This window comes from Carcharodon carcharias, chromosome 8, assembly GCF_017639515.1.
Source record: "Carcharodon carcharias isolate sCarCar2 chromosome 8, sCarCar2.pri, whole genome shotgun sequence".
NCBI lineage: Eukaryota > Metazoa > Chordata > Chondrichthyes > Lamniformes > Lamnidae > Carcharodon > Carcharodon carcharias.
The window spans coordinates 14,219,706-14,796,421 of NC_054474.1; the positions used below are offsets into that span (position 1 = coordinate 14,219,706).

General features: G+C 47.7%; 3 protein-coding genes across 5 annotated transcripts; 2 read left to right on the forward strand and 1 right to left on the reverse strand.

Annotated features, from left to right (window-relative positions):
* Positions 1-16,840: 16,840 nt before the first annotated feature.
* On the forward strand, positions 16,841-55,483 carry LOC121281275 (arylsulfatase I-like). The gene is made up of 3 exons (XM_041194135.1): positions 16,841-17,176; positions 46,457-48,028; positions 54,310-55,483. The coding sequence occupies exons 1-2, from the start codon at positions 16,869-16,871 to the stop codon at positions 47,850-47,852; spliced, it is 1,704 nt and encodes a 567-aa protein (XP_041050069.1). The 5' UTR covers positions 16,841-16,868; the 3' UTR covers positions 47,853-48,028; positions 54,310-55,483.
* Positions 55,484-148,918: 93,435 nt separating this feature from the next.
* On the forward strand, positions 148,919-450,731 carry camk2a (calcium/calmodulin-dependent protein kinase II alpha). 3 transcript variants are annotated; one of them, XM_041193112.1, is made up of 18 exons: positions 148,919-148,980; positions 149,154-149,248; positions 303,935-303,994; positions 361,727-361,781; positions 370,292-370,357; positions 376,891-376,963; positions 390,495-390,597; positions 395,337-395,420; positions 399,439-399,533; positions 400,848-400,970; positions 404,551-404,634; positions 405,711-405,753; positions 441,673-441,713; positions 443,482-443,530; positions 447,423-447,498; positions 448,013-448,107; positions 448,952-449,180; positions 450,626-450,731. In XM_041193112.1, the coding sequence occupies exons 1-18, from the start codon at positions 148,919-148,921 to the stop codon at positions 450,627-450,629; spliced, it is 1,437 nt and encodes a 478-aa protein (XP_041049046.1). In that variant the 3' UTR covers positions 450,630-450,731. The 3 variants fall into 3 exon arrangements, with proteins under 3 accessions (XP_041049046.1, XP_041049047.1, XP_041049048.1); XM_041193113.1 differs by lacking the exon at positions 450,626-450,731 and having other exon boundaries at positions 405,711-405,768; positions 441,691-441,713; positions 448,952-449,184; XM_041193114.1 differs by lacking the exons at positions 441,673-441,713; positions 443,482-443,530; positions 450,626-450,731 and having other exon boundaries at positions 448,952-449,184.
* Positions 450,732-499,248: 48,517 nt separating this feature from the next.
* cdx1b (caudal type homeobox 1 b) lies at positions 499,249-546,782 on the reverse strand. Its single transcript, XM_041194250.1, has 3 exons — positions 546,350-546,782; positions 500,752-500,900; positions 499,249-499,452 (listed from the first exon to the last, which is right to left on the reverse strand). The coding sequence occupies exons 1-3, from the start codon at positions 546,780-546,782 to the stop codon at positions 499,249-499,251; spliced, it is 786 nt and encodes a 261-aa protein (XP_041050184.1).
* Positions 546,783-576,716: the final 29,934 nt, after the last annotated feature.

Genomic DNA, 576,716 nt, shown 5'->3' on the forward strand with positions numbered 1-576,716 from the left:
TCTGTGAGCCACACAAGGGCTTAACTGAAAAATTCAACATTAATTAATTCATGAGAGTTAAACTTGCAAACAAAATTGCTTAAATTTTGAAAAGCATTTCTGAGCACGGTTAATAAGTCAATTCGCTGTTTCTTTCTCAATCATAAAAAAATAATAGTTCCCAGGAGTTGACAGGCAAGGCCGGCATTTATTGCCCATCCCGAGGTGCAAACAGGGTTACTTATCAGGCCACTTCTGAAGACAGCTGTGCTTCAACCACATTGGCGTGGGCTTGGAGGCACATTCAGGCCCAGGCTGAGTAAGGACGCGTTTCCTTCCTGAGAGGATGTTAGCGAACCAGTTCCGAGCTGGCCTCGTTGGTCATCAAGATTGGGAGGAGAGGGGCCATGAGAGGTTGCAAGGTTGAGGCAGTGGCTTACGTGGTAGGAAAGGTCTAGAAAGTTCAACAAATTCAGAGCAGAGTTTAAGGGGAGTTCTAATTGAAATTGATGATGAGTAACTTAGGACAAAGAATGAGGGAGGAAAGGAGCTATGATACCTGAGTGAAAAACTTTGGGTAAGGTTTGACAGTGTGGTAGACAATAAAGATTTTGAAGGAAAAGTCAGAGGGATGGAACAAGATAAGAGGCTAGAAGGAAGAGAACGTTCTAGAGGGGAAGGCAGAGATACCAAGGTACAATCTGATAATAACCACTGGGTGGAAGGGATAGTGGAAACTTTGTAAAGACCAAGTTATGTTACTCAGCATTCTGTCAAGGCTCTGAGGTTGATGTGAACATCCTCAAGGGGTTATCGATGGAAGAATAAAGAAAGACTTGCATTTCTATAGCACCTTTCATGAGCTCAAGACGTTTGTACCAACAGAATACTTTTGGAGTGTAGTCGCTGTTGTGATGTAGGAAATGCATCAGCTAATTTGTGCACAGCAAGCTCCCACAAACAGCAATGAGATGATGACCAGACAATCTGTTCTTTTAGTGACACTGGTTCAGGTCTAAATATTGACAAGGGCACAAGGCAGAACTCTCCTGTAATGTCTTGGGGTCTTTTGCACCTGCTTGAGAGGGGCAGACCAGGCGTCAGTTTAACGTCTCATCTAACTGACGACACCTCAGACAATGCACTATTCCCTCAACCAGTACCGACACTGGGAGTGTCAGCTCGGATTATGTGCTCAAGTCTCTGGAGTGCAGATTGAACCCACAACCTTTTGACATGGAGGCCAGAGAGAACGCTACCCACTGAACCGTGGTGATAACCTGGGGACATTTATTTCTACATTAAAGGCATCGCAGGAATGTAAGATGTTGCTGCCTGGGGCACTTTGCCAGATATGCGATCAACGTCAGTTCTGTGCATTGTTACTGCACAACAGAGACAGGAATCTTTTAAAATTTTAATTGCTGTAATTTATCAATGTTTTGGCTCTGCAGATTTGTGAATACTATTTGCATACACACGAGGGCAGAGCATCTGCAAATAAATATTCATTGCGATTCACATCGAGATGAGGTAGGGGTATAGTTGCCCAGCGGTTATGTTGCTGGGCCAGTAATTCAGGGGTCTCCACCAAAAGACACGGGGCCGAATTTCATGGTCTCATCATGGTGGGGGTGGGGCTGTAAAACACAGCGAGCCATTCAACTGTCCTTTCACTTCGGCAGGGCCGTAAGATCCGGCCAGTGTAAAAGTCCGTCCATGAGATCAAACCCACCATGGGGGTTGGAGAGTTTAAATGTAATTAATGAAAGAAATCTGGGATAATCTCAGTAACGGTGAGTGTAAAACTAGTGGACCATTGTGAAAGAAAAGCTACCTGGTTCACTAATCCCCCTTTGGGGAAAAGAAACCGGCTGTCCTGCAGTCTGGGTTGACATATGATTCCAGACCCCCCCAGAATCACAGAATCTCAGAGTGCAGAAGAGGCCCTTCGGCCCATCAAGTCTGCACCGACATGTGAGAAACACCTGACCTACCTACCTAATCCCATTTACCAACACTTGGCCCATAGCCTTGAATGTTATGACGTGCCAAATGCTCATCCAGGTACTTTTTAAAAGGGTGTCAGGCAACCCGCCTCCACCACCCTCCCAGGCAGCGCATTCCAGACCACCACCACCCTCTGGGTAAAAAAGTTTTTCCTCACATCCCCCCTAAACCTCCTGCCCCTCACCTTGAACTTATGCCCCCTTGTGACTGACCCTTCAACCAAGAGGAACAGCTGCTCCCTATTCACCCTGTCCATGACCCTCATAATCTTGTACACCTCGATCAGGTCGCCCCTCAGTCTTCTCTGCTCCAATGAAAACAACCCAAGTCTATCCAACCTCTCTTTATAACTTAAATGTTTCATCCCAGGCAACATCCTGGTGAATCTCCTCTGCACCCCCTCCAGTGCAATCAGATCCTTCCTATAATGTGGCAACCAGAACTGCACACAGTACTCCAGCTGTGGCCTCACCAAGGTTCTATACAACTTCAACACGACCTCCCTACTTTTGTAATCTTTGCCTCGATTGATAAAGGCAAGTGTCCCATATGCCTTTTTAACCACCCCACTAACATGCCCCTCAACCTTAAGAGAACTATGGACACTCATGCCAAGGTCCCTTTGTTCCTCAGAACTTCCTAGTGTTATGCCGTTTATTGAATTCTTCCTTGTCAAATTACTCCTTCCAAAGTGTATCGGCTCACATTTTTCAGGGTTAAATTCCATCTGCCGCTTATCTGCCCATTTGACCATCCCGTCTATATCTTCCTGTAGCCCAAGACACACAACCTCACTGTTAACCACCCGGCCAATCTTTGTGTCACCCGCAAACTTACTAATCCTACCCCCCACATAGTCATCTATGTTGTTTACATAAATGACAAATAATAAGCACAGATCCCTGTGGTACGCCACTGGACACTGGCTTCCAGTCACTAAAGCAACCTTCTGTCATCACCCTCTGTCTCCTACAACTAAGCCAATTTTGAATCCACCTTATCAAAATCACCCCCAGTGGTGTGGTTGGCTCCTAACTACCTTCTGAAGCAAGTGTCACCAGCAGCTACTCAAGGGCAATTGGAGATGGGCAATTAACTATCGGCCTTACCAGTGAATGAACCAAAAAGAGGAGGGAATGTTGCAGAAATATACAGTGTGCGGAGCTGCCAAAAAAATCCTTTTGCAAATAGATCCCAGGAGAAACAAAGGAAAGTTAACGCCTTTGTCCTGCATGCCTTCCACATGGAGGAGAAACATTACACTGGACATTTTAAATGAAAACAGAGAAGGCTGGAAATTTGGAAGGAAATCAAGAAGCACTTTTTCCATACTAAAGGGTAATAGAAATCTCCCACAAAACTCTCTCCCCCATTGTCAGGTTGTTGGGGGGGGAAAGCTGAGGGACCGGGATTAATTAGTCAATGCTTCCAAAGAGCCAGGCACAAGCGCAATGGGCTGAATAACCCCCTTTTCGGTGCCCTATCATTCAATTCTAAGGGCGAAAATTTACAGCAGTGGGTTTTACATTCTCGCCGAAGCCAAGGGAGCTTAAAATGGCTCGTGGCATCTTATGGCCCCGTCCCCACCACGACCTAAGATTCTAATAGCCTGTGGACGGTAGAGCAACGATTGGAGGTATTCAAGACACTGACATCCTGTGAACAATGAAAAATAGGTCCCCTTACCCTATATAATAGGCTTTTGTTGGGTAAGGGGGCCTATTTTTCATTGTTCACAGGATGTCGGCGTCACTGGCTAGGCAGCATTTATTGCCCATCACGAATTGTCCTTGTGAGGGTGGCGACGAGCTGCCTTCTTGAACTGTTGTGGAGTATCTACAAGACACTCAACACAGAGTCAACTGTATGTAGATTCAGCAGCCATTCTTTATTTAGTACCAGTGTGCACACATGAGGAATGCTCTTTCAGGATGCTTTAAAAGGGCATTATTCAAAGTTATACAGTTTCTGTCGGTTATATGTACCATCTTTCAAGTGACTCATCATTAACTCGCAATGTTCTTACCTTGTATGTCTAATTGGTACACCCTTAATTACAAACGAGTTTACAACATAAATACAGAATGACTTGTTCATCACCTCAGCAGTTCCCGAGGAATTTGTAAAGCAATCACGGAATGATCTGAACATTAGCACAAGTGATGTTCCTAAAGATGTACTTTGCTTATCTATCATGACGTTTCACTGCAGTGTCTAGCATTCTGCATATCTTAACTCTGACGTCAAGCTATCAGTTTATTACAGTAATAACTCATAGACCATTCATCACTTTATTTTATCCTGACCTAAAGGTCACATTCCTTTAGCTTTATCAGGGACTGACAATGGGCTAATCATTAGCTTCCGGGGCTGGCTGAAAGACCCTATTCATTCTAGATTTTTTAAACTGCAGACACTTTTAAAACTTATATCCACAACTTGGCCAAGCCTGGGCAATCCCATGGTGCATCCTGATATGCCTTTTCAGAACTGCTGCAGGCCATGTGGTATACATACACTCAGTGCTGTTAGGAAGGGAGTTCCAGGGTCTAGGACCAATGACAGTGAAGGAACAGCAATGTAATTCCAAGTCAGGATGGTGTGTGGATTTAAGGGGAGATTGCAGGTGGTGGTGTTCCGATGCATCTCCTCCCCTCGTCCTTCTAGATGGTGGAGTTTACGGGTTTGGAAGGTGCTGCCGAAATAGCCTTACGAGTTGCTTGCAATTCATCTTGTGGATGGTACATACGGCAACCATGGTGTGCCAGTGACAGGGGGAGTGAAGGTTTAAGGCGGTGATTGAGGTGTGCATCAAATGGGCTGCTTTGTTCTGGATGGCGTTGAGCTTCTTGAGTGTTGTTGGAGCCCCTCATCCAGGCAAGTGGAGAATATTTGAAGGGATTCAGAGCAAAGGTGAGTTAAAGCACAGACTTCTTCCTTTTAACCTGCTGGTTAAACACCTTAATCTATCCACAGTCATTGCTATGCCCCAACTCAATAAATTTAATGGTTATATACCAAGATTAACCCTTAGGTATTCCCCATGTTCCTGCCAACACACACATTATCTGATAGTCTAGACTTCAGAAGGCTTCAGAAAAAGTTCAGCGTTTTCACTTGGACCGCCTGCGCTTTTTCAGCATTTAGTTTCAGGCTCACCCATGGCATCTAGTTGAAAATTCACAACACTGGCATGGCAAACATACATGAATGGTTTTAGATGGGGTGTTCCTTGTTTGTCCTTCTGTCAGAATCCAATTGAGGTTGAAATGAGAATCACCAACACTTGGAAAAAAAAATGCAATGCCTTGAACAATTACAGCAGCAAAAACGAGAAAGAAAGACTAATTTCTATAACCCCTTTCAAGCCTCACAACCATCCCATAGCATTTTATAACTTATCGAGTGCTTTTTTGGAGTGCTATAATTTCACTGTTATAATGTAGGAAGCGAGGCAGCCAATTTGCACTCAGCAAGATCCCACAAACAGCAATGTGATAATGAGCAGATAATCTGTTGTAGTGATGCTGGTTGAGGGACGATTGTTCATCATGATAGCCTGGTTTTTAATAGCATCATAAACTCTCAAAGCTAAACTTGAATTTTTATGGCACTTTCAAGGTAGTAAAACGTCCCCAAACAATGTTCTCTCTAATTGAACCCTGCGAAAATGGACATGGACTGCAGCGGTTCAAGAAGGCGGCTCACCATCACCTTCTCAGGGGCAATTAGGGACGGGCAATAAATGCTGGCTTATCCAGCGACGCCCACATACCATAAATAAATTTTTAAAAAGTCCCCGAGCAGGCCGGCCGCATGTTGGTTCTTTTGAATGATTGCACATGCACAGCAGTGCAAAAACATTTAAAGGGGCCACACATTTATTAAATCGTCTGTGAACTCTGAAACAAAATTATAGGGAACGTTTGGTCCCAAGCCTCTTCTGATGGGAGGGTCATGAGACAAAATTTGTCAACAAGCCACATAAGGAGATAATAGGACAGGTGGCCAAAAACTTGATCAAAGGGACAGGTTGCAGCATTTAAAGGCAGAGAGAAAGGTGGAGAAGGAGGGAACTTCAGAGCTTAGGACCAGGCAGCTGAAGGCACAGCCGTCAACGATGGCAAAGAAGGAAATCGGGGATGTGCAAGAGGCCCGAGCTGGAGGATGGGGAGAATAGAACAGGGGATTGGTGGAAATCATGTCAGTGAGCATCAGGAAGAAGGAAGAGAAGTTATGACATTCTGGGTGTACACTTTCCATCATTCAATCTTCAGTTGTGGTGAAGGATCACAGCCGCAAAACATCATAACCTGCCATTTCACTTTTGAGAAGCAGTCTGACCTTCCATGCATGCTCAGTGTTTTCCCTCATTTCCCCATCAATGAGGTGGCAAAGAGGACATGAGGACAGGGCGGGAAAGTGGTAGAAGATCAGCCGTGATCTTAATGATTGGCGGACCAGGCTCGAGGGGCAGTTTAATCCCTGCTCCTCGTTCTTATGTCCTTACCACCTTATTTAGGCTTACTGAAAACAACATGAAATGCATTGAAGTAACACATCAAAACAAATACACATTATAGGTTGAAGGAAAGAACACCTTAATTACGAGGATCAACAAGATCTTCAAAAGATTGTTGTTATTTTCTCAGTTCTTCACCCCTTCACACCAGTCAAGAGTAGCCAGTTTAGTGAATTTATAATTAGCGAGAATGAACAGATGTTTTGGGAAAGCGGGTTGACTTGGAGAATGTCTTTCATTAAAGAAAACCTGTTGAAATCATTTTTAAAGTCTCCTCTCTACATAGAAGTCGCGCCTTCTTGTACGCTCGAAGATACACAAATCCTTAAGTTGCCGAAACACCTCAAACCATGCTTCACTTTGCTTTGCTGTTGTTCATTCATGGGATGTGGGCGTCGCTGGCTCAGCCAGCGTTTATTGCCCATCCCTAATTGCCCTTGAGGAGGCGGTGGTGAGCCGTCACCTTGAACCTTCACGGTCCGCCGGGTGCAGGTGCACCCACAGTGCTGTTAGGGAGGGAGTGCCAGGATCTTGACTCAGCTACAATGAAAGAATAGCTGAAATAGTTCCAAGTCGGGAGGGTGTGGAATTTGGAGGGGGTGGGGGGGGAACCTGGAGGCTCCCAGTAACAAGTGTCCCTCAAAGTGAGTGGTCCTGACTTTAATGCTGGATGGGTTTTGGGCGGGGATTGGTGGGGAGGCATGAGAGTTAGAGGACCCCAAACACAGAGTGCCCAGGTATAACGGTCAGTGAGTGTGTCTTTAGATGAGCCAACTATGTGTGGAAGCAGAAAATTCAGCAGCCTATACTGTGCAGGTTAACGAGAGAAATCAAATAGATAGTGAAGACATCCATGGAGATTGGGGTTGCCAACCCTCCAGGATTAGCCAGGAGTCTCCAGGAATTGAAGATCGATCTCCAGGACGCTGCTGTGCGCAACCCTGGAGAATAATCATCGCCATCATTTTCTTGAACATTTCTCTTCAGCTGACATCAAAATATTGAAGACGGGAGAAAACTGGCTGACAGTCAAACACCATCCAATTGGGTAATGAGTCATTTTGCTTTCCAATTGGGGTAGGAAGGCGATGGGTCACAAGGGTGGACCTGTTGGCTGATTAATGGCTGGAGTGTGCGGGTAAGTCATGTGATGAAACCTCAAGGAAAACATCTAATCACAGCTGGCAACTCTAATGGTGATAGAAGCTCTCTTTATGTTTCAAATTAAACATTTATAAACAGTAACAGGCAGGTGACCAGTAAAAGCGAGAAAGAAAGCCATGTGTTTAAGATAGTTTAAGTGATCGGGTAAATAGAGAGAAACTATTCCCTCTGGTGGGAGATAGTCCAGAACAAGGGGGCGTAACTTAATAACTAGAGCTAGGCTGTTCAGGGGTGATGTCAGGAAGCACTTCCTCATGCAAAGTGGAGTGGAAATCTTTAACTCTCCAGCCAAAAAGCTGTTGAGGCATGTAAGGGCCAACTGAACATGTCAAAACTGAGATTGATAGATTTTTGTTGGTATGGGTTCAGGGTTATGGAAAAAGGTGGGTAAATGGAGTAAAGATATAGGTCAGCCACAATCTAATTGAATAGCAGAAAAGGTTTGAGGGGCTGAATGGCCTCCTCCTGTTCCTGAGTTCCTTAACCCAAGTGGTTCACGGGTCACCATGCCCTCTATCTATTTGGGTCCGCAGCGGCTGATTAACCTTTAAGTTAGATTGTTGTCAGCGATTCAGTCCCCACTCTAGAGACCTGAGCACAAGATGAAGGCCAACACTCCTGGTGCTGAACTGGCCAGCAGTTAGCCCTCAAACAACATCACTAAACTATCATGGGGTCATTATCATATTGTTGTTCGTGGGAGCTTGCTGTGCGCAAATTGATTGCCATATTTCCCTACAATACAAAGGTAACAACACTTCAGAAATGACTTCATTGTTCAGACAATGCTTTGGGATGCCCTGAGGTTGTGAAAGGTGCTATATAAATGCAAGTATATTTCCTTCCTTTCTATCCTGAGTTGTACTGAAGCACACCCCATCCATTCTCCCTGTTATGCGTCTTCCCAGTGTTTCAATGTTCTTTAGTCCCTCCCAAAGCTGGACCAATGGCCAACTGAGGAGAAACAGACACCAATACAACACTGTCAATTTGTCCTTCAGTCAATTACAGATTCTCGTTTCAAAGCGCAGGGTCCCACAGCCAGAAGTTATGTACATTCTGCAGTCACTGGGGATTGGCTGAGTGCTGGCATCCTATTGCTCCTGTAGATTCCTCCCAAGTCCTAAAGCCTGCCACAAACTACTCGCTCCATTTGGTTAACTGCATGCAGCAATCTTCAGAATGTAAAAACAAATCCGAATAGTTTCCTTCAATGCTTCCCTCCCTCCCCTCTCCAGCTGCATTTCTATAGTGCCTATCGCAACTTCATGACACCCCAAAGAGCTTTCTGGCCGTAGGAGTGTTTTCTTTTTTGCAGCGCGGTCTCTGTTGTAATGTGGGAAATGAGGCAGTCAATTGAGCACAGCAAGCTCCCACAAACAACAAAATGATATTGACCAGGCTGTGTTTTAGGGGGTCGTTGAGTGATAGGTCAACCAGGACACTGAGAACTCCCCAGCTCATCTTCAAACAGTGAGCAGTGGGATGTTCGATATCCACCTGAAAGGGCAGGTTCGGTTTCAAGTCTTATTCAAAAAAAATGGCACCTCCAATAGTGCAGCATTCCCTCAGTACTCCACTGGGAGTGTCAGCCTAGATACACTTGAGCCCTCGAATTGGGATTTGAATCCACAGCAGTCTTTTAACACAGGGACAAAGAAGTACTACCATCCAAGCCACAGCTAACACCGTTCATGAAAGCTTTCAATGAAAGATTTTCTTACCTCTTTCTGGGCTGTCTCTTTCAGGAACACGATTCCCATTCACCGACCAGTTTAGACAGGGGTTCTAACTGGTGACAGGAGCTCAATTACCACTCACAAATATATCTAACATCGATTTCAGGTATTGGGTTCCTTGTACACCTAAAGGTTGCCAGCTTCCAATATGGCAGTTGCCACAATTTAGCTGGAGATCGGTAGCACTGAGATCCCAGCTCATTGTTCACAGAATCGTGATGGTGTGGAAGAAAGCCATTCGGCCCATCGTGTCTGCACCGGCTCTCTGAGCATTTTAACTGAGTGCCAGTCTCCTGTCTTTTCCCATAACCCTGCACATAAACCCTGTGGGGAGTGGGGTGGGGTGGGGTGGGGTGGGGGGGTGTGGGGGGAGGTGGTGGGTTTGGAAACTAAATCCATCTTCAGGTCTATGGAGAAATTGGAGAAGCTGGGATTGTTCCCTTGAGCAGAGAAGGCTGAGGGGAGATTTAACAGGGGTGTCCAAAATAATTATGAAGGAATTTTGATGGACAAGTCAGGGAAAACTGTTTCATCTGTGGGTCAATAACCAGAGGTTGTGGAACTAGAATCATTGGCTAAAGAACTGGAGGGCAAATATGGAGAAATGATTTCACACGGAGGGTTATTCAGGTCTGGAACATTATTGCTGAAAGGGCAGTGGAATCAGATTACATACCGTTAAAAGTTAAATGGACATGGTCTTGTAGCAAACTAATTTGTAGGGTTATGGGGAAAAAGCAGGGGCGTGGGATAAAATTTGGATAGCTCTTTCAAAAAGCCAGCACAGGTCTGATGGGCCAAATGGCCCTCTCCTGTGCTGCCGGATTCTGTTATTCTATCAGCCAACGCACGTGTCATTAGTGAAGCCAGGGCAGGAGCAGTTGGCAGAACTGATCCCTTCTGTAATAAAAAACAGAAAATGCTAGAAACACTCAGCAGGCCAGAAGAATGAGAGGCAGAGTTAACGCTTCAGGACAATGACCTTTCATCAGAACTGGGGGAGATTTACGAGGCTCGAAACAAGAGTAGCATCAGGGGATAAAAAAAGAGGGGGAAGAATAAAATGGAGGTTCTGCGTTCGGCTGGAGGGCAAGAGTGATTGAAATGAATTGAAGGTTTTTCTGACTTTGATAGGGAGGTGGGACTGAGCTAGGAACTGTAGACATACTGACTGAGCCTAGTCCTTCGGATGACCCAGGAGCCAGGTAGACCTGAGGAGCGACAGTTCTTGTGTGTGGAATTTGAGGTGGCCCTTGAAAGCCACATTTGGTTGATCTGACAACCATTGTGGGCAATGATGAAGGGTTCTTGACCAGCCCTCTCTCTCCACCACATCCTCCGCCCACCCCACCAAAGTGGCCCCACCACTCTTTCTGGCTTTCAGGAGCCACCTCCGGTTCCACGCACAAGAACTTCTGTCACACTGTCGCTCCGCAGGTCTACCTGGCTCCTGGCTCCTCCTAAGGCCTAGGCTTAGTCAGTATGTCTGCAGTTCCTAGCTCAGTCCCACCTCCCTATCAAAGTCAGGAAATCCTCCAATTCATTTCAATCGCTCTTGCCCTCCAGCCGAATGCAGAACCTCCATTTTATTCTTCCCCCTCTTTTTTTGTCCCCTGATTCTACTCTTGTTTCGAGCCCCGTAAATCTCCTCCAGTTCTGATGAAAGGTCATTGTCCTGAAGCGTTAACTCTGCCTCTCATTCTTCTGGCCTACTGAGTCTTGCGAGCATTTTCTGCTTTTATTACAGAAGGGATCAGTTCTGCCAGCTGCTCCTGCCCTGGCTTCACTAGTGACACGTGCGTTGGTTTAAGGCCACTCCTGATGCAGTCTCTTGGCTGAAGCGCGCTCTCCTGGGACGGGAAGGAAGTTTAAACTCCTGCCATCTGCCTGATTTATCGTCAGCGAACTGGATACCAGAGAAAAAGGAACCTTAAAAAGCTAAACGACAGAACACATCCATATCACATTTGTAATAAGACTCCACCTTCCCAGCTATTTCTATCCTTTAGTTACCCATCGCCTGCCAAATAGGTCATTTCTCAAATTAACCTTTCTCTCCCCAAGCAAATTTCGGAGAGAGAGAGAGAAAGAGGGAGAGAGTGAGAAAAAGAACAAAACACAAAAAGGCAAAACAAATAATGAAAGATAAAGAGTTGCGTTTGTATGGCACCTTTCACGACCACCAGAAATCCCATACAGGCGATGAAGCATGTTTTGGAAGCATAGGCACTGTTGTGACACAGCAGCTGATCTGTGCACAGCAAGACCCCGTAAACAACAATGTGGTGTTGCTGAGGGGCAAAACTTTTGGCCAGGATGCCAGAGGAAACTCCCCTGCTGTTTTTTCTTTTCAAAATAATGATGTCTGATCTTTTACTTGTAGCCAAGACTGCAGAAGGAGACTGGGTTTAATGTTTTCACCCAAAAGACACCATCTCCGACAGTGCGGTGCTCCCACAGTGCTGCTCTAGAGCGTCAGCTGAGATTTTTGTGCTCAGGTCCTGGAGCAGGATTTAAACGCACCACCTTCTGACTCCGAGGCACAAGGGCTACCAACTGAGGCACACGGGAAGAAAGAGAGGGACAGATTAAAGGAAAGAAAATATTTCTGGAACCACTACTTCTTTTTCATATAGATATAAATGACAGAGAAAAATTTCAAAATTTGCTGATGACACCAAACTTGGAGGTGCAGCAAGCAGTGAGGATGATACCAGTTGACTGCGCCGGGACATATATGGGTTGGCAGAACAAGTGGCTTGGTAGAATTTAATACAGAGAAGTGCAAGGTGATTAATTCCGGCAGAGCGGATAGGGAGAGGGAATATAGAATTAATGGAACAGTTCTGAAGGGTGTGCAGGGACAGAGGGACCTGGGGGTGCAGTGCGTGGATCTTTGAAGGTGAGAGGACATATTGAGAGTTAGCAAAGTACATGCGATAAAAACAGAAAATGCTGGAAAAACCCAGCAGGTCTGGCAGCATCTGTGGAGAGAGAAACATAGGTAATCTTGTGATGGATTTTATGCTGTTTAGGAGGGGTGGAGCAAGTGGAGAGAAATAGAAGGTCAGGGATAGGTGGGAGCTCAGGGGAGATTGACAAATATGTCATGAACACAAGACAAAGGAAGTGTTAATGGTAGTGTTAAAGACCAAAGAAGGTGCTGACAGCGGCATAAAGGTAAGATAGCAGAATGTGTAAATAGCAGAACAAGGGTCATGTCAGGTCCCTTTAACACTACTGATAACACTCCCTTTGTCTTGGAGAATTTCACTGTCAAGTGGGTTCTGTGTTAACTTGCTGGGTTTTTTAAAAAATCTAAATTTTATTTTGGATTGTTGCCTTAAAGGGGGTGTGTAACTGGGAGTCAGGTTAATTAGGAATTTTAGGAGTTGTTATAGTATTAAGCAATTGTAGTATTATGTATGTGCTTGAACTCTTTTATTTTGTTAAAAAATACTTTAATTTAATTTTTTAAATCACTGAAGGTCTTAGTGGACTCATTACTTCTAAATTCAGTGCACGCATCTCGAAATACAAATTTCAAAACTATTGTGATAACCTGGCCAAGTTTCCTTGTGGATTTGGTCCCTCTGGCACATATCATCTGCCACATCATAATAGTACCAATAGTTGTATGTTGAGGAAGAATGAGTCTGAAGCTAGCTTGTACCTTAAAACATGTTTCTTCCCAAGACAGCAAATTAAAGTCACAGGCTCTCCCAGTTCCTCCTCTGCTCAGTGTTCCAGCTGTTTCCATTATAGATGTACCAATACCCATCACCTGTTTAACAATGCAATTGCCTTAACAATGTAATAGCCATTAAACATTTACAGGGAAAAAACTAATAAGAGAAGCAAGGACAGAGCATGAAATGAGACTGGCAGCTAACATAAAAGGGAATCCCAAGTTCTTCTATAAGCGTACAAATAATAAAAGGGTGGTGAAAGAAAGAGTAGGGCCGATTAGGGATAAAAATGGGGGACTTGCACATGGACTCAGGAGAAATAGTGGAGGTATTAAATGAGTACTTTGCTTCTGTCTTTACAAAGGAAGAAGATGCTCCCCAGGCCAAGGTGAGAGAGGAGGTAATTGGTACACTAGAAGAATTTACAGTTGAGAAGGAGGAGATGTTAGAAAGGCTATCTTTACTTAAAATTGATAAAGCACCAGGACAGGATGAGATGCATCCAAGGGTACTGAGGGAAGTGAGAGTGGAAATTACAGAGACACTAGTGATGATCTTCCAGTCTTCCTTAGACACAGGGGAGGTGCCAGAGGACTGGAGAGTTGTGAATGTTACACCCTTATTCAAAAAGGGGTGCAAGGATAAGGCAGTCAACTACAGACCAGTCAGCTTGAGTTTGGTGGTGGGGAAACTTCGGGAAGTTTCGGGAAACTATAATTAGGGATAAAAACAATAATCACTCAGACAAGTACAGGACAACGAAGGAAAGCCAGCATGGATTCATTAAGGGAAAATAGTGTTTAACTAACTTGCTGAAGTTTTTTTGAGGATGTAACAGGGAAAGGCTGATAAAGGCATTGCTGCAATGTAGTATATATGGATTTTCAAAAGGCATTTGATGCAGTGCCACATAACAGACTTGTGAGCAAAATTCTAGCTCATGGAATAAAAGGGAAAGTAAGCACATGGATAAGAAATTGGCTGAGTGACAGGAAACAGAGTAGTGATAAATAGTTGTTTTTTTGTTTGGAGAAAGGTTTGTAGCAGAGTTCTTCAGGGGTCAGTGTTGGGACCCTTGCTCTTCCTGATCCATATTAATGACCTAGACTGTGGTGTGCAGGGTATGATTTCAAAAGTTGCAGATGATACGAAGATTGGAAATGTTGTCAGCTGTGATGAGGATAGTCTTGAGCTTCAAAAGGACATAGACATGTTGGTGGACTGGGCAGACAAGTAGCAGATGAGGTTCAATGCAGAGAGGTGTATGGAGAGAAGTATATGGAGAGACAGTATAAAATAACGGGAGAAACTCTAGAGGAGATGCAGGAACAGAGGGACATCGGTGCATATGTACATTGGTCATTGAAGTTGGCAGGGCATGTTGAGAGAGCAGTTAATAAAACATATAGTATCTTAGGCTTTATTAATAGGGGCATTGCGTACAATAGTAAGGAGGTCACATTGAACTTGTATAAGGCACTAGTTGGGCCTCATCTGGAGTACTGCACACAGTTCTAGGTGCCATACCTGAGGAAGGATGTGAAGGCATTGGAGAGAGTACAGGGGAGATTCACAAGAATTATTCCAGGGATGAAGAACTGTAGCCATAAGGATAGATTAGAGAGGTTGGGACTCTCTTCCTTGTAGAACAGAAGGCTGAAAGGAGACTTGATAGAGGTATTCAAGATCCTGAGGGGTATAGAGAGGGTAAGTAGCGAGAAACTGTTCCCACCCAAGAGAACATCAAGAACTAGAGGGCACAGATTCAAAATAGTTGGCAAAAAGAGTAAATGTGATGTGAGGAATATTTTTTCAGCCAGGGTGTGGCTGGAGTTTGGAACAAACTTCCTGAGAGGGTGGTGGAGGCAGGTTCAATTGAGGTATTCAAAAGAGAATTGGATTGCTATTGGAAAAGAATGAATGTGCAAGGTTATGGGGATAAGACAGGAGAGTAGGACTAAGTGGAATGGTCTTTCAGAGAGCCAGTGCAGACTCAATGGGCCAAATAGCCTCCTTCTGCACTGTAAAGATTCTGTGATTTCTGTGACACGTAATTGCAACTTAACAAAATGATTGCCATCGTCATTAATAAGACACTGACAAAGTCAGCTTAATCAGAATAGTCAAGAAAGCTGGGCTTTCCAATAACTCATGGGGCTGGAATTTACGTTTCTCAGCAGGGTGAGGGAGGCGAATGGAAATTGAAGGGTCCGCGCTCCCCTCTTGCCTCTGCGTAGCCAATCAAGTGTCAGATCACCAAGTGGTGGCTGTCTGGGCGGGAAAACAATTAGGGAGGTCTGTGCCCAATCAGCACCACCGGTTGGGATGCCACACTGCCGAGGGGTAATGCTGCGAACAGGCAATTGGTCACAGCTAGAATTGTACAGATACCCTCCTATCAGAATCAGTGTTTATTTTTTAGTGTAAGTGCAAAAAATGTTTACATTTTTTTTTATTCGTTCGTGGAATGTGGGCTTCGCTGGCTGGGCCAGCATTTATTGCCCATCCCTAGTTGCCCATCTCCAATTGCCCTTGAGAAGGTGGTGGTGAGCTGCCTTCTCGAACCGCTGCAGTCCATGTGGTGTAGGTACACCCACTGTGCTGTTAGGGAGGGAGCTCCAGGATTTTGACCTGGCGACAGTGAAGGAACGGCCGATATATTTCCAAGTCGGGATGCTGAGCGACTTGGAGGGGAACCTCCAGCTGGTGGTGTCCCCCTTGCACCTGCTGCCCTCAACCTTCCAGGTGACAGCGGTGGTGGGTTTGGAAGGGGCTGTCGGAGGAGCCTCGGTGAGTTGCTGCGCGCTGCATCTTGTAGATGGTACACGTTGCTGCTGCTGCTGCTGCTGCTACTGCGTGTCGGTGGTGGAGGAGGGGGTGAATGTTGAAGGTGGTGGATGGGGTGCCAATCAAGCTTTGATAAGTTTATAGTTTGATACACGCCACTTGCCATTTTATCACTCTTTAGGAAAATAACTTATTCCATCCCTGTCGGCCCATCTCTTTAGGTCCAGCAGGAGCACGGTCCTCATCTGGAAGGGCTTATTCCCCAGTGAAGACCAATTCCATGCACACGTGAACCTGCCCGCAAGCTGCGCAGCTGAAACTCGCCCCAGACCCTTGCAAGCCCTTGGCGAGTGAGCGAGTGAGTGAATGAATGAATGAACGTGCGGCGGCCGACCCCTGACGGGCAGCTCAGCCGCCCAATGGGAAGCGGGAAGGAGGTGCCCCGCTCACGCCAGCGAGCCATCCAGCGAGGAGGAGGTGGGGAGGGGGACGGGGCCAGGACGGGCCGCTGGAGCAAGGCGGGATGTTTCAGCCGAGTGAGAGGCATAATGCAGCGCACTTTAACTGTGTCGGGGAGAGGATAAATATCCGACCCAGAGGCAGGATCGGGACAGGTCAAACCTTTGCGAGTCTGTGGCTGCCGAGAAAATTTAAAAGGAGCGCTTGGAAAAAGTTCCTGAAAACTTTTCTTTTTTTTTTGTTTGGAAAAGTTTACAGCACAAAAACTTTTTTTTGTTTTGGAAAAGTTTACAGCACAAAAACTTTTTTTTGTTGGGAAAAGTTTACAGCACAAAAACTTTTTTTTGTTTTGGGAAAAGTTTACAGCACAAAAACTTTTTTTTTGTTTTGGGGAAAGTTTACAGCACCAAAACTTCTTTTTTTGGAAAAGTTTACAGCACAAAAACTTTAAAAAAAAAATTTTTTTTTTGGAAGTCTGCCTGTGGCAATGTTTGGGGGATTGTAAGTGCGGGCGAAGCCATGGCTGTTTATACGCTGACCGGCTTCTCCTTGGTAAGTTTGCTGTCCTTTGGTTACCTGTCCTGGGACTGGATGAAACCCGGGCTGAGCGGGAGGAAGGTGCCAGCGGCCGAAAGGGACGGCACCGAGGAGCGACCCCACATCGTCTTCATCCTGGCGGATGATCAGGGCTTCCACGATATCGGGTACCACAATTCGGACATTCACACTCCGACCATGGACGGGCTGGCCGCGGAAGGGGTTAAACTGGAGAACTACTACATCCAGCCCATCTGCACCCCATCCAGGAGTCAGCTTATTACAGGGAGGTGAGTTCAGGGCGGGCGTGGAAAGAACCTCCACTCCCCTCCAAGTTTTCCCTGTCAGTGTGACTGCTTGCTGAGTCCGGGTTTTTTTTAAAAAATATATTATCCAGCCTCTCACAACCTCAGGACGTCCCTTTTCGGCCAGTGCATTAGAATCATAGAGTGGCTGGGGCGCATGAGGAGGCCATTCGGTCCGGCGTGCCTGTGCTGGCCCTCTTGTAAGAGCGACCCCCCCTACCTTTCCTCCCTCGCCTTGCAAATTTTTCCTCTTCGGATAATGGGTGCCTGGAATTCGCTGCCTGGTTTGGTGGGGGAGGCTCAAACCCCTTTAAAAGGTACCTGGATCTGCAGCTGAGGTGCTGTAACCCGCAAGGCTTTGGACCAGGTGCTCAGCTATGAAGGGAGACTGGATAGGCTGGGGTTGTTTTCCTTAGAGCAGAGAAGGCTGAGGGGGGGACCTGATAGAGGTGTACAAAATTATGAGGGATGTAGATAGGAAGAAACTTTTCCCCTTAGCGGAGGTGTCAATAACCAAGGGGGCACAGATTTAAGGTAAGGGGCAGGAGGTTTAGAGGGGATTTGAGGAAGAATTTTTTCACCCAGATGGTGGTTGGGATCTGGAACACACTGCCTGAAGGGGTGGTAGAGGCAGGAACCCTCACAACATTTAAGAAATAATTACATGAACACTTGAAACGCCATAGCACACAGGGCTGGAAAATGGGATTAGAATAGATAGGTCCTTGATGGCCGGCATGGACACGATGGGCCGAAGGGCCTGTTTCTGTGTTGTATAACTCTGACTCTAGGTGCTGGAAGGTGGGATTAGAATGGGTGGCTAGTTTTATTATGTTTCCTTTCTTGGCCGGCACAGACACCATGGGCTGAATGGCCTCTTTCTGTGCCGTAACTTTTCTATGGTTCCAGATGGTAAGCCGCTCGCTACAGAAAGTGTGCTTCCCACCTTTCAACAGTCCACGACCAGGTGCTGTAATGTTGGGAAAGCAAACGCCAGTTTTCACACAGCAAGCTCCCACAATCAGCAACTGAACGGACGGCCCGTCAATAAAAACAGAGAACTTTAGAAAGATTTAGCTGGGCAGATAGCGTCTGTGGCGAGAGAGGCCACAGTTAATGTTCTGCAGGCCCATGACCTTTCATCAGAAATGGTCGTAAGGAAAGACAGATTTTTGGTGCCTTAGGGAATTGAGGGATGGGGGGGAGCAGGCGGGAAAGTGGAGTTGAAGCCCAAGGTCAGCCATGGTTGCATTGAATGGTGGTACAGGCAGGAAGGGCTATGTGATCTACTCCAGCTCCTATTTCTTGTCTCTTTGAGAGATTTGATAGAGGGATTGAATATCGCGAGGGGTCTGAGCAGAGTAGATTGGGAGAAACCGTTCCCATTGACAAAGGGTCGAGAACCGAGGGTACAAGTTTAAAAGTGATTGGAAAAGAACCAAAGGCAACATGAGGAAAATGTTTAAATGCAGCGAGTGGTTGGGATCTGGAGTAAGGATCAGGAACTTCCAGACTGGCTTTCAAAACGGAATTGTGTAAGCCTCTGAAGAGAGAAAATTTAAAGGGCTATGGGGTAAAGGTAGGGCAGTGGGATTAGCAGGGAGCTGGCACAGATACGAAAAACTGAATGGCCTCCTTCTGTACTATAACCACTCTGTGATTCTCTGATTCAGTGATTTACAACCTGCCTTGTTAGTGATGTTGATGGAGGGATAAATATTGTCTTAGACACCAGGGAGAGTAAGTGCACTCCCCGCACCCCCAAGCTCTTTGAAATAGTGGACATGGGATCTTTTCTTTCACACCTACCTTGGCAAAATTGGAGTCTTGGCTGATTATGGCATCTCTGACAGTGTAGCACTCCTTCAGCAGTGTCAACCTGGTTTTCGTGCTTAAGACTCTGGAGTGGGACTAGAAGACACATCAGTGTGCTACCCAATAAGCCATGGCTGACACTGTTAATTAATCTTAATTTGTACATTTATATAATTACTTTTCAATAGCAGCCCTGCCAATAAGCCAGAAACTCTAGGTTCGAGTCCCACCCCAGGACTTGATGGCCAAGGAGGGTGCATTCATAACACGGCCAAGCAGGTTAATTATCAACCTGAAAGTCCCTCCAAAACACGTCAATGGCAGGTGGTAAGAGCAGGAGAGATTCCTGGTCAGCCATTTTTAAAAATTCTTTCATGGGATGTGGGCGTTGCTGGCAAGGCCAGCATTTTATGTTGGAGTTCATATATCCATAGCTCCAGACTACAACATGCATGTAAAAGTACATGTTGCCACAGCAACACAGACTCCCTGAGTGAACTATAACATTCTACCACCACCATATCCATCCTTGGGTAAGGAGTCCAAAATTGTACACAGTACACCAAGGTTGCAAATAATCTCAGTAAGACTTCTTTACTGTTATACTCCCATCTCTTTTGCAATGAAGGCTTGCATATTATTTGCTTTCCTATCTGCTTGCTGAACCTGAATCTTAACTTTCTGCGATTTGTGTGCAGGGATACCCAGGTCCATTTCCCAATCTCTCATCGGTTTTAAAAAAAAAAAATCCTGCTTATTTTATTTTTTCCTACCAAAGTGGATAACTTCACCTCCCTACATTATGTTCCATTTGGCATGTTCTTGCCCACTCACTCAACCTGCCTATATCACTTTGCAGCCTTTTCATCACCGCTTACTTTCCCACTTAGCTTTGTATCATCCGTAAACCTGGATACATTACACTCAATCCCCTCATCTAAGTAATCTGGAACACTGCTTCAAACCAAACGGCAGGATGAAGGGCTTGAAGAGCAAATATAGCACCTGGTGTTAAGCGCTCTTCCATCATAGTGCGACACAAGCATGTGGAATGGTTTGATCATGGCAGCGCAGAGCCTTGGAATCGTTTAAGGATCCAGCCTGGTGGGAAACGCGTAAACTGTCTGATGCTTTTTTACATTGCCCTTGTTTTTAGCCGATCTATTCTGCTTGCTCAGAATTAAAATCTGAGTTGTTCGTGTGAGAGTGCTGTTGAAGATACTGAATCATTTACAATGTCCTGCTCCTGCCAAGTACAATGTCTGGAGGCAGCAGAGGTTTTCCATAGAGCAGATGAGGTTGAGGGGTGGGGAAAGACAGAGAAATGGAGTTAACGCTCTGAAGAAGAGTCATATTGGACTCGAAACATTAACTCTGTTTCTCTCTGCACAGATGCTGCCAGACCCGCTGAGTATTTCTAGCGTTTCCTCTTTCTATTTCAAATCTCCGGCGTCTGCAGTACTTTGCTTTTAATTTAAGGTTGAGAGAGATTTCACATCCCATGAAGAGTTTTGATAAAGCAAAAAGATGGCAAAACTGTATCCAGAAACAGGAGGGTTAGTAATTAGAAGGTACAGATTTAAGATAATTAGCAAAATAACCAGAGGAAGATGGAGTGAATTTTTTATGTGGCAACACGTGATCTGGAATGCACTGCCTGAAGAGATGGTCGAAGCAGATTCAATAATAACATTCAAAAGGAGAAATGGATAAACACACAAAAGGGCCAAATTTGCAGGGCGATGGGGAAAGAGACAAATTGGATAGTTCTTGAAAAAGATCCAGCACAATCTTGATGGGCAGAGTGGCCTCCCCCCCCCCCCCATGCTGTATCTATGTTAGACATGGAAAAAGAAATTCTGAAGTGCCTGGGTTCACTTTCTTTTCCTGTTTTCAAATTAAAGGAAAATGTTGCAAATGCTGGAAATACTTCATCCGCTCACCCTGCATCTGTAATGAGAGGATTAGGGTGAATTGGGGTGTCTAATCAACCATCATTGCTTTTTACACCTGGTTTAACATCATACCTCTGTTAGTTCCATATGATATCAAACCCAAACACTCACTAATCTGAGGGGCATCTCGAATACTCCACTCCAGACACAGGCCATGGGTTCTGCAGTTTTTGTGAATTTTGTCAATATGGCTCACGTAGTTCCTCAGGGTGGTGTCCTAGGCCAAACCATCTCCAGCTGCTTCATCAATGACCTTCCTTCCATCATAAGGTCAAAAGTGGGGATGTTTTCTGATTATTGCACAATGTTCAGCACCATTCGTGGCTCCTCAGATACTGAGGCAGTGCATGTCCAAATGCAGCAAGACCTGAACAATATCCAGGCTTGAGCTGACAAGTGGCAAGTTACATTTGTGCCATAAGTGTCAGGCAATGACCATCTCCAAGAGAGAAGCTAATCATTGCCCCTTGACAGTCAATGGCTTTACCATTGCTGAATCCCCTACAATCAAGATCTTGGGGGGGTTACCATTGACCCGAAACTGAACTGGACTAGCCATATAAATACTGTGGCTATAAGGGCAGGTCAGAGGCTGGGAATCCTGCAGTGAGTAACTCACTTCCTGACTCCCCAAAGCCTGTCCACCATCTACAAGGTACAAGTCAGGAGTGTGATGGAATACTCCCCACTTGCCTGGATGAGTGCAGCTCCAACAACACTTAAGCAGCTTGACACCATCCAGGACAAAGCAGCCCGCTTGATTGGCACCACATCCACAAACATTCACTCCCTCCACTACCGACGCACAGTAACAGCAGTGTGTACCATCTACAAGATGCACTGCAGGAATTCACCAAGGCTCCTTAGACAGCATCTTCCAAACCCACCACCACTGCCATTTAGAAGGACAAGGGCAGCAGACAGATGGGAAACCACCACCTGGACGTTCCTCTCCAAGCCCACTCACCATCCTGACTTGCAACTATGTCACCGTTCCTTCACTGTTGCTGGGTCAAAATCCTGGAACTCCCTTCCTAACAGCACTGTGGGTGTTCCTACACCACGTGGACCGCAGCGGTTTAGGAAGGCAGCTCACTACTGCCTTCTCAAGGGGCAATTAGGGATAGGCAATAAATGCTGGCATAGCCAGCAATGCCCACATCCTGCAAATGATTTAAAAAAAAAAAAGCAGTCTCTCACCTCGGAAGGTTGTGGGTTCAAATCCCAATCCAGAAACTTAAATGCATAATTGAGGATGCTCCCAGTGCAGTACTGAGGGAGTGCTGCATCCTCGGAGGTACTGTCTTTCAGGTGAGCTTTTAAACTAAGGCTGTCCCATCTGCCCCCTCGGATGGATATGAAGGATCCCACAGCGCTATTGGAAGAAGAGCAGGGGAGTTCCCCCAATATCCTGGACAATATTTATCCCTTAACCAGTATTTATATAAATGGTGAGCAACAGATTTGTGAGATCTGTATGAAACAGATTATCTGGTCGTTATCAGATTGCCACTTGTTGGAGCTTGCTGCACACAACTTGGCTGCTGCATTTCCTTCATCCCAACAGTGACCACACTTCAAAAGAGTAATTGACTGCAAAGTCGTTTAGGATATCTTGGGGCCATGAACAGCACAATTAAACGTGAGCTATTTTCCTGCACTGCCCCTTTCACTTTACAGGAATGGTAAGACCTCCACCATAAAACAACTTTTACCATGTGAATTCCATTCCTTATGTTCACTCATCCGTATAGAACTTGGATAAGACGTTATCACAGGCTGTGCCCTTCTGAATCTAAATCATGGTTTACAGTATTTTTTATTTTTATTAAATGCCCCACTCCTCTCTCGTGCAAGCTACCCCTGTTGATACTAAGATGGGAGGGAGGGGGTAGGTGCAAATTTCTGCCCCCCCCTTTTCCTAACAAAACTGATGATGTACATCCTGACAGACACTCCCCTGTGGTAGTGTGCCCATTGACTGCAGCACCTTGAAGAGTTTGCGAGCCAGTGACTATGGAATGGCCCCCGTGCGATCTGCACCTCTTCCAGAGATCACTGCGAGGAAGCATGTATGGGTGGACCCTCTGGGGAAGACAAGGTCAGGCCCTGCCCTGAAGCATCTCATGGGAGAATAGCTCCTTCACAGGTCAGGCTCGCCTTCGAGGGGTGGCCATTTTGAAGAGTCTCCAGTAACCGTGAAAGGGAGGAAATTTCGAATGAGCATTTTTTTTTTAAAAAAAGAGTCTGTAGTTGGAAATTGAAGAAATGATTGGAAATGAGTAATATCTACAGAAGCTGAGTGATTCATGTTGGATGATGATGATTGAGTTGGCAAAGAGACAGCTCAGTTCACAATGCTCACAGCCTGAATTATACCCAGTAATCAAAAAAAAAAGTACTCCTTGAAGTACTGTGAATCAAAACACTGCAAAAATGGGTTTCACATTAAATAAAACTCTTAAAATCTTTAATTCTCTACAAACATGAGCAGGATGTCACTTAACCAGTGCTTGTTATATATAAAACAAAAACAAAAATACCTGGAGAAACTCAGCAGGTCTGGCAGCATCTGTGGAAGGGAGCACAGTTAATGTTTCGAGTCCGCATGACTCTTCAACAGAACAGTATTGTTAAATATAGCTTGTCACCTCCCACAAGGCTTTTCAATCTTTGCACTGTTGGCCTTTCTTAAACTTTTTAATAAAGTTGTAGAGTGATCTTAGAACTGCTATATTGCAATCTAATCCTCCACTCTCACTCCCTCAACCCGTTTAGTATATAATCAGGATTTATCCTCCAACACAATACTCAGGGAGTGCTGCCTTATCGGAGGTGACTTCCTTCAGCTGAGACAATGAACTTAGTGGCATACAAAATAGAAGCAGTTGTAGGCCATTCGGCCCCTCAAGCCTGCCCTGCCATTCAATAAGATCATGGCTGCGTGTTTCAAGTTGCACATTCCAAACTCCCCGCCAATACCCTTTGATTCCCTTGCCTAACAAGAATCTGTCTCCCTCTGCCTTAAGAATATTTAATGACCACCCCCCCACCCCTCCCTCCACCACCTTCTGAGGCAGGGAATTCCAAAGTCGCACAACCCTCGGAGAGAGAAAAATTCTCCTCATCTCTGTCCTGAAAGGGCAACCCCTAGTTCTGGAGTCACCCACAAGAGGAAACATCCTTTCTACGTCCATAGAACCAAAGAACCATAGAAAAGTTACTGTGCAGAAAGGGGCCATTCAGCCCATCATGTCTGCCAGCCAAAAAGGAAAAAAGAAACTAGCTGCTTATTTTAATCCCACTTTCCAGCACCTGGTCCATGGCCTTGCAGGTTACAGCACTTCAGGTGCAGACCCAGGTACCTTTTAAATGAGTTGAGTGTTTCAGCTTAGGCAGTGAATTCCAGACGCCCAGCACCCTCTGGGTGAGAACATTTCTCCTCATGTCCACCTTGTCAAGACCGTTCAGGATCTTGTAAACTTCAACCAAATCACCCCTCACTTTTCTAAACTCCAGTGGAAGCAAGCCCAGCGTGTCCAACCTTTCCTCATAAGACAACCCACTCATTCCAGGTTTCAATCTAGTAAACCTCCTCTGAACTGCCACCAATGCATTTAGATCCTTAAATAAGGAGGTCAAGACTGCACAGTGTTCAAGATGCGGTCTCACTAATGCCCTGGATAACTGAAGCATAACATCCTTACTTTTATGTTCAATTCCTCTCGTAATAAAAGATAGTATTCCAATTAACCTTCTTAATTACCTGTCGGTACCTACATACTAACTTTCTGTGACTCATGCATAAGAGCACCTAAATCCCTCTGTACCTCTGAATTCTGCAGTCATTCTCTGTTTAAGTAACACGTTGCTTTTTTATTCTTCCTGCCAAAGTGAACAACTGCACATTTTCCCACATTATACTCCATATGCCAGATTTTTGCCCACTCACTCAACTTATCTGTAACCATCTGCGAACTCTTTATGTCATCTTCACAACATGCTTTCCTGCCTACCTTTGTGTCGTCTGCAAATTTAGTAGCCATGCCTTCGCTCCCTCATCTAAGTCACCGATGTAAATTGTAAAATGTTGAGGCCCCAGAACAGCCCCTGCGGGACTCTACTCATCACAGCCTGCCAATCAGAAAAAGACCCATTTATGCATACTCTCTGTTTTCTGCCAGCCAATCAATCTTCTATCCATGCCAATATGTTACCTCTTACACCATGTGCTTTTATTTTCTGCAATAACCTATGATGTGGCACCTTATCAAATACTTTCTGGAAATCCAAGTACAGTATGTCTATAGGCTCCCCCCTATGCACCGCACATTACTCCTTCAACGAACTCTAATTACTTGGCTAAACATGATTTCTTTTTCATAAAACCATGCTGACTCTTCCGATTACCTTGAACTTTTCTAAATGCACATTTATAACCTCTTTAATGATCGACTCTAACACCTTCCCCATGACAGATGTCAAGCTAACTGGCCTATAGTTTCCTGTTTTCTGCCTCCCTCCCTTCCTGAATAGAGGGGTTATATTTGCTACTTTCCAGTCTGATGGAACTTTGCCAGAATCTAGGGAATTTTGGAAAATCAACACCAACACATCTACTACCTCATTAGCCACCTCTTTTATGACCCTACGATGAAGTCCATCTGGGGCCCAGAGACTTGTCAGCCCGCGGCTCCATCAGTTTGTTCAGTACCGCTTCCCTAGTGATTGTAATTTCACCAAGTTCCTTTCTCCCTACCACCTCCTGATTTACAGCTACTATTGGAATGTTTTTTGTACCCTCTATAGTGAAGACAGTTCCGCCATTTCCTTATTATCTATTAACTCCCCATTCTCACCCTCCAGAGGACCAATGCTCACCTTACCTACTCTTTTCCTGTTAAATACCTGTAGAAACTCTTGCTATCTGCTTTTACATTTCCAACAAGCTTCCTCTCAAACTCTAATTTCTTTCTCCGGATTAACCTTTTAGTCATTCTCTGCCGTTCTTTATATTCTGACCAATCACCAGACCTGCCACTCATCTTTGCTCAGGTATATGCTTTTTCTTTAAGTTTGATGCTTTCCCTAACTTCTTAGGTTAACCATGGATTCTGGGTCCTCCCTTTATAATTTTTCTTTATAGTAGTAATATACATATTCTGAGTATTCTGAAATATCCCCTTAAATGTCTACCATTGCTTCTCTATTGATCTATCCTCTAGCCTAGTTTTCCAGTTCACTTCAGCTAGCTCAGCTTTCATGCCCACATAGTTGCCCTTATTTAAGTTTAAGATACTAGTCTTAGACCCACTCCTCTCCCTTTCAAACTGGATGTAAAATTCAATTGTATTGTGGCTGCTGCTACCTAGCAGTGACCTTTCCTGAGGTCATTAATTAATCCTGTCTCATCACACACCACCAAGTCTAATAAACCTGCTCTTAGGAAAAGGGGTAGGCCATTCAGCCCTGCGATCCTATACAATCACTGTTGTAGTGTAGGAAACATGGCAGCCAATTTGCACAAAGTAAGACCCTGCAAATAGCACTGAAGTGATGACCACATCACCTGCTTTTAGTGATATTGGTCGAGGGATAAATATTGGCCCCAGGGAAGAACTCCCTTGCTCTTCTTCAAACTTGTGCCATGGGATCTTTTACATCCACCTGAAAGGGACAGATGGAGCCTTGTTTTAACATCTCATCCAAAAGATGGCACCTCCAACAGGACAGCACTCCCTCAGTACTGCACTAGAGTGTCAGCCTCCATTTTGTGTTCAAGTCTGTGGAGCAGGGCTTGAACCCATGACTTCTGATTCTCAGGCAAGGACATTACCCACTGAATCACAGCTGACACTGAACAGCGAAACAGGAACAGGCCAAACAGCCTCTTGAACCCATTCCAGCATGCAATTGGATTATGGTGAGTCCGCACTTTGATGTCATTTCCCCACCTTTACTCCATCACCCTTGATAACCTTCTCCAACAAAAATCTATTGATTTCTGAATTGATAGCGCCGGTTGACTCCCAATATCCTTAGCCTTTCTGGGAAGAATGTTCCAGATTTCCACCTACCTCTGTGTTAAGAGTAACACCCTGAACTTCCTTCCTAAATGATGTCAGCTCTAATTTTGAGATTGTACTCCCATCTCTTTGAACTCCCCCGCCAGAGGAAACATTTTGTCACTATCTACTCTGCAAATTAAACTGAGGCTGTCCCTGCCTGGCCGCGTAAGAAATCCAAGGCACTATTTTGAAGGAGAGCAGCGGAGTTCTCCCCGGTACCCTTGGTCAATATTCATCCCTCAAGAAACCACACTAAAAACCAAGAACCCGGCCATTTGTCAAGCTGTTGTTTGTGGGGCTTTGTCGTGGCAAATCGTCTGCTGCATGCTGGCAGACAGGGACAGTGGCTGCATTTTACGATGCATCACAGATTAAGCCGTTTGAGGTGCTTCTGAGGCAAGTGATAAAGTGCTGTACAGCCCCAACTTCTTTGTAAACCTTAACTGTTCTTTGGCAAATCATTTCCAAATGACGGGGCCAAGTGCCTGAATGAACTCTGCTATCTTATGTGCTTTGTGGAGAAGCAGTGATGGTTCTGGTGATGGATGGTTCCACATTACATATTTATTTGATGAAGTTTAACCAGGATATCCTGATGGCCTTTTGCCAGGACTTTGATGCTGTCCCTTCTCCACTCACTCAAGTTATTTCAGCCTGCAGCCCTGCTTAAAGTGACCATGGCCCCTGCTTAAAGATGATGCACGTTGCTTAGGGACCATTAAATGAGCACACGTTACTTAAAGTTATGCTTAAAATGGTCATAGACTGTGTCTAAAGTGACCATGCCCTGCTTAAAGTGGACGTGCCCAGCTAAAAATGGCCACATGATGCCTAAAGTGTCTATACACTGCTTTTAAAGTAACTGGGCTGCTTAGAATTGACAACGTTAATAAAAATCCTGACAGAAAGAACAGCAGGAATAAGTTAGGATGGGAACTAGGCTGCGCCTTTACTTGCATTTAACTTTCTATAAATAAAAGGATTCCTAATCTTTGAGCATATTTATTACTGTAACATTAGTGTTCAAAGATTCCTAATTTTTGAGCACATTTATTACTGTAATATTAGTGTTCGAGGATTCCTAATCTTTGAGTGTATTTTTACTGTAATGTTAGTGTTTGAGGATTCCTAATTTTTGAGCACATTTATTACTGTAATAGAGAAAAAAACAAAAACAGAAAGAAAAAAAAGAGAAAAACAAAAAGCTGCGGATGCTGGAAATCCAAAACAAAAACAGAATTACCTGGAAAAACTCAGCAGGTCTGGCAGCATCGGCGGAGAAGAAAAGAGTTGACGTTTCGAGTCCTCATGACCCTTCGACAGAACTAGGTGAATCCTACCCAAAATCCACAAACAGAACTGTCCCAGTAGACCGATCGTGTCAGCTTGCTTCTGCCCCACAGAACTCATTTCTAGTTATCTTGACTCCCTTCTCTCTCCCCTTGTTCAGTCCCTTCCCACCTACATCCGTGATTCCTCTGACACCTTACGTCACATCAACAATTTCCAGTTCCCTGGCCCCAACCGCTTCCTCTTCACCATGGACGTCCAATCCCTCTACACCTCCATCCCCCACCAGGATGGTCTGAGGGCCCTTAGCTTCTTCCTCAAACAGAGGCCCGAACAATCCCCATCCACCACTACTCTCCTCCGTCTGGCTGAACTGGTTCTCACACTGAACAATTTCTCCTTCAACTCCTCTCACTTCCTCCAAATAAAAGGTGTGGCTATGGGTACCCACATGGGCCCCAGCTATGCCTGTCTCTTTATGGGGTATGTGGAACATTCCTTGTTCCAGTCCTACTCCGGCCCCCTTCCACAACTCTTTCTCCGGTACATCGATGATTACTTCGGTGCTGCTTCATGCTCTCGTTGGGACTTGGAAAAATTTATTAATTTTGCTTCCAATCTCCACCCCTCCATCATTTTCACGTGGTCCATCTCTGACACTTCCCTTCCCTTCCTTGACCTCTCTGTTTCAATCTCTGGTGATAGACTGTCCACCAATATCCATTACAAACCTACCGACTCCCACAGTTACCTCGACTACAGCTCCTCACACCCCGCTTCCTGTAAGGACTCCATCCCATTCTCTCAGTTCCTTCGCCTCCGTCGCATCTGTTCCGATGATGCTACCTTCAAAAACAGTTCCTCTGACCTGTCCTCCTTCTTCCTTAACCGAGGTTTTCCACCCACGGTCGTTGACAGGGCCCTCAACTGTGTCCAGCCCATCTCCCGCGCATCGGCCCTCACGCCTTCTCCTCCCTCCCAGAAACATGATAGGGTCCCCCTTGTCCTCACTTATCACCCCACCAACCTCCGCATTCAAAGGATCATCCTCCGCCATTTCCGCCAACTCCAGCATGATGCCACTACCAAACACATCTTCCCTTCACCCCCCTCTGTCGGCATTCCGTAGGGATCGTTCCCTCCGGGACACCCTGGTCCACTCCTCCATCATCTCCTACTCCTCAACCCACTCCTATGGCACCACCCATACCCACGCAAAAGACGTAACACCTGCCCCTTCACTTCCTCTCTCCTTACCGTCCAAGGGCCCAAACACTCCTTTCAAGTGAAGCAATATTTCACTTGCATTTCCCCCAACTTAGTCTACTGCATTCGTTGCTCCCAATGCGGTCTCCTCTACATTGGAGAGACCAAACGTAAACTGGGCGACTGCTTTGCAGAGCACCTTCGGTCTGTCCGCAAGAATGACCCAAACCTCCCTGTCGCTTGCCATTTCAACATTCCACCCTGCTCTCTTGCCCACATGTCTGTCCTTGGCTTGCTGCATTGTTCCAGTGAAGCCCAACGCAAACTGGAGGAACAACACCTCATCTTCCGACTAGGCACTTTACAGCCTTCCGGGCTGAATATTGAATTCAACAACTTTAGATCTTGAACTCCCTCCTCCATCCCCATCCCCTTTCTGTTTCTTCCCCCTTCCTTTTGTTTTTTTCAATAATTTATATAGATTTTTCTTTTTCCCACCTATTTCTATTATTTTTAAATATTTTTAAATCTTTTATGCTCCCCCCACCCCCACTAGAGCTATACCTTGAGTGCCCTACCATCCATTCTTAATTAGCACATTCGTTTAGATATATATCACCAACTTCAACACCTATATGTTCTTTTGTTCTGTTGTCTGTGGCATCTTTTGATGATCTGCTTCTATCACTGCTTGCTTGTCCCTACAACCACACCCACCCCTCCTCTTCTCTCCCCCCACCCCCCCCACTTCTCTCCCTCCCCCCACCCAACCCTCCCCCCCAACCACACACACACACACACCTTAAACCAGCTTATATTTCACCTCTTCCTTGGATTCACCTAGTTCTGTCGAAGGGTCATGTGGACTCGAAATGTCAACTCTTTTCTTCTCTGCCGATGCTGCCAGACCTGCTGAGTTTATCCAGGTAATTCTGTTTTTGTTTTTTATTACTGTAATGTTAGTGTTCAAAGATTCCTAATCTTTGATCATATTATTACTGTAATGTTAGTGTTTGAGGATTCCTAAACTTTTGAGCGTATTTATTACTGTAACATTAGCGTTCGAGAATTCCTAATCTTTGAGTGTATTTATTACTATAGCATTAGTGTTCGGGGATTCCCAATCTTTGAGTGTATTTATTGCTGTAATGTTAGTGCTTGAGGATTCCTAATCTTTGAGCACGTTTATTAATGTAATGCTAGCGTTTGAGGATTCCTCATTTTTGAGCTTATTCATTATTGTAACATTAGTGTTCAAGGATCCCTAATCTTTGAGCATATTTATTACTGTAACGTTATTGTTTGAGGATTCCTAATTTTTGAGCACATTTATTATTGTAACATTAATGTTTGTTTCTGTGTCATCCTCTATTAACTGGAAACAAATTAAAAGAAAAATAGTCGTTTGGAAGTACAGAGCTTGATTATTGCTGAAAAAAGAGACATGTCTAAGCTTTTCGTCTTGCACTCATCAGGACACTCGCAAGCAAACCAATATAAGGGGGAAAACAGCAATTTATACTGTATGGGAAGAGACTGTATGGTTGGCAAGTGGCGTTGCCATGGAGAATGCACCACTGATGGTGACTGACAGTTAACTGCCAAGCATTGTTTGAAATTTAAACCAGGCAATTTGACCCTCTCTTCAAACACACACGGTGTACATTGTTGTTTTTCCCCCTTATATTGGTATTCTTATGAGTGTCCTGATGAGTGCAAGATGAAAAGCTTCGACATGTCTCTTTTTTCCAAGAAAAATAACTTGGTTCCAGGAGACTGAACATTCACTAAACCTAGGTGTAAATTTTCCATTTCCCCTGCCTTCCCACAATAGATGGGAAATCAATATTTACAACAAAGTGACACATTCTCAGGTCAGGCCAGAAACACAGAAAGCTGAAGAAAAGCAAACTAGAGAAAATATTGAATGGAAGGAGAAAAAAGTGAAGACTAAAAGCTCTTCTCCTTGGCAGCTTAGTGGGTAAGTGTGTTACTCTGTATGATGGAGAGAGACTAAGACCAAGGGACTCCCACTACCACTCATGATAGCCTTGCAACCATGGAACTTTTGTCATTTAGTCTCTCCTGCCCTCCACCCTATCTCAAACCTTCCCTTTTGTCCTCCTTCCCACCTTCCTCACATTCACTTGCTCAAGACCTACTATGGCTGGGATTTTCCCCTCCCTCGGCTCCTCCTCCTGTCACTGCTTATCTGACACCCAGTACTGGAAGAGCAGAAATTTCCTCCCATTAAGCAGTAAGAAGAGCAAAGCCATTAACATTGGCCCCCCAGTACAAACTCTATTCCCCATCCCTCTCCCTGGAAACTGTAGGCACTTGTGGAGACAGAAAGAGAATTAACATTTCAGGCCCTTGACTTTCCGGCAGAACTGGGAAAAGCGGGATTTTCCGGTCCCGCTCGCCACGGGACCAGAAATTCCCTCCCGAAGTCAACGGGCCTTTTGCTGGCCCATCAAATTTTCTGTTCCGCCCGCGGTAATTCCTGTGGTGGATGCTGAAAGGATGTTTCCCCGTGTGGGAGAGGCAATTTTAAAAGACTAGAACTAAGGGACGCAGTTTAAAAATAAAAGGCCTCCCATTTAAGATGGGAATGAGGAGAAATTTTACCTCTCAAAGTGTCACATCTTTGGAACGTTCTTCCCCAGAGAGCGATGGAGGGAGGGCCAATGAATACTTTTAAGGCAGAGGTAGATAGATTCTTGACTAACAAGGGAGTCAAAGGTTATTGGGGGTAGGCAAGAAGGTACAGTTGAGGCCACGATCAGATCAGCCCAGCCATGATTTTATTAAATGGCAGAGCAAGCTCGAGGGCTGAATGACCTAATCCTGCTCTTAATTCGTATGTATTTTCATATCTTTGTGACTTTGGTAAGAGCCATTTCAGTGTGCTGTGGCAAGGCTGGATACCTGATTGGAGGGATTCAATAATGGAAAGATGTGAAGATTTATGAAGATGGAGGGCTGCCAGGCAGGAGTAGGCTACAGAGATAGGGAATAGGTGAAGTCCTTGAGAGAATTGAGCAGGAGAATTTTATAAATAGGGGCATTGCTGGACTGGGAGCCACTGGAAGTCAATGAGCACAGGGGGTGGTAGGAGAAAAGGAGTTGTAACTCAGGACACGGACAGCAGAATTTTGGATGAGGCTCGAGTTTATGGAAGGTAGAAGATGGGAGGCATGCCAAGAGAGCTTTGGAATAGTCGGAATGCAGCACAGTCTGAGGTCTGAACCTTTACATTTTCCTAGCTCGTTTAGTTCTGCATCAGCATTTGCATTTACCTACTGACCTAATTCAAGACATCCCACTGTTAATTGACTGGTTTACATTTCTCAAGGACTGCTTACACACTGTACGGCGAGCTGCTTTCATAAGTTAAAACCCAGCCGGACACTTACCCTCAATGCCTAACGGGATGAGAGCAGATTTCGTGTTGCATTTTCAAAATACCTTTCTCGTGTCAGTGAATATTTGACTCCTGAACTCATCAAAATAAAACCTCCCAACAGCAGCAGCTTGCCTGCTTTGTTGGGAAAACCCTTCTCTCTGAGCGGCAATGGCCCACTGCTCACAGATTCAAAGATCATTTGAACTAATGAAGCCTCCCAACGAAAGCAGGAGACGTTTCTCTCTCTCCCCCCGACCCTCCCCAGGGCTGATGATAGCAGAGAGGCAAGGGCAGCGAAGCAGCATCGGTTCGCAAGCAGGCGAAGAATAAATGGCTTCAGGGCTGTCAGATCCGGAAAGGTTTTGTGAATTTAGTGTGGTGATCACTTCAGTTTTAGATTCACCCCATTCACCCTCCAGTTTTCAACCCTGGTGAATGTGACGGCAGTGGCTGGTGTACAGTCCCTAGTGTAAGGGTACAACTCCAAGGCCAGAATTTCCTGACCCCCATTGGCGTCAGGTGGGGGTTGGGGGCGGGGAGTGGGGGTGGTCAATATGGTGAGAAAGCCAAAAACGGGATTCCCGCTGGCAGGATCATTCGATGCAAATCCCGCTGGAGGCCGGCGTGAACCTGATTGGTAACCTGCTAACGGGATGCAAAGTAAGGCCCGACCAGAATCGTCCCCCCCCCCCCACTCCCCGTTCCTGATTAACCATTACGCCGGTGGGAAAACACGCCACCCATAACACATCTGGACAAGTGCAACGTGCAGGGGTTGGGACTTAACTTTAGGGCCTTGTTCTGATCGCGGACATCCGAGGAGCGGAAGATGCTGGATCCCAACAGTTGCCGGACACTGGAGGAACATGTGCGTCGCATTCTGGGTGGATTCTCATGGACGCAGCTCTGCTGCGAAGCAGCTCTCGGAAGGTGGGACGTCTCCGTTGATTGTCTCGGGTCTGATTCGGGGCATCACTGTCTTGGCCGTGGGCTGCTGCGGGTAATCTGGAGGGGAAGAGGAAGGTGTACTGGGGGGGGGGTGGGGGTGGGGGTGAGATTGAGAGGAGGGGGAGGACCCGGTGAGGTTGAGAGGGAGGGGGGCGAAGGTGTCAGGGGGAGTGAGGTTGGGGAGAGGAAGGAGGCTGTAATGGGGAGAATGCAGCAAGTGGGGAGGTAGATGTCAGGAAGGGAGTTTGGAGGGGAGGAGGGAGTTCACGAGAGTCGGGGGAAAGGTGTGTTTCCCCCCACCCCCCCACCCCACCCCATGGAGCTTAGGGGTGTTAGAGCCTGAGTACCACTTGCCAGTGGCACCAGAGCTGGCCAAGGGAGTGAGCCCCGGCTGCTTGGACTGAGTGCCTAGCGGCTCGAGGGCCAGGACTTGGATTTGTCCTGCAAGGTGTTCCTCGGGTGGGGTTGTCCAGGCTGCAATGGTGCTGCAGGTAGAGAGTGGACTAATCAATGCTCCTCTGTCCTTTCAGGAGAAGATGACCCACAACAATATAGAAAGGCCATGGGCAGGCGGAGGCCCCGCTAACCCCCTAATCCTATCCAGATGTGAGCAGGATGCCTTGGAGATGGAGACGGGAGAATGTCAATGCACAGTGGTGAGGGCCCCAGCCACGGAAAGGCTAGAGTGTCAGATGAAGGTAAGAGTGCAGGGCACAGAGATGAGACTTTTGGATGGTGCGAACATTCTTGTGTAGTCTCTTCATTGATGGAGCCTCAAAACTGAATTCCCCGTTGATCATTGAAAGACGACGGCACCATAATGCAGATCTCCGTGGTCTCACCAGGGTGCCTGGCATGCACAGTGACAGTGTGATGACTTAAACTAATGACACATCGTTGTTCTCCCTTAGATTTTCCACCACGTACCCAATAGCAAAACCCCTAATGCCAGAGGACAGCCAGACTCCAAATGCACCTGATTCACACTCACCCTCTGAACCAGGCACCAGCGCAGATACCAGCACCTCGGTGGGCATTAGATCTTCGGCTGGAATGTCAGTCCACAGCGGTGAGGGCACTTCATGCTCGCTTGAGGTGCAGGCAGAGACAGGGAGTGCCCAGGGCATCGGCAGTCGGAGGACTGCTGAAGATCAGGACAATGCTAAGTTGAAGGCAGAGGATGAGCCTCCGGAGTCGTCCATTAGATGGCAGATGCTGGGTGTCCAGTGAGATGACTGGGAGGACCTGGCAGAGATCCATGAGTGTCTGCGTGCCATAGTCTCCGTTGTGGAGGAGTCCATGCGAAACATGAGCACTGTGTTGACCCTCATGGCTGAGCACACTGCCTCCTCTATTGAGAGAGTGGCGACTCTCATGCAGAGGCAGCTCCAGGGATAGAATGGGGGGTTCCTGGGGTTGCACTCAGACCTGTAAGCCCTCACACAGGCAATGACCTCAGGTGGTCAGTGTCCGTGTGGGAGATGGATGAGGCACCGAGTATCCCAGCTAGGTGCCCGTCCATCCATGGTGAGCAGGGAGGTCCAGAGCGACCTCATATTGGTGCATGAGCTGCTTATCATCCTCACAGGGCACTCTGGATGACGGCAGCAACTCCTCTGCCCGTCTGCCAGTGACCATGGCATCTGATGAGCGACAGGGGAGATGCCAGCCATGGAACTGGCCACTCCCTCCCAGGCGGGGCCAGCACAGGCTCCACTGGCCAGAGGACGACTATCAATGCCAACAAGGCACCAGAGTCAGCAGGCTGCCTTTAATGCCGGTGCCAGCAAGGGGCGAGCACCAAGATGTAGCACTTGCAAACGTAAGTTTAAGGCACCTGAGCACAAGAGGTACTGTTGTGCAATGCTTTGTTTATTTTAATTGGTCTGGGGTTGAAGACCAGAGAAGGTTCTGTTCATTTGTTTTGACTGTCAACACGAGATGAATCTTCTTTTGTCGTAATGGCCTGAGTATGCATCACCTTTTTTATTTAATGTGGTGCAGGGTACACCAGTGTGTAATGCTGGATGTGGGTGGCTCGCAATTTTATTGCACAGGCACTGAGTGGACTTTGGGGTCAAAGGAAAGGATCATTTCAGACATCCGGGTTGGAGGAGGCAGCCCTGGTATGAGGTGGTAGCACTTATTTTTATCCAGCCTAGCTGAAGGAGTGTTAGATCAAGGCGTCCCTGGCGTCTCTGCCTCCCTGGAGGTTACCGAGGTCTGCCTCCACACCCTCAGCATCCTCCTCACTCTGCTCCTCTTCTGACTCACTACTGGATTCAGCCTCTGTGGCCCGTGCAGCTCCATCAGGATCCTCTTCCTGTAGTGGGACCCCCCTTGCCAGTGCCCGATTGTGGAGAGCGCAGCATACAACCACGGTCAGTGACACCCACTCTGGGGGATATTGTACTGCTCCCCCTGAATGGTCCAGGCGTCGGAAGCGAGTCTTCAGAAGATGTACAGTTCTCTATCACCACCACCAAAGGCATGGCTGCTATTATGACGCCACTCTGCCTCTGTTCTTGGGTGGCAGTGAGGCGTCATAAGCCACCTTTTCAGTGGATAGCCCTTGTCACCCAGCAGCCATCCATCCAGCCGGGCTGGAGCACTGAAGAGCCCCGGCACCTGGGAGTGTCTCAGGATGTAGGCGTCATGGGAGCTGCCAGGGTACCTTGCACAGACTTGCAGAATCTGCATCCTGTGGTCACACACTATCTGAATGTTCATGGACATTGATGAAGGTACTTGGCTGACCCGCTGGCGCCTTGATAGCCACATGTGTACAGTCGATTGCACCCTGGATGTGGGGAACCCAGCAAACGCTGCAAAGCCCCTGGCTCGCTCTGCTTGGCTGGCCTCGTCCGTACAGAAATGAATGAAAGTCAATACCCACCTGAACAGACCTTCAGTCACCAGCTGGATGCAACAATGGACAGCTGATTGGGAGACTCCACACAGATCCCCCACTGAGCCGGAGTCACTGAAGCTGAGGGCCACTGTGACCACTGGCATGGGGTGTCCGCCCACACAGTCTGAGGTGATCTCAGGCCCAAACGTCTGACAAATGAAGGTCACCATCTCCCTTGAGAGGCGGAGCCTCCTTCGGCATTGCACCTCGGACATATTGAGGCAGCTGCATCGCCGTCTGTAAACCCTGGCAGCAGGATAGTGGCGTCTTCTGTGGCCCCTTCCACCTTGGACTTCCTGCTGGCCCTGCGCCCCCTGTGTCTGCGCCTCTCTTCCCACAGGTCCCTCCCCCGGAATCTGCACAGGGAAACCCGGCCTCCTCTCCCTTCTGCCCCTCTCTTCCCCCTCAGAGGAAGGGCCTCCTGCAGAGGCCACAATCCCCATTGCCAGGGTTACAGAAGGCCGTCTGACACCTGGAAACCAGACGATCAGAATCCTTCGGAGGCCTTTCAGATACCAATGAGACCTGAAATGAGGCCTGGAAATGCTAACAATGAAGCCCCGAACAGAGATGAAGCTGTTGTATACCAATGAGTCACCAGCAGCAAACTATCTACCAAACTCCTCACTACTCACACTGGCAATGCTGCTGACCCTTTTTTTATCCCGCCTGCGGATGAGACTTTTGAAACTGTCGGCTGGCCGCCTGCCCGTTTTACCCAAGCGCCAAGTGCGAAATGGCCCGGGCAACGCAAATCATCGCCAGTCGCCTTTCTAAAGGGCCTTAACTGGCCTCTTAATTAACGGCGGGCGCAGCTCCGGTAAATACCGCGCGAGTGCACGATGGCGCCGGGGGACGCTCACCACCCCCCCCCCCCCCCCAACGTCACCGCGCTCTATCTTTGCTGGCGCCCATGCGCCAAGCCAAAAATTCTGACCCGCGAAGTCGGCGTGCGTCTCAGGCGGCCTTCAGATGCGGCGTCTGGAGCAAGGAGGCCCTGAGGTCGCGTCGTGGCCGGCCAATCGGAGCCCGGCCGCCACCCATCCGGTGTGTTTCTCGCGGACGCAACATTAATGGGGCAGGACGCGCCGGGAAGGGGACGATGCGGTGTGAAAAGCCGCCAATGCCGCCAGCGGGTAGAACCACCCGATACCGGGCTCAGCGCAAATCTGGGATGATTCCGCCCCCGGGTGTTGCGGTTCAGCTCCCGGGGTTGGGATTTGGCCCCAGGTGCTGGGGTGACATTGGAGTTCCAAATTTGGGGATGCGGTGTCCCAGATGTTGGGGTTGGAATCCCAAGCGTTGGGGAACAGTGCCCCGTGCTGGGCAGCAGTGTCCCAGATGTTGGGGAGCAGTCGTCTCCTCTTACTCAACTGACCATCTTGCTCAGTGAATGCAGACGGTGAATGTGATCCGCTTGAACTTCCCCACTCGTTACTGACCGTGTCCGTCGGTGCCTCTGCATACACACACACACACACCTGCCTTCCAAATATTGCCTTTCCCTAACCCTGGGAGCCTGAGGCTGGGAGTGACCCTCCTTCTGCCACCCAGACTGCAGCAAAGACAAAGGGTTGAACCCATGGGGTTGCTGTGCCCGGAGTGACTTTGTTCCACGTCAGAGACCATCGACTCTCTCAGCCATCGATAGAGCTTCACCCCTTTATAATTCCTCTCTTCATCCTTATTGACGAATGAAGATCTGAGCCCCAAGCATCACCACATTTTAAAAAGCCAATGTACGCTTTAGACTGTGCCTTGCGTGAACAGGTCAGGGACCTTAACCTCTACCTGAAATTCAAAAATTACGGCCTAGAGATTGGTTTACCGATTCTAGAGTGGGCCCGAGGCACATCGAATATTGGGCATCGTCTAAACTGGCAGCCCACTTGGTCACTTGACATTGGGTAAATTCGAAAGTTATCTGTGGGAGTATTTCAGTGAGCAAGTGGTCAGTCAGTGGAACGGACTCCCTAGGGAGACGGTGGAAGCAGTTAGTCCAGATTCATTCATTCAATCCAAACGTGACTTGCACTGGATGTAATTTGCGGTTAAAATTCCACGACCTTTTTCATGAATTTAAAAAAAAAACACTTCAGAAGCCTGTCCTAGTCATAAAACTGCCCTTCCCCCATCCACCCTGGATTGAATTAATCACCATGGGGAGTCTCTACTGAAAACAGAAAATGCTGGAGAAACTCAGCAGGTCTGGCAGCATCTGAGGAGAGAGAAACAGAGTGAACGTTTCGAGTCCATCTGGTAACTGTTCCTCTCTCCGCAGATGCTGCCAGACCTGCTGAGTTTTTTCCAAAACTTTCTGTTTTTATTTCAGGTTTCCAGCATCCACCGTATTTTGCTTTTATTACAGGGAGTCTCTAATTGTACCTGTTTCAGAGACACTCCTAAGAACTAAGCTTTTTATTTAGGTGGAAGGCCACTAATGACCAGCGTTTAAAGATTTTTTTTCTAATTTGCTACAACTGACTACTACCTCAATGTAACTATTAAATGTTTCTGTATGCTTTTTTTAAAAAGTTATTTTCAGTTATTTAAAATCGGGTTACTCCTAGGTGTGGACTAGACACCGAGTAAGTCGTTTGTGATATGCACCTTTTCAAGCTGTGTTAATGAAACAACCCCAATTTAGCAATCTTTAAATATATGAAGGAATGCTTATTAAAGCAAAATTTAAAAAAAAATATATATAATATATAATTATGCCCTAAAGTGCTGCCTGATTTTGCAAAGTCATGGGAGATTTTATTAAGGCAAAGTACTGCGGATGCTGGAAATCTGAAACAAAAGCAAAAAAATGCTGGAGAAACTCAGCAGGTCTGACAGCCTCTGTGGAGAGAGAAACAAGAGTTAACGTAATCCGGATTCGAAACGTTAACTCTGTCTTTTTCTCCACAGCGGCTGTTAGACCTGCTGAGTTTTTCCAGCAATTTTTTTTTTTTGTTTTGTTTTTATGGCAGATTTTATGTTTGGTCGTATGCAAATGAATGTGCTTGGAAACGCAACTCTTAAAATTAGGCTTGTTTTGGGCACAAATAGCGGCTGGATCCCCAGTTGGACCCAAAGTGGGAAACTCTTCGCAAGATGTCATCTCTTGGTCTGGTGGTAGAGATTGAGTGGTCAATTCCATTATCAATGTGATTACCAGCTGTAGAAGGTGAACTAGATAGACCTTGCTATATTTTGATCTAGCAATTCGTATGGGCTGGATCGGGTGAGGAAGTGGAATGGAAAGCGAATGGTCCACTTGTTCCCACCTCCGCTGTCTCAGCACCAGCGAATCAAGCATCGGCCGCCCAATTAGCAGTCACCTGGCGGGAAAGCAGCCAGTTAGCATTGAAGGAGGTGGGGTGGGGTGGGGAGGGGTGGTGTATAGGCCATGCAGGAGAGAGGGATTTTGCCATGGACAGGAAGTCAGTCACGGCCATCGATTTAAAGGCCCCTCCCCCCGCCCCCTCAGTCTCCCTTTACTTATGTCAGGCCCAAAACAGCGAACAAATAAAGTCAGGAAACACACAGCCACTGCCACCTTCACCGGCAGGGTCTGCTGCAGCACGTAGCCCTGGTTCCATTGGAAGGCTGTGTGCCGACTCCTCAGGCCCGGCATAAGGTGCTCCCCCCCCACCCCCGCCTGATATCTGAAAAATGGGACAGACGACAAGAAAATTGCACATGATCGGCCCTTGGACAACCACTGTCGCTTATTATAAAAGCAAACAAAACTGCGGATGCTGGAAATCCAAAACAAAAACAAAAACAAAAACACCTGGAAAAACTCAGCAGGTCTGCAGAGAGGAACATAGTTAACGTTTCGAGTCTGTATGACTCTTCAACAGAACTAAGTAAAAATAGAAGAGAGGTGAAATATAAGCTGGTTTAAGGGGGAGGGGGTGGGACAAGAAGAGCTGCATAGAGGGCCAGGGATAGGTGGAGATAACCAAAAGATGTCACAGACAAAAGGACGAAGAGGTGTTGAAGGTGGTGATATTATCTAAGGAATGTGCTAATTGAGGGTAGAAAACAAGATGAGCAAGGTACAGATAGCCCTAGTGAGGGTGGGGTGAAGGGATCGAAAAAGGCTAAAAGGTAGAGATAAAACAATGGATTGAAATACATTTAAAAATAATGGAAGTAAGTGGGAAAAGAAAAATCTATATAAATTATTGGGAAAAAAAGCGGGGGGGGGCGGAATCGGGAAGGGGCTGGGGATGGAGGAGGGAGTTCATGATCTAAAATTGTTGAACTCAATATTCAGTCCGGAAGGCTGTAAAGTGCCTAGTCAGAAGATGAGGTGCTGTTCCTCCAGTTTGTGTTGAGCTTCACTGGAACAATGCAGCAGGCCAAGGACGGACATGTGGGCATGAAAGCAGGGTGGTGTGCTGAAATGGCAAGCGACAGGGAGGTCTGGGTCATGCTTGCGGAGAGACCGAAGCTGTTCTGCAAAGCAGTCACCCAGTCTGAGTTTGGTCTCTCCAATGTAGAGGAAACCGCATTAGAAGCAGCGAATGCAGTAGACTAAGTTGAGGGAAATGCAAGTGAAATGCTGCTTCACTTGAAAGGAGTGTTTGGGCCCTTGGACGGGGAGGAGAGAGGAAGTAAAGGGGCAGTAAAGTATAAGCTGTTGCTTATTAATTGCTTATTTCAAAATGGTGGGCGGGCTTCTGAATCCCGCACCCATTCGCCTTCCGCATTATCAAAAGACGTTATTATGTCATATTGTTGATCCGGCATCATCGTGCCGCATTTTACCTGGTGCGCGGGGGTGGTGGGGCTCGGGGGGATGGGGAATGTGGCAGTTCGCTTGATTTGCAGCAGTAAAAGCTAGACCCATGCTTCTGTATCCCATGGAGCACCTCGGAATATAGGAAGCTGGAGTAACCCCTAGAACTTGTTCCCGGGCTCAGTGACTGATTTTTAACGCAACTCCATAAACCCACTTTTGCCTCACATCAACAACAACAACAGCTTATATTTATATAGCACCTTTAAGGTAATGAAACATCCCAAGGTGCTCCACTGGAACATGATAAAACAAAACATGACCACCAAGCCACATAAGTAGTCATCAGATCAGATTACCAAAAGCTTGGGCAAGAGTGTCTTGGAGGAAGAAAGCAGGGCGTAGAGAGGCGGAGATGTGTGGAGAGGGAATTCCAGAGCTTTGGGCCTAGGCATTGGAAGACATGGCCACCAATGGTGGAGGGGTTAAATTCGGGAATGTTCATGAGATCAGAAGTAGACGAACGCAGATATCTCGGAGAGCTGCGGGGGCTGGAGGAGATTAGAGAGATGGAGGGGGACAAGGACACGGAGAGATTTGAAAACAAGGTATGAGAATCTTAAAATCGAGAGATTGCTTGACTGGGAGCCAGGGTGGGTCAGCAAGCACAGGGGCTGATGGGTGAATCAGATTGTTGCACTCTTAGTTACACAGGCAGCAGCATTTTGGATGACCTCAATTTACAGAGGGTCGAACGTGGAAGGCCAGCCAGAAGTGCATTAGAATGGTCAAATCCAGAGGTAATAAAGGCATAGATTCGGGTTTCAGTAGCAGAAGAGTTAAGATGGGGCAAGGCTGGGCAATGTTACGTGGGGAGAGGTCAGCAGTCTTAGTGACAGCTCGTAATGCCTTTAGTTCACACAAAATCTATCAGTCTCCGATTTAAAATTGCCATTTACCTAGCATCAGCTGCTCAAGAGAGTTTCAAACTTCGATCACCTCTTGCGTTTCGAACTGTTTTTCAGTTTCACTCCTGAAAGGCCTGACTCAAGGTTTTCTATCATTTCAGCGTATATTTCTGTAGCCTGAAGTTTCCTGTTCCCATTCAGATGCTTATCTAAATAGCCAAAGAAGGAGAATTACCATTTTGCAGAATAACACGCGTGAACGTTCCTGCTTTTTTCAAACCACTCACTTTTCTCAATGTCGCCAATGTTGATTAAAATAAGGCTCCAATAAAAATTTTTCATATCCTTCAAGGCTTGAATATCTCCCAACGTTCTGTCAAAATAAACTGGTTGAGGGGGGAACAAGTAACAGAGTCTGCAGAAGTGAAGCGAGTTCTTGATCAGAGCAAAGCATTTGGAGCGCCTACTATTAAATATTTCAAACTTAACTCTTCAGGAACTGTTTATGTTTCAAGGCGAGTTGGTGAGCAAAACGCAAAGGGACTTTGTACTCTTGTTTGCCTTCATAATGCAAACTGTACACTCTTGAAGCCCACAGTTATTTTGAGAAAGGAGTATTTTTTCTCATTCATCCACAGGATGTGTGGGCATCACTGACAAGATCAGCATTTATTGACCACCCCTAATTGCCCTTTACGGGCTGCTAGTGGACCACCTTCCTCAGTACCAATGAGTGGCTTGCTAGGCCATTTCAGAGGGCAAGTATTTCTATTATTTTTAAATGTATTTCCATTCATTGTTTTATCTCCACCTTTTAGCTCATTTTGATCCCTTCCCCCTACCCCACCTCCACTAGGGCTATCAGCCACTTGCTCGTCCTGCTTTCTACCCTTAATGTCACCATTAGCGCATTCCTTAGCTAATATCACCACTGTCAACACTTCTTTGTCCTTCTGTCTATGATATCTTTGGCAGTCTCTTCTTTGCCTCCACCTATCACTGGCCCTCTATCCAGCTCTACCTGTCCCACCCCCCTCAACCAGCTTATATTTCACCTCATTTCTATTTTTCCTTAGTTCTGATGAAGAGTCATACGGACTCGAAACGTTAACTGTCTTCCTCTCCGCAGATGCTGTCAGACCTGCTGAGTTTTTCCAGCTATTTTAGTTTGTGTTTGTAATAGTTAACTACATTGCTGAGGCTCTGGACTGTATAGTCCCAGACCAGCTAAGGACATCTTAGTGAACCAGATGGGTTTTTATGACAATCCGGTAGTTTCATGGCTGACAATCACTTTGTTTATTTAAATTCTATTTTTTTTTTTAATTAGCTGAATTTAAGTTGCCCAGCTGCATTGTGGGATTATGAACTTGAGGCTCCAGGTTATTCAACTGGGCCTCTCATTACTAGTCTGGCAGTTTAGGGGGAGATGGCGGTGCATTGGTAATGTTGCTAAACCATTACTGTAGACAACCAGGCTAATGTTCTGTGGACATGGGTTCAATTCCCACCATGGCACCTGGTAGAATTTAAATTCAATTAATAAAATCTGGAATTGAAAGCAATAATGGTGGCCATGAAACTACTATTGATTGTTGCAAAAACCCATCTGGTTCACTAATGCCCTTTAGAGAAGGAAATCTGCCATCCTTACCTGGTCTGGCTTACAAGTGACTCCAGACCCACAGCAATGTGGTTGACTCCTAACTGCCCTCTGAAATGGCCCAGCATACCATTCAGTTCAAGGGCAATTAGGGATGGGGGCAACAAACATAGAAAATAGAAGCAAGAGTAGGTCATTTGGCCCTTTGAGCCTGCTTCGTTGATCCTTGACCTCAACACCAAACTCCCGCTCTCTCCCCATACCCCTTGATGCCTTCCGAGTCCAGAAATCTATCCATTTCCTTCTTAAGTATAGTCAGTAACTTGGCCTCCACAGCCCTCTGTGGTAGAGAATGCCACAGGTTCTTTGCCTTCTGAGTGAAGAAGTTTCTCCTCATCTCAGTCCTAAATGGCCTACTCCGTCCCCCGATACTGTTACCCCTTGTTCTCGACCTCTCTCCCCCCCTCCAAAACCCCAGCCAGAGGAAATATCATCCCTGCATCCAGTCTGTCCAGCCCTGTCAGAATGTTATACGTTTCAATGAGATTCCCTCTCATTCTTCTAAACTCCAGTGAATACAGGCCTAGTCAGCCCAATCTCTCCTCATATGACAATCCTGCCAAGCCAGGCCTAGCAAATGCTGGCCATGCCAGCGATGCCCACATTCCATGAAAGAATAAACAAAAATTTAAGTTAAGCTACTGTATCCGGGTCCCTCGCTGACTGCAACTGAAATTAGGATGTGAACCAGGTGCAATGCACTTTTTAAAAATCTGAGTTAGTCTTTGAGCAACTGAAGAGAGCTCTATGAGTAAGGATATTGAGGCATAAAAGATGCCAAAGAAGATCTTACAAGGATGATACCAAAACTGGGAGGTTACACCTATCAGGAAAGACTAAACAGATTTGGAACAGGGTCTTGTCTCTGGAGAGGAGATAACTGAGGGATGATCTGATAGAGAACATTATATTTCTGATGGTTTTTGATAGGGTGGACGTAGAGAAGATTTTTCCACTTGTGTAGGAGACCAAAATTAGGAGTCACAAATATGAGATCCAATAGGGAATTCAGGAGTAACATCTTTGTCTAGGGAGTTGTGAGAATGTGGAACTCATTACCACAAGGAGTAGTCGAGGAGAATAGCATTTAAGGGGAAGTTGGATAAACATCTGAAAGTATTGTTTTTTAGTCTTTGAAAGTTATTTGAGAGTTATCGCTATCTAATCAGGATCGACTACAATCAGTATGGTGGGATGTTGAGTTTAAGATGGAATATAATACACTCATTCTACAAAACACGAATAGCTCCTTCTTTCTTTTACTACTTCTCTTCCCGCCCCAAGCCTCCTCATCTTCTCGAACCTCTCAGGAGTGTTTGATCGGAGTCCTCCTTCAGAGTTCCTCTCCACCGCCTAAACGCACTGAGCTCTTCCGAAGTCGCTTACCTTATAATGAAAGCAAAATAGTGCGGATGCTGGGAATCTGAAATTAAAAACAGGGAATGCTGGTAATACTCAACCGGCACTGGCAGCATCTTTGGGGAAAGAAACAGAGTTAATCTTTCGAGTCGAATATGGCTCTTCTTCAGAGCTGAGTCTAGCTCAGCCTGATTCTCTGCACATTAGGCAAGGGAACTTTGTTATCCTCATTTGCTCTCAAACTCTGCAGAAAAGCCTCTTGAAGTCCAGAGTTAGTTTGAGAAAATAATCTTTTCTTTTGCACATCGACAGGGTGTGGGCATCACTGGTAAGACCAGCGTTTGTTAATTTCTAAGATGAAGAAGAGAGGAATAGAAGGATATGCCGATGGGATGAGCTGAAGAGGGAGGGCGCACTTGTGTGGGGCATAAAAATCAGCATGGACCAGTGGAGCCGAATGGCCTGGTTCTGTAAATGGTTAAGGTGGTGGATGGGGTGCCGATCAAGCAGGTTAGTCTGGCCTGGGTGGTGTCAAATGTCCAAAATGTCTCCATAACCAACTGTTACCACAAAAACCATTTCCTGTGACAGAAATGTTGGCAACCAGACTGCACAGATTCAGGAAGATTGGCAAAAGGACCAGAGGTAACATGAAGGTGAATTTATTTGTACAATGAGTAGTTAGTATTTGTAATATACTGCCTGACAAGATGGCAGAAGCAAACTCAATAGTGGCTTTTAAAATGGAAATTGATTAATAGTTGAAGGGAAAGAAATTGCAGGGTTATGGAGAAAGAGCAGGGAGTGGGACTGGTTGAATAGCTCTTTGAAACAGCTGGCACTGATGCAATGGGCTGAATGGCCTCCTGCTACACAAGAACATTGTATCAATCTATAATTGCCAAGTGATTTGTTGTATGTTCTGTGTTGTGGCAAGGCACTGTATGAAATCATTCCTTTACTCTTGGTTCAGTAATGGATTATTTTTGACTTTTCTCCAGGTACCAGATACACACGGGTCTCCAACACTCCATTATTCGGCCAAGGCAGCCCAACTGCTTGCCGCTCGATCAGGTAACCTTGCCCCAGAAGTTACAAGAAGCTGGCTACTCCACACACATGATTGGAAAGTGGCACCTGGGGTTCTACAAGAAGGAGTGCCTGCCCACCAGGAGAGGCTTTGACACATTCTTTGGCACGCTGACTGGCAGCACAGACTACTATACCTACGACAACTGTGACGGCCCGGGGGTCTGTGGCTTTGACCTTCATGATGGAGAGAACGTGGCTTGGGAGTACATTGGAAAATACTCCACCTCCCTCTACGCCCAGAAAGTGACCAAGATCCTGGCCTCGCGCAGCCCCAAGGAGCCTGTGTTCATCTATGTGGCCTTCCAGGCTGTACACACTCCCCTGCAATCTCCGAAAGAGTACATCTATCAGTACAGGTCCTTCGGAAATGTGGCTCGGAGGAAGTACGCAGCCATGGTCAGCTGCATGGATGAAGCCATCAAGAATATCACCTTGGCCCTCAAGAAATATGGCTATTACAACAACACCATCCTAATCTTCTCGACTGATAATGGGGGGCAGCCCTTCTGGGGGGGTAACAACTGGCCTCTCCGGGGCCGCAAGGGCACCTATTGGGAAGGTGGCATCAGAGGCATTGGGTTTGTCCACAGCCCTTTGATCAAGAAGAAGGGACGGGTGAGCAAATCACTCATGCACATCACGGATTGGTACCCCACCCTCGTGTCACTGGCACGAGGCAACATCACGGAGAGCCCTCCACTCGACGGGTACAACCTGTGGTCAACTATCAGCGAAGGCAAGAAGTCCCCCCGGACCGAGATCCTGCACAACATTGACCCCTTGCACAGCCACGCCAAGGTTGGCTCTTGGAAAGAGGGGCACAACCTCTGGAACACTGCCATCCAAGCCGCTATCAGGCTGGGCGATTGGAAACTACTGACCGGGGACCCAGGGTACAGCGACTGGATCCCGCCACAGACACTGCCCACTCTCCCAGGCAGCTGGTGGAACCTGGAGAGGCAGCGGGCAGGCCACCGGAGGTCAGTGTGGCTCTTCAACATCACGGCGGACCCTTACGAGCGCGAGGAGGTCTCTGGCAAGCACCCCAGGGTGGTCAAGAGGCTGCTGGCCAGGTTGGCTTATTACGACAGCACCTCCATCCCAGTGCGGTACCCAGCCGATGACCCCCGCGCTAACCCGGAACTCAACGGGGGGGCCTGGGTACCCTGGGCAAGTGAAGACGATGACGACCAACATGAGAAGGGGACAGTGAGACGCAAGAGCAAGAAAAAGTCTTGCAAGATCTGCAAGCTGAAATCGTTCTTTAAGAAACTGAACACAAGGATAATGTCCAACAGGATATAGTACATGAGGAGAAATAACAGAAAACGGGTTACTCATTGACTCAAACTGAAAGAGTTACCAACTGTGTATACATGTGTGTGTAAGATAGACATTTAACTCACCGTTTTGGAGGGCTGTAAGTAAAGGCCGCGTTCTTGTGACTCACTTTGGTTGCTGACCACGTGGCTCACTCTGGGGTATGTACCTCCCTGCTCCAGTCAAGTCCAGATTCTCCTACCTTGCTTCTTCCCCACTTCCCCCTCTCAGGCCCAGTACCAGGGCTAAAAGGGTTGATTTATCAGGACAGGTTGCATAGTCTAGGTTTGTATTACCTGGAGTACAGAAGGTGGATAGATGATCTAGTTGAGGTGTTTCAAATGTTTGAAAGACTTGATGGGGCAGATAGAAATAGAGAGTCCAGAACAAGGAAATATAACTTTAAAAGGATAGCTAAGCTGTTGAGGGGTGATGTCAGGAAGAACTTCTTCACACAGTGGGGAGTGGAAATCTGGAACTCTCTCCCTCACAGAACTGTTGAGTTTGGAGGGGTGCCAATTGAGAGTTTCAAAAACTGAGACAAACAGTTTTTTGTTGGCTAAGGAGATAAGGGATTCAGAAAAAAGGTAGGTAGATTGAGTTAAGATACAGATGGGCCATGATCTAACTGAATGGCAGAACAGGCTTAAGGGGCTGAATGACCTCCTCCAGCTCCTGTGGTCCTCTTTATCAGGCAACCTTCTTTTTCTCTCTCTCTCTCTCTCTCTCTGGCTCCCAGTCTCCCTTGAGTCATTCAAGGAGAACCAGGTTGTGCCCTGGGTTAACTAGTGGTTTTCACTCTAGGATCATGTCCGAGCGGCAGAAAGTCTCTTCTGACGACTGGCTGAGTTCATAAACCATCAACATCTGAAATCAAAACAGAAAATGCTGGAAAAAAATGTCAGCAGGTTAGGCAGCATCTGTGGAGAGAGAAACAGTTAATGGCGCAGGTTTTCACCCCCAGGTCGGGTGCGCAGAGGTCTGGGAAAACAACCTTTAAAAGTGTCTGCTTCAGGTTGGTTTTTTAGTCGGGGGTGTTGGACGGGGTTGGGGGGTGGGGTGCGGTGTCGGTGGGCTGCAATAGGAGTCGGGGCATGCAACCCTGCAACGAGTGCAGAGGTTGCCGGGTGGGGAGGCAAGCTGGGCGGAATGCCTGCCTCTGTGCATCTGCACTGTGTTTAAATAAATAAAAGAAAAGATTAAAACAAAAAAAAACATTCCTCCAGCCCTCACACCCCTCAGCATCCACCCACCCCCCCCCACACAAACTCCCTATCCATGCTAACTCATGTCAACCCATGCTCCCCATCCATCACCCTTTGCCCTTACCCTCTCAATGCCAACTCACCTTTGACACTTGCTTGACAGCTGGACAGTTCTATTACAGTTAGACAGTTCATTAACAGCTGGAAATGTCCAGTGCGTTTGTGCGTAAAAAGTGCATAATCATGTTTAATTTTAACAATCCCAAAGAGTGCATTACCTCTCCCAAAAGGTGCCGTACCTCTCCAAAAGGTGTCCTGGGACCCCATCCAAAGGTGTACCTTACCTCTCCAAAGGGGTACCCTGGAAATCCAAATGAATTACATATGAACGTATGAATTAGGAGCAGGAGTAGGTCATTCAGCCCCTCGAGCCAAAAAGACCATGGCTGATCTGATTGTGACCTCAACTCCACATTCTGCCTACCCCTGATAACCTTTGACTCTCTTGTTAGTCAAGAACCTCTGCCTTAAAAATATTCATTGACTCTGCCTCCATCGCTTTCTGGGGAAGAGAGTTCCAAAGACTCATGACCTTCAGAGAAAAAATTTCTTCTCTTCTCCATCTTAATGGGGAGACCTCTTATTTTTAAACTGTGCCCCTAGTTACAGTCTCTCCCACACGGGGAAACATCTTTCAGCATCCGCCCTGTCAAGTCCCCTCAGGATCTTATATGTTTCAATAAGATCACCTAAGGTTAATTAATCTGTTTTGTTACAAATGCTACATTCATTCAGACAAGACCCTTTAGCTCTGTCTTTTTACTTTTATTGTAACCTCTAGCCTTATCTGCTGGTGCACTCGTAGGTTTATACACTCTGTTCCTTCCTGCCACACCCTGATCATCATTTCTCTTATTTCTACCTTGCTCTCTTGCCTTGTCTTCTCTATTTAATTTATCACATCTTCCCACACTTGATCCCACTATTTAGTTTAAGGTCCTCTCTACCGCCCTAGTTATATGACTTGCCAGAGCACTCATCTCAGCGTGCTTCAGGTGAAGACCACCATCCTAGTGGTCCAGCTCCCAATTTCCCCAGTACTGGTGCCAGTGCCCCATAAATCGAAAACCATTTCTCCTACAACAATCTTTGAGCCACATCTTTAACTCTCTAATCTTATTTTCCCAATGCCAATTTGCTTGTGGCTCAGGTAGCAATCCGGAGATTACGACCTCTAATTTAGCCTCTAGCTGCTCATACTCCCTCAGCAGAACCTCTTCCCTAGTTCTACCCATGTTGTTGATAGCTACGTGGACCACAACCATTGGATCCGCCCCTTCCCATTGGAAATTCCTCTCCAGTCCAAAACAAATGCCCTGAATCCTGGCACCAGACAGGCAACACCACCGTCTGGACTCTCACTCTTGGCTGCAGGGAGCTGCGTCTATCCCCCTGACTATATGGTCCTCACCTATCACTGCACTCCCATTAACTCCCCCCACTTCAATGGCTTCCTGTACCATGATGTCATGGTCAGTTTCCTCACTCACCTCGCAGCCACCATTTTTATTAATACAGGCCACAAGAACTTGGAACCTGTTGGACAATTGCAAAGGTTGAGGTTCCTACACTTCTACCTTCTGGGTCTCCATACCTGCAACACACGCAGTCACACCTTCCTGTCTCTGACCAAATCAGAAATCCCTATCCTAAGGGGCGTGACTGCTTACTGGCACAAAGTGTCCAGGTAACTTTCCCCCTCCCTGATGCACCACAGCGTCTGCAGCTTGGCCTCCAGCTCAATGGCTCTGAGCTGAAGCTCCACAAGCGGCATACACTTACTGCAGACGTGTTTGTCCTGTATCACCCTGGTGTCCAGAAACTCCCACATTCTGCAATCACAACACCACCTGCACTGCCATTTTCATTTTTGTGAATTAATTTATTCTTAATTAATAAACACTGCTACTCCCTATAACCTTTACTACTGCTAGTAAACCTTACTACAACTAATGAAACCTTAAAATTACTAATAAATTACATGGGTTTTGAAATTAAACAAGCAAAATATTAACAAATCAATCACTTACCTGTTTTCCTGTGATGTCACATTTTGATTTCTCTCAGGATATGCACACTCTAATCTGCAGCCACAGACTGGACAGCTCTTACTGTCTCCAGGTCCTCTTTTCACCCATGTTTCTAGATGCTGCTGATTACCTCCAGGTCCCTTTTTTGCCTGCTCTTCAATTTTCTTCTTAATTCCACCCACCAGCTGCTATGGTGGAATTTGAACCTTGTCCGCAGAGAATTAGTTTGGTCTCTGAATCATCAGCCTAGTGACATAACCACTATGCCACCATCTCCCCTCCCCTGAAAGACTAATTGTTTATCGATATCAATCTTGTCTTCCAGAAGATTCCATGTGTGGATGCCCCTTTTAACTAAAGGATATAGAATCTTCACTCACCCGTCTCAGTCAGTTCCTAGTGAAATGTCCAATCATAGCAGTGTGCTCTACTTGGTAATCTCACTGAAACAGGCTGTACAATGCTTGAGAATGCTCTGTATTTAACCCCTGCCTTGGGAGTGTTTGATGGAGAGAGTGTAGAGGGAGCTTTACTCTGTATCTAACCCCGTGCTGTACCTGTCCTGGGAGTGTTTGATGGGGACAGTGCAGACGGAGCTTTACTCTGTATCTAACCCCGTGCTGTACCTGCCCTGGGAGTGTTTGATGGGGACAGTGTAGAGGGAGCTTTACTCTGTATCTAACCCCGTGCTGTACCTGTCCTGGGAGTGTTTGACGGGAACAGTGCAGAGTGAGCTTTACTCTGTATCTAACCCCGTGCTGTACCTGTCCTGGGAGTGTTTGACGGGAACAGTGCAGAGTGAGCTTTACTCTGTATCTAACCCCGTGCTGTACCTGCCCTGGGAGTGTTTGATGGGGACAGTGTAGAGGGAGCTTTACTCTGTATCTAACCCCGTGCTGTACTTGTCCTGGGAGTGTTTGATGGGGACAGTGTAGACGGAGCTTTACTCTGTATCTAACCCCGTGCTGTACCTGTCCTGGGAGTGTTTGATGGGGACAGTGTCGAGGGAGCTTTACTCTGTATCTAACCCCGTGCTGTACCTGCCCTGGGAGTGTTTGATGGGGACATTGTAGAGGGAGCTTTACTCTGTATCTAACCCCGTGCTGTACCTGTCCTGGGAGTGTTTGATGGGGATGTTGTAGAGGGCGCTTTACTCTGTATCTAACCCCGTGCTATACCTGTCCTGGGAGTGTTTGGTGGGGACAGTGTGGAAGGAGCTTTACTTTCTATCGATGTTATACACTGCGAATATTTGTCGGTGACGTGGCATGAACATTCCTCACCTTGTTGAGCACAAAAGAATGTTAAAAGGCTCCTGTCACATGCCAGATAAATAAAGTGCTGCTATCAATATTTGACATCAAAACAGCAATTTAACTTTATCTCATTTTCTGAATGGCATACTTTTGTACTGAAAGACATTTTAATGAGATCGATTAAGTCAAATACATTTAAGCTAAAAGTAGCTGAAACACGAGCGATGGAGCAATAGAAGGATACCCTGATTGGGGTTAGATGAAGAAGAGTTGGAGGAAATTCGTGTGGAATATTAACACCAGTGTGAACCAGTTTGGTTGATTGGCCTGTTTCTGTGCTGTAGACTGGATGTAATTCTATATAATTATGATCTGCGACAGTGTAGAAAAAAGTCAGGCTTTTGTTTGGTTTGATTTTGCTTCTTTGGGTTTGGCTGGGTTTGGCTTGGCTGTGTTTGGTTTGGCTGGGTTTGACTTGGCTTGGCTTAGCTGGGTTTGGTTTGGCTTGGCTGGGTTTGGTTTGGCTTGGCTTGGCTGGGTTTGATTTGGTTTGGCTTGGCTGGGTTTGGTTTTGCTTCTTATGGTTTGGCTTGGCTTGGCTGGGTTTGGTTTGCCTTGGCTTGGCTGAGTTTAATTTGGCTTGGCTTGGCTGGATTTGGATTGGCTTGATTAGGTTTAGATTGGTTTGGCTTGGCTTGGCTTGGCTTGGCTTGGCTGGCTTTGGTTTGCCTTGGCCTGGCTGGGTTTGATTTGGTTTGGCTTGGCTGGGTTTGGTTTGGTTTGGCTTGGCTGGGTTTGATTTGGTTTGGCTTGGCTTGGCTGGGTTTGGTTTACCTTGGTTTGGCTGGGTTTGATTTGGCTTGGCTAGGTTTGATTTGGCTTGACTGGGTTTGGCTTGGTTTGGCTGTCTTTAGTTCAGCTGAGTTTGGTTTGGTGGTTCAAATTTCTGATTCATGTGAATGGGGTTTGTCCTCATTCTATCTCAAAATCTGGTGAATTTCACGCACAATTCAGTGAACATTTCATTTTTACTGAGATAAAAACATAAAAATTGCTTGAGAAGCAATAAACAGGGATTCATTAAGGAATGGGCTGAATGTACACCAACTAGACTTAACTAGTAGCATTGTAGCAACTTCAAGAACAACAGCTGACTGCCTTTATATAGCCACTTTAATGTAGTAAAATGTCCCAAGGTGCTTCACACATTGGTAATTAGACAAAACAAATTGACAGCAACCCAAAGAAGGAGAATGGGACAGATGACCAAAGACTAGGTCAAAGAGAGAGATTTTCAGGAGCATCTCAAAAGAAGAGAGAGAGAGGAGGAGAGGTTTAGGGAGGGGATTCCTGAACTTATTTTCCAGGCGGCTGAAGGCCCGGACACCAATGGTGGGTTGAAGAGAGTGGAACATGCACAAGGGGCCAGAGGAATGTAAAGATCCCAGGGGGGTTGCAGGGTTGGAGGAGGCGGAACACAAGGATGAGAACCTAAAGCCCAGGCATTGTTGGACTGGAGATAATGTAGCAGAGGGTTGAGGGCTAAATGGGGTGTGGTGAGTTAGGATACAGATGTTGGATCAGGATATTGTGGGTTTGAGCCCCACTCCAGGTATTGAGCATAAAATCTAGCAAGCCAAGGCAGGACCCAGGAAGTGCAATGTTGAAGATGCCATCTTTCAGGCGAGACATTAAACCAAAGCTTCCATCTGTTCAGGTGGATGTTCAGGATCTCCTGACAGGAGTGGTAGAGGAGCAGGGGAGTTCCCCTGGTGGCCTGACCAACCAGCAAATCAAAAATGATTCTTTAATGCTTCATATCATTGGGATGTTGTTGCTGTAAAATAGGTGCCATATTTACTTATCTAACAGCGAGTTCTGTACTCCATAGCCGCATTTTCCTGCTCTGCACCTGAGTGTGACTCCAGCCCCACTGCAACACGGTTCACTCTCAGCTGTCCTCTGAAGGGGCTTCGCAAACCATTCAGCTGGAGCAACCACTACCAGCGATTCCAGATGGAGACCCACCACTACCTTCTCAGAGGAACCAGGGATGGGCATTAAATACCAGCCTCGCCAGCGTAGGCGGTTTTACTTCTTAAGTTCAAAGACCGAGAATTATGATTGACATTATCCAACTCTATTGAGAATTTTAAACAAAACAGTTTCAATTAAATCACGCGGTTACCCCTCTGGTGGTCAATCTGCAGTGACTGTAGGTTGCTTAGGAGTGAGCTTTGATGAGATTTTCCTGCTTGGTTCACTGATACTCTTCCCGTCGATGTGCATCTTTTTTTGTGCTGCCATGTGGGAGTTTTCAGGCTTTACATAGAATAAGTTTGTGAAAGAGCTCATTCACAATCCTCTTCTGGATGCTGATTGGTTAGTTGCATGCATGATTGGCTGTTGGCTGCTTGGTTAACAGATTCCCAAGTTGTCTTCGCTGATTTCAACCAGTTTGCTGCGATTAACAGTTCTGCTCAATTCAAATTGCCCTATTCAATTCTCACCAGTATCACTGCAATCAACAGGTATCAAGATAACTAGCAAGTATCGCACCCATCCGTTTTCCAGATCACCAACACTGCGCATATGCTGTTCTAGTGTTTTACTCCCTTACGTGACAGAGTAAGCAGTAGCTAGGACCCAAGATTGCTCTGAATTCATAGCCGGTCCATTAACCCTTTCTTTAGACTCGCGACATCCGCATCCCAAGAATGAATAGAATTAAAAACCAGGAGACTTGTTTTAACTTGGAGTGGAGTGAAATGGCCGTTCATCCAGCTGACACTATTTATATGAGGCAGTGTTTAGCTTGTCAGCTAAAGTAGTTGGATTTAAAGGGCCAACAACCCTCTGTGCAACTTAATTATTACTTTGAGACATCAAAGTAAATCCCAAAGTTCCATTAGAATGTGTCCATGAGGCTTTTTGGTACTTTGGAATTTCTGGGAAATGAATGAAGAGTTAGCCAATTATATTTAAGAGAAGTTTTTGATGATGTTTATTGACTATTGTCATCCAATGTGATTAACTATGTAAAATAAACTGAACCAATGAGAAGAGTGGGATAGCTTATCCTTATCCTTTCAACCAACGAGTTATTTTCTCTATGATTTGTCTTTCTTCCCACCTTTTTTCTCCCAGATGAGTGCAGCTACATTATTTAAGAAGCTCGGCACTATCCAGAACAGAGAAATCTGGTTGATCAACAGTCCTGCTCCTGGACTCAGTCACTCATCCCTCTATTGCTGCCTCACTGTGACTGCAGTGTCTACCAGCTACAGGATTCACCTGAGCAACTCCTGAAGGCTCTTTGACAGCACCTCCCAAACCCCTAACTATTGGAGTCGGATTTTGCGCTCCCTGCTGATGGGTTTGTAAACTGGACAGCTCAATAAATCCAGCGGGCAGCCTGCCCGCTTCCTACCCATCCACCCCTGCCGCCCCACCACAATTTTACCAGTGGCCGGAGTGGTGTTGGGTGGCTCACTCCCTCGTGGACTGTTTGACACGCTTAAATGGGCAATTAATGCAGTGGGAGATGTTCATGCCAAGCGGCCAGCCCAGCAGGTTTCCCTGTGAGGGCAGGTGGCGGGCGGGGGGGGGAGTCCATCCTGAATGGGCGCCCCCCAGTGAAAGGCCCTTCTCCTCCCAGGATTTGACCTCTCCCAGTTTGACCTTCCACCCCCCACCCTCTCAAGACACCGTCCCCTGCCCCCCCTCGTCAGGGCTTGCCAGCTCATCACCCGGTGACATAATGAAACCAAATGCTGGATCCAGCACTGCACACGTCTGTCTCGAAGTGCTGGCGGTCTTCAATTGGCCAGCAGCTCTCCGAAGAAGGTCTTCCTGTTCCTGAGGGTCAAAAATCCCATCTCCAGCCTATTAATGGCCATATATTACTGCGGGGAAGCCGGTGTTCCACTTGGAAGGCTACCCCCTCCGATATTTTAGCCGGGTATGTGGGGAACCCAGCGCCCATATTATTCAGTCCATGGTGGCATTCATGGGCCTGTGTTGGGACCTCAGACACTCACAGCATTTGATGTGCTAAGCCCTGGTTAGACCACACCTGGAGTACTATCTTCACTTCTTTGAACCACACCTTAAGACGGGCATGTCTGACAATGGAGGAAGTGCAGCCTCGCTTTACCAGGATGACACTTGGACTCCGAGGGTTAAACTATGAAGAGAGGTTACACAAACTAGGGCTGCATTCGATGGAACTTCCAAGGTTAAGGAGTAATTTGATAAAGTCTCCAAGAAATTAAGTCTAGTATAAAGGGTTAATGTTGAATATATAAATATGTATTCTACACCATCAGTGATGTAAGATCACATGATAATTATGAGAACAGAGCATGCGGAGAGATAGTTCTATGCAGAGCACCGTGTAGAGAATACTTTGTAAATAGTTAGTATAATGTTGATGAAAGATAGAGTTTGATAACTTGCCTCTAGCCTTATCAGTAAGTCCAGGACCATGACTAACATATACCAGACCAAACTCAACAATAGCAGATTAAGAGAAACAGATGGGATGGATAGAGAGAAATTATTTCTGCTGACTGGGGAGTCTAGACCTGTGGGACATAATGTAAAAATTGGAATTAGACCTTTCAGGAGTGAGGCTAGGATACACTTCCTCATGTAGAGTAAAGGGTTAACATCGGAAGCACATGATGCTGATGTAACTATGATGTATCATCGCTTGACTCAGTAACAGGGACCTGGAGGGAGGGAGAAGTCCAGCCTCGTGCAGAGTTCCCAAGGTCTACATAGAACTGTAAATAAACAATAATGGTTTTAACAAACTAAAGTCTCGAATCGCTTACTTAAGGAAAGTGGACAAACCCCAAAGAACCTCATCTAGACCCTGAACACACAACGCAACACTTCACACAAAAAGCGGCAAAAGTTTGGAACTCTCTTCCACAAACGGCAATTGATGCCGGATCGGTTGTTAATTTTAAACCCAAGATTGATAGATTTTTGTCGCTGTAATCCCAGCAGTGGCCACCACCCCCAGCTGGCGCTGCTGGGACGACAGAGCTGCCATCCATCTGACTGGTGGGACTCCCTCCTGAGACAGGGGTTGAAGTCTCACCTTAAAGCAATTAACGCTGCTCCCAGCGGGGCGGCTGCGGGTTAACCCTCAACCTTTGAGCTGGGAGGGGGCACAGGGACCACGGCGGCCCGTGAATTCAAATCCCGATCCAACCGACACCGCACGCCCTGTCCTGAAATTCTGGAGAGCCGCCGGCCGCTGATTGGCTGGCAGCCTTTCTTTCGATTCATTCATGGGAGGTGGACGTCGCTGGCTGGGCCAGCGTTCATTGCCCATCCCTAACTTCCCTTGAGGAGCCCAGGTATGTCCAGGCTTGGCGGTCTCGGCTAGGATTAAAGGGGGCAGCGGCTGAATTGGGGCGGTGGTGGGGAGGAAGGTGTGGTGTCTCCACAAAGGAGGTAACTCCTCATTGCCCGACACCTGGTCGCACAGCTAAAGCTGCCAGGCTTCCCCCATAACGTGGGCCTCCCCCGTTACCCTGTTCACGGGTAAAATACCGGTTGCAGTGGGAAGAGGTCTTAAGTGGCCATTGATTAGGACAGAAGTAAGCCACATAGGCCTACTTGACCATTCAATGAGTTCGATGCTTCAACTTCATTTCCCCACCTTTGCTCCATGTTGCTCCTTGATATCCTTACCCAACAAAACCTCCAGTCTTAAAAGCTCCAACTGACACAGTCTTTTGGGGGGACGAGAGTTTCAGGTTTTTATGATCCAAAGGGTTATAAACTTAAAAAATGTTAAAATCGAGTGGAATCTGACACCATTTAAATTTTAACAAATTGCCCAGATTGATTATAATTCAGTCATTCTCTGTTTAAGTAATACTCTGCTTTTTTGTCCTTCCTGCCAAAGTGGACAACTTTACATTTTCCCACATTATACTCCATCTGCTGGATTTTTGCCCATTCACTCAACTTCTCTATATCTGTCTGCAAACTCTTTATATCTTCTTCAGAACATACTTTCCCACCTATCTTTGTTCGAGTCCCACTCCAGGGCTTGATGGCCATGGATGGCATGTTCGTAACACAGCCAATCAGTTGGCTGGATGGCTGATGTGGACCAGATTGGTACAAACAGGGTTCACTCCCTGTTCTGGTTGGGGTGGATTTGGGACCTGCCTCCTTGCCCTACCTGTGGAGGAAATCATGTTGCTGTGGGTTGGGCCCACCTTCAGGCGGAGAACTGAAGATGAAGTACGATCAAATGTTGTCTGTATATAAAAACATGATGCAAAGGGGATTTTGGCATTTCTGGTCGGATATCAACAGAACCAAGTGTGGTCTTTTGAAATGTATTTGTTCATGGGAAGTGGGTGACTCTGGCTAGGAAGCATTTGCTCCTTGAGAAGGTGGTGGTGAGCTGCCTTCTTGAACCGCCGCAGTCCACGTGGTGTAGGTACGCCCACAGTGCAGTTACGGAGGGAGTTCCAGGATTTTGACCCAGTGACAGTGAAGGAACGGCGATATATTTCCAAATCATGATGGTGAGTACTGTGCACAGTTTTGGTCCCCTTACTTGATGATGGATGTAGTTGCACTGGAGGCGGTCCAGAGGAGTTTCATTAGATTGATTCCAGAGATGCGGGGCTTGTCTTATGAGGAGAGATCGAGCAGTTTAGGCCTATACTCGCTAGAGTTTAGAAGGGTGAGAGGAGATCTAATTGAGGTATATAAGATGCTAAAGGGGATAGAGAAAGTAGACGTGGAGCAGATGTTTCTCCTTCTGGGGCATGCGAGATTGAGAGGCCATAGATTTAGGCAAAGGGGTGGTAGATTTAAATCAGAGATGAGGAGGAATTATTTTTCTCAAAGGGTCGTGAATTTGTGGAATTCACTACCTCAGAGTGCAGTGGATGCCAGGCTGCTGAATAAATTTAAGGAGGAGATAGATTTTTAAAAAGGTTATGGGGAGAGGGCGGGGAATTGGAGTTGAGGCCGAAATGAGATCAGCCTTGATCGTAAGGAATGACTGAATTGCCTACTCCTGCTCCTAGTTCTTATGTTCTTATGTGAGTGACTTGGAGGGAACTTGCAGGAGATGGTGTTCCCATGTGTCTGCTGCCCTTGTTCTTTGAGGTGACAGTGTTTGTAGGTTTGGAAGATGCTATCGAAGGAGCCTTGGTGAGTTACTGCAGTGCGTCTTGTAGGTGGTGCACCTTGCTGCTACTGTGCATCGGTGGTGGAGGGAGTGAATGATTGTGGATGGGGTGCCACTCAAACAGGCTGTTTTGTCCTGGATGGTGTCAAACTTCTTGAGTGTTGTGGGAGCTGCACTCATCCAGGCAAATGGAGAGTATTCCATCACACTCCTGACTTGTGCCTTGGAGATGGTGGACAGGCTTTGGGGAGTCAGGAGGATTCCTAGCCTTTGACCTGCTCTTGTAGCCACAGTATTTATATGGCTAGTCCAGTTCAGGACCCGAGGGCACAGCCTCAGAGTAAAGGGAAGACCTTTTAGAACAGAGATGAGGAGAAACTTCTTTAGCCAGAAAGTGGTGAATCTATGGAATTCATTGCCACAGAAGGCTGTGGAGGCCAGGTCATTGAGTGTATTTAAGAGCAAGATAGATAGGTTCTTGATTGGTAAGGGGATCAAAGGTTACGGGGAGAAGGCGGGAGAAGGGGTTTGAGAAACTTATCAGCCATGATTGAATGGCGGAGCAGACTCAATGGGCCGAATGGCCTAATTTCTGCTCCTATGTCTTATGGTCTTATAGTTTCTGGTCAATGGTAACCCCAGGATGTTGATAGTGGGGGATAGTGGGGAGATGGTGATGTCTAAGGGTCACAAATGGTGCTGAACATTGTGCAATCACCAGCGAACATCCTCACTTCTGACCTTATGATGGAAGGAAACTCTCAGAGGTAGGACTTCCTGTCACTGAAGGGCAGAAATGCATTTATACCATTCACCTCAACCAACCCCTTCGGTCGTGAGTTCCATTTTATAATGGCTCACTGAATCATGAAACTATTTCTAAAAACCCTTCCTTCAAATCAGCAGAGAAATAAAGTAATACCTTTTGTTACAGCCTGTGGAAAGATACATTCCAACATTTCTACTGAGAAAAAATAAATTTAATCTGGATAAAACAGCCCCATAAAAATAATTAGTGTTTCCTTTGCTGACTCCAGTTGTACAAGTACACCTCCGTATAAACAAATTATTCCTTTATGCAATCATTGTGTAACCAAGAAATATCGCTCCTTTAAGATCAGGAACATACTTCATTTGCTTCTGAGTCAGAACGTTGTTGGTTCAAGTCCCACACCAGAGACTTGTGAGTCTGTGATCCAGGCCGACACGCCAGTGCAGAACTGAGGAAGTCCTGCAGGAGGTGTCGTCTTTGGGCTGAGATGTTAAATCAAGACCCTGCCTGCTCTCCCGAGTGGACCTAAAAGATCCCAAGGCCATTATCCAAGAAGAGCGGGGGAGTTCTCCCCGTTTTCTGGGAGTAAAGTTTATCCTTCAACCAAAGTTACTGAAGAAGATTACCTGGTCATTCTCTCATTGCATTTTGTGGGAGCTTTCTGTGCACAAATTGGTTACCATGTTTCCTACATTACACAGTGATGATACTTCAAAAGTATTCCATTGACTGGAACATCCTGAAGTTATGAAAGGCACTATAGAAATGAAAGTTTGTTTGTTTTTTCACTCTATTTGTCCTTGATCAGAGGAATCTCAGATATCACTCTCAAGTTCAGACCAGGGTCCAGCCGGTGTTGCTGGTTATACGAACAGTAACTTTTTCATAGGATCTACAGCACAGGATGGGGCCGATGCGCTCAGTTGGCTGGATGGCTAGCTAGCATGTGCTTCCAAATAATGCTAGCAGCTCAGGTTCCAGTCCTATTCTGGATGAGGTAGAATGGGACCTGCCTCTTCACCCTGCCCAAGAGTGGAAGACAATGGCAAAATCACTCCTGACAAAATCTGCCATGCAAATGGCTCAGGATGAAGCATCAGCAGACAATAAGCCAAGGACCTGCCTTCAGGCAGAGCACAGAAAACAGGCCATTGGGCCCAACAAGCCCATGCTGTTATTTATGCTCCACTCAAGCAATTTCCCATTCTTCCTCATTTAACTCTATCAGCATATCCTGCTCTTCCATTCTCCCTCTTGTGCTTATTTTGCATCCCATTAAATGGGCTCATGTTATTCGCCACAACTATTCCGTGTGGTGGTGAGTTCCGCATTCTCACCATTCTCTGTTTCCCCTGGGTTCCCCTCTTGCATTTCTTGGTGACTATCTTATATTGATGGCCTCCAGTCTTGCTGTTCCCCACAAGTGGAAACATTGGGCGGAATATTGCGCTCGTCGCCACGCATGCGCCTCCCCGAACGAGTGTAAAGTGACGCACGATGTCATCGAGCGAGCGAGTCATCGCACACTCGCGCGATGTGCCGCTCTGCAGGCGCGTGCGGGGGGTCAGCAGCGCGCCTGCCGACAATTAAACGGCCGATTAAGGCCCTTGATGGAAATTTTTTGCTGACCCTCCAACCGTTCGGTTGGCCGGCAGACGGAAAGGCCAAGCGGCCTTTGCACATTTGGCGAAACCTCGTCCACGGGCGGGATAAGGTGTCGTCCAGTGATTTTCTTAAAAAAAAACTTTTTGCCCTCATCTCCAACATGCCCCTTCTCATGTGACAGTCGCGTGTGACAGGGTCACACGAGGGGACTTGTTTTTTAACATTTTAAAATTCTTTACCGTTCATTTGGAAAATCTTGGAACTTTGAGTGCGTGAACTTCCTCACTGGTCCTCCCCCCCGCCCCACCCCCGACACTGGCAGCGCTGAACGCTGTGACGCGCCCTTCCTGCTGGCCGCCCATTAATTGGCCAGCCAGCACGAAATCGCAGGTCGGGGGCCCGATTGCGGGCAGCGGTCCTTCTCGCGGCCCCTCCCACTCGCCCCCCCCCCTCCCCCCCCCGCCCCCCACCCCCCGCCGAGCCAGCCCGACGAGCGGACCAATCCCGGCCACTCTCTCCGTGACCGGTCGAGAGAAAAGCGACCCAGCCTGTCCATCCTTCCCTGACCAATAACTTGCAGATCTGGCATCTCCCAAGTCAATCTCGTTTGCGCCCTCTCCCATGCCTCTCTATTCTTTCTGTGATTTTTTATCATTTTAACTGGTAAAAGCACAAGCAGAGCACCACACTACACCACCAATCTCCACTGAACTCCCAAACCCAGCAGTAAATCGAAAATCATTTTTCACATGATGGAGCCGTCTCTCACTTCCAGTCCAAACTTGAGCACAGCTCCCAGGAATGCTCTCTGGTTTGACCATTTCCTTATTGTTCTTTCTGTCCCGCACTGACTTGAATAGCATATTTACTCTTTGGTTTGCCAGGAGATCCTAGTGTAGTCAGTGTGTGACAAGAATTGTGGATCGCCTGACAAGGGCTTGTTTGCCAAGCAGTGACTCGGAGAATGTGTGGCTTGAAGTGAATGGAACAGGATTCCTTCACAGCTTTTAAAGCTCGATCAGTATTCCACATCAGGAGGAAGGCCTGGGACAAAGAGTTAATCTCAGCCGGGATACATGTTTTTTTTTGTTAAAAAAAAGTAACTGACTCATCAAGCAGAACGCACATTCCTACATTACAACAATGACTTGCATTTTTACAGTGATGCTAACGTAATAAAATGTCCCGAGACACTTCACGGGGCTGTTTATCGAATAGAATTTCACACCGAGCCACATAAGGAGTTATTTAGGCAGGAAACCAAAAGCTTGGGCAAAGAGGTAGATTTTGAGGAATGTCTTAAAGGAGGAGAGAGAGAGGTGGAGGGGGTTTAACATAGAAACATAGAAACTAGGAGCAGGAGTAGGCCATTTGGCCCTTCGAACCTGCTCCACCATTCATTATGATCATGGCTGATCATCCAACTCAATAGCCTGCTCCCGCTTTCTCCCCATATCCTTTGATCCCTTTCACCCCAAAAGCTATATCTAACTCCTTCTTGAAAACATACAATGTTTTGGTCTCAACTATTTTCTGTGGTAACGAATTCCACCACTCTCTGGGTGAAGAAATTTCTCTTCATCTCAGTCCTAAATGGTCTATATCATATCCTCAGACTGTGATCCCCGGTTCTGGACTCCCCCACCATCGGGAACATCCTTCCTGCATCTACCCTGTCTCGTCCTGTTAGAAATTTATAGGTTTCTATGAGATGCCCCCTCATTCTTCTGAACTCCAGCGAATATAATCCTAATCGACTCAATCTCTCCTCATATGTCAGTCCTGACATCCCAGGAATCAGTCGGGTAAACATTCGCTGCACTCCCTCTATAGCAAGTACATCATTCCTCAGATAAGGAGACCAAAACTGCACACAATATTCCAGGTGTGCTCTCACCAAGACCCTGTACAATTGCAGCAAGACATCGCTGTTCCTGTACTCGAAGCCTCTTGCTATGAAGGCCAACATACCATTTGCCTTCTTTACCGCCTGCTGCACCTGCACGCTTACCTTCAGCGACTGGTGTACAAGGACACCCAGGTCTCGTTGCACATTCCCCTCTCTCAGTTTATAGCCATTCAGATAATAATCTGGCTTTCTGTTTTTGCTACCAAAGTGGATAACCTCACATTTATCCACATTATACCACATCTGCCATGCATTTGCCCACTCACTCAGCTTGTCCAAATCACACTGAAGCATCTCTGCATCCCCCTCACAGCTCACCAAACCACCCAGCTTTGTGTCATCTGAAAATTTGGAGATATTACATTTAGTTCCCTCATCTAAATCATGAATATATATTGTGAATAACTGGGGTCCCAGCACCGATCCCTGCAGTACCCCACTAGTCACTGCCTGCCATTCGGAAAAAGACCCATTTATTCCTACTCTTTGTTTCCTGTCCGCCAACCTGTTTTCTATCCATCTCAATACACTACCCCCAATCCCATGCATTTTAATTTTACATGCTAATTTCTTATGTGGGACTTTGTCAAAAGCCTTCTGAAAGTCCAAATAAACCACATCCACCGACTCCCCCTCACCAACTGTATTAGTTACATCCTCGAAAAATTCCGGTAGGTTTGTCAAGCATGATTTCTTTAAGGACAGAATTCCAGGCAGCCAAAGGTGGGATGATGAAAATTACAGACGCGCGAGAGGCCAGAGTTAGGGAATGGCTACCTCAGAGGTTTGTGGGGCTGGAGGAGATTACAGAGGTAGGGAAGGGCGAAGGAGGTGATTTGAAACCAAGGATGGGCATTTAAAATGGAGCCGTTGCTTAGCCAGGAGCCAATGTTGGTCAGCGAACACAGAGGTGATGGGTGAACAGGACTTAGTTTGAGTTAGGAGACGGGCTGGAGCGTTTTGAGCTGGGCTTAAGTTTACAGGGGGGTGGAAGGTTGGCCAGAATCTGGAGCTAACACAGGAGGGATGAGGTTTCCATCAACAGAGGAGAGGAGGCAGGCACAGTGTCGGGCAATGTTCTGGAAGTGTAAGTAGGCAGTCTTGGTGCTGGGGTGGAGAAATAGTCAGAAAGTCAGCTCACGGCTAATCCAACAGTGACTACACTTCATCGGCTGTAGAGTGATCTGGGGTGTCCTGAGTTCAGCGTTATACAGATGCAAAGCATTTCCATCTTTATACCACGCATCATAAAGTTTATGGGGACAGAGGAAAAATTGTTTTAGCTTTTCATTGGCGCGGAAGAAATGGCCATATATTCAGTTAGACTCACGACCTGTGACCATAGTGAGGGATTTTGTTTGGATTTGGTTTGGGAGCCAAACTTTTCAGCCCAGTGACAACATGGGTGGGTGGCCATTCCAAATCCTGCACCAAGTTTATTTTAATAAAGCGTTGTAAGTTTTGTTGGTGACAGGCTGAACCGATGTGATTAGATCAGCTTTTCTCTGACTTGTTAATTCCCTTTTTAAACAAAAACAAAAATACCTGGAAAAACCCAGCAGGTCTGGCAGCATCTGCGGAGAGTAACACAGCTAACGTTTCGAGTCCGTATGACCCTTCAACAGCGTTCCTCCCTCGCCGATGCTGCCGGACCTGCTGAGTTTTTCCAGGTATTTTTGTTTTTGTTTTGGATTTCCAGCATCCGCAGTTTTTTTTGCTTTTAATTCCTTTTTAACTTTGATTGACCGAGCATTCAAATACAGCGCTCTTCATGGCCTCACCGTATCCCAAAGTGCTCGAGAGCAAATGATGTATTTTTGAAGCGTAGTCACTGCTGTGATGCAGGAAACAAGGCAGCTAATTTGTGCACAGCAAGATCCCGAGCAGCATTGTGAGAATGACTGGACCCTCCGTTTTTTTGTGACATTGCTGGCCGGGGTACCGGGGAGAGCTCTTCCCTTCCTCAAAATAGTGGCTGTTGGAGTTCTGACATCCATGCGAGGGGGCAGATGGGGCTTCAGCGTTAACACCCCATCCAAAGACCACATCTCCGACAGTGCAGCTCTCCCTCAGCACTGCACCACTGAGCTGCTGCAGTGCCATCCGCAAAGGGCACACACCTCTGGGGCGCCAGCCAAGCGGGCCGCCCTGCCCTGAACGGCGCCAAGTCCACTGAGCATCTCTGGAGTCGCGCCCACCCAGGCAAGCAGAGAGCACTCTGCCAGACCACCCCACCACCCCCCCCCCCCCACCTTCCCTGTCCGTAACACACAGACGCCGGACAGGGAGCCAGGAGGCAAGCTACCCCTGGCAGAGCCTCCAGCCTACGACCTGCTCCCACAGCCACAGCACCCCTAAGGCTGGTCCAGTCCAGTCAACAGTAATGCCCAGGATGTTGATGATTTGATCCAGAGGTAATCGCTACTCAGCCCTTGGGAGGAATGAGGCACCCGGCAGGGTCGGGGTTCTGGAAGGAGGCGACAATGTTCCTGTTACAGGTACCTCTGCCATACATTGCTGCATGAGTTTTAAGTATTTTTAGTATATCATCCCTCCTCACAGCTGGAATTGATTCTTTAACCATTCGTGCTAGCATCCCACCCCCTTCCTATTTTATCTCCTACTCTATCGTGTCTGAAGACTCTATAACCAGGGATATTAAGCTGCCAGTTTTGTCCCTCCTTTAGCCAGGTCTCCGTTATAGCAATGACATCCTGCTGCCAAATGTCTGCCTGTGCCCTTAGCTCATCTACCTTGTTTGTAATACTCCTTGCATTGAAGTATAAACAGTTTAACCCTGTCAATTTCCCTTGCTGGACACTTGGTAAACTTTGCTTCTCCTGTAACTCCACGTCTATCACAACGTCCCTAGCTAATATTCTACCTCCATTTTTCTGATCTGAATCTGACCTATCTGATCCTGCTCCTGGGATCCCATCCCCCTGCCACACTAGTTTAAATACTCCCCAACAGAACTAGCAAAAGCCCCCGCAAGGGCACTGGTCCCAGCTCTGCCTGGGCGCAGGCCGTCTGGTTTGTGCAGGTCCCACCTTCCCCAGAACCGGTCCCAGTGCCTCAAGAATCTGAATCCCTCCCGGCTGCACCATCTCTCCAGTCACGTGTTCATTTGGTCTATCCTCTTATTCCTGCTCTCGCTAGCACGTGGGACTGGGAGTAATCCTGAGATTACTACATTTGAGGTCCTGCATTTTAATTTATCTCCTTATTTCCTGTACTGAGTTTACAGGTCCTGATCTCTTAGTTTACCTATGTCGCTGGTACCAATGTGTACCACAACCACTGGCTGCTTACCTTCCCTCCCCAGAATGTCCTGCAGCCACTCCCTGACATCAGTCACATCTCACTACCGCCCTCTGTTGGATGCACTTCCTCCTGTTGAGTGCAAGGGTCCTTCTCCTCGATCCCCTTCTGAGTTGCGGTGACTGCGCTGACTTCTCCCAGAATGCTTCTCAATCACTTCTCACTACCACCGTTTACCTGTCACACCCCCCTCAACCAGCATATATTTCACCTCTTTTCTATTTTTCCTTAGTTCTGGTGACGGTCATACAGACTCGAAGCGTTAACTGTGCTCCTCTCTGCAGATGCTGTCAGACCTGCTGAGTTTTTCTAGCTATTTTTATTTTTTACCTTAAATTAGTTGTTAGTGTAGCTATTACCACACGCAGGATTGTTTTGACAAAAAACTTTGGCAACATATCTCTCTTTTCAGCAATATTCAAGAACTATACTGTGAAGCAAAATTGAATTGCGGAGCTGTTTTGATCAAATTTTTATTTTATCTGATTTGATCTCGGGACGTAGGCTTTTCTGATAGGATTGGTTGCATACAATGATGCTGCCATTCCTGGCCTTAATGAAGATAATTGAGTAATTCCACTGCCAATCTCTCCTGGAGACCACACTGCAATTTGCTAGATAATTAATCAACTTTTACTTTGCATCCACCCTTCACTCACTGGAATTTGCGTAAGGATTAACCCTGCTTTTATTGGGAGACTTTACGGCAGTTTTGCTCATGTGCTCTGTTTCCTGTAGTTTGTAGACAATCAATTTAAATAGATAAAAGCCTCTGTTTGCTGTTTGGTAAATAAATAGACACTGTTTACAGTGAGTCCTTCTGTAAACCCCACTCCAACTCCAGATCCTTGTCTGACCCAGCATTGTCAATATCACTTTGCATTTATTGCCTATCCCTAATTTCTCCATGAATAGGTGATGCTGGGCCTTCTTGAGCTAATATGATCTGGGTAGTGAAGGTTATCTCATAGTGCTGTTAAATAGGAGGTTTCAAGAATACAAGAATTAGGGGCAGAAGTAGGCCATTCAGCTCCTTGGGCATGCTGTGCCACTTGATAAGATCATGGCTGATTTGATTGTGGCCTCAGCTCCTCTCTCCTTTCTGCCTAACACTCCATAACCCTCGACGATCAAAAATCTATCTAACTCAGCCTTGAAAATATTCAATGACCCAGCCTCCACCACAATCTGAGGAAGAGAATACCACGCACTAATGACCCTCTGAGAAAAATCAAATTCACTTCATCTCCATCTTAAATGTACATAAATGATTTGGAGGAAAATGTAACTGGGCTAATTAGTAAGTTTGCAGACGACACTAAGGTTGGAGGAGTTGCAGATAGTGAAGAGGATTTTCAAAGGATACAACGGGATATAGATCGGTTGGAGACTTGGGTGGAGAAATGGCAGATGGAGTTTAAGCCAGACAAATGCGAGGTAATGCATTTTGGAAGGTCTAATACAGGCAGGAATTATACAGTAAATGGCAGAATCCTTAAGTGCATCAACGGGCAGAGGGATCTGGGTGTACAGGTCCACAGGTCACTGAAAGTGGCAACGCAGGTGGATAAGGTAGTCAGGAAAGCATATTGCCTTCATTGGCAGGGTTATTGAGGATAAAAGCTGGGAAGTCATGCTGCAGTTGTATAGAACCTTGGTTAGGTCATGCTTGGAATATTGCATGCAATTCTGGTTGCCACATTACCAGAAGGATATGGAGGCATTGGAGAGGGTGCAGAGGAGGTTTACCAGGATGCTGCCTGGTCTGGAGGTTATTAGCTATGAGGAGAGGTTGGAGAAACTCGGATTGTTCTCACTAGAGCGACGGAGATTGAGGGGCGACTTGATGGAAGTTTACAAAATTATGAGTGGCATGGACAGAGTAGATAGTCAGAAGCTTTTTCCCAGGGTGGAAGGGTCAATTACTAGGGGACATAGATTTAAGGTGAGAGGAGAAAACTATAGAAGAGATGTGCGGGGCAAGTTTTTTACGCAGAGGGTAGTGAGAGTCTGGAATTCGCTGCCAGAGGAGGTGGTGGAAGCAGGTACGATAGTGGTGTTTAAGAGGCAGTTTGACAAATACATGAATAGGATGGGAATAGAGGGATATGGACCCCGGAATTGTAAAATGTTTTAGTTGACGGGCAATATGATCGGCGCAGGCTTGGAGGGCCGAAGGGCCTGTTCCTGTGCTGTACTTTTCTTTGTTCTTTGTTCTAAATGGGAACCCCTAACTTTTGTAAATTGTGTCCCCTAGTTCTAGATTCCCTCATGAGGGGAAACATCCCTCTCATCACCCACTCTGTCAAGTCCCCTCCAGATCTCATATTTTCAATAAGATCACCTTGCCTTCATCTAAACTCCAATGAGTATAGGCCCAACCTGCTGAACCTTTCCTCATAAGACAACCCTTTCATCCCAGAAATTTCAAGAATTTCACCCAGGGAGGATTAAGGAATGTATATGTCCAAGTCAGGATGGTGTGTGACTCAGTTACTCATTGGATATACTTGTTGAAGTGTGGCTGGAATGGAGGTGACATAGCATAGTGGCTATGTTACTGGATCCGTAAGCCAGAGAACTGGATTTAAGATCCAGCAGCATGAGTTCAAATCTCACTTTAGCAACTCAGGAAATTTAAATTCAATTCATTAACAAGTAATAAATTGCTGTAAAACCCATCTGGTTCACTTAATGTCTTTTGAGAAAGGAAATCTGCCATTCCTACCTGGTCTGGCCTACATGTGACTCCAGACCCTCTGAAATGATCCAGCCAGCCACACAGTTGTGTTTTAGAAGGCAGCTTACCACGGCCTTCTCAAGAGCAATTAGGATGGGCAATAAATGCTAGTCTTGCAGTGATGCTCACATATGTAAATGAATGAATAAACAAAAGGAATAATTCTTATGAATGGTTACACTACTGACCCACACAGCAGCCGCTGATCCAGAAAATGTGATCCCACTGTAACATGCTAAGGGGTAAGCAATTGGTCATTAAGAAGGATTGGCATGAAGCAGAACAAGCTCATAAACTCATCAGTAATGACAGCACTGAAACCAGTCCCTTGTGTCAGGTCTCACTCTACATTAACACTCTACAGAGAATCCCTACTTTAAGAACAACATGATCTAGTCTTTCAGGTGTTTAATAATATTTAATTATGCTATTTGAACAAGGATTGTCCTGTTTCCCAGCCTGAAATTGCTGCCTCAATCAACATTGGTCTTTGCTAATATTGGTTTTGAGAGTCTTGCTGTCTGTAGCATAGTTGCAGAGCTTAGTTTCCATAGTGACTCACCTCCTGACTCTCCAAAGCCTGTCCACTATCTACAAGGCGCCAGTCAGGAATGTGATGAAATACTCTCCACTTGCCTTGGTGAGTGCGGCTCCAACACTCCAGAAGCTCAACACCATCCAGGACAAAACAGAAACAAAGATACCTGGAAAAACTCAGCAGGTCTGACAGCATCTGCGGAGAGGAACACAGTTAACATTTCGAGTCCGTATGCCTCTTCTACAGACTGTTTTGGAGCACCCTGAGGTTGTGAAAGGCGCTGTATAAATGCAAGTCTTATTTTCTTTTAAGCACTTCTCCCTTTCTGTTGTCCCTATATTCCCAGAACCCAACTTCTAAAGGCCAAGTACAGGGCGAGGAAATTCTGTCCCATTATGGTGTTTGCGTCTCCCTTTTGTGTTTAACATTTCTCATCTTCGGCATATAAAAGGGTTAAATTACGAGGGCTGGGCTTCTATTCCCTTGAGTATAGAAGGCAAAGGTGTGATTTAATCAAGGTGGTTAAGGGATGAGCAATAAATTCTGGCTGAGCACTGTGGGTGTACCTACACCACATGGACTGCAGCGGTTCAAGAAGGCAGCTCACCACCACCTTCTCAAGGGAAACTAGGGATGGGCAATAAATGCTGGCCCAGCCAGCGAAGCCCACACATCTTGTGAAAGAATAGAAAAATTAAAAGTTAGCGGACATGGGGAGAGTTTCTCACTGTGGGGAAGAGCCAAACTAGAGGTCATTAAGACAGTCACCAAGAAAATCGAATAGGGAATTCAGAAGAAACTTCTCCACCCGGATAGGGGCTGGGATCTGCCCCAAGCGGTGGACATCGTTGCAGGCGGAGCCAGAACATTTGGAGAGCAGCCGAAAGTCCTTTGACTTTGGGCAGGAATTGCCGGTCCCGCCCACGACGATGCCTGTCATGGATGGGTCTGGGAAACCCCGTCCAGTGAGAAGGACGCAAAAGTAAAGACTTGCATTATTTTAGTGATGATAATGCAGAACTCAATACCACAGGCAGTAATTGAGGCAAACACCTTACACGCATTGAAGGGAGACTAGAATAGCACGTAAGGGAGAAGGGAACAGGGGGTTATTCTGATAAAGTTAGGTGAGGGAGGATGGGAGGAGGCTCGGGTGGAGCGGAAATTCTGTCATGGACTAGTTGGGCTGAATGGCCTATTTGTGTGCTGTACATCCAATGTAATTCTATGTATTTTTCATTTGTTTGCAGGATGTGGGTTTTGCTGGCTGGGCCAACATTTATTGTCCATCCTTTATTGCCCTTGAGAAGGTGGTGTAAGATGATTCAAAGAGTTGCCAGGTGGATAGGGATAAATTATTTCCTCTGATGTGGTGGTGGGTGGAGGGGCGGGATTCCAGAATGAGGAGGAGTAATCTTAAAATGAGAGCCGGGCCCTTAGGTTGTGATGTCAGGAAGCACTTCTTCATGCAACAGGTGATGGAAATCTCTCCAGAATAAATCTGGAATAAAAAGACAATGTCAGTGAGGGTGACCAGGCAGATGATGAATTGTCATAAAAAGCCACCGGGTTTACTCTTGTCCTTTAAGGAAGGAAATCTGCCAGCCTTACCCACACTGGCCTCCATGTGACTCCAGACCCACAGCATTGTGGTTGATTCCTAACTGCCCTCTGAAATGGCCTAGCACCAGTCACCAAAGCGCTGCCAAAAAGCTATATCGAACTGCAGAGGCGCAATAGAGTTGCCAACCCTCCAGGATTGGCTTTAAGTCTCCAGGAGTTGAAGACCAATGTCCAAGATACTGCTGTGTGCAACCCTGGCAGAAAATCATCAGGGCATTAAAAAAAGATTGACCTTTATCTTCGTCATTTCCTTTGAACATTTCTCTTTGCCAGATATAAAAATATTGAAAACGGGGGAGGGGGTGTGGGAAAGGATGTTTGGCCGACAGTCAAGCAACATCCAATTGCTTTCCAATTGGTGTAGGAAGGCAGTGTGCCACAAGGATGGACATGTTGGTCGACTAATGGCTGAAGTGTGGGGGCAAGTCATGTGATGAAACTTCCAGGAAAACATTTAATCACAGTTGGCAACCTTAAGGTTCAAGGGCATGTGAATTGCACTGAGAAAAACTCACCATGTGGATTACAGCAAGCAGACATAATTGAACTAACTGAAGAATCCTGCTTTGGACTCCATGAACAAGGCTTCATAGTGTTGAATATATTAACAGCATTTATTAACAACTCATAACTATGTATATGTTTACAGTAGAAGATACAGGTATGGAGCTGTCTCCAGCCTAGGTCTCTACCCAACTCTGTCCATCTCTAGACTGACCCTCACTCTGGGTTGGTCATGTGCCTTCTTACATCACTGTGTGGACAGCAATGTACTCAGTCCCACTTTAACCCTTTATATACCAGACCCTAATAGTACACCTCCCCCGAAGTCTTTATCCCATGGATATAGACTTTAGTTTACATCCAAGTCTTACATTGTTCTAAGTCTTGTACATTAACCTTATTGTTACAACCTTGATGTTATTCTAACATTATTGCTATTACAGCATTAACATTAACAACATTCTCACTTCAATCCCTTGAAGTCAGAGGTTCGGGCAGTCCGGAGGCTTTATAACCCTTCCACACCTCGTTCGCCACTCTGTCGGGAGAATGGTTTGCTCTGGTGTTTCTTGTCCTTGTTGTAGACTTGGAGATTGGGCTGGTGTTCGGGTATGCTTTCACCCGTTTCTTCCATTGCTTGATGTTAAACCACGCCTGGTTGGTCTGGCGAGTTTGGTGGTGCATGGTTATTGTTGCTCTTGATCGTTTCTTGTGGGGCGGATGAAAATGATATTCGTCTGCTCGGCAGAGTTTTTTTTCTCTCTTTTCCATGCTCGCAGATGCTGAGGAAGATCTCTCCTGTCTCAAGAAGAAGACTGAGTAGCATGTTCACCTCTGCTTTTTGTTGTTGGTGGTGTGTAATTGCTACCAGGCTCCAGCATCCCTTATGGTTTCAGCTCACTGGCTGGAAGTTGCTGTGCGTGCACAGTGGTTGGTGTGTCTACCAACTGCACTATCATCACAGTTGGAGGTAGAGGCTGCTCAGACGGTTGATCCTTCTCTGGTACCACGTCCACTGGAGGTGAAATGGTAATCTCATGTGTGGGAGGCTGGTCTGACCATTGGGGACCTGGAAAGATGATGTGCAAACCTGCTCCACTAAAAGAGAAGAGAGATCACAGGTGAAATCAGAACCTGAATACTATTTAGTGTTTGAGGACCCAGGACAAAGCTGTTCTGGCCAACTAACGACAGTGGTAGTCATGACATCTTCCGCTGGCTGGATAAGATCGAGGGCTATGCAGGCATCTCTGCTGAGAAGAGAGAAAGGCTGATTGTGGACTACCTACAAAGATTTGTTTGTCACCTTAACTCAGTGATTCAAGGACCATGCCGAGGACCGGGAGTCCGATTCCCGTTGCTCCGTACAGTGGAGCATCCGGCATTCGAATCCAATGGCCTTAAAGCCAGGGTTCCCCATCTGACAGGGACTGTCACACTGGCACTTGAAGCTAATTTAAAATTTGTTCCATGACCATTTACCAGGATATCAGCATTCCAAAATGAAGCACCGCATTCTCTGATGTCACCCAAGGAGAATGGCTGTGAATCTTCTGAGTCTTTGGTCTTGACCTCATGGAAGACCTTTTGGCCATCTGTGTGGTGTTGGGGTTTTGACTTGCACAGTTTGCCAAAGTGTCCCTGTCTGTTACAGTGGAAGCATTGGGCTGTACTCACAGGACCCTGATCTCTCCTGTGAGGGTGATTCTCACCACAGCGCTGGCAAGGTTGCTCTGCTGGGCAGTTCAGGGGTTGTTTTCCCTGACTTGGGTGGTCCCTGTGTTTTTGTGACTTTGATAAGCTGGACTGAGGGTTAGTTTCTGCCCCATGTAGTGTTTCCTCCCCTTAGGATGATCCAGTGTTGTCCGCGTAGCTCAAACAGCCTAGCTGACTGGATCACATCATCGAGGGTTAGATCACCTTTGGTTTGTAGGAGGTCAGAGAGTGAATCGTCTGCCACACCCACCATGATTCTGTCTGGGATGAGCTCAGACTTTAAACCACCATTGTCCCATCCTCCTGCCATCCGATAGAGATCATCAATGAAGGAACTGACAGGCTCCCCGGGGAGCCGGACTCTGATTAAATTTATCTCTCTCCATTATTTTATTGGATCTCCAGTTGAAATAGACATTGAAATATTTCAACACATCATCAGATTTGGTAGATAATTCATCAATAGCTTGTCGTGCACTGATGTCGTCTGCAATTGGCCCAATCGAGTAAAGAGGTGTACTAACTTGTTCTGCATCTAATTTTTTATTGAGATTTGCAACAAGGACAAAGGCTCCAATCCCGGTGGAGGTGGAAGTGTGGAATAGCAAACCTTTTTGATGATTTGATAAAGTGTGGGTGCAGTTTTAAGAGAGCACAGGCTCCCAGGACAGTGGCCAGAATTTTCCCGTCAGCGATTTGGGGGCGGGGCCCGCTCGCCGACAGGAAATGACGTGGGATGATGTCGGGAGGAACCCCTGATGTCATCCCGCCCCATTTAAATATTCTGGAAGACGGGCGGACAGCGAAATCAGCTGTCCGCCCGCTGACCTGTCAATGGCCAATTGAGGCCATTGACAGGATAATTAACCCAATTAAATGCCCTGCCCATCCAACCTTAAGGCTGGCGGGCAGGCCAGGAGCCCCGGCTGGCAATAAAGAAAACATGAAACCTCATCCACTGGCGGGATGAGGTTTCATGTCCGTTTTAAAAATCTTTAATACACTTTATGTCATACTTATTAACATGTCCCATCTCATGTGACATTGTCACATGAGGGGGACATGTTAATAATTTTTTTATTTTTCTATTTTTGACATTTTTTAAACTGTCACCAACCTCCCTGAGACAGCACTTAGCCTCAGGGAGCAGTGTGCACTTTTATAGCTGGGGAATCCCTCCCCCACCCCTGCACAGAAAGCGCATAGAATTTCCTGTTGGGCAGCCCGCTGGGTGGGCCTTAATTGGCCCGCCCACTCAAAATGGCGGCAGGGCCCGTTTCGGCGGCGGAGTTTGGCTGCCCGCCCACCCATCGAGGGTTAAATTCTGCCCAACATCACTGGCTGCAGCCAAACAAAGGATCTTCCTGTGCTTGCTGGATTTTGGCGGGCTTTGCAAAATGGCGACAGCGTGCTCCTTCCTGAAGAAGGAGGGCTGGCAATGATGGGTTTAGGTCAGCTGGCTGCCAACTTAAATAATTCAACAGTATGGTATTACGAGTCAGGACGCTTAGAAGAGAACTGTGGGCTTGCTGTTTTTGAACTTGAACGATCGCGAGGTTCCCGGAGCAGATGAATTGAATTATTAATGATTTTTTATTTGCCGGACTTGGGAGCCCCGTATTGAGACTTGGGAGCCTGAGATTGGGTTTAGCGACGCGCTACTTTCAAACAGCGCTTCTGACTGAATGTCTTAAAAGAGGTTTCTCAAGTCTGGCAGGCCAGGAACTGAAAAATTTTATCTCACCCTTTAAGGATGCGAGCTCTGCTCAATGAAGCTGGACTTCCAAGGAGGATGAAATGGCATCTTTTGTTTGAGTAAAAATTCTACCTTTTCTTGTTTGCTTCCAGGCTCTTCTGTCTCTGGAGCTTTTTTTTTTATTCTGGTGAGTTTTCTCAGCGTCTGTAGCTTTAGTTTGGAGATCAGTTCAGGGCAGAATCCATTGAAGGTGTCATCATTCTCAGCATTCTTGTGAGGATAAGAGTTTTGATCCAGCTGCTGCTATCATGAAGAATCCTACATCAAACATCATGAGGTGGACATTATAGTCCATAAAGCTAAAAAAAAAGAAAAAGCTCCAGAGACAGAAGAGCCTGGAAGCAAACAAGAAAAGGTAGAATTTAAAATATAATAACAACAAGTCTTTATTACCAACTCATAACTATGTATATATTTACAGTAGAGGATACAGGTATGGAGCTGTTTCCAGCCGAGGTCTTTACCCATCTCTAGACTGACCCTGACTCTGGACTATACATCTTCTTACATCACTGTACTCAGTCCCATTTTAACCCTTTATGTACCAGACCCTACTACCACACTAACTTTAATTACACCACCCGAACGGTGAGGGTAACAGAGGGGGCGGTACAACAAACTGCTCAGATTCTGCAATGTTATCACAAGAGGCTCACCACAGTCTCCTCAAGGGCCGCTTGAAGGCTGGACAATAAATATTGGCCTCGACGGCGATGCCATCATCCTATGAAAGAATAATAACAATAAAATAATTCGAAAAACGCCAAGCAGGGGTGATATCAGGAAGCACTTCACACAAACAGTAGTGAAAATCTGGAACCTTCCCCCTCCCCCACCCCCCACCACCCACCCCAAAAAGTTGTTGAGGTTGGAGGCCAACGGAGAATTTCTAAACAGTGATTGTTAGGTTTTTGTTGGGTAAGGATATTAAGGGTAAGCAGAATCATGGTGGGTAGATAGAGTGTAGAGAACAAACTTGACCTATTTGAATGACAGGACAGGCTTGAGGTTCTGAATGGCCTCCTCCTGTTCCTATGAGACCGAAGTACAATAAGAGAGTCAGATGATCAACATCCCATCCATTGAAATGTCAAAATGCTCATTGACTTGGTTATATATATATATATATATATATATGCAGAAACTGTTCAAACGCTGCATAGGTATTGTAGGTCACCATGGCAACCGTGCAATCTTCTCTTTGACAAAAGCACTATTCCGCCAGAGCAAGCAAACATTAGCAAAAAAAAAAACTTGCATGTTGGTGTTTCATCCACTCATCAGATGAAACCATCGGCAGTGCTTGGTATCCCTGGCAACCAGGCTAGTTTATGAATTGAGAGCAAGTTGTTCCGCAGGATATGTAGTGTTCAGGCCTCAACTTGTATTTTGAACTGGGCAGCAATAGGATCTAGGATAAATCACACGCAACGCTCCTCCACAAACACTTTGACGCAGTGAATTAATGCTTATTGTTTGAAAAGAAGGAGCTTGCATTTCTAGAGTAACTTTCACCTCCTCAGGATGTCCCAAAGTGCTTTACAGCTAATGAAATACTTTCTCAAGTGTCGTCACTTGTTATAAATGTGGCAGAGAATTCCCCAGGATTCCTACACCGTAAACAGCAGTCGGGTAAATGATCAGATAATCTCTTTTTGCAATGTTGTATGTGGGATAAATATTGACCAGGACACTGGGGAGGACCCATCTTCTTCCAGTAGTGGCGCTGGGGTCTTTTACATCCAACTGAAGGGGCAGACGGGGTCTCTATTTAATGTCTCATCCAAAAGTTGGTATCTCCAACCATGTGGCACTCCCTCAACAGCTATCAGCCTGAATCACAAAAAGGTGAGAAATAGGAGCAGGGGCAGAACACATGGTCCATCGAGCCTGCTCTGCCATTCAATATGGTCATGGCTGATCTTGGGCTTCAACTCCACTTTCCCAGTGGCTCCCCATAATCCCTTGATTCCCTGAGAGACCGAAAATCTGTCTATCCCAACAGCCTTAAATCTACTCAGTGATGGAGAATCCACAAACCCGCTCCGGTAGAGAATTCCAAAGATTCACAACCCTCTTGAGCAAAGTCATTTCTCCTCATCTCGGTCCTAAATGATCGGCCCCTTATACTGAGGTTGTGCCCCCATGTTTTAAATGTGCCCCCCCCCCGACCAACACCCACCCCCCCACCCCACCCCGCCGCACCGCCGAGCACGCTTTTGGCAGGGGCATCATGTTAAATATGGCGAGCGCCCACCCCATCACCTTCCCACCCAATCCCGAGCTCACCCCCAATAATATGGGGGGCTGGGCAGGCACTGAAATGGGCAGCCCGGTGGCGGTCATATTTAAATAGTTAATCAAGGGTCAATTGGGCTAATTACCAAGCCAATTGATCCCACTAACATGCTGCCACACACGCTAAACCTGTTGGCTTGGGTGGGAATGGGCAGCCCGACTTATAAAAAAAAATTTCAAAGGGTGGGAAGGAAGGAGGTGTACTATCTTCGGGGGTGGGGGGTGGGGGCCCTTTGTGGATTGGGAGGGGCAGTTCCCCCCCCCGACCTACCCAAGATAGAAACCCTTCCTTTCTTCCTCCCCACCTGCTGCAGTAAACACATCGCCCCCACCCCCCCCCCCACCAACCACCACCACCACCACCACCCCTCCCACACCACCCCCCCAACCCCCCACCCCACCCCCGGCCCTGCTCCCTTACCTACCCAATCCATCCCCGCCCAGGGCCCCAGACTTATTTGTCTCTGGGCTCCATTGGGCCTTTCTCTTCTTCCTGGTACCAGACCCAGCATCGCCCACTAATGTGCTCTCGACCGGGACTGATGAAGCTGCTGGCCAATCCGAGTGGCCAGCAGCTTCTAAGGGCTGAGCTTCCCCCACCCCAGACCCCCCTACCCTTCCTTCCCGCACCCTCCCCCCCACCCCAGTGAAGGGCGCAAGCCCCACACTGCCGCTATTTAGCCCATCCGCAGCACGCTTATGTCGCAGGGTGAGCTGGCATGGAGTACATTGGCTCCACGCCAACTTTGCTTCAAACCCCCCCCAACCCCCACCCCCACCAATTATACTTCCATGAGATCTCATTCTTTTAAACACGTGTTTAAGTTTCCGGAGTGGGGCTTAAACCCACAATTTTGTGACTCAGGGATTATCCCTGACATGACAGCCGATACCTGGAAGGAAAAAATCCTGAGCGAACGCTGTGATATAAGCCGGCCCTTCGACCTGTGATCTGTGAATTTGGTGGAGGGAGGGGTGCTTAAACTGTTAGGGGGAGGGGGAGGGGGAGGGTGCTAATCAAGTGGGCTGCTTTGTCCTGGATGGTGTCTAGAGTTCCCTGAGCATTGCTGCAGCTGTACTCATCCAGGCGAGTGGAGGGTATTTCATCACATTGATGGTTACCAGAAACCATTATGGATTGAAACCAGGCTGAGCGCTCATTAATAAAGAACATTTGAAGAGTCCGTCTCAAATTCATCTGACCACTGCGTTAATGAATGGAATAATTACCAACTTTGCCAACGTGACTCCCAATCCTTTACGGTCAATATGAAAGCATTCGTAGCGAGGGTAATCAACTTTCTCAATCTGTGTATTTTCAAGCATTTTGTATTTTCAACCTTTGCTGATGTCGCCACTATAAAATTCTACTTAATTATGAATAAAGATAATAGCTGTTTTAGTTGATAAGCCTCGGGGTAAGCATTGCAATTTAGGATTCCCAAACAGATGGAATTTGAGTGTAGAAATGAGCAAACCTGATTCGCAGCCCGTGGAGGGGATAGAGATTGTTTTCCACAGAGCAGTGAGGTATATCCTGCCCAAATTCTGTAAAACGCTCTTTAAGAAAGCTGTTAAAGCCTTGGCAAGAAGGCAGAGGAGATTCACCAGAATCATTTCTTTAAGTGATTGAATTTAGCCTGCTCTTGTCTGCGCGCTATTATCTGCCACTTCAAAGAGAGCTTGAAAAGAAAGAAGGAACTTGCATTTCTGTAGCACCTTTCACAGGCTCAGGGTGTCCTAAAGTGCTTTTACTTTAGGCTTTTGGAGGGCTTTTTTTGAAGTCTATCCACTGTTTTTAATATAGGAAACCGAATCGCAGAATTGTTACAGTGCAGAAGGAAGTCATTCGGCCCATCGTGTCTGCACCGGCCCTCCGAATGAGCAACTCAACTAGATCCATTCTCCCGCCTTCTCCATGTGAAACCCTGCACATTTTCCTCTTCAAACAACAGCCTAATTTTCTTTTTGAATGCCTCAGTTGACCCTGCCTCCACCAAACTCTCAGGCAGTGCATTCCAGATCTTAACCACTCACTGCGTGAAAAGATTTTTCCTCAAATCACTTTTGCTTCTTTTACGAATTACTTTAATCTGCGCCCTCTCGTTCTCGATCCTTTCACGAGTGAGAACAGTTTCTTCCTATCTATTCTGTCCAGACCTCTCATGAGTTTGAATATCTCTATGAAATCTCCTCTCATCCTTTTTTTCTCTAAGGAAAACAGACCTCTCTTCTCCAATCTATCTTCATACCTGACGTTCCTCACCCCTGGAACCATCCTCGTGAATTTTTCCTGCACCCTCTCCAATGCCTCCACATCCTTCCTAAAGTACAGTCCGCAGAACTGGATGCAATACTCCAGCTGAGGCCAAGCCAGTGACTTATACAAATTCAACATAACCTCCTTGCTCTTGTATGCTATGCCTCTAATAATAAAGCCCAGGATATTGTAGGTTTTATCAACCTGTCATGATGATGTGACTTGTGCATAAGTGATAATAATCTGTAATTTCACCGGCTGACCAAACTTATACTGAACGGTTTAAAAAGGATTTTTTAAAGACGAGAAAATACATTTGCTAAGTATGGCTGCCACCAGTCACCTGATGTCTGGCATTGCAAGTGACCAGTTGCTGGATAGTTCCAATGTGGAATACAATTCAGACATGCCACAACATGTCATTCTCTGGAACTTCACACCTGAGAATGTCAAGAATCACTTAAAAAGATCTACTGAAATGTCCTGGGCATAGTATTTACATTTCTATAAGACTACCTCTCCAGCGGAGACAGAAAGTCTGCTAGAACAATAGTTATATGGAGATAGGTCTACCTACCTCATCAAGATGGATAATGACTCATTCAGGGGGTTAATGACTAGGACATTACACAATCTACTCACCCCGCTGGCCATGAAATAAAAGCAACTGTCAGTTCAGACATCAGATAAACAAACACCTTATGGGAAGAGAGAGGTCATGATATTGAAGTAACCATCTTGAAATCTCTTTAGTACAGCAAGAAAGCTGCAAACAGTGTTGCGTAGTCTGGAAAGGCTGCCAATGGAGCAGTCGGGAGATTCCTTCTCTCTTCTTCCGAGTTAAGGACATATCTTTTACAGTTAGATATTGAATTTTCCATTGAAAGGAACCTCAGGTGCAAAACACATCGACTTCTGAAAGAGACAGGTTACAGATTAAAAATAAATTGTCTCCGACAATTGCAGCTACACGAGCTTCAACTCAACTCCTGGAATCTAAAGGAACTTGGAAACATTTCAGCCGCAGCCACTATGTTGCAGCCAAGGACTCAAAAATGGTGAACTCTCAATTTCTTTATCTTTCAGTAGTAGTTAAGACAGCAACTACCTAAATTGTAACTTGTAAATTTCTGCATGCCTGTGAGTATGTTAATATGGGTCACGAAAGTTCAAGAAGGGCGGGCTTATCTTTTTAAGTATTTTGCTACCTTTACCTGGGTGGGTTTTTAACTCAATAAAAACTAACCCCTGAAGAGTCATACAGACTCGAAGTGTTAACTGTGTTCCTCTCCGCAGATGCTGCTGGACCTGCTGAGTTTTTCCAGGTATTTTTGTTTTTCTTTTGGATTTCCAGCATCCGCAGTTGTTTGCTTTTATAAAAACTAACCACTGTTTGTTTTAAACCACAAGAAAGCCTGTCAGACTTCTTTCTTTGCAATCAGTATGTAAATGTTTAAACACAGATATTGAGGAAATTCCTTCAACCTTCTAAACCCTTCAACAAACCCTGTTATGGTCAGACTTGGAGTGCTAAGATGGAGGGAGTCATATTTTACCCCTCCTCAAGTGGCCCTTACAAACCACCCTCTCAGCCTGTCCAGCCACCTCTAATGACTTGTGCACATATACAGCCAGGTCCCTCTGCTCCTGCACCCTCTTTAGATTTGTACCCTTTATTTTATATTGGCTCTCCATGTTCTTCCTACTAAAATGAATCACTTTACATTTCTCTGCATTGAACTTCATCTGCCACCTGTCTGCCCATCCCACCAACTTGTCCATGCCCTTTTGAAGTTCTACACTAACCTCTCACAGTTCACAATGCTTCCAAATTTTGTATCATCTGCAAACATTGAAATTGTGTCCTGTACACCAAGGTCTAGGTCATTAATATATATCAGGAAAAGGGTCCCAACACTGATGTCTGTGGAACTCCATTGTAAACCTTCCCCCAGCACAAAAAGCATCCATTACCACTTTTCTTTTTGCCCTGTTGTTCAGCCAGTTCTGTATCTATGTTGTTATTGCATGAGCTATAACTTTTATCACAAGTCTGTTGTGCAGGACTGTATCACACGTCTTTTCGAAGTCCATGTACACCACATCAACTGCCTTGCCCTCATCAACCCTCTCTGTTACCTCTTAAAAAAACTCCAGCAAGTTAGTTAAGCATGATTTTCCCTTAAGAAATCTATGCTGGCTTTCCTTAATTAACCCACATTTGTCCATGTGACTATTCATTTTGTCCCAAATTATTGTTTCAAAAAGTTTCCCTACTGCCGAAGTGAAACTGACCAGCCTGTAGTTGCTGGGTTTATCTTTACACCATTTTTTGAACAAGGGTGTAACATTTGCAATTCTCCAGTCCACTGGGACCATCCCTGAGTCTAAGGAAGACTGAAAAATTACAGCCAGTTTCCATTCTCCCTTCCCTCAGTATCCTTGGGCGCATCTCATCCGGTCACATAGACTCATAGACGTCTACAGCACAGAAGGAGGCCATTCAACCCATCGTGTCCGTACTGGTCAACAAAGATCTGACCACACTAATCCCACTTTCCAGCGCTTAGACCGTAGCCCTGGAGGCTATAGCAACGCAAGTGAATATCTAAATACTTCTTAAAGGTTACGAGAATTTCTGACTCACCCACCCTTTCAGGCAGTGAGTTCCAGACTCCCACCACCCTCTGGGTGAAAAATTTCTCCTTAACTCCGCTCTTAGCCTTCTACCTCTTACCTTAAATTTATGACCCCAGTTATTGACCCCTCTACTAATGGAAAAAACGCCTTCCTATCCATCCAATCTATGCCCCTCATAATCTTATATACCTCTATCAGGTCCCCTCTCAACCTTTGTTGCTCTAAGGAAAACAATCCCAGCCTATCTAATCTTTCCTCATAGCTCAGACCCTCCAGCCCAGGCAACATCCTGGTAAACCTCCTCTGCACCCTCTCCAGTGCAATCACATCCTTCGTATGATGTGGCGATCAGAACTGAACATAGTACTCCAGTTGTGCTCTAACCAGCGTTTTATACAGTTCCAGCACAACCTCCCTGCTCTTGTATTCTATGCCTTGGCTAATAAAGGCAAGTGTCCCATATGCCTCTGTAACCACCTTATCTATCTGCCCTGCTTCAGGGATCTATGGATATGCACACCATGGCCCCTCTGATCTTCAGTACTTTCCAGGGCCCTACCATTCATGGTGTAATCCCTTGCCTTGTTAGCCCTCCCCAAGTGCATTATCTCACACTTTTCCGGGTTGAATTCCATTGGCCGCTGCTCTGTCCACCTGACCAGTCCATTGATATCCTCCTGCAGTTTACGGCTATCCTCCTCACTATTTACTACCTTATCAAGGTAGTAAATATTCTTTTCACGTCATCCGCGAACTTCTTGATCATACCCCCCTACATTTAAGTCCAAATCATTTATGTACTCCACAAACAGCAAGGGCCCCAGCACTGAGCTCTGCGGAACCCCACTAGTCACAGAACCATCCCTCTACCATCAACCTCTGCTTCCTACTTCTCAGCCAACTTTGGATCCAATGTACCACTTTGCCTTGGATTCCATGGGCTCTTACTTTCTTCACCAGTCTGCCATGAGGGACCTTATCAAAAGCCTTGCTAGAGTCCATGTAAACCACATTAAATGCATTACCTTCATCAACACTCCTGGTTACCTCCTCAAAAAATTCGATCAAATTTGTTAAATACAACCTTCCCTTAACAAATCCATGCTGACTATCCCTGATTAATCTGTGTCTCTCCAAGTGCAGATATATTCTGTCATTCAGAATTCTTTCTAGTAACTTCCCTACCACCAAGGATAGACTGACTGGCCTGTAATTTCCTGGTCTATCCCTTCCTCCCTTTTTTAATAATGGGACAACGTTAGCAGTCCCTCAGTCCTCTGGCATCTCACCTGTGGCCAGAGAGGATTTGAAAATTACTGCCAGGGCCCCTGACATCCCTTCCCTTGCTTCCCTCTGCAGCCTGGGATACATCTCATCCGGACCTGGTGCCTTATCAACTTTAAGTACAAGGTAACCTATTCAATATCTCCTCCTTTTCAATTTTAACCCCTTTCTAGTGCCTTGATTTACCTCCTCTTACACCATGGCCTGAGTAGTGTCTTCTTCCTGGGTAAAGGCAGATGCAATGTATTCATTTAATACCTCAGCCATGCCCTCCCTCTACCTCCATTGTATTTGGTCCCTAATCAACCCTATTCCTGATTTTATTATTTATAGGACTATAGAAGACTTTGGGATTCCCTCTTATGTTAGCTGTCAGTCTCTTCATACTCCCTCTTTGTTTCTATATCACCCCTCTGAACCTTCAATATTCAGCTTGGTTCTCAATTCTATTTTCTACCTGACACCTTGTCATAAGCACACTTTTCTTCTTTATCTTAATTTCTATCTCTTTGGCATCCAGGGAGCTAGACAACTAATTTGTGCACACGTCAATCTCCAACAAACAGTAATGTGCTAAATGACCAGAAGATCTGTTTTAATTATGTTGACTGAAGGATAAACATTGAGCAGAAGATTATGATAGAGCTTGGCTTTGAACACCACCATGGAAGCTTTTATGTCAATCTGAGAAAGAAGGCAGGTTTAACAATTCATCTGTGCAACAGCGCCACCCCTTCAATACTGTATTGAGTGTGCCAGCCTGGATTACATGCTCAGGTCCCTGGAGTAGAAATTGAAGTCACAACCTCTTCATTCAGAGGCAAGAGCACTACCCACTGAGCCAAGACTGACACACTCCTGAACCTCCATTAAATCCAATATGTGATTACTCTGACTGGAGCTTTGCTTATCTTCATTAGTCTACACCTCAGGATAGTGTGACAGAAAGGCACACAACCAAGAAGATAAGGTTCTTTCTAGAAACTTCCAGTTATACCTATGATGTTAATGACTGCAATGTTATGCAACTGAAGAGTCAGATTGACCAGCGGTAACTCTTTTGCCTCTGAGTCCAAATGTGCTGGGCTTTAAGAAGGTGATTCATAACCACCTCCTCAACGATATCTGAGATGGGCAATAAATGCTGACCTCACCTGCAATCCAAGAACAAATACATTTTTTTTAATGCCCCACAACTTTCTGTCTCAGAGGCGCGACTGCTACCAGATCAAAGACTTAAGCACAGAATCTAGGCTGACACTCCCAGTGCAGTACTGAGGGAGCACTGCACGGTCAGAGGTGTTGCCTTTCAGATTAGACCGTAAACCAAGGCCCTGACTGTTTGTTCAGGTGGGTGTAAAAAATCCCACACAGCTATTTGAAGAAGACTAAACAGTTCTTTCCCAGTGTCCTGACCAATATTTATCCTTTAGTCAACATCACTAAAACACTTTATCTGGTCATTATTACACAGCTATTTGTGGAGCCTTGCTGTGTGCTAATTGGCTGCTGCATTTCCTACAAAACAATGGCATTTGCCCTTGAAAAGCAATTAGGCATGAAACATTGTTCTAAGACTTGAGGATTGAAAGATGCTATATCAGTGTAGATTTGTTCATTTTCTATGAACTGTGTGTTGTTCACTCAGGGGGGTGCACTACAGCAAACTGCACTTTTTACCTGTATGTTGTAGTCCAGAGCTACTGATAGTGATAGTAGAGGATTCAACATTCTTTCCCTCACATGACTGACCAAGGATCTCTCCTGCTCTTACCAGCTGCCTTTGGCTTATGTTGAAAGAATTTGCAGGTTGATAATCAACCTGTTTGGCTGCATTACAAACACACCTCCCTTGGCCAGCAAGTCCTGGGGATGGACTTGAACCCAGAGTTTCTAGTTCAGTTGCAGGGATCATACCCACTGCACCACAAGAGCTCCATTTTATGGCACAGATAAGAGGAGATCAGGGATGTTTGATTTCCTCTGGGCCATGATTCAATGCATCAATTCACTCGCTTTGAGAGAGCTCCCGGAATGTCCCAAGGCACTTCGCAGAAGAGTGATCCGACAAAACTGGAAACTAAACCAACGAGGGAGATGTTAGGAGGGCCTGAATGGAAACTTGGCCAAACTGAGCACTTTTATGGAGGAGAGGCACTGAGTAAAGGAGTTAAATCCATACAATGAAGGACAGCAAAAGACAGGGTGATCTAGCCTGTACCACACAAACTGTGACACCTTGTGTATCACAATATTTACACTCTCCAGCCCACCCGAGGCCACATGGTCTCTTGGGACAGGTGGAAAAACAGACAAAATCCCAGACCCACTTAGGGAAAAACATTTGGAAAATTCCCCTCTGACTTCCTGAGCTGATTGAAGCATATCTAGGAGATCGCTCTGGCCTTGATTCCATCCCTGATTTTACACATTCTACCATTGTCTACAGCTGCCTGGACCTTAAGTTCTGGAATTCCCTCCCTATTAGTGGCACTGTCACTGGACGAATAATCCAGAGACTCAGGGTAATGCTCTGAGGACCCGGGTTCAAATCCCACCATGGCAGATACAATAAAAATCTGGAATTAAAGAGCCTAATAATGACTGTGAAACCATTGTCGATTGTTGTAAAAACCCATCTGGTTCACTAATGCCCTTTAGGAAAGGAAATCTGCCATCTTTACCTGGCCTGGCCTACATGTGACTCCAGTCCCACAGCCAAATGGGATTGGCTCTTAACTGCCCTCTGAATAAGGGCAGTTAGGGATGGGCAATAAATGCTGGCCTAGCCAGTGATGCCCACATCCCAAGAATGAATAAAAGAACCTCTCCACCTCCCTTCCTTATTTTAAAACACTCCCTAAACCCTATCTCTTGACCAAGCTTTCGGACACCTATTGTATTATTTCCTTGTAAGATTCAGTGTTCAGTTTGATTATGATCTTGTGAAGCATCTGTATAAATGTAAATTGCTGGATAATAATGAAACTGCTGCTTCACTGAAAGGCTGGTAACCCTGGTGAAAATAATAATGTGCCAATTACTTTACGTGCTCAATCCCTCCTAAAAACATGGCATGAGTAGCCACTGTTTATAATTGAACACTAAAATGCAGATTGACTAATTATATGTATTAGAAAATTGTGTTGCCTTCTAGTATTTGGCTTATTACAATTTGTGAGAACTGGCTTCTAATAAATCAAATGTGGATTTAAAGCCAATGTTGATGGTTAAAAATGCTCTGGATGAATATTAAATTGTTCCTGTGGGAGTAGGTCTCAGACCATACACCATGAGACAAGAAAAGAGATGCTTGAAATTTCGAGAGCAACGAGAAGTCTGAAAAGTGACATCCAGAAAAGAAAACCTCAGTATTTTGGGCATTTGATCAGAGCTGAAAAGCGACAGAGATCTCTTTTGGAGGGCAAAGTGGAAGGCAGCAGAAAGCGGGGTCGGACTAGGTGTAGTTGGATGACAGATGCTGCAGAGCAGCTGCAAACAAGCCACAGTGTATGTGTGAAGATGGTTTAAGACGGATGAGCATGACCCACCGTGACAGCAGATCTCCTGGTAGGTGTAGCTACAAGCAGTAGCAGCAGCAGCAGCAGGAGTAGATCTCAAACCCAAGCGGCTCAAGGAAAGGCATTTCTTATAGCACCTTGCACAACCTGGGAACACGGCAAAGTCCTCTACAACTAATGAAGTGCTTTTGAAGTGTAGCCATTGTTCTAATGGAGGGCAGTGATTCCATACACAGAAAACCCCGCATATGACAATGACCAGATAATCTGTTGCTATTTGGTGCTATTTGCTGTTATTGGTCAGGACATCAGGGAGAACTCTACTATTCTTCTTTAAGAGAGTGGCCACAGGACCTCTCATACCCACCTGAGAGAGGTAATGGAGTTTAAGTTTCTAGGTCTCATCTGAAAGACAGTGCCCCACAACAGTGTAGTACTCCCCCAGTGCTCTACTGGGAGCGGCAGCTGGATTTTGTGCTAAGTCTCTGAACTGGGGCTTAAACCCGCTAGAGTGGCACATTGTTATTACCCAAAGGGTAATAAAATTGTGGAATAAATACACAGGGCAGGACACTGAAGGGGCAGTATAAACGGTGTCAAATAACTATATTTCTATAGAGAGAAAAAGATTGAGAAGATGGGGACTTGGAGTTGAGATCAGTCCAATAATCAACCGGTTTTTAATCGGCTCTGCTGACCTCTGTAAGTTGCTTAAATTTGCCATTGCTGATGAAGCTGTATGTGGGGTGGAACTTCCTCCTGACTATGCCTTATCCTTGGCCCCAGCCCAACTCTCAGTGTCAGGATCATCCAAATATGAAGACGAGGGTCCTGGTGGGATTCCTTGGGGATGGTAAGGAAACTGTTGCTGTTGGGCACAGGAGCCTTCAGCATTGTGGCATGGCGAATGCTCTCTGGGGCAACTGAAGAAATATTATTTGCATGTTTTAAAAAATAAAATAATTGAGGGGTGGGAAGTGTAATTGATCACTCTGTGATCCCTCGTTTCTCCACTCCAAAGCAATGCTGGAAGTACCTCCAAATCCAGCCCCATGTCCTTCCCCACCTCCTTTGCTACACCATTGGTGGCCGTGCCTTCAGCTCCCTGGGCCCACACTCTGGAATTCCCTCTCTAAACCTCCCCACCTCCCTCCTTCTCTTTCACTTCCTTTAAGACACTCCTTAAGATCCATCTCTTTGACCAAGCTAATGGTCACTTGTCTCAATATCTCCTTCTTCGCTTGGGTGTCAGTTTTTGATGTACAGGGCTGGATTTTCAAGGAGTCGGGAGACTCTGTGGGGCATGGAAGTGCCATACCGTGGAATGGGGGCATGGGATCTTAGGGGGTGGCCTGGGGGGCATAACCTGGCATAGGGAATGAGGGATCAAAATGGTGTGTGGGGGCATACCTTGACATGGGGGCCATGCGGGGCAATGGGGAGTTGGGTGAGCTGGCATGGGATGGCATGGTTGGGGCATGGGGTATGTGGGTGTTTGTGAGTGAAGGGATGTGAGGGGTGAAGGATAAAGGGCCTTACCTTTTCGTTATAACTGGGACAATCAAGTCCCACAGCACCGGGGAGAGTCTGTGAAACACCCCAACTCAACATCTGGCAACCCCTGTGGCTGCCCCTGAACTTTATCCCTGGATCGATTGGCCTGAGTGCAGCCCATGCCCGCCCACCCCAGAATGAAGGCATCGTCTTTCCTGGCACATCCTTGAGAGGTGATCGGACTGAGTGGGAAATTTTCCCAACTCCCTCTACCCACCTCGAGGATGAAAATCCAACCCATTAATGTTGCCCAGAAGCACCTTGGGTGGGTGGGGGGGGGGGGGGGGGGGGGGGGGCGCGGTGTTTAACTAAGTTTGAGACGCTATGTAAATGCAGTTGTTGTTGTGTGGGTAAATGTGTTTTGTTTTTTTAACCATCAGATAATAAATCCCTCAGCCTTCTGTAAATGCATGTTGTTGTTATTGTTGTGTTTCTCCACCCTCACGGATTGGATGCGAAATAATTTGCCTGGTGTATTCCCAATGCTTACGCTTCATTATAATCGCCCCACCCCAACAGGAATTCCTGGAAATGGGAGAATCCAGCAGAGGGATGATGTTAAGTGGCCCTGTCCCCTCTGGCCCATCTCTCATAGCTGGTCTTACCCATCAACAAGAGTTATATTTTCTTTATTCTTTCAAGGGATGTGGGCATCGTTGGCAAGGCCAACTTTTGTTGCCCATCCCTCATTGCCCTTGAACTGAGTGGCTTGCTGGGCCATTTCAGAGTCGAGCACATTGCCGTGGGTCTGGAGTCATGTGGCAGATTTCCTTCCTTAAAGGACATTAGAGAGTCACAAATTTTATTAACTGAATTTCAATTCCACCAGCTGTCGTAGGGGGATTTGAACCCATCCCCCCCCCTTGGGTATTATCCCTCTGGATTACTGATCCAGTGACATTATCATGACAATCACCATCTCCCCCTGAGTCGGTGTGACTCCTGAAGTAACTCTGCATCCTTCTCCCCTCACTAGTTCCTGGCAATTCTCCTACCAGGTCAGTGGGGCACCAGTGATGAAACAGAGCAGGAGAGAGAGAGAGAGAGAGAGACCCCACAAAAGCCAGCTAAACCACTAAACCATTGCCCCATCCTTTACAACACACTGCAGGTCAACGAGCACACCCTTAAGGCAGCTCTTCCCATTTGCGCCCAATATAGGAACATTTGCTTTCATCGTGATTGTACAATTATAGTGCCAAACGACTGGAGTCCTCACTTAACACATCAAACAACCTGAAATTAAAAGGATGCCCCAATATTTGCTTTTCCCTCCATCACAACTGATTTATTCTCCCAGAACACTGAGAACGCCTTGCTCCTACTTTGAAACTTGCACGAAGCAATCCCTTCACACAACATCCTTTCTCCCCATCTCCACCCTGCCCCTGTTAAACTCAACAGCGTCTTCCGTACAAATCTACTGCAATGCCATTTCACAGTAAAGGTCTCTGTGGCTCTTAATCCGAGTGTTAGACTCGCTGCTGAGTGGCTTTTATGCTGTAGTTTTATAAACTGGAAGAGATCCAGTATAATTAAATAGTCTGATGTTATAATAATCCTTCAGGGCTCTACTTGATAACACAGTAAAGCAGAGCATTCATTAGATTTAGCAAAGTGACACTCAGTAACAGGCATCAGCCAACCTTTCAGTAGTTTGCAGGTCAGGCGGCATCTGTGGAGAGAGAAAGGGAGTTAATGTTTCAGGTCTGTGACCTTTCATCAGAACTGGGGAAAGTTAGAAATGGAATAGGTTTTGAGTGAGCAAAGGTGGGTAAGATTGAAGTAGAACAAAAAGGGAAGGTCTTGATAGGGTGGAGGACAGGATAGATTAAATGACAAAAGGTTTCGTGGTGCAAAGCCAAAGGGAGTGATAAAGGAACAAGCAAAGAAACAGGTGTATCGAAAGGAGGCTTGAATAGCTAAGAGAGAAGCAAGAGAGAGAGGAAAAAAATAAACCAGTAACGAAATATGAAACAAAACAGGAGCAGAGGTTAAGATGCAAAATTGTTGAGCTCAATGTTGAGTCCGGGCCGAGCTGAAAGATGAGGTGCTGGCCCTTGAGCTTACGTTGAGCTTCATTGGAACACTGCAGCAGGCCAAGGACAGAGAGGTCAGAGTGGGAGCAAGATGGAGAATTAAAATGTCAGGAAATAGGACGCTCAGGGTCATGCTAATGGACTGAATGGAGGTGTTCCGCAAAGCGGTCACGCAGTCCGCATTTGGACTCCCGTGTGGAGGAGACCACATTATGAGCAGTGAATAGAGTATACTATATGGAGGGAAGTACAAGAAAGTTGCTGTTTCACTTGGAAGGAGTGTTTGGAACCGCAGATGGTGAGAGGGAGGAGGTAGAAGGGCAGGTTTTGAATCTCCTGAGCTTGTATGGGAAAGTGCTATCAGAAAGGGAGGGTGACTGAGGAGCGGTCCAGGGTGTCATAGAAGCAACAGTCCCTATGGAACGCTGAAAGAGGAAGAGAGCGGAAAGATGTGTTTGGTGGTGGCATCATGCTGAAGGTGGCAGAGATGGCAAATGGCAGAGGATGACCCATTGAATATGGAGGCTGACAGGATGGAGGGTGAGGACAAGGGGAACTCAAACATGGTTCTGAGAGGGAGGGGAAAGGATGAGAGCAAAAGTGTCGGAAACAGGATGGACACAGTGGAAGACCCTGCCAACCATGATGGTGGGATGGGGGGTGGGGTAGGGGGTGTCCTTGGTTGAGGGAAAAGGAACATACAAACATAAGAGATGGGAGCAGAAGTAGGCCATTCAGCCCCTCGAGCCTGCTCCGCCATTCAATAAGATTATGGCTGATCTGCTTGTGTTTTGAATTCCACATCTCCATCTACCCCCGATAATCTTTGATTCCCTTGCCTAACAAGAATCTATCTACCACTGCCTTAAAAATATTCAGTGATCCCACCTCCACCACCTTCTGAGGCAGAGTTCCAAAGTCTCACAACCCTCTGAGAGAAAAAAATTCTCCTCACCTCTGTCCTAAAAGGGCGACCCCCTAATTTTAGAACAATGCCCCCTAGTTCCGGACTCCTTGGTTGAGGGAAATGGAAGACATATCGGAAGTACTAATTTGGAAGGTTGCAGATGTTACAGAGACAGAGAAACTGGGAGAGTGGAATAGAATCCTTACAGGAAGCGAGTGTGCGGAAGAATGTTCAACGTAGCTTTGGGATTGGAGTCGGTGGGCTTGTAGTGAATACTGGTTGATAGGCTATCCCCAGAACTGGAGTCGGTAAAGTCAAGGAAATGAAGGGAGCCAAGAGAACAAAGTGTTTGACTTGTTCTTACACTGAACAACTTCTCCTTCAACCCCACTCATGTCCTCCAAGTAAAAGATGTTGCTTTGGAACTTGAACAGATCCTGGATATGCCTGCCTTTGGTGGGATACATGGGCCAACCCTTGTAACAGTCCAACTCGGGACCTCTGCCTCACCTCTTGTTCTGGTACATTGATGACAGTGTCAGTGCCGTTTTCTGCTTTTGGTTTGAACTGGAAAATTTCATCAACTTTGCTTCTAATTTCTGCCCTTGTCTCACCCTCATACACCCCTCATCTCCGACTCTTCCATTCTCCTCCCTTTCTCCACTCTGTCTCCAGTCCTGGGAATAGACCGTCTATCAATATTCACCACAAGTCCCCTGTCCTCCTTCCCCCCCATCACACACTTTCCCTTTTCTTCTTCCATTTCCCACTTCCATTTGCCTAAAACCTTTCTAACTTTTCCCAGTTCTAATGAAAGGTCATTGACCTGAAATGGTTTCAGGTTTCTCTCTCTCCCTCTCCGCAGATGCTTTCCGGCACTTTCTGTTTTTCTTTCAGCAGTATTTTGCTTTTGTTTTTTTTTGTGGTTTGTTTCTTTGCTAACAATTTCTCTTTGATGAGGGAAGAATTGAACAAAACAAGGCAACTGGTAAGTCACAAAATGCTGTCTCTGAGCTGGACAATGGGACTGACTTAAACAGAAACCCGAGAGTATATAAGGAGGAAAGCTTGCATTTCTATAGCACCTTTCGTAACCTTAGCATGTCCCCAAGTGCTTTAAAACTATTGAAGTACTGTTGAAGTGCAGTCACCGTTGCCATGTAGGAAACATGGCTGCCAATTTGCACACAGCAAGATCCCACAAAGCATCAGAGAAACAAACATGCAGAAAATAAGTACTGGGAATCTGAAATACAAGCAGAAAATGCTGGGCACACTCAGCAGATCAGGCGGCATCTGTGGAGAGAGTTTACCTGGCCACTGACCGGAAAAGTAAAGGGGGATTTTATGGAGGTGACGGTTGCGGTGGGGTGGGGAGGGGGGGGTCTCTCTTACCAGCGGCAGAGCCAGCGAGAGATGTTGCTTCCTTTAGGGAAGGCCCGCCAAATTACGAGCCAATCAGGCAATTAACGGGACTTCCACTGGATCAGGACCATAAGGTGGGAAGTCCGACTCGCCAAGAGCTGCCAGCCAATCAGAGGCCGGCAGCTCTTTTGCTCAGCAGCACCACGGGGGGGGTGGGGGGGTTGGGGGGGGGGGTGGGGGCTGGGGGGGGGTGGGTGGGGGGGGTGGGGGGTGGGGGGGGGTTGGGGGGTGGGGGGGGTGGGTGGGGGGGGGTGGGGGCTGCGGGGGGTTGGGGGGGGTGGGGGGGGTGGGTTGGTGGGGGGGTGGGGGGTGGGGGGGGGGTTGGGGGGTGGGGGGGGTGTGGGGGGGGGTGGGGTGGGGGGGGTGGGTGATGGGGGGGTGGGGGGGGGTGGGGGCTGGGGGGGGGGGGGTGGGGGGGGGGTGGGGGCTGGGGGGGTGGGGGTGGGGGGGAGGGTGGGGGGTGGGGGGGGGTGGGTGGGGGGGGGTGGGGGCTGCGGGGGGTTGGGGGGGGGGTGGGGGGGTGGGTTGGTGGGGGGGGTGGGGGGGGTGGGGGGGGGGGTGGGGGGGTGGGGGGGGGGGGGTGGGTGGGGGGGGTGGGGGCTGCGGGGGGTTGGGGGGGGGGTGGGGGGGGGGTGGGTTGGTGGGGGGGGGTGGGGGGTGGGGGGGGGGTTGGGGGGTGGGGGGGGGTGTGGGGGGGGGGGTGGGTGGGGGGGGGTGGGTGATGGGGGGGGTGGGGGGGGGGTGGGGGGCTGGGGGGGGGGGGGGTGGGGGGGGTGGGGGTGGGGGGGGGGGGGGGGGGGGGGGGTGGGGGGTGGGGGGGGGGTGTGGGGGGTGGGGGGGGGGGGGGGGGGGGTGGGGGGGGGGGTGGGGGGGGGTGGGGGTGGGGGGGGGGGGTGGGGGGGGGTGGGGGGGGTGGGGGTGGGGGGTGGGGGTGGGGGGGGGGGTGGGGGGTGGGGGGGGTGGGGTGTGGGGGGGGGGTGGGGGGTGGGGGGGGTGTGGGGGGGGGTGGGGGGGTGGGGGGGGTGGGGGCTGGGGGGGGGGTGGGGGGGGTGGGGGCTGGGGGGGTGGGGGTGGGGGGGAGGGTGGGGGGTGGGGGGGGGTGCGGTGGCTGCTGCTGGAACGACACCCACCAGCGACCCAGGATCACACACCCACCCAGTCCAGAGGTAAGTGAAGGTGGGAGGGGTTTCACAGGGTGGGGGGGTCGCAGGGGAAGGCAGCAGTGGGGAGTGGCCCTGAATTGAGTAGTAATTTCCCTTTAAGGGCCTCAGTTGGTAATGGGATGGGAAGGACATCCACAGGCCCTCCTGCTGTGGACGTAAGCTGGGTGCAGGCAGGGTCCCCACCAGCCACCATGAGGCCAGATTAAATGCCCTCCCCACGGGAGAGAGCACAAAAATCCCCCCCGTTAACTCTGGTCCTCTTTCCACAGATGCTGACAGACCTGCTGAGTGTCCCCCAACAAATCAAACATGCCTCTGGTTTTCCCTGTCACATAAAGCAGGAATTTGCACTGATGCAGCAACTTTCACATCCTTAGGTCATCATAAACCACTTCACACCCAATCAGTTACTTTTGAAGTGAAAACACTGTTTGGTAGGAAAGTAGGGCAGCTAATCTGTGCACAGCAAGCCTCCACAAACAGCAACGAGGTAATGGGCGGAATCGTCCCAGATTTGCACTGAGTGCGGTAGTGGGGTCCAAGTCAGATGACGAGGCTCTGGATTTGGCCTTCCAACTCATTGTGGAGAGTCAGCTGAAGGCAGGGGAACATCGCAGTGAGCTGTTGGAAGCCCTCAACAGAGTGGCACACCAGTCGAAGGATTGCGTCCGCCTGCTCTCTGATGAAGTGGTGGCAACATTGCGTGTTTGGAGGTCTCCATGGAGACGATGGCGGAGATGCCATGGAGACTCTGGTCCAGCAGGACGTGAAGATGTGTGCGGACCTGCACCCCATCGCGGGAGCCATGGGTGAGTTCCTGCATTGGCGATGCAAGAAGGAAGCGGGGCACCTCGACGTCCCTCCAGGTGCTCCTTCCCCTCAAGGAGTCAGGCCGGGGCTCTCGGGCACCTGAAGGGAGGAGGAGCAGCAGCTAGATACCCCTGCTTCATCCACTCAGGAATCTCAGAGGCTGCCCTCTCCCTCTGAGTCCCCTTTGCCCCAGTGACCAGCTCAACCCCACCCTCAGTCACCACAGAGGAAGCAGCCGGCCAACTAGTGATTCTGGAGGGAGAAGTGTGTGAATGGCAGGGCTTTTCGGAACCTCGTGCAAGCTCTCTCCCACACACAGGAATCCTTCACATATCACACTCACCTCAATGTCCTTAGCATTTTGCAGTGCTGTCTGTTGGGGTTCACTTTCAGTTGTCCATCTGAACTGATCTGCATCATCGCCCACCCACTGATCTCACCCACCACATCCCTCATTTCACTTTCAACTCAGACAGCAATGTATTGATTCTCTCATTCGTAAGCTCCCCTGTCTTTTCCCCTCCCCTAGTCGCACATTTCCTCTCCCCCATCACTGTCCACCACCACCCCCCCGCACCCCCCCCCCACCACTATCACCTTCCACCTCCCCTCGGTGACCTACCAGCTACAACCCTTTTCCTTTGGGGATGTCCAGGTGAATCTGCACGTTCCCTTCCTTCCTGAAAATCCCACCCCCATCCCATTGAGCTCCCTGACCTCCTCCTTCCCACCCCACAGGGTCCATGTCTCCACCAACCACCCCCGCCATCGTTTCTACCGCTAAAGTCGCACCCTCACCCTCCCACCCTACCACCTCACTCTGCCCTCGGTCATTCACCATTCCCTTGTTTCACGCCCACCCTCAGTTTGATCCCCAGGAGGAAGTCATGGACATATCAGAGCCCTCCCTTGCATGTTCACCTGGACATCTCTCCCTCCACACCCTTTCCTTCTTGGAACCCCTTCCCCCCTCCCCAAACTGGATTCCCTGCCACCTTGGTCCTCCCCCTCTCCCAGACTCCACCCACGCTTAGTCCTTTCCCCCTTCCTGACTCCTTCAGACACCCTTAATTCTTCCTCCACCTTCCTCCATCCTTACTTCTTCCTCCAGCCTTACTCCCTCCCCTCTCCACACTCCTTCCCATCTCCAAACCCATCCCTCATGCCTTCTGCCCCCCTTACACTTATATCCCCAGTTGCCGTCTTCTCCTCGTTAGCCCCCTCCTCCCTCCGTACTCCCTCCCCACAACCGTCCCCCCCCCGAAACCTTCATTCCCCCCTCCCAACCTCACCTCATCCTGACACCTTCATTTCCCCCTCCCAACCTCACCCCATCCTGACACCTCTCCCTCCCCCAGTTGATCCTAGACCTCCCTCTCCCATTCCCCGGTACATCTTCCTCACCCAAACACAGCTGGACCTTCCTCTCCACCCCCTCGACCATTACCCATTGTGAGCGGACCCTCAACCATGACTTTCCAACTTCCGTGAGCTGCTCTGTAGCAGAGCCATGCCCACGAGAATCTACCCAGAATGCCATGGACGTTCCTCCAGTGTGACATTGCTGACGGGCTCCAGCATCTTCTGCTCCTCGGACGTCCGCGATGTGAGCAAGGCCCTGGTGGGTAAGTCCCAACCTCTGCACGTCACACTTGTCGAGAGGTGTTCTGTGCAGGTGTGCAATTATGCCAACATGGACGGATGATCCAGCTGTTGGGGGGGGGTGGGGGGGGGGGGGACATGATTCCGGCGGGCTGGCCTTAGAATGCAGATGCAGATGTATTACAATGAGGTTCCTGATGTCCGATGATGGGAAACGCAACCCGCCATCGACCTGCTGAGTGGACGATCGCAAACTGGTTTCGCGATGTCGTGAAACCGAGTTTTGGCCTTTTCGCCATATTGTCCACTCAGGTTGCCGAGCACGCCCAACACCAGCGGGCACGGACAATTCCGCCCAATCTGTATTCAGTGATGTTGGTTGCAAGGGTAGATGATGGCCTAGCAGTAATCCAAACGCCCAGGCTGATGTTCTGGGGACATGGGTTCAAATCCCACCATTGCAGCTGGTGGAATTTAAGTTCAAATAATGAATAAACCTGGAATTGAAAAGCTACATTCAGTAACGGTGACCATGAAACCATCATTGATTGTTGTAAAATCCCAACTGTTTCACTAAGGGAAGGAAATCTGCCATCCTTACCTGGTCTGGCCTACACGTGACTCCAGGTCAACATAACTGCCCTCTGAAATGGCCTAGCAAACCACTCAATTCAAGGGCAGTTAGGGACGGGCAACAAATATACACATCCCATCAAAGAAAAAAATAAATAACTATGTAAACATTGACTGAGAAGAACTGCCCTGCTCTTCAAATAGCGCTGCCGAACCTTTCATACCCCATAGATTGAAAACAGGGCCTCACCCAAAAGACAGCATCTCCAACAGTGTGGTGCTCCTTCAGTACAGCCCTGGGATCATCACCCAGGATTGTGCACTCAAGTTTCTGGAGTGGGACTTGAACCCAGAGCCTTCTAAGTGCTATCCACGCAGTTAATGAAAGCAGCATTGTGACTGCTTTGTGTCAGCCCTGCGGAAAGATGTCGAACTCCGAGCCGACGATTTTTTTTCTTGGCAACGCCAGCATTAATTAGAAAATTAAAAAGAGGGCACCTCAGCCGCTCCACTATTCCCAAGGTCCAGCTGATGCTATTTTCAGGTGTGTCTGTAAATGGGCGAGCAGCTCGGTCACCGAAACAGGTTTCTTACATATGCAAATCTCCGTCTGATGCCTGATGGACGTTTTCAGATGCAATCCAATCGGCCGCATCAGGTGGTGAGCAGCCAATCTAACATTTTCACCTGTATGGCTCCTATTCAGAGCTCTGAAGAAGAGTCATGTGCACTCGAAACGTTAACTCTTTTGTTTTCCCCTCTCCAGAGATGCTGTCAGGACCTGCTGAGATTTTCTAGCACGTTCTGTTTTTGTTTCAGATTTCCAGCATCCGCGGTATTTTGCTGTTAACGTTTTCATCCCCCTTTTCTGAACAGGATTTCAAAATAGTCCTTCACGTGTCATCTGCGTTCAGGCTCTGAATTCACACAAAGCACAGAGTTAGTCCTAATGTGGGCAGCATCAGCAAAGGCAGAATTAGACAGGTTGCCATCCCAATGGGAGGGATAGATTGAGTGACCGCCATTCATAAGATTGATTGAGGGAATCATTTCCAAAGGATGAGTTTGAGCAAGGGAAGCATTCCCAATAGATGAGATCGTTTGAGGGCATCGTTCACAACCAAAGGGATAGAGGAGGTGAGAATGCCACCTCGAGCTGTTGAACAAGCTCTAGCTGAATGAAAAATACTGAGCCTCATGGCATAGTTTGTGTACAAACATTTCTCACCATCAGATGAAATCTCCTCTCTGCTTTGTAGTGACCCATTTATTTTCAGTGACTTTACACCTCAGTTGAAGGATGGAAGCTAATTTCACACGAAGTTGTGAAGTGCTTGTCTGCTGCAGTCACACCATCTGTACCAATACGCCCAAACTGGAATTGTAGAGCGACATTAATTACCCATGCAGTTTAGAAGCAAGCAACAAGAGAAAGGAGGATTGGAGCCCCATGAATTGTAGAGGACCAGGTATAAGAATGTCTTGAGGGTTTTTGTTTCTTATGTTGAGTGTGAAGCTACTTACTTGATCAGTGTGTTTTCTAGCTGCCCCTACTTTGTATGATCCAATCAACCACTTTACTGGAATAAAGCTAACCTTTCAAGTCAATAGAAAACCTTTTAAAGTACTGGGCTGTTATTGATGATTTGAGTGCCACTCTCTGCCAACTAGTTTCAAGTTTCATGACTTTAATAATCCCATTGCAAACAGGCATCTTTAAAGCATTGAACATTTCTGTTAATCACCTTCTATTGATTTTATCTAAATAGAAGAATAGAATGATACAGCACAGAAGGAGATCATAATGCCCATCATGCCTATGTCAGCACTTTGATAGACCTGCCCAATTTTTTTTATTCTTTCATGGGATGTGGGCAAATGCTGGTTAGGTCAGCAGTTATTGCCCAGACCTAATTGCCCTTGAAAGGGTGATGATGAGCCACCGTCTTGAACTGCTGCAGTCCATGTTGTGTAGGAAGGGGGTTTCAGGATTTTGACCCAGCAACAGTTGAAGGTACAGCGATATATTTCCAAGACAGGTTGGTGTGTGGCTTGGAGGAGAACTTAGAGTTATTAGTGTTCCCATGTATCTGCTGCCCTTGTCCTTCCAGGTGGTAGAGGTCGTGGGTTTGGAAGGTGTTGTTGAAGAAACCTCGGTGAGTTCCTGCAATGCATCTTGTAGATGGTACACACTGCTGCTACTGTGTGTCAGTGGTGGAGGGAGTGAATGTTTACGGTGGTGGATGGGATACTTGGATGGTGTTGAGCTCCTTGAGTGTTGTGGGAGCTGCACTCACACAGGCAAGTGGACAGTATTCCATCACACTCCTGACTTGTGTCTTGTAGATGGTGGACAGGCTTTGGGGAGTCAGGAGGTGAGTTACTCACCGCAGGATTCCTATCTTCTGACCTGTTTGTGTAGCCACAGTATTTTTATGGCTAGTCCAGTTCAGTTTCTGGTCAACGGTCACCTCCAGGATACTGATAGTGGGGGATTCAGCGATACTAATGTTGGTTAGATTCTCTTTTGTGGCCCTCTGGATTACTAGTTCAGTGCGACATTACCATACACCACCAGCTTTCCAATTAATCACACTTTCCTGTGCTTCCCTCTAGCCCTATATTTTTTTTCTCTTCAAATAATTATCCAATTCTGTTTTGCATTCAGAAGTACACCATCAGTTGTAAAGTGCTTTGGGACATCCTGAGGTTGTGAAAGTCACTATAGGAATGCAAGTTCTCTATCTTTTATATGATGTCCATTGTCACCTACCTTTGGATGTCAGACCTGGCTCAGTGATAGCTCTCTCCCACCTTGAGTTAGAAGGTTTCGGGTTCAAATCGCATGCCAGGATCTTAGCAGCTCAATCGTTCTCAACGTGATAACTTTGCATGGAACTATGCAAACGATAATCCAGGAATCATGTGCCTGGGTGTGAGCTACCTAAGTGTGTCACAGAGTTTGGCAAATGCGGAAACGGGAATTGTGATTAAACAAAAGCAAAATACTGCGGATGCTGGAAATCTAAAACAAAAATAGCTGGAAAAACTCAGCAGGTCTGACAGCATCTCCAGAGAGGGATACAGTTGAGGTTTCGAGTCCGTAAGACCCTTCATCAGAACTAAGATATATAGAATGAGATGAAATATAAGCTGGTAGAAGGGGGTGGGACAGGAGAGCTCGATAGAGGGCCAGTGATAGGTGGAGAAGAGATTGCCAAAGATGTCAGAGATAAAAGGACAAAGAGGTGTTGACGGTGGTGATATTATCTAAGGAATGTGCTAATGTTCCACATCCTTTAGATAATGTCAACACCCCTTTGTCCTTGACATCTTTGGCAATCTCTTCTTGGCCTCCACCTATCACTGGCCCCCTATCAAGCTCTCCTGTCCAATCCCCTTCTACCAGCTTATATTGCATCTCATTTCTATATGTCTTAGTTCTGATGAAGAGTCATACGGACTCGAATGTTAACTGTGTCCCTCTCCGCAGATGCTGTCAGACCTGCTGAGTTTTTCCAGGTATTTTTGCTTTTGTGATTAAATACTTTAGAGAGTAGCCAGGAAAGGATTTCAGCTTGTCGGGGAATAACCTCTTGAATAAAAGAAGGAAATTCTGGCCCTGAAATTCAAGTCCTCTTCAGGTATGATTGGGGAGGAGCATATCCTCCCAGCTCCGCATTCAGGCAGGTGCCTTTTATAAGCTTATCTCGTTGCCTGTGGGCTAAAAGGGGGTTCCTTCTAGCAGCACCTGCAAGGACACACGTGTCGTGCTGTTATAAGGCTATAATACCTTGGGCCTACTTATTGTACAAGATACAGACACCAAATGCGCATGAGGGATTGGGTAAACCAGTTGTGGGTTCATTTATTAAGACTAGGCACATGCGAACCGATGTACAAAGGTAGAAAGCTTGAGGATATCAGAGCTGTATATATGTGTGTGTGTGTGCGCTCTGCTCAAAGCAAAAGTGAAACTAAGACTGGATCACATGACACATTCCCCTTCTAGTGATGTCATGCCGATGTCCCTTAAAGGCATATTACAACAAGTTTTCCTGAGGGCAGCCTGTAAAATTCCAGCTCGCAGCAAACATGTACCTCCTGTCTGCCATCTTGGTTGTTTAGGGGACAGTTTAGAGCTGAACATTTTTTTGAAAACCAGTTAGTTAGAAAAAAACATTGGGACATACCTAATATACTAAACAGCTTGTGCATGAATGCAACCTACTCAAATGCCATAACTCTCCCCAGTACTGCTTCCATGTCTGGGAATCGCTTCTAACTCAACCACGCTCCTGGATCCCAAGGCATAAAGAATGTATTCTGATGGACAGAGCTAATCTCCTGCTCTGTCTCTTTGTTGCAATCATTTTTGTATCAATTTCATCGATATTTCTGACTCATTCTCCTCAACTTTTATTTCTTGTTCCTCTTAAATTGTAAATATTCTGTTCTGTCCATCCTGCCTCTTCAAATCTCCCTGTGTTAAGGGCATAAGAATTAGGAGCAGGAGTAGACCATTCGGCCCTGCGAGCCTGCTCCGCCATTCAATATGATCATGGCCAATTTGATTATGGCCTCAACTCCACATTCCTGTGCCCTACTCATATCCCTTGACCCCCTTGTAGATTAAAAATCTATCAGTTCCATATTGAAATCCCAAATCATTGCACCATCTCCAGCCTCTCACTCATTGTTTACCGAGAACTCAAAAGCTGTGCAATTGTTCATCTCCCCCAGTCTTCCCTTCCTTCTCCAATCTGAAGGAATTCAACACTCAATAGTTGATATCAGCTAACCTCCGCCTGTTGCTTTATCCCAGCTTGAGGTATTTTTTAAAAGATCATTCATGGGATTTTAGTATCGCTGTCTAGGCCAACATTTGTTGCGCATCCCTAATTGCCCTTGAGAAGGTGGTGGTGAGCTGCCTTCCTGAACTGCTGCAGTCCATGTCATGTAGGTACACCCACAGTGCTGTTAGGGAGAGAGTTCCAGGATTTTGACTCAGCTACAGTGAAGGAACGGTGATATATTTCCAAGTCAGGATGGTGAGTGGCTTGGAGGGCAACTTCCAGAGGTGGCTTTCCCTTGTATCTGTTGCCCTTCTCGTTCTAGTTGGTAGCAGTCATGTGTTTGGAAGGTGCTGCCTAACGATCCTTGGTGAGTTCCTGCTGTGCATCTTGTAGATGGTACACACTGCTGCTGCAGTGTGTCGGTGGTGAGGGAGCTAATGTTTGTGGCTGGGGTGCCAATCAAGCAGGAATGAGTGATGGTAATGTCATTGAGTGTTAAGGGGTGATGGTTAGAGTCTCTCTTGTTGGAGATGGTCATTGTCTGGCACTTGCGTAGCACAAATTTCACTTGCCACTTGTCAGCCCAGGCCTGGATATTGTCCAGGTCTTGCTGCATTTGGACATGAACTGCTTCAGTATCTGAGGAATTGTGAATAGTGCTAAACAAGGTATAGTCATCAGCGAACATCCCTAGTTCTGACCTTACGATGGAAGGAAGGTCGTGGATGAAGCAGCCGAAGATGGTTAGGCTGAGGATACTACCCTGAGGAACTCTGGGACACTACCCTGCGGACTCTGGGACACTACCCTGCAAAACTCTGGGACACTACCCTGCAAAACTCTGGGACACTCTCCTGCGGACTCTGGGACACTACCCTGCGGTGATATTCCTCATTGGAACTTAACTTAATTTCTCTATTAGATTTTGAGTGTTAGGTTTAATAACAACTACAATGTACGTTTATATAGCACCTTTCATGGCCTTGGGAGGCCCCAAAGTGCTTTAAATTCAATGAAGAACCCTTGATGTGTAGTCACTGTTGTTGGAAGCGCGGCCATCATGTTGCATAGTTTAAGGGGAGAAGATGGTGTAGCGGTAACGTCATTGAACAAGTAATCCAGAGACCCAGGCTCTGGGGACATGGGTTCAAATCCACCCACTGTGGCTTGTGGAATTTAAATTCAATTAATTAATAAATATGGAATTGGAAGGTAGTCTCAGTAATGGTGGACCATAAAGCTATCATTGATTATCATAAAAACCTACTCAAGTCCTTCCTTTAGGGAAGGAAATCTGCCATCCTTACTTGGCCTGGCCTACATGTGACACCAGATCCACAGCAACGTGATTAGCTCTTAACTGCCCTCTGAAGCGGCCTGGTCATGTACTCAGTTCAAGGGTAATCAGATGGGCAACAAATGTGGGTCATGCCAGCAATGCCCACATCCCATAAAAGAAACACAAGGTCCCACAACAGCAATGTGATCACGAGCAAATAATCTGTTTCACTGATATAGGCTGAGGGATGAATATTGGATCAGGACACTTGGGAGAACTTCCCTGCTGTCTTTCTAAATAGTGCCATGGGATCCATTACCTCCTCCCGATTGGGCAGGTTGGTCCTCATTTAATGTCTCTTCTGACAGATGGTATCTCCAACAGTGCAGCACTCCTTCAGTAATGCCTGGGTTGTGTTTTCAAGTCACTGAGCGGAACTTGAACCCACAATCTTCTGAATCAAAGGTGTGAGTGCTACTCACTGAGCCGCAGCTGAAGAAAGCTGACTGATATGTTGCAAAGTGGGAATCAGAGCAGTTAAGGCGAGGAGACAAGGTGGTATCAGTGCTTGAGGAAGATCCTGGGGAAGGCTCCCCCGACTTAGCAAATCACTTCATTTCTGATGCATAACTGCTCATGCCCTCTCGCCCCGTAGGTTTCCTCTTCCAACCCTACAAGCTAATTCTGCACTCCTCCAATTTTAATTGTTCCACCATTGGCGGCCATGCCTTCAGCTGCCTGGGCCCTAAGCTCTGGAATTCCTTCCTCAAAATTGTCTGCCTCCCCACCTCTCTCACCTTCAGACAGTGCTTGAAACCCAACTCTTTCGCTGAGGTTTTGTCCTCCTTATGTGACTTGGTTTCAAAGTTTTGTCTGATTGCTTACCTGTGAGGTGCCTCGGGATGTTTGATTATGTTAAAGGTGCCATATGAATGCAAGTTGTTGTTGACATGTCAGTAACTGAAGTTTGACAGCATTTGCATATTTAAAGACTGAAAGGCGCCATCACTGGGTGCACAATCACCTGCAGAAAACAATGGCTAAGGGCAGGGCAGTGTGGGAGGGGCAGTTCATGTTCCTTGAGTAATGGGAGAAACGTAAACTCTCTCTTTCTCCCAGAACATCAGAGTCCGAATGATTCTCAAGTTCCATCTCTCTGCAGCTTCTGATTGCTGCTGAGAGTTTATTGTGCCAACTGTTAGTTTTACTGCCTCCTACACAGAGGATATGGAAAAATCCTGACTCACAACTGGATTTAAAAGAAAAACCATGGGCTTAGAATCCTAGAATGATCCAGCAAAGAAGGTGGCCAATCAGCCATTTGTGCCTGTGCTATCTGTTTGAAAGAGCTATCCAATTAGCCATGCTTTACCCTCGCTCTTTCCCCAGAGCCTTGCAGTTTTTTTTCCTGTCCAAGAATTTATCCAGCTCTCTCCCAGAAGTTAATATTGGATCTGCTTCCACCCCAACCCCCCCACCACCCCATTCAGGCAGCGCATTCCTAAACATAGCAACTTGCTGCATAAACGAAGCTCCCCCTCAGCTCTGCCCTGATACTTCTGCCAATATCCTTATCCGGTGTTACTGACACTTTGGCCGCCAGAACCAGTTTCTCCTCATTTACTGTCTCAAAACCATTCAAGATTTTAGCCATCTCTATTAAACCTTCACTGCTCTAAATCTTTGCTTGAAGAAATATCAAAGGGATTAAAGGATTAAATTATGAGCACTACACTATGCATACACTATGTTTGCATTCCTTGAGAAGGGGAAATTAGGGACAATTTAACTGAGGTGTTTAAAATGATTAAAGGATTCAGTAAGACAGAAAGAGAGAAACTATTTCCTCTGGGGTGGGGGGGGGAATATAGAACAAGAGGGCTTAACATTAAAATCGAGCTAGACCGTTCAGGAAGGACCTTCTTCACACAGAGGGTAGTAGAAATCCAGAACTCTCTCCCCCAAAAAGTTTGAAGCCAGGGGTCAATTGAAAATTCCAAAACTGCAATGGATAGATTTTCGTTGACTAAGGGTTGCAAAACCAAGAGGGGCGACCTGATTGAGAGGAGGCAGTGAACCACTAGACTGGTAATCCAGAGGCCCAGTCTACCCCTCTGGGGGCGTGGGTTCAAATCCCACCATGGAAACTGGTGGAATTTAAATTCAATTCATAAAAAATCTGGAATTGAAAGCTAGTCTCAAGAAGCTATCGTTGTTCATCGTGAAAACCCATCTGGATCACTAATGCCCCTTTAAGAAAGGAAATCTGCCATCCTTACCTGGTCTGGCCTACCTGTGACTCCAGACCCACAGCAATGTGGTGGGCTCTTAATTTGCCCTCTGAAATGGCTGAAAAAGTCACTCAGCTCAAGGGCAATTAGGGACGGGCAACAAAGGCTGGTCTTGCCAGTGACACTCACATCCCGTGAAGGGGTAAATTTTTTTAAAAATGGATGCGTGGGCTCAAACATTGGGCACAGTCCTCCCATTTTTTTTGTTCCTATAACATGTTGAGTTGCTTGAACAATGTGTACAACCAGACCAACATTCCCTTAATGAAGTTAAAAAGACTGACCTAGGAAATCAGATTTTCTACAAGAGAGCTGTGGGTGCCAGATCAGTTCCTTGGTGCTGGGCTCCCTTCTCAATGCTAATGATATTGGGACTGGTGCTGTGTTCCCTGGTGCTGTGTTCCCCCCGAGTGCTAACTGATATTACGGTACAGTTCTACAAAGTGGACTCCCCTCTTAGCAATGGCTGATTTCCTTCCCCCAGAACCTCACCAAATATGGACTTTCTTCAATTGCGTGCCGGCAGTGAGTGTTCACAAACTGCTACATCAGCTGGTTCCAAACCAACATTCACATACCAGTTAGGCATCCATGATGATCAGACATGCAAACACTGGCTGGTTTCTCTGTTCTTATTCCAATAGTGGCGATGGGATCTTATATACCCCGCCGAGAAGACAGATGGAGATTTGGTTTGACATCACATCTGAAAGATGCCAACTCCAACAGTGCAACAGCCTGGATTTTTTGCATCAGTCCTTGAAGTGGGACTTAGAGCCATTGAGCCATAGAAAAGATACAACCATTTCCCAATTGATAGCATAATGCACTGTTTATTAAGAAATGTGATAAGTGCTGAAAATCAAAGCACTATTAACCCAAACCAAAGCACAGTCTATAATTCATGGATTGAATTACATTAAGTCAAGCCCTCGCTTAAGATGGATTTGCCATCAATCCATAGAGGGACATCTCTTGCGGAAACAGCAAATCTTTAGTTTGAAGAGGCAGATCACAATTACAGTACAAGGACCTGGCATGTATGTGATAACTATGAGTTAGGCTGTTCTCCTTGCATCAGATCTCCAGGAAAGTCAACCTAGTACTAACACTGATCCCACCGTTGCTATGGTGTTCCTCGGTGGTGTAAACAGAGGCCCACGCAGAGCAGAGAAGTGCCAACAGGCACATCATTATTGTCAGTAAGACCAGTTCAGTCATCATGGAGTAGGGGGCTTATAAAATAACATTCAGATCAAAACCCTGTTAAAACATGACCAACACACACAAGGATGCTTAAATTCTCAACCCTCATGTTCAGATCCCTCCGTGGTCTCCTTACCACACTCCCTTGCCCTTCCCCCTTTCTCTGTAGCCTCCTCCAACCTAACAACCATCTGAGATCTTTGTGTTCTTCTAATTCTGGTCTCTTAGCTCACAAGAACATAAGGAATCAGAACAGGAGTAGAATAAGTTGCTCCAGTACGGTGAGAACACCAGCATCTACTCGGCAATGTGGAAAACTGCCCAGTTTAGTCCTGTCCACAAAAAGCTGGACAAATCTAACACGGCCAGTTAACACCCCATCGCTCTACTCTCGATCATCAGCAAAGTAATGGAAGGGTCGTTGACAGTGCTATCACGAGGCACTTACTCAGAAACAAACTGTTCACTGGCGCTCAGTTTGGGCTCTGCCAGGCCCACTCAGCTCCTGACCTCATTACAGCCTTGATTCAAACATGGACAAAAGAGCTGAACTCAAGAAGTGAGGTGAGATCAACTGCCCTTGATATCAAGGCCTCATTTGACCAAGTGTGACATCAAGGAGCCCTAGAGTCAATGGGAATGAGGGGGGAAGCTCTGCCCTGGTTGGAGTCATACCTAGCACAAAGGAAAATGGTTGTGGTTGTTGGAGGTCAGTCATCTCAGTGCCAGGACATCACTGCAGGAGTTCTTCAGGCCAGTGTCCTAAGCCCAACCATCTTCAGCTGCTTCATCAATGATCTTCCTTCCATCATAAGGTCAGAAGTGGGGATGTTCGTTGATGATTGCGCGATGTTCAGCACCATTCGCGACTCCTCAGATACTGAAGCAGTCCATGTCCAAATGCAGCGAGACCTGGACAATATTCGGGCTTGGGCTGACAAGTGGCAAGTAACATTCATGCCACACAAGTGTCAGGCAATGACCATCTCCAACAAGAGATAATCTAACCCTCGCTCCTTGATATTCAAAGGCATTACCATTGCTGCATCCCCACCATCAGCATCCTGGGGGGATTACCATTGACCAGAAACTGAGTTGGATTAGCTGTATAAATACTATATCTACAAGAACAGTTCAGAAGCTGGGAATTCTGTGGAGAGTAACTCACCTCCTGACTCCCCAAAGCCTGTCCACCGTTTACAAGGCACAAGTCAGGAGTGTGATGGAATACTCTCCACTTGTCTGGATGAGTGCAACTCCAGAACACTCAAGAAGCTCAATGCCATCCAGGACAAAGCAGCCCACTTGATTGGCAACACATCCACAAACATTCACTCCCTCCACCACTGGCGCAAAGTAGCAGCAGTGTGTACCATCGAAAAGATGCACTGCAGAAACTCCCCAAGGATCCTTAGACAGCACTTTCCAAACCCACAACCCTTAACATCTAGAAGGACAAGGGGAGCAGACACATGGGAACACCACCACCTGGAAGTTCCTCTCCAAGCCACACACTATCCTGACTTGGAAATATATCGCTGTTCCTTCACTGTTGCTGGGTCAAAATCCTGGAACTCCCTTCCTAACAGCACTGTGGGTGTAGCTACACCACATAGACTGCAGCAGTTCAAAAAGGCAGCTCACCACCACCTTCTCAAGGGCAACTAGGGATGGACAATAAATGCTGGTCAATGACGCTCACATTCAGTGAAAGAATAAAGAGATGATAAGCCACAGCCAAAAATGGATTTGTTTTGGTCATTTCCCAATTCATCACATATAGAGATCACACTGCTGTAAGTAACCTCCCTGCCACCTTTCCCTCCCTTTGTATTTGCTTGTAACCTGTTTCATCTCTAACTTTGCCCAGTTCTGTTGAAAGGTCACCAGCCTGAAACGTGAACTCTGTTTCTCTCCACACAGCTGCTGCCTGCCCTGCTTAGTACTTCCAGCATTTCCGGTTTTTATCTCAAGTTCCCAGCAGCTGCAGTGTTTTATTTTTCTATTTAAAGAAGCCTGTATGAACCACAGCAAAAACCTGTTTGCCTAGAAAACAGATTACTTAAAGAGACTCTGTAAAAACCTTTCTTTGATGGAATGTGGGCATCACTGGCCAGGCCAGCATTTGTTGCCCATCCCTAATTGCCCCTGAACTGAGTGGCTTGCTAGGCCATTTCAGAGGGCAGAGTCAACCACATTGCCATGGGTTTGGAGTCACATGTAGGCCAGACCAGGTAAGGTTGGCAGATATCCTTCCTTAAAGGACAATAGTGAACCAGATGCAGTTTTACAATAGTGAGTAAGCTTCCATGTCATCAGTATTGAGGCTAGCTTTCAATTCCAGATTTATTAACAGAATTCAAATTCTCCCAGCTGCCTTGGTGGGATTTGGACCCATGTCCCCAGAGTATTAGCCTGGGTCTCTGGATTCCTAAAAACAAAAAAACTGTGGATGCTGGAAATCCAAAACAAAAACAAAAACAGAATTACCTGGAAAAACTCAGTAGGTCTGGCAGCATCGGCGGAGAAGAAAAGAGTTGACGTTTCGAGTCCTCATGACCCTTCGACAGAACTTGAGTTCGAGTCCAAGAAAGAGTTGAAATATAAGCTGGTTTAAGGTGTGTTTGTGGGGGGCGGAGAGAGAGAGAGAGGGAGGTGGAGGGGGGGGTGTGGTTGTAGGGACAAACAAGCAGTAATAGAAGCAGATCATCAAAAGATGTCAACAACAATAATACAAAAGAACACACAGGTGTTAAAGTTAAAGTTGGTGATATTATCTAAACGAATGTGCTAATTGAGAATGGATGGTAGGGCACTCAAGGTATAGCTCTAGTGGGGGTGGGGAGAGCATAAAAGATGTAAAAAAAAAATTTAAAAAATAAATAAATATTTTTTTTTTTCCTTTTCTCTTTTTATAATGGAAATAGGTGGGAAAAGGAAAATCTATATAATTTATTGGAAAAAAAAAAGGAAGGGGGAAACAGAAAGGGGGTGGGGATGGGGGAGGGAGCTCACGACCTAAAGTTGTTGAATTCAATATTCAGTCCGGATGGCTGTAAAGTGCCTAGTCGGAAGATGAGGTGTTGTTCCTCCAGTTGGCGTTGGGCTTCACTGGAACAATGCAGCAAGCCAAGGACAGACATGTGGGCAAGGGAGCAGGGTGGAGTGTTAAAATGGCAAGCGACAGGGAGGTTTGGGTCATTCTTGCGGACAGACCACAGGTGTTCTGCAAAGCGGTCGCCCAGTTTACGTTTGGTCTCTCCAATGTAGAGGAGACCACATTGGGAGCAACGAATGCAGTAGACTAAGTTGGGGGAAATGCAAGTGAAATGCTGCTTCACTTGAAAGGAGTGTTTGGGTCCTTGGACGGTGAGGAGAGAGGAAGTGAAGGGGCAGGTATTGCATCTTTTGCGTGGGCATGGGGTGGTGCCATAGGAGGGGGTTGAGGAGTAGGGGGTGATGGAGGAGTGGACCAGGGTGTCCCGGAGAGAGCGATCCCTACGGAATGCCGATAGGGGGGGTGAAGGGAAGATATGTTTGGTGGTGGCATCATGCTGGAGTTGGCAGAAATGGCGGAGGATGATCCTTTGAATGCGGAGGCTGGTGGGGTGATAAGTGAGGACAAGGGGACCCTATCATGTTTCTGGGAGGGAGGAGAAGGCGTGAGGGCGGATGCGCGGGAGATGGGCCGGACACGGTTGAGGGCACTGTCAACAACTAGGCACTTTACAGCCATCCGGACTGAATATTGAATTCAACAACTTTAGGTCGTGAGCTCCCTCCCCCATCCCCACCCCCTTTCTGTTTCCCCCTTCCTTTTCTTTTTTTTTCCAATAAATTATATAGATTTTCCTTTTCCCACCTATTTCCATTATAAAAAGAGAAAAAGAAAGAAAAAAATATTTATTTATTTATTTTACATCTTTTATGCTCTCCCCACCCCCACTAGAGCTATACCTTGAGTGCCCTACCATCCATTCTTAATTAACACATTCGTTTAGATAATATCACCAACTTTAACTTTAACACCTATGTGTTCTTTTGTATTATTGTTGTTGACATCTTTTGATGATCTGCTTCTATCACTGCTTGTTTGTCCCTACAACCACACCCCCACTCCACCTCTCTCTCTCTCTCTCTCTCTCTCTCCGCCCCCCACACACACACCTTAAACCAGCTTATATTTCAACTCTTTCTTGGACTCGAACTCAAGTTCTGTCGAAGGGTCATGAGGACTCGAAACGTCAACTCTTTTCTTCTCCGCCGATGCTGCCAGACCTGCTGAGTTTTTCCAGGTAATTCTGTTTTTGTTTTTGCTCTGGATTCCTAGTCCAGTGTCATTACCACTACACCATCAACTCCCCATATCTACTGCAAACAAAATCCATTATAAAAAAACTCTCTTTGCACTACAGTAAGTAGGGTCTACTTAAATAATGTTCAAACTACAGCAAACAAGACTCATGGAGGAAGCTATAGAAATGTCTCCTGGAAAAGTAGGGCAATTTCTCCATAAAAATTCAGTGAGTGGAGGATATTAAAAATAATTACAAATTGGATGTGCATAACTTCATTCCTGGTTAGTTACAGCAGTGTGAATTCCATGAGTAATTAATGGAGAAATTAATCATTTCCGTTCTATCTGGGACTTGTGATGTCACTGCAGACAGCCATTTAACTTACCTCCCATTGCTGCTTGTGGGTAGTGCTGAAGAATTTTGAGTAGGATAATTTATTTGTACACATTATACATTAAAAATTACTTCAGACCTGAATTTGCTCACAGCTGCCCCCTACTTCATCTTTGTAATTCTGCCTGTAGCATGGTAAAAACAATCACACTGTGAAAATCCTCACAGAGAACTTGAACAGTGAAAAGGTACACTGCAGATCAAAGGGAGCAAGGGCAGTCTGACAGGATTAGCCTTGAAGCCTGTGACTAATGAAAATATTGTGAGCAAAGGACCAAAGACGTTACAGTTGAGTTTTCCTTTATTCTTTCATTGGAGGTTTTTTTTTGGAAAAATATACTTTATTCATAAAATATCTGGAAGAACATACCAAACCATTTCAAAATCAATCAGGTTCAACTTTTACAACTTGTATCACCAGGTGCATCAATATAATCAATGAATATTACAATCATTTGCAGACATTCATTTTGAGCTGTACAGCCCGAGGGGTCTATACAGTTCCCAGCCCCTCGGTGCACTGTGGCAGAAAGGTCTTAGACAGCGACCCTTCCCCATTGCGTCTTTGCGGCGGCTGCCCCAAGCTTTAGTGCGTCCCTCAGCACGTAGTCCTGCACCTTGGAATGTGCCAGTCTGCAACACTCAGTCGGGGACAACTCTTTCATGGGAGGCGGGTTCCGCTGGCGAGGCCAGCATTTGCTACCCACCCCTAATTGCGGGAACTGAGTGGCTTGCTAGAGCATTTCAGAGAGCACGTTAAAAGTCAACCACATTGCTGTCGATCTGTAATCGCATGCCAACCAGACCAGGTGAGGATGGCATATTTTCTTCCCTAAAGGGCATTAGTGAACCAGATGGGTTTTTACAACAATCAATGATGGTTGTTGTATTGTAATAGGTTAATAGAATAGTTATGCCATTGAGTGATGTAGACCATGATGTAACAGTAACATCAGCAGTCAGGTAATCATCTCAGTGCCAGCACATAAGTGCAGGAGTTCCTCAGGGTAGTGTCCTAGGTCCAACCATCTTAAACTGCTTCATCAATGACCTTCCTTCCATCTTAAGATCAGAAGCAGGAATGTTCGCTGATAATTGCACAATGTTCTTCACCATTCACGATTCCTCAGTTCCTGAAGAAGCCCATGACCAAATGCAACAAGACCTAGGCAGTATCCAGGCATGGGCTGACAAGTGGAAAGTAACACTTACACCACACAAGTGCCAGGCAATGACCATTTTTAACAAAAGAGAATCTAACCATTGCTCCTTGACATTCAATGGCATTAACATTGCTGAATCCCCCACTATCAGCATCCTGGAGATTATCATTGATCAGAAACTGAGCTGGACTAACCATATAAATACTGTGGCTACAAGAGCTGTGGCTAGGAATCCTACAATAAGTAACTCACCTCCTGACTCCCCAAAGTCACCCACCATCTACAAGGCACAAGTCAGGAGTGTGATGGAATGATTTCCGCTTGAGTGCAGCTCCAACACTCAAGAAGTTTGACACTGTCCAGGACAAAGCAGCCTGCTTGATTGGCACCACATCCACAAACATTCATTCCCTCCACCACCAATGAGCAGTGGCAGCAGTGTGTACCATCTACAAGATGCACTGCAGGGACTCACCAAGGCTCACTAGTCAGCATCTTCCAAACCCACAACCACTACCATCTAGATGGACAAGGGCAGCAGACAGATGGGAACACCACCACCTGGAAGTTCTCCTCCATGTCACTCACCATCCTGACTTGGAACTATATTGCCGTTCCTTCACTATTGCTGGGTCAAAATCCTGGAACTCCCTCCCTAACAGCACTGTGGGTGTGCCTACACCACATGGACTGCAGCGGTTCAAGAAAGCAACTCACCACCGCCTTCTCAAGGGCAATTAGGGATGGGCAATAGATGTTGGCCTAGCCAGTGACATCCACATCCCATTAGTGAATTTTTAAAAAGATGTAATACCTAATCGCACATAAGCGACTGTTAAATACATTGTCGGTTTATTTATCAAGGTAGGCACATGAGAACAGTTGCACGTAGGTACAGTGCTTGAAGGAATCAGAGCTGTGCACTGTGTTCTGCTCTAAGCAAAAATGAAACTAAGACTGGACCACAAGACACACTTCCTTCCTAGTGGTGTCATGCTGATGTCCCTTAAAGGCATATTACAATAACTCGGGAGACAGGATAGAACACTGTTCTCATGAGAGACATACCTACTCTGTAATATATATTATAAAGTGTTAATAAACCAGCTTGAAGCAAGTACCGGACTAAGACTAGAGTTTCTCTATATAAGATAGGCCACGCACATCCAGGAGCTGGCATGCCACCAGTATATGAAGCATGGTAGCAGCAGTGACAACAATCTAACCAAACGTTGGTGCTATCAACAGGACCATGGCAAGAAAGTACAAGAAAATCTGGTAGAAGGAAGAATCTACAAACATATCAAAGAAGGAGGCAAACTGGAAAGCAGTAATGATGTCCACAACCAGTGAACAGTCACTGCCTTCACCCTGCCCGTTTGAAAGTCTTGAGGGCCCACAGAGAGGCGAAAAGTGGGAGTTGTTGAAGAAACACTTTCTCTGATGTTGAGCAGCATTGGGCCTTCATGCTAATGTGTAGAAGCAGCAGGTTAGTTTATTCCCTTATGCCATTGGACTAGTAGCTGACGATGTCCTCTTGTGACAGGGGGTGGAGGAGACCTCCGCAGACTTTGACATGTCCTCAAAGCCTTTGACATGTACTTCAGCCTGAAATGAAACTTTGTGATAGAGCGAGTGCACTCTAACCAAAGGTCCCAAAGACTAAGGGAATCAGTTAATAATTTCTCAGCAACCTATATTGCCATCTATATCTTGTGGATATGGGGCATTGGAAGATGAACTTATCCATGATCGCATCGTCACTGGGGTCCATGGTGAAAAGCTCTCAGATTTTTTACAGACATAGGATGACCTCACTCTAGATCAGAAGGTTCAATGTGTGAGGCAGGCCGAACTCAGAGAGATAAATCGGGCTATAATCCGTCACAGCACCGAAGCGCTAGATGGCTCTATTACCTGGGTAGATCCAAGAGGCGATGGCCCCACCCACTCAGAAGCCAGCCTAAACTGGCGAAAGGGGAGAAACCCACAAGCAGCCATTTTGAGATGCTTATGTTGTGGTGCACAGAAACAACAAGACACGAATCTTTCCGAGCAGTGGGCGCACAACGCAGAATGCTTCCAGTGTGGGAAGGCTGGACATTTCAACCTCATCTTCCTCAGTTAAAGTTGTTGGACTTAGAGAATATTTATGAAATGAACTCCATCCACGAAATTAGAAATAATGATAGAGATGAAAATACAGAGTTTCTAGGGGAAGTAAATGGTTTTAATCAGAACGCTCGGTCAGTTACAGTGCCAGTTAAAGGTTTCGACACCAACTTTAAAATGAACACTAGAGCAGTCATTAACATACTAGCTGATCATCTGGACTGACTTCAGCCAATACCCCTTCATCCATCAGGTATTAAATTGTAAAATCCAGGTGGTGCAAATGTTCCAACTGAAGGCAGGTTAATTGCCCCTCTTCACCACAAGGGATGACAGATTGATCATTCCCTCTACGTTGTTCACAATCAAAGTACATCCTTATTGAATGGAGATGTTGGCATGCTCCTGGGTATTATGGAAAAACCAGATGATGACCTTCATTTAGACAACTCCATGTCTTTCATGGAAGAATTTCCAAAGTTTTATGTGGAGCCGGTGGATTTTCAGCTGACAGCAGCTGATGAGGTTTATCCATTGAGCAGTAATTTCCTTTCCATCAGAGAGACACCATCCACTAGACCCTGCGAGGACATTGAGACTGTGGATCTGTCAGCTCTTTCTGAAGCAAGGCCAGAGAATCCAGATACAGAAGGCACTGTGGCAGACAGTGGCCATCCACAAGAAGACCTTTTGGACCTGGCTTGACTCTTTCCTGAAGAAAGTAATAAGGAAGAAGCCATTCAAACACCGAACGATCCATTAGAAGGTGAGGCCCTAGAGGTTGATTCTCCATTGCAACCTGCTGCGGAACCAGATGAAGTCTCTGTTGTTTTTTCCTTTGAGGAGTCAGCTGTGTTTACTGTGACAGAGCAGCATTCAGATCTTCATCCCACTGAACCTCCCAATGCAATACCTTGTATATCACTGGTTAACCATGAAGAGTAGTGCAGGGGGAACAACATGCTCAATTCCATAGAGGCTCACACTGCCAGAGAGTTAGTACAGCTGCTTTCCATGGGTGAAAGTAAATTGATGCCCTCACTTCTGCCTCAGCTGAAAATCTTCTTCCCACTAGAGCTATCCTCCGGTGCAGAAGCCGAGGCAGAATCTTCGGAGCTTCTACAGCGTCAGACTCCTGTACAGGAAGTTCGTCTTGACGTTGTCTTAGATATTCATCCCATTGTAGAAAATGCAGTTGTCTTATCTTCTTATCTCCCAAAATTCTTCCCATTGCCATGGTGGAGCAGCCTCACACTGCGGAAAGTGGGCCAATGTTACCAATACCTACAGAAAGTGGACGTCCTTTCTGAACTGTCGTCGGGAACTCATCTCTTCTTCGTTCCCTGCAATGCCTACAGGAATTTTGTTCATCGTCCAAGTTTGTTAGTGTCTCAGGTGTTCGATATCTTTTTCATTTTCTCAGCCTCAATACAGCAGTGAATGGTCCAGCAGTGAGAGTCTTCATTGCAACTGAAGATCCTTCATCTTCCCAGGTCCTTCCCCAGTGTGTTTCGAGGTAGCAGAAGATTCCTGAAAGATTCGTTAATTCTTCTCTTCTCATTCCAGAGAGTTCAAGCGTTGATGTTCTTCAGTTTTCTCTCTCAGATCAGTCTTTGTTTTGCAAAGGATCCACCGTCCTTGCAGTAATCTACACTCTGATTCACAGTTCTGTATCGTTGCTGTCCCATTTCGCTGATGATAATGTCTTCCAAGGAAAAGATGAAACCCCCTCCCCCTCACAAATCCAAGACACCTTCCCAGAGAGCCAAGACCACTTTGGGAGACTGGGTCCCTCATTAGAGTGACTTGGAATGGGGGAGGGGAAGAGTAGGAGTAGGAGTTAGGTAGAATTTCTAGCAATAAAAGGGAGTTACAGAAAAACAACGTAAATAGTTTAAAATTGTTGTTAAAAGTTGATGGTGTTAAAAGTTGATAGTATACTTGGGAGGTGTGTAGTGTAATGGGTTAACAGAATAGTTATGGTAATGAGTGACATGGACCACAAAGTAACAGTGACATCAGCCGTCATGTGCTAGACGGACAAGAGAGAGGATGGAACACTCTGTACTGATAAGAGACAAACTTGCTCAGTAACCTCTAAGATAAAAGCAAAAAACTGCGGATGCTGGAAATCGGAAACAAAAACAAAATTACCTGGAAAAACTCAGCAGGTCTGGCAGCATCTGTGGAAAGGAGCACAGTTAATGTTTCGAGTCCGCATGACTCTTAAGAGATGCTGCCAGACCCGCTGAGTTTTTCCAGGTAATTTTGTTTTTGTTTGCTCTGTAACCTACCTGATACATAATGCTAATAAACCTGTTTGAAGTAAGTACCAGAGGGAGATTAGTCTTTCTAGATAAGGTAGGTGACACATACCAGAAGCCAGCAACCACACAACCCGTATGTGAAACAGTTGACATTGTCACCAATAGTGAGACAGGCTTTATATTCCAGATTTTAGTAATTGAATTTAAATTCCACCAACTGCTGTGGTGGGATTTGAACCCAAGTTCCCAGAGCATTAGCTGGGCCACTAGTCCAGTGACATTACCACTCTGCCGCTGTCCCCTTAAAGCAAAGAACAGGACAGACGCAGACATTCTGGTTGGAACATTATGAACACCGGGAGATAGAAACATAAGATAGAGACAAAGGAACATAGAGAGGTAGAGATGTAGGAACCTGGGACATAGCAACGTAGCAACAGAAATATGGACACATGGGGCATCCCCCAGGCAGGCACAGGCCCGGCTGATTGGGAGTAAATTCACGCGCGGTGACATCGGGCGAGCTGACATCATCGTGCTCTCGCGTGTTATCTCACTCGGCGAGCACATGCGGGTGCAGGAGTGGAGCCCACCATTAATTAAACGGACACCTAAGGCCCTTAACAGTCCAACGGGCTGTGACTTTGCGTTGCCCGTGCGATTTCCTGCTCGTCACACGGGCGAAACGGGCAAGGGGCCAGCCGACATTTTCACAAACCTCATCCCAAGGGCGGGATAAAAAGGGTCAGCAGCATTGCCCAGTGTGAGCAGTGAGGAGTTTTGGAGATAGTTTGCTGCTGGTTGCGTGTTGGTACTTGACAGACTTCATTTCTGGTCGGGGCTTCATCCTTAGCATTCCCAGGCTTCATTTCAGGACTCATTGCTGTCTGCCAGACCCCCTGAGGATTCAGTCCGTGTGGACCCTTCCAGGTATCAGACAGCCTTCCCTTACCCTGGTAACAAGGATTGTGCTCTCCACTGGAGGCCCTTCCTCTGAGGGGGAAGAAAGGGGCAGAAGGGATAGGAGGCTGGGTTTCCCTGTGCAGCTTCCAGGAGAGGAACCTATGGGAGGAGAGGTGCAGGCACAAGGGGGTGCAGGGCCAGCAGGTAGTCCAAGGTGGAAGGGGCCACAGAAGGCATCATTATCCTGCTGCCAGGGTTAACAGGCAGCGATGCAGCTACCTCAGTATGACCAAGGTGTAATACCGAAGGAGGTTCTGTCTCTTAAGGGAGACGGTGACCTCCATTTGCCAGATGATTGGGCCTGAGATCAGCTCTGACTGTGTGGGTGAACCCTCCATGCCAGTGGCTCTGAATGTCACAGTGGCTCTCAACTTCTATGCCTCTGGCTCTTTTCAGGGTTCAATGGGGGATCTTTATGGAGTCTCCCAATCAGCTGTCCACAATTGCATCAAGCTGGTGACAGAAGCTCTGTTCAAGCGGGTACTGACCTTTATGCTTTACCATATGGATGAGGCCAGCCAGGCTGAGCGAGCCAGAGGCTTTGCAGCCATTGCTGGGTTCCCCCACATCCAGGGTGCAATCGACTGCACACATGTGGCCTTCAAGGCGCCAGCGGGTCAGCCGGGTGCCTTTGTCAACAGGAAGGGATTCCACCCTACAAACATCCAGATAGTGTGTGACCACAGGATGCAGATTCTACAAGTCTGTGCAAGGTACCCAGGCAGCTCCCATGATGCCTATATCTTGAGAAAATCCCGGGTGTCGAGGCTCTTCAGTGCTCCAGCCCGACTGGATGGATGGCTGCTGGGTGACAAGGGCTATCCGTTGAAGAGGTGGCTCATGATGCCTCTCCACCACCCAAGAACAGAGGCAGAGCAGCGTTATAATGTGAGTCGTGCCTCTGCAAGGGCAGTGATAGAGAGAACCAAAGGTCTTATCGAGATGCGTTTCCGATGCCTGGACCGTTCAGGGGAAGCACTACAATACCCCCCACAGCGGGTATCACTGATCGTGGTTACAAGCTGTACTCTCTACAATCGGGCACTGGCAAAGGGGGGGACCCACTGGAGAAAGAGGATCCTGATGCAGCTGCACAGGCCACAGATGATGGATCCAATAGCGAGTCCGAAGAGGAGCATGAAGAGGAGGACGCTGAGGGTGTGGGGCCAGACCTCGGTAACCTGCAGGGAGGCAGAGACACCAGGGACGTATTGATCCAACCCTCCTTCAGCCAGGCTGCCAAAGATCAGCTTCAAATGCATGCCAGGACTGCCTCCTCCATCCCAGATGTCTGAAAGGGCACTTTCATTTGAACCCAAAGAACAGTCAGCACCTGTGCAATAAAGTTCAGAGCTCCCTGCGTCCAGCATTACATTCTGGCATTCCCCGCACCAATTAAATAAAAAGGTGAAGCATACTCAGGCCATGACAACAAAAACATAATTTATGTCATTCTGGCAATTCAACAATCTTAACAGAAACTTTTCTGGTATTCAACATCAGACCAGTATACACAAAGTAAACAAAAATGAACAGAAAATCACCCGTGACCCGTCCTTCTTGTGATCATGGTGCCTTTAACTTGCGTTTGCGAGAGCTGTGTCTAGGTGCTCCCCCCTCGCTGGCACTGGCATTGGAGACAGCCTGCTGACTCTGCTGTCTTGTTGGCCTTGATGATCTTGGTGGTCGTCCTCTGGCCAGTGAAGCCTGCTCTGGCCCCGCCTAGGCTGGCGTTTCCCCAGTTGCTGCAGCCTCATCAGGTGCCACAGTCACTGGCAGAGGGGCAGAGGAGCTGCTGCCGTCATCCAGAGCACCCTAAATGGAGCCCACAGAGATGACAGGCAGCTCGTGCGCCAACGTGAGGTCGCTCTGGAACTCCCTGCTCACCAATGATGGACGGGCACCTAGCTGGGCTACTGGGTGCCTCATCCATCTCCCACACCAACACTGACCAGCTGAGGTCATTGCCTGTGTGAGGGTTTGCAGGTCTGTGCGCAACCCCAGGAACCCTTCATTCTGCCCCTGGAGTTGCCTCTCCATGAGAGTCGCCGCTCTCTCAATGGAGGAGGCAGTGTGCTCGGCCATGAGGGTCAACGCAGTGTTCATGCTCCGCATGGACTCCTCCATCACAGAGACCATGGCACGCAGACCCTCATGGATCTCCGCCAGATCCTCCCACACATCCTGCTGGACATCCAGCATCTGCTGCCTAATGGACGACTCCAGAGGTTCATCATCAGCCTTCGACTCAGCATCGCCCTGGTCCCCAGGAGTCCTCTGACTGCCAGTGCCCTGGGCTCACTCTGTTTCTGCCTACACCTCAAGCGATTATGAGGTGCCCTCACCAGTATGCATCAAGATACTAGCCACCACTGTAATGCCCACAAAGGTGCAGGTATCTGCGCTGGTGTCTGCTTCAGAGAGCGGGTGCAAATGACACCCGCTGGTCCTCCAGTGTCGGGGGTGACCCTTCAGTGTCTGTAGAGCAAACCCCCGCTGGCAAACCTAAAAGGGAGAAGCAGGACATGTCATTAGTTTAAGTCATCACACTCACTGTGCATGCCAGGCCCCCTGGTGAGACAATGGAGATCTGCATCATGGTGCCCTCATCTTCCAATGATCAATGGGGAATCCTGGTTCAAGGCTCACATCAGTGAAGAGGCTACACTAGAATGGCTACACAATCCGAAACTTTCACCTCTGTGCACTGCACTCTCACCTTCATCTGGCACCCCCACCTCTCCATGCCTGGTTGCACATGGGCCGTGCCAGCTCTCGAGCTCTAGGGCATCTTGCTCATAGCTCCAGAGGATTAGGCTAGCCAGTCCCTGATCTTTCTACATTGTTATGGACCGTCTTCTCCTGAAACAACAGAGGAGCATTGATGAGTCCACTCTCTACCTGCAGCTCCACTGCAGCATGGCCAACCCCAGCTGAGGAGCACTTGGCAGATCACATCCGAGTTGTAGCCCTCGAGCCGCAAGGCACTCTGTCCAAGCAGCCAGGGCTCACCCCCTTGGCCAACTCTGGTGTTGTTGGCAGTTGGCACTCAGACTCTAGCACCCCTGAGCGCCACGGCAGGCGGGGGTAGGTGGCGTGCTGGAGGCAGCCAGCCCTTAACACATCTGCACACTGACCCATGCCAACATGGTACTCACCCTTCCTAAGCGCAGCAGGTCACTGAAGCGCTTCCGGCACTGCACCCAGGAGCACCGCACCATGTCACGGCTGCTGACCATTCCAGGGACTGCCTGGGCCACTTTTCAACCAGCTACCCCCCCCCGCCCCCGCTTGGCTCTTCCCAGCTGTGTTTCCCTCTGGGGAGGCCTTATTCGGCCCACCTGCGTGCAACCGTGCACCTCACGGGGCCCGTTCACGGGTGGGTGGTCCGTTTCTCGGCGCTCTCAAACCAGCCTGCCGCACCCTCCCAACGAAGGGGAAATCCCCCCCATAGAGATTTAGAAGATCAAGCCGGAGGAACGTAGGCACATGGAGACATCGAGGTCTGGGAACCTAGGGATACAGGAACACACAAACAAACATCAACCCTCAACTTCTAAACTCGAAGAAATTCAATCCAAGCTTACGGAGCCTATTCTCAGAATGGAACCCTTTCACCTCGTTCAGCTGTGCTGAGAGTTGGCGGGGGAAGGGGGCTTCCTTCTTCAGGCGGCAGGCATGGAAAATGAAAGACTTGCATTTATATGACGCCTTTCCCATCCTTAGGCAGTTCTAAAGCTCTTTAGAGCCAACAAGTTACTTTTTGAAGTGTAGTCACTGTTGTAGTTTGGAAAATATGGCAGCCAGTTTACAACAAGGTTCCACAAACAGCAAAGCGATAATCTGTTTTTGGGGATGCTGGTTGAGGGATAAGTATTGACCCTGGACAACAGGGACCACTACCCTGCCAGTCTTCAATATAGTGGCATGGGAGCTTTATGTCCACCTGAAAGAGCAGGTGGGATCTCGATTTAACCTCATTCAAAGAAGGCACCCCTGATAGTGTTGCACTGGGAGTGTCAGCCTTGATAGTATACTTCAGTGTCTGGAACATCAGGATGTAAGAACGTGCAAACAACAATCAACAAGCAAGCTTCTAAACTCAAGGGAATACAAAGCAAGTTAGAAGGGACTTGAACATATGACTTTCCAACTTAGAGGTGTGAAAGAGTGTTATCCAATGAATGGGCGATGTCTTTGCTCACTAAATCTCACCAAAGCCCCTACAACACCTACAGTATCTTGTACACAGGTGCAAATACAGGCTAACAGATGTCAAGCCTTATTGTGTAAGTAACCTTTGGAACAACATTTACTTTCCACCCTTTACTCATGGGAGTTGTTGCTTGTACATAGAGAGTTACCAGAACATGCCAACTAAATGAGATAATGCACAATACATTCTGGGCACAAGTTGGCAGCTCACTTGAAGCTGAAAGAAAAAGCAGTGAAGGCTGAAAATATATATTATGGAAAATTGAGAAGACCTATATCAGCTCCTAATGCCTTGATTTTAAAATTCTCATACTCATGTTCAAATCCTTCCTTGACCCACCTCCTTCCTATCTCACTATCCCTGAAACCTTCTCCATCCCGGCAACTTCTGAGGTCCCTGTGTTCCTTTGAATGCAGCCACATGTCCAGCCCCCACTTCCTTGGCCCCACTATTTGTGGCCACGCATGCAGCTGTCAAGACTGAAGCTTTAGCGCTCTCTCCCTAAACCTTTCTGCCTCTCATTGCTCCTAACCTCTTCTTGGATTTACTTTATAATTATGATCCCTATGTTTGCAGGTTTCTGTATCAACCTCAGCACAGTCTCAACGCACCCAGTCACGAATGGTGGTGGGCAATTAAACGATTCACTGGAGGAGGAGGCTGCACAAATATCCCCATCCTCAATGATGGGGGAGCCCAGCACATCAGTGCAAAAGATAAGGCTGAAGCATTCACTACAATCTTCAGCCAGAAGTGCCGAGTTGATGATCCACCTCAGCCTCCTCCAGAGGCTCCCAGCATCTCAGATGCCAGTCTTCAGCCAATTTGATTCACTCCACATGATATCAAGAAACGGCTGAAGGCACTGGATACTGCAAAGGCTATGGGCCCTGACAATATTCCAGCAATAGTACTGAAGACTTGTGCTTTAACACTAGCCACGGTGTTAGCCAATCATGTTCCAGTATAGCTACAATACTGGCATCTACCTGACAGTATGGAAAATTGCCCAGGTATGTCCTGTCCACAAACAGCAGTTCAAATCCAACCCAGCCAATTACCACCCCATCAGTCTTCTCTCCATCAATGGCAAAGTGATGGAAGATGTCATCGAAAGTGCTACCGAGCAGCGATGACATAGTAATAACCTGCTCACTGATGCTCAGCTTAGGTTCCGCTGGGCCATTCAGCTCACAATCTCATTAAAGCCTGGTCCAAACATGGACAAAAGAGCTGAACTTGAAAGGGGAGTCGGGAGTGACTTCAAGGCAGCATTTGACCGAGTGTGATATCAAGGAGCCCTGGCAAAACTGAAGTAATTAGGAAACAGGGGGAAACCTCTCTGCTGGTTGGAGTCATACCTAATACAAAGGAAGATGGTTTTGGTTGTTGGAGGTCAGGTCATTTCAGTCCCAGGGCATCGCTGCAGGAGTTCCTTAGGGTAGTACCTGTAATAAAATTGGAATGCAGGGCTGGTTTCTTTTAAGGAACAATAAACTTTATTTACAGACTCTAGGTGAAGCTACATGCTTGTTTCAAGACCAAGGCTAGAAAGCTCCACCCCTAAGATTCCCCACTCTTAGGGCTGATTCGTCTGTATAGTCACCTGATCCCCATAACAGTAAGAAACAGTTTAACTTACAATTACTACATTCCTCTCCCTTTAATTTTGTCTTACTCTCTTATTTGCAAAAATATGTTAAACCACATCATATACAAATATATATATAGTTCATGCAATCATAAATTTAGTCTTTGAGGAAATTTTCGAATTCGGGTACCGCGACGCAACTCTACAACAGGAGGTTCTTCTATTGGATCAATTGACCAGGAACTGCAGCATCTGGGACATCTTTAGACAATGGCAGTTCAGAATTATTTACTTTAACAGAGACATCAAGTATATCTATTCTTTGTCAACCTGGCACTTCAGGAATCGAAGGGTCGACTTCAATTTCAGGTGGATTAACTGGCTGTTGGAATGTGTCTCGACTTTTGAGATGGTCCATGAGTTTCCTAATAATCATGTTTTCCACTTTGACTTGATAAGATAAAGGTCCTGTTTCAGAAATGTTTGCACCAGGGACCCCCTCGATCCAGTTACAAAATTTAATACAAAAACTGTCTCTCCCACAGTAAACTCTCGACCTCTACTGTGATCATCATGATTCACTTTCTGACTACCCTGGTTTCTCTCCACCTCCCCCTCTAAATTAGGGAATATTGGACTCAATCTTGTACGAAGTTGACACTTCATTAGCAATTCAGAAGTTGTTGAACCAGCAGTTGCCTGAGGACTTGTGTGATTGTTGAACAGGTTTCTTGAAATTCATGTTTCTTCATGGATAGTTTCTTCATGCCTGTTTTAAAGGTTTGTACTGCTCTTTCTGCTAACCCATTGGATGAGGGATGATACGGTGCTGTTCTGACGTGTTTAATCCCATTTAGGTTCACGAATCTTTAGGGTTCAGTATTAGTGAAAGCAGTACCATTATCTGGCACAATAACTGCAGGTAGTCCATGTACACTGAAACATTGGCACAGTTTTTCAATAGTTGCACACAACGTAGATGATCTCACCATACACATCCATCCACTTTGAATGTGCGCTGATAAGCACAAGAAACATGGTACCTAGAAATGGACCTCCATAGTCTACATGTAGTCTAACCCAGGGTCGGCCAGGCCACTGCCACAGATGCAGTGGAGCTAAAACGGACAACGTCTGCCGTTGTTGGCATTGGAGATAGTGTTTCACCATTTTTTCTGTATCACTGTCTATGCCTGGCCACCAGACATAACTTTGTGTGAGCATCTTCATTTTCAAAATACCTGGATGTGATTGATAAGGGCATCAAAGGTTACGGGGAGAAAGCGAGAGAATGGGGTTGAGAAACTTATTAGCCATGATTGAATGGCGGAGCAGACTTGATGGGCCGAATTGCCTAATTTCTGCTCCTATGGTCTTATGGTATTATGGTCTTATGCGCACTATGAAGTTCTTTCAATAGTGATTCTCTTCCTTGCACAGGGATAACGACTCTTGCTCTAAAACAAGATACCATCTTGACAACTCAGTTCAGATTTATGAGTATAGAATGGTTTAAATTCTTCAGGGAATTATGCATTTGACCATGCTTGCAATGCCTGTTCATACACTCATGACAAAATTGGATCTGACAAAATTAAAGCCCATCTTTGAATTCCAGCAGAGGCTATCGATGGGATTGCCTTATCTTCACTAAACAAACCCAACAGTGGCTTGTGATCTGACGCTATGGTGAAGTGTTGACCGTGCAATTATTGATGGAACTTCTTTATCCAAATATGACAGAGGTGCCCTCTTTTTCAATTTGTGAGTAACCTTTCCCGGCTGCAGGAAGACTTCTGGATACATATTCTATTGGTCTTTCAGATTTGGTTTGTTTTTTCCTTCTTGTCTTTGCCACAGGACTTTGGCTCATCACAAAATCACAGAAGCTCACAGTGCAGAAGAGGCCCTTCGGCCCATCAAGTCTGCACCGACACGTGAGAAACACCTGACCTACCTACCTAACCCCATTTACCAGCACTTGGCCCATAGCCTTGAATGTTATAATGTGCCAAGTGCTCATCCAGGTACTTTTTAAAGGATGTGAGGCAACCCGCCTCCACCACCCTCCCAGGCAGCACATTCCAGACCGTCACCACACTCTGGGTAAAAAAGGTTTTCCTCACATCCCCCCCTAAACCTCCTGCCCCTCACCTTGAACTTATGCCCCCTTGTGACTGACCCTTCAACTAAGGGGAACAGCTGCTCCCTATCCACTTGAACTTATGTCCCATGCCCTTCATAATCTTGTACACCTCAATCAGGTCGTCCCTCAGTCTTCTCTGCTCCAACGAAAACAACCCAAGTCTGTCCAACCTCTCTTCATAACTTAAATGTTTCATCCCAGGCAACATCCTGGTGAATCTCTTCTGCACCCCCTCCAGTGCAATCACATCCTTCATTTTGATTTCACAGCCAGCCAAATTTCTTTCTGGTGAAACTTGGTTCAGTTCAGGGACTGAGCTACCCATTTGCATCTTGGAAAGTTTCATGACTTTTCTTTCTAATGCCTCTTTTGTCTCAATTAATTGACTCCTCAGTTCTTCTGTCTCTCTTGGCTTCCTCTTGGAACATTGAGCATTGTTGGGTTATTTCTTCCGACTGTTTCTTCAGTTGGTCTGGAGTGGCTTTGTATTCGTTTCGCTTCTTTTCATGGATTTCCCGTGGACGCAACTCTGACCTGAGGGACCTTGCATCCTGCTAAGGTCCTTCTGTTCTCCTATCTCATTCCAAAACGTACCTGAGTGGACCCTTGGCAACTCAGGATCTCTTCCTGTTCTGACTTGAACAACTTCTGACCAGTTTAGTCCAATTTCTTTCAACCAATCACAGCCCCTTACAACAATTATTGGCAGCTGGGCTGTCTGTTGCCTGTAGGATACAAGTACGGGGGTGATGTCTTTTACCTGTATTGCTTCTCCTGTATATGTTTTTAGCTGAGCTGTGGTTTGCTCCAAATTTAACGGCTGGGAACCTTCTCCGAGATATTTAAAGGTGTGTTCTCCTACCACTGTGGTCAATGCTCCTGTGTCAACCTCCATGACTAGAGGCTTCCCATATACTTGAAGGGTAATGGTGATTGGTTCAAGTTTCAATCTGCCTCAGCAGCTCCTGACTCATCTACATTGTGCATTTCACTTAACTTGACCTGCTGTCTGAATGGCTATCCTGATCTTGCCCTGCACTGTTTTACAACATGCCCTTTTTTTGTGACAGTAGTGGCATGCTGCCTCTTTAAATCTGCAGGTTTTGGGTACATGATTTCCCTACATCAGTAACACTTGAACTTCTGGATTATGGGTGAGCTGCTTCCAGCATTTCTTTCTGTTTTTTTCTAGTGGTACGGCCTGTGTCTCTCTTTGCAGTAGCCTCCCTGGTCTTTGCGCCATGCAGCAGGTTCCCGCTCTAACTGCAGAACGGTACCATGTTGCACACTCTGCAGAGCCCATGAGTCCTTCTCAGCGCTCTCCGTTGTGAGCGTCATCTCCATGGCGCACTTCAGGTCGATCTCAGCAAACAGCACTGAAAGGCATCATATTTTTGCCTCAAACCAGATGATCTTGCAATACATATCACCGAAGTAACAGTGCTCTGTTAACTGCTTTAACTTAGCGATGTAAATTGCGATCGGCTCACCAGGGGTCCTTACTCGAGAGCTGAACTTGAATCTTTGCATGATCACCGAGGGTTTAGGCTGAAAATTTCCCTCTCATGAGGTTTACCAGCTCGGTGAAGGATCTCCTCCACTATTGTTTTGTTAGCCACTAAGTAGAAACCTAGGCACTCTATGTACTGATTCCAATCCTCAATGGATGAGCCGTACAGTCAATTCTAATGAAGACAGGCATTACTTGTCGGCATAATTCTTCTCTTTCTTCCCCTAAAATAATTGAAATACCCACAGTCACGAGATGAGGTGTGCTGTGTTGTCACTATTTATTCTCGATGCCAATTGTAATAAACTTGGAATGCAGTACTGGTTTATGTAAGAAACAGTAAACTTTACTTACAGAGCTCCTGATGAAGCTCCATGCTTGTTCCAAGACCGAGACTAGAAAGCTTCGGCCCTAAGGTTCCCCATGCTTAGGGCTGATTCGTCTGTACTGTCACATTATCCCCATGTCCGTAAGAGAAGGTTTATCTTCCAATTACTACAGTGTCCTCGGCCCAATCATCTTCAGCTGCTTCATCAATGACCTTCCATCCATCATAACATCAGAAACAGAGATGTTTGCACAACGTTCAGCACCATTCACGACTCCTCAGATACTGAAGCTATCCATGCCAATATGCAGCAAGACCGGGACAATATTCAGGCTTTGGCTGATAAGTGGCAAGTAACATTCGTGCCACACAAGTGCCAGGCAATGGTCATCTCCAACAAATAAGAATCCAACCATCTCCCCATGACATTCAGCATTACCATCGCTGAATCCCCCACTATCAACATCCTGGGGGTTACCATTGACCAGGAACTGAACTGGACTAGCCATTTGAATACTGTGGCTACAAGGGCATGGTGGAGGCTAGGAATTCTGTGGTGTGTTACTCACATCCTGACTCTAAAGTCTGCCCACTAACCACAAGGCACAAGTCAGGAGTGTAATGGAATACTTTCCACTTGCCTGGAATGAGTGCAGCTCCAACAACACTCAAGAAGTTGAACACCATCTAGGACAAAGCAGCCGGCTTGATTGGCACCCCTACCACAAGCATTCACTCCCTCCACCACTGACACACAGTAGCAGCAGTGTGTATCATTTACAAGATGCACTGCAGCATCTCACCAAGGCTCCTTTGACAGCACCTTCCAAACCCACGAGCTCTACCAGCTAGAAGGACAAGGGCAGCAGATACAGGTGAACGTTGCCACTGCAAGTTCCTCTTCAAGTCACTCGCCATCCTGACTTGGAAATATATCGTGGTTATTTCACTGTCACTGGGTCAATATTCTTGAACTCCCTCCCTAACAGCACTGTGGGTGTACCTACATCACAGGAACTGCAGCGGTTCAAGAAGGCAGCTCACCATCACCTTCTCAAGGGCAATTAGGGATGGGCAATAAATGCTGGCCTCGCCAGCGATGCCCACATCCTGTGAAAGAATAGCCAAAGAGTCTCACATCATTCTGACTTGGAATTATATTGTTGTTCCTTCATCATCACTGCGACAAAATTCTGGAACTCCCTCCCTAACAGTACTGTGGGTGTACCTACACCACATGGACTGCAGCGGTTCAAGAAGATGGTTCACCACCACCTTCTCAAGGTGCAATTGGAGTTGGGAAATAAATGCTGGTCTTGCTAGCAATGCCCACAGCCTGTGAAGGGATAAAAAAATATGTAAAATAAATTTTACAAAAATCCCTGGAGAATTCTAGACAATCCAAAATGATTGACAACCCTAAAAAGCAGGCACTGAAATGACGAATAAATTATAAGAATATGGGAAATTAGTGGGATGGAAGAGGCCATTGAATTTCACCTGGCTCGGCCAAGGTTTGATAAATGCCACACTGAAAACTATCCATTATAGTTCTCAGGCATTGCATCTGTCATCTAACCAGTCTTCAGTTTGACAAAATTATCTGCTCATTTGCTGAGATAGGTCTATAAATGGGTAGATTGTGCATGGTTTGTGGCAGCAGGGGACGTTGCATGGTGGGTTCTCGTTTCACACTTTGTACTGAAGTACACTAATGTCTTTTGGATGAGAGGTTAGAGAGGTTAAAGTGAGCCCTTGTCTGATCCTGACAGCTGAATATAAAAAGATCCCATGGCACTATCCTGAGAAGAGCAGGAGAATTTTCCCCTTGTGGCCTGACAAATGTTTCTCCCTCAACCAACATCACTAAAACAGTTTAACTGGCTATTATCTCATTACTGTTTGTGGGAGCTTGCTGTGTACAAATTGGAGTTACCTTTCCAACATTATAGTAGACCCCACTTCCAAAATTGTTCGTTGGCTGAGGAGTACTTTGAGGCATCCTGTGGTCGTGAAAGGTGCTATAGAAATGCAAGTCCTTTCTTTTCTTAAATGTATAACAATATAGGAACAAGAGGAGGCCATTCAGCGCCTCGTTCATCCTCCACCATTCAATTAGATCATGGCTGATCTGTATCCCAACTCCATTAACCCACATTTGCTCTGTATCTCTGAGTATCTTTACCCGAGAAAGATCCATCAACCTCAGTCTAGAAAGTTCCTATTGTTCTGCATCATTCAAACTCCGCTACTCTTTGTGTGAAAAATGCTTACTGTATTAAAACATGAATGGCCTGGCTGTATTTGTAAAATTATGTCACCTGGTTCTTCAAACCCCCCCCAATGAGGGAATAGCCATATTTAGCCTTGTCAAATCCTCTTAAAATTTTAAGCATCACAATCAGATCACCCAAATCAGAGATCTGAAGAAAAGGCAGGATTGTTGTATCTGACTGGTTATCACTGACTATTTTGCCTTCTCCTTGTCTTTCAATAAACTGCTTTCATTCATCCTACAACCGTAACCCTACTTTCAACCGATGCTGAGGTGGCATTGCTTTTACCTCTAAGTCAGAACAACAACTTTCATTTACGTAGCACCTTTAACATCCCATGGCTCTTCACAGGACTGCTTATCAAACAAAATTTGACACTGAGCCAAGAGATAATGGGATAGGTGACCAAAGCTTTGGTCAAATCTTAAGGAGTGCCTCCAAAGAGGAGAGAGATGTGGAGAGGTTTAAGGGCAGAATCCCCAGGGAGCCGAAGACATAGCTGCCAATGGTGGAGCGATGGAAATCAGGGATGTAGAAGAGGCCAGAGTCGGAGGAACAAAGTGATCTTGTAGGGTTTTGGGGCTGGAAGGAGTTACAGAGGGAGGGACTTGAACACAAAGGTGAGAATTTTAAAATGAAAGCATTGGTGGACCTGGAGCTAACATAGGTCAGAGAGCAAAGAAAGGTTAAGCATTTTTGTTTACATAGTGAGAATGAGCAGGGAGACAAAATAAACACATATGAAAACTGAAAATTATCTTGGACTGACTGAGTTGCTAACCACCAGTCAATGTATTGGCAACCAACATCCCTTCTTTTCTCCGACAATATTCAGCTAGGTGTGAAATACAAATTGCCCACTTTGTTGTAATAATGCTGCAAGTTCCTAACCTAAGAAACAGGAGCACACTGCTGGCTTGTTGGTTTCACCTTTTTGCATTAACCAAGTCTATGCCGGAGTGAATCTAGGTGTGGCCAGATGGGACATATGGACTTCTGGAACCAGGTTTTCTCATCCGAACGCACAGATACCAAATCTGTTGATCAAGGTAGTGTTAGCATGACTTTCTGAGATATTCCAATGGCCGCTGAGGCATCTTGTAGCAGTCAGATTGCCAACGTTCACTGAATGTTTTCAGCGTTAGACCACCCACATGGAACCTGTCCAATTAGCCTTTTTTGACCCAGCCAGTTCCAAAACGTTTTAAATTAATAGGCAAAAATGTTTAAAGGAATTGAAAGGAAGATGTGTTTTTTTTTTAATGCCCCAGTAATTTTTATTCATGGGGTGTTGCTCACAGCAGCACCCTGCAGATTAATCTTTGATTCCCAGTGGCTCCAGGGCAATCCTGGAGGGTTGGCAACTCTATGCCTCAAGCACTAACTTAGTCAATGTAGGCCCTGGTCTCTCTGACAGAGTTGAGTTGCTTATTAGTGGTTTTCTGTCACAAAGAGGTAACCGGTTTCTTACTGAGAAGGCTCCAGGGCAATGGGTTGTTAGACAAGGGAAAACTAGGCAAATAAATGGAATAATTTAATATCAACTGACATTGAAGGGAAAGTGCGATGTAAACATCTTCAAGGCTGCCAGGAAACATCGCAGGCGACATGTCTGAGTAGAGAGAAAAGGAAGGAGGCTGGAAGGATAGAGGCCATGAAGAAGGGAAGGAGCAGAGAGAAGAGGGAAGGGAAGGAGGGAGGGAGAAAAACAGCAGGGAGGGAGGAGAAGGAAGAGATAATGAGGGAGGAAATAGCGGAGTAGAGAAGGAGGAAGAGATGCAGGAGAAGGAATGAGGAGGGGGGAGAATGAAGCAGGGAGGAAGGGATAAAGGAAGGAAATGTAGGAAGGAAGGAAAGGGAAAGTGAGAGGGTTGGGGAGATGGGGAGGGAAGGAATGACACAATGTCAGAGGGACAGAGAGAGAGAAAGTGCAAAGGTGCCGAGCACTCTGAGGGGGGGAGGATGAACAGCTAGCAGCTGTGGTCCTTATCGGTACCAACGACATGGATAGAAAGAGAATGTGGTCCTGCAGGCAGAGCTAGGAAGGTGACTAGTACACATAAGAACACAAGAAATAGGTGTAGGGGTGGGTGACTCGGCCTCTCAGCTGCTCAGTCATTCCATAAAATCACGCCTGATCTGACTGTGACCTCAACTTTACTTAGCTGCCTGCCCTCTGTAACAGGTAGGACCTCAAAGGTAGTAATATCTGGATTACTCGCAGTGCCATGCACCACTGAGTATAGACATAGGAGGATAGAGAAGATGATTGCAAGGCTGGGGAGATGGTGCAAGAGAGAGGGATTTAGTTTCTTGGGATATTGGGACCAGCTCTGGGGGAGGTGCGACTTGTACAGGCCAGACAGGTTGTACCTGAACAGAGCTGGGACCAATATCCTACATGGCAATGTATTAGTGATACTGGGGAGGATTTAAGCTCACTTGGCAGAGGGATAGAAACCAAGATGTATCATCAGAGAAGAGAAACGAGAAGCACAAGGGATTGAGAGAGACAGATAACACTAGAGTAAAAGATAGTCATGCATTATGTGGGCTCAGAGTCAGGGGGAATGGCATGAGATCTAAATTAGACTTACTGTGCATATCAATGCAAATGCGCGGAGCAAGGTAAATAAGGCTGGCAGCAGGTGCAGATGGACGAGGGGAAATATAATAACAGAGAACTAGCTCAAAAAAGAGCAGAGCTGGGTACTAAATATTCCTGGATACAGGGTGCTCAGGAAAGATAGGGGAGCAAAGAAAGGAGGAGGGGTGGCATTAATCTGGGTGTACAAGATTATGAGGGGCATGGACAGGGTGGATAGGGAACAGCTGTTCCCCTTAGTTGAAGGGTCAGTCACAAGGGGACATAAGTTCAAGGTGAGGGGCAGGAGGTTTAGGGGAGATGTGAGGAAAAGCTTTTTTACCCAGAGGGTGGTGATGGTCTGGAATGTGCTGCCTGGGAGGGTGGTGGAGGCAGGTTGCCTCACATCCTTTAAAAAGTACCTAGATGAGCACTTGGCACGTCATAACATTCAAGGCTCCGGGCCAAGTGCTGGTAATTGGGATTAGGCAGGTAGGTCAGGTGTTTCTCATGTGTTGGTGCAGATTCGATGGGCCGAAGAGCCTCTTCTGCACTGTGTTATTCTGTGATTCTGATTCTGTGATTAAGGAGAATATTACATTGCTGGAGAGAGAGACAATATGAGGGTTCAGAACAGAATCTATTTCTTTAAAGTTTAGAAAAAAATCAAAATACCATTACATGACTGGGTATGTTCTATAGGCCACCAACTAGTGGATAGATGTAGAGGAACAAATTTGCAAGGGAATTGCAGAGAGGTACAAAATCTATAGCTTAGTTATAATAGAGGATTTTAATTATCCTAATAAAGATTGGAATAGTAACAGAGTAAAGGGCAGAGAGGGGGAAGAGCTTCAGGAGAAACTTCTAGGTCAGTATGTTTCCAGACCAATGAGGAAGACCATTGCTGGATCTGATCCTTGAGAACAAGGTTTGTCAAGTGGATCAAGTGTCAGTAGGGAAATATTTAGGCGAGAGCGATCATAGTATCATGCAATTTAGGTTTGCTATGGAAAAGGACAAGGAACAATCCAGTGTAAAAAAATAATTAATTGGGAGGGGGAGAGGATTTCAATTGGGGGAGAACAAGTCTAGCCCAGGTAAATTGGAATCAAAGATTGGTAGGCAAAACTGTAACAGAACAATGGCTCCCTTTAAAGAGGAGATTTTTCTAGTACACTTCACGTACAGGAGAGGGAAAAGTAGGGCAAACAACCCCAGGACACCCTGGATGATGAAAGAGATAGAGAGGAAGAGAATTCAGACAACATGTGCTCATGAGAGGTGTCAGGTGGACAATACAATTGAGAATAAGGCTCAATATGGAAAGTTCAGAGGGAAACTGAAAAAAACTAATAGGAGAAGCAAAGAGAGAGTATGAGAAGAGACTGGCAGCTAACATAAAAGGGAATCCAAAAGTCATTAGCACATAAATAGTTAAAGGGTGGAAAAGAGCTGATTAAGGACCAAAAGAGGGGATATGTACATGGAGGCAGAGGGCATGGCTGAGATTTTAAATGAGTGCTTTGCATCTGCATTTACCAAGGAAGAAAATGCTGACCAAGTCAGAATGGAAGAGGAGGTGGTCGAGATACAGGATGGGCTAAAAATTGATGAAGAGGAGGTATTAGAGAGACTGGCTGCACTTAAAATTGATGTGACTGGGTGATCCGAGGATACTGAGGGAGGTAAGGGTTGAAATTGTAGAGGCACTGGGTATAATTGTCCAATCCTGCTTCTTAGATACTGGGGTGATGCCAAAGGACTGGAGGATTGCAAATGTGATACCCTTGCTTGAAAAGTGTGTCGGGATAAACTGAGCAACTACAGGCGCACATCTCAACCTCGATGGTGGAAAAGCTTTTAGAAACAATCACCTGGGGGAAAATTAACAGTCACCTGCAAAGGTGGATTAGTTAAAAAAAAGGGCAACGTGGATTTGTTAGGGGCAAATTGTGTTCATGAGGGTAATGTGATTGATGTGATGTCATGGACTTCCAAAAGGTATTTGATAAAATGCCACATAGCAGTCTTTTCAACAAAGCCGAAGCCCATGAATAAAAGGGATGGTGACAGTGTGGATAAAAAACTGGCTGAGTGATAGGAAACAGGGAGTAGCAGCGAACATTGTTTTCCAGGCTGGAGGTAGGTATTGAGTAGAGTTCTCCAGGGGTCGGTGTTAGAACCATAAGACCATAAGACATAGCAGCAGATCTTGGCCATTCGGCCCATCGAGTGTGCTCCGCCATTCAATCATGGCTGATAAGTTTCTCAACCCCATTCTCCCGCCTTCTCTCCGTAACCTTTGATCCCCTTACCAATCAAGAACCCCACTGCTTTCCTTGATCAACAGACGAGGGTGTACAGGGCCCAATTCCAAAATCTGCATGGTGAAATGTGTGGAGGATAGCGATAGGCTACAAGGGGACATAGTGGAATGAGCAGACATATGGCAGATGAAACTTAATGCACAGGAGTATGAAGTGATATATTGTGGTAGGCAGAATGGGGAGAGGCAACATAAAATAAAGGGTACAATTCTAAAGGGACCTGTGGGTAGATGTGCACAACTCATTGAAGGTGGCAGGGTGGGTTGAGAAAGTAGTTAAAAAGGCTTAGGGAAACCTGAGCTTTACGTAGAGGCATAGAGTACAAAAGCAAGGAAGTTATGATGAACCTTTATAAAACACTGGCCCAGTCCTATATGGAGTGTTTTGTCCACCTAAGCACCACACTTTAGGAAGGATGTGAAGGTTTTTTTAGAAGGTTTTGCAACAATAGCTTCAGGGATGAGGAACTTCAGTTACGGGGAATAGATTGGAGAAACTGACAGTGATATTCTCAGAGAGGAGAATATTGAGATGAGATTTGAGAGAGGTGTTTAAATTCATCAGAAGTCTGGACAAAGCAGATGGAGCGAAATTGTTCCCATTGGCAGTAGGGTCGAGAACCGGAGGGTACTAATTTAAAGACTACAAAGTCTTTTATAGGCATATAAATAGTAAAAAGGTGGTAAAACGAGGAATAGGGATGATTAGGGGCCTAAAGGGAATTTACACATGGACTAAGGGGCCATGGCTGAGATATTAAATGAATACCTTGCATCCGTCTTTACCAAGGAGGTAGATGTTACCCAGGCCATGGTGACAGGCGAGGAAACTGTCACTAGAAGGGTTCAAAATTGATAAAGAGGAAGTGTTGAATAGACCATCGGTACTAAAAATTGACATGGCACCGGGACCGGATGAGATGCATCCAAGGATATTGAAGGAAGTGAGAGTAAAAATTGAAGGGACGCTAGCCATAATTTTCCAGTCTTCCCTAGACTCAGGGGAAGTGCCAGAGGACTGGAGAATTGCAAATATTGCACCCTTGTTCAAAAAAGGTTGTAAGGATAAGCCCAGGAATTACAGGCCAGTCAGTTTAACTTCAGTGGTGGACAAGATTCTAGAAATAATTATTCAGGATAGAATTAGTAGTCACATGGAAAAATATGAGTTGATAAGGAAGAGCCAGCATGGATTTCTAAAGGTGAAATGGTGTTTAACTAACTTGCTGGAGTTTTTTGAAGAGGTAACGGAAAAGGTCAATGAGGGTAATGCTATTGATGTGGTGTAAATGGACTTTGAAAAAGCATTTGACACAGTGCCACACAACAGACTTGTGAGAAAAGTTATTGATCATGGAATAAAAGGGACAGTAGCAACATGGATTCAAAATTGGCTGAAAATTAGGAAAATTAGAGGGTAATGGCCAATGGAGATTTTTCGGGATGGAGGAAGGTTTGTAGTGGAGTTCCCCATGGGGTCAGTATTAGGACCCTTGCTTTTCCTGACATATATTAATGATCTAGATCTTGGTGTGCAGGGGACAATTTCAAAGTTTGCAGATGATACGAAGCTTGGGAGTGTTGTAAACTTTGAGGAGGACAGCATAGAACTTCAAAAGCACATAGACAAGTTGGTGGAGTGGGCAGATAGGTGACAGATGAAGTTCAAAGTGGAGAAATGTGAGGTGATGCATTTTGGTAGGAAGAACATGGACAGATAACATAAAATAAGGGGTGAAATTTTGAAGGCGGATGCTGAAGCAGAATAACTTGTGTGTATATGTGCATAGATTGTTGAAGGTGGTAGGATTGGTGGAGATAGCAGTTAATAAAGCATATAGTATCCTGGGCTTTATTAATAGGGGTATAGAGTACAAGAGCAAGGAGGTTATGCTGGATTTATATAAGACACTTCTTAGACCTCAGCTGGAGTATTGCGTACAGTTCTGGGTGCCACATTATTGGAAGGATGTGAACGCATTGGAGAAATTGCAGAAGAGGTTTACAAGAATGGTTCCAGAGATGAGAAACTTCGGCCAAGAGGATAGATTGGAGGGGTTAGGACTGTTCTCCTTGGAGACAAGGCGGCTAAGAGGATATTTGATAGAGATGTTCAAAATCATGAGGGGGCTGGACAGAGTAGGTAGGGAGAAATTGTTCCTGCTCATAAAAGGATCAGGCACAGTCAGCATCAATTGTAATCAAACACAGAGCAATTGAGCACTAGAGAAACAAAGCTGGGAAAGAGAGAGGGGATACTGGAGACAGCTAGGAGATCAGTTTTAGACGGTCTCCTTAAGAACAATACATTGACCTTGGAGAGGGTGTAGCTCAGATTCACCAGAATGATATCAGGGTTAAAAGGGTTAGATTATGAGGGCAGGTTGTATAAACTTTATTTGCAACATCACTTGGTTAGTGGTACATTCAGCTCTGAATCCCAAGATTTTGGGTTCAAGTTCCATTCCTGGCCTGAGCACAAAAAAAAATAAAGCTGATGTTCCAGTACAGTACTAATGGAGTGCTGCATTGCCAGAGGTGCAGTCTTTCAGATGAGCTAGTAAACCGACATCCCATCTACCTGCCCAGGCAGATGTCAAATATCCCATGCCACTATTTCTCCCTGGCGTCCTGGCCAATATTCATCCCTCAAACAACATCACAAAGAACAGAATATCTGGACATTACCACATTGCTGTTTATAGGATCCTGATGAGTGCAAATTGGTTGCTGTGTTTCCTACATCACAACAGTGACTTCACTTCAACAATACTTCATTGGCTGTAAAGCACTTTGAGATGTCCAGTGGTTGTAAAAGGTGCTATGTAAATGAAAATCTTCCTTTTTTTCTCGACTTTCCCATGAGTTTAGAAGAGTGAGTGATCTATTAGAGATTCTTAAGATGATTAAAGGATTTGATAGGGTAGATAGGAAGCATTTTTCCGATGGGAGAGAAGTTTAGAAGAAGGAAGCTAAACTTTAAAATTTGAGCCAAGCTGCTAAGTCAAGCCTATCAGACGTACACCACCCGGACAATCTTGTAAAGCTGTTCACTCACCCTCTTAACACACTATCTCCTGCAATAGGCTGAGAAAAAAAATCAATGGCAAATTCAAGAGGGACTGAAATCAGGAACCGCTTCTTCATACAAAGGCTGCTGGCAATCTGGAACTCCCCCCCCCCCCCCCCCCCCCCCCCCCCAGATGATTGTGGATGCTGGAGGCCAATTGGAGCTTTTAAGGCTGAAATAAATAGATTTTTGTAAGGTAAGGGTATCGAGGGCTTTTGAATCAAAGGACGGCAACTACAATTGAGGTACCCATCAGCCATGATATAATTGAATAGTGGAGCAAGTGCCACTCTCATGCAAATGGACTCATAGATTTATGGAGTATCAGTTTGAAATGGACCCTTTAAAGCAAAGTGGAGTTGAGAGGTCAGGTGACCTTTTCTTTCCTATCAATTTACATGGAACTGCACAATGCCCTGGAGCTAATCTTCTTGTCAGAACAAACCATTAAATGCAAATGAACTTTCAGGACTTACCTTTGAGAAGCTATTAAAATGCAACAGACCTTTCCTGTGGTTAATGGCTATCCCTCTACAAATAATTAAAGAAACTGTGTCATAACACTGCACACAGACCTTTTGGCTTTGGAGTGGAATTCCAAAGAATGGGTGTGATATAACACTATTCTCTCATGATGATAGGTGAATGGATGGACCCCATTGTTTCACAGTGAACAAGCCATCAGAAATAATCAGTGAGGATAATAGACAGAAACACTCTGGTCACACAACAGAAACTAAGCTTTCAGATAAGGATATTTAATAAGGCACATTTTTGGAACAGAAAGAGAGAGAACAATCCAGGCCACCAAAGGAACAGAACTCTGCCTAAGAACCATCAGCAAGCAGAGAATTTGGGTTGGCCTTTACCTATCTATTTGAGAACCTAAGCTAAGTTTTCAGTACAGGGGCTTGACTGCACATCAGCAGAAGTGGAACAAGAGAAACCTGCTACTGCAAGTAGTGAACCACTACAAATTCAGTTTCCTAAACCTCAAGATTCTATTTTTCAGTGGATGGGCCAAAAAGGAATCACAGGTGTGTAACATTTCAAGGCTTCATCTCGGAAAAAGTAAGTGTGACAGAGAACTGTGAACTTTTAAGACCTAAGTTAATGCTACCTTTCTGTAATCAAAATCTGCTCTTGAGTGTTTGTGGGTGTTTGTGTCTGTATGAATGTGTGAGTGGGTGTGTTTGTGTCTGTATGAGTGTGTGTGAGTGAGTGTGTTTGTGTCTGTATGAGTGTGTGTGAATGGGTGTGTTTGTGTCTGTATGAGTGTGTGTGAGTAGGTGTGTTTGTGTCTGTATGAGTGTGTGTGAGTGGTTGTGTTTGTGTCTGTATGAGTGTGTGTGAGTGGTTGTGTTTGTGTCTGTATGAGTGTGTGTGAGTGGTTGTGTTTGTGTCTGTATGAGTGTGTGAGTGGCTGTGGTTGTTTCTGTATGAGTGTGTGAGTGGGTGTGGTTGTGTTTGTATGAGTGTGTGTGCATTTGTGTCTGTATGAGTGTGTGAGTGGGTGTGGTTGTGTCTGTATAAGTGTGTGTGCATTTGTGTCTGTATGAGTGTGTGAGTGGGTGTGGTTGTGTCTGTATGAGTGTGTGAGTGGGTGTGGTTGTGTTTGTATGAATGTGTGAGTGGGTGTGGTTGCGTCTGTATGAGTGTGTGAGTTGGTGTAGTTGTGTCTGTGTGAGTGTGTGTGTGTGTTTGTGTGTGTGTTTGTGTGTGGTTGTGTCTGTATGAGTGTGTGAGTGGGTGGTTGTGTCTGTATGAGTGTGTGTGAATGGTTGTGGTTGTGTCTGTATGAGTGTGTGTGAATGGGTGTGGTGTGTCTGTATGAGTGTGTGTGAATAGGTGTGTTGTGTCTGTATGAGTGTGTGTGAATAGTGTGGTTGTGTCTGTATGAGTGTGTGTGAATGGTGTGGTTGTGTCTGTATGAGTGTGTGTGAATTGGTGTGGTTTGTGTCTGTATGAGTGTGTGTGAATGGGTGTGGTTGTGTCTGTATGAGTGTGTGTGAATGGGTGTGGTTGTGTCTGTATGAATGTGTGTGAATGGGTGTGGTTGTGTCTGTATGAGTGTGTGTGAATGGGTGTGGTTGTGTCTGTATGAGTGTGTGTGAATGGGTGTGGTTGTGTCTGTATGAGTGTGTGTGAATGGGTGTGGTTGTGGCTGTATGAGTGTGTGTGTGCGTGTGTAAATGTTTGTGTCTATATGAGTGTGTGTGTGTGTAAATGTTTGTGTCTATATGAATGTGTGTGTGTGTGTGTGTGTGTGCGTGTGTAAGTGTGTCTGTATGAGTGTGTGAGTGGGTGTGGTTGTGTCTGTATGAATGTGTGAGCGGGTGTGTGTTTGTGTCTATATGAGTGTGTGAGTGGGTGTGTATTTGTGTCTATATGAGTGTGTGTGTATGTGTGTGTGAGTGTTTGTGTCTGTATGAGTGTGTGAGTGGGTGTGGTTGTGTTGGTATGAATGTGTGAGTGGGTGTGGTTGTGTCTGTATGAGTGTGTGAGTTGGTGTGGTTGTGTCTGTGTGAGAGTGTGTGTGTGTTTGTGTGTGTGTTTGTGTGTGGTTGTGTCTGTATGAGTGTGTGAGTGGGTGTGGTTGTGTCTGTATGAGTGTGTGTGAATGGTTGTGGTTGTGCCTGTATGAGTGTGTGTGAATGGGTGTGGTTGTGTCTGTATGAGTGTGTGTGAATGGGTGTGGTTGTGTCTGTATGAATGTGTGAGCGGGTGTGTGTTTGTGTCTATATGAGTGTGTGAGTGGGTGTGTATTTGTGTCTATATGAGTGTGTGTGTATGTGTGTGTGAGTGTTTGTGTCTGTACGAGTGTGTGAGTGGGTGTGGTTGTGTCTGTATGAGTGTGTGAGTTGGTGTGGTTGTGTCTGTGTGAGAGTGTGTGTGTGTTTGTGTGTGTGTTTGTGTGTGGTTGTGTCTGTACGAGTGTGTGAGTGGGTGTGGTTGTGTTTGTATGAATGTGTGAGTGGGTGTGGTTGTGTCTGTATGAGTGTGTGAGATGGTGTGGTTGTGTCTGTGTGAGAGTGTGTGTGTGTTTGCGTGTGTGTTTGTGTGTGGTTGTGTCTGTATGAGTGTGTGAGTGGGTGTGGTTGTGTCTGTATGAGTGTGTGTGAATGGTTGTGGTTGTGTCTGTATGAGTGTGTGTGAATGGGTGTGGTTGTGTCTGTCTGAGTGTGTGTGAATGGGTGTGGTTGTGTCTGTATGAGTGTGTGTGAATGGATGTGGTTGTGTCTGTATGAGTGTGTGTGAGTGGGTGTGGTTGTGTCTGTATGAGTGTGTGAGTTGGTGTGGTTGTGTCTGTGTGAGAGTGTGTGTGTGTTTGTGTGTGTGTTTGTGTGTGGTTGTGTCTGTACGAGTGTGTGAGTGGGTGTGGTTGTGTTTGTATGAATGTGTGAGTGGGTGTGGTTGTGTCTGTATGAGTGTGTGAGTTGGTGTGGTTGTGTCTGTGTGAGAGTGTGTGTGTGTTTGTGTGTGTGTTTGTGTGTGGTTGTGTCTGTATGAGTGTGTGAATGGGTGTGGTTGTGTCTGTATGAGTGTGTGTGAATAGGTGTGGTTGTGTCTGTATGAGTGTGTGTGAATGGATGTGGTTGTGTCTGTATGAGTGTGTGTGAATGGGTGTGGTTGTGTCTGTATGAGTGTGTGTGAATGGGTGTGGTTGTGTCTGTATGAGTGTGTGTGAATGGGTGTGGTTGTGTCTGTATGAGTATGTGTGAATGGGTGTGGTTGTGTCTGTATGAGTGTGTGTGAATGGGTGTGGTTGTGGCTGTATGAGTGTGTGTGTGTGTGTGCGTGTGTAAATGTTTGTGTCTATATGAGTGTGTGTGTGTGCGTGCGTAAATGTTTGTGTCTATATGAATGTGTGTGTGTGTGTGTGTGTGTGTGTGTGCGTGTGTAAGTGTGTCTGTATGAGTGTGTGAGTGGGTGTGGTTGTGTCTGTATGAATGTGTGAGCGGGTGTGTGTTTGTGTCTATATGAGTGTGTGAGTGGGTGTGTATTTGTGTCTATATGAGTGTGTGTGTATGTGTGTGTGAGTGTTTGTGTCTGTATGAGTGTGTGAGTGGGTGTGGTTGTGTCTGTATGAATGTGTGAGCGGGTGTGTGTTTGTGTCTATATGAGTGTGTGTGAGTATGTGTGTGAGTGTTTGTGTCTATATGAGTGTGTGTGTGTGTGTTTGTGTCGATATGAGTGTGTGTGTGTAAGTGTTTGTGTCTATATGAGTGTGCGAGTGGGTGTAGTTGCGAATACATTTGGTTGTTGACTAATAAACATTTATCCCTTTTTTAAAAAAAACTTACAAGAAATCTGCCATTTGTCTGTTCTTGACAGTTACAGGACTTAGGGAGTGGTAACACTTATTTTCTTTTAAAGCACATTGTCTTTAGTCAGTCAAGAGTTGGGAAAAGGGGGAACCATCCCTACCATCTCTTCCCTGGCCGGAATACAGGCTCGAGGGGCTGAATGGCCTCCTCCTGAACCTACATTGTTCCTTCGAGGCCTTGGTTAATCTGTAGATGCTGGATATCTGGGGCATAGTGAGTCTTGCTGTTCCTGGCATTCCTAGGATGCCAGTGACAGGAAACAAGGCAGAGGCAGAATGTCCCTACTCTGCATGTAGAGACCATGTGCCCACCCACCTGTGGGTGAGCGCAGCTTAGCCTGACTGAAGCAACCCTTCAGAGAAAACTGGAGGAGGCGGAGACACAGAATATTTCCCCGAGTTCTGCCTCACTGAGAATTCTGTGTGGGCAGTGCATGTTTTCTCAGCTCCCTTTAAAAATTGTGGGGGTTTTTTTAAGGTGATTGGCAAAGGACCCAGATGGTAAGATGAGGAGTATTAGATTTTTTGACACAGTGAGTTGTTGTGATCCGGAATGCACTGACTGGAAGGGCGGTAGGTGCACAATCACCTAGCTTTCAAAAGTAAATTGGATAAACACTTGAAGGGAAAACAGGGCTATGGCGGCACAGCAGGAGCTAATTGGACAGCTTTTTCAAAGAGCAGGCACGGGCATGATGGGCTGAATGGCCTCCTTCTATGCAATAGGATTCCATGAGGTTTACCGTCTATATGGGACTGGGAATGCGGCAGCACCAGGGTGTGCTAAGCATTTTGCTGCGATTAGGGGGGAGAATTGTTAATTGATCTGATAGATGTCCCAGGGGCTCCTCCAACGTCTTGTTTCACGTGTGGCTGTGTTTGTGCAATTTCACACCAGTTCCTCAGCTCCAAGTCCCCATGTTACCCCTTTCCGCATCTCCACTGCACAGCGCAAGACTCATCGCAACATCTCCTAAAACTCATTCTTTCCCACGACATCCAAACTGTCACATTCCTCCCCCTCCCCATGACTTCATTTCTCTCTATCTCTGAGACGTCTGCACTGTTCAAATCCTAACCTCTTGCGCATCACCAGTTTTTAATTGCTCCACCGTTGGCGGCTGTGCCTTCACTTGCCCAGCCCTCCAAGCTCTGGTAGACCCTCCTCACATCCCTGTGCCTCGCTCCCTCGCTTTCCTACTTTCAGGCATTCCTTAAAGATGACCTCTTTGGGTGAGCTCACACATTACAAGAGCAAAATGCTGCAAATCTGGAATAAAAACAGAAAATGCTGGAAATACTCAGCAGGCAGGATAGCATCCGTGGAGAGAGAAAAACCGAGTTAACCTTTCAGATCGATGAAGTTCTGACGAGAGGTCATCAACTTGAAACGTTGACTCTGTTTCACTCTCCACCGACGCTACCCTGACCTGCTGAGTATTTCCAGCATTTCCTGTTTTCATATTTTAACCAAGCTTTTGTTCATGTGACCTGATATCCCTTTATGGTGTCTCGGTGTCATACCTTGTTTGACAATGCTCCTGTGCAGCATCGTTATATTAAAGGTGCTATACAAATGTAAGTGGTTGTTGTTGCCTTCCCTCTAACCTGTGGGACTCCTCATTTTCATCTCCGCACTCCCACCCCGTGTGCTGTACGAGCGTTTTGAAACACAAGCATTGGCATCACCTTAGCACAGAATTCCGGATAATCTCGTCTCCTCTTTTAAACGGTGGCAGTCTCCATCATTATTGACCTTGACACCATCAGTGTGAGTTCTTTCATTTAGAAAGAGACGTGAGGTATGAAAGATTTACCATGGAGAATTTAAAAGGGGCCTTGCAGCTATATGACGGCATTAAAAACTTTAATCTGCCTGAACTCACTGTCACTTGTGGAGATTTGAGAAATGTCAGCCTAATTAAATTGGGATAATATTTTTCTTGTTTAAGAACATGGATTAAAAATGTGTCTAATTGTTCATTTTTAATAGAATCAGAGAATGAAGCCATTCAGAAGGAGACCATATGTGTCAGCTCTCCTCAAGTGCAAAATTATTCAACAATTTGAGATTGAATGAAGTGTATGTAGCATCTCAAACCCCTGCTTCATCTGGACTTGCTCACCATCCAATTCGTTAACAACACAGTTGAGATGTTCTGTCTATTTGCCATCCTCAGGCGTTTCCCCCTTAGAGGCTCTTCCCCCAAGAACACAGAGTGCTATGCTTTTTGGTTCCTGTAAGTTAGAAGTAATCACACTTTAGACTCAAATGGAGCTTCAACTTGTGTTTCTTTCAGCTCTCCATGTGGCTGGTGGGCTGATAGACTGGTACATTGCTGTCCAGCACACGACTCCAGTGTAGCAGTAAAATATGGCACCCCCACATATACGTTCTCATAACAATTAGTTCCTGTTCCTTCACGAACAATGTTATGTTCCAAATGAAGACCAGTTCCAGCAAGTAAGTTGCTGGCCGGAAGATATTTGAAGTGATAAGCTCTGCCCTGTAATCTTTGATCACCTGGTTTCTGTGCTCCAGGCTACCTCTCTCTGGGATGTCCCTATGAATGGCCCCAATGCCCTGGGCATTTGATGCCTGCCTTCAGAGACCCAGGATGCCCCGTTCGTGACCAGCATCATGAAAAGTAGGATAGTATATGGAGACATCTCCAGGTTAATACATGCCTGTTCTTCTGAAGGAGGGTTTAACCAGGGATCCACACCAATGAGTTCCAGGCACTCGAATGGGTTGAGAGTGGGGCAGGAATATTGCATAATGGGACCCACATGCTAACTTCAGATTCCCCTGCTCAGAAAACAATCTTTTTACCATCCATACTGCAGTAGCTTATAGCAGGCAAGTCACATTTACACCAGCTCCAAGTGGTGAGGACTTTTATTCCCAGAACTTTCAAAGAGTAAGGGAGGAATTCAAGTGTCAAGGCTACAATGCACTCACCCCCATTAGTTAATAATATGCCAGTGCCATTCATGTCATGATTAATGATGCAGAGTATGAAATGCCGAAAAGTGCTCATCATGGAGCGTAACAGCAAGAACAATTCTCACCCTGTATGAAGGCTCCTCACTGGGGGGAGTGATGGGGCGGGGGGGTAGATGGTTTGTGGGGTGGGGTGGGGGCTGGGGGAGGGGGTGAATCTTAGCAATATTCCCTCTTGTTCAGTATGGATTCTATTCTGCAGCAATCAGGGCTTGACTCCTGATCCAAACGTCTTTTGGGGACATCGAAAGGGAGAGAGAGAGAAAGAGAGAGAGAGAGAGATAAAGGGAGAGAGAGAGAGAATGGGATCAAAGGCAGACATAATCAATTGACTGGATCTTGATTTTCTCCCCGTGGTTTCTGCTGGCAAATGGTTAAGAAAGCAAGAACTTGCAATCAAATAGCGCCTTTCAAGACATCAGGACATCCCAAAGCACTTTACAGCTAATGAAGTACTTTTGAAAATGTGGTCACTGTACTAATGGGGGCACACAGCAAGATCCCACATGCAGCTCCATAATAATATGCAGTCATATTTGATGATGATAATGATGATGAAATGCTGCAAAGCTCCCATCATCAGAAGATCAGGTTTCTTGGTGGTTGGAGCTGAGTTTGTGGTGTGAGGTGATGGATTGGACTGGGACACCTAAGGAGAACTACTCTGTCCTTCAAAATATATCATGGAATTGGGGAGGACAAACAGGGCCACGGTTCATTGTCTCAGTTGAAGGTTGGCACCTTCAACAGCGCCACGCTCACTCATTACCACACTGGAGTGTCAGCCTGGATTTTGTGCTCAAGCCTCTGGGGTGGGACTTGAACCCATGACTTTTTGGGATTAGAGTGTGAAAGTACTACCAACTGGGCCACAGCTGACACTGGAAGATGTAGCAAATCAGTAAGTATTGGCTGTGTGTTAGAAAACTTAGATTTTAAACTCCTGTTAATTGAAGGGAAGGAGGAGACAGAGGGAGGGGAGATCAAGGGATGGCAGACAGAGGTAGGTTAAGTCAGATTGATGGGGAGGTTAAGGAAGGTGGGGACAGAGGGAGGGGAGGCAGAGGAAGGTGGAGATTCTATCAATCAGTGTCCACTTGCCAACCAGTCAGCGCTCTCTTCACATACAGTATAAATTGTTGCTCTCCCCTTTTATTGGTATTCTTGTGAAGTTTCCTGATGAGTGCGAGACGAAAAGCTTTGACATGTCTCTTTTTTCAGCAATACTCAAGGTGGAGGTTGCAGGAGAGATGGAGGGAGGGGGAGATGGAGGGACGGGAAGAGGCATATCACACTTCTGAGCTGCTGGGAGTGATCTTGAACTGGTGTCTCTGCAGTGAGTCTTAAAGTGACACGATGGAGATGCTGGGGTGATATGGAGTGGGGCGGAAGGGAGATGTGAAGCCTTGACTGACCTGTCAAGGTAAATCTTGGAATATGGAATCATTAACCAAACTAAAGGAAGGAAGATTGCCGTGAAAACAAGGAAGAGGTGAAAGGAAGGTCGGGTCTTTGAAACAATTTCGGATCCCTCATTAAAACCTTTTCAAACAACAATATCAACTGTGGCCATACATCATTACAAAGATGCTTCAGGATATATTACAGATAACAAGAAGGAGTTTAGTGCTTTAATCCTATTTAGAGCAATCAGTTGAACTCATGAACTACTTAAGCTTCATTCTCTCAATTTGCGATATAGCCGCTTCTATCTAATTATGGCCAATGTGGTTCGGTGGGCAACCCTCGAGCTGGAAGGCCGTGCGTTCATTTCCAACCTCACGCACAAAAATTCAGGCAACACTGCAGTGCAGTGTTAACCTGAGGCTCCACCTGTCCTCTCAGGTGGATTGGAAAGATCCTATGGCACTATTTGGAAGAAGAGCAGGGGAGGTCTCCCTCAAGCAGCATCCCATTACTGTATGGGAGATGGCCGTGTGCCAATTTGCACTACGCTTTGTGCATTACAACAGTGTCTATACTTCAAAAGTACTTCATCGGCTGAAAATTGCCTTCAGCATGTCAGGTGGTCATGAAAGGTGCTATAGAAATGCAAATCTTTCATCTCGCTAATTCCCAGCCCAGTAACAGTTGATCCACCCCTTACCATAATTCGCCGTCCCTGCTGCGTTTGGCAGAAAGAGGTGTCGGGGGATCTTTTGGCCTCGGTTTAATTTTCAGGAAGGTTTTTATATTTGAATTTTTTTTAAAAAAAATGACGATTTTCACACGCGGCCTGACGGTTTCCCCATCCCTTCTCCTTACACCGTGTGAGTGTGAAGGCTGCAGCCAGTATTCAAAGTGTCAAGGCAGCTTTTGTGAAGCTCTCAGTGTTGTTGCCTTGGAAACAGATCGAGGGAGGGAGGAGAATGATGCTGAGGTAGGGGTGGTGGGTGGGGGAGAGAAAAATACACCAACTAGTGAGGTTCGTACTGGTTGGATTTTCTCTCTTTTTTTGCCCATGTAGTGAGCTGTCAATCAAATCCACCACAGAGACTATCGCCTTTGGAAAGAGAGAGAGAGAGACACACACACACACACACACACACAAACAGAGAGAGAGAGAGAGAGACAGAGCCTAGCAGAAGCAGCTTTGGGAAGGAGTCATACCGACAGGATGGCCACAATCATATGCACTCGATTCAGCGAGGAATACCAGATGTATGAAGAGCTGGGAAAGTAAGGGATGCATCTTGCAAACTGTCTTCATTAGCAAAGCCTTCTAGTTTTACTTTGTGTAAATATATATATATGTGTGTGTGTGTGTGTGTGTGTGTATCTGTGTGTGTGTGTGTGTGGACGCGCGTCTGCTTCTTGTCAATAAACTAAAACATGTTGGTTGGTGATTTCAGGGGAGCTTTTTCCATTGTAAAACGGTGCGTTAAGATTCTGTCTGGACAGGAATATGCGGCGAAGATCATCAACACAAAGAAACTGTCGGCTCGGGGTAAGGTTTGACTGACATTTTCCCCATCTCCTGTCGACCGACATGCCGTGTTGGAGCCAGACTTCACAGTGACACCTTTTTCGAACAGGTTGCACGTTTTAACGAGGGAGAGAGAGAGAGAGAGGGAGGGAGAGAGAAAATGTTCCTTCTCCCCCTCCCTACCCCTCACCCTGGCCTGGGCTGTCGTCCTGTGTGTAAAACTGTAAAATGCAGCAGCTGTGTGGGAAAGTTGCACCGGGTGTGGTTTGGGAGGGATGGGGTTGGTGGACAGACAAAGTCAGCGCCGAGAGACACAATGTTGAGGAGCCCACAAGTGAGCATTGAGGCAAAGAGTTGGATCTCCACCGGCGCCTCAAAAGCTTCTTCGGCATCCTTGAGGTCTTGAGGTTTTTGCAAAAAGGGGGACATTTCCAAGGCTGGGTGGATGGGGAGAGGGAGGGAGGGAGGGAGGGGGGGGGGGTGGGGAGAGAGGCTGAATTGGGACATCTCCACCAGAGAGCCAGCACGGACTCGACGGGCCGAAGGGAGTCTTCCCTTTTAGTTTCCTCTGGCAGGTCCTGAATTTGCCCTTTGGAGGGAGGGGGGAGGTGAAATGAGGCTCAGCTTGGAGAGGCAAATTGATTCCAATGCTTCAAGGGCACCCTGGAGGTTCAGCGAGGGCGAGAGCGGTGGTGGTGGGGTGGGGGCATTAAAAAATGGAATATTGAAAGCGGGTGAAATGGGTCCCCTTCCCCTTTCACGCTGCGCCCGATTTTTCTCTGTCCTGCTGAAGCCCCTGATTTTGCAGTCCTGTCCCCCGGTGCCCATCCCGGTGTGTGGTGTGGGGGGGTCAGTCACTGGGATCTGCCGTGCCGGGGGCACTTGGATTAACATCTCCCCTCCCCACCGCACCCCACCCCACCGCCACTCCAACCACACACACACAAAAATAAAGCCCCGGCTCTCGGGTTGGCCAGAGCAGAGAGGCAGCAGAGAGTTGTCACCGATGGAACATTTGGTCTTGGTGGTCAGAGAGAGAAATCCCCACCCCCCACCTCCCTCGGTGTGGTCATCTCAGCGCAGAGCAGCAAACAAGGGTGAAATCCTTGTTCCCCGCCTGTTGACACGCTGATGGTACTCAAAGGGTTAACAGAGGGACATCACTGCAGAGGTGAGGTTGGGTTTGGGAGGGGGGTTGGGGTTTGAAGGGTTAACATTAACAGTGGGCAAGCTGCACACGTGAGGTGGGCACAGCCTCAGGGCTCTGTCCTTGCCCGACCCCCAGCCCTTTGCATTGTGCATCAGGTGCCAATGAGATTCACAGCGGAAAGCACAGGACAGGAATGTGTGCAGGCTGTGCAATAAATTGGCATTTGCTTCTTTGTCACAGTCTGCCAGTGGCTGAGTGTGAGTATGAATATAGGTGTGTGCATTGCTCTAAGATTGAGTGGGAGCTTTGTGTGCATCCTGCATCTTAGCAGTGCTCTGTGTTTTATGTGGGCGGGCCGTGTGTGCACGCTGAAGGCATATTGTTTGGATGTACAATGTGTGTGTCAGTGTACAATCTATATGGTGTTTACTGTCCTCATGTAGACATCGGTGTAGAAGCTGCAGAAGCAAGGGTGCGTGTGTGGGTGTCTATTTCTGCATCGTAGAGTGTTCATCAAACTCAACTCCCCACCCACACACACACAGACACAGAGACACACAGTACCACATCCAACTGCCCACCCTCTCACACACACTGTACCCCATCCAACTCCCCACCCTCTGTCTCACATACTGTACCCCATCCAACTCCCCACCCTCTCACACACACACACACTGTTCCCCATCCAACTCCCCACTCTCTCACACACACTGTACCCCGTCCAACTGCCCACCCTCTCACACACACTGTACTCCATCCAACTCCCCACACTCTCACACACACACACTGTTCCCCATCCAACTCCCCACTCTCTCACACACACTGTACCCCGTCCAACTGCCCACCCTCTCACACACACTGTACTCCATCCAACTCCCCACCCTCTGTCTCACATACTGTACCCCATCCAACTCCCCACCCTCTCACACACACTGTACCCCATCCAACTCCCCACCCTCTCACACACACACACCCACACTGTTCCCCATCCAACTCCCCACCCTCTCACACACACACACACTGTTCCCCATCCAACTCCCCACACTCTCACACACACACTGTTCCCCATCCAACTCCCCACTCTCACACACACACTGTTCCCCATCTAACTCCCCACCCTCTCACACACACACTGTTCCCCATCCAACTCCCCACCCTCTCACACACACTGTACCCCATACAACTCCCCACCCCCCCTCACACACATTGTACACCATCCAACTTCCCAACCTCTCTCACACACACACACAGACACACACACACACACACTGTTCCACATCCAACTCCCCACCCTCTCACACACACTGTACCCCATCCAACTCCACACCTTCTCACACACACTGTACCTCATCCAACCCCCCACCCTCTCACACACACTGTACCCCATCCAACTCCCCACCCTCTCACACACACTGTACCCCATACAACTCCCCACCCCCCTCACACACATTGTACACCATCCAATTCCCCAACCTCTCTCACACACACACACACACATACAGACACACACACACACACACACACACACTGTTCCCCATCCAAGTCCCCACCCTCTCACACACTGTACCCCATCCAACTCCCAACCCCCTCACACACACTGTACCCCATCCAACTCCCCACCCCCTCACACACACTGTTCCCCATCCAAGTCCCCACCCTCTCACACACGCTATACCCCATCCAACTCCCCACCCTCTCACAGACACACACTGTTCCCCATCCAACTCCCCACCCACCTCACACAAACTGTACCCCATCCAACTCCCCACCCTCTCACGCACGCTGTACCCCATCCAACTCCCCACCCTCTCACACACACACACTGTACCCCATCCAACTCCCCACCCTCTCTCACACACACACACTGTACCCCATCCAACTCCCCACCCTCTCACACACACACACACTGTACCCCATCCAACTCCCCACCCTCTCTCACACACACACACTGTACCCCATCCAACTCCCCACCCTCTCTCACACACACACACTGTACCCCATCCAACTCCCCACCCTCTCACACACACACCGGGCAGAATTTTGAGTTAGGCTAGCTGGTGTGGTTGGTGGGCCGGGAGTGGCCGGGAAACAGGCTGCCGCCCGCGATCAGCCCCCCCACCAGGATATCGTGCAGGAGGACCAATTAAAGCCCACCCAGTGTGTAATGCGGCTCCTCACCAGTCGGGAAGGGCCGACCGGGGGTAGGGGCCTATCGGCTGCTGGGTCCAGTGGTGACCCAGCTGCTGGTTTACAATGGCTCACGCGGCCCCTGGAAGGTCTCCAATGAAGAAGAAATCTTTGGTGTCGTCAACAGGAAATCATGGCTTCCAGTCCTGTTGCAGACGCCGGACGGGAGGGCAGGTCTGGTGGGCACTTGGCCCCCCCCCGGTTTTCGGACGAGTGCCCCGCGGTCCTCCTGGAGGAGGCGGCTGCCAGGAGGGACACCCTTGTCCCCCAGGATGGAGGGAGGAGGCCACCACACCTGACATTAAGAGCTTGGGAGGAGGTGGCAGCCCAGATCAGCAGCTAAGACGCTGTGCGGCGCGCCAGGGTACAGTTCCGCAAGAGCTATAACGACCTGCTGCGCTCAGGAAGGGTGAGTACCGTGTTGGCATGGATCGATATGTTGAAGTGTTAAGGTCTGGCCACCCACCCATTGAACTCAGGGGTGTTAGAGTCTGAGTGCCAACTGTCAGTGGCATTGGAGCTGGCCAATAGGGTGAGCCCTGGCTTCTTGGACTGAGTGCCTTGTGGCTCAAGGGCTATGGCTTGGATGTGCCCTGCGAGGTGTTCCTCAGGTGGGGTTGTCCAGTCTGCAATGGCGCTGCAGGTAGAGAGTGGACTAATCAGTGCTCCTCTGTCCTTTCAGGAGAAGATGACCCATAACAACATTGAAGGGTCGCAGACCATCAGAAGTCCCCGAAACCTCCTAATCCTCACGAGGTACGAGCAGGCTGCCTTGGAGCTGGAGAGCAGACACGTATCTCAGTCAATCGGCCACAGAGAGGCTGGGTTATCAGACGAAGATAAGAGTGCAGTGCACAGAGGTGAGAGTTTTGGATGGTGCAAACATTGTTTCTCATGTAGCCTCATCATTGGTGTGAGCCTCAAACCTGGAGTCCTCATTGATCATTGAAAGACGATGGTACCATGATGCAGATCTCCATGGTCTCACCAGGGTGCCTGGCATGCACAGTGACAGTGTGATGACTTAAACTAATGACATATCATTGTTCTCCCTTAGGTTTCCCACCACGCACCCAGTCGCAGGACCCTGAATGCTCACCCCTGATGCCAGAGGACAGCTAGGCTCCAGATGCACCTGTATCACACCCACTCTCTGAACCAGGCACCAGCGCAGATACCAGCACCTTGGTGGTCATTTGATCGACGGCTAGAATATCGGTGCACAGCGGTGAGGGCACTTCACACTCGCTTGAGGTGCAGGTGGAGGCAGAGGGTGCCCCAGGGCACCAACAGTTGGAGGACGGCTGAAGATCAGGACAAGGCTAAGTCGAAGGCAGACGATGAGCCTCTGGAGTTGTCCGTTAGGCGGCAGATGCTGGATGTCCAGCGAGATGTGCAGGAGGATCTGGCAGAGATCCATGAGGGTCTGCGTGCCATGGTCTCTGTAATGGAGGAATCCATGCGGAGCATCAGCACTGTGTTGACCCTCATGGCCAAGAGCACGGCCTCCTCCATTGAGAGAGTGGAGACTCTCGTGGAGAGGCAGCTCGGGGGACAGAGTCAGGGGTTCCTGGGATTGCGCTCGGACCTGTAAGCCCTCACACCGGCACTGACCTCAGGTGGTCAGTGTCAATGTGGGAGATGGATGAGGCACCCAGTATCCCAGCTAGGTGCCCGTCCATCAATGGCGAGCAGGGAGGTCCAGAGTGACCTAACGTTGGCGCATGAGCTGCCTGTCGTCTCTGTGGCCTCCTCTCAGGCACTCAGGATGATGGACGCAGCTCCTCCGCCCCTCTGCCAGTGACCATGACATCCGAAGAGGCTGAGGCAACTGGGGAGATGCCAGCCATGGCACTGGCCGCTCCCTCCCAGGCAGGGCCAGCACAGGCTCCACGGGCCAGAGGACGACCACCAAGGTCATCAAGGCCAACAGGACAGCAGAGTCAGCAGGCTGTCTCCAATGCTGGTGCCAGTGAGGAGGGAGCACCTAGATGTTGCACTCGCAAACGTAAGTTTAAGGCACCATGAGCACAAGAGGTACTGGTCACGGTTAATCTTCTGTTGTGCAATGTTTTGTTTATTTTAACTGGTCTGGGGTTGAAGACCAGAGAAGGTTCTGTTCATTTATTTGGAGCATCAAAATGAGATAAATTCTCTTTTGTCGTAATGGCCTGAGTATGCCTCACCTTTTTTATTTAATGTGGTGCAGGATTCGCCAGTGTGTAATGCTGGATGTGGGTGGCTTGAAATTTTATTGCACAGGCACTGAGTGGACTTTGGGGTCAAGGGAAATCACAGAATCACACAGTGCAGAAGAGGCTTTTCGGCCCATCGAGTCTGCGCCGACACGTGAGAAACACCTGACCTACCTACCTAATCCCATTTACCAGCACTTGGCCCATAGCCTTGAATGTTATGACGTGCCAAGTGCTCATCCAGGTACTTTTTAAAGGATGTGAGGCAACCCGCCTCCACCACCCTCCCAGGCAGCGCATTCCAGACCATCACCACCCTCTGGGTAAAAAAGCTTTTCCTCACATCCCCCCTAAACCTCCAAACCACACCTTGAACTTATGTCCCCTTGTGACTGACCCTTCAACTAAGGGGAACAGCTGCTCCCCATCCACCCTGTCCATGCCCCTCATAAAGGGTCAATTCAGACTTTGGGATGGAGGAGGCAGCCCTGGCATGAGCTGGTAGCGCTTATTTGGCAGCCTAGTTGAAGGAGCTTTGGATCAATGTGTCCCTGGTGCCCCTGCCTCCCTGGAGGTTACCGAGGTCTGTCTCCACACCCTCAGCGTTCCCTCACTGTGCTCCTCTTCTGACTCACTACTGGATTCAGCTTCTGTGGCCCGTGCAGCTGCATCAGGATCCTCTTCCTGCAGTGGGACCCCCCTTGCCAGTGCCCGATTGTGGAGAGCGTAGCATGCAACCACAATCAGTGACACCCACTCTGGAGGGTATTGTACTGCTCCCCCTGAACGGTCCAGGCATCGGAAGTGAGTCTTCAGAAAAGCTATGGTCCTCGCTATCACCACCCTTGTGGAGGTGTGATTCCTATTATAACGCTGCTCTGCCTCTGTTCTTGGGTGGCGGAGAGGCATCAGGAGCCACCTTTTCAGTGGATAGCCCTTGTCACCCAGCAGCCATCCATTCAGTCGGGCTGGAGCACTGAAGAGCCCCGGCACCTGGGAGTGTCTGAGGGTGTAGGCACCATGGGAGCTGCCAGGGTACCTTGCACAGACTAGCAGAATCTGCATCCTGTGGTCACAAACTATCTGGATGTTTGTAGGGTGGAATCCCTTCCTGTTGACAAAGGCACCCGGCTGAGCCGCTGGTGCCTTGATGGCCACATGTGTGCAGTCGATTGCACCCTGGATGTGGGGGAACCCAGCAATCACTGCAAAGCCTCTGGCTCGCTCAGCCTGGCTGGCCTCATCTATACAGAAATGAATGAAAGTCAATACCCACCCGAATAGAACTTCTGTCACCAGCTGGATGCAACTGTGGACAACCGATTGGGAGACCCCACACAGATCCCCCACTGAGCCAGAGACACAGAGGTTGAGGGCCACTGTGACTGTCAGAGCCACTGGCATGGGGTGTCCACAGTCAGAGCTGATCTCAGGCTCAATCATCTGGCAATTGAAGGTCACAGTTACCCTGGAGAGGTAGAGCCTCCTTCGGCATTGCACCTCTGACATACTGAGGTAGCTGCATCACCGCCTGTAAACCCTGGAAGCAGGAGTGGCGTCTTCTGCAGCCCCTTCCAGCTTGGACTACCTGCTGGTCCTGCACCCCCTGTGCCTGCGCCTCTCCTCCCACAGGTCCCTCCCCTGGAAGCTGCATTGGGACACCTGCCTCCACTCCCTTCTGCCCCTCTCTTCCTCAGAGGAGGAGGTGTCTACAGTGGAGACCACAATCCCTATTCCCAGGGTAAGGGAAGGTTGTCTGATACCTGGAAGGGTCCACATGGTCTGAATCCTCAGGGGGTCTGGCAGACAGCAATGAGTCCTGAAATGAAGCCTGGGAATGCTAAGGATGAAACTCCAAACAGAGATTAAGCCAAGTACCAATAAGTCACCAGCAGCAAATTGTTTACCAAATTCCACTATTCACACTGGCAATGTTGTTGACCCTTTTCATCCCGCCCGTTGTTGAGGTTTTGTGAATTGCCGTCTGTCCACCTGCCCGTTTTGTGTGTGCGATGAGCGCAAAATCAAGGGCAACATAGAATTGGCGTCAATCGCCATTTTAATGGCTGTAACTGGCCTCTTAAATAACGGTGGGCATGGTACCGAATCCAGCTCATGCCTGTCAACCAAAATATCGCAGGTCTCTCATCCGACATCATTATGCGCGAATTTACACGCGAGCGGGTCAGGTGCGTACACACCCGCTCAATGAAAAATTCTGCCCATTGTTCCCCATCCAACACCCACCCTCTCACACACACACACACACACACACACACACTGTTCCCCATTCAACACCCGACCCTCTCACACACACACACACACACACACACACACTGTTCCCCATTCAACACCCGACCCTCTCACACACACACACACACACACACACACACACTGTTCCCCATTCAACACCCGACCCTCTCACAAACACACACTGTTCCCCATCCAACTCCCCACCCTCACACACACACACACACCCACACTGTTCCCCATCCAACACCCCACACTCTCACACACACACACTGTTCCCCATCCAACCCCGCACCCTCTCACACACACACTGTTCCCCATCCAACTCCCCACCCTCACACACACACACACACACACACACGCTGTTCCCCATCCAACTCCCCACCCTCTCACAAACACTACTGTTCCCCATGCAACTCCCCACACTCTCACACACACACACACACACACACACACACACTATTCCCCATCCAACTCCCCACGGTCTCTCACACACACACTGTTCCCGATCCAACCCCCCACCCTCTCACACACACAGACACTGTTCCCCATCCAACTCCCCACCCTCTCTCACACACACTGTTCCCCATCCAACTCCCCACTCTCTCACACACACACACACTGTTCCCCATCCAACTCCCCACCCTTTCACACACACACACCCACACTGTTCCCCATCCAACTCCCCACCCACTCACACACACACACTGTTCCCCATCCAACTCCCCACCCTCTCACACACACCCACACTGTTCCCCATCCAACTCCCCACCCACTCACACACACACACACTGTTCCCCATCCAACTCCCCACCCTCTCACACACATACACTGTTCCCAACCAACTCCCCACCCTCTCACACACACACACTGTTCCCCAACCAACTCCCCACCCTCTCACACACACACACTTTTCCCCATCCAACTCCCCAGCCTCTCACACACACACACTGTTCCTCAACCAACTCCCCACCCTCTCACACATACACACTGTTCCGCCATCAAACTCCCCACCCTCTCACACACACACAATGTTCCCCATCCAACACCACGTGCTCTCACTTACACACACACACACACACACACACACACATATTGTTTGCCAACCAACTCCCCAACCTCTCACACACACACACACACACACTGTTCCCCATCCAACTCCCCACCCTCTCACACACACACACACACACACACACTATTCCCCATCCAACTCCCAACCCTCTCAAAAACACAGTGTTCCACCATCAAACTCCCCATCCTCTCACACACACACACTGTTCCCCAACCAAATCCCTACCATCTCACACACACACACACACAATGTTCCCCATCCAACTCCCCACCCTCTCACACACACACACACACACACACACACACACACTATTCCCCATTCAACTCCCGACCCTCACACACAAACACACACTGTTACCCAACCAAATCCCCACCCTCTCACACACACACACACACTGTTCCCCATCCAACTCCCCACCCTTTCACACACACACACACACTGTTCCCCAACCAAATCACCGCACTCACACACACACACACCCACACTATTCCCCATCCAACTCCCCACCCTCTCACACACACACACCCACACTGTTCCCCATCCAACTGCCCACCCTCTCACACACACACACACTGTTCCCCATCCAACTCTCCACCCTCTCACACACACACACACACAGTTCCGCCATCAAACTCCCCACCCTTTCACACACAAACAGTGTTCCCCAACCAACTCCCTACCCTCTCACACGCACACACACACACTGTTCCCCATCCAACTCCCCACCCTCTCACAAACACAAACACTGTTCCACAGCGAACTCCCCTCTCACACACACACACACACTTCCCCATACAACTCCCCACCCTCACACGCACACACACCCAAACTGTTCCCCATCCAACTCCCCACCCTCTCACACACACACACACTGTTCCCCATCCAACTCCCCACCCTCTCACACACAACCACACTGTTCCCCATCCATCTCAACACCCTCTCACAAACACCCACACTGTTCCCCATCCAACTCCCCACACTCTCACACACACACTCTCCCACACTGTTCCCCATCCAACTCCCCACCCTCTCACACACACACACTGTTCCCCAACCAACTCCCCACCCTTTCACACACACACTGTTCCGCCATCAAACTCCCCACCCTCTCACACAGACACACTGTTCCCCATCCAACACCGCACCCTCTCACACAAACACACCCACACTGTTCCCCATCCAATTCCCCACTCTCTCACACACCAACAATGTTCCCCATCCAACTCCCCACCCTCTCACACACACACACAAACACTGTTCCCCATCCAACACCCCACCCTCTCACAAACACACACTGTTCCCCATCCAACTCCCCACCCTCTCACACACACACACACACACACACACTGTTCCCCATTCAACACCCGACCCTCTCTCACACACACACACACACACACACACACACACTGTTCCCCATTCAACACCCGACCCTCTCACAAACACACACTGTTCCCCATCCAACTCCCCACCCTCACACACACACACACACCCACACTGTTCCCCATCCAACACCCCACACTCTCACACACACACACTGTTCCCCATCCAACCCCGCACCCTCTCACACACACACTGTTCCCCATCCAACTCCCCACCCTCACACACACACACACACACACACACACGCTGTTCCCCATCCAACTCCCCACCCTCTCACAAACACTACTGTTCCCCATGCAACTCCCCACACTCTCACACACACACACACACACACACACTATTCCCCATCCAACTCCCCACGGTCTCTCACACACACACTGTTCCCGATCCAACCCCCCACCCTCTCACACACACACTGTTCCCCATCCAACTCCCCACTCTCTCACACACACACACACTGTTCCCCATCCAACTCCCCACCCTTTCACACACACACACCCACACTGTTCCCCATCCAACTCCCCACCCACTCACACACACACACTGTTCCCCATCCAACTCCCCACCCTCTCACACACACCCACACTGTTCCCCATCCAACTCCCCACCCACTCACACACACACACACTGTTCCCCATCCAACTCCCCACCCTCTCACACACATACACTGTTCCCAACCAACTCCCCACCCTCTCACACACACACACTGTTCCCCAACCAACTCCCCACCCTCTCACACACACACACTTTTCCCCATCCAACTCCCCAGCCTCTCACACACACACACTGTTCCTCAACCAACTCCCCACCCTCTCACACATACACACTGTTCCGCCATCAAACTCCCCACCCTCTCACACACACACAATGTTCCCCATCCAACACCACGTGCTCTCACTTACACACACACACACACACACACACACACACATATTGTTTGCCAACCAACTCCCCAACCTCTCACACACACACACACACACACTGTTCCCCATCCAACTCCCCACCCTCTCACACACACACACACACACACACACACACTATTCCCCATCCAACTCCCAACCCTCTCAAAAACACAGTGTTCCACCATCAAACTCCCCATCCTCTCACACACACACACTGTTCCCCAACCAAATCCCTACCATCTCACACACACACACACACAATGTTCCCCATCCAACTCCCCACCCTCTCACACACACACACACACACACACACACACACTATTCCCCATTCAACTCCCGACCCTCACACACAAACACACACTGTTACCCAACCAAATCCCCACCCTCTCACACACACACACACACTGTTCCCCATCCAACTCCCCACCCTTTCACACACACACACACACACTGTTCCCCAACCAAATCACCGCACTCACACACACACACACCCACACTATTCCCCATCCAACTCCCCACCCTCTCACACACACACACCCACACTGTTCCCCATCCAACTGCCCACCCTCTCACACACACACACACTGTTCCCCATCCAACTGTCCACCCTCTCACACACACACACACACAGTTCCGCCATCAAACTCCCCACCCTTTCACACACAAACAGTGTTCCCCAACCAACTCCCTACCCTCTCACACGCACACACACACACTGTTCCCCATCCAACTCCCCACCCTCTCACAAACACAAACACTGTTCCACAGCGAACTCCCCTCTCACACACACACAGACACTTCCCCATACAACTCCCCACCCTCACACGCACACACACCCAAACTGTTCCCCATCCAACTCCCCACCCTCTCACACACACACACACTGTTCCCCATCCAACTCCCCACCCTCTCACACACACCCACACTGTTCCCCATCCATCTCAACACCCTCTCACAAACACCCACACTGTTCCCCATCCAACTCCCCACACTCTCACACACACACTCTCCCACACTGTTCCCCATCCAACTCCCCACCCTCTCACACACACACACTGTTCCCCAACCAACTCCCCACCCTTTCACACACACACTGTTCCACCATCAAACTCCCCACCCTCTCTCACAGACACACTGTTCCCCATCCAACTCCCCACCCTCTCACACACACACACCCACACTGTTCCCCATTCAAATCCCCACCCTCTCACACACCCACAATGTTCCCCATCCAACTCCCCACCCTCTCACACACACCCACACACACTGTTCCCCATCCAACACCCCACCCTCTCACACACACACTGTTCCCCATCCAACTCCCCAACCTCTCACACACACACACACACACACACACACTGTTCCCCATGCAACTCCCCACTCTCACACACACACACACACACACTGTTCCACAACCAACTCCCCACCCTCTCACACACACAAACACTGTTCCACAGCCAACTCCCCTCTCACACAGACACACAATGTTCCCCATCCAACTACCCACCCTCACACACACACACACTCTGTTCCCCATCCAACTCCCCACCCTCACACACACACAGACACTGTTCCCCAACCAACTCCACACCCTGTCACAAACACTACTTATCCCCATCCAACTCCCCACCCTCTCACACACACACACACCCACTGTTCCCCATCCAACTCCCCACCCTCTCACACACACACACACACTTTTCCCCATCCAACTCCCCACCCTCTCACACACACACAATGTTCCCCATCCAACTCCCCACCCTCACACGCACACAGACACTGTTCCCCAACCAACTCCCCGCCCTGTCACAAACACTACTTATCCCCATCCAACTCCCCACCCTCTCACACACACACACACCCACTGTTCCCCATCCAACTCCCCACCCTCTCATAGACACACACACACTTTTCCCCATCCAACTCTCCACCCTCTCACACACACACACACTGTTCCCCATCTAACTCCCCAGCCACTCTCACACACACACACACACACACACACACAAACACTGTTCCCCATCCAACACTGTTCCACAGCCAACTCCCCTCTCACACACACAAACACTGTTCCACAGCCAACTCCCCTCTCACACACACACACAATGTTCCACAACCAACTCCCCACCCTCTCACACACACACACCCACACTATTCCCCATCCAACTCCCCACCCTCTCACACACACACACACTGTTCCCCATCCAACTCTCCACCCTCTCACACACACACACACACTGTTCCGCCATCAAACTCCCCAACCTTTCACACACAAAGTGTTCCCCAACCAACTCCCTACCCTCTCACACACACACACACACTGTTCCCCATCCAACTCCCCACCCTCTCACAAACACAAACACTGTTCCACAGCCAACTCCCCTCTCACACACACACACACACTGTTCCCCATCCAACTCCCCACCCTCTCACGCACACAAACACTGTTCCCCATCCAACTCCCCACCCTCTCACACACACCCACACTGTTCCCCATCCATCTCAACACCCTCTCACAAACACCCACACTTTTCCCTATCCAACTCCCCACACTCTCACACACACACACACCCACACTGTTCCCCATCCAACTCCCCACCCTCTCACACACCCACACTGTTCCCCATCCAACTCCCCACCCTCTCACACACACACACTGTTCCCCAACCAACTCCCCACCCTTTCACACACACACTGTTCCACCATCAAACTCCCAACCCTCTCTCACAGACACACTGTTCCCCATCCAACTCCCCACCCTCTCACACACACACACCCACACTGTTCCCCATTCAAATCCCCACCCTCTCACACACCCACAATGTTCCCCATCCAACTCCCCACCCTCTCACACACACCCACACACACTGTTCCCCATCCAACACCCCACCCTCTCACACACACACTGTTCCCCATCCAACTCCCCGCCCTCTCACACACACACACACACACACACTGTTCCCCATGCATCTCCCCACTCTCACACACACACACACTGTTCCATAACCAACTCCCAACCCTCTCACACACACAAACACTGTTCCACAGCCAACTCCCCTCTCACACACACACACAATGTTCCCCATCCAACTCCCCACCCTCTCACACACACACAATGTTCCCCATCCAACTCCCCACCCTCACACGCACACAGACACTGTTCCCCAACAAACTCCCCGCCCTGTCACAAACACTACTTATCCCCATCCAACTCCCCACCCTCTCACACACACACACACCCACTGTTCCCCATCCAACTCCCCACCCTCTCACACACACACACACTTTTCCCCATCCAACTCTCCACCCTCTCATACACACACACAATGTTTCCCATCCAACTCCCCACCCACTCACACACACACACACACTGTTCCCCATCCAACTCCCGACCCTCACGCACACACAAACAATGTTCCCCAACCAAATCCCCACCCTCTCACACAAACACACACTGTTCCCCATCCAACTCCCCACCCTCTCACACACACACACACACTGTTCCCCATCCAACTCCCCACCCTCTCACACACACACACACACACTGTTCCCCATCCAACTCCCCACCCTCTCACACACACACACCCACACTGTTCCCCATCCAACTCCCCACCCTCTCACACACACACACACACACACTGTTCCCCATCCAACTCCCCACCCACTCACACACACACACACTGTTCCCCATCCAACTCCCGACCCTCACACACACACAAACAATGTTCCCCAACCAAATCCCCACCCTCTCACACACACACACTATTCCCCATCCAACTCCCCACCCTCTCCCACACACACACACACACACACACACACACTGTTCCACAACCAACTCCCCACCCTCTCACACACACAAACACCGTTCTCCATCCAACTCCCACCCTCACACGCACATGCACACTGTACCACAGCCAACTCCCCTCTCACACACACACACAATATTCCCATCCAACTACCCGCCCTCTCACACAAACACACTGTTCCACAGCCAACTCCACTCTCACACACACAATGTTCCCCATCAAATTCCCCACACTCTCACACACACACACACTGTTCCCCATCCAACTTCTCACACTCTCACACACACATACTGTTCCCCATCCAACTCCTCACCCTCTCACACACACACACACTGTTCCCCATCCAACTCCTCACCCTCTCACACACACACACACTGTTCCCCATTCAACTCCCCACCCTCTCACACACACACACATCCACACTGTTCCCCATCCAACTCCCCACACTCTCACACACACACTGTTCCCCAACCAACTCCCCACCCTTTCACACACACACTGTTCCGCCATCAAACTCCCCACCCTCTCTCACAGACACACTGTTCCCCATCCAACTCCCCACCCTCTCACACACACCCACACACACTCTTCCCCATCCAACACCCCACCCTCTCACACACACACACTGTTCCCCATCCAACACCCCACCCTCTCACACACACACACTGTTCCCCATCCAGCCCCCCACCCTCTCACACACACACACTGTTCCCCATCCAACTCCCCACCCTCTCTCACACACACACACACACACACACACACACAAACACTGTTCCCCATCCAACTCCCGACCCTCACACACACACACACACTGTTCCCCAACCAAATCCCCACCCGCTCACACACACACACTGTTCCCCATCCAACTCCTCACACTCTCACAGACACACACACTGTTCCCCATCCAACACCTCACCCTCTCACACACACACACACTGTTCCCCATCCAACTCCTCACCCTCTCACACACACACACACTGTTCCCCATCCAACTCCCCACCCTCTCACACACACACACACCAACACTGTTCCCCATCCAACTCCCCACACTCTCACACACACACACACCCACACTGTTCCCCATCCAACTCCCCACCCTCTCACACACACACTGTTCCCCAACCAAATCCCCACCCTTTCACACACACACAGTTCCGCCATCAAACTCCCCACCCTCTCTCACAGACACAATGTTCCCTATCCAACTCCCCACCCTCTCACACACACACACTGTTCCCCATTCAAATCCCCACCCTCTCACACACCCACAATGTTCCCCATCCAACTCCCCACCCTCTCACACACACCCACACACACTGTTCCCCATCCAACACCCCACCCTCTCACACACACACTGTTCCCCATCCAACTCCCCACCCTCTCACACACACCCACACACACACACACACACACACACTGTTCCCCATGCAACTCCCCACCCTCTCACACACACACACACTGTTCCACAACCAACTCCCCACCCTCTCACACACACAAACACTGTTCCACAGCCAACTCCCCTCTCACACACACACACAATGTTCCCCATCCAACTACCCACCCTCACACACACACACACACTGTTCCCCATCCAACTCCCCACCCTCTCACACACAAACAATGTTCCCCATCCAACTCCCCACCCTCACACGCACACAGACACTGTTCCCCAACCAACTCCCCGCCCTGTCACAAACACTACTTATCCCCATCCAACTCCCCACCCTCTCTCACACACACACACCCACTGTTCCCCATCCAACTCCCCACCCTCTCACACACACACACACTGTTCCCCATCCAACTCCCCACCCACTCACACACACACACACTGTTCCCCATCCAACTCCCGACCCTCACACACACACAAACAATGTTCCCCAAACAAATCCCCACCCTCTCACACACACACACACTGTTCCCCATCCAACTCCGCACCCTCTCACACACACACACACACTGTTCCCCATCCAACTCCCCACCCTCTCACACACACACACACACACTGTTCCCCATCCAACTCCCCACCCTCTCACACACACACACCCACACTGTTCCCCATCCAACTCCCCACCCTCTCACACACACACACACACACTGTTCCCCATCCAACTCCCCACCCAATCACACACACACACACTGTTCCCCATCCAACTCCCGACCCTCACACACACACAAACAATGTTCCCCAACCAAATCCCCACCCTCTCACACACACACACACTGTTCCCCATCCAACTCGCCACCCTCTCACACACACACACACACTATTCCCCATCCAACTCCACACCCTCTCCCACACACACACACACACACACACACACTGTTCCCCATCCAACTCCCCACCCTCTCACACACACACACACACACACACACACACTGTTCCACAACCAACTCCCCACCCTCTCACACACACAAACACTGTTCTCCATCCAACTCCCACCCTCACACGCACATGCACACTGTACCACAGCCAACTCCCCTCTCACACACACACACAATGTTCCCCATCCAACTACCCGCCCTCTCACACACACACTGTTCCACAGCCAACTCCACTCTCACACACACACACAATGTTCCCCATCAAACTCCCCACACTCTCACACACACACACACTGTTCCCCATCCAACTCCTCACACTCTCACACACACACACTGTTCCCCACCCAACTCCTCACCCTCTCACACACACACACACTGTTCCCCATCCAACTCCTCACCCTCTCACACACACACACACTGTTCCCCATCCAACTCCCCACACTCTCACACACACACACACCCACACTGTTCCCCATCCAACTCCCCACACTCTCACACACACACACACCCACACTGTTCCCCATCCAACTCCCCACCCTCTCACACACACACTGTTCCCCAACCAACTCCCCACCCTTTCACACACACACTGTTCCGCCATCAAACTCCCCACCCTCTCTCACAGACACACTGTTCCCCATCCAACTCCCCACCATCTCACACACACACACCCACACTGTTCCCCATTCAAATCCCCACCCTCTCACACACACACACTGTTCCCCATTCAATTCCCCACCCTCTCACACACCCACAATGTTCCCCATCCAACTCCCCACCCTCTCACACACACCCACACACACTCTTCCCTTTCCAACACCCCACCCTCTCACACACACACACACTGTTCCCCATCCAACACCCCATCCTCTCACACACACACACTGTTCCCCATCCAGCCCCCCACCCTCTCACACACACACACACCCACTGTTCCCCATCCAACTCCCCACCCTCTCAGACACACACACACACCCACTATTCCCCATCCAACTCCCCATCCTCTCTCACACACACACACACACACTGTTCCCCATCCAACTCCCCACCCTCTCACACACACACACACACACACTGTTGCCCAACCAAATCACCACCCTCTCACACACACACACACTGTTCTCCATCCAAATCCCACCCTCACAAGCACACACACACTGTTCCACAGCCAACTCCCCTCTCACACACACACAATGTTCCCCATCCAACTCCCCACCCTCTCACAAACACCCACACTGTTCCCCATCCAACTCCTCACACTCTCACACGCACACGCCCGCACTGTTCCCCATCCAACTCCCCACCCTCTCACACACACACACTGTTCCCCAAACAACACCCCACCCTTTCACACACACACTGTTCCGCCATCAAACTCCCCACCCTCTCAAACAGACACACTGTTCCCCATCCAACACCGCACCCTCTCACACACACACACCCACACTGTTCCCCATTCAAATCCCCACCATCTCACACACACGCACTGTTCCCCATCCAATTCCCCACCCTCTCACACACCAACAATGTTCCCCATCCAACTCCCCACCCTCTCACACACACACACAAACACTGTTCCCCATCCAACACCCCAGCCTCTCACAAACACACACTGTTCCCCATCCAACACCCCACCCTCTCAAAAACACACTGTTCCCCATCCAGCCCCCCACGCTCTCACACACACACACACACACTGTTCCCCAACCAAATCACCACCCTCTCACACACACACACACTGTTCCACAACCAACTCCCCAACCTCTCACACACACAAACACTGTTCTCCATCCAACTCCCACCCTCACACGCACATGCACACTGTACCACAGCCAACTCCCCTCTCACACACACACACAATGTTCCCCATCAAACTCCCCACACACTCACACACACACACTGTTCCCCATCCAACTCCTCACACTCTCACACACACACACACTGTTCCCCATCCAACTCCTCACCCTCTCACACACACACACACTGTTCCCCATCCAACTCCTCACCCTCTCACACACACACACAATGTTCTCCATCCAACTCCCCACACTCTCACACACACACACCCACACTGTTCCCCATCCAACTCCCCACACTCTCACACACACACACACCCACACTGTTCCCCATCCAACTCCCCACCCTCTCACACACACACTGTTCCCCAACCAAATCCCCACCCTTTCACACACACACTGTTCCGCCATCAAACTCCCCACCCTCTCTCACAGACACACTGTTCCCCATCCAACTCCCCACCCTCTCACACACACACACCCACACTGTTCCCCATTCAAATCCCCACCCTCTCACACACCCACAATGTTCCCCATCCAACTCCCCACCCTCTCACACACACCCACACACACTCTTCCCCATCCAACACCCCATCCTCTCACACACACACACACTGTTCCCCATCCAGCCACCCACCCTCTCACACACACACACACTGTTCCCCATCCAACTCCCCACCCTCTCACACACACACACACACACACACACACACACACACTGTTCCCCATCCAACTCCCGACCCTCACACACACACACACACTGTTCCCCAACCAAATCCCCACCCGCTCACACACACACACTGTTCCCCATCCAACTCCCCACCCTCTCAGACACACACACACACCCACTATTCCCCATCCAACTCCCCACCCTCTCACACACACACACACACACACACACACTGTTCCCCATCCAACTCCCCACCCTTTCTCACACACACACACACACACTTCCCCAACCAAATCACCACCCTCTCACACACACACACCCACACTGTTCCCCATTCAAATCCCCACCCGCGCACACACACACACTGTTCCCCATTCAATTCCCCACCCTCTCACACACCCACAATGTTCCCCATCCAACTCCCCACCCTCTCACACACACACACACACACTCTTCCCTATCCAACACCCCACCCTCTCACACACACACACACTGTTCCCCATCCAACTCCCCACCCTCTCACACACACACACTGTTTCCCATCCAGCCCCCCACCCTCTCACACACACACACACTGTTCCCCATCCAACTCTCAACCCTCACACACACACACACACTGTTCCCCAACCAAATCCCCACACGATAACACACACACACTGTTCCCCATCCAACTCCCCACCCTCTCAGACACACACACACACCCACTATTCCCCATCCAACTCCCCATCCTCTCTCACACACACACAAACACACACACACACTGTTCCCCATCCAACTCCCCACCCTCTCACACACACACACACACACACACTGTTCCCCAACCAAATCACCACCCTCTCACACACACACACACTGTTCTCCATCCAAATCCCACCCTCACAAGCATACACACACGTTCCACAGCCAACTCCCCTCTCACACACACACAATGTTCCCCATCCAACTCCCCACCCTCTCACAAACACCCACACTGTTCCCCATCCAACTCCTCACACTCTCACACGCACACGCCCGCACTGTTCCCCATCCAACTCCCCACTCTCTCACACACACACACTGTTCCCCAAACAACACCCCACCCTTTCACACACACACTGTTCCGCCATCAAACTCCCCACCCTCTCACACAGACACACTGTTCCCCATCCAACTCCCCACCCTCTCACACACACACACCCACACTGTTCCCCATTCAAATCCCCACCCTCTCACACACACACACTGCTCCCCATCCAATTCCCCACCCTCTCAGCAACCCACAATGTTCCCCATCCAACTCCCCACCCTCTCACACACACACACAAACACTGTTCCCCATCCAACACCCCACCCTCTCACAAACACACACTGTTCCCCATCCAACACCCCACCCTCTCACACACACACTGTTCCCCATCCAGCCCCCCGCGCTCTCACACACAAACACACTGTTCCCCATCCAACTCCCCACACTCTCACACACACACACTGTTCCCCAAACAACACCCCACCCTTTCACACACACACTGTTCCGCCATCAAACTCCCCACACTCTCACACAGACACACTGTTCCCCATCCAACACCGCACCCTCTCACACACACACACCCACACTGTTCCCCATTCAAATCCCCACCATCTCACACACACGCACTGTTCCCCATCCAATTCCCCACCCTCTCACACACACACTGTTCCCCATCCAGCCCCCCACGCTCTCACACACACACACACACACACACACACTGTTCCCCAACCAAATCACCACCCTCTCACACACACACACACTGTTCCACAACCAACTCCCCAACCTCTCACACACACAAACACTGTTCTCCATCCAACTCCCACCCTCACACGCACATGCACACTGTACCACAGCCAACTCCCCTCTCACACACACACACAATGTTCCCCATCAAACTCCCCACACACTCACACACACACACTGTTCCCCATCCAACTCCTCACACTCTCACACACACACACACTGTTCCCCATCCAACTCCTCACTCTCTCACACACACACACACTGTTCCCCATCCAACTCCTCACCCTCTCACACACACACACACTGTTCCCCATCCAACTCCCCACACTCTCACACACACACACACCCACACTGTTCCCCATCCAGCTCCGCACACTCTCACACACACACACACCCACACTGTTCCCCATCCAACTCCCCACCCTCTCACACACACACTGTTCCCCAACCAAATCCCCACCCTCTCACACACACACTGTTCCGCCATCAAACTCCCCACCCTCTCTCACAGACACACTGTTCCCCATCCAACTCCCCACCCTCTCACACACACACACCCACACTGTTCCCCATTCAAATCCCCACCCTCTCACACACACACACTGTTCCCCATTCAATTCCCCACCCTCTCACACACCCACAATGTTCCCCATCCAACTCCCCACCCTCTCACACACACCCACACACACTCTTCCCCATCCAACACCCCATCCTCTCACACACACACACACTGTTCTCCATCCAAATCCCACCCTCACAAGCATACACACACTGTTCCACAGCCAACTCCCCTCTCACACACACACAATGTTCCCCATCCAACTCCCCACCCTCTCACAAACACCCACACTGTTCCCCATCCAACTCCTCACACTCTCACACGCACACGCCCGCACTGTTCCCCATCCAACTCCCCACCCTCTCACACACACACACTGTTCCCCAAACAACACCCCACCCTTTCACACACACACTGTTCCGCCATCAAACTCCCCACCCTCTCACACAGACACACTGTTCCCCATCCAACTCCCCACCCTCTCACACACACACACCCACACTGTTCCCCATTCAAATCCCCACCCTCTCACACACACATACTGCTCCCCATCCAATTCCCCACCCTCTCAGCCACCCACAATGTTCCCCATCCAACTCCCCACCCTCTCACACACACACACAAATACTGTTCCCCATCCAACACCCCACCCTCTCACAAACACACACTGTTCCCCATCCAACACCCCATCCTCTCACACACACACTGTTCCCCATCCAGCCTCCCGCGCTCTCACACACACACACACTGTTCCCCATCCAACTCCCCACACTCTCACACACACACACTGTTCCCCAAACAACACCCCACCCTTTCACACACACACTGTTCCGCCATCAAACTCCCCACACTCTCACACAGACACACTGTTCCCCATCCAACACCGCACCCTCTCACACACACACACCCACACTGTTCCCCATTCAAATCCCCACCATCTCACACACACGCACTGTTCCCCATCCAATTCCCCACCCTCTCACACACACACTGTTCCCCATCCAGCCCCCCACGCTCTCACACACACACACACACACACACACACACTGTTCCCCAACCAAATCACCACCCTCTCACACAAACACACACTGTTCCACAACCAACTCCCCAACCTCTCACACACACAAACACTGTTCTCCATCCAACTCCCACCCTCACACGCACATGCACACTGTACCACAGCCAACTCCCCTCTCAGACACACACACAATGTTCCCCATCAAACTCCCCACACACTCACACACACACACTGTTCCCCATCCAACTCCTCACACTCTCACACACACACACACTGTTCCCCATCCAACTCCTCACCCTCTCACACACACACACACTGTTCCCCATCCAACTCCTCACCCTCTCACACACACACACACTGTTCCCCATCCAACTCCCCACACTCTCACACACACACACACACCCACACTGTTCCCCATCCAACTCCCCACACTCTCACACACACACACACCCACACTGTTCCCCATCCAACTCCCCACCCTCTCACACACACACTGTTCCCCAACCAAATCCCCACCCTTTCACACACACACTGTTCCGCCATCAAGTCCCCACCCTCTCTCACAGACACACTGTTCCCCATCCAACTCCCCACCCTCTCACACACACACACCCACACTGTTCCCCATTCAAATCCCCACCCTCTCACACACACACACTGTTCCCCATTCAATTCCCCACCCTCTCACAGACCCACAATGTTCCCCATCCAACTCCCCACCCTCTCACACACACCCACACACACTCTTCCCCATCCAACACCCCATCCTCTCACACACACACACACTGTTCCCCAGCCAGCCCCCCACCCTCTCACACACACACACACTGTTCACCATCCAACTCCCCACCCTCTCTCACACACACACACACACACACACACACTGTTCCCCATCCAACTCCCGACCCTCACACACACACACACACTGTTCCCCAACCAAATCCCCACCCGCTCACACACACACACTGTTCCCCATCCAACTCCCCACCCTCTCAGACACACACACACACCCACTATTCCCCATCCAACTCCCCACCCTCTCACACACACACACACCCACTATTCCCCATCCAACTCCCCACCCTCTCACACACACACACACACACTGTTCCCCATCCAACACCCCACCCTCTCACTCACACACACACACACACACACACACACACACACACACTGTTCCCCATCCAACTCCCCACCCTTTCTCACACACACACACACACACTTCCCCACCCAAATCACCACCCTCTCACACACACACACTGTTCTCCATCCGATCCCACCCTCACAAGCACACACACACTGTTCCAAAGTCAACTCCCCTCTCACACACACATACAATGTTCCCCATCCAACTCCCCACCCTCTCACAAACAACCACACTGTTCCCCATCCAACTCCTCACACTCTCACACACACACACCCGCACTGTTCCCCATCCAACTCCCCACCCTTTCACACACACACTGTTCCGCCATCAAACTCCCCACCCTCTCACACAGACACACTGTTCCCCATCCAACTCCCCACCCTCTCACTCACACACACCCACACTGTTCCCCATTCAAATCCCCACCCTCTCACACACACACACTGTTCCCCATCCAATTCCCCACCCTCTCACACACCCACAATGTTCCCCATCCAACACCCCACCCTCTCACACACACACACAAACACTGTTCCCCATCCAACACCCCACCCTCTCACAAACACACAGTGTTCCCCATCCAACTCCCCACCCTCTCACACACACACGCAAACACACACACTGTTCCCCATCCAACACCCCACCCTCTCACACACACACTGTTCCCCATCCAGCCCCCCACGCTCTCACACACACACACACTGTTCCCCATCCAACTCCCCACCCTCTCACACACACACACACACACACACTGTTCCCCATCCAACCCCCCACCCTCTCACACACACACACACTGTTCCCCATCCAACTCCCCACCCTCTCACACACACACACACTGTTCCCCATCCAACTCCCCACCCTCTCACACACACACACACTGTTCCCCATCCAACCCCCCACCCTCTCACACACACACACACTGTTCCCCATCCAACTCCCCACCCTCTCACACACACACGCAAACACACACACTGTTCCCCATCCAACACCCCACCCTCTCACACACACACTGTTCCCCATCCAGCCCCCCACGCTCTCACACACACACACACTGTTCCCCATCCAACTCCCCACCCTCTCACACACACACACACACACACACACTGTTCCCCATCCAACCCCCCACCCTCTCACACACACACACACTGTTCCCCATCCAACTCCCCACCCTCTCACACACACACACACTGTTCCCCATCCAACTCCCCACCCTCTCACACACACACACACACTGTTCCCCATCCAACTCCCCACCCTCTCACACACACACACCCACACTGTTCCCCATCCAACTCCCCACCCTCTCACACACACACACTGTTCCCCAACCAACTCCCCACCCTCTCACACACACACACTGTTCCCCATCCAACTCCCAACCCTCACACACACACACACACACTGTTCCCCAACCAAATCCCCACACGATAACACACACACACTGTTCCCCATCCAACTCCCCACCCTCTCAGACACACACACACACCCACTATTCCCCATCCAACTCCCCATCCTCTCTCACACACACACACACACACACACTGTTCCCCATCCAACTCCCCACCCTCTCACACACACACACACACACTGTTCCCCAACCAAATCACCACCCTCTCACACACACACACACTGTTCTCCATCCAAATCCCACCCTCACAAACACACACACACTGTTCCACAGCCAACTCCCCTCTCACACACACACAATGTTCCCCATCCAACTCCCCACCCTCTCACACGCACACGCCCGCACTGTTCCCCATCCAACTCCCCACCCTCTCACACACACACACTGTTCCCCAAACAACACCCCACCCTTTCACACACACACTGTTCCGCCATCAAACTCCCCACCCTCTCACACAGACACACTGTTCCCCATCCAACTCCCCACCCTCTCACACACACACACCCACACTGTTCCCCATTCAAATCCCCACCCTCTCACACAGACACACTGTTCCCCATCCAACTCCCCACCCTCTCACACACACCCACACACACTGTTCCCCATCCAACTCCCCACCCTCTCACACACACACACTGTTCCCCAAACAACACCCCACCCTTTCACACACACACTGTTCCGCCATCAAACTCCCCACCCTCTCACACAGACACACTGTTCCCCATCCAACTCCCCACCCTCTCACACACACACACCCACACTGTTCCCCATTCAAATCCCCACCCTCTCACACACACACACTGCTCCCCATCCAATTCCCCACCCTCTCAGCCACCCACAATGTTCCCCATCCAACTCCCCACCCTCTCACACACACACACAAATACCGTTCCCCATCCAACACCCCACCCGCTCACAAACACACACTGTTCCCCATCCAACACCCCACCCTCTCACACACACACTGTTCCCCATCCAGCCCCCCGCGCTCTCACACACAAACACACTGTTCCCCATCCAACTCCCCACACTCTCACACACACACACTGTTCCCCAAACAACACCCCACCCTTTCACACACACACTGTTCCGCCATCAAACTCCCCACCCTCTCACACAGACACACTGTTCCCCATCCAACACCGCACCCTCTCACACACACACACCCACACTGTTCCCCATTCAAATCCCCACCATCTCACACATGCGCACTGTTCACCATCCAATTCCCCACCCTCTCACACACCAACAATGTTCCCCATCCAACTCCCCACCCTCTCACACACACACACAAACACTGTTCCCCATCCAACATCCCACCCTCTCACAAACACACACTGTTCCCCATCCAGCCCCCCACGCTCTCACACACACACACACACACACACACTGTTCCCCAACCAAATCACCACCCTCTCACACACACACACACTGTTCCACAACCAACTCCCCAACCTCTCACACACACAAACACTGTTCTCCATCCAACTCCCACCCTCACACGCACATGCACACTGTACCACAGCCAACTCCCCTCTCACACACACACACACTGTTCCCCATCCAACTCCCCACCCTTTCTCACACACACACACACACACACTTCCCCAACCAAATCACCACCCTCTCACACACACACACTGTTCTCCATCCAATCCCACCCTCACAAGCACACACACACTGTTCCACAGCCAACTCCCCTCTCACACACACACACAATGTTCCCCATCCAACTCCCCACCCTCTCACAAACACCCACACTGTTCCCCATCCAACTCCTCACACTCTCACACACACACACCCGCACTGTTCCCCATCCAACTCCCCACCCTCTCACACACACACACACACACACACACACACACTGTTCCCCATCCAACTCCTCACACTCTCACACGCACACGCCCGCACTGTTCCCCATCCAACTCCCCACCCTCTCACACACACACACTGTTCCCCAAACAACACCCCACCCTTTCACACACACACTGTTCCCCATCCAACTCCCCACCCTCTCACACACACACTGTTCCCCATCCAGCCCCCCTGCGCTCTCACACACACACACACTGTTCCCCATCCAACTCCCCACACTCTCACACACACACACTGTTCCCCAAACAAGACCCCCACCCTTTCACACACACACTGTTCCGCCATCAAACTCCCCACCCTCTCACACACCCACACTGTTCCCCATCCAATTCCCCACCCTCTCACACACCAACAATGTTCCCCATCCAACTCCCCACCCTCTCACACACACACACAAACACTGTTCCCCATCCAACTCCCCACCCTCTCACACACACACACACACACACACTGTTCCCCATCCAACTCCCCACCCTCTCACACACACACACACTATTCCCCATCCAACCCCCCACCCTCTCACACACACGCACACTGTTCCCCATCCAACTCCCCACCCTCTCACACACACACACACACACACACTATTCCCCATCCAACACCCACCCACTCTCACACACACACTGTTCCCCATCCACCTCTCCACACTCTCTCACACATACACCGACACTGTTCCCCATCCAACTCCCCACCCTCTCACACACACACACACACACACACACTGTTCCCCATCCAACTCCCCACACTCTCACACACACACACTGTTCCCCAAACAAGACCCCACCCTTTCACACACACACTGTTCCGCCATCAAACTCCCCACCCTCTCACACAGACACACTGTTCCCCATCCAACACCGCACCCTCTCACACAAACACACCCACACTGTTCCCCATCCAATTCCCCACTCTCTCACACACCAACAATGTTCCCCATCCAACTCCCCACCCTCTCACACACACACACAAACACTGTTCCCCATCCAACACCCCACCCTCTCACAAACACACACTGTTCCCCATCCAACTCCCCACCCTCTCACACACACACACACACACACACTGTTCCCCATCCAACTCCCCACCCTCTCACACACACACACACTGTTCCCCATCCAACTCCCCACCCTCTCACACACACACACACTGTTCCCCATCCAACTCCCCACCCTCTCACACACACACACACACTGTTCCCCATCCAACTCCCCACCCTCTCAGACACATACACTGTTCCCAACCAACTCCCCACCCTCTCACACACACACACTGTTCCAGAACCAACTCCCCACCCTCTCTCACACGCACACTGTTCCCCATCCAACTCCCCAGCCTCTCACACACACACACTGTTCCCCAACCAACTCCCCACCCTCTCACACATACACACTGTTCCGCCATCAAACTCCCCACCCTCTCACACACACACTCTGTTCCCCATCTAACTCCACGTGCTCTCACTTACACACACACACACACACACATACTGTTTGCCAACCAACTTCCCACCCTTTCACACACACACACCCTGTTCCCCATCCAACTACCCACCCTCACACACATACACACACTGTTCCCCATCCAACTACCCACCCTCACACACATACACACACTGTTCCCCATCCAACTCCACACCCTCTCTCACACACACTCTATTCCCCATCCAACCCCCCACCCTCTCACACACACGCACACTGTTCCCCATCCAAATCTCCACCCTCTCACACACACACTGTTCCCCATCCAACACCCCACCCTCTCACACACACACACACACACACACACTATTCCCCATCCAACACCCCACCCACTCTCACACACACACTGTTCCCCATCCACCTCTCCACACTCTCTCACACATACACCAACACTGTTCCCCATCCAACTCCCCACCCTCTCACATACACACACACACACACACACACACTGTTCCCCATCCAACTCCTCACACTCTCACACGCACACGCCCGCACTGTTCCCCATCCAACTCCCCACCCTCTCACACACACACACTGTTCCCCAAACAACACCCCACCCTATCACACACACACTGTTCCGCCATCAAACTCCCCACCCTCTCACACAGACACACTGTTCCCCATCCAACTCCCCACCCTCTCACACACACACACCCACACTGTTCCCCATTCAAATCCCCACCCTCTCACACACACACACTGCTCCCCATCCAATTCCCCACCCTCTCAGCCACCCACAATGTTCCCCATCCAACTCCCCACCCTCTCACACACACACACAAACACCGTTCCCCATCCAACACCCCACCCTCTCACAAACACACACTGTTCCCCATCCAACACCCCACCCTCTCACACACACACTGTTCCCCATCCAACTCCCCACACTCTCACACACACACACTGTTCCCCAAACAAGACCCCACCTTTTCACACACACACTGTTCCGCCATCAAACTCCCCACCCTCTCACACAGACACACACTGTTCCCCATCCAACACCGCACCCTCTCACACACACACACCCACACTGTTCCCCATCCAATTCCCCACCCTCTCACACACCAACAATGTTCCCCATCCAACTCCCCACCCTCTCACACACACACACTGTTCCCCAACCAACTCCCCACCCTCTCTCACACGCACACTGTTCCCCATCCAACTCCCCAGCCTCTCACACACACACACTGTTCCCCAACCAACTCCCCACCCTCTCACACATACACACTGTCCCGCCATCAAACTCCCCACCCTCTCACACACACACTCTGTTCCCCATCTAACTCCACGTGCTCTCACTTACACACACACACACACACACATACTGTTTGCCAACCAACTTCCCACCCTTTCACACACACACACCCTGTTCCCCATCCAACTACCCACCCTCACACACATACACACACTGTTCCCCATCCAACTACCCATCCTCACACACATACACACACTGTTCCCCATCCAACTCCACACCCTCTCTCACACACACACTATTCCCCATCCAACCCCCCACCCTCTCACACACACGCACACTGTTCCCCATCCAAATCTCCACCCTCTCACACACACACTGTTCCCCATCCAACACCCCACCCTCTCACACACACACACACACACACACACTATTCCCCATCCAACACCCCACCCACTCTCACACACACACTGTTCCCCATCCACCTCTCCACACTCTCTCACACATACACCAACACTGTTCCCCATCCAACTCCCCACCCTCTCACATACACACACACACACACACACACACTGTTCCCCATCCAACTCCTCACACTCTCACACGCACACGCCCGCACTGTTCCCCATCCAACTCCCCACCCTCTCACACACACACACTGTTCCCCAAACAACACCCCACCCTATCACACACACACTGTTCCGCCATCAAACTCCCCACCCTCTCACACAGACACACTGTTCCCCATCCAACTCCCCACCCTCTCACACACACACACCCACACTGTTCCCCATTCAAATCCCCACCCTCTCACACACACACACTGCTCCCCATCCAATTCCCCACCCTCTCAGCCACCCACAATGTTCCCCATCCAACTCCCCACCCTCTCACACACACACACAAACACCGTTCCCCATCCAACACCCCACCCTCTCACAAACACACACTGTTCCCCATCCAACACCCCACCCTCTCACAAACACACACTGTTCCCCATCCAACACCCCACCCTCTCACACACACACTGTTCCCCATCCAGCCCCCCTGCGCTCTCACACACACACACACTGTTCCCCATCCAACTCCCCACACTCTCACACACACACACTGTTCCCCAAACAAGACCCCACCTTTTCACACACACACTGTTCCGCCATCAAACTCCCCACCCTCTCACACAGACACACTGTTCCCCATCCAACACCGCACCCTCTCACACACACACACCCACACTGTTCCCCATTCAAATCCCCACCCTCTCACACAGACACACTGTTCCCCATCCAATTCCCCACCCTCTCACACACCAACAATGTTCCCCATCCAACTCCCCACCCTCTCACACAAACACTGTTCCCCATCCAACACCCCACCCTCTCACAAACACACACTGTTCCCCATCCAACACCCCACCCTCTCACACACACACTGTTCCCCATCCAGCCCCCCACGCTCTCACACACACACAAACACACACTGTTCCCCAACCAAATCACCACCCTCTCACACACACACACACTGTTCCACAACCAACTCCCCAACCTCTCACGCACATGCACACTGTACCACAGCCAACTCCCCTCTCACACACACACACAATGTTCCCCATCAAACTCCCCACACACTCACACACACACACTGTTCCCCATCCAACTCCTCACACTCTCACACACACACACACTGTTCCCCATCCAACTCCTCACCCTCTCACACACACACACACTGTTCCCCATCCAACTCCTCACCCTCTCACACACACACACACTGTTCCCCATCCAACTCCCCACACTCTCACACACACACACACCCACACTGTTCCCCATCCAACTCCCCACACTCTCACACACACACACACCCACACTGTTCCCCATCCAACTCCCCACCCTCTCACACACACACTGTTCCCCAACCAAATCCCCACCCTTTCACACACACACTGTTCCGCCATCAAACTCCCCACCCTCTCTCACAGACACACTGTTCCCCATCCAACTCCCCACCCTCTCACACACACACACCCACACTGTTCCCCATTCAAATCCCCACCCTCTCACACACACACACTGTTCCCCATTCAATTCCCCACCCTCTCACACAGCCACAATGTTCCCCATCCAACTCCCCACCCTCTCACACACACCCACACACACTCTTCCCCATCCAACACCCCATCCTCTCACACACACACACACACTGTTCCCCATCCAGCCCCCCACCCTCTCACACACACACACTGTTCCCCATCCAACTCCCCACCCTCTCTCATACACACACACACACACACACACACACTGTTCCCCATCCAACTCCTGACCCTCACACACACACACACACTGTTCCCCAACCAAATCCCCACCCGCTCACACACACACACTGTTCCCCATCCAACTCCCCACCCTCTCAGACACACACACACACCCACTATTCCCCATCCATCTCCCCACCCTCTCACACACACACACACACACTGTTCCCCATCCAACTCCCCACCCTTTCTCACACACACACACACACACTTCCCCAACCAAATCACCACCCTCTCACACACACACACTGTTCTCCATCCGATCCCACCCTCACAAGCACACACACACTGTTCCACAGCCAACTCCCCTCTCACACACACACACAATGTTCCCCATCCAACTCCCCACCCTCTCACAAACACCCACACTGTTCCCCATCCAACTCCTCACACTCTCACACACACACACCCGCACTGTTCCCCATCCAACTCCCCACCCTTTCACACACACACTGTTCCGCCATCAAACTCCCCACCCTTTCTCACACAGACACACTGTTCCCCATCCAACTCCCCACCCTCTCACTCACACACACCCACACTGTTCCCCATTCAAATCCCCACCCTCTCACACACACACAATGTTCCCCATCCAACACCCCACCCTCTCACACACACACACAAACACTGTTCCCCATCCAACACCCCACCCTCTCACAAACACACAGTGTTCCCCATCCAACTTCCCACCCTCTCACACACACACGCAAACACACACACTGTTCCCCATCCAACACCCCACCCTCTCACACACACACTGTTCCCCATCCAGCCCCCCACGCTCTCACACACACACACACTGTTCCCCATCCAACTCCCCACCCTCTCACACACACACACACACACACACACACACTGTTCCCCATCCAACTCCCAACCCTCTCACACACAAACACTGTTCCCCATCCAACTTCCCACCCTCTCACACACACACACACACACACGCACACACTGTTCCCCATCCAGCCCCCCACGCTCTCACACACACACACACTGTTCCCCATCCAACTCCCCACCCTCTCACACACACACACACACACACACACTGTTCCCCATCCAACTCCCCACCCTCTCACACACACACACACTGTTCCCCATCCAACTCCCCACCCTCTCACACACACACACACTGTTCCCCATCCAACTCCCCACCCTCTCACACACACACACACTGTTCCCCATCCAACTCCCCACCCTCTCAGACACATACACTGTTCCCAACCAACTCCCCACCCTCTCACACACACACACTGTTCCCCAAACAACTCCCCACCATCTCTCACACGCACACTGTTCCCCATCCAACTCCCCAGCCTCTCACACACACACATTGTTCCCCAACCAACTCCCCACTCTCTCACACATACACACTGTTCCGCCATCAAACTCCCCACCCTCTCACACACACACTCTGTTCCCCATCTAACTCCACGTGCTCTCACTTACACACACACACACACACATACTGTTTGCCAACCAACTTCCCACCCTTTCACACACACACACCCTGTTCCCCATCCAACTACCCACCCTCACACACATACACACACTGTTCCCCATTCAACTCCCCACCATCTCTCACACACATACTATTCCCCATCCAACCCCCCACCCTCTCACACACACGCACACTGTTCCCCATCCAAATCTCCACCCTCTCACACACACACTGTTCCCCATCCAACTCCCCACCCTCTCACACACACACACACACACACACACACTATTCCCCATCCAACACCCCACCCACTCTCACACACACACTGTTCCCCATCCACCTCTCCACACTCTCTCACACATACACCGACACTGTTCCCCATCCAACTCCCCACCCTCTCACACACACACACACACACACACACACACACTGTTCCCCATCCAACTCCCCACCCACTCACACACACACACACTGTTCCCCATCCAACTCCCCACCCACTCACACACACACACACACTATTCCCCATCCAACTCCCGACCCTCTCGCACACACACAAACACTGTTCCCCATCCAACTCCCCACCCTCTCACACACACACACACACACACACTGTTCCCCAACCAAATCACCACCGTCTCACACACACACACACTGTTCAACAACCAAATCCCCACCCTCTCACACACACAAACACTGTTCTCCATCCAACTCCCACCCTCACACGCACACACACACTGTTACACAGCCAACTCCCCTCTCACACACACACACACTATGTTCCCCATCCATCTCACCACCCTCTCACACACACACACACACACTGTTCCCCATCCAACTCCCCACACTCCCACACACACACACACCCACACTGTTCCCCATCCAACTCCCCACCCTCTCACACACACACACCCACACTATTCCCCATCCAACTCCCCACCCTCTCTCACACACACACACACTGTTCCCCATCGAACCCCCCACCCTCTCACACACACACACACTGTTCCCCATCCAACCCCCCACCCTCTCACACACACACACACTTTTCCCCATCCAACTCCCCACACTCTCACACACATACACAGTTCCCAACCAACTCCCCACCCTCTCACACACACACACTGTTCCCCAACCAACTCCCCACCCTCTCTCACACACACACTGTTCCCCATACAACTCCCCACCATCTCACACACACACACACTGTTCCCCATCCAACTCCCGACCCTCTCACACACACACACACTTTTCCCCATCCAACTCTCCACCCTCTCACACACACACACCCACACTGTTCCCCATCCAACTCTCCACCCTCTCACACACACACACACTGTTCCCCATCCAACTCTCCACCCTCTCACACACACACACTGTTCCCCATCCAACTCCCCACCATCTCACACACACACACACTGTTCCCCATCCAACTCCCCACCCTCTCACACACACACACACTGTTCCCCATCCAAATCCCCACCCTCTCACACACACACACTGTTCCGCATCCAACTCCCCACCCTCTCACACACACACACCCACACTATTCGCCATCCAACTCCCCACCCTCTCTCACACACACACACACTGTTCCCCATCCAACCCCCCACCCTCTCACACACACACACACTGTTCCCAATCCAACCCCCCACCCTCTCACACACACACACACTGTTCCCCATCCAACTCCCCACACCCTCACACACACACACCCACACTGTTCCCCATCCAACTCCCCACCCTCTCACACACACACACTGTTCCCCATCCAACTCCCCACCCTCTCACACACATACACAGTTCCCAACCAACTCCCCACCCTCTCACACACGTACACAGTTCCCAACCAACTCCCCATCCCCTCACACACATACACAGTTCCCAAACAACTCCCCACCCTCTCACACACACACACTGTTCCCGAACCAACTCCCCACCCTCTCACACACACACACAGTTCCCCAACCAACTCTCCACCCTCTCTCACACACGCACTGTTCCCCATCCAACTCCCCAACCTCTCACACACACACACTGTTCCCCATCCAACTCCCCACCATCTCACACACACACACACTGTTCCCCATCCAACTCCCGACCCTCTCACACACACACACACTTTTCCCCATCCAACTCTCCACCCTCTCACACACAAACACACTGTTCCCCATCCAACTCCCCACCATCTCACACACACACACACTGTTCCCCATCCAACTCCCCACCCTCTCACACACACACACACTGTTCCCCATCCAACTCCCCACCCTCTCACACACACACACACACTGTTCCCCATCCAACTCCGCACCCAATCACACACACACACACTGTTCCCCATCCAACTCCCAACCCTCACACACACACAAACAATGTTCCCCAACCAAATCCCCACCCTCTCACACACACACACACTGTTCCCCATCCAACTCCCCACCCTCTCACACACACACACACTGTTCCCCATCCAACTCCCCACCCTCTCACACACACACACACACTGTTCCCCATCCAACTCCCCACCCTCTCACACACACACACCCACACTGTTCCCCATCCAACTCCCCACCCTCTCACACGCACACACACACACACTGTTCCCCATCCAACTCCTGACCCTCACACAAACACAAACAATGTTCCCCAACCAAATCCCCACCCTCTCACACACACACACTGTTCCCCATCCAACTCCACACCCTCTCACACACACACACACACACACACACACACACACACTATTCCCCATCCAACTCCCCACCCTCTCACACAAACACACACTGTTCCACAACCAACTCCCCACCCTCTCACACACACAAACAATGTTCTCCATCCAACTCCCACCCTCACACGCACACACACTGTTCCTCAGCCAACACCACTCTCACACACACACAATGTTCCCCATCCAACTCCCCACCCTCTCACAGAGACACACTGTTCCACAGCCAACTCCACTCTCACACACACACACACTGTTCCCCATCCAACTCCCCACACTCTCACACACACACACACCCACACTGTTCCCCAACCAACTCCCCACCCTTTCACACACACACTGTTCCGCCATCAATCTCCCCACCCTCTCTCACAGACACACTGTTCCCCATCCAACTCCCCACCCTCTCACACACACACACCCACACTGTTCCCCATTCAAATCCCCACCCTCTCACACACACACACTGTTCCCCATCCAATTCCCCACCCTCTCACACACCCACAATGTTCCGCATCCAACTCCCCAACCTCTCACACACACCCACACACATTGTTCCCCATCCAACTCCCCACCCTCTCACATACACACACACACACACACTGTTCCCCATCCAACACCCCACCCTCTCACCCACACACACTGTTCCCCATCCAGCCACCCACCCTCTCACATACACACACACAAACACACACACACACCCACACTGTTCCCCATCAAACTCCCCACCCTCTCACACACACACACACTTTTCCCCATCCAACTCTCCACCCTCTCACACACACAAACACTGTTCCCCATCCAACTCCCCACCCACTCACACACACACACACTGTTCCCCATCCAACTCCCGACCCTCACACACACACAAACAATGTTCCCCAACCAAATCCCCACCCTCTCACACACACACACACTATTCCCCATCCAACTCCCCACCCTCTCACACACACACACACTATTCCCCAGCCAACTTCCCACCCTCTCACACACACACACACACACACACTGTTCCCCATCCAACTCCCCACCCTTTCACACACACACACACTGTTCCCCAACCAACTCCCCACCCTCTCACACACACAAACACACACTGTTCCACAACCAACTCCCCACCCTCTCACACACACAAACACTGTTCTCCATCCAACTCCCACCCTCACACGCACACACACACTGTTCCACAGCCAACTCCACTCTCACACACACACACAATGTTCCCCATCCAACTCCACACCCTATCACACACACACACCCACACTGTCCCCCATCCAACTCCCCACCCTCTCACACACACAAACTGTTCCCCAACCAACTCCCCATCCTTTCACACACACACTGTTCCCCATCCAACTCCCCACCCTCTCACACACACACACTGTTCCCCATCCAACTCCCCTCCCTTTCACGCACACACTGTCCCGCCATCATACTCCCCACCCTCTCTCACAGACACACTGTTCCCCATCCACCTCCCCACCCTCTCACACACACACACCCACAATGTTCCCCATTCAAATCCCCACCCTCTCACACACACACACTGTTCCCCATCCAAATCCCCACCCTCTCACACATCCAAAATGTTCCCCATCCAAATCCCCACCCTCTCACACACACCCACACACACTGTTCCCCATCCAACACCCCACCCTCCAACAAACACACACTGTTCCCCATCCAACTCCCCACCCTCTCACACACACACACTGTTCCCCATCCAGCCCCCCACCCTCTCACACACACACACACTGTTCCCCATCCAACTCCCCAACCTCTCACACACACACACACACACACACACACACACACACACACACTGTTCCCCATCCAACTCGCCACCCTCTCACACGCACACACCCACACTATTCCCCATCCAACTCCCCACCCTCTCTCACACACACACTGTTCCCCATCCAAACCCCCACCCTCTCACACACACACACACACTGTTCCCCATCCAACTCTCCACCCTCTCACACACGTAAACCCACACGGTTCCCCATCCAACTCCCCACCCTCTCACACACACACACACTTTTCCCCATCCAAATCTCCACCCTCTCACACACACAAACACTGTTCCCCATCCAACTCCCCACCCACTCACACACACACACACTGTTCCCCATCCAACTCCCGACCCTCACACACACACAAACAATGTTCCCCAACCAAATCCCCACCCTCTCACACACACACACACTATTCCCCATCCAACTCCCCACCCTCTCACACACACACACACACACACACACACACACACACACTATTCCCCATCCAACTCCCCACCCTCTCACACACACACACACACACACACACTGTTCCCCATCCAACTCCCCACCCTCTCACACACACACACACACACTGTTCCACAACCAACTCCCCACCTTCTCACACACACACACTGTTCCCCATCCAACTCCCACCCTCACACGCACACACACACTGTTCCACAGCCAACTCCACTCTCACACACACACACAATGTTCCCCATCCAACTCCCCACCCTATCATACACACACACACACACTGTTCCCCATCCAACTCCCCACACTCTCACACACACACACACCCACACTGTTCCCCATCCAACTCCCCACCCTCTCACACACACCCACACACACTGTTCCCCATCCAACACCCCACCCTCTCACAAACACACACTGTTCCCCATCCAACTCCCCACCCTCTCACGAACACACACTGTTCCCCATCCAACTCCCCACCCTCTCACAAACACACTGTTCCCCATCCAACTCCCCACCCTCTCACACACTCACACACACACACACTGTTCCCCATCCAACACCCCACCCTCTCACCCACACACACTGTTCCCCATCCAACTCCCCACCCTCTCACACACACACACCCACACTGTTCCCCATCCAACTCCCCACCTTTCACACACACACACACCCACACTGTTCCCCAACCAACTCCCCACCCTCTCACAAACACTAATGTTCCCCATCCAACTCCCCACCCTCTCACACACACACTGTCCCGCCATCAAACTCCCCACCCTCTCTCACAGACACACTGTTCCCCATCCAACTCCCCACCCTCTCTCACACACACATACACTGTTCCCCATCCAACTCCCCACCCTCACACGCACACACACACTGTTCCACAACCAACTCCCCACCCTCTCACACACACAAACACTGCTCCACAGCCAACTCCCCTCTCACACACATACACACTGTTCCCCATCCAACTACCCACCCTCACACACACACACACACACTGTTCCCCAACCAACTCCCCACCCTCTCACAAACACTAATGTTCCCCATCCAACTCCCCACCCTCTCACACACACACACACACACACTGTTCCCCATCCAACCCCCCACCCTCTCACACACACACACACTGTTCCCCATCCAACTCCCCACCCTCTCACACACACACACACTGTTCCCCATCCAACTCCCCACCCACTCACACACACACACACTGTTCCCCATCCAACTCCCGACCCTCACAGACACACACACACACTGTTCCCCAACCAAATCCCCACCCTCTCACACACAAACACTGTTCCCAATCCAACTCCCCACACTCTCCCACACACACACACACACACACACACACACTATTCCCCATCCAACTCCCCACCCTCTCACACACACACACTGTTCTCCATCCAACTCCCATCCTCACACGCACACACACTCTGTTCCACAGCCAACTCCCCTCTCACACACACACACAATGTTCCCATTCCAACACCCCACCCTCTCACACACACCCACACTGTTCCCCATCCAACTCCTCACACTCTCACACACACACACTGTTCCCCAACCAACACCCCACGCTTTCACACACACACTGTACCGCCATCAAACTCCCCACCCTCTCACACACACACACTGTTTCCCATCCAACTCCCCACCCTCTCACACACACACACACACACCCACACTGTTCCCCATCCAACTCCCCACCCTCTCACACACACACACACACCCACACTATTCCCCATCCAACTCCCCACCCTCTCACACACACACACACACACACCCACACTGTTCCCCATCCAACTCCCCACCCTCTCACACACACACACCCACACTGTTCCCCATTCAAATCCCCACCATCTTACACACACACACACACTGTTCCCCATCCAACACCCCACCCATTCTCACACACACACACTGTTCCCCATCCAACTCCCCACACTCTCACACACACACACTGTTCCCCAACCAACTCCCCACCCTCTCTCACACGCACACTGTTCCCCAACCAACTCCCCACCCTCTCTCACACGCACACTGTTCCCCAACCAACTCCCCACCCTCTCTCACACGCACACTGTTCCCCATCCAACTCCCCAGCCTCTCACACACACACACTGTTCCCCAACCAACTCCCCACCCTCTCACACACACACACTGTTCCCCATCCAACTCCCCAGCCTCTCACACACACACACTGTTCCCCATCCAACTCCACATGCTCTCACTTACACACACACACACACACATAGTGTTTGCCAACCAACTCCCCAACCTCTCACACGCACCCACATACTGTTCCCCATCCAGCTGCCCACCATCACACACAGACACACGCACACGTACTGTTCCACAACCAACTCCCCACCCTCTCACACACACAAACACTGTTCCACAGCCAACTCCCCTCTCACACACACACACAATGTTCCCCATCCAACTACCCACCCTCACACACACACACACACTGTTCCCCATCCAACTCCCCACCCTCTCACAAACACACACACTGTTCCCCATCCAACTCCCCACCCTCTCACAAACACTACTGTTCCCCATCCAACTCCCAACCCTCTCACACACACACACACTGTTCCCCATCAAACTCCCCACCCTCTCTCACACACACACTGTTCCCCATCCAACCCCCCACCCTCTCACTCACACGCACACTGTTCCCCATCCAACTCCCCACTCTCTCACACACACACACTGTTCCCCATCCAACCCCCCACCCTTTCACTCACACGCACACTGTTCCCCATCCAACTCCCCACCCACTCACACACACACACACTGTTCCCCATCCAACTCCCGACCCTCACAGAGACACACACACACTGTTCCCCAACCAAATCCCCACCCTCTCACACACAAACACTGTTCCCAATCCAACTCCCAACCCTCTCCCACACACACACACACACACACACACACACACACACACACTATTCCCCATCCAACTCCCCACCCTCTCACACACACACAGACACACACTGTTCCCCATCCAACTCCCCACCCTCTCACACACACACACACACACTGTTCCCCAACCAAATCACCACCCTCTCACACACACACACACTGTTCTCCATCCAACTCCCATCCTCACACGCACACACACTCTGTTCCACAGCCAACTCCCCTCTCACACACACACACAATGTTCCCATTCCAACACCCCACCCTCTCACACACACCCACACTGTTCCCCATCCAACTCCTCACACTCTCACACACACACACACAAACTGTACCGCCATCAAACTCCCCACCCTCTCACACACACACACTGTTCCCCATCCAACTCCCCACCCTCTCACACACACACACCCACACTGTTCCGCATCCAACTCCCCACCCTCTCACACACACACACACACCCACACTGTTCCCCATCCAACACCCACCCTCTCACACACACACACACACACACTGTTCCCCATTCAAATCCCCACCCTCTCACACACACACACTGTTCCCCATCCAACACCCCACCCTCTCAGACACACACACACACTGTTCCCCATCCAACACTCCACCCTCTCACAAACACACACTGTTCCCCATCCAACTCCCCACCCTCTCACACACACACACACTGTTCCCCATCCAACTCCCCACCCTCTCACACACACACACACTGTTCCCCATCCAACTCCCCACCCACTCTCACACACACACACTGTTCCCCATCCAACTCTCCACCCTCTCACAAACCCACACTGCTCCCCATCCAACTCCCCACACTCTCACACACACACACTGTTCCCCAACCAACTCCCCACCCTCTCTCACACGCACACTGTTCCCCAACCAACTCCCCACCCTCTCTCACACGCACACTGTTCCCCAACCAACTCCCCACCCTCTCTCACACGCACACTGTTCCCCATCCAACTCCCCAGCCTCTCACACACACACACTGTTCCCCATCCAACTCCCCAGCCTCTCACACACACACACTGTTCCCCAACCAACTCCCCACCCTCTCACACACACACACTGTTCCCATCCAACTCCCCAGCCTCTCACACACACACACACTGTTCCCCATCCAACTCCACGTGCTCTCACTTACACACACACACACACACACATAGTGTTTGCCAACCAACTCCCCAACCTCTCACACGCACCCACACACTGTTCCCCATCCAACTGCCCAACATCACACACACACACACGCACACACACTGTTCCACAACCAACTCCCCTCTCACACACACACACAATGTTCCCCATCCAACTACTCACCCTCACACACACACACACACTGTTCCCCATCCAACTCCCCACCCTCTCACAAACACACACACTGTTCCCCATCCAACTCCCCACCCTCTCACAAACACTACTGTTCCCCATCCAACTCCCAACCCTCTCACACACACACACACTGTTCCCCATCCAACTCCCCACCCACTCTCACACACACACACTGTTCCCCATCCAACTCTCCACCCTCTCACAAACCCACACTGCTCCCCATCCAACTCCCCACACTCTCACACACACACACTGTTCCCCAACCAACTCCCCACCCTCTCTCACACGCACACTGTTCCCCAACCAACTCCCCACCCTCTCTCACACGCACACTGTTCCCCAACCAACTCCCCACCCTCTCTCACACGCACACTGTTCCCCATCCAACTCCCCAGCCTCTCACACACACACACTGTTCCCCAACCAACTCCCCACCCTCTCACACACACACACTGTTCCCCATCCAACTCCACGTGCTCTCACTTACACACACACACACACACATAGTGTTTGCCAACCAACTCCCCAACCTCTCACACGCACCCACACACTGTTCCACAACCAACTCCTCACCCTCTCACACACACAAACACTGTTCCACAGCCAACTCCCCTCTCACACACACACACAATGTTCCCCATCCAACTACCCACCCTCACACACACACACACACTGTTCCCCATCCAACTCCCCACCCTCTCACAAACACTACTGGTCCCCATCCAACTCCCAACCCTCTCACACACACACACACTGTTCCCCATCAAACTCCCCACCCTCTCTCACACACACACTGTTCCCCATCCAACCCCCCACCCTCTCACTCACACGCACACTGTTCCCCATCCAACTCCCCACTCTCTCACACACACAGTGTTCCCCATCCAACTCCCCACCCTCTCACTCACATGCACACTGTTCCCCATCCAACTCCCCACTCTCTCACACACACACACTGTTCCCCATCCAACTCCCCACCCTCTCACTCACATGCACACTGTTCCCCATCCAACTCCCCACTCTCTCACACACACACACTGTTCCCCATCCAATTCCCCACCCTCTCACTCACACGCACACTGTTCCCCATCCAACTCCCCACTCTCTCACACACACACACTGTTCCCCATCCAACTCCCCACCCTCTCACTCACATGTACACTGTTCCCCATCCAACTCCCCACTCTCTCACACACACACACTGTTCCCCATCCAACTCCCCACCCTCTCACTCACACGCACACTGTACCCCATCCAACTCCCGACCCTCTCACTCACATGCACACTGTTCCCCATCCAACTCCCCACTCGCTCACACACACACACTGTTCCCCATCCAACCCCCCACCCTCTCACTCACACGCACACTGTTCCCCATCCAACTCCCCACACACTCACACACACACACTGTTCCCCATCCAACTCCCCACCCTCTCACACGCACACACCCACACTGTTCCCCATCCAACTCTTCACTCTCTCACACACACACACACTGTTCCCCATCCAACTCCCCACCCACTCACACACACACACACACACTGTTCCCCATCCAACTCCCCACCCTCTCACACACACACACTGTTCCCCATCCAACTCCCCGCCCTCTCACACACACACACACACACACTGTTCCCCATCCAACTCCCCACCCTACCACACACACACACACTGTTCCACAACCAACTCGCCACCCTCTCACACACACAAACACTGTTCTCCATCCAAATCCCACCCTCACATGCACACACACACTGTTCCACAGCCAACTCCCCTCTCACACACGCACACAATGTTCCCCATCCAACTCCCCACACTCCCACACACACACACACACACCCACACTGTTCCCCATCCAACTCCCCACCCTCTCACAAACCCACACTGCTCCCCATCCAACTCCCCACACTCTCACACACACACACTGTTCCCCAACCAACTCCCCACCCTCTCTCACACGCACACTGTTCCCCAACCAACTCCCCACCCTCTCTCACACGCACACTGTTCCCCAACCAACTCCCCACCCTCTCTCACACGCACACTGTTCCCCATCCAACTCCCCAGCCTCTCACACACACACACTGTTCCCCAACCAACTCCCCACCCTCTCACACACACACACTGTTCCCCATCCAACTCCCCAGCCTCTCACACACACACACTGTTCCCCATCCAACTCCACGTGCTCTCACTTACACACACACACACACACACATAGTGTTTGGCAACCAACTCCCCAACCTCTCACACGCACCCACACACTGTTCCTCATCCAACTGCCCACCATCACACACACACACACGCACACACACTGTTCCACAACCAACTCCCCACCCTCTCACACACACAAACACTGTTCCACAGCCAACTCCCCTCTCACACACACACACAATGTTCCCCATCCAACTAACCACCCTCACACACACACACACACTGTTCCCCATCCAACTCCCCACCCTCTCACAAACACTACTGTTCCCCATCCAACTCCCAACCCTCTCACACACACACACAATGTTCCCCATCCAACTACCCACCCTCACACACACACACACACTGTTCCCCATCCAACTCCCCACCCTCTCACAAACACACACACTGTTCCCCATCCAACTCCCCACCCTCTCACAAACACTACTGTTCCCCATCCAACTCCCAACCCTCTCACACACACACACACTGTTCCCCATCAAACTCCCCACCCTCTCTCACACACACACTGTTCCCCATCCAACCCCCCACCCTCTCACTCACACGCACACTGTTACCCATCCAACTCCCCACTCTCTCACACACACACAGTGTTCCCCATCCAACTCCCCACCCTCTCACTCACATGCACACTGTTCCCCATCCAACTCCCCACTCTCTCACACACACACACTGTTCCCCATCCAACTCCCCACCCTCTCACTCACATGCACACTGTTCCCCATCCAACTCCCCACTCTCTCACACACACACACTGTTCCCCATCCAACTCCCCACCCTCTCACTCACACGCACACTGTTCCCCATCCAACTCCCCACTCTCTCACACACACACACTGTTCCCCATCCAACTCCCCACCCTCTCACTCACATGTACACTGTTCCCCATCCAACTCCCCACTCTCTCACACACACACTGTTCCCCATCCAACTACCCACCCTCTCACTCACACGCACACTGTTCCCCAACCAACTCCCCACCCTCTCACTCACATGCACACTGTTCCCCATCCAACTCCCCACACGCTCACACACACACACTGTTCCCCATCCAACCCCCCACCCTCTCACTCACACGCACACTGTTCCCCATCCAACTCCCCACACACTCACACACACACACTGTTCCCCATCCAACTCCCCACCCTCTCACACGCACACACCCACACTGTTCCCCATCCAACTCTTCACTCTCTCACACACACACACACTGTTCCCCATCCAACTCCCCACCCACTCACACACACACACACACACTGTTCCCCATCCAACTCCCCACCCTCTCACACACACACACTGTTCCCCATCCAACTCCCCGCCCTCTCACACACACACACACACACACTGTTCCCCATCCAACTCCCCACCCTACCACACACACACACACTGTTCCACAACCAACTCGCCACCCTCTCACACACACAAACACTGTTCTCCATCCAAATCCCACCCTCACATGCACACACACACTGTTCCACAGCCAACTCCCCTCTCACACACGCACACAATGTTCCCCATCCAACTCCCCACACTCCCACACACACACACACACACCCACACTGTTCCCCATCCAACTCCCCACCCTCTCACAAACCCACACTGCTCCCCATCCAACTCCCCACACTCTCACACACACACACTGTTCCCCAACCAACTCCCCACCCTCTCTCACACGCACACTGTTCCCCAACCAACTCCCCACCCTCTCTCACACGCACACTGTTCCCCAACCAACTCCCCACCCTCTCTCACACGCACACTGTTCCCCATCCAACTCCCCAGCCTCTCACACACACACACTGTTCCCCAACCAACTCCCCACCCTCTCACACACACACACTGTTCCCCATCCAACTCCCCAGCCTCTCACACACACACACTGTTCCCCATCCAACTCCACGTGCTCTCACTTACACACACACACACACACACATAGTGTTTGGCAACCAACTCCCCAACCTCTCACACGCACCCACACACTGTTCCTCATCCAACTGCCCACCATCACACACACACACACGCACACACACTGTTCCACAACCAACTCCCCACCCTCTCACACACACAAACACTGTTCCACAGCCAACTCCCCTCTCACACACACACACAATGTTCCCCATCCAACTAACCACCCTCACACACACACACACACTGTTCCCCATCCAACTCCCCACCCTCTCACAAACACTACTGTTCCCCATCCAACTCCCAACCCTCTCACACACACACACAATGTTCCCCATCCAACTACCCACCCTCACACACACACACACACTGTTCCCCATCCAACTCCCCACCCTCTCACAAACACACACACTGTTCCCCATCCAACTCCCCACCCTCTCACAAACACTACTGTTCCCCATCCAACTCCCAACCCTCTCACACACACACACACTGTTCCCCATCAAACTCCCCACCCTCTCTCACACACACACTGTTCCCCATCCAACCCCCCACCCTCTCACTCACACGCACACTGTTACCCATCCAACTCCCCACTCTCTCACACACACACAGTGTTCCCCATCCAACTCCCCACCCTCTCACTCACATGCACACTGTTCCCCATCCAACTCCCCACTCTCTCACACACACACACTGTTCCCCATCCAACTCCCCACCCTCTCACTCACATGCACACTGTTCCCCATCCAACTCCCCACTCTCTCACACACACACACTGTTCCCCATCCAACTCCCCACCCTCTCACTCACACGCACACTGTTCCCCATCCAACTCCCCACTCTCTCACACACACACACTGTTCCCCATCCAACTCCCCACCCTCTCACTCACATGTACACTGTTCCCCATCCAACTCCCCACTCTCTCACACACACACTGTTCCCCATCCAACTACCCACCCTCTCACTCACACGCACACTGTTCCCCAACCAACTCCCCACCCTCTCACTCACATGCACACTGTTCCCCATCCAACTCCCCACTCGCTCACACACACACACTGTTCCCCATCCAACCCCCCACCCTCTCACTCACACGCACACTGTTCCCCATCCAACTCCCCACACACTCACACACACACACACTGTTCCCCATCCAACTCCCCACCCTCTCACACGCACACACCCACACTGTTCCCCATCCAACTCTTCACTCTCTCACACACACACACACTGTTCCCCATCCAACTCCCCACCCACTCACACACACACAAACACACTGTTCCCCATCCAACTCCCCACCCTCTCACACACACACACTGTTCCCCATCCAACTCCCCGCCCTCTCACACACACACACACACACACTGTTCCCCATCCAACTCCCCACCCTACCACACACACACACTCTTTTCCACAACCAACTCGCCACCCTCTCACACACACAAACACTGTTCTCCATCCAAATCCCACCCTCACATGCACACACACACTGTTCCACAGCCAACTCCCCTCTCACACACGCACACAATGTTCCACATCCAACTCCCCACACTCCCACACACACACACACACACCCACACTGTTCCCCATCCAACTCCCCACCCTCTCACACACCCACACTGTTCCACATCCAACTCCCCACACTCTCACACACACACTGTTCCACCATCAAACTCCCCACCCTCTCACACAGCCACACTGTTCCCCATCCAACTCCCCACCCTCTCACTCACATGCACACTGTTCCCCATCCAACTCCCCACTCTCTCACACACACACACTGTTCCCCATCCAACTCCCCACCCTCTCACTCACACGCACACTGTTCCCCATCCAACTCCCCACTCTCTCACACACACACACTGTTCCCCATCCAACTCCCCACCCTCTCACTCACATGTACACTGTTCCCCATCCAACTCCCCACTCTCTCACACACACACTGTTCCCCATCCAACTACCCACCCTCTCACTCACACGCACACTGTTCCCCATCCAACTCCCCACCCTCTCACTCACATGCACACTGTTCCCCATCCAACTCCCCACTCGCTCACACACACACACTGTTCCCCATCCAACCCCCCACCCTCTCACTCACACGCACACTGTTCCCCATCCAACTCCCCACACACTCACACACACACACACTGTTCCCCATCCAACTCCCCACCCTCTCACACGCACACACCCACACTGTTCCCCATCCAACTCTTCACTCTCTCACACACACACACACTGTTCCCCATCCAACTCCCCACCCACTCACACACACACAAACACACTGTTCCCCATCCAACTCCCCACCCTACCACACACACACACTCTTTTCCACAACCAACTCGCCACCCTCTCACACACACAAACACTGTTCTCCATCCAAATCCCACCCTCACATGCACACACACACTGTTCCACAGCCAACTCCCCTCTCACACACGCACACAATGTTCCACATCCAACTCCCCACACTCCCACACACACACACACACACCCACACTGTTCCCCATCCAACTCCCCACCCTCTCACACACCCACACTGTTCCACATCCAACTCCCCACACTCTCACACACACACTGTTCCACCATCAAACTCCCCACCCTCTCACACAGCCACACTGTTCCCCATCCAACTCCCCACCCTCTCACACACACACACCCACAGTGTTCCCCATTCAAATCCCCACACTCTCACACACACACACTGTTCCCCATCCAACTCCCCACCCTCTCACACACACACATTAAAAAGTTCCCCATCCAACTCACCACCCTCTCACACACACACACACACACACTGTTCCCCATCCAACACCCCACCCTCTCACACACACACACTGTTCCCCATCCAGCCCCACACCCTCTCACACACACACACACTGTTCCCCATCCAACTCCCCACCCTCTCACACACACACACACACACACACACACTGTTCCCCATCCAACTCCCCACCCTCTCACAAACACTACTGTTCCCCATCCAACTCCGCACCCTCTCACACACACACACCCGCACTATTCCCCATCCAACTCCCCACCCTCTCTCACACACACACTATTCCCCATCCAACCCCCCACCCTCTCACACACACACACTGTTCCCCATCCAACTCCCCACCCTCTCACACACACACACTGTTCCCCATCCAACCCCCCACCCTCTCACACACACACACACTGTTCCCCATCCAACCCCCCACCCTCTCACACACACACACACTGTTGCCCATCCAACTCTCCACCCTCTCACACACACACACACACACACTGTTCCCCATCCAACTCCCCACCCACTCACACACACACACACTGTTCCCCATCCAACTCCCCACCCACTCACACACACACACACTGTTCCCCATCCAACTCTCCACCCTCTCACACACACACACTGTTCCCCATCCAACTCCCTACCCTCTCACACACACACACACACACACTGTTCCGCATCCAACTCCCCACCCACTCACATACACACACACTGTTCCCCATCCAACTCTCCACCCTCTCACACACACACACTGTTCCCCATCCAACTCCCAACCCTCTCACACACATATACTGTTCCCAACCAACTCCCCACCCTCTCACACACACACACTGTTCTCCATCCAACTCCCCACCCTCTCTCAGACGCACACTGTTCCCCATCCAACTCCCCAGCCTCTCACACACACACACTGTTCCCCAACCAACTCCCCACCCTCTCACACATACACACTGTTCCGCCATCAAACTCCCCACCCTCTCACACACACACACTGTTCCCCATCTAACTCCACGTGCTCTCACTTAAACACACACACACACACACACACACACACACACACACACACACACACACACACACACACACACACACACACACACACACACACAAACTGTTTGCCAACCAACTCCCCAACCTCTCACACACACACACACACTGTTCCCCATCCAACTCCCCACCCTCACACACACACACACACTGTTCCACAACCAACTCCCCAACCTCTCACACACACACACACCCTGTTCCCCATACAACTACCCACCCTCACACACACACAAACTGTTCCCCATCCAACTCCCCACCCTCACACACATACACACACTGTTCCCCATCCAACTACCCACCCTCACACACATACACACACTGTTCCCCATCCAACTACCCACCCTCACACACACACACACACTGTTCCCCATCCAACTCCCCACCCTCACACACACACACACACACTTTTCCCCATCCAACTCCCCACCCTCTCACACACACACACTGTTCCTCATCCAACTACCCACCCTCACACACACACACACTGTTCCCAATCCAACTCCCCACTCACTCACACACACCCACACTGTTCCCCATCCAACTCCCCACACTCCCACACACACACACACCCACACTGTTCCCCATCCAACTCCCCACCCTCTCACACACACACACACTGTTCCCCAACCAACTCCCCACCCTTTCACACACACACTGTTCCGCCATCAAATTCCCCACCCTCTCTCACAGCCACACTGTTCCCCATCCAACTCCCCACCCTCACACACACACACACCCGCACTGTTCCCCATTCAAATCCCCACACTCTCACACACACACACTGTTCCCCTTCCAATTCCCCACCCTCTCACACACCCAAAATGTTCCCCATCCAACTCCACACCCTCTCACACACACCCACACACACTGTTCCCCATCCAACACCCCACCCTCTCACACACACACACATACACACTGTTCCCCATCCAACACCCCACCCTCGCACAAACACACACTGTTCCCCATCCAACTCACCACCCTCTCTCACACACACACACACACACAAACTGTTCCCCATCCAACACCCCACCCTCTCACACACACACACTGTTCCCCATCCAACTCCCCACCCTCTCACACACACAAACACACACACACACACACACACACACTGTTCCCCATCCAACTCCCCACCCTCTCACACACACACACACACACACACACACACACACTGTTCCCCATCCAACTCCCCACCCTCTCACAAACACTACTGTTCCCCATCCAACTCCGCACCCTCTCACACACACACACCCGCACTATTCCCCATCCAACTCCCCACCCTCTCTCACACACACACTGTTCCCAATCCAACCCCCCACCCTTTCTCACACACACACACACACACACACACACACTATTCCCCATCCAACTCCCCACCCTCTCACACACACACACACACACTGTTCCCCATCCAACTCCCCACCCTCTCACACACTCACACACACCCACACTGTTCCCCATCCAACTCCCCACACTCCCACACACACACCCACACTGTTCCCCATCCAACTCCCCACCCTCTCACACACACACACACTGTTCCCCAACCAACTCCCCACCCTTTTACACACACACTGTTCCACCATCAAATTCCCCACCCTCTCTCACAGCCACACTGTTCCCCATCCAACTCCCCACCCTCACACACACACACACCCACACTGTTCCCCATTCAAATCCCCACACTCTCACACACACACACTGTTCCCCTTCCAATTCCCCACCCTCTCACACACCCAAAATGTTCCCCATCCAACTCCACACCCTCTCACACACACACATACACACTGTTCCCCATCCAACACCCCACCCTCTCACAAACACACACTGTTCCCCATCCAACTCACCACCCTCTCACACACACACACACACACACACACTGTTCCCCATCCAACACCCCACCCTCTCACACACACACACTGTTCCCCATCCAGCCCTCCACCCTCTCACACACACACACACTGTTCCCCATCCAACTCCCCACCCTCTCACACACACACACACACACACACACACACACACACTGTTCCCCATCCAACTCCCCACCCTCTCACACACACACACACACACACACACACTGTTTCCCATCCAACTCCCCACCCTCTCACAAACACTACTGTTCCCCATCCAACTCCGCACCCTCTCACACACACACACCCGCACTATTCCCCATCCAACTCCCCACCCTCTCTCACACACACACTGTTCCCAATCCAACCCCCCACCCTCTCACACACACACACACACACTGTTCCCCATCCAACTCCCCACCCTCTCACACACACACACTGTTCCCCATCCAACTCCCCACCCTCTCACACACTCACACACACACACACACTGTTCCCCATCCAACTCCCCACCCTCTCACACACATACACTGTTCCCAACAAACTCCCCACCCTCTCACACACACACACTGTTCCCCAATCAACTCCCCACCCTCTCTCACACGCACACTGTTCCCCATCCAACTCCGCACTCAGACAGACACACAATGTTCCCCATCCAACTCCCAACCCTCTCACACACACACACTGTTCCCCAACCAAATCCCCACCCACTCATACACATACACACTGTTCCCCAACCAAATCCCCACCATCTCATACACATACACAATGTTCCCCAACCAACTCCCCACCCTCTCACACACACAAACACTGTTCCACAGCCAACTCCCCTCTCACACACACACACAATGTTCCCCATCCAACTACCCACCCTCACACACACACACACACACTGTTCCCCATCCAACTCCCCACCCTCTCACAAACACACACACTGTTCCCCATCCAACTCCCCACCCTCTCACAAACACTACTGTTCCCCATCCAACTCCCAACCCTCTCACACACACACACACTGTTCCCCATCAAACTCCCCACCCTCTCTCACACACACACTGTTCCCCATCCAACCCCCCACCCTCTCACTCACACGCACACTGTTACCCATCCAACTCCCCACTCTCTCACACACACACAGTGTTCCCCATCCAACTCCCCACCCTCTCACTCACATGCACACTGTTCCCCATCCAACTCCCCACTCTCTCACACACACACACTGTTCCCCATCCAACTCCCCACCCTCTCACTCACATGCACACTGTTCCCCATCCAACTCCCCACTCTCTCACACACACACACTGTTCCCCATCCAACTCCCCACCCTCTCACTCACACGCACACTGTTCCCCATCCAACTCCCCACTCTCTCACACACACACACTGTTCCCCATCCAACTCCCCACCCTCTCACTCACATGTACACTGTTCCCCATCCAACTCCCCACTCTCTCACACACACACTGTTCCCCATCCAACTACCCACCCTCTCACTCACACGCACACTGTTCCCCAACCAACTCCCCACCCTCTCACTCACATGCACACTGTTCCCCATCCAACTCCCCACTCGCTCACACACACACACTGTTCCCCATCCAACCCCCCACCCTCTCACTCACACGCACACTGTTCCCCATCCAACTCCCCACACACTCACACACACACACACTGTTCCCCATCCAACTCCCCACCCTCTCACACGCACACACCCACACTGTTCCCCATCCAACTCTTCACTCTCTCACACACACACACACTGTTCCCCATCCAACTCCCCACCCACTCACACACACACAAACACACTGTTCCCCATCCAACTCCCCACCCTCTCACACACACACACTGTTCCCCATCCAACTCCCCGCCCTCTCACACACACACACACACACACTGTTCCCCATCCAACTCCCCACCCTACCACACACACACACTCTTTTCCACAACCAACTCGCCACCCTCTCACACACACAAACACTGTTCTCCATCCAAATCCCACCCTCACATGCACACACACACTGTTCCACAGCCAACTCCCCTCTCACACACGCACACAATGTTCCACATCCAACTCCCCACACTCCCACACACACACACACACACCCACACTGTTCCCCATCCAACTCCCCACCCTCTCACACACCCACACTGTTCCACATCCAACTCCCCACACTCTCACACATACACTGTTCCACCATCAAACTCCCCACCCTCTCACACAGCCACACTGTTCCCCATCCAACTCCCCACCCTCTCACTCACATGCACACTGTTCCCCATCCAACTCCCCACTCTCTCACACACACACACTGTTCCCCATCCAACTCCCCACCCTCTCACTCACACGCACACTGTTCCCCATCCAACTCCCCACTCTCTCACACACACACACTGTTCCCCATCCAACTCCCCACCCTCTCACTCACATGTACACTGTTCCCCATCCAACTCCCCACTCTCTCACACACACACTGTTCCCCATCCAACTACCCACCCTCTCACTCACACGCACACTGTTCCCCATCCAACTCCCCACCCTCTCACTCACATGCACACTGTTCCCCATCCAACTCCCCACTCGCTCACACACACACACTGTTCCCCATCCAACCCCCCACCCTCTCACTCACACGCACACTGTTCCCCATCCAACTCCCCACACACTCACACACACACACACTGTTCCCCATCCAACTCCCCACCCTCTCACACGCACACACCCACACTGTTCCCCATCCAACTCTTCACTCTCTCACACACACACACACTGTTCCCCATCCAACTCCCCACCCACTCACACACACACAAACACACTGTTCCCCATCCAACTCCCCACCCTACCACACACACACACTCTTTTCCACAACCAACTCGCCACCCTCTCACACACACAAACACTGTTCTCCATCCAAATCCCACCCTCACATGCACACACACACTGTTCCACAGCCAACTCCCCTCTCACACACGCACACAATGTTCCACATCCAACTCCCCACACTCCCACACACACACACACACACCCACACTGTTCCCCATCCAACTCCCCACCCTCTCACACACCCACACTGTTCCACATCCAACTCCCCACACTCTCACACACACACTGTTCCACCATCAAACTCCCCACCCTCTCACACAGCCACACTGTTCCCCATCCAACTCCCCACCCTCTCACACACACACACCCACAGTGTTCCCCATTCAAATCCCCACACTCTCACACACACACACTGTTCCCCATCCAACTCCCCACCCTCTCACACACACACATTAAAAAGTTCCCCATCCAACTCACCACCCTCTCACACACACACACACACACACTGTTCCCCATCCAACACCCCACCCTCTCACACACACACACTGTTCCCCATCCAGCCCCACACCCTCTCACACACACACACACTGTTCCCCATCCAACTCCCCACCCTCTCACACACACACACACACACACACACACTGTTCCCCATCCAACTCCCCACCCTCTCACAAACACTACTGTTCCCCATCCAACTCCGCACCCTCTCACACACACACACCCGCACTATTCCCCATCCAACTCCCCACCCTCTCTCACACACACACTATTCCCCATCCAACCCCCCACCCTCTCACACACACACACTGTTCCCCATCCAACTCCCCACCCTCTCACACACACACACTGTTCCCCATCCAACCCCCCACCCTCTCACACACACACACACTGTTCCCCATCCAACCCCCCACCCTCTCACACACACACACACTGTTGCCCATCCAACTCTCCACCCTCTCACACACACACACACACACACTGTTCCCCATCCAACTCCCCACCCACTCACACACACACACACTGTTCCCCATCCAACTCCCCACCCACTCACACACACACACACTGTTCCCCATCCAACTCTCCACCCTCTCACACACACACACTGTTCCCCATCCAACTCCCTACCCTCTCACACACACACACACACACACTGTTCCGCATCCAACTCCCCACCCACTCACATACACACACACTGTTCCCCATCCAACTCTCCACCCTCTCACACACACACACTGTTCCCCATCCAACTCCCAACCCTCTCACACACATATACTGTTCCCAACCAACTCCCCACCCTCTCACACACACACACTGTTCTCCATCCAACTCCCCACCCTCTCTCAGACGCACACTGTTCCCCATCCAACTCCCCAGCCTCTCACACACACACACTGTTCCCCAACCAACTCCCCACCCTCTCACACATACACACTGTTCCGCCATCAAACTCCCCACCCTCTCACACACACACACTGTTCCCCATCTAACTCCACGTGCTCTCACTTAAACACACACACACACACACACACACACACACACACACACACACACACACACACACACACACACACACACACTCTCACACACACACACACATACTGTTTGCCAACCAACTCCCCAACCTCTCACACACACACACACACTGTTCCCCATCCAACTCCCCACCCTCACACACACACACACACTGTTCCACAACCAACTCCCCAACCTCTCACACACACACACACCCTGTTCCCCATACAACTACCCACCCTCACACACACACAAACTGTTCCCCATCCAACTCCCCACCCTCACACACATACACACACTGTTCCCCATCCAACTACCCACCCTCACACACATACACACACTGTTCCCCATCCAACTACCCACCCTCACACACACACACACACTGTTCCCCATCCAACTCCCCACCCTCACACACACACACACACACTTTTCCCCATCCAACTCCCCACCCTCTCACACACACACACTGTTCCTCATCCAACTACCCACCCTCACACACACACACACTGTTCCCAATCCAACTCCCCACTCACTCACACACACCCACACTGTTCCCCATCCAACTCCCCACACTCCCACACACACACACACCCACACTGTTCCCCATCCAACTCCCCACCCTCTCACACACACACACTGTTCCCCAACCAACTCCCCACCCTTTCACACACACACTGTTCCGCCATCAAATTCCCCACCCTCTCTCACAGCCACACTGTTCCCCATCCAACTCCCCACCCTCACACACACACACACCCGCACTGTTCCCCATTCAAATCCCCACACTCTCACACACACACACTGTTCCCCTTCCAATTCCCCACCCTCTCACACACCCAAAATGTTCCCCATCCAACTCCACACCCTCTCACACACACCCACACACACTGTTCCCCATCCAACACCCCACCCTCTCACACACACACACATACACACTGTTCCCCATCCAACACCCCACCCTCGCACAAACACACACTGTTCCCCATCCAACTCACCACCCTCTCTCACACACACACACACACACAAACTGTTCCCCATCCAACACCCCACCCTCTCACACACACACACTGTTCCCCATCCAACTCCCCACCCTCTCACACACACAAACACACACACACACACACACACACTGTTCCCCATCCAACTCCCCACCCTCTCACACACACACACACACACACACACACACACTGTTCCCCATCCAACTCCCCACCCTCTCACAAACACTACTGTTCCCCATCCAACTCCGCACCCTCTCACACACACACACCCGCACTATTCCCCATCCAACTCCCCACCCTCTCTCACACACACACTGTTCCCAATCCAACCCCCCACCCTTTCTCACACACACACACACACACACACACACACACTATTCCCCATCCAACTCCCCACCCTCTCACACACACACACACACACTGTTCCCCATCCAACTCCCCACCCTCTCACACACTCACACACACCCACACTGTTCCCCATCCAACTCCCCACACTCCCACACACACACCCACACTGTTCCCCATCCAACTCCCCACCCTCTCACACACACACACACTGTTCCCCAACCAACTCCCCACCCTTTTACACACACACTGTTCCACCATCAAATTCCCCACCCTCTCTCACAGCCACACTGTTCCCCATCCAACTCCCCACCCTCACACACACACACACCCACACTGTTCCCCATTCAAATCCCCACACTCTCACACACACACACTGTTCCCCTTCCAATTCCCCACCCTCTCACACACCCAAAATGTTCCCCATCCAACTCCACACCCTCTCACACACACACATACACACTGTTCCCCATCCAACACCCCACCCTCTCACAAACACACACTGTTCCCCATCCAACTCACCACCCTCTCACACACACACACACACACACACACTGTTCCCCATCCAACACCCCACCCTCTCACACACACACACTGTTCCCCATCCAGCCCCCCACCCTCTCACACACACACACACTGTTCCCCATCCAACTCCCCACCCTCTCACACACACACACACACACACACACACACACACACTGTTCCCCATCCAACTCCCCACCCTCTCACACACACACACACACACACACACACTGTTTCCCATCCAACTCCCCACCCTCTCACAAACACTACTGTTCCCCATCCAACTCCGCACCCTCTCACACACACACACCCGCACTATTCCCCATCCAACTCCCCACCCTCTCTCACACACACACTGTTCCCAATCCAACCCCCCACCCTCTCACACACACACACACACACTGTTCCCCATCCAACTCCCCACCCTCTCACACACACACACTGTTCCCCATCCAACTCCCCACCCTCTCACACACTCACACACACACACACACTGTTCCCCATCCAACTCCCCACCCTCTCACACACATACACTGTTCCCAACAAACTCCCCACCCTCTCACACACACACACTGTTCCCCAATCAACTCCCCACCCTCTCTCACACGCACACTGTTCCCCATCCAACTCCGCACTCAGACAGACACACAATGTTCCCCATCCAACTCCCAACCCTCTCACACACACACACTGTTCCCCAACCAAATCCCCACCCACTCATACACATACACACTGTTCCCCAACCAAATCCCCACCATCTCATACACATACACAATGTTCCCCAACCAACTCCCCACCCTCTCACACACACACACTGTTCCCCATCCAACTCCCCACCATCACACACACACACACACACACACACTATTCCCCATCCAACTCCTACCTCTCACACACACACACACACACACACTGTTCCCCAACCAAATCCCCACCCTCTCACACACACACACACTGTTTCCCATCCAACTCCCCACCCTCTCACACACACACACACTGTTCCCCAACCAAATCCCCACCCTCTCACACACACACACACTGTTCCCCATCCAACTCCCCACCCTCTCACACACACACACTGTTCCCCAACCAACTCCCTACCCTCTCACACACACACACACTGTTCCACAACCAACTCCTCACCCTCTCACACACACACACACACTGTTCCCCAACCAACTCCCTACCCTCTCACACACACACTAACACTGTTCCGCCATCAAACTCCCCACCCTCTCACACTCACACACTGTTTCCCAACCAACTCCCCACCCTCTCACAAACACACACACACTGTTCACCATCCAACTCCCCACCCTCTCACACACACACACTATTCCCCAACCAACTCCCCACCATCTCTCACATACACACTGTTCCGCCATCAAACTCCCCACCCTCTCACACACACACACTGTTCCCCATCCAACTCCACGTTCTCTCACTTACACACACACATACACACACACACATACTGTTTGCCAACCAACTCCCCAACCTCTCACACACACACACACACACTGTTCCCCATCCAACTACCCACCCTCACACACACACACACACTGTTCACCTTCCAACTCCCCACCCTCACACACATACACACACTGTTCCCCATCCAACTACCCACCCTCACACGCACACACACACTGTTCTCCATCCAACTCCCCACCCTCATACGCACACACACACACTGTTCCCCATCCAACTCCCCAGCCTCTCACACACACACACTGTTCCCCATCCAACTCCCCACCCTCTCTCACACACACACACTGTTCCCCATCCAACTCCCCACACTCTCACAAACACTACAGTTCCCCATCCAACTCCCCACCCTCTCACACATACACACTGTTCCCCATTCAACCCCCCACCCTCTCACACACACACACACACTGTTCCCCATCCAACTCTCCACCCTCTCACACACACACACCCACACTGTTCCCCATCCAACTCCCCACCCACTCACACACACACACACTGTTCCCCATCCAACTCCCCACCCTCTCACACTCACACACTGTTCCCCATCCAACTCCCCACCCACTCACACACACACACACTGTTCCCCATCCAACTCCCTACCCTCTCACACACACACACACTGTTCCCCATCCAACTCCCTACCCACTCACACACACACACACACACACACACTATTCCCCATCCAACTCCCGACCCTCCCACACACGCACACACACACTGTTCCCCATCCAACTTCCCACACTTTCACACACACACACACACACACTATTCCCCATCCAACACCCACCCTCTCACACACACATACACACTGTTCCCCAACCAACTCCCCACCCTCTCACACACACGCACACTGTTCCCCATCCAACTCTCCACCCTCTCACACACACACACCCACACTGTTCCCCATCCAACTCCCCACCCTCTCACACACACACACACTTTTCCCCATCCACCTCCCCACCCTCACACACACACACACACTGTTCCCCATCCAACTCCCCACCCTCTCACACACACACACACACACACACACTATTCCCCATCCAACTACCCACCCTCACACACACACACACTGTTCCCCATCCAACTACCCACCCTCACAGACACACACACACTGTTCCCCATCCAACTCCCGACCCTCTCACACACACGCACACTGTTCCCCATCCAACTCCCCACCCTCTCACACACACACACACTGTTCCCCATCCAACTCTCCACCCTCTCACACACACACACACTGTTCCCCATCCAACTCCCCACCCTCTCACACACACACACCCACACTGTTCCCCATCCAACTCCCCACCCTCTCACACACACACACACTGTTCCCCATCCAACTCCCCACCCTCTCACACACACACACTGCTCCCCATCAAACTCCCCACCCTCTCACACACACACACTGTTCCCCATCTAACTCCACGTGCTCTCACTTACACACACACACACACACACACACGCACATACTGTTTGCCAACACACTCCCCAACCTCTCACACACACACACACACTGTTCCCCATCCAACTCCCCACCCTCACACACACACACACACACACTGTTCCACAACCAACTCCCCAACCTCTCACACACACACACACACTGTTCCCCAACCAACTCCCCACCCTCTCACAAACACACACACACTGTTCACCATCCAACTCCCTACCCTCTCACACACACACACACTGTTCCCCATCCAACTACCCACCCACTCACACACACACACACACTGTTCCCCATCCAACTCCCTACCCTCTCACACACACACACACTGTTCCCATCCAACTCCCTACCCTCTCACACACACACACACTGTTCCCCATCCAACTCTCCACCCTCTTACACACACACACACTGTTCCCCATCCAACTCTCCACCCTCTCACACACACACACCCACACTGTTCCCCATCCAACTCCCCACCCTCTCACACACACACACACTGTTCCCCATCCAACTCCCCACCCACTCACACACACACACACTATTCCCCATCCAACTCCCCACCCTCTCACACACATACACTGTTCCCCAACCAACTCCCCAACCTCTCTCACACGCACACTGTTCCCCATCCAACTCCCCAGCCTCTCACACACACACACTATTCCCCAACCAACTCCCCACCCTCTCTCACATACACACTGTTCCGCCATCAAACTCCCCACCCTCTCACACACACACACTGTTCCCCATCCAGTCCACGTGCTCTCACTTACACACACACGTACACACACACACATACTGTTTGCCAACCAACTCCCCAACCTCTCTCACACACACACACACTGTTCCCCATCCAACTACCCACCCTCACACACACACACACACTGTTCCCCTTCCAACTCCCCACCCTCACACACATACACACACTGTTCCCCATCCAACTACCCACCCTCACAGGCACACACACACTGTTCCCCATCCAACTCCCCACCCTCATACGCACACACACACACTGTTCCCCATCCAACTCCCCAGCCTCTCACACACACACACTGTTCCCCATCCAACTCCCCACCCTCTCTCACACACACACACTGTTCCCCATCCAACTCCCCACACTCTCACAAACACTACAGTTCCCCATCCAACTCCCCACCCTCTCACACACACACACTGTTCCCCATTCAACCCCCCACCCTCTCACACACACACACACTGTTCCCCATCCAACTCTCCACCCTCTCACACACACACACCCACACTGTTCCCCATCCAACTCCCCACCCACTCACACACACACACTGTTCCCCATCCAACTCCCCACCCTCTCACACACACACACTGTTCCCCATCCAACTCCCTACCCTCTCACACACACACACACTGTTCCCCATCCAACTCCCTACCCTCTCACACACACACACACACACACACACTATTCCCCATCCAACTCCCGACCCTCTCACACACACACACTGTTCCCCATCCAACTCCCTACCCTCTCACACACACACACACTGTTCCCCATCCAACTCCCCACCCTCTCACACACACACACTGTTCCCCATCCAACTCCCTACCCTCTCACACACACACACACTGTTCCCCATCCAACTCCCTACCCTCTCACACACACACACACACACACACTGTTCCCCATCCAACTCCCCACCCTCTCACACTCACACACTGTTCCCCATCCAACTCCCCACCCTCTCACACACACACACTGTTCCCCATCCAACTCCCCACCCTCTCACACACACACACTGTTCCCCATCCAACTCCCTACCCTCTCACACACACACACACTGTTCCCCATCCAACTCCCTACCCTCTCACACACACACACACACACACACACTATTCCCCATCCAACTCCCGACCCTCCCACACACACACACACTGTTCCCCAACCAAATCCCCACCCTCTCACACACACACACACTGTTCCCCATCCAACTCCCCACACTTTCACACATACACACACACACACACTATTCCCCATCCAACACCCACCCTCTCACACACACACACACACTGTTCCCCAACCAACTCCCGACCCTCTCACACACACACACACTATTCCCCATCCAACTCTCCACCCTCTCACACACACACACCCACACTGTTCCCCATCCAACTCCCCACCCTCTCACACACACACACACACACACACACACACTATTCCCCATCCAACTACCCACCCTCACACACACACACACACTGTTCCCCATCCAACTACCCGCCCTCACACACACACACACACTGTTCCCCATCCAACTCCCGACCCTCTCACACACACGCACACTGTTCCCCATCCAACTCCCCACCCTCTCACACACACACACACTGTTCCCCATCCAACTCCCCACCCTCTCTCACACACACACACACACACACTCACACACACACACTGTTCCCCATCCAACTCTCCACCCTCACACACACACACACTGTTCCCCAACCAAATCCCCACCCTCTCACACACACACACACTGTTCCCCATCCAACTCCAGAACCTCTCACACACACACACTGTTCCCCATCCAACTCCCCACCTTCTCACTCATACAATCTTCCCCATCTAAACCCTCTCACACACACACACACTGTTCCCCATCCAACTGCTCAACCTCTCACACACGCAAACACAAACCCTGATCCCCATCTAACTCCCCACCCTCTCACACACACACGCTGTTCCTCATGAAACACTCCACACTCTAACACACACACAAAATTCCCCATCCAACACCACACCCCCTAACACACACCATATTCCCCATCCAACTCCCCACCCTCTCACACACACAATGTTCCCCATCCACCTCCCCAACCTCTCACACACATACACTGTTCCCCATCCAATTCCCCACCCTCTCACACACATACACACTGTTTCCCATCGAACTTCCTACCCTCTCACACACACACACTGTTCCCCATCCAACTCCCCACCCTCTCACACACACACCCTGTTCCCCATCCAAGTCACCCCCATATCACACCCACTGTACACCATCGAAAACTCCACTCTCTCTCTCAAACACACACGCACCATACCCCTTCCAACACCACACCCTCCCACACACCGACTGTCTTCCATCCAACTCCCCACTCTCTCACGCACACACACTGTTCCCCATCCAACTCCCCACGCTCTCACGCACACACACTGTTCCCCATCCGACACCCCACCCTCTCTCTCACACACACTGTTCCCCATCGAACTCCCCACCCAATCACACACACACACTGTTCCCCCTCCAATTCCCCACCCTTTCACACACACACACACGCACACACACACTGTTCCCCATCCAACTCTCCACCCCCTCACACACACACACCAACACACACACTGTTTCCCATCCAACTCTCCACCCCCTCACACACACACACCAACACACACACTGTTCCCCATCCAACTCCCCACTCTCACACACACACACTGTTCCCCATCCAACTCCCCACCCTCTCACACACACACTGCTCCCCATCCAACTCCCCCACCCTCTCACACACACACTGTTCCCCATCCAACTCCCCATCCTCTCTCACACACACACACACACACACACACTGTTCCCCATCCAACTCCCCACCCTCTCACACACACACACACACACACACACAACACACCCACTATTCCCCATCCAACTCCCCACCCTCTCACACACACACACACTGTTCCCCATCCAACTGCTCAACCTCTCACACACGCAAACACAAACCCTGATCCCCATCTAACTCCCCGCCCTCTCACACACACACCCTGTTCCCCATCCAAGTCACCCCCATATCACACCCACTGTACACCATCGAAAACTCCACTCTCTCTCTCAAACACACACGCACCATACCCCTTCCAACACCACACCCTCCCACACACCGACTGTCTTCCATCCAACTCCCCACTCTCTCACGCACACACACTGTTCCCCATCCAACTCCCCACGCTCTCACGCACACACACTGTTCCCCATCCGACACCCCACCCTCTCTCTCACACACACTGTTCCCCATCGAACTCCCCACCCAATCACACACACACACTGTTCCCCCTCCAATTCCCCACCCTTTCACACACACACACACGCACACACACACTGTTCCCCATCCAACTCTCCACCCCCTCACACACACACACCAACACACACACTGTTTCCCATCCAACTCTCCACCCCCTCACACACACACACCAACACACACACTGTTCCCCATCCAACTCCCCACTCTCACACACACACACTGTTCCCCATCCAACTCCCCACCCTCTCACACACACACTGCTCCCCATCCAACTCCCCCACCCTCTCACACACACACTGTTCCCCATCCAACTCCCCATCCTCTCTCACACACACACACACACACACACACACTGTTCCCCATCCAACTCCCCACCCTCTCACACACACACACACACACACACACAACACACCCACTATTCCCCATCCAACTCCCCACCCTCTCACACACACACACACTGTTCCCCATCCAACTGCTCAACCTCTCACACACGCAAACACAAACCCTGATCCCCATCTAACTCCCCGCCCTCTCACACACACACGCTGTTCCTCATGAAACACTCCACACTGTGACACACACACAAAATTCCCCATCCAACACCACACCCCCTAACACACACCCTGTTCCCCATCCAACTCCCCACCCTCTCACACACACAATGTTCCCCTTCAAACTCCCCACACTCTCACACACACAAACACACACACTGTTCCACATCCAAATCTCCACCATCTCACACACACTGTACCCCATCAAACTCCCCACCCTTTCTCTCACACACTGTTCCCCATCCAACTCCCCACCCACTCACACACACACACTGTTCCCCATCGAACTCCCCACCCAATCACACACACACTCTGTTCCCCCTCCAATTCCCCACCCTTTCACACACACACACACACACACACTGTTCCCCATCCAACTCTCCACCCCCTCACACACACACACCAACACACACACTGTTCCCCATCCAACTCCCCAAGCTCTCACACACACAAACTGTTCCCCATCCAACACCCCACCCTTTCACACACACACCATTCCCCATCCAACTCCCCACCCTCTCACACACACAATGTTCCCCATCGAACTCCCCACACTCTCACACACACAAACACACACACTGCTCCACATCCAAATCTCCACCATCTCACACACACTGTACCCCATCAAACTCCCCACCCTTTCTCTCACACACTGTTCCCCATCCAACTCCCCACCCACTCACACACACACACTGTTCCCCATCCAATTTCCTACTCTTTCACAGACACACAATGATCCTCATCCAACTCCCGACCCTCTCACACACACACACACACACTGTTCCCCATCCAACTCCCCACCCTCTCACACCCACTGTACGCCATCGAAAACTCCACTCTCTCTCTCACACACACACACACTCACTATAACCCATCCAACTCCCCACCCTCTCACACACACACACACACACACACACACTGTTCCCCATCCAACTCCCCACCCTCTCACACCCACTGTACGCCATCGAAAACTCCACTCTCTCTCTCACACACACACACACTCACTATAACCCATCCAACTCCCCACCCTCTCACACACACACACACACACACACACACACACACTGTTCCCCATCCAACTCCCCACCCTCTCACACACACACACATCGAACTCGCCACCCTCTCTCACACACATTGTATCCCATCCAACTCCCCATTCTCTCTCACACACACACACTGTTCCCCATCCAAATTCCCACTCTCTCTCACACACACACTGTTCCCCATCCAACTCCCCTCCCAATCACATACACAGACTGTTCCCCATTCAACTCCCCACCCTCTCTCACACACACACTGTTCTCCATCCAAATTCCTACCCTCTCACATACACACACTGTTCCCCATCCAACTCCCCACCCACTCTCACACAAACACTGTTCCCCATCCAACTCTCCGACCTTTCACACACACACACTGTTCCCCATCTAACTCCCCACCCTCTCACACACACACACTGTTCCCCATCCAAATTCTCACCCTCTCACACACACACACTGTTCCCCATCGAATCCCCCACCCTCTCACACACACACACACATACACACAAACACACACGCTGTTCCCCATCCAACTGCCCACCCTCTCACACACACACACACACACACTGTTCCCCATTGAATCCCCCACCCTCTCACACACACACACGCACACAAACACACACACTGTTCCCCATCCAACTCCCCAACCTCTCACACACACACACACTGTTCCCCATCCAACTCCCCAACCTCTCACACACACACCCTGTTCCCCATCCAACTCCCCACCCTCTCACACACACACCCTGTTCCCCATCCAACTCCCCACCCTCTCACACACACACACACACAAACACACACACTGTTCCCCATCTAACTCCCCACCCTCTCACACACACACTGTTCCCCATCCAACTCCCCACCCTCTCACACACACACTGTTCCCCATCCAACTCCCCACCATCTCACACACACACACTGTTCCTCATCCAACTCCCCACCCTCTCACACACACACACTATTCCCCATCCAACTCCCCACCATCTCACACAAACACACTATTCCTCATCCAACTCCCCACCCTCTCACTCACACACACTATTCCCCATCCAACTCCACACCCTCTCACACACACACACTGTTCCCCATCCAACTCCCCACCCTCTCACACACACGCACTGTACCCCATCCATCTCCCCAACCTCTCACACACACACCCTGTTCCCCATCCAACTCCCCACCCTCTCACACACACACACACTGTTCCCCATCCAACTCCCCACCCTCTCACACACACACACTGTTCCCCATCCAACTCCCCACCCGCTCACACACACACACTTTTCCCCATCCAACTCCTCACCCTCTCACACACATATTCTGTACCCCAGCCAAGTCACCGCCATCGAACACTGCACACTCTCTCACATACACACACTGCTATATTCCAACCAACACCCCACCCTCCCACACACACACACTGTTCCCCATCCAACTCCCCACCCTCTCACACAAACACACTATTCCTCATCCAACTCCCCACCCTCTCACTCACACACACTGTTCCCCATCCAACTCCACACCCTCTCACACACACACACTGTTCCCCATCCAACTCCCCACCCTCTCACACACACGCACTGTACCCCATCCATCTCCCCAACCTCTCACACACACACCCTGTTCCCCATCCAACTCCCCACCCTCTCACACACACACACACTGTTCCCCATCCAACTCCCCACCCTCTCACACACACACACTGTTCCCCATCCAACTCCCCACCCGCTCACACACACACACTTTTCCCCATCCAACTCCTCACCCTCTCACACACATATTCTGTACCCCAGCCAAGTCACCGCCATCGAACACTGCACACTCTCTCACATACACACACTGCTATATTCCAACCAACACCCCACCCTCCCACACACACACACTGTTCCCCATCCAACTCCCCACCCTCCCACACACACACACTGTTCCCCATCCAACTCCCCACCCTCTCACACAAACACACTATTCCACATCCAACTCCCTACCCTCTCACACACACACACACTATTCCACATCCAACTCCCCACCCTCTCACACACACACACTGTTCCCCATCCAACTCCCCACCCTCTCACACAAACACACTGTTCGCCATCCAACACCCCACCGTCTCTCACACACACACGTTGCTCCCTATCCAACGTCCCATCCTCTCACACACACACACTGTTCCCCATCCAACTTCCCGCCCTCTCAAACACATACACACTGTTCCCCATCCAACTCCCCACCCTCTCACTCACACACACTGTTCCCCAACCAACACCCCACCCTCCCACACACCGACTGTCTTCCATCCAACTCCCCACGCTCTTACACGCACACACTGTTCCCCATCCAACACCCCACCCTCTCTCACACACACACACACTTTTCCCCATCCAATTTCCCACCATTTCACACCCACTGTACTCCATCGAGCACTCCACTCTCTCTCTGTCTCATACACACTTTATTCGCTTTCCAACTCCCCACCCTCTCTCACACACACACTGTTCCCCATCCAATTCTCCAACTCCTCATACACAAACACACACACTGTACCCCATCCAACTCCCCACCCTTTCACTCACACACACTGTTCCCCATCCAACTCCCCACCCTCTCACTCACACACACTGTTCCCCATCCAATTCCCCACCCTCTCACACACATACACTATTCCCCATCCAACTCCCCACCCTCTCACTCACACACACTGTTCCCCATCCTACTCCCCACCCTCTCACACACATACACTATTCCCTATCCAACTCCCCACCCTCTCACTCACACACACTGTTCCCCATTCAACTCCCCACCCTCTCACACACACACACACTTTTCCCCATCCAATTCCCCACCATTTCACACCCACTGTACTCCATCGAGCACTCCACTCTCTCTCTGTCTCATACACACTTTATTCGCCTTCCAACTCCCCACCCTCTCACACACACACACTGTTCCCCATCCAATTCTCCAACTCCTCATACACAAACACACACACTGTACCCCATCCAACTCCCCACCCTCTCACACACACACTGTTCTCCATCCAACTCCCCACCCTCTTACACACACACACTGTTCCCCATCCAATTCTCCAACTCCTCATACACAAACACACACACTGTACCCCATCCAACTCCCCACCCTCTCACACACACACCATTTCCCTATCCAACCCCCCACCCTCTCAAACACATACTCTGTTCCCCATCCAAATCCCCACCGTCTCACACTCACTGTACGCCATCGAACACTCCACTCTCTCTCTCACACACATGCGCGCTATATCCCAACCAACACCCCACCCTCCCACATACACACACTGTTCCCCATCCAACTCCCCACCCTCTCTCACACACACACTGTTCCCCATCCAACTCCCCACCATCTCACACACACACACTGTTCCTCATCCAACTCCCCACCCTCTCACACACACACACTATTCCCCATCCAACTCCCCACCATCTCACACAAACACACTATTCCTCATCCAACTCCCCACCCTCTCACTCACACACACTGTTCCCCATCCAACTCCCCACCCTCTCACACAAACACACTATTCCCCATCCAACTCCACACCCTCTCACACACACACACTGTTCCCCATCCAACTCCCCACCCTCTCACACACACACACACTGTTCCCCATCCAACTCCCCACCCTCTCACACACACACACTGTTCCCCATCCAACTCCCCACCCGCTCACACACACACACTTTTCCCCATCCAACTCCTCACCCTCTCACACACATATTCTGTACCCCAGCCAAGTCACCGCCATCGAACACTGCACACTCTCTCACATACACACACTGCTATATTCCAACCAACACCCCACCCTCCCACACACACACACTGTTCCCCATCCAACTCCCCACCCTCTCTCACACACACACACTGTTCCCCATCCAACTCCCCACCCTCTCACACAAACACACTATTCCACATCCAACTCCCTACCCTCTCACACACACACACACTGTTCCCCATCCAACTCCCCACCCTCTCACACAAACACACTATTCCACATCCAACTCCCCACCCTCTCACACACACACACTGTTCCCCATCCAACTCCCCACCCTCTCACACAAACACACTGTTCGCCATCCAACACCCCACCCTCTCTCACACACACACGTTGCTCCCTATCCAACGTCCCATCCTCTCACACACACACACACTGTTCCCCATCCAACTTCCCGCCCTCTCAAACACATACACACTGTTCCCCAACCAACACCCCACCCTCCCACACACCGACTGTCTTCCATCCAACTCCCCACGCTCTTACACGCACACACTGTTCCCCATCCAACACCCCACCCTCTCTCACACACACACACACTTTTCCCCATCCAATTTCCCACCATTTCACACCCACTGTACTCCATCGAGCACTCCACTCTCTCTCTGTCTCATACACACTTTATTCGCTTTCCAACTCCCCACCCTCTCTCACACACACACTGTTCCCCATCCAATTCTCCAACTCCTCATACACAAACACACACACTGTACCCCATCCAACTCCCCACCCTCTCACTCACACACACTGTTCCCCATCCAACTCCCCACCCTCTCACTCACACACACTGTTCCCCATCCAATTCCCCACCCTCTCACACACACACACTATTCCCCATCCAACTCCCCACCCTCTCACTCACACACACTGTTCCCCATCCTACTCCCCACCCTCTCACACACATACACTATTCCCTATCCAACTCCCCACCCTCTCACTCACACACACTGTTCCCCATCCAACTCCCCACCCTCTCACACACACACACACTTTTCCCCATCCAATTCCCCACCATTTCACACCCACTGTACTCCATCGAGCACTCCACTCTCTCTCTGTCTCATACACACTTTATTCGCCTTCCAACTCCCCACCCTCTCACACACACACACTGTTCCCCATCCAATTCTCCAACTCCTCATACACAAACACACACACTGTACCCCATCCAACTCCCCACCCTCTCACACACACACTGTTCTCCATCCAACTCCCCACCCTCTTACACACACACACTGTTCCCCATCCAATTCTCCAACTCCTCATACACAAACACACACACTGTACCCCATCCAACTCCCCACCCTCTCACACACACACCATTTCCCTATCCAACCCCCCACCCTCTCAAACACATACTCTGTTCCCCATCCAAATCCCCACCGTCTCACACTCACTGTACGCCATCGAACACTCCACTCTCTCTCTCACACACATGCGCGCTATATCCCAACCAACACCCCACCCTCCCACATACACACACCGCTCCCCTTCCAATTCCCCACCCTCTCTCACACATACACTGTTCCCCATCCAACTCCCCACCCTCTGTCACAGACACATTGTTCCCCATCCAACTCCTCACCCTCTCTCACACACACACCGCTTCCTATCCAACTCTCAACGCTCTCACACACACGCACACACACTCACCCTGTACTCCCTCCAATTCCCTATCCTCTCACACACACACACAGTTCCCCATCCAACTCCCCACTCTTTCTCACACACATACTGTTCCCCATCCAACTTCCTGTCCTCTCACACGTACACTATGCCCCATTTGGCCCATCGAGTCTGCTCCACCATTCAGTGAGATCATGGTTGATCTGATAATCCTCAACTCCACTTTCCTGCCTTTTCCCCATAACTCTTGATTCCCTTACTGATTAAAAATCTCCTTATCTCAGCCTTGAATATACTCAATGATTCAGCTTCTCCAGCCCTCTATGGTAAGGAATTCCACAGATTCACTACCACCTGAGAGAAGAATTTCCTCCTCATCTCTGTTTTAAATGGGTGACCCTTTACTCTGAGATTATGCCCTCTGGTCCTAGACTCTCCCACAAGGGGAAACAGTTTCTCAGCATCTACCCTGTCAAGCCCCCTAAGAGTCTTATATGTTTCAATAAGGTCACTTCTCATTCTTCTAAACTCTAGTGAGTACAGGCCCAACCTACTCAACCTCTCCTCGAAAGAAAATCCCTCCATACTTGGGATCAACCTGGTGAACCTTCTCTGGACTGCCTCCAATGACAATATGTCTTTCCTTAGATAAGGTGACCAAAACCGTTCACAGTATTCCATGTGTGGTCTAACTAGTGCCTTGTTTGTTTTTCAAGACTTCCTTATTTTTATACTCCATTCCCTAGGTTGTACCCCATCCAACTCCCACCACCTCTCACACACACACTGTACCCCATCCAACTACCCACCCACTCACACACACACTGTACCCCATCCAACTACCCACCCTCTCACACACACACTGTACCCCATCCAACTACCCACCCTCTCACACACACACTGTACCCCATCCAACTACCACCACCTCTCACACACACACTGTACCCCATCCAACTCCCACCCCCTCACACACACACACTATGCCCCATCCAACTCCCCACTTACTCACACACGCACGGTACCCCATCCAACTACCACCACCTCTCACACACACACTATGCCCCATCCAACTCCCCACTTACTCACACACACACTGTACCCCATCCAACTCCGCAGTTACTCACACACACACTGTACCCCATTCAACTCCCCACCCTCTCATGTACACGCTGTTCCCCATCCAACTCCCCACCCTCTCACACACACACACTGCTCCCATCCAACTCCCCACTTACTCACACACACACTGTACCCCATCCAACTCCCCACTTACTCACACACACTGTACCCCATTCAACTCCCCACCCTCTCACACACACACTGTACCCCATCCCACTCCCCACCCTCTCACACACACTGTACCCCATCCCACTCCCCACCCTCTCACACACACTGTACCCCATCCAACTCCCCACCCTCTCACACACGCAAACTCTACCCATCCAACTCCCCACCCTCTCACACACACTGTACCCCATCCATTCCCCACCTCTCACATACTCACTGTACCCCATCCAACTCCCCACCCTCTCACACACTCACTGTACCTCATCTATTCCCCACCTCTCACATACTCACTGTACCCCATCCAACTCCCCACCCTCTCACACACACACTGTACCCCATCCATTCCCCACCCTCTCACACACTCACTGTACCCCATCCAACTCCCCACCCTCTCACACACTCACTGTACCCCATCCATTCCCCACCTCTCACATACTCACTGTACCCCATCCAACTCCCCACCCTCTCAAACAGTCACTGTACACCATCCAACTCCCCACTCTCTCACACACTCACTGTACCCCATCCAACTCCCCACCCTCTCACACACTCACTGTACCTCATCCATTCCCTACCCTCTCACACACTCACTGTACCCCAACCAACTCCCCACCCTCTCACACACTCACTGTACCTCATCCATTCCCCACCCTCTCTCACACACTCACTGTACCCCATCCAACTCCCCACCCTCTCACACACACACATTGTACTCCATCCAACCCCCCACCCTCTCACACACACACTGTACCCCAAGCAAAAACCCCACTCTTCTTCACACACACACTTTGCCCGATATAGCTGCTCAACCTGTCTCACATGAACTCTAACGCATCCAACTCTCCATGGTCTCACACACACATAGTACCCCATTAACTCCCCACCCTCTCTCACACACACCGTACCATGACAGGCACTCTCACACACAAACTGTATCCGATCCAACTCCCCACCCTCTCACACACACACTGTACCCCATCCATTCCTCACTCTCTCACACCCTCTGTCCTCAATACACTAGGATTATACATCATTGTGCGCCCAAGCAGAGCGGTTTAATATTTAGATCCATGGTCCTCTAGATATTGGGCAGTGGATGTGGCTGTTATGAGTGACGGACACTAGCATTTGACTGAATCAGGTAAGTGAAGGGAGGTGAACCACAATAATAAGAGCTTTTGTGAAAGTGAGTGATCTGTGATTTTTAATACAGTGTGTGCCAGAGTTGTAAAGGGTGAGTTTTGTTGGTTTATCTACTTCGCTTTGTCAGCATTAACAGGAATGGAGAGTGAGCTGTCAATAAATTATATTTCATCTGACTAAAAAATTATTTCTTGAGTTTAACTTTAAAATTAAATTTATCTTTCTTCTGTTCAATTGATCTCCTGATTTAATACGGCTATAACCAATGTGAAATCTTCAATCATTAACTCAGACCTCCCACTTTCAAATTCCCCCATCCTTTCTTATCTCTATCTCTCTTTTATCAATACATGATCTCACCTTTCCTTCCTTCCTCTTGTTGCTTCAACATTAATTTTCAGATCCAACTTCCCCGTTTGCTACACATGATCCCTCCTGCTAGCTCCTTTATTGTTAAATGAAGTTACATAGGACAGACGGCCCTAAAACAGACCATTTGGCTTAACCGGTCTTTGCTGATGTTAATGCTCCACATGAGCCTGCTCCTACCTTCCTTCATCATAACCTTATACCCCCCTTCAGTATATCTATGTTATTGGCCTCAGCTGGGGGAGACAGTGGCATGGTGGTCATGTCACTGGACTAGTAAACCAGAGGCAACAGCAAAAACTCAGCAAGTCTGGCAGCATCTGTGGAGAGAAAGACAGAGTTAACGTTTCCAGTCCGTATGATTCTTCTTCAGAGCTGAAGGGAAGTAGAAATGTGGTGAAATCTGTACTGTTTAAGGTGGGGGGGGCGGTGGTGCGGAACAGTTGAAGCTGGATAGAAGGCCAGCGACAGATGGAGGCAAAGGAGAGATTGCGAAAGATGTCATAAATTTATTATTAAATTTAAACGTGTTAACTTATTATCATTATTATCATTTTCACTTATTCCCACTTATCTTCGTTATTATTATTCAGCATTCCAGCATTTTTTTGTTTTTGTTTCAGATTTCCAGCGACCGCAGTATTTTGCTTTTGACTTAGTAAAACCACAGCCCTGTCAGTGGGCATTTTTTATTATTCTCTCATGGGACGCGGGTGTCGTTGGCTGGGCCAGGATTGTTATTGCCCATCCCTAATTTCCCCTTGAGAAGGTGGTGGTGAGCTGCCTTCTTGAACCGCTGCTGTCCATGTGGTGTAGGTACACCCACAGTGCTGTTAGGGAGGGAGTTCCAGGATTTTGACCCAGTGACAGTGAAGGAACGGTGATATATTTCCAAATCAGGGTGGTGAGTGGCTTGGAGAGGAACTTCCAGGTGTTGGTGTTCCCATGTGTCTGCTGCCCTTGACCTTCTAGATGGTAGTGGGTCGTGGGTTTGGGAGGTGTTGCCTAAGGAGCCTTGGTGAGTCGCAGTGAGTAGCTGATGGGATCTAATTTCCATTAATTAAAATCTCGGATTGAAAGCCGGGCTGGATTTTATGTTTCCCCGTCGGGTGTGTTTTCGCTGGGGGGCTGGGGTAGGGGGCACGTAAAATGGGGCGGGTACCCACCCCAGCACTTTCCCGCCCACCCTTCAGCTCACTCCCATAACACAGTCTGTGGGCGGGCACCGAAATCGACAGCCCACCCGCCCGCCATATTTAACTAAATAATTAAGGGTCAATTGAGCTTCTTAACAAGCTAATTGACCTTGATAATATGCTGCCCACACCATAACATGGTTGGTTTGGGTAGTTGGGAGGAGGTGGACAGGCAATATTTGTAACAGCCTTTTTTTTATAAGGTCAGGAAAGAAGGAAGGAGGGGTACTATCTTCAGGGGGATGCACTTTCCACATCGGGGAGCAGACCTCCCTAAGACAATACAACCCTTTCTTCCTACCCCCTACCCACCCCTGCTGACCAATACCCACCTCCCCCACCCTCCTTCCTCCGCTGGCCAAACTCTCCCTGCCCAATACCCTGAACTTTCCTCACTCCAGTATCCATTGGACCTTCTTCTTGAGACGATTGCCAACTCCAGCGGCGCCCAATAATGAGATCTTGGCAATGCTCGGACTGCAGGATTGGCCGGCAGCTCCCAATGGCAGGACTTCTTCCCCAGTGAGGCTGCTCAAGCCCCACTCTCCAACAATTTGGCCCGAGTGCAGTAGTTTACGGCTTCCAGCCGACTATGCTTCTGGCAGGGGTGGGCTAGGCATGAGCCATGCACTGTCCCCCACCCCACCCCATAATATGCAGCCCCTAGTCTCAGTGATGGTGACTATGAAACTATCACTGATGGTTGTAAAAACCCATCTGGTTCACTAATGTCCTTTAGGGAAGGAAATCGACCATCCTCACCTGGATGTAATTCCAGACCCATGGCAATGTGGTTGACTCTTAATTGCCCTCTGTAATGGCTGAGCAAGCCACTCCATTCAAGGGCAATTAGGGATGGGCAACTGCAACATGGTGCAAAAACACAACAGGAAAAGCAGCCCAACCAAGGCTAACAAAAGAAATGAAGCATGGTATTAGATCCATAGGGGAGTCGTATAAAGTTTCTAGAAAAAGTAGCAAGCCTGAGGATTGGGAGCAGCTCAACAAAGGAGGACCAAGAGATTGATTAAGAGGGGAAAAATAGAGTATGAGAGTAAACTTGCAAGGAACATAAAAGAGGACAGTGAAAGCTTCTGTAAGTATGGATGCAGGGATGATATTTCCTCTGGCCGGAGGGTCTAGAACAAGGGGTCATAGTCCCAGGATATGGGGTAGACCATTTAGGACTGAGATGAGGAGACACTTCTTCACTCAGAGGTTGGTGAACCTGTGGAACAGAATGCTGCAGAGGCCAAGTCACTGAATATAGTAAAGAAGGAAATAGATTTCTGGACTCTAAAGGTGTCAAGGGTTTGGGGAAAGCACAGGAGTGTGGCTTTGAGATCGAGGATCAGCCATGATCATATTGAATAGCAGATCAGGCTCGAAGGGCCGAATGATTTATTCCTGCTCCTATTTTCTATGTTTCTATGTCTAAATACTGGCCTTGCCAGCAACGCCCACATCCCATGAAAGAATAAGGAATAGCCAAGTAATGTGCTAACCAGTTTCACATTCCATCCAATCTCTGGGTGGAACAATTTCTCCTGAATCCCGTACTGAATTTCTTAGTGACTATCTTGTGCTGTTTTTTTATTAAACATGGTATGCTTTCCCATATTGCTGTTCTCTGTGTTTACCCTGTCAAAGCCTTTCATAATCTTGAAGATCTCTATCAGATAACTCCCCATCGGCATTCGCTTTTCTAGAGGAAAGAGCTCCAGCATTGTTTTGAAATCAAGTTTCATTAAACCATCCCTTCCTCTCATCCACTCTTTCCAAAAAGCACGCAGTAGTGAGTGTGGTCAAGTGGTTCCCTCATGGGTACATGGCACATCGAGGGTTAGCCGTGCTCCTGAGCTCTTGACCAGCACGATACACTTGCAAATCTCCTCTTCCACTTTCTATAGTCAAAGTGGTGCTTGATCAAACTGCGTCCAGTTTTCACAAAGCATTCTCTCACCTGTACTCCACTGATCCAGCGATTTGCAGAATGGCTTTCTACTTCCCTTGCTACCCTCCAGTGATTGTGCATGCTTAAAGGTGAAGGTTCCAACACTGAGCTCACTTTCAACCTCATCGATGGACAGCTCAAGGCTATTCACAAGAGCCTGTGTGTGGCACATGATACCAGGCCACTTTTAGTGGCACTGTTTTCTAGGTTGGGAACCCTTTAACTGGCAAATGGAAGGAGATGAATGGGTGATTGATGAGTCACTTGTCCTGTGTATATCAGTTGCACCCAGACAATTACCATGGAAATTGGAATAAATGCTAAGAGAATGGTTGAAATGTGTGTTGTGTGTGGGATGTGTAAATGGGCCAAAAAATGCTCACCCACTCAGAGTGGGTGAGTGAAACCATCCCCAGTGAATCTGGGAGGTCATATTTTTCTTTATTTCACGTATTCTTGTTGTGGAACTTGTTTGTCATTGGCAAAATAGAAGATCACACATTTCCATTAAGGAGGCTGATGTGGAGAATAAACAGAGACCATTTGGGCTAAGCAATCTGTTTTTGTGTGGTAAATTCACCCGCCTGATATTCCCACCTTCGGCTCCGAATCAGCTGTTTGCTGGATTATATTCTTGTAAAGCACCCTGGGGTGTTTTACAACGTTCAAGTCACTATATAAATGCACATTGTTGTTGCTATGGAAACAAGTGCTTATTATTTTTAGCAATTTGTCAATAAATCCGTCCACCTTTTGTGGCATGTGATAACCGAGTACTCAGTGTAACTAAGCTTCAGCACCAGGTGAGCGAGGCTTTTTTGCCGCAGATTCAGAAAATTCTGGAGATCAAGAATACCTGAATTTATGCAGCACCTTTCACAGCCAAAGTGCTTTACAGACAACAAAATTTGGGGGGAGGTAATGGCATAGTGGTACTGTCACTGGACTAGTAATCCAGAGGCCCAGGTTTATGTTCTGGGGACATGGGTTCAAATGACAGCCTTTGGGATTTAAATTTAATGAATAAAATCTGGAATACAAAGTCAGTCTCAGCAGTGTTGACCATGAAACTATCATCGATCGTTGTAAAAAAACCATCTGGTTCATTAATGTCCTTTAGGGAAAGAAATCTGCTGCCCTTACCCGTTCTGGCCTACATGTGACTCCAGACTCACAGCAGTGTGGCTGACTCTGGAATGGCCTAGCAAGCCACTCAGTTCAAGGGCACTTAGGGATGGGCAACAAATGCTGGCCTTGCCAGTGATGCCCACATCCCATCAAAGAATAAAGAGAAAAACCTACTTTTGAACTGTAAGCAGTATTGTCATGTTGGAAACACGATAACCAATTTGCACACAGAAGGCTCCCATAAGCAACAACATGATAAATGACCAGATAATACTTTTTTATTTGTCAGGGATAAATATTGGTCCAGGACATAGGGGAAAACTAATTAACTTGCTTGAGGTTTTTGATGAGGTAACTGAGAGCGTTGATGAGGGTAATGCGGTGGATGTGGTGTACATGGACTTCCAAAATGCATTTGGTAAATTGTTGCACAGCAGACTTATGAGCAAAGTTAGAGCTCATGGAATAAAAGGGACAGTAGCAACATGAATATGAATTTGGCTGAGTGACAGGGAACAAAGAATGGTGCTGTTTTTCAGACTGGAATAAGGCTTATAGTGGAGTTCCCCAGGGCTCAGCGTTGGGATCCTGCTCTTCCTGATAGATGTTAATGACCCAGACCTTGGAGTACAGGACACAATTTCAAAATTTGGCAGGTGATATGAAACTTGGAAGTATTGTGAACCACGAGGAGGATAGTGTAGAACTTCAGAAGGACATACAGGTTGGCAGAAGGGGCAGGCAAACGGCAGATGAAATTTAATGCAGAGTTGTGTGAAGTGATTCATTTTGGTAGGAAGAATGCAGAGAGATAATATAAAATACAGGGTACAATTCTAAAGAGGGTGCAGGAGCAGAAGGATCTGGGTGTATGTATGCACAAGTCACTGATGGGGGCAGGACAGGTTGAGAGAGCAGTTAATGAAGTATACAACATCCTTGGCTTTATCTATAGGGGCAGAGAGAACAAAGCCAAGGATGTTATATTAAACCTGTATAGAGCACTGGTTCAGCCTCAACTGGAGTATTGTGTTTGGTTCTGGGCACCACACTTCAGGAAGGATGTGAAGGCTTTCGAGAGAGTGCAGAAAAAGATTCACAGGAATGGTTCCAGCGTTGAGGAACTTCAGTTACATAGACTGGAGAAGCTGGGACTGTTCTCTTTGGAGAGGAGATGGCTGAGAGGAGATTTGATAGACGTTCCCTTTGGTGGAAGGATCAAGAACCAGAGGGCACAGGTTTAAAGTCATTGACAAAAGATGTAATAATGACATGAGGAAAAACCTTTCCACGCAGCGAGAGGTTAGGAACGCACAGCCTGAGAGGGTGGTGGAGGCAGGTTCAGCTAAAACTTCCAAAAGGGAATTGGATCATTATCTGAAAAGGAAAAATTTGCAGGGCTACAGGGAAAAGGCAGGGGAGGGGCCCTAGGTAAATTGCATTTTCAGAGGGCCAGCACAGGTGCAACAGGCTGAATGGCCTCCTTCTGTGCTGATTCTATGACAATTCTCCTTCTGTTTAAAATAGGGGGCATGGGATCTTTTGTAATCACCTGAAAGAGCAGCCGAGACCTCAGTTTAACGCCTCATCCGAAAGAAGCAGATTGAAGTGCAGCCAAATGACCGATTCTCACCGAGCACTTACTGTGAGGTGGCCACCATTGTCCTGGCTGCCATATGCACTAGCGGGAGGCAAAGTACCTTGTTATTAACATGAGCTTAGAGTAGGCGGCCCACTAAACCAACCTGTATGAGCCAGGTCAGGGTGGATGTCGTTGTCAGGGCATTTGGGACAAAGGCACCCTGACGTGACACTAAGATCCACGCTCAAGTCAGCAGCTCTGCCAACACAGACACAAGATTCATGCATTAGGGAGCTATCAGCTGGCCCTACCCTAGTACATGTGAGCAACTGACCACATATCCACTACATATACCAAGACTACTTGCTTCCCCCTCACCCAACTGCAACCCTACCTCAGTTCATCTGCTGCTGAAACCCTTGTCCATCATTTTGTTACTCGCAAACTTGCTTATTCCAATGTTCTTCTGATCAGCCTCCTAGCTTCCACCCTCCGTAAACTTGGGCTTATCCAGAACTCTGCTGCTCATACCCTAATTCACGCCAAGTCCTGGTCACCCATCTGTCCCTGTGCTCACTGAACCTACACAAGCTCCCAGTCCAGCAATGTCTCCGTTTTTAAAATTCTTATCCTTGTTTCCAAATCGCTAAATGGCTTCGTCCCTCTATATCTCCATAACTTCTTCCAGCCCTACAACCCTCTGAGATCTCTGCACTCCTACAATTCTGGCCTCTTGTGCATCTCCCAGCTACTTTTCTCCACCATTGGCGGCCGTGCCTTCAGCTGCTAAGACCTCAAGGTTGGGAATTCCATCCCTAAACCTCGCCATCTCTCTACTTCTCTCTCTCCCTTTATGATGCTCCTTAAAACCTCACTCCTTCACCAAACTTTTGTCCAGCTGACCTAATAGACCCTTCTGTGGCTAGGTGTCCAATTTTGTTTGATGCCACTCCTGTGAAGTCCCTTGGTAAGTTTTACTGTACGGTATTATGGGCACTATATCAATACAAGTTATTATTGTTGTACAAAAGGAGTTCCAATATTACTTTTCTTACTGGATCAGGTTCATATGGGGTTCAGACAGTTAAGAATAATAACACAAGAAGGAAAATTCATGGATTGTTTATCCAGAACTTTCCTTCAAGAGATTAAATGGTTGGTAGAGCCCATGTTCGGGAGAGTGTACATGGGCAATAAATAATTGAATGTGATGAGCTGATTTGAAAACAGGTCTACCAGCGAGGTGCCTGCATAATTAAGGATTACAACTCAAAAAGTATATGATTGACAATTCATTGCTTTAAGCTGGGTTAAAGATGAGATCAGGTGCTACAGAAATATCTTCTGAGAGAGAGCTCTATATCAATACGTGCCAGCCCCCAAAGTTAATGAAGCAAAACTTTGAATGTTCATCTAGATCTCTGCTTGGCTTGATGCTCCAATTGACTACTACTTCTCAGCTTCCCTGGTCCTGACAGCTCCCATCGTACCCTCGGGAGTATTTGGTTAGATCAGCTATTCTTGTCACCATTTCCATTTAACTCTCTATACAGCTTCTATTTGAAAGAATTTATCATCTTTCCATCACTACTTGAAACCCAAGGACCAATGCTCGACTGGATAGGACGGGAGGAATATAAATGACTCAGGGAGGATCACTGTGCTTCTGATGAATCAAACCAAAGTCCAGGAAGTGAAGTATCCCAAAATAGTGGGACTATTGGATAGCTCAATCTAGGAGCCAGCATCGTCTTGATGGGTTGAATGGTCTGCTTCTGTGCTATATCATGTGATGATATCATAGCTGTTCTTGAAGGTTTGAAGGAAATTTTTAAACATTGAATGTCTTGGTAAACAAGATGTACAAAACAGACGCTGAAATCTTTATTTAGCCACTCCAATTGTTTCGAGATTATTACATTATTTGAATATTCTTAGCATTAGCGACATGAGTAACATCCATTATCTTGTACAACGCTCTGTGAAATGTCGTTACTTGTCTGACTTGACACGCTAAATGGTTTTTATGAGATGTGCAGCACTAAGCTAATGGAATTTCTAAATGGCTATGAGCTTATTTTAGTCAGAAGGACTCCAGGCTGAATTAGACTGTCCACATGTAAATGGTTGCATTGAGGATTCAACAATAATTATCGTTGAAGAATTCTGACTTTTATTTCTGTAGGTTTAGTTCATCTTTGGGCTTGATCCAATTTCTGGGTAGACCATTCAGCCAAGACCACAATTGTAATCTTTAAACTTGTGCATCACTGCTCATTGTGATATATGAGATGGCCAGCCACATAGCCACTGTGTTTGAAGGATTGTTGTTCACTGATTTTAAACCTCACAATCCATTTGTCAAGAGCTTCAGAATTTTTGAGGTGTGAAAAGAAAGGGAATTGACATGGTTTCCTGGCCCAATGTTCCTCCTCCAACCAACATGCCAAAATCATAGTAACAGATTATAGTCTCGTTACTTTCTGTGTGCAAATGTTGTTACATCGGCCTGTATAACAACAATTGATGTCCATCAAAGTCATGCTTTGCACGTGAGACAATTGCAGATATTTCTGAGATTCAAAAAAAACTAAACAAATGCAAGGCCATCTTCCTTTCTTTTTCATCTGGACCCTGTACTCATTGACCTGTAATGGCTCCAACCTCCTACAATCCTGTAACACTCTGCGGTCTCTGTGCTTGTCCAATTACAGCTTCTTGTGCATCCCCAATTTCCTTTATGTCACCATTGGTAGCTGTGCCTCCAGTTGCCTTGGCCCCAAGCTCTAGAATTCCCTTCCCCAACCTGTCCTCTGCTTCCTCTCTCTCTCCCTTTAAGATGCTCCTTAAAACCTATTTCTTTGAAGCTTTTGATCATTTGAGTATTGCTGAAAAAGAGACATCTATCAAAACGTTTCATCTTGCACTAATGAGGACAACAACGAGATAAACCAACAGTAAAGGGAACACCAATTTATACTACATGAGAAGAGAATTGGTCTGGTTGGTTGGCAAGTGGGGTCCGATTGATAGAGGTGTTGTCATGGGGAATGTGGCAGAGAACAGTTAACTGTCAAGTTTTTGTTTCAAATTCAAACCAGGCAGGTCTCCTCTGATTGGTCAAGACATTGCCAGGGTAACGAATGGCTGTCCTGCAAGCTTTTGTTTAGTTGGAAAAGGGGTCATACATGGACATGCTTCTGTCTACAAAGGACAGAGCCCTCTTTGTGAATACATGTAGCTTCTAGCATGAGTAAGTGAGCCATACTGTGAGCCTGACTGATAATCTTAAATTAGTAGAGAACATGTTGATGCATTATGCCTTTTCCAACTAAACAAAATCTTGGGAGGCTGCCATTCCCTGGTTCATTCCCCATGGCAATGCTTTGACCAATCAGAGTCGACCTGCCTGGTTTGAATTTGAAACAAAAGCTTGGCAGTTGCAGTTAACTGTTCGCTGCTGCATTCTCCATTGCAACATCTCTACCTATCAGAACTCACTTGCTAACCAATCAGCACTCTATTCTCATGCAGTATAAATTATTGTTCCCTTTGCTGTTGGTTTATCTTGCACAGATGTCCTGATGAGTACAAGATGAAAAGTTTTGACAGCACGTCTTTTTTCAGCAATATTCAAATTTTCTGTGCTATGAAATGACTAATTTGCTTTAATTTCTATTGATGCCAACGTTTGTTTGATAGCACTCCGGTGAAGCAGCTTGCGCTATTTTACAAAATAAAGAGTGCTATATAAATGCAAGTTTAATTGTTGTGATTTGTAGTTTCCTTTCAGTCTTTGTAAAAGACTGTTTAGCATAGCCTTTTCTTTGATTGACCTCGACCTCAGCTACTCACCTTCTCACCAATTATATTGTGGACAAGGTATTATGATATGTTAAGGGACACCTATCATTCTCTTGCAATTTGGGAGTTGCGCATTTCTGAGGTGCTCAGACCCGTTGGCTCAAACTGAAACTCACAAACCTGCTCGGTCAACTTAGTCCTAGTCATCGATTTCCTGCCGACATCTCTCAAAAACAAATTCATAAACCTTCTGACACCAAATCAATGACTAGTTTTCCCTTTCTCCCCACTAGTTCAGTAATCTAAGTGGGACAGGAATCCATGTATGCAAATTCAGTTCCCTTGCTCTGTCAGATAGTCTGAGTTCAAGGGTCATGTTATCACTCCAGAATAAAATTAATAAAGCTCATCACGACGGTGACTCTGTTGGCAGCACTCTTGTCTCTGAATTGTAAGGTTCGGGCCTCAAGTCCCATCCCAGCACAAAAATCAGGAGCAGTTGCTCCAGTGCAGCAGTGAGGGATTGCTGCACTGTTGAAGTCCTCTGGATGAGATGTGAAATCCAGGAACATTGGGCTGATGTAAAAGATCCCAAAGAGCAATTTCCAAGCGGAGTAAGGCAGTTTTCCCGTTGTCCTGACAAATATTTATCTCCCAGTCACAATAACAAAAAGAGGTTGTCTGGTCACTATCTCATTGCTGTTTTGTGGGAGCTTGCTGTGCACAATTTGGCTGCTGTGTTTCTTACATTCCAACAGTAACCGCACTTCAAAATACTTATTTGGCTGTGCAGCACTTTGAGACATTCAGCAGTTGTGAAAACAGTGATTATAAATGCAAGTCTTTATTCTTTTCTTCTTACAGAGAGAGTTAATGAAAAGTGTATCATACCCAGCCATTTAATCCCCTTCCACAATCCACTTTACCCTATCGTCCTATCGTGGACATTGCCCACCCATTTAATCCGTGATACCCAAAGATAATTGCCCTCGTTCTTGCTATGACTGGGTATCTTGCAGCGTTCAAACGAATAATAACAGGGTAAACATAACTTTCTGTGGTGACTTTTGTTCTCACCTACTGTGCGATACAGGAACTTGGCTGCAGTTGGTGAATTCACTCTGGCCTGGTGAGCCAGACAGCGCTGTGCTGTTTTTGCAAAGCCAGCAGCAGAACCTTACACTACGCACAGTAACGTTTGCATTTCCGCATTTATGCGCGGACCAGCCCCTTGCCTGAAGTTGTATCTGCGCACATAAAAAATGGCCTTTAGCTTCACCATTATTTTGAGAGCAACATCTGTCCCAGTCACCTGCAGAATATTCGTCCAGCTTCACATCTCACACACCGTCTTGACTGGGGCTTTCATCACCTGCCCCTCATCTTCACTGGGTCGAGTTCTCCGCCGCCTTTGAAAGGCGCCATATAAATGCAAGTTATTGGTGTTGTATATTGGCTTCCTGCTGCTTTTCATTATTTCCAGAGCCACGTTTCATTACACCTGAGCTAATATGTCTGCGACTAAAAAGCATACCCAAAATCATTAGTGCTTCTCTGTGAGATTTCACTCTGCAAATGTTGTTGCTACTTTTAGCAATATGAGGGAATTGGAACCACCGTTTACTAAGCAGCTGTCTCCTGCTGACATCTTTAATACATTTTGTTTACTTTTAAACCACGGGTTTCAAAAAGAAGAGAGCCAGCGGCAGAATGGATATGAAACTGTCTGAGGGATAGAAAGCAGACAGCGGTAGTGAATGATTGTTTAGCAGTCTGGAAGGAGATATACAGTGGTGTTCCCCCACCCCCCTCCAGAGGTCAGTATTAGGACCACTGCTGTCCTTGATGTACATTAAGGACCTGTGCCTGGGCATACAGGCACAGCTTCGAAGTTTGCAGAGGACACGAAACACGGAAATGTAATAAACCGTCAGGAGGCTGGTCACAGACCTCAGGAGGCTGGTAAACCGGGAAGGCGTCTGGCAGAAAGGAATTTGGCCCAGAAAAGCGTCAGGCCCAGTGCTTCCCAAGCTTTTCTCCTGCTGCGACCCCATTTTAACGACCCAGACTTGGCGATGACCCCCAGAGTGAAAATCTGGGGGTGCGACAGTTAGAGAGTGGGTTGGGGTGGCCTTCAGCTGCTGAGAGGGTTGTGGGGGGGAGGGGGGGATGGGGGAGGGGTGGTGCCTTGGGCTTCAGCGGCTGAGCGAGGGGTGGGGGAGAGTGAGGTTGAGCATGGCGGGAAGCGTTTAAACCGCAGGGTTTTCACCTACCTGTTGAGAGCCTTCCTTTACAGTGGAAATTCGGCCTCCAAGATCTCTCCGTTAGACCACGCCTGCCAATGGGGATTTAAAGGGGCCTGGCAGCTGTTAGCACCCAGTTTGAGCTCCAGGGCACCCAAATTGGGGGGGGCGGGGGGTTGTGACCCCCACTGGGGTCGCGACACGACATATGGGGGTCGTGAGCACTGAGGCAGCAATTTGAAATAAATGGTCCAATTTTGAAAGGGGGTGCAGGGACACGGAAAGTGGGGTGCGCAACCTTGGAAGGTTGCAGGACAAGTTGAGGAAAGGTGGAGTGCACAGGAGCAAAGAGGTTATGCTGAATTTTTATAAAACACTGGTTACACCTCAGCGAGAATATTGTGACCAACTCGCGCCTTAGGAAGGATGTCAGGACCTTAGAGAGGGGGGCAGAGGAGATGGTACTAGGGGTAAGGGACTCCCGTTATGTAGCGAGGCTAGAGAAGCTGGGATTGTTCTCCCTAGAGCATGTGAAAGGGAGAGTGAAATAGTGACGTTCAACATTATGAGGGGATTTGATAAGGCACATAGGGAAAATCATTTTGCAGTGACAGGAGGGCCAGTAACCAGAGGTCACAGATTTATGGCAGAAGAACCTTAGGGAAGATGAAACATTCAATTCTCTTGTCAAACGGGAATTAGATACATACCTGAGAATAAAGAGTTACAGGTTTATCGGAAAAGATAAAGGGAGTGTGGGATTAATCAGATAGTTCATTCAAAGAGCCAGCACAGACACAATGGGCCGAATGGCCTCCTCCTGTCCTGTATCATTCTATGATTCTGTTTACATAGGACTTTTCAGGAATTCTCAAAGTGGCCTACAGCAAATCAATTAATTTTGAAGTGTAGTCACTGTTGCAATGTAGGAAACGTAGCAGCCAACTTCGACACAGCAAGATCCCACAAACAAATGAGTAATGGCAAGTTAATCTATTTTATTTGATGTTGCTTGCGAGATAAGTATGAACCAGGATAGCAGGGAAAAGTCCGCTTCTCTTCTCCAAAATGGTGGCATGGGATTGTTTGCATATATCATATATCATTAGGGGAGGTGGTGGCATAGTGGTATTGTTGCTGGACTGATCATCCAGAGACCCAGGATAATGCTCTGGGGACCCGGGTTTGAATCCCACCATGGCAAAAGGTGAAAATTTGAATTCAATAAATAACTAGAATTAAAAGTCCAATGATGACCATGAAAACCATTGTTGGTTGTCACAAAAACCTGGTTCACTAATGCCCTTTAGGGAAAGAAATCTGCTGTTCTTACCTGGTCTGGCCTACATGTTACTCCAGACCCACAGCAATGTGACTGACTCTTAAAAAATGCCCTCTGAACAAGGGCAATTAGCCAGCAATGCCCACATCCCACAAATGAATAAAAGGAATCTGAGAGGGCAGGCTTGGTTTAACATCTCATCTGGAAAGACAGCACTTCCAACAGTGCAGAACTCTCTCAGTACTGCACCGGGAGTTTCGGCCTGGATTATGGGTTCAGCTCTCTGGGGTGGGAACTTGAACCCACAACCTGCTGTCTCAGAGGTGAGAGGAGATGCTCCCCACTGAGCTGCAGCTGTCACTAGAAATCATGTTTAACCAAATAAAGGACACTGTGAATGTAAACTGGGATACATTGCCAGTCTCTTCTGTTAAACTGAAGAATGTCAAAATCTAAACTATTCAGTTAATGATCAGACATTCTGCAATAGCATTTAAAGCACAAATGCCAGCAGAAAGAATGATCTCCATTCTCCCTGATTTCAATCTTGGCAAAGGAAGATCCCATTAATTAGTTTTATTGAGACAATTCTGGAATGTCCAAGGAAGTTGCAAGCAGTCCAACTAGAGGCGGCTGAACAATAAAAGGTGTTTGGGGTTAAAAAACAAACATTTGATTCATCCTTTCTGGTGGAATTCTTGAATAGAAAATGACAACTTGCATTTATATAGCGCCTTTAAAGACGTAAAACGTGCTTTATGGGGTGTTATCAAGCAAAGTTTCTCAGTTAATTGTTTGGGGACCAAAAGGTTGGTCAGAGAGGCAGATTTCAAGGAGACATCTTAAAGTCGGGGGTGCGGTGGGGGGGCGAGAGAGGTAAAGAGACAGAAAGGTTCACGGAGAGAATTCTTGAGGGGGATTATGTCCTGAAGGCAAAGTCACCAGGGGGGGCTGAATTTTCCTCCCCGTCGGGTGGGGGGTGGGGTTGTGCGGGGGTGAGCGGGAGCGAATGTAAACCCGATCGGGGCTGCGCTGCCGTTTTATGGGCCAATTAAGGCCCGCCCAGCGTGACATCCCTCGCCCAGAAGTGCTGTGCGCTCCTTGTGCGGGCGGGGGTGGGGATGGTGGGGGCGGAGGGGGCGGGGGGGAGCGGGGGGAGGTGGGGGGGTGGGGGGTGGAATTCCCTGAGTCCCAGCCTGCGCTCTTTCGCAAAAAAGCGCAGAAATCTCCCTGAGGCACAAGTTTTAACCATCTGAATAAAGTAATTAAAAACTTCTTAAACAATGCCCCCTTGTCTGACAGTGTCACATAAGCTGGGACATGTCGATGAATTTTTAAAATAATTTTTATTGACTTTTTAAACACTTCACGGAACCTCGTCCCACCCGTGGATGAGGTTTCGTGATAAATGCGAAGGCCTCTTCGTCTGCGCCCACCCCACCCCCCAGCCAACCTTAAGGTCGGACGGGCAGCTCAGTTAATTATTTCGATTGGTTCTTAACAGGCCTCAATAGGCCTTTGACAGGCCAGCTGTGCGCCCGCTGAACTGAAAATCTAAATGACGCGCGGTGACGACGGGATGTCCGCCTGACATCACCACGCTTCAGCGAGCAGGCCCCACCCCCGCTCGCCGACCGGAAAATTCTCCCCCGGTGGGGTAGAGGGATTCAGAGCAGAGCAGGGATGCGGAAGAAGCCAGAATTGGAGAAATCCAAAAAGCTTGGAGGGTTGCAGGGCCGAGGGAGTTTGCAGAGATAGGGAGGGGCAAGGTCATGGAGGGATTTGTAAACGAGGGTGAGAATATTAACATTGAGGCATTGCTGGACTGGGAGCCGGTGCAGGTCGGTGAACATGGAGGGTGATGAGTGAACGGCACTTAGTGTGAGTTAGGACATGGAGCAGAGTTTTGGATCAGCTACATTTGCGGAGGCTGAAAGGCTTTTGTAAGTTTTGTGAACCACACGTTCGTATAGCAAACCAAGATGGTGCTTTTTCCTTCCCTGCAATGATTAGTGGGGAGAGTCCAGCTTGCTGTGTTTTGTAACAGAAACAATTGTAGACCTCCTGTAACTCGGCACCATTAAGATGTTTAATGATGCAAGCACACTGCTTGTCAGAATATCATTAGTTTGACATAGTGTGGTCCCTGACTCATTCTCCAAGACCTCATAGTCATTATCAGAACCCAAAAGTCCATCATGCCATTCACTGAAGGGGAGCTTGGGTCTACTTGGACCACTCTGTAGATTGGCCTTTTAGTCATGTATAAACTGACAACTCGCTACCTGACGTTTCCCTAAGATTATTCGCTCAGGCAGGACAGGCAAATAAGAAAAAAAACATTGACTTGCATTCTAGAGGAGATCACAAAGAGCGGGTTTTGTGTATGGGCCCACATGAGTCACGTTCCAAGTGTGAATATTGCACTTGACGACGCGTATTTGTATAATCAAATGATTCCTCTGAAGAGTTTAGACAAAATGGGAGATGGTGTTGTGAATATGTGGAAAAAGCTAAGGGGAAGATTAAAATCCAGTTGGAAAATAGGTCCCTTAGACAGTCCTGAAGAAAGATGGCTTGGAATGGGTTGGCATTTAATCAGTGCCTTACAATATCTCTTAAATTGTTTTAAAGCACATGCATTTATATAGCACCTCTGGTATAGCAAACTGTCCTTAGGGGCTTCACAGGCAAGATAATATGGCCGAGCCAAAGTCATTAGGACAGGTGACCGAAGGCCTGGTCAAAGGAATGGATTTTAAAGAGTCTTTTGAAGGAGGAGAGAGAGGTAGAGAAGTTTGTGGAGGGAATTCCAGAGCCTTGAGCCCAGGCAGCTGAAGACACAGCTGCCAATTTTGAAGTGATTAAAACGGGGGATGCTCAAGAAGCCAGAATTGGAGTGCAGAGATTGTAAAAAGGGTCGTAGGGCTGGAGGACAATACAGAGATAAGGTCATGGAAGGATTTGAACGTCAAGATGGAAATTTTAATATAGAGATGTTGGTACTAAGGGAGTGCTGCATTGCTAGAGGCGCCATTTTTCAGATACGTTATTAAACGATGACTCTTATCAGGTTGTTCTAATGGAATTTTATAACATTCCTGTGAAGCGCTTTGGGATGATTTATTACATTAAAGATGCTGTAGAATATAAATTGCTGGAATGAACGACAGTGAGCACAAGGGTGAATGGGACTTGATATGAGGGAGGATAAAGGGAAATCACTGCAGTTGGCAAAAGCAGCAGGAAATTTTACCACAAAACAGCAATGAAATGAAATGAATAGCTAATTAACCCCTTTTTGGTCCTTTAGATTGAGTCTTTGGTCAGGGCAGCTTTCCAAATGCCTCATGAGGTCTGTCAGCGACAACAACAATGTATATTTATATAGTCACTTTAATCGATTAAAGTGTCCCAAGGTGCTTCACGGCAGTGTCATAAAGCTCCACTAGAAGGGGTTAACAGGGTCTTATCTGAAAGACGCCACCTCCAACAATGCGGCACTCCCGCAGCATTGCACTGAAGTATCGGTCTGGATTTTCACTTAGGTAGCTGGAGTAGGACTTGGACACCCAGCTTATCAAGTTCCCTCATAAATATAAAGGCCTCTCGGTCAGGTGTCTCCGGAGAGAGGAGCTCCAGCCTGCCCGATATTTCTCCTTAGTTGCACCATCTCAATTCCGGCAACAAGTGCGGCGTTTCAGTGGGTCACCCGGCAGCGTGAAAGCAGGCGGGTGGTCCAGTAAGTCAGGGCACCATGCCATCGACGGCATGTCAGCCTCTGGCCAACCCGTCCCACCCCTGCCAAGATTTTACAGGCGGCATGGGAGGGGTCGGATGGCCCGATTGAGGCCCTTAAGTGGACAACTGATGCTCAATTGAGGACCATCATCCCACCATCGCTCCAAGTGAATAGGCTTCAGGAGAGGTGCTGCACCCACCGCGTAGCCTGGTATGTTTAACCCTGTGGGTTGCTGGTCAGTGGATGGGTGGGGGTGCCTCTTCCTGGACCCCCCTGTGCTAACTAATCGGAGTTTTACCCCCCCAGCCCCTCCTCCGCCACAGCAGTTTAGCCTCCCCACATCCACCCTCGCCCCCTGTGCCGTCTAACTTGCCCCCCCTACCCTGCCAACCCGGCCTCGGACCATCCGCGGTTCCTCCTGCAGTACCGGCACTGGCCACCGATCCTGGTGTGGTGCTGAGCCGCTGGCCTCTGATTGGCTGGCAGCTCTTTGAGGTGGGGAACACCTTCCTGGAGACGGACTGAAGTCTCGTCTCGTACTAATTAAAGGAGAAATTAAAGCGGAGCGAGCCAACCGAGCAGAGGCGGGCTCATCTCTAAGCTGGGGTGCAGGGAGCCCATCCCCAGTGTATAATCCAGCCCAATATATTCTCTTTTGCAGCATGAAGACCACAATTGCACACACCACTCCTGGCGTAGTCTTACACTTTCAATATAAGTGTAACATTACCTTCCAGCTTTGTGTTCTCTTCCTCTAGAAACAAGGCCCTGTGCTGCGTTTGCAGTTTTTATCAACTTGTATTGCTACTTCTAAATATGTACCTAAATATCCAGCTAATTTTGCTGTTCTAGAATGGGCCTCGGCGGGTGGCATTCTTTTTGCTGAATCAGCAAGCTCTGGGTTCAAGTCCCTCTCCAGAACTTGAGCACAAACAATCAAGGCCCACACTGCAGTGCAGTACTGAGGGAGTGCTGCACTGTCAGAGGTCTGGTCATTCGGATGAGATGTTAACAAAGGAGCACAGGACATGGGAACAGGAGTAGGCCATTCGGCCCCTCGAGCCTGCTCCGCCATTCACCCAGATCATGGCTGATCTCCCATCTCAATGCCACTTTCCCGGACAATCCCCAAATCCCTTAATATCTTTAATAACTAGAAATGTATCAATCTCTGTCCTGAATATACCTGTGACTGAGCATCCAGAGCCTCTGAGATGGATGTAAAAGATCCCCCTTAGCACTATTTCAGAGAGGAGATGTCCTGCCCATTACCCTACCCCTCATTTGACATCACAAAAAGAAATTCTGCCTATTTGGTCATCATGACGTTGCTGCTTGGGGGAGCTTGCTGTGTGCAAATTGGCTGCCACATTTCCTATATTTCAACAACGGGCTACACTTCAAAAGTGCTTCATTGGCTGTAACACACTTTGAGATATCCGGTGCTGGTGGAAGACACTATATAAATGCGAGACTTTCCTTTGGTCCACCCCTTTTAGTTTCTTCCTTTCCAAGAAACCCGTGGCTTCCGTATTCCTCCTGTTTAAGTGAAATGCCTCAAGTTTTGCTGCAATGAATTTTATTTTCTGTTTATCCACCCAATCTGCCAGCCTGTTTATTTCTTCCTGAGTTTTGGCACTGTCTTCCACATTACCGGCAATGCCTTGTCCCCCAGCCTGGCATCGCCTGCACATTCCAACAGCATACTGCCGATTTCTAAGTCCACATCAACATGTCTGTACTGCACATGGTGAACAACAATGGACCCCCTTTGGGACAGTACTTCCCACAGGAACTGAATTCATTGAAACAGCTTGTTTGTTTTTTAGGGTGTGAACTGAAAGAAAGAACTTACATTTCCATAGCACCGTTCGGAACCCCAGGATGTCCCAACATGCTTTAAAGTCAGTGGTCACTGAAGCGTGGTCACTGCTGTTATGTAGGAAACGTGGTAGTCACTTTGCGCACAGCAAGCTCCCACAAAGAGCAATGTGATGGGTGAACGGGTAAGCTGTTTTTGGGCACGTGGGTTGAGGGATAAATATTTGTCAGGATACTGGGGAGAACTTCAAAATAGTGCTGTGGGATTTTTTTTATATCCTCCTGAGAGAGCAGATGGGGCCAGAGTTTTAAAGACTTTTCTAAAAGATGGCACCACCAACAGTGTAGCACACCCTTCATACTGTGTTGGCTATAAAGCGCCTCAGGACGTCCTGAGGTTGTATAAGCCACTACAGAAAAAAAGCAGGCTTCTTTCTTTCTATATATTCGTATGTTGCAAAGCTTTCTGCTTTAAAATTGGCTCCATACACAACGCCCATTAGACACATCTGCTGACAGATTCCGCAGTGTGTTGCTGCGAGGAGCAATGAGGCATGAAATCTCTTTGAAGGGAGCCCTGTCATACCCAGGCAATTAAAGCAACACAATTATTAGATGATGAGTATCTTAACGATACACTGCAAAGAAGAAGCATAGAAATTTCTCCCGCTATTGTGGGATAATCCGGGCCAACCGACATTTGGGTAGCCAAGGGCTTTCTGTCATGGGATAGCCTTCTGGTGGCATGCGGACATACAAACAAGGAGCAAGAGTAGGCTATTCGGCCCATCGAGCCTGCTGCGCCATTCAATAAGGTCATGGCTGATCCGATAGTAACCTCAAATCTGCATCAATCAGTGTTACACACTCATCAACAGCACTTTCCAAACCCACGACTTCCACCATCCAGAAGGAGATGCATAGGAGCTCCATCAGCTTGCAAAATCCCCTCCAAGTCTCTCTCACACACAGACACACACATATACACACACACACTATCCTGACCTGGACATGTATCAGAAATTCCTTTATTGTTACAGAATTCCCAGCCTATCAGCCCTGCGCAAGTACCTTCACCACACGGACTGAGGCATTCAAGAAGAAGGCCCTTCATCGGCTTCACAAGGGCAATGAGAAATGGGCAAGAAGTATCAACCTTGGTAGATGCACCCACATCCTGAGAATGAACAACATTAAATCTATGAACTGAGTGAATAATACATACAACAGGCCTATTCGTTTAATAGAGGGCATTCACTGGTGCAGTGGATGCTGGGTAGCCTTGCCTCCATAACCATAGAAGTCGCACAAGCCAGCTGGGTACTGGGTGAAAGTTAAACAGAAAGATAAGGAGAACTGTTAAGTGAAAAATAAGGAAAAATATATTTATGCTACTTTGTACAGAGCTCTCTGTAGTTCATCAGAAAATTAAAAATTCCTCTTTTTAACAGCAGTGATATAATTTGGTTAAGTCAATATCTTGAGACAGGGATTCTCATACCTTGGGTTTATCTTACTGACCAGGAAAGCTTGGGAATTTTGAATTTGGTCAATAATCAGCTTTTGAATTCCAGATTTTATCAGTAAAAGTGGTCATGAATGTAATAGATTGTCATTAAAAACCCAAATGGCTCATGAATGTCCTTTAAGGAAGGAAACCTGGCGCCCTTACCCAGTCTGGGCCTATGTAGCCCATCTCTAATTGCCCTTAAGAAGATGTGTCTTATGGGCGTTGTGTATGGAGCCAATTTTAAAGCAGAAAGCTTTGCAACATACATGGTGAGCCACTATCTTGAACCATTGTAGTCCTTGTGGTGTGAAGTACATCTATAGTGCTGTTAGGGAGGGAGTTTCAGGATATTGATCCAGCACCAGTGAAGGAACGGCAATATATTTCCAAATCAGGGTCGTGCATCAACTGAAGGGGAACTTGCAGGTTGTGATGTTCCCATGCATCTGCTGCCCTTGCCCTTCTAGGTGGCAGAAGTTGCAGGGTTGGAAGGTGTTGTCGAAGGAGCCTTGGTGAGTTGTTGCCGTGCATCATGTAAGTTATATATACTGTTGCTACCGTGCGTCAGTGTGGGGAGAGTGAATGTTTAAGGTGGTGGATGAGGTGCCAGTCAAGCGGGGCTGCTTTGTCCTGGATGGTGTTGAGCTTTTTGACTGTTGTGGGAGCTGCACTCATCCAAGCAAGTGGGGAGTATCCCATCACATTCCTGACTTATGCCTTGTAGATGGTGGATGATTTGGGGAGTCAGGAGGTGAGTTACTCGCTGCAAAATTCCCAGCCTCTGACCTACTTTTGTAGCCACAGTACTTATATGGCTAGTCCAGTTCAGTTTCTGGTCGACATTAACCCCTAGGATGTTGACAGTGGTGGTTTCAGCTATGGTAATGCCATTGAATGTCGAAGAGAGATGGTTAGATTCTCCCTTGTTAGAGATGGTCATTGCTTGGCACTTGTGTGGCATGTATGGTACTTGACATTTATCAGCCCAAGCCTGAATGCTGTCCAGGGTTTGCTGCCTGTGGACATGGACTCCATCAGTACCTGAGGAGCTGTGAATGGTAGTTACATTAGCACTTCTATAAGACCATAAGAAATAGAAGCAGGAGGGGACCACTCGGCCCCTTGAGCCTGCTCCACCCTTCAATACAATCATGGCTGGATCTTCTGCCTCAACTCCACTCTCCATATCCCTTGATTCCCTGAGAGACCAAAAATCTGTCTATCCCACAGCCTTAAATGTATTCAACGACAGAGATTCCACAACCCTCCGAGATAGAGAATTCCAAAGATTCACAACCTGTTGAGTGAAGAAATTCTTCCTCCTCTCAGTCCTAAATGATTGACTCCGAATCCTGAAACTGCCCCCGTGTTCTAGATTCCCCAAAGAGGAAACATCCTCTCAGTGTTTATCCTGTCAGACCCCCACAGAATCTTCTGTGTTTCAATGGGATCCTGTCTTATTCTGCTAAACTCCAGAGAATATAGACCCAGTTTACTCAGCCTCTCATCATAGGACAACTCTTTTATTCCAGGGACCAATCTGGTGATCCTTCACTGTACCGCCTCCAATGCAAGTATATTGTTCCATAAATGTGGAGACAAAAACTGCACACAGTATTCCACCAAAGCCCTGTACAACTGTAGCAAGACTACCATCTTGCTATGTACTCCAATCCACCTGCAGTACAGGCCAACATCCCATTTACCTTCCAAATTACTTGCTGCTTCTGCTTCTTCTGTTTTAGTTGTATTGGCATCAGAGACTAATATCCGTGCTCTGTCAATGTTAATTTTTTCAACTGTGTGTTAACTTTCTGTGTTCTTTGGCTGAGTACGCCCAAGTCTCTTGGAACATTGACATTTAGAAGTTTCACACCTATTTTTAAAAAATGTTCTGCTTTTCTATTCTTACTACTAAAGTGAATAACCTCACACTTCCCCACTTTATATTTCATCTGCTACCTTGTTTCACACTCACTTAACATGTCTATATCTCTTTGTGGCCACTTTGTGCCCTCCTCAGTTTACCTTTCCACCGATCTTTGTATCACCAGCAACCTTAGATAAGTTACCCTTTGTCTCTTTGTCTACATAATTAATATAGAGTGTAAATAGCTGAGACTCCAGCACTGATCTTTGACCTTGTGATGGAAGGAAGGTCGTTGATGAAGCAACTGAAGATGGTTGGACCGAGGACACTACCCTGAGGAACTCCTGCGGTGATGTCTTGGGGCTAAGTTGATTGGCCTCCGACAACCACAATCATCTTTCTTTGTGCTAGATACGATTCTAACATTTTGGAGAGTTTTGCCCCCGTTTTGCTGGGGCTGCTTGATATGACACTCAGGCAAATGCCGCCTTGCTGTTAAAGGCAGTTAATCTCACCTTGTGGTATTCAAGTGCTCAATTGTCCGATGTTTGACTCTGTGTGCTTATTGACTGTTCCCTGTACTGTTAGCCAAGTCTGGGTGTAGCTACAGAGAAACTCAAACTAAACTGAAAGCGAGAAGCTGTAAGCATGAGGACTGACATTTTAAAAACATTGTTAATAAAGTTTTTGCACACACAGAAACTGGTGTATCATCTCTGCATATCTTTGAGGCATAGGACACCACACACCACACCTCTTCAATTAAATTAAACTTAAAGTTAAATTTACATAGAACCTTGATTGGATCACATTAGGCATACTGTGCTCAATTTTGGCCTCCAAATTACAAATGGGATATAGAGGCATTGGAGAAGGAGCAAAAAATATTTACAATGATGATGCCAGAACTGAAAGGTTATAACTATCAGTAAAGACTGAATAGACTGGAGCTCTTTTCACTGGAAAGGTAACCTGATAGAGGTCTTAAAAACTACAAAGTGTTTCATTGGGTAGATGCAAAGAAAGTATTTCCAGTTGTGGGGCAGACCCAAAAGAGAGGCCATTAATATATGAGATAGTCACTAATAAATCCAGTAGGAAATTCAGGTGAAACTTCTTTACCTAGAGAATGTAGAACTTGCTAACACAAGAAGTGGTTGACGAGAGTAGTATAGATTCATTTAAGCAAAAGCTGAATAAGCTCATGGTGCAAAAAGGAATAGAAGGTTATGCTGATAGGGTGAGATGAAGTAGAGATGGGAGGAGGCTCTTGTGGAACGTAGAAACTGGCATGGAGCAGTGGGGCCGAATGGCCTTTTCCTTTGCTGTAGGCTTTATGTAAGTCTATATAACATTCCCACTTTTATCTCCGTGTACCTTATCGCTTGTCTCTATTTCAAAGTGACATGACTACTCTGGGGCTAGCTCAACATAAGAGGCTGTTGAATTATACATAATCTCAGTATGTCGCAGCTTTGAACCCTGTCATGGTCTCAGTTAGTTTCTAATCTCTATACTCTTCAAAAAAGTGTTAAGGAATTTTTAAGCAGTTGAACGAAAAGAAAAGCTCTCCCGAATGTAGGTTCTTTAATTAGATTGCTAAGGAATTAACCCTTTCACAAAGTCAACAACAGTTTTCATTTAGATAATGTCCAACAGGTCAGATGTCATATTGAGGACCCATTTACCTGATGCAGCTGCTTAAATAAGATCCCATCACAGATTTTGAAGTCTGCAGTCTTCCATGGTGTCCTGGCCAATATTCCTCCCTCCTCCAAAACCACCAGAAAAACTGAGTAAGCTGGCTGTTCACCTCCTTGCTGTTTGTGGGATCTTGCTGTGTGTAAAATGGCTGCCAGTCTTGGTTGTGTAGGAACAGCCAGTACTGATCTGTACAATTAAATGTATGTGAAAAGATCTTCGAATCTCCTCAGAGATGTGAAAAATCATTTATATATCTGCAAATTTTTTCAAATTCTTCCCAGGTTATTATCTTAATGTATTGCAAGATAATTGAGATGGGGTTCAGACACCTAGAAGAAAACTGAGTACATGTTAACCAGCACTGCTAAAAACAGATTGCCTGGTCACTCGTCACATTGCTGTGTGTGGGAGCTTGCTGCGAGCAAATTGGCTGCCTCATTTCCTATAATCCAACAGCGGCTACACTTCATTGGCTGCAAAGCACTTTGGGATGTCCAGAGGTCACGAAAGGCACTATAGAAATGCAAATTCTTTCTCTATTTTAGGGATCAGCTTTTGTGACTCCTTTCTGTGTTGTCTCCAGGTTCCGGACATTAATAGTTTGGAGGGGAGACTGAGGGAGGGGAGGGGTTCCGCAGTTTGGAGGGGAGACTGAGGGAGGGGAGGGGTTCCGCAGTTTGGAGGGGAGACTGAGGGAGGGGAGGGGTTCCGCAGTTTGGAGGGGAGACTGAGGGAGCGGAGGAGTTCCACAGTTTGGAGGGTGGACTTAAGGAGGGGTAGAGTACCACAGTTTGGAGGGGAGACTGAGGGAGCGGGGGTGGCGGGGGGGAGTGGGAGAGGGAAGGAGTCCCACAAATTTGAAGCTGTAGGCAGTTAAAGTAGGAGATGAAGTACAGTCTCGTTTTCAATACAGAACATGCAAGGAGCCTTAAAGCAAGTTCTTGCTTGGGTCTCATTTAAAGCCAAAAGCCAATAAAATAAATTCAATCTCTGAACTCAGATTTATTATTAATGGAATAAATTGCTGCCTTCAAATTGTTTTCTCTTTCTGTTGATCAATGAATCAATTTGCATGCTGGATTCACGACAATGATTGACCAGAAACAGGCAACACATTGACAGGGAAAATCAATCAGTGGATCTGAGCTGAGCCGCACAAAAGCAATATCAAACTTTAAATGAAATAAACTTTGTATTTTTCTGCATAAATGTTGCCAATTTCTTTCCCCAGTTGCCCATTGTTTTAATGAACACAGAGAAGATATATTGGTCTGGAAATCAAGGCGTTGTTAATACTGGCAGAGTGTTTAACACATTTGTGTGCAATTCCTTTCGTTGTTATTTAAGCAGAAGAATGACCCCATTGTTAGTGTTGCCATCATATTAATGGACACAAGAAACTTTTTAATGTCCGGAGCCTGGAGGCATTGCAGAGAGGAGTCACAAAGGCTGATCCCTAAAGAGAGGAAGAATTTGCATTTCTATAGTGCCTGTCGTGACCCCCGGACATCCCAAAGTGCTTTGTAGCCAATTAAGTCTAGCCGCTGGAGAAGAAAAGAGTTGACGTTTCGAGTCCTCATGACCCTTCGACAGAACTTGAGTTCGAGTCCAGGAAAGAGCTGAAATATAAGCTGGTTTAAGGTGTGTGTGTGGGGGGCGGAGAGATAGAGAGACAGAGAGGTGGAGGGGGTTGGTGTGGTTGTAGCGACAAACAAGCAGTGATAGAAGCAGATCATCAAAAGATGTCAACAACAATACTACAATAGAACACATAGGTGTTAAAGTTAAAGTTGGTGATATTATCTAAACGAATGTGCTAATTAAGAATGGATGGTAGGGCACTCAAGGTATAGCTCTAGTGGGTTTTTTTTTTTTTAATTTTTTTTTTTTTTTTTTTTTTATTTTATATAATGGAAATAGGTGGGAAAAGGAAAATCTTTATAATTTATTGGGAAAAAAAAAAAAAAGAAGGGGGAAACAGAAAGGGGGTGGGGATGGGGGAGGGGACTCACGACCTAAAGTTGTTGAATTCAATATTCAGTCCGGAAGGCTGTAAAGTCCCTAGTCGGAAGATGAGGTGTTGTTCCTCCAGTTTGCGTTGGGCTTCACTGGAACAATGCAGCAAGCCAAGGACAGACATGTGGGCAAGAGAGCAGGGTGGAGTGTTAAAATGGCAAGCGACAGGGAGGTTTGGGTCATTCTTGCGGACAGACCGCAGGTGTTCTGAAAAGCGGTCGCCCAGTTTACGTTTGGTCTCTCCAATGTAGAGGAGACCACATTGGGAGCAACGAATGCAGTAGACTAAGTTGGGGGAAATGCAAGTGAAATGCTGCTTCACTTGAAAGGAGTGTTTGGGTCCTTGGACGGTGAGGAGAGAGGAAGTGAAGGGGCAGGTGTTGCATCTTTTGCGTGGGCAAGGGGTTGTGCCATAGGAGGGGGTTGAGGAGTAGGGGGTGATGGAGGAGTGGACCAGGGTGTCCCGGAGGGAGCGATCCCTACGGAATGCCGATAAGGGGGGTGAAGGGAAGATGTGTTTGGTAGTGGCATCATGCTGGAGTTGGCGGAAATGGCGGAGGATGATCCTTTGAATGCGGAGGCTGGTGGGGTGATAAGTGAGGACAAGGGGGACCCTATCATGTTTCTGGGAGGGAGGAGAAGGAGTGAGGGCGGATGCGCGGGAGATGGGCCGGACACGGTTGAGGGCCCTGTCAACGACCGTGGGTGGAAAACCTCGGTTAAGGAAGAAGGAGGACATGTCAGAGGAACTGTTTTTGAATGTAGCATCATCGGAACAGATGCGACGGAGGCGAAGGAACTGAGAGAATGGGATGGAGTCCTTACAGGAAGTGGGGTGTGAGGAGCTGTAGTCGAGATAGCTGTGGGTGTCGGTGGGTTTGTAATGGATATTGGTGGACAGTCTATCACCAGAGATTGAGACAGAGAGGTCAAGGAAGGGAAGGGAAGTGTCAGAGATGGACCACGTGAAAATGATGGAGGGGTGGAGATTGGAAGCAAAATTAATAAATTTTTCCAAGTCCTGACGAGAGCATGAAGCAGCACCGAAATAATCATCGATGTACCGGAGAAAGAGTTGTGGAAGGGGGCCGGAGTAGGACTGCAACAAGGAATGTTCCACATACCCCATAAAGAGACAGGCATAGCTGGGGCCCATGCGGGTACCCATAGCCACACCTTTTATTTGGAGGAAGTGAGAGGAGTTGAAGGAGAAATTGTTCAGCGTGAGAACAAGTTCAGCCAGACGGAGGAGAGTAGTGGTGGATGGGGATTGTTCGGGCCTCTGTTCGAGGAAGAAGCTAAGGGCCCTCAGACCATCCTGGTGGGGGATGGAGGTGTAGAGGGATTGGACGTCCATGGTGAAGAGGAAGCGGTAGGGGCCAGGGAACTGGAAATTGTTGATGTGACGTAAGGTGTCAGAGGAATCACGGATGTAGGTGGGAAGGGACTGGACAAGGGGAGAGAGAAGGGAGTCAAGATAACGAGAAATGAGTTCTGTGGGGCAGGAGCAAGCTGAGACGATCGGTCTACCGGGGCAGTTCTGTTTGTGGATTTTGGGTAGGAGATAGAAGCGGGCCGTCCGAGGTTGGGCAACTATCAGGTTGGAAGCTGTGGGAGGGAGATCCCCAGAGGAGATGAGGTCAGTGACAGTCCTGGAAACAATGGCTTTGAGGACTCGAAACGTCAACTCTTTTCTTCTCCGCCGATGCTGCCAGACCTGCTGAGTTTTTCCAGGTAATTCTGTTTTTGTTTTGGATTTCCAGCATCCGCAGTTTTTTTGTTTTTATCTCTAAGTCTAGCCGCTGTTGGATTATAAGAAATGAGGCAGCCACTTTGCCCGGAGCAAGCTCCCACACACAGCAATGTGACGAGTGACCAGATAATCTGTTTTTAGCAGTGCTGGTTGACAGATTGACCCAGGATAGTGGAGAGAACTCCCCTGCTCTTCTTCAAAATAATAGCTGTGGGATCTTTTATGTGCACCTAAAGGGGCAGGCAGCACCCTGTCTCACCTACAATACATTGCCTCCAACAGTGCAGCAATCCCTCTTAGAGTTGGGCTTGCTGTTTTGAACGTTAGGTGTGTCGGTAACATTCCTACAGGTTCAGCTGTGGCTGGATGGACAGGAGTACTGCCAAGCACAGCCTTGAGAATTGTCTCATTTTAATGGAGTCCTCTGAACTGACTGCTGAGAGGGGCCCTGAGTTAACAGGTGAACAGCAGCTCGTAGAATTCACTGAAACGATTAGTCTTTCTTCAGTTCTTCCCCCCACTCTCTCCTGCTGGCTCTGGCAATGATGACTGCAGCCAGTGCACTTCAAAGTAACTCGCTTCTGTGAAGTAATTTTAGAAATGTTTGGACAGAGATGATAAGGCACAGCGCTGTTCCTTTCAAGGCATTTAGCCCTGTTGCCGTATGGTTTCCCAGGGGTTAGCAACCCTCCTGTTCATCACTCAAATGTGAGGCTAGTCTGCCAGCTACTCAACTTGTGGGGCCATCACCTACTGATTTTGAATCTCAGATTGTGGGTGTGACTAATCTCGCATTGCCAGAAAACTGAGTGGCTTGCTAGGCCTCCAGAGAGCGGCTAAGAGTCAGTTGCTCATAGAGTTGGTATTGCACTGGAGTTATGTAGTCGCCCAGTGTGGGTAAGAATGGCAGCTTTCCTTTCCTGAACAAACAGATGAGCCTGTCCTCATCTGATAGCTACACAGAACTTTGAAACAGAACTCACGAGATAATGGTGAAGAATGGGAACCCTGGTTGATTATTCCCTATCTCAGCCCATAGATGCTGAATTCAATGAGGACAACACTGTACATAATTCAACTGGCTCAACATGTGCCAGGGTGTAGACACAGAGCCTCCTGCTGTATCTCTGGCTGAGTTCCCCCGCATGTAGTGTAGTGGCAGCTTGTGTCAGAGAATCCAAATCTTCTGAAGATGTTCAAGTTCCGTTCCAGAGACTTGAGCACAAAATCCAGGCTGGTACTTCCTATACAGTACAGAAGGAGTACAGCACTGTGGGTGGTGCCAATGAGACTTTAACCTGAGGCCCAGTCTTTCCTCTCAGGTGGACATGGAAGATCCCATGTGTTACGGACAGGAGGGGGTTTAACTTAAACAGCCCCTGATTTCTGTTCTGACCACCTATCCATGTTTGATTTGCAACCCCTTTATAAGTAGTGGCGCATTTCCCAATCCCATAGTTTTGGTGTGATCCAATTTCTATTAATAACCCCTCAGCAAACTCGTGATTGGATGAACTCAAAGGGTTAGTTATTTGCACACACTCAAAACGCAGGAGTGGGGTCACGAGGTAGCTCCCATGCACTCACACAGTAAAAGAAGGAGAGTGAAAAGAAAAGTTTACGGGACAAATACCACAGAGGAAAGAATTGTTGTTTCATGTGGATTCCAGAGTCCAGAATCAAAGTCCAATGAGGCATTCCTTCACGGAAGTTGGCACGTTGAAAACCGATGCTGTATAATTCACTTTTCCAGTAGAGTTGACTTCCAGAATGAGATAAGCATGTGGCAATGTAGGCGGTGGTACAGAAGTTCCAGTAGAAACAGTGTTGATGGGGTCAGGTATTTGAACCTGGGCAGAGCCCCTTTTCTGTGCTGTGTCTTGTAGATGGTAAAATGGCAGACTGAGTTTTCAGCACAGCAAGGCAATATAACTGGTTCTACCAGCTAGAGGCTCATGTCACATGACTCCCACCTCTCTACTCTGACTTTGACAAAGGGTATGTATCCCTTTGTCTAGGTCCCCGAAATTGTTAAAAGTCCTAGCCATTAAGAATTGAAAGGAAGGTTGATGGGCCCTCTGTCTTAGCAGATGAGTAGACTCCGGTTGCCCAGCTTGGGTTCTGAAATGCAGGTAGCCTTTGTATATTTGTCTTTGAATGGGATCTCTGCAGCCCACAGGGGGTTGTTAGGGTCTCTTCAGAAATAACGAGGTGCAGGTTTCTGCGATACTGCCCGGTAACTCATTTTGTTTGGGGACACGGGCAGACATAGTTTCAGCCATTTTAAAATATCTTTGTCCAATTTTTCAAAATGTTAGAAACTAGCCACGAGGATGTCTATATGCATATTATAAAAATAGAATGTGAGGTCTTAGACCCCTGACAGTCCTCACTGCCTTGGAGGGGAAAAAAATAATTCTATTGCATTTCTTTTCATGTGGTCTTACAAAAAGCAAATAAGAAGTAAAGAAGGATGGGTACGTTCTCTCATTCACACCAGCTCTTCGGACACACAGCCCACGGGGGCAATGGCAGTTCCCTGCTGCATTTTCCTTCTCTTGAGGTTTAAATCTAGGTTAGTGCATCAGCAAGAACATGGTCCTTTCCTGGGATCTGGAACGGGAGGGTTGACTTGGGGCGGTTCAAGATCTGTCTTTTGGGGAAGTCTATTTGGGGTCGGAGTCCTGAATTTTCTTCTGTCAGGGATCAGGCACAAGCAAAGCCATCGCTTTCAGAACCCTGCCTGTCTAACTCCTGGTGAAGTGCCCTCTAGAGGGTCTGGGGGGTTTTTACAGAGTGGTTAGCACTCAGGGGGGTGAGTGATGGTCAAGTTGCTCTGGGCTATCCACAGGAAAATGCTGAGTGTCTCACTCTGTGAGCGTCAGTCTTTTGAGCATAGGGGCTGAGTGACCCTCGTCCAGCTTAGCTCCTCCCTGTCCACCTTGGTAACCCTGTGGTTTCAGCTGTTCAAACCCCAGGGACTGTGGTGAGAGCTGATTGTCAGGAGACTGGGGTGTTTCAAAGGGACTTTGGCCTCTTTCAGGGATTTCAGTTCCGTGCCCGGCTTGGACGCCAGAACCACTGGAGCGTACCAGTTTCTGTTGCCAGGTGCTTTAGGTTAGCACGGCAACAGATGGGCAGTCTGCTCCTGATCTTGGTCCAGCCTTTCTGGGCCTGGATGATAGGAGGATGCCCTTTTGGGAAGGGGCCTCTCCTGCATCCATACCAGGTAGGGTTACAGTGCGGTAGCTTGGTGGGGGGGGCGGTGGTGTGGGTTGTTAAATGCAGTGGACGACCCTCTCAGGTTACCTCGTGACGCCGCGTTAAGGTGGGTGAATATGGGATCCAATCTGGTTGAGATCCCTCTGCTGGTCAGTTGGGCAATAGACTCCATGTCTTTTGGAACTCTGGTGAATGGTCAGCTCTCGCTGTCCCTCCAGGCTTTGCCACTAAGTGAGGCATCACCATCACTTTCTGGGTCAATTTGGGAACTTTCCTGGTCCCTATTTAAATTCGCAATGAAGCTAAAGGCCAAATCAATCAATCACTGCCTAACCAGTACCTTTGGATTGGGAGGAGGGGGGCTCTCTTAACTCGTTCCATGTCCTCTAGAACGCCGCTGCCCTCAATCAGAGGTGCAGCTCCAGCTGCTCACCTTTGTGGCATTTTGGCTGGAGGCAGCAACTCACTCCCTCTCTGCTCATCTGTTTGGGGATTCCTTTTGTCCCTCTTCAAATTTGGAAAGAAGACTTCTGCCAGCCATACTTCAGGCAACTCCTTAGCCTTTTCCTTTCTGGTTTAATAACTTGCCTCCCTTCAGGCTCTTCAACTACATGGGGCATCTCCCTCACTATCTCTTGCTCTGGGACTTCTCTGGTCCCTGTTTAATTCTGGGATATTCTATGAATCTATTTTGAATTCTATGGAACCTTTCTTAACTTTACTGGCCTAGCTTCAGCCTTGCTACATTCAAGCAGCCCCCACTGAGGGTTTATGTGAGCTATTTCACCCTTTTGGGCCTCTGCACCTGCTGTTGTTTGAGGCATAAATATTTGTCAAGCACTTGCCTGCTCTTCTGTAATCTATATCATGTGACAGGGGACTAAGCCTTACACATCGTTTTTATAAAATGTATATAGATATCCTCATGACCAATTTCTAACATTTTAAATTGGACAAGGACATTATAAAATGGTTGAAGCTATGTCTGTCTATAACCCTGAACAAAAAGAACTACCATTGAAGTATCGCAGAAACCTGCGCCTTCTTACCTCTGAAGAGATCCTAACGGTCCCCATTAAGAATTAAAAGGAAGGTTCCAGGGCTCTTTTTCCTAGCAGGCTCCAGTTGACCAGCCTGGGTTTGAAATGCAGATGGCCTTTGTATAGTTCTCTTTGAATTTGATCTCTGCAGCCCACGAGGAGTCATTAGGCCTCTTCAGAGATAACAAGGTGCAGGTTTTCTACAATACTCCCATAATAATTCTTTTTGTTCGGGGTCACAGACAGACATAGCTTCAGCCATTTTAACTGTCCTTGTCCAATTCTTAAGATTTTAGAAATTAACCATGAAGATTGTATATATATTTTATAAAAATAGAATGTGAAGTCTTAGTCCCATGACACGTGGTAAAGGTTGAAGAAGTGCAGGCGAGTTCTCTAAAGTACTTGACAAATGTTTATGCCTCAAAAAACTACACTAAAACAGATTATCTGGTCACTATCACATTGCTGCGTGTGGGAGCTTACTGTGTGTAAATTGGCTGCTGTGTTCCCTACATTAAAACAGTAGCTACACTTAAAAAGTGCTTAATTTGCTATGAAGCACTTTAGGAGGTCCCGAGATCGTGACAGGCACTGTAGAAATGCAAGACTTTCTGTCAGGATGAGGATGGCGAAATAGACAGTAGCATGATGGATGCAGTTCAGTTTCAAGAAGAGTGAAATGTTGAACTGTAGGAGGACTAATATAGAATGAAAGTATTGTACAGGCCGTCCTATTTTGAAAATGTGCAGTTGAGCTTGATTTTTTGTTTTCCATATATGCAAATACTTAAAGGTGGCAGGACAAGTTGATATAAAGTGATTAGAACAGAGAATGGATTACTTGGGTTTATAAATAGAATACTGTTATGACACAGCAGTTTGTAAAGGCTGAGTTATTCAAAATCCCAGAGAGAGACTTTAAGCAACTGTCATAACCTATATTTTCAATTGGTATGTTTTGAGATGCAGCTCTAGATTCAGGAATAAGACCACCAGTTCTCGAGATGTTTTTACATCAAACTAAGTGAAACATTTATTAATTTACAACATATTAAACACATACACATGGCTACAAATTACTACTATCATAACTTTTAACAAATTCCCAAATGAATCTCCATTAAGGCAACAATAATCAATAGACTTAAACAGACACCAGGCAAAGAATTTTTCACTTGACAAATTCAAAATGAGGTTCCTTTCAATTTGGTCCTTTGCAGACACATTTGTATGCTTACAGCTGCTTAGATCTTACAAAGAACAAAGAAAAGTACAGCACAGGAACAGGCCCTTCGGCCCTCCAAGCCTGCGCCGATCATATTGCCCATCAACTAAAACATTTTGCACTTCCGGGGTCCGTATCCCTCTATTCCCATCCTATTCATGTATTTGTCAAGCTGCCTCTTAAACACCACTATCGTACCTGCTTCCACCACCTCCTTTGGCAGTGAATTCCAGACACTCACTACCCTCTGCGTAAAAAACTTGCCCCACACATCTCCTCTATAGTTTTCTCCTCTCATCTTAAATCTATGTCCCCTAGTAATTGACTCTTCCACCCTGGGAAAAAGCTTCTGACTATCTACTCTGTCCATGCCACTCATAATTTTGTAAACTTCTATCAAGTCGCCCCTCAATCTCCATCGCTCTAGTGAGAACAACTGAGTTTCTCCAACCTCTCCTCATAGCTAATAACCTCCAGACCAGGCAGCATCCTGGTAAACCTCCTCTGCACCCTCTCCAATGCCTCCATATCCTTCTGATAATGGGGTGACCAGAATTGCACACAATATTCCAAGGTTCTATACAGCTGCAGCATGACTTCCCAGCTTTTATACTCAATACCCCTGCCAATGAAGGCAAGCATGCCATATGCCTTCCTGACTACCTTATCCACCTGCGTTGCCACTTTCAGTGACCTGTGGACCTGTACGCCCAGATCCCTCTGCCCGTCAATGCACTTAAGGGTTCTGTCATTTACTGTATAATTCCTGCCTGTATTAGACCTTCCAAAATGCATTAACTCGCATTTGTCCAGATTAAACTCCATCTGCCCTTTCTCCACCCAAGTCTCCAACCAATCTATATCCTGTTGTATCCTTTGACAATCCTCTTCACTATCTGCAACTCCTCCAACCTTAGTGTCGTCTGCAAACTTACTAATTAGCCCAGTTACATTTTCCTCCAAATCATTTATGTATACTACAAACAGCAAAGGTCCCAGCACTGATCCCTGCGGAACTCCACTAGTCACAGCTCTCCATTCAGAAAAGCACCCTTCCACTGCTACCCTCTGTCTTCTATGACCAAGCCAATTCTGTATCCATCTTGCCAGCTCACCTCTGATCCCGTGCAACATTACCTCCTGTACCAGTCTGCCATGAGGGACCTTGTCAAAGGCCTTACTGAAATCCATGTAGATAACATCCACTGCCCTTCCTTCGTCGATCATCTTTGTCACTTCCTCTTACATGCTTCTGACCTGCACACACAAACTCCTTTCTGTTATATCCAGCCTTCCCCTTTGAATGTAAATTCTCATTGTATCACCAAACCCTTTGAACCCCTTTCATAGTACCAATTTTATTAGTAATATAAACATTGCTTGGTGTCTCCTAGCTAGGTGCAAGATTTCACTCTCACTCTTGAATGCTCTATTCAACAAAATGCAAACGCACACTTTACCTCAGTGCTGGCTTGGAGAAGCTGGGCTGAATGGCCTGTTCGTGTGCTGTAGGCTCTGTTTAGTTCTATGTCTTATGTCTCATTGCCTTGTTGAACACAACCTGATCTGACAGCCATGTTTCCTTGGCGTTTCCTTACTTAACAACAGTGCACCACAAAGGCAGTGTAACATGAATGAAAGATCATGCTTCGAAAAGATCTTCTTTTCAAATTCCTCTGTGTCCTCACCCATCCCTATCTCTGTAACCTCCTCCGGCCTCATACCACTCCAAGATCTCTTACAATTCCAGACTCTTGCACATCCCTGATGTTAATCACTTCACCATTGACCGGCCTGCCTTTAGCTGTGGAACTCCCTCCCTAAACCTCTCTACCTTTCTCTTCTCATTTAAGATTCTTTTTAAAGCCTACCTCTTCGACTCTGCTTTTGGCCACCACACCCTATATCTCCATTTGTGATCTGGTGTCAAATTGTTTGTCTCATTGCGTACCTGTGAAGCACCTGGGACATTTACTGCACTCAAGGCTCTATTAAAAATGTAAGTTGTGGTTGATTGGGCATAATATGAACAACAGCTTGGCCGCCCAGAAGTATATCTTCCACCCGAGCCATGGCGTGTTCAGCTAGAAGACATCTCTTTGAAGAGACCTCTGCACTTGCCTGTCTCATTGCATCTGTTTTAACACAAGCTTCACTGAGCTAGTCTCTTGAAGCTTGCATGCCTGCTTTTCTGCTGCCATGGTAACACATAATTTATTAACAAAAAAATCCCAGTGGACCTCATTTGACTAAATGGTGCTGTCTTTGTTGATGCAATAATGGTGTCTGGCAATGATCTGTAACATTCCCACTCTCAACTCTTAAATACGCCCTCAGTTGATTGGAATTCTATAATTATCGTCGCCTCAAGCTAAAAATGTTAAATGTGATTGGTGTGATGACCATTTGCCAGCTGGGAAATAACTCCGCTGCTCACCAGAATGATGAACATCAACGGGCAAGTTTCAGGAATGGGCATCAACTGACTGGATCCAGCAGTCAGAAAGATTAGAACAGACTTAACAGATTTAATAAGCGAAAACACAAAACCCTGGCTGTGCAGAATTGATGTGCTCACTAGGACATGGAGAAGATTAACAGCAACAACAACCTGGATTTATATAGTGCCTTTAACGTGGTTAAAAACGCCTCGAGAAAGCGCTTCACAGGAGTGCGGTCGGAATAAATATTTAACCTCAAGCCACACAGGGGGAAATTGGAACGAATGGCCCAAAGCTTGGTCAAAGCAGTAAGTTTTAAGGAGCAACTTAAAAGTGGAGAGAGGTAGAGAGGCGGAGAGGTTTAGGGAGAGAATTCCAGAGCATGGGGCCCAGGCAGCTGCAGGCATGGCCGCCAGTGGTAGGAGGACGGGAGATGGGGATGGACAAGTGTCCTTCTCTGAATATTCTTCCTGTCCTCTACTTAAAGTCCTCAGCCATATCAGGTTACTATTCCACCAGTGCCTGGCATATTTTGGCACCTAATCCAATGCCTTCGCTTCATGGCAATTGATTGTGGTGGGAGGGAGCATCTGAAACCATTCTGACTCTGGCTTCATCAACCCTCCACGCACACAGACAAACATGCGTCAAAGGGATAGCAATCAGGAGTGAAAGGTAGCTGGATGGTTTTCTTCAAATCAGCAGTGGTTCAACGGATCCCACTTTCGCCTCAGAAGTCAACAGGTTTTGGTTCCCCAGTCTTACTTCAGGGTCCTTGGTCACATAGTTCAGGCTGATACCCCAGGGGGATATGGAGGGAGTGCCACCTTTCAGATGAGATGTAAAACCAAGGCCCGGCCTGACCTCTCCGGTGGACTCTAATTCCAAGAAGAGCAGGGGAGTTCTGCCCCGGTGTCCTGGGGCCAATATTTATCCCTTAACCAACGTCGCTGAAAATGGATGATCTGGTCATTTACATCATTGTCGCTTATGCTGCTTGGGGGGGAGGAGGGGGTTACTACATGGCCTGCTCACTCTGATGTTGCAGCCAAAAAAATGTTATTGTATAGAGCCTTCCATGAAACCTTGAAGAAATACGGCACAGACACGATGGGCTGAATGGCCTCCTAATTTGCTGTAACCATCCTACGATTCTATACACGCCAACGTTGATAACGGAGCTTAAAAAAGGATCAAGGGAACTGAGAGATTCAGGCATCTAGGTACACGCATCATTAACAATAGATGATTAGATGTTGATAAGAGACATAAGAAAGACTTATGTAGCATTTATATAGCACCTTTCATGACATCTGAAGACTCTTTTCAAGCAATGAAGACATTTTGAGGTGTAGTCACTGTTGTGAAGGGAAGAATGCAGCAGCTAATTTGTGCACAGCAAGGTCTCATAAAGAGCATTGTTGTAATCAACAGATAATCGTTTTTTAATTTATATATACCAGTAATGTTGATTGAGGGATAAATATAAACAGTGCCATAGGATTTTTGCATCCAACTGAGAGAGCAGATGGGGCCTCGACTTAGTACCTCACCTGAAAGGCAGCACTTCAAACACTGCAGCATTCACTCAGTGCTGCACTGGGAGTGTCATCCCTAGGTTTCATACGCAAATCTCTGGAGCGGGGATTGAACCCACAGCCATTTGACTCGGAAGTGGACGTACTAACCACTGAGCTGCACCTACATTGTTCCCCTTATATCAATAAGTTCCATGACACTCCACCAGTCAACTCTCTGCATTGGGAGAAACTTTAAAGTTATTCCTATAACTTCGATGTAACAAGTAACTGTTTGATTGTTTAATAGCTGTGGGTTTTTTTGTACATTATAAAATCAACACAGGGTATTTTGTCAGCTAAAAGTTCCTGTCTAACTAAAGTGGATTTGTTCCAAACTCAGCAGGATATTCAATTTATATGCAATTAAGGTTTTAAAATCCTGGCACCAGCTGGTAATTCAGTTCACCCGCCATATGTGCGTTCTTGTTACTCAGATGTTGCTTCGAAGACACCGTGAAGCAATATGCTCTGCTCCCGACAATGTGGTGCCGTTGGCAGAACATGGGCTAGAGTTGGAAGCAAGTTCAATTCTGTTGAATCCATTAAACACTCCTACAGATGAAGAATGAAGAGGAGCACCAACAAATGGGGTGGAGGAGAGATCGAACTGCAGATAAGCTTAACAGTGCGGCCCCTTGGCCTTCAATATTGTACAATTCCTTCCACCGCACACACAAGGATGGCAGATGGGCAATTAACGTGCAGTAACTATCCCAAACTTTCCAGGGTCACGTTCCGCACTCCGTAAAATTGAGCTATTCCAAACCTCTGCCGCCCATACCCTAATTAACATCAAGTGCCGTCCATCCATCACTTCCATACTTGTTTACATGGGCTCCCAATCCAGCAATGCTTCAATTTTTAAAATACTCATGCCTGTTTTCAAATGCCTCCAGGACTTCAGCCCCTCCCTATCTCTGTAAACTCCTCCAGCGTTACAACCCTCTGGGCTCTCTCTGCTTCTCCAGTTCTGGCTTCTTGCCCTTTCCTGATTTTCATTGCTTCGCCATTGGTGGGTCGTGCCTTCAACTACCTGAGTCCTAAGCTCTGGAATTCCCTCCCTAAACCTCTCTGCCACTCTACCTCTCTCACTCCCTCCAAGACGCTCTGTAAAACCTATCTCTTTGATCCAGCTTTTTCTCACCTGACCTAATCTTTTCTTACACATCACTTGTCAAATTTTAACTTAATGACACTCCTGTGAAGCACCTTCAGATCTTCTCAGTGCTATATAAGGGCAAGTTGTTGTGGAACACCTTTGAAACAGTTCCAAAGGGCCATAGCTTTATAGATCTAGTCACATGTAAATTATGGGCGGGATTTTCCAATGGGCTCCGAGATCCTCATGTCGGGTCCAAATAGGGGATCCCGAGCTCGCACTTAACAGCAGCATGCCCACCAGTGCAATCTTCCTTAAGATGGCCCCCTAATTAACCACCTCCGCTCTCACCATCCTATTAAGGACAGTGAGAAAGCTCTGGATGCTGCCAGCTCAATCAGAGGGCAAGCAGCTCTAAGAGGTGGGCACTGCTGCGGCAGGTGGGGGACCATGAGGGCATGTAAACATGGAAGTGTCCTTGGAGAGTACACATTTAAAGTTAAAATTAATAGCAGCAAAACTCTTAAGCCCATGAAGTGGAGTAAGGACTACTCCAGGTGCAACATTTGGGCCACAGGAGCAGTCTTTCATCTAGGCAGCTCCCTCTTTGGGGCAGGAACCTCAGCTCCTACCACTGAGAGGCTGCTTCCCCGGAGATGGTGGCCTCTGCATTTGGTGTGGAGTGGCAGGGGTTGGGGGGCATTCCACTGATGGGAAAAATCGGACCTAATTGGGTTCATGATCAGCTTAACTGGCTGCCCGCAGTCGACCCAGCCCCCGCCAGCCCATTGGAAACCTCCCCAGCATCGGGAATACTTCAGGGAGCTGGCTTGATAAGGCTCCCTCCTATTTTTCTGGCCCATCACCCCCACCTACAAGCCCACCATTCTGGGGCTGGGAGCCCTACATGTCTGTGCTGTCATCTCTTGGCTCCCTCTCATTGTCATGTGCAATGAACTGATTAAGATTACCTGGTGTCATGTTCAGAGTAAGGACTCTGGGGTAGGTTTCACATGATTGGAATAGAAAAGCTGGCAAATATTTAGCTATCAATCATCCCTAGTATAAATATTTAACAAATTCAATCCAGATAGAAACATAAACAAGTGACAAGACCAGAGAAAATTGAAAACTCACCGGACCTTCCAATGGGATTGGTGGACAGGGCAGACAGTAAGGTTTGAGACTTTGTTTGAATTTATACCCAGGATGTGGGCATCACTCACGAGGCCAGGATTTATTGCCCAATCCTGGTTGCCCTGAGGAGGTGGTGATGGGCCACCTTCTTGAATCATTGCCAAACCTTGTGCTATGGCCGTACCCCACGATGGCATAGGATGGAGAGTTCCAGAACTTCGGCCCAAATTCAACGAAAGGACGACTGATGTATGTCCAAGTTATGATGAGAAATTTGAAAATGGGTTTGCAGCCAATGACATGATTCCTTGGACACCAACAGCCTTCCAAGCAATTTCTCAAGGACCTCGATAGTGAAGCCTTTTCGCCTCCTTCTCCTGTCCAGTCAATTTCTACATGAACTGAGGGTAAAGTCAGAAACAAAATCAGGATCTCTTGTTCACATCTCAGATGGATAGCCAGCCTCTAATCGAAGAGCTCTCCCCAGTGCACTGGTCAATATTTATCGCTCAGCCAACATCATGAAAACAGATTATCTGGTCTTTATCGCATTGCTTATTTTATTTTTTCATAGGATGTGGGTGTCGCTGGCAAGGCCAGCACTTGTTGCCCATCCCTAATTGCCCCTTGAACTGAGTGACTCGTGGGCCATTTCAGGGGGCAGATAAAAGTCAACCACATTGCTGTGGGTCTGGAGTCACATGTAGGCCAGACCAGGTGAGGACAGCGGACATCCTTCCCTAAAGGGCATTAGTGAATCAGATGGGTTTTTACAACAATCGATGATAGTTTGATGGTCTATTTACAAAGATGAGCTTTTCCACCAGCTGCCATGGTGGGATTTGAACCCATGCCCCCAGAACATTAAACTGGGCCTCCGGACTACTAGTCCAGTATGGCTCCTTCCGCTGTGCAAACTGGCAGCTGTGCCTCAGTGGGTATCATTCTTGCCTCCCAGCCAGAAGATTATGGATTAAAAGCCCCCCCTCCAGAGACCTAAGCACAAAACTAGCCTGCCCCCTCCCCCCCAATGCAGTATTAAGGAAGTTGATTTACTATCAGAGTTGCTGTCTTTTGGATGTTACGTTGAGACTCCTTCTGCCTTTACAAGTGGGTAGGATCCCATGCTTCTTAAAAAAAGACCTGGGAAATCTCCGCAGAGTTCGGATCAATATTTATCCCTCAGCCAAAATTATTCCAGTCGTTATCTCATTGCTGTTTGTGGGGGCTGGCCGGGTGCAATTGGCTGTTGCGTCTCCTACATTCAAACAGTTGACCATACTTATTGGCTGGAAAGCACGTTGGGCGAACTGAGATTGTGAAAGGCGCTATATAAATGCAAGTCATTCTTTAAAAAGCCTTTTAACACAATGAAAAACCCCAGAGTCCTTTTCACACTGAGGAGGAGGAATTGGGAGTACAGAGGAAGTACAGGGGATGATGTTTGTTTTTTGAGGAGGCCCTTGAAAAGAAAAAGGATTACTTGGAAGGAAATTCGACAGGTTGGGTGCCTTTCGGCCAATGGGCGAGGAGGCCTGTCCTGGCAGAAATTTCTCAGGAATTGGGAAGATCCCACTGGCCAGAGAACTAAGTCACGCATCCGCCATCTTTAGTTGCCCAGAATGTGTGCTGCTGGATGAAAGGAGCAACCTCCTCGCTGCTGGGAGGTGATGTAGTCATCGCCCGAGAGGCTCGTCAAGAGGGGCACTCTAGTCAGAGGCCATTCCAGCCAGGCATTCAGCCAAGCAGTCAGGCAACCTTCATTGAGGTTAGCGTTTAGGGGTGGCACGGTCAGTACAGCTGGAGGAGGTTACACAGATAGGGAAGGGCAAGGCGAGTTTGAAAACAGGGGTGGGAATTTCAGGTTTTGCCAAACTGGGCGTTCATTGGGTCAGCAGTAGGTCAGTGGTGATGGGCCTCCACGCCTATTGGCCAAAAGGTACCTGAACTGTCGAATTTCCTCCTTTTCCTTTCAAAGGCCTCCTCAAGAAAACATGGTACCCCCCTGCACTTCCTCTGCACTCCCAATTCCTCCTACTCAGTGTACAAAGGACTCTGGGACTTTCATTGTATTAAAAGACATTTCAACAAAATAAAGACTTGCATTTATATATCGCCTTACACAACCTCAGGAGTTGGTACGAGTGAGGATGCAAGCAAATCATTGATGTTAGCAAAAATAGCCAATTTGCACACAGCAAGAGTTCACAAACAGCAACTAGATGAGTGACTAATTAACCAGTTTTGGATACTGTGGATTGAGGAGGAGACATTTAAGTTTGAAGTCATTGAGTATGTTTAAAGCAGAGACTGACAGATTTCTAAATACCAATGACATAAAGGGATATTGGGATAGCATGAAAGAAAGGCACTGAAGTGGATGATCAGACATGATCATATTGAATGGCGGAGCAGGCTCGATGGGCTGAATGACCTACTCCTGGGCCTATGTTCCTAGGTATGGCTGGGCTGCAAGCCGAGATCTGGAGTGCAGGGGCGATCGGTGAATGGGACTTGGTGTGAGCCAGGAAGCGGGCAGCAGAGTTTTGGATAAGCACGAGTTTATGGAAGACGGAAGAATGGGCCAGCCAGGAGAGCACTGAATAGTTAAGTCTCGAGGTAACAAAAGGATGAATGAACCAATTATCAGCCTCCAGTATAAGAGCAGGCATCCGACAGTGAAGGCTCTTTTGGCAGGACTGAGACAAAATCTTCCCACTCAGGTCCTTCATTTGAAGAGCAAATCCAATAACACTCACCAGATATATAATTCCCTCAATATTAAATAAAAAGAAATGTTCAAATGCCTTAATTTAAGCCAATGAATCCAGAGGAGAGATATGTGTTTCCATAGCAACTCACAGTCACTGCAGTCAGTGCAGCAGTGTGCTGGAATTAAAGACAGTGAGGCAAAGTGAAATAATATAAAATAGTCTTTACATAGAATTTACAGCACAGGAATAGGCTCTTTGGCCCCACCGGCCAATCCCTGATGTTCATGCTCTGAGTAGGCTTTGTACTTCATCTGACCCTTCCATTCCTAATGTGTGTATCTAGCTTCCCCTTAAATCCGACTTTGTTTCGCCTCAATGACTCCCTCTGTTAATGAGCTCCACTTTAAACCCAGTCCCTGAATAAAGAACTTCCTCCTGAATTCCCTTTCGGATTTATTACTGATTACATCTTAGTTACGGCCCTGGTTTAGGCCTCACTCACAAGTAAAAACATCTTCTCTACGTCTACCCTGTCAAACAGTTTCTTAAAATCTCCATCTTTGATAGCTTGAACAGGAGGGGAGGTGGGGACTGCCAATGGTGTTTATTTTTGTGAAGTTGGGAGAGCTGAGTGGCTCACTATGTGAGGAGTTGCCCTCTTTTCTTTACCTCTTGAGTTCAAATCCAGCCCAGGTTGCGTGGACGAAGTTCGGCTCTGCCTGTTGGTTGAAAAGAACCCTTGAGAAAGAGAATTGAGTTTGTCAGTCTCACTCCTGTTCCCATTGAGTGTGGGTCGACATAATCTTGCTCACAAATATCATAGAAGGGCTGGTGTAGGAAATACGAAAAGACACTTTACAAGGGCAATGTAGAGAGAGCTTTAGCTGTATCTAACCTCGTGCTGTACCTGTCCTGGGAGTGTTTGATGGGGACAGTGTAGAGGGAGCTTTAGTCTGTATCTAACCCCGTGCTGTACCGGTCCTGGGAGTGTTTGATGGGAACAGTGTAGAGGGAGCTTTACTCTCTATCTAACCCTGTGCTGTACCTGTTCTGGGAGTGTTTGATGGGGACAGTGTAGAGGGAGCTTTACTCTGTGTCTAACCCCGTGCTGTACCTGTCCTGGGAGTGTTTGATGGGGACGGTGTAGAGGCAGCTTTACTCTGTATCTAACCCTGTGCTGTACCTGTCTTGGGAGTGTTTGATGGGGACAGTGTAGAGCGAGCTTTACTCTGTATCTAACCCCGTGCTGTACCTGTCCTGGGAATGTTTGATGGGGACAGTGTAGAGGCAGCTTTACTCTGTATCTAACCCCGTGCTGTACCTGTCCTGGGAGTGTTTGATGGGGACAGTGTAGAGCGAGATTTACTCTGTATCTAACCCCGTGCTGTACCTGTCCTGGGAGTGTTTGATGGGGACAGTGTAGAGCGAGCTTTACTCTGTATCTAACCCCGTGCTGTACCTGTCCTGGGAATGTTTGATGGGGACAGTGTAGAGGCAGCTTTACTCTGTATCTAACCCCGTGCTGTACCTGTCCTGGGAGTGTTTGATGGGGACAGTGTAGAGCGAGATTTACTCTGTATCTAACCCCGTGCTGTACCTGTCCTGGGAGTGTTTGATGGGGACAGTGTAGAGCGAGATTTACTCTGTATCTAACCCCGTGCTGTACCTGTCCTGGGAGTGTTTGATGGGGACAGTGTAGAGGGAGCTTTACTCTGTATCTAACCCCGTGCTGTACCTGTCCTGGGAGTGTTTGATGGGGACAGTGTAGAGCGAGATTTACTCTGTATCTAACCCCGTGCTGTTGCTGCCCTGCAGCTGGGATGATTCTGCCCTTGGTTGCAAAATTGGATGGTCCTTGCCTATCAAACAGCTTTTTCCACACCCCCATCGCCAATAAACAAGTGATAAAAAGGAATTTTTTATTTAATGTCTGAACAAAACTTTTCTCAGGTTGCTTGTGGCAGCACCCTGTAGATTCAACGTCAATTCATAGAGTTCAGGCGGCTAGCGAGAGAAGAACCTTCATCGCTATAGCACCTTTCACACCCTCAGCATGTCCCAAGGTGGTTCACAGCCAATGAAATACTTTTCCAGTGTAGTAACTGTTCTACTGTAGGAATCATGACAGCCAATTTGCACACAGCAAGCTCGCACAGCTGCAGTAAATCGTTGGAGCTCCTTTCTATGGAAAAGAGAAGGCTGAGGGCTGAGCCAACAGAGATCGTTTCAACTTATGCAGAGGTTTGATAGAGTAGATGTAGAGAAGATTCTTCACTTGTAGGGAGTTACTAAAACTATGGGTCATAAATACATGACAAATTTATGAATGCTCCCCACTTGCCTGGATGAGTGCAGCTCCAACAACGCTCAAGGAGCTCGACACCATCCAGGACAAAATAGCTCACTTGATTGGCACCACATCCAAGACACACACCCACCCTGACTTGAAAATATATCATCGTTCCTTCACTGTTGTTGGGTCAAAACCCTGGAACTCCCTCCCTAACAGCACTGTGGGTGTACCTACACCACATGGACTGCAGCGGTTCAAGAAGACAGCTCACCACCACCTTCTCAAGGGCAACTAGGGATGGGCAATAAATGCTGGACCAGCCAGCGAAGCCCACATCCTGTGAACAAATACGAAAAAATATAAGATGATCATTAATAAATCCTAGAGGAAATTCAGCAGAAACTTCTTTACCCAAAGAGTGGTGAGAACTTGGAAGTCACTACCACAGGGAGTAAATAACACAGATGCATCTAAGGGGTAGTGACTGATGTAGTTGAGGGAGCAAGGAACAGAAGGATATGCCAATAGGGTGAGATGAAGAAGGGTGGGAAGAGGTTTGTGAGAAGTATAGACATTGGCATGGACCAGCTGAACAAGATGGCCTCTTTCTGTGCTGTAAATACTCTGTAATGTGCCTTACAATGCTTGTAAGCGATGTGTCAAACCATCATGTAGCCACAGTTTCATTGAAATTCCTCCTTATTGAGCATCGTAGTGTGGCAAAATATTCCAAGATGTTTGAGATGAAGGAATTGGAGACCAATCAGAAACTGGAAGTGGAGACCAAAGAGGTGATCAAACATACCAAAAGGATGGGAAGGTGGGTGGAGGAGGAGAATTCCAGAAAACAGGAGGTGCAATGGATGAAAACAAATAATGTAGGAGTAACGAATGGACCTATCTGTTTAAGAACTAAAAGCAGCAACTGCTGAAAATGGAACAGCAGCATTTATTTATGAAGCACCTTTAATGGAGTACGAAGTCCCAAGGTGCTTCACAAGAGCCTTAATGAAACAAAGGTTTGCCACCAAGCAAGAGGAGACACGAGGACAGGCGGCCATAAGACATAAGAGCAGAAATTAGGCCATTCAGCCCATCGAGTCTGCTTCACCATTCAATCATGGCTGATAAGTTTCTCAACCCCATTCTCTCGCCTTCTCCCCGTAACCTTTGATCCCCTTACCAATCAAGAACCTACCCATCTCTCTTAAATACACTCAATGACCTGGCCTCCACAGCCTTCTGTGGCAATGGGGAGGTAGGTGCCAAGAAGAGCCTTAGAAAAGGATGTAATGAGTGGTGTGCCACAGGGATCAGTGCTGGGACCTCAACTGCTTAACATTTTTATAAATGTCTTGGATGAAGGGATGGTTGGGGTGGTTGCCAAATTTGATGATGACACAAAGATCGGTAGGAAAGTAATTGTGAAGAGGACATAAGGAGACTACAAAAGGATATAGATAGGTTAAGTGAATGGATAAAGTTCTGGCAAATGGAGTATAATGTGGGAAAATGTGAAATTGTCCATTTTGGCAGGGAGAATAAAAGAGAAGCATATTATCTAAAAGGTGAGAGATTGCAGAGCTCGAGATGCAGAGGGATCTGGGTGTCTTAGTGCATGAATCATAAAAGGCTAGTGTGCAGGTACAGCAAGTGATTGGGAAAGCTAATAAAATGTTATCATTTATTGTCAGGGTAATTGAATACAAAAGTAGGGAGGCTATGCTCCAGTTATACAGAGCACCAGTGAGACCACATCTGGAGTACTGTATGTACTATATTGGTCTCCTTATTTAAGGAAGGATGTAAATGCATTGGAAACAGTTCAGAGAAAGTTTACCAGACTAATACCTGGAATGGGCAGGTTGTCTTATGAGGAAAGGTTGGACAGACTGGGCATGTATCCGCTGGAGGTTAAAAGAGTGAGAGGCAATTTGACTGAAACATATAAGGCCCTGAGCGGTCTTGACAGGGTGGATGTGGAGAGGATGTTTCCTCTTGTGTGAGAATCTAGAGCTAATAAAATAAGGGGTCACCCATTTAAAATGGAACTTAGGCGAAATTTTTTTCACTCAGCGGGTTGTGAGTTTTTGGCACTCTCTTCCTGAAAAAGCAGTGGAAGCAGAGTCTTTGAATATTTTTAAGGCAGATTCTTGATAAGCAGTGGGGTGATAGGTTATTGGGGGTAGACAGGATGCAGAGTTGAGGTTACTATCGGATCAGCCATGATCTTATTAAATGGCGGAGCAGGCTCAAAGGGCCAAATGGCCTATTTCTGCTCCTTGTTCGTATGTTCGAGTGAGAGAAAGAGATGGAGAGTTCTAGGAAGGGAATTCCAGCCCAGAAGGCATTGGCAGTTGAAGGCCAGTGATGGAACCATTAAAATCGAGGACACATCATAGGCAAAAATTGGAGGGAACCGAGAGATCTCATAGGGGTGATTACAGAGATAGGGAGTGCCAGAGGCCATGGAAAGATTTCAAAACAAGGCTGAGAATTTCAAACTTAAGGCGGTACTTGACTGAGAGCAATATAGGTCAGCAAGCACAAGGAGTGATGGGTGAACAAATCTTGCTGCAAGTTAGCACACGGGCAACAGAGTTTTGGATGAGCTCAAGCTAATGAAGTTTGAAAGATGGGAGGGGGAACAGCATGGGATCGCAGTTCAGTCCTCAATGATGGGGGAACCCAGCACATAATTGCAAAAGACAAGGCTATAGCATTTGCAACCATCTTCCACCAGAAATGCCAAGTGAATGATCCAGCTCAGCATCGTCCTGAGGTCCCCAGCATCATAGAGGTCAGACTTCGGCCAATCTGAATCACTCCACATGATATTAAGAATCAGCTGAAGGCACTGGCTACCGCAAAGGCTATGGGCCCTGACAACATTCTGGCTATGCTACTGAAGACTTGCGCTCCAGAACTAGCTGCGTCCCTCGCTAAGCTGTTTCAGTACAGCTATAGCACTGGCATCTACCTAGCATCGTGAACAATTTCCCAGGTATGGCCTGTCCACAGCAAGCAGTTAAGAAGGCAAATGGTATGTTGGCCCTCATTGCAAGAGGACTTGAGTGCAGGAGCAAGGATGTCTTATTGTAGCTGTATAGGGCCTTGGTGAGACCACATCTGGAGTATTGTGTGCAGTTTGGTCTCTTTACCTAAGAAAGGATATACTTTCCATAGAAGGTTCACTAGACTGATTCCTGGGATGGCAGGATTGTCAAATGAGGAGACGAGGCCTGTATTCACTGCGGTTTAGAAGAATGAGAGGAGATCTCATTGAAACATATAAAATTCTGACCTGGATGGACAGAGTGGGTGCAGGGATGATGTTTCCTCTGGCGGGGGGTCTAGAACAAGGGGACACAGTCTCAGGATACAGGGTAGACCATTGAAGACTGAGATGTGGAGAAACATCTTCACTCAGAGGGTGGTGAACCTATGGAATTCTCTACCACTGAAGGCTGTGGAGGCCAAGTCACTGAATATATTTAAGAAGGAAATAGATAGGTTTCTGGACTCTAAAGGCATCAAGGGTTATGTGGAGAGAGTGGGGGTGTGGCGTTGAGATAGAGGATCAGCCATGATCATATTGAATAGCGGAACAGGCTCGAAGGGCCAAATGACCTACTCCTGCTCCTAGTTTCTATGTTTCGATGTTTCTAAATCCAGCTTGGTCAATTATCCCCATCAGTCTACTCTCAATCATCAGCAAAATAGATGGAAGGGGTCATAGATGGAGCTAACAAGTGACACTTATTCAGCAATAACCTGCAGTTTGGGTTCCACCAGGCCCACTCGAATCCTGGCTACATTACAGCCATTGTCAAAACATGGATAAAAGAGCTGAACTCCAGAGGTGAGTTGAAAGCGACTGCTCTTGACATCAAAGCAGCATTTGACCAAGTGTAGCATCAAAGAGCAAAACTGGAGTCAGTAGGAATCAGAGGGAAAACTCTCCACTGGTTGGAGTCCAACCTGTCACAAAAGAAGATGGTTGCAGTTGTTGGAAATCAGTCATCTCAGCTCCAGGACATCACTACAGGAGTTCCCCAGGGTAGTGTTGTTGACCAACCATTTTCAGCTGCTTCATTAATGACCTATCTTCCATTAAATGGTCGGAAATGGGGATGCTCGTTGACAATTGTGCAATGTTCAGCACCATTTGCAACTCCTCAGATACTGATGCAGTCTGTGTCCATATGCAGCAAGACCTGGATAACATTCAGACTTGGGTTGATAAGTGGCAGGTAACATGCACAGCACTCAAGTGTCAGGCAATGACCATCTCTGACAAGGGAGAATCTAACCATTCGTAGCTTGACATTCAATGGCATTACCATCGGTGAATCCCTCGTTATCAACATCCTGGGCGTTAAAATTGACCAGAAACTGAACTGGACTAGCCATATAAATACTGTGGCTACAAGAGCAGGTCAGAGGCTAGGAATCCTGCAGAGAGTAACTCACCTCCTGACTCTCCAAAGCCTGTCTACCTTCTACAAGGCAGAAGTCAGGAGTGTGATAAAATACTCTCCACCTGCCTGGATGATTGCAGCTCCAAGAATATACAAGAAGCTTGACACCATCCATGACAAAATAGCCTGCTTGATTGGCACCCCATCCACCACCTTAAACATTCACTCCACCAACCGCCTAAAAGATTCAGTCTCTCCACCACCGTTGCACAGAAGCAGCAGTGAGTGCCATCTACAAAATGCACTGCAGTAACTCACCAAGGCTCCTTTGACAGCACCTTCCAAATCCATGACCACTACCATCTAGAAGGACAATGGCAGCAGATGCACGGAACCACCACCACTTGGAAGTTCCTCTCCGAGCCACTCACTATCTTGACTTGAAAATATATCGCCATTCCTTCACTGTCATTGGATCAAAATCCTGGAATCCCATCCCTAACAGCACAATGGATGTACCTAGACCACATGGACTGCAGTGGTTCAAGAAGGTGGCTCACCACCACCTTCTCAAGGGCAATTGACACCTGAAAGAATAAAAAGGAAAGTCAAAACTGGGACAGCCCATGAAAGGTTCGCCAGAGGACATATGGATTAGCAAGGTTACTGAGGGCTACAGGTCAAGGGGAGAGTGTTGGGGATTGTAAATAAACCTTGGGCTATGTCTTTGGTCCTGTTACTCTAAAGAGACAAGAAACAAATGGGTTAAAAAACTAAACTAAATTGAAAGTGTGTTTCAGATATGCAGCTTCATAAAGTGGTGATCTCAATTGAAATAGATTTTTCAAAAATATGAGTGGAAAATAGCCATTGTGAGTTTTTGAGGCAATTTTGAGTGTAATGGTAATTAGAGACCAAAAATGATAGCAACAAATGGATCAAATAAAGAATTTAACAGGACTTCCTTCTCACAGTGAGGGGGGTGTATGTGGAACTCACTACCACAAGGAGTGGTTGAAGCAGAGAGCTTTGATGTATCAAAGGGGAGATTTGAGGCATACTTGAGGAAGGAGGAAATAGAGGGACACAGGGGCAAGGTGAGGAGAGGCAACTGGAGTGGGAAGGGACTTCTGTGGAGTATAAACACTGGCAGAGAGTGGCTGGGCTGAATGGTCTGTTTCTGTGCTGTAGATTCTGCATAATTCTCTGCAATCAATAAGTAAAGTGGTCATTTATCATCAATGGATAAGTAGAAGCAATTAGACTAATTTATCCGTTTAACAATAGGGAAAAAACAGTGAAATCTCTTGGAACAGCATCTTTCATAGAGTACATGAAGTGACCTCAGCCACCAATAAAACAAACAAGGGAGTGCATTCAAACTATTAATTGCACAATTTATTTAATTTCTGGGGCAGAACTTCCCAGGTTACAGCTGAACTGCCTAGTTTGATACTAAGCCTTTCAGTCTTATTAGTGAGATGGAATTAAAGGGGAAGGTTTTTTATATTCGTTTGCAGGGTGTGGACGTCACTGGCTGGGCCCAGCATTTATTGCCCATCCCTAATTGCCCTTGAGAAGGTGGTGGTGAGCTGCCTTCTTGAACCACTGCACTCCATGTGGTGTAGGTACACCCACAGTGCAGTTAGGGAGGGAATTCCAGGATTTTGACCCAGCGACAGTGAAGGAACGGCCGATATGTTTCCAAGTCAGGATAGTGAGTGGCTTGGAGGGAAATTTGCAGGTGGTGCTGTTCCCATGCACCTGTTGCCCTTGTCTTTCTAAGTCAGGCTTGTCTAAACCATGGCCCTGGGGGCCCCTGAATGACTGTTGAAAATTCTGGGAAGAGGGGTGAGTGTGTGTGAAGATTTCCGCAGGGGGCTGCTCCTCCAATCACAGCCTGTTTCTCCCCCCAACCTCCCACCACCACCCCCCCCGCCCCCCACCCCGGGCTTTGCTGCTGATAGGCTCATTATTGAGCCTATCAGCAGCAAACATGGGAGAGAAGCAGGCTGTGATTGGAGGGGCAGCGAACACCAGCAACTGCTAGCATGGGAAGGTAGAGAGGCTCTAGAGCACACAGGGCCTTTGCTCACCATGCTTTCCCATGGCTCTAGTTGCTTGCTCACAGCTTCCAGTGCTCTGACCTGGCTGCGGCTGCATTACCCCGGCTGTCCCCCCTCTTCTCCCCAGGCTGTCCCCCCTCTTCTCCCCAGGCTGTCCCCCCTCTTCTCCTGCGTTCCCCTGGCTGTACCCCGCTTCTCCCCGCGTTCCCCAATTTTTGACGCTCCCCTCGGCAGGCACTCGCATTCGGACGCCTTTAGGCCTCAGGCCTCACTCCAGGTCTCTCTCCCACTCTCACCACACCTACCGCCACCACCCCCCCCTCCACCCACAGCCAATTTAGTTTGGGAGGGTGATTGAGTGAGGGTGAGGGTGGCTGAGTGAGCGAAGGCGGCTGAGTGAGCGAGGGCAAGAGTGGCTGAGTGAGTGAGGGAAAGTAGGTGCCTGAGTGAGGGAGGGTGGTTGGGTGGAAGGGAGGGTGGGTGGGGGTGAGAGAGGGGTTGAGAGGGAGGGGAGAGTGTGTGGCTGGCCAACTCCCAGTCTCAGCGTTCTCATTTACCCTCACCCCCACACGCCAACAGGCAGCCTCACCCACTCTCGCCGTGGGTGAGGGTGTGAGTGAGCACCCTGAAGCTGGGAGTGAGCTGGACACACACACTCTCACCCTTTCACACTCTAATGGTCATCTTTATTAATTACTCATTTTTTAAATTATCAATTTATTGTTGGGACTTTATGTTGCTCATCAAGTTGTTTCTTTTCATACATCAGCTTTTTTTTTTGAAATTCATTTTAATATTGTGTCAAAACTTACCTTTCCAAAATTCACTCATTGCTGCCCACTCCCCCCCCCCCCCCCCCCCCCACCACCAACCACCATCCCAATTGTGAGAAAAATTGACATGTGGCCTCACCCTCCCCCACGCAAATGATTGGACAAGCCTGTTCTAGGTGGCAGAGGTCATGGGTTAGAAGGTATGTCAAAGGTACATTCGCAAGTTGCTGCAGTGCAATTTGGCACACACAACAGTCACAGTGCACTGATGGTAGAGGAAGTGAATGTTTAAAGTGGTGGATTTTTTTTTTTGTTCATTCACGGGATGTGGGCTTCGCTGGCTGGGCCAGCATTTATTGCCCATCCCTAGGTGCCCTTGAGAAGGTGGTGGTGAGCTGCCTTCTTGAACCGCTACAATCCATGTTGTGTAGGTACACCCCTAGTGCTGATAGGAAGGGAGTTCCAGGATTTTGATCCAGCGACAGTGAAGGAAAGGCGATATAGTTCCAAGTTAGGATGGTGAGTGGCTTGGACAGGAACTTCCAGGCGATGGTGTGCCCATATATCTGCTGCCCTTGTCCTTCTAGATGGTAGTGGTTGTGGGTGCCAAGTTTCTTGAGTCTTGCTGGAGCTGCACTCATCCTTGGGTTTACTCAGGATACTGAAGCAAGGAAGTCATGCTATACTTTTTTTGAAGTCCTGGGGTTCAGCCTCAACTGGAGTATTGTGTCCATTTCTGAGTGGACTATTGCAGTATGGTGGCAAGAGACATTTAGATGTGTTGCTGGAGAGAGGAAGGTTGGTCAGAGCGATAACATAATTTTCAAATGTTCTGTAAAGCCATTAATTGAGAGTTTGGATTGAAAATTTGCAAATGTCACTGCATTGTGTAAAAAGGGCGGGAGGGAGAAACCAGGATTGTACAGAATCATTGGTTTCACATAGATTTTAATCCCCAAAACCAATCATCTGCGGCAACGACTGAATACTTGGAGAAGCATCAAAACGAAAAAGGACTAGCATAACCACCAGATGTCTCAAATCGCTTTACACCTAATGAAACACTTTTGAAGCGTAGTCACTGTCGTTAATGCGGGAAACGAGAAAGCCAAACTGCGCACAGCAAGCTCCCACAAACAGTAATGTCAATCAGCTGAGATTTGTGAAGAGTAAGGCAGGTTTGACTAGTGAAATTGGATTTTTTGTGAGGGGGGTCACTAACATGATGGGGCTATGGATATTGCCTACATGGACTTTAAATGGGCATTTGAGATTCTGTACAGGAGATTATTAACTAAAACGTAAGTGCACAGAATTGGAGGTAACATTGTGATATGGATTGGCAATTGGCTAAGGGACAGAAAGCAAAGTCTAGGGATAAAGGGAGTGTTCACGCTGATTGGTGGGATGTGACAAATTTGTGGTTTACATAGAATGTAGAGCACAGAAAGGCCATTCAGCCCAATTAGTCCATGCTTATGGCTTATGCTCCACATAAGCTTCCTTCAGGTTATTTCTTTAGCCTAACACTCGACTTCTTTCCGTCTCACAGGTTCCTCATGATTCTGAACCAATGCCTTTGCCTTTTCACCTTATATATTAATGACTAAGATGAAGAGAGTCACAGTAAATTATGTAGATCGGATCAGAATATTACAAAGGAACATGGACAGATTCAAATAATCATTTAATTAATCATTAATTAAGACGTATTTTGAATTAAATAAAGTGGACAAAACTGTGGCAGTTGGAGTTCTGTGTGGGGAAGCATGAGTTCATCCACTTTGGATCAAGGACAAATCTGACTATTTTCTGAATGGTGGAAGACCAGTGAATGTGGGTGAGCAAAGGGATTTGGGAGCCTATGCACACAAATCACTAAAAAAAACTACTGCACAGATACAAAAAAACAATCAAAAAGACAAATGGAATAGAGTTATTAGATTACAGAAGGAGGTCATTCAGCCCATCAAATCTATGCCAGCCCTCTGTCGAGCAGTCCAGTCAGTCCCATTCTCTCAATCTATCCCTGTAGCTCTGCAAGCTTATTTTCCTCTAATGTCCATCCAACTTCCTTCTGAAATCATTGATTGTCTCTGGTTCCACCATCCTTGTAGGTAATGAGTTCCAGGTCATTAGCATTCACTGGGTAAAAAAAGTCCTTCCTTACATCATTTTCCATGCATCTCTTGCCCAAAAACTCAAATAATTGTCCTCTAGCCCTTGTACCACCAGTACAAACTTTTCCTTGTCTACCTTACCCAAACCCATCATAATCTTGTATATCTCGATCAAATCTCCCCTCAATTTCCTTTGCACCAAAGAGAGCAACCCTAGCTTCTCCAGCCTAAGCTTGTAGCCAAAGTCCCTCATTCTGGGAACCATTCTGGTCAATCTCCTCAGTACTCTCTCAAAGACCCTCAGATCCTCCCTAAAGTGTGGTGGCCTGAACTGGACACCTTTATCTTAAAGGGACTGGAAAGCGAAAGTGGAAGTGACACTTCGGTTGTACGGAGCCTTGGTCAGAGTAGACCCCATCTGGAGAACTGCATTAAGGAACATACATCAGGAAAGATATATTAGCCTTGGAAAGGATGCAGCATAGATTCACCAGATCAGTGCTGGAGCTTAAAAGATTCAGTTATGAGGAAAAGTTACATAAACTTGGCTTGCATTCCCTTGAGTTTAGTAGATGGAGAGGTAATATAATTGAGGGATTTAAAATGATTAAGATTTGAGAACCAATTTCCTCTGGTAAAAGAATCCAGAACAAGAGGAGACATTCTTAAAATAAGGCTCTGTAAGAATGAAACATGAAAGCCTTCTTCATGTGAAGGGTATTGGAAATCTGGAACTCTGACCCTCAGAAAGGCTGAGAATGTTCATGATCAGTTGGATTTTTCAAGACTGGGATCAATAGAATTTTACAGAGAAACATAGAAACTAGGAGCAGGAGTAGGCCATTTGGCCCTTCGAGCCTGCTCCACCATTCGTTACAATCATGGCTCATCATCCAACTCAATAGCCTGCTCCCACTTTCTCCCCATACCCTTTGATCCCTTTCACCCCAAGACCTATATCTAACTCCTTCTTGAAGACATACAATGTTTTGGTTTCAGCTACTTTCTGTGGTAACAAATTCCACATGCTCATCGCTCTCTGGGTGAAGACATTTCTCCTCATCTCAGTCCTAAATGGTCTACCCCGTATCCTCAGACTGTGACCCCTGGTTCTAGACTTCCACACCATCGGGAACATCCTTCCTGCATCTCCCCTGTCTAGTCCTGTTAGAATTTTATAGGTTTCTACGAGATCCCCCCTCATTCTTCTGAACTCCAGCGAATATAATCCTAATTGACTCAATCTCTCTTCATATGTCAGTCCTGCCATCCCAGGAATCAGTTGGGTAAACCTTCGCTGCACTCCCTCTATAGCAAGAACATCCTTCCTCAGATAAGGAGACCAAAACTGCACACAATATTCCAGGTGTGCTCTCACCAAGGCCCTGTATAATTGCAGCAAGACATTCCTGCTCCTGTACTCGAATCCTCTCACTATGAAGGCCAACATACCATTTGCCTTCTTTACCGCCTGCTGCACCTGCACGCTTACCTTCAGCAACTGGTGTACAAGGACACCCAGGTCTCGTTGCACATTCTCCTCTCTCAATTTATAGCCATTCATTTAATAATCTGCCTTCCTGTTTTTGCTACCAAAGTGGATAACCTCACATCCATCCACATTATACTGCATCTGCCACGCATTTCCCACTCACTCAGCTTGCCCACATCACACTGAAGCATCTCTGCACCCTCCTCACAGATCACCCTCCCAGCCAGCTTTGTGTCATCTGCAAACTTGGAGACATTACGTTTAATTCCCTCGTCTAAATCATTAATATATATTGTGAATAGCTGGGGTCCCGGTTTTGTTGGGTAAGGATATCATGCGATATGGAGCTAAGGCAGGTAACTGGCACAGATTAGCTATGATCTAACTGAGTGCCAGAATAAGCCTGAGAGTCTGAATGGCCTCCTCCTGTTCTTATGTTCATCCTGAATTCTTCCCTCCTGGAATCTGCTGGCGTTTGGGTTTTTTTTTCCTAATCACTAATTCTAGACTGATGTTGCCTCCTCCCTCTCATATTTTATTCTTGATGGCTTCCTGCTCCGTGGGCCTTAAAGCCTACACTCCCGAATCTCAATTAAACCAGGGACAGAATTGATGGGTCATGTGGCTTCCTGTTCCTAAAGTCTCCTAATCCACTAATCGCCTTAATCTTGAGTTTCAGTCAACAAGAGATGTTTGTTTTGTTTAATAATACACAAGTGATAAATTATGCAGGCAATTATAGTGTGAACACTTTATGCATTTCTCTGACATTGATTTGACATTGATTCATTCAGCTACAGCTTACACTTAAACAGCACCTTTAACACAGACAATCATATTAAAATGAAGGCAGGTTTAGGTGGGTGGGTGGGGGTGTTGCAAAGCTCCACACATTGCACAGTTTTAGGAGGTAATTGAAGATTTTTGTTTTATTCATTCATGAGATGTGGGCGTCGCTGGCACCCCTATAGTTGCCATTAAGAAGGTGGTGGTGAATCACCTTTGTGAACTGCTGCAGTCCGTGTGGGGAACGTACAACCATCGTGCCGTAAGGGAGGGAACGCTCGGATTCTGATCCGACAGTGAAGGAACGGCAGTATAGTTCTAGGTCGGGATGGTGTGTGATTGGAGGGGATTTTGCATTTGCTGCCCTTGTCCTTCTAGGTGGTAGAAGTCACAGGTTTGAAAGGTGCTGTTGAAAGCATCTTGGTGAGTTTTTTTTTATTCATTCAAGGGATGTGGGCTTCGCTGGCTGGGCCAGCATTTATTGCCCATCCCTAATTGCCCCTTGAGAAGGTGGCGGTGAGCTGCCTTCTTGAAACGCTGCAGTCCGTGTGGTGTAGGTACACCCACAGTGCTGTTAGGGAGGGAGTTCCAGGATTTTGACCCAGCGACAGTGAAGGAATGGTGATATATTTCCAAGTCAGGATGGTGAGTGGCTTGGAGGGGAACCTGCAGTGTGTCTTTGAACTGTGCACCGATATTGGAGGGAGGGAACGTTGAAGGTGGTGGATGGTGTTGCAATCAAGTGGTTTTAGCAGTCGTTCAAAGATTGTGAAAGATGAGCTTAAAAATCTCTTATTAAATAGCAAACAAAACAAAATAATGTGACCATATTAAGTGTTCCACATTAATAACACACCTAGAATTTTTAGCCACTTGATTATGGTTTATTAGTGTATGTATTGGTAAATGTAGACGAACATGATTCTGTACAGTGAGTATCAGGTGTTGGCATCTTTTAGCAACCAATCAACTCAAGATGTCCACACTCAGCTCTTTCTGAATCCTGTTATTTTTCTGTCATAATATTGTGCATCTATCTGAGTGTCCTTGACCTTCACTAACTGCAAAATGATGAAAAACAAATGCATTAGTAATATAAAGATGTTTAATTCAGTCAGTAGCACTCTCGACTCTGATTTAGAAGCTTCTAGACTCCAACCTACTCCAGAGGCTCAAGTACATAATCCAGGCTGATGCTCCTGATGCAGTACTGAGGGAGGGCTGCACTGTCAGAGGTGCAGACTTTCAGATGACTCATTAAACTAAGACCCCGTCTGCTCCCTCAGGTGGACATGAAGATCCAATAGCACTATTTTGAAGAACAGCAGAAGGATTCTGGCTATTCTGGCCAGTATTTACCCCTCAACCAACATCACTAAAGCATATCGCTGTTTGTGGGCAAATTGGCTGCCACATTTTCCTAGATTGTAACAGTGACTACACTTCAAAACACTACCTCATTGGCTGTAAAGCACTTTGGAAAATCCTGAGGTTGTGAAAGGTGACATGTAAATACAAGTTCTTTCTTCCTAGTGGACTTACATTATGTTTTAACAGCCTTGTGGAGAGCTAATTGCATTATCCCGCATTGCCACCATACAGGGAGATTCAAGTCGGAGGGAGTGAGTGTTACAGATATTGTCTGCATTACCAGAGCACTGTTTTTCTATCCCGTGCTACCCTGGGATCACAAGTCCTTAATAACAGTGGAGGATTATGGAATTAGCCCATAGGTCAGGAACAGGAGGAGGCCAATTAGCCCCTCGAACCTGCTTGGCCATTCAGTGAGATCATGGTTGACCTGCAAGCTAACTCCATATACCCACCTTGACTCCATATCCCTTAATACTTTTGGTTGACAAAAATCTCTGAATCTCAATTTTAAAATTAACATTCCAGTTTGGCATCAATTGCAGTTTGCGGAAGAGTGTTCCAAACTGCGACCATTCTTTGTGCAAAGAAATGTTTTCTAATTTCATTCCTGAAAGGTCTAGCTCCAACTTCTACACTGTGCCCTCAAATCCTAGACTGTCCAACTGGTGGGAAAAGCCTCTCTTAACCTTCTCTCTGTTACTCTTAACATCCTGAACGCTTCTTCAATTCACCCCTTGACCTTCTAAATTTCAGGGTATACGACCCGAGTTTGTGTGATCTCTCTTCATAATTTAATCCTCGGAGTCCAGGTACAGGTATTGTTATAGTAAATCTACACTGCACTCCCTCTTCCTGCTCAGGGCAACCAGGGATTGGGCAGTCATTACCCAGCCTTGACAGCAACGCCCACATCCTGACAATGATGGAATAAATTACGCCTATCTGACAACGTTAGAAATGCAGGTCCCTTTAAGAGGGAACCAGGACAAGCCTCAGAGTGAATTGAGAGCAGGTGAAGTTCATTGGCGCCTGTACGTAAGAGCTGGGTTTTTTCCCCACTAAGGGGTTTTTTGCTTCTGGACAGGAAAAGCATCCAGAAGGGAAGAGTGGAAACTGGTAGTTGTACTGAACTATAGTTTGACAATAAAATAGTCATGATTCACAGAATGGCTTCTGCTGTCTGATTCGGTAAATGGATATCCACCTATTAAGGCATACCTGCCTCTCTCATATTCTTCAATTTTTACCCTCTCCTGAAAGACATAGATGGAGCCACTTAAAATAATTTATTTCAATTTTCAAAAGTGATCTTAAGAGCCATAGAATGGTTAGAGCAGAAAAGGAGGCCATTCAGCCCACTGAGCCCGTACCAACACTTAGGAGCGATTTGGCTAGTCCCACTCCCCCACTCTTTTCCCGTAAGCCTACAGATTTCTTTTCATTTCAGATAATGATCCAATTCCCTTTTCCCCACGCTCTCAGGCAGTGCATCCAGCTCCTAACCACTCGTTGCATCAAAAAGATGTTCCTCGTGTTGCCTCTGATTCTTTTGCCAATCACTTTAAATCTGTGTCCCTCTGTTTCTCTGTCCAGGCCCCTCATGATTTTGAACACTTCCATCAAATCTCCTCACAGCCCCAGATTCTCCAATCTATCCTTGTCACTAAAGCCCCCTCATCCCTGGAACCATTTTTTTTCTGCAAACCTTTTCTGTGTCCTCTCTGAAGCTTTCACATCCTTCCTAAAGTGTGGTGCCCAGCTTTGGATGCAATACTCCAGTTGAGGCTGAACCAGTGTTTTATACAGGTTCCTGTATAAACTGTATATATGTGCAAGTGTTTGAGTGTCAGAATCACCCGGACTGTAACACTCATAAGCAGGAAGTGCCTGAGCACAGAGATTATTGCAGAATCTGATACTTTATGCCTCTCTTTATAAAGGCCAGGATCTTGTATTCCTTTTTTTTTACCATTTTCTCGACCTGCCTGCTTCCTCTGGTGTTTGAGACTATTCTACAGCCCTCTCCTTTCCTTCTTGTTCATTTCAGCCCTGTTTCTAACATTTTTTTGCATAAATGTAATTGTCGTCTGATGTGTTTCTTTTTATTCTTTCATGGAGTGTGAGTGTCGCTGGGAAGGCCAGCATTTGTTGCCCATCCCTAATTGCCCTTGAACTGAGCGGCTTGCTAGGCCACTTCAGGGGGGCAGTTAAGAGTCAACCACATGGCTGTTGGTCTGGAGTCAAGTGTAGGCCGGGCCAGGCCTGGTAAGGAGGGCAGATTTCCTTCCCTAAAGGGCATTAGTGAACCAGATGGGTTTTTAACGACAATCGATGATATTTGCATGGTCACCATTACCAAGAGTAAGTTTCAATTCCAGATTTTATTAATTGAATTTAAATTCCACCAGCTGCTATGGTGGGATTTGAACCCACGCTCCCATTGGCCTGGGCCTCTGGATTACTAGTTCAGTGACACCATCACTATGTCTCCATCTCCCTTTAAAACTCTAAAGCCCCAATAAGCATTTGAGCTACTTGGCTTTACAATTACAAGTATAGAGCAAAGCAATCATGCTAGTACTTTCTAAATCACTGGTTAGACCTCAGTTGGAGTATTGTAGACAAATCTGCACCCCCCCCCCTCCTTCAGTAAAGATGTAAAGGCAATGCTGATTGGGTACAAGGGTTTATCAGGTTGATCTCATGGATGAGGAAGGGGCTGGAAAAGTTCAGACTGTTCACCTTGGAACAGAGAAGGTCAAGAGGTGACTTCATAGAGGTTTTCAAGATGATGAGAGGTTTTGATAGAGAGAGAAACACTCTTCCCTCAGGTGAGTGGACCAATAACCAGAGGTTATAAGATCACTGGTAAAACAACTTGCATTATTAGGGATGAATTTTATAGAGGGTGCTGGAGCTATTACCCACCCGGTAGAATAATCGGTCGGCACCATCTACAGTGATAATAAGCTGGGGACAGCCTTGATGAGGCAAGTGTGGGACTTCTGCCCCTCAGGGACAGGAAGCCACACCCTCCAGAGCTGGATCTGATTGGCCAGTAGTGAGTAGTCCAAGCAGCGCCAGAACTCAATTGTGGCCGCTGCTGGGACTACAAGCAGTCCCCGAGAATATCCATGGACTTACAGGTGAGTCCAGGTTTTTGGGTCAGGAAGGGATCGAGACCCTGGAAGGTGGGGGAGGGGGGGGGTGGGGGGGTGTGGGGTGGGGTGTGTCTGTGTTGGGAGGGGTCTGGTTCTAGAGACCAGGGAGAGAGGCACAAAGTGGGGCTCCATCTTGGGGTGAGTGCCCCTGATGGGCAAAGGGCAACCTCCCCCAAAAGGAGGTACCACCCCTCCCTTCCTACTATCTAGCCCAAGGCTGTTGAAGAGCAGACTGGCCTCCTTTGGTTTTTTTTTGCGTTTAGAGTTTTTTTTTAAAATAAACAAAAAGATCCAGGCTGAGCGATCAGCTTGTCAGAACTTTGCTGTACATGACTCTAGAATACTGGACTGGTAAGCTGCTGCTTGCAATCTGTGCCCGTGACTCACGCCAATATTTGTATGTAATTTTCCACTGGTGATAACATGTGAGGCAGTCTGTCTACAGTGCCAGTAACAGGCTGTAGGCATTGTGTGAATGGAGAGTGAGAGACTGTCTGCCCGCTATTCATGCCGCACTCGATCCATAGCCACATAAAAGTTCTTCTTGTCATCCAGGCAGTGCCAGCCAATGGGCCCAATCTCACAGTCGGCACAAGCCAGCTATTTGATATTGTTCACATTCTTGGTGAAGCCAACATTCTCAAAGGTGTACACGTCACCAACGAACCAGTGTTCCTGTACCATGCCCCCTTTTTACCGCATTTTCTTCAGTGCCCCTCTCCACCTCATGTTCCATCTTCCCTAGCCACACGTGTTACTGCGACAGAGGTGGAAGCAGGCTCATAACTGGCCTTAATTGGCCAGTTAAGGACCGAAGGGCGGGGGGAGGAGGGGGCCGGCTGATGCCTTACCCATTATGATATAAAACACAAAGTGTTTTTTTAAAAAACACACAGATGCTGCCTAATTTTGCAACGTAAAATCCAGTCCTACGGCTGTGCGGTACATGAGTGGGTAGCTATCTGCAACTCTCATTAATCCACAGGGACCCTGTAAAGAGGTCACATTTTTACAATCGCGGTGATATACAATTATCAGAAAGGAGTGACAACAATTTACTGCATTGTCAACGTGACTGGCAGAAAAAGACTAGAGTTAACGACAATTAAATACTTCCCTTTCATAAAGAAGGTCATCATCTCAAGAAAAGATGGGATAATTACTGGTCTGTGATGCTCTGCTCCATTGAGCACACGGGGGAAAAGTCACGGAGGAGAATTTTCTCAGCAAAACGTTTCCCCGGCTTCCAATCAAAAAGTGAGGGGAAATTGAAAGGTTTGATGAATGACAGCCATCGTGGCTTTCAGGAGGAAGAATGTGCTTGCAAATGCCCCTGAGTCAGGGAACAGCCCAAGTTGTATTTAAAACAAAAGCTCCTTCTGAATTCAGCAGTGAGAACGCAAGATCAGGCTGAGCCACTTTCACTCCTAAATTCCTGCGCTTACATCATGTACAAATTTGAACGTAAATTCTATTAATGGCTTTTTTTTATTTCCAGATTCTTTTTTTTTAAATCAGTTTAGGGTGAACGTGAAGCTGTCAGATTGTCATTAAAACCCCAACTGATTCGTGACATGTCATTCAGGAAAGGAAACCTGCTATCCTTACCCTGTCTGGGTCTTTCTGTAACTGCAGGCCCACACCAATCTGTTTCATACTTACCTGCCCTTTGCCCAGCAAACCACATGGTACAGATGGCAATAAAGGCCAGTCTTGCCAGTGATACCACAACCTCTGAACGAATACTACGCGCTGACAAGAGAGGCATGAAGCAGCGCTGACCATAGGGGCACAGAGCTGTGCTGGTCCTTTTATATTTGTTCACTCGAGTGTCACTGGCTCGGCCAGTTATTTATTGCCCATCCCTAATTGCCCTTGAGAAGGTGCTGGTGAGCTGCCTTCTTGAATCTCTGCAGTCCGTGTTGTGTAGGTACACCCACAGTGCTGTTAGGGATGGAGTTCCAGGATTTTGACCTAGTGACAGTGAAGGAACAGTGATATATTTCCAAGTCAGGATGACTTGCGCTTTGGAGGGGAACTTGCAGGTGGTGGTGTACCCATGTATCCTCTGCCCTTGTCCTTCTAGGTGGGTAGAGTTTGCAGGTTTGGAAGGTGCTGTCGAAGGAGCCTTGGTGAGTTGCTGCAGTGCATCTTGTAGATGGTACACACTGCTGCTACTGTGCATCGGTGGTGGAGGGAGTGAATGTTGAAGATGGTGGATGGGGTGCCAGTTAAGCGGACAGCTTTGTCCAGAATGGTGTCAAGCTTCTTGACTGTTGCTGGAGTTGCACTCATCCAGGTAAGTGGAGAGTATTCCATCACACTCCTGTCTTGTGCCTTGTAGATGGTGGACAGGCTTTGGGGAGTCAGGAGGTGAGTTACTTACCACAGAATTCCCAGCCTCTGACCTGATCTGGCAGCCACAGTATTTACACAGCTAGTCCAGTTTAGTTTCTGGTCAATGTTAACCTCCAGGATGTTGTTAGTAGAGGATTCAGCCATGGTAGTGCCTTTGAACAACAAGGGGCAATGGTTAGATTCTCTCTTGTTGGAGATGGTCATTGCCTAGCACTTATGCGGTACAAATGTTACTTGCCACTGGTCAGCCCAAGCCTAGATATTGTCCAGGTCTTGCTGCATTTGAACATGGACTGCTTCAGTATCTGAGGAGTTGCGAATAGTGCTGAACATTGAGCAATCATCAGCGAACATCCTCACTTCTAACCTTATGATGGAGGGAAGGTCATTGATGAAGCAGCTGGAGATGATTGGGCCGAGGACACTACCCTGAGGAACCCTTGCAGTGATGTCCTGGAACTGAGATGATTGACCTCCAAAAATCACAACCATCTTCTTTTGTGCTGGGTATGACTCTAACCAGTGGAGAGTTTTCCCCCCCAATTCCCATTGACTCCAGTTTTGCTAGGGCTCCTTGATGCCACACTCAGTCAAATGTGGACTTGATGTCAAGGGCAGTCACTCTCATGTGACCTCTGGAATTCAGCTCCTTTGTCCATGTTTGGACCAAGGCTGTAATGAGGTCAAGAGGTGAATGGCCCTGGCAGAACCCAAACTGAATGTCAGTCAGCAGAGTATTGCTAAACAAGTCCCTGCTTGATAGCACTTCTATCGCCTTTCTGATGATCGAGAGTAGACCAATGGGATAGTAAAAACAGAATTACCTGGAAAAACTCAGCAGGTCTGGCAGCATCGGCGGAGAAGAAAAGAGTTGACGTTTCGAGTCCTCATGACCCTTCGACAGAACTTGAGTTCGAGTCCAAGAAAGAGTTGAAATATAAGCTGGTTTAAGGTGTGTGTGTGGGGGGGCGGAGAGATAGAGAGACAGAGAGGTGGGGGGGGGCGGTGGTGTGGTTGTAGGGACAAACAAGCAGTGTTAGAAGCAGATCATCAAAAGATGTCAACGACAATAGTACAATAGAACACATAGGTGTTAAAGTTAAAGTTGGTGATATTATCTAAACGAATGTGCTAATTAAGAATGGATGGTAGGGCACTCAAGGTATAGCTCTAGTGGGGTTTTTTTTTACTATTATATAATGGAAATAGGTGGGAAAAGGAAAATCTTTATAATTTATTGGAAAAAAGGGAAGGGGGAAACAGAAAGGGGGTGGGGATGGGGGAGGGAGCTCACGACCTAAAGTTGTTGAATTCAATATTCAGTTCGGAAGGCTGTAAAGTCCCTAGTCGGAAGATGAGGTGTTGTTCCTCCAGTTTGTGTTGGGCTTCACTGGAACAATGCAGCAAGCCAAGGACAGACATGTGGGCAAGAGAGCAGGGTGGTGTGTTAAAATGGCAAGCAACAGGGAGGTCTGGGTCATTCTTGCGGACAGACCGCAGATGTTCTGCAAAGCGGTTGCCCAGTTTACGTTTGGTCTCTCCAATGTAGAGGAGACCACATTGGGAGCAACGAATGCAATAGACTAAGTTGGGGGAAATGCAAGTGAAATGCTGCTTCACTTGAAAGGAGTGTTTGGGTCCTTGGACGGTGAGGAGAGAGGAAGTGAAGGGGCAGGTGTTGCATCTTTTGCGTGAGCATGGGGTGGTGCCATAGGAGGGGGTTGAGGAGTAGGGGGTGATGGAGGAGTGGACCAGGGTGTCCCGGAGGGAGCGATCCCTATGGAATGCTGATAAGGGGGGTGAAGGGAAGATGTGTTTGGTGGTGGCATCATGCTGGAGTTGGCGGAAATGGCGGAGGATGATCCTTTGAATGCGGAGGCTGGTGGGGTGATAAGTGAGGACAAGGGGGACCCTATCATGTTTCTGGGAGGGAGGAGAAGGCGTGAGGGTGGATGCGCGGGAGATGGGCCGGACACGGTTGAGGGCCCTGTCAACAACCGTGGGTGGAAAACCTCGGTTAAGGAAGAAGGAGGACATGTCAGAGGAACTGTTTTTGAATGTAGCATCATCGGAACAGATGCGACGGAGGCGAAGGAACTGAGAGAATGGGATGGAGTCCTTACAGGAAGCGGGGTGTGAGGAGCTGTAGTCGAGATAGCTGTGGGAGTCGGTGGGTTTGTAATGGATATTGGTGGACAGTCTATCACCAGAGATTGAGACAGAGAGGTCAAGGAAGGGAAGGGAAGTGTCAGAGATGGACCACGTGAAAATGATGGAGGGGTGGAGATTGGAAGCAAAATTAATAAATTTTTCCAAGTCCCGACGAGAGCATGAAGCGGCACCGAAGTAATCATCGATGTACCGGAGAAAGAGTTGTGGAAGGGGGCCGGAGTAGGACTGGAACAAGGAATGTTCCACGTACCCCATAAAGAGACAGGCATAGCTGGGGCCCATGCAGGTACCCATAGCCACACCTTTTATTTGGAGGAAGTGAGAGGAGTTGAAGGAGAAATTGTTCAGCGTGAGAACAAGTTCAGCCAGACGGAGGAGAGTAGTGGTGGATGGGGATTGTTCGGGCCTCTGTTCGAGGAAGAAGCTAAGGGCCCTCAGACCATCCTGGTGGGGGATGGAGGTGTAGAGGGATTGGACGTCCATGGTGAAGAGGAAGCAGTTGGGGCCAGGGAACTGGAAATTGTTGATGTGACGTAAGGTGTCAGAGGAATCACGGATGTAGGTGGGAAGGGACTGGACAAGGGGAGAGAGAAGGGAGTCAAGATAATGAGAAATGAATTCTGTGGGGCAGGAGCAAGCTGAGACGATCGGTCTACCGGGGCAGTTCTGTTTGTGGATTTTGGGTAGGAGATAGAAGCGGGCCGTCCGAGGTTGGGCGACTATCAGGTTGGAAGCTGTGGGAGGGAGATCCCCAGAGGAGATGAGGTCAGTGACAGTCCTGGAAACAATGGCTTGATGTTCAGTGGTGGGGTCATGGTCCAGGGAGAGGTAGGAGGAAGTGTCTGCGAGTTGACGCTCAGCCTCCGTGAGGTAGAGGTCAGTGCGCCAGACAACAACAGCACCACCCTTGTCAGCGGGTTTGATGACAATGTCAGGGTTGGACCTGAGAGAATGGAGTGCAGTAAGTTCAGAGAGAGACAGGTTAGAATGGGTGAGAGGAGCAGAGAAATTGAGACGAATAATGTCGCGGCGACAGTTCTCAATGAAAAGATCGAGAGAAGGTAAGAATCCAGAGGGAGGGGTCCAGGTGGAGGGAGAATATTGGAGATGGGTAAAAGGATCCGTTGAACTGGGAGAGGACTCCTGCCCAAAGAAGTGAGCCCAGAGACGAAGACGGCGGAAAAAGAGTTCAGTATCATGCCGAGCCCGAAATTCATTGAGGTGAGGGCGTAAGGGTATGAAACTAAGTCCTTTGCTGAGCACTGAACGTTCAGCATCGGAGAGGGGAAGGTCAGGGGGTATAGTGAATACACGGCTGGGGCTGGGATTGGAAGATGGGGTGGGGATGGAGGGACAGGCAGGGGTGGAGGGTCCTAGATGGGTGTTGGTGTCGATGAGTTGTTGGACCTTGCGTTCCTTAGCACTTGAGAGAAAGAGAAAAAGTTTCTTGTTGAGGCGTCGGATGAGCCGAAGGATAAAATGAAACTGGGGGCACGCGCAGCTTTGAAAAAGGGATAGTAATTGGCCAGGTTGGATTTATCCTGCTTTTTGTGGACTGGACATACCTGGGTGTTTTTCCACATTGCTGGGTAGATGCCAGTGTTGGAGCTGTACTGGAACAATGAGCCATGAGGGAGGGGCCATACCCACTTCTGGACAGGAATACCTCTTCCTTTTGGATCGAGGTTGTCTTGCTTCCACTCCAATTCCATGGGTTTCTGAGATGGTTGACATGTCCAATGTGTGATTTACAGACTCCACCACATGTAGAGCAGGTTGTTCTCAATGGGTTGGGTAGATGGCGTGTTCACTCCCTCCAATGCCTCGACATTGCCTCTGCAGGTTCCTGGTGAAGCCTCTCGGTGTGTTCAGTGCCTTCGCAAATGAACCTTGTCAATTTTGGTTGGCCACAGGCCAGGGTGTCCAATGAGTCAGTGGGGACGTTTGGCCTCTCCAGCGAGGCTTTAGGAGACGAAGGACATCACTTGACGGGAGGGGCCACTTTGAGTGGATGAGCTTCATAGAGGGGAGGAGCCACATGGAGGGGAGGGGCCTCACTGAGGGGCAGGGCTGAGAATTCTGAGCCTGTCCTGGAAATTGCACTCTTGAATCATGAACAGTTGCTGTCAGGTCACGGTTTACAACTGGGACAGGCGCAGTATTGAGGAGATGATTCACACTCCCATTCCACAGTCAGCAGCCTCCCATCAGTGTAGAGCTTTGCAATGTAATAGTGAGATGTAGAGCTGGGCTTTCCAAACTCTGAGGTGAGATGTTGGACTTTTGAGGTCCATGGCAGCTTGGGCTGATTTCCGAAGGGTGTCCGGATCCTCAGGATTTTTCGCTGGCTGAAGAAAAACCCCTGTGAGCTGCCGGGTGCTCGGTACTTTTTCTGGAGAAACCCACCTTTTTCATCAATCAATGCTGGCCTAGCCAGCGACACTCGCATCCCGTAAATGAATGTTTTCAAAAATAGCTTCCCCTTCACTTAACTCCAGTTCCCCAGTCCCGTACTTAACAACTGAATCCTCACTGCAACACCACCCCACAGCCTCCGTTTAACAACCCTCGTATCCCCCCCAATTTTCACTCCAGGGTCACACGAAGTCTGGGGCATTAAAATGGAGTCAGACCAGGATAAATGCTGTGAAGCCCTGGTAGAGTCAGAGGAATGATTATTGTCAGGTTACTGGCTGTTTGTTGTGACTGCTGCAGTCCATTTACAGTTTAATTTCATTTATTGAAAAGCGCTGTCCAATGCGTGTCGGAATTTCTCCTGTCAGCAGACTGAGGGGTTAACGCTGGGGTTTTGAACCAGACATTTAACCATCCAATTCTATGTATGTTCAGCTAACAGCGGGGACTATGGGGTTTTTAATGTCATGAGCGTAAGCTGCCTCGGAGGGTTAGAGCATGAGAAAGAATGGGTGGATACCGATCTCACCCAGTATTACCTGTCAGAAAGCACTAGACACTCAGGAAGTTGAAAGGGACTGGTTGCCCTTTCACCTAGCTTGAACTAAAACAGCACTGTTGCATTCTCGTGTGGGGTTGGTTCCTTCCTCGGCCATACAATCCTTAAGTATGATTTTCAATCTTTAATTCTCCATTTATAGAATAGAATACAATCCTAGAATGGTTACTGCTCAGAAGGAGGCCATTCAGCCTGTTGAGCCCTTGCTGGTTCTCTGACAGAGCAACTCAACGAGTCCTGCTCCCCCGCCCATTCCCTGTAACCCTGCAAATTATTTTCTCATCAGGTGCTTATCCAACCCCCTCTTGAAAGCCACAGTTGAATCTGCGTCCATCACCCTCTCAGGCAGTGCATTCCAGATCCTAACCACTCGCTGCGTGACAGAGTTTTACTTCATGTCACCTGTGGTTCTTTTGCTAATCTGTGTCCTCTAGCTCTCACCCCTTCTGCCAATGGGAACAGTTTCTCCCTACGTACTCCGTCCGGACCCCTCGTGACTTAGAGGCGTTCAATCAAACCTCCTCTTAACCTTCTCTTCTTCAAGGAGATCAAGGCCCGTTTTATTCAACACTTCACTGCAAATTGTCTTGACTGGGTTGTGCTTACAGGCCTTAGATTGGAAGCAGTCACTGGGCTGTCACACACACTGGGTGGTGCTGGATTCTGCACATCTGACCTTATCAGGCTCCATTGCCTCAGTGCGTAGCCAGTTCCCTCGGACTGATTTTCCACAGCCTCTTTCACAACCTCAGGACATCCCCAAGTGCTTCACAATTAGACTTTTAGAGTCTAGTCGCTAATGTAACGTAGGGAAACATGGCAGCCAATCTGTGCACAGCAAGCTCCCACAAACTGATTCTGACCAGATGGTTGAGGGGGGAATATTGGCCAGGAAGCCAAGGAGAACACCTGGTCTTTCTTCAAAACAGTTGCCATAGGATCTTTTACCTCCAGCTGAGAGAGCCGACAGACCTCGGTGTAACACCTTATCCAAGGGGAGGTAACCTCTGCACTGCCACAATCTCTCAGTACTGCCCTGGTAATGTCCGCCTAGATACACGTTCAAGTCTATTCGAGCTTGAAGCCACAATCTTCTGACGTGGAGACTGACATCTAACCTTGCAGCAAATGCCATTATTTTAATCAGTTTCCTTGCCGGTGAGACTCCAGTTTTCTCTATCATTGTTTTAATCGTTGAACCAGAAAGGTTCAGGACTGCTGATGAGTTTAGATGGAACCTAGGCATAGGAGCCAGAACCAACATCTAGTTAATGCATCAAACTCCACTGTACCCTATCATCAGGAGAGTATCATCACCACAAAGAACTTGGATGCTGTCCAGACACTGATTTCCATTTGCCTGAAGAGATAGTTAATGCTCAGTTGAATCAGCCACTGTGCTGCCATTTCCGCCTCTTTATTTCAATGGAACAGTGATGGAACGGACCATTTTACACTTGAAAATTGTGTTGAAATTAATAGGAATTGCCATTTCTCGCCTTTACTGTCAATCAGTGCCATTATTAAGGGACGTGCGTGGGAGGAATATGTAGCAGTTTTACTTACACCCCCTCCATGCACAGTCTCCTAAGTGTCACTTCAAACAAACACAGAATTGCATTGAACGTACAGCACAGGAATACTTTATCAGGACCGTATAGGCTGGGGCTGTTTCCCCAGAAGAGAGAAGGCTGAGGGGGGCGGTTTGACAAAGGGCTTGGAAATGATGAGAAGGGTTTGTAGGGTCGATGCAGTTGTTCCCATCAGAATATCAGCTTAATCAAGGCTACTTGCCTCCAGCCATCAGCTGTGGCACTGTGAGGGACATTCTCACCTGTGAATCACAACAGGTTCAAGTCTCATTACAGATAGCGAGTACCAGCCTAGACTTCAATCCAAAATCTAGGTAGATTCTGCCCTCCTAGGTGGATATAAAAGATCCCACGACCACCATTTTAAGGGGAGTAGAGCTCTCCCCAGTGTCCTGGCCAATATTCATCCCCCAACCGACATTACTAAATGGTCATTATGTGATTGCTGTTTGTAGGAGCTTGCTGTGTGCAGATTGGCTGCTGCGTTTCCCACAATAGTGACTACACATTGGAAATACACCATTGGATGTAAAGCATTTTATGATGTCCTGAAAGGCATTATAGAAATGCAAGTTCTTTTTTCTCAATCCTTTTTTCCCTCTAATAACATATTTCCCTATTATTCCTCAAATGGTGCCATGGGATCTTTTATATCTACCCGAGTCGTCCGGCAGAGCTTCGGTTTAGCATCTTGTCTGAAAGAGATCAGTTCCGAAAGTGCAGCACCCCCTCAGTACTATACTGGGACTATCAACCAGGATGCTGTGCCCAAAATCTCTGGAGTTGGAATTGAACCCATCACCTCCTAATTTTGGTTGAGGGAGATCCACCTGCCAAGGTACAGCTGAAAATTAGGGTGCAAGATGGAAAACGGACAAAGCTTTTCCAGTCAAAAGTTGTGCAATACTTTAACCAGGGATGGACAATGAAGTGGGAAGTACAAATGGAGTTAGCTATGGGGGCTGCAGATTGGCACAAGTGCCAGGATGTGGACATTCAGGACGCTGACTGCAGCAAAGGTCACTGGATCAGGTGGAAGTTCCTTCACCTCCAACAGTGCAGCATTCCCCCAGTACTGCACTGACAGTCTCATGCTGAAGCCTCTGGAGTGGAGCTCAGACCCACAAAACTTTCAAACTCAGGTTGAGTGTGACCATTAAAGCCATGATTGGAAAGTAGCCGACGTAACACCACTATTCAAGCAAAGGGGAGAGAGAGAGAGAACACAGAGAACTACAAACCAGTTAGCCAGACATCAGTCTTCGGAAAAGTGTAGGAATCTATTATCAAGTATGTTGGTAACACGACACTTAGAAAATTATAAAGTGATGAAACAGAGTCAGTCTGGTTTTATGAGTGGGAAATCGTAGTTGACTATTAGAGTTTTTTGAGAACGTGGGGTAGATAAAGGGGATCCAGTGGATGTGATGAATTGGAATTTTCAAAGTGCATTTGATAAGGTGTCACACAAAAGGTTGTTGCACCAGGTAAGGGCTCATGGGAGTTGGGGATATTATAATGGCATGGATAGAGGATTGGTTAATGAATGGAAAGCAGAGAGTAGGAATGAATGGGATCATTTTCAGGCCGGTAGGCTGTCACTCGTGGGGTGCCTCAAGGTCAATGCTGGGGTCCTGGCTGTTTGCAGCCTCTGTTAATGATATAGACAAAGGGTCCAAGTGCAATGTATCCAAGTTTGCAGATGATACAAGCTGAGGTGATTAAGCAAGCTGTGAGGCCGACACAAAGGACAGAATTTAATGTCCTCCCCCTAGGTGAGTTTGGAGGTGGGGAGGCATTTAATTGAATGGGAGGGTGCCATGCAGGGACTCCGTTTCTGTCCCAATCCTGCCCCCAGTGGTATTCAACTCACGGTGGGCAGGACAATTGCCACACAGGGAGCTGGGAAAGCTAACCCTGACATTGCTTGCAGACTCGTGGAGGGCAGTGGGGGTCTTCATAGGAACTTAGGAAACAGGAGCAGGAGTAGACCATTCGGCCCCTCGGGCCTGCTGTGCCATTAAACTAGATCTTTGCTGATCTTCTATTTCCAACACCATTTTCCCACACTATCTCCAAATCCCTTGATATCCTTACTATCTAGAAATCTGTTGGTCTGTCTTGAATGTACACAACAACTGAGCCTCCACAGCCCTCTGTGGTAGAGAATTCCGAAGATTCACCACCCCCTGAGTGAAGAAATTCCTCCTCATCTCAGTCCTAAATGGCCCACCTCTTATTCTGAGACTGTGTCCCCTGGTACTAGGCCCTCGCCCCAGCCAGGGGAAACATCCTACCTGCATCTACCCTGTCGAGTCCTGTAAGAATTTTGTATGTTTCAATGAGATCACCTCTCATTCTTCCAAACTCCAGAGAACAGGCCCAGTCTCCTCAATCACTCCTCATAGTACAGTCCCGCTAACCCAGAAATCAGGCTGGCAAACCTTTGTTGCACTCCCTCGATGGCAAGTATTTCCTTCCTTAAGGAACCAAAACTGTACACAATACTCCAGGTGCAGTCTCACCAAGGCTCTATACAATTGCAGCAAGGCTTCTTTACTCCTGTGCTCAATTCCTCTTGCAATAAAGGCCAACACACCATTTGTCTTCCTAATTGCTTGCTGCACCTGATCAGTGCCCGATCGAGGGACCTGGCATTGGGAAGGGGAGGGCCTGCTGAAACCCACCCGCCTGCCTTTGCCTCTCCCTCCCCATTTCCCGCGACACCCACGGCCCAACCACCATCCTGCCCTCGCTCCCCTGTGGCTTGGATCCCTTGCTGATCCTGGGCCTCTGGTGGGTAAAAGGCCAGCAGCAACCACCACTTCCCCAGTGGCACTGCCTGCAATGACAGGCTGCCAGCCTCTGACTGGCTGGCAGCTCTCCCGCCCACGGGATACTTGATCCAGGGGAAGGCCCGCCCCAGCCACTTAAGTGTCTGACTGGACTAGTAATCCAGAGGCCCAGACTAGTGCTCTGGGGACATGGGTTCAATTCCCACCACGGCAGCTGGTGGAATTTTTAAATTAAGTTCAATTGATAAATCTGGAATTGGAAGCTAGTCTCAGTTATGGTGATCATGAAACTGTTGTAAAAACCCCCCCCACCTGGTTTATTACTGTCCTTTAGGGAAGGAAATCCGCGTTCCTTACCTGCTCTGGGCCTACATGCGACTCCAGATCCACAGCAATGTGGTTGACTCTTAACCACCCTCTGAAGTGGCCTAGCAAGCTGCCCAGTTCAAGGGCAATTAGGGATGGGCAACAAACGCTGGCCTTCCTTGCAATGACCACATCCCACCAAAGAATTTTTAAAAATGCAAGGAGGTTGGGACACAAGAATTAAGGGAGTTTTGTTGCCATTGTACGGGGTTATGGCAAAACCACCACTGAAGTACTGTGTAGAGCTTTGACCTCCACACGTAAGGAGGGATATAATTACCTTAGCGGAGGTGCAACAGACGTTTATTAGATTGATTTCTTGGAGGGCAGTGTTGTCCTATGAGGAGAGATTGAGCAGAATGGGCCTATACGCTGTGGAATTTAGGAGAATGGGAGGCAATCTCATTACATTGGTCCTGAGGCGGCTTGACAGGGTAGATGATAAGCGAGTGTTTCCCCTGACTGGAGAGTCTAGAACTAGGGGGGTCAAAGTCTCAGGATAAAGGGACAGCCATTTAGGACTGAGGGTTTGGAATTCTGTACCCCAAAGGGCTGTGAATGCTCAGTCATTGAGTATATTCAAGGCTGAGATTGATGGACTTTTGGACTCTCAGGGAATCAAAGCAGATGGAGATTGGGCAAGAAGGTAAAGCTGAGGTTGAAGATTAGCTATGATCATATGGAATGGTGGAGCAGGCTCGAGAGGAGCTTTAGGGGCTGCTTCTGCTTTTACTTCTTATGTTCTGACCTTATGTAAGTGTACCTCAGTGAATGAAGAAAGCAGCAGAATTACTATTAAGCTATCAAGTTTGTAACTGCCTTTGTACTGTTAACAGCATCCAGGGGAAATAGATGAAAAACTTCCAAAGCAAGCTTGGAGATAAAATTAGACAGAATTAACATAAACTTTCTCAACAGCACTAGTTTACCGATGGCCACCAAATATGAAAGAGTGAATTGCTAAGTTTTCGGTTCATTAGGAAATCTGAGGAGACTGAGGTCACCTTTGCAAAGTGACTTTGACGTTTGAAGTACGTGTGCTGTCAGAAGCCATGATTAGGCTTCAGGCATTGGATGATTAGGTGGCAACTTACAATCGACTGCTTCATCCTTAAAGATGACAACTCCTTTCCACTGCCCTTCAACTAAACAATATTGCTCATTCTGAGATCATTCACAGAGCATGACTATTCCGAGTGGAAAACAAAGGGTTGAGATGACGGAGGGAGAAAATTGTGGCAGGATCACTGCTCTCCGTTATCCGAGTTGACAGAAATTCTTGAGCCATTGCTTAGAATTCCAATAAACTGCTGGAAATATCGTCAACCTTACCAGCCTGGAAAATCCTACTAAGAAAGCTTCTAACCTACCCTCCCTCCCTGCCCGACCCTCTATAAATTAGGACTTGAAAGAAATTATTGTTTTACACAAGAAGTGATTTTCCATCTTCTTCCTGTTCCTCATGTTGATGACCTTAAGGACTGGAATTTCCTCCTCAGTCTCGAAACGACAACAGCATAAGAGCAAATTCTGTCAGAATTTGCGAGGTGCTAATGTTGGCGTTTAAGTGAAATGTAGAAGCGGCAGAGGGGGCCATTCAGCCCCTTGCGCCTGTTCCACTGTCCTATCACATCATGGCTGACATCGGCCTCAACCCCCCCCCTCTACCGAACAGCACTGTGGTTGTACCTACGCCGCAGAGACTGCAGCGGTTCAGAAAGGCAGCTCACTACCACCTTCGCAAGGGTAATTTGGGATGGGCAACAAATACTGGCCACTCCCTGTGAACGAATAAAAAATAAACTAAAGGCAGAGATTTCTAGGGTTTAGGATACTAAGGGAATCAAGAGACACGGGGGTAAGTGCACCAAAGTGAAGCTGAGGTGCAAGATCAGCCATGATGTTACTGAATGAGGAAGCAAGCTCGAAGGGACGAATGGGCTTATTTGCATGAGATTTACAGTAGACTGCCACAGGTACTGGTACTGAATTAATGAAAGCTGAAGCTGACTCGGCTTAAGAGTACCACATTCGTGCTGTTGCCCCTCACTGCGTATGCACTTCCCAAGCTAAAAACAGACAATTATTTTCCACTGCCCCCAGAACCTGCAATCATTCTCAGTCTTTCTTTTGCAAATAAAGTTTGTTAGCCCATGGAAACCATTCTCTTATCGTCCCTCTCTGCACTTCAACAATCTCTCTCTCTCCCTCCTACTGATACTGACATGGACAGATGCATCTGTGGCAGGCAGGTTGGTGAGGATGAGGTCAAGTATGATTTTCCCTCTTGTTAGTTCCCTCACCACCTGCTGCAGACAGGGCTGAGATTGCCGATGTCATTTCCAGTGCCTAGGCCCGATTTTATTCCTTTTTTGTGACTTTGTAGCAGTTTGATGCAACTGACTGGGTTGCTAAGCCATTTCAGAGGGCATTTCAAGAGTCAACCACGTTGCTGTGGATCTGGACTCATGTGTAGGCTAGACCAGGTAATGACAATTGATTTCCATCCCTAAAGTACGTTAGTGAACTGGATGGATTTTTACAACAATCATTTCATGGTCATCATTAGACTTTTACTTCCAGATTTTTATTGAATTCAAATTCCATCATCTACTGTGGTGGGATTTGAACCCGGGTCCCCAAGGCATTACCCTGGGTCTGTGACAATACCATTACGCCATCACATCCCCGCCACCCCCAGCCCCTCTCAGTCATTCCTTATTCCTGTAATCTGCACGTTTGCAAAACCCAAACTTGTAGTCAGTTAACTGTTAAGGACATAACAGAAGGACAAGGGCGGCAGACACCTGTGAACACCACCATCTGGAAGTTCTCTTCCAAGTCACTCACCATCCTCACATGGAAATATATCGCCGTTCCTTCACTGTCGCTGGGTCAAAATCCTGGAACTCCCTCCCTAACAGCACTGTGAGTGTACCTACACCACATGGACTGCAGCGACTCAAGAAGGCAGCTCACCACCACCTTCTCAAGGGCAATTAGGGATGGGCAATAAATGCTGGCCCAGCCAGTGACACCCACATCCCATGAATGAATTTAAAGAAAATTAAAGTGAGGAGCATATTTAGTAGAAGTGATGAAAGTTGTGAGAGATTTCATCCGAGGAAATGAGGAGGAAGATCTAGAATAATTAGCAAAAGAAGGAAAAGAGAAGAACGTTTTACACAGCAAGTTATGATCAGGATTGCACTGCTTGAAAGGAAGGTGGACCATAAGACATAGGAGCAGAAAATAGGCCATTCGGCCCATCAAGTCTGCTCCACCATTCAATCACGGCTGATAAGTTTCTCAACCCCATTTTCCCGCCTTCTCCCCGTAACCTTTGATCCCCTCACCAATCAAGAACCTATCTGTCTCGGTCTTAAATACACTCAATGACTTGGCCTCCACAGCCTTCTGTGGCAATGAATTCCATAGATTCACCACTCTCTGGCTAAAGAAGTTTCTCCTCATCTCTGTTTTAAAAGGTCTTCCCTTTACTCTGAGGCTGTGCCCTCGGGTTCTAGTCTCTCCTACTAATGGAAACATCTTCCCCACGTCCACTCTATCCAGGCCTTTCAGTATTCTGTAAGTGGAAGCAGATTCAATAGTAATTTTTAAAAGAGAATTGGATAAATACTTGAAGTGAAAAAAAATTAATGGGCTCTGGGGAAAGAGCAGGGGATCAGGACTAATTGGTTAGCTCTTTCGAAGAGCTGACACATACACATTGGGCCCGAATGGCCTCTTTCTGTGCTGTAGGATTTTCTAAGACACTTGTGTCACCAATTAGGACCACAGTTACTTACTTCCTGGTGAACGCATAGTTTCAACCAAGTAAAAGATGCTGAAAATCCTTGTGTAATGAGTGTCAGTTTGCCAGATTCTGCAATGTAGCGTGTGTCTGAAGGAGCTTTCAACAATCATCGGTAACAATGTGTTTCATGAGCTGTAATTCATGCCGAGTGCTCCTACTGTCATTGTATATAACTAATGTAACAGGAAGAAAGTGACACTAAAGGAGGAATAATGACTTCAAGTCAATCGTCAGAATTGGCTGTAACTGCCATCATTGGGTTTTAGAGTCATGGAATGAGACAATAAATTTATAATTTATCACAGAAGTAGTCCTTTCAGCCCATCATCCTGTGCCATTTCCAATCAGTCCCACACCCAATCCTCTACCCCGACAGTCCTGGGAATGTTTTCCCTTCACATATTTCTCTAATTTTCTCTTTTAAATCACTCTCAGTGGGAAATGTCGGGAGATGGTGACATAATGTCCCTGGATTAGTGATCCATAGGCCCAGGCAAATGCTCTGGGGACATGGGTTCCAGTCCCACTACAGCAGCTGGTAGTATTTAAATTCAGTGAATGAAACCAGGAATTGAAAGGCTGTCTCACTAATGGGGACCATGAAATATCATAGGTTGTCGTAAAAACCCATCTGGTCACTAACATCCTTTAGGGAAGGAAAGTTGACATCCTGCATGTGACTCCAGACCCACAGCAATGTGGTTAATTCTTAACTGCCAAGTAAGCTGTTCAGTTCAAGGGCAATTAGGTATAGGCAACAAATGCTGGCCTTGCCCTCAACATATACACCCTAAGAAAGAAATATAGTGATTCAGTTCACCTTTTTCACATAAGGCCTAAAGGAATGGAATCTCTGTTTGATGTTGTCACTCAAATTTGAGGCAAATGTGTTCGATGGAGGACAGACACGGCCAGTTTTTTTAAATTTATTTGTTCATGGGATCTGGGCGTCACTGGCTAGACCGGCATTTATTGCCTATTCCTAATTGCCCTTGAGAAGGTGGTGGTGAGCTACCTTCTTGAGCCGCTGCAGTTCATTTGGTATAGGTACACCCACAGTGCTGTTTGGAAGGGCGTTCCTTGATTTTGACCCAGCGACAGTAAAGATATGATGATATATTTCCAATTCAAGATGGTGTATGGTTTGGAGGGGAACTTGCAGGTGGTGGTGTTCCCATGCAGCTGCTGCCCTTGTCCTTCTAGGTGGTGGAGGTCCCAGGTTTGGAAGGTGCTTTGAAAGGAACTTTGATGAGTTGCTGCAGTGCATCTTGTAGATGGTACACACTGCTGCCACTGCGCATCGGTAGTGGAGGGATTGAATGTTAAAGATGGTGGATGGGGTGCCAATCTAGCGGGCTGCTTTGTCATGGATGGTGTCGAACTCCTTCAGTGTTGTTGGAGTTGCACTGATCCAAGCAAGTGGAGAGCATTCCATCACACTCCTGACTCGTGCCTTGTACGTGGTGAACTAATGGTCTCCCTTGTCTGTACTTAACACCTTGTGTGATGTTGCACCACTGTTAACGGCTCCGCATGAGAGCAACAGGTTCAGTGCAAGAGTGCTGGTTGGGCCAGGATCACTTGCAGGTCTTTATAAGTCAGTCACACTAGACAGTGTTTTATCCATTCACAATATAGTGAGGGAACTAGGAGAAGCAAAAAACTTTATTTCCTAGTGGGTGTTTTTGAGCTATTACTATTCATTTCCATAGTATTAACAAGACTTATATATAACATAAAAACAGAAAATGCTGAAAAAACTCAACAGGTCTGGCAGCATCTGTGGAGAGAGAAACAGAGTTAACGTTTTAAGTCCGTATGACCCTTCTTCAGAGCTAAAGAGGACTCTGTTTTGTTCTGAGCCCAGGGGTTGAGATTGCCACCTCTAATTTAAGTCAGATAGGCCTTCACAGGCCTTCGGTCCAATTTAGCACTGAAACAACACAATGGTGGCCCAGAACTCTAAATCACCTGTGAGCAAAGAGGATCTGACCAAACATATTTTATTTAACGCTATCAAAATTTACAACTCTGTGCTGGGAACTGATGGCTTGTGCATGAGATCTGAGTGGCCTTGAGACCTAAACTTGGTAGTAATCAAATTTCCCCTTTTTGTTTCAGATCACCAGAAGCTGGAGAGAGAAGCTCGGATTTGTCGTTCTCTTAAGCACCCTAATATTGGTAAGAGACAACGGTAAAGATAACAGACCTTAAAAAGAGGATTAGAGGAGCTGAGAGAATTAATATTCAGATCGACAAATTGTAGGACCAGAAGTTGGCCATTTAGCCTCACCACGCTCCAATGAGATCCTAGCTAATTCATGACTCCACCTTTGGCCCAAATCCCTTCGTACCTTTGGTTAACAAAAATCTATTATTCTCAATTCTAAAATTTACATTAACCTAGCTGCTATTTTATATATCTCACAACAATGCAGAGATGTCACTAGTTTCTACATGTGCAATGTATTTATTTACAAGAGCTCTAACATACCTCTACAATCACAAAATGTTTGCACTTATACTTATCCCAACTCTGGCTTCTAGTAACTTCTGTGGTGCCTGTCCATATATCTCTGAGTCCACACCCAGGCTTAACCAATCAAGCACAATGAGCATAGATCAGTTACCAGACTCATAATCATACACAGAACAATTCAACAATTGAACACTGTTCCAAACTGCTGTTTGCAGAAGAGAATTCCAAACTTCTGCCACCCTTTGTTTGGAGAAATGTTTCCTAATTTCACTTATGTAATTTTTAGACTATGCTGCTTAGTCCTATACTCACCAATTAGAGGAAATAGTTTCTCTTAATCTGGAGCATTGGACAACCTACAGCAAGCACCTTAAAGCATTGGAGAAGTACCACAGGTAGCGCCTTCACAAGATCCTTGAAAACCACTGGCATGAAGACAGCCCAACAGCCGCATCCTCTCCCAGGCCAACTTGCCCATCATCAAGGTGCTAATCACTCAAAGCAGCTCTGCTGGACGGGACATGTCGTTCGTATGCCTGAAACCGGACTCCTGAAGCAATTGCTTGACTTGGGATTTGGTCGTAGCAGAAGACTCCCAGGAGGACAGCAGGAACACTTTAGGGATGTCCTCAGAGCATCCCTGAAGAGGTCATACCTTCCCACCAACTCATGGGAGACCCTGGCTGTGACTGACCGAAATGGAGAAGCCTCATTTGGGAAGGCACCGAACACACCGAGAGACTTAGTCAGGTACGTGCAGAGACAAAGTGGAGGCATTGGAGGAAGCGAACAATCCTCCAAACAGCCCACCTACCCAACCCTTCAAGCACCACCCACCCTGTATGTGGCAGAGTCTGCAGATCGCACATTAGACTGAGCAGTCATCTCATAACCCATCGAACCAGAGTGTCACCCTCGACAGACTGCCTAAAGAAATACCTTCTCTGTTTCCCTTAATACCTTGAAAACAGCCCTTAATCTTCTAAATTCCTGGGAATACAAACCTAGTCTGTGCACTCTCCTCGTAATTTAACCCTTGCAGTCCCAGTATCATTGTTTAAACCTGTGCTGCATTCCGCTCCGCTCTCCCCCGCCTGCTCCAAGGCTAATATACCCTTCCTGTGGGACGCCAAACTGTTCATAGTACTGCAGATGTTGTCTTACATTGTGTAGCTGAAACATGACTTCTGCCCGCCTTGTATTCCAGTCCTCGAGATAGAAAGCCCAACAAAAAATCATATGAAATAGGAGCAGAAGTAGGCCGTTCAGCCCATCGAGCCTGCTCCGCTAATCATGGTTGATCTGTTTGTGCTTCGAGCTCTACACTCCATTCTATGCCCGATAACCTTTGATTCCCTTGCATAACAAGAATCTATCTACTTCAGCCTTAAAGATAGTCAGTGACCCTGCCTCCATTGCCTTCTGAGGCAGTGTTCCCAAATCGCACAACCCTCCGAGAGAAAATAATTCTCCTCATCTCTGTCCTATAAAGGCAACCCCTAATTTTAAAACAGTGCCCCTTAGTTCTGGACTCACCCACAAGAGGAAACATCCTTTCCACATCCACCTTGTCAAGGCCGTTCAGGATCTTATATACTTCAATCAACTCACCCCTCACTCTTCTAGACTCTAGTGGAAACAAGCCCAGTCTGTCCAACATTTCATCATAAAACAACCCACTCATTCCAGGTATCAATCTAGTAAACCTCCAACGCATTGACATCCTTCCTTAGTTAAGGAGACCAAAACTGCACATAGTATTCGAGATGCGGTCTCATCAGTGCCCTGTATAACTGAAGCATAACATCCTTACTTTTACGTTCAACCCCTCTCATTATAAAGGATAGCATTCCATTAGCCGCCTTAATTACTTGCTCTACCTGTAACCTTTTGTGACTCATGCACGAAAACGCCTGGATCCCTCTGCACCTCGGAATTCTGCAGTTGTTCTCGGTTTAAGTAATCCATTAACCTTTTTGATTATTTTCCATACCTGTCCAAAACATTTTAATGATCTATATGCCTGCACGCCTAAATCATTAAACGTAGGAAGCAACATTCCTTCTGGGGGTGGGTGGGGATGGGTTCATAGGTTTTCTAGAATTACATCGAATATGCAGCACAGAAACAGGCCATTCAGCCCAACTGGTCCATACTGTTATTTAGACTCCACACAAGCCTCCTCCCATTCCATCTGCCTCATGCCAGCCTCTCAGCATATCTTTCTATTCACTTTTCTCTCATATACTCATCTAGTTTCCTTTTGAGAAATTTAAGACATTCGCTTTGGTCACTTCCTGTGGAGGACAGAGTATAAGAGCATCAACATCTGGTATTTTATTTTGTGTGCTCTGGAGACCAGAACTGCAGAGAGTAGTCCAAGATCCTAGAGAGGGGGCAGAGGGGACACTCCAAAGACTGAGAGGGTTTCAGGAGTAGAAAGAACCTGGGTCCCTCTTCATTCAGGAGGATTCTGTACAGTTTGTTCAAACTTGCTCCGCCATTTTTTTTTGTATCGCTCTTTTTTGACCTTCATTGATTAAAATATTCAAAGCCTTCCAGCTTAAAATTGCCGCTGTCATAACGGAGAGGCCTTTGAACTGTCCGTGGTCCACGGGCCATTGAAATGTTGCTGAGCCGGGGCATCGCTGGTCAAAGTCTGGCTGGTTTCAGCTGGCAGACGCCCACGGCTGAGTCCACAGAGGGTGAGGGGAGGGAGAGGGCGGGAGGCAATTGAGAAGGTTGGGTGGCGCTTGGAGGAATGGGTGGCAGTCAGGGGGTGAGGGGAAGGTGCAATTGGGTAGTGGGTACTCAGTCAGGAGATGGCGATCGGGAGGAGTTAATGTTTAGGAGTGGGAAGAAGATAGGGAAGGGCGCAGGGAGATTGAGAGACTGAGGAGAGGGGATGGTAGGAGTGCAGGATGGGGTGGAGAGAATGGTGAAGAGGGGAGGAAATGGAGGGAGGATGGAGTAGGGTGGCCATTTGTCCGGGTTTATACTGGAAAGTCTGGTTTTCAGCTAACCTGTCCCCTGTCCAGTGCCAGATTCCTTCAGGTCTGGTATTTCTCTTTTACCGAAACAAAGAAGCAACTCAGGACATAAGGACGGAGATGGTCAGCATGGAGACAGTCAGCACAGAGACGGTCAGCCTAGAGACAGTCAGCATGGAGACGGTCAGCACAGAGACGGTCAGCCTAGAGACAGTCAGCCTAGAGACAGTCAACATAGAGACGGTCAGCATGGAGACAGTCAGCACGGAGACGGTCAGCACGGAGATGGTCAGCACGGAGACGGTCAGCACGGAGACAGTGAGCACGGAGACGGTCAGCACGGAGACAGTGAGCACGGAGATGGTCAGCACGGAGACGGTCAGCACGGAGATGGTCAGCACGGAGACGGTCAGCATAGAGACAGCACAGAGATGGTCAGCACGGAGACGGTCAGCACGGAGACTGTCAGCACGGAGACGGTCAGCATAGAGACAGCACAGAGATGGTCAGCACGGAGACGGTCAGCACGGAGACGGTCAGCACGGAGACAGCACAGAGATGGTCAGCACGGAGACGGTCAGCACGGAGACGGTCAGCACGGAGACAGTGAGAATGGAGACGGTCAGCATAGAGATGGTCAGCACAGAGACGATCAGCATAGAGACGGTCAGCACGGTGATAGTCAGCACAGAGACGGTCAGCACAGAGACGGTCAGCACGAAGATTGTCAGCATAGAGACGGTCAGCACAGAGACAGCATAGAGATGGTCAGCATGGAGACGGTCAGCATAGAGACGGTCAGCATAGAGACGGTCAGCATGGAGACGGTCAGCACGGAGACGGTCAGCACGGAGACAGTCAGCAGAGAGATGGTCAGCACAGAGATGTTCAGCACGGAAGCGGTCAGCATAGAGACGGTCAGCACGGAGATGGTCAGCATAGAGATGGTCAGCACCAAAAGCTAACCCAGGTCAAACAGACTTGGGCTGAAGGGCCCCAGTGGTCTGTCACTCAAGAAAAATTAACCTTGAATCCACTGCTTCTGTAGATAAACTGGTCCCGGTAAAGGGAACTTTGCAACCCTGCGTCATCTCCATGGGGATATCCAGTGTCCTGGAGCGGCCAAACATAATAAAAAAACCCCAATCATAGAAAACCAAAACTCACTGACTAATCTACACCCCAACATTTCAATCTTCTGAAATTTTAAAGGGACCATTTACTTATGATTAGTCGGTAGTTGGATTGATATTTTTAAAAACAATTTGCATTACGTGAGCTTGCATCGGTCATTTGACTGGCCCACTTCAAACCCCCTGTTTATAATTGGTATATCTGAGCTCTGTTAGTGAACACCTTCGGGTGACAGTTTGCAGGAGTTGTGGAGGGGTGGGGAGAGTGTGGGGGAGGGGTGGGGAGAGTGTGAGGGAGGGGTGGGGAGAGTGTGGGGGAGGGGTGGGGAGAGTGTGGGGGAGGGGTGGGGAGAGTGTGGGGGAGGGGTGGGGAGAGTGTGAGGGAGGGGTGGAGGGAGTGTGGGGCAAGGGTGGAGAGAGTGGGGAGGGTGGAGAGAGTGGTGGTAGGGAGTGAGGAGAGCGGGGAGAGAATGGTGGTGGGGTGAAGAGAGTGTGGGGGAGGGGTGGAGAGGGAATGGGGGATGGGTGGAGGGAGTGTGGGGCAGGGGCAGAGTGTGGGGAGGGGTGGAGAGTGGTGGTAGGGCGTGAAGAGAGTGGGGGAGGGGTGGAGTCAGTGAGGAGAGTGGGGGAGGGGTGGAGTCAGTGAGGAGAGTGAGGGAGGGGTGGAGTCAGTGAGGAGAGTGGGGGAGGGGTGGAGTCAGTGAGGAGAGTGGGGGAGGGGTGGAGTCAGTGAGGAGAGTGGGGGAGGGATGGAGTCAGTGAAGAGAGTGGGGGAGGGGTGGAGTCAGTGAGGAGAGTTGGGGAGGGGTGGAGTCAGTGAGGAGAGTGGGGGAGGGGTGGAGTCAGTGAGGAGAGTGGGGGAGGGGTGGAGTCAGTGAAGAGAGTGGGGGAGGGGTGGAGTCAGTGAGGAGAGTGGGGGAGGGGTGGAGTCAGTGAGGAGAGTGGGGGAGGGGTGGAGTCAGTGAGGAGAGTGGGGGAAGGGTGGAGTCAGTGAGGAGAGTGGGGTAGGGGTGGAGTCAGTGAGGAGAGTGGGGGAGGGGTGGAGTCAGTGAGGAGAGTGGGGTAGGGGTGGAGTCAGTGAGGAGAGTGTCAAAGTGGAAGTAATCTGTCCAAACTGAAGTCATATTCTCCAACTTCCATTCTCTGGATTGGTCCAGGTCTGTGGATTACTGGACCAGTAACATAACCAACCACACCGGCTTACCCCATATCAAAAGCCATAGTTACAGAGAGTGACACTGTTGGAATGCATTCTTCCTAAAGATGAGAGCTCTACCAAGGAAGCAAAGATTAGCTAACATTGAGCATCACAACCAATCTGCCTTGCCATAGCCCTCCCCTCCCCTCCCCTCCCCTCCACAGAATGTGAAAACAATTCACAGCGAGCCAAATAACTGCACAGAAATCTTGTTCAGTTTCTAAATAACTGACAGTGGCTTCAACACTGTAACCGCATCTTGACAGCCCTAATGATGTTCTTCTAATCTGTCGTCGCCTGGTATTCTGGGGCATCACGAAAACAAACCAGGAAAATCCCTGGTGGGATTTTCAGCACTTACACCAGCTCCGTTCTCCTCGCGTTTCCCCATTTGCTCAATCCTGCAGCTCAATGACACTCAACACTCGGCCTGCGAACCAGATCCAGCGCAACTCCCCACACATTGCAACACCCCCCCCAACTGGTGAGCCAGATTCTCGCCATCAGGTCAGAAGTTTCTGGGTTGAAGCACTGCACAGGAGCTTGCACCCTAACCCAGTAAGGTTGACATCTCTGGGTGGACATAGCCCCCGAACCACCCCTTTCCCCCACCCCCGCACTCCCACCATTATCTAGTCCTTGTATTGCTTGCGATGGAAGCTTGCTATTTGTAACGTGGCTGCTGTATTTCTTTCATGTTATGCTGAACCTGTGTAAAGCACTAGTTCAGCCTCAGCTGGAGTATTGGGTCCAATTCTGAGCACCACACTTAAGGGAGGATGTGAAGGCTTTGGAGTGGATTTACTAGGATGGTTCCAGACATGAGCTATGACGGTTACGTGGTTAGACTGGAGAAGCTGGGGCCGTTCTCCGCAGAGCAGAGAAAGCTGAGAGGACTTGATAGAGGTCTTTAAAATCACAAAGGGTTTAAGATAAAACCAATAAAGTATTTCCTGTGGCTGAAAGGTTCAGTAACCAGAGGGCATGGGTTTAAAGTGATTGGTAAAAGAACCAGAGGCAACATAAGGAAAACTTTTTTATGCAATACATCGTTAGCATTTGGAATGCACTGTGTGATAGAGCGGTGGGAACAGATTCAATAGAAATCTTCAAAATGGAATTGGATAAATACTTGAAAGAGAAAATATTGCAGAGGTGTGGGACAAGGCTGGGGGAGTGGGACTAATAACTGGATTGCCATTTGAAAGAGCCAGCACAGACCAGACAGACCGAATGGCCTCTCTCTGGGCCATTCTATTCTCAGCTTCTATTCCTACAAGTGACAATACAAAAAAAAATCACTCCATTGGCTGTGAAATGCATTGGGACGAACTGAGTTCATGGAAGGCGCCAGACAAATGCAAGCCTTTCTTGAATTGGGAGAAATTCCCTTTCCAGAGTTTTTCTGGGCAGAGGCAGTGGTAGCTGCAGAGGCCACAACAGTGTTAAATTAACGAGTAGACAGATAATTGAAGAAGAAAAGTTCAAAATGTGAAGAGCTAAGAGAACGGAGAATGGGTTTTTTTTTTGCTCATTTTCAGGTTGTGGGCATCACTGGAAATAAAGCGTTGATTGTCCATTCCTAACTGTATTTGAGACGGTGGTGGTGAATTGACTTTTGAATACAGCTGAGCGGCTTTATTGAGCATTTCAGAGAGCAGGTGAGAATCAACCGCGTTGCTGAGAGTTTGAAGTCACATAACGGCCTGACTGGATAGGAACAGTAGATTTATATAGGCCTGTCTGGACAGGAATGGCAGATTTATATAGGCCAGTCTGGATAGGAATGGTAGATTTATACAGGCCTGTCTGGATAGGAATGGCAGATTTATATAGGCCAGTCTGGATAGGAATGGTAGATTTATACAGGCCTGTCTGGATAGGAATGGCAGATTTATATAGGCCTGTCTGGACAGGAATGGTAGATTTATATAGGCTTGACTGGACAGGAACAGCAGATTTATATAGGCCTGTCTGGAAAGGAATGGCAGATTTATATAGGCCTGTCTGGAAAGGAATAGCAGATTTATATAGGCCTGTCTGGATAGGAATGGCAGATTTATATAGGCCTGTCTAGACAGGAACAGCAGATTTATATAGGCCTGTCTGGATAGGAATGGCAGATTTATATAGGCCTGTCTGGATAGGAATGGCAGATTTATATAGGCCTGTCTGGACAGGAACAGCAGATTTATATAGGCCTGTCTGGATAGGAACAGCAGATTTATATAGGCCTGTCTGGATAGGAATGGCAGATTTATATAGGCCTGTCTGGACAGGAATAGCAGATTTATATAGGCCTGTCTGGATAGGAACAGCAGATTTATATAGGCCTGTCTGGATAGGAATGGCAGATTTATATAGGCCTGTCTGGACAGGAATGGCAGATTTATATAGGCCTGTCTGGATAGGAATGGCAGATTTATATAGGCCTGTCTGGATAGGAATGGCAGATTTATATAGGCCTGTCTGGATAGGAATGGCAGATTTATATAGGCCTGTCTGGATAGGAATGGCAGATTTATATAGGCTTGTCTGGACAGGAATAGCAGATTTATATAGGCCTGTCTGGACAGGAATAGCAGATTTATATAGGCCTGTCTGGACAGGAATAGCAGATTTATATAGGCCTGTCTGGACAGGAACAGCAGATTTATATAGGCCTGTCTGGACAGGAATGGCAGATTTATATAGGCCTGTCTGGATAGGAACAGTAGATTTATTTGGGCCTGTCTGGATAGGAATGGCAGATTTATATAGGCCTGTCTGGATAGGAATAGCAGATTTATATAGGCCTGTCTGGATAGGAACAGTAGATTTATTTGGGCCTGTCTGGATAGGAATGGCAGATTTATATAGGCCTGTCTGGATAGGAATGGCAGATTTATATAGGCCTGTCTGGATAGGAATAGCAGATTTATATAGGCCTGTCTGGACAGGAATAGCAGATTTATATAGGCCTGTCTGGACAGGAATGGCAGATTTATATAGGCCTGTCTGGATAGGAATGGCAGATTTATATAGGCCTGTCTGGACAGGAATAGCAGATTTATATAGGCCTGTCTGGATAGGAATGGCAGATTTATATAGGCCTGTCTGGACAGGAATAGCAGATTTATATAGGCCTGTCTGGATAGGAACAATAGATTTATATAGGCCTGTCTGGATAGGAATGGCAGATTTATATAGGCCTGTCTGGATAGGAATGGTAGATTTATATAGGCCTGTCTAGACAGGAATGGCAGATTTATATAGGCCTGTCTGGATAGGAATGGCAGATTTATATAGGCCTGTCTGGATAGGAACAATAGATTTATTTGGGCCTGTCTGGACAGGAATAGCAGATTTATATAGGCCTGTCTGGACAGGAATAGCAGATTTATATAGGCCTGTCTGGACAGGAACAGCAGATTTATATAGGCCTGTCTGGATAGGAATGGCAGATTTATATAGGCCTGTCTGGATAGGAATGGCAGATTTATATAGGCCTGTCTAGACAGGAATGGCAGATTTCCTCCCCTAAAGGACATTGGTGAACCACTCAGGGTTTTGCAATAATCCAGTACTTGCATGGTCACCATTACCAATACTGCATTTTGATTCCAGATTTACTTAATTAGCTGAATTTAAATTCCCCAATTGCCATGGTAGGATTTTAACTTGTACCAGGAGATCATTAGTCCAGGCCTCTGGATTGCCAGTTCAATAACACAATCGTCATGCTACAGCTCCCACTAAATCTAATTAAGAGAGCCAGCAGAGGGCTGAATGGCCTCCTTCTGTAGTGTCGAATGCTATGATTTTCCTGGCTGGGAGCTTTCCGCTTCTGTTTCTGACAGCCTAGAATTTTCATGCCCTTTCAAATCATTGGAAGGAAGAATTGTAGGTTATCAAGTGAGCAAACACAAACCCCTATGATTCTACTGTCCAAAAAAAGCGATTCACTGTGAGAGGATGTGGTGGTAAAGCTCTGTACCGATCTCATGCATTTAATTTATTTTATTGGGAGATCGCACTTAGGCATCTCATTGAAATGTATAAAATTCTGACAGGGATGGACAGACTGGATGCAGGGATAATGTTTCCCCTGGCTGGGGTGGGGTTCTAGAACAAAGGGCGACAGTCTTAGGATACAGGATAGACCATTTCGGACTGAGATGAGGAGAAATTTCTTCACTCGGAAGATGGTGAACCTGTGGAATTCTCTACCAGGGAAGACTGTGGAGGCCAAGTCACTGAATATATTTAAGAAGAAAATAGTTAGATTTCTACACTCTAAAGGCATCTAGGGGTATGGGGAGAGAGCGGGAGTACGGCGTTGAGATAGAAGATCAGCCATGATCATACTGAATGGCAGAGCAGGCTCGAAGGGCTGAATGACCTGCTCCTGCTCCTAGTTTCTACGTTTCGATGTTTGACGCCTCTTTGAAGGAATTTAAAGCCCACTTGCTCAAAGAGGTTAGAAGGGCTCATTCGACAGCACCTCCCAAAGCTGCACCCACCTAGATGGGCCAGGGCAGCAAGTGCATGGGAACACTACCGCCGACAAGGTTCTCTCATAATCACACATCGTCCTGACCTGCAAATATATCGGCCTTCCCTTTACTGTCACTGAGTCAAAATCCTGGAACTCCCTCCCTATCAGCACTATCACAGAATTGTGGCCGCGTAGAAGGAAGCCATTCGGCCCATCGCGTCTGCACCAGCTCTCCAAACTAGCAATTCCCGTAGTGCCATTCTCCTGCCTGCTCCCCGTGAGCCCCCCTGCACACTCTTTCTTTTCAGATAACGGTCTAATTCTCTCTTGAATGCTTCGATTGAACCTGCCTCCAACACGCTCTTACCGCACAGTGGGCGTACCCAGACCACATAGGCTGCAGCAGTTCAAGGAAGCGGCTCACCTTGTCGCGGGCAATTAGGGATGGGCAATACCAGCAACGCACGCAGCCTGAGCATTCATTTTAATAAAATAAAGTTCAGAATTAATTTTCTAATGATGGCTGTCATATCAGTAATGACATCAGACAGTGCTCCCTCACCAGTAAGCGGTTGAACATTTAAATTTCTCATCCTGGTTTTCAATTCCCTCCATCCCAACACCCCCCACCCCCCCCACCTGCTCTGTCTCCATAACCTCCTCCTTTCCCGCACCCATGATATCGATGCCCCTCCAATTCTGGCCTATTGAGCAACTTTGATTTTAGTCACTCCACCATTGGCAACTGCACTTCCAGTCACCGGGGTCCAGAATTCTCTCCCTAAAGCACTTTGGTTCCCTCTTCCTGAAACGTTCCTTAACACCTACCCCTCTGACCAAGTTTTTGGTCACCTGTCCTAATATTTTGCGAGATAGTTTGGTGTCAAATTCTGTTGGTTAATTGTTCCTGTGAAGCAGCTCGAGATGTATTACAGTGTCAAAGTTATTATATAAATACAAGTTGTTCTTGTTGAACAACTAGAGAGCTGAATTTATAAATTCAGAAAAAATGTTCAGTGACGTTCGTAGATACATAAAAACATTGGAGCTGCTGACCTTCTACCATCCTGATCATTGCCTAATGCGAATTACCTAATCCTTCAATCACTTGCCCAATTCTCTTACCTTGGAATTAGCAGGCTGCGGGTTCAAGTCCCACTCTAGCCACTTCTATCAGATGAAATATTTAAATCGAGGTCCTGCCTGTTGTCTCGGGTAAAAGATCCCTTGGTATTATTTGAAGACGAACAAGGGAGCTCTTCCTGGGACCAATATTCATGGCTGAACCAACATCGCTGAAACAGATGGTCTAGTCATTGTCACACTGGTGTTTGTGGGAGCTTCCTGTGCGTAAATTGAGTGCCTTATTTCCCAAATTACAAGTGACAATTTTATTCTTTCACAGGGTGTGGGCATCGCTGGAAAGGTCAGCATTTGTTGCCCATTTCTAATTGTCCTTGAACTGAGTGGCCTGTCACACCATTTCAGTGGGCAGTTAAGAGTCAACCACATTGCTGTGGGTCTGGAGTCACATGTAGGCCCAGACCAGGTAAGGTGGGCAAGATTTCCTTCCCTAAAGGGCATTAGTCAACCAGATGGGTTTTTGCGATAATCGACAATGGTTTCATGGTCACCATAGCTGACACTAGCTTTTCGGTTCCAGGTTATTGATTGAGTGTAAATTCCACCAGCTGCCGTGTTAGTATTTGAACCCATTGTCTGCAGGACATTAGCCTGGGACTCTGGATTACTAGCCCAGTAACAATACCACTATGCCACCTTCTCCCTCAAATTATCAAATGTACTTCATTAGCTGTAAAGTACTTTGGGGTGCACTGAGATATGAAAGATGTTATAGAAATTCTTATTTTACAACAGGCGTGAGGTGAGAAAAATCCCCATTGGCGGAGATCTTTGGAAGTAGGTTCCTCCGAAGCAGGCCACAGTCATCATCCACCATGTCTTGTTCTTTATCCCAAAATTTTACACATTGAATGAGTCAATCCAAGAAGATGAGCAGTCCGCTCCATTCCTAGTTGATTGCCAAACGGCACCAAAGGTTTCAACAAGATATTTTATTTTTTCTTGGGATGTGGTCATCACTGCAAGGCCAGCGTTTACTGCCCATCCCTAATTTCCCTCGAACCACCTGTCTTGCCAAGCCATTCCAGAGGGCAGTTAAGAGTCAACCACATTTCTGTAGGCCAAACTAGGTAAGGACAGCAGATTTCCATGAACCAGATGGGTTTTTACAACAATCGATGATGGTTTCATGGTCCCCGTTACTGAGACTAGCTTTATATTGCAGATTGAATTGAATTTAAATTCCACCAGCTGCCGTGGTGGGAATTGAACACATGTCCCCAGAGCGTTAGCCAAGGCCTCTGGGTTACTATTCTAGGATGACATTACCACTACACCACCATCTCCCATGAGATCATGGCTGACCTGATAATCCTCAACTCCACTTTCCTGCCTTTTCCCCATAACCCTTGATCCCCTTACTGATTAAAAATCTGTCCATCTCAGCCTTGAATATACTTAACGACCCAGCCTCTACAGCCCTCTGTGGTAAAGAATTCCACAGATTGATTATCCCCAGAGAAGAAATTCCTCTTCATCTCTGTCTTAAATGGACACCCCCTTACTCTGAGATTATGCTGTGTGGTCCTAGACTCTCCCACAAGGGGAAACAATCTCTCAGTATCCACCCTGTCAAGCCCCCTAAGAATCTTATATGTTTCAATAATGTCGCCTCTCACTCTTCTAAACTCCAATGGGCACAGGCCCAACTGACTCAACCTCTCCTCATAAGAAAATCCCTCCATACCTGGGATCAACCTAGTGAACCTTTTCTGGACTGTTTCCAATGCCAGTATATCTTTCCTGAGATAAGGGGACCAAAACTGTTCACAGTATTCTAGGTGTGGCCTAACTAGTGCCTTGTATAGTTTTAGCAAGACTTCCCTATTTTTATACTCCATTCCCTTTGAAATAAAGGCCAACATTCCAGTTGACTTCCCCATTACCTGTTGAATTTGTATGTTAGTTTTTGGGATTTATGCTCAAGAACTCCCAAATCCCTCTATGTTGTAGCTTTCTGCAGTCTTTCACCATTTAAATAATATTCAGCTCCTCTATTCTTCCTGCCAAAGTGCATAACCCCACATTTTCCCACATTATATTCTACCTGCCAAGATTTTGCCCACTCACGTAACCTGTCTATATCCTTCTGTAGACTCTTTGTGTCATCCTCACCACTTGCCTTCCCACTTATTTTTGTGTCATCCGCAAACTTGGCGATAGTACATTCACTTCCCTCATCTAAGTCATTAATATATATTGTAAATAATCGAGGCCCCAGCACTGATCCCTGTGGCACCCCACCAGCCCCAAAGATACAAAGAGAGTAATTCCATACTGCAGTGGGAACATTGCGTACTGACCATGCGCGTGTTAAAGTTAATTAAGACACAACATAGCAAGTAGTGGAGATGGGATCTTAAAGGTGTAAAGAGACATTGATCGAGTAAGAAAGTGGACAAAGCTGTGGCAAATGGAGTTCAGGTTAGGAACTGAGAGGTCTTCCACTTTGGATCCAAGAACAATAGATCAAAATATTTTCTAAATGGAGGAAGTTTGGAACTGTGGAGGCATCCATGTACTGAGATCACTACAAGTTAGTGGACAGGTACAAAATGGAGAGTTGGGCTTTATCTCAAGAGGACTAGACTACTAAGGGTGAGGAAGTCATTCTATGGTTGCACAAAGCTCTGGAAGATCACATCTGGAGTTACTACAATCAGTCCTGGGCACTCCTACCTTGGATTCACCAGGGCTAAAATGGTTATGTTATGAGGACCGATTGCATTGACTAACCTTGTATAGAACTGAGTTTAGAATATTGAGGGGTGATCCAAATGAAGTATTTTAAAACAGTCAAAGGAATCAATAGGTAGATGGAGCCTGGCGGGGTCAGTTCAGAACAAAGAGGTGTGACGTGAAAATTAGGGCTAAACCCTTCAGAGGTGATGTCAGGGAAATAAAAGCAAAATACTGGATGCTGGAGATCTGAAATAAAAACAGAAAATGCTGGAATATTCACCAGGTCTGGCAGCGCCTGTGGAGAGAGAAACAGAGTTAACAATTCAAGCCTAAATGACTCTTCATCAGAACTGGGTATGTCAAGTAATGTTTCTTCAAACAAAAGGTAGTGGAAATCTGGAACTCTCTCCCCCAAAAAAGCTGTTGAAGCTGGGGATATTGCAAAATGCAAGCCTGAGATTGATTTTTGTTACATAAGGATATTGATGTTTGGAATCATAAAGACTTACAGCACTGGAAGAGGCCATTCAGTCTGTCATGCCTGTGTCAACTCTTTGAAGGAGCTGTCCAGTTCAGTCCCACACCCCAGCCTTTCCCCCACAGTGCTGAAAACTAGTCTCCTTAAGTACATATCCCATTGCGTAATGAAAGTGCCTGTGAAACTTACCACCACCCTCTTAGCTATTGGGTTCCAGATCATAACAACATTGTGAAAAAAAATTCTCATTTTCCCTCTAGTTCTTTTAACCAGTTAGTTAAATCTATCACTTTTGGTTTCTCAAGGGAAACAGAGCAAGTAGGGAGAAACTGTTCGAAATCCCATACTTCTCAAAATGTCTTTTAGGTCTCTCCTTAACATTTGTCAGAAACGTCCTTTATCTATTTTAATTTAACATCTGTTTCTTTGTCATCCTGGGAGTTGTAGTTTTGGATGCTCCACCTTTCCTCCATATGCTAATATGCTTGCTTCATATCCAAATTACCTCCACCTTAAAGGCCTGTCATCGCAATTTTACTCTGTTCCTGGTCAGCCTTTCCAGTCTAGATCTGTTCTCAAGATTGGCTCTCCTCCAGTTGGGGTATTTTCACCTTTGTATTTTCTTTGACCCTGTCCATAACTACATTAAACCTATTATGATCACTATTACCCAGTTGCTCTCCCACTGCAACCCATTTCATTTGCCCTAATTCATTCGCCCGAACTAAACCCACTTCCTTCCTTGTCGCAGTAAAAACTTACTGATTAAGGAAGTTCTCCTGAACTCATTTTAAGAGTTCTTTACTTTCCTTGCCCTTTACTCTTTCACCTCTCCCCCTCCAATCTATATCAGAGTAATCGAAGTCCCCTACTATTACTTTTTTTACGTATTATTTTTAGTTAAAGTTGAAATTTACCTTCAGATTTTCTCCTACCTCCTTCTCATTATTTGGGGTGCACAGAAAACCCCCAGCAAAGTTACAGCACCTTTTTTTATTACTTAACCCTAATCAAATAGATCCAGGGCAGAATTTTCCAATCCTCCCTGTGGCGAGTTTAATGGAGGGCTGGGGGGGTTGGGAGGAGGGGGGGAGGGGGAGGGGGTGGTGCAGTGTGACGGAAGCTGAAAAATTGGTTCATGACAGTGGGATCTTGCACTCCCGCCTGCCATGGTGGGTCACCATTCCCGCCAGAAATCAAAGTGAAACTGATTTGCGTCCCGTTAATTGGAGGCAGGTGAAGGCCTGACCGGAATCGGCCCCCTCCCCCCACCACCCCGATCGTCTGCACCGCCAGGGGGACGTCACGCCGGTCCAGAACGTGTCTGGACCCACATGGCCCGTCCCTGCTGGCACTTACCTGAAGAAGACCTGGGGCGGCTCACGGGGTTCAGAGGAGAGGATGTCCCCCTCCACCTCCCAGCCTCTGGATAGAGGACATCCCTCCCGGCCTCCACTTGGGCATCGCTGAATTCGGTTCCCGGAGCTCCCTGTCCTCTTCGGACCGTCTCCTCCCTCGACATTGGGTAGGTTGCTATCTGGGCGTCTTTCAAATGTGGCGCCCGGGTGTGACGGCAGGGCTCACGCTATCCAGCCCGCACTGCCACCGACCAGGAGATCCCCAACTGCATAATGAACGAGGCTGGGGTCTCGCGATATGGCCCGAATTCCCGGCACCCTCCATAGCAGGAAACTCTCTCCATCCCGGTTCCCGGCCCCACCACAGGACTTAGTCCCGGAATGGAAAATTCCACCCTCAGCCTTTGAACGCTCTAGCGTTTCGTCGTCTGTAGAACTGTAATATTATCCTTGATCAACATTACAGTCCGCGCTCTCCAGCCTTTTCTCCCTCCTCCTTAATATATCGCATCCTGGGTGGCGTTTCCTTCCTGCCCATGTTTAAACCAGACCTTTGTTAGAGCCATCACATCATAACCCCATGTGGCAACTTGCGCCTGTAACTTATTAACCTTATTTCTTACACGCCTCGCACTAACACACAAAATTCCAACGCCACGCTAATTGGATTGGCTTTTTATTCTGCCCCTAATTCCTGCCCTTCCACTACTCTTTGACCTGTTGATGTTTGCGCCTCTTAGTTTTCTAGTGTATCCTGCACCACACCTCCCCCCCACCAACCCCACCAAATTAGTTTAAACTCTCCCTTACAGCACTAGTTAACCTCAAAAACAACAACTGCTTCCATTTGTACAGCACCTTTAATACAGTAAAGCATGTCAAGGTGTCTCACGGGAGTGATTATCAAATAAAATTTCACGCCAAGTCACAAAAGGAAACCCGAGGCAGATGGATGGAGTTAAGGTACAGATCAGCCATGATCTAATTCAATGGCAGAACAGGCGTAAGGGGCTGAATGGCCTCTCCCGTCCCTATGTTAACATACGAACAAGGAGCAGGCCATTCAGCCCCTTGAGCCTGCTCCGCCATTTAATAAGATCACGGCTGATCTGACAGTAACCTGAAATCTGCATCCCACCTGCCCCCGATAACCTATCACCCCCTTGCTCACCAAGAATCTATCCACCTCTGCCTTAAAAATATTCAAAGGCTCTGCTTCCGCTGCCGATTGAGGAAGAGAGTTCCAAACACTCACAGCCCTCTGAGAGGAAAGAAATTGCCTCATCTCCCTTTTAAATGAGAGACCCCCTTATTTTAAAACGTGTTCCAATGTCTTGAGAAAGAATTAGCCCACAATCACTACGACTCCCTGCCCCACTAACACCCTAAGCAAAGCTGTACAAAATTGGAAAATCAGCCCTTAAATGCTTTAACTGACTAAAAAGGTGGATGTGCGAACCTTACATTGTAGCTCATTGAATCTGTTTGAAGAACGTCTTAAAAAGTGCCCTGCAGCCATCTTTAGTGTAATTAGACTGTGTAGCTTTGATGGTCAAAGAGACTCTAATTATAGTAGCGCCTAAGGTTTGGATTTAACAGGACCTTCTGTTGTCTGAGAACTGCCTTTAGGCTTGTCCGCGTGAGCTGACTTTCGTAGAATTCTACATGAACGTTCGCGTCTTATTTTTATCAATCAGCTCTCAGATGCACAAGCCAGCAAACGTAGCGATGCAGGTTAACAAAGCCGTGAGAAAATAGCAAACCAAGCTCCAGCGTCCCTTTCTAGAAGGATAGAATTGTAAAGTGGAGATGTTATGTTAAAGTCGGTTAGCCCACACTTGTGCACATCTCTGGTCTTCATCCTATAAAAAAAGGATATAGAGGCATTGGAGAAGGTGCATAAAATATTTTCAAGAATGATGACAGTCTATACCTACTAGGGAACACAGAATGGGCTGGGACTCTTTTCTCTGGAAAAGAGAGGTCTGGAGGATGACCCGATAGAGGTCTTCAAAGTAATGGAATGTTTCAATTGATTATGCCTTGAGAAAATCACTTGCAAATGAGACCAAAGCTACAGGCCAGAAATCAATTGAAATGGTCACTAATAAATCCGATAGGGAATTTAGGAAAAATGTCTTTACCTAGAGTGTGGTGAGAATATGGAACTTGCTTCCTCAAGGAGTAGTTGAGGGTTGAAGTGAAGTGTGTAACTCTTTTGAAGAGGAAGTGAGATAAACAGATCACAGAGATGGGAACAGAAATATATGCTAATAGGATGAGGTGAACAGGGATTGGAGGAGGCTCATTTGGAGCATAAACACCGGAATGGACTGTTGGCCAAATGGCCTAATTTTTGATGGAATTGATCCCCTACATGTAGTTCAACCCATTGCACCTCACCCACCACCTGCCTCCCCCCCCCCACCCACCCTCACTCCACCCCCACCCAAGTTCGGTGGTAAATTTGAGTTCATCCAAAACTGTGCTACCTGTACCCTAACTCACACCAAGTTCAATTCACCCATCAACCCTGTGCTCTCAGTCTGGCAACGCCTCAGTTTTAAAATTCTTATCCTTGTTTTCAAATCCCTCCATAGCCTCACCTCTCCTTATCTCTGTAACCTCCTCCAGCCCCACAATTTCCGAGATGTCTGCACTCCTCAAATTCTGGGCCCCCTAGCACTCCTGATTTTAATCGCTCCACCATTAGTGGATGTGCCTTTACCAACCTGGGGCCCTAAGCTCTAGAATTCACTACCTAAACCTCTCTGCCTTTCTTTTGCCCTTTAAGATGCTCCTTAAAACTGACCTCGTTGACTAAGCGATTGGTCACCTGTCCTTAATTGCTGCTTATGTGACTCACTTTTAAATTTCGTCTGATTCCACTCCCGAGAAGTGTCTTAGAATGGTTTACTACCTTAAAGGCGGTTTGAAGAAGAATTTCCTGATCTCCTTTTGCCAGTTTAAACATCTGATCCCACCTGCTACCATCATGATCTAGGATCAGAAGAGTTGACCAGCAGGAGGCCATTCAGCTCCTCTAGCCTGTTGTGCCATTCTATTAGATCATAGCTGACCCACATCTCACCTCGATTCAATCCCATTTGCCCCGTATCCTTTGGTACCTTTCCTCCTCTTGGCACCATACCCTAAGAGGGCATTGACAACCATGTGCATCTATTGGATTGGTCCATGATTTTGCTTGGCAAAGTGCTGCAGTGGTTTGCCGTTGCCTTCTGGAATGTGGCTGATGAGGAAACTCTACCGCTCTTACCACCTGCCATTGGAGTTTACAAGCTGATAATCAACCTGTTCAGCCACATTATGCATGTGCCATCCATGGCTTCAAGCCCTGAAGTAGGACTGGAACCTGGAGCTTCTGGTCCAGAGGTAAGGACGCTACCACTGCTCCGCAAGATCTCCCTTTTACATCTTTACCTAATAAAAATCTATTAACCCCAGTCTTGAAAATTCCAATTGGACTCAAACATCCACAACCTTTTGGGGGAGAGAAGTCCAGGTTTCCACTACCCTTTGTGTGAAGTTTCCAGATTTCCTGCTTAAATGGTCTGGCTCTAAATGTAAGATTGTGAAGTAAATGAAGTTAGCTCACTGATCAGTCACCATCTCATTGAATGGTGGAACAGGCTCGAGGGCCTGAATGGCCTCGTCCTGTTTCTATGGCCTGAACTTTTCAAGCGGCGGGTAGGCTTGGTGGGAGCAGACGGGATTGTTGGGGGGGAGGTGGGGGGTGGTTGTGGAACCGATCGCTGCCTGCAATTGGCTCTGCGCTGCCATTTTACACGGGTGGGGGCCAATTAAGGCACGCCCAGCATAAGACCCGAGCGGTAGCCCTCAGCATTGCCTGTGCGAGCGGTGGGGCGGGGGGGGGGGCGGTGTTGGTGGTGGAGGAGTGGGGGGAGGAGGGAGAGTCTGTGTCATATGAAATGGGACATGTTTTTATGGTTAGGAAAAATATTTCATTTTGTTAATAAAAGCTTTAGGAAATCTCATCCCGCTCGTGGATGAGGTTTCCTAAAGAAACGTGAAGTGCCGCTTGGCCTTTTCGCTGGCCTTAAGGTTGGATGGGCAGCGGGTCAACAATTACATGACTCACTTCCTTAACGGCCTGAAATACCGGCCGGCGCACAGCTGACTCCGGCGCAAGCCCGCCGAACGAAACACCACCAAACAGCGTGAAGGCGTAGGGACGCACACCCGACATCACCATGCGTCATTTTAGGTGTGGGCATGTCAGGCCTGCCCCCATTCGCTGACTGATAAACCCTGCCCCGTGTCTCCTTTTTCTGGATTCCACTACCAGAGGATACAGTTTCTCTGTATCCACCCTGTTAAAACTTCTGATGGTTTTAACCGCCTCGATTACATCACCGCTAGACTGTCTAAGTTCAAGGACGTACAAGCCAAGTGTATGTAACCTATCCGTGTAATTTAACCCTTCAGCTGCTGGATGAATAGCTATTAGCTTCATCAGTCCATTTCGGAGAACCTATGAAACCAGTAATCAAGCCCATCTGATCCTGTTTTCATTGCTTTAATAATCCCGGTCCCCTGCCCTCCAATCCCACATTTCTCTGAAGTGAATAACATGAGAATCACGGGGACTCGTTACCTCAACAATGAGCTGCATGATTTGCAATTGGCCTTTTCTGTGCTTCCCAGAACGCTGACATCCTTCACCATGTGAAGGGATCAAATGCACCAAGTGAGCACTTAACAAGACTATTCAGTATTGTCTCTGATTCCCTCAGCCAGGAGTTGGAAATTGACAAGACTTGAAGAATTCATCAGTGAGATAAGTCCTCTCGCTCCAGCATTGCTTGAGCTGAATTATTTAGCTGTGACACATTGACAGAATGTTTTTCACGTTGAGGCAGTTTCCTTTCTGCATGACCTTTATTTTGCTCCCTTCACTAATAGTATCTGAGAAGGAAGTAATACGTTGAAGTTATCAGCGGGCGAATGTTTAAGGCATTTTACTGAATGCAGCAACTAAATTACTTTACATGTCTCAACTCCTGCAACAACATAACATACAAAGGAAAAGGAACATAGGAACTGGAGAAAGCCATTTGGTCCCTCGAGTTCGTTCCACCATTTAATTAAATTATGGCTGACCTATATTTCAACTCCACCTTAGTTCCATAATCCTTCATACAAATACCCAATAAAAATCTGTTGATTTCAATGTTGAAATTTGCAGTTGATCCCCAAGCTCAACAGCTTTTTGGGGCGAGAGAGTTCCAGATTTCCACTCCCCTTTATGTGAAGAAGTTCCGACATTTTTTAAAAACTCATCCACGGGAGGTGGGCTTCGCTGGCTAGGCCAGCATTTATTGCCCATCCCTAATTGCCCTTGAGAAGGTGGTGGTGAGCTGCCTCCTTGAACCTCTGCAGTCCATGTGGTGTAGGTACACCCACAGTGCTGTTAGGGAGGGCATTCCAGGATTTTGACCCAACGACAGTGAAGGAATGGTGATATACTTCCAAGTCAGGATGATGAGTGGCTTGGAGGGGAACTTCCAAGTGGTGGTGTTCCCATCTATCTGCTGCCCTTGTCCTTCTGGACGATAGTGGTTGTGGGTTTGGAAGATGCTTTTGAAGGAGCCTTGGTGAATCCCTGAAGTGCATCTTGTACATGGTACACAACACTGCTACTGTGCATTGGTGGTGGAGGAAATGAATGTTTGTAGACGTGGTGCCAACCAAGTGGGCTGCTTTGTCCTGGATGGTGTCCAGCTTCCTGAGCTGCACTCATCCAGGAAGGTGGGGAGTATTCCATCGCACTCCTGTCCTGTGCCTTGTACATGGTGGACAGGCTTTGGGGAATCAGGAGCTGAATTACTCGCTGCAGGATTCCTAGCCTCTGACCGGCTCTTGTAGCCACAGTGTTTATATGGCTAGTCCAGTTCAGTTTCTGATCAACGGTAACCCCCCAGGATGTTGATAGTCAGGGATTCAGTGATGGGAATGCTATTGCACATCAAGGGGACATCACCTGTGAATGGCCTACCTCTAATTTTAAGATTGTGGCCCAGATTTTTGCCATGACAGGGAGCTTGTCAGTTGTGGCAAAAATCCCAGAAATGGCCAGAAACTCACCCCCGGATGCGGCATGTTCCATTTTCACAGAGGCGAGTCTGGAGTCCGGCTAGTATTCAGTTTATGGAGGCAGCTAGCTAGTAATTTATTAGCTAGCTGCCTCCACTGAAGTGGGGTTTTGGTCGGCCAGGTGTGTAAAACCCAGAGTGTGTACTTTACAGCATGTAAGAGGAGGTCTGAACTTGTTGGATTTGGAGAGGTAAGGCACCCTTTGGGAGAGGTAAAGCACTCTTTGGGAGAGGTAAGGCAGCATTTGGGATTGTTAAGCATAAACGTGATTGATAGTAAAAAGTGCATAAACTCAGTGGAACTGTCAAAGAACTATCAAGCTGTCAAGGAACTATCAAACTGTCAAAGAACTGTCAAGCTGTCAAGGAACTATCAAACCGTCAAAGAACTGTCAAGGAACAGTGAAAACTATCAAATCTATAAAGGAACCTTCAAAAGATACTAGGTGAGTTGGAAAAAGGGGGCAATGGTGTTTGGGTAGAGGGCTATGTGGGGCCATGGGAGTTGGGTAGAGGGGCAGAGGGGCACGGTTTGGCATAGGGGATATGAGGAGCCATGGGAGTTGGGTAGAGGGGTATGGTTAGGCATAGGTGGTATAAGGGGCCAATGGGTATGGGTGGGGGCATGAGGTGGCATAGGTTGAAATGGATGGGGCATGGGGGCTGTTTGGGGCGGGGGTTGGGGGGTGGGATCGCGGTGAGGGCTGTTTTTTTTGTTTCAACCCTATGCCGGTACACAGAGGCAGGTATTCCACCCAGCCCAAATCCGCACCTGGTAGTCTCCGCACTCATTCCAGGGGCAGTCGACCCAACTTCTAACCCAGCCTGCCCCCTTGGAATGAAAATCAGAACTGCAGGCAGCCACTTCCGAAGGTCAGGTTTGCAGCGTCAGGATTGCTCCCATCTCTGCACACCCGACCCGGGAGGGAAAAGCTGGCCTGGGTCTCCCAGCTTCCAGCCAGCGGAAATAGTTTCTCTCTGTCTGCTCTAACAACCCCCTTCATCGTCTAAAACACCACAGTTAGACCACCCCTTCACTTCTTAACTCTATGGAATAGAGGTCCAGTCTACACCGTCTGTCCACGTAGTTTAACCCTTTAAATCCCGGTATCATTCTCAGTGAAACAAAAGCAAGGCGCTGTGGCAAAGCTAAAAATCAGGAACAAAGACAGAAAACGCTGGAAATAGTCCGCAGCTCAGGCAGCGTCTGTGGAGAGAGAAACAGAGTTCACGTTTCGGGTCGATGACCTTTCATTGGAGTTCTGATGAAAGGTCATCGACCTGAAACATCAAACTGGTGAATCTGCGCTGCACCCTCTCCAAGGTCCATGTATCTCTCATGAGGTAAGGTGCCCAGAACTGAATGCAGCGGACTCCAGACATAGGGTCTGACCAGACTCTGTACTGCTGCAACATAACATTCACCTCTTTAGCTGCCAGCCCCCTATTGAGCAAATGTAAAACAAACATGTTAAGTGGTCACATGCTGACAACACACTTAGCAATCTCTAGGCTTTCACGTCTGCCCTGATCCAATCTTATCACCCGCTGTGCTCATTAGAACGCAGTCCTCACAAACCAAAGAAACGTTCATGTAAAAACGAGACCTTCCTTGAACGAATGCCTTACCGCTTGGAAAAGGAGAAGGTACAGAATCAAAGGTCAGTCACTTCCAGAGCAAGAATAGCTGGAAGAATTTCCAAATGAGCTAATCATTGCTGTGTTTACTGCAGGGTGTGCAGGGTTTAAATTACGTTGTTTTCAATGTGGCCTCCTGCTCTGGCAATGATTGATTATCGAGCGTGTGAAGAATGTGTTCTTTTCCAAAACACTTGGTTTTAAGAATTGCCAAATGAGATAAGTGGGCCAGTTCTGGATCAACACAGATCCCAAGTTCTGAGGTGAGCCAACTGCCCTCAGTTAGAGGAAGAAGAAGGAAAGACTTCCATATGTATAGCGCCTTTCACAACCCCAGAAATTCTGAAAACAGTTCAAAACTTTTTGTGATGTAGCCGCTGTCGTGACAGAGAAACGTAGGGCTGAATTTTCCCCCTGTCGGTGGGGGGGGGGTGTTGATGGGTGGGTGCGTACGGGCGCGCTTTCGATCGGCGCCCCCAATCGGAGGCGTGCCGCCATTTTACGTGGGCAGGCCAATTAAGGCCCGCCCAGCGAGACGTCCACACAGAAATGCTATGTGCTCCCTGTGCGGACGGAAGGTGGAATCCTAAAATTGAGAGTGCGCTCTTTCCCGCATGCACACGAAAGAGCGCACTCATCTCCCTGAGGCTAAGTGCAGCCTCAGGGAGATTGGCTATAAATGTGAAAAAGACAAAAATAGAAAAATAAAATTTCCCTTACATGTCCCCTCAATGTCATATGAGTTGGGACATGTCCATAACTTTTACAAATTCTTTAATAAAATTTTTTAAAGCCTATATGAAAACTCATCCCGCCCGTGGATGAGGTTTCATGTTTTTTCCAGTTCCCACCAGGGCTCTTGGCCTGTCCGCCAACCTTAAGGTTGGACGGGCAGGTCCTTTAATTACTTAATTGACCCTGCCAGTGGCCTCAATTGGCCATTGACAGGTCGGCGGGCGGGTAGCTGATTTTGCCTCGCTCCCGCCTTCCTGAAAATTTCAATCGGGCGCAGTAACGTCGGGGATTCCCCCCGGCATCACCGCGCATCATTTTACACATGGGCAAGCAGGTCCCGCCCCCGCTTGCCGACGCATTAAATTCTGCCAATAGAAAATGGGAGCAGGAGTAAGTCATTCTGCCCTTCGAGCCTGCTCCGCCATTCAGTACGATCATGGCTGACCACCACCAACTTCTCAAGGGCAACTAAGAATAGGCGATAAATGCTGGCCCAGCCAGCGAAGCCCACATCCCGTGAACGAATAAAAATAAAATACGATGCCAAGATTGCGAACAGCCTGGTTCAGCCTTCCTGGGAAAAGGGTTGGTTGCCAAACATTGGCTACGAAACCAAGGTTGATAAATGGAGCTAAGACACAAATTAGCCAGGATCTAATTGAATGGCAGATGGGGCTGAATGGCCTCCTGCTCTCCCTATGCTCCTATACCTCTGGAAATGGCTAGTAAGCCACTCAGCCACTCGGGCTCCTGACATTCATACCGTCACTTGGTTGTGATCTTCCAAAATTCCCTAAATTCTGGAAAGGTCCCAGAAGATTGGAAAACCGCAGATGTTACATCTCTGTTCGAGAAAGGAAGGAGACAGAAAGAAGGAAGCCATAGGCCATTTCTTCTTCTTCTTAGGCTGCCCCTCAGGGTCGAGGATGACTTGCTTCCACACTAAAAATGAGTTCTCAGGTGACTGAGGAGTCCAATGCACAACTTCACTGAAGAAGATGCTAATATCATTCCAAAAATGCTAAACAATCAAGGGGCAAAAGTGGGGGGAAGGAAACAAATATAACACCTATCTCTAGAGAAAAAGTACTAGGGAAAATAATGGGGCTAAAGGCCGAAAGATCCCCTGGACCTGATGGGTTGCATCCTAGGATATTAAAGGAAGTAGCTGCAGAGATAGTGGATGCACTGGTAGTAATCTTCCAAGAATCCTTAGACTCTGGAAAAGCCCCAGAGGATTGGAAAACGGCCAATGTAACACACTTATTCAAAAAGGGAGGGAGACAAAAAACAGGTAACTATAGGCCAGTTAGCGTAACATCTGTCATTGGGAAAATGTTAGAGTCTATTATAAAGGATGTAATAGCAGAGAATTTAGAAATGTATAATCTAATCAAGCAGGGTCAGCATGGCTTCATGAAGGGGAAATCATGCCTGACAAGTTTATTAGAATTCTTTGAGGAGGTAACAAGCAGGATAGATAAAGGGGGACTAATAGACGTAATATATTTGGATTTCCAAAAGGCATTCGATAAGGTATCACACATAAGGCTACTTAATAAGATAAGAGCCCATGGTGTTGATGGTAGTATATTAGCATGGATAGAGGTTTGGCTAACTAACAGAAGACAGAGAGTTGGGATATGAGGGGCATTTTGGAATGGCAACCTGTAACTAGTGGAATGCCACAGGGATCAGTGCTGGGGCCTCAATTATTTACAATGTATATTACTGACTTCGATGAGGGAAGTGAGTGTACTATCGCCAAGTTTGCGGAGGACACAAAAATAGGTGGGAGGGCAAGTGGTGAGGGGACCCGAACAAGCATAAAATGATGCGGGATGACATTGGGTGTACATCTCAACATCATAGTGCATTTGCGTAATATTTTGGTCAGTGGGCGCACACCGGAGACACCAGCACGCCCGCTAACAATTAAAAAGCCTATTAAGGTCCTTAAAAAGTTAATTAAAAGAAATTTTCTGCGGCCTGTCCAACCTTACGGTTGGCAGACAGGCAAAGGGTCTAAGTGGCCTTTGCACTTTTTTGCCAGCTTCAAAAAGCAAATAACAATCAAATTAAAACTTTATTTTTTCATTACTAACATATCCTTATGTGACAGAGTCACATATGAGGGGACATGTTTCATTACATTTTTATTTTTTAATTATGTTTTTTCATCTATCTTCATATCTTCAGAGTTGCCTCAGGGAGGTTATAAGACCATAAGACATAGGGAGTTGCCTCAGGGAGGATATAAGATCATAAGACCATAAGATATAGGAGCAGAAATTAGGCCATTTGGCCCATCGAGTCTGCTTCGCCATTCAATCATGGCTGATAAATTTCTCAACCCCATTCTCCCACTTTCTCCCCGTAACCTTTGATCCCTTTACCAATCAAGAACCTATCTATCTCGGTCTTAAATACACTCAATGACCTGGCCTCCACAGCCTTCAGTGGCAATCAATTCCATAGATTCACCACTCTCTGGCTAAAGAAGTTTCTCCTCATCTCCGTTCTAAAAGGTCTTCCCTTTACCCTGAGGCTGTGCCCTCGAGTCCTAATCTCTCCTACTAATGGAAACATCTTCCCCACGTCCACTCTATCCAGGCCTTTCAGTATTCTGTAAGTTTCAATCAGATCCCCCCTCATCCTTCTAAACTCCATCAAGTATAGACCCAGAGTCCTCAAACATTCCTCATATGTTAAGCCCTTCATTCCTGGGATCATTCTCATGAACCTCCTCTGGACGCTCTCCAGGGCCAGCACATCCTTCCTGAGATACGGGGCCCAAAATTGCTCAAATATTCTAAATGTGGTCTGACCAGAGCCTTATAAAGCCTCAGCAGCACAAGCCTACTTTTATATTCTAGTCCTCTTAAAATAAATGCCAACATTACATTTGCCTTCCTAACTACTGACTCAACCTGCAAGTTAACCTTAAGAGAATCCTGGACTAGGAATCCCTTTGCACTCCAGACTTCTGAATTCTCTCCCCATTTAGAAAATAGTCTATGCCTCTATTCTTCCTACCAAAGTGCATGACCTCACACTTCCCCACGTTGTATTCCATCTGCCACTTCTTTGCCCATTCTCCTAACCTGTCCAAATCCTTCTGCAGCCTCCCCGCCTCCTCAATAATACCTGTCCTTTCACCTATCTTTATATCATCTGCAAACTTAGCCAGGATGCCTTCAGTTCCTTCATCTAGATCATTAATGTATAAAGTGAAAAATTGTGGTCCCAACACTGACCCCTGCAGAACTCCGCTAGTCACTGGCTGCCATCCTGAGAAGGACCCCCTTATCCCCACTCTCTGCCTCCTGCCAGGCAGCCAATCTTCTATCCATGCTAGTACCTTGCCTCTAACACTATGGGCTCTTAACTTACTGAGCAGCCTCCTGTGCGGCACCTTGTCAAAGGCCTTCTGGAATTCCAAGTAGATAACATCCATTATCTCTCCTTTGTCTAACCTACTCATTACCTCCTCAAAGAATTCTAACAGGTTTGTCAGGCATGACCTCCCCTTGATGAAACCATGCTGACTTTGCCTGATTTTACCATGCAATTCCAAGTATTCTGAAATCTCATCCTTAATAATGGACTCTAAAATCTTACCAACGACCGAGGTCAGGCTAATCGGCCTGTAATTTCCCGTCTTTTGCCTCACTCCCTTCTTAAACAGGGGGGTTACATTAGCGATTTTCCAGTCCTCTGGGACCCTCCCTGACGCCAGTGATTCCTGAAAGATCACCACTAACACTTCCACTATCTCTTCAGCTATCTCCTTCAGAACTCTGGGGTGTAATCCATCTGGTCCAGATGATTTATCCACCTTCAGACCTTTCAGTTTTCCTAGAACCTTCTCCTTGGTAATGGCCACCATACTCACCTCTGCCCCCCGACTCTCTTGAACTTTGGGGATGTTACTCATGTCTTCCACCGAAAAGACTGACGCAAAGTACCTATTCAGTTCCTCCGCCATTTCTTTGTTCCCCACTACTACTTCTCCAGCATCATTTTCCAGCGGCCCAATGTCCACTTTTGCCTCTCTCTTACCCTTTATATATCTAAAAACACTCTTACAATCTTCTTTTATGTTACTGGCTAGTTTACCCTCATATTTAATCTTCTCCCTCCTTATTTCTTTTTTAGTTGTCCTCTGTTGGTCTTTGTAGGCTTCCCAATCCCCTGGTTTCCCACTGCTCTTCGCCGCATTGTATGCTTTCTCTTTAGTTTTTATGCTGTCCCTGACTTCCCTTATCAGCCATGGTTGCCTCGTCCTCTCTTTAGTATGTTTCTTCTCCCTAGGGATGAATTTTTCCTGTGTCTCCCAAGTTACTCCCAGAAACTCCTGTCATTGCTGTTCCACTGTCTTTCCTGCTAGGCTCATCGTTATGTAACGCACCCTCGCCCAGCTCACACTTCTCCCACCCCCACCCACACAGGCAGCACACAGCGCTGCCACTCGTGTTTCACGCTGGATGGGCTTAATTGACCTGCAAGCGTGAAATCGCCTCCTGGACCCGATCGCGGGCAGTGGTCGGCTTCCTGACTGACCCTACCGAGCCTGCCCGCCAAAGGCAAAATTCTGCCCAAGGAGTCTACAGGGGGATATAGACAGGTTAAGTGAGTGGGCAATAACTTTTGCAGATGGAATATAATGTGGGAAAATGTGAGGTTATGCACTTTGGCAAGAAGAATAGAGGAGCTGAATATTATTTGAATGGAGAAAGACTGCAGAAAGCTGCAGCACAGAGGGATTTGGGGGTCCTCGTGCATGAATTCCAAAAAGCTTGCGTACAAATTCAACAGGTAATAACGAAGGCAAATGGAATGTTGGCCTTTATTTCAAAGAGAATGGAGTATAAAAATAGGGAAGTCTTGCCAAAACTACACAAGGCATTAGTTAGACTACACCTAGAATACTGTGAACAATTTTCCTTATCTAAGGAAAGATATACTGGCATTGGAGATAGTCCACAGAAGTTTGATCCCGTATATAGAGAGATTTTCTTACGAGGAGAGGTTGAGTAGGTTGGGCCTGTACTCACTGGAGTTTAGAAGAATGAGAGGCAACATTATTGAAATATATAAGACTCTTAGGGGGCTTGACAGGGTAGATGCTGAGAGGTTGTTTCCCCTTGTGGGAGAGTCTAGGACCAGAGGGCATAATCTCAGAGTAAGGGGTCGCCCATTTGAAACAGGGAATTTCTTCTCTCAGAGGGTAGTGAATCTGTGGAATTCTTTACCACAAAGGGCTGTGGAGGCTGGGTCGTTAAGTATATTCGAGGCTGAGATAGAGATTTTTAATCAGTAAGAGAATCAAGAGTTATTGGGACAAGGCAGGAAAGTGGAGTTGAGGATTATCAGATCAGCCATGATCTCATTGAATGGCGGAGCAGAATCAATAGGCCGAATGGCCTACTTCTGCTCCTACATCTTATGGTCTTACAGTCTCTGTCCCAGGAGGGAGCAGACGGTGGTAGTGGGACTGGGTGGGTGGCGTGCCCGGGTTGCCATGTGCTCCCTTCGCTGTCGATGCTTGGATTCAGCTGGCCCTTGGTGATGAGACTCGAGGTGTTCAGCTCCTTCCCAGATGCTTACCCTCCACTTTGGGCGGCCCTGGGCCAGGGATTCCCAGATGCCGGTGGGGATGTTGCACTTTGTCAAGGAGGCTTTGAAGGTGTCCTTGAAGCATTTCCTCTGCCCTCCTGGGGCTCGCTTGCCCTGTTGAAGCTCCGAGTAGAGCGTTTGTTTCAGGAGTCTCGTGTCAGGCTTGCGGACGATGTGGCCCGCCCAGCGGAGCTGATCGAGTTGTGGTCAGTGCTTCTCGCTGAGCGAGAACACGGATGTTGGCGCACCTATCCTGCTGATGGATTTGCAGGTACTTCTCCAGTTAGCCTAATGTCTGTTTCTGGAAAAATGTTAGAGTCCACAATTAAGAGGAAGTAGCAGGACATTTAGAAAATCATAATACAATTAGGCAGAGCCACCATGGTTTTGTGAAAAGGAAATGATGTTTGACAAATTTATTCGAGTTCTTTGAGGATGTAATGAGCAGGGTGGATAAAGGGGAACCAGTAGATAAAGTGTATTTCCAAAGGAATTTGATAAGGTGCCACAAAGTAGGTTACTACACAGGATAAGAGCTTATGGTGTTGGGGGTGATATATTAACATGGATAGAGGGTTGGCTAACCAACAAGAAATGGAGTTGGGATAAAAAGGTCATTTTCAGAATGGCAAACCCTTTACTTGTGGAGTACCACGGGGAACAGGGCTGGGGCCTCCACTATTTATGATCTGTATTAATGACTTGGATGAAGGGACTGACTGTATTGTACTGCAAAGGCAGGAAGGAGGACAGGTTGTGTGGAGATGCAATGTGTTTGCAAAGGGATATGGATAGGTTGAGTGAGTGGGCAAAAATCTGGTAGATGGAGTATAATGTGGGAAAACAGGAGGTTGTCCAGTTTGGCAGGAAATATAGAAAATCAGAATATTATTTAAATGGACAGAGATTGTGGGATACTGCAGTACAGAGGGACCTGTGTGGCATTGTAGATGATCACAAAACACACAGCACACAGATACAACCAGTAATTAGGAAGGCATTTATAATGTTGGCCTTTATTGCAAGAGGATAGAACAAAAAAAGTAGGGAAATCTTGCTGCAGTTATACAGGACATTGGTAAGACCACACTTAGAGTATTGCGTACACTTTCGGTCACCTTATTTAAGGGGGGGTTCACTTGTATTAGAAGCAGTTCAGAGAAGGTTCACTCGGCTGATTCCTGGGAATGAGGGGTATGTTAAGCAGATTAGGCCTATATTCATTAGAGTTTAGAAGAATGAGAGGTGATCTTATTGAGGGACTTCGACAGGGCAGACACTGAGAGGATTTTCCTCCCGGGGTTTCTAGAACTAGGGGGCAGTTTCAAAACACCATCACCACCACCTGGAAGATCCCCTCCAAGTCACTCACCATCCTAACTTGGAACTATATCGCCATTCCTTCACTGTCTCTGGGTCAAAATCCTGGCACTCCCTCCCTGACAGCACTGTGGGTGTACCTACACCACGGGGACTGCAGCAGTTCAAGAAGGCTGCTCACCACCACTTTCTCAAGGGCAGTTAGGGATGGGTGACAAAGGCTGGTCCAGCCAGTGAAGCCCACATCTCATGAAAGAATTTTAAAAAAATAAGGGGTCTCCCATTTAAGACGGAGATGAGGAGGAATTCCTTTCAGAGGGTCATTCAAAACTCTCCTACCTGTGTCCTAACTTGTGCCAAGTCTCATTCACCTATCACTCCCTTGCTCGCTGATCTACATCGGCTCCGGGTTAAACAGCGCTTGATTTTAAAATGTTTGTCCTTATTTTTGAATCCCTCCATGGTCTCACCCGGCCTTTTTTCCTCCAGCCCCACAACCCTCTGACATCTCTGCTTTCTACTAATTCTGCCCACTTAAGCATCCACCATTTTAATCGCTCCACCATTGGCGGCTGTGCCTTCCATTGCCTGGGTCCCTTAGCTCTGGAATTCCTCCCTAAATCTCTCCGCTTCTCTACCTCTCTTTCTTTCTTTAAGACACTCTTTAAAACCTACCTCTTTGCCCAAGTATTTGGTCACTTGAATTAATATCTCTTTATGCGGCTCGGTGTCTTACTTTGTTTTATAATGCAACTTGGGAGTTATCTAAGCATTAAAGTGCTAAGTGTGAGTTGTTGTTGTTTTTCTGGAAAATGAATGTCCCAATCCTCGGATGCTCTCTCAATGATTCTCCTCACAGATTTTAGCTTGTGAATAATTCACCATCCAAATCCAGTGTTATAATCGAACCAGTCACTTTCAGAAGCTGCTTGATAATTGAGTCATCAAACAATTAGAGTGTAGGTGTTAGATGAACATTGTACGCACATGAAACTGCAAAAACTAACTGACCCTGACAGCTATTTGCATATTATCTGTAATTATTAGACATTATCATGTTCAAGGTAATACACACCCAAGTGACAAGCATCAGTAAATTGAAAAAGAACATCCAGTAGTCATCATGATTCATGTGGATTCTTGTAAACATTGAACATAATTATTCTTTAAATTAATTACCATGATCTAGTGACATTTATAAAAACAACAAGCTACTCATTTGTTATATCAAGTTTTTTTTTACAGTTTAAGCCTGGTCAAACCCACCAATAGAATAATCCTTCATTTTTAGGCAATGATGACATAAAAAATAAAAATTCTTGTGAGACTCTGGAAATTGGAAACGAAGTAAGAAAATGGCAAGAACCATGCAGAGACAGCTGTGCTTCTTCACTGCCTTATCATTGTAGGTCTTTATTGAACTGCCTTAAGATGTCTGCCGCAAGAGAGAGATAGCCTCATGGCATAGTCACATAACTACGGAAAACCAGATGTGACACTAGACTGATTACATTTCAAAACCCCAAAATCCCCATTTTTCCATATTGAACAAAAGATACAAACATTCTAGCGAACAGAAGACACATTTGCATGCACAGTCCTGTGTGACTGTGAGTTACCCAAGTTACCCACTATATACCCGCTGTCCTCATGCATTAACAACTGTCTGTTCTACTAGTCAGTCTCTGCACCTAATTGCATACATAGTCCTTAAATCATGCAGATCTCTTAATTGTATGCAGATGCGTTGTCATTGGCTGTTCATCTGGGTGATGATCCCCTTCTGAGGAGTGTCCTTCCCGTGGCACTTGTTGCCCTGGTAACTGTTGTTGTTCCATTGAGATTGTTGAGGACCCATGGACCTCTGGGATCGATGTACTCAGTACAGATGGTGAGATTCCTTCTTCCTGACCAGCCAATTGTTGTGAGGGAGCAACTTCATGCTGTGAAGGAACAGCCTCACTAGCTGTGCATATGTGCCTGCGATTGTGCCGGTGTATTTGGTCGTTCACTTCCACCGCGTATGAACAAGTTTACAATTTCTCTACGTGTGTCCCAAGTTTTCACGTGGGCTGACTCCTGTTGAGAGCGTTGAAGGTCTATACCCTGACTGCCTCTCCAATGTTCAGCTCTGGTAATGGTTTGGCTGTCTGGTCAAACTGAAATTTGGATTTCTGCCAATTCACCTTGATCTTTTCACTCACGCCTGTTAGTACTACTGGTTTCAGTAGCTTTTTTGTTATTGGAAGAGTAGTTCGGGTGCGGTGTGACATTAGTCTTTGGACTGGCCTTCAGTCGGTGTGTTTCTCCACTCGAGGATTGATCTGTGCTAGATTTGCTTGATTTCATGACGATGCCTTTAGCAATTTTCACTGCCACCTCAGCTTTTCCATTTGACTGGGGATAGTGTAGAGATGATGTGTAGTGTTTAATTTCCCAGTCCTTTGTGAAGCAGCTGAATTCTTCACCCGTGAACTGAGGGCCATTGTCACTCATCACAATGTCTGGAATGCCGTATGGACTGAAGTGTGCTTTCAGGCACTCGACTATTTCTCCTGTTGTCGTTGAATTCAGCCAGCCTACCTCGCAGTGGTCGGAATAGAGTCTACAGTGACAAGGTAATCAGTTCCTGTTATAGTGAAGAGATCTACTCCCAGCTTCATCCATGATCTGTCTGGGATGTCATGTGTCATCAATGGCTCTCTAGTTTGACACTCATTACAAGCATCACACTGGCCAATGTGGTTTTTAATTTCATTGATCATGTTTGGCCTGTAGAGCTCATCTCTTGCCTTTCTCACAGTCAATTCAATTCCTTGATGGCTTGCATGGATGCGCTTCAGCATCTCCCCCCCTCATCTCCTTAGGGATGATGGCTCTATTTCCTTTGTACAATTGCCATCTTGAGCTGTCAATTCATCCCGCTACATCCAATATGCTCTTGTGACCACAGGTGTGTCCTTGATGCTCTCAGGCCATCACTACTTCTTGTAGCGCTTGTAGGGTTGCATCTTGTTGGGTAATTCACTTGATTCGAGCAAGGCATTTAATGGCCAGCATTTTCCCATTGGCAATTTGGGGGGTGGGGCCCACTCGCCGATGAGAAAATGATGCAGGATGATGTCGGGAGCAATCCCCGACGTTATCCCGGTCCATTTAAATTTTTAGGAAGTTGAGCACAGCGAAATCAGCTGTCCGCCCGCCAACCTGTCAATGGCCAATTGAGGCCATTGACAGGGTCATTAAGCTCATTGAAAGACCTGCCCGTCCAACCTTAAGGCTGGCGGGCAGGCCAGGACCCCCAGCGAGCTTCTGAAAAAAACATGATACCTCATCCACTGGGGCGGGATGAGGTTTCATCTCAGTTTTTAAAAAGTTTATTAAAGTTTCACTCATACTTATTAACATGTCCCATCTCGTATGACAGTGTCACATGAGGGGGACATGTTAATAATGTTTTTCTTTCTCTATTTTTAACATTTTTTTAAACATTCAGCGCTCTCCCTGAGACAGCACTTAGTCTCAGGGAGCAGTGCACTCTTTAACAGACGGGGAATCCCTCCACCACCCTCCCCCGCACAGGAAGCTCATAGCGCTTCCTCTCGGGCAGGCCGCTGGGTGGGCCTCAATTGGCCAGTCCACTCAAAATGGCGGCCGGCCTCGTTTCGGCGGCGGAGTTTGGCTGCCCGCCCACCACCGAGCCGGTGGGGCCCGCCCGCCCATCAAGGTCAAAATTCTGGCCAATGTCTCTGCTAGGTTGATGATTTCCGGATCATGTCGCGTTGCTGCCTCATGTTGAATCTGACCAAATGTTGCAGAGAAGACACAGCTCAGAAAGGCACACACAAGTGTTTACATCTGCAAAAAGCTGCTGAAGAAAAGGACAAAGAAAAGCCAACAGAAGACATTTGCAAGCAGAACTGCCTTAAGATGTCTGCCTCCAGAGAAACAAAGAGAGCGAGAGAGAGAGAGAGAGAGAGAGAGACAAAATCCATAGTCACATGACTACAGAAAACTATGTGTGACATCAGACTGATTACATTTCAAAACCCAAACAGAAAAAAATGTTTCCATTTGTGGGGAGATCAAAACTAGAGGCTATAAAAATAAAAGTCACTAATAAATCCATAGGGAATTCAGGCGAAAGCTCTTTCCCAGAGAGCGATGAGAATGTGGAACTTGCTACACACAGAGTGGTTGAGGTGAATAATATAAATGCAGGTAAGGAGAAGCTAGATAAATGCCACCCTGCCCCCCCACTCACTCTTGATCATTCCACACATCCATCTCATGCTGTCCTTCCGCTCCATAGCCAATCAGAAAGCGAACAGAAACTTTCTTACCCAATGGGATGATCCCCGAACATCAGTCAAACAGTCGTGTTCTCCCATCACCAATATTGTTTTCAATAAGCAGAAGGTGTTCAAAGAAACTTTTAATAAACAAAATGTTTATTGCCCTTGACGATTTTGTTCAATGGGGTATTTTCTCGCAGCTGTGTCCAGGAGATTAGGCTTTAATTTTTGGGCAATTCAGGGCAGTCCTGGAAGATTGCAATTGCCCACTTCAGTTGTTGGCCATGGGAGGAGTAAGGAGCGTCTCTGCACAAAGCCTGTGCAGGTAGGCCTGACTTTTGCCCCGTTTGTCTGTGATTAATTTTTTGGAAGGGCCCTTCAACAAGCATTTGCCCCTCTCAGTTGAAGGATGCCTAACGCCTGTTTTTAGGACTTTCACTTGGCACCAGAATGAGCACTGCTGGTTTGCATTTTGCACAATTGACTCACGACTCTGTGTAGATGAGTACCCGAGGAACGTCAGTAAAATCTCAGAGAATTTTAAAATCCCATCCTTGGTTTCGGATCCGTCCATGATTTCGCCCCTCCCTATCTCTGGAATCTCCTCCAGTCCCACCGCCCATCCCGGGAAGTGGAATATCACTGGCCTAGTAAAGCAGAGTCCCAGATCTAAACTCTGGGAACGTGGGTTCAAGTCCCACCGTTTAATTCCAATTAAGAAAATTTGGAGTTAAAAGCTGGTGACCGTTGATTGTTGTAAAAATCCATCTGGTTCACTGACGCCCTTCAGGGAAGGAAATCTGCTGCCCTTACCCGGTCTGGCCTACATGAGACTCTGGACCCACAGCAATGAGGTTGGCGCTTAACTGCCCCCTGAATTGGCTCAGCAAGCTGCTCAAGGGCAGTTAGGGCGACAAATGCTGTCCTTGCCAGCGACACCCACGCCCCATGAAAGAATAAATAAATTAAATTTCCGACATCCCTGCGCCTCTCGCCTGTCCCCAATTTTCATCACTTCACCATTGGCGGCTGTACCCCCCCTCGGCCATCGAGGCTCAAACCTCTGGAATTCCTTCCCTAAATCTCTCTGTCTCTCCAATTATTTCTGCATCTTTACGATGCTCCTTAAAACCTACCTCTCGGACCAAGCTTCTGGTCATTGATTCTACTATCCCCTTATGTGACCCTTTGTGAAAATTTCTTTGATAACGGTCCTGTGGAGCACCCTGGGATGTTTTACTGTGTCAAAGGAGCTTTATAAATGCACGTTGTTGTTCTTTGTACTCCTTTGGCTGGAGAATGACAAAATCTTACAGCGTTAGAGAAAAGCTGGGGTATTTTGTCCAACTCTGGACACCCACACCCGCACAAGGCCTTGGAATGTGTGCAGAGGAGGTGTACTAGAATGGTACCAGAGATAAGGGACTTCAGTTCCATGGAGAGACCGGAGGAGCTGGGGTTGTTCTCCGTAGAGCAGAGAAGGATAAGAGAAAATTGAGAAGAGGTGTTCAAAACTCATGGGCTGCATTTAATGGCATCTCCTGCCCCCACCACCCCCCGACAACCCCACCAACACATCTGAAGGTGGTGAGGGGATTGCTTGAAAAACAGAACAGGTGGCCTTCCCACTGTCTTCCCTCCCACCACAACCTATCTCCCATATTATGGTGGACGGGTAAGACACCAGGCAGCTCTCCTGCTCTTAGGCCTGTTGAGGCCCTTAAGTAGCCAATTAATGGAGGAGCCTTATCCCTCCTCCACCATTTTAAGTATGGTAGGGGAAGGTGGAGGCAAGGTGGGTAACCTGGTAGCTTTCACTGCCCCGGCTGCGATAGCAAGAAGGGGAGCACCCCCTTTAAGAATTCCTCTGCGCACATTGGAGGCAACCCCCACCAAAATTAGACTCCCACTCCCCTCATTTTAACCCTTCCCCCAGGCCTCACTAACCCGGCCCCCCCATTCCCCTCACCACCCCCCCAAACCCCCAATCCCCCCCCCCCCACCCACCCACCCCATCCCTTGCTGGGGTCACCCAGCCAGACCCATCCAAAATTCTGGACTTACCCCTGAGCCTGGACTTCATGACTCTTCTTCCTTGGGGATCGGCTGTAATCCCAGCAGAGGCCACTGCTCCAACCCAGCTCTGCTGGGACTACAGAGCTGCTGGCCAGTCAGATTGTCCAGCTGCCCTCTACGGCAGGACACCCCCCCGCCAGATGTGGGGGGGGGGGAGGGGGTGAAAGTCCCATCCTGAATCAGTTCAGACTGCTCCCGGAGTAATATCACTGCGGGGCCAACATAGGGTTGCCAACCCTCCAGGATTGGCCTGGAGTAATTGAAGATCAATCTCCAGGACACTGCTGTGTGCAACCCTGGAGAAAAATCATCGGGGGGGGGTGGGCGGGGGGATTAAAAAAGATTGTCTTATTTGTCATTTTCTTTGAACATTTCTCTTTACCAGAAATAAAAATATTGAAAATGGAGGCGGGGGGAATGCTGTTCGTCAAGCATCATGCAATTGGGTAATGAACCTTTTTGCTTTCCAATTGGCATAGGAAGGCAGTGCGTCAGAAGGATGGATAAAGGCAAAGTGAGTCATAAGGATGGACACGTTGGGTGACTAATGGCTGGAGCATGGGGGCCAAGTCATGCTCTGAAACCTCCAGGAATACATTTAATCACAGTTGGCAACCCCAGGCAGCCGGCATCTGAGTCAGCGGTGGGGGTGGGGGTGGGGGCGGGGAATCTGTCTTTGATGAAGTAGGGAGGGAGCACCTCTTTTCAGTTGCAGAAGAGCTGGTGACTGCAGAAGGCAAAGATTTAAGGTGATTGGCGAAAGAACCCAAAGGGAGCTGAGATGAATTGAACGCTCTGCCTGAAAGGGCAGTGGAAGCACATTCAACTGTAACTTCCAAGGGGGAGTAGGATAGATACCTGAACGTGGAAACCTTTTGCAGGGCTGGGACGTGGGGATTGAGGGGGGTGGGGTCAAGGGTGAGAGTTGTGAAACTAAGTGGATACTCTCTCAAAGAGCTTTGAAAGAGCTAGCAACAGACACGATTGGCTGAATGGCCTCTATCAGTGCTGTGTCATTCCATGTGTTTGTGTCTGAGCCAGCTCTTTGAAGGGTTGTAGCTGGGGTTGTTTGGAAGATTGACTCATGACCTATAATCCTCCACAACTTAATAAATGTGTAATATGCTCACCTCTACAGATAATGCCCTGTAAACGATGGAATATAATTATTACCAATCTATAATAAAAGGGTTTCGGTACAAAGAGTAAATAGTATCCCCCCTTAGCCACTCAATAACAGTTATTGTTCCATTTTTCACAAATAAAGATTTCAATATCTGTTACTTGTCAGGTTGGGTTTGCAATTATCCCATTGATGACATACGTTAGAAAAGTACTGATGTTCTCAGTACATTAGTGATATTTTATCTCTTTCAGTCTGATGATTAGTTGACACTGTTATTGTTGGTATCCATGATGCACACTGCAGCAACATTCCCTAGCAACAAAAGCAATTCCTTCTCTTCTACATTGGGTGGGTGATGGATCCGGCCTTCACTGGGAGTAAGGATGCCCCAGATGGCCGGTGGAGCGTATCTTTCTTACAAGGTAAGTCGCAAAATGCAGCAACTGCTCCCAGCCCGTGACCATCCTGGTGTTCCAAACCTTTGGCCCCTTCCTCGCTCTGTAACCTCCTCCAGCCCTACCACCCTCCGAGATCTCTGCGCTCCTCCAATTCCGGCCTCATGGATATCCACCGATTTTTATTGGGGGCCGTGCCTTCAGCTGGCTGAGCCCTAAGCTCTAGGATTCCCTCTCTGAGCTTGTCCACCCTTCTATCCTCTTTGAAGATGATCCTTAGGACATACGTCTTTCATCAAGTATTTGGTCACATACCCTAGTATCTCCTTAGGTGGCTTGGCGCCAAACTTTGACCCTTTGAAACGCCTTTGCATTTTCTCCTACAATAAGTGAGCCATGTAAATGCGAGTTGTTGTTGTTTTGTATGCTTTTTGGAGTTTGAGCCTGGAGAGTAAGAGGCACAATCAGAGTTATCAATGAGAGCAGAATGTTGCAAAGGGCATGAGTAGATTAAGTGAATGGACAGAACTGTGACAGATGGAGTTCAATGTGGGAGGCCATCCACATTGACCCTAAGAAAGCAAATGAAGAACTTATATTTCTATAGTGTCTTTCAGAACTTCAGGACACACCAAAGTACTTTACAGCCAGTACAGTACTTGCTGAAGTGTAGTCACTTGTTATAATGCAGGAAACATGGCAGCCAATTTGCACACAGCAAGATCCCACACACACACACGGCATTATGATCATGACCAGATAATCTGTTTTAGTGGTTTTTGTTGGGGGAATAAATATTGACCAAGACACCGTGGGAGAGATCATTTGCTGTTCTTCAACCAGAGCGATAGGATCTTTTATATTCCCCCAAGAAGGCAGGAAGTTTGACATCTCATCCAAGAGACAGCATCTTTGACAGTGTGGCACTCCCTCAGCTGTGGGCACTGGGAGTGTTAGCCTGCAATTGTGTGCTGAAGTCTCAGATGTGGGGCTTGAACTCACGACCTTCTGATTCAGAGCCGAGAGCTACCCACAGAGCCACAGCATGACACACTAAAGGCCTTTGCTGATTGGCAGTGTCACTTGGCAGTGAAAAATCAGTTAAAATGAATGTTGAATAAACAGATGAGAGGCAACCATTCTCTAATCGAGGGCTGGTGCAGGTATCTAAGTGTTTGAGAGCCCTCACCATGCATTGCAGTGACTGTCACATTGTAAAGTTGACTCTCCACGATGCATTTATCATGCCTCAACATTAAGGAGCACAATAAAAATACACAGATGAACATATAATGACAAGCTAATGAAACCAGCGGCACGAGTGAATAGCTGACTGTTGTTTAATTGAAGTGGAGTTGGCGCTCTGGTGTCGCCCAGGCACAGTTGAGACAGGTAGGGGCAGAATGCGCTTCACCTGGCTTCAGCGAACGCTGGGCTAGACCATAGAACATCCACCCCGATTCCCATTCATGATTCCTGTTGATAGACCTTGCTGGGAGGTGGAAAACTGCTCGTTATGTTTGCACGTAGGGGCGGAATTTTACACCGGCAGGATTTTACTGTCTGGCCGAAGTCAACAGGGTTTTGGACAGCTCGCCACATTTTACTGCCCCTCCCCCGTCGTGACAGGGCTGTAAAATTCAGCCCCATGTGTGCGTTTGATTCTGATTATGTGAGCCTGTGCGGATGTGTTTCTGTGTATCTATGTCTGCTTGTGTGTGCCCACTTCGATGCGTGTCTACGTGTGCATGTGTGTCTGAAGTCATGGGCCTCTGCGCACGTGCGTGCAATGGCGTGAGAGATTGTGTATGTATTTGTGCTTATGGACAGGAGCATGTGTGTGTGTGATGTGTGCATTAATGTCTTTTGGTGCATGTGTGGGTTTGTGTGGGCAAAGTGCCTCAGAATGTCTGGCAAGGTCAGAGTCACCGCTGGCTCCACATAGTCACTGACCCTCACTGTGGCTGACACCCAAAACCATCTGTGGTCTCAGCACCTTAGGAAGTGCATAGGCCCTAGAGTGAGTGCAGCACAAATTCATTGGCGTGGTACCAGAGCCAAAAAGGGTTAAGTTATGAGGGCAGGTTGCACATACTAAGCTTGTATTCCCTTGAGCATAGAAGATTAAGGCCCAGGTTTCCGCTCCCAGGTCAAGTACGTAGGGATGGGAGAATTCCTAGCTCTGCAAACCTGGCCTCTGAAAATGGCTGCCCGCAGTTCAGATTTTCTTTGTGGTGGGGCAGACTGGATTGAAAGTCGAGCCTGCCATCCCCAGAATGATTGCGGAGGTAGACGGGTGCAGAACCTGACTCTGTTCTCCAGCACTTTGTTTAAATTATTTTAAAAATGATTAAAACCAAAAAAACAACCCCCACCTTGCACCTTCCTCACCCACCCAAACACTCCCCATGCCCCTTGGATGCCAACCTACACCACCTCATGCTGCCACACACCCCCTATGGGTCCTCATGCCCCCTATGTCAACTCTTGCCCCTCTACCAATCCCCATGGCCCCTCATATACCTATGCCCCTACATCCCCATAGCCCTTTATAGCCCCTATGCCAACTCATGTCCCCACCCACCACCCTTTGCTCTTATTTCCTCCATGTCAACTTATCTAGTAGCCCTTGAGAGTTCCTTGACAGCTTTGATAGTTCCTTAACAGCTTGAAATTTTCAACAGTTCCTTGACAGCTTTGACAGTTCCTTAGCAGATGGACAGTTCCTTGCCATTTTGACAGTTCGAGTGAGTTTATGCATTTTTTGATAACAATCATGTTTACTTTTAACAATCCCAAAGGGTGCCTTACCTCTCCCAAAGGTGTCCTGGAACCATATCCAAAGGGGTATCTTACCTCTCCAAAGGGGTTTTCTGGCTATCCAAACTAATCCATCAACTTCAAACCTCTTGTTATGTAGTTTAATCTGCACCCTCCAGATTTCATGCTCCTGGCCTACCAAAATCCCACTCCAACGGAAGCAGTTGATGAGCTAAATGGTCAGCTCCCTCCATAAATTGCACATGCACAAACCTCGTCCCAACTCAGGACCCGTCTCCGCGAAATTAGGAAGTGCCATGTTTGGGGGCGGGACTTAGAATTTCCAGGTTTTTTGCCAAGATGGAGAGGCTCTCTGTCATAGCGACAATCTGGGGCTAAGGGGTAATTTAATCAAGGTGTTTAAGGTGATTAGAGGAGTTGAGAGGGTCGATAGAGAGAAACTATCTCCTCTGTTGGTGACAGTCTAGAAGAAGGAGGCATAACCTTAAAATTAGAGTTTGTCTTTCAACCGTGATGTCAGGAAGCACAAAGAGTATGGAAATTTGGAATTCTTTCCCCTCAAGAAAGCTGTTCATTCTGTGGGCCAATTGAAAATTTTAAAACTGGAATTGATAGATATTTTTGTCAGTCTCAGGTGTCAAGGCCTACAACATTAAAGCAGCTATAGATCAGCCATGTTATAACTGAATGGCAGAACAGACTAGAGGAGCTGCAAGGGCTCCTCCTGATCCAATATAAAGAGCCATCACTTGAGTAAAGCAGTGACCAACACACTTTACAAATCATCAAATTGCATAATGGTTCCCTGTCGGGAGAGGGGAAAGGATAGGGAATGGGAAAAGGACATGATGGTATAAATCAGTAACTGTTTGCAAAATGCATGATGAACTGCATCAATTTACCCTTTAGGAAGGAGGTGAATGTCCTTGAGAGAATGTAGAGGAGATTTACCAGAATGGTTTCAGAGATGAGGGAATTTACCAGGTTAGGTTGGAGAAATAGGGCTTGTTCTCCTTGGAGAAAAGGAGGTGGCAGGGGGATCTGGGAGAGAGGTGCAAGGTTTAGAAAAGATAGACAGGGAACAACTGTTCCTACAAACTTATGGTGCAAAGACTAGAGGACACAGGTTTAAGGTTTTGGGTAAGAGATACAGGGCAGAAATGTGAGGAGGTTTTTTTTACATATTGAGTGGTAATGAGCTGGAACTCACTTCCCACAAGTGAATATCCAGACCAGGGATTGAGTGCCCAGACTAGGGAGTGAGTGCCCAGACTGGGGAGTGAGTGTCCAGACCGGGGAGTGAGTGTCCAGACCGGGGAGTGAGTGCCCAGACCGGGGAGTGAGTGCCCAGACCGGGGAGTGAGTGCCCAGACCGGGGAGTGAGTGTCCAGCCTGGGGAGGGAGTGTCCAGCCTGGGGAGTGAGTGTCCAGCCTGGGGAGTGAGTGTCCAGCCTGGGGAGTGAGTGCCCAGACCGGGGAGTGAGTGCCCAGACCGGGGAGTGAGTGCCCAGACTGGGGAGGGAGTGTCCAGCCTGGGGAGTGAATGCCCAGATTGGGGAATGAGTGCCCAGTCTGGGGAGTGAGTATGCAGATAGGGAGTGAGAGCCCTGAGTGGGGCGGGAGTGCCCAGATGGAGGTGGGATTTTCGAGACCGGGCAGGGGGTGCCAAGACCAGGGACTGTGTGTCCAGACTGGGAGAGAGTGCCCAGATGGAGGAGGGTGTGCCCCAATGGAGGAGGGAGTGCCCAGATGGGGAGTGAGTGCCCAGTTGGAGGAGGGAGTGTCCGGCCTGGAGAGTAAGTGCCCACACAGATGAGGGTGTGCCCAGATAGAGGAGGAAGTGCCCAGATCACAGAGTGGGTGGCCAGACCGGGGAGTGAGTGCCCAGACAGAGGAGGGATTGTCTGGACCAGGGAGGGAGTGCCCAGACAGAGGAGGGTGTGTCCAAACTGGGGAGTGAGTGCCCTGACTTGGAAGTGAATGCCCAGATGTGGGAGGGAGTGTCCAGACCAGGGAGGGAGTGCCCAGATGTGGGAGGGAGTGTCCAGACAGAGGAGGGAGTGCCCAGGCAGAGGAGGGAGCGCCAAGACCAGGAAGTGAGTGCCCAGATCGGGTAGACAGTGCCCAGATGTGGGAGTGAGTGTCCAGACGGGGTAGACAGTGCCCAGATGTGGGAGTGAGTGTGCAGACCGGGGAGGGAGTGCCCAGATGTGGGAGGGTGTGCCCAGGCGGAGGAGGTAGTGCCCAGATGTGGGAGGGAGTGCCCAGATGTAGGAGGGAGTGCCCAGATGTGGTAGGGAGTGTCCAGGCGGAGGAGGGAGTGCCCAGATGTGGGAGAGAGTACCCTGATGTGGTAGGGAGTGTCCAGGCAGAGGAGGGAGGGCCCAGATGTGGGAGGGAGTGCCCAGGTGGAAGAGGGAGTCCCCAGACCCTGTTTTGATTTTACGAGTTTGGTGATTTTGGAAAGGGCTGTTCTGAGCATTGCTGCCCCTGCTGGAAAGCCCTAAATCTGAACACCCAGATGTGTCAGCACCTTTAACATAAGACTGTTAAATTAATGGCTGTTGGGGTTTAAATGGTGCATGTGCCCAACCAATATCCACCATAGGACACCCTGATATCACCCACACAAAGCAGGTGGACTTCTGGCTTTGAGTGTGAAGATGCTCAGCTGTTGCAGTCATGGACAGCGTCTCAGCCGAGCATGATCTGGCCCTCGACATGCATCCACAGTACGAGTTTTCTTCTAATGCAGAACAGGAATCCCGAGCCAGAGCCTTGGATGATTTTTTTTAAAAATTCCCTCTGAAACTGCAGCCAGACGAGCTGTGATATTGACGAACTGCCCGCAGGCCCAAGCCCAGGACAGAATATCAGACCTTTCAGGTTCGAGCACTCAGGCAACCTCCTTTACCCACTGAGTTATTGGGACGTTCAACCACTGAATCCTCGTTTCCATTTCGAACCCTTCTTCAGTAATGTCAGTAACTTTGCAACAGACAAATTTTAATACATTGTTTGTGATGTCACGCAGCATAACTTAAGTGTTCCAGATCAATGATCTGTAAGATATGGAGCTAGCTCTACAGTATGGTTTCCTCTAAATTATATATCAACCCTCTCCTGTCTATCAAAACAACAACAGTGTGCACGTTCGTTGCGCCTTTAACATAGTAAAATGTCCCAAGACGCTTCTCAGAAGGGTTATCAGACAGCGTTTGACATCCAGACCACGTAAGGAGGTATTAGGACAAATAAAAGTTTGGCCAAGAAGGTTACTTTTGAAGACCACCGTAAAGGAGGAATGTGAGGTGGGGAGGGGGGGGGGGGCGATGTGTAAGCAGGGAATTCGAGCTCAGACCCCAGGCACTAAATGGTAGAGCGATTAAAATCAGGGATCCTCAAGGCCAGAATTGGAACAGCATAGAGGGTTGTAGGTATGCTCACACTGGTGGTGTGGCTGCTGGTTTCTGGCTGGCGTGACCTATCTTAGCCAGAAAGACTGTAGTCTTGCTCTGGTACTTGCTTCAAACTGGTTTATTAATACTTATATGTCAGATCGGTTACAGAACAGGTTTGCCTCTCCTGAATACAGAACGTACCATCCTCTTTCCTGAATGTCAGGCACATGACTGCTGATGTCAATGATGCATCATAGTATACACCAGTCATTAGCATAGCTATTCTGTTAACCCATCACGCTACAGGAGGGCTGGAAAAGGTTCCAGAAATCGGAAGGAGTGAGATCATAAATGGAATCGAAAAAAAAATTGGAATTTTAAACATGAAAGTCACCACAAAAAGGTCCAGGCATAATTGGGATCATGCCCAATTTGAACTCTCTGACCAGGGGCTCTCTTTGGGATGGCAAGTAGCATTCAGGTCAAGGCAAGGACATATTCCTGGATGTTTTTCAATCACATCTTTTTATCCATTCATGGGAATTGGTTATTGCTGGCAAGGCCAGCATTTATTGCCCATCCCTTATTGCTCTTGAGAAGGTGGTGGTGAGCTGTAGCCCCTGTAGTGTAGGTACACCCACAGTGCTGTTAGGGAGAGAGTTCCAGGATTTTGACCCGGTGACAGTGAAGGAACAGCAATATATTTCAAAGTCAGGACGGTGAGTGACTTGGAGGGGAACTTCCAGGTGTTGGTGTTCCCAAGTGGTGTCTGCTGCCCTTGTCCTTCCACATGGTAGCAATTGTGGGTTTGGAAGGTGCTGTCTAAGGAGTCTTGGTGAATTCCTGCAATGCACCTTGTAGATGGCACAAACGGCTGCCACTGTGCGTCAGAGGTAGAGGGAGTGAATGATTATGGATGGGGTGTCAATCAAGCGGCCTGTGTTGTCCTGGATGGTGTCAAGCATCTTGAGTGTTGTTGGAGCTGCACTCATCCAGGCAAGTGGGGAGTATTCCATCACACTCCTGACTTGTGCCTTGTAGATGGTGGTCAGGCTTTGGGGAGCCAGGAGGTGAATTACTCATCGCAGGATTCCTAGCCTCTGACCTGCTCTTGTAGTCACAGTATTTATATGGCTAGTCCAGTTCAGTTTCTGGTCAATGGTAACCCCCAGGATGTTGATAGTGGGGGATTCAGCAATCGTAATGTCATTGAATGTCAAGGGGCAATGGTTAGATTCTCTCTTGTTGGAGATGATCATTGCCTGGCACTGGTGTGGTATGAATGTTACTTGCCACTTGTCAGCCCAAGCCTGGATATTGTCCAGGTCTTGCTGCATTTGGAAATAGACTGCTTCAGTATCTGAGGAATCGTGAATGGTGCTGAACATTGTGCAATCATCAGCGCACATCCCCACTTCTGACCTTACGATGGAAGGAAGGTCATTGGTGAAGCAGCTGAAGATGGTTGGGCCAAGGACACTACCCTGAGGAACTCCTGCAGTGATGTCCTGGAGCTGAGATGATTGACCTCCAACAACTACAACCATCTTCCAGAAGAGGCTTGGACTGACAAGTGGCAAGTAACATTTGCGCCACACAAGTGCCAGGCAATGACCGCCTCCAACAAGACAGAGTCTAACCATCATCCCTTGAAATGTAATCATTTATCATCACTGAATCCCCGACTATCAACATCCTGGAGGTTACCATTAACCAGAAACTGAACTGGACTAGCCATATAAATACTGTGACTACAAGAGCTAGGACTCCTGAACTCCTGCTTCCAACCACCGTCCTAAAAGCATCTTCCATTGCTCATGTCTATCCTCAGGGTACCCTGCTTTCCCATTTGTTACCTGATTGGATGTTACTTAATTGTCAGTAAAATAGCCTACTTTTCCATCACCAATATTTTTATAGTGAACAGGCAAAAGTATTCAATGAAGCCATTCTCACCAAAACAGGGGCATGCTGCAGCATACAGGACATATCACTGGATTAGCAATCAAAACTTGTGGGCTAATGGTCAGGGACATGAGTTCAAATTCCATTCAGGCAGCTGAGGCATTTAAGTTCAATTAATTAAACAAGTTTGGAATAAATATACTAGCATCAGTTGTAAAAGCTCTCCTGGTTCACTAATACACTAATGCAGTGCTGCCCCTCCAACAGTGCAGCACTCCCTCAGTATTGCCCCTCTGACAGTGCAGCACTCCCTCAGTACTGACCCTCCGATGGTGCAGCATTCCCTCAGTACTGACCCTCCAACAGTGCAGCACTCCCTCGGTATTGCCCCTCTGACAGTGCAGCACTCCCTCAGTACTGACCCTTCGACGGTGCAGCACTCCCTCAGTACTGACTCTCTGATGGTGCAGCGCTCCCTCAGTACTGACCCTCCAACAGTGCAGCACTCCCTCAGTACTGACCCTCTGACAGTGCAGCACTCCCTCAGTACTGACCCTCTGACGGTGCAGCACTTCCTCAGTACTGACCCTCTGACGGTGCAGTTCTCCCTCAGTACTGACCCTCCAACAGTGCAGCGCTCCCTCAGTACTGACCCTCTGACAGTGCAGCATTCCCGCAGTTCTGACCCTCTGACAGTGCAGCACTCCCTCAGTACTGACCCTCTGACGGTGCAGCGCTCCCTCAGTACTGACCCTCCAACAGAGCAGCACTCCCTCAGTACTGACCCTCCGACAATGCAGCGCTCCCACAGTACTGACCCTCTGACAGTGCAGCACTCCCACAGTACTGACCCTCTGACAGTGCAGCACTCCCACAGTACTGACCCTCTGGTAGTGCAGTGCTCCCTCAGTACTGACCCTCCAACAGTGCAGCACTCCCTCAGTACTGACCCTCCAACAGTGCAGCATTCCCTCAGTACTGACCCTCTGACAGTGCAGCGCTCCCTCAGTACTGACCCTCCAACAGTGCAGCGCTCCCTCAGTACTGACCCTCCAACAGTGAGCGCTCCTTCAGTACTGACCCTCTGACAGTGCAACGTTCCCTCAGTACTGACCCTCTGATGGTGCAGCGCTCCCTCAGTACTGACCCTCTGACAGTGCAACGCTCCCTCAGTACTGTCCCTCTGATGGTGCAGCGCTCCCTCAGTACTGACCCTCTGATGGTGCAGCACTCCCTCAGTACTGACCCTCTGACAACGCAGCGCTCCCTCAGTACTCACCCTTTGACAGTGCAGCACTCCCTCAGTACTGACCCTCCGACAACGCAGTGCTCCCTCAGTACTCACCCTTTGACAGTGCAGCACTCCCTCAGTACTGACCCTCCTGCAGCAGTTCACGAGGCGGCTCACCTCCACCTTCTCAAGGGCAATTAGGGATGGGCAATAAATGCTGGCCTAGCCAGCGACGCCCACATCCTGTGAAAGAATAGATGAAAACCTAACTGGGCAAATCCTGCACCATCAGTCTCCTCCCCAAAATCAGAGAAAAGTGTTGGAAGGAGTCACCAAATCTGCCATCAAACATCACCGACTCTCTGACTACCTGCTCAACTGGCATTCTGTCAGAACCACTTGGTGATAGCTTATGACGGGAGATGGTGGCGCGGTGGTATTGTCACTGTCACTGGGCCAGTATCCAGAGGCCCAGGCTGATGCTCTGGAAACATGGGTTCGAATGCCAGCAATGAATTAATAAATAAAAATCTGGAATGGAAAGCTGGTCTTACTAATGGTGACCATGAAACTGTGACCAGGATTTTACAGTCTCGCCCCACCACCCAGCCGTTTAAATCTCCATTCAGTTCAGCGAGACTGTAATATCCCGCCGGGCGAGAGGGTCTTAAAGCCCTGGCCCATTATCAATTGTCTTAAAAACCCACCTGGTCCACTAATGCCCTTCAGGGGAAGGAAATCTGCTGTCCTTACCTGGTCTGGGCCTACACGTGACTCCAGACCCACAGCAACGTGGTTGACGCTTAACTGCCCGGAAACCAGAGGTCGATAAGGGGGTCAAAGGGGAAACTCTCCGTTGGCTGGGAATCATCGTGCCTGACACGAGGGAAGATCGTTGCGGTTTTTAAAATAAACATTTTGAATTGCCGACAGCCGGAGAAGAAACAATTTGCATTTCTGTTAACACTCTTCGCGACCTCAGGGCTTCCCAAAGCACTTTCCAGCCAGTGAAGTGTAGTCGCTACTGTAACGTAGGAAACATGGCAGATAACGTGCGCACAGCAAGATCCCACAAGAAGCAATGCGACAGTGACCAGATGATCTATTTTTTTAGTGACACTGGATAAATATTTGGCCCCGGACCAAGGAGAACTCCCCTGTTTTTCTTTGAAATCGCAGCTGTAGGATCTTTTACATCCACTTTTACTACAGGTCATGTGATCTTCCTTAACACGTATTATTCTTAAAGGTACATGACACACAAAATAAAACCACAGTTACTACAATGACTGCCTCAAGCCCCTGGACTCTTAAGACTTGATGCTACGATGCACTGAATCAGAGGCCAGAGAGTGCTACCCCACTGAGCCACAGAGAGTGTCAAGCCCACTTGAGGATGCCTCTTGGTCTCAGCGAGCGACAAAGGTGTTTGCTAACCGGCTTTTATCAAATGTCTGCTGAAATTAAGACATACTAATTCCTGAGTCAGTTCCTTTACACATGACTTAAGCCACGTTCAAAACTCAATAACACGCTTGCTCGTTCTGACTCTTATCTTTCCTGACCCCATGTTATGTTGAATTGTAATAGTCTCTGACAATTGAATCATTTCTTTGGGAATTGACTGTAGGGAAATGGCTGCCACCAGTGTGGAACTGAATACCCTATTACTTTCAGCTACAACCTCTGCAATCACCAGTGGCTTCTTATCTTTTGCTGTCCCTCTCTCTTAGGCAGCCCCTCGGGATTGAGGGTGACTTGCAACGAACTCTGGTTCATTGGGTTCTGAGATGGCGGATAAGTCCAGTACGCAATGTACAGACTCAGACCTGTGGGGCAGGTGGCGCTTGGAGGGTGGGGGTAGAAGAGGTGTTTGGAGCGCTCCCTCCAATGCCTCGCCCCTCAGCACGTTCCCCGACAAAGTCACTCGATGTGCTGGGTGCCTTCCTGGGTGAGACTTCGCCGTTTTGTCTCAGTCACAAGCCAGGCTTGGTGGGGATGTTCGATCTCTTTAGGGATGCCTTGAGTTCAGAATAACGCAGTTGCTCCGGGAGTCTGGTGTCAGGCGTATGATCGACATGTCCCGCCCAGCGGTTTAGAGCGGTTAGCGCCTCGCTGCTGGGGGAGTTGGCTTAGGAGAAGACGCTGCTGTCGGACCCCCTTTCTTGCCACCGGATATGGAGAATCTTGGAATTTTGGAATTACCCCCACCCCCAACAAAGATGCATGTTTAGAGGATTTTGTTCAATTCTTTGATCAATCTCATCTTAATTCCATCCAGGCTGGCGACTTCAATAGTTAGTTCCAGTTAAAGAATTTAAGATCATTCAGCCCATCACACCTGTTCAAGTGCCTCTCTCCATCTCTCTCTTTGTTTCTGCTCTCTTTCTCTCTCCCTCTCTCTTTCTTTCTCTCTCCATCTCTCTCTCTCTCTCTCTCTCTGGTGTCATGGGCTAACATTTATCCCTCAACTAAAATCACTCACAAAAATCATATTACCTGATTCATTGATGTATTTGTTGTTTAATTAATTAACTTCATGTTCATCTGCATAAATTGCTCTTCAGAAGAAATTGAGGGGCTGGGGAAGTGTTGCTTGTTGCCCTGCAGATATGATTGGTTGCTATACAAATGCATCTTTCTTCATACAGCAGCATCAGTTTAAATGCTAGGCAGGCATGATCAGTGGAGCATCGAGAGATTAGTTCCCAGATCTCTACAGCTTTCACTTTCAGAATATGTACCATATGGAAGATCTCAGCCGAGACATTAGTGATTTGCCTGTTTTTCAGGCACAGTGTGACCAAATATGAAGGCCCTCCATGTTGGGTAAGGAGGTTGTGCTTTACATCTGGACCTGTCCTCCATTTTGGAGCTGTTTAGCGCACCGTTAGACTGATCAATTAGATACAAGAATATCCCGCACCCCCACGTACCCATCTCCTCCCCTTATCCCTCAATCCCCCCCCTCCCACTTTCACCCAGACCTCTCGCCCCACCTTCTCACCATATCCCTCACCACCAACTCATCTTCCCCCATATCCCAAAACACTACTTACTTCCCTTGTCCTCATATCCCTCAACCCTCCAACCACCTTTGCCTCATATCCCACACCTCCACCTACCATCTACCCATATACGTCACCCCCACCTTCTCCCCTTATCCTTCACCCCCACCTTCCCACCTTCTCCTCTATCCCTCACACCCACCTACCCACCTTCTCCCCTTATCCCTCACCCCCAACTACCCTTCTACCCATATATCTCACCCCCATCTTCTTCCCATTTCCCTCACTCCACCTTCTCACCCATATCCCTCACCCCCACCTACCTACCTTCTCCCCATATGCCTCACTCCCACCTACCCACCTTCTCCTAAATCTCTCACTCCATCTATCCACCTCCTCACCCATATCTCTCACTCCACTTACCCACCTTCTCCCCCTACCCACCTTCTCCCCCATATCCCTCACCCCCCCACCTACCTTCACCCCCATCTTCTCCCCATATCCCTCACCCCCACCTTCTCCCCAAATTCCTCACACCCCCCCCCCCCCCACCTACCCACCTTCTTCCCTTATCCCTCACTCCCAGCTTCTCCCAAATCTCTCACCTCCACCTACCCACCTCACCTCCCTATCCCTCACCCTCACCTACCCACCTTCTCCCTTTACCCTTCAAATCTTGCTTCCTTCAGAAACACAGCTATTTTCCTATTTATTTTTGGCAATTTATTATCACTCCGCAATAACTCATTACAGACAAGAAATAGAGAGGAGGAAGAAATGGGCAATTTTCAGGTGGGCAGTCTGTAACTAGTGTGGGACCACAAGTATCAGTGCTTGGGCCCCAGCTATTCACAATCTATATCAGTTATTTGGATTTGGGGATTAAATGTAATATTTCCAAGTTTGCAAATGCCCCAAAGCTAGGTGGATGTGTGAGTTGTGAGGAGGATGCAAGGGCAGTTCAAGGATATTTGGAGAGGCTAGGTGAGTGGGCAAGGATTTGGCACATATAATAGTGGAGAAATATGAGATTATCCACTTTGATAGGAAAAACAGAAATACAGAGTATTTCTTAAATGATGAGAGGCTGGGAAGTGTTGTACTTCAAAGGGAGTTGGGTGTCCTTGTTCATGAGGCACTGAAAGATAAAATGCAGGTACAGCAAGCAATTAAGAAAGCAAACGGTATGTTGGTCTTTATTACAAGAGGATTTGGGTATAAGAATAAAAATGTCTTACTGCAATTATATAGAGCCTCGGTGAGACCATACCTGGAATATTGTGTGCAGTTTTGGTCTCCTTATCTAAGGAAAGATATGCTAGCCATCGAGGGAGTGCAACGAAGGTTCACCTTCAGTCTGTCCGCAAGCATGACCCAGACTTCCCTGTCGCTAGCTATTTCAACACTCCACCCTGCTCTCGTGCCCACATGTCCGTCCTTGGCCTGCTGCAATGTTCCAGTGAAGCTCAACGCAAACTGGAGGAACAGCACCTCATCTTCCGACTAGGCACATTACAGCCTTCCAGACTGAACATTGAGTTCAACAACTTCAGACCATGAACTCTCTCCTCCATCCTCACCCCTTTTTGATCCCCTTTCTTCAAATGTTTATTTTTTAAATCTTTATATATTTTTTCCCACCTATTTTTATTATTATTATTTTTAAAATTTATTTCCATCCATTGTTTTATCCCCACCTTTTAGCCCATTTCGATCTTTTCTCCAACACTGTCCCCTCCCCTCACCCCACCCCTACTAGGGCCATCTGTCACTTGCTCATCCTACTTTCTACTCTTAATGTCACCATTAGCACCTCCTTTAGCCAGTATCACCACCATCAACACCCCTTCCACCTTTTGTTTATGACATCTTTTGCAATCTCTCCTTTGCCTCCATCTATCACTGGCCCTCTATCCAGCTTCACCTCCCCCACCCCCTTAAACAGTATATATTTCACCACATTTCTACTTCTCTTTAGTTCTGAAGAAGAGTCACATGGACTCGAAACGCTAACTCTGTCTTTCCACAGATGCTGTCAGACCTGCTGGGCCTTTCCAACAATTTTTGTTTTTGTTTCACCAAACTAATTGCTGGAATGGAGGGATTGTCCTATGAGGAAGGATTAAACAGACTGGGCCTTTATTCTCTGAATGAAAGCAAAATACTGCAGATGCTGGAAATCTGAAACAAAAGCAGAAAATGCTGGAAAAACTCAGCAGGTCTGACAGCTTCTGCGGAGAGAAAAAAACAGAGTTAGCATTTCCAGTCCTTATGACCCTTCTTCAGAGCCAAAAAGAGCCTTTAGCTTTGAAGAAGAGTCACAAGGATTCGAAACATTAACTCACTTTATTCTCTGGAGTTTAGAAGAATGAGGAGTAATCTCATTCAAACATACAAAATTCTCACAGGACTCGACAAGATAGATGCAGGAAAGATGTTTCCCCTGGTTGGGTGTGTAGAACCAGTGGGGCACATTCTCAGACTAAGGGACAGGCCAATTAGAACTGAGATGTGGAGGAATTTCTTCACTCAGAGGGTGGGAGAATCTTTGGAACTGTCTGCCCTAGAGGACTGCGGAGGCTCAGTCGTTGAGCATGTTCAAGACGATGATCGATAGATTTCTACAGATTAAGAACGTCAAGGGGAGGACTTCCCCCTCTTTGAGCAGGCAGGCTCGGGAGCGGCCGCAAAACTGACCACCGCCCACGATCAGGCCCTGACCACGCTGGCTGCCCGTTAATTGGCGTGAATGGTTGGGGGGTGGTGGGGGGGTGCGCGGTGGTGTTGGAGGAGGTCTGGTGTGGAAGTCAGCGCACACACACGAGTGCACTCACAGCAAAAGACCCCTGAAGGCACAGAGCTGCCTCAGGTAGCTGAAGATTTCTAACTTCGCAAATAAAGATTTTAAAATGAAGGAAAACATATCTCCTCGTGTGTGACAGAGTCAAACAAGTAGGGATGTGTTGCAGATGAATTTTAAAAGTTTTTATTTTTTTTTTAAATCAATGGTTGACACCTCGTCCCGCCCGTGGATGAGGTTTCACAAAGAAACGTAAAGGCCACTTGGCCTTTTCGCCCACCCGCCAACCGTGAGGTTGGGCGGGCGGCAAAAAAATCCAATTCAATTTATTGACTGAGGGCCTTCCTAGGCCTCTTGATTGTCGGCGGACTCGCTGCTGCCTTTCCCGGCCGCCCGCCGACCGGAATATCGCGCCAGTGCGCAACAACGCCAGGACCCTCGCCCGACGTCATCGCGCGCTATTTTGCTCCCATTCGGGTGGGGCGTACGCCCGCCCAACGAGGGAAACATTCTGCCCCGAGGGATGCGTGGACGGTGCAGGAAAATGTTGTTGAAGTGGAAGATCAACCAGGATCTCACTAAGTGGCGGGTCGGGCTCAGAAGGCTGAACGGCCTACTCCTGCTCCTGTTTCTTACGTTCTTATTCCACAGTTTGGTTGCCCTTTGGGATGAAGTTCCCATCTTACGGCTGCCTCACTCTATTTTAACTGATTGCCTGGTATTTGACTTCAAGCCCCATGAGCCTGAGCCAACTGGTGTTTCACTGCTCTGGTGCAAATTTTTGATGGGGTAACAGAGTTGGTTGATGAAGGGAATGCAATCGAGGTTGGCTACATGGATGTTAAGAAAGCCCTTGACTAAGTACCACATAGAAGGCCGGCTAACAAAATTGAGGCTCATGGAATAGAAGGGTCAGTGACAAGTTGGATAAAACGTTTGACTTACAAACAGAAAGCAGCAAGTCGAGGTAAATGACTTTTTTCAGACTGGAGGCTGTTGGACGCTGATGACTGAGGGGAGGTTTGACAGAGGTGTGCAGGATAAAGACAGGTTTAGCTAAGGTAGATAAAGAAAAGCTGATCCCATTAGCTAATGGTACAAGGACTAGAGAACACAGAATGTAAGCTCTTAGGCAGGAGGGGCAATGTGAGGAAGCACTTTTTTTACGCAGTGTGTGTTAATGGCCTGGAACTCGCTGCCAACGAAGGTGGTGGAAGCGAGAATGATTTCAAAAGGAAATTGAGTGGGTACTTGAGGGAAATAAACTTGCAAGGCTACGGGGATGGAGCAGGGGAATGGAAATGATTGGATTGGTCTGCAGAGAGTGGGCGTAGACTCGATGGGCCAAATGGGTCTCCTTCCATGACTAATGGCTCTATGAATTCTCTCAATCTCTTCCCAGTTTTTAAAGCTTCACTAAAGTCGAGGAAAGAAAATTCAGGCGGGTGTGTGATGAGTGGGATGTGTAAATAACAGGGGTTGAATAATGGGTGGGTGTATAAGAGGCAGGTGTATAATGGGGCGTGTGTGTGTGCAATGAGCAGATGTACAGCCCACTATAGCCTGTGTGGCAAACAAACAATTGTGTCGCAGAGGGATAATTCTGTTAAGCACAGACTGAGATGGGGGAATCCCAAAACCTTTGCGGATCACTGATGAAGCTGTAAAGCTCTGGAACCATCCGATACCTGTAGAAGGGCAAGCCAAACGTATTGACTGCATCCTCTGTCTCTCATCTTCAAAACACCACCTCAAATTCTGTATTGTTTTGGACCATACCTAACCCCATTGAGAGAGAAAGGAAACCTCCTTCCCAAAGTTAGAGACAGAGAGAGGAGTTTCCCTGATTGGCAAGTAGGGGCTGGTGGGAATGGCCAGTGGGGTTAAGGAGTGAGGGGTGGTTAGGATTTAATGACAGGATGTAAGAAGCTGGTTAAACTTTCTGAAATGGCCGGACTTGTAAATAAGGGCTGTTGCGACTATCTAGCTCATAATTCATATGTTTTAGAATATAATTTATAGCTTTAGGAATTGAAGTTTTAACTGTAGAAAAATGGGAGCATCTGATTGAAAAACAAGTAAAAACAAAAAACCAATTCTGATGTAAATGCAACTCAAACAAGCCCAGGTTTAATTAACAGAGGTTTAATTAGTCTTACAAGGTCCGAATTGATAGTGAAAATAAAACTTAAACAATGGATGTCACATCTCTAGACCTCATAGGGGAACCAGGGAGTCTCAAGAGAGGGCAGTTACATCCATTTGAAATATAAGTTATTCACGTGGGTTGCAGAATCAAAAGTTATGTTGAAAGTAAAATAATTTGTTTACGTTTCTGTTTGAGACCATCCTGAAGTATGCCACATTGTCATAGAGATGGGTGGTGGGGCAGAATGTTCCTTTGTTTAAGTTTTCTGGATGCTTGGTCAAAAACGGACAGCTGCAGTTTTGCTTTGGTGCAGGCTGCGTCTCACTGGATTGAGAGAGCCAACAGGAGACCAACAGGATTTTTAGTCAGGCCCACACTTTAAGCAGAGAAAATGCTAACTTTATCATTTGGATGGGGCTCAAGATTACTTTGGATTCCATGAGGGAAATAGAAGCTGGAAGGTTTGCTTAGCTTGCAACTAGAGGAAGAAATCTACAGTGGTCCTCACAGACCCTTCTGGCAGAAAGCTGTCAGCAGAGCTTGCCTGGAAGCTGTGAGAAGGGCAGTCGGGTATCTGCGGGCAACCAGGACAAGGAGCTGAGGCATTGACAGTTGTGGGGTATTAAATAAAAGTTGGAGGGTCACTTAGCCAAAAAGCTAATGGAAGGAATCCCCATAAAACATTACCTCAGGGAATAGCTGGAACACTGAAGAGAACAAAAGTGAATTCCGGAGGGCTGTGGCATACCTTGTGGGTCAGTCCCTAATGAAGTGGATGAGCCTTCAAGATTGTTGTAATGTATAAGGTAATTGTTGGGAGGAAGCAAAAAAATGGAACTGAGTTCATATCACAAGTAATTATAAACTATGGTGTTGTTAATAGTGCGTTCTTAGTTTAATTCTTATGCACAATAAAGTTTGGTTTTGTTTAAAAACATGAGATCTTGTGGCAGAGTTCTGTCAGTTAATCATGGGATGTTCAGATTTCTCGTTAACCATGAATGGTCCCTAACAGGATTGTAACAGGGCTGGCCGCCTTTGTAATTGACACCTACAGTGTTACCAAATAATCAGTGCTCTCTGCCCAAGATAGGAAACTGCCTCTGCTAAACATGGTTGGTTGGGGGGGGGGAGGGGGGGGAAGAAAACAATTGCAGGGAAAGTACAGCTGGAGCGAGACTAACTGGATTGCTCCTGGAAAGAGTCAATGGACCGAATGGACTCCTGTCCACGATAAAGTATGATCCTATGGTGTAAGTGGCAGGGGCCGTATGATTAATTGCACTGGGATCCTAATGGTCACCAGCCTGTTAACTCATCTGTCCTTTTTATTCATCTACATTGTTCTTTGTTGTCTTACAGTGAGACTGCATGACAGTATAGCTGAGGAGGGCCACCACTATCTGATTTTTGACTTGTAAGTAGAACATTCGTTTTTTAAAAAACTTTACATTTAATAGTCACGTTCAGCTGCTTATTTATTCCAGCAATAAATTCAGAAGTTCGTTCTATAAACTTGGGTAGCTCGCTCACCTCTGAGTCAGAAGGTCGTGGGTTCGAGCCCCACTCCAGAGTCTGGAGCCCAGCCTCCAGGTTGACACTCCCATTACGGATATTGAGGAAGTATTGATCTGTCAGAATGAAAGTATCAAAGGAGTTCTTCACTGCCACAGGGAAAGTACTGAGGGAGTACTGCATTGTCAGAGGGGCAGTACTGAGGGAGTACAGCACTGTAAGAGGATCAGTATTGAGGGAGAGCTGTACTGTCAGAGGGAGATTACTGAAAGAGTGCTATACTGTCAGTGGCGGAGAACTGAGGGAGTGCTACACTGTCAGAGGGGCAGCACTGTCAGAGGGTCAGTACTTAGGCAGTGCTAAACCGTTAGAGGGACAGTAGCGAGGGAGTGCTGCACTGTCAGAAGGAAAGTACTGAGGGAGTGTGGTACATTTGGAGGATCAGTACTGAGGGAGTGCTGCACCAATGGAGGGTCAGTACTGAGGTACTGCTGCACTGTTGGAAGAGCAGCTCTTAGGGTGTGCTGCACTGTCAGAAAGAAAGTACTGAGGGAGTGCTGCACTGTTGGAGGGTCAGTACTGAGGGATTGCTGCACTGTCAATGGGGAGTACAGAGGGAGCGCTGCACTGTCAGAGGTGCAGCTATTAGGGAGTGCTGCACTGTCAGAGGGGCAGTACTGAGGGAGTGCTGCACCGAGGGAGGCTTCATACTGAGGGAGTGCTGCACAGTCGAAAGAGTAGTTCTTAGGGACTGCTGCACTGTCAGAGGGGCAGTACTGAGGGAGTGCTGCACTGTCAGACAGTCAGCACTGACAGAGCGCAGAACTACCAGAGGGTCAGTACTTAGGCAGTGCTATACTATTAGAGAGGCAGTAGTGAGGGAGTGCTGCACTGTCAGAAGGAAAGTACTGAGGGAGTGTGGTAGTGTTGGAGGGTCAGTACTAAGTGAGTGCTGCACCGATTGACGGTCAGTACTGAGGCACTGCTGCACTGTCAGAAGAGCAGCTATTAGGGAGTGCTGCACTGTCAGAGGGGCAGTACTGAGGGAGTGCTGCACTGATGGAGGCTTAGTACTGAGGGAGTGCTGCACCGTTGGAAGAGCAGTTCTTAGGTACTGCTGCTCTGTCAGAGGGTCAGTACTGAGGGAGTGCTGCACTGTCAGAGGGGCAGTACTGAGGGTGTGCTGCACTGTCGGAGGGGCAGTACTGAGAGAGTGCTGCACTGTCAGAGCCGCAGAAATAATGGAGCGCTGCAGTGTCAGAGGGACAGTACTGAGGAAGTGCTGCACTGTTGGAGGGGCAGTACTGAGAGAGTGCTGCACTGTCAGAGCGGCAGAAATAATGGAGCGCTGCAGTGTCAGAGGGACAGTAGTGAGGGAGTGCTGCATCGTCAGAGGGGCCATAATGAGGGAGTGCTGCAATGTCGGAGGGTCAGTACTGAATGAGCACAACCAGAGCACTTAGCTTGTCAGCAGGACATCAAGAGTTAGTTTGTCACACGTACAAAAGGTAGAAAACTAAATTGGCGCTTTTGTCTAACATTTTATTAAATATAGTGAATGGAGAAAACTGAGAACCATGATTTTAAAATTCCCAATCTGACTTTGTCCCTCCCTATCTCTGTAACCACCACCAGCCCGTCAATCCTCATCACTCCTGCTCTCCTCCAATCCTGGCCTTTTCTGCATCCCTCATCTCTGCTCCACAACTGGTGGACCTGCTTTCCGTTGTCTAGGCCCCAGACTCTAAATCCCCACCCCAATCCTCTCTGCCTCTGCCTGTCTCTCTTTCTCTCTCTCTCTCTGCCTCTCCATCTCTCCGCCCGTCTCTCTCTCTCTCTCTCTGCCCTGCTTGATGATGCTCCTTAATATGCTTTAGGTCACCTGTTCTAAAGTCACCTCTTGTGACTGGGTGTCAGTTTTTGTTTGATAGTTGCTCCTTGGGATATGAATGGGCTATGAAAGTGCAAGCCGTTGTCGAATGTCAGCAATCCGGATAGGTTTTTGTGTCAGAACATTAGATATGCACCAAGCAAGCGTTTTGCTCATTTGCTGTTATTTTCTTGTAGATTTTATCTCTGCCTCAGGCAGCAGATTATGGTAGTTAGTCTGTCCGTGCACTGAAAACTAATGATAGGCCTTCAGAAGGAGTGGAGTCAATAAGTCAAATGGATTCCATTTGTTCAGCCCATTATATTTTTATAGCCTGGGATTGTATATCCATGTGTTTTCAGCCTCAGAATGAAAGAATAGAAAACTATCAACACACATCGTTTATGCAACAAATAAACTGATGGATTTGTCATTTTCCATTTGGGTTTTAATTTGATGTAATTGGGTTAGCTGAGCTTAGTGACTCACCACAGACATCCCAAAGAGCCAGCCTACAGCAGAGGTTAAATATTTTTCTGTCAATTGTAACAGTTCTGTGTCTCAGTGCACTTTCTAACAGCCAACGTCCACTGCTCATTGCTGCCCGTAATGTGGTATTAGTGTTACTTTAAATTGGCAGTTCTCTAGTAGTTTAATAATCTTACTTAGAAATTCCACAAGCTTGATTGGGAAGTGGAAAACTGTCATACAGAGCTGTAGTGAACACTGTACTGAAGTTCGAGTCTAAACCACACAAAAGTGAAGATACCCTGTATCTAACCCCGTGCTGTTCCTGTCCTGGAAATGTTTGATGGGGACAGTGTAGAAGGAGCTTTACTCTGTATCTAACCCTGTGCTGTAGCTGTCCTGGGAGTGTTTGATGGGGACAGTGTAGAGGGAACTTTACTCTGTATCTAACCCCGTGCTGTACCTGTCCTGGGAGTGTTTGATGGGGACAGTGTAGAGGGAGCTTTGCTCTGTATCTAACCCTGTGCTGTAGCTGTCCTGGGAGTGTTTGATGGGGACAGTGTAGAGGGAGCTTTACTCTGTATCTAACCCCGTGCTGTACCTGTCCTGGGAGTGTTTGATGGGGACAGTGTAGAGGGAGCTTTACTCTGTATCTAACCCCGTGCTGTACCTGTCCTGGGAGTGTTTGATGGGGACAGTACAGAGGGAGCTTTACTCTGTATCTAACCCTGTGTTGTACCTGTCCTGGGAGTGTTTGATGGGGACAGTGTAGAGAGAGCTTTACTCTGTATCTAACCCCGTGCTGTACCTGTCCTGGGAGTGTTTGATGGGGACAGTGTAGAGGGAGCCTTACTCTGTATCTAACCCTGTGTTGTAGCTGTCCGGGGAGTGTTTGATGGGGACAGTGTAGAGGGAGCTTTACTCTGTGTCTAACCCCGTGCTGTACCTGTCCTGGGAGTGTTTGATGAGGACAGTGTAGAGCGAGCTTTACTCTGTACCTAACCCTGTGCTGTACCTGCCCTGGGAGTGTTTGATGGGGACAGTGTAGAGGGAGCTTTACTCTGTATTTAACCCCGTGCTGTACCTGCCCTGGGAGTGTTTGATGGGGACAGTGTAGAGGGAACTTTACTCTGTATCTAACCCCATGCTGTACCTGCCCTGGGAGTGTGTTTGATGGGGACAGTGTAGAGGGAGCTTTACTCTGTATCTAACTCCGTGCTGTACCTATCCTAGGACTGTTTGAGAGGGACAGTGTAGAGGGAGCTTTACTCTGTAGCGAACCAATATTGAAGTGATAGAAGGCCAAAGTATTAAAGTATTTATTCTTCAGTAATATCTGTCTTCTTGAATAGAATAAAATTCAAAGAAAGCGAAGTGTCAGAATAAACAAAAGGACAAAATAAATCTCATCCAGGAACGAGGCAAAGTTGTGTGACATTTGATGGAACATTGAATAATCAAACGTGCATATCCAACTGTTCCATGGATTGAAGGAAGGAACAATGTTTTGTGTGCACTGGGGCATGTGTACTGAATCCTTTCTAGTGTACCCCTCAGGCAATATCATCATTTGAATATTTACCAGATTTCTCAAGAAAGAAAGACTTATATTTATATAGCGTTTCTCACAGTCAATGAAGCTATTTTAATGAGTGCAGTCACTGATGTAACATAAATCAATTTGTGCCCAGCAAGGTCCCACAAACAGGAATATGATAATTGATCAGATCATTTTGTTTCTCGATGATGTTGATTGAGGGACAAACATTGGCATCAGGAAACCAGGAAGAACCAGCCTGCCCTTCACCAAAGTCATGGCCATGCGATCGTTAACATCTGTTTGGAAGAATAGATAGGGCCTCAGTGTAATATCTTATCTGAATGACAGTAGCTCTGACAGCACAGCACTCCCTCAACAGCTAGAGAGCTGGTGGCATAGTGGTATTGTCACTGGACTGGTATTCCAGAGACCCAGGTTTGAATCCCACCATGGCAGATGGTGGAATTTGAATTCAATAAATAACTGGAATTAAAAGTCCAATAATAACCATGAAACGATTGTTGTAAAAACCCATCTGGTTCACTAATGCTCTTTAGGGAAAATATGTGACTCCAGACCCGCAGCAATGTAGTTGACTCTTAAAAATGACCTCTGGGGGATGGGCAATAAGTGCTAGCCAATGATACCCATATCTCATGCATGAATTTAAAAAAAAAGTCCTGAACCTCTGACAAGTGCAGCACTCCCTCAGTACCACCCCACAAACAGTGCAGTACTCCCTCAATATTGTGCTGGAATGTCAGCCTAGATTTTTGTACTTGGAGTACAAGTGAGTGAGTGAGAGTGAGCCACGGAGCCACAACTGACAACCCACAGTCTCCAACTGCTACTTGTCTCAGCTCAGAGAGCTGGGAGCAATAGAAAAAATTTGTTCTAAGCGATACCAACAGCACTCCCTGACCATGCCTGAAATCCTGCCGGGCAGGGAATGGTAAGGTACATGCTTCTAGGCCTAGGATCCTTTTCACAGTTTGTTGCTTGGGATCCATTGAAAGCCAATCACCTGCTGAGCTGCTGATTCTCTCCCATTTCCACCTCTGTCCTGGCGCACGCTAATGAATTGAGTCTCCTAAAAAGTGCTGAAGAATGAGGTCCAGCACGTGGAGGAGGAGAAGCTGAGCAGCTTTTCATACCTTTGGCTTATACACAAGCCAGGTGTCATCCCCACACCCCCATCATAGGTGAAACCTGGGGATTAATCACATGTAGTAAAATTTACTGACATAGGAACAGAAGGAGGCCATTCAGTCCCTTGTATCCATGCCAGCTGTCTGTAACGGTTATGCAGTTAGTCCAATTCTCTTGCCGTTCCTTAATCCTTGCATTTTTTTTTCCCTCTTGGGATAATTATAAAGCCACAAATGAATCTGCCTCCATCATCCCCTCAGGCAGTGCATTCCAGATCCTAACCAGTCACTGCGTGAGAAAGTTTTCCCTCAGCTCACTGTTGCTTCTTTTACCAAATACTTTAAATTGGTGTCCTCTGGTTCTCAATCCTTCAACACAGTGGGAATAGTTTCTCTGTGCGACGATGTTGGCATTGTGATAATGTCACTGGCTAATGCTCTGGGGACAATGGTTCAAATCTCACCACTGCAGCTGGTGGAACTTAAATTCACTTAATAAATCTGGAATTTGAAAAGCTAGTCCCAGTAATGGTGATCATTGTTGTAAAAACCCATTTAGTCCATTAATGCCCTTTAGGGAAGGGAATCTGCTGGCCTCCATGTGACTCCAGACCCACAGCCAAATGTGGCTGACTCTAAAATGGATAAGCCACTCGGTTCAAGGGCAGTTAGGGATGGGCAACAAATGCTGGCCTTGCCCCCATCCCATGAAGGAATAAACTCTGTCCAGACCCCTTGTGATTTTGCACACTTCTGACACACCTCTTCCCAACGTTCTTGTCCCCAAGGCAAACAGCCCCGAGTTCGCCAACCTATAACTTGGCAGATGGAATATAATGTGGGAAAATGTGAGGTTATGCATTTTGGCGGGAAGAATAGAGGAGCTGGATATGGAAAAAGGCTGAAGAAAGCTGCAGCAAAGGGGAATCTGGGGGTCCTCGTGCAGGAATCCCAAAAAGCTAGTACACAAGTTCAGCAGGTAATAGGGAAGGCAAATGGAATGTTGGCCTTTGTTTCAAAGTTAATGGAGTATAAATATAGGGAAATCTTGCTGAAGCTATACAAGGCACTAGTCTTCTTATCTAAGGAAGAATGCATTGGCATTGAAGGCAGTCCAGAGAAGGTTCACTCGGTCGATCCCAGTTATGGAGCGATTTTCTTATGAGGAGAGGTTGAGTAAATTGAGCCTGTACTCATTGGAGTTTAGAAGGATGAAAGGTGACCTTACTGAAACATGTAAGATTCTTAGGAGGCTTGACAGGATGGATGCTGAGAAGTTGTTTCCCCTTTTGGGAGAGTCTAGGACCAGAAGGCATAATCTCAGAGTAAGGGGTTACCCATTTAAGACAGAGATGAGGAGGAATTTCTTCTCTCAGAAGGTAGTGAGTATGTGGAACTATTTACGACAGAGGGCTGTGGAGGCTGGGTTGTTAAGTATATTTAAAGCTGAGATAGACAGAGTTTTAATCAGTAAGGGAATCAAATGTTATGGGCATAAAGCGAGAAAGTGGAGTTGAGGATTATCAGATCAGCCACAATCTCATTGAATAGCGGAGCAGACTCAATGGGCCGAATGGCCTACATCTGCTCCTACTTCTTATGGCCTATCCCTGCAATTGAGGTCTCGCATCTCCGGAACCGTTCTTGTAAATCTTTACTGCACTCTTCCAATGTCTTCAATTCCTTCCTGAAATGTGGTGCCCAGAACTGGACACAATATTCTCGTTGAGGCCAAACCAAGTGATTTATAAGCGTCCGCTTCCTTGCTTTTCTGTACTGTGCCTCTAATATAAAGCCCAAGATCCTGTGTGTCTTATTAACCAACTTATCAACCTGCCCTGCCATCTGCAATGGGTAGACAGATACCCCCAGATCACATTACCTGCCTTGGCTTCATTAACCCTGATACACTTCCCAAGAAAAATCCGTCCATAACAGTCTTGAAAACTTTCTATTGACTTCCCAGCATCAGCCTTTCGGGGAGGGAGTTCCACATTTCCACTATCCCTTGTGTGAAGAAGTGTTTCTTGTCACCACCCCTGAATGACCCGGCTCTCATTTTTAGATTAATTTTTTGCCCCTTTTTTTCTGGACCTCACCCACCAGAGAACATAGTTTCTCCATATCTACGCTGTCATCCTTTTATTATTTCAAACCCTTCAATTAGATCACTCCTCAATTTTCCAAGCTGAACACTAACACACACAGTTGTTATGGTCTAGTCCTATCATTTAACTCTGTCACAGTAAGTTATATAACTTAACCCGAGTCCCTTTCACATATCACCTCTGTGCTCACTGAGCAACATTGGTTCTAGTCCAACAATACCTCATTTTAAAACCCTCATTCTTGTTTTCCAATCCCTCCATATCCTCACCACTCCCAGGCCAGAATTTTATGGCCCCTCCCAGCCAGCGGAATATTACGGCCCTGCTGAACTGAATGGAGACTTAAACGGCTTGCCACATCCATGGATGGGGGGGGGGAGAAGGAAAGAGAGAAAGACACCCTGCGGCGGGGCTGTAAAATGTTGGCCCCTATCTCTCTAACCTCTTCCAGCCCTACAGCCCTCCAAGATCTCTGTACTCCTCGATTTCCTGCCTCTTGCACATTCCTGATTTTAATCACTCCACCATTGGGTTCTAAGCTTTATGCTGCCTGGATCCTAAACTCTAGAATCTTCTCCCTAAACCTCTCCACCGCCCTAACTCTCACTGATCCTTTAAGAGACTCTTTAAAGTTTGCCTCTTTGACTGAGTTACCTCCTTATGTGGCTCAGTGTCAAATTTAGTAAATCCCACGAAGCTCCTTGGAGCACTTTACGATGTTAAAGACGCTACGGAAATGCAAGTTGTTATTATTCTTGGGGAGGATTCAAAGTATAAATCCGATAGGGAATTTAGGAGGAACCAGAGAGCAGTGAGAATGCAGAGCTTTCTAGCACAGGGAATAATTGGGTGAATAGCATAGATATATTTAAGGGGAAGCTAGATAAACACAGGAGGGAGAAAAGAAAAGACTAGCTTGCTGGGGTTAAATGAAGAAGGTTCTGTCCAGAGCAGGAACAATCGGGCGGAATTTTGCACGGGACCGGAAAATCCTGGCGACAGTGGAGGTGGGGGGGGGGGCCCTCACTATTGGCAGGATTTCCCAGTCCGCTGTAGCCAATGGGCTTTTGAGCGGATCAACCGCATTTTCTGGCCCCGCCCCTGCCTCGTTAGAGCCGAAAATTCCACCGAATGAACCGGTTGGGGGGGGGGTGGTGGGGGGTAGGGGGGGAAATGGCCTGTTGCTGTGTGGTAAATACTTTGTCATGGTGCAACACTTCTTTGAGTTGTGCATTCTAGATACGCGATTCATGAATCCACCTTTGCCTGTTTTCACAGAATAACTGGTGGGGAGCTGTTTGAGGACATCGTGGCTCGTGAATATTACAGTGAGGCTGATGCCAGGTAGGTGCACACTCTTCCCCAGTTATTTCCTGTTGCCCCGTGCTTTCTCCGATGCATCTCACCCCTGGACATGTCTCGGGTGGTTCAGGTGACACTGCCCAGTTTCGTGGAGCGCCCATCTCTGGGAAGGAGGCGGTGGGGGGAGGTGGGGTTGTCAGGATGGGTGTGGGGTTGGCAGATCAAGTTGGCTTCTTGGGGTGATTCATTACACTAAATGAAGTGTATCTGGGACAAGTATGACACCTGCCTGCAATTGGCAGCAGTGACTGAAGAACCAAGCAGGCTTGCTGGTTCTGAAGTAATAACCTTTGAGCCAGAAACAGAAGTCAGTCATTCAACCACTCAAGCCCATTCCAAAATGGATAGAATCATCAAATGTTATAGCACGAGTCTCTTCTCCTGCTCAGGCAGTCCCTTGGGATTGAGGGTGACTCACGTCCACTCTGGTTCCATGGGTTCTGAAATGGCTGATAAGTTCCAATGCACCATCTTCAGGCTCAGCCAGGTGGTGCTCGAAGGGTTGGGTAGACGGGTTGGTCAGAGGTTTGTGAGCACTCTGATGCCTTGACAGCACCTCTGCACGTCCCCGACAAAGCCTCTCAATGTGTTCCGTGCCATCCCAAATGAGCCTTCTCCATTTTGATCGGTCACAAGCCAGGGACTCCTGTGAGTTGATAGGCATGTTTGACGTCTTCAGAGATGCTTTGGAAACATCCCTAAAGCGTTTCCGCCGTCCTCCTGGAGTAGCCCACCCTGCCTATGTCGTCTCTTTGGAGAAGCTATCCGAGTCGTCCCACTCACCCTACACCCTCCCCATGGCCCTGAAATATTTTCCTGTTCAAGTATTTATCCAGTTTTTGTTTGAAAGCTACTGTTGAACCTACTTCCACCACCCCTTCAGGCCATGCATTCTTGATCATACCAATTCACTGTCCTCTGGTCACCTTAAATTGGTCTCTTCTGATTACAGACCTTTCTACAAATGGAAACAGTTTCCCCCTCATTTACTCTAGGACAACCATCATGAACACCTCTCTCAAATCTTTCCTTAACCTTCTATGCTCTAAGGAGAACATCTCTCTAATTGCATTTGTTCGAGGTTACCTGTATCTTTGAATGAAAACTCCCACTGATTCCCTTCCCTGATTATGGACACTGACTGGACGATAGGAGCTATAGTGATTTTCCTTTGCAATATATTAGCCTGAGGATCCTGGAAGCCACCATTCAGTCTTCCCCAACCTTGATTCTCTCTCAAAGCTCAAGCGTAGGCATATTCACTTATACAACGATGGTCAGCTGTTCACACCACCCACAGCATTCCCTGGGAGACCAATCTCATCTCCCCTAGTGGGGGAGGAGGCAGGAATATCAGGCAAACCACATTTCTATCGGATAGATTACATCATGACCTCATTACATCAAGTCAACAGCTCTGTAATTTGTAATAAATGGATCCCAAGCCAGATGAAGTATGAAACTAGATACAAATTCTTTTCTTATTCGTTCCTTTAGTTACAGAATGCAACATTACACATGTCTGCCTCCTACCTTCTAATCCAGTGTCCCAGCAGTCCCTTTTTATATGCCCTTTTAAAACCAATGAAATAAAAAAAATTAACTAATAAACAAATTAACAGCCCCTTAAATGGGCACTATAATAAAAAGACAAAACTATAAAGGAAACTTACTTAACTAAATAAAATAGTGGTCCCAGGGTTGATGATTTGTTCCAGCCCCAGTGGGCTGTCACAGAAGGCCTCAATTGTACCAGGGGACACCACATGCTTCCCTCTCCAGGGCCACCCAGGTACAACTATAGCTACAGAAGAGGGACAGAGACTCAGGCCAAACAACCCCCTCAACAAGTTCCTCTTTATATGTGCTCAAGATACTTCATCAATCAATATCTTTCACCTCAACAAAAACAAAAATACGTGGAAAAACGCTAATATCTTTATGCTAATATCTTTCACCTGTTTATCCTTAACCTTAACAATACAATTAACATAACATTGACAAATCAGCCCAGCTTGTCTTTGCCAGTGTTTATGCTCCACCCTATTCTCTTCATCCAACCCTATCCACATATCCTTCTTTTCCTTTCCCCCCTTATCTGCTGAGTAACCTCCCCTCAAATGTTTCTGTGTTAGATCATAGCATTATAGAATAGCACTACACAGATGGAGGCCATTCAGCCCATCGTGTCTGTGGCACTTCCTTCGAAGAGCAACATAGTTAGCCCCACTAGCCTGGCTCTATCTCTATATTCCCACAATTTTTTTCCCTTTCAAGTCTCCACCCAATTCCCAACTATTCCATGTGATAACGAATTCCAAATTCTAACCACTCGCTGAGGAAAGAAGATTGTGCTAAATTCCCTGTTAATGACTATGCTACATTTACGGCCCTTAATTCCAGACATGAGTGGAAAAGTCTCAATGTCTACCCTAGCCAACCTTTTCGTATCTTAAAGATCACCCCTCAGCCTTCTCTTTTTCCAGAGAACGCCACCTCAGCCGGTTTAATCTTTCCCGATAGTTAAAACCTGTCATTTATAGTATCATCCTTGTAAATCTTATATGCACCTTCTCCTGTTATACCCTTTATTATGATGTGGAGACCAGAATTTTTATTAAAAGCTGACTGTCTGTGCTGAAGACCCTCCAGGCCTTTAGGAATATGCTGGAGTGTTGCACAGAAGCAGGGACAGACAAGGAGGGCACCCGGATTTAGCACCAGAAACCTCCCCCCCTGCTCAAATGCAAAGTCCCCTGCTAGGGCTGCCAACCCTCCAGGTTTGCCCTGGAGTCTGCAGGAATGAAAGGCCAATTTCCCGGGCACAGCTATGAGCATAAAAGCCAGGAGAAGAAAAGATCATAGGAGCTTAAGGAACAAAAGTAGTGTGTTTATCTTACTCTTTCGTTTATTAATTTTAAAAATATTGGAGATGGGAGAGAAGAGGCTGTATAACCGGGTGGGTAGTCATGGAATACATTCAGACAGAGCTGGCAATAGCAAGCTCCAAGGGTTCGGGTTGCTAGATGCCTCCAACACCCTTTCACTGGGCTAATGGGGAGAGAAGGCCGGCTTAGAATCATAGAATGAAACAGCAGAGGATGAGGCCATTCGGCCCATTGTGCCTTTGCCAGTCTTTGAAAATGCTATCCAATGAATTCTACTGCTCCCTTCCCTGCTCTTTGACCATGTCCTGAAACCTTTTCACCCTTTAAGTTTTGATCCAATTCCATTTTGGACGATGCTATTGAATCAAGTTCTGCTCTTTCAGGCACTGCCGACTGGATTGGAACTACTCGCTGAATAAATGTTTCATTCCCATCTCACGTCTGATCCTTCTGCCAATCGCCTTTAATCGGTGTCCTCTGCTAACCGAGTCACCTTTCCCTGGAAACTGTTTCTCCCTATTTACCCAGCATTTTAAATCAATAAAAAAAACCTGGAATTAAAATTCTGATGATGACCATTGTTGACCATTGCCGATTGTTGTAAAAACCCATCTGGTTCACTAATGTCCTTTAGGAGACATGGAGAGGAGGTAAGTAGATTTTTGAAACATCGGGGAGTCGAGGGCTATGAGGAGCTGGCACGAAAGAGGAGTTAAGGCCTGGGGCAGATCAGCCATGATCTTATTGAATGGCAGGGCGGGCTTAAAGGGCCAAATGGCCTACACCTGCTCCTAGTTCTTATGAAATCTGCCGTTCTGACCTGGTCTGGGCCTGTATGTGACTCCAGAGCCACAGCAATGTGATTGACTCTTAAATGCCCTCTGAACAAGGGCAATTAGGGCTGGGCAATAAATGCTGGCCTAGCCAGCAATGCCCACATCCCATGAACGAATGAAAAAAAAACCCCATCAAAACCCTTAATGATTTTGAAGGCCTCTACTTTATTTCCTTTCAACCCTTTCAGCCCCTAGGAGAACAAACCAGCTTCTCTAGTCCCTCCACACTTATCCCTCAGCCCATTTCTAGTCAGTCATGTCTGAACCCTCTCCAAGGCTTTGAAGAAGACATTCTTCCCAAAGTGTGGTGCCCAGAATTGAACACACTACCCCAGCTGATACCTAACCTGTGTTTTGCTATCAAGAGAGCGAGGAGAGTGGGCCTGTGTTCTCTAGAGTTTAGAAGTGATCTCATTGAAGCATACGGAATCCTTACAATGCTCGACAAGGTGGACACAAGAAGGATGTTTCCCCAGGCTGGGGGGAGGTGGTTTCTGGTGTCAAGGGACACCATTTCTGAATTTACAACTGAGATGAGGAGGAATTTCTTCACTCAGAGGGTGGTGAATCTTTGGAATTCTCTACCCCAGAGGGCTGTGGAAGCTCAGTCATTGAACATGTTCAAGACGGCAATCGATAGATTTCTAGATATTAAAGATGTCAAGGGATTTGGGTATCTTGCGGGAAAATGGTGTCGAGATGGAGGATCAACCATGATCTAGTTGAATGGTGGAGCAGACTCAAGGGGCCGAATGGCCTCCTGCTGCTCCTTTGTTCATAATTGTAAATGAATACATTAAGCAGCGCTCAAAGTAGATTTTATTTTATTCCTTCCGTTCACGGGATGTGGGCGTCACAGGCAAGACCAGCATTTATTGTCCATCCCCAATTGCCCTTGGCAAGGTGATGGTGAGCCAGCTTCTTGAGCCACTACAGTCCATCTGGTGTAGGTCCACGCACAGTGCTGTTTGGAATGGAGCTCTAGGATTTTTGACCCAGCGACAGTGAAGGAACGGCAATAAAGTTCCAAGCCAGGATGGTGTGTGATTTGGAGGGAAACTTGCAGGTTGTGGCGTTCCCCATGCATCTACTGCTCTTGTCCTTCGAGTTGGTGGAAATCATAGGTTTGGAAGGTGCTGTTGAAGGTGCCTTGGTGAGTTGCTGTAGTGCATCGTGTAGATGGTACAAATTAAGCTGGTAGGTGGGACCAATTTTAAATGAATGCAATACCTGTTTCTATTGTTTACCATATTAGGATGGCCCTATTATTCCTCAGTCTCTCCCCACACCCCTCCTTCCCCCTTGGTTATATAGTTCTGCCTATTGGCCAAACCTTGTTATTCCTGCAAGATATAAAATCTGATATTCAGGCAAGAGTCATTGATCAATAGTATGGGTTCTTGCCTTGAAGGGATGACTGCTGCTTTAAAACACTGGTTACCCCTCAAATGGAGTATTGTGTTCAGTTCTGGGCACCATGCTGTAGGAAGGATATGGCCTTGAAAGGGGGCAGAGGAGATTTACCAGGATTGTACCAGGAAAGAGGAACTACAGTTATATAGAGAGATGGGGGTCCTCCTTTGACTAGAGAAAGGGGAAACAGTGGCGTAGTGGTAATGTCACTGGACAAGCACTTCACAGGCCCAGGTTAATGCTCTAGGCGCATGGGTTCAAATCCTCACCATGGCAGATGGTGGAATTTTATTAAATTCCATTAATAAACCTGGAGCATCAAGCTAGTCAGAATAATGGTGACTGTGACCATTGATTGTTCTAAAAAAAAAACCAAGTGGTTCACTATACCCTTTAAGGAAATTTGCCATCCTTGCCTGGTCTGGCCTATCTGCAACTCTTAACTGCCCTTTGAAATGGCTGAGCAAGAACCACAGTTCAAGGGAACTTAGGGATTGGCAACAAATGCTGGCCTTGCCAGTGGCACCGACATCCCACAAACAAATAAAGAAAAAATAGAGGAGATTAAATAGAGGGGTTCAAAATCATAAATAACTTTGGTAGAGTAAACAAGAATAAATAGTTTCTATTGGCAGAAGGGTGGTTAACACAGATTTAAGATAGGCAGGAGAAGAGAGATGGAAACTTTACTTTTATACAGTGAGATGTTCTGATCTGCCAGAAAGGGTGGTGGAAGCAGATTCAACCTTAATAATAATATAAACAATTTCTTTCAAAAGGGAATTGGATAAATTCTTGAAGGGAAAAGATTGCGGGGCTTTGGGGAAAAAGTAGAGGAGGGGGACTATTGAATAATTCTACCAAACAGCCAGCACAGGACAATGGGCCAAATCCTAGGGGAGGTGGTGGCACTAGCACTGGGCTAGTCCACTCAAAACCCCAGGTAATTCTCTGGGGACCTGGGTTCAAATCCCAACACACATGGTGAAGTTTGAGTTCAATATATAAAAAATAATCTGGAATTCAAAGTCTGATGAAGTCCATAAAACCATTGTTGATTGTCATGGAAAAACCTATCTGGTTCACTAATGTCCTTTAGGGAAGGAAATCTGCCATCTTTACCTAGTCTGGCCTACATGTGACTCCAGACCCACAGTAATGTGGTTGACTCTTAAATACCCTCTGAACAAGGGCAATTAGGGATGGGTAATAAATGCTGTCCAACCATGAACGCATCCCAAGAGCAAATTTTTAAAAATCATAGTTTCTGCTGTAAGATTCTATGATAGTATAGGCTGATTCTCAGCCAGTTTGTCATGCTATGTACGAGGTCTAGTAATGAATCATTTTTCTCCCCCTTCGATTTTTTTTTTTACAGTCACTGCATTCAACAGATCCTGGAAGCTGTTCTACATTGTCATCAGATGGGAATTGTACATCGAGACCTCAAGGTGAGTCACACCAACACTTTGGTCATTGAGCAGGAATGCCCACAGTCTTCCAGCTGGTACACACAGACTGGTACTGTTAAAGCCTTGGAGAGGATACAGGGGAGATTTACCAATAACAGTGCTAGAGATGGGGGACTTCAGTTATGTGGGGATTGTTCTCCACCTGCCTCTGGTGGGCATATAAGATCCAGCTGCACTATTTTGAGGAAGAACAGAGGAGAGTTCTCCCCACTGACCATTATTTATCCCTCAACCAAACAGCAGTTAAAACAGATTATCTGGCCATTCTCACAATCCCCTTTATGGGATCACACTGTGCACAATTTGGCTGTCATGTTTCCAGTATTGCAACAGATCTCCAGAGATAGTGAACTCGAGATTTTATAGAAATGTTCACAATCATAGTGGATTTTGATAGGAAAAACAAGAAGCAATTGTTTCCATTGTGGGGTGGAGGGGTGGTGGGTGGTCATGGGGCAGATAGCGGGTGTCAGTAACCAGAGGGCACAGATTTAGCATAGTTCACAAAGAGGCAGAAAGAGATGAAGAGAACTTTTTGACGGAGTGAGTTGTGATCACAAAGGGGTGGTAGAAGCAGATAGTAACTTGCAAAGGGGAATTAGATAAATACTCGTAAAGGAAAAGATCTACAGCCTATGGAGAAAGAATAGGAGAGAGGAACTAATTGAAAAACTCTTCCAAGGATCCGACCCACCTCTCACTATCTACCCTCCGTAAATTTGCAGTCATCCAAAACTCTGCTGCTCATGTACTAATTTGCACCATGCCCCATGCACCCATCATCCCTGTGCTCACTGGCCTACATTGGCTTTGAGTTAAGCAACACCTCACTTTCAAAGTTCTCATTCTTGTTTTCAAATCCCTTCCTGGCCTCGCTCCCTCCCTATCTCTATAATGTCCTCCAGTCCCACAGCTCACTGAGAGCTCTGTGCCTCTTATGTATCCTTGATTTTAATCACTTCAGCTGCCAAGACCCTAAGCTCTAGAAGTCCTTTTCTACACCTCTCTGCCTTCGTATCTCTCTTTCTATTGTTAAGATATTCCTTAAAATCTACCTCTTTAACCAAGTTTTCTGTCATCTGTCCTAATACCTTCTTATGTAGACAACTTATGGCACCTTTAATATTGGGGTGATGGTGGCATAGTGGTAATGTCACTGGACTAGTAATCCAGAGACCCAGGCTATTGCCCTGAGGACGTGGGTTCAAATCCCACCATGACAGCTGGTGTAAATTAAATTAGTTAGTAATAAGTCTGGAATTGAAAGGTAGCCTCAGTAATGGTGACCATGAAGATATCATTGATTGTTGTAAAAGCCCATCTGGTTCACAAAAACACCCCCTTGCTTTAAAGAAGGAAATCTGATGTTCTTACCCAGTCTGGACTGGTCTACATGCAAATCCAGACCCATAGCATTGTGGTTGACTCTGAACTGTTCCCAAGAGATGGGCAACAAATGCTGGCCTTGCCAATGATGCCCACATCCCATGAATGAATTTAAAAAAGTAAAACATCCCAAGGTGCTTCACAGGAGCATAGCAAACAAAATTTGACACTGAGCCATCTAAAAAGGTATGACGTCAGCTTGATCAAAGAGCCTCTTGAAAAAGGTAATTAGCAGGGTTAGTATCCATTATGAATCCTGCTTGATACACACACTCCACACCTTCCCTGTTATAAACTGTCCTTCTGTCATAAACCCCCTTGCATGTATTACATGCTGCTTGATTTTTCACTCTCGCCCCCTCTCTCTCTCTCTCTCTCGATTTAAAATTTCAAAACTAATGTAGTGATGTTTTTGTTGGGCAGAGGTATTAAGGGTTACAAACGTGGGCAGTGGATGGAGTTAAGATACAGGTCAGCCGTGATCTAATTGAATAGCCAAACAGGCTTGAGGGGCTGAATGGCCTCTCCCTGTTCCTATGTTCCTTCCCGTTGAAATTGAATTTCACCTCCCACTAAACCCACTACCAGCCTATAAGCTCCAGTGGAACTTTAATGGTTAACTTATAAGGAAGCTTTCAATTTCCATCCCACATTTCCTCTGCACTCTGGGTTAATTAGCTTCTGGATCTTTGGCGAGCTGCTGGTATATGGGGGAGGTTGGCCATATGAGATGCTATCTAATTTGCATACTCCCACTCTAAATCTGAATAAAAAAGCAGCACTAAGGTTTAAAGCTACAATCCCCAGACATTTTTCCTCCCTTGAGTCATGGGAAATTGATTTTGCTCGAGTTAACAATGGCAACTCGCATTAATGCGGCGCCTTTAACATGGTAAAATGTCCCCAGTTGCTTCACAGGAGTGATTGTCAAACAAAATTTGTTACTGAGCCACATAAGAGGCAGTAGGATGGACCTACTTGAGTATCTTCAGTGTCTTTCAAATTGTATTTTGGATTTCCAACATTTTTCCTTTGTATTGAGGCAGGTGTTGGCCAAAGAGGTAAAGGTTTTAAGGAATCTATTAATGAAGGAGAGGAAGGCAGAGAGGTTTGGAGAGGGAAGTCCAGAGTTTAAGATCCAGGCAGCTGGAGTCCTGGCCACCAATGGTGGAGCGCTGAAAGTTGGGTTTGCGCATGAGGCCAGAATTGAAGGAGCGCAAGTTCCCAGAGGGTAAGGCACGGCATCAATTTTCACATGTACGCTGATGATACCCAGTTCTACCTCACCACCATCTCTCTCGACTCCTCCACTGTTGCTAAACAACCAAGCTGCTTATCCGACGTCCAGTAGCAGGTGAGAAAGCATCTCCTCCAATTAAATATTGGGAAGACCAAAGGCATTTTTTTTGGTCCCTGCTCCAAACTCTGTTCCCTGTTACTAACTCTATCCCTTCCCCTAACAACAGTCTGAGGCTAGACCAGTCTGTTTGTAACCTTGGTATCATATTTGATCCCGATTCTGACCTTATATCCATGCCATCACTAAAAACACCAATTTCTACCTCTTTAACATGGCCTGACTTCACCCCGTCTCACTTCGTCTGCTAGTGAAACCCTCATTCATGCCTTCATTACCTCTAGACTATTCCAATGTACTCCTGCTTGACCTCCCACATTCTACCCTTGGTAAAATTGAGATCATCCAAAACTCTGCTGCCCGTGCTTTAACTCACAGTGAATCCTATTTCCCTATCACCCCTGTGCTCGGTGACCTACATTGGCACCCGGTGAAGCAGCATCTTGATTTTAAAATTCTCAGGCTATTTCAACTGCCTGCAAGGCCTCGCCCCTCCCGATCTCTGTCGTCTCGAGATATCTGAACTCTGGCCTCTTGAGCATCGTCCACCATTGGTGGCCATGTCTTCAGCTGCCTAGGCCTCAAGCTCCCACCATACACCTCTCTGCCTCTCTACCTCACTTTCCTCTTTTCAGACGGTTCTTAAAACCTGTATCTTTGACCAAGCTTTTGATCATCTGACCTAATATCTCCTCAGGTGTCTCGCTGTCACACTTCATTTTATAATGCTCCTGTGAAGCACCTTGGGATGGTTCATTACCTTAAAGACGCTATATAAGTGTCAGCTGTTGTTGTTGTTGGTTGTAGGGCTGGACGAGGCTATTTCTAATCCTGGTTGGGGAGTTGTCTCACCTTTGAATAAGATTGACAGTTCAAATCCCACTCCAGTACTGGAACACAAAGCAGTCCCCTCGTCCATCTGTTGTGGGTTCGGGCACAAAGGGCTGGATCTTGTCGGAGGTTGGCCGGGGGGGTGGAGGGAGGGGGAGAGTCGGGAGAAGTGTGGTGGCCCCGACAATGGCCGGAAAGCCGGAGAAAATCCCTCCTCCGCCAGATTCGATGCCAAACTAGCAGCTAATGAACCAGCCTCGGGGCTCCCATTCCTTTAAGGGACAAGAGCCTACCACCAAGAACGGCCATCCAATTGGATGACTGGCAGCTCTTCACTCCCAGCAAGGCTCACTGGGGCTCAGTGGCCACAGCCGGTACTGCGGCCAGCCAAGGGACCCAGCGATGGAGTCCAGCCTCGCCGCAAGGTATGTAGGGTCAGGGGTTTGCCAGGGCCGGTCAGTCAGGCCCTGGTGACGGGGGAGTGGGTGTGCAGGGTCACTGGTGAGGGCAGGGGCGTGTGGTAAAATGCCAGTGGTGGGAGAAAGCAGTCCTTAATTGGCCAGTTAAGTGGCAAATTGACCTCTCATGGTGGGAGTGCCCTCCACCTTCCCTGCCTCTGGCAAGATGCCATCATGATGGTGAGAAGGCATTGGGCACTCCATAACCCTGCCCTCGGTAACAACGCTCGCCCCCAATTTTCCACTCACTCCTCTCCCCACGCTGCCTCCTTTCCCACTCCTGCAGGCCCCATAAAATTCAGCCCATGGGCCGTGGGTTACCCGACTTTTGTGCAATCTGCTCGGTTTGTTTTCTTTAGAATCGCTTAAACATTGTGTAGCCTTCATACAGCTGCCCACTTTCTGCCACAGTGAGAGATGAAAATCAGTTGCTAAGTAAATACGAAAACAAAATACTTCAGATGCTGGAAACCTGAAAGAAAAAGTGCTGGAAATATTCAACAGGTCAGGCAAAATCTGTGGAGAGAGAAAGAGAGTTAACGTATCAGCTGGATTATCCTTCATCAAAATTGGGAGAAGTTAGAGGTGTAACAGGTTTTTAGTAAATACAGAGGCAGGAAAAAGGGGTGGATGACGGGAAAGAATAAAATAGAAGGTCTATGATAGGACCATAAGATGTTGGAGCAGAACTAGGCCATTCGGCCCATCAAGCCTGCTCCACTATTCAATGAGATCAAGGCTGATCCGATAATCCTCAACTCCACTTTCCCGCCTTTTCCCCATAACCCTTGATTCCCTTACTGATTAAAAATCTGTCTGCCTCAGCCTTGAATATACTTAACGACCCAGCCTCCACAGCCCTTTGTGGTAAAGAATTCCACAGATTCACTACCCTCTGAGAGAAGAAATTCCTCCTCATCTTTGTTTTAAATGGGTGCCCCTTTACTCTGAGATTAAGGTCCTGGACTCTCCCACAAGGGGAAACAATCTCTCAGTATCCACCCTGTCAAGCCCCCTAAGAATCTTATATGTTTCAATAAGGTAGCCTCTCATTCTTCTAAACTCCAATGAGTACAGGCCCAACTGACTCAACCTCTCCTCATAAGAAAATCCCCCCATATCTGGGATAAACCTAGTGAGCCTTCTCTGGACTGCCTCCAATGCCAGTATATCTTTCCTTAGATAAGGGGACCAAAACTATTCACAGTATTCTAGGTGTGGTCTAACTAGTACCTTGTATAGTTTTAGCAAGACAACCCTATTTTTATACTCCATTCCCTTTGAAATAAAGGCCAACATTCCATTTGCCTTCCCTATTACCTGTTGAACTTGTATGTTAGCTTTTTGTGATTCATGCACGAGGACCCCCAAATCCTTCTGTGCTGCAGCTTTCTGTAGTCTTTTTCCATTTAAATAATATTCAGCTCCTCTCCTTCCTGCCAAAGTGCATAACCTCACATTTTCCCACATTATATTCCATCTGCCCAAGTTTTTGCCCACTCACTTAATCTGTCTGTATCCCTCCGTAGACTCTTTGTGTCACCCTCAGCCCTTGCTTTCCCACATATTTTATGTCATCCGCAAACTTGGCCATAGTACATTCACTTCGCTCATCCAAGTCATTAATTTATATTGTAAATAATTGTGGTCCCAGCACTGACCCTGTGGCATTCCACTAGTTACAATGTCCCCTTTATCCCAACTCTGTTTTCCATTAGTTAGCCAATACTCTATCCATGCTAATATACTGCCCCCAACACCATGGGCATTTGCCTTATGTTAGGTATCTTATAAGAACATAAGAAATAGAAGCAGGAGTAGGCCATTCGGCCCGTCAAACCTGCCCCATCATTCAGTAAGATCATGGCTGATTTGACCCAGGCCTCAACTCCTCTTTTGCCAGCTCCTCATAGCCCTCAACTCCCTGATATTTCAAAAATCTATCTACCCCTCTTTAAATATTTTCAATGATCTAGCCTCCACAATTCTCTGGGGTAGAGAATTCCAGACATTCACTATCCTCTGCGAAAAGAAATTCCTTCGCATCTCAGTTTTAAATGAGTGTCCCCTTATTCTTCCTAATTCGAGATTCCACCATAATTGGAAACATCTTCTCAACATCTACCCTGTCAAGCCCCTTCAGAATCTTATACGTTTCAATAAGATCACCCCTCATTCTTCTAAACTTTAATGAATAAAGGCCTAACCTGTTTAGCCATTCTTGATAAGTCAACCCCTTCATACCAAGTGAATCTCTTTCGAATTGCCTCCAATGCCAGTATATCCTTTCTTAAATAGGGGGACCAAAACTGTACACAGTACTCCAGGTGTGGCCTCACCAACTCCCTGTACAGTTGTAACAAGACTTCCCTACTTTTAAACTCTAACCCCCTAGCAATACAGCCCAAAATTCCATTTGTCTTCTTAATTACTTGCTGCACCTGCATGCTAACTTTTTGTGTTTCATGCACAAGAACACCCAGATCCCTCTGTGCTGCACTTTTTTGGAGTCTCTCTCCATTTAAATAATAGTCTGCCTTTTGATTCTTCCTACCAAAATGCATGACCTCACACTTTCCTACATCAATCCCCATCTGCCAAGTTTTTGCCCACTCACTCAACCTACCTATATCCCCTTGCAGCTTCCTTATGTCCTCATCACAACATGCCCTCCGCCTATATTTGCATCGTCAACAAATGTAGATACATTACACTCTGCCCCCCTGCTCCACGTCATTAATATAGATAGTTATAGATAGTTAGCAAATGCCTTTTGGAAATCCAAATATATTACATCTATTATTTCCCTTTTATCTATCCTGTTTGTTGCCTCCTCAAAGAATTCTAATAAGCTTGTCAGGCATGATTTCCCCTTCATGAAGCCATGCTGACCCTACTTGACTATGTTATATATTTCTAAATGTTCTTCTATTACGTCCTTTATAATAGACTCTAACATTTTCCCAATGACAGATGTTAAGCTAACTGGCCTTTAGTTACCTGTTTTTTGTCTCCCTCCCTTTTTGAATAAGGGTGTTACAATGGCAGTTTTCCAATCTTCTGGGACTTTTCCAGAATCTAAGGATTCTTGGAAGATTACTACCAGTGCATCCACTATCTCTGCAGCTACTTCCTTTAATATCCTAGGATGCAACCCATCAGGTCCAGGGACATATCAGCCTTTAGTCCCATTAGTTTCCCTAGTACTTTTTCTCTAGTGATAGTTATTGTATTTACTTCGTCCCCCACCTCCCCCTAATAACGTCCTTGTTTAGATGTGCAAAATCTCATGGTAGCATTCTGAAGAAGGGGGAGGTGATGGCATAGTGGTATTGTCACTGGGCTAGTATTGCAGAGACCCCAGGGTAATGCTCTGAGGACCTGGGTTCCAATCCCATGGTGAAATTTGAATTCAATCAAAAAAATCTGGAATTAAAAGTCTGATGATGACCATGAAACTATCATTAATTGTTGTTAAAAAACCCATCTGGTTCACTAATGCCCTTCAGGGAAGGAAATCTGCCATCCTTACCTGGTCTGGCCTACATGTGACTCCAGACCCACAGCAATGTGGTTGGCTCTTAACCGCCCTATGAGCTGCTCAGTTGTAGGGTTGGGTAACAGAATGCTGGCTTCAGCAGTTACTCCCATACCCCATGAAAGAATAAAAGAAGAATAAAACACTAGTACTTCTCTTTCACATGGCATTAAAGGTTAAAATAACATCCTACTGTAAAGGATGTTGGAAATCTGGACCTCTCTCTCCCAAAAAGCTGTTGGGGTCCAATGGAAAGTAGGATTTTTGTTCGACAAGCGAATTAAGGGTTATGGAACTATGGCGGGTAGATGGAGCTAAGACATGTAATGAAACAGTGGGCAGCCTTTAAGGAGGGGATGGTGCAGGTGCAGTCGAGGTTCATTCCTACAAGTGGGGAAAGGTAGGACAGAGAAAGCCAGAGCTCTGTGGATGATGCGAGAGATAGGGAGCAAGATTAAGCAGAAAAAGGGTACATTTGACAGAAGGCAGGTTGATGATACAAGTGAGAACCAGGCTGAATATGGAAAGTTTAAAGGGCAAGTGCAAAGAGAAGTATGGGGGAAAGAGAGAGCATGAGAAGAGACCGGCAGCTTACATAAAGGGGAATCAAAATTCTTCCATAGGTTTATAAACTGCAGCTGGATGGCAAGAGAAGAGGTGGAGTCGAGTAGGGACTAAATAGATGAACGCGTGGAGGCATAGGGCATGGGTGAGGTATTACATGTGTCCTTTGCATCTGTCTTTACCGAGGAAGAAATTGTTCGGGTACTGAATGGCCTAAACATTGATAAAGAGGGGAATTTAGTAAGGGTGGCTGTGATTAAAGTGGATAAGTCAGCAGGACTGGATGGACGCATCCTAGGATGCTGAGGGAAGTATGGGTGTAAATTGAGGAGGCGCTGGCCATAATCTTCCTTCGATATGGAGAGATTGAGGGGGGGGGGGGGTGCGGTGCGGTATGTCAGAAGACTGGAGAATTGCAAATGTTACACCCTTGTTCAAGAAAGGGTGTAAGGATAAACCCAGCAACTACCAGCCAGTCAGTTTAACCTCAGTGATGAGCAAGATATCAGAAATGATAACCCAGGGCAAAATTCAGTTACCTGAATCCATATGGATTAATTAAGGAAAGCCAGCACAGATTGGTTAAAGACAAATCATGTTTAACTAACTTGATTGAGTTTTTGGATGAGGATAATGAGATTGATGCGGTGTACATGGACTTCTAGAAGGCACTTGATAAAGTGCCACACAATAGGCTTGCCAGCAAATTTGAAGCCTATGGAATAAAAGGGACAGTGGCAGCTTGGATACGAAATTGGCTAAAGGATAGGAAACAGATATGCGGTGAACAGTTGTTTTTCAGACATGAGGGGTCTAGACAGAGTTGATAGAGAGAAACTGCTCCCATTGGGTGAAGGATTGAGAAACAGAGGACACCGATTCAAGGTGACAAGGAAAAGAACTAACGGCATCATGAGGAAAAACAGTTTTATGCAGTGAGTGGTTAAAATCCGGAATGCACTGCCTGAGAGTGTGGTGGAGGCAGATTCAGTTTTGGCTTTCAAAAGAAACTAGGTGATTACTTGAAGGGAAAAGTTACATAACTATATGGAAAGGGGGGCAGGGGGTGGGGCGAGCTGGATGGCACTTGTAGGGAACCAGCATTAGCTTGATGGGCCAAATGGCCTTCTTCTGTGCTTTAGGCAGTCTGTAATTCTATTTTGTAAAGATCCGTTATAATCTAAAAGAATGACGGAGCAGGCTCGAGAGACTGAATGGGCTCCTTCTGTTTCTCGGTGCCTATGAATTTGTTTCGATGGGTGATTCGAAAGGGGGCTCAGTATATCTACAAACTGGGCGCGGTTTGTAGAAGCAGCCTGTTCCTAGTTTGCTGTTTCTGTTCCTAGTTTGCTGTTTCTTGCCTTTGTAACTAGGATTCATGTGACACTAATCTTTTTCTAAGTCGTGCTTTTAAACTGTAGCTGGGTTTGCAGGCAGGCTTGATGTAATCATTACAGGCAGCTGTGGGGAAATGTGCAAAACTCTGCAACCCTCATATGGTGTTGATAAGGGCAGAGATGCAAAGCGATGCAAAGTAATATGGAAAGCTTATAAAAGGAGGAAGGATTATGCAGGCGGCATGTGTCAGAGATGTTAATTGAATTTCAAATAATACCCTGGTGCGAGATGGTCTTCTCCTATTTAGCTGATAATCTGATGATTACAGTACATGTACTGACAGTATATTCACTTGCACAGAATGCAGAATGTGACAGGCTCACAATCTAGAAACATCACGTAAGTGACAGACTTGTTAATTTCACTGCTGTCTGCCATTCATTGTCCCTTCCTGCTTATCTTACCCTAAATGTTCGGTTAAAACAACAAACCACTTGCATTTATATAGCACCTCTAACATAGTAAAACACCCCAAGGCATTTCACAAGAGCCTAAATCAAACTGTAATTTGCCACCAAGCCACATAAGGAGATATTAGTTAAGGTGTCTAAAAGCTTGGTCAAAGAGCTAGGAACATCTTAAAGAAGGGGAAAGAGGAGGGAATGTTTTCGGGAGGGAATTACAGAGCTCGGGTCTGGAAAGTTGAAGGCATGGCCACCAATAGTGGAGCGATTAAAATCGGGGATGCTCAAGAGCCAGAATTGGAGGAGCTCAGAGCTGTCAGAGTTGTAGGGCTGAAGGCTGTTACAGAGGACAGGGAGGGACGAGGCTCTCGAGGGGACTTAAACATGTGGATGGAATGGTAAAATGTTATCAGATTATTTAAGCAGATTTTGGTATTTGGATTTTCTTTGTACATTGTGGGTAAGCAGTTTGAGTTTGTGCTCCTGATTAAGAATGGTGTACTAGGAGAATTGAAACAAACCTGTGGGATTCCCTCTGGGAGGTTGGAAGATTGTGTTGAGTGCTCAGAGTCCCAGGTCGGGATTTGTGCCAAGTGCTGTCAGCGCACTATGGTCTGTTCTGGAGTCTGGATATCTAATATGTACCCCATGTACCTAAGGGAAAAAAAGACTTGCATTCATATAACACCATTCATGACCTTGGGATGTCCCAAAGTGCTTTACAGACAATGAAATACTTTTTGAAATGTAGTCACTGTTGCAGTGCAGGAGACAGGACAGTCAATTTATGCACAGCAAGCTCCCACAGACAGCAATGAAATGAATGACCATGCCTTGGGATCTCTTACGCCCCTCTATGAAGGTTGACAGGGTGTCGGTTTAACATCTCAACCGAGAGACGGCACCTCTGACAGTGCAGCTCTCCCTCGACACCGGCCTCAGGAATGTCAGCTTGGATCATGGGATTCAAGTATCTAGAGTGGGCTTTTCTTTTATTCTTTCATGGGATGTGGGCGTCGCTGGCAAGGCCAGCATTTATTGCCCATCCCTAATCGCCCTTGAGCCAAGTAGCTTGCTAGGCCATTTCAGAGAGCAGCTAGGAGTCAACCAAGTTGCTGTGGGTCTGGAGTTACATGTAGGTCAGACCAGGTAAGAACGGCAGATTTCCTTCCCTAAGGGAACCGGATGGTGGGTTGTCTCCTAAATTCCAACAGTGACTGCATTTCAATAAGTGCTTCACTGAATTTTTGCAACAATTGATGATACTTTCATAGTTATCGTTACTGAAACAAGCTTTCACTTGCAGATTTTTACTGATTAATTGAATTTAAATTCCAGCAGCTGCTATGTTGGGGTTTGAACCCTTGTCCCCAGAGCAATAGTCATTGGATTACTGGACAGCGCCTTCCAAACCCATGAGCACTACCATCCAGAAGGACAAGGGCAGCAGACTCATGGGAACACCACCACCTGGAAGTTCCCCTCCACATCACTCACCATCCTGACTAGGAAATATATCACCGTTCCTTCACTGTCGCTGGGTCAAAATCCTGGAACTCCCTCCCTAACAGCACTGTGGGTGTACCTACACCACAGACTGCACAGGTTCAAGAAGGCAGCTCACCACCTTCTCAAGGGCAATTAGGGATGATGCTGGCCTAGCCACCAGTGAAGCCCACATCCCTTAAATGAATAAAATAAAATCCCAGTGACCTTATCACTGTGCCACCAGCAACCAATCACCACCCCCCACCCACAACCACCACTCCCTCCCTCAACCCCTGCTGAACCCACAACATTCTGACTCAAACAAGATCAAGTGATGCCCATTGAACCACAGCTGACATCAGTGGGGGAAAGTTAGAGGGATTAATTTGAAAAAGCTGGGCTCTGTCCGAAGGAGTGGGCAATTGTGAAGGGTTAGTATCCGGAAATGACCATTCGCTGTTGCAGAAAATGCAGGAAAAACTCAGCCAGTCTGACAGCATCTGTGGAGAGAAAAAAAACAGGGTTAACGTTTTGAGTCTGTATGAATCTTCTCTGGAGTTAAAGAGAAGTAAAGATGTGATGAAATTTATACTGTCTAAGGGGGGCAGGAGCAGGTGAAGCTGGATACGAGGCCAGTGATAGGTGGAGGCAAAGGAGAGATTGCCAGAGATAGTCACGGTCAAAAGGGCAAAGGGCTGTTAGCGATGGTGGTTCTGGGCTAGAGGAGGTGCTAATGGTGGCATTAAGGTCAGAAAGCGGAATGTGATAAAAGCAGGACAAGGGTAAGCGCAATGGAAAGGACAACATGAGCAATCGACAGATGGTCCTTGTGGGGGTGGGGAGGGGAAGGGGACGGTGATGGGAAGAAAGATTGAAAATAGGGTAAAAGGTGGAGATAAAACAATGAATAAAAATGAAAATAAATAAAAATAAATGGATAAAAAATAAAAATGAAAATGAATATTGTAAAGAGGGGATAAAAAAGGGGGTGGGGATGGAGGAGAGAGTTCATGGTCCAAAGTTGTTAAACTCAATGTTAAGTCCGGAAGGCTGTAAAGTGCCTAGTCGGAAGATGAGGTGCTGTTCCTCCAGTTTGCGTTGAGCTTCACTGGAACAATGCAGCAAGCCAAGGATGGACATGTGGGCATGAGAGCAGGGTGGAGTGTTGAAATGGCAAGCGACAGGGAGGTCTGGGTCATGTTTGCGGACAGACCGAAGGTGTTCCGCAAAGCGGTCACCCAGTCTGCGTTTTGTCTCTCCAATGTAGAGGAAACCGCATTGGGAGCAGCGAATGCAGTAGACTAAATTGGGGGAAGTGCAAGTGAAACGATTAGGCACTTCACAGCCTTCCGGACTTAACATTGAGTTCAACAACTTCAGACCATGAACTCTCTCCTCCATCCTCACCCCCTTTTTTATCCTCTTTTTTCAATATTTGTTTTCATTTTTATTTTTTATCCATTTATTTTTATTTAATTTCATTTTTGTTCATTGTTTTATCCCCACCTTTTATCCTATTTTCAATCTTTCTTCGCATAACCGTCCCCTCCCCCTCTCCCCACCCCCACAAGGGCCATCTGTCACTTGTTCATGTTGTTCTTTCCAGAGTGCTTACCCTTGTCCTTCTATTATCACATTCTGCTTTCTTACCCTAATGCCACCATTAGCGCCTCCTCTAGCCAGTATCACTATCATTAACAGCCTTTTGTCCATGACTATCTCTGGCAATCTCTCCTTTGCCTCCACCTATCGCTGGCCTCTTATCCAGCTTCACCTGCTCCACCCCACCTTAAACAGTATAAATTTAATCACATCTTTACTTCTCTTTAACTCTGAAGAAGAGTCATATGGACTCGAAGCTCAGTATTTTTTTTCTCTCCACAGATGGTGTTAGACTGGCTGAGACTTTCCGAATTTCCTGTCTTTGTTTCAGATTTCCAGCATCCGCAGTAGTTTGCTTTTATCATTCATTGTCGCAAGTTGACTTGCATGAACCTGGGATACGACTGGGGGAAAGGTTTAGCTCATTAAACAGGCCTTTCTCTATTTAATTGCCAATCTTGCCTCTTTGTTCCTCCGACTCCAGCCTGAAAACCTGTTGCTCGCATCCAAGTCCAAAGGAGCTGCCGTGAAACTTGCAGACTTCGGGCTGGCTATAGAAGTTGAAGGGGACCAACAGGCCTGGTTTGGTGAGTGGACAGTGCCTGAAGAATTCTCCAAATCCACCGTCACAAATTAAGCGGCCAAACACTTCTGCAGACGAAATTTCCACCTTGCCAGAAAGGCCCGGTGGGCCAGGGGTCCAGCCCACATGCCGCGCGCCCGCTGACCCTGGCCAGTCCCCGGGGCCAAGAGTGACCCGAATTGTGTGGGCGGGCATGGGTTTACACCGCAGACGGGGTTGGTGGAGGGAACGGGTAGCATTCGCTTTGACCGAGAGGGAGGGAAGTTACTTAGGTCCCATTATAGGGCTTGGGTGAATCTTGTAAAACCCCTTGTGCACCCCCTTACCCTCACCACCTGTCAGAGACATCAAATATACAGACAGCATAGAAACAGGCCTTTCGGCCTAGCAGGAACTTGTGAGCATCATTGCTTCACATGAGCCTCTTTCTGTCCTTCTTCATCTCACCCCACCTGCATAATCCTCTCTCCCTCATGTGTTTATCTAACTTTCCTTTAACTACACCTGAATCACTCCTTGTGGTAACAAGTCCCACTTTCTCACTGGGCTTTGGGCAAACTAACATCCACCAGGAACACAGCTGTGAGATATAAGACTCTCCATGATCGGCAATGTCACTTGCCTAGAAGAGGCAGGCTGGGTTTCTTATGTTGACCAGTTTTTGTAAAGCTGGGTTGATTTTATTTTTAACCCTGGCTTTCTGGTCTGCCCTGAGGTGTTATCTCCTGTTGGAGTACAGTAGATCAGGCAACAGTCAGCATCTGGTAGCTATCTTGATGTGTGTGCTGTTGTGTCATGGGGGGCATCATAGCCCAGACATTACCCCACTCCAACCCGGACAATGGAAAGTGATCCTGATGAATATCTCTCCTTAGCTTGCGGACACTGTTAAACATGGTAGAACTCAGCACAGCCTGGAGACGGAATCCGGGACCCTGTTTGGGCCAAGCTCCTGTCTCCAACCAGCCGTACCCTCCCACGATGTCAACATGTCAGTCGGTCATGGGGAAGGGGGGCTACTATACCCGCAATGCTCTGTAGCTCAGAAACCTGTCTGTACGTTGTATGGTGTGTCCCTGCCATCAGCATGTTCCTGTGAAGTGCTTTGGGATGTTAACATGTATAAAATTATGAGGGGCATAGATAGGGTGGACAGGAAGGAACTTTTCCTCTTGGTGGAGGGATCAATAACCAGGGGGCATAGACTTAAGGTAAGGGGCAGGAGGTTTAGAGGGGATGTGAGGAAGAATTTGTTCATCCAGAGGGTGGTGGGAATCTGGAACTCACTGCCTGAAAGAGTGGTAGAGGCAGAAACCCTCACATTTAAGAAGTGTTTGGATGTGCACTTGCGATGCCATGGAATACAGGGCTATGGGCCTAGTGCTAGAAAATGAGATTAGAATAGTCAGGTACTTATTTGACGGGCGCAGACTCGATGAGCCGAAGGGCCTTTTTCTGTGCTGTAGACCTCTATGACTCTATGACTCTATTAATGGTTCTGTATAAATGCGAGCTGTTGTTATAGCACTGCCAGAGGCAAATGTAAGCCTGGCCACCAGAGGTAAAGTCCCCACTTCTTTTGGCCATAAGGTTGGACAGACAGTGAAAATTTAATTGGTACTTTAATGGCCTCAACAGACCTGATAATTGTTGGCGGGAGCACAGCTGTCTTCATGTGCGCCCCCGCCGACCGAAATATCGCGCAAGTGGGGGATGACATCAGGATGTTCGCCCAAGGTCATCGTGGGTCATTTTACCCTCGTTCGGGTCAGGTGGCACTCTCCCTCTACTGAGGTAAAAATTCTGGCCCTAACTTTTTTTTAAAAACCCATTGGAAACCAACCAGTTTTTCTGGATTACTGGCCCATCAGCAACGATGACAATAACTTGCTTAAATAAAAACTGAAAGTGCTGGGCGGACTTAGCAGGTCTGGCAGCGTCTGTGGCGAGAGAAAGGGTTAAAGCTTCAAGTCTGATACGACTCTACGCTGCAACCTGATGAAGAGTCACGCTGGACTTGAAACGTTAACTCTGTTTCTCTCTCCACAGATGCTGCCAGACCTGCTGAGTATTTCCAGCACTTTCTGTTTTCATCTCAGATCTCCAGCTTAGAACCGTAGAACCATAGAAAAGTTACAGCACGAAGGAGGCCATTCGGCCCATCTTGTCCATGCCAGCCCGAGGACACCCAGGTGCCCTTTCTAATCCCACCTTCCTGCACCCAGCCCATAGCCCTGCAGCTTACAGCACTTAAGGTGCAGATCCAGGTACATTTTAAAAGAGTTTCGAGGTTCTGCCTCTACCACCAACTTGGGCAGCGAATTCCAGACACCCACTACCCTCTGGGTAAAAAAGTTCTTCCTCATGTCTCCCCTACACCTTCTGCCGCTTATCTTGAATCTATGTCCCCTGGTTCTAGAATTCTCCACCAAGGGAAACAATTTTATCCTGTCAACTCTATCTATTCCCCTCACAATTTTATACACCTCAATCAAGTCACCTCTCAGCCTTCTTTGTTCTAAGGAAAATAACCCCAACCTATCCAATCTCTCCTCATAGCTACACTTTTCTAACCCTGGCAACATTCTTGTAAACATTCTCTGCACTTTCTCCAGAGCTATTACATCCTTCCTGTAATGTGGTGACCAGAACTGCACACAATACTCCAGTTGTGGCCTCACCAGTGTTTTATACAATTCTAACATTATATCCTTACTTTTATATTCTATACCTCTGCCAATGAAGGAGGGCATTCCATATGCCTTCTTTACAACCTTGTCTACTTGAGCTGCTGCCTTCAGGGACCTGTGTACTTGTACGCTAAGATATCTCACTTCATCTACCCCTCTTAGTATATTCCCATTTATTGTGTAATCCCTGTAACTGTTTAACCTCCCTAAATGTATGACCTCACAGTTCTCAATGTTAAAATCCATCTGCCATTTTACCGCCCACTCCACCAACCCATCTATATCGTTTTGGAGATTATGACTATCCTCTACACTATCCACTACTCGGCCAATCTTTGTGTCATCAGCAAATTTCCCAATCGTGCCCCCCACGTTCACGTCCAAATCATTAACATATAACACAAACAGCAAGGGTCCCAACACTGAGCCCTGTGGAACACCACTTGAGACAACTTTCCATTCGCAAGGGCATCCATCAACCATTACCCTTTGTTTCCTGTTACAGTATTTTGTATTATGCAGTATTTTGTTTTATGACATCAACTTGCCTCTCTATAGCTCACTAAATGAATAAAATGTCCCAAGGTGTTTCACAGGAGCATTAGTAAATGGAATTTGACTGAAAACGAACCACATAAGGAGATATTAGGTCAGCTCAGTCACAGAGGTAGGCTTTGAGGAGCGTCTTAAAGGAGCAGAGAGAGGTAGAGAAACCAATTGGGCTGAATGGTCTGTTTCTATGCAGTAAATTCTCTGTAACTTGTTTTTAATTCATGGATCGAATCAGCACTCCGCTGTGAAAATATTCACACCAAGCTGTGTGATAACCATACAACAGAAACACCCTTGCAGGGGTATCTGATGTAAGTGTGTTCTGGATACAGAGACACCTCAAAGTTGTCATTAGAGCTCAGGTTGTCATTTGCTTGCCCAACAACAAAAATTTTGTACTTATTTAGTGCCTTTAACTTAGTAAAAAAATCCTGCACTTCACAAGAGTTTTAGCAGTCAGAATCTGACACCAAACCGCATGAGATATTAGGGCAGGAGTCAAAAAGTTTGGGCCACCAAGCTAGGTTTTAAAAAATGTCTTAAAGGAGAGAGAGGTGGAGAGGTTTAGGAAGGGAGTTCCAGAATTTAGGGCCCAGGCAGCTAAAGGCACAGACAATGATGGAGTGATTAAAAGCGAGGGATGGGGGCCATGTGCAAGAGGCTGGAATCTGAGCAGTACAGATATCTCGGAGGGTTGTAGGGCTGGAGGAGATTACAGAGATCGGGAGGGGGAGATCATGGAGGGGGGGAATTGAAAATAAGGACAAGAGTTTAGAAATCGAGGAGTTGCCAGACTGGAAGCTAATGTCGGTCAGCGGGGACTCCTTCCAACAGCGGACAGGAGCAGCAATGGGCATTTCTAGAATGGGCAAAGGAACAAGGTGGGGAACCGAGCGTCGCTTAATTTAATAAAAGCAAAATACTGGAGATCTGAAATAAAAACAGAAAACGCTGGGAACATTCAGCAGGACTGGCCCTTTTTTGCAGAGAGGAACAGAGTTAGTGTTTCAAGTCCAATATGACTTCTTCAGAACTAAAGAAGAGGCCATAGTTTTAGGCTAAGGGGTGGTAGATTTAAATCAGAGATGAGGAGGAATTACTTTTCTCAAAGGGTCGTGAATCTGTGGAATTCACTACCTCAGAGTGCAGTGGATGCCGGGATGCTGAATAAATTTAAGGAGGAGATAGACAGATTTTTAATTAGTAATGGGTTGAAAGGTTATGGGGAGAGGGTGGGAAATTGGAGTTGAGGCCAAAATGAGATCAGCCATGATCGTACTGAATGGCGGGGCAGGCTCGAGGGGCTGAATTGCCTACTCCTGCTCCTAGTTCTTATGTTCTTATGTCACATTGGATTTGAAACGTTAACTGTTTCTCTCTCCACGCACGCTGCCAGACCTGCCGAGTTTTTCCGGCATTTTCTGTTTCTATTATCGCTTAATTTGATCCGCTGGACATATCCTGATATCTCTTCCTTTCATTCTCTCACTTGCGTTTCCAGGTTTTGCCGGAACTCCTGGCTATCTCTCTCCTGAAGTGTTGAGGAAGGATCCCTATGCTAAGCCTGTGGACCTGTGGGCTTGTGGTAAGCAGATGATGCTTTCCCCAGAGACTGTAATATTTTTATGAGTTTGTAGGAGTCATGGAGCCAAATTAAGTGCATGACAGTAGGAGTGAAAAGTTGTGGCAAATATTTTCACAGCAGCTCCTTGTTGTGTGAAAGGAAGAAAAATATTTGTCAGTTCATCGCCCTTTCTGTGTAGGCCAAGGTATTTATTATTGTAGAACTGGGAGTCTCGTGGGTGGAGGGCTTGTTACTCAAGGGACAGGAGGTGATCAGGGTTGGATGTTCCTCAAGCTTGTTTGCACATTCTCTGTATTTCTACATTGGCTGTGGGTTCCCTCCTGGGCGGATAACACTCTCATCCCAGAATCAGAAGGTTTTTGGTTGTTTGGGCACTCTTGCCTTGGCGTTGTTGTGGGGGGGGGGGCATGAGGGGCCACAGACGGTGAGTGGGGAGCCTTACCTTGACATGATGGGGCAGATGGGTGTGGGTGGGGAGGTTACCTTGGCATGGGGGTGCATGTGGGGCTGTGGAAAGTGGGTGGGGAGTGTTACCTTGGTATCAGGGGGCACCAGGGGTCATAAGGGTTGGTAGAGAACCTTACCTTGGCACGGGGGGCATGAGGGGCCTTAGGAGGTGGGTGGGGGACATGAGGTGGCATGGATGGGACATGAGGAGTGTATGGGGGTGAGGGCGTATGAGGGCTGGGTGCGTATGAGGCGTGAGGGGGTATGAGGGGTGAGGGGGTATGAGGGTTGAGGGCTGGAGGGCCTTTCCGTTTTTATTTTAACCGCGACAAAGTCCCACAGCATCGAGCCACAGCAAACAGCCCGTCTTGGCACCTTGGAGCCCCTGTGGCTGTCTTCAACCTCTTGCCTGGGTCAACTGGCCTGACTCCAGCCCACACCCTCCCTCCAGCAATGAAAATCCGGCTTTCATTGGCACTTTCGGGCTGAGCCGGGAATTTTACGGACTCCCGCTACCCATCTTGAGGATAAAAGCCTAAAGCCCGAGTGTCAAATGTTTGACTCATGACATTCCCATGAAGCTCCATGGAGTGTTTTATTACACTAAAGAAGCTACATTAATGCACACTCGACCCCATCATGGACTCTACCCATCCAGTTAACCTCCTCCCACAGCCCACTCCATCCTTTCATGCACTCTACCCACCCACTTAATCACCTGGGGTTCGGTTTTGGATAAATACTCCCTGACAGTCCATCACCTCATCTCTACTGTTCACCCCAGGCCTCCTCCCCTCCTGCTATCCACCCAGTCATGAAGGAGGGACTCTGCCCTCTGATACCCTTGTATGGTCAGCCAGTGGAAAGGAAACACTCTCCGATCTCCCCTGAACCAAACAACCTCCAATCACTTCACCCCCATCCCACCTCTCCGTGGATTCTAACCTCCCAGTCAGTTTGTTGATTCATTTAGGGTGAGGGTATCTGGTATTGTTGAAGTACATTCAGCAATTATTCACATTTGCTTTGCCGGAATTATGCCCAATTAAAGTAATGAAAATATTAATTTCCCAAATGAGAAGTATTTTAGTTTTATGCACCAATCTCAATACCCTGCAATAAAATTATATGAAAGTCATTTTCTGCAGATAGATTGGAATGAATGTGGGGATTAGGGTGAACTAGTGCAGACTTGAAGCGTTAGTCAAGTATTTCAGCAGGTGTTTACATTGAAAGAAAGGCAAATAAATGAGAATCAAATGGATGCTGGAAGGGGAGAAGATTGCAGGGAAATGGGGAAAGACCGGGAGAAGCGGGGCTAATTGAATAGCTCTTTAAACAGCTGGTAGAGGCGCAATGGCATCCTTCTGTGCTTCTTCCCTCAGTACTGACCCTCTGACAGTGCAGCACTCTCTCAGTACTGACCCTTGACAGTGCAGCACTCCCTCAGTACTGACCCTTTGACAGTGCAGCACTCCCTCAGTACTGACCCTCTGACAGTGCATCACTCCCTCAGTACTGACCCTCTGACAGTGCAGCATTCCCTCAGTACTGGCCCTCTGACAGTGCAGCATTCCCTCAGTACTGACCCTCCGACAGTGCAGCACTCCCTCAGTACTGATCCTCCGACAGTGCAGCACTCCCCAGTACTGACCCTTTGACAGTGCAGCATCCCTCGGTACTGAACCTCTGACAGTGCAGCACTCCCTCAGTATTGACCCTCTGACAGTACAGCACTCCCTTATTACTGACCCTCTGACAGTGCAGCATCCCTCAGTACAGTACTGACCCTTTGACAGTGCAGTACTGCCTCAGTACTCACTCTGACATTGCAGCACTCCCTTAGTACTGACCCTCTGACAGTGCAGCATCCTTCTCAATACTGACTCTCCAACAGTGCAGCACTCCTTCAGTACTGACCCTTTCACAGTGCAGCACTCCCTCGGTACTGCATTAAAATTGCCTGCCTGTATCTTTATACTCAGCTCTTTGGAGTGGGATTTATCTCACAATTCTCTAACTCAGAGGTAAGAGTGTTACCCACTGACCCTTGACTAGCACTAAGCAGAGCTTGCAGCCTGTCTGCTGGCTATGAGGGCATTGACTGGATGGCATCTTTCCTCTCTCGGGTCAAATGTAGACTTTAAGTTCTGCTTGGTGGGTTACAAACTGGCAGAAAGTTAATTGCGATGCACAATGAGTTGCTGGTCTGTTTTGTGTTCCTGCCCTCGATCAAATGATAATCGGTACATTTTTCCTTTTTGTACTAATTGAAACATAGGAAAATACAACATTTATGACACAGAAGGAGACCATTCAGCCCATCATGTTGAAAACCCTATTGCGCCACTCTGTAAACTCCTTCATCCTCGTTCTCAAATCCCTCTCACCCCTCCCTACCTCCGTAACCTTCTAAAGCCCCACAACCCTCGGAGGTCTCGTCTAATTCTGGCATTTTCGTATCGCCGATTTTAATTAGTCCACCTTCCACTGCCTCAGCTCTAAGTTCTGAAATACTACCTCTCCGCTTCTGTCTCATCGTATAGCACCCTCCTTTTTACCCACCTCATTGACCAAACCTTTGCTCATCTGTCTTAGAATCTCCTCATATGGCTCAGTGTCAATTTTTGCTTGATTGGGACATTTTACTCCATTAAAAGCACTACATAAACGCAAGTTGTTATTAACGAGAGTCTAACAACGTGCAATATCGGAATTCAGATTCTTAATCTTCTTTCCACAGCTTACTGTTTCAATGCAAGGGATCTAACTAACATCCCAGTCATTTCTAGACTCATCCAAATGTGGCATGGTTAACTCAGGACAAGATTTTTAAAAATTCCTTCATTCATGAGATGTGGGCTTCACTGGCTGGATCAGCATTTATTGCCCATTCCTAACTGCCCTTGAGTAGGTGGTGGTGAGCTGCCTTCTTGAACCACTGAAGTCCATGTGGTGTAAGTACACCCACAGTGCTGCTAGGAAGGGAGTTCCAGGATTTTGACCCAGTGACAGTGAAGGAACGGTGATATATTTCCAAGTCAGGACGGTGAGTGACTTGGAGGGGAACTTCCAGGTGGTGGTGTTCCCAACTGTCTGCTGCCCTTGTCCTTCTAGATGGTGGCGGTCGTGGGCTTGGAAGGTGCTGCCTAAGGAGTCTTGGTGAATTGCTGCAGTGCATCTTGTAGATGGTACACACACTGCTGCTACTGTGCGTCGGTGGTGGAGGGAGTGAATGTTTGTGGACGGGGTGCCAATCAAGTGGGCTGCTTTGTCCTGGAAGGTATCAAGCATCTTGAATGTGGTGGGAGCCGCACTCATCCAGGCAAGTGGGGAGTATTCCATCACACTCCTGACTTGTGCCTTGTAGATGGTGGACAGGCTTTGGGGAGTCAGGAGGTGAGTTACTCGTCACAGGATTCCTGGCCTCTGACCTGTTCTTGCAGCCGCAGTATTTATATGGTTAGTCCAGTTCTGTTTCTGGTCAATGGTAACCCCCCCAGGATGTTGATATGATGGCAGAATAATGAACTGAGCTCTATTCCCTTTGCCCATGTCTTGTTTTCACTAGGTGTCATCTTGTATATTCTGCTGGTTGGTTACCCACCATTCTGGGATGAAGACCAACATAGACTGTACCAACAAATCAAAGCTGGGGCTTATGATGTAAGTATCATTGCTAGAGCTTGTCACCAGTTACCTGAGCCAACCAGATCTATAGCAACTTAGCTAGTTAGTCAGTTAGGCTCACATCCAGCAGATTGAGGCTCTCCACAGTCGATGCTTATATTTGCCAGTCTTGTTTCTGAAATGAAAGACAGATTCACATGGACAAGTCATTAGCCTAACTCACAGCGCCCCCTACCCAGGAGGGCAGGTGGGACTAACCTTCAGCACTGCACCCACCTGTCTTGCTCAGTTAGTCCTACCAGGAGTTATACTCTCACCAGTATTCCTCAGGGTTACAAGAGCCCACAAGCCTTCTTGCCCTGTCCAGTTACAGCCCCCAGGTAAGTGGGGAACTGGAAAACTCCAGGACATGGTCACTGATTGGCCTGGAACATTAACAGGAGCTGGGGCGGTAGGTCTGTCACTGTGGATTGGGATCCCAGGTTCATTTTCAGACCAGTGCCATAATGGATGGGCTGGTCTTAGTTGGACAAACAATGGGGAATTTACCATCAGTGCTAACGACAGCCGGTTAAACCCCAACAATCCCCCCACCATCCCACCCGCCCATCTCACTGCACAAATCTGAGGGTCTTTAGTTGGGGCTATGTCAAATGAGCCCATGTTCTATGGGATCAACTCAAGACATCTCGATGCAGAAAGCATACCTACTCCTTATCAAACAAAAAAGCTATTCTTTCAGTTATTGCAGATTCGTAAAATGAGACTGGCTTTTTCGCTTGCCTCAATACTAAATAAATGGTGAAGTTTCATCCATGATTTCTAACCTATCTGTATATTATAGGTACCATGTTGTATTTATGTTGGGTAACAGGTATCAAGGGATATGGAGCAAAGGTTGGGTAGGTGGAGCCATGATCTGACTGAATGGCAAAACAGACTTGAGGGGCTGAATGGCCTCCTCCTGTTCCTATGCTCTACCATTGGTGGAGAATCGGCTCTGCCAGATCAATGTCCATGCATGAAGGTGAAAATTATCCCCAGCTTGTATTCCGTGATTACCTCATCCTTCAAACCTTTCAGTTCTTCAGCTCTAGGCTGCTCACCTCTGTTCCTTTCCTTCCCCTCTTTGTCTACAAGCTTTTAATAACTTATTTGGAGTTCAATGAGCTACTAGCCATTTGATTCATTTTGTCCTCCTTCCTTGTGGGTTTAACCGCATCTTTGGTCCGTATGGAAGATCTTGGCTGCTCACCAGGATTTCTCAATAAAATATGTCAGGTGATTGGCAAATTCCTGGTTTTCTTTCATGTATTTTCTCCCTCTCTCTCCCTCTCTCTCTTTCTGTAGTTCCCGTCTCCGGAGTGGGACACCGTGACACCTGAGGCAAAAGACCTTATCAACAAGATGCTGACAATCAACCCTGCCAAACGCATCTCCGCAGGCGAGGCACTCAAACACCCTTGGATCTCGGTACGTCTACGAGTGTTCATGGCATTTTCCAGGGGCATCTAAGATTTTATTAATCAACTCGGCAAGGGGAATACATGGGTGGGTGGAGTCCATGATAGGGTGGAGTCCATGATAGGGTGGAGTCCATGATAGGGTGGAGTCCATGATAGGGTGGAGTCCATGATAGGGTACAGTCCATGATAGGGTGGAGTCTATGATAAGGTAGAGTCCATGATAGGGTGGAGTCCATGATAGGGTGGAGTCCATGGTAGGGTGGAGTCTATGATAAGGTAGAGTCCATGATAGGATACAGTCCATGATAGGGTGGAGTCTATGATAGGGTGGAGTCTATGATAGGGTGGAGTCTATGATAAGGTAGAGTCTATGATAAGGTAGAGTCCATGATAGGGTGGAGTCCATGATAGGGTGGAGTCCGTGATAGGGTGGAGTCTGTGATAGGGTGGAATCTATGATAGGGTGGATTCCATGATAGGGTGGAGTCCATGATAGGGTGGAGTCTATGATAAGGTAGAGTCCATGATAGGCTGGAGTCCATGATAGGGTACAGTCCATGATAGGGTGGAGTCTATGGTAAGGTAGAGTCCATGATATGGTGGAGTCCATGATAGGGTGGAGTCCATGATAGGATACAGTCCATGATAGGGTGGAACCTATGATAGGGTGGAGTCCGTGATAGGGTGGAATCTATGATAGGGTGGAGTCCATGATAGGGTGGAGTCTATGATAAGGTAGAGTCCATGATAGGATACAGTCCATGATAGGGTGGAGTCTATGATAGGGTGGAGTCTATGATAGGGTGGAGTCCATGATAGGGTGGAGTCTATGATAAGGTAGAGTCCATGATAGGGTGGAGTCCATGATAGGGTGGAGTCCATGATAGGGTGGAGTCCGTGATAGGGTGGAGTCCATGATAAGGTAGAGTCCATGATAGGGTGGAGTCCATGATAGGGTACAGTCCATGATAGGGTGGAGTCTATGATAAGGTAGAGTCCATGATAGGGTGGAGTCCATGATAGGGTGGAGTCCATGATAGGGTGGAGTCCATGATAGGGTGGAGTCCATGATAGGGTGCAATCTATGATAGGGTGGAGTCCGTGATAGGGTGGAATCTATGATAGGGTGGAGTCCGTGATAGGGTGGAATCTATGATAGGGTGGAGTCCATGATAGGGTGGAGTCTATGATAGGGTGGAGTCTATGATAGGGTGGAGTCGATGATAGGGTGGAGTCCATGATAAGGTAGAGTCCATGATAAGGTAGAGTCCATGATAGGGTACAGTCCATGATAGGGTGGAATCTATTATAGGGTGGAGTCCATGATAGGGTGGAGTCCATGATAGGGTGGAGTCTATGATAAGGTAGAGTCCATGATAGGATACAGTCCATGATAGGGTGGAGTCCATGATAGGGTGGAGTCCATGATAGGGTGGAATCTATGATAGGGTGGAGTCCATGATAGGGCACAGTCCATGATAAGGTAGAGTCCATGATAGGGCGGAGTCCATGATAGGGTACAGTCCATGATAGGGTGGAGTTCATGATAGGGTGGAGTCCATGATAGGATGGAGTCCATGATAAGGTAGAGTCCATGATAGGGTGGAGTCCATGATTGTGTAGAGTTCATGATAGAGTAGAGTCCATGGTAGGGTGGAGTCCATGATAGGGTGGAGTCCATGATAGGGTGGAGTCCATGATAGGGTGGAGTCCATGATAAGGTAGAGTCCATGATAGGGTACAGTCCATGATAGGGTACAGTCCATGATAGGGTAGAGCACTGATTTTCAACCCAGTTGTTGTTTAAAGGATCCTATAATATATTGTGAAATTCTGTGGAGCCCCAACTCTCTCTCCCTTCTCTCCGCCCACCTTATCTCTCCCCCTTCAGCTACCATGGACCCCCATGTTAATCTTGCTGTAGAAGCATGGATCATCTTCATTGGTCTTACATTCATCCGGTTTGTGAGGCTTTTTAGAAAGATCGTTCTTTGTCTACCCCCATTGTTTACCATCGATCTTTCTCAACAGCATCAGACTTTATATATATTATAGATATATATAATAAATATATTTTAATATATATATATTACAAAATAAAACTGAAAACAAAGTAATACACCATCAAACAAATGAATGAAAATGCAAAATATTTTAACGATTATTTTTCATTAAATACATCTTGAAAAATTTTGTGTAATTTTTCAAATGATCTGAAAATTTCATGAAATCCTTTAGGAATGCTCGCGGAACCCTGGTTGAAAAACACAGAGGGCAGCTCACCACCACCTTCTCAAGGGTAATTAGGGACGGGCCATAAATGCTGGGCCCAGCTAGCAACACCCACGGTCCCATAAATGAATTTTTTAAAACCTGTGCACTTGGATTATTCCAAAGGTTTTCTGATGGAAATGTGTTAAATAAAACATATAAATGTCAAATTTATTTAAGGGTTAACCATGATTCATTTCTTTAATGTCGAACCTTTAACCAAGATTTCCATTGAAACTGGAGTCCTGATAGACTGTGTGTACAGTTTACGCTCTGGGTGAATCAGGGGTGTAACTGCAGTGTAGTTCTGCCCTGATACTATCCCAGATCCTTAGGTTGCTCTGTGTACAGGCTCAGTACAGGGGAACATCTCTTAATGATGCATCAATTTCCATCGTGCACCATAGGCACATCAAGTGGCGGTAAAGGTTTGGGTGCCCTTTATAAATCCCAGCCAATGACCTCACTGGGAAAGGGAAATTGGCGGTGTCTAGAATGCAGCTTCAAACTACTGTCTACTGTTTATGGGCTCCCGCAGAAGTCAAATGTTTGCAGTTCCCCCCCACAACCCCCCCCCTCCCACCTCTGTATTTCTCCTGAGTACCCTTTGCATGTCCTTGAACAGACTCTGTGTAATGGGTTTTATAGGGCCGTAATGCAACCTTTTACTTGGAGTTTGTGGAAGGGCAGAGAAGGCCAGCTGGGGGAGGGGGAGGGGGTGGGGGAGGGGGAGGGTTGTACCTCAGGCCACCAGCAGGTGGCAGCCTCACACCATTTCACTCTTGGAACTAACAGAAAAGAAAGTGGACTCTGCACTTTTAAACATTGAAACTGGAATCTGAAGGAGTTATAAAATCCTAAAGAACAGGAGGAAGCCATTTGGTCCATTCTGCCCGGGCTGGCTCTTTGATAGCGCAGACCAATTTAGTCCCACACCCAGAGATCTTTCCTGGTAACCCTGCAAATTACACTCCTCAAGTTCAGATGCCCCTTTGTGAGGCCCTGTGGAATCTGATTCCACCAGCTTTTAATGGTTTGATGCCTCATCCAAAAGAGGCCACAACCAGAGTGTCAGCGCTGCAGTTTGCATTTCAGTCGACCAGAGTCAGACTTGAATCCCCAACCTTCGGGGCGAGTGCATACCTGCAGAGCCACAGTTAACACTTCAGCTTTTACAGTGGTCTTCCTCCAGAAATGATGCTGCGGTCATCAGACATCTATTCAGAACGTCAGTCCTTTGCTTCGGGAAACTTTGCATGAATGCGCTGTTAAAATAATCATTCACCTGTTTTTCCCCCCCACCCCCCCCAACTCAGCATCGTGCTACTGTGGCCTCCTGTATGCACAGACAAGAGACAGTTGACTGTTTGAAGAAATTCAATGCAAGAAGGAAGCTTAAGGTATGTCTATCTTATTATCCAACTCCCTAAACTGAGTGAGCTGCGTACCTGACAGTCCAGAGCACCTGTAGCACCGGGGCCTCATTTCTAGACAGATGCAACTGTCAAGCGGAGAAGTTCTAGTGAACTTGGATCGACCTTGGTCGGACCACAATTGGCGTATTGTGCACCATTCTCATCTCCATGTTAGCCAAAGGGCATGGAGGCAGTGTGACTGGGAAATACAACACAAAGAGTTGGAATAAAGAGCTTACGGGTGGGATTTTCTGCACCCACCCACCGCCAGGATCTTCCGGTCCTGCCGCAAGTCTCTGGCCGGGGCGCCGCCTCACCCTGTGGTGGGTCCGGAAAATCCCGGCCACTGTCTTGTTGGCAGAAGATGCCAAGGTTCCTTTGCCGGCATCTCCCAAATCCAAACCTCTACTGTCTAGAAGGACAAGGGCAGCAGATAGATGGGAGCACCACCACCTGGAAGTTCCCCTCCAAGTCACTCACCATCCTGACTTGGAAATATATTGGCTGTTCCTTCACTGCTGCTGTGTCAAAATCCTGGAGCTCCCTCCAATTCCCCCTCCAATCGCCCCTCACCCCTGTGGGTGTACCTACACCACAGGGACTGCAGCAGTTCAAGAAGGCAGCTCACCACCACCTTCTCAAGGGCAATTAGGAATGGGCATTAAATGATGGCCCAGCCAGCGACACCCACACCCTGAGAACAATTTTTTTTTTAAAATGTCAGCGAGATTGAAAGGAGGAGACGAAAGCGCATCAGGAATTAATGATCCTCAAGTGATTAAATGACATCAACTTCAGTTTGGAAAATCTTGTATGTTCTATAAGGGGAGACTGAGTGACAGGAGGGACAGGGCTGCCCAGAGAACCTGTCTGAGCAGAAGAAAGAGCCGTATCACATTGTCTCAGCATATGCAGGAGCAGGCATGTACACTACAGCCTGACTTACAATGCTATGGATGATTAACGCTGAGTTTGTCCTGAATCCATTTCACTTGGAGTTAGAACAGAACACCAAACTGTCCAAATATCTGTCCCACAGCTGCTCTTTCCTTTGTTTCCAGGGGGCGATTCTCACCACAATGTTGGCCACACGAAACTTCTCAGGTAAGGTGAACCCATCTGTGCCGCTCTATTGCTCTCTAATGCATCGATGCTGTCTCTACATCAAGTTGCCCTGACATGTGTAAAATTACTTGTGTCTGAAAACTGGTTTATCATAACCTCCTCACTTTTGTACTCTCCGCCCCTATTAATAAAGTCCAGATTCCTGTATAATTTATTCACCCTGCCCCCAACTTGTCCTGCCACTTTCGATGTTTCTTGCACCTATAACCCCAGGCCCCTCTGCTCCTGCACCCCCTTTAAAATTGCACCTTTTGTTTTGTATAGCCTCTTTGCATTCTTCCCCCCAAAACAAATCCCTTCACACTTCCCTGCACACTTCCCACCTGTCCGCCCCCTCCACCGACCCGTCTCCATCCTTTTAAAGTTTAACACTGTCCTCCTCACGGTTCACAATATTCCCAAGTTCCGGGTCATCGGTAAGTTTTAAAATGGCGCCCTGTACACCGAGGTCCAGGTCATTAATATATATATCAGGAAGAGCAGGGGTCCTAACACTGACCTGTGGGGAAACTCCACTATAAACCTTCCTCCACTCCAAAAATCAACTCTCTGGGCAGAATATTGCCTTCGGCGAGCAAGATCGGGCCTAACGCACTGACGCCTAAAGTGACGCGAGATGAAGCCAGGCGTTATCACGCATCATTTCAATTTTGCCATTAAGGCCATTAGTAAAGCAATTTACCTTATTACAAAGCTGCCTGTCCAACCTTAAGGTTGTTGGCCTTCGCATTTTCCAGGAAACCTCATCCATGGGCGAGATTGAGGTTTCCTGCAGGTTTTATAACATTAATAAATACATTTTGGTCAATTCGCACGCATGTCCCAGCTCATGTGACACCGTCACATGAGGGGAAAATGTTTAAATAAGTTTTTACTTCATTTATCAAAAAAATAGTTTTATTATCAACTTAATCTCCCTGAGGCAGCTTCCGGGCCTTAATTGGCCCGCCCGCCTAAAATGGCAGCGGGTAGCAATCGGGTCCTCCCCCACCCACCCCCCCCCCCCCCCCCGCCACCCCCCACAACACCCAGGAGGAACATCCTCCCTGCGCCTACCCTGCCGAACTCTATAAGGATTCCGTCTGCTTTAATTCACGACACCAATCATGTAAAGGACATATAGAGGACAGCTCCATCCGTGCATTATTCTGTATGTGTAGATCTAATCATGCTCCTTTAATCTTAAAATTCTTGCTTTTATTGTGTTTACCCTAAGCGTAACTTGTGTAGAACCCCCTCCTCTACCTTATGGAGTCATAGAGTTATACAGCACAGAAAAAGGCCCTTTGCCCCATCGGGTCCATGCTGGCCATCAAGCACCTATCTATTCTAATCCCATCTTCCAATTCTTGGCCCGTAACCCTGTATGCTATGGCATTTCAAGTGCTCATCTAAATACTTCTTAAATGTTGTGAGGGCTCCTGCCTCTACCACTCCCTCAGGCAGTGTGTTCCAGATTCCAACCATCCTCCGGGTGAATACATTTTTCCTCAAATCCCCTCTAAACCTCCTGCCCCTTACCTTAAATCGATGCCCCCTGATTATTGACACCTCCCCTAAGGGGAAAAGTTTCTTCCTATCTATTATATCTAAGCCCATCGTAATTTGTATACCTCTATCAGGTCCCCCCTCAGCCTTCTCTGCTCTAAGGAAAATAACCCCAGCCTACCCAGTTTCTCTTCAAGGCTGAAACGCTCCAGCCCAGGCAACATCCTGGTGAATCTTCTCTGCACCCTCTCCAGTGCAATCACATCCTTCCCATAGTGGGCGACCAGAACTACTACCCTACTCCAGCTGTGACCTAACTAGCATTTTCTACAGCTCTAACATAACCTCCTTGTTCTTGTATTCTATGTCTCAGCTGATAAAGGCAAGTATCCCATATACCTTCTTAACCACCTTATCTACCTGTGCCGTTGCCTTCAGGGATCTATGGACATGTACACCAAGGTCCCTCTGATCCGCTGTACTTCCTAGGGTCCTATCATTCATTGTGTATTCCCTTGCCGTGTTAGTCCTCCCAAAATGCATCACCTCCCATTTCTCAGGATTAAATTCCATTTGCCATTGTTCTGTCTATTTTACCAGTCCATCTATATCGTACTATAATTTAAGGCTTTCCTCCTCATTATTTATGACATCACCAATTTTGTGTCAACTGCAAACTTACTGATCAAACCTCCCATATTCACATCTAAATCATTAATGTACAATACAAACAGCAAGGGTCCCAGCACCGATCCCTGCAGTACACCACTCGTCACAGGCATCCAATCGCAAAAACAACCTTCGACCGACACCCTCTGCCTCCTGACACTAAGCCAATTTTGGATCCAATTTGCCAAATTGCCCTGGATCCCATGGGCTCTTACCATCTTGACCATTCTCCCATGCGGGACCTTGTCAAAAGCCTCACTGAAGTCCATGTAGTCTACATCAACTGCACTACCCTCATCCACACAACTAGTCACCACCTCCAAAAATTCAATCAAATGTGTTAGACGTGATGTCCCCCTGACAAAGCCATGTTGACTATCCCTGATTAATCCCTATGTCTCCAAGTGGAGATTAATCCTGAATTTTTTCCAATAGTTTCCCTACCACTAACGTTAGACTTACTGGCCTGTAATTACCTGGTTTATCCCTACTACCCTTCTTGAGTAATGTTACCACATTCGCTGTCCTCCAGTCCTCTGGCACATCTCCTGTGGCCAGAGAGGATTTGAAAATTAGTGTCAGAGCCCCTGCAATCTCCTCCCTTGCCTCACACAGCAGCCTGGGATATCTCTCATCTGGGCCTGGGGATTTATCCACTTTTAAGCCTGCCAAAACCGTTAATACCTCCTCCCTTTCAATGCTAATTTGTTCAATTATATCACAGTCCCACTCCCTGATTTCTACACCAACATCGTCCTTCTCCATAGTGAACACAGATGAAAAGTAATCATTTAAAACATCCTCTGGCTCCATAAACAGATTGCCACTTTGGTCCCTAATGGGCCCAACTCTTTCCCTGGTTATCATCTTGGCCCTAAACACATTTATAAAATACCTTAGGATTTTCCTTTATCTTGCCCTCCAGTTTTTATTCATGCCCCCCCTTCAGTCTCCTAAGTACTGTTTAAAATATCCCCCTACACTTTCTATACTCCTCTAGGGCTTCTGCTATTTTCAGCCCTCTGAATCTGCCTTAAGCCTCCTTTTTTCTCCTTATCCAAACCTCTGTATCCCTTGACATTCAGGGTTCCCTGGACTTGTTGGTCCCACCTTCACCTTTACGGGAATATGTTGGCCCTGAACTCTCACTTTTTTTTTGAATGGCTTCCACTGGTCTGATGTAGACTTTCCTACAAGTAGCTGCTCCCAGTCCACTTTGGCCAGATCCTGTCTTATCATATTGAAATCAGCCTTCCCCTGATTCAGGACCTTTATTTCCAGTCCATCTTTGTCCTTTTCCATAACTGCCTTCAATCTTACAGAGTTATGGTCACTATCCCCGAAATGCTCCCCCACCGACACTTTTACCACTAGCCCGGCTTCATTCCCTAAGATTAGGTCCAGTACCGCTCCTTCTCTTGTAGACTTTCTAAGTGTTGGCTCGAAAAGCTCTCCTGGATGCACTTTAAGAATTCCGCCCCCTCTAAGCTTTTCACAATAAGACTATCCCAGTTAATATTGCGGAAGTTGAAATCCCCTACTATTATCACCCTTTTGTTTTTACACTTCTCTAAGATTTGCCTACATATCTGCTCCTCTATCTCTCCCTGACTGCTTGGGTGTCGATGGTACACTCCCAGCAAAGTGATTGCCCCCTTTTTGTTTTTAAGTTCTACCCATATGGCCTCATTTGAGGAACCTTCTAAGAAACCATCCCTCCTTATTGCAGTAATTGCTTCCTTGATCAACAGTGCAATGCCACCTCCTCTTTTACACCCCATCCCTGTCATGCCTAAAGATTCTATACCCTGGAATATTGAGCTGCCAATCCAGCCCTTCCCTCAACCATGTCTCTGTGATAGCAACAATATTATATTCCCATGTGTTAATCAACACCCTCAATTCATTTGCCTTAATTGTAAGACTCCTTGCATTAAAATAGATACAATCCAGCCTTGCATTATTCCCTTGTGCGTTTAACAGGTCTATATTTGCTCTGCCTTCTAGACTGATTTAGTTTCTCTTCTATATTTGGCTGTACCCCCGACTGTACCTCCACTCTGTATCTTACCCCCTGCCAAATTAGTTTAAACCCCCCGGCCCCCCAACAGCACCAGCAAACCTCCCCACAAAGAGTTTGTCCCATTCCGGTTCAGTGCAACCCGTCCGACTTGTACAGGTCCCACCTTCGCCAGAAACAGACCCAGTGATCCAGGAAACTAAAGCCCTCCCTCCTGCACCATCTCTTCAGCCACACATTCATCCTCACTAACCTCCTATTCCTGTACTCATTAGCATGTGGCACGGGGAGTAATCCAGAGATTACAGCCTTTGAGGTCCTGTTTTTTAATCTGCCACCTAGCTCCCTAAATTTTTGTTGCAGGACCTCATCCCTCTTTCTACCTATGTCATTGGTACCAATGTGAACCACGACCTCTGACTGTTTGCCCTCCCCCTTCAGAATGCCCTGCAGCTGTTCTGTGACATCCTTGACCCTGGCACCAGGGAGGCAGAAGCACCTGTCTGCACCCCTCACTATTGAGTCTCCTATCACTATTGCTCTTGCCCTCTTACTCCTCCTCCCGTGTGCAGCTGAGCCAGCCACGGTGCCGTGAACTTGGCTCTGGCTGCTCTCCCCAGAGGAACCTTCACCCTCACCATTTTCCAACACAGAAAAATGGTTCTTGAGTGAGATGCATTCTGGGGCTTTCCTGACTACCTGCCTGCCTCCCTTCTTCTGACTGATGGTCACCCATTCCCTCTCTGACTGCACTTCCTTAAGCTGCGGAGTGACCACATCTAAAAACGTGCTATCCACGTAACCCTCAGCCTCACGGATGCTCCGCTGTGTCTCCATCTGACACTCAGGCTCCGAAACCCGTTACTCAAGCTGGTCAAGCCGATGGCACTTCCTGCACATGTGGTCATCCAGACTGCAAGGAGTGTCTGAGAATTCCCATGTGCTGCAGGCCGTATAACACACGGGACTGAGCTCCCTCGCCATACTTTTTGTTTTTAATTAAAAGACTATTTCCCTAAATTTAAATCAAATAGAAACCTATTTAGTTTTTCTTAAAAAAAACAGAATCTGAGACTCCCCTACTGTAATGTCCCTTTAAAGTGGAAAAAAAACAACTTACCACTACCAGCCACTCAGCTCTCTGCCTTGTCCTGATGTCACTCCTTTCGAATTCCAGCGCTGCCGAATGATTGGGTGAGAACCGGCTCCCTCACAGGTAAACCCCGCTCTACTCCCTTACAAGTAAACTCCACTTCGCTCCCTCACAGGTAAACCCCGCTCCGCTCCCTCACAGGTAAAGCCCACTCCGCTCCCTCACATGTAAACCCCGCTCCGCTCCCTCACAGGTAAACCCCACTCCACTCCCTCATAGGTAAACTCCACTTCGCTCCCTCACAGGTAAAGCCCACTCCGCTCCCTCACAGGTAAACCCCACTCCACTCCCTCATAGGTAAACTCCACTTCGCTCCCTCACAGGTAAAGCCCACTCCGCTCCCTCACAGGTAAACCACGCTCCACTCCCTCATAGGTAAACTCCACTTCGCTCCCTTACAGGTAAACTCCACTTCGCTCCCTCACAGGTAAACTCCTGCTCTTTATACAGCCACTCTGCTCCCACACAAGTAAACTCCTCTTTATGCAGACGCTCTGCACCAGCTCCACTCCCTCTAAAGTAAACTCCCGCTCTTTATACAGCCACTCTGCTCCCAAACAGGTAAACCCCCGCTCTTTATACAGCCACTCTGCTGTCACACAGGTAAACTCCCGCTCTTTATACAGAAACTCTGATGTCACACAGGTAAACTGCCATTCTTTATACAGACGCTCTGCTCCCACACAGGTAAACTCCCGCTCTTTATACAGGCGTTCCGCTCTCGCTCTTTATACAGCAGCTCCGCTCTCGCTCTTTATACAACCACTCCGCTCTCGCCCTTTATACAGCCGCTCCGCTCTTGCTCTTTATACAACCACTCCGCTCTCTGCTCCATAACAGGTGAACTCTGGTCCGCTCTTTATTCAGCCTCTCCACTGCCTCACATTAACTCCCGCACTTTATACAGCCGCTCTCACTCTTTATACAGCCTCTCCACTCCCTCACATTAACTCCCGTTCTTTATATAGCCGCTCTCGAGTTTTATACAACCTCTCCACTGCCTCACAGGTAAACTCTCACTCTTTATACAGCCACTCTGCTCCCCCACAGGTAAACTCCCACTCTTTATACAACCTCTCCATTCCCTCACAGGTAAAATCCTAATCTTTATACAGCCTCTGCATTCCCTCACTGGTAAACTCCTACTCTTTATAGAGCCACTCTCGCTCTTTATACAGCCTCTCCACTCCCTCACATTAACCCTCGCTCTTTATACAGCCTCTCCATTCCATCACAGGTAAACTCCTACTCTTTATACAGCCAATCTTCTCCCACATAGGTAAATTCCTACTCTTTATACAGCCTCTCCATTCCCTCACAGGTAAACTCCTACGCTTTATACAGCCTCTCCATTCCCTCACAGGTAAACTCCTGCTCTTTATACAGCTGCTCTGCTCCCTGACAGATAAAGTCCTGCTCTTTATACAGCCGCTCTGCTACCTGACAGGTAAACTCCTGCTCTTTATACAGCCACTCTGCTCCATCTCAGGTAAAATCCTATTCTTTATACAGCCTCTCCATTCCATCACAGGTAAATTCCTGCTCTTTATACAGCCAGTCTGCTCCCTAACAGATAAACTCCGACCCTTTATACAGCCATTCTGCTCCCTCACAGATAAACTCCTACTCTTTATACAGCCTCTACATTCCCTCACAGGTAAACTCCAGTCTTTGTACAGGCTCTCCATTCCATCACAAGTAAAATCCTGCTCTTTATACAGCTGCTCTGCTCCCTGACAGATAAATTCCCACTCTTTATACAGCCACTGTGCTCCCTCACAGGTAAACTCCTGCTCTTTATACAGCTGCTCCACTTTTGCTCTTTATACAGCAGCTCCGCTCTCTCCCTTTATACAGCTGCTCCGCTCTTGCCCTTTATACAGCCGCTCCGCTCTCGTTCTTTATACAGCCACTCCGCTTTTGCTCTTTATACAGCCGCTCCGCTCTCGCTCTTTATACAAGCACTCCGCTCTCGCTCTTTATACAACCACTCCGCTCTCACTGTTTATACAGCCGCTCCGCTCTTGCTCTTTATACAACCACTCCGCTCTCTGCTCCATAACAGGTGAACTCTGCTCCGCTCTTTATTCAGCCTCTCCGCTCTCGCTCTTTATACAGCCTCTCCACTCCCTCACATTAACTCCCGCTCTTGATACAGCCGCTCTCGCTCTTTATACTGCATCTCCACTGCCTCACATTAACTCCCGCACTTTATACAGCCGCTCTCACTCTTTATACAGCCTCTCCACTCCCTCACATTAACTCCCGTTCTTTATACAGCCGCTCTCGAGTTTTATACAACCTCTCCACTGCCTCACAGGTAAACTCTCACTCTTTATACAGCCACTCTGCTCCCTCACAGGTAAACTCCCACTCTTTATACAAACTCTCCATTCCATCACAGGTAAAATCCTAATCTTTATACAGCCCCTCCATTCCCTCACCGGTAAACTCCTACTCTTTATAGAGCCACTCTCGCTCTTTATACAGCCTCTCCACTCCCTCACATTAACCCTCGTTCTTTATACAGCCTCACCATTCCATCACAGGTAAACTCCTACTCTTTATACAGCCAATCCGCTCCCACATAGGTAAACTCCTACTCTTTATACAGCCTCTCCATTCCCTCACAGATAAACTCCTGCTCTTTATACAGCCTCTCCATTCCCTCACAGGTAAACTCCTGCTCTTTATACAGCCTCTCCATTCCATCACAGGTAAACTCCTACTCTTTATACAGACAATCTGCTCCCACATAGGTAAACTCCTACTCTTTATACAGCCTCTCCATTCCCTCACAGGTAAACTCCTGCTCTTTATACAGACTCTCCATTCCCTCACAGATAAACTCCTGCTATTTATACAGCCTCTCCATTCCCTCACAGGTAAACTCCTACTCTTTATACAGCCAATCTGCTCCCACATAGGTAAACTCCTACTCTTTATACAGCCTCTCCATTCCCTCATAGGTAAACTCCTGCTCTTTATACAGCCTCTCCATTCCCTCACAGGTAAACTCCTGCTCTTTGTACAGCCGCTCCGCTCCCTCACAGGTAAACTCCTGCTCTTTATACAGCTGCTCTGCTCCCTGACAGATAAAGTCCTGCTCTTTATACAGCCGCACTGCTACCTGACAGGTAAACTCCTGCTCTTTATACAGACACTCTGCTCCATCTCAGGTAAAATCCTACTCTTTATACAGCCTCTCCATTCCATCACAGGTAAACTCCTGCTCTTTATACAGCCAGTCTGCTCCCTGACAGATAAACTCTGACCCTTTATACAGCCACTCTGCTCCCTCACAGGTAAACTCCTACTCTTTATACAGCATCTACATTCCCTCACAGGTAAACTCCAATCTTTGTACAGGCTCTCCATTCCATCACAAGTAAACTCCTACTCTTTATAGAGCCACTCTCGCTCTTTATACAGCCTCTCCACTCCCTCACATTAACCCTCGCTCTTTATACAGCCTCTCCATTCCATCACCGGTAAACTCCTACTCTTTGTACAGCCTCTCCATTCGCTCACAGATAAACTCCTGCTCTTTATGCAGCCTCTCCATTCCCTCACAGGTAAACTCCTGCTCTTTATACAGCCTCTCCATTCCATCACAGTTAAACTCCTACTCTTTATACAGCCAATCTGCTCCCACACAGGTAAACTCCTACTCTTTATACAGCCCCTCCATTCCCTCACAGATAAACTCCTACTCTTTATACAGCCTCTCCATTCACTCACAGGTAATCTCCTACTCTTTATACAGCCTCTCCATTCCCTCACAGATAAACTCCTGCTCTTTATACAGCCTCTCCATTCCCTCACAGGTAAACTCCTGCTCTTTATACAGCCTCTCCATTCCCTCACAGGTAAACTCCCGCTCTTTATACAGCCAATCTGCTGTCACACAGGTAAACTCCCGCTCTTTATACAGAAATTCTGCTGTCACACAGGTAAACTCCCACTCATTATACAGCCGCTCTGCTCCCACACAGGTAAACTCCCGCTCTTTATACAGCTGCTCCACTTTCGCTCTTTACACAGCCGCTCCGCTCTCGCTCTTTATACAGCAGCTCCGCTCTCGCTCTTTACACAGCCGCTCCGCTCTCGCCCTTTATACAGCCGCTCCACACTCGCTCTTTATACAGCCACTCTGCTTTTGCTCTTTATACAGCCGCTCCACACTCGCTCTTTATACAGCCGCTCCGCTCTCGCTCTTTATACAGCCACTCTGCTTTTGCTCTTTATACAGCCGCTCCGCTCTCGCTCTTTATACAAGCACTCCGCTCTCGCTCTTTATACAACCACTCCGCTCTCACTGTTTATACAGCCGCTCCGCTCTTGCTCTTTATACAACCACTCCGCTCTCTGCTCCATAACAGGTGAACTCTGCTCCGCTCTTTATTCAGCCTCTCCGCTCTCGCTCTTTATACAGCCTCTCCACTCCCTCACATTAACTCCCGCTCTTGATACAGCCGCTCTCACTCTTTATACTGCATCTCCACTGCCTCACATTAACTCCCGCACTTTATACAGCCGCTCTCACTCTTTATACAGCCTCTCCACTCCCTCACATTAACTCCCATTCTTTATACAGCCGCTCTCGAGTTTTATACAACCTCTCCACTGCCTCACAGGTAAACTCTCACTCTTTATACAGCCATTCTGCTCCCTCACCGGTAAACTCCCACTCTTTATACAGCTTCTCCATTCCCTCACAGGTAAAATCCTAATCTTTATACAGCCTCTCCATTCCCTCACCGGTAAACTCCAACTCTTTATAGAGCCACTCTCGCTCTTTATACAGCCTCTCCACTCCCTCACATTAACCCTCGCTCTTTATACAGTCTCTCCATTCCATCACCGGTAAACTCCTACTCTTTATACAGCCAATCCGCTCCCACATAGGTAAACTCCTACTCTTTATACAGCCTCTCCATTCCCTCACAGATAAACTCCTGCTCTTTATACAGCCTCTCCATTCCCTCACAGGTAAACTCCTGCTCTTTATACAACCTCTCCATTCCCTCACAGGTAAACTCCTGCTCTTTATACAGCCACTCTGCTCCCTCACAGGTAAACTCCCACTCTTTATACAACCTCTCCATTCCCTCACAGGTAAAATCCTAATCTTTATACAGCCTCTCCATTCCCTCACTGGTAAACTCCTACTCTTTACGGAGCCACACTCGCTCTTTATACAGCCTCTCCACTCCCTCACATTAACCCTCGCTCTTTATACAGCCTCTCCATTCCATCACCGGTAAACTCCTACTCTTTATACAGCCTCTCCATTCCCTCACAGGTAAACTCCTGCTCTTTATACAGCCTCTCCATTCCCTCACAGATAAACTCCTGCTCTTTATACAGCCTCTCCATTCCCTCACAGGTAAACTCCTGCTCTTTATACAGCCAATCTGCTCCCACATAGGTAAACTCCTACTCTTTATACAGCCTCTCCATTCCCTCACAGGTAAACTCCTACTCTTTATACAGCCTCTCCATTCCCTCACAGATAAACTCCTGCTATATATAGAGCCTCTCCATTCCCTCACAGGTAAACTCCTGCTCTTTATACAGCCTCTCCAATCCATCACAGGTAAAATCCTAATCTTTATACAGCCAATCTGCTCCCACATAGGTAAACTCCTACTCTTTATACAGCCTCTCCATTCCCTCACAGGTAAACTCCTGCTCTTTATACAGCCTCTCCATTCCCTCACAGGTAAACTCCTGCTCTTTATACAGCCGCTCCGCTCCCTCACAGGTAAACTCCTACTCTTTATACAGCTGCTCTGCTCCCTGACAGATAAAGTCCTGCTCTTTATACAGCCGCACTGCTCCCTGACAGGTAAACTCCCGCTCTTTATACAGCCACTCTGCTCCATCTCAGGTAAAATCCTACTCTTTATACAGCCTCTCCATTCCATCACAGGTAAACTCCTGCTCTTTATACAGCCTGTCTGCTCCCTGACAGATAAACTCTGACCCTATATACAGCCACTCTGCTCCCTCACAGGTAAACTCCTACTCTTTATACAGCCTCTACATTCCCTCACAGGTAAACTCCAGTCTTTGTACAGGCTCTCCATTCCATCTCAAATAAACTCCTACTCTTTATAGAGCCACTCTCGCTCTTTATACAGCCTCTCCACTCCCTCACATTAACCCTCGCTCTTTATACAGCCTCTCCATTCCATCACCGGTAAACTCCTACTCTTTGTACAGCCTCTCCATTCGCTCACAGATAAACTCCTGCTCTTTATGCAGCCTCTCCATTCCCTCACAGGTAAACTCCTGCTCTTTATACAGCCTCTCCATTCCATCACAGTTAAACTCCTACTCTTTATACAGCCAATCTGCTCCCACACAGGTAAACTCCTACTCTTTATACAGCCCCTCCATTCCCTCACAGATAAACTCCTACTCTTTATACAGCCTCTCCATTCACTCACAGGTAATCTCCTACTCTTTATACAGCCTCTCCATTCCCTCACAGATAAACTCCTGCTCTTTATACAGCCTCTCCATTCCCTCACAGGTAAACTCCTGCTCTTTATACAGCCTCTCCATTCCCTCACAGGTAAACTCCCGCTCTTTATACAGCCAATCTGCTGTCACACAGGTAAACTCCCGCTCTTTATACAGAAATTCTGCTGTCACACAGGTAAACTCCCACTCATTATACAGCCGCTCTGCTCCCACACAGGTAAACTCCCGCTCTTTATACAGCTGCTCCACTTTCGCTCTTTACACAGCCGCTCCGCTCTCGCTCTTTATACAGCAGCTCCGCTCTCGCTCTTTACACAGCCGCTCCGCTCTCGCCCTTTATACAGCCGCTCCACACTCGCTCTTTATACAGCCACTCTGCTTTTGCTCTTTATACAGCCGCTCCACACTCGCTCTTTATACAGCCGCTCCGCTCTCGCTCTTTATACAGCCACTCTGCTTTTGCTCTTTATACAGCCGCTCCGCTCTCGCTCTTTATACAAGCACTCCGCTCTCGCTCTTTATACAACCACTCCGCTCTCACTGTTTATACAGCCGCTCCGCTCTTGCTCTTTATACAACCACTCCGCTCTCTGCTCCATAACAGGTGAACTCTGCTCCGCTCTTTATTCAGCCTCTCCGCTCTCGCTCTTTATACAGCCTCTCCACTCCCTCACATTAACTCCCGCTCTTGATACAGCCGCTCTCACTCTTTATACTGCATCTCCACTGCCTCACATTAACTCCCGCACTTTATACAGCCGCTCTCACTCTTTATACAGCCTCTCCACTCCCTCACATTAACTCCCATTCTTTATACAGCCGCTCTCGAGTTTTATACAACCTCTCCACTGCCTCACAGGTAAACTCTCACTCTTTATACAGCCATTCTGCTCCCTCACCGGTAAACTCCCACTCTTTATACAGCTTCTCCATTCCCTCACAGGTAAAATCCTAATCTTTATACAGCCTCTCCATTCCCTCACCGGTAAACTCCTACTCTTTATAGAGCCACTCTCGCTCTTTATACAGCCTCTCCACTCCCTCACATTAACCCTCGCTCTTTATACAGCCTCTCCATTCCATCACCGGTAAACTCCTACTCTTTATACAGCCAATCCGCTCCCACATAGGTAAACTCCTACTCTTTATACAGCCTCTCCATTCCCTCACAGATAAACTCCTGCTCTTTATACAGCCTCTCCATTCCCTCACAGGTAAACTCCTGCTCTTTATACAGCCTCTCCATTCCATCACCGGTAAACTCCTACTCTTTATACAGCCTCTCCATTCCCTCACAGGTAAACTCCTGCTCTTTATACAGCCTCTCCATTCCCTCACAGGTAAACTCCTGCTCTTTATACAGCCACTCTGCTCCCTCACAGGTAAACTCCCACTCTTTATACAACCTCTCCATTCCCTCACAGGTAAAATCCTAATCTTTATACAGCCTCTCCATTCCCTCACTGGTAAACTCCTACTCTTTACGGAGCCACACTCGCTCTTTATACAGCCTCTCCACTCCCTCACATTAACCCTCGCTCTTTATACAGCCTCTCCATTCCATCACCGGTAAACTCCTACTCTTTATACAGCCTCTCCATTCCCTCACAGGTAAACTCCTGCTCTTTATACAGCCTCTCCATTCCCTCACAGTTAAACTCCTGCTCTTTATACAGCCTCTCCATTCCCTCACAGGTAAACTCCTGCTCTTTATACAGCCAATCTGCTCCCACATAGGTAAACTCCTACTCTTTATACAGCCTCTCCATTCCCTCACAGGTAAACTCCTACTCTTTATACAGCCTCTCCATTCCCTCACAGATAAACTCCTGCTATATATAGAGCCTCTCCATTCCCTCACAGGTAAACTCCTGCTCTTTATACAGCCTCTCCATTCCATCACAGGTAAAATCCTAATCTTTATACAGCCAATCTGCTCCCACATAGGTAAACTCCTACTCTTTATACAGCCTCTCCATTCCCTCACAGGTAAACTCCTGCTCTTTATACAGCCTCTCCATTCCCTCACAGGTAAACTCCTGCTCTTTATACAGCCGCTCCGCTCCCTCACAGGTAAACTCCTACTCTTTATACAGCTGCTCTGCTCCCTGACAGATAAAGTCCTGCTCTTTATACAGCCGCACTGCTCCCTGACAGGTAAACTCCCGCTCTTTATACAGCCACTCTGCTCCATCTCAGGTAAAATCCTACTCTTTATACAGCCTCTCCATTCCATCACAGGTAAACTCCTGCTCTTTATACAGCCTGTCTGCTCCCTGACAGATAAACTCTGACCCTTTATACAGCCACTCTGCTCCCTCACAGGTAAACTCCTACTCTTTATACAGCCTCTACATTCCCTCACAGGTAAACTCCAGTCTTTGTACAGGCTCTCCATTCCATCTCAAATAAACTCCTACTCTTTATAGAGCCACTCTCGCTCTTTATACAGCCTCTCAACTCCCTCACATTAACCTCGCTCTTTATACAGCCTCTCCATTCCATCACCGGTAAACTCCTACTCTTTATACAGCCTCTCCATTCGCTCACAGATAAACTCCTCTTTATACAGCCTCTCCATTCCCTCACAGGTAAACTCCTGCTTTTTATACAGCCTCTCCATTCCATCACAGGTAAACTCCTACTCTTTATACAGCCAATCTGCTCCCACACTGGTAAACTCCTACTCTTTGTACAGCCTCTCCATTCCCTCACAGGTAAACTCCTACTCTTTATACAGCCTCTCCATTCCCTCACAGGTAAACTCCTACTCTTTATACAGCCTCTCCATTCCCTCACAGATAAACTCCTGCTCTTTATACAGCCTCTCCATTCCAAAGCAGGTAAACTCCTACTCTTTATACAGCCAATCTGCTCCCACATAGGTAAACTCCTACTCTTTATACAGCCTCTCCATTCCCTCACAGATAAACTCCTGCTCTTTATACAGCCTCTCCATTCCCTCACCGGTAAACTCCTGCTCTTTATACAGCCACTCTGCTCCCACACAGGTAAACTGCTACTCCTTATACAGCCACTCTGCTCCCTGACAGGTAAACTCCTACTCTATACAGCCGCTCTGCTCCCTGACAGATAAACTGCCGCTCTTTATACAGTCGCTCCGCTCCCTCACAGGTAAACTCCTGCTCTTTATACAGCCACTCTGCTCCCACACAGGTAAACTCCTACTCTTTATACAGCCTCTCCATTCCCTCACAGGTAAACTCCTACTCTTTATACAGCCTCTCCATTCCCTCACAGATAAACTCCTGCTATTTATAGAGCCTCTCCATTCCCTCACAGGTAAACTCCTGCTCTTTATACAGCCTCTCCATTCCATCACAGGTAAAATCCTAATCTTTATACAGCCAATCTGCTCCCACATAGGTAAACTCCTACTCTTTATACAGCCTCTCCATTCCCTCACAGGTAAACTCCTGCTCTTTATACAGCCTCTCCATTCCCTCACAGGTAAACTCCTGCTCTTTATACAGCCGCTCCGCTCCCTCACAGATAAACTCCTACTCTTTATACAGCTGCTCTGCTCCCTGACAGATAAAGTCCTGCTCTTTATACAGCCGCACTGCTCCCTGACAGGTAAACTCCCGCTCTTTATACAGCCACTCTGCTCCATCTCAGGTAAAATCCTACTCTTTATACAGCCTCTCCATTCCATCACAGGTAAACTCCTGCTCTTTATACAGCCTGTCTGCTCCCTGACAGATAAACTCTGACCCTTTATACAGCCACTCTGCTCCCTCACAGGTAAACTCCTACTCTTTATACAGCATCTACATTCCCTCACAGGTAAACTCCTGCTCTTTATACAGCATCTACATTCCCTCACAGGTAAACTCCTGCTCTTTATACAGCCTGTCTGCTCCCTGACAGATAAACTCTGACCCTTTATACAGCCACTCTGCTCCCTCACAGATAAACTCCTACTCTTTATACAGCCTCTACATTCCCTCACAGGTAAACTCCAGTCTTTGTACAGGCTCTCCATTCCATCTCAAATAAACTCCTACTCTTTATAGAGCCACTCTCGCTCTTTATACAGCCTCTCAACTCCCTCACATTAACCTCGCTCTTTATACAGCCTCTCCATTCCATCACAGGTAAACTCCTAATCTTTATACAGCCTCTCCATTCGCTCACAGATAAACTCCTCTTTATACAGCCTCTCCATTCCCTCACAGGTAAACTCCTGCTCTTTATACAGCCTCTCCATTCCATCACAGGTAAACTCCTACTCTTTATACAGCCAATCTGCTCCCACACTGGTAAACTCCTACTCTTTGTACAGCCTCTCCATTCCCTCACAGGTAAACTCCTACTCTTTATACAGCCTCTCCATTCCCTCACAGGTAAACTCCTACTCTTTATACAGCCTCTCCATTCCCTCACAGATAAACTCCTGCTCTTTATACAGCCTCTCCATTCCATCACAGGTAAACTCCTACTCTTTATACAGCCAATCTGCTCCCACATAGGTAAACTCCTACTCTTTATACAGCCTCTCCATTCCCTCACAGGTAAACTCCTGCTCTTTATACAGCCTCTCCATTCCCTCACAGATAAACTCCTGCTCTTTATACAGCCTCTCCATTCCCTCACCGGTAAACTCCTGCTCTTTATACAGCCACTCTGCTCCCACACAGGTAAACTGCTACTCCTTATACAGCCACTCTGCTCCCTGACAGGTAAACTCCTACTCTATACAGCCGCTCTGCTCCCTGACAGATAAACTGCCGCTCTTTATACAGTCGCTCCGCTCCCTCACAGGTAAACTCCTGCTCTTTATACAGCCACTCTGCTCCCACACAGGTAAACTGCTACTCTTTATACAGCCGCTCTGCTCCCTGACAGGTAAACTCCTACTCTATACAGCCGCTCTGCTCCCTGACAGATAAACTGCCGCTCTTTATACAGCCGTTCCGCTCCCTCACAGGTAAACTCCTGCTCTTTATACAGCTGCTCTGCTCCCTGATAGATAAAGTCCTGCTCTTTATACAGCCGCTCTTCTCCCTGACAGGTAAACTCCTGCTCTTTATACAGCCACTCTGCTCCATCTCAGGTAAAATCCTACTCTTTATACAGCCTCTCCATTCCATCACAGGTAAACTCCTGCTCTTTATACAGCCTGTCTGCTCCCTGACAGATAAACTCTGACCCTTTATACAGCCACTCTGCTCCCTCACAGGTAAACTCCTACTCTTTATACAGCATCTACATTCCCTCACAGGTAAACTCCAATCTTTGTACAGGCTCTCCATTCCATCACAAGTAAACTCCTACTCTTTATAGAGCCACTCTCGCTCTTTATACAGCCAGTCTGCTCCCTGACAGATAAACTCCGACCCTTTATACAGCCACTCTGCTCCCTCACAGGTAAACTCCTAATCTTTATACAGCCTCTACATTCCCTCACAGGTAAACTCCAGTCTTTGCACAGGCTCTCCATTCCATCACAAGTAAACTCCTGCTCTTTATACAGCTGCTCTGCTCCCTGACAGATAAATTCCCACTCTTTATACAGCCACTCTGCTCCCACACAGGTAAACTCCTGCTCTTTATACAGGCTCTCCATTCACTCACAGGTAAACTCCCGCTCTTTATACAGCCACTCTGCTGTCACACAGGTAAACTCCCACTCTTTATACAGCCGCTCTGCTCCCACACAGGTAAACTCCCGCTCTTTATACAGCTGCTCCACTTTCGCACTTTATACAGCCGCTCCGCTCTCGCTCTTTATACAGCAGCTCCGCTCTCGCTCTTTATACAACCCCTCCGCTCTCGCCCTTTATACAGCCGCTCCGCTCTCGCTCTTCATACAAGCACTCCGCTCTCGCTCTTTATACAACCACTCCGCTCTCACTGTTTATACAGCCGCTCCGCTCTTGCTCTTTATACAACCACTCCGCTCTCTGCTCCATAACAGGTGAACTCTGCTCCGCTCTTTATTCAGCCTCTCCGCTCTCGCTCTTTATACAGCCTCTCCACTCCCTCACATTAACTCCCGCTCTTGATACAGCCGCTCTCACTCTTTATACTGCATCTCCACTGCCTCACATTAACTCCCGCACTTTATACAGCCGCTCTCACTCTTTATACAGCCTCTCCACTCCCTCACATTAACTCCCGTTCTTTATACAGCCGCTCTCGAGTTTTATACTACCTCTCCACTGCCTCACAGGTAAACTCTCACTCTTTATACAGCCATTCTGCTCCCTCACAGGTAAACTCCCACTCTTTATACAGCTTCTCCATTCCCTCACAGGTAAAATCCTAATCTTTATACAGCCTCTCCATTCCCTCACCGGTAAACTCCTACTCTTTATAGAGCCACTCTCGCTCTTTATACAGCCTCTCCACTCCCTCACATTAACCCTCGCTCTTTATACAGCCTCTCCATTCCATCACCGGTAAACTCCTACTCTTTATACAGCCAATCCGCTCCCACATAGGTAAACTCCTACTCTTTATACAGCCTCTCCATTCCCTCACAGATAAACTCCTGCTCTTTATACAGCCTCTCCATTCCCTCACAGGTAAACTCCTGCTCTTTATACAGCCTCTCCATTCCATCACCGGTAAACTCCTACTCTTTATACAGCCAATCTGCTCCCACATAGGTAAACTCCTACTCTTTATATAGCCTCTCCATTCCCTCACAGGTAAACTCCTGCTCTTTATACAGCCTCTCCATTCCATCACCGGTAAACTCCTACTCTTTATACAGCCAATCTGCTCCCACATAGGTAAACTCCTACTCTTTATACAGCCTCTCCATTCCCTCACAAGTAAACTCCTGCTCTTTATACAGCCTCTCCATTCCCTCACAGGTAAACTCCTACTCTTTATACAGCCTCTCCATTCCCTCACAGGTAAACTCCTACTCTTTATACAGCCTCTCCATTCCCTCACAGGTAAACTCCTACTCTTTATACAGCCTCTCCATTCCCTCACAGATAAACTCCTGCTCTTTATACAGCCTCTCCATTCCCTCACAGGTAAACTCCTGCTCTTTATACAGCCTCTCCATTCCATCACAGGTAAACTCCTACTCTTTATACAGCCAATCTGCTCCCACATAGGTAAACTCCTGCTCTTTATACAGCCACTCTGCTCCCACACAGGTAAACTGCTACTCCTTATACAGCCCCCCTGCTCCCTGACAGGTAAACTCCTACTCTATACAGCCGCTCTGCTCCCTGACAGATAAACTGCCGCTCTTTATACAGCCGCTCCGCTCCCTCACAGGTAAACTCCTGCTCTTTATACAGCCACTCTGCTCCTACACAGGTAAACTGCTACTCCTTATACAGCCGCTCTGCTCCCTGACAGGTAAACTCCTACTCTATACAGCCGCTCTGCTCCCTGACAGATAAACTGCCGCACTTTATACAGCCGCTCCGCTCCCTCACAGGTAAACTCCTACTCTTTATACAGCCTCTCCATTCCCTCACAGGTAAACTCCTGCTCTTTATACAGCTGCTCTGCTCCCTGACAGATAAAGTCCTGCTCTTTATAAAGCCGCTCTGCTCCCTGATAGGTAAACTCCTGCTCTTTATACAGCCACTCTGCTCCATCTCAGGTAAAATCCTACTCTTTATACAGCCTCTCCATACCATCACAGGTAAACTCCTGCTCTTTATACAGCCAGTCTGCTCCCTGACAGATAAACTCCGCCCCATTATACAGCCACTCTGCTCCCTCACAGGTAAACTCCTACTCTTTATACAGCCTCTACATTCCCTCACAGGTAAACTCCTGCTCTTTATACAGGCTCTCCATTCCCTCACAGGTAAACTCCCGCTCTTTATACAGCCACTCTGCTGTCACACAGGTAAACTCCCGCTCTTTATACAGAAACTCTGCTGTCACACAGGTAAACTCCCACTCTTTATACAGCCGCTCTGCTCCCACACAGGTAAACTCCCGCTCTTTATACAGCCTCTCCACTTTCGCTCTTTATACAGCCGCTCCGCTCCCGCTCTTTATACAGCTGCTCCACTTTCGCTCTATATACAACCACTCCGCTCTCGCCCGTTATACAGCCGCTCCGCTCTCGCTCTTTATACAGCCACTCTCCTTTTGCACTTTATACAGCCGCTCCGCTCTCGCTCTTTATACAAGCACTCCGCTCTCGCTCTTTATACAACCACTCCGCTCTCACTGTTTATACAGCCTCTCCACTCCCTCACATTAAATCCTGTTCTTTATACAGCCGCTCTCGAGTTTTATACAACCTCTCCACTGCCTCACAGGTAAACTCTCACTCTTTATACAGCCATTCTGCTCCCTCACCGGTAAACTCCCACTCTTTATACAGCTTCTGCATTCCCTCACAGGTAAAATCCTAATCTTTATACAGCCTCTCCATTCCCTCACCGGTAAACTCCTACTCTTTATAGAGCCACTCTCGCTCTTTATACAGCCTCTCCACTCCCTCACATTAACCCTCGCTCTTTATACAGCCTCTCCATTCCATCACCGGTAAACTCCTACTCTTTATACAGCCAATCCGCTCCCACATAGGTAAACTCCTACTCTTTATACAGCCTCTCCATTCCCTCACAGATAAACTCCTGCTCTTTATACAGCCTCTCCATTCCCTCACAGGTAAACTCCTACTCTTTATACAGCCAATCCGCTCCCACATAGGTAAACTCCTACCCTTTATACAGCCTCTCCATTCCCTCACAGATAAACTCCTGCTCTTTATACAGCCTCTCCATTCCCTCACAGGTAAACTCCTGCTCTTTATACAGCCTCTCCATTCCATCACCGGTAAACTCCTACTCTTTGTACAGCCAATCTGCTCCCACATAGGTAAACTCCTACTCTTTATACAGCCTCTCCATTCCCTCACAGGTAAACTCCTGCTCTTTATACAGCCTCTCCATTCCCTCACAGGTAAACTCCTGCTCTTTATACAGCCACTCTGCTCCCACACAGGTAAACTCCTACTCCTTATACAGCCGCTCTGCTCCCTGACAGGTAAACTCCTACTCTATACAGCCGCTCTGCTCCCTGACAGATAAACTCCCACTCTTTATACAGCTTCTCCATTCCCTCACAGGTAAAATCCTAATCTTTATACAGCCTCTCCATTCCCTCACCGGTAAACTCCTACTCTTTATAGAGCCACTCTCGCTCTTTATACAGCCTCTCCACTCCCTCACATTAACCCTCGCTCTTTATACAGCCTCTCCATTCCATCACCGGTAAACTCCTACTCTTTATACAGCCAATCCGCTCCCACATAGGTAAACTCCTACTCTTTATACAGCCTCTCCATTCCCTCACAGATAAACTCCTGCTCTTTATACAGCCTCTCCATTCCCTCACAGGTAAACTCCTGCTCTTTATACAGCCTCTCCATTCCATCACAGGTAAACTCCTACTCTTTATACAGCCCATCTGCTCCCACATAGGTAAACTCCTACTCTTTATACAGCCTCTCCATTCCCTCACAGGTAAACTCCTGCTCTTTATACAGCCTCTCCATTCCCTCACAGGTAAACTCCTGCTCTTTATACAGCCACTCTGCTCCCACACAGGTAAACTCCTACTCCTTATACAGCCGCTCTGCTCCCTGACAGGTAAACTCCTACTCTATACAGCCGCTCTGCTCCCTGACAGATAAACTGCCGCTCTTTATACAGCCGCTCCGCTCCCTCACAGGTAAACTCCTGCTCTTTATACAGCCACTCTGCTCCCTGACAGGTAAACTCCTGCTCTTTATACAGCCACTCTGCTCCATCTCAGGTAAAATCCTACTCTTTATACAGCCTCTCCATTCCATCACAGGTAAACTCCTTCTCTTTATACAGCCAGTCTGCTCCCTGACAGACAAACTCCGACCCTTTATACACCACTCTGCTCCCTCACAGGTAAATTCCTACTCTTTATACAGGCTCTACATTCCCTCACAGGTAAACTCCAATCTTTGTACAGGCTCTCCATTCCATCACAAGTAAACTCCTGCTCTTTATACAGCCGCTATGCTCCCTGACACATAAATTCCCTCTCTTTATACAGCCACTCTGCTCCCTCACAGGTAAACTCCTGCTCTTTATACAGCTGCTCTGCTCCCTGACAGATAAAGTCCTGCTCTTTATAAAGCCGCTCTGCTCCCTGATAGGTAAACTCCTGCTCTTTATACAGCCACTCTGCTCCATCTCAGGTAAAATCCTACTCTTTATACAGCCTCTCCATTCCATCACAGGTAAACTCCTGCTCTTTATACAGCCTGTCTGCTCCCTGACAGATTAACTCCGACCCTTTTTACAGCCACTCTGCTCCCTCACAGGTAAACTCCTACTCTTTATACAGCCTCTACATTCCCTCACAGGTAAACTCCAATCTTTGTACAGGCTCTCCATTCCATCACAAGTAAACTCCTGCTCTTTATACAGCTGCTCTGCTCCCTGACAGATAAATTCCCACTCTTTATACAGCCACTGTGCTCCCTCACAGGTAAATTCCTGCTCTTTGTACAGGCTCTCCATTCCCTCACAGGTAAACTCCTGCTCTTTATACAGCCACTCTGCTCCCTCACAGGTAAACTCCTGCTCTTTATACAGCCTCTCCATTCTCTCACAGGTAAACTCCTACTCCTTATACAGCCTCTCCATTCCCTCATAGGTAAACTCCTGCTCTTTATACAGCCACTCCATTCCCTCACAGGTAAACTTCTGCTCTTTATACAGCCTCTCCATTCCCTCACAGATAAAATCCTACTCTTTATACAGCCACTCTTGCTCTTTATACAGCCTCTCCCCTCCCTCACATTAACTCTCACTTTTTATACAGCCTCTCCATTCCATCACAGATAAACTTCTGCTCATTATACAGCCACACCCCTCCCACTCCATTTCCTCACAGGTAAACTCCTGCTCTTTATGCAGCCGCCCTGCTCCCTGACAGATAAACTCCTGCTCTTTATACAGCCACTCTGCTCCCTGACAGATAAGCTCCCGCTCTTTATACAGCCGCTCTGCTCCCTCACAGGTAAACTCCTGCTCTTTATACAGCAGCTCTGCTCCCAGGCAGGTAAACTCCTGCTGTTTATACATCTGCTCTGCTCCCTGACAGATAAAGTCCTGCTCTTTATACAGCCGCTCTTCTCCCTCACAGGTAAGCTCCTGCTCTTTATACAGCAGCTCTGCTCCCTGACAGATAAAGTCCTGCTCTTTGTACAGCCGCTCTGCTCCTTGACAGATAAACTTCCACTCTTTATACTGCCGCTCAGCTCCCTGACAGATAAACTCCTGCTCTTTATACAGCCGCTCTGCTCCCTGACCGATAAACTCCCGCTCTTTATACGGCCGCTCTGGTCCCTGAAAGATAAACACCCGCTCTTTATACAGCCGCTCTGCTCCCTGACAGATAAACTTCCACTCTTTATACAGCCGCTCTGCTCCCTGACAGATAAAGTCCCGCTCTTTATACAGCCGCTCAGCTCCCTCACAGATAAACTTCCACTCTTTATACAGCCGCTCAGCTCCCTCACAGGTAAACTCCTGCTCTTTATACATCCGCTCTACTCCCTGACAGATAAACTCCCGCTCTTTATACATCCGCTCTACTCCCTGACAGATAAACTCCTGCTTTTTATACAGCCTCTCCATTCCCTCACAGGTAAAATCCTACTCCTTATACAGCCTCTCCATTCCCTCACAGGTAAACTCCTGCTCTTTATACAGCCAGTCTGCTCCCTAACAGATAAACTCCGACCCTTTATACAGCCACTCTGCTCCTTCACAGGTAAACTCCTGCTCTTTATACAGCCTCTCCATTCGCTCACAGATAAACTCCTACTCTTTATACAGCCTCTCCATTCCCTCACAGGTAAACTCCTGCTCTTTATACAGCCTCTCCATTCCATCACAAGTAAACTCCTGCTCTTTATACAGCCGCTCAGCTCCCTCACAGATAAACTTCCACTCTTTATACAGCCGCTCAGCTCCCTCACAGGTAAACTCCTGCTCTTTATACAGCTTCTCCATTCCATCACAGGTAAACTCCTGCTCTTTATACAGCTTCTCCATTCCCTCACAGGTAAACTCCTGCTCTTTATACAGCCTCTCCATTCCATCACAAGTAAACTCCTGCTCTTTATACAGCTTCTCCATTCCATCACAGGTAAACTCCAATCTTTATACAGCCTCTCCATTCCCTCACAGGTAAACTCCAATCTTTATACAGCCTCTCCATTCCCTCACAGATAAACTCCTGCTCTTTATACAGCCTCTCCATTCCATCACAGGTAAACTCCTACTCTTTATACAGCCAATCTGCTCCCACATAGGTAAACTCCTACTCTTTATACAGCCTCACCATTCCATCACAGGTAAACTCCTGCTCTTTATACAGCCTCTCCATTCCCTCACAGGTAAACTCCTGCTCTTTATACAGCCGCTCCGCTCCCTCACAGATAAACTCCTGCTCTTTATACAGCCGCTCTGCTCCCTGACAGATAAATTCCCACTCTTTATACAGCCACTCTGCTCCCTCACAGGTAAACTCCTGCTGTTTATACAGCCTCTCCATTCCCTCACAGGTAAACTCCAATCTTTATACAGCCTCTCCATTCCCTCACAGGTAAACTCCTGCTCTTTATACAGCCTCTCCATTCCATCACAAGTAAACTCCTGCTCTTTATACAGCCTCTCCATTCCATCACAGGTAAACTCCTGCTCTTTATACAGCCGCTCTGCTCCCTGACAGATAAATTCCCACTCTTTATACAGCCACTCTGCTCCCTCACAGGTAAACTCCTGCTGTTTATACAGCCTCTCCATTCCCTCACAGGTAAACTCCTGCTCTTTATACAGCCGCTCCCCTCCTGCTCCGCTCCCTCACAGGTAAGCTCCTGCTCTTTATTCAGGCACTCCATTCCATCACAGGTGAACTCCTGCTCTTTATACAGCCACTCTGCTCCCTCACAGGTAAACTCCTGCTCTTTATACAGCCTCTCCATTCTCTCACAGGTAAACTCCTACTCTTTATACAGCCTCTCCATTCCCTCACAGGTAAACTCCTACTCTTTATACAGCCTCTCCATTCCCTCACAGGTAAACTCCTGCTCTTTTTACAGCCTCTCCATTCCCTCACAGGTAAACTCCTACTCTTTATACAGCCTCTCCATTCCCTCACAGGTAAAATCCTACTCCTTATACAACCACTCTCGTTCTTTATACAGCCTCTCCCCTCCCCCACATTAACTCTCGCTCTTTATACAGCCTCTCCATTCCATCACAGGTAAACTCCTGCTCTTTATACAGCCGCTCTGCTCCCTGACAGATAAATTCCCACTCTTTATACAGCCACTCTGCTCCCTCACAGGTAAACTCCTGCTGTTTATACAGCCGCTCTGCTCCCACACAGATAAACTCCCGCTCATTATACATCCGCTCTACTCCCTGACAAATAAACTCCTGCTCTTTATACAGCCTCTCCATTCCCTCACAGGTAAAATCCTACTCCTTATACAGCCTCTCCATTCCCTCACAGGTAAACTCCTGCTCTTTATAGAGCCAGTCTGCTCCCTGACAGATAAACTCCGACCCTTTATACAGCCACTCTGCTCCTTCACAGGTAAACTCCTGCTCTTTATTCAGGTGCTCCATTCCATCACAGGTGAACTCCTGCTCTTTATACAGCCACTCTGCTCCCTCACAGGTAAACTCCTGCTCTTTATACAGCCTCTCCATTCTCTCACAGGTAAACTCCTACTCTTTATACAGCCTCTCCAATCCCTCACAGGTAAACTCCTGCTCTTTTTACAGCCTCTCCATTCCCTCACAGGTAAACTCCTACTCTTTATACAGCCTCTCCATTCCCTCACAGGTAAAATCCTACTCCTTATACAACCACTCTCGTTCTTTATACAGCCTCTCCCCTCCCTCACATTAACTCTCGCTCTTTATACAGCCTCTCCTTTCCATCACAGGTAAACTCCTGCTCTTTATACAGCCGCTCTGCTCCCTGACAGATAAATTCCCACTCTTTATACAGCCACTCTGCTCCCTCACAGGTAAACTCCTACTCTTTATACAGCCTCTCCATTCCATCACAGGTAAACTCCTGCTCTTTATACAGCCGCTCTGCTCCCTGACAGATAAATTCCCACTCTTTATACAGCCACTCTGCTCCCTCACAGGTAAACTCCTGCTGTTTATACAGCCGCTCTGCTCCCACACAGATAAACTCCCGCTCATTATACATCCGCTCTACTCCCTGACAAATAAACTCCTGCTCTTTATACAGCCTCTCCATTCCCTCACAGGTAAAATCCTACTCCTTATACAGCCTCTCCATTCCCTCACAGGTAAACTCCTGCTCTTTATAGAGCCAGTCTGCTCCCTGACAGATAAACTCCGACCCTTTATACAGCCACTCTGCTCCTTCACAGGTAAACTCCTGCTCTTTATTCAGGTGCTCCATTCCATCACAGGTGAACTCCTGCTCTTTATACAGCCACTCTGCTCCCTCACAGGTAAACTCCTGCTCTTTATACAGCCTCTCCATTCTCTCACAGGTAAACTCCTACTCTTTATACAGCCTCTCCAATCCCTCACAGGTAAACTCCTGCTCTTTTTACAGCCTCTCCATTCCCTCACAGGTAAACTCCTACTCTTTATACAGCCTCTCCATTCCCTCACAGGTAAAATCCTACTCCTTATACAACCACTCTCGTTCTTTATACAGCCTCTCCCCTCCCTCACATTAACTCTCGCTCTTTATACAGCCTCTCCTTTCCATCACAGGTAAACTCCTGCTCTTTATACAGCCGCTCTGCTCCCTGACAGATAAATTCCCACTCTTTATACAGCCACTCTGCTCCCTCACAGGTAAACTCCTACTCTTTATACAGCCTCTCCATTCCATCACAGGTAAACTCCTGCTCTTTATACAGCCGCTCTGCTCCCTGACAGATAAATTCCCACTCTTTATACAGCCACTCTGCTCCCTCACAGGTAAACTCCTGCTGTTTATACAGCCTCTCCATTCCCTCACAGGTAAACTCCAATCTTTATACAGCCTCTCCATTCCCTCACAGGTAAACTCCTGCTCTTTATACAGCCTCTCCATTCCATCACAAGTAAACTCCTGCTCTTTATACAGCCTCTCCATTCCATCACAGGTAAACTCCTGCTCTTTATACAGCCGCTCTGCTCCCTGACAGATAAATTCCCACTCTTTATACAGCCACTCTGCTCCCTCACAGGTAAACTCCTGCTGTTTATACAGCCTCTCCATTCCCTCACAGGTAAACTCCTGCTCTTTATACAGCCGCTCCCCTCCTGCTCCGCTCCCTCACAGGTAAGCTCCTGCTCTTTATTCAGGCACTCCATTCCATCACAGGTGAACTCCTGCTCTTTATACAGCCACTCTGCTCCCTCACAGGTAAACTCCTGCTCTTTATACAGCCTCTCCATTCTCTCACAGGTAAACTCCTACTTCTTATACAGCGTCTCCATTCCCTCACAGGTAAACTCCTACTCTTTATACAGCCTCTCCATTCCCTCACAGGTAAAATCCTACTCCTTATACAACCACTCTCGTTCTTTATACAGCCTCTCCCCTCCCCCACATTAACTCTCGCTCTTTATACAGCCTCTCCATTCCATCACAGGTAAACTCCTGCTCTTTATACAGCCGCTCTGCTCCCTGACAGATAAATTCCCACTCTTTATACAGCCACTCTGCTCCCTCACAGGTAGACTCCTGCTGTTTATACAGCCGCTCTGCTCCCACACAGATAAACTCCCGCTCTTTATACATCCGCTCTACTCCCTGACAAATAAACTCCTGCTCTTTATACAGCCTCTCCATTCCCTCACAGGTAAAATCCTACTCCTTATACAGCCTCTCCATTCCCTCACAGGTAAACTCCTGCTCTTTATAGAGCCAGTCTGCTCCCTGACAGATAAACTCCGACCCTTTATACAGCCACTCTGCTCCTTCACAGGTAAACTCCTGCTCTTTATACAGCCTCTCCATTCCCTCACAGGTAAACTCCAATCTTTATACAGTCTCTCCATTCCCTCACAGGTAAACTCCTGCTCTTTATACAGCCTCTCCATTCCATCACAAGTAAACTCCTGCTCTTTATACAGCCGCTCTGCTCCCTGACAGATAAATTCCCACTCTTTATACAGCCTCTCCATTCCGTCACAGGTAAACTCCTGCTCTTTATACAGCCGCTCCCCTCCTGCTACGCTCCCTCACAGGTAAGCTCCTGCTCTTTATTCAGGTGCTCCATTCCATCACAGGTGAACTCCTGCTCTTTATACAGCCTCTCCATTCTCTCACAGGTAAACTCCTACTCCTTATACAGCCTCTCCATTCCCTCACAGGTAAACTCCTGCTCTTTTTACAGCCTCTCCATTCCCTCACAGGTAAACTCCTACTCTTTATACAGCCTCTCCATTCCCTCACAGGTAAAATCCTACTCCTTATACAACCACTCTCGTTCTTTATACAGCCTCTCCCCTCCCTCACATTAACTCTCGCTCTTTATACAGCCTCTCCTTTCCATCACAGGTAAACTCCTGCTCTTTATACAGCCGCTCTGCTCCCTGACAGATAAATTCCCACTCTTTATACAGCCACTCTGCTCCCTCACAGGTAAACTCCTGCTCTTTATACAGCCGCTCTGCTCCCACACAGATAAACTCCCGCTCTTTATACATCCGCTCTACTCCCTGACAAATAAACTCCTGCTCTTTATACAGCCTCTCCATTCCCTCACAGGTAAAATCCTACTCCTTATACAGCCTCTCCATTCCCTCACAGGTAAACTCCTGCTCTTTATAGAGCCAGTCTGCTCCCTGACAGATAAACTCCGACCCTTTATACAGCCACTCTGCTCCTTCACAGGTAAACTCCTGATCTTTATACAGCCTCTCCATTCCCTCACAGGTAAACTCCAATCTTTATACAGCCTCTCCATTCCCTCACAGGTAAACTCCTGCTCTTTATACAGCCTCTCCATTCCATCACAAGTAAACACCTGCTCTTTATACAGCCTCTCCATTCCATCACAGGTAAACTCCTGCTCTTTATACAGCCGCTCTGCTCCCTGACAGATAAATTCCCACTCTTTATACAGCCACTCTGTTCCCTCACAGGTAAACTCCTGCTGTTTATACAGCCTCTCCATTCCCTCACAGGTAAACTCCTGCTCTTTATACAGCCGCTCCCCTCCTGCTACGCTCCATCACAGGTAAGCTCCTGCTCTTTAAACAGGCACTCCATTCCATCACAGGTGAACTCCTGCTCTTTATACAGCCGCTCTGCTCCCTCACAGGTAAACTCCTGCTCTTTATACAGCCGCTCCACTCCCTCACAGGTAAACTCCTGCTCTTTATACAGCCGCTCTGCTCCCTGACAGATAAACTCTCGCTCTTTATACAGCCTCTCCACTCCCTCACATTAACTCTCGCTCTTTATACAGCCTCTCCATTCCCTCACAGGTAAACTCCTGCTCTTTATACAGCCGCTCTGCTCCCTCACAGGTAAACTCCTGCTCTTTATACAGCCGCTCTGCTCCCTGACAGATAAACTCTCGCTCTTTATACAGCCTCTCCACTCCCTCACATTAACTCTCGCTCTTTATACAGCCTCTCCATTCCCTCACAGGTAAACTCCTGCTCTTTATACAGCCGCTCCACTCCCTCACAGATAAACTCCCGCTCTTTATACAGCCGCTCTGCTCCCAGACTGATAAACCTCCACTCTTTATACTGCCGCTCAGCTCCCTCACAGGTAAACTCCTGCTCTTTATACAGGCTCTCCATTCCCTCACAGGTAGACTCCTGCTCTTTATACAGGCTCTCCATTCCCTCACAGGTAAACTCCTGCTCTTTATACAGCCGCTCTGCTCCCTGACAGATAAACTCCCGCTCTTTATACAGCCGCTCTGCTCCCTCACAGGTAAACTCCTACTCTTTATACAGGCTCTCCATTCCCTCACAGGTAAACTCCTACTCTTTATACAGGCTCTCCATTCCCTCACAGGTAAACTCCTACTCTTTATACAGCCATTCCGCTCTCGCTCTTTTTTGTTGTTTCATCTTTATTATTTATTTAAGTTCCCTCTATCCTTAAGTTACTAATGTAATAATAATCAACAAGTGATGGTTATTCAGCTCCTAGTTTAAATCTAAAACAAAGCTAAAAGCAGAAATACTCACCAGCCAATCACCGTCCCGCCTGCTCTCCTGTGACATCACTCTTTGTTTTTTCAGTGCTGGTTTGACTCGCTGTTTGGGTGATGCCCTGGGACAGAATTTGACTAGCGCCTATGTGGCGGTAACGGAGGCCGAGGCTGGGCCCGGGTCAGTAAAAGAGGGGGGAGCCTGCAGTAAAATTCAGCCCCTGGCCTGTATTCCTATGTACAATTCTGTAGCATCTATGATGCAGAAATAGGCAATTTGAGCTCAATGGGCCTGCGTCGGTGTTTATGCTCTACACAAGCCTGCTCCCACTCTAACTGCCTCTTTGCACCCTCCCTATTCCATTCTCATGTACGCATCACGCTCGCTTTACATGTACCAATGCTCTGAGCTTCAGTCACTCCCTGTGACAAAGAGTCCCGCCTACTCTCCATGTCAGAAAGAACTGCACATAGGTAGTGCTTTTCACAGAAACTCCAAAAGCTTTTGAAATGCAGCCACCATTTTCTTTACTCTATCATGGGATGTTGATGTCACTAGCAAGGCCAGCATTTGTTGCCCAGCAACCGAGTGACTTGCTTGGCCATTTAAGAGTCAACCACATAGGCTGTGGGTCTGGAGTCACGTGTAGGCCAGACCAGGTAAGGGGCAGCAGATCTCCTTCCCTAAAGGACGTTAACGAACCAGGTGGGTTTTTAAAACTATGACGGTCGGTAATGGTTTCATGGTCACTATTCCTGAGGCTATCTTTTTAAAAAAATTCCCCCAGATTTATGAGCTGCTGTGATTGGAACCCTTGCCCCACCGAACATTAGCCTGGATTACTAGGCCAATGACATTACCACTCTACCAACATCCATCACCCGCCCCCCCCACCCCACTAATGTAGTAATGTGGTAAACACATATGAAGAAATTGCTCCTCTATTTTTATTCAGTTTGTTAGTGACTATCGTATATTTATGCTCTCTTGTCCTGGTCACTTCCACAAGTGGAAACAGTTCATCCATATCTACCCTATCCCAATGCTTCTTCATTTTAAAAGTCCTCTATCAGGTTTCCATTTTTATGGAAACAAATGCTCACTCTTTCCTATCTCGACCTCTCAATTCTGGTTAAAAAAATCATTTTAATCTTCACTATTTCTATTTTTGGCGGTCGAAAGGGTGTGGGGAGAAAGCGGGAGCAGGCTATTGAGTTGGATGATCAGCCATGATCATAATGAATGGCGACGGAACAGGCTCGAAGGGCCGAATGGCCCACTCCTGCTCCTAGTTTCTATGTTACGCTCCCTCCAGCTTTACAAGCAGTGAGTTACTTCTGAAGCATAGTCGCTGTTGCGAGGTGGGAAGTGCGGTAGCTGATTTGAGCACAGCAACGTGATCAATGGCCAGTTAATCTGCCTTTAGTGATGTAGGGTTAGGCCTAGCTGCCCAGAGAGCAATCGATTGGGTACAGAGAGAATCTAACTATGGTTAGAAGAAAATGAGAGTGTGCGATTGAGCACTCAAATCTGTTTACCGGGATTAAGGAGAGGGTTTGGGACAAATTAAACCCTTTTTTTATTTTCACTTACCAGCTGTTTGTGCTGATATAATGGAGACGAGCTGTCTTGTCCTGTAAATGTGTTAGTGAGAGCTGTTTGACCCCTACCTGATCCGAGAGAACATGCTCACCTGTCTCGTAATGGAGATTGATGAGTCCAACAGGCAGCTATCATCTAATGGTGATGCGTACTGCTGTGTCGGCGGCTGGGACCTACTTGTAAATGCATTAGGAAGACAAGGGCCCAGAGCTTCGCAGAGCACTGTTTGGCACGGGTTGACCAGACTTTGCTAAGTCGGGTTTGATTCATGCTGGGAGACCCTGCTCCCTCCCTCCCTCTCCGTTTCGCACTTGCCATTAAATTACCATAAAATCTTATTTAACGGAGGCACCGCTCCCATCAAAATATCACCGGAGCAGCGAGTTAAAGAAACTCGTGCAGCTACACGCTCGGTGTTGTACGTGAGGTGGCAGAAAGCAAGGAAGCGAGCGAGTTACAGGAGTGACTAACAGAGACCCAGCAAGCCTACCGCCCGCCACAATAATGGCCCTGGGAGGTCAGGGGCCAGGCCGGGGTTGGTGGGGGGTGTGGGGGTGGGGGTGCAGCAGAGGGCAGAAGGGACCTCCCAGCTCACTTCTATCAGCCTTTTGGATGGAACATTAAACAGAGGCCTCGCCTGCCCTCTCAGGTGATGGGAAATGATCCCAGCTGGGGCCACCATTTTGAAGTCTAACGCTCTCCAATGTCTTGGGTCCATATTTACCCCTCAGTCAAAATCATTTTAAAAAGCAGATTATCCGGCATTAATGCATTGCTGCTTGTGGGAGCTTGCTGAATGTGCACACTGACTACATTACAGCAGCGACAACACTTCAAAGGTACTTGACTAGCCGTCCCCTACAACTCTCTGCGATCACTGTGCTCATCCAGTTCTCACCCCTTGAGCATCCCCAATTTTATTCGCACCAGCATTGACAGCCGTGCTTCCAGCTACCAGAGCCCCAAGCTCTGGAATCCCCTCCCCAAATTCCCCTCTGCCTCTCTCTGCCCCCCTAAGACATCTTTTAAAACCTTGTTCCTTGACCGAACTTTTGGCCACCTGCCTTAATATCACTTCGTGGCTCGGAGTAGAGTTTTGTTTTGCCACACCTATGTGGAAGTGCTTTAGGAGGTTTTATTATGTTGAAGATGCCTTGTAAATATGAATCAATATAAGCTGTTGTGGTTGAAGCGCTTTAGAAGAGCTGAGGTTCTGAGCGGCGCTCTGTAAATGCAAGTTCTTCGGTTTACTTCCTGCAGAACTGACTGACTGACGATTGTAATCGGGGACATTCCGAGCAGGAGTTTTCAGGACAGCAGGGGTTCCCTGTCCCTGCATCCCTCAGTCCATGACAAGCCAAATGCTCCAGCAGCTCTACTGGCTGGGTTAAAGGTGGATGTTTCATAGGGAGCAACAGTTCCACTTCGGCTGTAACTCCTGCTGCTGCCACACAGGAACACCCACACTCGGCACTCACCCCATCCGCAGGCGCACGCTCGGTTCTCCCACCACTGTGTGTCCACCGACCTCCCCCTGCCTGCCACCCCTCCCTCGACCCCTCGCCACCTCCCGCTCCCTCATCCCTGCCCAACCTCTTGCCACCTCCTCTGCTCACTGCCCCTCTCCACCCCCCCCAACCCCCCCTCCTCTCGGAAGGGGGATCAGGAGAGTGCCAGCGAGTGAGTTGTCGAGGGATCAAAAGGGGGCCGATGAGGTTGGTCAACAGGTGTGCGACAATGATGTCAGTGGTGGGAGAAACCATGGCCACAGACAGAGCGGGTGCCAAGTGGGCATGCGCAACTGTTCCTCTGCAGTGCCAACAAACCCACCCTTTAAAACCCTCGACCGTCACAGTGGGATCTGAACTCGAGTGACTGGGTCATTAGCCCAGGCTCTGGATTGCGAACCCAGTCACCTAAGCTAGGTACAGCACTGTGGTTCAATTACTGGACTAATACTCCAAAGGACTGGCTTAATAATCCTGCAACGAGAGTTCAAATCCCACCACAGTGTCTGGGGAATTAAAATTCAGCTAATTAAATAGATCTGGGATTAAAAGAAACTACTTTAAATAATGGCGAATTACCCAGATTTTGTAAAAAAAAACAAAAAAAAAATCCAGCTGGTTCACCCTTACCCTTTAGGGAAAGAAATCTTATGTCTTGACTCAGTCTGGGCCTATGTGTGACTCCAGACCCACAGCGATGTGGTTGAATCTAACCTGCCCTCTGAAATGGCCGAGCGAGCCTCTCAGTTGCGTTTGGGAAGGTGGCTCATGACTGCCACCTGCTGGTCTTGATCGTATCTTATCAATGGATAAGAAAAGCCCAGGAGAGATGAGGTGATGACAGACGGACGCCATTTGTTTGGACCTGTCTTTGTCATTCTCAAATGCATCAACCAGTTTCTTTCATCTTTCAGCTACTGGGCTCCCAAAGGGGAAGGAAAATTCAGGAGGAAAATATCCTCTGTTTGAATAAATCCCCTCCCTTGTTCTACCTTAAAACCAGTGGTGGTTTTGGGGGTGGTGGTGGAGGGGGCGGTGGCAATGAGTGGGCTGGGGGCGGGCAATGAGTGGGGGTTAGGTGGTGTTGGGGGCAATGAGTGGAGGGGGTGGAGGGCAATGAGTGAGGGGGGCAATGAGTGGGGGGCCCAATGAGTGGAGGGGTGGGGGTCAATGAGTAGGGGGTGGGGGGGTTGGTGGGGGGGGTGGGGAGCAATGATTGGAGGGGGTGGGGCCAATGAGAGGAGGGGTTGGGGCAATGTTTGGAGGGGGTGGCACCAATGAGTGCAGAGGTGGGGCCAATGAGTGGAGGGGTGGGGCAATGATTGGAAGGGGCGGGGGCCAATGAGTGGAGGGGTGGGGCCAATGAGTGGAGGGGTGGGGCAATGATTGGAAGGGGCAGGGGCCAATGAGTGGAGGGGTGGGGGCAATGAGTAGGGGATGGGGGTTGCTGGGGGGGGCAATGATTGGATGGGGTGTTGGGCAATGAGAGGGGGGTGGAGGGGCAATAAGTTAGGGGCAATGAGTGGGGTTTGGGCTGTGAGAGGTTGGTGGGGGGGCAATGAGTGGAGGGATGGAGGGCAATGAGCTGGGGGGTGGGCGGTGAGGAGACGGTGGGGGTGCAATGAGTGAAGGGGATGGGGAGGGGTAATGATCCATGGCTCTGTCTTGTGTGTAAATAGTGCTGCTGTCTTTCCTATGTTACAACAGCAACTACACTTTCAAAAAGTACTGCATTGGCCATGAAGCATTTTGTGATATCCTGAGGTTTTGAAACGTGCTACAGAAATGCAGGACTCTCACGTTTCTAATGTTACAATAGTAAGCACATTTCAGCAAGTACTCCATTAGGTGTGAAGCATTTTAGGACTCTCTGAGGTTATGAAGGGTACGGTATCAATACGAACTCTTTGCGCTGTGAAGTATTAATTTCCCATAATGTTGCACTTCACTCTCAGTTAAACACAAAAGGTCCAATCGCTCCCACTGAAATGGACCTCCCTGGATTTATCAATACCCAACATGTGCAGACAACAGTTCAGGTCACACACCACCCCTCCCGCGCCCCCACTCCCATCCTGCCCCCTCTCTTTCCCCACCCCCACCCCCCACCACCACCCCCCCCCCCCCCCCCCCCCCCCCCCAACCCTCAGCAGCACAAACACCTTGGAAAATGGAAGTGAATTTACTGCAGACATGAGAGAGCCGCTGGCTCAGGGATCTTCTGCCTACTCTCCCGAGACAGCTCTGAAAGCAACAGGACCTTTGCCCGTTTGGGTTGTGGTGAACATTGCAACACAGCAAGATGCCATTCGGCCCGCTTCCCCAGCTCTTTCCCCATGGCCCTGCAACATTTTCTGACACCCTGAGGCTGTGAAAGGCGCCATCTAAAGGCAGTTTCTTTCTTTGTGCCGGCTGCTTGCAGCAATCCAAGACTGACCCCACTGTCCCCTGCCCCCCTCGCTTGGGTTGGACATTCCAGATTCCAGGGTTCTACTGGTCTCCCATTTTGGTAACTGCAGCGTGAGATCAGTGGGAGCCCGGGTGAAGTGCTGGCCCCTCTCTGTCCCTGGGTTTCCACCAACCCTAATGCCAAGGTTACAACAAGGCTTAGAGAAATCTGGCCATGGACATTTCACCTACTCTTCTCTTGACAATGGCATATCATTTGATTAACCACCGAATGAAATGTTTCCCCTCTCCACAGTCTCCACTGCTCCTGGCTACCAAACTTCAGTACCTGTTTACCTTACATCTCCTATAACTGTGTTTGATTTTGTTCCACTTACACAGGTGGCAGAAGCTCAGGCAACAAGAAGGCAGATGGTGTGAAGGTAGGACAGAAAATCTTCTATCTTATGTACTCTGCCTCTACTTTCTGCAGCATCACTGTACCATGCTTGACCAGTTTGTTGGGACCTTCCCATGTGGCTGCCCAAAACATTTAGATAACCTTATGTTGATCTGCCCACCAGCAATATTTAGCTCAAAGCGTTCCCTGTCTCTCTCTCTCTCTCTCTCTCTCTCTCACACTCTCCCTCAGGGTTAGGAGTCTCTATGAAAGCAATTAAGCCACAAAGGTTTCGTGTTTGCTCTCTTGATTAATAGAGCGTGGGAGATCAGTAGAGGTGACTTTCAGCGCTGAACGTTACTGATGTGTCAAAGTCACACATTCAAGGATAAATGAACAACTCAGCAAGCCCGCTCAGGAGTTGTATAGAGCTTGATGGAGCTGCTCAAACAGACCTTCCAGCAGGAAAATCCCTCTCAGCCTCATGAGAAATAGATCCCCTATCCCATCCCACTCAATACATTGGCCCCAGGGATGAGAGGTTTTACCTGGACTGACTTTCTTCTTGGAGCAGAGAAGGCTAAGAGGAGATTTAACAGAGGTGTTCAAAATTGTGAAGGGTCTAAGTAAGAGAACATAAAGAGAAACTGTTTCCAGTGGCTGAAGGGTCAGAGGACACGGATTTAAGGTGATTGGCAAAAGAAGCAGAGACAATGGAAGAAAAGCTTTTTAATGCATTGAGTGATTAGGTTTTAGAATGTACCTCCTGACAGGACGATGGATTCTGATTCAATAGCAGCCTCTGAAAGGGGAATTGGTTAAATACCTGGAGGAGAAAAAAATTGCAGGGATACGAGGCAAGACCTGGGGGGGGGCAGCGGGGGGGGACATTGGTGATTATTTGACTGAGGTGATTACATACTCTGATGATTGTATGCATATTGGCATTACTTGCGTACTTGTGATTACTTGGGCAGTCATGATTACGCACAAGATGTTGCTTACATGTGCCTTTAGGATTAAATATACATTACGAATAATGGGCACCCGTGATTTTCTGCGCATTCAAGTCTAGCCTCACGTTTGTGCTTGCATTGTGGACTGGTGATGATGCTCAGGCATATACCTTTGGGATCCCATGCACCTCCTCGCAGTGCAGTTAAAATTGCTTTGCCAAGTTGCAAAGCCATTTCATTTGGAAACACGTGCATAATACAATCCGACTTTAAACCAGGCAGCCCCGCCCACACGTTTCATCTAAAGGAGGTTGGTTAGTTTCACAGCCTTTTTCCTTTATTCATTCTTTCCTGGGATGTTGGCATCATTGGCGAGGCCAACATTTGTTGCCTGTTGACCTTGAACTAAGTGGTTGGCTCAGCATTTCAGAGGGGCAGTTAAGAGTCAACCACGTTGCTGTGGGTCTGGAGTCACATGTAGGCCCAGACCGAATAAGGACGGCCGATTTCCTTTGCTAAAGGACATGAGTGAACCAGATGGGTTGTTCCGTCAACCGTTGGAGTTTCACAGTCACCATTAGCGAGACTAGCATTTTAATTCCAGATTTTGTTAATCGACTATAAACTCCACCAGCTGCCTGGTAGACGTCCTCAGAGCATTAGGCTGGGTCTCTGAATTACCAGTCCAGTGACCTTACCACTACCCCCATTCCTGATTTCCATACATCAAAACTTGAACATTGATGCTTGCTCCCATCTTGTTCTGTGGCGTTGAGAGTTTTGGATTGTGGAGCGCAGATTGAGCAGGTTGCCATGGTTACTCGTCATAGTGACTGCCCTGTGCCCTTAACCTAGGAATCCACGGAGAGTACCAACACCACAATTGAAGACGAGGATACGAAAGGTAAGGTGCAAAGAGAAAGACGTATGATTCCAAAGTGGACACCGGGCAAATGCTTCCACTTGTGGGAGAGTCTAAACTGAGAGAGGCCCATCTCTGACACTTCCCTTCCCTTCCTTGACCTCTCTGTCTCAATCTCTGGTGATAGACTGTCCACCAATATCCATTAGAAACCCACCGACTCCCACAGCTATCTCGACTACAGCTCCTCACACCCCGCTTCCTGTAAGGACTCCATCCCATTCTCTCAGTTCCTTCGCCTCCGTCGCATCTGTTCCAATGATGCTACCTTCAAAAACAGTTCCTCTGACATGTCCTCCTTCTTCCTTAACCGAGGTTTTCCACCCACGGTCATTGACAGGGCCCTCAACCGTGTCCGGCCCATCTCCCGCGCATCCGCCCTCACGCCTTCTCCTCCCTCCCAGAAACATGATAGGGTCCCCCTTGTCCTCACTTATCACCCCACCAGCCTCCGCATTCAAAGGATCATCCTCCGCCATTTCCGCCAACTCCAGCATGATGCCACCACCAAACACATCTTCCCGTCACCCCCCCTATCGGCATTCCGTAGGGATCGCTCCCTCCGGGACACCCTGGTCCACTCCTCCATCACCCCCTACTCCTCAACCCCCTCCTATGGCACCACCCCATGCCCACGCAAAAGATGCAATACCTGCCCCTTCACTTCCTCTCTCCTCACCGTCCAAGGACCCAAACACTCCTTTCAAGTGAAGCAGCATTTCACTTGCATTTCCCCCAACTTAGTCTACTGCATTCATTGCTCCCAATGTGGTCTCCTCCACATTGGAGAGACCAAACGTAAACTGGGCGACCGCTTTGCAGAACACCTGCGGTCTGTCCGCAAGAATGACCCAAACCTCCCTGTCGCTTGCCATTTTAACACTCCGCCCTGCTCTCTTGCCCACATGTCTGTCCTTGCCTTGCTGCATTGTTCCAGTGAAGCCCAACGCAAACTGGAGGAACAACACCTCATCTTCCGACTAGGCACTTTACAGCCATCCGGACTGAATATTGAATTCAACAACTTTAGGTCGTGAGCTCCCTCCCCCATCCCCACCCCCTTTCTGTTTCCCCCTTCCTTTTCTTTTTTTTCCCAATAAATTATATAGATTTTCCTTTTCCCACCTATTTCCATTATAAAAAGAGAAAAAGAAAAAAAAAATATTTATTTATTTATTTATTTACATCTTTTATGCTCTCCCCACCCCCACTAGAGCTATACCTTGAGTGCCCTACCATCCATTCTTAATTAGCACATTCGTTTAGATAATATCACCAACTTTAACTTTAACACCTATGTGTTCTTTTGTACCATTGTTGTTGACATCTTTTGATGATCTGCTTCTATCACTGCTTGTTTGTCCCTACAACCACACCCCCCCCCCTCCACCTCTCTCTCTCTCTCTCTCTCTCCGCCCCCCACACACACACCATAAACCAGCTTATATTTCAACTCTTTCTTGGACTTGAACTCAAGTTCTGTCGAAGGGTCATGAAGACTCGAAACGTCAACTCTTTTCTTCTCCGCTGATGCTGCCAGACCTGCTGAGTTTTTCCAGGTAATTCTGTTTTTGTTTTTGTTTTCGATTTCCAGCATCCACAGTTTTTTTGTTTTTATCAATAGGAGGGCCTGGAATTCCCACTTGATGGGCAGGTATTTTCAGCACGGTTTTCCCCATGATGCTATAACTGGTGGAAAAGGCCAATGGGATTTTAAGCGCAAATTGTGTTCAGTGCATCTCGTATTTCTGCAATCGTTTGCACTAGCTTAGAAAAAGTCTGCAAGCAACCGGCCCAGACACAAAAACGTCCACCCCTCTGGGGTCAATTAATTACTGCCAATTTCTATTTCTCCTTTCAGGGGATGTGGTCATCGCTGGCTGGGCCAGCATTTTCACCACCCCTCCCTAGTTGCCCTTGAGAAGGGGGTGGTGAGCTGCCTTCTTGAACCGCTGCGGTCCATGTGGTGTAGGTACGCCCACAGTGCTGTTAGGGATTACATCTTACATATTTCCAAGTCAGGATGGTGAGTGACTTGGAGGGGAACTTCCAGGTCCACCACTGTGACCATGTTTTCAGGCCTTCAGTGTGGTTCCAAAGATTAAGCTTGATTTCTGGGGTGTAAGGACACCAGTAAGCACATTTTGAAAGGCATTGATTATTTTTTTGAAATTTACTCAGGAACTGAGGATCGTACCCCCTTCCCAGTAGAAAATAGTTTTGCGTATTTTTTAAACATAGTTTCCAGTCATTTGAAACCGGCTTACTCACAGGTAGTGGATGGACCACACCGTGGTTAAAAACGCTTATGTTTTGTGATAAACTCAATCCCTGCTGTATTAACCACATCAGCGCTCTCTGAGGAATATTTTTAAAGCAACATAAATAAATTACATTTTAAGACGCTGTCCACTTGGTCCTTGGCCAATTTGCAAATACGTTTAAGCGGGAAGTCAAGGAGGTCAGGCAGTGAGGGTAGAAAACACTTTACAGAATGGACATAACTTTGAATGTAATAAAGAGCCTTTAGTAAGTAGAATAAAATTAACTAAATTTGCCTCCTATGCTGCCCTCACTGGTGAGTCTGAGACTTAACCACCCCACAGTTAAAATACCTTTCACATCCAGATGATGCCATCTGACTCTGGCTGCCATTTTAATTCAGCCCCCCACCCCACCCAACACTTCTCTGGACTGGACAGGCTTCCTCCAAGGGACTTCTGAGTTAAGGTGTTGCTATTGGGGTATTACTGGAAAAAGAGAGATGTTATCAAAGCTTTTCATTTGCACTCATCAGGACAGATGCAAGAATGCCAGATTTCAAAGGGAGCAACAATTCGCACTGCATGAGAAAAGGGCACTGATTGGTTGGCAAGTCGACTCTTATTGGTCAAGGCATTGCCATAGAGAATACACCAGGCATCTATTATCCCCCTTGCTTTTTTGGCTTTCTTATGTCTATCCTGATGAGTACAAGGTGAAACACTTTGACAGCAATATTCAAGCTCTGCACTACCAAGTGACTGACTATTTGTTACTATTGGATTCAAGTGCTCTGGACAATGGGAGGCAGTTCTTCTAGAATGAGAGGCCATAGTTTTAGGCTAAGGGGTGGTAAATCAGAGATGAGGAGGAATTACTTTTCTCAAGGGGTCGTGAATCTGTCGAATTCACTACCTCAAAGTGCAGTGGATGCCAGGAGGCTAAATAAATTTAAGGAGGAGATAGACAGATTTAAAATTAGTAATGGGTTGAAAGGATATGGGCAGAGGGTGGGAAATTGGAGTTGAGGCCGAAATGAGATCAGCCATGATCGTATTGAATGGTGGGGCAGGCTCGAGGGGCTGAATTGCCCACTCCTGCTCCTCGTTCTTATGCTCTATAGGTACAAAGGGAGAGAGGGTGAAATGGATGAGACAGATGGAGAAAGATTGGAAGGAATGGATAGAGGAAGAGATGGAGGCAGTACTGGATGGAGAACGAAATCTATGGACAGAGAAAAACACAGAGGAATGGATGGAGAGAGGAGGGAGGGAGGGATGGAGGAAGGGAAGGCTGAGGAATTATTACAGAAAGAGATGGGAGAGCAGTGAATGGGTGGAAGAAGAGATGTTGAGAGAAAAGGATAGAGAAAAATGGAGGGAGGAATGAATGGATGGAGACAGACATGGTGGTAGGGATATATTAATGGGAAATTTAAGGAAGTTTTGTTTGGATATAAAGGAATGGATGGATAGATGGATGGGTCTGCTCTAAGGCTCACTCCCTGTAATTCTGTTGTGTAACATGTAGAATGCAGGCTTTCTTTTTAAAGTGTGACTGTATTGTAAATTAAGAAACGTTTCAACCTTAACTTGTTCTGTACTAATTCCAGTGCGTAAACAAGAGATTATCAAAGCCACAGAACAGCTAATTGAAGCGATTAGCAATGGAGATTTTGAGGCATACACGTGAGTTTCTTTCCTAAGAAAAACATTTGGTTTTGTTTTGTACCAATTACTGAAAAGTTTTGAAACCATTATCCATCCAATAGAAACTGAATCATTAACTCTGAGTAGTTACAATCGGCATCTTATGTTCCAGGATGTAGATTTGCAACACGTAATCCTGGTGTGAAACTGGTACTGCTGATCCATCATTCATATTTCCCTCCTTACCCCCACCATTCATCCCCTCCGTCCATCTATTCCTCCCCTCCCGCTATCCATTCCTTATCTCCTTCCCTCCTCCCATCTCTCCCTTTATCCCTTACTCCCTCTGTCCCTCCTTCAATCCCTTCCCTCCTCCCATCCTGTCACTACCACGTTACATATTAGAAGTGTTAAGTTTATTCCCCCCTTTAAATATTCATGTGTCACCCCTTCTTTAGATGCTGACTGGTCTGCTGTGTATTTCTAACATTTCCTGCTTCCTGATTTGCTTATTGAAGTGAATCCCTGCCATTCTGATTTGTTGATCTTTCAGGAAGATGTGTGACCCTGGGGTCACCGCGTTTGAACCCGAGGCGCTGGGAAATCTGGTGGAAGGGCTCGATTTTCATCGATTCTACTTTGAGAATTGTAAGAGACAATTTCTGTTCTGGCTGGAGAGACAGACCATCCACGTTGGATGACTGGGTTTAAGCTACTCACTTTAAAGCTACCGCATAGGGTTGAAATTTTTAACCTATGCTGTCTGAGTGACTGAATGGAGCGAGTGAATGTGGCCCAGCACACTTGTGAAACCCCAGTTCAAGCCCTGCTCTATCTTGAATGAGTTGGCTTCATCCATGCAGACTTTGGGACTTGTGGTTTGCCAGCTGAGTAGTATTCTCACCTCTGTGTCAGAAGGTTATAGGCTCAAGTCACACTCCAGAGACCCAAACTCACCAATATAGACTGACACTCCCTGTGCAGTTCTGAGGGAGTGCTGCACTGCCAGAGGTGCCGTCTCTTGGATGAGACATTAAACCGAGGCCCTGTCTAGCCTCTCAGCTCCTATCACACTATTTCTCGAAGAAGAGTAGGGGAGTTCTCCCTGGTGTCCTGAGGCCAATATTTATCCTTTAATTGACATCCTTAAAAAAGAAATGGCTTATCTGGCCAATATCACATTGCTGTTTGTGGGAGCTTGCTGTGCACAAATTGGCTGCCACATTTCTTACATTACAATGGTAACTACGCGCTAAAAAAAAAATGTTATTGGCTGTTTAGCGATGTCCTGAGGATGTGCATGGTGCTACAGAAATGCAAGTTTTTCTTCCTTATGTAAATGTGAGGTGTTGTTCCTGTTTTGATGCTCAGTGTCACATGACAAACTGTGTTCACCTCTCCCCATCCGCTGAGCTCTCGCGATGTCTATTTTGGTTTCCCATTGTGTGCTCATCGGGGACTGATGGAGGTTTTTTGTTTTGTCTGTTTCCAGTGTGGTCTAAGAACAACAAGCCTGTCCACACCACCATCCTGAACCCACACATCCATCTGATTGGAGAAGAGGCTGCCTGTATCGCGTACATCCGCATTACACAGTACATAGACAGCAATGGGATCCCACGCACTGCCCAGTCCGAGGAGACTCGCATCTGGCATCGCCGCGATGGCAAATGGCAGATTGTCCACTTCCACCGATCGGGATCTCCGTCTGCTCTGGCCAAGTAAGGGTTAAGGTCCAGGTTTTGGTGGCCAGGGGTCCAGAGGGACTAGCCTAGAATTAAGCACTGGGAAAAATTGGAGTGGGGGTTGGGGGTGGGTTTGGGGTGAAGAGCAACAGCTTTTCAAGGTGCACTACCTCATCATTCTCCACCTTCCCCCAACTCTCAGCCACCCTTTTATCGTATGTGTTCCAACCAAGGATTTTTGTTATCTCCAGGTTTCTGCTCCAGAAAGGGTTTGCACTAAAAACTTTAATCACCCTCCTTCCTTTTTTGCAAATTTGCTCTACATTTCCAGCATTACGTATCTCCTTATTCATCAGAAAGTTGTGGGTTCAAGTCCCACCCCAGAGATTTGAGCTCATAGTCTAGGGTGACATTCCCTACTGTAATATTGAGGGAGTGCTGCACTGTTGGAGGTGCCATTTTCAGGCGAAATTGAACTGGTGGACATAAAAGTTGTTGGCGCACTAATGGAAGAAGATTAGGGCAGCTCAGCCAGTGTCCTGGCCCAGTGTTTATCCTGTATGTATATCTTACTGCTGCAGCTGTCACATTTCCCTATGTTACAACAATGATAGCAATAGCATATTACAATTCACTCAGGGAGTCCAAGCTGCTGGTTGCAACATGGACTTTTTTACATGCATATTGTAGTCTGGAGCTATGGATAGTAAAGGCTCCAACATTCCTTCCATCACATGGCTGATCAGGAATCTCTCTAGCTCTTACTACCTGCCATTGGCACATATTGGAACACTTTGTAGGTTATTAATCCACCCTGTTTGACCATCTTACAGACACACTTTCTTTGGACATCAAGTCCAGGGTTGGGGTTTGAACCCAGAGCTTCTAGTGCAGAGGCAGGGACACTAGCCCTGCGCCACAAGACCACCTGTTGCAGCAGTGACTGCGCTTCAAAAGGTAGCTCACTGACTGTTCAGTATACATACCAACATACGAATTAGGAGCAGGAGAAGGTTACTCAGCCCCTCGGGCCTGCCATTCAATAAGATCATGGCTGATCTGAATGTAACCTCAAGCCCCACATTCCTGCGTCCCCCCCGATAACCTTTCACCCCACCCGCCCCCCCTTGTTAATCAAAAATCTATCTAGCTCTGCCTTAAAAATATTCAAAGACTCTGCTTCCACCATCTTTTGAGGGAGAGAGTTCCAAAGACTCAGGAGAAAAAAATTCTCCTCATCTCTGTCTTAAATGGGCCACCCCTTTTATTTAAACAGTGACCCCCTAGTTCTAGACTCTCCCACCACTGGAAGCACCCTCTCCACACCTACCCTGTCTAAGAACCCCTCAGGACCGTGAAGGTTTCAATGAAGTTGCCTCTCACTCTGCTAAATTCCAGTGAGCACTTTGAAATGTCTTGGGGCGATAGAGAGCTGCTGTAGAACATCTTCTTTATTCTTTGACCTTGTTCTGTCTCTGCAGCTGAAAATCCTTCTCTCCAGTCTCCTGCTGCTATCCATGACTGACTTGCACGCAAGGAAAATATCCTCCTGTTGAAACCTCACCGCTGGACTCATGTCTCCCCCCCTGGAGAGAGAGGTGGAATGCTTGGCAGGATCACTACTGTGTTGAGCAATCGGTTCCTCCGCTCACACACACACCCACCTCCCACCGTGTTTGCCGGGAGAGCGATCAATTTCATAACCGATCCATTTTTTTTGTAATCTGAAAGGCAATATCTGTCGTTCTGGCATGTTTACAGCGATATCCATAATTCCAATCAATTTACGGTGTAGGTGTATTTTAAAATTGTGATAGTTAAAGTGATGACTTTATAACTTGGCTGCGATGCATGTTTTCTACTGTTGTTGTGTCGGGAGCAAAAAAAATTTACATAACGGGCGTTTGCAATCTTAACGTGAACTTGGGGAGGGAGGAAGGAGGGATTTAAAATTTTTTAGACGGTCCCGTCTTAGAGACTATCCATCGAAGAGCATTAAGAGTTAACGGGTGGTAGAAAAGTGCCAGTCTCGTTCAGACTGGGTCGGCAAGGAGCAGTTGCTGGTGGGCTTAATGGAAGTTTTAACCCTTTTGCCTGCCAAAGCCACAAGCCCTCTGAAATGAATGTCTCCAGGGTGAAATTTTAAAGTGATTGCTCTGCCCTGCCTTAACCATGGTGACTGCACTTTGAACCAATTGAAAGCACTTTGTGATATGTCTGAACAGTCCAAATGACTTGGACTTTGGTGCAATTAATAAGGAGAGAAAACCTTCCTCATTTCAAATCACAAACAGCGGTCAGTAAATGACCGTTTAGTTTTAAGGGGGCTCGTTTTGACCCATCGCACTTTGAAAGCAATGATTTCGAACAAGGTTTGTACATTTATAAATGGCAATTCATCCTGTCGAGCTTGCTCAGATCTTCTGTGACACTGTCTTTACCGAGACTTTGGGTCACACTGGGTGTGAGTTGCTTGTTCCACGTCTCCTCACAAAGGCTTGACATGGGCTCCCTGAGGAAATTTTCGGATCAGGGTCCTTACATTCTACCAGGCAACGGGCGTTGAATCCCTACCGACTTAATCTGGTGCCAGATCAGCACAGGCACAGGTGAGGGAAAGTGGATTGGCACAGCGCAATGAGATTGAGCTCAATCCTTCAGTTTGTCACTGAATCCCAACAGGGACCTCGTGCATGTGCACAGACTGCACGACCCTAACCCCCGCCCTTTTCACTCTCTAGACAGGGGTTGGGTTCCCAGTTAGGCTTGTGGATTTCGGTCCTGCTTTTCACTGCCTCTTCCTTCCCCCAACACCCCACCCCATATCCACCCCTATCTGCAATGACACCAGCAAACTCAACACCCTCGCTCTCCCCCAAGACGGCTTGCACTGTCCCCTCAGTTACTTGTTACCAATACAGCATTGGCCCATCATGCCTGAGCCAGCTCTTTGACAGAGCTGTCCAATTAATCCCATCCATTGCCCCTGCTCTTTCCCCATAACCTGCGGATTTTACTTCCCTTCGAATATTTATCCAGTGTCCCGTCGAAAGTTACTACTGAACCTGCTTCCACTGCCCTTTCAGTTAACACATTCCGGATCACCACAACTCGCTCTGTAAAAACACATTCTTGCCGTCACCCATCTCAGATCCTTTTGCCGATTATCTTAAATCTGTCAAAAGTGACCTGCAACATCTAAGGCGAGTAAGACCTGTGATATGATCGTAACTAAGATGCACGATGTGGACCCTGAAATTTCCACACCGCTTTGCATAACAGATGAAGGAAACCTGATGCTACCTACATCCAGACCTCTTATTTTATCTCAGCCAGACTGGACTGAAGTGCATCGTCAACCATATGTGGATCATCCCTCCCCTTCCCTTTCCCTCGTCCACCCTTGCAGGTCCCCAAGCAATTACCACGTTTCCAATCTTTCTAGATTGCGTAGGAGCTTTCAAAAGGCAGTTGGACATAAAAGAAAAACTTGAAGAGAACTAATTTACAGGGGTTGTTGAGTTGGGGTGGGGGAGAAAGGAGGAAGGCTCAGGACTAATTTGGGCAGCTCATTCAAAGAGCCAGCACAGGTGGGATGGGCCGAAACACCACCTCATGTGCCGATGGTGTTGGATGGTTCTGACTACTTTGGTTGCATTTGCAGTGGATGTCAAGCAACAGTACAAAAGCGCCATGGAAACCATGTAGATGCACTGGAACCACCATTTTGGAAATGAAGTAGTTGATCAGTGTCTAAAATAGAAAAGTTAGTCAAGATTTTGATGTAGGAGATGAGTCAACCTGGTCCGTCTCTTTCGGAGGCTGAGAGACTTATATCTGTTGTCCGTTTGTAGAAACGTCCATTAATCTGCTTGAGCAAGGGAAGTGGTGTCACATGATGGAAAGGCCTATAGCTCTCTCAGGCCAGGGAATCGTCCACCTTGACTGATGGAAAATGCTTGAGATTCCTTCAATTATAAAGCAAGCTGCTTTGCCCTCATGTCCGACCTATGGCTTATGCTGAACCCCAACCTCTGTATGTCCAGTGTCTAGGGCTTCCAACCGTGAATAAATGTATTTCTGGAGGTGTCATCACATGACTTGCACCCCATGCTCCAGCCGTTTGTCGGCCAACATGTCCATCTTTGTGACATACTGCCTTCCTACACCAGTTGAAAGCAAAATGATTCATCACCCAATTGGATGATGCTTAACTGTCATCCAAACAGCCTTTTTTTCCCCCATTTTCAATAAATATTAAAGAGAAATGTACAAAGAAAATGACAAAACAAACCCATGTTTTTCAATGTCCCAAAGATTTGTCTCCAGGGTTGCGCACAGCAGTGTCCTGGAGATTGATCTTCAATTCTTGGAGACGCCAAGGCAAACCTGGAGGGTTGGGAACCCCCATCAGTGTCCCATGAACAAAGAAATGCCAAAATGGATACACTGTGGGACCCACAAGACGAGCATCACTGAAGGTGGAGAGAAGCCCCTCGCAAGCCATTGAAAATTTAAAATCAAGGTGTTAGTGGGCCAGGAAGTAATAGAGGGGTGAGCAAGACTAGTACATGTTAAAATATGACCAGGAGAATTTTGGATGAGCTGAAGTTTATAGAGGGCAGAAGACAGAATGTCCTCCAGGAAAACATGGTTCATTTCTGACCAAGTAAAACATACAGCAACCACTCCTGTGGCCCTTAGCAACCAGGCTTTTCTCATGGACCTTAGCAACCACTCCTGTGGCCCTTAGCAACCAGGCTTTTCTCATGGACCTTGGCAACCACTCCTGTGGCCCTTAGCAACCAGGCTTTTCTCATGGACCTTAGCAACCACTCCTGTGGCCCTTAGCAACCAGAATTTTCTCATGGACCTTAGCAACCACTCCTGTGGCCCTTAGCAACCAGGCTTTTCTCATGGACCTTAGCAACCAGTCCCTTGGCCCTTAACAACCAGTCCCTTCTCGTGGTCTTTAGCAACCAGTCCCTTGGCCGTTAGCAACCAGTCCCTTCTCATGGCCCTTAGCAACCAGTCCCTTGGCCTGTAGGAACCAGTCCCTTCTCATGGTCCTTAGCAACCAGTCCCTTCTCATGGTCCTTAGCAACCAGTCCCTTGGCCGTTAGCAACCAGTCCCTTCTCATAGCCCTTAGCAACCAGTCCCTTGGCCTGTAGGAACCAGTCCCTTCTCATGGTCCTTAGCAACCAGTCCCTTCTCATGGTCTTTAGCAACCAGTCCCTTGGCCTGTAGCAACCAGTCCCTTCTCATGGTCCTTAGCAACCAGTCCCTTAGCACCAGCTCCTTCTCATGGCCCTTAACAACCAGTCCCTTGACCCACAAGCTACTCAACACTGAGGATGAAAGAAATCGCTCACAAGTTAACACAGCTTTGAAGAATTGGCTATTTTTTTTTCAAAGCACGTTAGGAACAACGTGTCCCCTTCAGTCAGCTGGGCTGTGGGGCAGTCTTCCCCTTAACCTGCTAGGCTACTCAGCAACCCAGAAGTTATGTCACAGGCCACGCACAAGTCATCTCCTTTAAGATGCCACACGTGCACAGTCGCACAAAACATTTTAAAGGAACGGCTTTGCTTAAATGATTAGGTCAAACGCAACAAAAAGAACTTGGGGGGAGGGGGGGGCATTGCTGTGAGGCCATTCAGCCCCTTGAACCTGTTACGTCGGGACAGGAGGAGGCCATTCAGCCCCTCGAGCCTGTTGCATAGGAATAGAAGGAGGCCATTCAGCCCCCCGAGCCTGTTCCACATTTTAATCAGGAAGCTATGCTTTGGTGAGGGTGGGGGTGGATATGGGTTTATTTGCTGTTTTTCTATCACATTAGGAGAAACACATTCATCTCATCAGTTTTGCTTGCTTACTTGAGAAAGTGAATTAACCTGACAATCCATGCATCATTTCTAGTGTTGGTTTTTTGCTAGCCTGAGCCTTTGCACTGGACTCTGGGCCTCGCTGGAGATTTGCTTTCGTACCTCTGTATTGTATCGCCAATTAAATCGATGCCTTTCTGTACATTTTCGTAAGTGATTTTACTGTAAACTGTCGTGACACTGAAGAAATTAATGGGTTGAGCAAAGCTTCTGTCTTCGGGATATGGTTTAACTCATCGGTAAGGTTGCTGGTGACTGACTTGTGAATATTTTAATTTGGTGTTTCTCAAATAAAGAGGTTTTATCAGTTTGTCTTGAAGGAAGTGTGTTAACTGACTTTTGCTTTTGAATTGGGGAAAAAGTAGGAGGGAAGACCTGCCATCTTCTTAACGGACACTGCGTTGACAGGTTACAGGTTTTGAACTTGAACATGACAGATTGAGCTTTTCATAGAGTTTCACGGCGCAGAAACAGGCCATTCAGCCCAACAGATCCATTCTGGCCTTTGTGCTCCGCGTGAGCCTCCTCCCACCATTCCTCAACTCACTCTGTCGGCGTACTCTTCTATTCCCTTCCCCTTTACGTATTCTCCAAGTTTCCCCAAGTGTTAAGTATTGGGTTGGTAGTGTGGTGGTTATGTTAGTAGACCAATAATCCAGTCAGCGTTAATAACCTGAGGTTATGAGTTCAAACCTCACTATAGTAGCCGTGGACAAATAAGTCTGGAATTAAAAAGCTGATGTCTCTGTAACTAGCAGGTTGTCATTATAATCCCATCTACCTCACCACTTTCATTCACCTGGTCTGGCCTACACGTGACTCCAGACACTTGGCAATCTTAAATGGCCAAGCAAACCACTTAGTTGACAAGAAGATGGCCTGCCACCATTCTCAAGACCAATTAATAATGAGCTTTGCAGTGTTGCCCACAACCTATGAATTAAGAGAAAGGTGCTCCTTGTGGTCACATAGGATTGCATAAGATATACCACACAGTAAATGGACATTCAGCCTGACCACTCCATTCCAACATGAATGCTCCACTCAAGCCTCCTCTTATCTATATCAGTTGTTACGAATGTAAAGTTTATAAGGTTGTTATGTGTTAAACCGTCTTTGCAATTAAAGGTAAAGCAGCATACCCTGGAAGGGAGGTTGGTAGAAGGCTGTAGAATGCCTGGCAACAGACCAAATGGTTTGGTGGCCATGGGAACAAAAAGGCCCAGTCAGGAAACTTGCTGAGCAAGGCACAAAGCTCTCAAACCCGAAAACAAAGGCAAGAGCAGCTGGGCAGACTTTCTGTCCCCGGGATTTTGGGCAGAAGTGTCTCACAGAGAAACAAATGACTGCACAGTATAGTCAGTAGGGAGGAGAGTGGGTCCTTTCTGTGGGCTGAATGCGGGAGGGAAGACGGTTTCTGGTTAAAGAGACGCGCTCTGTGGTAATCTAAGGATTCCAGAAGATTCATCCTGGCACGGCTAGGGAGGGAAAGAATCATCAGAACAGCCCTCACTGCTAGTAATCTGTTTGGGACTACTCCAGAAACTGAGGAAAGAGCTTTTTGATGGTCACTCAACGTTACAACTTGGCGAAACGAGGAGACATGAATGCTTTGGAAGCCGGGAGTGAGGTCGAGCTGGTCCTTGTGAATACTCTGCGGAGAGTGAGACATAAAGTATAACTGTGGTGTGGGGTTTTCACTCGTGTTAAAAAGTTAGAAAGGGGATATCCTTTTCTGCAGTTTAGAGTACTAGTTGCCTACGCTAAGTTGTGTTTAGTTGTGTTGCTTTTAGTGTGTTAATTGTAGTAAAAGTCTTTCAACTTGAAATCTTGTGTGATACTTCCAGTTGGTCACTGCAATTCAAATCCCTTGTTTAAAGTTATCAGTGCCTATGGGAATGGTAACATTCGCAACCCTCTAATACCCTCTCCCTCATGTTTATCTAGCTACTCTTTAAATGCATCTAGACTTTTCATTTCAACCTGTGATAATAAGTTTCCACACTCTCGCCACTCTTTAGGTAAAGACATTTCTTTTGACTTCCTTATTGGATTTCTCGGTGATTAATTTATATTGACGGCCTCTAGTTCTGCTCTTCCCCACACGAGGAAACATTCTTCCTGTATCCACTCGATCAAAACCTTTCAGAATTTTAAAGATCTCTGTTAGCTCACTCCTCAGCCTTCTTTCCTCAAGGGAAGAGAGACCCGGCCTCTTCATCCTTTCCTGAAATTTCGTTTCTCTTTGGCAGGTATGACCCACAGTGCTGTGACCTCCACCGCGGGGTAGGGTAAGGAGGCAGATCCCAAAACCACCCCAGCCGGAGCAGGGGATCGAACCCTGTGCTGTTGGCACCTGTCCGATCCACATCAGCCAACGATGAGAGGTGCTGCTTTTCCAAAGCCCTCTTAAATGAAGGCCCCATCTGCTCTGAAAGTTGCATGTTAGAGGAGGTGGTGGCATTAGTAGTATTGCCACCAGAGTAGTATTCCAGAGACCCAGGGTAATGCTCTGGGGAGTCCAGGTTTGAGTCCCAACACAGCAGATGGTTGAATTTGAATCCAATTAAAAGTCTGGAATTGGAATTTTAGTGATAACCATTGTCGATTGTCGTAAAAGCCCATCTGGTTCATTCATGTCCGGTAAGGAAGGAAATCTGCCATCCTTACCTGGTCTGACCTACATGTGACTCCAGGCCCACAGCAATGTGATTGACTCTTAAATGCCCTTAAGCAAGGACAATTAGGGATGGGCAATAAATGCTGGCCTAGCCAATGATGCCCATATCCCATGAACGGATAAAAAAAAATGTTAAAGATCACACGGCACTTTTCAAAGAATATCAGGAGAGATCCCCCTGGTGTACTGAACAATATTTGTCCTTCCACCAACATCACTAAAAAGCTCTTGCTGTGTGTGAGAGTTTGTTGGCTGCAAATTGGCTGCCCATTTGCCTACATTGAGGTTAGGGATTGGTGGGTCTGAATGGCTTTTGTGTGGAGTTATCTGCTGAGCCAGGAGGGGGAGCAGTTGTCCCAGCAGTTGGATACCGATCAATTGAATTAAGAGGAACCTCAACTCCTGAACTGAGATTAAAATGATAAACTGAGTTGCAGCAAGTTTGTCAACCCTCAGTTTTGGTTCCGGGCAATGTGCCTTCAGCTGATTCTCCCCACCCTAAACCCCAAGGACTTATTAACTAAAATACTCCATGTGCTGTGGAAGATCTCAGGTTGGATCCTGGGCCCTGTCAGTTTACATCACCTCACCTCACCCATGAGAGGGTAGCACTCTCGCCTTTGAGTCAAAAATCCTGGGTCAATATAAGAGATAGTTTCAGGAGTGTCAGCCATCGAGCTGCTCCATCATTCAATACAGTCATGGCTGATCTTGGTCTTCAACTCCATTCTCCCACCGGCTGCACATATTCCTTGATCCCCCTGAGAGATCAAATATCTGTCTACCCCAGCCGTCAATTTATTCAACAATGGAGCATCCACAGTCCCCTGGGGTGAAGTAATTTCCCCTCATCTCAGTCCTAAATGACCAGCCACCTTATCCTGAGACTGTGCCCCCCCCCACCACCGTGTTTTGGATTCCCCACCCAGGGGAAACAATCTCTCAGTGTCTACTTTATCAAGAACCTTGGAGGTTTCAATGAGATCGCCTCTCGTTCTTCTAAATTCCAGAGAGCGTAGGCTCAATTTACTCAGCCTCTCATCACAGGACAACCCTCTCACCCCAGGGACCAATCCGGTGAACCTTCGCTGTACCGACTCCAATGCAAATATGGAGACCAAAACGGCACACAGTACTTCATGTGTGGTCTCAACAAAGCCCTGAACAATTGTAGCAAGACATCTTTATTCTCCAATCCCCTTAGGATAAAGGCCAACATGCCATTTGCCCTCCTAATTGTTTGCTTCACCTGCATGCTAGCTTTTTGTGTTCCTTGTACAAGTACACCCAAGCATCTATAAATCAACATGTACAAAGTTTTATCCCCTTCATTAAATATTCTGCTTTGCTGTTACGACCAAGGAGAATAAGCTCACGCTCCCTCACATTATACTCCATCTGCCAACTTTTTTTCCCAGTCCCTTACAATTTACATCAATGCCTTAGATGAGAGGAGTGAAGGCGTGGTAGCTAAATATGCAGATGACACAAAGGTAGGTAGGAAAGTATGTTGTGAAGAAGGCATAAGGAGGTTGCAGACGGATATATTCTGGTTGAGTGAGTGGGCAAAGATCTGACAGATGGAGTTTAATGTGGGAAAATGTTCACTTTGGCAGGAAGAACAAAAAAGCAGAGTATTATTTAAATGCAGAACGGCTGCAGAATCCTGAGGTGCAGAGGGATCTAGGTGTTCTAGTGCATGAGTCACAAAAAGTTAGTATGCAGGTACAGCAGGTAATTAAGAAGGCTAATGGAATGGTATCCTTTATTACAAGTGGGTCTGAACATAAAATTAAGGATGTTATGCTTTAGTTTTGCAGTGCCCTGCAAAACTGAAGCATAACATCCTTAATTTTATGTTCAGACCTTGAATACTCTATGCAGTTTTGGTCGCCTTGTTTAAGGAAGGGTGTAAATGCATTGGAGGTGGTTCAGAGGAGGTTGACTAGATTGATACCTGGAATGAGTGGGTTGTCTTATGAAAAAAGGTTAGACAGACTGGGCTTGTTTCCACTGGAGTTTAGAAGAGTGAGGGGTGATTGGATTGAAGTATACAAGATCCTGAACGGCCTTGACAAGGTGGACATGGAAAGGATGTTTCCTCTTGTGGGTGAGTCCAGAACTAGGGGGCACTGTTTTAAAATTTGGGGTCGCCCTTTTAGGAACGAGATGAGGAGAATTTTTTTTCTCTCAGAGGGTTGTGCTTTTGGAATTTCTGTGCCTCAAAAGGTGGTGGGGGTGAATATTTTTAAGGCGGAGGTAGATAGATTCTTGTTAGGAGAGGGAATCAAAGGTTATCGAGGATAGATGGGAATGTGGAATTTGAAACAAACCGATCAGCCATGATCATAATGAATTGCAGAGCAGGCTTGAGGGGCCGAATGGCCTACTTCTAATCCTATTTCATATGTTCATATGTACCCTGTCTCTCTTTGCAGCCTCTTTGTGTCCTACTTATAGTTTACATACCCGCCTAGTTTTATATTCAAAGTCCAAGACCCAGTCCAGAGACTCGGGCACATAATCCAGGCTAACATACCCAGTGCGGTACTGAGGGAGTGCTGCACTGTTGGTGATGCCATCTTTCGGATCAGATGATGAATGAAGGCCGCCTCTGGCCTCTCGCCTCTATATGACGATGGGGTGAGGAGTGCTCCCCAGGGCCCTGTATCCCTCAATCAACGTCACTAACAAACTGCTTACCACATATATTTAATTGGCTGCAACGTGTTTTTTGGAATGTCCTGTGCTGGTGGAAGGTGCTATAGAAATGCAAGTTCTTTGGTTTTTACAGCTGACGGTGGGACCTGAAGGCTGCAGCCCAACAGAAGGGAAATTTAATAGGGAGCTCTCGATGTCCGTGAAACAATTAGGACTCAGCTTGCAATGCTGAGTGTCGGACAGGGGTACAACTCGAGCAGCATGTGGTCAGCAACTTCCACTCACCACCACCGGTGAAGGAGATTTAAATCTCTCCAAGTTTAGTCCCAAATCAGTAGCGTTTGGAGAGGGGGAGGGGGGTGGTGGGTGGGGTGCGGGGGGGTGAAGGTGGGGGTGCAGGGGAAGATGCGGGGTGGGTGGGTGGGTGAGTAATGGAAGAGGGGGAGTGAAAATTAAAGTGACGGCACGCAGTGACAGCACTGCTCCCAACCAGAATTAAGAACTCCCCCGGCGATCACAGCCGGAGACCATGCTACTGTAAACAATTGGGATTGATTTTTCTGCTATGATCTGTATGTCTCCATCCTCCACTCTGCTCAATTTTACTCCGGGGGTTGGGGGGACGCCAGCGGACTTCTGAACGGCTGGCCGCATTTTACAGCCCCCCACCCCCACCCCCCCCCCCACCCCCCCTGCCACGACGGGGGTGTGTTGGGAGGGGGGGGTGGGTCGGTAACCAGGGAACACTGACTGAAGATAGAAAGGACCAGGGGGGAGGTGGGGAGAGTGTCTGTCTGTTGCGATCTGGAGCAATAAAAACTTTCAACAGTGGAGTTGGGTAGGGTATTTGAAAATTTTGCAGGGCTGTGGGGAAAGAGCCGGGATGGGGTTGGGACTAATTGGTTAGCTCTCCCAAAGAGGCAGAACAGGCAGGATGGGCCGAGCGACTTCCTTTTTGTGCTGTAAGATTCTACGATATGTCCAGCGGCGAGGAGTCCGAATGAACGAGATTGGGATGGAGGGAAGACGCATTAAAAGACAGGACGAGAGTCAGGAGGATAAACAAACTCTTCCATGTTTGAAAACGTGCCAACAAAGTACCTGCCAATCCCAGTTGCCTTCAGTATAGTTCCTCCTGGGATTTTTTTTATTGATGTCGGTTTAATGAGTTGCAGGACGAGAAGATAAGAAGTGCAGATAAGGATCTTTATCAAACACCATGCCTGATGATGCCTTGGAGATGTGGGGCAATCAACTCTCACGTGACTAGCAAGCTGACACTGACTGACACTGCTGTTGTATAGGCCTTTGAGCCCCAGTTTCCAACTATGGAAACTAAAGATAAGAAAGCCACAAACACACACAAACACGTCTTTATATCTCCCACTTCTCACTGGGAATTAACCGTCACTGCCTCATAGACATCATAGTAAAAGTGTCATTAAAATCCATCACACAGTTTTCCTATATTAGGACACTCGAGTGAGAGCCTCGGGCCTTCACTGCAAGACATCACGTTCTCCCTCTCTTTCTCTCTCTCAGAGGCATCTAGTTGTCTCCCAGTCAATTCAGTAAAGAAAGACTGGCTTGCATTCATGTAGCACCTTTCACAAAGGCGCTTTTACCCACAAATGAAGTAGCCTTTGTGGTGAAATTTGATGGTTACCCCGTCCACTGATTTGAAGAAAGGGGGGCCTCGTAAAATGCAGCCTGTGGCCTGCCCACCATCTTCCCACCTGCCCTGAGCTGTCTCCCATTTTATTGAGGGTGGAGGGGTGCTGGTGGTGGGGTTGGTGGTTGGTGGGGAGTAGGCATCAGTTGGCCCACCGGGCCCTTGGGCCTTTTGAGGCCATTAAATGGCCAATTAATGGTCACTTAAGTACCTCAACCCTCCCCTCTGCTATCTTATCCAGGGCCCAAGACAGATGGATGGCCCAGCAACTTTAACTGGACCGAGCTGGTGTTGGGCAAGGGAGGAGGTACCTCCTTTAGGGGTCTACTATGCCCATCGGAGGAACCACCCCATAAGGTCCTACCCCCAACTTAAACTCCCCCCTCCTCCCCCCCCCCCCGCCCTACCCCACCAGTCTCTCAAACCTGACCCCTCACCTCCCTCGCTGGGGCCTGCCCTGGATTCACCTGCAGACCAGCCTCCATAACCTCTTGTTCTTGGAGACGGCCTGTAATCCCAGTGGTGGCCACCGCTTGAATCTGGTGCTGCTGGGACTACAGAGCAGCGGGCCAATTGGATTGGCTGGCAGCCCTCTAGGGCGGGACTTCCTCCCCAGATGCGGGGTAGCCAAGGTCAGCAGAGATGCGTTCCCCATTGTGTCTTCAGATGGAGGGAGAAAGCCCGGCTTCTGAAAAACCCTGCCCTTGAAGTGCAGTTGTTGGAACTTGTGCACAGCAAGCTCCCATAACCAGTTATTCTAAAAGTCTGTGAGGCCACTGGGTGGCTACTCCCTGCTCTTCTCTGAGATAGCGCTGTGAAATCTTTTGCAGCCAACTGAGAGGGCAAACAGGGCCTCAGGTTTAAGGCCTCATCCAAAAGATGGGCTTTAAGAATGTAAGATTGAATCTATCATCGTGTTTGAGAGGTCATTGTACAATGCAGAGAGAAGGTCATCTCAGACAGGCGGGAGCATGGGTTAACATCCAGCTCCATCAGTGCCTCAGTTGCTCAGCTCAGCACCATCGAAACAGGATAAAGGCACAGCCTTTCCATCCAGGAGACAATTGTTACCTCCAGCCTTGACTTCAGCCCCCTTCCCTTCTCCCGCTCTCTGTAAACTCGAAAGTCATCCAAAACTCTGCTGCTCACGTCTTAATTCAGCCTTGTTTAAACCATCGCCCTCTGACCTACATTGCCTCCTCGTTCTGGCAATGCTTTGATTTTAAAGTTCAAATCTCTCCGTGGTCACAGCTTTGGGCCCAGTCTGCTGAGACACAGCCTCCGATGGTGGAACGATTAAAATCGAGGATGATCGAGAGGCCAGGATTGAAGGGGTGCAGAGATCTTGGAGGGGTTGGGGCCTGGAGGAGATTAGGGAGAAAGCGAGGGGTGAGGTGAGGGAAGGATTTGAAAATGACGATGAGGATTTTAATATCAAGGTGTTGCTTAACTGGCAGCCGGCTCAGTGAGCAGGGGGGGTGATAGGTGAATCGGGCTGGTTGTGAGTAAAGATATGGGCTGCAGAGTTTTGAACGACCTCTAATTGATGGAGAGGGCAGATCATGGGAGCCCAGCCAGGAGAGCACTGGATTAGTCAGGTCTAGAGGTAATGAAGACAAGGATGAGCGTTTCAGCAGCAGATGAGCAGAGACAGGGGTGGAATTGGGCAGTGTTATGGCAGGTGGAAAGAAATGGTCTTTGTGACGGCGTGAATATGGGAGCTCAAGGGATTGTATGGCCTCCTGGTCAGGCAACACCTTGATTTTGAATTCAAATGCTTGATTTCAAATGCCTCCCAATGCCTCACCTCGCCCTATCTCTGTAACTCCCTGTCAAACCTCCGAGATCTCCCTGGTCCTCTAACGCCACTGGAGTTTGCAAGAGTAAGAGGCGACTTGATTGAAACCCTCAAGATCCTGAGGGGCCTTGACAGGGTGGATGTGGAGGGGATGTTTCCTCTTGTGGGAGAATCTAGAACTAGAGCTCACTGTTTAAAAATATGGGGTCACCTTTTTAAGACAGAGTTGAGAATTTTTTCTCTCAGAAGGTAATGAGGCTTTGGAACTCTCTTCCTCAAATGACATTGGAAGCAGAGTCCTTGAATATTTTTAAGGCAGAGCTAGATAGATCCTTGATAAACAAGAAGGTGAAAGGTTATCAGGGTAGGTGGAAAAATGGAGTTGAAGTTACATTCAGATCAGCCATTATCTTATTGAAAGGAGGAGCAGCTCGAGGGGCCAACTGGCCTATTCCTGCTCCAATTCATATGTTGATTATCCTCAGTTTTCATTGCTTCACTATTGTTGACCGTGCCTTCAGCTACCTGGTCCCTAAGCTCTTGAATTACCTCCATAAAACTCTTTGTCTACTTTCTCCTTTGACATACTCAGTAAAACCTGCCTCTTTGACTAAGCTTTGGGTTTTCTGCCCCAATCCTTCCTTAGATGGATCAGTGTCAAATTTTATCTGATAATTCTCCTGTGAAACGCCTTGGAAAATTTTAGTGCATTAAGGGTGCTACATGAATGCATGTTGTTGTTAGGATTGCTCGCATCTGAACCAAGCTGAACTGCTTCCCTCACAATAACTGAATTTCAGAAGGAATTTTGTTTGAACTCCAGTGTCACTGGCAAGGCCAGCATTTATTATCTTGCTAGACCAATTCAGAGGGCAGTTTGGAGTCAACCATTTTGTCGTGGGGCTGGAGTCACATACATGCCCATAAAGGGTTCCGTTCCCTTCCTCCTTACAGCCCAGACTGAGTAAAGTCAGCAGGGTTCCTGCCCCAAAGAGGCATTAGTGAACCTGTTGGGTCTCGTGTGGCAATGCGATAGTCTTGTGCTCACTTTTGTCGATAAAGAAATAAGTAGAAAGAAAGATTCTGGTTTCTACAGCATCTTTCGCAACCTCAGGGTGTCCAGGTCCACTTGGCAGACATGAGAGAAACGTTGAAGCCCAGTCACTGTCGTGATGTAGAACCAGTTTCTGTTTCCCGAATTTCTCAGACTGAATTCTCAAGAGGCCATTATGGGATTTGAACTCAGATTCTCCGGATTATTAGATCGATGCGTCCGGATCATTAGTGTAAAAATAAAACCACTACGTGACTGCACCCCTAGCTTGAGGCTATATAAATACGTGTTATTGTAACTGTTGGGCATTCTCAGCTCCGATGTGTCGGCCGCTTTATAGCCCACACTAGACTGCGGCGGTTCAAGAGGAAGGGAGCCACTGGCGCCTTTTCAGAGCAGCCAGTGAATAGACAATAGAGGCCAGCCTTGCCAGGCACACCTATATTCCCGGAATGGATATGAAAAAAAACTCTCTGGATAGCTGCTCTCACCTCTGTGGGCAACATTCCGCCAACTAACACACACCCATTTCTCAACAACCCATGACTGACCCCGATGTATTCTCGGATGTAGTTGTTCTGCGCTAACCAGTCAGTAATCCAGGCTGACTAGGCATTCACCTGGGTCATAGTCAAGGACAGTGCAAGCCAATCAAAGTAATATATCTTTACAACCCTCCCAGCCACCCCCATAAACTAACTTTCCATAAACCATAAATTTATTAGGAGCTTTGTAATCATTAACTGTGCACTCACGGATCCTGAACCAGAATAATGCCAAATGTTTGGTTGCTTATGACCATGTGAATGTGTGAAATGTCCTCACAGGAACTGTGGTGTGTCTGACTCCATTTAGGAGACGTTTGATTAAACCCTGTGAGGGCCAGTTAGCTTGGCTGACTGGGTGGCCACAGTGAGATGCAGGATGATACCAATGGCGTGAATTCACTCACCCTACTGGCTGTGGTAGTTCATGGAGACCGGCCTGCTCACCTTGCCCCACGCTTGTGGAGTGATGCCCCTCCGGCTATACGAACAATTGTCTGTCTCTCTCTAATGAAGAGAGATGCCTCTGGCACTTCATGGACTATGCATAGTTGTCTGATTAAATCCTATGACTTTTGAGGCTGCCCCATAATCTCCATTCACCAATTTCTCAACAATTGCTACCAATTGCATTTTGTTTTCTTTATTCTGTCGTGGGAAGCGGGTGTCACTGGTAGGTCTGGCCATTTGTTGGCCATCCCAAACTCATTGGCTTACTCGGTCATTTTAGGACATTGGTTACCACGTTGCTGTGGGTCAAGAGTCACAGGTAGGCCAGGCCAGGTCAAAATGGCAGATTTCCTTCCCAAAAGGAGCATTAATGAACCAATTGATGATAGTTGTCATGGTCACCATTACTAATAGTGGCTTTATATTCCAAATTTATTAACTGAATTTAAATCCTGCCAGCTGCCATGGTGGGATTTGAACCCATGTCCCCAGAGCATTAAACTGGGCTTCTGGACTATTAGCCCAGTGACATTAGCAATACACTACACCACTGTCACCGTCACTGCCCCCGTCCTCAGAATCGCAGCTGTTCCAATGCAAGTGCTGCACTTTCGCACCTAAAGTTGAGCAATGACAGAAGCTTAGGAATTATTAGACAAGGTCCATCGAATTCATCTCCTACCATCTCCTGATTGTCACATGATACGACAGTGATGAAGTTGTTGACTGATCATAGGAGTCAATCAATAGAAAGACTTAGATTTCCAAAGTGCCTTTAGCAGCCTCAGGGCATCCCAAAGCACAAAGTACTTTAAAGTGAGGTCACTTATAGGAAACACGGCAGCCATTTGGTGCACAGCAAGCTCCCACAAGCAACATTGTGAGCTGACCAGATAATCTGTTTTAGTGATGTTGGTTGAAGGATGAATATTGGCCCAGGACACCAGAGAAAACTCCCCCACTTTTCTTCAAAATCGTGGCCATGAGATCCTTCACACCCAACTGAGATAATAGATGGGGCATTGGTTTAAAGTATCCTTCTGAAGGATGGCACTCGCCACACCCTCAGTACTAGCACTGGGAGTGTTAGCCTGAATTACGTGCTCCAGTCTTTGGAGTAGTACTTGAACGCTTCAATTCCAAAACAAGAGACATCGCTACCCACTGAGACATGACTGATACAAACCCAAAGAAGAGGGGAGCTCTCCCCAGTGCTCTGGCCCAATGTTTCCTCCCCCCTAGCCCCCACCTCACCGCCTCTCTCTCTTTCTCTCTCCACCGCCCCCCACCCCCCACCCCCAACAACCAACATTACTAAATCAGCAGATTATCTGATCATCATCGCATTGCTGCTTTGTGGGAGCTTGCTGTGCTCAGGTTGGCTGCTGTGTTTCCAACATTACAACAGCACTTCAGAAAGAGCTTCATTGGAAGTAAAGAGCTTCGGGGCACCCTCAGGCTGTGAAGGCAGCAGTAAAAATGCAAACTCTTTCTTCAAGCCTAATGTAGGAAGTCAGTTCCTGAAATGGTTCAAGTACCCAGCAACAGTGTGATTATTTGCCTTTTCTAATGGATGGGTTTATGCTGTGATTGCAATGATTGTTCCATTGCTTTGTCCCACACCAATCAATATTGACTAATGCCCTGATCCACAGGTTGTCTCTTACACAGAGGAATCACCTCTACTGCCCAGGTCCAGAGTCAAATTGCCGACCAAACAAGTTTATAAGAGGCGGGGTGGAGCAGGGCAGAGCTGGAATTTATTGCCTTGTTGGGTATTTCAACAAATGACAGAGCTCACATTCCTTCTGCGAGTGAAAGGTAAAAAGCACCCGGAGGAAGTTTTGCAGTGGCACCGCGGAATTACGATGCAAGAGCTTTTTAAATTCGAAAACACCCCACAGGATTTTTATTGCCATGTTGTCACTGTGGTAGTAAAGGGGTGAATCAGTTCAGTTGGTGCTTCATTTCCAGGAACCCCCTGCTGAGCCATCCTAACACGCCATGATGTTTCAGTAACCAGTGTAACATTCCCCAGGGTCATGAAGCAGTATTCATGAAGCGCGAGGGGATAATTATTCTGAGGCTGTAAGTCCAGGCCAGATGCCACAAAGCAGACATGTGCTGTCCACCGCTCTACCAGCCACATTGGAAAGCCAAAGGAAACGCGCTCGATGAATCTCCAGCATCTTGGGTCCAAAATGTGATTATTTCTAACTTAAGGGAAGCAGGAGACACAACAACAGGCGTCCTGGATCTGAGGAGAGATATCAACTTAGGCGTTAGAGGAAAATGCAGGGGCGGATTTTCTGCCAATCCTACATCCTGTCCAATTTACCTTTCCACCATCCTTCATTCGGGCAGGGTGTATAATGAGACCATAAGACCATAAGATGTAGGAGCAGAAGTAGGCCATTCGGCCCATCGAGTCTGCTCTGCCATTCAGTGAGATCATGGCTGATCTGATAATCCTCAACTCCACTTTCCTGCCCTTCCCCCACAACCTTTGATTCCCTTACTGATTAAAAATCTGTCTATCTCAGCCTTGAATATACCTAACGACCCAGCCTCTACAGCCCTTTGTGGTAAAGAATTCCACAGATTAACTACCCTGTGAGAGAAGAAATTCCTCCTCATCTCTGTTTTAAATGGGTAACCCCTTACTCTGAGATTATGCCCTCTGGTCCTAGACTCTCCCACAAGGAGAAACAACCTCTCAGCATTGACCCTGTCAAGCCCCCTAAGAATCTTATATGTTTCAATAAGGTCGCCTCTCATTCTTCTAAATTCCAATGGGCACAGGCCCAAAATACTCAATCTTTCCTCATAAGAGAATCCCTCCATACCCGGGATCAATCTGGTGAACCTTCTCTGGACTGCCTTCAATGCCAGTATATCCTTCCTTAGATAAAGGGACCAAAACAGTTCAGTGTTCTAGGTGTGGTCTAACCAGTGCCTTGTATAGTTTTAGCAAGACTTCCCTATTTTTATACTCCATTCAATTTGAAATAAAGGCCAACATTCCATTTGCCTTAACTATTACCTGTTGAACTTGTATGTTAGCTTTTTGTGATTCATGCATGAGGACCCCCAAATCCCTCTGTGCTGCAGCTTTCTGCAGTCTTTCTCCTTTTAAATAATATTCAGCTCCTCTATTCTTCCTGCCAAAGTGCATAACCTCACATTTTCCCACATTATATTCCATTTACCAAGAGTTTTCCCACCCACTTAACCTGTCAATATCTCTTTGCAGACTCTTTGTGTCCTCCTCACCACTTGCCCTCCCACCTATTTTTGTGACATCCGCAAACTTGGCGATAGTACATTCATTTCCAGCATCCAAGTCATTAATATATATTGTAAATAATTATGGCCTCAGCACTGATCCCTGTGGCACTCCACTGGTTACAGGTTGCCATTCTGAAAATGCCCACCTTATCCCAACTCTCTGTTGTCTATTAGTTAGCCAATCCTCTGTCCATGCTAATATACTACCCCCAAAACCATAGGCTCTTATCTTATTAAGGAGCCTTATGTGCTGCATCTTATTGAACACCATTTTGAAATCCAAATATATTACATCTATTGGCTCCTCTTTATCTAACCTGTTTGTTACCTCCTCAAAGAATTCTAATAAATTTATTAGTCATGATTTCCCCTTCATGAAGCCATATTGGCTCTGCTTGATTATATTATACATTTCTAAATGCTCTGCTGTTACATCCTTTATAATAGACTCTAACATTTTCCCAAAGGCAGGTGTTAAGCTAACTGGCCTATAGTTACCTGTTTTTTGTCTCCCTCCCTTTTTTAACAAGGGTGTTACATTGGCCGTTTTCCAATCCTCTGGGACTTTTCCAGAACCTAAGGATTCTTGGAAGATTACTACCAGTGCATCCACTATCTCTGCAGCTACTTCCTTTAATATCCTAGGATGCAACCCATCAGGGCGGCTTGTGATCCATTCCTCACCAGCTAAGTAAAAGTAAACTTCCCTCCTGTGTTCTTGTGACCTGTCAAGTTAGCACCGACTTAGCCATAAGGCCATGCATCCAAGCCCCACTCCAGAGACTTGAGTCCCATAATCTAAGCTGACATTCCCGCTTCAGTACTGGGGGAAGCCCTGCTGACCTGGAAGTGCCATCTTTGGGATGTGAAACTAAGCCATTGCCCCTCTCAGGTGGATGTGAAAGATCCAATGTCTTTGCAAAGAAGAGCAGGAGGAATTATCTCTGGTGCCCTGGCCGATATTTATCCCCCAACTAACATCACTAAATCAAGGTCATTCATCACATTGCAGTTTGTGGGAGCTTGCCATGCAATTGGCTGCTGGGATTCCTACATTACAACAGTGGCTGCACTTCCGAAGCGATCAATTTCAGGCAGGTGGTGGCATAGTGGTATTTTCACTGGGCTAGTAGTCCAGAGACCAAGGGTAATGCTTTGCCAGGCCTAAGATTAGATCCAACCTTATCAGATGGTGAAGTTTGACTTTAATTTTTTGAAGGTCTGATGATGACCACAAAACCATTGCCGACTGTTGTAAAAAATAATCTGGTTCCTAATGTCCTTTAGGGAAGGAAATCTGCCATCCTTATCTGATCTGGCCTACGTGTGACTCCAGACTTACAGCAACGTTGTTGACTCTATAATGCCCTCTGAACAAGGGCAATTAGGGATGGGCAATTAATGCTGACCTAACTAGTGATGCCCACATCCCATGAATGATTAAAAAAAAATTAAGCATTTTTGAACGTCCTGAGGTGGTGAAGGGTGCTATACAAATGAAAGCCCGTCTCTCTTCCGAGAGTTATCTCAGAGTCCGAGAAACTGAACTGGGATCAGTGCGGGATTCTGGAACTGATTTTTAATGGAAGTGATAGGCCATTAATTTTTCTCTCAGTACTTAGTCAGCTACTGATTTATTACTATTTATCTTGCTTCAGTTCTCTTATGGTGCCAGACATTAATGCACCGTAATGTTCAGGAAGATTTATGATTCATTGTTCGCTGTCTTTTATAACAAACGGAGGAGTCACTATCATTCGAATCGATGGTCTATTTATGCTGAGGGGCAGGTTGTGTTTGGCGATGCCCCCCCCACCCTTCCCCCACCCATTTATTAACTGAATTATTATCTGCCCAATGCCTAACTTTGTTCCAATGCGTGATAAGTGTGGAATGAAGTATGGATGTCTTATTCAAACTCAATGCATTTGACACTTAACTGCCTCTGAAATATCTAAGCAAGACACTCACTTGTGTCAACATATAACTCCATCAATCTTCCATCAAAAGTGTACTTTCCCTGGGAGTGTTTGATGGGGACAGTATAGAGGGAGCTTTACTCTGTATCTAACCCTGTGCTGTACCTGCCCTGGGAGTGTTTGATGGGGATAGTGTAGAGGCAGCTTTACTCTGTATCTAACCCCGTGCTGTACCTGTCCTGGGAGTGTTTGATGGGGACAGTATAGAGGGAGCTTTACTCTGTATCTAACCCCGTGCTGTACCTGTCCTGGGAGTGTTTGATGGGGATAGTGTAGAGGGAGCTTTACTCTGTATCTAACACTGTGCTGTACCTGTCCTGGGAGTGTTTGATGGGGACAGTGTAGAGGGAGATTTACTCTGTATCTAACCCTGTGCTGTACCTGTCCTGGGAGTGTTTGATGGGGACAGTGTAGAGGGAGCTTTATTCTGTATCTAACCCCGTGCTGTACCTGTCCTGGGAGTGTTTGATGGGGTCAGTGTAGAGGGAGCTTTACTCTGTATCTAACCCCGTGCAGTACCTGTCCTGGGAGTGTTTGATGGGGACAGTGTAGAGGGAACTTTACTCTGTATCTAACCCCGTGCTGTACCTGACCTGGGAGTGTTTGATGGGGTCAGTGTAGAGGGAGCTTTACTCTGTATCTAACCCCGTGCGGTACCTGTCCTGGGAGTGTTTGATGGGGACAGTGTAGAGCGAGCTTTACTCTGTATCTAACCCTGTGCTGTACCTGTCCTGGGAGTGTTTGATGGGGACAGTGTAGAGGGAGATTTACTCGGAATCTAACCCCGTGCTGTACCTGTCCTGGGAGTGTTTGATGGGGACAGTGTAGAGGGAGCTTTACTCTGTATCTAACCCCGTGCTGCACCTGTCCTGGGAGTGTTTGATGGGGTCAGTGTAGAGGGAGCTTTACTCTGTATCTAACCCCGTGCTGTACCTGCCCTGGGAGTGTTTGATGGGAACAATGTAGAGGGAGCTTCACTCTGTATCTAACCCCGTGCTGTACCTGTCCTGGGAGTGTTTGATGGGGACAGTGGAGAGAGATCTTCTTGAACCACTGCAGTCCATGTGGTGGAGATACACCCACAATGCTCTTAGGGAGGGAGTTCCAGGGTTTTGACCCAGGAACAGTGAAGGAACAGTGATATAGCTCCAAGTCAGGATGGTGTGTAGCTTGGAGGGGAACTTGCAGCTGGTGGTGTTCCCATGCATCTGCTGCCCTTGTCCTTCTAGGTGGCAGAGAATATGGGATTGGATGGTGCTGTCGATGGAGCCTTGGTGAGCTTCTGCATTGCTACTTGTAGATGGTACACACTGCTTCCACTCTGTGTCGGTGGTTGAGCGAGTGAAAGTTTAAAGTGGTGGAGGGAGTGAATGTTTGTGGATGGGATGCCAATCAAGCGGGCTGCTTTGTCCTGGTTGGTGTTGAGCTTCTTGCGTGTTGCTGGAGCTGCACTCATCCAGGCAAGTGGGGAGTATTCCATCACAATCCTGAATTGTGCCTTGTAGATGGTGGGCAGGCTTTGGGGAGAGTGGAGGTGAGTGACTCCCGCAGGATTCCCAGCCTCTGACCAGCTCTTGTAGCTACAGTATTTATATGGTTAGTCTAGTTCTGTTCCTGGTCAAGGGTAACTCCCAGGATATTGATAGTGGGGAATTCTGAGATGGTAATGTCATTGAATATTGTTGTGACCGGGAAGAGCATGTGTCAGGATTTGCCCCTTCTCTCCCACTCCTCGATTGATCGTAACAGAGTTTTAGTGATTTATATGATTGAAGATTTTTGTTCAATGTCTGTGCCCAGCCATTTACATGCTAATTGCAAAGAAACCAGTCTGACAAGCCTTCTTCAGTTTAAGCAAAAGGGGTTAGTTTTTATTGTGCTAAAAACCCATCTAAGTAAAGATACAAAGATATTTCAAAAAGTAAACTCACATCCCAACCTTTGCAACGCATAGGCAGGCATATAAAATTATAAGATCTACACTAGGAAGTTACTCTTTGACCAAATAAAAATTCACTGATAACAGGCAGAAAATTGAAAGTTCACTGTTTATAGGAAGAATATTCCCCCCGCTGGGGGTGAATTGCACTAGCAGGCACAGGCAGGTGCGGCTCCTAATGGCGCCCCCAATCGGTGGGGTGGGGGGGGGGGGGGGGTCACTGCCAATTAAGGCCCGCCCAGTGTGATGTCAACCAGGAACCGCTATGCACTCCCTGTGTAGGCAGGGGTGGGGGGATGGGATTCTCTCAGCCGAGAGTGTGTTCTTTTGGGCATGTGCAAGAAAGAGCGCAGTCACCTCCCTGAGGCTAAGTGCTGCCTCAGGGAGATCGGCACCAAATTTAAAAATGGTCAAGGGGCACAGATAAAATTTCCCTGACATGTCCCCTCATGCGACACTGAGACATGAGTTGGGACATGTCCATCACTTTTAATCAAACGTTTAATAACTATTTAAAAATCTTCATGAAACCTCATCCCGCCCGTGGATGCAGTTTCATGCTTTTTTTGAAGCCCTCCAGGTCAATTAATTACTTCAATTACTTTTTAAATGGCCTCAATAGGCCGTTGACAGGTCGGCGGGTGCACAGCTGACTTGGCTGCGCCCCCCGCCAACCTGAATATGGAAATGATGCGGGATGACATTGGGAGTTACTCCTGACTTCATCCTGCGTCATTTTACATGTCATCGAGCGGGCCCTGCACCCCCCCTGCTCACTGACCCAAAGATCCTGGCCTATGAGCCCTTGGTTGAGAGATTCTGTTGCTGCTCCATTGACTGATTTATTTCAGTCTCTTCGTTTTAGTATCTTTTGTGTTGTAGTAAAAGGCATTTGAAAAATGCCTATTCTGGTCACACTACCTCTCTCCCTATTGTGATTTCAGATGATAATTGATTAGCTCACGGCTGCATAGATCTTGGTTATTGTTCTGGCCTGGGTGATTATTTTCTCTAATGTCCCAGCCATTAACTCCTGAATGATCCATCTTCCACGCTGATGAGATAGAAAGAACACCTTCCATTATAGCTACTGTCCTGGTAGACTATCTGTCTCGGCTTGAAAGGTAGCTTTGTAGAAATGCAAATGGTGAGGGCCAGTACCGTTTCAGTAAGTCTCTGAAGTAATTCTTGAGGTGTCAAATCAGCAGGTGTGAAATTCCATGACAGGCGCCCAGATGTTGGGGCCTATGAGGTGATGGTGGAACGGGCCACTTCCTGCCTGCCCCAGCACGAGATTCGACATGCCCCTTGCGGCTGCATAATTAATGAGCTGAACAGCGCAGGATCTCGCATGTTCAGCCGCCCCGCTCTCCAGCGGAAGCCACTCCGAGTCCGCCTTCTGCCACCAGATGTAGCCTCCTAAATAGAAAATTCCGCCCTGTGTGTCACATGGGCAGATTGGTCAGAGGAACAATGAAGGAACAGTGAGATTATCAGTGTTTTGGAGGTTCCCTTCTCACAACTGCCTCAAGATTTTCTCTCTCTTCACTTTGGTGGAAATTTGACAGAAACCACAACAACAACTTGCATTTATATATTTCCTTGAATGTAGTAAACCATCCCAAGGTACTTCACAGGAGTGTTTTCAGACAAAATTTGAGACCCAGCAACATCAGAAGATATTATGCAAGTGAGCAAAAGCATGGTCAAAGCCATAGGCCTTAAAGAACGTCTTAAAGGAGGGGAGAGGGGTGGAGTGGCTTAGGGATGGAATTCCATAACTTCAGGCCCAGGCAGTTGAAGACATGGTGCTGATGGTGAAGCAATTAAAATTCGGGATGGACAAGAGACATTTGGGAGAAGACTGAGATCTCGGAGAGTTGTGGGGCTGCAGGGGTTCTCAGAGATAGGGAGGGGGCGAAGTCATAGAGAAATTTGGACACAAGTTTGAGAATTTTACAATCGAGGCATTGCCAGACCAGGAGCAAATGTAAGTCAGTGAGCACAGGAATGATGGGTGAACAGACATGATGCATTACCAGTCCCCTAGGATACCAAAACCAGCGGTTGACTGGCCCTGGAGAGCATTAAAGGGCCAGTAAGACAGACTTATGGCCTTTCAGATTCCCACCCTGGCTGCACATTTGTTGTGTTGGACCTGGATGGAATTGCCCTGACAGTCTGCCTCAGTTTGGTAAGGACCACACTCCTGCAATTTTTGATGGATTTGAGCCTCATCGTTTTCCAGAGGCGCGTTCTCTGCTCCATCAGGCTTATACCACTCAAGCAGAACCTTTGGAATTTCCATTCCTAGGACAACTTGAATTTGTGCAAGGATGGCTAGGGGGGAATTTCATTCGAATTTTTTAAATAAGGAAAAATTTCAACAGAGTAAATATTGAAAGGCCTTTTCCTTGGCCAGGGATGATCATCAATTTAAAATTGTGACTAAGAGAGTGAAGAGGGAGGTTAGGTGGCGGAAACAGATTCAATAGTCATTTTCAAAAGCAAATTGGTTGAATGCTTGAAATGGGAAAGCATTCAGGACGATAGGGAAAGATCAGGGGGAGTTGGACTAATTGGACAGCCCTTTCAAAGAGCCACCACGGGCAAGATGGTCCGAATAGCCCCCTCCTGTGCTGTTAAATTCTTTGACTCTGTGAATCCAGGACAAATTATGTTGCGCAGAAAGCTGTCCAAACGCAGACTGCTTTGCCATAGGGAGTGAAGCTTTTGCATGAGAGGTGGATTAACGCTTGAAGGAGGGCAAAATATAGGGTTACATAAAGAAAGGTTTGGGGGTTAGCTTGGGATTGCACCAAAATAATGGGCTAAATTACATTTTTTTACAATGTATTCTTTCATGTTTTGTGGGCATCACTGGCAAAGCCAGCATTTGCTATCTCTGTGACAACCCGAACCCCGAGCAAGGTCCCTCAATTTGTTAAGTTCCCGAACGGGACCCCAATTTTGTTATCCTCCCGGGTGAGAAGAAATGAACTAGCTCCCCTTCTTTATTCAACCCCCCTCGGTTGGTCCCAACAAGGTTAATTTAAAAGGGATCCTTTCCCTCATGGATACCTTTTCCCAGTCCAAATTTTTTATTTTTTTTTGGAAGGAGTCAATTTAACCCAGCTGTCTTGAGTCAAAGGAAGAATAAGTTTATTAGTTAATAAAAACCCAAGAAAAATCTTAAAAATGCAGCACACATACACACATAGATCAGAAATGAGAAGCTAAAAGTCTAGATAAAAGTTAAAAAAAGATATATGAATCAGTCTTTGGCTTGTCCGTGAGGCATAGATGGAGCAATGTTGCGGCTGTTAAGTTGGGTGATCCTGGTAGAGCTGACTTTGGCAGTTTCACAGTTGGTTTGGAGACACTTGGTTCTGCAGGGTAGCTGAAGAGGCTGTCTGATTTCCTTTTTGATTATGGCTACTGCTGAGCCATGCCTCCAGCAACAGAGAGAGAGAGAGAGAGACTTCACCTGCAACTGCAGAGGTGACTAGTTGGTCTTCTTGCTTTCACACATGCAACACACCAGCACACACTGCACTGCTCTGCAGCTAGTTTTTTAACCCATTTTTTTCCTGAGTATTCCCATAAGGGAAAAAAATCCATGACTTGCCCAGAGTCTGTTTTCTATGATCTCTAACCATTTTACACATTCTGAGATATGAATCAACAGGAGATGGGTTTTAGATGCCTGCTGAGATGTGGTAATCAGCATTTTGTCTCTACAACCACAGGAAAGTAAAGTTCAGTCCTTTGCTTCTTTCCTATCTTCCTTTTAAGCATTTCTGCTTGAAGGAGGCCATGACACCTTTTCAGGTGTGACATTCCATGTTCTCCAGGGACAGGTCTGTCGGTATAATCCACATAGACTATTTTCCAGAAAGTGGCCACTTTACATTATTAGCCATCTTTTGCTCAGTGTCCATGCTTGTATTTCTTTAAAAATACACACATCTTCCTTAAAAGTTCAATTTGCCCGTAAGTAATTTATGGCAATAATCAGCTTTTCATGATACCTATCTCAAATTGCCCTTGAACTGAATAGCTTGCTAAGCCATAATAGAGAGCAGTTAAGAGTCAACCACATTGCTGCAGGTCTGGAGTTACATGTATTCCTCACCAGCAGGAAAGTGATCTAGCTGGGTCTTTACAACAATCAATGATAGTTTCATGGTCACTATTACTGAAACTAGCTTTTCAATGCCAGATTATTAATTAAATTTAAATTAAACTAGACTAGCTGCCATGGTGGGGTCTGAACCCCAAAACATTGACCTAGGTTACCAGTCTAGTGACATAACCACTACACCACCATCTCCCCACAAAGCCACCAGATTTAGTTTCTTTGGTAGTGCTCTTGCCTCTGAGTCAGCAGGTCGTGCATCAAAGCCCATTGCTTGAGAACCAAATACAAATGTTGATAGAAGTAAAGATAGAAGGGAAAAGATGGACGTTTCCACAAAATGGGAGATTGTGTGGATCTTGAAGGATGAGTCACCAGACAGCGAGCTTGGATGAATTGAGCAAGGATCTGCCCATGATGGTCCAAGCTAGCTCCTTACCATCAAATCTTACAGCCATACGTTGCATTTCTACCATTCCTACATCACCTTTCTGGCCAAACTTTATCCAATCCCTTCCACCACTTTAGAAACATTTCCTGTAAATACATCTTCCTTCAAAAAAGTCACTGGGCAGAATCGTCCCAGATTTGCGCTAAGTGCCATAGTGGGTGGGAAAAAGGACGTTTTACCCACCAGCCGCAATGGCAGCTTTTCACACTGCATCATCCCAATCCCCCCCCCCCATTAATCCGACATTTCCAGGAAACATGCTGTTTCGATGGCAGGCAGACTCTCATTTGCCCGCCATACCATCACCTCACCATTTCATCATGCTGGACGCCATATTTAAAGTGCAGCAGCGCGCACACCTCTCAGTGCTTCCAGCCCAGGGCCGCTGCACAGAAGACATGGCCCCAAAAGGCAAGAAGACTGCAGCCCCCCAGAGTTTAATGATGTCTTCCTCAAACACAATTTGGACACAGTGGTGGCCTGTTGTGATGTCCACTACCCCCCCACCCCCGGCTCTGGACAAAGATCAGCAAGCAAGGCCACCAGTCCAGCATGGGAAGTGATACCTGAAAAAGAGGATAGCCATCCAGTGCCACAACAGGATGAATGGTCTCGTCGTTCCATCAGCGTAACTCACTCTTCTCATCACTCTCAACCCAGACACTCACAAACCCACCACAGATCCACAGGGATCTCACACCTCAAGGGACAACATCACTAACTCTCACACACACCCTCACATCTCCATCAGCCTCATATCCTCTGGAGTTCACGTCCTCATCCCATTCATGGTTCCGCTCACCACACAAACAATCCACGCATTGCCATGCGTCCTGCTCACACTCTCTCCATCTGCTTTCATGTAGGAGAAGCCTGCTCACAACAGCAGCAACAGGTCCCAGACTGGGGGTGGACTGGCCCACATTAGGCCCCTCACTCACTTTGAGGAGCGTGCCTGTGGTGACAGTGAGGCTGGCAGCAGACACCTTTATGAGGATCTCGCACCAAATCTTCCCTCTCTCAACACGAATGTGAGTGCTCTCTCTCCTGCTTTTGACTCTGCTGCCACACACTAATTATCTCTATATTGGTTCACAGGGAACTCTGCCAAGCGACCGATACCATCAGTCAGACATTCCCTCAGCTCCATCCAGGCCCTCACCTCCAGCGAAGAGGACACCTCCTCCTTTGAAGAGCTGGAAATAAGCAGCCTGGAAGACCTGTCACAGCGCTTACCTGCAACCTCTACCAGCGCAGAGACACACACCTCGATGGGACCTAGATCTAGAGTAGGCTCGGGTTCACAATCTGGTGGTCACCACATGGACACATGTCCGCAGCAGGAGAAGGACTGCTGGGGAAGAGGCACCTGTGAGGTCCAAGTCAGTTGATGAGCCTCTGGATTCGGCCTTCCATCTCATCCTGCAGAGTCAGCAGAAGGCAGGGGAACATCACATAGAGCTGTTGGAAGTCTTAAACGGAGAGGCACATGAGTTGGAGGAGTGCATCCACCTGCTCCCTGGTGAAATGGTGCCCACTTGTGCATGTATGGAGGTCTGCATGGGGAGGATGGTGGACGCCATAGAGATTCTGGTCCAGCAGAACGCGGAGATGTGTGCAGATCTGCAATCCATCGCGGTAGTCATGTTCCTGCACTGGTAACACGAGAGGGAAACGGGCACCTCAACATCCCCCCCAGATGATCCTTCCCCTCAAGGAGTCAGGCTGGGGCCCTTGGGCACCCAAATGGAGGAGGAGCAGCAGCTGGACACCCCTGGATCATCCACTCAGGGATCTCAGAGGCTGTGCTCTCCCTCTGAGTCCCCTCTGCCTGTGACCCCTTCAACCACATCCTCTGTCACCACAGAGGGAGCAACTGGCCCACTGGAGGGCAATCAAAGCAAGCTGGGGCTCCCAAGGCTTTGGCTCTCCTGGACACCCATGCCAAAGTCATCAGAGGCAACAGGGCCAACCATTGCACAGTCTGTCTCCACCCCGGATGCAGATGTTAGGGCAGTACCTAGAAGTCTAAGGCGTTCAAAAGTTAAGAAACTCTGATCACAGTTGGTTGCATTTTGTCATTTTACAATCTGAAAATATATGCACTTTCACTGACTGATCGGTAATGGTGTCTTTCAGCTTCATTGACAGGCCTCATGGGTCCTGCCACTGCATCGGCCTGACATCCCTCCCCACCAGCAGTTCAGCTGCATGCAGCCGGCCCACGAGTGTTTCTGGAGGGAGAAGTATGTGTGTTTGTGGCAGGGCCTTTCAGAGCCTCGTGCAACACTCTCCCATGCACGTGGCTCCTTCCTCTATCACACTCACCTCGGTGTCCTGAGCATTTTGCAATGCTGCCTGCTGGGGTTCACTTTCAGTTGTCCATCTGAGCTGACCTGCATCTCCACTCACCCACTGACCACACGCCCATGCAGCACCTGTTCTCGCCCACCACAACTCTCGTTTCACTTTTGAGATGGTAAGCATGGTGCACCTAACACTTTCTTCAGGTCCCCTGTCCTTTCCACCCCCCCCCCAGTCAGCCATTTCCTTTCCCCCATCAATCACCTTTCACCCCCCCACTGGCATCACCTACCACCTCCCCACTATGACCTACCAGCCACAATCCTTTTCTTTCGGGGATGACCAGGTGAACATGCACATTCACTTCCTTCCCGAAAATCCCACCCGCATTTGCATTAACCTCCCCGACCCCTTCCTTTCCACCCCCCAAGGTCTGTGTCTGCCTCCAAATCCCCACCCACCGCTCTCACCCTCCCTTCTACCGCTACCATTGCACACTCATCCTCTCACCCTACCACCTCACTCTGCCCTCAGTCATCCTCACCATTCCATCCTACCACACCCACCCTCACTTTGCTACCCGAGAGGCAGTCACGGACACATCGGAGCCCTCTCTTGCACCTTCACCTGGACACCGGTGAGTCCTGACCTCTGCTTGTCACGCTTGTCGAGACATGTTCTGGGCTGGCGTGCAATCACGCCGAGGTGGGCGGATGATTCTGGCAGGCTGAGCTTATAATGAGGTGCAGATGTATTACAATGAGGCTCCCAACATCCGACGGCAGGACAGGCAGTCCACCAGTGATGGGCAGGACGGACAACAACAGAGCAGTTTCACCATGTCGTGAAGCCGATTCTTGGCCTCCTCACCATATTGTCCCCTCATGCCGCCAAGCACGCCCGATGCCAGTGGGCACAGAAAATTCCACCCACTATCTCTAACTCCTGGACTCCACTGTCATAGCAGTGAAATGCTGAGGGTCATGATGTTGGCTGATGTACCCTTCAATTTCCCAAGCATTGAAAACATTGTGTGATCAATCAGTCCATCAAATAACTCAAAGCTTCGTTACAAAGTTTAAGATAATTGTCTCACAGCCTTAATTTATTCAGTGCAAGTGAGAGGGTTGTTGGTGAACAGTTTCTATACAGTTGTGTTCAAACATGTCAGCATAGTGCTACTTGGTAGAGACACTTGTGTTGAAATCAGAAAGTTTCACTTTACACTGCCACCTAGCTGTGGCTCTCAAATTTCATTCATTTGAGATCATCCATTCACACACTGGATTTCTGTCAGGTTTATCAGACAAGTGCTGATTTAGGGTTAGGATTAGCATCAGAGTTAGGTAGGGTCACGGCTAGGGTTAGGGTTAATGTTAGGGTTAGCATTAAGGTTAGCGCAAGTGTTAAGAATAGCATTATTGTTAGAGTTAGTGATAGTGTTGGGCTGGCTTAAGTGTTAGAATTAATGTCAGGGTTAGTATTAATTTAGAGCCAGGGTCAGGGTTAGCCTTAATATAAGGGTTAAGCATAACATTAGGGTAAGGGGGTAGGTTGGAGTGTGTGGGCTGGAGGGTGGTTGACTCCTCGTGGGTTCATATCCTTATTTCCCAAATTTTATTTTCTTTCACTGGTGCCTGACTCATATTTTAGGTTTAGGGTCAGGGTTAATGTTGGAGTTAGTGTCAGCTTCAGAATTAGGAGCAGGGTTAGGGTTTGGGTGGGGTCAGGGTTAAGGTTAGGGTTATGGTCAAGGTTGGGATTAGGTTCAGGGTCGATATTAGGGTCAGGGTCAGGATTAAAGTTAGGATTAGGGTTAGGTTCAGGATCAGGATCTGTCTGAGGGTTATGAGTAGGATTAGGGTTAGGATTAGGGGTAAGGTTATGTTCAGGATCACGTTAAGGGTCAGGGTTAAAGTTGGGTTCATGGTGAGTGTTATGGTTAGGGACAGGGTTAGGGGTAGGGTAAAGGTTAGGGTTAGAGTTTGGATCCAGGTTAGGATTAGAGTTAGGGTCAGTGTTAGGGCCATGATCAGGGTTAGGGTTAGGGTTAAGGTCGCAAGTAGGGTTAAAGTTCACGTTCAGTTTAGGGTTAAGATCAGGGTTGGGGTAGAGTTAGGGTTTGGGCTAGGTTTAGGGTTCGAGTCAGGGCTGATTTGGTTTAGGATTAGTGTCAGGGTCAATATTAAGGCCAGGGGTGGGGTTAAGATTAGGGTTAGGGCCAGAGCTGCATTAGACTCAGGGTTAGGCTCAGGATCCAGTAGTCATCAGACTTACAGCAAAAAGAAAAGAGAAGACAGAAAAAAACCAGAGCACCCCGTCCTGTTCACCCATCAAACTTCTGTTCATGAACCCCTACAATCTGGAATTCCTTCCCTAAACCTGAACCTAATCCCAAAACAAATGTTGGATGTTCAGCCTAGACACAGAGGAGAACTCTTTTTTTAAATTCCATCCATGGGATGTGGGCATCGCTGGTTAGACCAGCTTTTATTGCCTTTGTTTAGAGGGCATTTAAGAATCAACCACAGCACATGTGGGTCTGGAGTCACATGGAGGCCGGACCAGGCAGGTTTCCTTCCCTAAAGTGAACCAGATGAGTTTTTACAACAATCAGCAATGGTCATCATTTGATTTTTAATTCCAGATTTGTGTTAAATTAAATTCAAACCCAAGGCCCCAGAGCATTACCCTGGGTCCCTGGATTACCAGCCCAGCAACAATACCACTACACCATCACCTCCTCATGCCCTGATTTTTTTTAGTTATTCATACGATGTTGGAATAGCTGGCTAGGCCAGCATTTATTGCCCATCCCTAATTACCCTTGAGAAGGCAATGGTGAGCTGCCTTTCTCGCCTTCAAAATTTTGCCGTGGAGTATTTACATTTACTCGAGAGGGCAGACGGATCAGTTTAACCACTCATTCAAAAGACAGCACGAAGGGCCGAAGGGCCTTTTCCTGTGCGGTGGACCTCTATGATTCCATGACCCTATGACAGTACCTCCGAGACTACAACCTCATATGCTGTTGCAATAGGAGTGTCGGTCTCGGTTATGACCTGGAGTTTCTGGAGCAGCGCTTAAAACTATGAATTTGCAGCTTGGTGGGGAAAGACTGGGCCTCACTGAGCCATGACAGAGACCAGTGATACCAGTAGGTACTTTACACGCACTCTGTGACTGCGCTAAGTGAGGCTCATTTGGTTGCCTCAGAGTTAGAAGATTAGGTTAGTCCCACTCCAAAGGCTTGAGTACAAAAATCTAGGTTGATGCTCCAATGCAGTACTGAGGGAGTGCTGCACTATTAAAGGTGCTTTATTTCAGATGAGGTGCTAAACTGAGGCCCTGTCTGCCCTCCCTGGTGGGTATGATGGAACCCATGACACTATTTTGAAGAAGAGCTGGGGGAGTTCTCCCCAGTGGTAACCTTCAGTCAACGCCACAAAAACAGATTATCTGGTCGTAATCACTTTGCTGTTTGTGGGAGCTTGCTGTGCACAAATTGGCTCCTGCATTTCCTACATTACAAAAGCACTTTGTTCTTCTCCGCCAATGCTGCTAGACCTGCTGAGTTTTTCCAGGTATTTCTGTTTTTGTTTCAAAAGTACTTGATTGGCTGTAAAGCACTTTGGGATATCTGGTGGTCATAAAATTCACGTAGAAATGCAAGTCTTTCTCTAAATGCAGCTTAGAGGACAGGGAGTGGAGTATATTATTTAATCCTTTACTGTAGTATCCATCCAGAAAATGCTGCCAAAATGACTGAACATTGTACAATTAAAGTCGTAAGAGATGATGAGGCCAGGAAACTGTGTCTGTAATTTATAAGCTGAAAGCACTAACACCATTGACAGTGTTATTGGTATACAGCGTCTTTGTGTATTTAAGAATTAAATTATGGCAGCGTTGTGTAGATTAACAAGGAGAGAGCATGTTATAATTCTAAGTTATAACCTTATGTTAAGGTGCTTTATAAAGTCATTCTTGTAACAGCTGTTACAATGGGTTATAATTGTTACAGTTTTAACCTGAAGTTAATGGCTTTGTATTAATCAACGATGTAATGTCATTAAATGTGCAGGATTTTTGCATCATTTAATATTATGCCACCTTCACATTACTGAGATGCTTCAGGTCAAACTGAAGTCATGGCCTGGAGCTTTCTACAGAATGCAACCCATCATGTACCCTTTTGATATTGCTCGAGCGGATGGCAAAAATTCCACAGCTCAGGCTCTTTACATGTTGCAATTTGAGAGAAAAGAAAGAACTTGCATTTCTGTAGCGCCTTTCACAACCTCAGGACATCCCAAAGTGCTTTACAGCCAATGAAATACTTTTGTGAGGTGTAGCCACCATTGTAACGTTGGAAAATGTGTAGACAATTTGTACACAGCAATCTCCCACAAATGACACAAAAAACACATCATCTGTTTTATTAATGTTGACTAAAGGCTAAATGGTGGTCAGGACACCAACGAGAACTCCCCTACTTCTCTTCATAATGGTAGTTGTGGAATTTTTTAAGTTCAGCTGAGACGGCAAAAGATGCCTTGGTTTAAAGGTTCATCTAAAACACTTTGACAGTGTAGCACTCCCTCAGCACTACCCCTCCCCATGCAAAGCTCCTTCAGTACTGACCCCTTGACAGTGCAGCACTCCCTCAGTACTGACCTTCCAACAGTGCAGCACTCCCTGAGTACTGAACCTGACAGTGCAGCGCTCCCTCAGTACTGATCCCTTAACAGTGCAGCACTCCCTCAGTACTGACCCCCTAACACTGCAGCTCTCCTCAGTACTGACTTCTCAACAGTTCAGCACTCCCTAAGTACTGACCCTCTGACAGTGCGGCACTCCCTGAGTACTGACCCTCTGACAGTGCAGCACTCCCTCAGTACAGACCCTCCGACAGTGCATTGCTCCCTCAGTACTGACCCTCCAACAATGCACTGCTCCCTCAGTACTGAACCTCTGACAATGCAGTACTCCCTCAGCACTTAGCCTCTGAAAGTACACTGTTCCCTCAGCTCTGCTCCCTCTGATGACCCTTAACTCTGTATTTGTAGCATCAGCCTGGGTTATGTGTTCAAGTCTATGATGTGAGACTTGAATTTGCAGCCTTCAAGATAGGAAAGTGCTACCAGTGAGAGGCATGGCTGCCACAATAAGTACCTCAGTAGTTGTTGACATAAATATACTTTGAGGGCCTCCTCATTAGCACCAAGGCACTTCTGATGTTTCAAAATTTTAAAGGTGTTAAAAAAAATGCAAGTTGATATCGTTGTGTCTGGAAGTGTCACCAAGAAGTGTTGCAAGGGACATTAGCACCACCTCATGGTGTCACCCCTTTCAGTGAGACAACTCGCACCATTAGGTAGAAACTTTACTAATTCACGGTTGTTGGTGTGTGAATCATCCCTTCAAATGGTTGCTGCATGGTGAGTACTTGTAGAATGAACACACACGAGCAGGGTCTGATAAAGGATTCACATCAGCATTCAACGAGGCAGGGTTGTATCTGTCAAAGGCGATCATGTTCCCCTGTCTCCAAACAGAGGCAGTGTCCTCTGGCCCTCTCAGATTTAACTAGTTGCAGCCGAATCTAGTACCTCAGGCAAACAGGACTTTAGATGGACAGAACAGCAGACAGTTCACAAATAAAAGCTCGTTTGTGTGTTGCTTCACCTCATCCTTTGGACCCCACGCCCCAAGATTGACAGGAAGCCAACTGCACATGGACTGCAGAGGTTGCAATTTGCGAGCATCGCCAGTCAACCCGGCTGTCACCCTTCAAATGCCTGAATCTCTCCATTTCCTCAAACTCTTTAAAGCTTACACTGAGCACACGACACAGAAACAGGCTACTCGGCCCAGCTGGTCCATCCTGGACCAGTTTTGGTCCAAACAAGTCTCCTATTTTTATTCATTCATGAAATGGGGCTGTCACTGACGAGGCCACAATTTATTGCACATTCCTAATTGCCCTTGAGAGCTGAGTGACTAGCTAGGCCATTTCATAGGGCATTTAAGAGCCAACCACGTTGCTGTGGGTCAGGAGTCATGTGTGATGCAGGCCAGGTAAGGACAGCAGATTTCCTTCCCTAAAGGGAATTAGTGAACCAGCTAGGTTTTTATGATAATCGTCAATGGTTTCATGATCACTGTTAGACTCTTAATTCCAGATGTTTTACTGAATTCAAATTTCACCATCTGCCGTGGTGGGATTCAAACCCAGGTCCCCAGATTATTACCCTGGGCCTCTGGATTACCACTAACACTAATACCACTATGCCACTGCCCCCTCCCAGACTTTTCATCTCACCTCCATCAACATAATTGTGCCAATCCAGTGTCACGCACTAGTGAGTATAGAAATAGGAGGTTAGTCCAGATGAGTGTGTGGCTGGCGAGATGGTGCAGGAGGGACAGCTTTAGATTTCTGGGACATTGGGACCATTTCTAAGGGCAGTGGGACCTGTACAAGGCAGACAGGTTGCACCTGAACTGGAATGGGACCAATGCGTGGAGGTTTGCAAGTGCTGTTGGGGAAGGTTTAAAGTAACTTGGCAGAGGGATGGCATCCTGACAGGAAGTTCAGCAGGGGGAGATGCACAGCCAAAATTGGAAGAGGTTGCAAGTGAGTCTGGAAGGCATAAAAATTAAAGACCAGTTAAGGCACAAGGAAGCTTGGCAAAGTTGGATGGTATTTATTTTAATGCAAGGAGTCTGACGAATAAGGCAGCTGGTTTGAGGGCACAAATTAACGCATGGAAGTATGATGTCATTGCTGTCACAGAGACATGGTTGAGAGAGGGGCAGGATTGGCAGCTCAATATTCCAGGAGATAGGATCTTCAGGCAAGACAGGGAAGGAGGTAAACAAGGTATGGGTTTCGCAATATTGATCAAGGAATCAATTACAGCAGTAAGGAGAGATGACAACTTAGAATGCTCCTCAAATGAAGCCATAGGGATAGAACTTTAAAACAAAAAAAGAACAATCACATTGCTGGGAGTGTACTATAGGCCCCCAAACACGTAGAGAGAAATAGATGAGTAGGTATGTAGGCAAATTTCAGAGAAGTGTAAAAATAATAGGGTAGTAATAGTGGGGGATTTCAACTTCCCCAACATTGACTGGGTTAGTCATGGTGTGACGGGTTTAGAGGGAGCGGAATTCTTAAAATGCAACCATGAGAGCTTTTTAAGCCAGTACATAGAAGGTCCTACAAGAAAGGGGGCAGTCCCAGACTTAATTTTAGGGAATGAAGCCAGGCAAGTGGTAGAGATATCAGTGGAGGAGAATTTTGTAGATAGTGATCGTAATTCCATTAGATTCAAGGTTGTCATGGAAAAGGACAAGGATGGGCCAGAAATCAGAGTTCTAAATTGGGGGAAGGCCGATTTTAATAAAATCAGATATGATTTGGCCAGAGTGGACTGGGATCAGCTACTTTTAGGTACATCTGCATCAGAGCAGCAGGACTCATTCAAGAGGGAAATAGGGAGAGTACAAGGCCAACATATTCCAGTAAAGATGAAGGGTGGGACCAATAAATCCAGGGAACCCTGGATGTTGAGGGATATACAGGATTGGATAAAGAGAAAAAGGGAGGCTTGTGGCAGATAGCGAGGGCTCAAAACAGCGGAAGCCCTAGAGGAGTATAGAATGTGTAGGGGGGGAACTTAAAAAGGAAATTAGGAGAGCAAAACGGGGGCATGAGAAAACATCGGCAGTTAAAATAAAGGAAAGTCCAAAGTTATTTTACAAGTATGTTAAGAGTAAGAGGGTAACTAGGGAAAGAGTAGGGCCCATTAAGGACCATAGTGGTAATGTGTGTGGAGCCGGAAAACATAGGTAGGGTTCTAAATGAATACTTTGTGTCAATGTTCACAAGTGAGAAATACGACGTGGGTATGGAAATCAGGCAGAAGGACTGTGATATAATTAAAGAAATTAGCATAGAAAGGGAGGAGTTTCTAAGTGGTCTGGCAGGCTTAAAAGTAGATAAATCTCCAGGCCCAAATGAATTGTATCCCAGGCTGTTGAGTGAGGCAAGGGAGGAGATAGTAGGGGCGCTAGTAATAATTTTCAATACCTCTCTAGCCACAGGAGAAGTGCCAGAGGATTGGAGGGCAGCCAATGTGGGACTGTTATTCAAGAAGGGAGGAAGGGATAAACCAGGGAAGTACAGGCCAGTCAGTCTAATCTCAGTGGTGGGGAAACTATTGGAAGCAATTCTGAAGGACAGAGTTAATCTACACTTGGAGAGGCAGGGATTAATCACGGGCAGTCAGCATGGTTTTGTTAAGGGGAGGTCATGTCTGACCAATTTGAATTTTTCAAAGAGGTGACCAAGTGTGTAGATGAGGGCAATGCATTTGACGTAGTCTACTTGGACTTCAGCAAGGCTTTTGATAAGGTCCCGCATGGGAGACTGATAACGAAGGTAAGAGCCCATGGGATCCAAGGCAATTTGGCAAATTGGATCCAGAATTAGTTGAGTGGCAGGAAGCAGAGGGTGATGGTCGAGGGGTGTTTTTGTGACTGGATGCCTGTGTCCAGTGGGGTTCCACAGGGATCGGTGTTGGGTCCCTTGCTGTTTGTAGTATATATAAACAATTTAGACTTGAATGTAGGAGGGTTGATCAGTAAGTTCACAGATGACACAAAAATTGGTGGGGTGGTAAATAGTGAGGAGGGTAGCCTTAGATCACAGGAGGATATAGACAGGCTGGTCAGATGGGCTGATCAGTGGCAAATGGAATTTAATCCGGATAAGTGTGAGGTGATGCTCTTGGGTAGGACAAACAAGGCACGAGAATACATGATGAATGATAGGACCCTGGGAAGTACCGAGGATCAGAGGGACCTTGGTGTGCATGTTCACCGGTCCCTTAAGGCAGTGGGACAGGTAGATAAGGTGGTTAAGAAGGCATATGGGATACTTGCCTTTATTAGCTGAGGCATAGAATATAAGAGCAGGCAGGTTATGCTGGAACTGTATAAAACGTTGGTTAGGCCACAGCTAGAGTATTGCGTGCAGTTCTGGAATCCGCATTATAGGAAGGATGTGATTGAACTAGAGAAAGTGCAGAGGAGATTTACCTGGATGTTGCCTGGGCTGGAAAGTTTTAGTTATGAGGAGAAATTGGATAGACTGGGGTTATTTTCCCTGGAGCAGAGGAGATGGAGGGGGGACATGATTGAGTTGTATAAAATTATGAGGGGCATAGATAGGGTAGACAGGAAGGAACTTTTCCCCTTGGTGGAGGGATCAATAACCAGGGGGCATAGATTTAAGGTAAGGGGCAGGAGGTTTAGAGGGGATGTGAGGAAGAATTTTTTCATCCAGAGGATGGTGGGAATCTGGAACTCACTGCCTGAAAGGGTGGTAGAGGCAGAATCCCTCACAACATTTAAGAAGTGTTTGGATGTGCACTTGCGATGCCATGGCATACAAGGCTATGGGCCTGGTGCTGGAAAATGGGATTCGAATAGTTAGGTACTTGTTTGACCAGTGCAGACTCGATGGGCCGAAGGGCCTTTTTCTGTGCTGTAGGCCTCTATGACTCTATAATCCTCTGTTCCTTCCTCCCTCTTGTGCTTTGCCAGCTTCCCCTTAATTGCATTTTTGTTATTAGCCTCAACTATACTTTCAGAACTACAATCTCTCCCTAGGTCTCTGCCAACTCTAGCCTCTTGAGCTTTCCTGATTTTACTCACTTCACCATCGGCAGCCGTGCCTTTAGCTGCCTCGGTCCTGAGCTCTGAAAATCCCTCACAATGACCCATAACTGCCGCGGTCTCCAGCGTCGGAACTGGGGAGTATGCCAAAGATGCGCTGGGGAATCCCTCTGGTAAGTTCCCAGGCAAATGTTTGCAATGCAATTGCCCAGAAGTGCTAACTTCCCCTGGCCAGTTCCGCAGCGCTGGGAACCACCTGAAAATGTGATTTAAATCACAAATTTCGGATGGTTCTGCTGGAGTTATGCCAATATTTACCCAGACTGACCTCACGGGGCTGCCCCCAACCCCCAACCCTGACAACCCTGCCTCACGCCCACACCAACCTCACCACCCTCCTACCCAACATTGGATCCCCATCCCCAGACCACCACCCCACCCCCACCCCCCACCCTTCGGATCTCCTAACCATCCCTGGACCCCCAGAACTGCCCCACTTCCCCCTCCAGACCCTCACCCGAACCCCTCCACCTCTCCTGACCTTCCGACCCCACCCCCCCGACACCCACCTCTGGACACCTCCAACCCCCAAAACCTCCCCCGACCTCCAGCGTCCCCCCAAAGCTCCCCAAACTTCGGACACCCCAACCAACCCCGCTGACCTCTGGACACCTTCAACCCCCTCATCCCACCTCTGAACACTTTCAACCCCCACCCCAACCTCCAGACACCCCCCAACCCACCCCTGACCTCCGGACACCCCCAATCCACCCCCAGCCTCCAGACACGCCCAACCCCCTCCCCCACCTCCGGACACTCTCGACTCTCGCCCCGACATCCGGACGCCCCCAACGTGACCCCCACCCCGAATACCCCCAACCTCCTCGAACACCCCAACTGCCCGTGAACACTCCCGCCCCCTCTGAACACCTCCCAAACCTACACCACATGGACTGCAGCAGTTCAAGAAGGCAGCTCACCACCACCTTCTCAAGGGCAAATAGGAATGGGCAATACATGCTGGCCCAGCCAGCGAAGCCCACATCACATGAATGAATTAAAAAATCCTCCCTGAACACTTGTAACGCCCCCCCCCCGAACTCTATCAACCCCCTGAACACCCCCAAACCCCCACGAACACCCACAAATCCCTTGAGCACCACCAAAACCCCCGAAAACCCCCAAACACCCGCAAAACCCCCAAAACCTCCTGAACACCCCGAAAACCTCCTGAACACCCCCAAAACCCCCTGAACGCCCCCAAAACCCCCAAACACCACCAAAACCCCCTGAATACCCCAACCCCCCCCGAAACCCCCAAACCCCCTGCACACCCCCAAACCCCCAAACACCTCCAGCCCCCCCGAAGACCCCCAACAGCCCCAAACACCCGCAACCCCCGGAACACTCCCAACCCCTCCGAACACCCCCAACCCCCCCATCCCGAACACCCCTAACCCCCAAATCCTATCCACTTGCCTTAGACACTTACCTTCCCCTGGCCTGTCACTTTCCGTGGCCCTGTAAACTCACCTGCTTTACGGCAGAAAGTGCTGTAAAAAAAAAAGAGGGCATGGCCTCCTTGAATCCGCTGGATCCGGACGTGGATGGGGCCTGTGAGGATTCTCTCGACGCAGGCCCCAAGCAGCCCCGGCAAAGGCAAGTGGCAACACAATCTTCAAGACCAGGCAAGTGTGCATTTATTTCTTCTAAGTCCTGTGGGCCTGCACTTTCCGACGCTAGTCAGAGGTTACAGCCCAATATGTTTCTTCCACTCTTTCCTCATTTAAGATGCTCCTTAAAACCTACCTCTTTAACCGAGCTGTTAGTCATTCTTCCTGTCGTTGGCCAAGAAGGACTTTTACCCCACTACTTTCAAGAGAGGAAGGGGCTAGGATCATAGTGATGGTTGTAAATTATTCCACCTACACGCTGGCCACGGGCTAACAACAAGCTGTGTGGAGCAGGTTTACTAAACATTTAGGAATCACAATAAAACCCATCAGCTCCCAGCTGACTTGGCAGCCGTGAAAATTCTCCCCCTCCTTTAGCCAACTGTGGCTGCATGTATTCCTGGATGTTTCAACACATGACCTCCCCCTCACCCCCAACTGCCCCTCCCCCACCCTCTCCCACCTTTGGCCATCCAACATGTCCACCCTCATGGGGCCCCACCTTCCCACGGTCGATCAGAATATGAAAAAATCTCCTTGTTACCCCATTGGATGGTTCTTGACTGCTAATCAAACAACCTAATCTGCCCTTCTCATCTCCAATGCTTTTACATGTAATAAACAGAAGTCTTGAGAGAAACAATATAGGATTAGGCCACTTGGTCTGTCGAGCCATTCAATTAGATCATGGCTCATCATCCATCTCAATGCCACTTTCCCGCACTATCTCCAGATCCCTTGATGTCATTAGTCTCCAGAACTCTGTTGATTTCTCCCTTGAACATGCTCAATGATCCAGCTTCCACAGCCCTCTGGGGCACAGAATTCCAAAGATTCACCACCCTCTGAGTGAAGAAATTCCTCCTCATCTCACTCTTTAATAGTCTACCCTTATTCTGAGATCATGTCCCCTGGTTGCAGACTCACCAGCCAGGGCAAACATCTTACCTCCATCCTGCTTGTCATGCATTGTAAGGACTTTGTAAGTTTCAGTGAGGTCACCCCTCGTTCTTGGAAACTGTAGGTAAGGGAATATAGACCCAGACTCCTCAATCTCTCCTCATAGGGCAATCCCACCAAGCCAGGGATTAATCTGGTGAACATCCGTTGCACTATTTTATTTGTAAATATTAAATATATTTTTAAATATAATCATATAACAAAATTATAATATAATTAAATATATTTTTAAAGCCAGCCCCTATAATTTTTTGACCAGCATGTTTCTTGTTGGCATTAGTGTCCTGGGGATTAATTGTCAGTTCCTGGAGACTCTAGGATAATCCTGGAGGTTGACAACCCCTAATTTAAGCCTTAATTCCCAGGGTTATAAGAGTGGGCCAAGGAGCCGGAAGCAGAAATCTCTTTTCTGTTCTGCCTCTCCCCTGATCAAACCAGGAGCTCCAGTAGCATTAGAGCTGCAGCAAGATTTAGTCACTTCGCATTCATGCCCGATCACATCTGTAGAGCCAGGTGGTCCCTTCAAATCGTGTTCACGTCCGCCCACCCTCTCCCGAGCCACGTCACAAAGTGTTCTCTGTATGACTCCCGCTGCATCGTTCGACATTCATTCAAAATAAAATATTCCTTGGCAAGAATTCACATCCAGCTAAACTCAGCTCCAGATCTGACAGTGCTTGAGCAGTGAGGAGTTCACAAAAACAGGCAGGAATGGAGGCGGGTGTGGGGGTCTGGGTGGCGGTCTGGGTGAAGGTGGGGATGGACCTGTCTCCCACCTTGCTGACCCCCTTGGTGATCAATCATTGGATGTACCAGCAAGGATTGCATCAGAGGGCCATTAGTCTTTGGAGTCCTCTTCCCCAGCGAGCAGTGGATGCTGGGTCATTGAATACATTCAAGGCGGAGTCAGATAGGTTTATGACTGACAAGGGAGTCAAGGATTGTGGGCGGCAGGCAGAAAAGTGGAGTTAAGCCACAATCAATTCAGCTAGGGTCTTGTTAAATGACGGAGCAGGCTCGAGGGGCTGATTGGCCTGTTCCTGTACTTATTGTTGAACCAAAAAGACATCCTTAAGTATAGAAGAATAAAGGATGATCTAATTGTTTTTTTAATTTGTTCATGGGATGCAGATGTCACTGGCTGGGCCAACATTTATTGCCTATCCCTAAATGCCCTTGAGAACTGAGTGCCTTGCTAGGCCATTTAAGAGTCAACCACATTGCTGTGGGTCATGGGTCTGGAGTAGGCCAGATCAGGTAAGGACAGCAGATTTCTGTCTCTAATGGCCATTAGTGAACCAGATGGGTTTTTATGACAACCGGCAATGTTTTCATGGTCATCATTAGACTTGTAATTCCAAATTTTTTATTGGATTCTGATATCAACACCTGCCCTCATCAGATCTGAATCCAGGTCTCCAGAGAATTACACTGGGTCTCTGGAATACTAGTCCAGTGACAATACCAGAACACCACAGCCTTCCTATAATTGTTCTGTTTAAGGTGGTCAAAGGGGTTGAACAGAGTGGGGGTGGGGGTTGGGGGTGGTGGGTGGTGGCAGTGGAGAACCTTAAAATTATATCATTGAAGAAAGGTGTCAGGCTTCTCTACACAAAGAGTTGTAGAAATCTGAGTCTCTCCCCCAAAAGCTGGGATTTTAGCAGGGGTATCAATGGAAAATTTCAAAACCGAAATTGATAGATTTTTTTTTAGTTGGGCATGGGTATGAAGGGTTATGTGACCAAGGCAGGTAGCTGGAGTTAAGAGACAGATCAACCATGATCTAACTGAATGGAATGAGATGTTCAAGGGACTGAATGGCCTCCTTCTGTCTCAAGAGGAAAAGGATGAAATGGCTAAAGGTCAAAAGCAGGAAAAGCTCACGAAATACATCCATTAAAAAGAAAAGCTGAAAGAATTAAACTCTAATAAATGAGCGAGAACATTTTATTTAAAAAAATACCAGCCTACCTTACAGTCAAGGCTTAAGAATTGCAGTGATTTTGTGATATAATCCATTTGAACCTTCATAGAGCAAACCCCAGCTCCGTTTCTAACTGCTGTTAGGGTCATTAGAAGAATTAACTTGCATTTCTAGAGCAGTATTCACAACCTCATGCTATCCTAACGTTAAAGCCAATTAAGTACTTTTGATGTGCAGTCACTGTTGGGATGTAGGGAACGTGCAGCCAATTTGTGCACAGCAAGCTCCCACAAACAGCCATGAGATAATGACCAGATAATCTGCTTTTTTTAGTGATGCTGGTTGAGGGGTAGATACTGGCCAGCACACCAGAGAGAACCCGCCTGCTCTTCTTCCAAATAGTGCCATGGGATCTTTCACTTCCGCCTGAGAGCGAGGTTAGAGTCTATTATTGTGTAAATCCCAGGGGTTGCTAGAAAACTAGAAGCCAGGTTTTTACAGCACTAACATAGAAGGTCATGGAGGGGCTGGAGATGCCAATTTCGGAGTGAACCCACAATGTGACATGGCACAGACCCTAGTTCTATACAGTGGCTGATGCACACTCTAATAAGGCACGATGTCCACTCAAATTACATGCAACATGTGCGCAGTGCAGTGAGAATGGAACGCTTAAGCTGTGCTTCTTCATACAAACACAGCCTTCTCAAAACGCACCAAAGAGAAAAATAACATAATCTCCTTATTTTTTAATGCATCCTACCGCACGGTCTCTATATCACTGATCATAGTAAAGATTCACTTTTGTCAGATAGATAATTAATATCAGCCTGATGTAGCTTCACACTTGTATCAAATATACCATGAGCAGTGAAACAATTTTATCAGGACTCGCCATAACAGAACAATCTACCACCATTGCTTTGGCAACAGTGTTGTTATTAGGGGCATCATATGTACAGGTTTCTACATCTGCGATTTGGAAACTCGTAATGTAGCAAGGTATCACTTGCAGCCTTGCTTATTGCTCTACAGACCTCAGCAAAAGTACTCCTTTGTAAGCCTTTACCTAAATGCCATTTTGTTATGGGATTTTACTGCAGGAGAAAAGAAAGAATTTCCATTTCTATAGCATCTTTCACAACCTCAGGATGTCCAAAAGCGCTTTGCAGTTAATAAAGTACTTCTGAAGTACTTAGTCACTATTGTGATTTAGGAAACGTGCTGAATGGTTCACAGTAAGCTCCCACAAACATCAATGTGATGATGACCAGACCATCTGGTTTGCTTTTAGGTGATGTTGGTTGAGGGGCAAACATTCACTAGGACACTGGGGAGAACTTCCCAGCTCCCCTTCGAAATTTTCTCATGGGGGAACCATTACATCCCCCTGAGCGGGCAGTTTAACATCTCATCCAAAAGACGGTGCCTCCAAAAGTGCAGCACTCCCTCAGTAATGCGTTGGGAGTGTCAGCCTGGATTGTTGTGCTCAAGCTTCTGGACTGGGACTTGAACCTACAACCATCTGATTCAGTGGTGAGAGTGAAATCCATTGAAAGAAAATGAGAGAACGGACTTAGACTTCTATTGCACCTTTCACGCCCTCAGGATATCCCAAAATGCTTTACAGCCAAGTGAAGTACTTTTGAATGTTTTTTCTTTATTCTTTCACTTAGACAGTGTGCATCACTGGCTAGGCCAGCATTTGTTGCCCATCTCTAATAGCCCTTCAGAAGGTGGTATTGAACTGCCCTCTTGAATGGCTATAGTACTTGTGATGTGTGGTTTGGAGGGGAACTTACAAGTGGTGGTGATCCCATGCATCTGCTGCCTATGTCCTGCTAGGTAGTAGGGGTCACAGGTTTGGAAGGTGCTGTCAAAGGAGCCTTGGTGAGTTGCTGTAGTGCATCTTGTAGATGGTGCACACTGCTGCCACTGTGCGTCAGTGGTGAAGATAGTGACTGTTTAGTGTTTTGTCACCGTTGCACTGTAGAAAGTATCACTGAGTCAAGGCTGACACTTAATGCTGGGAGACAGCTACAGGTTCCTTTCCTCCTGCTGAAGGAATTGTCTTGAGGACTGCAGCACTACAACAAGCAACAGGACATCTTGGACCAACATAGAGGAGAGGGAACTAACGACAACCCTCAGGCAGCATGTTGGCAACAAGGAACTCCCCATGTGGAGACACCAGAGCTGAGAGATTATACCTAAAAGAAAAGATTGAACAGGCTGAGACTCTTCTCTAGAGAAGGTTCAGAGGTTACCTGATAGAGGCCTCTAAAATTTCCCAATGGGAAGAAACAGTAAAAACTGGTCCTGGTCCAAACTGGTATTCCATTTTAAGGAATACAAGAGCAGTTCAGATCAGGGCTCTTATTTCCCAGTTTTTTCTAGTTTTTTTCCCATTGGGTACGAAAGGGTTTGGTAGGTTATGTAGGGAAGATGTTTCCACTTGTGGGGGAGTCCAGAACTAGGGGCCATAAATATAAGATAGTCACTAAAAGGGAATTTAGGAGAAATCTCTTGGCCCAGAGAGTGGTGAGAATGTGGAACTCATTGCCACAGACTTTTGTTTATTCATTCAGCCATGATCTGATCAAGGTCTTTAAGGTTATGACAGAGTTTGATGGGGTGGCTTAGGAGAGGATGTTTCCACTTGTGGAGAGACCAAAATTAGAGGTCATAAATATAAGAGGGTCACTAATAAATCCATTAGAAATTCAAGAGAAATGTCCTTACCCAGAGAATGGTGAGAACGTGGAATACGCTGCCATAAGGAGTGATTCAGGCGAACAGTAAAGATACGTTTAAGGGGAAGCTGGATAAGAAATGAATGGAAGAAAAGGAATAAAGGGTTATGGTAATAGGGTGAGATGAATTAAAGCAATAGGGGGCTGATATGGAGCATGGACACTCGCTTGGGCCAGCTGCAATGAACAGCCTGTTTCTGTGCTGTACATGTAATTCTCCATATGAATCACAGGCATAGACCCATGAGCGGAGCACAGGATGAGTAAACGATACTCTAGATTTGAACAATGGTTACAGGACACGCTTCAGACTTGAGTGATCTCTAGTGAAATGAGGTCCCGGTTTGGCCATAATAACATGCCGCTCCCCCTAGAGTTTGATATTTTCTATTGGTATCGCTGACCAAAAATATTGGTTGAAGGCAATGATGCCTGATCTGCATTTTGTGGTCAAGCTAGCAGAAAGTGGGAGGTAGTTACTGTCATCTTACCTATGGCTACAAGGTTAGGCTGGAGAAGCCGGGGTTGTTCTCCTTAGATTTAATAGAGGGGACAAGATTAAGGCAGGTTTAGATCAGGTAGACAAAGAAAGGCTGTTCCCATTAGCTGCTAGTAAAAGAACCGGTGGAAACTGACTTAAGGTTTTGGGCAAGAGATGAAATGGGGGAATGTGAGGATGAACTTTTTTACACAGCGGGTGATATGACCTGGAACTCTGTGCCTATGAGGGGGGTGGAAGCAGAGACGATGAATGATTTCAAAAGGAAATTGGATGGGCACTTAAGAAAAATAAACTGGGCTTTGGGTATAGAGCGGGGGAGTGGGACTGATGGGATTGCTCTACAGACTTGATGGGCCAAATGGCCTCCTTTGGATGGCTCTATGGGCAGGATTTTCCATCTGTTGATCTCCAAATTTTCCCGTCCCACCTGTGACTATGCCTGCTGAAGTTGGGGCCGAGAAATCCCACCCTATAACTCTTCTCTGCTGCTGAAAGCTTCATTCATGCCTTTGTTACCTACAGACCCAAATAGCTCAATACCCTCGTGGCAGGCCTCTCACCCTCCGCACACCACCAACCTGAGCTCATCCAAAATTCTGCTGCTCACATCCCAGTTCACACTGAGACCCATTCACCCACCACCCTCACTGTCACTACATTGACTTACGGTCCACTAACATTGGCAAATGTAAAATTCTGGTCTTCACTTTCTTCCACGGTCTTAGCACACCATGCCTCGCCACAGACCCCTTAGCTTCCTCTAGCTCTGCTACTTACAGAAATCTCTGTGCTCCCCTAATTCTGGCTCCTTCCGCGTCCCCCATTTAATTGCTCCAACATTTATCTTTCTCTACCTTTGTCCCCCCTTGTAAGATGCCCCTCTGAAAACCTACCTCTTTGACCAAGCTTTTGGTCATCTGTCCTAATACCTTCTTACATGGCTGGGTGTCAGCATTTGGCTGCAAGGTGCCTTGGGGCATTTTACGACGTGAAAGGTGCTACCTGCACGCAGGTTGCTGTTGTACCATTTTTAAGTGACTCCCCACGGAGGCAAGACACAAAATAAAATATGTAAAGCAGCAGGGTTGAGGAGTGTTTCTTGTCAAAACAAACATTCTTGGAAGTCCAATTTGAAAATGTTGCGATTTTCTGGTATAAAACACCCTTTTGAATAATATACTTTTTCTTAAAAAATAAACAAGCCCCCTTTATCACACGAAATATATTACAACCTATCCAAAATCGAATTCAAATGCGTTCACAAGAGCAGAGACCCGATGTTTGATGAGGTGGACACTTATCCCACTTGGGAGCAGACGGTGTTGTTTCTGAGTGCAGTACCCAGAAAGGGTAAACTGCACAACAAACGGCACAGCAAGCGTCTATTTTAAGAGACAGCTCCTCCCTTTCCGCTTTTAGTTCTGTTTTTCCCCTGGGCAGCTATTAAGTTTTCTCGATGAATTGTCATCCACTGCAAAGCAAAGGTCAGAGTCCGAGCCTCGATCCCAACGGCCCAAGCTGTTCCCATTCTCCCCCACCCACCCCCCTCCCCCCGCCACTCCTCCGCCTTCCCCAGATGTCGAGGGAGGGTGAATAGAGGCGGCATTCCCGAATGTTAAATGACGGCACATTGCAAAGAACAAAAATGGCTGCCTCTTCCTATCAAAAGCGAGTCTCTTCTTTGCTGAAGGCACAGTGTAGCTGGAACCAGAATAGAGTAGGCCCATTGCCCAGGAGATACAGGGAGAGGAGTTGGGTTAGGACAAGTATTCCTCTTTGATAGTCAGTGGGATGGACTGAGAGACAAGGTTATTGCTGCTGCTAACCAATCCAATGGCAGTCGGAGCCACGGGGACTGGTGGTGTAGGTGTTGTCGTGCTGGCTTGCTGTGACTGCTGCTGCTGCTTCTTCTTGTTGATTTTTCTCTCCTTTGCCCGTCTGTTCTGGAACCAAATCTTCACCTGGGTCAGAGCAAGAGAAGAGAATAAGGCAGCCTTCATTAAAACATTCTCCACCACTCCAAGCTCAAATATCCAGACAGAGTTACTATTTACTTTAGTTTTGAAGTTAAAATGAGTGACATGAGTACTAAGAATACGAAATTCATGCATTTTTTTTTTGCAGGGGTGAGATACAGCCCCTGTTCTCTTTTCCCATCTCCTTCAGTCTGACTGATCCTAAGAGTTTGTGAATCTGCAAGCAGCAAAGCCAGCCACCTCTCCCTTTGTGTCCAGATGTTAAAGCTCAGATCTGACTTTCAGCAGAACTTGACCTGGTCCCCTGCCCCCCCCATGGCGACCGGACATACCTGTTGCTGGGGCAGAGTTCAGCATGACTTCACACCACACCTTGACTAAGAAAGAAGGACAGCTGCTTCCTGGACACAGAGGAAGATGCAGAGAGACAAAGGATTTATTGCTGTGGGGGAGCGGCAGTAGATCCTCCAGTGAAGAACAGGGTAGACTGTTTTTGTCTTAACAACTAAGCAGAATGCTTGTAAAAGTTGGTTTTCTATTCGAAAGGAAGGGAACGGGATTGACAGGACTTTGAGATTGAAGGAACAAGGAGCCATTGAGGTGGATCTGGCTGGTGGAAGTCTGTTCTGGAATACTTACTCTGAGTGGAACAAGTTTCACAGAGCGTCAGAAGATTTGATCCGGTATGGCAGGAGGAGGTAAGCTGGCTGGAAGCTGAGAGTGACCTGAGATCTAATCTTGTCCTGCTACCTGTCAGCAAGAACTGTGGTGCATTCCAGTTGAGTTCATGAGTTCATGCAAAAGTAATTTTTCTTTTGCTTGGTTATTAGTTGCCTGTTAAGTAATGTTTGATCCATGTTGATTTTAGTTTGTTTCTTACAGGAAAACTCTTCAAATGCGAAACTTTGTCCTGCGATTGGGAAATGGGAATTCATCCCTTTTAAAAGTTATCGGCCCCGTAACAACACACACGGTCACGAATAATCACATGGATACATACTTGCACAGACGGACAGACAAGGACACTTATGCACATGCTGCAGGTGCGCACACTTATAAGCGCACACACACACCATGTTGCTAACACTTGACAATGGTCCCTGGCTGGATTTTTCTCCCACCCTGGCCCAGATGAACCGAGGCTATTTCCAGCACTCACTGAGCACAGATCTAGGGTCAACTTTGTGCCTTATCTGGCCCCTATGCCTCAGCACATCAGTGACACCTCTGGCAATAGTTTGCTTCAAACTAAGTTATTCTGACGCATAAATGAGACACACTGACCTGTCGTTCAGACAATCCTAACGCGACTGCCAATTCAGACTTCCTGCGGATGGTTATATATCTGCTGTAGTGGAATTCCTTCTCTAACTCCAGCCTTTGATGGTCAGTGTACACCACTCGGTACTTGTCTTTCGTTCTGGTTTTGCCTGCTGATAGACAGGAAGGAATAATTGGATTTATTAAATGAAGCAGACATGGCCTTGAACACAGAAGAATCTCTGCCTTACAACCAGTGAAATATACCCAAGGTCAGCACCGTCCCATACAGCAGCCACTAGCCACAGGTACTTAATGGGGAATCCCGATGGGGCCAAATGCATTTAGGAATATAGGAGGGAGGCCATTCAGCTCCTCCAGTCTGTTCCGCCATTCAATAAGATCACTGTTGGCCAATGTCTCAACTCCCTGTACACGCCTTGGAAACCTTTTATATCCTTACCCAAAAGGTTTCTGACTAGTAAACAATAATAAATAATAGACACTGTCATTGGTCATTATAATTCACTGCCCCAGATGCTCAATCATTGAGCATATTCAATGCTGAGATCAACAGATTTTGGACTTTAAGGAAATCAAAGGATAGTACAGAAAAGTGGAGAGTTGGGGTCCAAGATCATCCAAGACTTCATAGCCTGCTCCTGCTCCTATTTCTTATGTTCTCATGTGATAATCAACACTCACGTTCCCAGGCCATACGAATGTGAACTTCAACCTTCTTTTGTGCTGGTCAACAATACAACAGTGAGATGAAAAGTGGGCAAGTCTTTTCTGATTCTTGTGATTCCTGAATGGTGCTAGATTCTTGTTAAGTTAAGATACGAAGACTGTATGAAATGTATGCGGTGTATATGGTCATAAAATAATAGGCAGCGTGTTGGGGTGGAGGGGGTTGGCACCCCACCCCCCTCAGAACGGAAGCAAAGTCGAGCCGGCTTGCTCCACACCAACCCACCCCGCAACCCTAACACACTGTGGCCGGGTTAGGTTTGCGCAGGTTTCTGCCCACTCACTGGGAAGTCCCACTCTCAGGAGCTGCCAGCCAATCTGAGAGGCCAGCAGCTCCAGCAAGTCCCAGTAGCGCCAAGGGTGCATTAGTGGACGCTGCTGGGACTGCAAGCAGGCCCAAGAAAAAGGACCATGGATCCCGGAGCAAGGTAAATCCAGGACATAGGGCAGAGAGGGTTTGGGCAGTTTAGGGTGGGGGCGGGGGGAGAGGTGTGGGGTGTGGGTGTTGTGTTTAACATAGCTGGTGGATAGGAAGAAAGGTCGGTTGCTGTCTTAGCGGAGCTTCCCCCCCCCCACCGACTCGCAAAGGGAACCCCCCCCAAAGATAGTACCTCCCCTTACTTACCACCCTTTTAAAGGTTCATTCAAAACCGGGCTGCCCACTCCCACCCAAATGTCTATGCCAACCGTTTTATGCCTTTGGCAGCACATTATCACAGTCATTTGGCTTGTTAACAAGCTCAATTGACCCTTGATTATTTATTTTAATAGGGTAGGTGGGCTGCAAGTCCCCTGCATATTGGGACTGAGCTCAGGGCACACTCTCAGGACATCCCGCAGTGATTTGCAGTCAATGAAGTACTTCTTGAGTGCAGTCACTGCTATGATGCAGGAAACATTTGGCAGCCAAATTGTGCACAGCAAGTGCCCACAAACAACAATGCAAAAATGACCAAAGAATTCTTGGTTTAGTGATGTTGGTTGAGGGATAAATATTAACCTGGACACCAGGGAGAACTCCCTTACTCTGCTTCAAAACAGTGGCTGTGGGACCCTATACTTCAACCTGAGATGACAGACATTTATTGAGGGGATGTAGTTTATCATCACTAAGGCTGGCATTTAGTGCCCATCACTCACTGCCCTGAGAAGGTGATGGTGGGCCTTATTTAACCATTAATAGCAGGCACCTTATTGGCAGCAGGCTTGATACAAACTGGGTGTCTTGCTGGGCCACTTTAAAGGGTGGCTGGGAGTCAGACACATTGGTGTGGGTCTGGAGTCACATATTGGTCAGTCTGGGTACGGACAGCAAGTTTCCTCCATTAAGGGCCATTAGTAAACCAGTTGGGTTTTATTTCCAGATTTATTTCAAAATACTGCAACCAAATTCTCAGTGATGGGATTAGAACTCATTATTGGTATTGATGGTATTGGGAGTACACTGCTGTAGCATAGATATCATCGAGCAGCCGGTACAGAACTCATACGTACATGCATACATACAAAATTAGGGGCAGGTATAGGCCACTCAGCCCTTTAAGTCTGCTCCACCATTCAATGAGATGCTGGTTGATCTGACTATAACCTCCCACCTACCTCTGATAACCTTTCACCCCCTTGCTTATCACGAATCTATCTACCTCTGCTTTGAAAACATTCAAAGACTCTGCTTCCAACACCTTTTTGAAGGAAGAGGGTTCCAAAGGCTCACTACCCTCTGAGAGAATTTTTTTTTTCCTTATCTCTGTCTTGAATGGACGACCCCTTATTTTTAAACAGTGACCCCCTAGTTCTCGATTCTCCCACAAGAGGAAGCATTGGCCAGGAACTTTCAGTCAGATGTTTCGGTCGGCGGGCGTGTGCCAAAGTCGGCTGCGCGCCCGCCGATAATTCATAGGCCTATTAAGGCCATTAACAAAGTGATTAATTTCAGGTTTACGCTGCCCGTCCAACCTTACGGCTGGCAGCCAGGTGAAAAAGCCAAGTGGCCTTTGACACTTTTTGGGAAACCTCATCCATGAGCGGGATGGAGTCTTCCTAAAGCTCTTACGAATTAAATGAAAAGTTTTTCTGAAAAATAAAAACACGTCCCATCTCAGTCACAGGAGGGGGAGGACACGTTTCATTAAATTTTTATGACATCCGTCTATTTTTTCCCGAAAGCGTTTCAATCTCCCTGAGGGCTGCTCCGTGCCTCAGGGAGATTGAGGAGCTCTTCCGTGCGCATGCGTGAGCGTTGGACGCGACTCTGCCTGCTCACCCCGCCCCGCACAGGTAGCGTTGCCGCTCGCGTATTACGCCGGGTGGGCCTTAATTGGCTCACCCGCGTAAAATGGCGGCGCGAAGCCAATCGCGGATGGCGTTCAGCTCCCGAGCCCGCCTGACGCGGTAAAGATTCAGGCCACCCTCTCTGCATCCACCCTGTCAAGGCCCCTCAGGAATATCCCTCCGAATTTGCACTGCAGTGTCAGCCTAGACTGTGGGTTGGATCTCGATGGGTGATGGCTTATGAGCCCCATACACCTCCCCGTTTTTTTCTTCTCCCCTATTTTCCTGACCCATATTTGCCACGGGATTGAGAAAGGCCCGATATTTTCTGTGTTTTTGTTGTTGAAAGGGATACAAATACAAACAGTTCTTTATCATCCTCGCGTGCAAGTGGTGAGGGTGGAGTAGGCAAACAGCATCCAAGCAGCTCAGTAACCAGTGGAAAATATGGTTGTCTGGCAAAAGGCAAACCACAGGCAACCAGCATGAGTCACTACTTGGTTAAGTGACACAGTGTCTGTTTTAACTCGAGTTAACTCCATAATATAACAGTCTCAGAGCTGCATTGGCATGAAGTGTGTAGTAGCACACCTATAACAACATGTACTTTTGCTTTTACATCTCTGTGTTTATCTGGGCACAGCAAGAAGGGACAACATGTTTTTATGATCTTATGATGTTCGTACTGGACAAGTCAGATCTCAGAGTGAAACCTGGCTCGATGGATCCTAACTTTAACTTTTCTTTGAAGCCGTGGAGGTAAAGTTACTGAACAAATTCACAGGAGTCTGCTGATGAACTTTTAACACAAAGAATAAAACATTTATTAAACAAGGAAAATGAACCATATTACACCATGCAGAAAGGTTGGAAAGATCTCAAAACAAACACAAGAAAATGATTCAAATATTCACTATCCCTTCAGCTTAACAATCTTTACAGATACTTGCAAATTCAGAAAGACAAAACAATTCACCATGGCTGGAACCTTATGGCGCCATCGCAGTGGGGATAGGGCCACAAAATGTGGTGAACCATTCTAAATTCGACTGACTTTGGCAGGACTGTAAAATCCTGCTGGCCTAAGATTATGCCCAATATCCATCTTATGCTCTAATGTTCAGGCTAAGTATGCAGTACATGTAACCCGACTGGCGAACTGTGGACAGACGCACCACATTCCAAAGTAAGTGACAGATGCAACCAAAGCAGATTCTATGGATTTCTCAACAGCCCACTCAGAGGTTCTTCACACTGTGAGCCAATGAGTCTCACTGAAACTCTGTCTTTCTGACGAGGGTTTCCAATCTCCACATTTGAAGAACTCGCCTTGGAATTCTCTCCAAACGTCACTCCCGCTCGGATGGCTTCAACAAGGACCCACCTTTTGGGTTTCAATCTTGTCTTCTGAGATTCCTTTCTCTTGGATCTCCAAATACACTCGAGCTTCACCTCCCGAACACACTTTCAGATCTTCGGCCATGCCAAGCAGAGCACTGCTGCTCCAAAAGGCCCACAGGAAGGAGTCACCAACCTTTGACTGCCTCCTTGGATCTTCTGGGGTTACTTGAGCCCACTTTGCTTCAAGTCTGCTCCCTGCATATCTGTCTTTAACTTGCAGTCTATTTTTCTGCTCTTTGAACTTTACTTAACTGTATCTATTTCAGATCCCTATCCTTGTCCCTTAACTTGGGACTTCCTTCTGGAACCTGTCTCTGTCCCATTCCCTGGTTTGGGACCCTCTTCTTGGTTTGGGACCTTCTCCTTGTCCCCCTCCCGGTGTCCTGCTCCCTGAGACATCTTCTCCCGAATGGCGCTCCACTTCAGGTCACCTGTTTCACGCTGTTCCGCTTTACTCCTTTTTCTGTATGGAGGGCTGGTTCCCGACCTTAAAGATGTGAAAAACCATGAACTGCACATGTGTGTGTGGGCCATACCTGGGTCATTGCATACACAGGAGGCCCGAGGCCCACTGTAGTTCCTGGCCTCTGATCTCCCAATCCCTGACCTCCAATTAAACTACGTATCGGAGTTCGTCAAAGTGCCATCCTATCATAGAATGATACAGCACAGGAACATCATGCCTGTGCCGGCTCTTTGTCCGCTTCGCCCGGTAAATCATCCCCCCCTTCAAGTGTTTACTCGGATCTCTTTTGGAAGTTACTATTGGCCAGGATCTTATGTTGGTCGGACGGGCAAGCGCTCGACCCGAACGCACGTGAAATTGCCCGAAATGCCGTCGGGCGTGGGTCCCGACATCACCGCGGACGTGAGCAACATGGAGGTCGGCGGGCACGGGCGGGAGTCAGTGCTGCGCCCGCCGACAACCAAAGGGCCGATTAAGCCCATCGAAAACCCGACTGCCCACGATGTTCCGTTGCCCGTGAGATTTTTGAGCTCGTCACGTGGGCCAAACAGGCAGGCGGGCAGCCCAATTTTAACCAAACCTCATCCAAGGTCAGGATGAAATATCCGCGGTGAAACATAATAAAAAAAAAATGATGTCTGGTGACTGATTGGTTTTTTTTGAGTTCTGCTGTCGGGTGCTGGAATGTGTTGGATAGAGACGCAGTTTGGGGGCGTCTCTTTCCCCTTTGCCGTTTAACCTGTCCGGGTCTGCAGCTTCCCTGAGGCAGCTGTCTGCCTTCAGGGTGCTCACTGGCAGCGCCCGGCCGCATCCTGACTTTTGTTGGCGCCTGCCCTCTTTCCACCCTCCCCCCTCCCCAACCCCCCCACCAACCCTCACCCCCCCTGGGCAGCGCTGAGGCTTTCTCAGTGCGTGTTTCACACTGGCTCGCCGTTAATTGGCCAGCCAGCGTGAAATTGTATCTCGGGGGCCGATCGCGGGCGGAAGCGCATTTCACGTCCGCTCCTGTGCCCAACAAACCCCGGCGCGCGCGCCAAACATGAAATTCGGGCCCACTGTTCCTGATTCCATCACCCTTTCCAAGCAGCGCATCCCAGATCGCTGTGTAAAAAAAAAAATCTTTCTTCTCGTCCTCAACCCCCAACCCAGTGACCTTCAGTTCGGGGAATTCCCAATCGGCCTCGACCTGCACCTAACGCCGAGTGCCTTCTGCTTTAGTGATGATCACTCCGGGCGGGTTAGAGTTACCAGCCCTTCCAGATTGGCCTGGGCTCCGCGGGAATTGAAGACCCATCCCCAGGTCACTGCCCTAAGCAAAAGAGCCTCTGAGGTGGCCAAGATGAGGTCTTAAGCTGAAGTGCCAGCTGGTTTAGCCCTCGGATACAGAAAGTCGCCATCTCGCTAAAAGAAGTCCACCTGCCAAGAGGGTGAGGAAGGCGCTGATTGCCAATTAAGTGCCCTGCCAATTAAGGAGGCCCCATGCCATTTTGGTAGCCAGCATTTGATCTAACGCTCCCTCCAAACCCCGACCGGGTGCTTGTAAGTAAAAAGGCCATTTTTACTGCTACTTAAAAGTCTATCACCTTTTATGGTTGAGGCATTAGGAAAAAAAAAATGCTTTTAGAACATACAACAGAAATCAGAGCAGGAGTAGGCCATATGGTCCCTCGAGCCTGCTCTGCATGCAATTCAATAACTTCACGGCTGATCTGATTGTGGTCTTAACTCCACTTTCCTGCCTGCGCCCCCATGACTCCCTCGTCAATCAAAAATCTGCCTTACTCAGCCTTGAATATAGTCAATGACCCCCAGCCTCCACTGCTCACTGAGGAAGAGAGCTCCATACTCTAACGACCCTCTGAGAGAAGAAATTCCTCCTCATCCCCATCTTAAACCCTGTTATTTTCAAACTGTATCCCCCCAGTTCTAGATTCCACCTCAAGGGAAAACATTCTTTCAACATCCACCCTGTCAAGTCCCCTCACGATCTTACATGTTTCAATACGGTCACCTCTCACTCTCCTTAACTCCAGTGAGTGTCGGCCCAACCTGCTCAATCTTTCCACCGAAGACAAACCACGCGTAGCAGCAGCCAACCTAGTGAACTTTTCCTGAACTGCCTCCAATACAAGTATGAACCTCCTAAACGTGTCCCTCCTGTTTGTTTTAAAAGTATTGGAGATGCTGAGCGAAGTTGTGAAGGCCTCAGATCATTTTGTTACAATAAAGGGGCCATATGAATATAAGTTTTTGTTGTTGTGGGGAGAGGGCTGTTTGACCCAGTGGGTGGATGGGGCCTATTGTAATGTGGTTCCTCACCAAGGCTACATCAGAAAAGCAGAAGCAGCTCAGCAATAGATCACCCAGGTAGCAACTGTTGCTGTGTATCATGGTGTGAGTGGGAGCTTACTTAATGTCAGCTGTGGCTGCGTGGGTAGTACACTTGCCTCCGACGGTGGAGGATTCAAGATCCCCAACCTCCCAGAGGCTTGAGCACAAAATCCAGCCTGACACACCCAGTGCCCGTATTGAGGAAGTGCTGCACTGTCAGAGATGCCACCTTTCAGGTGAGATGTTAAACTAAGGCTCCATTCACCCTCTCAGGTAGATTTTAAAAATCCCATGCCACTATTTCAAAGAGGGTGTCCATGGCCAATATTTATGCATCAACCAATGTCACTGAAGCAGATTATCTGGTCATGATCGCATTGCTGAATGTGGGAGCTTGCTGCACACAAATTGGCTGCTGTGTTTCCTATGTTATTACAGTGACTCCACTTTCAAGAGTGCTGCATTGGTTACAAAGTGCATTGGAATATTCTCATGTCATGAATGGTGTTGTATAAATGCAAGGCTTTTCTCTTCAGAGACCAGAGAGATCACTGCTTGTGCCACTCCTCAGAAGGTCACTACCACTCCTGCTGTTTCTGGCCCTTTTCAACATGCCTGTGCATTTCTTCAGGCTACAGAAGACCCCAGCAGCTTGCCAGCTAGCATTGCACTATTTGTAGCCAGGTGGACGATAGCAGTTGCGTTGCTGATTCCCGCCTCTAATTAACACAGGCCAAGGATTGAACCTGTCTGTCTATTGCGCACAGGAGTAGAGCTTGAAACACCTGGGGGTGACGTTCCCCAGAAAGTCTATACAGTAAAGAGCCTCTGAGGTGGCCAAGATGAGGTCTTAAGCTGAAGTGCCAGCTGCTTTAGCCCTTAGTTACAGGAAGCCGCCATCTTGCGAAAGAAGTCCACCTGCCCAGAGGATGAGTAAGAGGCTGATTGCCAATCAAGTGCCCTGCTAGCTGGAGGCTGGATGCCATTTTGGTGGATAGCGTTTGACCAAACGCTCCCTCCAAACCACAACCAGGTGCACATCAGTAAAATGGCCATTTTAAGGGTTACTTAAAGGTTTCTCGCCTTTTATTGTCCAATAATTGCTGCAGGTTTGAAGAGGACTTTTGAAACACATCAGGAGACTTTACTGAGAGATTTTGTCAAAACCTCACCAACCTTCCAGCAACATTTATTCTGGAAATTTGGACATCACCTAAAATGATTAAGTACTGTACTACTTCACCATTTTAGAGAATGTCTACGGGTCAGCATGAGAAAGGGGGCTTGATCATGGCCATCTTGCTAGAGGATTTCCTTTGGCCAAGGGAAGGGATGGGAGGAGGACATGATGATGTCAGGCAGAGCCACACCTGCTGCTGGAGAGGAGGGACAGGAGGGCAGGTACAGGCATCCCTCCTCCTCCTCTATCTCCACATCGGGACCTCTAGTGCCGCATCTGAGAACCTGGGCAGCCTCTCACCCTGTTCCCGAGCCATTGTGAAACATCTTGCTGTCCGTCAATCAGAGCACTGCACACCTACAGCTGAAGTGGGTGCAAGGAGCCCACACTTACTGCTCCACGTTTGATCAGCACCCAAGTCCTAAACCTGTAACTTCTGGGTTAGCCCCTCCAGGCAGTTCAAATTATGGTAATCAGAAATGAGGGTCAAAATTGGCATGGTAAAACCAGATTTTCAAACAGCATGTCTTAATGGTACTGCACCCATTCAGTGTCAATTTTCAACCTTCTGTCAAATGAGCCCCCATTACTTTCAATCATTTGCAGACAGAACCACCAAGGTTTATAGCGCAGTTTGGGGCCAATCAGCTCATCATGGCTGACCTAGCTCTTAGCTGGAGCAATCCGCAAAATGTCCCAACGTCCCGTGCTCTTCCCCATAGCCTGTGTTTTTCTCTGCTTCAAATTATAGCCGCTTTCCTTTAAAAGCAGCAATGGTTTCATCTCCAACCACTCCCTGTGACAAAGCATTCTATGTGCCAACAACACTCTGTGTAAAACTAACTTCACTCCTTACTCATTCCGTGACAACATTCCCCAACAAGAGGAAACGTAGATCTTTTCTTGTGAAAACATTTTAAAGTTTTAAAAACTTTTATTTAAGGTCCAAACAGCCGTCTCTTCTCCAGTGGACACAGGCTCGGTAAAGAGCACTTCAAGTGCACTGCACAGTTCCGGTCTCCGTATGACAACAACACCATCATGTCTTTATATAGCACCTTTATTGCAGGAAAACATTCCAAGGTTTTTCACAGGAGTGTTATTGAATCATCATGGAATGGTTACTGCACAGAAGGAGGCTGGAAAACTGGTTGTGTTAATGCTGGCTCTCTACAAGAGCATTTCACCTAGTCCCATTCCTCTGCCCTTTCCCAGCCCTGCAAATTCTTTCTCTTCAGATAATTATCCAAATCGCCTTTTGAAAGTCACAATTAAATCTGCCTCTACCACACTCTCGGGCAGAGCATTCCAGATCCTAACCACTCACTGCGTAAAAATTTTCTTCCTCATTTCGCTGTTGCTTTTTTTTGCCAATTACCTTAAATCAGTGCCGTCTGGTTCTCTCAATCCTTCCACCAATGGGAACATTTTCTCCCTATCTAGTCTGTCCAGACCCCTCATGACTTCCTTGCTTTTGTACTCCATGTCCCTATTTGTAAATCCTAGGATCCCATATGTTAATTAACCACTTTCTCTATCTACATCCACTATCAGCCTATCTACATCCTCTTGATGTTTAACACTATCCTCCTCAAAGTTCCCAATACTTCCTAGTTTTGTGTTAGCTGCTAATTTTGAAACTGTGCCCTCAACACCCAAGCCAGTGTTGTGTAGTCATGGTGAAAACTGACTATATGGCCATAGGACTGTAGATACAAATTAGCAGATTCAATTTGGGACATAAACCACAAATGCCTAATGTTTGGAATAATCGATCAGGCAATTTAAACTGGAGTCAAAGTATTAGGATTATTCAGATTAAAGATGTTTCTTTCATGGGACATAGGCCAGCATTTGTTACCCATCCCTAATTGACCTTCAACTGAATGGCTTGCTCAGCCATTTCAGAGGGACAGTTAAGAGTCAACCACATTGCTGTGGGTCTGGAGTCACACATAAGCCAGACCAGGTAAGGATGGCAAGATTTCCTTCACTAAAGGACATCAGTGAACCAGATGGGTTTTTACAACAATCACTTCATGGTTATCATTAGCTTTCAATTCCATATTTTGTTAATTAAACTTACACTCCACCACATGCTGTGCCTGGGATTTGAACTCAAGTCCCCAGAGCGTTAGTCTGAGCCTCTAATTACTAGTCCAGCAACATCACCCTATGCCACCATCCCCAATATTGCAGGAGCTAGTTACCACCACAGGATAGTGAGGATGATGTTATACTACTTCCAATACACAGTGTAAAGTAGCCTCATGGTAAAGTGTACTCAGGATGCAGCTCAGAACCTGATTTCTATGTAATCCCAACAACAATCTACACTTGCAAAGTGAAAAAAAAGAAAAGGAAGAAAGACATTTATGTCACACTTTTCACAACCTTGAGATGTTCCGGAGCATTCTATAACCTTTCTGAAGTACCTTAATGTGCAAAGCGGACATGCGCCAGCCAAATTGCACACAGGATTGCCCCACAGACAGCAATGAGAAACAACCAGATAGTACACATTGTCAACCAAAACTTCTGATTGAGCCACACAGGGAGATATTAGGGCAGGTGATCAGTATCTTGCTGAAAGGGATGGCTTTATGGAGCAAACAAAGAACAAAGAACAAAGAAAAGTACAGCGGAGGAACAGGCCCTTCAGCCCTCCAAGCCTGCGCCGATCACATTGCCCGTCAACTAAAACATTTTGCACTTCCAGGGTCTGTATCCTTCTATTCCCCCCCTATTCATGTATTTGTCAAGCTGCCTCTTAAACACCACTATTGTACCTGCTTCCACCACCTCCTCTGGCAGCGAATTCCAGACTCTCACTACCCTCTGCGTAAAAAACTTGCCCCACACATCTCCTCTATAGTTTTCTCCTCTCACCTTAAATCTATGTCCCCTAATAATTGACTCTTCCACCCTGGGAAAAAGCTTCTGACTATCTATCTGTCCATGCCACTCATAATTTTGTAAACTTCTATCAAGTCACCCCTCAATCTCCGTCGCTCTAGTGAGAACAATCCAAGTTTCTCCAACCTCTCTTCATAGCTGATAACCTCCAGACCAGGCAGCATCCTGGTAAACCTCCTCTGCACCCTATCCAATGCCTCCATATCCTTCTGGTAATGTGGTGACCAGAATTGCAATATTCCAAGTGTGGCCTAACCAAGGTTCTATACAGCTGCAGCATGACTTCCCAGCTTTTATACTCAATACCCCTGCCAATGAAGGCAAGCATGTCATATGCCTTCCTGACTACCTTATCCACCTGCGTTGCCACTTTCAGTGACCTGTGGACCTGTACACCCAGATCCCTCTGCCCGTTGATGCACTTAAGGGTTCTGCCATTTACTGTATAATTCCTACCTGTATTAGACCTTCCAAAATGCATTACCTCGCATTTGTCTGGAAAAGGGACAAAGGGAAAAGAAAGGCAGAGAGGCGGAGAGGTTAAGGGAGAAAATTCCAGAGCTTAGGGTCCAGGCAGCTGAAGACATGGCCCCCAGTAGTGGAGCAATTTAGATGCTCAAGAGGCATGGATTAATGGAGTGCAGATATCTCAGGGGGTGTTGTAACGTTGGAGATGATTAAAGAGGTAGGGAGGGGCAAGATAATGGAGGGACTTGAAAACAAAGATGTGAATTTTAAATTCGAGGCATTCTGTAACCAGGAACTGTAGGTCAATGAGCATAGGGGTAATGGGTAAACGGAACTTGGTATGATTTTGAACATGGACAGCAGAGTTTTGGATGACCTCAAGTTTACAGATAGTAGAATGTGGGAGGCTGGCCAGTAGCATGTTGCAATAGGCAAGTCTAGAGGTAATAAAGGCATGGATGAGGGTTTCAACAGCAGGTGAGTTGAGGTAGCAGCAGAGTTGGGTGAAAAGAACATAGGGTGGAATTTTACAGCCCCTCCCACCAGCAGGATTTTCCAGTCCCATCAAAGTCAATTGGCTTTTGAATGTCTCGCTGCATTTTCAGGCCTCACCCCCACCCCGCGATTGGGTTGTAAAATTAGGCCCAGAGAGATGTTGCGCCAGTTGGAAGAACTGCAGAAGATATTTACAATGGTGATACCAGAACTGAGAGGTATGGACTGTCAGGAAAGATTGAAGAGGCTGGAAATTCTCAGCAGGGGCAGCAGCATCTGTGGAGGGAGAGAGAAAAATAGTCAGTCCTACAACTTGAATATGATTCTTCTTCAGAAGACATCAGAATGTTCCTCTTCAGTTCTGAAGAATAGTCATATTCAACTCAAAACTTTGGCTGGGATTTTCCAACCCCCAGTGCGGTGGGTCCTGCCTTAGAGGATGTAACGAGCCAGCCAAAAGACCACTGACTTCAACGGGGCCGCAAGACCCCACTGGTGGACTGGTATGGAAAATCCCACCCAATAACTCTGTTCATCACTTCACAGAGGCTGCCAGACCTGCTGAGTATTTCCAGCACTTTCTGTTTTTATTTCAGGTTTCCAGTTGCTGCAGTATCTTGCTTGTATTGAACAGGCTGGTACTCTTTTCCCAAGAAGAGAAGGCTGAGGGTAACCTAATAGAGGTCCTCAAAATGATGAAGGGTTTCGATAGGGTCAACATAGAAAGATGATTCCAGTTGTGGAGGATTCCAATATTAGGGTCCATAACTATGTGATAATCATTAATACATCCAATAGGGGATTCAGGAGACTCTTCCTAATAAGAATGTGGAATGCACTAGCTGAGCACAGATTGATTAGTGCAGACGCATATAAGGGGAAGCTAGGTAAAGACATGGAAAAGGAACAGGAGAACATGCAGATTGAACGACGCAAAGCAGAGGTGAGAGGAGGCTTGTGTACGGTATGAGCAATGGTGTGGACCAATTAGGCAAAAATGTATCTCTGCTGTAAATCCTATGTAGTGTGTCTCTTCATATTTGTACTTGCCCATGTGACATCCTCCTGTTGAATTCATATTGTCTGCTCTCAATGGCTTTAATGTCCTTTCTCTAATATATTATAAACAGTTCTTTATCTGGCTGAACCAGGTACAAGTTTATCATTATCTCATTGCACTGTACTCAATGCTGCATTTATAAATCCTGGAATGTTATTGGCTGTTTTATAGCCTTATTTGCCCGCAGACTCACTTTCGAGGAATTATGTGATTGCAATCTTAACTCCGGCTGTTTCCCCACCCCTTTCCATATTTTCCACTCATTGTAATTCCTTAGAATTTTTCCATTGAATTGCATCTGCCGCTTGCCTGCCCATTTGAAAATCCAGCCGGTTACCTTGCAATCCATTGGTAATTACACACAGTATGCATCAGATGAATGTTTTAAACTTTAAAAACAAATAATGCTTATCAAAATGCTGGGATTTGAATGTCAACCACACCCTCCCCCCAACCCCAACAGCCTATGTACACTTTACTCTCTCATGGGCTCTATCCACCCACTTAATCTCCTTTCACAGCCTGATTACGTGTTTTTGGAGTTGCTGGTTTAGAATAAATATTGGCCTAAGACATCAGAGAGAAATGCCTTTCTCATCTTCAAATAGCGATTACACATCTGATTACACATAGTCATTGGAAAGGCAGTGCCTCTGACTATGCACTCCCTCAGCGCCACACTGAAGAATCAGCCTCGATTGGAAAGGCCTGAGTCTGATAAAGTAGCAGTGGGTGACCCCCCCATTGGGAAGTCATCCACATGGTTCTTAGCATAAAAATGCACGGTCCATTATGGAGGTGATCCCATTCCATAGCTTGGCTCTGTCACCTCAGCTGACACTTCAGGGCAGTATCCACTGAGTGAGGGTGCGCTATTGAAGGTGCAGTCTCACAATGGGGTTCTGTCTGACTGTTCAGGTGAATGTGAAAGACAACATGATACTATGTAAAGAACATAGGAATTCAAATAACCCTTTGGTAGTACAGAACTTGAGTATTGCTGAAAAAAGAGACATTTTTTGTCAAAGCTTTTTGCCTTGCACTCATCAAGACATCTTGCAAGAAAATACCAATGTCAGGGGAAACAAAATATTTTTCCTGTGTGAGAAGAGAATGCTGATCAGTTAGCAAATGGACTCTGATTGGTGGAGGCGTTGCCATAGAGAATGGTGGCTGACAGTTAACTGCCATGCATTGTTTGAAATTTCAACCAGGCAGCTTGACTCTGATTGGTCAAGACATTGCCCAGGGGAATGAACCAACGAATAGATGTCACTTATTTTGTTTCGCTAAAGCAAGCACAATAGACATTGGTACTTCCTTGCAAATTGTCCCGATGAGTGCAACTGATGGTGAACAATTAAACAACACATTGGAGGAGGACGTTCCACAAATATCCCCATCCTCAGTGATGGAGGAGCCCAGCACAGCAGTGTAAAAGATAAGGCTGAAGCATTTGCTACAATCTTCAGCCAGATGTGCTGAGTGGATGATCCATCTCGACCTCCTCCGGAGGTCCCCAGCATCACAGATGCCAGTCTTCGATTCACTCCACGTGATATCAAGAAACGGCTGAAGGCACTGGATACTGCAAAGGCTATGGGCCCTGACAATATTCTGGCAATAGTACTGAAGACTTGTGCTCCAGAACCTGCTGTGCCCCTAGCCAAGCTATTCCAGTACAGCTACAAAGTTAGCATCTAGCCAGCTATGTGAAAAATTGTCCAGGTATGCCTTGTACAGAAAAAGCAGGGCAAATCCAACCCAGCCAATTACTGCCCAACCATCAGTAAAGTAATGGAAGGGGTCATCAACAGTGCTATCAAGCAAAACTTGCTTAGCAATAACCTGCTCACTGACACCCAGTTTGGGTTCCGCCTGGGCCACTCAGCCCCTGACCTCATTTGTTCAGACATGGACAAAAGACCTGAACTCCCAAGACGAGGTAAGAGTGACTGCCCTTGTTATCAAGGCAGCATTTGACCGAGTGTGACATCAAGGAGCCCAAGCAAAACTGGAGTCAATGGAAATCGGGGGAAAGCTCTCCACTGAGTTTACCTAGCACAAAGGAAGATGGTTGTGGTTGTTGCAGGTCGGTCATCTCAGCTCCAGGACATCATTGCAGGAGTTCCTCAGGGTAGTGTCCTCGGCCGAACCATCTTCATCTGTTTCATCAATGACCTTCTTTCCATCACAAGGTCAGAAGGGGGGATGTTCACTGATAATTACACAATGTTCAGCACCATTCGTAACTCCTCAGATACTGAAGCATTCCTTGTCCAAATGCAGCAAGACCTGGACAATATCCAGGCTTGGGCTGACAAGTAACATTTGCACTACACAAGTATCAGGCAATGATCATCTCCGACAAGAGAGAATCCAACCATTGCCCCTTGATGTTCAATGGTATTACCATCACTGAATCCCCAACTATTAACATCCTGGGAGTTACCATTGACCAGAAACTGAACTGGACTAGCCATATAAATACTGTGTCTACAAGAGCACTTCAGAGGCTAGGAATCCTGCGATGAGTAATTCACCTCCTCACTCCCCAAAGCCTGTCCACCATCTACAAGGCACAAGTCAGGAGTGTGATGGAATATTCCCCACTCGCCTGGATGAGTGCAGCTCCAACAACTCTCAAGAAGCTTGACACCAACCAGGACAAAGCAGCCCACTTGATTAGCACCACATCCACAAACATTCACTCTCTCCACCACCGATGCACAGTAGCAGCAGCGTGTACCATCTACAAGATGCACTGCAGGAATTCACCAAGGCCCCTTCGACAGCACCTTCCAAACCCATGACCACTACCATCTAGAAGGACAGTTGCAGCAGACACATGGGAACATCAGCACCTGGAAGCTCCCCTCCAAGTCACCCACCATCCTGACTTGGAAATAAATTGCCGTTCCTTCACTGTCGCTGGGTCATAATCATGGAATTCTCTCCCTAACAGCATTGTGGGTGTACCTACACCACATGGACTGCAGCAGTTCAAGAAGGCAGCTCACCACCACTTTCTCAAGGAACTAGGGATGGACAATAAATGCTGGCCCAGCCAGCGAAACCCACATCCCGTGAATGAATAAAAAAAGGCAAAAAAGCTTCGAAAAAATGTCTCTTTTTTCAGCAATACTCAAACATTGGAATTGCTAGAGGAAAGAAGTACCAAGACCCAGATGCCTTCTACCTCCTTGCTAGCTGATTGATCCAACAATAAGTGCCATTGGCAACATGAGGAAAAACATTTTATGCAGCAAGTGGTTAGGATCTGGATGCACTGCCTAAGCACGTGGTGGAAGCAGATTCAATCCTGGCTTTCATCAGAGAATAGGATAATAACTTGAGGAGAAAATGAATTGCAAGGCTGTGGGGAAAGGGCAAGTGAGTAGAACATGTGGTTTGCTCCTGTGGAGAGCCAACACAAATGGGCTAAATGGCCTCCTTCTGTACTGTAAGCATTCTATGATTCTATGATTCAATGAACAATAATGCAGTTGTTGACTAATCATATCAATCAACCTCTAATAATGCACCTATTAGAGACCCGGACATGAGGTGAGGAAAAAGCCCAGTGGTCAAAAGATTTGGGAACCAGTAGTCCAGTCACATGTTCCTCACAAGCACATTACGCTCATCAGACATCATGTCTCAAAAATATTCAATGTCTGTATCCCAAAATGCTATATATTAGGAGGATGTTCACTGTGTGTTGAATGTTCTTCCCTCAACCTGAGAAAAAATGATTAATTAGCCCTTCATCTCGACACTGTTTTGTGGGATGTTGCTGTGTGTATAATGGCCGCCCCTTTTGCCCATTCAAGACAGTCACTGCACTCATTAGTTCATTGCAGGCAACGATCTTTCTGAGCGGTGTGATAGAGCATAGAGTCATAGAGTTATACAGCACAGAAACAGGCCCTTCGGCCCATTGTGTCCATGTCAGCCATCAAGCACCTATCGATTCCAATCCCATTTTCCAGCCCTGTATGCTATGGTGTTTCAAGTGCTCATCTAAATACTTCCCAAATGTTGTAAGGGTTCCTGCCTCTACCACCCCCTCAGGCAGTGTGTTCCAGATCCCAACCTCCCTCTGGGTGAAAAAAATCTTTCCTCAAATCCCCTCTAAACCTCCTGCCCCTTACCTTAAATCTGTGCCCCCTTGTTATTGACACCTCTGCTAAGGGGAAAAGTTTCTTCCAATCTACACCCCTCATCATTTTGTACACCTCTATCAGGTAAATTTCTCCAACTCTCCAGGCTGGGACTTGAACTCGTGCTGCCAGAGTATTATTCAAGGCCCCAGGATTATTAGTCCAGTAACATTGCCACCATGTTACCATTAAGGTAATCACATAGTTCCTCTGAGTGAAGAGGCCAGAGTTGCTGTTGGTGTTCAGGTAGGTATGTTAATCGGAGGCCAGTCATCAAGCCCCACAATTTGAAATTGCGTTATAGTCCCGCACTACCCCCCACTTATGCTCCAAGTTTTGACCGTGTGCCCCAATCGAACTTTATTACTTGGTGAATTCCAGTTATCCATCTTGACTGTCAACATAATTGAAGGCCAATTGCACAATGTCTCCGCTGACAGAAAGTTTATGATGAAAAATTGCTGCCCCCTGATAACAATCCTTGAGAGACCCGACTTCAGTTGCTGATAAAGAGCTTATCTTGGTTAATGGGTAATGTGAGGTTGATTCCAGTTCTCCTCTCGGAATTCATCAACAAGTCTTTTGGTTTTCTACAGCTCAGTGTTAGTGGGTGACCCATCCTCCTGGCAGTCACCCAATCAAAATCTTAAAATGAGCTGCCAACATTCACTGACACAATGTTTAGAAAAAAAGAAAGTAGTTGCATTTCTACACTGCCTTTCACCACTTCAGGATGTCCCAAAGTGTTTTATAGCAGAGTGTTTCATGCAGGCATCGCATATGCAGCACAGAAAAAGGCCAGTCAGCTCATTTGGTCAATGCCGGTGTCTATACTTCACTCGACCCTCCTCCCCTCCTTCCTCTTCCAACCCTTTCAGAATATCCTTCTATTCCTTTCTCCCTCATATTGCTTAGCTTCCCCTTGGGTGCGTCTCATGGCGATGGACCGACGCTTCTTTGTCGGATCCACAATGGGGTATTAGAAGGGGAGGATTGGCATTTGGGAAACGGGAAACTGGAAACCAAACGTCACATCAAAATCTGATGGAGTAACCCAATATATCATGTACTATTCACCTCAACTATTCCCTGTGGTAGCAAGTTCCACATTCTCACCACTCTCTAGGAAAAGAAGTTTCCTTTGAATTCCCTACTTCTTTCCTTAGCGACTATCTTATATTGATGGCCTCTAGTTAAGCCCTTCCCTTGAAGTGTACTCACTGTTATAAAGTAAGAAAATCAGCAGCCAATTTTTACACAGTGAGCTCCCACAAACCATTCTGATACCGGTCAGAAAATATACGTGTATGTATATATTTTTTGATTCATTTTATGGGATGTGGGCACCATTGGCTAGGCCAGCATTTATTGCCCATCCCTAATTGCCCTTGAGAAGGTGGCGGTGAGCTGTCTTCTTGAACTGCTGCAGTCCATGTGGTGTAGGTACACGCACAGTGCTGTTAGGAAGGGAGTTCCAGGATTTTGACCCAGCAACAGTGAAGGAACGGCGATATAATTCCAAGACAGGATGGTGGGTGACTTGGAGGGGAACTTCCAGGTGCTGATGTTCCCATCTATCTGCTGCTGTTGTCCATCTAGGTGGTGGCAGCCGTGGGTTTGGAAGGTGCTGTCGAAGGAGACTTGGTAAATTCCTACAGTGCTTGTAGATGGTACACACTACTGCTACTGTGTGTTAGTGATGGAGGGAGTGAATTTTTGCAGATGGGGTACCAATCAAGCCAGCTTCTTTATCCTGGATGGTGTCAAGCTTCTTGTGTGTTGTTGGAGCTGCACTCATCCATGCAAGTGGAAAGTATTTCATCTCACAGTCCTGACATGTGCCTTGTAAATGGTGGACAGACTTTGGGGAGTCAGGAGGTGAGTAGTTTGCCATAGGATTCCTAGCCTCTGATCTGCTCTTATAGCCACAGTATTTATATGGCTCGTCCAGTTAGTTTCTGGTCAAGGGTAACCTCCAGGATGTTGATAGTGGGGGAATTCAGCTATGGTAATGCCATTGAATGTCAAGGGGCGATGATTAGGTTCTCTCTTGTTGGAGATGGTCATTGCCTGGCACTTGTGTGGCATGAATGTTACTTGCCACTCATCAGCCCAGGTCTTGCTGCAAATTGGCATGGACTTCTTCAGTATCTGAGGAGTCGCAAATAGTGCTGAACATTTTGCAATCATCATCAGCGAACATGCCCGTTTCTGACCTTATGATGGACGTATATATAATATATATTAAAGCATATTGGTTAAAAATCACCACATAACACGGGAGACAATGACACTGCTTTTCTTCTAAATTGTGCCGTGGGATCTTTGACACCCACCTGAGAAAACAAATGGAAACCTTAGTTTAATTTCTCATCCAAAAGAGCACGTGCAGTGCTCCCTTAGCACTGCACTGGGCTGTCAGCCTGGATTATGTATATGGAGTGCGATTTGAACCCACGATTTTCTCCATGAATTCTAACTCCGTAATCTTCACCAGTTGTACAAGTTCCCCTCAAGCCCCCCTCAACCACCCACTCCCACTCCACCGATTTCTGCATCCCACCCATTCTGGCCACTTGAGTTTTCCCAATTTTAAACACTCCAACATTGGTGGTCGTGCCTTCAGCTGCCTAGGCCCTAAGTTCTGGAAGGCCCTCCCTAAACCTCTCCTCCTCTCCATCTCTTTCTCCTCCTTGAAGACACGTTTTAAATCCTACCTCTTTGACCAAGCTTTTGATCACCTGCCCGAGTGTCTCTTTTTGTCAACAGGTGTCAGATTTTGTTCTATAGCCCTTCTTTAAAGCGTTTTTATTACTTTAGAGGTGCCATCAGAATGCAGGTTATCTAACTCAGAAGGGAGAGGTTTTCCCAGCGAAGTCTATCAACTGTCTGGTATCTACAGCCTTCAACTACATCACAACCTTTCATCTCTATAACACTGTGGACTTTTCTGTTCTGAACCTTCCTCTCCAGTCCCTATTTAAATATAAATATCCGAGCCAATACGCCCTTCCTCCCTGCTTTCTTACTGTGTTACAATTAAGACTCACTGTGTCATTTTCTGATCAAACTCCCTCCTTTCCAAACCTCAGCTCTTCTGAATTCCTTATTACCCCACTTCTCCTGTCACCTGTAAGTCTTGAAAACCATACCTGGTGCTATTCAACTAAGACAGGGTTGATTGGCCTCACTCTCCCTTATACACTTGTTACATATGACAATGGCCCCTCTAGGAACATAGGATCAGCAGGAGGCCATTCAGCCCCTTGAGCTTGTTCCGCCCTTGAATTAGATCAGGGCTGATCTGCACTTTAGTTCTTTAAGCCTTAATTCGCTTGACTATTAAAATTTGTCAATCTCTGTTTAGAATCTTTTAATTTGCTCTCCTTACCCCACACTATGCCCCCTCCCCACACCTCCCCCCAAGTTCAACAGCACTTAAAGGGGAAAATGCTTCAGATTTCCACTCCCGTTTGTGTGAAGAACTTCTTCCTGACATCATCCTGAATGCGCCATTTTAAGGTTAGAGCTAATTTTCCCTATCTACCGTGTTGGTTCCATTATTCGCCTCAAAAACCTCAGTTAGTTCACATCATGATGTTCTCTACTCGAATGCAAGTATAGCTTATGCAATATTGGTTTCCCAAATTACCAATGGCTAGGATGAAAGCAAAATACTGCAGATGCTGGAAATCTGAAATAAAAACAAAAAGTGCTGGAAGAAGCTCAGCAGGTCTGACATCATCTGCAGAGAGAGTAACAGAGTTTAACGTTCCGAGCTCTGAAGAAGAGTCACTCGGACTCGAAATGTTAACTCTGTTTCCCTCCCCACAGATGTTGCCCCTCCTGCTGAGCTTTTCCAGCATTTTGCTGTTTTTATTACCAATTGCTTGGAGCATGTTAAGGGAGGGACAGAGAAGAGGAGGAGGCCATTTAGGTGCTCAAACCTGTTTACCAACCTGAATCTTAACTCCACCTACCCATCTTGGTTCCAAATCCTTCTATGCACCTGTCTAGTGAAAACCTATTGATTTCAGGTTTGAAGTTACTAATTGAGTTAGCACCCATCGTTTTCTGTGGGAGAGAGTTCCACATTTTTACCACACTTGGCAATGGAGAGGTGCTAGTCTTAACTTTTCCACTGAATGGACTGGCCGTTAGGAGGTTGGTGGGGGCACAGATCATTCAGTGGCTGCTGGGTGCTTCCTAGTCCTGCCCTCCCCACACATTGCCAACCCTCGGGCTTCCTGCTGTCTCAATAGTAAAACAACAGCCCAGTTGTTTCCTCCAGTTGCAGTAGTTGTGGTTTCAACCAGGGCGGAGCCTCATGCCACCCTGCAGCTCTGAACCCACCAGTGCTTGCCTGCCCATCTCCGTCAGAAAGTCCATTGCAGAGGTATCCATGGTGGGTGGGGTGTTGTGCAGGATCCTTCTGCCTGACCTCAGTCGTTATCCTCTCAGAAGACGAGGGGGGCAATTTTGGAAAATTATTTTCTAACCATGTTGTGGACTGGACTTCAATGGTGGGGCCCACATTCACCCTTATGCAAGTTGGCCTACCTCTGTTCATGTGGTACATCATCCATCAGTACAATGTCAAGACCAGACTAAACCTCAGGAGCAGGAACTCCCAGTTTAGGTGGTTTCTTAGAACCAAATTCTCACACCAGGCTTTTAATTGCCCCTTCTAATATCCCTTTTAGTTCAGTGTCAATGTTATGTCTGACCACCCTCCCTGTTAAACACCTTGAGTTATTGAAGCTACAACTTGCATTTATGTAGCACCTTCCATGAACTCAGAATGTCCCAAAGCTTTTTCACAGACAGTTAAGCACTTTTAAAGGATAGTTACTGTGTTAATGTATGAAAGGTAGGAACAGGAAGAGGCCATTCAGCCCTTTGAGCAGGTTCCAGCATTCAATTAGATTGTGGATAATTTTCTTCTTAACTCCTATTCACCTTGGTTACATCACCCTTTATACCTTTGCCAAACAGCCATTTTGGGGAGAATCTCCAGATTTCTACTATACTCGGCATCCTACATTAAAGGAACTATTTAAACGTTGAGTATTGCTGAAAAATGACATTTTGTCAAAACTTTTCATCTTGCACTCATCAGGACAATCACGAGAATACCAATGTGAGGGGAAGCAGCAACTTGTATGAGGAGTGAGTGCTGATTGGTTGGCAGGTGGACTCTGATTGGTAGAAGTGTTGCCTTGGAGAATGCACCAGTTAATGGTGACTAACAGCTAACTGCAAAGCATTGTTTGAAATTTAAATGGACAGCTTGACTCTGACTGGTCGAGGAATTGCTCTGAGGAATGAACCAGCGAACGGCTATCACTTATTATGTTTAGCTGAGCCAGACGCAATATGTGCACATGTTCTTTCTGTCTGCAAATCAGAGCCCACTTGCCAACCAATCAGTACTCTCTTCTCACACAGTTTTTATGTTGTTGCTTCCTCTGCCATTGGCATTTTCTTGAGATTGTCCTGATGAGTGCAAAACGAAAAACTTTGACAAAATGTCTTTTCCCAGCAGTAGTCAAGATCTGTACCACCGAATAACTATTATTTATATGTTGTTCCAGCCCTCAGGTGGTCATTTACCTTGGAATGAATGGGTGGCAGTTCCTCCTCTTCTCAACCAAAAAAGTATTTCTTCAGCTGCTCCAAGGCCCCTTTCACTTCCGTCTGAAGAGAAAGTTGGAGGTTTAGTTTAGTCCCTAATCTAGCAGACAGCAACACTGGACTTCCTGGATACTGAACTGTCAGTCCAAAGTCCCACATTGGTGATTAAACCCACAATCTCTGGAGGAATGCAGGAACAGGAGGAGGCCATTCCGCCTCTCAAGCCTGTTCCAACATTTAGTTAGACCATGGCTGCTCTGCTCTCTATCTTTACTCCATCAATCCGCCTCTGTCCTGCATTTCCTATAATACCCTTGCCCAGCCAAAAGATACCAATACCACAGAAGCTGAAATAAAAATGGAAAAAGGTAGGAAATACTCAGCTGGTCAGTGGAGAGAAAAGCAACTTGATGTCGATTGCCTTTCGTCAAAACCCAGAAATCTATTTTTACATTTTCTGCACTGCCCAATGTTAATTGATCCACCAGCCTCAGCTGCTTTCTGGAGGGTGAGAGTTCCAGATTTCCATTACCCGTTGTGTGATGAAGTACTTCTTGGCATCGCCCCTGAACGGCGTAATTCTAATGTTAAGGTTATGCCCCCTTTGCTCTGGGCTCCCCTACGATGGAAAATAGCTTCCCTCCATTTCCCTTATCATCTCCTTTAATCAACTTAAATACCTCAATGTAATCGTTATTTAATCTTCGATATTCAAGGGGATACAAGCCTAGTCTGTGCCACCGGTCCTTATAATTTAACCTTTTTGGTCCCAGTATCATTCTGGTGAAACTGGAGTAATGGTTAAGGCCATTCTATCCTTCATGAAGCTGTTTTGAAGTGGGGTCACTGGTGTAATGTAGGAAATGTGGCAGACAATCTACAACACAACAAGATCCCACAAACAACATGGCGATAATGACCAGATAAGCTGTTTTTAATGAAATTGGTTGAGGGATAAATATTGGTCCAGCCGCAGGTGAACTGTCCTGCTCAGTAGTGGCTGTGGGACATTATGCAGGCACCTGAGAGGGCAGGCAGGGCCTTGGTTTAACACTTCACCCAAAAGGAGGATGCCTCTGACAGTCCAGCACCTCTTGAAATACTGCACTGGGAATGTCAGCCTGGGTTACAGGTTCAAGTTTCTAGAGTGAGTTGTGAGGGTGAGCGAGTGCTGACAATCTGACAATTTAGAAGCTGATAGGTCTACTGACTGAGGATGATTTGGCCATTTTCATTGACATCAGACACATATTGTACTCCATGTTCTTCTGTTTCTGTGTGTAATAATCCTCACTGGCGCCTATTCCATTTGCTATGACTCTTGAGAATGATTTACAGAGATGACTCATGGTGAAGGTTTGCACACTGAACTCATTTGTTTTCTGTTGCTAATTGCACTGTGCCTAAGATAACCTGATCATCCAGTTATATATTTCACCCCCTCCCGCTTGATGTCCGATACTGCATGGGGGCATAATGCAGATGGACATTTGTGCAGTTAGAAGAGTAAATCCTCATCCTTGTGTTCAAATCCCTTGGCACTTCCTATTTCCATAGCCTCCTTCAGCCCCACGACCTTCCGAGACCTCAGCATTCCTCCAATTCTGGCCTATTGTAATTTTAATTGCTCCACCATCATTGGTGGCCATGTCTTCAGCTGCCTGGACTCTAAGCTCTTGAATTGCCCCCTCTTTAACCTTTCCATCTCTCTACATCCCTCTACTTTTTTAAAGTTCCTTCACACAGAGGGTGGTGAAAACTAGATCTCTCCACTCATAAAGACAATTAAGGCTGGGAGTCAATCAAAAATATCAAAATTGAGATTGAAAGCTTTTTTAATGCAGGAGTATTATGGCATACAGAACTAAGACGGGTAGATGGACTTAGGATGGAGCAGTCATGGAACATGCTTGAGGGGCTGAATGGCCTCATCCTGCTCCTGTGTTCCCCGGGGGCAGTTGGTTCAATCACCAATTCATGGTTTGGACTGACAGTTCAGTATCTCGTGTTGGAGCTGCCATCTGTTAGATTAAGGACTAAACTAAACCTCCAATTGCTTCTGCAGACAGAAGTGAGAGGGATCTTGGAGCAGCTGAAGAAACACAGAAATTTCTCCGGTTGAGAAGAGGAGGAACTGCCACCCATCCATTCGAAGGTAAACGACGACCACCTGAGGGCTGGAACAACAACAACTTTCATTTAAATAGCTCCTTTAATGTAGGATAATGAGTATAGTAGAAACCTGGAAACTCTCTCCCTCAAAAGGCATTTGAAAATAGCCGGTTGGTAGTACAGAACTTGAGTATTGCTGCAAAAAGAGACGTGCTGTTAAACTTTAGATCTTGCACTCATCAGGACAGATGCAAGAATACCAAATCTCAAAGGAAACTACAATTTGTACTGCATGAGAACAGGGTGCTGATTGGCTGGCAACTGGGCTCTGATTGGCAGATGCATTGCCATGGAGAATACACCAGGGTTCAATTCAGTGCACAATTTGAGCAACAGGTGAAGCTAAGCTGTTTCACGCTGCTACTATGCAGCAGCAACATGAGTGGCATTCGCCCCTAAAAAGGATGCTGCTGTTAAGTCAAAAAAGATGTTTGCCTGCCACGCAAATAGGTAATGTGCCATATGAATTCAGTGCCAGTGCTGATGCCAGGTATGTAGGCTATATGTCCCATTGACTGGAGGATCATATCAAGCAGCAAATCCTTTAACTGTTCATGGCAGGCAAAGTGCTGACCATAGTCAACCAGCTCGTGCTTACAAAACTCAGAACATAGTGCCCAACATTAGAAGTGATTCTGGTATTGGCCAACACTTACTAAACAATACCAATTGTGCTAAGAATTACACTAAGTATTAATTTAAGATTACCAGTGTGGCTCACAGTGCGGCTCACTTACATGTACTAGAAACTACATATATTCACACACAGGGTCCTGTCCACACGTTGCCCTTTCTCAACTAAACAAACCTTGGGGGACAGCCATTCCCTGGTTCATTCCCCATGGCAATGCCTTGACCATTCAGAGTCAACTTACCTGCTTTGAATTTAAGCAAAAGCTTTGCATTTAACTGTTCCCTGGTGCATTCTCCATGGCAACATATCTACCAATCAAAGTCCACTTGCCAACCAATCAGCACCCATTTCCACATGCTGTATAACTTGTTGCTCGCTTTGAGATTCGGTATTCTTGCGATTCTGTCCTGATGAGTGCAAGACAAAACGTTTTGACAGTATTCCTTTCTTTTTAGAAATATGAAATTGAAGAGGTTAAAACTTGCGATTTGCAGATTTTAATAGGATAAGGGTATTAAAGATTACAGAACAAAGGTGAGCAAATGGACTTAAGATACAGATCAACCATGATCTAATTGAATGGTGGAACCTGCTCGAGGGGCTGAGTAGCCTCCTCCTCTTCCTATTTTCCTAAGGCATGCCTTAAAACCTACCTCCTTGACCAAGCTGCCCTAATATCTCCTTACATATCTTGGTGTCAATTTTTGCCTGATAGCACTCCTGTGAAGATCCTTCGGGATGTTTTACTATGTTAAAGGTGCTATATAAATGCAAGTTGTTGTTGCTGTTCCAGGATCTCTGCCCAATGGGAGTGTGGGATGGAGAATTGGTGCCAGTGCTGGAGCTCCTGTGGAGAGAGTTTCTGCTGGGAGAGCTGGGTGATGGCATTTAACGCTTTAATGACCCACAGGAGATTGAGAAGGAGGAATATTGGGGATTTTCTGAACTCTGCTGATCCCCTTTAAAACAATGGCTGACTATCCCATCAATTCCAAAGAGTAGTATTCAATTCCAAGGTCAAAGGGTACCTCCCTCAAAATAGTCAAAATAAGCACCACTTCCAATACAAAGCTACCTTCATGATACACTGGACTTGGAAGGGGTGTAATACAGGTCTGCTAGAATTCAAGGGTTATATTGGGAGGTGAGATTACATAAACATGTACTCCCTTAATGTGGAGGTTGAGGGATGACTTGATTGAATTTTTAAGATTTTTGAAAAGGGTTGACAGACTAGACAGGGAAATTCCTTATTTCTGCTGATGGGGGAGTCTTGAACAAGGGGACAAAACCTTAAAACCAGAGTCAGCTCATTCAGGACAGAATACATGTAAAATACCGCAGACACTGACAATCTGAAATAAAAACAGAAAATGTTGGAAATAGTCAGCAGTTTAGGCAGCATCTGTGGAGAGAAGCAGAGTTAAAGTTTCAGGTCAATGACCCTTCATCAGGGCAGGTTAAGCACAGGTTAGACACAAAGTAATGCTCTTTCTAAACTGCCCCATCAAACACTCCCTGGGCAGATATAGAATTAGGTTAGATCCAGAGTAAAGCTCCATCTACACTGTCTCCGTCAAACACTCCCAGGACAGGTACAGCACAGGATTAGATACAGAGTAAAGTTCCCTCTACACTATTCCCTTCAAACACTCCCAGGACAGGTACAGCACGGGGTTAGATACAGAATAAAGTTCTATCTACACTGTCCCCATCAAACACTCCCAGGACAGGTACAGCACGGGGTTAGATACAGAATAAAGTTCTCTCTACACTGTCCCCATCAAACACTCCCAGGACAGGTACAGCACGGGATTAGATGCCGAGTAAAGCTCCCTCTACACTGTCCCCATCCAACACTCCCAGGACAGGTACAGCACGGGGTTAGATACAGAGTAAAATTCCATCTACACAGTTGGATATTGCAATGTTAAGCTGAGGCCCCCATCTGCCCTGTCAGACCCTGTGGGTCAACTGAAAATTTCAAAACTTGAGACTGATAGGTTTTTGTTGGATAAGGCTATTAAAGGTCATGGAACCAAGGTGGGTGGATGGAGTTAATCTACAGATCAGCCAAGACCTAATTGAGTGGCAAAGCAGGCTCGATGGATTGAATGTTCCTGTGTTCCAAGCCTATGTTGCGTTCAAGGGAAAGATAATTAGGGGGGAAAGGTTAGCTATAGAATATTACAATGACATCACCCATGTGACTTCGCTTCAAAATCCACACAACTTGGATTCTTGACCCCTTGGCAGAGACTATTTGCAATAAATGTTATCTTAGAAACGTGGAACAGCCAGTAATAAAACTGCTGTAAATACACCTCAGATTTTCTGGGTTAAAGTTACTTTCAATCTCAAGATGTCAGTCTGTATAATGTCCAGCTCTGAAGAGAAAATGCAATGGGTATTGTTCCAGCTGCCTTATTTTCATGTAAAATAACCTGTGCCCCGGCAATTAGCAGTCATTGGTCACAATGACCCCGACCAAACTGAATAAACAGCTGTATCCTGTATACTTAGCACAATGTCTGTTACTGATCTGTCTGCTACTGCCAGTTCCTCTACAGTCCAGCCTAACTAGGATAGCACTGACACAATGTACATGCAATATTATTTCATGACATTACCCCCACAATTGCAATGATGACAAAGGGAGGGGGAGTGACCTGATGGAGGCCTTCAAGATTATGAAAGGGTTCAGTAGGATAAACATAGAGATGTTTCCACTTGTTGGGAAGCCCAAGAGGTCATAAATCCGGAGCAGCATCGTCATTGGCTGACCCTTGATTCAAAGATGGCGCCTGCTCAGTGTCGCACGTCACTGCCCATGGGTCTTCGTGTGACTGAACAGGCTGGTTCTCGACCCGCAGGTCTTTGGGCACATGAGGCAGGAGGTCCCATAAGGTAGTGGAACCTGGAGTGCAGGAATTGCTTCCATTTCTTTCCTTCTCTGCCGCCGCTGTGCCTCATTATTAAGACGTTGTAACTCAAAGTGTGATGCAGTTTATTGGACAAAGTGTTGTCACTTTGAAGAATCGGTATCAAGCTCCACCCAGTCATTAATGTCAATGCTGTCATACTTCAGGGAGAACTTCAGAGTGTCTTTCAAGCGTTTTCTTTGTCCTCCCCATAGAATGTTGGCCGTTTAAGAGTTGAGAGGACAGGACCTGGCCGGGGAGGGGTTTTACAGCCACCAGTATACAGTGTTCAGTCCATCGAAGTTGACTTGCAGGAGTTTTGCCTGAATGCTAATGGAGTTGACTTCAAGAAAGACACTATCATTTGTCTAAAAACAAAACAACTGCGGATGCTGGAAATCCAAAACAAAAACAGAATTACCTGGAAAAACTCAGCAGGTCTGGCAGCATCGGCGGAGAAGAAAAGAGTTGACGTTTCGAGTCCTCATGACCCTTCGACAGAACTTGAGTTCGAGTCCAAGAAAGAGTTGAAATATAAGCTGGTTTAAGCTGTGTGTGTTGGGGGGGGGGTGGGGGGCGGGGTTGCGGGGAGAGAGGGAGAGAGAAGTGGAGGGGGGTGGTGTGGTTGTAGGGACAAACAAGCAATGATAGGAGCAGATCATCAAAAGATGTCACAAACAACAGAACAAAAGAACACATAGGTGTTAAAGTTGGTGATATTATCTAAACGAATGTGCTAATTAAGAATGGATGGTAGGGCATTCAAGGTATAGCTCTAGTGGGGGTGGGGAGAGCATAAAAGATTTAAAAATATTTAAAAATAATGGAAATAGGTGGGAAAAGAAAAATCTATATAATTTATTGGAAAAAAACAAAAGGAAGGGGGAAACAGAAAGGGGGTGGGGATGGAGGAGGGAGCTCAAGACCTAAAGTTATTGAATTCAATATTCAGTCCAGAAGGCTGTAAAGTGCCTAGTCGGAAGATGAGGTGTTGTTCCTCCAGTTTGCGTTGGGCTTCACTGGAACAATGCAGCAAGCCAAGGACAGACATGTGGGCAAGAGAGCAGGGCGGAGTGTTAAAATGACAAGCGACGGGGAGGTTTGGGTCATTCTTGCGGACAGACCGCAGGTGTTCTGCAAAGCGGTCGCCCAGTTTACGTTTGGTCTCTCCAATGTAGAGGAGACCGCATTGGGAGCAATGAATGCAGAAGACTAAGTTGGGGGAAATGCAAGTGAAATGCTGCTTCACTTGAAAAGAGTGTTTGGGCCCTTGGACGGTGAGGAGGGAGGAAGTGAAGGGGCAGGTGTTGCACCTTTTGCGTGGGCATGGGGTGGTGCCATAGGAGGGGGTTGAGGAGTAGGGGGTGATGGAGGAGTGGACCAGGGTGAGCCAGAGGGAGCGATCCCTACGGAATGCCGATAGGGGGGGTGAAGGGAAGATGTGTTTGGTTGTGGCATCATGCTGGAGTTGGCGGAAATGGCGGAGGATGATCCTTTGAATGCGGAGGCTGGTGGGGTGATAAGTGAGGACAAGGGGGACCCTATCATGTTTCTGGGAGGGAGGAGAAGGCGTGAGGGCGGATGCGCGGGAGATGGGCCGGACACGGTTGAGGGCCCTGTCAACGACCGTGGGTGGAAAACCTCGGTTAAGGAAGAAGGAGGACATGTCAGAGGAACTGTTTTTGAAGGTAGCATCATCGGAACAGATGCGACGGAGGCGAAGGAACTGAGAGAATGGGACTGAGTCCTTACAGGAAGCGGGGTGTGAGGAGCTGTAGTCATTTGTCTGATGTTCGTCCCACTGAACCCAAAGGTTACAGCGGAGGCATTGCTGATGGAGTTTTCCTAGTGCTCTTATGTGTCACTGATACGCAGTTCAACTCTCATTGCAGGCATTTGGTGACGACACCTGCTCTATACAATGGGTCTTTTGTTGACTAACGGAGGCCCTTGTTGTCAAAAATTCTCTGCCATAGGTTTTTTAGAAGGCTAGGCTGGCACAGCTGATCAGGTGTTGGATCTCCTCAGCTGGGGTACTGCGGACAATTCTGGGCACCCCACTTCAGGAAAGGTTCAAAGAACCTAGGCGTGTGGAAGGTTAACCAGGGTGTTCCACGGGTGAGGGACTTTGGTTATGAGGTGCGGTTGGAAAAGTTTGGGCTGTTTTCCTTGGAACAGGGCATGTTAAGAGGTGGCCTAATAGAGGTTTACAAGATGATGAGAGGATAGAGAAGATAGAGAAAAACTATTCCCATGTGGCCAGATTTGGGGGCATGGGGAACGTGGGGCTTCCTTCTCACATCCTATGTCCGATGGGGGAACCCACTGATGACAAGTGAAAGGCCCGTGGGGAAACATCTTTCTGACATTTACAACAACCCCCTCAATGGGGCTTCCCTGATTGGCCCACCACACTCACCTTCATTTGGCAGCTTCAGCAATAATCTTCACCCTCAGGACTCCTGCAGTACCAGCAGTGGCCACCGCTCCTGGCGGTGCTACTGGTGCAGGAGAGCTGGCATCCATTGATTTGCTGGCAGCTCTCAGAGGCGGGATAACCACCCTTCCAGAGATTGCGGCAGGAAATTGCCCCAATGGTGCCGAGATCTGTCTAATTGGGACCAACTCCCTACGGGGCTCCCGGAAATGGCTGTAGCAGGGTTGCCACAATGACGGAGCAGTCCCAGCACCCTAACAATTAAATTCTGTCATATGATTCTCTGATTTAAGGTTCATTTTGGTGTAATAATTTGTAATGTCCCCTACATTTCATAGAATCATAGACTCTTAGTTGGTCTAAGCTGATCCTTTGAAAGAGCTGTTCAATTTGACTCTTAACTGTCAATGATAACAACAACTTATATTTACATAGTGCCGTTAATGTAAGAAAACATTCCAAGGCACTTCAATAATAGCTGAGTAAGCCACTCAACCATATCCAAGAAGGTGACACACTATCACCTTCCCAAGGGAGGTTAGGGCTGGACAATAAATGCTGGTCTTGCCAGAACAACACTCAAGAAGCTTGCCACCAGCCAGGACAAAGCAGCCAGGCTTGATTGGCACCCCATCCAGAAACATTCACTCCCTTCACCATCGACGCACAGTGGCAGCAGTGTGTACCATCTACAAGATGCACTGCAGGAATTCACCCAGCCTCCTTAGGCAACATCCTCCAAAGTCACAACCACTGCCATCTAGAAGGACAAGGGCAGCAGATACATGGAACACCTGGATATTCCCCTCCAAGCCACTCACCACACCTGACTTGGAAATATATCGTCATTCCTTCACTGTCGTTGGGTCAAAATCCTGGAACTCCCTTCCTAACAGCACTGAGGGTGGACCCACACTACATGGACTGCAGCGGTTCAAAAAGGCAGCTCACCCCCACCTTCTCAAGGGCAAGTAGGGGTGGGCAATAAATGCTGGCCCAGCCAGCGACACCCAAAATCCCATGAATGAATTTGTTTTTAAACCTCGAGAATGAATAAAAACTATTTAGGGCCACACTCCAGCCTCTTTCCCATAACCATGCAAATGAGGCTGCTTCAAGTACTTGCCCAATTGTCTTTTGAAAGGTCCTTTGGAATCTGATTCCACCGACTTTTCATGTATTATAATATCACATTCTATGATATGATTTAATATTCATTCAAGTGTAATATATTCTGCTAAGAATCTTGATATCATCAATGCAAGGTGTAAACTCTCGATGCAGTTCTTTCCTCATCAATGGTATGGCATGTTTATGTTTGAATGGATCAGGCCAAGAAGGTCACTGGCACCCTGACACCCTCACCCAGGAACTGTGACCCTGACATGGTGACAGTGACACCACGACCCTCACATCATAACCCTGATGCTGTCATCCTGACTTCAAAAGTTATACCACCACCTGCGAGGCAGGAGCTATAGAGCTACACTCTCACTTAAAGACCTGGAATGAGGAGAAAGCACATCAAATACATCCTGACAGACACCAGCCCTTACTCAGCAGCAGTACCACTTCGCCCCCCCACTCATCTCTATGTAACTAGACAGATAAGGACATCTTTCAGACAACAGAAAACACACTAACATTGAGTAAATGTTAATCCTCCTTTGCTTTTCTCTTTGTAGGTCACCATTTACAATGATAGTTAACCTTTTCTTATCTCCCAACAAGCTCCAAGAGTTAGCTATTGGGTCATTGATGTAATCAACACTCTCAGAGCCTCCTCTCACAGTTCTGGTTCCCACTTCACTCCTCAAGAGGGGCTTGTCTGATGTCACGGCAGGAACATTCATTAACCTTTTAGTGGCCAGCTCAGAAAATAATCCAATTTAAGTTGGCCTTGTTCACATAAGAAGGTACAGGATTCAAAACCAGAGGCCTGGCTGAAGAAATTCAGGGTTGGCATCCAGTGGTGATCCTCGTGTCCAGTGAGTGTGGTTGACTCCCCATTGCAATGGTCCATAAAACACTCCCACCGTATACTCATCCTCCAATTGGCTGGAAAAAAAATATTGCCACAGCCACAGAAGGCACACTCAGGTGATGGCCTGGCAGACTCAGCCAACCTGTGAACATTTCCACAATCTCACATGGGCCTCAGGACATCCCAAACCACTTGACTGGTCAATGATGTGCAGCAATTTAGGCACAAGATCCCTCAACCAACTACAGGGTAATGGCCTCAGTTTAAAGCCTTGTCATCTCCAACAGTGCCACACTCCCTCAGCTTTGGTCTGGAGTTTATGCTTTGGTCTGGATTTTATGCTTTGGTCTGGAGTTTATGCTTTGGTCTGGAGTTTATGCTTTGGTCTGGAGTTTATGCTTTGGTCTCCAGAGTGGAATTCAAACGCAAACTGTTTTAAAAGTTCTGACCAAAGTTGATTCTGTAACAATACCAGCCAGCTTGTGGATTTCTGCACACAGGTTTAAGAATTATCTGTTTCCTGGCTGTAAGTGCACCAGGTGAAGGTCCAAGGGCCAAAGTGCACAACACTGCCAAATTTGAAGAGAAGGCATGATAAATTAATGAGTAGCGTCAGGATAAGACCAAACCTGGGTTTTCAAGAGCAATTTCATTCTCAGGACTGGGCATTGCTGGCCAGGTTGATACTTATGGCCCATTCTTAATTGCCCTGAGGTAGGGGTAGGGCATCTTCTCTAAGCAACAGCCGCAATTTGATCCAAAGTGAGTGACTTGTTAGGCCCCTTTGGTACACATTCAAACAGTCCTACTTGACATTATGCTAGATGGTTGCAATAAAAAATTAAGCCAGGCAGATAAGGGTCAGTCATGTCCGTGTGGGACTGGAGGCTCAGACAGGGTAAGGACAGCAGGTTTCCTTCCCTAAGGGGGATTAGGAGAGGTATAGGAAAGGAATTTCAATGCCGAAAGCCTAAACAGCTGAATTTACAGCTGCAGTGCAGGAGGGATGGAAATCCAGGGTGTGCAAGAAACCAAAATTGAAGGAACGCAGGAATCTTGGAGAGTTGTAGCACTGACGGAAGTTACAGAGATAGTTGGGAAGGGGGGGTGGTCAAAGGCTATGGAGGGATTTGAGCATGAGGCTGAGAATTTTAAAGTTGAGACCTTGCTGGACTGGAAGCCAATGTATGTCAGCAAGCATGGCAGGGGGTGGGTGAGTGGGATTTGTTATGAATTAGGTTTGGAACAGCAGAGGTCAGGATGAGCTCATATTTGTGGAGGGTTGAAAATGGGAGATCAGCCAGGGCAGCATCAGAAAAGTCAAGACAAGAGTTCACAAAAGGTATTGATGAGGGTTTCAGCAGCAGATGAGCTGAGGCAGTGGTGGAGTCAGGTGATACCACAGAGGCAGAAGTAGGTTGTCTTGGTGACGGAGTGGGAGTGAGGTCAGGAGCTCATCTCAGGACATAACCACTACTCAATCTCACCCCATAGGTATAAATGACAGAGAGACCGTAGTGAGGGGAGCAGGGAGAGGAGAGTGAGGGGGTGGGGAGGCAGTGAGGGTGCCTGGGAATGAGTTAGAAAAATAGGCAAACAAGTCTTGATAGAGGTTGAGGTTGCAGGTGAGGGATGCATCGTACAGACAAGAAATTAAAGTTCAGTGGGACAATGAGGAAATAAAACAGAAGCAATAAAATCTATGCCAACATCAAATACAATACAGATCCGATAAATTAAAACTATCAGACTCCATCCTGTTTGAGGCTCAGAGTCTGTGACCTGTACTTTAAACTCCAGCTTCATTTTGAACTGCCTCTGTGTGCTACACCTCTAGTCCTATCTTGTTTTCAAAGAAGTCTTTACTGCATTTAGACAAACAAGGTTCTTCAAAGTGAGAATATTTGATGATGTGTACTGGGATGACTGCTGGATATGTGCCCACACACACACACCTGCACATGTGCACACACACACGTACACATGTGCACACGCATGCACAAAACACACATGTACAAAACACACATGTACAAAACACACATGCAAACACACACACATGTACATGCGCACATGCACACAAAACATGCACACCACACAAACTCACGCTTCCGTAAAAGCACATTGACAGTAATATAAACATATCTCATGCACACATACACAAACACGCTCACAGACACGTAGACACAAGTGCACGCTCACATATACATTCACACACATGCATGAACATACAAACACAGACATACACATAGAAGCTATGACCAAACTTGAGAAGACAAACTTTGACCTCTGACCTTTTATTGCTATAAAGAAAGCAATTCTAAGAAAACAAGAGCAGGTGTTACTGATTGTGCCTATCTTTTTGAACAGAAGACTTGTTTGATGTGAATTTGCCAGGAGTGGTTAGAAATTTTAAAACACTAGGAGAAACAGAAAGGTAGATCAAAGGACAGGGACCGCTTGTACTGCAGCTCCATGGATACAGAACCCAGACCAGGACAATGGAAAGGGAACAGCCTCTTGTTGTTCAATGTTAACCGGTTTACATCCCGACCTCCATTCTTCATGTATATTGACTTTGTCGTTGCCGAATATCACAATGGAACTCTTTCCAGGATCCCCAAGGACCTCCAACTACCCTCTCCCACAGCAACATGGATGGTCCTATTAACATATTCCTTCCACATTAAAATCATAATCCCAAACTCTCATTGCCTATTTAATTTTAAAATTCTTATATTCGCATTCAAATCCCTCAATGGCTTCACTCCCCTCCATATCTCTGTAACTCCAGCCCTACCAACCTCCAAGATTTCTGCAGTCCTCCAATTCTGGCCTCTTGCTTGTCCATGATTTTAATCACCCCACCATTAGTGGCCGTGCCTGCAGCTGCCAAGGCAATTAGCTCTGAAAATCCCTCCCTAATCCTTCCTGTCTCTCTATTTTTCTCACCTTCTTTAAGATGCTGCTTAAAATCTACTTTTTGATCAAGTTTTTGGATGTCCCAATATCTCCTTATGTGGCTCGGTCTCTCTTTCAGCTTGATTGCACACCTTTGGACATTTTATTACATTATAAGTGTTATATAACTCTGCTACGCATACCCTGGGCAGGTAGCCTTATAGCACAGTGGGTGCCATCCCCAACTCTGAGCCAGGAGCCCTGGGTCCAAATTATACAGGAAGGCCATGGCAGATATGTTCACGATGGGGCCAACCAGGTTAATTATTAGCTTGTAAATCCTTCCAATATGCCTGATGGCACCTGGATTGAGCGGGTTGTCTTATGAGAAAAGGTTAGACAGACTGGGCTTGTTCCCACTGGAGTTTAGAAGACTGAGGGTTGACTTGATTGAAGTATATAAGATCCTGAATGGTCTTGAGAAGGTGGATGTGGAATGGCTGTTTCCTGTCGTAAGAGAGTCCAGAAAGAGGGGGAGACTGTTTTAAAATTAGGGGTCGCCCTTTTAGGACAGAGATGAGGGGAATTTTTTTTTTCTCAGAGGGTTGTCCGACTTTGGAATTCTCTGCCTCAGAAGGCGGGGGAGGTGGAGTCATTGAATATTTTTAAGACAGAGGTAGACAGATTCTTGTTGGGCAAGGGACTCAAAGGTTATTGGGGGCGGTTAGGAATGTGCAATTCGAAACACAAACAGTTCAGCCAAGATTTTATTGAACGGGGGAGCAAGCTCGAGGGGCCGAATGGCCTACTTCTGCTCCTATTTTGTATGTTCATAAGAGTGGGAGAATTTCCTGACCAACCATTTCTTTCTTCCTAAGACACGCCTTAAAACCTAACTCTTTGTCTAAGTTTTTGGTCATCTGTCTTTGGCTTGGTCTCAAATGTAGTCGAATTGCACCCCTGTGATGTACCTTGGGGTGCTCTTACTACGTCAAAGGCGCTATAAAAATGAAAGGTGTTGTTGCTAACACTCAAAAAAACCAAAAAAACATTCAATTTTAAATCAATATGTAAAATGAGAGGCCACTTCTGCACCCAAGTTCATCTCCAATGACAAACACCATTTGCCGTTTCGAGATGGTGAGAGATCCTGTGAATGTTATTCCTTTAACTCCAGCCTTCGGATTCTGAATAAGCAGCTTATTCCAACTGGTGTGCTGGCAATATCATTCTGATGACCCCCCCTCCTGGCTATCCCTAGTGTTGGGGTCTACAGTTACAATAATGTAGAACACACTGCTTAAACTTAAAAGCGATGTTAAAACAAACTCTTATATGACCAGAACTTTGTAAATAGAGGTAACAGAGTGGAAAGTGAGGAAAGTTAGGCTAAAGTTTCATAAATCACTGCAGCCTAAGCTGAGGCATTTATCAAATATATCAAATGCTACACTTTAGGCAGGATGTCAAGGTCTTAGAGACAGTGCAGAGGAGATTTACTAGAATGGTAGCAGGTTCAAGAGGCTTCAGTGGAAAGACTGGAGGAACTGGGGTTGCTTTTCTTACAGCAGAGAAGGTCAAAGGGAGATTTAATAGATGTGTCCAAAACCAAGAGGGATCTAGACAGAGTAGATAGAGAGAAAAAGGCTCCACTGACAGGAGATTCAACAACCAAAGGACACCAATTTAAGGTAATTAGCAAAAGAACCAGAGGTGAGATGAGAAGAAATTATTTTTATGAAGCGAGTTGTTGTGATCTGGAATCTGTCAAGGCGGAAGCAGATTCAGTAGTAACTTTCAAAAGGGAATTGGGTAAATACTTGAAAAGGAAATGAGCTGCAGGGCTGCAGGGAGGGAGCAGGGGAACTGGGACTAATTGGATAGTTTTTTCAAAGAGCCAGCACAAGTACAATGGGCCAAATGGACTCCTTCTGTTCTACTATTATTCTGGCCTGAAGAAGAGTCATATTCAACTCAAAATGTCAATTCTGTTTCTCTCTCCACTGATGCTGCCAGACCTGCTGATTATTTCCAGCATTTTGTGGTTTTATTTTAGATTTCCAGCATTTGCAACATTTTGCTTCTATGATTATTTAATTGACAATGATATCTTCATGATTTCATTGTGGTCGAATGTGTACTGACGATCCAGTTGTCCCCCTCTCTGATCTTCCGCTTAGTTTTTACAGGGGGTTATGATAGAATTATACAGAATGTACAACATAGGAACAGCCCACTCAGCCCAACCAGTCCACACCAGTGTTATGCTCCACACAGACTCAACCCTCTTCATCGCACCCTCTCAGCATACCCTTCTGTTCATTTCATGCGTTTATCTAGCTTCCCATTAAATGCTTCAAAACTGTTCACCACAACCACTCCCTATGGTAGTGGGGTTCATGCTATCACCACTCTCTGGGAAAAAGAGCCACTCCTGAATCCCCTATTGGATTTGTTAATTACTGTCTTATATTTATGACCCCTAGTATTGACCTCACCCACAAGAGAATATGCAGCTAATCAAATTCAGCTCCGACTGTACACTGCCAGTTTTCAGTCTCTATAAACCTGAACAGTTGAGTTGTATGGTAAAACAAAAACAGAATTATCTGGAAAAACTCAGCAGGTCTGGCAGCATCGGCGGAGAAGAAAAGAGTTGACGTTTCGAGTCCTCATGACCCTTCAACAGAACTAGGAAAACAAAAACAGAATTACCTGGAAAAACTCAGCAGGTCTGGCAGCATCGGCGGAGAAGATAAGAGTTGACGTTTCGAGTCCTCATGACCCTTCAACAGAACTAGGAAACCTGCTGAGTTTTTCCAGGTAATTCTGTTTTTGTTTTGGATTTCCAGCATCCGCAGTTTTTTGTTTTTATCTATGAGTTGTATGGTATCTAGATTGTCCAGCCTGTTTTAACTGTAGTCTAAGGAAGACAACATGCAGTAAGGCAAGGAGTAGGTGGCCCCAATCTTAAGTTTTAGAAACTTGCAGACTACAGGAGGAAGGGGTGGTGAGGAGTTCAATCTTTAGATCCTGGGAATGATTGAGTTAGATTGAGAAACAGTGCAGTTAATCGTGTCTCTGTCTGATGGCAGTAATTATCACTCTGCCTCAGAATCCTGTCTCCTAATTTAACAAGTGAGTGCCACCACTTTAAAAATAAATGGGTTAAAAACTTTAGTAAAACAATAAAGTCTATGTGTACATGTGTGATGCTGATGTCACACAGAGAGAGCGTGGTCCTAGAAATTCTGTATATCCATGATAAAATCAACTAATTTTAGTTCACAAAGACAACTAATATAACAATTTATTTTTAACATTAAATCCCCGTTCTGTTCTGCTGTTGCTTCATTCAGATGACTGGACAATTCAAATCGCTTAATTACTAGACATGAGCTGGGTGCTCAGGAATAGATTGAATTGCAGGAAAAATGGGCTGAATTTCTTTTCCGGTTCAGGACCCCGGCAATGGGATAACTCCACGCAGCATCAGTGTGACATACACACTGCGCTTTTTGATTGAAAGACTAACTAATGGCCAGAGGACGCACTCAACACCCACTTCAGAGCAGCAGGTGGGATCTGGAAGCTGGAGGGTAATAGAAGACCCTCCAGCACTGAAGGAGCTGCAGTCTGCCCATGCAGTTAAGGAAGAGAGAGGGTGCATCAAGACCCTCTCCGCAACTTCAAAACCCTGCAACTTAAAAATAGCCACAGCTGGGCAACCTGTGGCCAGTCAGTTGTGTGAGTGAATGCTTAAATAGTTAAAATGAGCACTGGCTGTTCATCTGCAGAGGGCAGCGCCACCACCCCTCCCCTTTCACTCGCGATGCTCCAGCCACAACAATGGGCCTGTCTGCTGACTGGAGAATTCCAGTCGGTGCGGGACAGGGGCCTTACTGAGTCCCTTAACTCACCAAGGCTCCTGACACAGCACCTTCCAAATCCACAGCCGCTACCCTCTAGAAGGACAAGGGCAGCAGAGAGATGGGAACACCACCACCTGCAAGTTCCCCTCAAGTCACTCACCATCCTGACTTGGAAATATATCGCCATTCCTTCAGTATCGCTGGGTCAAAATCCTGGAACTCCCTCCCTAACAGCACTGTGGGTGTACCTACACCACAGAGACTGAAGCGGTTCAATAAGGCAGCTCAACACCACCTTCTCAAGGGCAATTAGGGATGGCAATAAATGCTGGCTTAGCCAGTGACACCCACATCCTGTGCATGAATATTCCTGAGCACCCAGCTCATGTCTCCTAATAATGTGATTTGAATTGTCTAATCATCTGAAGGAAGCAACAGCAGAACAGAAAGGGGATTTAACGTTAAAAATAAATTGTTATATTAGTTGTCTTTGTGAACTAAAATTAATTGATTTTAGATGACTTCTCTGTCATGGATATACAGGATTTCTACGTGACTCACACTCTCTCTACGTGACATCAGCATCACACATATACACATAGACTTTATTGTTTTACTAAAGATTTTAACCCATTTATTTTTAAAGTGGTGGCACTCACTTGTTAAAATAGGAGACAGGATTCTCAGGAAGCGTGATAACTTCAGTCCAATAATTTTCCTGAATGTGATCTAGTTGATGATTGTCGATTAAGAAAGAAAATAACATTACTAATGTTTTCAGAGGGAACATGGTTCAATTTAACGCATTGCACTCTGTTTTGCAGCATAGCCTCCTCAGAGTGCAAGACACTGAATTTACAGGCTGGTTCAAACACTCACTCTCCCTCAACGTATTTAACAATAGGACTTCCAATTCAAATACAACCAGATAATAGCTCCTACATTTACAATTATTACTACAATATACATAGCACACCATGAGAAAACTTCAACTAATACAGAACATCAGGCAGATTCACACAAGCTATTCCTCATAGCTTCCTAATCTGTCACGATTTCTTTCATCCCAACAGTTGTAAAACCTACAGACTCGACTACCCCAATACTCCCCTGACAAGCCTCCCATGTGCCACCCTCCATAAATTCAACTCAGCCAAATCTCAACTGCTCGTATCCTAACTCACACCAGGTCCCATTCATACATCACCGACTGTGCTTGTAGATCTACACTGCCTCCCGGTCCAGCAACGCATCGATTTTAAAATCCTCATCTTTGTTTTCAAATCCCCCCATAGCCTCTTCATGAACTCCCTATCTCTGTGATCACCTCCAGCCCTAAGCTTTGGAATTTCCTTCCCTCTCCACCTCTCTACCTCTCTCTCTCCTCCTTTAAGGTGCTTCTTAAGACCTACCGTAAGTTTTTGGTAACCTGTCCTAATATCTCCTTACATGGCTCAGAGTCAAATTTGTTTGATAATTGTCCCTGTGAAGCACCAATTGGGACATTTTACAATGTTAAAGGTGCTATATAAATGCAACTCGTTGTAAAACTGTTAGTTAACTATGCTGCCTATTGTAAAATGCAGGCTGACAGTTTAGAAATGTGCAGACTCTGGTGGACTGAGGAGCTCATGTGGGGCAAAAACGAGGCTCCGGGAGATGGTCCTGTTCGAGGTTCACAGGACAGTACTTGCGAAGCATGCTCCAAAACACAAAGGCAAGTTTGTGGGACAATGTGAGTTCTCGAAATAACATTGACAAATCTCGAGGGTTTTTCCAAAGGGTCTTATGAGGCTTTGAGAAGAGACCTCAGTAACAAAGTGATATCAATGGGGAAAGAAGTCACCACTAAGACGGAATGCTAAGAAACAAAATAAACTGTTCTTCTTTGAAACGCAGAGCTGTGGTTGAGGTCATCTTGCTTTCTGCACAGTTTTAATCACTAGCCCATATATCAAACACAGAATGAAGCTGTGTTTGATAATCCCCAGCTCAAACTTGGAGTCCTTCCTCCTGCTATGTTTTACATCGTCTTAATGTGGAACTTTTTCATCGAAGAACAACCCCGGCGATGGAAACAGCAGCAAGTTGCATTTACACAGCACCTTTAACGTAGGAACATAGCCAGACAAAACTTAACACACAAAGAGATATTGGGACGGGTGACCAAAAAGCTTGGTCAAAACGGAAGGTGTTAAGAAAAGTCTTGAAAGGAAGGGAAAGAGAGGTTTGGGGAGAGGAGGTCAAACCTTAAGGCTCAGGCTCAGCCTTCAGTGATGGAGCAATTAAAATCAGGGATGTGCAAGAGGCTGGAATTGGAGGAGGGCAGGAGATCTCAGGGGGTCTTGAGATTGGATCAGTTTAGACAGATGAGGAGGGGCAAAGGCCAGGTGGAAAACAACGGTGAGAGTTTTAATACCCGACTTATTAGGTCCATAATTTCTTCCCTGCTAATTTTTTAATTTGATTTTTGATTTAAGTTTTGCAAGGCGTAATTAAAATAGATTTCACAGGATGTGGAAGCGTGCAGCATGGAAGGAGCCAGGCCATTCAGGCTTTTGAGCCCAACTTGCTGCTAGCTTTTTAACTGGAACTACCTGCTTTGGTCCTGTTTTCCTGCAGAATCACAGAAACAAGTTCAGTTGTTTGAGCAGCGATAGAACAGTGGATGACAGTATAACCAATTCTCTGTGGGGGGAGACCAACCCCCTCTACATACCCAACTGCAAGAGCATTTGAAGCTAAGTCTCAAGGTGGGGTGGGGGGACCAGGCCTATTGCCCTTAAATATAAGATAAATATAATAAGCCTAATAAGGAATTCAGGAGAGTGGCGAGAATGTGGTGCCCGCTACCACAAGGGGTTGTTGTTGAGGTGAATGACGTAGGCCGGGACTTTCAGCTCAGCATGCGGACGAGGGTCTGACATGTCCGAGCGTGCAATAGCGCACGATGGCATCCTGCAAGTGTCCTGACATCATTGGGCACTTGCGCAATATTTCGGTCGGCAAGCGGGCGGGCACGAGAGTCAGCAGCGCCCCCACCGTCAGTTAAGGGGCCTGTTGAGGCCCTTAAGCAGGTAATTAAGTCAAAATTTTCACTGCCCGTCCGACCTTATGGTTGGTGGGTGGGCCGATTAAGCCAAGCGGACTTTGCATTTTTTGCGAAGCCTCATCCGCGGGTGGGACGAAGTTTCCAAGAGCGAATAAAAATATCAATGATGTTTTTTTAACCCCCCACCCCCCACCCCCCTCGCCTTGGCAGCGCTGAGTCTCTCAGCGCATGTTTCACGTTGGCTGGCCATTGACTGAGGCCGGCCAGTGTGAAATCGCTGTTGGGGCCCGATCGCAATGGCAGGGCCGTTTCGTGGTCACTCCCGGCCCTGCTCGCCCAGCAAAGGGAAAATCCTGCCCATAGATACAGTTAAAGGGAAGCTAGAGAAACACATGCAGGGGAAAGGAATAGAAGGTTATGTTAGTGGTTGAGATAAAGAGGGGTGGGAAGAGGCTAGACAGGCATGGAGCGGATGGGCTGAATGGTCTATTTCGGTGCTGCAAATACTATCCCATTGGTGTCAGCCATGGCTGAGTTGGCAGCACTCTTGCCCCTGACTTAGGTTCTGGGTTCAAGTCCCACTCCAGGGCTTGAGCACAAGAATCAAGGCTGGCACTCCAGTGCAGTACTGAGGGAGAGCTGCACTGTCAGCGGAGGTGCCGGATTCTGCATGAGGCTTTAAACTGAGGCCCCAGCTGCCTGCTTGGGGTGGACGTAGAAGATCACAAGGGACTATTTGAAAGAAGGGCAAGGGAGTTAGCGCCCTCCCCCGCACCAGTGCCCTGTATCATGAAAACACAGGTTATCTGGATGTTATCACTGTTGCTGTTTGTGGGAGCTTGCTGTGCACAAATTAGCTGCTGCGTTTCCTACGTCACAACAGAGACCCCGATTCAAAAAGTACAGCGCTGGCTGTGAAGCGATTTGTGACGTTCGATGGTTGTGATGAGTGTTAAACGAATGTAAGCCTGTCTTTCTTATGCTTTCTTCTTCCCTCCCCACCCCCCCACCCCAGTTATCGCTCACACGCTGGATTCTCAGTTGCGTCGATTTTTTAAAAATTAAAAATTGTGACAAATTCGTAATCCGCCAGCCTGAATTTCCTCAGGTTGCCCGGAGCTTTCTCCCCTGCTACGGGCAAAGAGGAGATTCGAATTGCTTTCACCCGGTCCCTGTTCTGCCGGAAACTCTCTAGCGGCTGATATTTGTTCAGGTGTGAGGGTGTTACATGGGCAATGTTGAACTGGCAGCGCGGTTTAAAATTTGACTCCATCTTTATTCCCGCTCCAGTCAATTGGGGGGAGGTGCGAAACCTGCTGCTCAATCGGTAACATTCAGTTTACACAGGTCCGGCAAGCTCAAAATCTACCTCCACTGCCTCGTTTACCAATTTTACACCTTAAAGCATTACAACATGGGCTGTGCAGCTTTCTAACATTGAACCAACGCTAGAAACCATGGCTCACACAATACCCGAACTTATCCAAATTACCATAAGTGCCATAAGTGAGACTCTTAAACTTTTGTTTTATGACTAATTTCATCTTGAGGGCTTTCTTTTGGTTCACCTGGTGAGGGTTCGTAGTGAAGGATTTTAAAAAGCAATGGTTCGGGTGAGATCAGTCACTGATTAGTGACAGCTTTGAGCTTTGAAAGCTTCTTGACTGCAAGAGGGGGAGGATTAAGGAGCTGGGGGCATTGGCTTGAGTAGGAGAGTACACAGTGGAACTCAAAGTCCACACACTGAGGGAGATTGTGTCGGAGGAGGCATCTGGAGCTGTGAGGGAAGGATAGAGAGAAAGCCCGGAGACCCCACCCCCACCCAACCTGCCAAGCCATAATGCAGTTACATTTCTCACACCTAATCAGGCCCCTCCTTCCTGACATTCATTCATTTTCAAAAACCCTCTGTGACCCCTTCCCCACCACAACCTCTTTCAACCTGCACTCTCTGCTCAACAAAATCACTTACCAAACCTCCTTTTCCTTAAGGGAACAAGATTGTTGCCATCAAACACCTTCTCTCCACCCCCCCTCCACCAACGAACCCTCATTCCCCACACCTCCCCCACCCCCGGCAACAGCCGGGGCCTCCGTCCGTGCTAAAATTCTTGATCTTGTTAGCTCTACCTGCACGAGCATCCGCTCCCCAGCACCTTCTGAAACCCGCTGTTGGCTGATGCTTTCGATCTCTCCCTACTCTGCTCTACTTCAGCGCTGAGAGTATGTGACTGCCAGATAGGCGTGCAGCACAGCAGCACTACAACAACAGCAAGCTGCATTGACATAGCACGTTCAACACAGCAAACCGTCCCGACGTGCTTCACAGGAGTTTAAATCAGGCCAGGTTTGTGTTTTGCCTTAACATCTGAATTAATGCCGTGTACCTTTAGCAGCCCTGGGCGTTTGGTTGAGATCAAACCGACCAAGACTACTCCCCGCCACACCACCCCCCCCCCCGCCAACCACTCCCCCACCCCCCCACCCCCACCCCCACCCCCACAACTCCCGTCTTACCTTGAGGGTTCGGCTGAAGATTACGTCTCATCCAGTCGTAGGGATTCCGCCTCGGGGAGCTGGGGGAGAGCTGGGGGACCATGGTGCTCATGGAAGGCAGTAGGCCAGCTCCCCCCTGGGGCTGCACAGGGGCAAAGTCAGAGGGGCCGAACGCCAGCTGTCCCGGCGAGGAGGTGACGGCGGGGGCACCGGTGCTGTAGCCATGCCATTCGTCCCGCGGTGGGACGTAAGGGGAGCTCCAGGTGCCGGTTGGCTGAGGGTGGTGTGGGTCGGCGCTGATCCCAGAGACGTGGTGATGGTAACCGGCAAAGTCGGAATACTGAGGAGGAGGAGGAGGGGGGGCAAAGTTCTGGGGGTTTAGGTTCAAGCTGGGGTGCCGCACGGAATTGGGATACATGCTGCCTTCCTTATCCAGGAGATAGCTGACGTACATGTTGACCGAATCCAGCCTGGAACATGCTGACTCTCCACTTGCCTGCAAAGGGCGGTTTTGGTTTTCGCACACAGTTTGTATCACTCCTCCCTGATACACACACACACACACACACATATACACACACACACACACACGGTTTCTCATTAACCATCTCTTACTTAAAACACACCCTGACGTCACATCTCCCTCTCTTCACAAATTTGCATTGAAAGAATTTTTTTTTCACTCCCAGAGATTAGAGATGGAGAACTTCAAACAGAGTAACAAAGGTTAAAGAGGAGGGATATTCTCTCTCTGTTCCCCTTGTCCCTCAGTACCAGGGCCAGGTGAAGTGTTGAGTTAAAAATAAAATGCCAAGTTCAGAGAAACAGAGAGAGCAATTTAGCAAGTTTATTGAGCTGCTAACTCACTTTCCTCACACTGTTGTGCGTGGTACAAATACAATTTTTATCCTAGGTCTTGCACATCGAGATAGCAAATCTCAGCTAAATTGGTGTCTGTGAGCGCTCCAACCCCAGTCATTCCAAAACCCCCCTGGTCGGTCTCTCATCTTCCACTCTCCTTAAACTTCGCCTCATCCAAAACTCTGCTGCCCATAACCAAAATCACATGAAGGACAACACTTTACATCGCCATGCCGGGCATGTTTGGAGGTGGGGGGGCGGGGGGGGGGGTGGTGTGGCTGGGGTGGGGGGAGGGGCACTTAAAATTAGCTGAGTAGCTATCCCACCGCCTTCCCTCCCACCCCCGAGCTGACCCCCATAACATACAAGGTGGGCAGGTGCCAAAATCAGCAGCCCACCCACCATATTTAAATGAATAATTAAACATCAATTAGGCTTGTTAACAAACCTATTAGCTGGTGTATTACGTGCCCACGCCATATGGGGGTTGGCGTGGGCAAGAGTGGGCAGGCCATTTTTTGTGGCCTAGATGAAAAATACGGGAAGGAAGTGGGGTGGGGTAGTAGGGCAGTGGCCTGTGTGCATCGGGGGCACCTTCCCCACACCCAAGATGTCAGACCCCACCCCACCCCCCCACCTCCTTTCCATGCTACCTGGCACCCCACCCCTCACCCTCTCTCCACACTCCCTGGGCTCTCTGATCTCTCCCCACCCTAAAAGCCCAGGACATAGCTTTCTGTGGCAGCCATCACTCTCCTTCTTGTTCCTTTGCAGCATTGGCAGTGACCACCGCTGAGCTCTGGCACTGCCGGGTGCTGATGGAGCTGCCGGCCAATGTGAGGGCCACCCTCAGCTAGTTTCACCCACCTTCAGCATGTAATGGCTGAGAAGCAGGCTTCTTGACGGCATGTCGGCTGGTGGCTGACTTTCCTTCCGGGGTGGGGAGAGGCGAGCAGTCTGCTTCCCCTCCAACCCCTCCACCCACCACCACCCCCCAACCCCCACCGGAAAATCCGGCCCCGAGTCCTGTCAGCCCATCAACTCAATGATCTACATTAGTTCACACACCAATGCCTTCACCTCATCCTGGTTTTAAATCCCTCCATTTCCTTACTCCTCCCTATCTCTGTAATCTTCTCACCCCTCTGAGACCTCTGTGCTCCTCTAATTCTGGCCTATTGCGCACCCCCAATTTTAATCGCTCCACCATTGGCTGCCTTGCCTTCAGCTTCAGAGGCTGAACTTGGAGAAACCCAAAGATCTCGAATGGTTTTGGGGCTAGGGGATGTTATGGAGCTGGGGAGGAGCGAGGACATGGAGAGATTTAAACGAGGGAGACGATCAATGGGAGTAAGGGAGCTGCACAGTGAGTTGTGATCTGGAATAAGCTGCCTCAAAAGGCGGAGAAGCAGATTCAATGATAACTTTCAACGTGGAATTGGATAAATACTTGAGAAGGAAGAATCTGCAAGTCTAGGGGGGAGGAACAAGGGAGTGGAACTAATTGGATAACTCTTTCAACATGCCGGCACAGATGCAATCTCCAACCAGACTCCAATCTATAATTCTATGACTGCATAGAATTTTATCTTCCCAGGATTTTGTGTCTGAATTCTTTCATAACCAGGTCTTCCAGACGAGATGAAAAAAGCAAGGCCTCATCTGCCCTCTCAGGTAGAGGGAAGAGATTTCACAGCACTACCTGGAGAAAAGTAAGGGAGTTCCCCCTGAAGCCTTAGGCCAATATTTATCCCTCAACCAACATCACTACAGGTCAGATGATCTGGTCATTTGAATCATTGCTGTTTGCGGGATCTTGCTGTGCAAAGATTGTCCCCCCCCCCCCCCCCCAATATTTCCTATATTACAACAAAAAATTTCTTCAAGAGCACTTCGTTGGTTGCAAAATGCTTTGGGACACCCTGAGGTCGTGAAAGGTGCTATATAAATGCAAACCCTTTATATCGCTGGAGGCTCCATATTGTAGATGAGATATGAAACCAAGGCTGGCTCAGATCCCTTGGCTCCCTTCGGAGAGCCAGGTGATTCTCATGCCATCCTGGCCAACACTTTCCCCTCCATAGAAACCAGTGGCGCTGGTCCTTCGTCACAATTGCTGTTGCTGGGCACATTTGCTAACAAACCAAAGGCTGTGCTCTAACACAGACTCCTTCCAGTTGCATTCTCAATGTTAAAAGTCCGAGAATAAATGGTGAATGAATTTTTTTGTTTAGTTGGCCTGGTCTGGTAGTGACCCTTCGTGACCTTGCCTTAAGCCCAAAGGTCAGCATGAGCCAGCAAGGTGCATGCTGGGCGTGACTTCCTCAGTTCACTTCACTTTGCTAATTCTTCTTTAATAAAGTGGTGTGATCGGATGGGCTTTGCAAACTCAAATGGAAGTTTAGCGTTAATGTGACAAGGAGGGAATAAAACAATAAATCACTCAGGAGAGTGTCGGTTCTCTTTGTAATACATTACAAAGTTAAAGCAGGTATGATAGAATGACCTTCACACCAGTAACCTCTGACCTGGAGATGAACGGAACAACCATGGGCTGGTCTTAAACGGGCAATATTGGCCTTAAAGGATTAGGCATGCCTTACAATGCTTCAAACCTTTTGGTTTTTAATTGCTCGATGCCTATAATACAAAGATCAATTTTCTTATAAGCATGGCTGGTTAGAGTCTCCAGGAGTCGTAATTATGGCCTTCGGCCCATCGTGTCTATGCTGGCACTCTGTAGAGTCACCCAGTCAGCCCCATTCCTTCGCTCTATCCCTGCAAGTTTATTTCCCTTAAGTGCCCATCCGATTTCCTTTTGAAATCATTCATCATCTCTGCTTCCACCCTCATGGGCAGTGAATTCCAGGTCATTACCAGTCACTGCGTTAAAAAGTTCTTCCTTTCATCCTCCCCCTTCATCTCTTGCCCAAAACCTTAAATCGGTGTCCCCTAGCTCTTGAATCATCAGCTAATGGGAATGATTTTTCCTTGTCCACCTTATCCAAACCTGTCATTATCTTGTACACCTCTGTCAAATCTCCCCTCCAATCCCCTTTGCTCCAAAGAGGACAACCCCAGCTTCTCCAACCTAACTTTGTAGCTAAAATCCCTCACCCGTGGAAACACTCAGGTAAATCTCTACACCCTCTCAAGGACCCTCAGTGCGGTGATCAGAGCTGGACACAATACTTTAATTATGACCTAACCAGAGCCATACAAAGGTGCAACATAGCATCCCTGCTTCTATACTGAAGATTATTTATGGAAGATTAAAGGTTAATTCTAACATTAGCCGCGAGCAAAAACCCAGCTGAGAAATATCATAGGGTCATTAAAAATAATTGTGTGTGTTTGTGTTTATCCCATTGAGCTCTTCAGTTTGATCATTATAAACATATCAAGATGTGGGGCTGGCCAAAGGCTGTTCGATTGACATCCAAGGATCATCCAATTGGGTAACACAGATTCTATTCACTTTCTAATTGGCTGTGGGAAGTAGAGCCTGCAAGGATGGACACATCGGGAGACCATTAACGGAAGAGTGATGGGGGAGGGGTGGGTGGAGCTAGGAGCAAATTTCTCAGCGGCAGTAGAGCGAGAATTAGAAGTGATGCGTGACTATTCTGGACTTACCATTGAACAGCAAGGATTATTTATTTCAGTAAGGGACAGGAGGGTGTGACTGTCAGTGAGACAGGCAGTGAGAGGAGCCTCAGGGCTTTGCAATTGTCAAACGGGTTTGAGGTGCTCGCAACCTGTGTGGATGAAAGCGATGAGCTGGCTGGCCATGGCACTGTGGTACAGGAAGCCGTTCAAGCAGGGCGAGACTGCATCTTATGGTCTTATGGGGAGCAAAAAGGGATGTAGTGGTCGTAGGAGATAGTATAGTGAGGGGGGTTGACATTGTTCTTTATAGCAAAGAGCGAGAATCCAGACAGTTATGTTGCCTGCCCAGTGCCAGGGTTCGGCACATCTGCTCAGGGCTGGAGAGGATCTTGCAATCGGAGGGGGAGGATCCAGTTGTCCTGGCCCATGTAGATACCAATAACATAGGTAGAACTAGGAAAGAGGTTCTGCAAAGTCAGTATGAGGAACTAGTTACCAAATTAAGAAACAGAACTGCAAAGGTAAGAATTTTTGGATTATTACCTAAACCACATGCAAACTGGCATAGAGCAAATAAGATTAGAGAGGGGAATGCATGGCTCAAAGACTGGGTGTGGGAGAAGTAGGTTCTGGTTTGTGGGGCACTGGTGACAGTACTGGAGAAAGCGGGGCCTGTACTGTTGGGACGGTTTACACCTGAACCGTGCTGGGATGCAAATCACATAACTAGGGAAGTAGAGAGGGCTTTAAACTGAACAAGAGGGTGAGGGATCAAGCTTGGGTAGGGGTAACAATTCAAGGTGTAGAGTCAAGACAGGAGAGCAAAATAGTAATATGAGAAATGATGGTCAGAGAATGGCAGGAAGGAACAGAGAGAAAAGACCTAAGAATACATCAACAGTCAAGACTAGATGTTACAAAGGTAACAAAAAGAAAAGGCTGTCTCTCTGAATGCACGTAACATTCATAACAAAGTAAATGAATCCAAGGTTCACATTGAAGTAAATAAATATGATCCGGTAGCAATTACAGAGATGTGGCTGCAGGATGACAAAGATGGAGGCCCTAATATTGAAGGGCCCATGACATTCAAGAAGAATAGGAAGCTGGGTAAAGGTGGAGGGGTAGCACTGTTAATCAAAAAGGGCATTGGTGTAATATTTAGAGATGACCTGGGTTCAGGAGATCAGGATGTAGAATCGATTTGGGTGGAGATGAACAGTAGGGGAGAAAAGTCATTAGTGGGAGAGGGCTACACAGTGTCGCTCTCTAACAGTAGCCACAGTCTAGGACAAAATATTCAAGAGAAAATATTGTGTGCTTGTGATAAAGGGACGGCAATAATCATGGGTGATTTTAATCTACACATAAACTGGAAAAATCAGATTGGCAGTAGTAGCCTGAGTGAGGAGCTCTTAGAATGTTTTCGAGATAGTTTCTTAGAGCAGCATGTTCTGGAACCAACCAGAGAGCAGGTTAGATTAGACTTGGTATTGTGTAATGTGACAGGATTAATTAATGACTTCAGAGTAAAGGTACCCTTGGTAGCAGCGACCCAATATGGTTGAATTTTACATCCAGTTTGAAAGGGAGAGGAGGGGGTCTAAGACTAGCATCCCAAACTTAAATAAGGGCAACTATGTGGGGATGAAAGCTGAGCTAGCTGAAATGAACTGGAAACTAGGCTAGAGGATAGACCAATAGAGAAGCAGTGGCAGACATTTAAGGGGATATTTCAGCGTATTCAGAATGAAGAAAAATTCTAAGGAAAGGACCCACCATCCATGGTTAACTAAGGAAAGCATCAAATTTGAGGAAAAAGCATACAACTCCGCAAAGATGAGTGGCAGGACAGGTGATTGGACAGAATATAAAGAACAGCAGAAAATGACTAAAAGGTTAACCAGGAGAAAGAAATTAGAGTATGAGAGGAAGCTAGCTAGAAATGTAAAAATGGATAGCAAGATTTTCTACAGGTACTTAAAAAGGAAAAGAGTAAGTAAAATGAGTGTTGATCCTCTAGAGAGTGACAGTAGGGAATTAATAGTAGATAATAAGGAAATAGCAGAAGAAATGAACAAATATTTTGCTTCTGTGTTCACTATAGAGGATACAAAAAACATTCCAGTAATAGCTACAAATCAGGAAGTGAAAGGGAGAGAGGAATTTGGTGAAATTGAAATCACTAGGGGAACGGTTCTGAACAAATTGATGGAGCTGCAGGCTAGCAAGTCTCCAGGTCCCGATGGACTATATCTTGGGGTCTTAAAAGAGGTGGCTAATGAGGTAGTGGAAGCACTGGTGTTAATTTTCCAAAATTCACTAGATTCTGGAAACATTCCATCAGATCGTAAAGTAGCAAATTCAAGAAGGGAGGGAGGCAGAAAACAGGAAACTATAGGCCAGTTAGCTTGATGTCTGACGTGGGGAATTTATTAGAATCGATCATTAAGGAGGTTATTGCTGGGCACTTAGAAGAGCTCAAGGCAATAAAGAAGAATCAGCATGGTTTTGTGAATGGAAAATCATGTTTAACCAATTGATTGAAGTTTTTTGAAGGGGTAACATGCACAGTGGATAAAGGGGTGGCCTGTAGACATACTGCACTTGGATTTCCAGAAGGCATTTGATAAGGTGCCACATCAAAGGTTATTACAGAAAATAAAATTGCATGGGGTAATGGGTAACATATTAGCATGGGTAGAAGATTGGCTGGCTGGCAGAAAGCAGAGAGTATGCATAAATGGGTCTTTTTTGGATTGGCCGGATGTGACAAGTGGGGTCCCACAGAGGCATGTAGTGGGGCCTCAACTTTTCACAATTTACATCAATGACTTAGATGAGGGGAGTGAAGACATGGTAGCCAAATTTTCAGATGACACAAAGCTAGGTAGGAAAGTATGTTGTGAAGAGGACATGAGGAGGTTGCAGATGGATATAGATAAATTGAGTGAGTGGGCAATGATCTGGCAAATGGAGTTTAATGTGGGGAAAATGTGAAGTTGTTCACTTTGGCAGGAAGAAAAAAAAGCAGGTGAACTTGATGAAATTGAAATCACTAGGGAAACGGTACAGAGCTAAATTGATGAAGCTGCAGGCTGGCAAATCTCTGGGTCCTGATAGACTATCTTGGGGTCTTAAAAGACGTGGCCAATGATGTTGTTGATGCTTAAATGGAGAACGGCTGCACAATTCTGAGGTGCAGAGGGATCTCGGTGTTCTATTGTATGAGTCATAAAAAGTTAGTATTGCAGGTACAGCAAGTAATTAAGAAGGCTAATGGAATGCTATCCTTTATTACAAGAGGGATTGAGCATAAAAGTAAGGATGTGATGCTTCAGTTATACAGAGCATTGGTGAGACCGCACCTTGAATACTGTGTGCAGTTTTGGCTTCCTTAATAAGGAAGGATGTAAATACATTGGAGGCGGTTCAAAGGAGGTTTACTAGATTGATACCTGGAATAAGTGGGTTGTCTTATGAGGAAAGGTTGGACAGACTGGGATTGTTTCCACTGGAGTTTAGAAGAGTGAGGGGTGATTTTATTGAAGTATACAAGATCCTGAATGGTCTTGACAAGGTGGACATTGAAAGGATGTTTCCTCTTGTGGGTGAGTCCAGAACCAGGGGGCACTGTTTTAAAATTAGGTGTCACCCTTTTAGGACAGAGATGACGAGAAATTTTTTGACTCAGAGGGTTGTGCAGCTTTGGAACTCACTGCCTCAGAAGGTGGTGGAAGCGGGGCATTGAATATTTTTAAGGCAGAGGTAGATAGATTCTTGTTAGGCAAGGGAATCAAAGGTTATTGGGGTTAGATGGGAATGTGGAAATCGAAACACAAGAAAATCAGCTATGATCATATTGAACGGTGGAGCAGGCTCGAGGGGCTGAATGGTCTACTCCTGTTCCTTCTTCTTATATTCTTATGTTCAAACAAAGCTTCAGTGAGCAGGTTATTGCTGGGTCAGTGTTGCTTGACAGCAATGTCAATGACATCTTCCATCATTAGCTGATGATCGAGATTAGATTGATGGACTGTTAATTGGCTTGGCTGGATTTATCATGCTTTTTGTGGACAGGACATACCTGGACAATTTTGCACATTGCTGGGTAGATGCCAGTGTTGTAGCTGTACTGGAACAGCTTGGCTAGGTGTGTGGGTAATTGCAGTATCCAGTGCTTTCTACCATTTCTTGATATCATGTGGAGTAAATCAAATTGGCTGAAGACTGGAATCTATGATGCTGGGGACCTCAGGAGGAGATGAGATGGATCATCCACTTCTGGTTGAAGATGGTTGCAAATGCTTCAGCCTTTTGTGGACAGGACATATCTGGGCAATTTTCCACACTGTAGAAGACAGTGCTGTAGTGGAACAGCTTAGCTAGGGGCGCAGCTACTTCTGGAGCACAGTCTTCAATACTATTGCCAGAATGTTGTCAGGGCCCTTAGCCTTTGCTGTATCCAGTGCCTTCAGCCTTTTCTTAATACCATGTGATACCGTGGCATCTGTGATGCTGGGGACCTCAGACCGAGATGAAACTCCCACTCGGCACTTGAAGACAATTGCAAATACTTCAGCCTTATCTTTTGCACTGATGCACTGGGCTCCCCCATCATTGAGGATGGGGGTATATGTGGAGTTGTTTAATTGTCAACCACCATTCACAACTGGATATGGCAGGACTGCAGAGCTTAGATCTGATCTATTGATTGTGAGATTGCTTAGCTCAGTCTATAGTATAATGCTTCTGCTATTTAGCATTCGTCTAGTCCTGTCTTGTAGCTTCATCAACTTATAACCTAATTTTTATGAACTCCTGCTGAGTACATAACCTCTTGCACTCCTCATTGAACCTGGGTTGATCCCCTGGCTTGGTGGTAATAGTAGATTGGGGGATATGCTGGGCCATGAGGTTACAGATTGTGGTTGAATACAGAGCTGCTGCTGCTGATGGCCCACAGCACCTTATGGACGCTCAGTTTTGAGCTGCTAGCGCTGTCCTGAATCTATTCCATTTATCACAGTAGTAGTGCCACACAACACTGGATGGTATCCTCTGTATAAATTTGGGACTTCACCTCCACAAGAGCGTATGGTGGTCACACCTGCTAATTCTCCTCACAGTCATTTAATTCAGTCCCGCACAGGCCAAGTGCATTCTACCTGGTGGACTCCGTCCTATCAAGGACTCCACCATGCACTTAAATCTCCTGATTTTAAACAACTAATAAGTACCAGAACAAACCAATCCAGCCACTTACTGCTCCATCAGCCTAATCTCAATCATCAGCAAAGGGTGACTCTCAGCTCCCTCGTCCGATTTACAGCCTCGATCCGAATATGGATGAAGGAGCTTAATTCCAGGAGTAAAGTGAGTGCAGGGCTAGCCTTGACATAAAGGCAGCATGTGAGCAAATGTAGCATCAAGGAGCCTTAGAAAAACTGGAGTCAATGGGAATCAGGGGGAAAACTCTCCACTGGTTGGAGTCATACATTCCACAAAGGATAATAGTTCTTGTTTGTAGGTCAATCATCTCAGTCCCAGGACATCGCTGCAGGAGTTCCTCAGGGTAGGAGGAACGATCTTCAGCTGCTTCATCATTGACCTTCCCTCCTTCATTAAGGTCAGGAGTGGGGGTGTTCGCTGATGACTGCACAATGTTCAGCCCCATCACCGACTACTCAGATACTGAATCAGTCCATGCCTGCATGCAGCAAGATCTGGACAACATTCAGAATGATAAGTGGCAAGTAACATTCGTGCCATGCAATGACAATGACCTTCTTCATCAGGAGAGAACCTAATCACCCTTTGATATTCAGTGGCATTATCGTTATTGAATCACCTACCATCAACATCCTAGATTGTAAGAAATAGGACCAGGAGTAGATCCTTCACCCCATCATTGACCAGAAGCTGAACTGGACCAGTCATATAAATACTGTGGCTACAAGAGCAGGTCAGAAGCTGTGGTGAGTAACTCACCTCCTGACTCCCCAAAGGCTGACCACCATCTACAAGGCACAAGTCAGGAGTGTGATGAAATACTCTCCACTTGCCTGGATGAGTGCAGCTCCAATGACACTCAAGAACCTTAACACCATCCAGGACAAAGCAGCCCACTTCATCGGCACCCCACCACCTTAAACATTCACTCCCTCCACCACTGACTCACAGTGGCAACTGCACCATCTACAAGATGCACTGCAGCAACTCACCAAGGCTCCTGTGACAGCACCTTCCAAACCCATGACCTCTACCACCTAGAAGGACAAGGCATCAGGCGCATGGGAACGCCACCACCTGCAAGATCTCCCTCCACCCCGCCCCAAGCCACAAGCCATCAAGACTTTGGAAATATATCACCATTCCTTCACTGTCGCTGAGTCAGAATCCTGAAATTTCATCCCTAACAGCCCCGTGGGCGTACCTACACCACATGGACTGCAGCGGTTCAAAAAAGCCACAGTTTTGGGTGAGCAACCAATGCTAGTCTCGTCCGTAATGTCCACATTCCATAAGCAAATAACAAGCAAGGGATAGAATACGAATGGGCTGTGGGAGGAGCAGGATCAATGAACTACATGAGAATTTCTTGTGGCTTTTTAAAAATCTCGATATAGCCTGATAAACGGTAAAATATTCTCTTGGATTCGGGGTTTGAACCTGAAACCTTTGACTAAAGGGTGGGAATGATCAGCACCTTAGCCAAGCTGACCCAGACTGCACCTCGAACAGTGTTGTATAGAGTACGCTAGCGTAAACGCGGCTGTTACTGAACTAGTAACTCTGAGGCCTGGACTAGTGATCTCGAAAAAAATCATGAGTCCAAATCTCTACAAATCACTTTGAAAATTTGAATCCAGTTTTAAAAACCTTGAAATAAAAAGTTTGTCTTATAAGTGACCGTGGAGCTGTCAGATTTTCTTTAACGAAACAACACTAATGTCTCCCAGGGAAGAAAATCTGCCATCCTTATCCAGCCTGGGCCTATACATGACAGCGATCCCATGGTATCGTGGTTGACTCTTAATTGCCCCCTGAACTGGGCCACTCAACTTGCATCAACTGGTCAATAAAAAACTCCACCACCACCGAGTGAAGGGCAATTGGGGATGGGCGATCAGTGCTGGCTTTGGCCAACAACACCCACAGCCCACAAATGATTCTTTTCTAAAAAAAAAAAATTGCATGCAGAGATTTGTAAATGAAATGCCCTAAACCTCAATCCCCTGTTTTTCTTTGTTTGATTCTCTCTGTGTTCTGGAAGGGCCCATATGTTTGGTTATTTTAAGAATACAGCTGGTTACAAAGGAAATGATGTGGTTTGGTTGAAAGTTCCAAGCAAGTTTTGTTTAGGAAAACATTGTTCAGGGTCAGACTCAGAGCTGGAAAATTCAGCCCAAGCGTTCTCCCAGACTGATACATAAAGTCAGCAACGTACGAGGTCATGGCACTCTTTTATAAACAAACAAGATTCAACTAAGATTGCTGCAATATTAAATTAGCCCAAAATCTATCTTTCCACCCACACTGGCTAAATCCAAATGGATGGAGATGTGGAGCATGGGGTCAGAGCTGGGCAAAAGGGGGGATGCGCTGCCTGGTAGGCTGGTAGAAACAGGTTCAATAATTGTCCAAAAATAATTGGCTAAATACTTGAGGGGGAGAAACTGCAGAGCTCGGGGGAGTATGACCAACTGGACAGCTCTTTCAAAGAGCCAGATCAGGGACAATGGGACAAATGGCCCCTTACCCTGCTCTAATGTTCCACGACTTTATGCTTTTGGAATTCCCTTCCAATGTCCAGTTATCCAATTAATCCCTCTTGCCAGTGGAAACTGATTCTCCTTAACTAGTGTCTCAAAGCTCTTCATAATTTTGAAAATCTCTATTACATCTCCCCTTATCCTTCTCTGCTCTAAGGAGAACAAGCCCAGCTTCTCCAGTCTCCCCTACCACCTCTTCTGCACCCTTTCCAAGGCCTTGACATCCTTCCTAAAGTGGCGCCCAGAATCAGACATTATGGATAGAATTTTCCCTTTCGGGACTAAGTCCTGTGGTGGGGGCAGGGACGGGAATGTTTCCCACAGTGGAGGCCACCAGGAATCCGGGTATCACGCGATCCCGGCCTCATTAATTCTGCGGTCTGGGGATTCCCGATGTTTTGCCCGGTAGGGGAGCGGGGGGATGTAGGGGGGTGACTGTTTGGAGCGTGCCCTACCGTCATACTCAGGCACCATATTCAAAAATGTGCCCAGGCAGCAACCCACCCAACATCAATTGAGGAGATGGCCAGAAGAAGACAGGGAGCTCCGGTGCCCAGATTCAGCGATGCCTCCCTGGGCATCCCGCTCGACCAGGTGGAGGCCAGGGAGAGACGCCCTCTACCCATCGGATGGAAGGAGGAGGCCGAGCAGGGAGATGAACATTGCACGGGAGCAAGTCTCCAGGAAAATCAGTGCCCAGGGCCTCAGGCCCTGCAGTGCCAATGAAGAATGAATGACCTCATCCTCTCTGCCAAAGTAAGTGAACCCTCAACTGCTCACACTCACCTCAATGAATGGTACAGGGGACATGGGCCTCTGGAAATTTGATAAGGTTATAGCTCATAGCTCCACTGCAGTCCATCTACACTGCAGGTGGGGAGGCCACTGTGGGTCCCTCACTCATCCACACAGAGAGCTCACATTCTGTCTGGGGGGCTGGTATGGGGGGGTGGTGGTTGCAGGTGGGGGTGTGGAAGGGGCTCAGGAGGTAAGAGCACCAGCAAGCGCCACTAATGCCATGCCTCTCTGAGCCTTATCCTTATATCTGCTTGGGCTCACTGCTCTGGAGGGTGCTGCCCAGAACCCTGCTGGACAACCTGCAGTGCATCAATCACATGGCGCACAATCCAGTGGGTTATTTGTAAGACTGGAAGCATGAGAAAGATACAAGAATCCCAACTCAACCCCATCTCTCTTTGAGCAGGAGAAGTTAAGCCATAACCGGAGGGAGAGGGAGAAAATGGGAGCGGACTGGTCACACTTCAAAGAACTGACTGACTTTAAGAGCAGGCAGCCCAGCCAGCAGGGATGGAGTGGGACAGATCCATTGGAGATGGAGAGATTGTCTTGTGGCCTCCATCCTGTAAGGATCCATGTGTGTCATGGAAACTCAGGGTCAAATGTTCCTCCATGTTGGAGGTAGCTCATGCAGTCACTCACTCTCTCTCCTCTCTCACTCATTGGTGCCACCAGGAAGAAGGCAAGGCCGGACAGCAAGGGAGCCTTGTCCAGCACGCGCACAAGCCCGGAGAGGAGCGAGAACATCGCTGATGGAGAAAGTGCACCTGTAAGAGGTGGCACAGCAGACGCCAGCGCCCTCCACCAGCCCAGAGACACACTAAACTGGCTCCAACTTAGGAAGGGTCTCACATTCTGGTGGTCACTGAATGGACAGGTGTCTGCAGCAGGAGGAGGCAGGGTCAGCCAAGCTCATCGGCACTTGGAGGAATGCTGGGAAAGAGGCATGCGTGAGGTTCATGCTCAATGACAGGCCTCTGGATTCGGCCTTCCAAGAGATGCTGGAGTGGCGGAAAGAGGGGGGGGAAATCCGGCAGAGATGGCGAAGACCCTCAACAGGGTGGCACGGCAGGCTGAGGAGACTGTCCGCCTGCTGGCTGATGAAGTGGTGCCAACCTGTGAATGAATGGAGGTCTCCCTGGGGAGGGTGGCAGCCTCCGTGGAGAACCTGATCCAGCAGATTCTGCTGGAGATGCACGCAGACCTGCACTCCATCGCTGTAGACATGGGTGAGCTTCCGCAATGGCTGCGCGAGAGGGGGCCAGGGCGCCTCAACCTCCCTTCCAGGTGCCCTGCCCCTCAAGGAGTCAGGCAGGGGCCTTTGGGGGCCCAAAGAGAAGAGGAGCGTCACCCCCGGGACCTCCGCTCTGGACCCTCTGAGGGTGTCCGGCCCTGCCTAATCCCCTTTGCCTGTGACCCCCTTCAGCCTTGTCCTCTGTGACTGCAGAGGGAGCAGCCACCCCACAGCAGGACAGCCAAAGTAAGCCAGTGGGCCCTCCAGGCCTCGGGCCTCCAGAGGACGCCCACCAAGGTCATCCAAGGCAACAGGGACAACTGGTCAGCAGGCTGCCTCCACCCCTGGTGTGGATATTGGCGGGGGGTGGGGGGGAGAACCTAGAAGAAGAGGGAGGGAAAGAAAAATTAAGAAGTTCTGGATTCCGCATAACAGACAGGAGAGGAGGAGGGGACGATGGCGACGAGAGCGCCATGCCCGCCAAAGGAAGGAGCCAGCCCCTCATGAGCAAGAGGCAGCAGGGCCCCCTCCTGACACGGAGGATGAGGCTCTCAGAAACGTTGTACGTAGGGTGGCTCCCAAGGCCGAGAGTGTACAGAAGACGCATGTCGTTTCTCCAGATGACTGAGAGAGAGGGTGTCGCCAACGCCTCCACAACGTCCAAGGATCTGGTGGCTCACGTCTGCCACACCCTGCAGGATTCGATGCCACGGTGACTGAGTGGACATCCATTGCCAGCAGCTGTTAAAGTCACTGCCACTCTCAACTTCTACCAAACTCGCTCTTTCCAGGGCTCCACTGGGGAACCTGCAGGATCTCACAAGCTTCCACGCACAAGAGTATCCAGGAGGTGACAAACATCCTTCCAGCCAAGATCCACAACTACGTTAACTTTAATAGAGACCACACCAGCCAGGACACCAGAGCACTGGGATTTGCTGCGATTTTCAGTTTTTTACAAGAGTAGAGCACCATTGACAGTACTCATGTGGCTATCAAAGCTTCCTGGCAACAAGGGCACTCCGATCCATAAACAGGAAAGGCTTCCACTCCATCAATGTCCAGCTGCTCTGTGACCACAAGAAACAAATCCTGCAGGGATGCACCAGATACACAGGAAGCTGCCACGACTCCTACGTGTTGAGCAGGTCACAGGCCTTGGACATGTTCGACAGGCCACACAGAAACCAGGGCTGGTTGCTTGGTAACAAAGGGCGCCCCCAAAGGACGTGGCTGGTGATGCCCGTGCGGCAGCCTCAGTCTCCTGCAGAGAGAAAGGACAATGAGGCTCATGGCGCTAGCCAAGCAGCGGTAGAGCACACCCTAGGGATCCTAAAGATGCGATCCTGATGCCTGGGCAGATCTGACTGAGCACTCCAGCACGCTCCCCAGAGGGTCTCACAGATCATCGTGGCTTGCTGCATGTTGCACAACCTGGTTCTGCAAAGGGGGAGGAGTTACCAGATGATGACATAGAGGAGCTACACATCTCCACCGATGAGGAGGACAATGAAAGGGATGAGAGTGATGAGGTTAAGGAAGCCGAGGTTGCCGGGGAAGATGCCATTGCACAGGCTGGACAAGGTAGGCGGGCACATGAGGCCCTCATAGCCACCAGATTTCACGAGGAGGATGTCAAGTAGGAGTGAGTCCCCTCTTGATCAAGTGTCCTCCATCATGGACACGCACTGACATCAGTGTGTCTCTCCCTCTCATTTCAATCAGAAAGTGAGCCCTTAAGCATCATGCTCACATTGTGCTGATCCTTTTAAAGATGATGAAGCCTCAGGAACATGTGTCCTTGCTGAGATAAAGTCCTAAGAGGAGGAGGGCACAATGGCACCAGACGTCAGAAGCTGCTTCTTCACGTATCTCTCCAGCATCCCACCCACGGCGGGGGCCTAGTAGATTCAGCAGCTGCCCTATGATCATCAGCACCCTCGTACCTGTATTCCCTCAAGCTGACAAAGCTCCTCAAGGAGATCCACCTCCAGCATCAGCTCAACGCTTTATGAATCATCTCAATGGTGACACTTGGCCCAAGGCAGCCAAGGACTTTATTCAGGTCCTCATGCATTTTAACATGACCCAGCTCAGTTTTAATTTCACCTCCATTACATTGACATCCGGCAAGCTGTGGGCCTACATTTAGCCTGACCTTTTCAGATGGATTGACAACCTGAGGGTAACCATGTTCACACACTTGCTGGCCACACATTAGAACGCCTCCTCTTCAACACAGGCAGTCTCCCCTAATGGCCAGCCCTGATCCTTGTGAGCTCGATACAGCAACAACGCTATGGAGACCTGAATGTGAGGCTTGGTTCATGTGAGAGAGCACACTTTAGCCTCATTACATCCTGGCTTCCAGGCCATTGCTGCCCTCAACATTGTCCTCCCATCAAGGTGACATTTACACATCGAGAGCTCCATTGACTGCAACACGTCATCATTTAGAGTTACCATCAGTGGCCTCGGTGACTCTTTAGGTGGGGGGATGTTACGCACAATGTCTGGCACAGCTCTGTTTCCCCACATTGTGACAAGGGCCTTGTGGGTGCCATGCAGACAAGCACAAGGTGGGAAAAGCTAAAGGTTGTAGCGTCGAGGCCACAACTATAATGTGGCTGTGAGCTCTGGCACACTGAGCTGGGGAAGTGGTCACACTGATGGGTGAGCTTATCAGATGTACACTCAGAGAGTGGGCAATGCTCAAGGCAGACAGGAGCACCACCGACTATGATTTTCAGCTCTTTGAATGAAAGATCTGCCGGATGAGAGAGAAAACATAGAGTTCCGGTCGATATCAACCTTCTCAATCCATTTCCTGTTTTCCTTGGTGCTTCTCCGACATCCACAGTGGAGGTGGAGGCAGCCTGCTGACTGTCCCGCCCTGTTGTCTGTGTTGACTTTGGCAGGTGTCCTCTGGAGGTCCAAAACTTGGAGGGCCCCGGCCTGCTTTGGGTCTCCTGCTGTGGCGCAGGTGCACCCTCCTCAACCTGAGGAACTGCAACTGATGGGGTCACAGGGAGAGGGGATTGGGATCGGCTGGACACTCCTGGGGCCACCTGGGTGGATGGTCCCGGGATATCCAGCTGCTGGTCCTCATCCCTATGGGTGCTCGATTGCCCTTGGCTGATTCTCTGAGGAGAGGGGTAAGCTAGAGTGGGATCGAGCTACCCCCTCTCGCGTAGCCGCTGATGGATGCTACCAATGCCTACACCGATGAAGTGCAAGCGCCTGCCACAGTGAAGGACCTATGTTCTGGACCAAGGTCTCCATGGCATCCATCATCCTCCCAGTGTTGACCTCGGTGGGTTGCCTTATTAACTCAGACTGAACACGGACAGACCCCTCCATCATCTGTTGATATCTGAGGAATGCAGTTGACATCCCTTCCTGATGTTCCCGTGATTGGCTCTGCATCTCCATAAAACCGGAAGCTAATCATCCTACTTGGGTCTACAGATTCCTGGTCTCCAGCAGTCCTCCGAGTGCTGGTGACCTTGGATGCCCCTGACTCCGCCTGCTGTGAACCAGATTGTGACCCTGAGCCTGCTCTAGAACTGCGTCCCACCGAGGTGCGTGTCCCCCCCTGGTGGAGGGTGTGGGTGAGCGCTGTGACGGGTCTTTAAGGGTGCTGTCCTCAGTTTCCTCATCTTGAGGTGTCATCGGGGCTCAAGCTGAGTGCCTGTCTGGCTGAGGGCATCAGGCATTTGGCAGAGGTGCCTACGAAAGCAAGTAGAGATGACTGGTGCATGGCAGACTACTCAAAAAATGGCCACCGCACTCACTATGTGGTTGCCTGAGGATGCGCCGGTGCAGGATCCTCACGTGGGCGATTGTCACTGACCTTTCCATCACCGCAGGGATGGTTCACGCCCTCTCCGGCCAGCACAATGGCTCTGTTCCAGTACACCGTGAGAACCTTGATGTCGGGCACTCCACTCCTGGTCTAGGCCCTCTTGCTCCGATTGTGCGCCATCTTGTCCTGCATAAAGACAGGCGGAGAGAGTGTGAGCAGGACGCATGCCGGAGAAGACGATAAGGATGCCTGGCTGCTGTGGGCGCTGAGTGGAGCCATGGATGGGGTGAGGACGTGAGCTCCAGAGAATACGAGGCCAGATGGAGACGTGAGGGCATGTGTGGGAGAGTGAGTGGTGATGTGTCCCTTGTGCTGGCAGTGAGTGAGATCCCTGTGGAGCGTCATCCTGAGAGTGGCTAATGGGCTTGTGAGTGTGGGGGTTTAGAGTAATGACCTGGTTGACTTGACCTAGGGTAACGGGTGAGATCATTCATCCCCATTCTGCACTGGATGGCCGACCTCTGCAGTGCGGCGTTGGCACTGACCACCACTGCCACCGCCTGCCAAACCAGAGTTGGTGATGTTGGCAGACCCCCTCTGGCCAGAGCAGGGGTAGAGGAGTGGAGGTAGTCCTCCACGGTATCCAGCAGGTGGCCCAGCGGAGACTCACTCAAACTTGGGGGCTGCCGCCTTCTTGCCTTTCGGGGGCCACGTCCTGTGCTGCACGTGGTGAGACCACTGTGCCCGGCTGCTCATCGGGTACAGTGCCCAGAGTGAGGCGCTGGTGAGCTCACGGCACAGCGGGCGAATCAGAGGCTGCTCGCCCGCGATTCGACGCCTTTCCCCTACGCGGGAAATTAACGAGCCGGGTGGCGGACGGTACAGCGTTAAAACACGCCACTGCGGCTGGCGGGGGGGGAAACCCCAATCTCCGTGCCTGTCACCGCGCTGGGGAAATCCCACCCCTCAGTCCGGGTGGGGTGGGCGGGAAAGTCTGCGCGGTTGCCGTCAGCCGGCGAGATGGGCACCCGCACCAGATCATCCGTTGGTCACCTCATTATGGAAGGCATGAGCGAGCGGCTCATTGTGGCAGGGAGGCCTGGGATTCGGCCCCCTCCACCGTTACCTTGTCTGGGTTCCGGTTCCGGGCACCGTACTTAAACCGCACCCAGGCTCGCATTTACTCCCTACAGCCCAGGACTTGCCGTGGCAAACACCAGAACCAGCTCCCCTCCCCGCCCCACCGAAGAGACGAGTGCTGTGCGCCCAAGTTTAGCGACAGTGCACTGGTAGCTCCAGGATCAGCGGGGGATCCTTTATCCCCCCTAACCCCCCCACCATGATGGGAGCCAGATGTCCACCAACCTCACTGCCAAGGCTCGGGAGGAGGTCGCCAGGGCGGTCAGTGCCAGTGCTGAAAAGGGGTGAATGACCTCATCCGCTCTGCCAGGGCCAATCAACCTTCCCCTCGCTCTCAACTCACTCTCTCACAAGCCCATCAGGCATTCACAGGGTTACAGTCCACAGGGACCTCACACACGACCAGCGCAAGGGCCATCACCGCTGATTCTCTCACGCACAGTTTTAAATCTCCATCTCTTGTCACACCGTGCACAGGTTGCATCTCCATCCCTTACACAGGTCCTCTCAACCACACAGAAGGCAGGCGTGCTTATCATCTACTTTTGTATTCATCCTGCTCACAGTCAGTCCACCTGTGTTTATGCAGGACAAGATCACCCACCAGAGGGAGAGATCCCCAGACAGGTGGGGGGGATGCCGGAGCTCAGGCCACTCATCTCCTTTGAGGAGCAAGCGGCAAAGCTGGTGAGCAAGGATCGGGACCGTTCCCGTACCGAAGGCGAGATCGGTGACTCCCAACAAGCCAGTGACGCTCTGTCCACTGGTCATCCCCCACCTGCCGACACTGAGTGCTCTGTAATGTAGGTCACTCTCAATGCAATCTCTTCTCTCTATTACAGCCACCAGCAAGAAAAGGAGGAGATACATCGCCAGGCAGCCCATCAGCCCCAGCTCCTAGACTACCTTGGATGAGGATCCTGAAGACCCACTAGATGCAGAGCTGTGTAGAGGGAATCAAGGGTTATGGGGGAAAGGCAAGGAAAGTAGAGTTGAGGATGATCTCACTGAATGGCAGAGCAGTCTTGACGGGCCAAATGGCCTGCTTCTGCTCCTATGGCCTATGTCTTATGGTCTTATGGTCGCTGTGCTTGGCCACACCCTCCACCAGCGCAGAGACACACACCTCAGTGGGACCTAGCTTTAAAGCAGGCTCGGGGTCACCACCTGGTGAGCACAGCAGAGGTTCAGGTCCACCGCAGGCAGAGGCGGTGACAGCCAAGGTCACCAACACTCGACGGACTGCTGGAGGCCAGGCTCCTGCTGCGTTCAGGTCCGGTGACGAGCGTCTGGAATCGGCCCTCAGAGCGGGGGGGGGACGTTGGAGGTCCAAACAGCAGGCAGGGCTGTCAGAAGCCGTCACCAGGTTAGGATGGAGGATGGAGGAGTCCGTCCACGTTCTGTCTGATGTCGTGGCACTGACATGCCAGCACATTGAGGTCACCGTTGGAAGGGTGGCGACATCCATGGAGACCTGGTCCTGCAATTTGTGCCAGTAAGGGCTCGGACCCGCACACCAGCACTGTGGCCGTGAGTGGGCTGCATCAATAGCTATACAAGCAGGGGACAGGGCACCTCGACCTCCCTCCTCAAGGAGTCAGGGAGAGGCCCTCAGACACCCACGGGGAGGAAGAGCATCAGCCGGAGACCCCAGGGCAATCCACCCAGGACTCTCCCAGACTGTCCAGCCCCCTCCAAATCCCCTCTGCCTGTGACCACTGAAACTCCAGCTGCTCAGACTGAGGATTCATCTGCCCCACAGCAGGAGACCCAAAGCCGGCCGAGGTCCTCCAAGTCTCAGCCCTCCAGAGGACACGCATCAAGGTCATCACAAACAACAGGGCTTAGCAGTCAGCAGGCTGCCAACATCAGCGAAGCACCTAGACGTAGCAGTAGGGCAAGAAAAATTAAGAAACACTGAGAGCACAATGGTGTCATGGGTGCTCACTTACTGTAAATACTTTGCACATCTGTCAATATATTTTGCTTATCTGAAAGTCTCATCAGATGCTCCTCCCCCCTCACTTATCCCCCATCATGCCCCTCAATCGCACAGCCTCAGTACAGTGAGTCATCTTTCTGTCCGCAGCAACAACATGAGCAAAGCCTCTTGTTGGTGGTTGGGCAATGTATATCTTAGACTGGTGTCCGAGGATCAGATCACCTGGCCTCATGAGCATAGGTTTATTCTCCTGATGCTGCTGCACTGAAGACTGGTCAATGAGGATCTGAAAGGTTTTAATGCCGACTCGCGTTGGAGTCAATCTAACTTGGTGCATCTTTCAGTGGCCTCCATGTAATTCTGTCAGGCTGGGATGTGGGTTACGTTTCAAGTAATAGTCAGGGGTCTTAGCCGCTCATGGAGGTCTGTAGGGTGACATCATGACTGCATGTACAGCTGGACGTCACCCCTATTGTAGCTCCCCCTCTCCACCTGTATGATGCAGAGTTATGGACCTAGCTAGCACTAGGTGACTCCTGAAATGTCAGCTAGACATTTCTACTATTATGTGAGATCAGAGTGTGTGTCTGTGCTCCTGAAGCCAGACTATTAAGTGGGAGGATGCTGCTTTGGACCTGAAGGGCTGGCTAGCGTGGTTTGACATAACCCCTGAGCCAGCTTTCCTATGGGCAATCGCCATGGTTATCTGATCGTGACAGTGCCGTCAGCGTCCCTGGTTTTCTTGTGTATATCTGAAAACGCTGGAATGAAAATGTGGAGGCTCCAAATGGCATCAAAGCGAAACTCCAGAACACCTGATGTGTGTGCTTTACTATCAATGGAGTTACAAGTAATGCCTAAATGCAACGTTGACATCTACTGGGCCACAGATGCCAAGGCGATGCTGGACGGGAACTTGGGAAGCTCCAGGTGAACGCTGGGTCATGAGCAACTGTCAAAGATCAGACCATGGTGCTGCTGAATCTCCCTCTGTGCACACAAAGGTGACCTGGCTCACAGGCTGACACACGTGACTGAGAGTGACAGATCACAGCTACCTAACGGGCGACCTCAGGCCGGGGACTCAGTATGAAGGTGAGGCCTGAACATTATTGTTGCATGAGGGACGGCCTGTGGAGGGATGCCACATTCCAGACTCAGATCGGTCCTCAGACATTCACGCTAGGACCAGTGATTGATGATTGGCCTCCTTGAGGCACCTTACAATGCTCCAGGCGTACTGTCATGAGTGCACTGGGGTTTTCAGTGCTGCTTCTGCCTCTTGAAGGCTTGAGATGTTGGTGCGATGCTTGACAGGGCTGCACCATGTCTACTTGCTTCACAGTGCGAGCTGGTGGAGTCATCCTCCCATAACAGAACAGACACATGCTCCAGAGGCTGCCGAGCCTTCCAAGGGCGAGGCCAAGATTGCGACTAGTCATTCTGAGATTGATGTCCTCCACTGAGATGCTGACGATAGCGAAGAAGGTGTTAATGTCAAGCCCTCATGGAGGGCACAGGTGAAAGAGGCTGGTATGAGCTAGTCATCTTCATCGTCCCAGAACCTTGTGGTTCTCAGGATTCCACGGCCAGGTCTGGCCCATGCTATGGCCTCTTCTCCTGGGGCCTGAACATCGTCACCCTCATCGAGCTCATCCTCACGATGTCCTCCTCATCGGTGGGGACGTGCAACTCCTCCATCCCTCTATCTGGTAACTCATCCGCCTCTTTGGAGCGCCAGGCCGTGTAAAGCAGAGCAAAGTACAATGATGCGAGACACCCTCTGGGGAGACGACTGGAGAGCGTCGCCTGACCGGTCCAGACATCAGAAGCTCATCTTCAGCGTGTCAATCAAGCTTAATCAAGGAGCGTGTCGCGGAATGAGCCGCATTGTACCCCACCTCTGAAGCACTCTGTGGCCGCTGAATGGGCATCATTAGCCACGTCTTTTGTGGGTAGCCTTTGTCACTGATGAGCCAGTCCTTGAATGCGCTGAAAGCCCTCGACGATCAGTGGCACCTGCGAGTGACTCAAGATGTAAGAGTCATGTGAGTTCCCAGGGTCTCTCGCACATACCTGCATAACCTGCTTTTGGTGGTCACAGACCAGCTGCAAGTTGAGAGAATGGAAGCCTTTTCTATTGAGAAATCCTAGCGGCTGCTGCCCAGGAGCTCTTAAAGCCACAGTGGTGCTGTTGGTGGCGCCCTGCACCTGTGGGAATCCGGAGATCGGTGAAAATCCCAATGCTCTGGCAGCCTGGCTAGCTTCATCCAGGGGGAGCTGGACATAATTGTTGGTGACATCTTTTGATGATCTGCTTCTATCTCCTTGTTTGTCCCTACAACCACACCAACCCACTCCACTTCTCTCTCTCTCTCTCTCTCTCCGCCCCCCCCCCCCCAACATAAGTTAAACCAGCTTATATTTCAACTCTTTCTTGGACTCGAACTCAAGTTCTGTCGAAGGGTCATGAGGACTCGAAACGTCAACTCTTTTCTTCTCCGCCGATGCTGCCAGACCTGCTGAGTTTTTCCAGGTAATTCTGTTTTTGTTTTGGATTTCCAGCATCCGCAGTTTTTTTGTTTTTATAATTGTTTGCCTTACTGATTGGGGTGTTGATGACCTCTCTGATGCATCAACGAGTGGAGGACTGTGATATTCCACAGAGGGGCCCCCGTAGAGACCTGGAATGAGCCGCTCACAAAAAACATTGAGTGCAGTGGTCACCTTTAGCGCCACTAGCAATGGATGACCTCCCAGGCTGTGTGGCATCAGGTCCTCATGTAGAATGTGGCAGATGTGAGCCGCCACATCCCTTGACAAGCAAAGGCACCCACGGCACTGTCTCTCGCCCATCTCCAAGATTGAGAGAAGTCTCCGGTAGGCCCTGGATCACGCCAAACACCTCGGTGGAGTTGACCTCTCCACCTCAGCATCCGGATCTTCATGGGGCCCCGCTGGGCCATGTTCCTCAAGACAAGACTCTTCCCTTTACCCTTCCTGACAGCAACAGGCTGGTCTTCTCCTCCTCAGATGCATGAGAATCATGAGAAAGGAATCATTGCTTGCTCCATCCGTCCTGCCCTTCTCGTCTCGGCGAAAAAATTGGACAGAGACATGACTGAACATAACCCCGCACTGATCACCTTCCGCCACCAAGCCAGGGAGTCAGCGTGAAGCACTTGGGCTGCCCTCATTCCAGGCATTCCAAGCCCAGATCCTCCCTTGAAGCTGCTGCACAGCCTTAAGGATCATTGGAAGCTCTCCACACAACTCTCATGCCCCAACATTCCCCCACCCCCCCCCATCCCACCACCACCACCACCCCCCACCAACCACACCCCCCACCCCCACCCACACCCCCACCCACCCCCCACCCCACACCCCCACCACCCCCACCCCAACGCCCCAGGCATGAGAGTGCTTTCAAAAAGGGGGCAGGATCTGGGTGAGCACAGCCTGGCGCTGTCAGCCTCAGTCAGGACACTGTCAGGCTGCCTCCTATGAAGCAGACAGGGCCCAGACTTGCACTAATGTAATGACTGTAATCGTTGGGCCGTGTAAAGCCTGAACATCTCAGCTACGATGCATAGAGGCCTTTGGGGAGTTTTGCCTATGGGCTTTAGCTGTGGTCCCTTCGCTGTTGGATCGTTCCGGACTTTGGGCATTCCTATGAGAGGGACAAATGGTCCTACAAACCCAGTTAACATTTGACCCCCATGCCGTAATGGGTTCTAGCAAGAACACACACCATGAGTTAAGGCGCCCAAATCCTTCAATTGGTATTTGAGTCTTCCACACATCTCAGCTAAGCCTTGCCCTCCACACCCTGAAGTGGAAATTATTAGTGTCCATTCAATTGGCCCAAAAGTGCAATAATCGACTCCTCCCACAAGCCCGCAGACCCCTCCTGTGGCAGCTTCTTCCAAGGTTATTTTTCACTGCATCATTCCATCGATTGTCGAAATGGTGCTGTTCCACTTCTGCTATAAGACCAGCTTCCAGCTGCCCTCCCACCACCCCTGTGACCATCCAAGTCCCTCCTATTGTCCTGGAAGAGCATCACGTGCAAGATTCCCTCCCTCCGATCATTCTCCTGTCTCCCCCGCTAATCCTGGAGCCCATCATTGTCCGTGCAGAGATCCCTGAACTCCCCCCGCACTGTGGAGGTCCCAATGTCCCATGTCAACCGCACCCCTCCCCATCTTGAGACCCTATGCACAGTGACCTGCAGAGACCGCAACCCCCCACTGCGCCCCCCCACCCCACCATGAGACCATTGAGAGGCGCCCCTACCAGTTCCCCATTTACAGGCTGCGGAGGCCTCCCTTGACTGTGACTGTGCCACCTGCGACCCAGTGGCAGAGCCACCAGGACCCAAATGTGTGAGGGACCGGCCATGCCCTGCACACGACGCTGTGCACGGCTGACACCCCCCTGAACTGGGACCGGGAAAAGGCATACCCAGGTACAGCCTCGGAGCACGGTGCACACTGCCCCAGGTCTGCCCCAGCCTTATGCCCCCTCTTCCTTTCACCACCCCACCCCAGTCATGTGTCTCTGCCTACCCTTCCCCTCCCAGGCTGCGGGCAAACAACACCAGTCTTCCCACCACCACCCCCCCCCCCACCCCCCACCCCCGCCCCCCACCGTCAAGCGTGTACCTTCCCGCCCCAGGATTGGGGATGCGGTTGGGGGGCGTGGGATAGTGTGAGTCCAGCAAACTGGGTTTTGAAGGAGAGTTCCTGAGATGCAACGGTGCTTGAGTATGCTTCCTGTAACAGTGTGACAGCCAACATGAGCCCCCATGGGAGTCCGGAGCTGGGAATTGCAATTCATTTTTCCGCCAGCAGGAAACTGACATTTGGGCACAGTCCGAATTTTCTGCCCCCCCCGTCCCCCCCACAATTCACCAGCCACCACCCCGCCCCCCACAAACCCCTCACCCCACCTAACCCCGCTACAGCGCCTGCTGCTGGCCGGATCAGGAAACCCCGACCTGAGTCACGCCACCATCTAAAACTGGTGCACATAACATCCCAGGTCATTGTTGCAAGAGCCACTTTGGTCAATTTGCCAGAGACGCCCCACCCGGCCCTTTACCAACTCACAAAGACGCTCCCCTGTAAATATTTACACATTCACAGAAACCTCCCCGTAAATATTCACACACTCACAGAGACTACCTGTAAATATTCACACACTCACAGAGACCCCCCTGTAAATATTCACACACTCACAGAGACTCTCCCTGTAAATATTCACACACTCACAGAGACTCTCCCTGTAAATATTCACACACACAGAGAGACCGCCCAGTAAATATTGACAAACTCACAGAGACACCCCTGTAAAAATTCACACACTCACGGAGACCCCCCTGTAAATATTCACAAACTCACAGAGAACCCCTGGTAAATATTCACACACTCACAGAGGCCCCGCCCTCGTAAATATTCACACACTCACAGAGACCCCCCTGTAAATATTCACACAATCACAGAGACCCTCCCTGTAAATATTCACACAATCACAGAGACCCTCCCTGTAAATATTCACACAATCACAGAGACCACCCCTCATAAATATTCACACACTAACAGAGACCCCCCTCGTAAATATTCACACACTCACAGAGACCCCCCTGTAAGTATTCACACACTCACAGAGACTCCCCCTCGTAAATATTCGTACACTCACAGAGAGCCCCCTCGTGAATATTCACACACTCACAGAGACCGCCCCTGCAAATATTCATACACTCACAGAGACGCCACCCCCGTAAATATTCACACACTCACAGAGCTCCCACCCCCGTAAATATTCACACACTCACAGAGCCCCTAACCCCGGAAATATTCACATTCTCACAGAGAGCTGCCCGGTAAATATTCACACACTGACAGAGACGCCCCTGTAAATATTCACACACTCACAGAGACCCCCCGGTAAATATTCACACACTCACAGAGCTCCCAGCCCCGTAAATATTCACACACTCACAGAGCCCCTACCCCCGGAAAGATTCACACACTCACAGAGAGACGCCCGGTAAATATTCACACACTGACAGAGACCCCGCTGTAAATATTCACACACTCACAGAGACCCACCAGTAAATATTCACACACTCACAGAGACCCCCCATAACTATTCACACTCACAGAGACCCTCCCTGTAAATATTCACACACTCACAGAGACCCCCCTGTAAATATTTACACACTCACAGAGACCCCCCATAAATATTCACACACTCACAGAGACCCCCCTGTAAATATTCACACACTCACAGAGACCCCCCGGTAAATATTCACACACTCACAGAGACCTTCCTGTAAATATTCACACACTCACAGAAACCCTCCCTGTAAATATTCACACACTCACAGAGACCCTCCCTGTAAATACTTACACACTCACAGAGACTCCCCCTGTAAATATTCACAAACTCACAGAGACCCCCCTGTAAATATTCACACACTCACAGTGGCCCCCCGGTAAATATTCACACACTCACAGAGACCCTCCCTGTAAATATTCACACACTCACAGAGACTCTCCCTGTAAAAATTCACACACTCACAGAGACCCTCCCAATAAATATTCACGCACTCACAGAGACCCTCCCAATAAATATTCACAAACTCACAAAGACCCCCTGGAAAATATTCACACAATCACAGAGATCACCCCAATAAATATTCACGCACTCACAGAGAGCCCCCCTCGTAAATATTCACACACTCACAGAGACCCCCCCAATAAATATTCACAAACTCACAGTGACCCCCTGGTAAATATTCACACACTCACAGAGATCAGCCCAATAAATATTCACACACTCACAGAGACCCCACCTCGTAAATATTCACACACTCACAGAGACACCCCTGTAAATATTCACACACTCAGAGAGAAACACCCGAAAATAGTCACACACTCACAGAGACACACCCGCGAATATTCACACACTCACTGAGACACTACCTGTAAATATTCACGCTCTCACAGAGACCGCCCCTCGTAAATATTCACACATTCACAGAGACCGTCCCCGTAAATATTCAGACAATCAGAGAGACCGCCCAGTAAATATTCACACACTCACAGAGACCCCCCGGTAAATATTCACACACTCACAGAGAACCCCCTGTAAATATTCACACACTCACAGAGACCCCCCTGTAAATATTCACACACTCACAGAGACCCCCCGGTAAATATTCACACACTCACAGAGAACCCCCTGTAAATATTCACACACTCACAGAGACCCTCCCTGTAAATACTCACACACTCACAGAGACTCTCCCTGTAAATATTCACACACTCACAGAGACCCTCCCTGTAAATATTCACACACTCACAGAGACTCTCCCTGTTAAAATTCACACACTCACAGAGACCCTCCCAATAAATATTCACAAACTCACAGAGACCCTCTGTAAATATTCACACACTGACAGAGACCCCCCTGTAAATATTCACACACTCACAGAGACCCCCCAGTAAATATTCACACACTCACAGAGACCCCCCATAACTATTCACACTCACAGAGACCCTCCCTGTAAATATTCACACACTCACAGAGACCCCCCTGTAAATATTTACACACTCACAGAGACCCCCCATAAATATTCACACACTCACAGAGACCACCCTGTAAATATTCACACACTCACAGAAACCCTCCCTGTAAATATTCACACACTCACAGAGACCCTCCCTGTAAATACTTACACACTCACAGAGACTCCCCCTGTAAATATTCACACACTCACAGAGACCCCCCTGTAAATATTCACACACTCACAGTGGCCCCCCGGTAAATATTCACACACTCACAGAGACCCTCCCTGTAAATATTCACACACTCACAGAGACTCTCCCTGTAAAAATTCACACACTCACAGAGACCCTCCCAATAAATATTCATGCACTCACAGAGACCCTCCCAATAAATATTCACAAACTCACAAAGACCCCCTGGAAAATATTCACACAATCACAGAGATCACCCCAATAAATATTCACACACTCACAGAGACCCCCCGGTAAATATTCACACACTCACAGAGCTCCCAGCCCCGTAAATATTCACACACTCACAGAGCCCCTACCCCCGGAAAGATTCACACACTCACAGAGAGACGCCCGGTAAATATTCACACACTGACAGAGACCCCGCTGTAAATATTCACACACTCACAGAGACCCACCAGTAAATATTCACACACTCACAGAGACCCCCCATAACTATTCACACTCACAGAGACCCTCCCTGTAAATATTCACACACTCACAGAGACCCCCCTGTAAATATTTACACACTCACAGAGACCCCCCATAAATATTCACACACTCACAGAGACCCCCCTGTAAATATTCACACACTCACAGAGACCCCCCGGTAAATATTCACACACTCACAGAGACCTTCCTGTAAATATTCACACACTCACAGAAACCCTCCCTGTAAATATTCACACACTCACAGAGACCCTCCCTGTAAATACTTACACACTCACAGAGACTCCCCCTGTAAATATTCACAAACTCACAGAGACCCCCCTGTAAATATTCACACACTCACAGTGGCCCCCCGGTAAATATTCACACACTCACAGAGACCCTCCCTGTAAATATTCACACACTCACAGAGACTCTCCCTGTAAAAATTCACACACTCACAGAGACCCTCCCAATAAATATTCACGCACTCACAGAGACCCTCCCAATAAATATTCACAAACTCACAAAGACCCCCTGGAAAATATTCACACAATCACAGAGATCACCCCAATAAATATTCACGCACTCACAGAGAGCCCCCCTCGTAAATATTCACACACTCACAGAGACCCCCCCAATAAATATTCACAAACTCACAGTGACCCCCTGGTAAATATTCACACACTCACAGAGATCAGCCCAATAAATATTCACACACTCACAGAGACCCCACCTCGTAAATATTCACACACTCACAGAGACACCCCTGTAAATATTCACACACTCAGAGAGAAACACCCGAAAATAGTCACACACTCACAGAGACACACCCGCGAATATTCACACACTCACTGAGACACTACCTGTAAATATTCACGCTCTCACAGAGACCGCCCCTCGTAAATATTCACACATTCACAGAGACCGTCCCCGTAAATATTCAGACAATCAGAGAGACCGCCCAGTAAATATTCACACACTCACAGA

Coding starts and splice junctions, on each gene's coding strand:
- LOC121281275 (XM_041194135.1), top strand. CDS start 16,869: ATGGCTGTTTATACGCTGACCGGCTTCTCCTTGGTAAGTTTGCTGTCC. Junction 17,177..46,456: donor AGTCAGCTTATTACAGGGAG/GTGAGTTCAGGG, acceptor ACTTTTCTCCAG/GTACCAGATACACACGGGTC.
- camk2a (XM_041193112.1), top strand. CDS start 148,919: ATGGCCACAATCATATGCACTCGATTCAGCGAGGAATACCAGATGTAT. Junction 303,995..361,726: donor TCTTAAGCACCCTAATATTG/GTAAGAGACAAC, acceptor GTTGTCTTACAG/TGAGACTGCATGACAGTATA. Junction 390,598..395,336: donor GGACCAACAGGCCTGGTTTG/GTGAGTGGACAG, acceptor TTGCGTTTCCAG/GTTTTGCCGGAACTCCTGGC.
- cdx1b (XM_041194250.1), bottom strand. CDS start 546,782: ATGTACGTCAGCTATCTCCTGGATAAGGAAGGCAGCATGTATCCCAAT. Junction 500,901..546,349: donor TCTTCAGCCGAACCCTCAAG/GTAAGACGGGAG, acceptor CCTGTCTATCAG/CAGGCAAAACCAGAACGAAA. Junction 499,453..500,751: donor TAGGATTGTCTGAACGACAG/GTCAGTGTGTCT, acceptor GCTCTGACCCAG/GTGAAGATTTGGTTCCAGAA.